This window comes from Anas platyrhynchos, chromosome Z (genome assembly GCF_047663525.1).
Source record: "Anas platyrhynchos isolate ZD024472 breed Pekin duck chromosome Z, IASCAAS_PekinDuck_T2T, whole genome shotgun sequence".
In the NCBI taxonomy this organism is placed as follows: Eukaryota; Metazoa; Chordata; class Aves; order Anseriformes; family Anatidae; genus Anas; species Anas platyrhynchos.
In genome coordinates, this window is record NC_092621.1 from 79239997 (window position 1) to 79816712 (window position 576716).

General features: G+C 38.2%; 2 protein-coding genes and 2 long non-coding RNA genes across 11 annotated transcripts; 2 read left to right on the forward strand and 2 right to left on the reverse strand.

Moving 5' to 3' along the window:
* Window positions 1-15281: 15281 nt before the first annotated feature.
* HAPLN1 (hyaluronan and proteoglycan link protein 1) lies at window positions 15282-75111 on the reverse strand. Of its 7 annotated transcripts, none has more exons than XM_038170733.2 (6): window positions 74975-75085; window positions 74703-74795; window positions 43652-43777; window positions 33930-34304; window positions 23537-23839; window positions 15282-16849 (listed from the first exon to the last, which is right to left on the reverse strand). In XM_038170733.2, exons 3-6 carry the CDS (start codon window positions 43749-43751, stop codon window positions 16560-16562), a joined length of 1068 nt encoding a protein of 355 aa, XP_038026661.1. In that variant the 5' UTR covers window positions 43752-43777; window positions 74703-74795; window positions 74975-75085; the 3' UTR covers window positions 15282-16559. The 7 variants fall into 7 exon arrangements, with proteins under 7 accessions (XP_038026661.1, XP_027302580.1, XP_071887368.1 ...); XM_027446779.3 differs by having other exon boundaries at window positions 74703-74772; window positions 74975-75069; XM_072031267.1 differs by lacking the exon at window positions 74703-74795 and having other exon boundaries at window positions 33930-34301; window positions 74975-75111.
* Window positions 75112-163301: 88190 nt separating this feature from the next.
* On the reverse strand, window positions 163302-429390 carry EDIL3 (EGF like repeats and discoidin domains 3). Of its 2 annotated transcripts, XM_038170823.2 has the most exons (11): window positions 429173-429385; window positions 354127-354255; window positions 321725-321754; window positions 293645-293773; window positions 267126-267239; window positions 241634-241815; window positions 223863-224018; window positions 222570-222714; window positions 216692-216876; window positions 177551-177706; window positions 163302-166537 (listed from the first exon to the last, which is right to left on the reverse strand). In XM_038170823.2, exons 1-11 carry the CDS (start codon window positions 429228-429230, stop codon window positions 166388-166390), a joined length of 1434 nt encoding a protein of 477 aa, XP_038026751.1. In that variant the 5' UTR covers window positions 429231-429385; the 3' UTR covers window positions 163302-166387. The 2 variants fall into 2 exon arrangements, with proteins under 2 accessions (XP_038026751.1, XP_038026752.1); XM_038170824.2 differs by lacking the exon at window positions 321725-321754 and having other exon boundaries at window positions 429173-429390.
* On the forward strand, window positions 265837-284540 carry LOC113840144 (uncharacterized). Its single transcript, XR_003492898.3, has 3 exons — window positions 265837-265875; window positions 283361-283415; window positions 284199-284540. It is a non-coding gene; the product is annotated as an uncharacterized lncRNA (long non-coding RNA).
* Window positions 364525-369509, forward strand: LOC119714464 (uncharacterized). Its single transcript, XR_005261696.2, has 3 exons — window positions 364525-364734; window positions 367408-367542; window positions 368724-369509. It is a non-coding gene; the product is annotated as an uncharacterized lncRNA (long non-coding RNA).
* Window positions 429391-576716: the final 147326 nt, after the last annotated feature.

The following is a 576716-nucleotide window of genomic DNA, read 5'->3' on the forward strand; positions in this document are numbered from 1 at the left end:
AGCAATGCCAGGGCCTGACTGTCCCATACAATGAGATATTGTGCAAGACTGTGTGAGTGAGCACTGGGTGGGGAATCCCAGAGGACACGCAGCACTTTGGGAGGGCATGGCTCAGTTCACAAAGGCAATGGGATTTGCTTTATTAGCAGGGTGCGAGGCATGAGGGTGTGCTGGACGCAGCTACAGTGGGTGGGGTTTCTTCACAATGATATCCCCCTTGTGCAGGAAAATACTCCCTTGAATATCAGCAGAAAAATTATTTGTCTCTGCAGCTGCACCTAATCTGGTAAAACTGATTAAATCACTAACTTAAGGAAAAGTCCATGACAAATGGACCTTGTAAAATTAGCTGCTAGGGTACATCCACGGTGCTCACCGTGCTGTGAAATGCACTCTGCCGTCCCTTCCCTTCCTCCCTCTTTTCTTTGGCAGAGGGGTAGGAGTTGCTCAACTGCTGTGTAGCCTGGAGCATTGGTGCTATCCAGTTCAGCAATAAGAAACATTGCCACAAACAGGACAGACAAAAGTGTGTATGCAGTTGGTTTGGTGATTTCAATACTGTGAAAAAAATTCAGACAGCAAGCCTGGAGATGCAATCAGGGGAGCTTGAAGTAAACATGTACTTCCTTAAAGAACTGGAGGAGCTGTGGGAATCTTTTTAATCTTTTTTTTTTTAATTATTTTATTTTATTTTATTTTTAATGGTAGTGGTGGTGGAGCAGGGGAGATGAGCAATTTTGAGCTTGAAAAGATCAATTATTCCTGAAAACAGAAATAAAAAAAACATGCATTTTAATTTTAAAATGCTGGTATGTAAGCCTGACCCATATCCCACCTTGGTCTCACTTTTTGCTTTCAAACAGCACTAGTTTTCTCTGTACAACTGTATAGCTGCAATGTAGATAGAAATGCTGTTGCAAAGAAATATAGATTCCCAAATTGCCTTCACTAGGTGTGGCAGCATGAATTCCTTGTGGATGAATTTGGCCTGTTTTTTGTCACTTTTGTGACAATAATGGAGTTTCACTGTCTGCTCCAGTCAGGCTGACTTTCCCTGTGTGCAGTCTGTCACAGACCGCACCAGTGACTTTTCACCAGTGACTTTTCTTCTGGCCCAATGCTGGCAGATATCTGTTCTGTTTTTCCCTTGGCCTTGCAGGCACTTGGCTTGGTTTGACGAACTCAGTGCTGGACAGAAAGAAGTCTAATGAGAAATGCCTACTGCCCTCATAAATGGCATGAGGTCTACTGGGCTATTTTATTTTATTTTATTTTTTCCAGGAGGGACCATTGCCATTAACTTTCATATACAGTTTGGACTCCATGATAACATAAAATTCCTCCAGTGACTTCTAATTCTTTCGCAATAACTGAAATGTAGGGTTATTGTTCAAAAGACATCTGGTCTTGATTTAAAGGCTAGGAAATTAATTTAAACTTAAGGAGACTTTCTACAAAAGACAAAATCCATCAAACCGATCAGTCTCAATCTGATTAAGACAATACTTCAGGATTTGTTTCACATAATATTCGTTCTTTTGTGGAGCAAGTGAAGAACAAACAGGCTTTTTTTTTTTTCCTTTTTTTTTTTTTTTTTTTTTAATTCGCCTTGAAACCATGATTTTGTACTGCCAAATTTTCATTGTAATTACTTTTTGTATTAGAAGTCAGTCACTAATTCAATATAAAGCTGATGTAACAGGAGTTTCAAATATATTTGAAGTGAGGTTCTTAAATACTGATCTAAACTCATTATGAGCACAAACTGTCATAGAGTTATAGCTATGTGAGTTCAAAAATAAATTAAGCCAATAAATGAAGTTTGGGAATTAAATGGCACATCTTGACTCAGTTTTCATTCTTTGTTTTATTCCTTAGCCCCACCATGTGTCTCTCTCTCTCCCTCTAACTAAATGTAACATGTACCGTGGGTCTAGTAGCTCAGACAGAGCAGAGCAGCAACTGAGACTCTGCTGTCTTTCAGGAAGGTCAGAGGATTGTATCCTTGCTCTGTCAGATGGGTCTGACAGGAAAATGTGTCTCAGCAAATTTACATTCTGGCTACAGATTCTGACAGCAATTCAGAAGAAAAGCAGCGATCAGGGTAACAAGCCAAATGGCAAATACAGGGCTTCGAAGTTACCCTGGGAGGTGGCACCAGTCATTTACATCTGTGGTGTCATCTGGTAACCCTGATTATTGAGCTTTCCTTCCCAAACCTTGTTTCAACAAAAGAGCAGAATAATGTTTCCAGCGTGTTTTGGAGAGTGTCAGAGTGCTGAGCTCTGTAGTGACCTTGCTCTGAAGGACTCACAGTAATTTATTGAGGTCTCCTGGGACCTGAGTCTTTTCCTTGCTCATCTGGATGGGTTTCAGAGCAAGCCCTGGCTGAAACATGATGTAACGGTGCAAATGCAGAGAAACTAAAAGGAGAGGCAGGTTAGGAGTTAAGTACAGAGACAGAAATGTCAAGCTCCCACACCCCAAGCAGAATGTGTGCTGAGCTGGCCTCTGCTTTCTCCTCCCTTTCTGGGAACTGTACCCGCTGGGGCCTTGGCCCCTACTGATATTGCTCTCCCAATCCCCACATTTCTGAGAAAACAGAGAGACAGGCAACAAGGACTCCCTGCCTGCTGTAGCACATTGCAGAACCTGCCTGTTTTATTTGTCCAGTGTGGAAACATCACCAATATGGCATCTTTCTTCTAACTGATTGGGGCAATGTTTTACTCATGTCTAGATCTGACTTCCTGAGCAGGAATCATACTTTTATAGACAGCCATACGTTTGAATTTGGAAAAGAAAATACAAGGATTGGGGAAAATATTTTATCCTTTAGCTTCTAAAAAATATAATAATTTCTGTATTTTTATTTTTGGCAAAGACTGAAGTGGGTGCCAGCCAGCAAGTAAGTAAAATACAGTCAAAGACTGTCCTTGTCCACATGTCTAAAATGGACTACCAAAAATGTATCATTTTTTCCAACATTTTTGTTTGGCCAGGTGTGGAAGGTGATTCCCCCTTCACACCCTTAGAAAAATGTTTATACAGAACAGCTTTAGTTTAACCTGAAAGGAAAATTCTGAGAGTGCCTCAGAAAGCCTGTGGTAGGAAATAAAAACTGAAAACAATTTCCATTAAATCGCTGGCTCTGACCATGATGTTGTGGGCTTGGCATATATCGTGGGTTTAGAGCCGAACAAACGGCCCTACAGAAACCCCTGAAGTTTTAAACTGCATCTTCACAAAGTGTCTCTGTTACTCACCAACCTCGGGAAAAGGAGAGGAGGAAATGCTTTGCTGCCTTGGGAGGGCACAGTAAATAAGCTTGCTGTCCTTTTCTACCTCCTCACTGAAAAGCAGAAGAATAGTGAAAGGATACTGTATCTAAGGAAAAAAAAAAAAATGCATACTATGACAGACACAAAGGGAGTGTATAAAGGATCATATACTTTTTCAAAAATAAAGAGGTCCTTTATAAGAGGATCGGGGGATTGGATTTGCCTGGTTTCTTACAGCTGAAACAGCTCTGGCAATGCTCTGCCCTCCTAATCCAGCAAAGGAAAAAATTCAAACAGGTCTAAATTCGGTGCTGGGGGAATGGTACTGAACTGAGTCCTGAATTGACATGTCCCTGGTTTTCCTTTGCTGGGTTAGGTTAACCCTCGTAATTATCAACAGAGACATCCCCAAGTGCCACAGAGGCTGGGAAGTGATCCCAGCTGACCTCCTTGCCCTGACTTGACCTTGATTTCTTGCCTGTGGACACACACCAGCAGTGTGGTGTCCGGACAGCAGCTCTGGGGACAGCTTTGGCTTCCCGTGCTGGAGGATTGCTGCAACTGCTTGGCCATGTGCTTAAAGTGAATTTCATAGAATCACAGAATCCTAAAATCACTTAGGCTGGAACAGACCGTTAAGGTGAAGTCCAACCATCAACCTGACACGACCAAGTCCACCACAAAACCATTTCCGCAGGCACCATATCCACACGTCTCTTAAATACCTCCAAGGATGGTGACTCCACCACTTCCCTGGGCAGCCTGTCCCAGTGCCTAACCACTCTTTTTGTGAAGAAATCCTTCCTGAGATCCAATCTAAACCTCACCTCATGCAAATTGAGGCCATTTCCTTGTGTCCTATAATTTGTCATTTGAGAATATTGAACCACCTTTGAAGTTATGAATGCAAAGCTAATACATTTCAGCCCAAAAGTGAACACAGACATCCTTTCAAAAGAGTAGATTTTGCCTTTGTTATGAAAGGAGACTTTTAATTTTCTGCATTCATGAAGCATGTGCAGTACATGTGGTGGCACTGCAGACAGCCTTCCAAAGACTTACCATATCCTCACTAAGTGTCTGAGAAAGTGATGAGTAAAGGCATCTCTTCCTACCCAGCCATCACTGTTACAGTTGAAGCTACTACTTTGACTGGCATTTTGCTGGTGATCGTATGGTGTGGGCTCATGGCAAGGCCATGAAATGTTGGCCAAACAACTTTGTCTCTTTGGTCATCTGCAACTTGGATTTAAATACTGTATAATTCATAAAATCTTATTAATAACAATACCTTAAAGAATTAAAGAAAGAAGAACTATAGAAGAAAGTGTAGTGAGAAACACAGCTTAACCAGATGGAGAGTGTTGGTTTCTAGCAGTCTAGTACGTTTCTCTTAATTGTGCAGAATTTGGATGCGTGGAGAAGGTTGGGCGACACCAGTTTCTCTTCCAAGTCTATGTTTGTGCTAATCTATAGACAAGTACTACTTCACAGATATCTTGTTTAGACTTCCTATTAGGAAACTGCAGCTCAGCATATCTACTACCAGTCAGGTCTCAATTGCTTTGTGTAATTAGCTGATTAGCTGCTGTTAGCAAGCCCTGCAGCATCTCTCCTTATCTGTATTCTCTAAGAGCTACTTACATACTTGGATATTCATAATGTTGTCCCAAACTAAGGCAATGCCTTTTACATTATCTGGAGGTTTCTTTTTACTTTTTCAGTTTAGCCTGTGAAGCTGCACATAAGCCATAGCCAAAAATGAAACAATGTCCCTTATCACGTTTCCTGGAAAAAGACAGAAAATTAAAGTTTCACAGGAGAAGTCTGACCAAAGAGAAGATACCCTGCAGGCCATAAAAGCAAATATGTGCAGAGAAGGAGTTGGAGGGGCTGTGGCTGCTACCTCCCTGAGCAATTGCCTGCTATGTCCAGCCATAAAAACAGGATCCTGCAGGCTCTGCTGACTTCTCCGTGCTGGTTGACCACTTGCTCCTGTGCTTTGCGGCTGAGATACTTCAGAGTCCTTGTCCTGAAATGCTGAGCTTGGTTTCTTTGCTCAGTGAGTTAGATCAGCTTCAGAGGCAGAAACAATAAATATACATACTGTTTTGCATTGTTAATGATTATGAAGGGGGATTTACCAAATGGGCAGGGAATCTTTAAACAGCAGAATAAACGTTACGGCTTTATGACTAATTGTTGCAACAAATTCTTACTGAAGAGTTCTGATTAATAAACCATTACTTTGCACTTGGGAAAAGTGCTGGATTTATTAACATGGACTTTTAATCCCTAGCATGATAGAAATATTTAGCAGTGCTGCTCAGTTTCTTGCTCTCAGAGTTCTTACTCATAAATATAAGTAACATTTCCTAGATATAATTTTTTGTTTTGCTAAATATAGTTTGGGCAAAGACTTTTGTAAAAGTGTTTCTGGTTTGGGATATGGCATAGATAGATTTCTGCTTCAAAGCTGTGCTGAAATGATTGCCTCATTTGTAATGGAAATGAAGTTTAAAAGACAATGCAAGATTATGTATGAATTACTAAGCAGCTGTGACATTGTCTTCATGCTGACACGTACAGTTTGTCCCTAGTGTTATTGTGTACCTGTAAATCACAGCTTCGTGGGGTACAATCTTTCCCAATCTCTTCTGAAATATAACTCTGGGCAGCTCATGTGCTGATGGGTGGCTGAAATGAGTGTGGCTGCACTCATCGGAAAGGTGCTGCCCTGGCAGCAGCTACAACAAGGAAAGTCCTGTATGTTCCTGCATGCAGTGGGTGAAGATTGACAAGCACATAAGGCATAAGACCACACAATCTATTTTTGCTTTGCTTTTCTACTTTCCTTCCATGCATTTTCTAACTGGAATGGTTTATAATGTTTTAGACAGTTCCTATCAATAGCACGTTGTTTTTTCTTGTCCTTCTGACTTCAGGTTGATTCACAGAGCTGGTGTTTGTGCTGGCACCTGCCAGAAGCAGAACAAGCTGCCACCTAAACCATACCAGCTGTGTTTTGGGTGACTGGCAGGCCATGTCCTTGTCTTCCACAACTTCACTGGTGCAACACTCGGTCTACTTAGACAACAGTAAGTCTGGGAGTGCAAGCCAGACCTTTGGCTTGCTTAGCAGTGTAAGGGGGCCAAGGTGGTGATCAGAAATTACCAGTGTCTCTGAGCACAGTGCCAGCATCATATAATTAATTGGTCTGGACATATGCTCAGAGGTCTTTTCTGGCATTAATGCCTTTCTCAAGGCCTCGTCTTCAACCTTCCATAATCAAATAACAATATTCAGAAAGTGTGGAGAGAGGGCTTTACTAAGACTTACACTGAAGTCTGCTTCCATCTAGGGAACCAAGATAGAGATTGTGCTCATGTCTGGAAAAACTCATCAAGGTAGCTGAAACTCAACCTTGTAACTGTTTTGAATCTTCTAACAGACAAAAAAAAAAAAAAAAAAAAAAAAAGATGCAGGAGATGCAGAAGGAGAAGAAATTTTCTTTCTAGAATAAACTGAAAGTGCTGCTGGGGAAGACCACATCTGTCCTGAAGAGAAGCAAGTATCTGGGATTTCATTATAGCACACATCTGGGTCTTTGTGAATGGTATGATTATCTAGGTTGGAAAAGACCTTCGACATCATCAAGGCTAGCTGTTGATGACTGGTCAACAATGTCCAAGGTCAACTCAACAAAACACAGCCCTGACTTAAACTAAAACCTTGGAGAAGTTTTAAACAAGGCTTTTCAATGGGGCTGAGCAGTCAGGGTGGGAGTGCTAGCACTGCCAACATGTTTGCATGTGTACACAACCTCCTGTCCATCTGTCTGTTTGCTCCCTTCTTCCTGATGTGACATTTTTAGAAGAAAATGAAAAGGATTAAGTCACATCTTAGCATCCTGTCAAGTGACTGGTTATTCTCCTAGCACTCCTGGGGGTAAGGAAAACCCAGCTCAGTGTCAAGGTGATCACCAGGGTGCCTCCAAGGAGCATGCTGAAGCTTAGCACATGGATACACAGCATGTCAATGACCCGTTTGGCACTGAAATTATCCCCAACATGCCTGGAACATCTGTGGTGGTGATGTGGGCTGCACATCCATCCTGGCATGGCATAAACCCATAGGAAGGGCTTCTATGGGTGGTTTCCTCAGTTTGGTTTGCACGCTGTGATGCATTTTGCAGTTCAGGAGCAGGCTGTGGGTACTGGGGGACTGTGTTTCCCAGTTAGAGTGTGTTTTGGTGAATCCTATCCCATGATGGGCACTTACCCATGTGGGGAGGGCAGAGCACACTGCAGAAGTGCCTAGATGAACTTGCGACTCTTCCTTCCTAGTTCCTCAGCTGTTAGTTTAACGTTATACATACGTTATATAATTAATAATATTTAATGTAATGTTAAGCTAACAGCTAAGGAACTAGGAAGGGAGAGTCACATGGGACTTACATATATATATATATCAGAGGCATTAAAGCATTTTAGAAATTAAGACAATCCAATTACAAACTGGCACTATTAATTATATTGATCCTCCGTGTTTCTGAAATCACCGCTATTATAGGTATTACTTGAAAATCTGTGAGTCTGTGAGAAATACCAAATTCGCTCTAAAAAGCTTGATTGATTTCCATGTACAGTTAATCTCGCACAGCAGATTCCTGCATTGCTACTGCAGTTTACAACTACTTGTGAAAGGCCTCTTGAAGAATATACCACAGAACTGAAACACGACCAAGTTCATTTGTGCTCTGAATCAGCGACAAAACTTAGGTGTTGAAAAATGCAGAGGAAAAATTGACATCTTTTTAAGTATTAATTGAGATATTCAGTTTTATAACACATTTGAGAACTGTCTTAAAGAACCATACTGTGTTTCTTTTGTAGGGCAATTCTGTTTTAAGGGGTATACACAAGGGATATATACATATTCATCACAGTAGATCAAGATTTATAAGCCATCTTCAGAAATTCTTGAACACAAATTTCCTGGAAGTATTAAGCCTTGAAGATTGTATTTTCAGTGCCAGAAAGACAGTCTTTCCTGGTGTAATCCTTGATGCTGTCATTTTATGATAATTATCTTTTAGAGAATATGGGTGTTGAAAACCTTTTACATAGCTCTGTGTTTTCTAACTGAGGCTGTTCTTGTGCATTAGGATGTCACCCCTTGGTGTCATAAAGGTGAATGTGTCACTGCAGAGGGAAGAAGTAGAGATATGAAATGAAAAGTTAAAAGTGCTGTGGTCTCTAGTTTTGTGCTGAGTACTGTATTTTTCAGAACCAAGTATCCCAGGAACCTCCCTTGAGACAAGCTGAAGCAGTAGAGCTCAGCTATACTTGATTGCAGTCAAAATCTTATTTTAACTGGCTTTCTACAAGGAACACTCAGTGCATGCTAATAATGTGCTGCATTGATACCTAAACAAAGAAATTTATTATTAGTTATGCATAACAAATGGAAATATTACCTGGATCTTTTGGAGCTGGTTAGAATGTAACAACCTGATGGAAACAAACAGTACAATTGCAGTTCAGCACTGTCTGGTGGGGACACAGTCTGATGAGCCTGGAAGCTACTTTCCAATCTTATTTTTGTAGTGTTGTTTTGAGAGGCTGTGCACAAATAGTGTTAAAATGTACTTTTTGAAGCTGCCTAGCTAGTTTGGGAACCTGTCCATTTTTACAGTCTGACAGCTCACCAGTCCTACCCCTGCCAGACTAACTCCCTTCACTAACACTTCAGACACTCCATCCCTTCTACTGGGCACAGAGGACCTTGAGGAGAATGGAAGATCCACACGCACCTCCAGCTGGACACAAAGCTCAAAGACAACAGTGCATATTAAATTTGTTCTTTTCATGAAGTTGATAAGAGAAAATACTATTAATTTCTGAATGCAAAGCACTCGTATGTAGAAATATGCATGTAAATCCAAAATCATCCATAAACTAGATATGATAGCAGCTAGATATGATAGCAGCCTTATGGACTTCATGAGGAGCTAAAGGAGATCTGCATTACAAGTGTGCTGCATCCATTGCTCCTGGTAGCTGGGAATCAGCAATGTTATGGAGTATCTCTGGGCTGTTTTCCCTGTGGCTACATGCTTATAAACAGCACTCCATCTGTGCTTTGTCTGCATTGGCAAATAATTCTATACAACAGGAGTGGTTCAGCAGATTAAAGCAGTTAGTGCTGAGATTCCTACCTCTGTACAATGTGGGATATATAGTATTTTTCATTGGGCTGGGATTTGGCCTGGTCCCTGAGCCCACTGTCCACTCCACTTATGTGGTTTGAAGATGTCTGAAGGACAGAGGGTTGGATCAGACCCTTACATACCCCTTTAGGCCGGGCTGCATTTGTTGTCTACCTCAGCTTGAGCTTCCAATTTAGTTTCCTCTGAAGGCAACCAAATTCATGCACATTAGAATTATTCTGCAAAACAAGCCAAAGTGCAAGAAGTGCAGATGATCAGAAGATACACTTCAAAAATTCAGAGTTGTCTTCAATTAATAGTGTTGATTGTTTTTTTAATGTACATGCAGCCATATGTAGCTCTGACCTTAGCCTGCATTTACAGCACTGCCATTGAACTAAAGAAAACGTTGCTATTTTAGTTACATTCACAAATTTAGAAACTTTTATCTTGCAGATCTTCAAGTTCAAGGACAGGCTAAGTAGGGTCAAACGAGCAGCTCAAGTATTTCATCCACTAGAGACCATCAGTAACATAAATAAAGTTGACCCTGTGCACATAGGACACCCTGGTGTGCAAGTGAGTGTCTGTGTCTCTGATATTTGCTCAGAAAGTCTTAGTAAAATGCCTTATTGGGTTATTACGTAGGAGATAAGAAGCTTGCTTGCCTTATTTACAGGCAATCAGAGCAAAATGAAAAATAAAAATCTCCAGATCAGGAGCAGTAATGAAAAACTAAAAACTCAAAAAATAAAAAATAAAAATCCTTGACAAGAGAAAGAATAGTCACTGCTGCTTCATGTTTGGTACCATGGAATATAAATTAATTTTGCATTGGGATTCAGAAGTTTACCACAGTAAGAACCAGCCACTGGTTCAAAAGTCAGTTCTCCTGAAATGAAGGCTTGTTCATTTCTCTACTCTTTGTTTGAGTTGGAGCTTATGATCTTAAGATTTTTGAAATCTGATGTTTTTCCACATAAAAGACAATCACGTACTTAATTTTCTCCTGTTGAAGCAATCAGAATGAAATTAACTAGAAGGCAAAGGATGTTTTGTATGTAAATACGGTGAAAAACAGCATAGAAATTAAGAAGCTGAAATGCCTTGCAATACATTTTTTGATAAGGAGTAAAAACCAAAACTCATTCAACTAGTATCAAAGCATTTTCATTTTGTTTGCCAAACTTTAAAAAATAACAAATCTATCAAACAACACTGGACACATTGGAAAATACACTAGTGCATAATTCATTAGCTTAGTCTTATGTTAGGACTGTTGTTATTAGTCAAACAATTGCTTGCCTCTGGCATAACATTGAAGATGGACTTCGCATTTTACTCTGTAGTGGCTTTATAGATTGAGACATTGTCAAACAAAAAGAGGAAAATATTAGACTTCTAATGAGAATTTCCTGCTTCCAGTTTGAGGCTTAGCAAAGAAAGAGAAGAAATTATTTCCAAACTCTTATTTATTTCAATTTGTGCTTTTTTTTGTTGTTGTTGTTTGTTTTGTTTTGTCTGTTTGTTTTTTAAATTACACACTTGAACGTGTTTCTTAGATATTAGTGGGCACAATACAGGGAAGGCAAATGCATTGTGGAAGACAAGGACCTGAACTATTGTTTTGTTTCCTTCTTTTTTCTTAAATAACCCTTTGTGTCAACCCTACTTTCAAGTGTATTTCACTATTAATGACATGTGAAGACAAGTAATTATTTTTTGATAGTAATTACTTTTTATCATTTCACCCATACTTTTATGAACAATGACTGGTTCATACAGTTTTCTTAAAATTAAGACTATTCAATTGTTAATTTTGTATTTTGATTTGAAACCTGCAGAAGTCTTTTTGTTTTGTTTTGTTTTAACATAATAAGTTACCTAACGTTGGAATTTTATTGCTCTGTAGTGTACTTGTTCAACTTCCATCACTGCTTCTGGAAAGAGGAGAAAATGGCTAATGTGAAAGATCCAGCATCTTAAAACCTTCAAGAAGAACAATAAGCTGTTGTCCTTAATTAACAGAAAACTACTAATATCCTTTGTGTGTAAAAGAGAGAATGACTAAATAAAATGTCAGCCTATTGCTTCATTTAGTAAGTCTTCAGGGGAAAATCCAGACGTTTCTATTTCTGTGGCAGTTCCACCAAATGCATGTCTTAAATCCAGCCATTTCCAAACATGAAGACAGCATCCCTATTTTGAATAGTGGGATGTAATCCAATGGAAACTGCCACTATAAATGGAAATCCTAATTAGTGAGGGACTGTTCCTACAAAAGGCAGTTTTAATTTTATGCCTAATGTAAAATCAAAATGTTACCCACTTAAAAATTGTTTTAACTAAGTTTTAAAAAATCAAATATGATTATCTCAATCATGCATTAATTTTATTATAGATTTACCTTATCCTGAAAAATGGATCACTCATTTTGGTCTTTTTCATTTAATTTTTACAGATGGGTGATAGAATGAAATTTTTTATAAGATTGGTTTCTAAGGATTGGTTTCTAAGCTAAACAGTGCACTGTATATAATTTTTAGGGTTAAATCTCCAGCACAGATCAATAAAATAATGCAGAAATTGTGGGATTACAGAAGCTGAAAATCTGTCTCTATGCTTTGAATAACTGATTCTTTACGTGACATTAAAAATCCTTTTCTTGACACAAAAGATTTTTTTATTGTTTTTAATTCTAAAGTCATGGGATTGAAGAAAAATTTCATAAATATTCCAAAACTAGATATGTTATTCTACATCTAATTTCTAGTAATGCAAAAGCAGAGTATAATACCAACCAAGTTAAAAAATATATATATATTCCTTGTATATATTTTTATATTATAAGATGGGAGAAAACACAGAATATAAATTGCCACTTGTATTTCTACTTTCAAAATGTTTCAAAGAAATGTTTCAAACAAAACACTTTGGAATATGTTTCTCTTTATTCTAATTGTAAATCTTTTTCACAGAGTAGTTGATTTTTGTCTTTCTTTCTTTCTTTCTTTCTTTCTTTCTTTCTTTCTTTCTTTCTTTCTTTCTTTCTTTCTTTCTTTCTTTCTTTCTTTCTTTCTTCCTTTCTTTCTTTCTCTCTCTCTCTCTTTCTCCCTTTTCTCTTTCTCTCTTTTTTTTTTTTCCCCTTGACAATAATAAACATTTTTTCCTCCTTGACATAGTAAACAATTGCTATGTTTTCTATGTTTACTATGTCAAAGTATTTTCATACTTTGATCTTTACTGTTCCTTTTTGTCTTTTCTGGAAAAGAAGTAGGAGAGCATCCAGTCAATAAGAAGAAATCATCATATTGAAAAGAACAACATGATTTAATTGTTGTCATTCATGGGCATTAAAATACAGATACATTGTGAAATACAAGATAATGACAGAGAACATGAATTGATTCTAATGACAGAATTTTCTCTGACCAACAGAAAACAGCACAGACTTTTATCCAGTTCTTAAGCTGCTTTTTAAGATTTTTATCCAAGCACCTAGCTAGCTTATTCAAAAATAAGAAAACATTTGACATTTGACATTTGACATTATAAAAGGAAATGGAGTCAGTAGCTGTAAAAATAAATAGAATTCATGTCTTTTTGCCCATTTGTGCCCATTTAGCAAGTAATCATACACTTTTTATGTTTTTTAAACCTGCTTACATTAGAGCTAATTATATTTTTCATACAAACATATTTTCATCACGCTATCCCATTAACTTTATCTGTTATAATAATATATAATATTGCATATCAATATACTGATCTAAAACTAGCTTGATCCCAAGTTAGACTACTGGGCTTTTTGTAAGTAACATGACAAACTTAAATTCACAAAGTGAGACTCCATTACATGAGCATTTGATTCCTAGCAAGCATTTATCTTCAGTGCGAACTTGCAGCTACAGCTGAGCGATAACATTTTGCCACTTGTGCTCACATGGCAGCCGAGGGCCACTTGTTCCTTCTTGTGCCATTGCCTCGCTGTGCTGCCAGGCTGGAGCTGTGGGGAGATCCCCAGAGCCAAGGGGACATGTGGGTGTTACAAAGCCCCCTCAGCCACCAGCACGGGTGATGCACTGAGCAGGGCAATGCGCTACGCCCGGGCTGTCACAGCGGCAGCCCCGAGATGCGGGCGCAGAAAGCATAAGCAAGAGCAAGCCTGAGATTGCTGTGATTTAGGACCTGACCAGCCATCCCCAGCATGTTGCAAAGTTGATGAAAGGCTGAATTCGCCTTTCCTGCAGTGCCTTTGGTCTAGCAGTGAGGGCACTTTAGCCAGCCCCACGAGTGGGTTGGAGGACTACATTTTTATGCAGGCACATAATAATCCCCAATCCTGCAAGAAAAATGTGTCTGGGCAAAACCCTGTAAAGGGTTTCCCTGGAGAGGTAAAAAAAAAAAAAAGGAAAAAGAAAAAGAAAAAGAAAAAAAATTCCTTGAGGGTCTCTTAACTGCTGTGCAGTAGGAAAACCATGCAGCCTCCTCCAGATCTAGCAGATATCTGGGGAGGTTAGAGCCAGCTGCATAAAGGGCTTCCCACTTTACAGCAAGTCTGGATCTAGCTGGGGTAACAACCATTCTGGGATATTCCCTATGGCCTTTCCCATCCCACAACTTCCCTGTCCAAGCTCCAGAAATACTGTCTACCTCTTTTTCTGTACTTCTGATGGTTGGACAGGGGACAACATGTATTCTTATTGGTCACAGTACAGTCTGCACACCCTATTCTTTCTCCTGCACAAATACATATATTTTTTATTTCTACTTTCTTCCTGTTTATTTTTCTCCCAAGTGTTTGGAAAATATTCTGAATGGCTTGAGAAAATGTGTGAAATGGACACTGATTTTAAAAATATGCAAAAATTACATCCTGGCCTATAATAACTCTCAATTTACATCTAAGTAATAGATTTCCAAAAAAATCTAACTTCCAACTTGAACAAAAAAGGGGAGGGGGTGGTTTGGCACCAAGATTGGTTCATCTGTGTAGTATGAGCGAATACTCATACTGTCAGTGACTGAAGAGATGAAGAGTTGTCTCTGAGCTTAATGGGAATGAACTCCAGTACAGTACGTCTCGTACTCCTACCATGGTACCTCTACACTCCAATCCTACCATGTACCGTTCCTCATTTGTTCACAGATTTTTAAAAAAGGACCACCACCACATTGGGAATCAGATTTATATAGCCACGTCCATGGGAAAATAACTAAACTGTTCACAAAAGCCTACCAGTTGTGTTCTACTTGGATAATACCATTATATCTCATTTAGATAATGGAAAAAATGGGCAGCTAAAAAACTTTGCAAAATACAAATATTGGTCCTCTGAAATCTTCATAGTCAGTAAGTGTAGAGTAGGAAAAGAGTTCTACATTTTTAAGTGGTAGAACCAATACTGGATAGAGAACTTCAAAACCGCCTAAGAGACTTCTTCAGACCTAGATTTTTTTATTTTTTTTTTTCTTCTTTTTATCAGTGACCTCTATTTTTTGGATATCCAGCTTGAGACACCATAAATGGAGTAAATTTTCAGAAAGCCTTGAGCACCCACTCTCTGAAAAACTGGTTGCATTAAGGTATCCGAAGATGAGCACCAAGAATTGCTGCATCCAAAATGAGTTTGCATCAGGAATCCAAATTCCCTCAAATTGGCATTTAGGGAGGACCTCGTACTTTAGGCAGCTCTGAAAATCCTAGGCACCATGCACAGTGCATGTTTATCTCTGACACTGGCAGATATAGGTAAACATCTTCCACCTAGACCACTGCAGATTTAGAGAAAAAAACACATTTCAATACTTTTTTCTGCTAACTCTAAGGAGGAATAACGAAATAATTCAGGGCTAGCAATACTTTTTTTTTTTTTTTTTTTTTTTTTTTTTCCACTGACAGTTTAAAAGCAGATGTATTTTAGATACATGTACATATGAGATGCAAGGAAATAAAGTATTTTTCTCTTCTAAACCTTAATAGATGATTTCAGATTTTATCTAATAATCTTGTTTTAAGACTTAATCGTTTTTTTCCAATTTTTATTTCTTGTGATGTGTAAATAGCTAAGAAATCTAAATATTCTAATATTCTTTCATTAAGACAGTAACATTTCAAAAGCTAATGTAAAGTCAAGCTGCTAAAGTTTATAATTTTTCTGTCCAGCAGTTCATTTATACAACTGCCCTGAGTAGATGCTATATACTGCTTAGCAAACAGCCTAAGAGTTTAAAAATAACTCAGTAAAGCTACTCAAAGGTAACACAATACTTCTCAGGCATCTTTAATTTAAGAAGAAAATAGGGTTTTCTCATTAATTAATTATTCACTCCATCAATGATTTATACATAATAAAAACACAATTGAAATGTTCAGAAATAATTGTGCTTGTTCTTATGCATTGGATCATAAGCCTATTTTTCAGAAAGACAGGGTTCAACTCTGAAACAAATCCTATTTTTGTGGACTATTTTTGCTGCTTTTATTAAACTGTATGTCATTCCCATGTGAAAACAGTCTTTTCTAATCATCTGGCTTGCTGTGGTTATCATGTTGGCTTTTTTTTTTTTTCTTTTTTTTTTTTTTTTTGCAAAACCTTACTGACCCCCTATAAACAAAAACATTATCTTATTTCAAAACTCCAGATATAATCAATTTGCAGTGTATCTCAAACTGGTACAAATATGTAAAATTTGTGCTTTTAAAAGCTTCTGCTTTGAGTAGCCTTACATTCCATAATTGTGTCCTAGCATTGTCAAGCTCTATTGCATGCCCCATTCATGAAAATTGTATTTTGTTGGGATGATGTAGCTTAAAGAATTTGGCTCTAAAAATTCCTTACCTAGAGCTTCTATTAAATTATATTAATTTAAAATATCTATGGAATGATACTTTTACAAAAATATTAAAACAAAAACAAAAACAAATTAATGGGTTGGGTTTATGAAAATGACTCTTTACAGTAAGAAAGGTTTATCACAGTTTTGGTAACTTGCATGAGTTCGTATCGAAAAGAAATCTTTCACATGTTCTTAATGAATTTAAATCTGGTGTGCTCTAGGTATTTTCAGTTGTACGCTCTGAAACAGTAGACACCGTACAGCTTGTGCTTTTTATCGGGGAAGCCTACAAAGCGAACAGCGGCTTCATTAGGGCTGCAGCGTTTCCTTGGTCTGGAGATCGGGTAGCGGACGCTGCCGTCCGCCAGCCAGCCAGCGTCGCAGCGGTCATATCCCAGGAGCTTCCAGGCAGCAAATATCTGGCCAACTTTGGCGATCTGAGCGCCGTCCTTCAAGCAGGCCTGGACAGCCTCATCATAGGTCAGCTTGGTCGGGTGTATTAGGTAGTAAAAACGACCTAGCAGGAGAAAGAAGAGGAAAGAGTAATCAGTCGCAGACTCAGGCCAAACAGTGGCTGATTTGGGACTCTGAAAGTTAGTTGTTACGCTGTGAAAAAGATTTTAAGTTTTTCTGTAGTGAATTGATAAATACTGGGAGTAGAAAAAAAAAAAAAAAAAAAGAGCAGGGAGAGGAGGACAATCTAAACAAAAATACAGCATTATACGTATTTCTACTAACATAGTATGGCACAGCATCTCCAGCCTCACTGGCATCCAGTGCTAACTGACCTGTTGTAATGCATTTTCCTCCTCTGGATGTAGAGGTATAAAAACAGGAAGAAAAAGGGTGAGGAAGAGAGATGTTGGTAGATAACCTGGTTTTCAGCGGTGGGCTTCATTCTGTACCTAAGGTTAAGGTGCCAGATGCATTTACCAAGAAGGTGCCAAAAATAATCCAATAAAATGCCTGAGGCAGATCTCAGGCAAAGCAGACCTCATACAGCTGCATCTTAGCAGTAGGGAAGGGAAATTAGTGAAATGTCCAAAGCAGTATAATTTTACATCATGCTCTCAACATGAGAAAACCCTTGCGAGTTTTCTTCTCGGCAGCATGACATAGCAAGATTTGGCCACAGATAGCACTTGGGTGGGGGTGGCTGCAGCTAACACATGCAGTTTTACCCTCTGACAAGGCAGTGACCTTGTTTCTGGTTAAGTACAAGCACAATGTAAAGTTTTTTGTCGTTGTTGTTTTTGTTTTTGTTTTCCCCTCTAAGAAAGACAAAACATTGCACAGCTTCTCAGACGCAGAGTTCGAAGCTCTGGCAGATCAAAACCATGTCTGCCATAAGTCTTCATTAGCAGCATCACAAACATTCACAGCAGTTCTGCAACTCTGTTTCTCTTTAGGCATCAAAGGACATATCCTTGCCTTGCGATGGCATTGAACTGATAGTGGTAGTAAGAAAAATGTGACTCTGTCTCAAGGTAATGAAAACATATGCCAGCAAGTAACCCTCAAAGAGGAAGTCCCCTGTATTAATTCAAGAGCAGCAATAATACCAACATTAATTTCACTTTTCAAGGCAATATAAATTCTTTGTTAGCATTTCATTCATTATACTTAGGTTTATTTATTAGATTTCAAAATAAATTCACAACATTTTCAATCTGACTGTTCTATAAAAGGGGGAATTTGGCTGAGAATCAAATCAGTTCATTCATGTGGGGCAAGTACACTCTCAGCTTTTTAGTTATGTACGTATTCTGGCGTAATATCCATTTTCTTCCTCATAAAAAAAAAAAAAAACAGTTAAAAACACAGGTTGGATTCTGCTCAGATTACCTTCCTGGTGAAGGAAAACCAATGGGAAAGAAGAAGAGTTACATCAGCTCTAGATCCCAGCAAAAAAAAAAAAACGCTTTTTTTTGTTTTTTCTTTATTTTAAAGTGAAGAAATGTCAGGTCAGATGAAAATATAAAGATAATAGAATTAGCTTTGTGTGAAGGTTTGAAATTTCACACTGTGACAGGAATCATTAAAAAAAAAAAGCACTGACATCGTGGCTGTGGTGGAAAAGAACCTTCTAAACAATTTCACTGTTGTCAGAAGCAATATCTACAGTGTTTTCACAGAAAACTGTTGAGAGTAGATAATCCACACCTTTGTAAAATGCTTGGTTGACTCCAGCTCAGCAGGTTGACAGCATTTACAGGGTGTGGCTGAAGAAAAATGTTTATTAAGTGGAAACCTGTTCTTACTAGGTTATTAAGAGGTTTCCCCAAAGCAAATAGGATTTCAGACTTAAGGGAACGGGGATTTGGACTGATAGTATGTAAACTTCACCTAGCTTATTAGTTGCTCTTCAAACCATATGTCAGTGGAATGTAATTTCCTAGGGATTTGCAGTAAGGTCAGGCTTTTGACATATGACATCAATAATAAAAACTCCTATACTCTGCCCCTTCCCTAAATAGGAGAACTTTAATAGCAAGCCCCACGAGGGTGGAACGTGCATCCAGAACATCTGATTAAATAAGACACAGTCAATAAACTCAGTGCAGATTTGCTGTTGTTTTTTTTTTGTTGTTTTTTTTTTTTTCCCTGCCAATAGGTTAGAAGGCCTCCTAAATGGCAACTGCTCAATCTTAGTTTTCATTAATTCACGTGGAAGGATGGGAGGGGAGAGGGGAGAGAGGGGCATTAACCCTCCGTCTCATTAATAGCTGGTAGTTAGGTCACTCGTACAGAGGATGCGTGTGCTTGGCTTGACTTCTCACTCCAAACCAAAGGGCAGGGGATTTATGCAAACCTAATCAAACTCAATTTATCACAGCCATTTTAAGCTTTTGCATGTAACGGAACAGCTTAAAGAGGAAAACCTGAGTACTTGACCTAAATACCTACATCCTGTGACTGCAGGAGCCTGAGGGATGCACTGCCAGTGAAGATTCCTCCCAACCTCAGCTTTAAATTGGGTGTTTTGAGGCAAAGTGGTTTTTTTAATCAAAACTGGGTGTAGACAAAGTGGGACAGCACACTCAGAGGCACAGAAAGGCAGCACCACCCCACCTGCTGTGTTCTGTGCCAAAGAGCTACGACAGAGGTGCCTGTGTGCTCAGGGAGGATGCCTTCATCTGCAGCTGGTCATCGAATACCTAAGGGTTGGGGCTGAGCCCTAAAGCTGATGCAGGGCATGGGATGCCCCGTGAAGTGAGCAGTCTGCACACAGGCTGAAAAGCTTATGAAGAAATGGGTTGAATTGTTTCACTGTGCAAAGAGTAAATGCATGGTTTTAAATGGCAGTGAGGGGCATTCCCAGCAGGCAGTACAACACGTCGGCCGTATCATCTGCTCCACAGACCTGTACAGCTCAGGACACCTCACAGCCACAGACACCGGCTGGGTGAGGCCATTGTTCTCCAAAGCTGAACATATTGAAAATAAATTCCTTCAAAAATAAGGTCACAGTAAGCATGCTTAAATACAGTGATCAACTCTGGTGACTGATTTTAAACCACTGCATTAAAGAGGTGGGAACAATTTTTGAAAATCCTCTTCAAGACTTCCCCCCTGACTCCAGTGGACCCACTTTTAGGAAAGGGCACATAATTTCACTTTGCGTAGTTTTGTTCCCCTTTTTGGAGCAACAGCTACGTGTTCCCAGAGATCCAGTACTCCATTTATCTGGAACAGTCCGCATGCATTATTCAGAAAAGATCTTCTTCCACTTCCTCCCCTGCAAATGGTGGTGGGTAGTTTATCATATGCATTACTGAAGTAAACAGGTGGTTCACAGCTGCATTTTCAACATGATCCCTAAAATTAATTCTTTGTATTTTTAATTTTGTTAACATAAGAGATTTTTACCCAATTTTGCTAGAGCTGATAACAAATCAATTATGCATTGCAGTTCTGTGTGCAAAGTACATAACAAAATGCACGTTAATGAGCTGAAAGTGTGACACAAACCCTATTTTTTGTGTGTTTTTTTTTTTTTTTGAAAGTGTTTAATTATAAAGGAGCTGATAGATATGTCTATATTTAGCTTGCCTAACACTTTCCAGTGTCAGAGATTCCCATGGTTTTTCTTTGAGAGACTCACTGCTCCCATTGAGAAACCATTTGAAATTAGGTAAAGAATAACCCTCAGCTATATCATTACACATTCTTTGTCCTATGCTATTTTGGGTCTGTGGGACTTGAATTCCTGGTGCAATACTTGTACAGAAAAGGACCATCTTTCCTGCACAGCCATATGGTCTTATTCTTGAGCTCTGAATAGTAAACATATAGACAGAATTATGATAATGTTACTCTTTGTATAGTTCTCTCTCTATATATATCGTTACATATTCCTATAAAATGGTAAATTGCTGGTACTACAGTTTTTAAAAGCAGATGATCCATTTTGGGGTGTTTGACTTTACCTTCACAGTCACAAAAGACAAAAAAAAAATCCGCTATGAATCACCTGAATGACACAGTTACACAGGCAGAACAAAATGCTCAAGTATTGCACTTAAATTAGTCTGAGAAAAGACACTGTAGAGGGTAATTTTCATAAAGTACTAAGATTATTTTATACTGCATTGCAGAAGAACTCTGCTGAAACAATTTCGCTGTGCAGTTAACAGGAATGAGTGCAGAATTCATTTCTAACAGCATCAAAACAAATTTTTGTCATTATTTCTTTGTGTACTCAGTTTACCAGAGGGACTCCAGTAGATCCAGAGCGAAAACACTGAATCTGGACAGGAGCTCACTGCATTGAAGACTATATTTTCATTTTTCACCTTAATGACTGAATGTAATTTTGTCATTGCGTACCTTTCTTCTCCATATAAAACCCAAGCCTCTACTATTTAAAATTGAGGCTTTCTTTCTTTTTTTTTTTTTTTTTTTTTTTAATCTCCCTTGAGATCATAACATATTTTTGAGATTTCTTTCTCTAAAAAGAACCCAATGTAAACCTCACACACCCTCATTATTCACAGCAGCAGCTCATACAACTGACACTCTTTGAGATTTTTTTTAATTTATTTTTTTTTAAGCTAGCCTTACATGCCTGTGATCCTGGGGCCCCTGGCGTTTTTCCAGCTCCCTCACATAGAGCTGAAGGCTTCTCTGTTTCACACTGTCAGGAGACTCCAGCAGTCACTGCCACTGTTGGAAATGCATGGTGTCCTAACCACTTCTCATTTTCCTTGGCTGTTCCCAAGCCGAGAGGATCAATATTGTGTGTTGCAGAAATAGCTCAGTGCCCATAGCCACTATCTTAGGCAACTGCATCCTGGTGGCAAGTAGGGTTATTGAAAGGTTTTTCCCTTTACAGTGAGAACACTAATGACGTTGTTAAGCACATATAAGTTTTCTGAATTTGTTAAGCACGTATAAGTTATTTGAATTGCTGAGCTGCCAGTAGGAAGCTGGCATTCTGGGAGGGTTGCTGGAATTATTGTGGATGTTAAGGTGTGCGTGGGATATGAACAGTGGAGAACATAGAAGGGACACAGGAGGGTATGTTCAGGTTTTCTGCTGGTAGCTTGAGGGAATCATACAATGCTGAGCTACAGGGAGATGGGGAAATTGGTGCTCAGCTCGTTACATCATCCTGTTGCTGTGTGGCATTCTGTCTTACAGGGCAGTTTAACCAACTCCCCAAGCATGAGATTCATTTTAATGGAACTTTGATTTTTTTGATCTCTTTGCCACCTGTATACCTTGTCCTCACCTTATCTCATTCTGCTTCTCTCCTTCTCTACTTTGCTGTATTACTGTACAGACAGTATTTGTCTATCAATATCTTTTTATTTATTTATTTTTTTTTTCAGAAAGGATTTTTATCTTCCCGTAAGAGATGCTGTTAAACTACTAGTACGGAAAAGGGCGGTTATTAGTGACCAGCGATAATAAATGTTTGCCCTGCAAGCGCTTTAAATGGTGTAGCTATCAAATTCATTTTTCCCCTAGTTCACTTTATTACTTAGTGCTATTTCATTACTATAGATTTAAATCTGCATACAATGAGCTCATACAAGATTTCACTTTGAATCAGTGGAGCCAGAAAAAATATGAGCCAGCATTTCACTGAATGATGTAGCATGATAAAAATCAGATAAACATTTGTTTCAGAGTACATCCAGTCTCATTTTTGATATTGTTGGTTTCAGGATTTGTTGCTTTGTAGATTTTTGTTGTTGTTTTTTTTTGTTGTTGTTGTTTGTTTGTTTGTTTGCTTGTTTGTTTGTTTGTTTTTTCTGAGAGGGTGGGACAGAACACATCTTCTAATAGCAAATCTTACGTTTATTTTTTTTGTGTGCTGTAGAGCACAAATGCTTCAGTGTGAATAATCAATCTGAGCAAACACAAAAAAGGTGATGCTCCTTTCTCTGGTGGGGCTGCACGCCAAGCAGGAATTACCCATGAGCACGATGTTATAGAAGATTGGAGACTCCTTTTGCACTGCTCACTTGCAGTGCTCCTCTCATTCACAGCCACGCTTTGTAAATCCTTTTCAGGCATTAGATTAAATGATAGCAGGCTGAGATCAGCTCATTTCACACCTACAGTATGATCTACTGACAGCTGAAATCTTGCAGTCACTAAAATAAGGTTTAGAGCAAACCAAGCTCAGAGCTAGAGTGAACATATTTTGGTTTTGACAGTGTACTAAGATTAGAAATCTAAATTATTGGGCAAAAGAGCCAGGAATAGCTTTGCTGATAAGGAAGTATTAGTCATGTTAGAGTTGGTGTATGAACTGGAGCTGCTTGAGAAAACACCAGAGATGAAGTGGCAATCAGAACTTTGTTTTGGTGACATTTAAGTTGTAAAACATCATAGTTATAATTGAATTCAGTGGGGAAGTGCAATTAAAGGAATTACTGGCTTATTCATCACTTTAGCTGAAAGAACCTGGGCAAATAGCATTAAAAAGGTATTGAATTAACACTAGTGGGGTGAAAGTGGAGATATTAGAAACAAGTGCCAGTACAACTCCAAGTTTTAAAAATGATCTGTGTGAACATGTGGCAAAGACAACATTACTCTGGGCACGTCTTAGTAAATTCAACAGCAACATTTCCCAATGCTGACGCAAACTTTGGCCAGCCAAGTGTTATCTGCTGCCCTTTGCTGTTGTCGGCATCACTTTCTTTTCTGAAACGGCCGCTTGTGAGGTAGAAGTGAGCCCAGCTCTTACCATTGAAGTTTGAAGTGAAGCAGAACACATCATAGCGGCTCTTATCCTTGTCCCAGAAGCCGTAATTCCTGACGCCGGGCACCGTGTTCTTCCCCCCACAGGGCTCCCTGGGCTTGGTGATGGGGTACTGCACAGAGCCGTCGCTGAGCCAGCCTGCGTTGCACCAGTCCAGCCCAGACCTCCAGGCCTCGTAGAGCTGATCGAAGGAGGCGATGATGGAGTCCTGGTCCAGGCAGGCTTGCTGAGCCTCGTGGAAGTTCAGGTTGTAACGACCCAGCCGCGGAGAGTAGGGGAATACAACACCTGAAATGGCAGAGAGGGGGCTAGCTGAGTATCTTCAACACCAAAAGAGCACAAGAAGGAGAAGTAGCATTTCCAGTCATCAGAAAGAGAAATAAAGGTTAACCCAATAATGTGTTTGACAGATAAGTTGCTTTTTTTCTGGGGAAAAATGCTCTGCCAGTACATCAGCTGTGTGGTCTGGAGAGGGGTTGCAGCCACCTCCTCACCTAGCTCCTCTCCAGGTAACGCAGTGGGGAGCCCCCCAGGGCTGCATGTGTGCCCCACCAGCAGCTCTGCTGTCCCTGCTCTGGTCTCACCCTCGTGCATGCAAGGAGTGCTTAAAGACAAGAAGAGCTGGAAGAAATTTTGCAACTAAATGCTTCTCATCAGAAAAGTCAAGTTTATTGGCTGCAAGATCAAATTCTCTTTCAAAATATTAAACAAACAAACAAACAGCTTAGTTCTATTTCTTCTTCTTTTTCTTTCATTTTTTCTTTTTTTTTTTTTTTTTTTTTTTTCTGGGTAGGATTTGGCAATTTTCTTGCAATTACATAAAAAGAAGACGTAGCGTAGAGACACACGAACTATTTCTTCTTGCATGTGAACGTTAAAAAGTTCTGATTGACATAAGAGTGCTGTGCTCTTTTCCTGGACTCTTGCCAAGATTTCCTGAGAGTTCAAGACTGTTGGATTTTTGTTTGTTTGTTTGTTTTTATTCTATTTCACAGTGTCCCAGGAACAGGAAGGCATTTCATGCCCAGCTTAAAAAGAACATTTCAAGGCTAGTCTGGTAGGAGATATAATATCAGGGTCCTGAGATATTAAAATAGGAAATCTACAAGGAAATAAAATCCATGAAATCGTGTGTGGTTCTAGGGAGTCCTTTCTGATACTCTTCAGTTGCTTTTTGCCATTTCCTCACCACTCAAGGAGGCAGAGCTCCTCACAGAGGGCATCAGCAAGCACGGTCCCTTCAGCAGATGACAAGTTTCCTCATTTAGGTGAGGAAACCATTTAGCCAAGCAGCACTCAGCGTGCAGCAATGCCAGACCTGATAAGCAGCACAGACCTGTCGGTGCCTCCTTCCACCCCTGAGGAGTACCACACACCATCCTGCTGCTTATCAGTGGTGAGCAGCCGCATGCAGGCAGGACACAGAGACCTGGGGACAGAGAACATCCACGTGGAGGTGGCGGATGTAGGGACAGCTACAGAGCAGTTTCAGCAGCAACATTCAATCAAGGTTATTGAACTTATCTCACAGACTTTCCCACATGATATTTATATATGTATATCTGTGTTTAAAAGTTACTTCTCAAAGCAAAAAGGATGTTTCTGAAAATGCTGAAGAACCACCTCCCCATGTGGCTCTGATAAAAGACCGTACAAAGAAGAGAGAGATGTGAAACAAAAGTTTGGATCAGACCACCCTAACTTTGGCAGGGTTTAGAAACTGAACTCAGATCTAAATTTTATAGTTGGCTTCAGCCCAATCTTCATAATAAGCTGAAATAAAATGGCACCAGAGAAGATCCAGCTCAGAATGTTTATTCTCAAACATCCCTGCACAACGGAGTGCTGTGGGATGCAGAGGGGCTGAAGACAAGATAACACATTAGGGGATGAGCCAAAAACTTTAAACTCTGGTACAGACATCCATCTCTCTTTTTATTTTCTTCCCTCGGATGAATTCTCCCCATAACAAGTTCCTCATCTCCAGGGCAATGTAGCATACGATACCAGGATACTGAAATTACATTATAGTCATGCAAGACTGTCAGCATGCAATGAAGTCATTCTTCTTCTCGAGCACTCAGCCCACCTTGGTGTCTATTCCACTGGTATCTTATCGTCTCCTTTCTTTCCCTCCTCTCCCTCACTCATCTATCATCCAAACAGTGTTATTTTTGTTAAATAAAATCTTTGTTATTACTAAACCTCAGTGACTCAATCCAAGAAAATAAAGCATGCAAATGTAAACTTGCCAGGGTAATAATAAACAAGATTTTGTTCTCCTCCAGCAATTAACTAGAGAGTCTGCTGACTTTCTTTCCTTTGTAATTCTTTTCTTAAGGTACTTTTCAGTTATTAGTTGTCCTGAACTATAAAGCATTAATGAATTGTAATGCTTCATGTGCTGCTAACTATAACTTCATAAACAAGAAGCTGTAGCTGTGGCATGATTTCTCAAACTTTTTTTTTCCTTCCTCCCTCCTGCCCCTTTAAAAAATAAAAATATATTAATTCTCCCTTGGTGTTAATGGATAGAAATAAAAACGACTGTAGTAAAAATATAGCAAGCATCAGAGGAGTCCAAGCTTTATTGCTTTATCAGAAATCCAACACTTATCTTAACACTTTCCAGAACTATACTTCCCCAGACAACTGACTCCTTGTCCAGTACATATGCTTGATCTGCACTTCCACGTAAAAAGAACCCTACCAGAGGTGGATGCTAGAAACTGAACTGCTAAACTTATATACCTTCCAATTTGTTGGAAACTGTTCAAACAGATTGGGTTCCTTAAGATTTCTAATATCTGCTTTTTTGATGGTTAAATATGTATGTTAATTTGTTACAAATGTACTTGAGCTTGACAGTTTAAGACATAATGTCTTAATAATGTAAATAGGCACAAAACTGTAATATTAGCTTTGGGCTATATTTGGGTAGACTGCATAGAAGCTGATTTTTGTTTGGGTTCATCCGCAGTACAAGCCTGCAACTGATTAGCATTAATTTCACCCTGCAGATGGGGGTGGCCATTGGTGATGTTGTACAGCTCCATTGACTCAATATACATTTTGTATAGCTTTGCATTATTTTGAATTGTTGCTAATATTGTTTTATCTTCTTCATTTCCCTATGAAACTAACACTAAATTAATAGCTAGATCTTACTATTCATCTTCCTTTTGGTACAATTTAGCAGTTCTGAACTTTAGTTCATTGCACAGTGTCTTCTTTGGTCTTGGATCTTATAAACCATCAAAAGATAATCCATCCCATCTGTTCTTGAGTGGACAAAAGCTGTCTGGAGGCTTGTTTCTGTTCCCAAATTACAGACTGACTCAAAAACCCTGACTCCAACCCTGCGTTTTGCCACCAAACAGAACACCCACTTCCAAATATTAACAAATTCGGCTCAGGAAACAGAGGGAGAGGAAAATTTCCAGCCTCAAATGGCTGGAAATTAGCACTTATTGTTGGCCACATGAAAGCTCCAGATAATCTTCTACAGAGGAAGAATGGTTTTGTTCTTCCAAGCACTTTACATAACTGTAGCCTGTTATGTATGGCTCGCTCTCTGCTTGCTATGAACAACAGCTGCTGATCTCCCCATGTTTTCTGTAGGCACATCCTGCTGGCAGTCTTCACATGGTATCTGTATGCAGTCAGGCACTTCCAGCCATCTACCAGAAAATGTGTCTGTGCAGGGAGCCTCTTTAAAACCCAGAGAGCTGTGGTTCCCTCACCCAGTTAGCTTGTGGGAAGACGGAGCTGAAACCCATCACTCAACCTTGGTGATTCAGCTCCTCACCCCAAGGAAGCTGTTGAGATACTTGTGGAGCCTGAATGAGGAACATCAACTTTGAGCATGGACTTGACCATGTGGCTCCTCTCCCAGACTTGCACTTCTCTGAAATAGGACCTACACCCATGGTGGGACAACCCCTGCTAGAGGATGAACCTGAGACACATGGATTCAGTGCAGAGCAAACCTGTCACTGAGCAGCAAGGATCTGACCCAGCTTGCTGTATGTACCTGTGGCAATGCAATCACAGTCCCCAAAACAACTTTTGTAATGGAAATTAGGACTTGTTCCAGATCAGAAGGTAAGACGTGGAGGTTTAACATATCCTCCCCATACACAAGCCCGTGTTTCCATAATGCCTTACATTCAATTCAGGTGTACAACTCTGCTACCATGCTTCTCATTATAGTTTATGAAAGGGATACCAGGAGAAGGGAGAGAGAGGAACAAGAGAAACTGTCCTGCAAATCAAAGTCAAAAGTGCTTTTGTGCACAGGTGTTGACAGCTTGATTGAGGAAAAATATTTTTTTTTCTCCGTTTGTTTCAGAGGGAGAATTTATAACAGGTCTATGAGAATCAAATGGTTGCTTAATGAAAATAAGAGGAAGATAATCAGAGAAGCAGAGCTCAGTCCTGCTCACATAAGGAATAGAAAAAAGCATGACATTTGTGTGTCATTTGCAAGCTATTTCAGATTCCAATATGCAGATAATTCCTAAAACTCAATACAAATGCTTTGTAGTTGCCCAGTCACTACAGGACATTCACAGTGCAAGGAGCTGTAATGGTTATCCAAGGCGAGATGAGGAAATAAGCCTAGAAAGCACAACTCCTGTAACAATTTATGGGTGTCTATTAAGCTTGTACCATATGCAATTAGCAGTTTTAAGAGTATTTACAGATAGAACAAAATCTCTGTTAACGCATGTGGAAAAAAAATTAAAAAAAAAAAAAGAAAAAGTCTTTTTAAAGCCAGAGTAAAGAAATGGGCTTCCTTGAGTTCTAGCCTAAACAGAAAAGTAAGTTTTCGCGTAGCCAGTGTAAACACCTGGTACAGTAGGGTTTGCTATATGCCATACTGTAGGGTACAGTTTTACTTTGGCAGGTTCATGCACTCGAAGACAAAATTTTCCATGTTGGATTTCTAAAATTCTGTGAAAAATGGTAAGTCTCTCACTTTCCTTCAGAATTCATCTCCACTCCTCTACCTGTTGCGTGTCTTGACTATTTAGCACAGGCTCTGTGGTGGGCCACCAGCTGTGAAGAGGTAGCAGCCTCCCCATGAAACTGGGGCCACTTGAGGCACTGTCCATCCATCCCACGGCACCCCTGCACCAAGCCATCAGCAGGGTTACTTGCTTCTGACCAATGCAGGCACACCAACTAGACTTGCCTGGCCTGGGGCAGATTATTTCCTTTTATTTTCTCCAGCCTTTATCAAAATTTGAAGACTGTTGTCCTTTGCTCTCCTTAGGACGATCCTAATTCTTTTAGCATTCTCCTTTCAGGTCTTCATTTCCAGATAATTTTTTGTTGCTCTATTTAGATCTTTTACTTCACTGCATCCTTGAAGTGCCATTTCTCACAGTAGTGGCAGTACATGTGTGTCTGCAAAGACCTGTTGTACTGACACAGAAGGAATTACATGGTCTGTCACAATTTATTCTTGCCGAACTGTTGTCTTTTACAACAAATGTTGTTGTCTTCTAAGCACTTACAAATGGTGTGCCTTATATCATCAGTTTTACTGTAGACAGAACAACACATTGTTATGCAAAGAATGTTTTAAATAGCTTTTGGTGTATGAATGTAACAGCAACATGCAAAAGAAACAAAACAAATTAGGATAAATCTGATTAGAAACTAGGGCTAGATTAGAAGTGATTTCTGTAATAATTTGGAAGATTTTTTTTATATGCAACTCATGAACTTTTTTGAACTATTTTTGAGCTATAAAGTCTGTTTTGGGGGGAGAGGCTGCTTTTTCCCACCCCATCTTGGGCATAAAGGCTAACATACCTCCAAGCAAGATAACAAAACCTGCTAGTTTGGGGTTTATGTGGAGCCACCCAAAGTGTTAATTTCTATCAAGAAGCATGGTCTACAGAGATTTTTAACAGCTTTATCTAGATCTGCATATTTCTGGTACAGTTGAATGTATCAAGCAATTATTTTATAGCCTGCACTGCAAGGCTACTGTGCTCAGTTGTCATCTATCCCTGAAAACAGGACCTATAAAAAAAATCCTAACAAATTAAAAACCTGCCTTGGGCAGCTTAGCATTGCTCCACTTTCTCTGCCACCTGGCCCATGAATCTCAGTGCCATGAAGGAATAGTACACTCAATCTGTGCCTGAGTAATATTAGCCAGGGTGCTGCTGGAGCTTTCACCTGCCCAGGAAACCAAAGGACAAAAACCTGGCATAGAGAGATTCACTACAGTGCCTGCTCATAAGAAGAAAAACAATAAAGCACTGACATAAAGAAAATTTAGTGAAGAACAGTAAAACAACAACATAAAGGAAATTCACTATAAGCTGAGAATTCATTCTTTGCTTATGACTTGGGCAACAACATCTACCTTCCATAGGAGGCCTTTTAATTTGTTCAGCTTTCGGTACTCTCAGAATATTTGAAAAAGAATACAAAGCTCATGATCCTTATTTATGCACAGGAGCATGGCATGTTCAGTTCATTGAGAAGATGGCTTTGGTGACAAGGTTAACATAAAATAAAATCCCACTCTCTTCAGTTCCTGCCAGTTCTTCCATCCACTGTGCCCAGTGCAACACTCCTGCCCTTAGACCCTGCATCTAAGTCCACAAACAGGATGGTAATGATAATAAGGTTGTTTTTGAAAGTGCTTTAAAAAAAAAAAAAAGAGGAAAGAAGGAAGGAAGGAAGGAAGGAAGGAAGGAAGGAAGGAAGGAAGGAAGGAAGGAAGGAAGGAAGGAAGGAAGGAAGGAAGGAAGGAAGGAAGGAAAGAAGGAAGGAAGGAAGGAAGGAAGGAAGGAAGGAAGGAAGGAAGGAAGGAAGGAAGGAAAGAAGGAAGGAAGGAAGGAAGGAAGGAAGGAAGGAAGGAAGGAAGGAAGGAAGGAAGGAAGGAAGGAAGGAAGGAAGGAAAAGAATGAAAGATATTATGAAAGATTTTCATAATAACAAAGAAAATATGCAAAAAAAAAGTTGTGCAAGGTATGTAACAAATATAGATGGAGTCTAATTTCAATTTGTTTTTTTTTTTTTTTTTTTTCTGTTTTTGTATGTTTGTTTGTTTGTTTTTCCAAAGCTAAAAATAACCAGTTATTATGGATAGCTTATGTAACAACAATCCTAGGAGGTCTGTAAGTCTAATAAGAATAAAGTTCTACCACATTCAGAGAAGATAAAAGGTCCATTGAGGTAGAGGTCAACTATTTTCATATAGATAAATTTACATGCTTTCACCTAGCCAAATTGATGCTGTTTGTACAGCAAACTCACACTGGAGTGATCAGCTGTTTTATGCTGCTAGCGGGCATTCCTGGATGTAAATGGTTTTGTCTTGCTGCCAACTAACATCCTGAGGGCCACCATCTCGGGACATCAGACTACTGATGCAGATCCTTCTTACTGTGAGATTAACCTTATTGCTTATAACAGATGAAGGATGCTACTATGGACTAATAGATTTTCATTTTTGTCCAAGGACTAAAGTAAATTTTATCTAATAAATTTGATTTTTATTTTTTTTTTAACTTACTCTGGTCAGCAGTGCCCAAATGCATGAAACAGCAATAAAAGCCAACACTGCATAAACCTACAGATGAGATGAAAGAAGAGTGCAGCAGCACACAAAGAGAGGGATACACTCCATCCATTATGTATATCCATTATGCCCATTGTAAACATATACTTGTAAATGAAGTATACTTTAATCATTACGATTTTAGAATGGAACTTCAACACAACTTGGATTTATTTATCCTAATCATTACTAAGTTGTTTTATTCCAATCTGACACACTCACACTCTTATCTCACCTCTTGAAAGGTTAACTTTTACCATAAGGTTTCCTAAATTAGTATTTTCTGTCTGATTAGGAAATGACACTCTACAATATCAGATAGGAACAATTTGACACCCATATCTGACAAAAGCCTTTAAAACAAGACATTGTTCTGTACAGTAGCCAAACACTCATTAAAACGTGTGAACTTTCCTTAGAGCAGAGATTGGAACATACTTGGCTGAAGACAAATGACACCTCTTTGCCCTTCCTATCCAATGAATTTCCTTATTTTGGGTTTGAGGCAGAAGGAAACAGGAAAGAGTGGTGGTACTGGAGAAGATGGGCTGGAGCTGGCATACTTCAAAGGCAGATGCAGTAGGCTAGAAGATGTGTATTGGGAGGTAGAACCTAGATCTTGTATCCAATAACCTGATGCTCTATCACTAAATGCTCATGGTAAAAAAGATAGAAAATCTGCTTTTTGCCATTGTGTTCAAGAGATACCATTTCTGCAATGCTGACTGCTCAATAACTTTTTTTGTCCTCAAAAAAAGAGATATAGTAACTCTTGGGGATGTCAGGGCTGGGATGTCTCACTCTGTTAATGTGCTTTTCAGGAACTGTGTAGTGATGGGACAAGGAGTAATGGCTTTAAACCAAAAGAGGATAGATTTAGATTAGCAATAAAGAAGAAATTCTTTGCTCTGAGGGTGGTGAGGTCTAGGCTGCCCAGAGAAGCTGTGGATGCCCCATCCCTGGCAGTGCCCAAGGCCAGGCTGGATGGGGCTTTGGGCAACCTGATCTAGTGGGAGGTGTCCCTGCCCATGGCAGGGGATTGGAACTAGATGATCTTTCATGTCCCTTCCTACCCAAACCATCCTACTGTTCTACGATTCTATGTAGAATTGTTCTATGTTCTACCTGAGCAATCTCATACTGCTCATTAGCCCATTTGTGGATTCAGCACTTAGCTCTGGGCAGCATCAAAAACTATGTAACTGTTACTTCAAAGGTACGATGCTACGTGGCACCAGAACAGGTACTGAATGTGTGGTGCAATGAATATTTTAAAGATTTTACACTGGCTCTGACTGTATTACATTGGCAAAAGATATCAATATGCCATAAAATGCTGGGAAGTCAGTATATGACTGGGAACAAGATGCACAGTAATTTATCTGCAAAAGCTTGAAGGCTGATGGAGGTATGTACTTAGGATGTGAGGAGCCTGCCAGAAGAATGTTATTGCCTTATGCCATGAATGAAGTAAAATGTTTTTTCCTTCTACTCATTTCTGTCTTCACTCAAAACTGAGTATTAGGTAACTTAACCTGTGTACATGACCAATTTTCTTTATCTCCTAAATTTGTAAAGAATAGTGTATGTTCTTATTAAGAACCAACTATGTGGGGTGAAAAACAATCTAAAATGTATATTGTGCTGGCATGAAAACTGTGCAGGTCCAGGGCCTTTCTGTACCCAGAAATGGAAGATATTAGCAGCCTCCAACCAGGAAAGAAAAAAACAAATGAAAAGAAGTAAGCTCAGGCCGTGATACCTATTTGGTTGCAACTAACAGTGAACCAGTCTTATTGAGAAGATTGTGTAAGCAACCATCAAACCATCATAATGTGCAACAGCCTGCAGTGAAAGATTCACATACCTCACCAATTTAATAGGTCTTCCTTTTGATTTATTTTTTTCCTCACCCCCCCTCCCATTTTTTTTCCCCCTAACTACTATATAATGCCTGATACACACATGCTGGAAAGTATAAGGGTAATGGGGACAGGGAGACATCTTCGAGCAACTCATGGTTTATTGCTGAGAACTATACAGTGCATTGGGGAAAAAGGCCAAATGCTGATTTAGCTTCATTGAATCCCGTAAAATTTATCTGAATTTCATAAGAGTAAATGAAAGATGATTTTTTTTTGTCCTTTTTCAATCCATTTCACCATTTTTTCTAATGGTTTGTACTGTATTGTTTACAAGAGTATTGCTGAGGGAAGTGGCTACTACAGTCTAAGAGTTGTCTTAGCAGGATATATAGAGATGTATTTCATATAATTATAAAGCTGGAAAAAAGACAAAAGCATTGTCTCTGTAAAATTATTTTAAGATTTTCCCTGTTGTAAGAAGATTTTTATCTGCTTGCTAATATAAAATGTCCCAAAGTTCTGTAAAATGGCTTTTAGGGGAATACTTAATATAATTTTGCCCAAGTCAACTGCAAAAACACGTAGCAATTTCTGTAAAACTACAGGACCAAATTAAAAACATATGGAGTCCTTCATACTGTGTTTGGTCAGGGGTTGATTTTTTTTTCTCTTGGCTCCCCTTGCACGAGGCTCACTGGGAGCTGAATATGCTATGGGCTAGTATAAGTTATAAAAGTTCTAATGTTCTTCTAATTTATGATAGCTGCTAGAGGCTGTCAGGCCCAGGTCCCCAGAGCACAATGAATCCCACTTCTCAGCTTGCTGCTATCGCTGATAGCACAATACCAGCAGTATGAGGAGGAAAAGCAGGTATTCCTTAACACCACGCAAATCTAAATTTAGGTATAATTTAGACGTTACTTACCTTCCAGATTCAGAGCTACCACTGCCGTGTCATCCTCTAATCCTTCAATCACCTCGCACTTATATCTTCCATAATCCTCCAGCATTATATTTGTGATTACGAGGGAGGCATCATTTTCACTGCTTTCTCTCAGAAACACTCTGCCCTGGTACTTTCCGTAGCTCTTTCTGTGGTGTCCCATCGCAACAAAGACGTCCACTTCTTTGAGGTAATCTGAGGTGAGTTTGGTCCACTTGACACGGATTTTGTGGGTTCCTGAGCCAGCTATTGATGTGTGTTCGTGGTAAAATTTACATGGCAGTGTGACATTGCCACCCCGCTGCGAGAAGATTTTGGCTTGTTCTGCTACCACAAGTAGACGGGGTCCATTTTCTTCTAGGATTCAAGCAGAAAAATAGAAAGGAGAATGAGTCTGCATTCCACCTTGTGCAGAACGGACATGACCATTAGCTGTAAGTCCACAGGATCATTTTGTGCAATCATTTTGTACCTGTACAGCAGTAAGGCATGCAGACTAGTTGTATACAATTATTTACATAGTCACACATATACAAGCTAGTAACAGGCATTGAGGTGAGATTCAATAGCAAGCTACAGCTTTACTTCCCACGCTGTGTGGAGAAGTGCAATATGTGTGCACAGAGTGGCCAAAATGGTTTGCAGCACTGTCCCCTGTGTAGGCAGAGGCCATCCTACATAATCCATAGTCATAATGATAGAGGTGCAGTGATATATCAGTAGGGTTGTAGAGTTGGTGTATGAATGCTATCATCCGAAAACTGCTTGATGCAAGCACCCTGTATTTCCCTGTGGCTTGTTCCAGAGCTGTCAATCAGCACTGCCCTCTTTTCGTAACTCAGTTTATATATGCGAACTGAGCTTATTCAGGCAAAGCCTCTAATGATATGGGATGCAGCAAATCATTCTCACAGAACAGGAAAAGCGTTACAGTATCAAACAGCATTGTCTATAAGGACACGGGAAGTGTCAGCGTAATTTAAAATGGCCTGTTTTCTTTGTGTATTTTATTCTAACCTTCGAGCTCCTCTGCTGACATACTTCTGCTAACATCAGAAAGTCCAATTTGTCTTCAAAACCATAAAATCCTGTCCTTTTCTGCCCTCTTTCCTGATCATCTCAAGCTTTTTTTCCCCCATCTTTTTTAACCAATATCCTTCAAACTTGTCACCATTTTATCTTTAATGTTTTGATCTGACTTTTCACACCAACCCATTTTTAGCTGACAGGCTCCTGTCCTCCTTTACCCTTTCCCCAGATTCCCTGCTCCCTTTTCTCTGTAGTAGGTCACTACTGCTGATGCTGCTCTGTGTTTAGGATAGTCAGCTGGAGCAGCTTGCTTCCAACCTCGTCTCTCTGGGGCTTCTTTGACAGGCTGTGTTGCCTTGGGAAAGCCCTGGAAAGCACAGGTTTGATGGTGGCAGCCAGCACATGTAGCCAAATGCTAGAGTATTTCCTTCTTTCAGTAACTCTTGCCTCTCTTTTCATACAAAATCGATTTAGCAAAGCACAGTGCTTCTGTAGATATTGCTGTCCTCTGTCAGTACAGACACTGACTGAAGCTAGCAATCACCAGCACTCAGCTTGCTAGAAAAGAATTACCGACCTCACATAACTGATTACAAAGAATCGCAGAATCATTAAGGTTGGAAAAGCCCTCCAAGACCATCTGGTCCAACCATCCCCCTTCCACCAATGTCACCCACTAAACCATGTCTCTAAGCACCACGTCCAACCTTTCCTTGAACACCCCCAGGGACAGTGACACCACCACCTCCCTGGGCAACCCATCGCAATGCCTGACTGCTCTTTCTGAGAAGAAAGATCTCCTAATTTCCAGCCTAACCCTCTTCTGGTGCAACTTGAGGCCATTCCCTCTAGTTCTATTGCTAATTGCAAAGACAAGCCAGTCGAGCATGAACCTGCATCTGCATAAGAAAATAAGCTATCCTGAACATGTAATCCTTTGCCAGGATATGCTGTGTCAAAAGCATCACCGCACAGGATAGCCTAGCCAGAGAAGGTTCCTCCAGAATGAACAAGCTCAGGTGTTGCAAGCTGGGTTAGTAAGATAGGAGACCCTCCTAGCTAGTGAAATTGCTTAAACCACCCCACCCCATGCAAGTGGTGTTCTTGTCCTTCGTGCTGGCAATAAGAGGGCAGCATTTGAGGAGAGAGATGGCAGGGCACTATGGGAAGAGCTGCCAGCCCTGCTTTCATCGGAAGAGGAGAAGGAAGAATGGGAAGGCAGCCAGGATGGCTTCTCTGTTGCTTTCCCAGTTTCCATCAGGGACAAAGAAGTCCCACAGACTTCTGTCTACCTTGGGAGGAAGAATGTTGTGCTTTTGGGTGGTTACTGCTGAGAAACCTGAATCAGAGCTCAGCTATGTTGTGTCTTTTACACTGAAACAGGCAAGCTAATAAATATTAGCAGACAGGAGGGAGAGTCTGACTCAGGTTGTTAACGCTAGCTCTTTCTAACAACAGCTCGCCTGTCCCAGCGAGGGCTGGAGCCTTGCCTGGAGCACTGTCACCTCTGTCTCAGGTGCCAGCATCCCCGTGCAACCCCGTGTCCCTCCGGGCTGCCACCCACCTGCCCCGAGGCCCTTTGCTCAAGGGGTGCCTGAAGCTGTGTTCCAGTAAGAGCCAGGGATGGAGGAGATGGGAGGCTGAGGAGTGAGGGGGAGGCACAGCTTCTTCTCAGGCTGAAGCATCCCCTGGGCCCCGATGTGTTGTGACATGGTGACCGGATGGTGGGAGATGGGGTGAGCGCTGCGCTAAAAAAGAACAATTCTTCCCCAGAACTACTTTGTTCAGAAGAATCATCAGAGAAGTTGTGAGGTGAATGGCCGAACAACTGTAAACTCTGCAAACCACAGATAACGCCTCGCTAAACTGTTGCCTCCAACAGGACAGTTTGGGCCTTGTCTGGGGATGAGACAGACCAGATGCACGGCCACACAAGAGCCTCAGACACCACTTCAAAATGCGCTAGCCTTGCTGTCCCTCAGTGGTGCCAAACCAAGGAGGTAAACACTGGAGGAGAAAGGGTATCTGCTGTAGCCTCTGTTCTGCTCTCCCTCTCCCATGTCTGACAGCTGGGCCACCAGCAGTGCTCTTCCTATCATCCTTACTCTGTACATGCCTTGCCTTGACTGCAGCAGTGCGGTTCCCAGTTCAGGGACACCAAATGGACTTGCTCTCACATTGCTACGACCCTCAGCTTGGTCACACCAGCTAGCTTATTGTCTTTTTTGTTTGTTTGTTTGTTTGCTTGTTGGTTTTTTTTTTTTTTTTTTTTTTTTTTTTTTTTTTTTTTAGCTTAGTTTTGTTTTGTTTTCTTTTCTTTTAACTGGCTTTTGCAGTCAGGAGGATAGTCAGCTGGAGGAAGCCAGGTTTGCAAGGAACACGGTGTGGGGCAGGAAGGATGAGTCAGGCTGCAGCCCATGGCAAACAACTTTATTCACATTATACATCAAAACTGTCCAGAATTTCATGCTGACCCTGGTACAGAACTTGATTATTCCCATATTTTAATGGAATAACTTACAGAGCAGCAATGAAGGGAAAAAGTACTTTTTTTTTTTTTTTTAGAATAAAAATAATCCTGTTGGCGTTTTTTCTTTGCCCTTAGAAGTCTTCACAGATGTGTTTTGTCAGTTAGAACATGTATTGCTTAGATGTTCCACACTGTTAGGAAAACCATTAAGTTAATATCATTGTGCCTTGCTGGCTTAAATAAATATAGAGTTGTTTCTTGCTTTCTTGTACTAGTATCTGGGACCTCAGCATAGCTCTCATGCTAAAAAATCCTTACTCTTTCTATAGAAGTAGCATGTCTTGTTAGTGTACTATGCTTCTTTAAAAATATTTTCTGTGATAAAAATAATCCCCTATGATTATGCTTTTCCTCTGATCTCACTTATTCACACTGAATGGGAGGAAATATGTTAAAGGGGCTGTATTAACTCAAGTTTAAGTTTCTAGTAATCCTAGCATTGCAAGAAAAACAGCAGTGAAATAGCAGACTTTCTCTCGTCTAAACTACTGCCATCTTATACCTTAAATATACTTTAAATGTGCATTTATTTCAGTATAGATAAAGAAATTGCATGAAGATCTGGCTGCAAGCACGTTTTCTCTCAAGTGGGACCTACCTCCTTGACATACTTCCATAAACTTCCTGGCATTAAATCTATATTCAGCCCTATGGCTACTGCCCAAATTTGGGGTTAGTTCTGATTTTGCATTGATAGCAGGGCAAAGGAGCAGAATTTAGTCACCAAGTAGTTAGCATTAGTATCACCACCTTTCAGCACTTGTTAGCCCCAAAAGAGGGAGCAGAGGATGAGTAGAGCAGAAATCATGGCACTGTCTCAGTACCTTTTCTGATCGGAAGGAAACGTTCTTGGGTTGGGTGCTGTGGCATTAAGACAGAAAAAAACAAAATATCACACAGAAACGGTATGGAGATTCTGAATTACCTTTAAATGTTACGCATGGGAAATTACACTAATGTAGCATGGTGAAGGCAAATTAATAATTTAAATTGATGTTTAATATGAAACCTTCTGCTTCTGTAATAATTTTTCATGACACGAGTACACTGGTACCTACAATGCACCAGTAATGTAACAGACCTAGATGTAAGGCCTAATAAGCAGACCTGAATGCCTTTAATAAAACCGAGATGCCAACAGCAGGTGAGGTTGTTCCGTGCTGATATTTCTATTACATGCTGTTTCAATATGCCACACTATGAAGAGGAAAGAAAGTTGTGTTGATGTGAAAGAAGCAGCTCAACTATAAGAGACCGCATGATGGATTTGGGGGTAATCTTAATTGTCCTAAACGACAACAAAAGTATGAAGAAATTTTAAGGAAATACAACACAATAACATGAGATTTCAGTTAGGATTGTGTTGTGTTTTTTTTGTTGTTGTCATTGCTAAAGAGTTGGTACCCTAAGGTGTACATATGTTTTTGTGGCGGTAGGGAGGAGAGTACACATCACTTAAACATAGTTTTCTCATTTGCTTTTATCACACAAAAGCTAAAGTGCAAGGACACTTGTATGCAAACAAACCAGCAGAGAGCAAGGTGTAAAGCCTATCTTGAAAAGATGATTTGGCTAAGTAGTCTGGGATAACAGCACAGCCTGACCAAAACCATGAAATGCATTACAAGCTTCAGGAAAGAACATAAAGTCAAGGAAGAGTTAAATGCAGCTTTAGATATTTCATAAATTTTGCTCTTTGATAGTGGAATAAAACCACAAGAGAAAAGATATAAACAAAGGAAATGGGCCAGGAGAAAGAAGCAAAAACGTAAGACTGGTGGTAAAGGTATGGGGAAAAACCATCTAGCAGATGCAAAACTGGACTGAGGTCTTGTTTCACTGTATTAACCAAGGAAGGGAAGAGAATTGGATGGCCTATTGCCGTGAAAGGCTGAAAAAACAGAAACCCATGCTGCTCATGAGAAGCAAGAAGAGATTTCTGGCTGGAGAGGATCCTGAAAGACCTCCAGTCTTGGCTGATGTGTATCTGGACAACTCGTACTGACATCTTTCTGCTTGGAACGGACCAACAGAGACTACATAGATCACGTGTAGCTGCGAGGAATCTTTGAGGATATTCAGAGTGGAAAACACTCAGCCTGGAACTTACTTTATGGATGGACATTTGCTAATTCACTGATTACTAGTCTTCCGTGACCGAGACACTAATTGTTGATAAGAAAAACTCTAAGGGAAGAAACCGGGGGAAAACTTTATGGGAAAACATGGTATCTATGCCTACTGCACTGCTAAGTCTGAGAGACAACAGGAGTTTTTATACTAATGGAGGGCAGGAAAGTGGTGCAACTAGCCAGATCTCCTGGCTCCTGACACAGAATTGCTAAGGGAGCCAAAAGCATGTTGTAACAGCCGTCAGACCAGAAGATGGTATTAATCAGTGGCTCTTCAGGAATGCCAAGTAAAAGAAAGAGGTGATGAAGTGGCCGCCTGCATTAGTACACAGACCAAAAACATGTCAGGAAGGACTGTGAAAGATTTTCCTGCAGCAATGAAAAAAGTCTTCTGAGCAGGCATAGGTTCATTTTGGAGTGTGGAGTGACCACACAGCTGGAGATGGAAGACAACAGAGAAATGACGCAAGTGCTAAACTAACATATCTTACGTTTTCAGTAAGGTTGTCTTTGATGTTCTGAAAGCAGGATATAGTTTAAAGTACATGAGTGCACTGATACAAAATAAGAATGTAAAGATGAAACCTGAGCTAAGAAAATATAGTCTGTTCAATGAAAAGCGTGGAGGAACTCACCATCTGAAGTACTGACGTTACTACTGGCACTTGGTATGGCAAACCCGAAGGCGGAGATATCAGCTTGCTTATCACTTCAGTGCACTGTAGTGTAGCCTGTCACTGCACTACAAGAATAGTACCATATGTTTCTGCACAACAGCAACATAACATATACATATATGTAAGGAGAGTAATTTAACTGTTAACAGGCCTATTAGTCTGACTTCAACAGCAAACAGGACTTTAGGAAAATTTTTGACGAAAAATTATTGAAGAAGAAATAGAATTAGAGTAAATCACTAGGAACATGGATAAAATGCATCATATTCTGACCAAAGGGTGTCAGATTAATGTTATATCAATCATATAATAAAACTAAATATATACAGCCAGGAAAATGGGATTCATTGATTGCTTGGATTTCAGGGAAATGATTTGGGAAATATAGGAAATGAGGGTGGAGAACACAGGTGTTTGATGGAAACTTTGCTAAATGTGTAAAAACTTTACACATTTAAAAAGAGGAGACTGCAATTGCTTGGGTTATAGCATAAATGATTGGCCTAGAAAAAAAAAAAACAGTCAACTTTCTCCAGAATCATTTTTAAGACTCTTTAATATTTCAATTTTATTTATTTATTTATTTTTACCTTGTAAGTTAAATAAGTAAATGGGACTATTGAATGAGTAATGTTTCACATGATGTATATAGCCACATTGAAGGAGGAAGGGTAGGTATTTAGAACGTGTGAAGATAGAAAAAGGGTGGACAAAGAGACAAAATTTAATACGGACAACAAAACCTAGATTTTTGAGGCCTAATGTGAAGAATTATTGATATGAACCTTGCACTTGTTAATTGCAAGTGATAATGAGGGACAACAACTGCTAAGTATTGTCTAACACAGTAGACTATCAATCTGCACTGCAGCATGGCCAGGAAGAGGGAAGATTTGACCTCAGGTCTAACAGGCAAAGCATTGTTGTCAGGAAAGTAAAAATACTGATGCTAGCCTAAGATCTTATCTGGAATGAAATCCTGACTGTGCACACTCAAGAAATTTGGATTCAAACAACAAGCGTATGGATGAACAACTAACATCAGGCAACTGGAGAATATACACTCAGGGATTAATTTGAAAAAGTTTATTCACATGGTAGCTGTGAGGAGACTTGTTGGTAAATCACTGATGTTTTAAAGCAAACATCAAAGAAGAAAGAGAGTTATTTGAAGATAAGGATATTAGGAGAAGCATAAGGCTGTTCAGTGGCTGTGAGCAAGCATGTAGAATTAGAAGAATGTCTCTCATGTCAGAATAGGGTCTAAAACTGCCCTGCAGTGATAAGGCTTGAAACCCAGCTTGTTTAAAAATAAAAGTAACTTTATGGGATGTTAGATGCTGTAAAAAAAATGGAATAGAACACAGTTTAGCTCATTGCCTCATGAGATGCTTTTAGCTCTGTGTACTTGACTACAGAACATCTATCTGTACCTTTTGTCACTCCAAAACATGCGATCCAAGAGGAGTTTAGCTCTGGATCCCTTGGATTTCACCTACTCAATGCTATACTCCTTAATATAATACAAAATGCCTTTTGTATGAAGCCATAACATGTGTTCCACAGACTTCCCTGATTTGCAGCTCATTTCCAGGTGTAGATCATCTTGTGTGTTTATGCAGCACTGGGCAGAGTGAAATCCCTAGCCTGTTGTGATTCCACAATGCAGAGAGGAATGAAGAAATTAATAGTAGAAATATCAAGTTCTGAACAGTTTAATTCTTTTTGATTTGTGGTCTGTGTATTTCAGAGCCCAAACCAGCTGATCAGCAAAGGTTATGGCAGAGCTTGATTTTAAGCATCATGCAGCTTTCCTTGAAGGAATGAGCTCTCAAGGTTCAGAAGAGTTGAGTTTTCATGGGTAGGGAGAATGCTCTATCTTGCAACTTTTTTCATCTGTGAACTATTTGCATTTGCAAATTGCACTGTACACACCCTGAAGGACTAGTAAGAAGCAACATGTATGACTTGCAAATTAAACTAAAATAAACTTCTGACTAAGAAAGTTTAGGATACACAGATTAAGGAAAATTAATTTTGATTTGGTTTAATTATTTCCAATAATTTCTTCTCCCAACATGGTAAGTAAATTTCAGAGATAAGAAACAGAATTATACAAGGTACATTATAAATTTAGTTGACATGAATGTCAAATTTGAAATTAACCCTGGGGAAGGAACATTTACCATCTCACAATGGTGATATTTCTTCATTTTGGTATACACATTCATTGTGTATACCTTCATGCTGTAAGCTTCTTTAGAGGAAAACCAGCTATCTGTTATTTCTTATTTGACCTTGACAGCATGAGTGCCTGTTTCAGTAGGTGCAGCATGCCTTTGACTTCTGTGACTTACCTGGAAACTTCTAAATGCTCAGGCTTTCTTAGTATCCTTTTCTAACTTGGTAAGTCGTATTTACATACAAATTCAAATAAAATAATTTGCCAGCTGATGAGAGAAAGTAATCAAAATTGGGGGTGGGGGTAGGAGAATTTGTGCTGTGTTTCTTAATTTTGCAAGATTAATTTTAGTCATCCTCAATAAACATATAAATGAAGGCAGGAATATCCCTGTTAGTTCTGCCTATCCTTCCTGCATAAATCTTTGCTGTTTTCTTATACAGGATGACCCTCAACGACTGAAGCTGGGACTGAAAAAACAGCTGCATTGTACTGCAGACTCAAATCCTGCTACAGCTATAAGCTCTAGGATTCAAACCAAACAGGATTATGCAGAAGGGCAGTATAATACTTGGTGTGAATTAAAGGTATGAGAAAGGACACATTTCTTTCTGGGTAAGCTACTTTTTTTTTTTTCCTGATGTTTAAATTGCCCAGTTATGATCTCAGATGTGCTAAGCCTTTTTAAATAATAAACAGCAGTAATTTTCTGTGATGTGAAGAATTATGTATGGCAGTCTCATAAAATGAAAAATATTCCACAATAAAGTAGTTATTCCAGCCCACTGCAGTTACTTATTACTTTAGGATGTATGCTTTTCTTCTTCATCTTAAAACAAGCTGTCCTTTACTCACTAATCTTTGCAAGGTTGTGACTAATTGCTGTTAAACAGTGCAACTTTCTTGTTATTGTGTTGTTTGTTTGTTTGTGTTTGTTTTTTTTTTTTAATTTGATTTTTGCCTTTTTACTTTCTCTGTGAGTAATAATAATGAAATAGAACAAGAAAAGTAAAGGTTCTGGTCACAGGTTGCAGTACTTTAAAACATGCAGCAAAATAAAACAAAAAATAAAAAAGAATAAGGATCATTAAGCACATCATTCTGTCTTCCTGAGCAATCTGCAGATACTGGTATTTTCTCATGTATTTCCTTACCTTGGATGTGAATAATTCTCTCATGCTCCAGGCTTGAGTTGTCAGGGTGAGGGTCAGCCCAGCAGACAGAAATCAGCACCAGAAAGAGGAGACTCGTCATCTTTATACTCAAAAGAATCTTCTTCACTGTAAGGGCAGCACATACAAAGAGGCTTGTGAATTTTTGGAAACCTTTACAGTGTTGGACTGCACAACTTGTTACAGCAATGATCTTTTAAAGGATCTGTAACATAGTTAACCCATTCAGCTCAAAAAGAATGGGTTAGAAATTTCTTAGTCATGAAGACTGGACCTTTTTAACCACAGACTTTGATTAAATGAAACTTGCAATCCATATTTAGCTCTGCTTATGCAGAAATACAACACGAAAGAACAAAAGCACACACACACACACACACACACACGCACGCACACACACACAGATATCTATAAACTAAACCCCTTGCAGCACCATATGTAAGCTGTACTGGTGTTTCAAAAAATGTTCTAGTGTGCTTTTGCATTTCCAGACCTACTCGAGCTCTGGTCCAGGAATACAGTTAAAACAACTGAAGCTATATCTAAATCTGTACTCCAATATGATGCAATCTGCTGCTGGCAGATTTTTAAGGTAAAAACAATCTTCTCACAGGTTTTGGCATTTCAGGGAAGACTGCAAATCAACATAGCAGTCAGGGTGATAAGTTTGCTTAAGCTAAGCAAGAAAGATGACAAAACATTTCTGAGGCTGATAGAAAGGTCTATTTTATTTCATACCCTCTTACCATTTTAAAAGATGTCTAAATACACAATGAAATGTTCGAAACCATGCACAAAGTAGGTTAGAGTTGTATATGCTACCACTGCAGCTGCCCTGATTGATTTTTCATTCATTTTTACCTAGAATGCTGACGCACTAACTTAGTGTGCCAGGTAGGGTCTCTGCAGTCAGCAGAGCTGAGAGCTGCAGGGAAAATCTCTGCCAGCCTCTGAGTAGTAATTAGGCAAATGAAGACCTGAAACAGAAAAGGAGGCATAAAAGACAAGAAGTTTTATATGGAGGGTTTAGACTGATGTGTGTTTTATAGCTGTAATTTTAATGACCCTTATTTCTTGAAATAAGAGATAGTTATTTCCCAACTTTGCCTTTCAAGAGACTAGTATTTTTTTCCCCACTCTTGAAGTAAGGACAGCATTATTAATATGCTTTCTCTCTAATGCAGAGAAGTGTAATCTTTTTTGTTGTGCCTCTCTCGGAGCTAGAAGCACATCAGAGTTGCAGGGTACTCTCAGTCAGAGCTGGGGGCTGAGTCTGAACTTGCCAAGCTGCCCCAGTCTTTAAGCATATGCCAGCACCTACAAGCTTCAAATCTAGGTCCAAATACTGGAACCTGGTCAGCCTCTGCTACCATCCGAAATGCAGAAATGCTATTGCCTTTTATTCAAACAGCACATGCATGTTACTTGCCTGCCCTTCCATTTCTTCAAGCGAGTTTGGGTGGGAGCTCAGTGCCCGTTCAGCATCCCTTAAGTGGAGTGCCTAGAGGTAGCACAAGTGACTGCTGCATGCTGCTTTCCAGGTGGTCCAGCTCAGAAACTCCGGGCTCCCCAGCCACTCCCTCTTTCCTGGAAAGCCTGGCAGCCCGATGACCTCCATTCGGGAGAGCAAGGGCAGATGTGGCTCCCCCTGCAGCACACCAGCCCGAGCCTGTGCTGACTGGGGGGGTCACCGGCGTGAAGCAAAACCACGCTGCTCTTTTTCTCACACACCCCACACCAGGCACATTTGCTCTAAAAGGTGGAAATGCTGCAGGTCTGAAGCATTTTTATTCACTTATTTTTGTCTGTTGACTAACAACTGACGATTCTGTTTCATTGGTTGGTGAGAGTTCTGTTGATTTGGAAATAGTCCGGGTAACAAAGGAGCTTTGATTTTGGAGAGCCCACGCAGAGCCTGTGGGGGTGTGCCCGTCCCAATCTGCAGCCTGGAGCCTACGCTGGATGCAAAAGCTCCTGGACCCTGCAGGGGCTCTGCAGACCTGCTTGGGGAGCACCTTACCATCTCATTAAAGGTTTGCCTCTATCATCACAAACTTGCTCTTTTCCATGGCACCAGTGAAACAGAACAGCCAATTAACCAGGGGACTGGTAGTACAACCCTATTTTGGGGGGCAGCATCCCCATTTCTCCTAAACTACGCATGCACAGGGACTAGGGCTCCACCGTGGAATAAAGACACACCTCCTGGTTACACAAACGGAGAACTCCACGCATGGGCCCCTTCTTTGTCAAGGTCACCTTAATGCAATGGGGAAAAGCTCTCCACCTAGCAGGAGTTTCCCTGAGATGCTGACCTGCAGAACAGCTTTGTTTGGGGGCAGTCTGTTGCACTGAAGGTGCCAGATACAGCTTTTTGAGATATTTCTGTTCCCTTCAAATAGAGACAAATATTACCCTGTGCTCAAAACTTTCCGTGACAGCATCACAGAAGGAGGATGAGAGACATGTAAATGCTGGACTCTGGGTACCTGCTCTTTCCTCAGCTCTGTGGATGCAGCTGAACAATTGCATTGGTCAGAGGCCATGGATATGGCACAAAATCAACCTCTGGGGTACAGATAGACATGAATTTGGGGTGAAATACTCCAGATGGTGGTACCTTAGCTTTGTGAATAGACGAAGTTTACAGTGTCTGGCCTTCAGGTTTTCCATAATAGCCAAGGACAGAAAGGGCAGCCTGATGTGTTCATAGGAGGTAGAGGGGCAGGCACACGCAGTTATTGTGTGTGTGTGTGTGTCTGTGCTTCCTTTCACTCTGGTGAAGCTCACCTGTGCTGCTCAGGTGCATCTCTCTCTGAATTGCCTCAGACTGCACAAAACCAGCAAGAACTATAAGACTACCTAACGGGGGAGCAAATGCTTGGCCCACCTTTTGTAAAATTTACCTGTTGCATATTTTCCAAAGTCACTGAACACTTTATGCTTGAGGTCGATCAATGCAGAGCAAACTTTTAACTGGGCAGAAGCGTCCCGTTTGTTCCAGCCTCTGCTAAAGGCGAGCAGCCCATTCACTGCCACCTATGGTGTTTCCAGTTGGGAACACCCTGAGCTCGCCCCACATTCCTCCTGGCACTCCCCACCATGGGAGACGCGGCACACGGCCAAGGCAACGCAAAGTGACTTCACCAGGCCAGGAACCTGAGCCTTAGTGTTTTGTAGGTTATCCAAAAAGCAATTAGCCAAAGAAATTTACATCCTCAGCTCTAGCCAAAGTAACGGCAGTCAGGCTCCTTTTCTGCAACAGCCTTGAAGACCTCAGGGGAAAAATGATAGGTGTGGATGTTTTCACATTAAAATTAATAAAGTCTTGGCTGGAAGACAGTGAGTTTTCAGTAAAAAGTGGTAATGAATAGTCATATTCAAGAAATTTATGCTGGTTTCAATTGTTACATCTTTCTGTATCAATCTGCTGTCTCCCTAGACAGGGGCAGAAGGAGGCTGAATAGCAGTTTATAAGGGGGGAGCATAAGGCTTAGGGCAGTGGTCAAGATGTCTGTGCATTCAGCTTCTAATTTCTCTAAACCTGTCCATTCTTAGATAAAATTTGAAACTCTCATACTAGCCATCATTTTGTTATGCTTACGGAACCATAATTCATCTACCACAGGCAAATCTAAAAGGTGATAAAGCACCAATGTTTGCATTTTAATGTACTATGCTGAAAATCAGCAGAATGCCTTCAAGTAATGACTGTGTAAGTAAGAGGCATTTCAACGAAGAACGGAAGAGTGACAAATGCAAATAAAGGCACACATCAATCCCTATTTTTAATACAAAAACATATTTCCTATTTACTACTACAACTACTTTTTAGCTGCAGAACATGAGAGCATCCACAATGTTTGGCCAAAGGTCTACATTGCTCAATATGCTCTCCCTGACAGTAGTTAAAGGCCATGGGAATACCTCTGATTACAGGAGTTAACTTTTATCTTTTATTAAGATGTGATGACATCCTATATCAAGTGCTTGTGCCCCTGAGAGGAAAGACCTGTGGAAACCTGAATTCACAACGGCTCAAGAGCATATGGCAATATGACCATCACCTCCTCTGATTCAGCTGCAGACACGGTAACTCTGGTAAGATGAGTGCTTGAGTAAGATTTGACTTAACTCGTGCAAAGAACGGGCTGCTTTTGGGGAAATGCCACAAAATGCTGCTTTGGATCATGCAGGACTGCAACTGCCTTACTGCTACCTAGACCACAAGAACCACAGAGAAGGGTACTGCAGCAAGATACAATGCCATGTACTCAAGTGCATAGCTCTACGGTGCAAAGAAGGTTTAGGAAGAGAGGCAGATGACATGAGATACCTTGCTGAAGAAGGAAATGAGTTACCAGTGCACAAGGACAGAAAAAACATCTAACTCCTAGGACAGACACAGCGGCCTTCTTCATTAAGGGCTCTGTCTTTCTGTGGATTTCTTAGTATTTTATACAATGAAAACCAGCAGCATTCAAGGGCATCTAAAATGGGTAACAGAATTAGTAAAAGCAGTCTAAGTAGTTTAATGTTGAAATAACCACCAAATCAATGGACTATTCACAACTGTGCACAAACCTATTATATGATACAAGCCACTACAGGCTCTCTCTTTGCAGATCTGTTCCATCTGAGAACTGGTGCTCAGCACTATAAACGAACTTAGTAAAATAAAGCATATGTATTTTCAGGGAGAGGGTGTCAGCTACAAATAAGGAAAATCTCTCACTCTTAGACACCACTGGTAGATAACAGAACATGATGAAAATCAACCTAGACAGTACTCATACATTCTCCTCTGTAGCCTTTCCTAAAATTGGGAAGATGGAGTAGAGTAGTACTGCAGTCTAGCTGAGTAGACATGGACTTCTGGTGTCAAATGGCTGGCCAAAGTCTGCTGAAGCTCACACCTTCTACACGCATGTAGACACCTAGGTTTACGCAGCTGGGCTGAGCCATAAAAATGTGATTCAGATGTGAATTATTTTTGTCTGTATGTAAAATTTCACTTAGGAGTCCAAACAACTAATATTGTTAATTAACAACTAATACAGTTAGTGCATTTCTAGCCAATGCCATCAGCGGAAGGCAGACTGGTATTTTGTTGACCTAGGATGCCTTTGGTGTACTCCTGTCTTTGAACGATTTCTTTCACTCGCAGTACAGCTTCTGGAAGAGTGAGAATTGTGGACCTGAATCTTGCAAGCTGAAGCAGAGGGCACGCCTTGCACGGCCTCTTTGGCTGAGTGGCCTAACAAGAGACTGGTTTGCAAGCAAGGTACAGGCACAATTCATTCAGTCTGGGATGCAGTGCTCAGGACTTTAAGGGGACTCAGAGACAGAGGTGCCTAAAGTGCAGCTCTGTCTCAGCATCTCCTTACAGGAGGGGGCTGAAAGTGCCTCTCATGATTAGCATTTCTTCTGGCTAGATCTAGGCAGCTTTCCACTCAGCGTGGCAAACAAGATTTTAGAAAGCCAGTACTGTTCTCCCCATGACTGCGCAGTGCCAGCTTTCTGACTCACCTTGGTAGTTCCAGCATGCTTCTTTTAGATCTCCTGATGCCATGTGGGCATCTGAAGTAGGCAATAGCAACATCAGCCTTTCTCTTGCAAGGCACCTAGCCTTTTATAAGTACTCACAATGTCCTCCAGAGAACTTTTGTTCTCCAAAGGCAATGGTAAAATACTCAGTCCCAGCTACAGACTAAGACCTCACTTAGAAAAGTCAAATTAAAATCCACTTCTAGCCTTGATATGCCCTTACACTTTTGTCTAGATTGCAGTTTTCACTTAAATTACTGAGAAGAAAGGTTCTTCTCAGACAAAAAGTCCCCCAGGCTGACAGAACTAAGGCAAGACATATTCAGCAGATTGCTCTCCAAGTTAAACTGTTCACACAAAGGAAATTTCACCGATGCCATGGCAAAAGGAAACAAAATTAACGGTATAACAATGGTAACATTTATATGCTTTATTATCATGACTTAGAGCAAGCTTTCCATGACCTCCTCCCATGCTACTTCATTAGTTAAGGCAATTTAGAAATTTGTGAGACTGTCTAAGTCTTGAGGCCATCTAAAGTGCCAGACGGTCAATGTCTGGATAACAGGTTGTCATAGTAGTTACCTAACCACAGGCAGAACACTTCAGTGGAAAAGCAGCATGACCATTCAAAGACATCTGGAATCCCCTAGAGTCTATTAATTCCCTGGGAAGAATGCTGATAAATTGCTTGCAAGGAGAAAGAAAATATCTTTGCAGTCTTTGAAGTGTCTGCCTTGTATTAGAAATGAAATATATTCCAGATACACCGGGTAACAATGGTAACAATACTTTGGACGTTTTTCAGAGTATACCCAAGGTCATGTGGTGACTAGAAGTTAGAAAATTCATTACTCCAGGTTTAATTCAAGCACAGATAAGGCCAATATACTGCAGTGAAGGTCTATCATTGATGGAATTCTGGTTATTCACTGCTTTGAGTAGGTTTCTTTCTTATTCTTTACAATGGGGTATATAAAAATGCCCTGAGTTCAGGAATCTGGATGTTTTTACTTAAAGGTGATCGTATGTTCTTTGATAACATAGTGCAATGTCACAGAAAGGTGACTCCTTTTTGCTTTGTGAAGTGGATTCACTTGTTTGCAGCCCCTTTCTTTAGAGAAAGTTGCTACTGCAATCTCCGCATACCAGGGGTTCTCAAAGAATTTATGCAATCCAGCTGAACAGCTGGGTCTCCAGCTAGATTGTGCTTGTATTCTGACATTTGTTTGGTCAAAATGCCTCTTTCTGCCTTAAGCAAGCATGCAGGTTGCTGAAGGTCAGTAAGTGAACTTGATCTCTCCCTCTTACTTTTCTTGACCCTTGGTCATATTTACAAAGCTAGCTTTTCATTAGTCCCTCACTGCTTCCATGGGTATCTTCCTATTACCTACACTTCTTCTTCAAGGTGTTTCTTTTGTCAGAGGTGTACTTCCTGGTAGCCTGGATAACTTGTGCAAGGCCATTAAATTTGGGAAGTTCTGACAGTTTTTTCAGCATCTCTATTTAGGCTTATACTTTTTGCTTTGGAAATATAATGAAAATCATTGGAAAGGTAAAGCCAGAAAACAGTCCACATAATGACAGTACCTTGAGATATATACAAGTCGGTGAGTTCCCATCTGTTTTACCTGAGGGAGGTATATCTCTATTCTGACAGTCCCATGTTTAATTTGATGAAGTTCTCATTCTTTTTCCCCAGGTAAGCTGACTGTCCCAGCAATACAAAAGTGAAAATTAAAAACATTAACAGTGCCTTTGCATCCTTGCAGGAGCCTGCTATGTGAGAAAACAGATGCACAGCAGACTTAATTACCAGTGCCAGCCTGCTGTAAGGAATTACCATCAGGGCACCATTTTTGGCATGGATCCTGGTGCAAAGCATAAAATGAGACCTTTTGTCCAGCCAACCAGGATGGCTTGGTCCTGTCCTCCCTCTTCCCTGTGGCCCAAGAACCACTCTGTCTACATTCCCAAGGTCATTGCAAATGACTATAACAAGCCACTCAGTTTCCTAAGGAAATAGTGACAGTGATACAATGCCCTGCATATTTTTTAAAATTGTTGTTAGATGTTGGTAGAGCAAGTCCCCACAAAATCACTGCTTCTCAGAAGATAAACAATTTAATTTTACGACAGCACTGTCTCCATCAAACATCTGCTTCTTACTGCAAGGATACATATGTGTTTCCCTTGGATATTGTCACAAAGTCTTAGCTGTGGGTGCAGCCAGATCAAACCCATATGGGGATCAGTTGTAAAAGCACAATTCTTTCAACAATTTTTTAATTGAATTAATCAGCGATCAATGGCAAAACATACCTTCTACCGAGATCAGTTGTTCTGCAGAGGAGGAAGGTCTAGAGGTTAGGGCATGAGTTCAGACTCTGGGGGACACGAGTTCAGCTCTGCCCTCTCTGGCCCCCCTGGGAGGTGCTGGGGGGCACAGAGGTGGCAGGGGGAGTTAGTTATCCTTTATCTGAGCCCCCTCTGTGACACTGCCTGACAGCATTTCATTGCTCTGAGGTCGTTGTGGAAGACAATACATCAGGTTTTAGAGAGAGCTCATACACCACTGCATTGGCACACCCAGAAAAGAAGAGGACTTCTTCATGGCCGATTATAGGCACTACACACATGATAAGCACCACGTGGCAGTTTTCCACATGTATACAAACATATGAACATGCAATTGTCTGCCTGTACCATGCTTCCCCCTGCTTTTCTTAGACATCTTCACAACCCAATGTCTTAAGCCTCAGAAACACCTGTAAAGCCTGAGTCACACATTTAGTTAACTTCTCATTAGTTACATTCTGTTGCAAATTAATAATGAACATTTCTAAGATGGTGGGTGTTTGTAAGACAGTATCTAAATAAAGGCAACACTTGCAAACCTTATTGCTCAACAATGCTGCCAGGGTATTATGCATACACTTTTGTTTTGTTTTGGCTTACAAACAACCTACAGCACTGGGAACACCACAAGCTCATAGCAGGATTTAAAAGCTGCTCTTTATTTTGAATCAAAAAAAGAATATCCCTTTCCATTTTAGAGCAAAGAGACTTTCACAGATTTCCTTTGTCAGTCATATGTGAGAAGGATGCCAGAAATTAGTGTATATTCAAAGCTCCATGCTCTCTATATCTACCAACTGCTGATATTGGCAAATGGTGATTGAAGTTCTGCTCTTCAAACTAAGTTAACAGCAATACCAAATAAATAAATAAATAAATAAATAAATTACTGGAGTGAAGAGGAAAATACAATAATTGAAAACTGAAATTGTGAACTGATATCCCTGAAGAAATAGATATGGGAAGCTGGGATAGTTCTCTGTGGTGAGCAAGCCAATGGAGAACAGCTCTGCCACAGGTAGATCACATCAAGCTATTTCTGTGTGAGAACTTGATATCCCTGCCCTACCTGGGTACCAGGAAAACATCAAAACATTGGCTATGACTCATCATGGGAAATCAATATTGAGGATATAGAATTAAGAGTTTAGTTTAAGAAGGTAAGGACTTTAAAAATAAAAATAAAATAATAATTAAAAAAAAAAAAAAGAAAAGAATTTTTGCTGCAAAGCATCACCTGATGAGTTCAAAGAGCAATCTCAGGACTGGAGTTGTTTACATGGAGTATTTTAATTAATGAACTGGCAGAACAAGTGGATACCCGCCAGTTTAATTTGTGGATGACAGTATGTCAGCTGGCCTCTCTGAGTGCTGCGATCGACACTTAAAGTTTTGGCAATGGAGTGGCCAGAGAGCACCACAGGGCAGGAGTGACTGCTCTGCATCACCATCGCCCTGGCAATCTCCTCTCCAGCTCCAAAGCACTGACAACACCTTCAGACACACTGCCCACACTGCCAGCCCTCTGTGATCAAGATGTAGTCAATTAAAATGGGACACAGGCAGACAAGGGTTTATTGGGGTGATTGGAGGAAAGGAAAATCTTATAAAGGAGACTAAAAGAGCTTGTCTTTGTTGGCCTGGCAAAGCACAGCTGAGCAAAGATATAATTGCCATCTATAAATATATCACAGGGTAAATGCCAGAGAAGAAAAAGAACATTATTTCAGCTAAAATTTAGGAACAGTACAAGCAGGGCCATAAATAAGTTTAGACTGGAAATTAAATAATTTTAAACTATAAAGAACTGTCACAGTCTTCCTAAAGATATTTTAGGGGGGAGGCAGGAAGCACAGTTAGTTTAAAGGTGGAACTGGCTTACTCTATGAAAAACTGCCAGGGATGATGGGGAACTTGGGCAGAAGAGGACTGGGTTATGGAACAGGGCATTCCCTTCATTCTTGTAGTCCTGTTTTTTGTCAAAGGCCTCAATTGAAGTACGTTAATAATCCTACTTAAAGCAGAATTTTTTCCTTTCCTTATATAGCAGGTCCAAACTCTTCTATTGCTATTAAAGACATGATCCAATATACTCAGGGAAGGCTTCCTATAACTCCACATTCAACTGCAAGCACGCTCTCAGTAATACTCGGCACTGGCAGCAAAGCACCCTTCCCACCCTTGGTCCTTCTTATGAAAGATTTCCCCGAACAGCTTTTAATGGTCAGGCTTGGTATCTGGCTCCAGTTATTTCCCAAGTAGACTCTGTGCCTTACATACCGATGCTGTTGTCCCTGACACAGATCATTAAATATCTGCAGAGGAAATGGAGACAGATGTGGCTGGCACTTTTGCAGTGCTCGGTCACATGGAAGGCTTGGCTGTGTCTGCTGTGATGATTATGTGCAAAACGCGAAGATGACAGTTCTGTTCCAGAGGTGTGGTGGTGGGGGCAGTGCAGCCTGCCCACAATGCATTTTAGTTGTGATGATTTTGAGAGCTACAATGATGTAAAAATAAAGGAGAATGCCAGATCCATTTCCGCTCTGGGCCACTCAGTAAAGTGACACAGGATATTAAGCTGAGAAAATAGAGAACTTCAATACCTATTTGTAAATCAAGGACATAATTGGGAAAAACAAACAACCAAAAAACAAACAACCAAAGAGGAGCTCCTCAAAACAAACTATCCTCATTTAACATTTTCATGAGGAGCTAGTATAATGGTTCAAGCAAATTTCAGAAAGTGTAAAATATAGCATTAAGATTAACTGAATAATTTGCAACTGTTTGATGGAATCACAATGCAGAACATATCCTGGTAAATAAAACTCTCTTAAGTTGTGTAAGCAAAACAGCTTGCAGAGCATGCAGTTTTGCATATCTATTACAAGAACAAAAGTACATCATATTTTAGTTTCAGATACATTCAGATGCAGAAAGATGTGACTGAAGAACCTATCCAGGAAATACCTACTGCCTGCAGTACAAAGTAACCATAAAAGAATATACTAAGAATGTGTGGAAAACTACAGACAGCACAGAATTGAATTTAGTTTGCACAGAGACAGAAACTGAGAGAAAAAAAAAAAAAAAGCCTAAGGCTGTGTTTTAATTCGTTGGAGTATAACATACAACAGAAGAGATCTTGAAAAATCAATGCCATTGTTAATTGAATGCTTTTGACATTCATTTTCTGTGCCGGCAATATATGCTGGCTTTTGGTCAGTTCTTCAGGTAAATTAAACCTGTGTAGGTTTCAGGAAAGGAGAAAAATAGTAAAGACCCAGTTACAGGTTTTCTAGACAATCTCTGAATAGGAAAACTCAGTTAACAAAGCAAGTGTATTGATTTGTATTATGCAAGACAAAGCAATACCCTTTCTTAGTCAATAATAAGAATACCTGCAATACCAGTAGGCTGAAAATGAATGAGGTTTCAAAGATACATAAATAGGATATCCAGTTTAAATAAATGGCAAACAGATAGGACTCATGCATTTTGCAAATGCCACTCAACCAAGTGAATTATAAGGATCAGCATTGCTACAGTCATCCAGAACAAATGCAAGGCTTTCATTTGCGCTTTAATATCCTCAGGATTATGCAGGCTGTTTCAACTTCACAGCCATAATTTCCAGCTCTCAAATAGCACTTACAGGGGCTTTGAATGCCCTCCAGCCACTGTTACCCAATCCACATTCTCACCTTCAAGCTTAAGAGGTGGGTTTGTCACACCATGAGGGGTGGAGGGAAGCCCAGGAACAGTGATATGGTACAGATAGGGATCTCTTACTGAGATCTCATACATGTACAATTTAAGATGTTGGAACAGTGAGCCAGAGAAGTACATTATTCCTACTTTTTTTTTTTTTTAATTATTATAATATATATATTTTTTTAATATACATTATTTACCTAAGCAATTGCTGCAGGTGAATTCTGGACACTGGGCAAGCCTAACTTTTGCCTCAACGCAATACAGCCCTCCTCATGCTCTTTTTGTTTTTCAGTTACTCCACTATTATTTTCACACCAGGTAACTTTCCCAGAGAACACAGAGAAAGATTGCTTGCCAGAACAACAGGAAGATTTCCACAGTAAGCTCTACTCACTGCAGATGCAGGTGCTGAAATGGTAGCCTGGGGTGAAAAACTGAAGAGCAATGGAAACCACACATCACCAGCCGAAAGAGCTTCTCTGCACTGTTGTCTGAGTGAAGACTCCCTGCCCTTAAGTGCTGCTAGGAGGAAAAGGAATGATGGGCTATTTTCATTACCCTCCTTGCCCCACAGGGAAGAAGAGGAAGCAGGAGGACCTACATAGCTCTGCCCTGGAAAGTCAGTGCTTGTATCTTCTCTGACACTCCAGTCTGTACTACGGAATACTTGCAAGGTTTTGGCACACCACAAGTAACATCATCTGTCTGAAGCATTTTTCAGACCAGGTGAGACCTGTGCCAAGTGTCAGCAAGGTCTATGATTTCCTTACTGCTTTCACAAGTTAGGACTGTGATTTTCAACTGGGACATTAAATGAGAGTAGAGTAGAGAGTAGAGTAGAGTAGAGTAGAGTAGAGTAGAATAGTTCAGTTGGAAGGCGCCTTCAGAGATCACCCAGTCCAACTGCCTGACCACTTCAAGGCTAACCAGAAGTCAAAGCACGGTACTGAGGGCATTGTCCAAACGCCTCTTGGACAGGCTCGGGGCTCCCCGCACCTCACTAGGAAGCCTGTTGCAGTGTCTGGCCACCCTCACGGTAAAGAAAGGCTTCCTGATGCCCAGCCAGGCCCTCCCCGGCGCAGCTCTGTGCCCTTCCCGTGTGCCCTGCCAGCAGCTCCCAGGGAGCAGGGGCCGGCACCTGCCTCTGCGCTTCCCTCCTCAGGGAGCTGCCGGGAGCCCCGAGGCCGCCTCTGGGCCTCCTCTTCTCCAGGCTGGGCAGCCCCAGTGTCCTCAGCCTCTCCTCACAGCACGGCCATCCGGCCCTTGGGCTGGGCTTGCTGCCCTCCTCTGCGTGCTTCCAGGGGCCTGAACACCCGTTGTAGGTTGGGAGCCCACAGCTGCACACAGTGCTCCAAGTGAGGCCTGCACCAGCTTTTATATTGCGAAATATAAGTGAACTATGAAATATCCTAACTGAGATACTGGCTGCTGCTTGATCCAGCTTTCAACTCGGCGACTTGTACAAACTTCCTAAGCTTCAAAAACTGCCAAGCTCACAGGGCATGGGACAGTGCTCCAGGGTCTCTCACTTACCAGCAGCCTTGTGGGGTCAGCTCCCTTCCACTTCCTTCTCAGAGGCCAAATGCACAGACTCACTTACATCCAAATGCCAGATCTGACAGCATAAACGCCATTCGTGAGGCTGTTTGGCTAGGGAAGGATTTTAAAGAGCCATGCAGCAGGGGGTAAAAAAAGCCCCAAACACCCAAACCTATCCCTGTGAAGACCTCTATAAACAAACTAACCCTAGCAGAGCCCCACCTCCCAGCCTGAGGGCTGCCAAACAAGAGACTGGGAGCTGTGCTAATCCCTAATTAAATTTAATCTACACTAGAAAAGGTTTGTTGATTTAGATAGATAGGCAGAACTGTGCTGACAGGTCAGTCCCAACATAGGCATGCTCAGGAAAAAAAAAAAAAAAATCATAACTGGTGGCAGCTTGGTGAGCAAAGTAAACTCTGTGATGAGAGCAGAGGTTTCTCTCACTTGTGCAACTGCATCAGTGGTACACACCACACAAGCAGCTGCAGGCCTGGTCTCCTCTTTCCTCGGCAGCCCTGCAGATAGCCCATGGTTTGCACACCTCAGCCAGCCCAGCAGCTTGCCCCTACTCCATCCATTGGAGCTACCTCCGGCTGCTGCTGTTGGGAGCAGGAGGCCTTCCAGAACAGTATAAAAGGTGAATCCCATCCTAGGTCCCCCATCGTACGTACACTTGTACACAGACACAAACTCTGGCCATTGCATTTGCTTTGAGAGAACAAGGTATATGTTGTCTGACATGACTGCATGAATAAAAGCTGGTAAGATAAACCAGCATGCAAGAATTCTGTCATCCTCTCTCTAGTTGCCTACTCTGAAAAACAAAAACAAACAAACAAACAAACAAACAAACAAAAAAAAACTTACAGTTACTATGCCCTAGCCACATATACTGTTGTTAATTTGCTGCTCACTGGGATCAGAAACTCAGTAGATGGACTTGAGAGGTCCCAAATGCAACTTCCACCCCTGCCCCCCTCTATGCTCGTATAATGGTTAATTTGCTTCTAAAATAGGTTATTCCAAGATGAGGAGAGTTTATCATATTAGGGGACATATCTAGTATCACAGCAAATAATAGTAAAGAAATTTCACTGAAATTAGCAAATTAAAAATAAAAAAAAAAAAGTATGGTTTGTTTGGCTGACACATTATAATAATCTTAAAAAATCATCTTGTTTGTTGGTCAATTTGAGGAATGTATACTCCAAGAAAAAATACTTCCATGAGTATCATAATGATTTTTTTCTGAAAAAGCATAAATAAAATAAATGAGCTTTTTAATGACCTAGCTTCACTGGAAATGCTGTAGACAGTAGAAATCTATTTCTAAGAAATCAGGTCATTGCTCTAATTAAATTTGACATAGACATAAAAGCATACATATAAAGCCTACATTTAATGAAGAAAAATTTTGCACCTGTATCATGGCACTAATCGATTGCTTTGAACACTCTTATTTTCATCTGAAATTTACAGGACATCTTTTGAGGTGTAGGCATGGGTCTGTTTTGTATAAACGTAGAGCAAAGGCCATTTTCTTTGCACTTACAGATGAACTCGTGGCATTCAGCTCTGATCTCTGTGCTGCCAGGATGGAACAATTCCTGCCAGCAGATGCCAGAGGCATTTTTACTCTCAAGGAGTCACAGTGTCTCAGTTGTGCTGCAGGGAAAAACGATTTAAGAAATGCGATACTTTATCTTCTGTGGGAAGGGGAGAGCAACTGCAGTAACAAAAGTTTTTCCCAGCACCAGGAGTGTGGGTGAGGAGCTGGGGGACAGGAAAAGAATGTTTTTTGGCTGAGCAACTGCTTGGGACTTCAGTTATAGCTAGGCTTTACAAGGGAACACCTAAGCTCTTCTTCAGCTGTAATGCAGCTCTCAATGCATCGATGCTACAGTCAGCAGAGCAGGCTGTATAGCTTAGACTTCAGCTGCAGGAAGGACTACAGAAAAAGAACTGCAAGTCTGCTGTGGTTGTGCACCATTTCTTACAGTTACTACATGAGTATGTGGGTGACCTTTATTTCACAACTGGGACATCAAAGGCTGTAAAGCCAGATGCTATTTAAGAGCTGAGAAATTCCCTTAATTTTTACTATAAAAGGACTGGCACACATATTTTATTAAGGATTTTAAATTGGTTATAATAAAAGAAAAAAAGCCTTCAACACCAGTCCTGTATTGCAAACACCTCTGTTTAAATGTCTCAAATTAGATTTTGTTGGAAAAATGACACTGGCACACTCATAAACCAGCATACTTTCCATTATAAACTCATTTCTAGTGTAAACTTTGAATGTACAAGCTATAAATAGCACCTTGACTACAACATAGACTCTAATTGTGTGCCCTGAATTCAGAAACAATATTTGGACTTTAGCTGATTTCTTTCTTTATAATTCTTCATCATTTCTATCATTTATTTACTATTTCTTTACCTTTCAATAAAATTTCATGAGAAAAGCTATAAATAATGTTCTTCAGGCAGGAAACAAAAGATGTATCTGCAGTGAAACGCCTTACACTTTCTGTTCAATGACAAATACAGTGCAGTTTCTTGTTGTACCATGGCATAAGCAGCAGTAAATCCCATGAGAAAATCCAGGTCTGCGATCCAGTATCCATAAACTTAATATCCAGCCTCCTTGTGCTCCCTCTGTACACTGTTTGCTGTTAAGCACCTCCACTTTGTCTGCCAATTGTGATTTTATCCAAAGTAATTTCTTTTTTTTTACCTTTCCTCAAAACCTTTCTTTCTCCTAATGCAATCTCATAACCATTTTCCAGTGTGCTTCCACCTGCATGCTCACCTCCATCTTAAGCACTCTCCTTTCATGTGTTTACTTGGTATGAAAATAGAGAAGAAAATCTAATTATATATAATTGCTTAGAATATTTAGAAATAGATCCTCTGGGTTCCTCTGGGTGTTCTAAAACATATAGAACAACATTACTACCTGGAGGGGAAAAAAAAAAAAGTAACAAACAAACAAACAAAAAAAACTAAAAAATCACCCCTAAATTACCATCAATAAAAAGCAACCTAAAGTAAATCTTGCTAACTTGTATCAAAGTATTTGAGACTGCTAATTTTCAATATTTGACATGTACGAAGAAAAAGGCAGTAGTATATATGTAGGCACAGATTCCATTTTGCTGGCCATCAGAAAAAAAGCAAAAGGGATCTAACTTTTGGGGGCTGGCAAAACAGAGCAGTGGATATTGTCAAAGAAAGATATTGTTTGGTTTTTAGCATGCAGGAGGAATAGTTAAGCAACATTGCCTCTACTTACTGGTCAGTGAAGCAAAGGTTATTGGTTTCACAAGTCATCCTCAGCTTACTGCAGTGATATAATACAAATTCAGTAAACATTTTCAGCAGTGCAAGTTGGCTAAGGTGGTAGGATGACCTGAAACTGTCTTCTGGCAAAGCAATCCTTGCTGGTCTGTTACGTTGTCTCACAGTGGCTCTGTACAGTATCTCTAAGCAGTATACAGGATGCAGTCATTGCACAGATGCTATAAAGGGAGTTTGTTGCCATCTGTATGTATTGAAGTATTCAGGGTTCTCTGCACACTGGAGATGTACAGCCAAGAAAAAGCTATATGATTCCCCTTTCCTTCAAAACTGCTGTGTTCCAGAACATAAGTTTTTATTTAAAAATAAAAAAATACAAAAATCATTTAAACTTCCTCTCCACTTTTGCAAAATGAGTTAATGCTGCTTGCCATCTCTGTAATGCCATTTAAGATGTAGCAATGAAAAGAGATTTGTAAGACCTAAGTATTATTTTCATAGCTGTGAATAAAACCTTTATAATATGAGCTTGTGCTAAGCATCTCGATGGTTCCTGCCTGAATCTGCTAGGGTATGCATTATATCTGCCCACAGTGGGGACAGTCCATCTTGGCTTTCCTGAAACCCCAAGGTCATAAATGTCCTCCCACAGATGCTAAAACCCAACAACCTGGTATAATATGTTATCACATATAACTTAAATTGTATGGAATCCCTGACATCTTCTGGCCCATTAAATACTCAGTTTAAAATCATAGAATCATACAATCACAGAATGGTTTGGGTTGGAAAGGATCTTAAAGACCACCTAGTTCCAATGCCCTGCCATGGGATGCCTCCCAGCAGCCCAGGCTGCCCCCAGCCCCATCCAGCCTGGCCTTGGGCACTGCCAGGGATGGGGCAGCCACAGCTCCTCTGGGCAGCCTGGGCCTGGGCCTCACCGCCCTCTGAGTGAAGAATATCCTCCTGACATCTAATGTAACTCTCCCTTCTTTTATTTTGAAGCCATTCCCCCTTATTATTCCCTACACTCCCTGACAAAGAGTCCTTCCCCAGCTTTTCCGCACATGCCTTTAGGCACTGGAAGGACCCTATAAGGTTTCCCCGGAGCCTTCTCTTCTCCAGGCTGAAAGACTCCAACTCCCTCAGCCTGTCTTCTCAAAGAGAAGCTCCAGTCCTCTGATCATCCTCATGGCCTTACTCTGGACTTTCTCTAACAGGCCTCTGACCTTCCTTTGCTAGGGACCCCAGAGCTGAACGCAGACTCCAGTTGGGGTCTCATGAGAGCAGAGCAGAGGGTGACAATCCCCACCCTTGCCCCGCTGCCCATGCTGCTGTTGATGCAGCCCAGGGTACAGGTAGCTTTCTGGGCTGCAGCCACAATTAGCCACTCTTTGACAATTTAACAGAGAAGATCATGTGTTCTGATAACTCAATCCTTCCTTCACCACTTGCAAGAATAAAACTGTTAGGACAATAGCAATATATCATCTAACCTAAGGTGCTAGCACTGAATACAAGACACTGACATGACAGATGATGTTTATGGCCAGCAAATTGAATGATTTTACCTGCTTTGAATATGCAGTAAGGAATAGAAAAATGTTCTCCCCATTCTGTCTATGAATTTACAAATTAATCATTCCAGAAGATATATATACTTTAAAGGGAGGATGAATTCATAAAGTAAAAAGGAATATTATTGGTCTGTGAGTCAATGAGCCAGAAGACATTAGCATATGCAATCTTTACTGTAATTATTTAACATTTTTCAGGACACTGTATTAACCTTTGGAAAAGTAAGCAATGGAAAGTTGCATGGCTAGTTTCAACAAAGTATGAGCCAGAAGTGCCATTTTTGCCTTCTTTACATGGAACAATAATCTCATTGCTCAAAGCACTTTTACTAGATTTTTAGTTGCATTCTACTTTGTGTCGATGTTTATATCTTTGCAAAATGAAGACAATTTATCTTAAGGTGAATAATGGGGGTTCCCTTGCATTGGAAGACCTGCACAAATGTCCATATTTGGCAGCACATAATTCTTACTACTATATATATTTTTACAGTTTTAACTTTGATCACTAAAATGTGTATAGATTTACATGGAATCATATAATCATTTAAAAACACCCATAAGATCATCATATACAATGGAGAGTAGGAGACTAGCTGGATGAATTTTGTTGTTGTTGTTCGGTTGCTTTTTTTGTTTGTTTGTTTTTGTTTGTTTTTGTTTGGTTTTGTTTGGTTTGGTTGGTTGATTGAGTTTGGTTATTTTATTTTTTTTTTCTTTTTTCTCTACCCATATCTCTGTTTAGTTTATTTTTTTTTATTATTATTATTATTTTTTTTTTCTAGAAGCAAAGCAAAATGTCTAGAAACAAAACAAAGAGGATGACTTTTTTTTTTTTTTTAATTGTGTAATTTCCCCTGCTGCCTGGCTGTCTAAATTATTTTCTGTACCTACATTCCCATTTGCATGTCCTTACTTTCTTGTAGTCTTTAATATGCAGCTATCTCTTCTTTATTTGGAATAATAGCTATCTGCTGAACTGGAGAAGATGGTAGCCCCAAGCAGTATCAGTGCTGAGAACTATTCCAGCTTCTAGAGAAATTGGTGCTTTGGGCTCAGTCAGTAGCTTGCTATCATTCAGTGTTGCACAAAGGCTCATAAACCTCTTTGGAATCATGAATTTAATATAAAGCCAACTGTGTGATATCAACTGAGCAACAATTCATGATGTTATGTACTCTCCATGCACTTTCTCTGCTGTGCCTTCATTGCAGTCCCACCCTAAACCACTGGTGATGGCCAGGATTAGGCTGGCTTGCATGAAGACATGTATATACTTTCTGTGATACTGTCAAAAGAAGAAATCATACAGCACTGAGCCTGATGCAGCAATATGCCTTGCTTGACTGAACTGGTTCACAGTCACATTTTGTAGGTGGCTCTATACCACTACCAGATAAACTCATCAGGTTACCCACATGAATTTAAAATATCCCTGTGAAAAAGGTAAGCTTTATCATCCCATTTTTATAGACAGAGAAATGAAGTGCTAAGAAGATCCCAATTTATTCAAGGTCACAAAGGAATTTAAATGAGCGGAAAATGAAACTATGTTTGTCAAGCGGCAGTAAAATATCTTTACAGTACAAAGTTTTAACTACCCAATAATTTTTTCTTGCCCATTGCAATTAATAAATAATTAAAAGATGACAATTAAGATCTATTTTCAGATGCCCCAATCTGAAAGTGATACTGTGTCATATTCTCACTGCTAGCGCAGCACCCACAGTTCTCCCTTACACAGAAAGAAGTTAAGATAACGATTCCCTGTAAGCCCTCTGTGGGCACTCCATTGAGCACTGAGAAATTCCCAGTCTCAGTGGCAGGGAGTTATAAGCAGTAAGGTGCTGGTCTTCAGATTTTCAGTAAACTTGCCTGACTAGTAATCATAATATAATTCCTGTAAGAGTGAAATGATTAACTATATTAGAAAGATACAGCAGGCACAAATTTATCCCAAATGGTCTATTTTGTGCCTGTGAACCTTCAGCTAACCTGTTCTGTTATTTTATTTCAGGAGGAAGAAAGTAAAGGTCAGAATCATGGACAAATCTGCTGGTTCATTCCTCACTATCCAAGCAATGCACTACTTGAATATATTTGAAGTCATTTTGAGATTAAAGATAACACTTCAAAGGGCTCTTTGAGCACTGAATCAGCCTTGAAGTACCCATAGCTTCCTGAGTCAATCTAGAGATGCTGATCAGTTTAATGCTAGAGAATTGCATTAAAGGTCAAATCCAAGAGCAATTAATGGCTGCATGATAGGAAATTGAAGAGTCAACTGAGAAACATAATGCAAATAAGCATCATGCTTTCTGTATGTTGCCTTTCTTTGCTTCCTTCTCTAGATTCAGCTAAACACAAATTAACCAGGGTTGTTCAGCATTTGACAGCAGTAGCTAATGTGTTGAGAAGGGGATAGCTTCTTCTTCACATCCCTCTATTCTTTGAGGAAAAGCAATACTGCATTTTTTTGGATTCTTTTACTTGTTCTTTCTCTTTATGTTTGCCTTCCTTCCTCTTTCCTTGAATAACACCTGAAAATGCTGCTAGAGTGGAAGTTTGGCATCATTTTGTAGTATCTTGTCCTCCTTTAATCTTGGGGTTTTGTATATCTAAACAGCCATGAAGGAACACATAGCTCATTTTTGCTGAAGTCTCTCATCTCTTCAACACCATAAGTACACATGATACACAAGCAAATATGAGTTTGAGTGTAAAAGTGCAAATCATGTAATCACAGAATAGCTGGGGCCTATGGAAACTGTCCAGTCTAACACCTCAGTCCAATCTCTCCAAGGATGGAGACACCATAACCTCTCTGGGTAACCTGAACCTGTTTCAGTGTTCATTTAATCTTAAAGTCTTTCTTACATTTAAACAGAATTTCTTATACGTTACTGTGAGCGCATTGCCTCCTGTTGCTGTCATTGGGCACTACTGAGATATGAATGCCCCTTTCAACCTTATTGAGCCAAGAGATAAAAAGTATTCTTAGACTGAACCATGTGGTTAGGGCTCACTAATTTACTTCTGCAGTTGATATATTCAAGTTTTCCATTGTAAGCACAAAAGACAAAGAAGGTTTTCTTAGTATAAATCAAGACTCTTACCTAATATGATTACTTTAAAGCTGATGATCTATTAAAACAAACCCAGAAAATATTATGAGATTTGCCAGAATTTTATGCTGTGCTTTCTATTGCACCTGCCATGTTTAAGCTTCCATGACAGGGAAATATGAACTAAATTCTCCTTAACGTAAATCCATGTAGATTTCCTTAGTGCTACATTTTCCTTACTGAAGTCTGGGAAGAGCTTATGGACCCATAAAGAACCAGAACTGCATTTGAATTTATTTATTTTTCAAGTCTGTATGACAGTGTCCCTTTCTAAAAAGAAGATGTGCATCCTCAGTTGTAGGTGTTGACTGACAGAGTCTTTAATTTGTCCTTTTGTTCATACTTATTTGCACATTGCACATTAACTGAATTTGCCAAAATTTAACTGCAAAAGAAGCATATTCTTGTTTCTGCTTCTCCTGTGGACTACAAAGACTATAAATTCCCTTGAAGCAGACGGAATGGGACTGGGACTCCATTGCCAAAAAGACTATTGCCAAAGGCAGCTTAGAAGACAAAAAGCCAACATTTATTGAACCAAGTCTATTGATCCTCAATTTCTAATTACATTGGGTCACTGTTTAAGGCATAATCAAGCCTGATATAAGAAATATGTTAAATTGTCTGGTGTCAAAAGAATTCCTAAGATTGTCCATTGGAGACCCTAATCTTCTCTTTAGATATATTTGATAGGGTGCCCTCCAACATGTTGGCCCCATTATAACACCGTACCTGTAAGATTCTGTTTAACTTTCATGTGAGAAACTCAATATAAACTGGGCAGTTGGCACTGATATAAAAAATAATAATAATAATAAAAAAAAGCATAAAAGCTGTAAATCATAGTTCAATGGCAGTTTCTGGAGTAATAAAAAATAAATAAAAATGAATCAATGAATATCACTGTCTGCAGAATGAAGGTTGTTTTCAGAGATGACTATTTTGCAGACTGTGAGTCACAGAAATAAATATAGATTTGCTCAAACTAATAATCAGCTAGAAATAAAGTCGTATTTTCCCAATATGACATCAAGAGAAGGCTGAAGTCCAAACAAATGAATTGCAGTAATTCAGTAATGGTGCATTCCTGAACCAACATTCCTCAGACAAAGTAATAGAATCTGCATCAATCACCAGATGCGACAAAAATAAGTTGCCCTCACAGCATGATTTGACAGGATCTGTCTTCTGCTCTGGAAATATATACTTTCTCTTGACATTTACAGTGTTTTCCATAAATGTGGTAGCTTTAATTTTCTGATATGCAACCTTTATTTCTTGACTATGTGCCATCCAAATGACTTTATCTCATAATTCTTTGCATATTTTTTGCTGCTTGACAGTTCCTGAAACACAGTAAATCTGAAAGTTTCTATCAACTTGATACTCAAAGTACTGTGATATGCACTGTTGAGAATACCTTCTTTTGTCTCCACTACATTTAAGGACAAATTGATCTCTTCATGAGCCACAAACTAACTATTAAAATTCATTAACCTCTTTCAGTTTTGTTAAATATTCTTTTGCAAGTTCAGATGCTGAACCAACACATAACTTTCAAAAATATTTCTCCCAAATAAAACTGTCTTTCAGTCAATATGTAGAGAAGTTGTCCAACAGAGAACAACAGGAAGCCACTTCCTTCAACCTTCTATCCATTTTGTCCAGCCTGCTACTGAAAACTGAAACAGCTTCAAAGGTTTCCCAGATAACTTATGCCTGAGCTTTCTCATCTTTACTTTCAGAGATCTCTTTCCCTGGCTTTACTTCTTGCAATATGCACCCATTACTTTTCTGTGCTATAGACATAGAAAACAGACTATGCAGCACCTCTTACTTATGATTTGAAGACTTCTGAAGGCTTTCCTTCAGTGTATTCACCTTTAGTCTAGGCTTCAGTAGTTGCAGATTTTTAGTTATTTGTTCCAAGTTTTTTGTTTGTTTGTTTTTCCCCTAAACTATCATGTTTGTAATTTTTATTTACCTTAGGACTTTCTTTAGCTGGTCTCTACAGCTCTGAAAATACCGTGCTTGACACTATGAACAAGCTCAAATGAGACCTAAAGCTTTACTGAGCCTTGTACATTGTTTTCTTTCTGTCTTAGTTTACCATACAGTATTTATTGAAAAGTTTTTTGTTTTTGTTTTCTCCAGTTTGGCAAGAACATGATAACTTCAAAGCATAGCTCCCATAATACATTAAGGTCTCCCAGTTTTATGTTGTCTAAAAACTTAAGCATCTTTTCTATTCCATTGTTCAAGTTACTAACAAAAATACAAAAGAGTACCAAATTTGACTAGCTATGGCAAAATCCCACTTTAGATGTGCTTCTGCTTTTACATTGAGCTATGGATTTCCTAACCAGTTTTGAAAACATGCTACACAAGTTCTATCAAGACAACACCTTCCTAGCTTCCTCATGTAGGTGTCATACATGCCACTATTGTTCTCCCATCCTACTGGGGAATGCCCTATTGGACTTGAAAATTTTTCTTGTTGTCTGATTTGATCAGAGTGAAACATAAATTAAAACACAGATGCAGTCAGATATGGAGATTATTTTTGAAAAATCTAATAGCTGTACGCTTGTCTTAGCTGATCATGGGGTTAACAGAATGAAATGTCTGGAAACTAGATGCAACAACCCATTCATTGTCTGAACAACCAGACACTGATATTAAAGAGAACCACCCAGGCACACTGACAAATGTTTTACAATACTTTTGATCTACTCTGAGAGATTCTTGATATAAAATTACATTATTTTTTTTTTCCTGCCAGATTTCCCAGGAGTCATCATAGTGTTGTGTGATTTATTTATTTATTTATTTTATTTGCACTGCACCTTTTGCTCTTGTACATACATTCAGCTTCTGCTTGTTCTTCTCTACTTTTTATATGTTACATTTTTAGAATGGGACCGGCATGTCACACATCTGGAATACAACTGTTTTTTCTCTGGCACATGATTTACAGGCTCAAAGGAACTGTGTTGAAAGACACATAAGCCCTGCAGCATCCAAGTGTTTCTATCCATCTCCTACTATATCCACCCATATGTGTGGGGCATAAAGGGACACATCACCCCTGCCACGCTGGGCACTAGCCACTTGGTGAATGACTCTGAATGTGCTGATTCTTGCCCTGGCATTCAGAGGTGTTTCTAGTCTTTAACAAAAGCTAAACCTAGTCTGTTGGCTTCTGTGTCCTTTTTTTTTTTTTTTTTCTTCATTTTTAACTACTTTTCAGAAAATAGATCTGCAGCCATATTACAATGCTTTATCAAGAATGTTATTCAATATTTAAGAGTAAAATCATAGTTCTCTGTGGTTATGTTTATCAATTATAATAGCCAGATTATCATACTCTCTAGTCACAGTTTTAGCTGGGCAAAATATGGAAAATGTTTGAAACATCAACATCTTTAGTGTCCTACCAGTTCCTGGCTCACAGAGATGACCGTTTAGTCCCCCAAATGCAGTATGACATGATACATGTGACCAGACATCCAACCACATGTACTACCAGATAAATACACATCACTTCACAAATAAAACATTTATTTCAGTAGCCAGGTAAGCTACTGAAAATGTGTTCTAATTAAAAATAAAAATAAATAAAATCAACTACATAAAGCAAGGTCTCCACAGCAACAACAAAAATCTGCCTGCCTGTTTGACTTGCTAGCAAAAGCTGAATCCTACTTTCTACACTTACTTCAGAACTATATAATCAAAGCTATTAAAGAAACAAGTTACAAAAACTTGGCAAAATTTGACATTTTGTTTCAGACATCTGGAAATCCTGAAAAATATTTTAGCTGAAAATAAAAAATACATTCATTGGTTTGTATTATGCATGAAATTAAAAGCATGGAGTTTCATTACTGCATGTACTGCATCTTGGGTGTGGGAAAATGGGAGCAAATTACCTCAGGCAATAAGCAGTGTGTATCAAAAGGTGGCAGCACCATTATGGCCTGATGTATTTGCAACACACAAACATCGCCATTTCAATAAAACAACCAACTACTGCACCTCCTGTAACTTTAGTTTTTTTTTTCTCTGACACACTTCTTGTAAATCTCTTGGTTGGGACCGACATTATAATGTTTTCACCAGTATTACAAAATAGGAAAACTTGCAATGTGTTTTTTCCTGGTATAGTCGGTATTTTTGTGTATGATTCAGAGCTGAGTTTTTCTTCTGTTTGAAAATATGTTTATGGAAAAAAACAACCTGCATAGATATTTTGGGTGTGGCATGTAGTTTCTTAAATAGATAAATAGATAAACAGTCATTCAGTTCCAAATAGAGAGTTTGGGAAGTTATTTTAGTAATGAAAAGTCTTTTCCTATATTAAACTTGCACTTCCTTAACACAAAGATGCCACAGGTGCAGGTCTTGATTTCTCCACTCTTTTTAAATGTTCTCTATTTTACTTAAACAAACACTCTACTGACATCAGTGCGAGAGTTATGTCTATAATAAATACATTTTCAGGTTAGGGTTTTATATACTGCTTTTTGACCATCTGTGTGAGAAATTATGGATGCCATTCTGGAAATACATGAATAGTTTTATTCACTGAGCCAGTTTCTGCTGATTTCAGTAAATTACTAATGTAAAGTAGCTTATATATTGTTTTGCAGGATCAGAATCTAACAGCAAAGTGGTATTGTACTATGGCTTGTGTATATGATCTTCTAAAACACAAGTGCCAAGCACTGATAGCCACTAACTAGTGGAACAATGAATCACCAGTTTTAAAACAATGGAGGATAACAGTCCGTATGCTAAATACTACAAATCACCAGCAGTTTGCCATTTAACATCATTGATTTTCAATGATCAGGCTTCAAAAAAATGGTACCTTATGTTAACTACCATGACATAAGCAGTTTAAATTAACATGATATACCATAACAACAAAACAAAAACAAAAACAAACAAACAAACAAACAAAAAGCTTAAAACATCTACTTGTGAAAGACCAAAAGTGATTAAAGCCAAATTTGAACTACTCTAAGTAACTCTTCCTTCTTTTCCCTCAGGAATATTTTGAAGTATTTGTTTTCTGCTACTTAGATTTCTGTCAAACACATTTCGTGTCTAACCTGTCTCTATTGCCCATATGTTCCTTGTAGACTGTAAGCATTTAAAGTAATTAGAAAAATTTATTAATGGAAAGCTGTCTCAAGATAATGGTCGTCTGGTGCTAGACAAATGCCAAGATGACATTTTTTGAGGCAAGAGACATCTATCCAGCCACATTCTTCTGGTGTCATGACTTCATTTCTGTTATGCCAGACAATTAATGATGTAGATTCTGCCATAACATCTGATATGCCCTGCTCTGGGAAGTGGCAGTGATTCTGTGTGCTGGAGGCTCTAGTGGAAAGCTTTGTTCTGGGAGAGATTCTGCAGCTTTACAAAGGCTCTCAGCAATGCTGTTTGGGCTTGATTTCCCTCAGCAGCTCCTGTGATTCACCATACCATGTCAGGCAGAGTTAAAACAAAAGATAGCTACCCTAAAAAACATGGCATCAAATCAATTAGCCTTTTTGCTGCTGTGGAATTTTACTTTCCTTTCATTTGTAAGCTTTGTCTGACTAGTGGAAAGGCAGAGCTCCTGCTCACTTTAGCCATTAACTCATGCATCATGCTAACAACCTCCTAAGGAAATATCTCGTGTAACTCCTGAGAAAAGTTTTTGAAGTAGTCAGTGGAGTCTTCAGACAGAATATAGCTCTGAGATTTCTTAATGCATATTTTAAGTGTTTGTTTTCACAGCCATTGATCATGTTCAAGATTTCCACTCTGTAGTACTAATTAAAAGGAAACAAACAACAACAAAAGTGCACTTTCAAAGCTAAATGAATGAGAAGAACATGGAAATCCTTTGTTCTGCTGAGCACGGTGTTCCCATTTGATTTACTCTTTAGACAGTGATGAGAATAAGTGGGGAGCGAAGCACAGGGAACTTGATTTTGCCAACTATTTTAAGGTCTACAGTGACATAGCTATTGGGGCACTTCAATAATAGAACCATAGATCTCTTTTAGGTGCCTTGGAGATGACTGCAGTGGGAGCAGTGATGATGGTGAAGTTTCAAAAAAGCATATAGGGAGGGAGCAGGTAAGCTCGTCACATAGCATGAACAGATACAAAATACATCCAGGTCTATGTATGTCTGCTTAAAATCATGTAGTTTCATTGGATTCTTTAGAGCTATGAGAATTGACAGCACCTTAACACCTACTACTGAATAAACAGTGCAGTGCACTGCAAACCAACTTTCCTTTCTCTAATGAAGAGAAAGAATAGTCCAAGAGATAAGTGTCTGAGAGGTCTGAAGAAGGTGGAGGTAGATGACATGCACAGAAAAAGGAGATGAAGAGGGTTTATAACCTTTCATCAGCCATCAAATAATTTGACATTTTCTTTTTCCATATCTATTCTTGACAAAATATCCAGAGACAAAACAAAAGGGGGCTTAACAACAGCACATCCTACATGCTAAAGGACTTTTGGAAAGAGGTTTGAAATCCTTATTGCAAAACATGGATTCTTCTGCCACAATATTTGTGGGGCAAAAAAAAGAAAAAAAAACCAAACAACTATTTACTTTCTTCAGTAACAGCTCAGTATGTCAGGCTAAGTGTTAATTTGTTACTGAATGATTTAACAGCTCCTTGTAAACAGATATTAGTGACAAATTACGTTAAATAAAAGCTGAACTGTGTTTTAGCAGATCTAATATGCATTTTAAAAAAGTAGAAAGAACCTCCCTTAAAAATATATTTTAAAAAAGAAAAAAAAATTAGCTGATAGTTTTTAATGGTAAAAACGAAAAAAACCTAACCACTTCGAGTTAAATTGCACGTGGACTAGCTACAGATGTTCAGAATTGAAGAAAATTATCTGGAAAGAGTATTCGCAATATCCAGTAGGTGGCAGACAGTGACTGTGTTTAGGTCATCTTATCTCCACAAAACCTCCCATTCATAGAGCAGATAAAGAACTGCATTATTAATTTATACCACCGCATCCACTCTACACCTAATATTTGTTTAGCCAGCTGTTTCCTCTAATCCTCCTTAAACGCTATTGATTGAAATCCTAAGTATATTCAGACTTTTTTTTTTTTTTACCCCAAAGAACATTTTGTTACCTACGTATTACAAGCTACCTTTTCAAGTGAAGTACTGTACGCTACAGTTACTAACAGCAGAGACAGAATGTCTAATACTTCCTCACAAGCAACAGAAGCAGCTTGTAATATGAAAATGATTCCCTCCACCCCGACCTCAAAAAAAAAAAAAAAAAAAGTACTGTTCATTTTCAGGGAGTTTTAAGTAGTGAAATACACTGTCAGGTTTACAATGAAACATAGAAATGCACGGTATTCCAACTTTCAAGAGTAGCTTAACCACTGCTTTAGTGCAAAGGCATATGAAAAGCTGAAAATACTAATTTCAAGTCTCACTCTGTAATCCTTGCACTGATTTGGAAAACTTTCAGTACATTTAAATATAAACAATTACAAACTCACTCTTCCTTTGAAGATCTCAAAGAACTTTTTAAGCTTGGTCAATATTATTTCCTGATTTTTATTGGGAGGCCAGGAGGTTAAGTGACTTGATTAAGTAAATATCGATACCAGTTCTTTGGTTCCAGACTGTGACCAACGGTGGACAATGACATTTCATTTAGTCATATTTCAGAATAAAATCAGAAAGACTGGGGAGCTTTCAATGCAGTAGAAAATGCTTTTCTTACCCTGTCACAAATCGTAAAAACAAAGATGCACTGCAGCATGCTACAGGAACGTGACACTCTTTTCTGAAACCTCTCTCACACAACCTCAAGCCTTAGTACTACTACATATTTTGTTTTATTTTATTTTGTTTTATTTAGAAGTTGTTAGTTGTTTTAACCATGCTGGCTGAAAATGAGAGGAAACCAAACCTGTGAGGTTTATAATGAATGGATGCTTTGCTGTGAATTACACTGTCAGTCATGTCCCTGAATAGGACATTGCTATAGATAATACTTCTTCTCATAATGACATGGATTTTTTTTCTCTTCTCCATTAGCATCTGCTTAGAGATTCAGGGATCTTATTAGGAAGACAAGCAGTTTGGCACATTTTCAGAACGTATCGGGAGTGTCTTGATTATTACCTCGACATTTTTATTATTCAACTTGAAAAAGCTGCTCTCTCCAAAATTATTTTTTCCCTTTTGCTTTAACTGCTGTGTTCAAAAGTATTACAGATTAATCTTTTTCTTTCTTTCTGTTCCTTCCTGCTTTTTTTTTTTTTTTTTTTTTTTTTTTTTTCCATTTTCCCTCTTTGCTTGCTGATAACTTTAATACAGGTAAGTATATACAGATTGGAGTCTCAGCTAATGCATTCAGAGCAACTCCACTTAGCTATGCTCTACAGGAGGTGAAGATCTGCGTCCATTAGATATGAAAAACCAAGGAAGCATGAGCTGTCTCTTTGTAGCACAAGGATTTGGCATTCTGCATGACACTCCTTGGCATGAGACTGCTGACTCCCGGTTCTCACTTCATAGGAGCTGATAATAATTTTCCTGTTTATGATGCATTTCTCCACGTGCTGGAAATGCTCACTCTCTAGAAAGTGTTTATTGAGAGGGTGTGTATCCATAGTTACACAGACGCACTACACCTCTGTTTTCAAGTGCCACATCATACATATTCTTAACAACATTTTCCTAACAAAACAATGGGTTTCTTTCCACACAGGCACTAAAACAGTCTTGCTAATCATTAATACAATGTCATCACTGTCAATAATCCACAGGACTCTCTTGCACACATTGCCAGGTTCCCAGAGCCTCCTGCAGGAGTTTTATCAGTTTTATGACATCACACAGCAACATTTGGGAATATTTTCTCCCCTGAAAGATCCAGGCAGTAGTTAGTCACCCTTACTAATGACACACAAATAGTAATAAACCCCCTCAATTCAAACTTGCAAATGCTTTCCAACCCTTTGCGTCTAAACTTGACGCACAAGCCATTTTGCTATGACAAACAGTCTGCATGACACCTTTATAGGTATTTGACCGAAAAGCAAATAAACACGCAGTAAGATGATACAGTTATCATAGTGATGGACCAGCTAACATGTTCAAAATGCTCTGCCATCTAACTGTCTCGGAGGGTAGAGGTGATACAGAAACCTGTGCCAAATGTTGTTCAGGCTTTCTCTGACAAGAAACAGAAAAAAATATGACATCAGGATATAATATATCATGTCTTATCAAAATCTTTTTTCTTTCCAACTGGATGGTCTGTGTTTTATAGAAATCCAGTTTCAGCCCTTGAAATTCTTGCTCAGTCTAACGTCCTCCTTTTCTTATGCCCTAAAAACTTCTAAAAACATCTAACTGGGTGGAGAAATCTTTCAAGAAAGACAAATCTCTGAGAAATGTATAATCCCATAGGAGGAAGCTGGAGACCAGAGGTATACAACTTTTCTATTTCAGTCTGAATCTGCAGTTGCAACATGATCTCTCCTTTGGTAACAACTGAGTACTTAAAAGCATCAAATTTAGCCAGTTTCAATCCGTCTTTCGCCCTCTCCCCCCACCTTAGCTGCCAAATTAGATCACTTGAAAATCCTTTCAGTACAGCCCTGCAGCTGATGCTACAGCCGTTGCTCACTGCATCCCCATCCGACTTAAAGCAATAAAGGAGTAAAAAGCTTCCCAAAAGTTCGATAGTTTCTTTACCTTGCACAGAGCTCCTGAGTTAAGATGCTCTCAGAACTCTCCAACAGTTTGAAAGAGAGGACAGCGAAGTGCAGAAAAAGTTTATGGTGCTCACCTTAAGTTAGCGTGTGAGTGTGTGTGCCTATGTCCCGACTGTCTCTCTGTGGCTCTGGGTGGCAGAGGACCTGATTCAGAGAAGAGAGAGCCACTTTCTCACCGAGAGGAAAAGAAAAGCAACACGTCATAAGTTAAGTACGCCTCCAAGATGTCTTAATTACAGCTCGACGTGCTTTCCATTCAGACCCCAGGAATGAGAGAAAAAAACAACCCCACACACGCGGTCTCTCTCTCTCTCTCTCTCTCTTTCTCTCTCTCTCTCTCACTCACAGAGCGTCCCAGCACGCTGTCTTGTCCCTCCAGGTCCCTGCCCCGACGTCCTTGCCCCTTAGCTCCTGCCCTCCCAGATCTGCACCTAAAAAAGCCTCTGGCACCGCACACAAGTCCTGAGCTAAAAAAAAAAAAAAAAAAAAAAAAAAAAAAAGTTAGAGAAAAGTTGTTAGTGGTGCTTCTCGTGAAGGGATCATTGAATTTAGGGTGTGTGACACCCTGAGAAACGTGATACTTCTGACCACTTGCCTCTGCTCATTTCCAGCCTCCCCGCTCAGTGTTTGCCCCCACCCTGCCATTACCTCCGGGGGTGGGAACGTGCTTTCAGACAGGGAGAAAGTGATGCGTGAAAGGCGGGGGTGTGCAGGGGTGGAAACAGCTGGACCTAACAGGATCCCGTTGTGTTTTTGTTTTACCCCCAACTTCCAATTGAATTATTAATCCAGAAAACAAGTCCTGCTTCTCTCATTACACCCCAAATACAGAACACGCCTTGCTCGCATTGCTGGCGCCACATGACCCTAAAGTCAGGAGACTGATGGCCCCAAGTCTTTACATTCAAATTTCTAAATCCCTCCTTGGGCCAAATTGTCCCTCCAGCAGCAGAAATCTCTGGATTGTGGTGCATTTCACATAAGGAAAAAAAAAAAAAAAAACAACTCCCTGAAAAAGTCTAAAATCTGCACAATATTTGGCTTTAACCCCCTAAATCCAATGGCACATAAGGCATACATGTGAAAGTTTGCATCTTAAAACTGCAGACAAAATGTGTTGCATTTGATTTATCTCCAAACATGACCATTATTTTAAATAAATAAATAAATAAATAAATAAATAAATAAATAAATTAATTTTAAAAAAAAAAAAAAAGCCCAGTGTTGATGATGTAGTACAGCTTGGCAAATTGGGGCACAAATAATGTTATCTATGTTAAAGCAAAGGTAGCTGTTTTTCCTTCACTTGGGAAAGAAAATAAAATAAAAAATAAAAAAAGCCACAGTTCTTGATGCCTGATCTGCCATCAGCAGTAGGAAATGTATGCCCATTTCCTCGACCTCTAAATTCTGTTAAATTAGAGAACACGGGTAACCCAGGCAACTTGGTCTTGCAGATTCATTTCAACGCTCTGCCCACCTCTTTTCTCAAGAGCTAAATGGAAGAGTGTAACCGTGTGTCAGCCTGGACCCTGCTAAGCTTTTATCATTTCCATGTATTAAAGTCTCAGGCTGCACCACCAACACAGATGGCAGCTCATCTGCCCTCCTCACTCTGGAAACGCCCAAACCCAGCAAAGCCTGGTGCAAGAACCTAGCACCAAATCCATCCGTCTCACCAGGCCTTGTCTTCAATTTTGTGGCAGACCCCCATTTAATAATAATAACAACAACAATAATAATAATAATAACAACAACAACAATAAACAGGATTATCCTAGACATATGAAGGCTTGTGGCTGTTCAAAGCAGCATGCAGGTACCACACCCTGGCCTAGCCAGGGCTGTGGCCAAGCACCTTGTGCCCTGCAGGCCACGCTCATGCCCTTGGTGACGGTGCTAGGGTGGAGGCCATGGGTCAGGATAAAGGCTGGGGGCCGGGGCGAAAGCCCAGGTCCGGGCTTCAGCTCCACTGCCTGGAGGGGCCACTGAGCTTGGGGGCTTCCCTCTGAGAGCTGTCCGGGGGGCAGCAGCGGCCTGCAGCAGTCCCAGCTGAACAAAGGGACGTTTCTTCTCAGTGCACCGCCTTGCTGATCCCGGCCTCCCACCGGCGGCCTCCGCCTTGGAGGAAGCGGCCTCGCGTTCCCATAACAGAGGGGGCTTTGATGGGGCAGGCAGTGAAAACACCCCCCCAGCGAAGCGAGGGGCCAGCCACGGCCTCTGCCCACAGGGAAGCAGGGCCGTTCGTAGTCAACGTAGTCCAAAAAAGCTGGGAAGGGCCGTGCTAGCTGCAGGGCTGGAAGGGAGCCTGGGGAGCCAATATGTCGGGGGCCCTGCTTGTGTTTGGGGAAGTTGCAGTAAACAGAAACAACAAACACCCCAGAAAGGGAAACAGAGTGGATTTTTACTGTGTTATTTCTGATTGCAAATCTGGTGTAAGCGGCAAGGGAACAAAACACCAGGAAGTCAAATATAAAGCCAGCCAGAATATCTTAATGATAATTTTGGTACATTTGAGGAGTTGTGAAGAGAACAGTGTTAAATGTTATCAGTGCAGCATGTTTTTTCATAAGTCACGGAGGCAGTGTGCTGATCTTAGTCTGATCTTCTCCATCATCATCTAAAGGCTTAGGAAAAACTGCTGGAGTACTGCATAAACCCCATCAGCAGCATATATGAAATATCTATTCCTTCTTCTTCTGGTGGATGTGGAAGTGGAAAGAAAATACTGGCATGAGCAAATTTCTCCCAGCTCCTTTCTTAGGGAGACTGTAGCACTCCCCCAGGGGATGCAAAAGGGTGGAGGCTTTTTTCCCCAGATGTTTGGTGAAAGGTATCAGCTTGGTACACATATTTGAAACAAATAGAAATAAAAGTGAATTAGCTCATAAAATTCCATTGATTTGTTTTATAACATTTTTTTAAACTCCAAAATCTGCATGCAATATTATACTGGCTTTAGGGGTTTTATAATCACAGCTAGAGGCATGGCTAAAAATCTAATGTAGATTATTTACTCAGAAGCAATCTGTGGCAGAGGAAGTCCCTAAACTGCTGGTTGCTGGATACCAGGAAGAAACATCAATGAAAAGCTCATTTTTATCTTGCTGTCTTTTTCATGGTCATCCTTCAGCCCCTCGCTGATTGGTACTGCTGAGCAAGATACTGTGCTAGACAGACACTGTTTGGGACCAGTATGAGTGTTTCCATGTATTAAGCTCTAGCAAGATGTTGCAATCTCTTTGAGAAAAGATGTAGGTTCAAAATAAGCATTATGTTAAATATAAGTGTGGCTCAAGAAGATGGTCATGATATTGCAGGAATCTAGGATTAAAGAAAAAAAAAAAGCAAGAGCTACAGGGCACTGTCTCAAAGGCAGTTGTCTGATTAGTACTTGTCAAGGAAAAAAAAAAAAAAAAAGATTTCACATTGTTCACATTTGGAGGCTTTATCTGCATATGCTGATAATGATGTTTCTGTGTAAATACCAGAGAGATTTTTAGAGATGCTCAGCTAACTCCAGCTGAAGAGTAGTTCCTCATGCCAGTCACTGCTCCATACTCATTCAATGTCCTTGGGAATTGTAACTGCAGGATCATATCTATAATACTAGTGAAGGATGTTGAATTTCCTTTCTTATAAGCATAGTTTAGATTTTTTTTTCCTAATATCTGATCTTGAAAGCATGCAGAATGAAAGCTATTTACTTAAACCCAGTCCAGATAAGATGAACGGATATTATGTTTGCCCTTACCGTGGAAGTGTCATGACAGGCAACTTCATAGTCCTACTGACTATTATTCCTAGCACCTCAGATCACAGCGACAACTCAAAAAAAAAAAAAAAAATCAGTATCATTGTCCCAACAATTTTGAATTATTTTCTTTTTAATATATACACAAGGGTGGTATTTTCTGCAAATATTGTAATTAATGCTGCATGGTCCACTTTTGAAAATAATTTGGAAAACATCACTGGCACCAGTTACAATTGGCTGTTTTTCAAGATCTGAGTAGAATTACACTGGGAAAACAGCATCTAAACCATAGACCTCCTGACAAACCAAAAGAACAAGAGAGGAAGAGTTTCAGGATATTCTTTTTGTTTGCTTTTTTGAACAAGCTTATCACTTTTTAAGCTTTCTTGATTTGGGGCTGATCAGCTGTTGAGTGGGTACACTTTTAGAGCATGTGAAACACCTGCCATGCTGAAATTCTTCACCTAAGTTTTCAATTCACAGTGGTTGGTATCTTTATTTTGGGGGAGTGTGTAAGGGCACAACCATCACAACATATACAGTTGATACAAAAATTAGAGGCCCTCGATTTTGGAATGTAGCCTGTTTAGGATTTGCCAGTAAAAAAAGCAAGTAGTACTGGGCACACACGGCTAATGGACCTCCTGTGTGAAGATAGTTGTCCCATAATAAATTTATTGTCTCTTCTTATTCAGATGTTCTTGGTTCTTAGTGCTCTTATTTATTTACAATATTCTTCAAGTTTCATTCTTCTTACATGTATATTCCTGATCAGTAATGGGGCTGCTAAATGGTAACGATTCCAAAGACACCTCAAACACTGCTGTCTTCACACTCTTCCCTGTCTCTGTTCACTGCCATTCATCATTATTTTGGTTTGTAGTCATTCACTCACCTTCCAGTTCATGTGATAGTGATCTTTTTGCTAGACAGTCGTAATAACTGTGAATCATACTCTTTCAAGAATAATAAACAGCTAGCTGAAACTCAAGGGCTCTGGCAAATAATCCTATGCTAAAATACTCAGTGAAGTAACCTGACAAGACTTACATGATCTTTATGTGCTTTAAAAAATCCTGTTTACCTTAGCTATTGTCCTCAGTTCTTGTTGAGTTCAATGCTAGCTGTTGTAACTGCAGTTTTAGCTTAACACTGATTATCTTTTAATAATATAGTCACATAAAATGGAATGTTCAGTCTTAACCCATAAGAAAGAAAAAGCTGCTAAGGCGGCTGCTTGACAGCAAAAATGAAGCACACTTGATCCCACTGCGGAAAAAGATACAAGGCAAAAGCTAATATGGTGAAAAATGTAGGTTATGCACTTCCTCTGTTTGGAAAATTCAGCAGGATGGACTCAACAACTCACCAGCATAAAGCTACAGAAATCTACAGGGGAAAAAAAAAAAAAAAAAAAAAAGCAGAACATTTTAAAATAAATCCAACATTTTCTTGAAAAAATCTTATTTAAAGAAATAAAAAAGAGAAATACAAACTTGGGGAGAAATAAAGCAACATGCATATTAAAAAAAAAAAAAAAAAGAGAGAGAGAGAGAGAAAAAGATAATATATTCATACCTTAGTTTTCCAAACAGACTAAAAAAGACGGAAATGTTCTTAAATGTTCTTATGCCAGTTGAACAGCCAGCTTTCCATTTGAGATTATTTATAGTTTCTCAGCCTACAGTGATTTGTCTTTCCTTTTGAAAGTTAGGCTTTTTCCTGTATGAGGTTGTTTTCTTCAGACTAATTGTCAGATTTTAATGAGACTAAGGCTTGGACATTCATAGTTGTTTAATATTTGTAGCTACATAATGCCTTGCTTTTACAATATTCTCATTTTTAGTGGTTAATAAATGGAGCACTGAAGAAAGTTGATGGAAAAATACAAATAATATCACTTTTAGCATTAATTTCTCTAGAGATAGACATACAGGCTCCTTAAAAGGAATTTGCATGGTCTTCATTTTGCCTGATAGTATCAGGAGAATCATTTTCACATACTAAATACACTTTTGACTGAGCACTTCATCACAAAATCTTTACACACTTCCCCCCAGGAGTGTGATCTTGTCTTCTGATCTGTGTTATCTTTTCCTTGGAAATTGATTGGTCGTGTTACACATTTGGGCCAGCTCATGGCCTTTCTAAAAAATGTTTAAATGTTAATACTGTATCTCACAAATAGTTGCGCCTCTTTGGCACACCAGACCAGCTGTATTTTTTTCATTTCATATTCTGTGAGCTCTATACGTTTTGTTCTTAATTATTTCTGTTTTTCTTGGAGATGCTGAAGACAATCTGGTGAAATGGAAATAGGCTATGATCAAGAAAAAAAGGAAGCAGAAAGGAAAAATGGAAGACAAGAAGTAAAATGGAATGCTGTGTAGAAACAGAGGCAGAAAACTTAGCATGAAACTTAGCAAGTAAAATACTTTCCAGTAACACCATAGCTCTTGCAGATCTCAGAGGTTTCACAAGTGTTGGTGCATTGCACACTGCAGAAAGAAAAAAATTATTTCATTAGATAAAAGAAAAACAACCCTTGAAATATGTCTTCGGAATTAAAACAAAAATATCTGAGGTAATCTTTGGACTGCCAATTCAGTAGTGGACAAGACAATGTTTAAGCTACCAATTAAGTTGTCTTAAATGCTGCTCTATTAGTTGGCCATTAGAATGAAAAAGAAAAAAAAAATCAGTTCTTACGCAGTGTTTGCTTTGCTTTTGTCACACACATTTATTAAAACTAGTTCATATAGCTGCAATGTCAGTTGACTCACAGAATGTCCACTGTGACTGTTGGAAAATCAAGAATATCTGTATGCATGAGAAATGCAAAAGAGATCACAGATATTACCCCACAGAGACTAGATAACATTTTTTCAATCCATGTGCATATAACTGATCTTTGGTATTTGATGTCATGAAAGAGGTGATTTCAGGCAGTTATGGTGTTGTCAGAACTAAAAGAACTGAGGCCGAGGACTGGCCTTATCACACAGAAAGACTCATTTGGACCAAAGTCAACAAAATGTTGTGGAGCTGAAGTGCCACTCCTGACTGTGCTGTCATCTTTCAAACCATTCAGACAGGAAAAAACACTTTTTGTTACCCAACCACAAGGCAGTCCGAACCCGTAGCAATAGTTTTTTGTTTGTTTGTTTGTTTTGTTTTGTTTTGTTTTGTTTTTCCTCACTGTTGCATGTCTTCCCAAATCATTAGAACTGAAGTGGCAAGATTTTGGCCACTCTCCAAGAAGTCCACTGAAGAGTTTCAGTATAGATTGTAACCAGACAGCTGCACTGGTCTACAGGGAGACAGTTTAGCCTTCCAGTGGCGTATTATGAAGTGTCTTCTCTGCAGATAGAGAGTATGCTAGTGAGCTCGGATGCCTGATGTCTAGTCCTGACGGTTTCGTGACACTTTCTGCAACTCTGGGCCAGGAAAAGCTGCCACATTGTGCTGCAGGAGCTGCCACTTTGCAGAGTATGTCTTGTACTGAATGGTGTTTTCTGAGGCATTTAGAAATGCAGGAAGTTGTACTTGTCCTCAGATAATAGGATGCCTGTGCCTCTGAAAAACTCAGCATTGGAAGGGTCCAGATCATGAAGTCCATCCACGAGCCAGGAGACACAGCCACTTGCCACTTGGCTGTCAAACAAGCGGTGGATACAGCTGACTGCATTTGCCTCTGGACACCAGGGCAAAAGACCAGCAGCAGTCCAGAGGCAGAGAGATGAATTTTCAAGCTGGCTTGCTCATGCTCAGAGGCCAGCTGGCCTTGGAGTATCTGTGACTGAAACTGTGTCACAGAGTTTTGGGTCTCTTTTTTGTTTGCACATATCATTGCCTGGATTTGCAGATGCATTCTGAGGTTTGGATGGGTGAATGTTTTTGTCATCCAAAACTGCACAGGCTCAGACGTCTACATTTAGAAGTCAGTAGCTGACCCAAAAAGTCCTTTTTTAAAGAATGTATGGCTCTGTCTTTTCCATTTTACTGCCTCCATGTTATATAAGGAGCTACTATACTACACTTAAAACATACAAAACCCATTCCTTCTGCATTTTACTGAAACAAGAGGTAGAAATGGCATGCCACTTATTCTAGGCAATTATTAACACTTGCTCAGATTGGCAGTTTCATTGAAGTGGGATTTCTAGTGTGAATAAAGGAGCATACTGTCTAGTCCCAATTATTGTTGCTATTTTAGCAGAATATTTTGTGTAGGTAGATGAGGTAATATGAACTGTAATGCTGTCAGTGTGTGACTGGTACACTTCTTACATCTCTGAGCAAGACAATTCATTATTTTTGCTTCCCAGGGGTTGTGAACAAAATTAAAATTTCTGTAGGAACAGATTCCCTGAAGGTCCAGTGTGACCTCTTTTCTCATTTTGCATGATAGGGCCTTAAATCAAATGCAGCAGATTTCAGTTAATATATTTCATTTGCTGACAGTATGACATTGTTGGTATTTAGGCTTAAATTCATATTCTGTCAAATCTCATTAGTTTATTTTAATAAGGATAATCTTGATTATAGCTCCCTGGTTCCAGTAATAGCAAGGATGTCTGTCAATAACCACACATTGCTCCACTATCACTTTCCTATTTCTTTAAGTACTGCTTATGGGACATGCCTCAAGCAAGAGGTGTTAATATTTTAAAATATGTATTTTCTGAGAGGTAAAGCTATTTGAGAGGTTTTACCATATGTATATTTTTAAAGACTTTACTTCTGATTACAATCTGATGTTTTTGTGTCCTCTCTGTCAAAGAACAGTTTCTCCAAACAGTTTGATTGATAGTCATGAGCTCGTGAAAGAGAAGAATGTGACAGCCATTTGTTTCTCTGCTTTAAAGAATTGTCTTGGGGCAGTTTGTATAGGCAACTGTTCTGGGGTAATAGTATAACAATGACTTGTTGGACTTTTCAGGCAATTCAGTATCAGCTGTCATGCACAAGAGTCTGTAGAAGTTATTTGTGGTGCTACTGGAAAGTTATGAATTACACATTTCTCTACAAAGAAAGTACTCACTCTGTCTTTTGGGTTTATTAAATCATATCCTGCAGTAAGTTTTAAGTCCTGCTGTTTTGTTGTATTAGAATATCCCTTTTCAATAGCAGTATTTTCACCTGTACATGTGGCTCTCATAGTATTTAGTATAATATTTTGTCAAAGTGTTAGAAAGAGAACTCTTTTCAATAGTGTGTGCCCACACAGATAATTTGCTAGTCCTCTGTAAAGAACTGTTAGTGTTACTGTTAGTGTTAGGTCAGAGGTTGGACTTGATGATCTTGAGGTCTCTTCCAACCTAGAAATTCTGTGATTCTGTGATTCTGTGAACTTTGTCAGTGTAGCTGTACTTACTAACACAAAAAGGAAAGCTGGATATAATTATTCTAATTTCCTGTTTACTTGTCCTTGGAGAAATTGCCATGAGGAACAAAAGCCTTCTCTAACTTGGCCTTAAGGAGAGCTACCGGGGTAAGACACCCCAAATGGGGGTGGACCCCCTGCCCTGTCAACGTTGGGCAGAAGGAGGGAATCTGGGAGTTGAGGAGGAATGGAGACAGGTCCCTGCTCGACATCACAGGTGATGCCCTCCCCTACTGGCCCCACCTTCCCAGGTGCCCTTACGCAACACGTTTGAGACCCTGGAGCTTGAGAGACTGGTGGGTGAGGATGACGTAGGAAGGATACCCAGGAGGATGCCTAGGGTGAGGAAGTCAACTTCACGCCTCAGGACTGCCTCCACCAAGAAAGAAAGAAGGGTGATTGTTGTGGGCGACTCCCTTCTCAGGGGAACAGAGGGCCCTATTTGTTGGCCTGACCTTACCAGTAGGGAAGTCTGCTGCCTCCCTGGGGCCAGGGTGAGGGATGTTTCCAGAAAGCTTCCCAACTTGGTTCGCCCCTCTGACTATTATCCTCTTTTAATAGTCCAGGCAGGTAGTGATGACACTGAAGAGAGAAGCCTGAAGGCTATCAAATGGGACTTTAGGGGACTGGGACAGTTAGTGGATGGAGCAGGAGTACAGATGGTGTTTTCGTCCATCCCTACGGTGGCAGGGAGGGGTACAGAGAGGATACGGAAAGCCCACCTGATAAACATGTGGCTCAGAGGCTGGTGCCAACACAGGAATTTTGGTTTTTTGTTCTTTTTTTTTGACCATGGGGCGCTTTACTCGGCACCTGGCCTGATGGCCACAGACAGATCCCTACCTCTAAGGGGAAAACGGATCCTGGGCCAGGAGCCGGTGGCGCTCATTTAGAGGGCTCTAGGTAAGATGGGGGATGGGGCTGAAACAGGGCTTGTTGGAGCTGTGCCAGGGGGAACAATGACAAGGCCGGGGGATAAGGCAATGGCCCAGCTGAAGTGCATCTACACCAATGCACTCAGCATGGGTAACAAACAGGAGGAGTTGGAAGCCATCGTGCGGCAGGCAGGTTACGACTTGGTTGCCATCACGGAGACATTGTGGGACCACTGTCACGACTGGAGTGCTGCAATGTCTGGCTATAAGCTCTTCAGAAGGGACAGGCAGCACAGAACGGGTGGTGGTGTGGCCCTCTTTATTAGAGAATCTTTCGATGTTATAGAACTCGAGGCTGGGAATGACAAGGTTGAGTCCCTTTGGGTTAGGATCGGCAGGAAGGCCAACAAGGCTAGCATCCTGGCCAGGGTCTGTTATAGACTGCCGAACCAGGATGAGGAGACGGATGAGGAGTTCTACAGGCAGCTGACAGAAGTTGCGAAATCGTCGGTGCTTGTTCTCGTGGGGGACATCAACTTCCCTGACATATCCTGGAAGCACAACACAGCCCAGAGAAAGCAGTCTAGGAGGTTTCTGGAGAGCTTGGAAGAGAGCTTCCTGACACAGCTGGTTAGTAAGCATACCAGGGGTGGTGCCCCGCTAGACCTTCGGTTCACAAACAGAGAAGGACTGGTGGGAGATGTGGTGGTCGGAAGCTGTCTTGGGCAGAGTGACCACGAAATGGTGGAGTTCTCTATTCTTGGCGAGGCCAGGAAGGGGACCAGTAAAACCACTGTATTGGACTTTCGGAGGGCTGACTTTGAGCTGCTCAGGACACTGGTTGGCAGAGTCTCTTGGGAGGCGGTTCTGAAGGGCAGAGGGGTCCAGGAAGGCTGGGTGCTCTTCAAGAGGGAAATCTTAATGGCGCAGGAGCGGTCTGTCCCCACGTGCCCAAAGACGAGCCGGCGTGGAAGAAGACCGGCCTGGCTCAACAGAGAGTTGCAGCTTGAGCTTAGGAGAAAAAAGAGGGCTTATAATCTTTGGAAAAAAGGGCAGGCCACTGAGGAAGACTATAAGGATGTTGCGAGACTGTGCAGGGACAAAATTAGAAAAGCCAAAGCTCATCTGGAGCTCAGTCTGGCTACTGCCTTTAAAGACAACAAAAAATCTTTTCACAAATACATCAACGTAAAATGGAGGACTAAGGAGAATCTCCATCCTTTACTGGATGCAGGGGGAAACCTTGCTACAAAAGATGAGGAAAAGGTGGAGGTGCTTAATGCCTTCTTTGCCTCAGTCTTTAGCAGCAATACTGGTTGTTCTCTGGATACCCAGTACCCTGAGCTGGCGGAAGGAGATGGGGAGCCCTCACTATCCACGAGGAAATGGTTGGTGACCTGCTATGGCATTTGGATGTGCGTAAGTCAGTGGGGCCAGATGGATCCACCTGAGGGTACTGAGAGAACTGGCAAAGGAGCTGGCCAAGCCGCTTTCCATCATTTATCAACAGTCCTGGCTATCAGGGGAGGTCCCAGTTGACTGGCGGCTAGCAAACGTGATGCCCATCTACAAGAAGGGCTGGAGGGCAGACCCGGGGAATTACAGGCCTGTCAGTTTGACCTCAGTACCAGGGAAGCTCATGGAGCAGATGATCTTGAAAGTCATCACGCAGCACTTGCAAGGCAAGAAGGCAATCAGGCCCAGTCAGCATGGGTTTATGAAAGGCAGGTCCTGCTTGACAAAGCTGATCTTTGACAAGGCCAAGTGCTGGGTCCTGCGCCTGGGGCACAATAACCCCAAGCAGAGCTATAGGCTGGGAGATGAGTGGTTGGATAGCTGCCAGGCAGAGAAGGACCTGGGAGTGATTGTGGACAGTCGACTGAATATTAGCCAGCAGTGTGCTCAGGTGGCCAAGAAGGCCAATGGCATCCTGGCTTGTATAAGAAGTAGTGTGGCCAGCAGGGCTAGGGAGGTGATTGTCCCCCTGTACTCGGCTCTGGTGAGGCTGCGCCTTGAGTACTGTGTTCAGTTTTGGGCCCCTCGCTACAAGAAGGACATCGAGGTGCTTGAGCGAGTCCAGAGAAGGGCGACGAAGCTGGTGAGGGGCCTGGAGAACAAGTCCTACGAGGAGCAGCTGAGGGAGCTGGGCTTGTTCAGCCTGGAGAAAAGGAGGCTCAGGGGCGACCTTATCGCTCTCTACAGGTACCTTAAAGGAGGCTGTAGCGAGGTGGGGGTTGGTCTGTTCTCCCACGTGCCTGGTGACAGGATGAGGGGGAATGGGCTAAAGTTGCACCAGGGGAGTTTTAGGTTGGATGTTAGGAAGAACTTCTTTACTGAGAGGGTTGTGAGGCATTGGAACAGGCTGCCCAGGGAAGTGGTGGAGTCACCATCCTTGGAAGTCTTTAAAAGATATTTAGATGCTGAACTTAGTGATATGGTTTAGTGGAGGACTGTTAGTGTTAGGTCAGAGGTTGGACTTGATGATCTAGAGGTCTCTTCCAACCTAGAAATTCTGTGATTCTGTGATTACGACAAGACTTGGTGAATCATTGATGATTCTGTCTTTTGATTCCTATCTGGCTGGAACATTCTGAAGTGGAAGCTCTGTCAGTGTAAATATATTACACGTATAAGCACAGAAGATAAGGCTGCCAAAAACTTAATCATTTTAAACATTTAGAAGTGAAGCATTTGTACATTGGAGTATGTTTTCGACCTGATTTTACAGACTGTTACAGACTGACTTTTCGTTTGTTGAATGATTCAATGTGGAAAATATTCATCAAGTTATAAAAATATGATGACTTTGATCTCTTTTCCTTTTTAGGAGGACAGAATCTGCAGTTACTGTAGGTGGAAAATCAATATAATAAGGAAATGTTGATTTAACTTTTCATGTGAAATATATCTTTTGAACTTAGCTAGAAACAGTCTTGAAGAGACCAGATTCACAGTTATTTGCTTGTTTTTTGGTGTGCGTGTATGTGTGGTGTTTTTTTTTTTTGTTTGTTTGTTTGTTTTTTTCCTCTTTTAAAATGAGGATGGTTATTTAAGACAAACAGTTTAAATAGGAGAAAATCTTATTCATCAGAGTTGAAATAAACTCCACCTGCCTGAAGTCCAAGTATTAATCTATGAAGCCATTCATACAAGAAGGAGAGGCAAGTGTTTTTGGAATGCTGAAGTTTTATAGTTGTCAGCTATGTCACACTACTAAAAATCAAGCCTTACATAGTAAAAGCTTTTCAGTTTAACCCAGCATTCCTCATACTTTTGCAACAAATGCAAATACAAATACAAATATATCCTTAGCAACACAAGAGTAGATCTAACATGAAAGGTAAATTATTGCCCTTTGTAGAGGATATAGAAGAAGGGAAGCTGAGATAGACACATGAAAAATGGGAAAAGAAAAAATCTGATGAAGGCTATCAGACAGAAGGAATAGAGGAATTCTATCTTTTGTAGAGGATTTAAAATAAAATAGCAATTCAGAGTATAACTCTGAAGAACTCTAATCATAGGAACCTTACCCTGATCTATAAAGAGGATCAAGGTATTTGAAAAGGGTTTCCTATCTTCAGAGCCTTTGCTCTTTTCAAGCTTAACCACTAGCCATTTACCACAAGCAGTAGGCAAATAACCGGCTTAACTGACCAACTAGGATAAGCTATAATAACTGCTTAGATTAAAAAAAAAAAAAAAAAAAAAAAAAGTCATGCTATTTTATGTCAAAAAGTGCAGTGAATAGTCACAGTGATGTTTTCAAAATATTCACAAATATTTTTCACTCCTAAAATACCTAAAAAGTAATTTTTGCTTTTGATTAATTTGTAGTGTGTTTGTTTGTTTGTTTGTTTGTTTTTTAATAGTTATATATACATGTGTGTACATGTCTTTTTTTAAATCTGACAATATTTCTGTCCTCACAACCAAATAATTATTTCAAACATTCTATAGTCAATACACAAACTTTTTTAGTCTTTCCTGTGTCATATACTAATTTTCAGATGGAGCTAACCGTATCTTTGTATCCAGATCTTTGGGCATGATTTTGTTAGGTAATACCAAAATAGATGAAATAATATGTTTTTTCAGCCCTCTGAACATTTTCTGTGGGCACCTTTGCAACAGGAGGACATTACTAGAGTAATTTGCAAAAGGAATTATGCTTCTTTCCAGTGATGGAAAAATTTCCTGGCCACAGTAAACACTTAGAACAGGGATGAACAATGAAGGCAACCGTACCTTATTTTAAAGTACTTCATGATGTCATTTAAATTATGTTATTTACGTTGTATCAGCAGACTTCCAATCCACGCAGATTAAGGCTTCCATGCAATCCACTGGACAGAAACTCAGTTTGAAAGAAGTAGGTTTCTGGATATTGAATATGGGATTCTCTGTGTTCCTTTTATATAACAATAAAATAAAAAGGATTTGTCCTGCCTTCTTTAGGCAGAATACCTACTGATCTTTGTGGCAGCTTTCCAATATTAAGAACTTTAAGGAAAGAAGCTTAATGAAGAAAAATAGTCCCAGTTTGTCAAGAAAGTTGTTTATTAATTTTAGTTTCTGAGGCCTAGAAAATTATATTGTTTAACAATGAAGTGTTTATGAGATGCTGGATGGCAGCAGGATTATTGAAGTTTATAGGCAGATCAGACTCCAAGAAAAGAAAACATTCAGTACATTTAAACATCTAAAATTTCTGTATTCCCTGCAGATTTAGGTAACTATTTCTTTATTAAGAAATAGATTTATACCTCTGAAGAAACTTTTCTTCTTCTACAGCATAGTTACAAAGGTACAACATAGAACACGCCAGAAAGTATACCTATCTATTCATAGTTTTATGCTGATTCACAGTAAAGATAGAAGTCAATGTTTTTCCTGCTAAGCAGAAACCTGAGGATATACATCTGGTGAAAAGCACCCTAAATAGAGGTAATGATATGTTCTGTCGTGGGATCCAGAGAAGTATCTTTCAGGCTGCTTAAATTAGGCAACAGAAAGCTGGAATGAGGTATTGGCCTGAGCATGGTGGTATGAGAAAATAGAATTAGGCATCTAGGACATCTACTTTTGAACTTACTTACCTTCATTTAACCTGTATTTTATTTTAGGCACATTCAGTGTTGGTCTGGATCTTGCTTTAGACATCTAAGCCTGAATAAAATATCCCCTATTCATATATTCTTCATTTATTATTTTTTTTTAATTTTATTTTTAAGGCAATGGGCAAACTGCTCTTGTGATTTTTAAATACCTGACAAATATTAATTCAACATAAACTTATAAAAAAAGTTATATTTTTGGTGCCTGGGTTTCAAGATGAAAAGAGCAACTGGTACAGATTCAAGAGATATTCCCTTTTTTTAATGGGATTTACCTTTCTTTCTGGATACATATTCTGAAAATTGTATCAATGCCAAGAGACTGTTTCACAAACAGACCTAGTAACTTCACAGAATAAGACAAGCCTAGTCTGAACAAGTTGTCCAACATATGGCCTTAATAATTGAATGCACTTTTCAAGAATATTTCCTGTGAAATTTGCACATTAATTTAAAAATTTCCAATGTCTATGCTTATCTGAAAATATTTGTCCTTCTCAAATTATGTGGCCTTGACCATGTGTTAAGATAAACTTAACTGCAGGTAAGAAACTAAGAGTTACTTGGTTTTAAAAACAAAGAATCAAAAGAGGACTGAATGCTCATAGATCTTCCTAATAGGAGTAGTATTTCCTCAGCTGATACCATTGCCTGAAGATGATTTTTCTTGGTGAATGCATAGAATATATTGCTGTATGTCTGCTACCAGTTAGCAGAATTTCCTGTTCCATGACTTTTCTGATAGATGTTGGTGGAGTTGATTTTTATGACATTGTGAAAAATTCAAGAAGTGAGGCTAGTGAAGATCTCTGAAAGCTGAAGGTCCTTATTTGCAATGAGTAAAATTAGGTACTGCTTTTCGCACCTGTATCTATGAAGGTGTAATCACATTGCAGTACAATGGAAATGTTCATTGAGCTATTTCTTCTTAGTAATGGGTAAAGAGACATCGTTAGTCACTGTTAGTTGAGGTAGTCACTGTTAACCATCAAAAAACTACCTAAGCAGTCTCTAAATTGTGAAGGTGATTATACTTTGGAGAGTGATCCATGTTCAGATTGCTTCCAGCATCTGAACGGGCTTAATCTGAAATAGTGTAGCTATTGCAGTGCTGCACAGGTCAGTGCCATGGACATACATGTACTCCGTGGGTGGACAATGCCTGGGTAGATGTAAGTTTGAACAAGATCCATAATTTCTCTTTAATAAAAGTGTTGTACCAGTGCCTGTGAGAAATTCCAAGACATGGTTAAGCTTCTGCTTTGCACTGAACAGTAATGAATCTTAGACAATAAATAACTTTTCTAAATTCAGGTGCTGGCTTATGCTCACCCTGAAGGACATGTTGAAAAAGTAAGCAGCCGAACACATTTTACTATCAGAGTTGATTTTCCTGGCATTTCCTTTTTTCTGTTTCATTCCCTTTAAGTAGCTACTCCTTCTCTTAGGACACACATTCACATCAGATGTATGTGGAGTCTCACTGTATCTCCTGCCTTAAACTCTCCTAGTCATTTTCCCAGATCATTTCCTTCTGCGCTGTCTGATTTCCCTCCAATGAGGTAGGGTCCTTTTTTGATACAACGCTGAAGTTTTCCAGAAATAAATTTGGTTTATTTCAGATTGAATATTACTGAAAGTGTACACATGCATCCACTTATTACACTGTATTACACTTATTGCACTGTATTACACATGTATCCACTGACACTTTGCTAACATTTTGTGTCCAAGTGGAACAGAAAAAGCACTTCTTGCATAGCACAGTTAAAAATGGTCTTTAACGTTTGCATGTTTTTTCACAAGCATTATCCATGACCTTTTCTGCAGTTCCTGGAAACCTGCTTTGCAATTGCTTGTAATGGTTTTAACACTGTGTCCACTTTTTGCCCATACATTACCAGCTGAACTTACAGCATCCACCAATTGTCCTGTGCTCTTGATCTGAATAAGTGTTCTGTTTGGCTACCCTGTATTGGTTAAAATTATTTTTGATTGTAAATTGCACAGCAGATATGTTAGAAGATTTTAATTTTAACTAATAAATCTGAAGCCAATTGTGCTTGTTTAATGGGGAAGGCTGGAAGACAAATGAGCCATGCAGAGTTAAATATGACTTCTGAGATGGGTATGTGAGGAAAAAAATAGGTAATGGTGAATGGAACCATAATTTGTCCCATTTTTTCTAGAGAAAACAGCTCCACCCTACCAAAAAAATAAAAATAAAAATGAAAATTCACTGCTAACGTTTGTTACAAAAATAAGAAATAAAAAGCAGGTTAAAGTCAACAGATAGAGATGCCCTTTCACCTAAGTGTTGCTGGGTTAGAGCAACCACTCCAGTGCAATACTCCAGTTTCCTGAGGGACATGATCCTGCATTTGCCTAATTAATGTCTGTAAGGTACTTTGGAGGGAGAGGGAAAAGAAGGTAGAGGAGTCTTCTCAAATCTCCTATTGAAATTACTGCTTTGAGTAAATAATTAAGGCTTCACAGCTCCCAGGCAAGCATTCTCACCACCACTGACACAGTCACCTGACTGTTCTCACTAACTGTTTGAGTATTTTATGGTAAAGAGAATTACATTGACAGAATAATCACACAATGTGTTGATAAATCTAGTTGAACCCATCCACGTGGCATACAGCTAGATGTGAATTTGCCTCTCTTTTCCAGTTATATTGGTTGTTGTTGAGAAGGAGAAAACTTGTCTGACTCACCTGGAATTTGGGTGAGGCATCTGAGTCCTAGTGTTCATCTTGGCGGATGTTTAATTATGTATGCAGCACGGAATGGATATGGCAAGGAGGACAGAGTTCCAGTTACAGCACAGTGGTTCATCATGCACAGGCATAAGGGGAACTTGATTTTTTTTATTTTTTTTTTTTTACCTGTAGCCAAGGCCAAAGCACCAACTACTGAACTACTGAGTGGATATGGGAAGTGAAAGGTCTGTGAAGCAGGGGAATGTTTTTTCATAAGACACCGTGCTCTAATTTAGCTTTCACTGAGAAACAGTCTCGAGCTCTTTCCCTAAGGTGCATGATATGCTAAATCTGCCAGCCAAGAAGTCCTTTCCAGATCTTCTAAGCTTTCTGAGAATGCCCATCACTTCTTGTGGGCCATCTCCTATCTTCTGAATCATTTCATCAGTTCTCCTGAGACCATTTCTGGGAGTCCTTCCACATGCTGTTTCAAGACACATGCTCATGTGTCTGAAAACAAAAACACCTTCTGACAACTGTCTGTTTTCATGGAGGTGACTACGTATTTCATACCTACAACTTTTTCCCTTCATGAATCTAGAAGAATCCTACATGGCACCATATGGCTCACACTATATTTTCCACTGCTTTTCCAGGTAGCTGAACTTTAATATATCCATAATTTAATAGAAACAAATTACTTTTTTTTTTTTTTTTTTCCTTTAAAATGACTTTAAATTTATTTACAAGACTGTCAGAACTTTAAATGTCTCAGTTTTACTTTCCCTTTGTAGATAGGTAAGGAGGTGATGTTAGTCTAGGTTGAACAGATCCTATGGGAGAATGACTGACCTTGAGAAATTTAAGAAAAGCAAACTATGTCTATGCAATTAGAACAGCAAAGTGTAAGCCTGCTGGTCTTGTGAGGCCAAATGGCATATATGAAAATATTAAACACCTGCTGGCAATGTGGTACTGAAACATCAGAAAATCCCAGTTCTGATCTCACTAGAATTTCGAAGGCATCACTTCTTGAACCTCTCCTATCAGTGGGAGGAAACATCTGAATTTTTCATATACCTTGATAGGTTATAAATTAGCTGTAATCACAGCAGAGAAAGCCCTGTGCCTCACAGGGGAAAGTTCAATAAGAACATCTGCTCAATGTGCCATGGTGGTCAAAGAAGCAAAGAAGACAGCAGGTTGTATTAGGGAAAATATATAGAGGATACTGAGATCACAGTGCTATTACACGAATAGATGCATTTTCTTTATTTTTGTGCTTAAAACTTCCGGAATCTTACTGCTTCTAGAATTCTGGCATTTCAGGAAATTCAAAATTCTGTTTGGTTTTGAGGTGAGAGATGATAGCTTGTTTTATTTTTACTTATATCCTTTTTTTTTTTTTTTTTTTTTTTTACATAAAAATAGTGCTTAAAGCTTGAGCAGGTATTAACTCCCATAGCACTGCCATAAATAAAAGTGATATAAAATCTATATATTAAGGTCATTCTGTCTTAAATAAAGATTTAAATACAAAGCCAATTATTAGAGACATAAGAGGATTTTTACAAAGAAAGCTTTAAACAACTGGAAAAATGGGATTATTGAATGTGCAGAGGGTCTGTGGCCATTGTATAGAAAAATAAGAAGAAAGGAAAGAGCTCAAACTCCTTTATAATCTCATAGGAGGACTGAGGGATGCTCAGTGAACTGAAAAAGTGACAAATGCCACAATGATATAGGAAGCCCTTTTACACCCCCTCCCATCATTTTGACCTTTGGAACTCAGCTGCCACGAAGTTGGCAAGCAGTGATGAAGTAGCACTTGTGGCAGTCAAGCTGGTCCTCCAGGCTTTCGTAAAGAGCCTGCAGAAAGGCTAAAGACATTAACGCTGCTCCCCTCTGCCTGCCCCGGACTGTATAATTCCTCCCTGGTTTCTGGCACTGACAGGACATCTCAGTGCTTGGCAGTGGAGACTACTTTCTTTCTTTCTTTCTTTCTTTCTTTCTTTCTTTCTTTCTTTCTTTCTTTCTTTCTTTCTTTCTTTCTTTCTTTCTTTCTTTCTTTCTTTCTTTCTTTCTTTCTTTCTTTCTTTCTTTCTTTCTCTCTCTCTCTCTCTCTCTCTCTCTCTCTCTCTCTCTTTCTCTCTTTCTCTCTTTCTCTCTTTCTCTCTCTTTCTCTCTTTCTCTCTTTCTTTCTTTCTTTCTTTCTTTCTTTCTTTCTTTCTTTCTTTCTTTCTTTCTTTCTTTCTTTCTTTCTTTCTTTCTTTCTTTCTTTCTTTCTTTCTTTCTTTCTTTCTTTCTTTCTTTCTTTCTTTCTTTCTTTCTTTTTCTTTCTCTCTTCCTCTCTTCCTCTCTTTCTCTCTTTCTCTCTTTCTCTCTTTCCCTCTTTCCCTCTCTCTTTCCTCTCCTTCCTTCCTTCCTTCCTTCCTTCCTTCCTTCCTTCCTTCCTTCCTTCCTTCCTTCCTTCCTTCCTTCCTTCCTTCCTTCCTTCCTTCCTTCCTTCCTTCCTTCCTTCCTTCCTTCCTTCCTTCTCTCTTTCTTTCTCTTTTTTTCTCTCTCTCTTTCTCTCCCTCTCTCCTTCCCTCCCTTCCTCTTTGTCTCCTCTCCCCTCCCCTGCCCTGCCCTCCTCTTCCCTTTCCTTTCTGTTTTGTTTTTTGTTTTTTATTTTTTGTTTTTTCTTTTCCTTCCACATAGAAATGCTGTTATGTGTGTTTTAGAGCATCCAAACGATTTATTTCTAGATATTCTAGGTAATTCTATATCGTTAGATTTTCTTCTCTATTTTGCTACCAACTAAACACAAGAAAGGAGAGCACTTAAACTGGAGGTGAGCATGTGGGTGGAGGCACGCTGGAAAATAGTTACATGATCAATTTTTTCTACGATACCTATAACTGGGTGTTTATTTTGGGGTATTTCTTAGTATATGTGTAAGTCTATATCTTAATATATACTTTGTCGTTAGTATATTGCCTAGATTATTGGCAAAGGTGTGATTTGAGAAAAGGCTGTTCTGTTGCTCTGACTTTCTGCATCACATTTAAATGTATGTTCTTACACACAGTTAATTCCTCAGAAAATATTCATCCATGCTATCAAGAGTTAGTCATTGAATTCCACTACATATTTCACTCTGGGACCTGTGCTACTGAGGGGAGGAAGAGAAACTCTGTAGAGAACAGCTATGGCAGATTTTTATACTCTTTTGTACTGAAGATGAAAGCTAAAATTATAAGTAATGGTTTTTCAATATAATGAGGACAAGTATAAACTGATTCCCTTCCATATCATCTATCAGCATACTACAACGATAGAAATGACTGTCTATAATCAAGAAGGTATTTCATATGGTTTGGGAGAGCTTTTTTCTTTCTCTTAAATTTGTCCATCTCTGCCATCCCAGTAGGTATTGGCTAGGAAGGAAGGAGAGGTAGTGGCTAGGAGAGGTGGAAACTGTATACCCCATGGAAAGTGAACCTGCCTTAGCTAGTTGTAGAACTGGACTTGCTCCATCTTTACTGCAGGATGAACCAAATGCCAGGTATCCAGTATTGATTAAGTTTCTGAAACACTTCGTTTTACAAAAATTGTTTTCATTCACATATCTTGGTGGGGTGGAAAGGGGTGGTGAGGATTTCTTTTTTGTTTCTCTTAATTTGGTAATCTGAAGTTAAGGTTTTCAACTAATACACACATAAGGTCTTTCTTGGTTTGAGTTTCCTAAATTGAAAAAAGTTAGAAGCATGGTAAAGACATTCCAGCTTTGTTTTGTGTCATCACAATGCAGTTGATAATCTTTAGAAGACCTCATAAAGTAGTGTCAATGTATCTTTTCTTCCCAGTGCTTTCAGAAACCAAAGAGATACTAACGCAGATAACCAGGAAAGACTTGAAAGGGACAAGAAAATGCTGGTTTACAGAACAAATGGCAAGTGCTAGAGGCAAAATGTTTTTTGATGTTTCAAAACAAATAAGTAAATCAATATTACCTCATTACATTGACGTAAGTTTGTGTTATACCCTTATATATTTTAAACAAGCGGTTTTATGCCCCTAAAAAAGAAAAAGAAAATATAAGATTAATATTTATAAAATTTTTATTGGATTGTACATGGTAGATTGTGCATTGAAGGCAATCCTATCAAAAATAAGATGCAACTAATCTAATCTGAAGATCAGAAGCTATTTCAGGCAGATAAGATAGTGCTGACATCATGCCAAATGTAGTATCATGGTAACAGTCAGTTGCAACAGATTCAATTACTTTAAATTTGTCATGCCAGAATGACATTGAGAATACTCTAGCCTGTAAGTCTAAAAACATTTACAAAATTGAAAAACTGATACTTAAAAAAGTCATTTCAATGATATAAAATGAAGTCACAAATTTCCTATGTATATGAAGGTTGACTTTCCACCAAAAAAAAAAAAAAAAAAGTGTGTTGGTTTCATTTTACAAGAGGGACATTGTAAATTAGGAGGTTTTAAGCGTTAACAATGGTTAGTGAATGCTTTTTTTTTTCTTTTTTTTTTTTTCTTTTTTTTTTTCTTTTTTTTCTGTTTTGTTTTATGTTTAAGATTAATTTATGTGTTCTCTTCAAAACCCCTTGTTTTTACCACTCACTATTCAACCAAGATTTGAACAGAAAGGCTAAAATTCTCCAGGCCAGTGAAAGCTTCCAACTCCAGAATATTGGCAATGCAAGCTCCAGATGTGCTGTATAAGGTGGTTTTAATTTTGAGTCTGAACTGACTGATTACTCAGCCTTGTATGAAGCAATCCACCTGTCACTGTACAAGGAAGATGACTGAAGTCAGTTCAGAAATAATGTCAGTTCACTCAGCCAGACTAGATATCAGCTGTTTTCTGAAGTAAGAAGTTAATAAAATGATACCTATGTATCTGAAGCAGTGCTTTTGGTGTGCACAGGTTCAATGGCTCCTGGCAGGATCAGGCAGGCAGGTTCACTCCACAATGGAGCAATCACAGCTCAGCAAGCGTATGACAAACTGAGGAATTCCCAGATGTTGCAAAGCAGAGTAAACTGAAGATAAAAACTCTTCAAAATTTCATCAAATATGTATCTACTTCATTTGTTGTTTTTAGTGGGTATGTTTGTACGATTAATGTATAGCTACTTCTAATGAAGAGACAAATACACTTCCTCTCCAAAAGCAGCATTTTCTTAATTAAGAAATATTTTATTAATTATTAACCTCTGTTTCTGAGGGAGAAGTAAACAATCTGTGGTCTCATTTGTTCTGTAGCTGTTACCAATACTGTGATTGATATATTAATTGATTTAACATGGCAGCAGGCACAGAAAGCAGAGGTACTAAACACTGCCTGTGCTTTAGCCATTCCCACCCAGACCTCTGCACTTAGAGAGACAGGTGAAGGATAGAAATAACCAGCAGTGGATGGGCAAGAAGTCAGGGAGATGGTAGACGACTTGATCCATGGGCCAAGAAGACAAGATGGGCTGCACCTGAGGGTGGTGAGAGCTGGCTGATGTCCATGCAGGGTGATGCCCCTATAACCTCTGGGAGGTTGTGGGGCTCCAAGGAGGTCCCCAGAAACCAAAGAAATGAATGTGCTGCACCCATTTTTTTCAAAAAAGCAAAAAGGTGATCTGGGAAACTCCAGGCTGGTCAGCCTGGCTTTGGTCCCTGGGAAGATCATGCAGCACATGGAGAAGAAGGTGACTGGAAGCTATCAGCACGTGGGTAAATCACACCTGAGCAACCTGTTGGCCTCCTGGGAAGAAATGACTTGTTTGTGGATGGTGGGAGACAAGTGGGCGTCATGTACCTGGTCTGTAGCAAGGCTCTTGACACTGTTGCTGTTCTCACATCCAACATGGGCCATGATGGTTTGGATGGACAGATAACAGGATGGGTAAATACTGGCTGGGTGATGGGACTTAGAGCAGTCAATGGGCTACATCAGCCCGGAGCCTGCTAACAAGTGGGACACTGATGGGCTCTAGACAGGGGTGTTTCCTGTTTAAGGTATAATCATAGAATGGCTTGGGTTTGAAAGAGCCTTAAAGATTATTTTATTCCAAGCCCCTTGTCATGGGCTGGGATGCCACAGATTGGGTTGCCCAGGGCCCCATCCAGCCTAGCCTTGAACACCTCATGGGATGGAGTATTGACAGTTTCTCCGGGTAACCTGTTCCAGTGCCTCACCACCCTCTGGGTAAAGATTTTCTTCCTCATATCTTTATTAGAGATCTGGAGGAGGTGACAGAATTCTTGTCCATCAAGTTTTCAGGTGACAATTAAGGTAGCCAATGACATAGGATCCATGAGTCACTAAAATAAAAATCAAGACCATAGCTGTGGTGTTTAATGCACTGAAGTTGATGTGCTTTTGCCTGGGAGCAGACATTTTCATTTATTTAAAGGTCATCTACCAATAATTTCAGATGGAATCAGCAATGAAAAAAATAACCCTCACTTGGGTTTCTCCACAGAAATTTTAGGAATTAAGCTTAAGCCTAATCTCTACTTTGAAATTCTTAATTAAAAGAAGTTTTGAAACAAGTCTGTCTTTCACACCTGATAATTTCCTCTTCCAACAAGAGATCAATGCCCCAACATGATGGCAAATGACCCTGTGTCACTGGAAGTATCATCTTTCTTTTATCATGCCAGTTTCTGTAAGAAGAGAGAGCTTCATTTCATGAAGGATACTCTATGTGTGCACTTAGCTGCTTAGTTGTGGGTTTCAGCTAGATGTTGAATTGTTTGCTTTCTAGACTGAATGATGCTGTATGTTTTATGAAGCTTTCCACCCTTCATTCAGCGTCAAAATTAAGAGACAAATGATAATAGCATAACTGGGAGAATGATTGGCCATTCTGAAAACCTATACAAATCACCGTATTGTAACCCAGTCCATAAGTGATCTGTGTTGAACTGGACTTTTTTTTCTCAATTCAAAACAGGGCTCCGGGCCTGGGAGGTGGGCTTAGAGCAGCTGTCCCTTCTGGGCTGAGTTTGTGGGAGATGCCTCTCTTGAGGTCATGAATAGCCTGCCCTCACTAGGCAACCTAGGTGATCTGTATCAGATTATCAATACAGAAAATCTTTTTCAGACTCTGTGGGACTTAGGCTCTTCCTCATTCACAGAATTAAAAAATGACTGATTCTCCTGGAGAGTATCTTGTACGTCCCTCCTCAAACCTATTACCACTCTGATTTGATAAACCCTGTGATTACATCTTTGTAAAAGGGAAAATAGACTTCATTACAGAACTAAATGTTTAAATCTTAATCCATCCTGAACATTTAAAGTTGTAATACATTTGTTGGTCTTTGCAGAATCCCATTACCTGTATTACTTTTTTTTTTTTTTTCTTCTGTCATTTACTTTGTTTCAGTGGGAAATTTGCAGGACTGCATTCTGTTTTCTTTTCTTTTCTTTTTTCCTTTTTTTTTTTTTTTTTTTGGATTCTACTTTGAAGATGTTAACAGATCTCAGTACCTATGACACCAAAGGCAAAGTTGGTCTGTTAAAATGCCAATAAAGCAGATTAAAATGCCTGTAGGTTGCACAAACTGCCACAAATAGGGCAATCTCTTGGATACCCTAGCACTGAAAAATCTTAGATGCTTGGATGGGCTATTTATCTGTCAAACTGAAACCTTCCCAATAGATCTTCATTTGGCAAATCATCCAGAACTGGTACCAGTTCCTGAGTGGGGGCACAGCTGTCATATTTTATCCTGACCAAAACACCTGTCAAACTGCACTGTTCTGGCCTCTCAGGCACCAACAAATCATGACCCTACTAAGAGCACACTGGGAAATTTGAACATACTTTTTAAGGCTGTAAAATAGTTAATGACTTCAGTGTAGAAAAGATATGGAATTTATTTATTTATTTATGAGTTGGCAGGTTGCCATCTCTCCCTTTTCCCTTTGGTTCTGTATTTTGCATTTGAAGCATATTGCTTAAAAAACAAACAAACAAACAAAAAACTATCAAAATTGAGTAGGCATCTAGCTAATCAGAGCACAAAGGGTCATTGTCTGTAACTAGGAGGTTATGGTTCATTGCACATCACTGATTAAAAAAAAATTAACTTGACAGTCCTAGCGTGCAAAAAAAACCAACAACTAAAATGAACATTTCAAGACTCAAATGACTTCAGTATCTTTCTTTTTAAACATAGGGAAGTCCAATGGCTACATTACTAGGGAAGGACTTGGGACAACCAGTTTCAACTTTTCAATCTGAAACAGGCTGAAGATGAAAGTTTGGACAGTTCACATAAGTCAGGCTTTTCCAGGGACATAACCCTAGTGAAATCACTGAGAGTTAAATTTCTCGGTATCTCTGAAGATTTGGCTCCAGGTATCCCAAAAAATCACAAATGCTCTTTAGCAGGAAAGTTTTATGATCTGCCCTTTGGTGCCACTGAAGTGTGCAGAAAGGTGGGGACTGAATCCATATCTTGAGAAATATTTTCATTCTACTCATTAAGCTGGTAGGAGACAGCACCATGAGCAAGGTAGGAAGCAGTGAGGCTAGGAATTGCCGTAACCAGCAAAGGACCCACCACATCTTCAGGAAGGAGGATCTAGAGAACCACAGGCTGGTCAGCCCCATTACAATCTCTGGGAAGCCAACAGAACCAACTGGAAACCAGTCAGAAGCAGTCAGCATGGATTCGGCAAGGGAAAGTCATATTTGACCAACCTGATAAGCTGAAGTTACCAGCCTGGTGCATGAGGGGAGAACAGTGGATATTGTTTTCCTGGACTTGAGTGAGGCCTTTGACACTGTCTCCCCTAAGACCCTCATAGAGGAACTGTTGAAGTACCAGTGAGGTGGATCAGAAGACGGTAGTGGTCAGCAGTGAAAAGTCTAGTTGGAGGCCTGAAACAAGGGCTCAATACTAAGTCCAGTCCTGTTTAATGTTATTATTAATGACCTGGATGATGGGACGGAGTATACCCTCAGCAAGTTCATAGATGACACAGAACTGGGAGGACTAACTGACTTACCAGAAGGTTGAGCTGCCATCCAGAGGGACCTCACTCAACAGGCTGGAGAAATGGGCTGGCAGGGACCTCATAAAGTTCAACAAGGAGAAGTGCAAGGGAAGGAACAACCCCAGGCACAAGGGCATGCTGGGGGCCACCCACGCAGAAAGCAGCTCTGCAGAAAAGGAGGACTGGTGAACATGAAGTTAAGCATGAGCCAGCACTGTACCCTTTTTGCAAAGAAGGCTAAAGGTATTGTTGTATGCACTAGGCAAAGTATTGCTGGTAGATCAAAAGAGGCAATTCTTCCCCTCTGCTTGGCACCTATGAGGCCACACTTAGAGTACTGTGTCCAGTTACAGGCCCCCTCAGTACAAGAGGGATCTGGACATACTGGAAAGGGTCCAGAGTAGGGCCACAAATATGATTATGTGTCTGGAGCATCTCTCCAATGAGGAAAGGCTGGGAGAGCTGGGACTGTTCATGTGAGAGAAGAGCAGGCTCAAGATGTTGGAAGGGTCTCATCCATGTCTATAAATACCTGAAGGGAGGGTGAAGAGGACAGAGACAGGCTCTTTGTAGTGGTGACCAGTGACAGGACAAGAGGCATTGAGCACAAACTGGAGCACAGAAGGTTCCCTCTGAACACCAGACAGCACTTCTGTGCTGAGAGGTTGTGGGGTCTCCTCCTTGGAGATCTTCAAAACCCTCCTGGACATGGGCCTGCGCACCCTGTTCTGGGAGTCCCTGCTTGAGCTGGGGGATGGACCAGGTGCCCTCCAGAGGTCCCTTCCCACCTCAACCATTCTGTGATACTGTGATAGCCATAGCTCTTGATCTGTGGCAATAGGAGTGGGCTGAGATGGAGCCTGAAGTTCCACAAGCAAAGTGAGAATATGAAGCACAAGGCTGGGCACCAGCACATCTACATCACAGCTCCAGTAAGAGGCAAACACAGAGGTTAGACCTGAAATGCACCTCCTGTTGTAGGTGATGGCTCTAGCAGAGCCATCCCAACAGGCTTTCTTGCATTACAGTGTTGTGTTTTTTTTTGTTTTTGTTTTTGTTTTTTTTTTGCATCGCAGCACAGTTGCAGGTTGTGTGGCTGTGCCATATTGGAACCCATTTGAGGCAGGGAGGTAAAATTCCATGGAAGGATGTGGGGGAAGAGATTGCAAAGATGACTATTGCGCTCAGGAGTACAAACACATTAAACATTATTTGGGGAGTAATAAGGGTAATATATAATAAAATCAATGTTAATAATAAAAACACTGCCTGTTGTCTGCATCCTTCTCTTATCTACTGTGTAGGGTGATCTTGACTAAGTACAGAACTAGTTCCCCTGGTACTGCCTAGTTATATTTCTTACTCATAATTCTATATTATTCCAGTATCGCTGTGTTTGGAGCAGAGAGTTGTTTTGCCAAGCTGCATGTAGTGCCAAAAAAAAAGTAATTAACAAGGCTTAAAAAGTGGACTAAATCAAATAGAATAGAAAAGTATAACCCTTGGCATAAAAAAGAATTCCATATCTGAAATCTTATATACAGAATTTCAGTCCAGATAGATTTTAGTTTACTTGCCAAAACTGATGTTATGTATATGTAATACAATACAGAAATATTTTCTACACAAAATGCAATGAGGAAGGTTTCTATTGAGGAGTTTAATAAAAAAATTACCTGTCAGAGAACATATCTCACCTTGAAAGTCTTTATCATTCCTTACTTATGCTTTTGGTATGTAACTCATTAAAGTAATGTTAGGTTCTTAATTTTTTAAGGTGTAAGTCCTAGGCAGATAGTGCAAAAGGAAAGATGTGGAACAGAGACATATTTTTTGGTAATAGTTTAATTTTTAACTGTTAATGCCACCACCCTGCTAGGCAGGCTCCATCCAGCTACCTTTTCACTACGACCAGACTTGATGGGAGTTTTCCAGGAGGGTGGACACCTTATGCAAGAAAGAACAAACATTCAGCTAATTGAAGGAAAAGTAACATTTCTGTTACTTGCGAGAAGAGTAGGGCAGGCATGCGGTGGAGTTGTGCCTATAATCACAGCAATTGGCTCAGACCGTTGACAGCATACACAGCACAGAGCAAGTGGCATGGAATCAGCAGGATCAGGCAGACAAATAATAAAGAGTGGGTAAGTGGGAAAGCAGCCCAGAATCACAAAAGAGATGATAATAACACATCACAATTGAGGTAAATCAGATATGTGCAGGAGGAAGCTTAGCTTATTCAAGTGTGAATAGGAAAAAGATCATTTCTCTGTTTCACATCTAGGGCTGCTGTACAGACAGCACACATTTCTTTGGTTGTCATGCATACTTGTCAGTTCCTGAGTGCTTTATTCTCACTGCTGTGGGTGCAGCAATAGGAGACAGAGTATTAGCAGGCATTATGCAATTATCTTCACTCAGGTGCTGTGTGTGGAGTGCCCACCTCTCCAGTGGACCCTGGGCTTCCTGTGCCATCAGCCTACCAATCACATGAGGTGGGGGTTGCATCCTCTGAGCATCTCAAAGGGCTGAAAACTGGAAGTGCACAAACTGGAAGACAGTGAGAATTTTTTCAGCTTAGTCTAAGTAAAAGTACACCTTCCCCCCTGAAGAGAGAAAAGCGACAGCTTACATTTTTCTTCCTGCTGGGAATGAATGGAGGGAGAAAGGGTAAAAATTGTCCTGGCTTTAATTTTCTTGATCACCACAAAGAGGGTTATCTTACATGTGATTTTTCTAGGCACGTCTTTTACTCCTGAAAATTTTGCTCAGGAAGATTTAAGGTCTTCATCACTTTGTCCACAATTGCTCCATGTCTGGTAGCCTAACAAGTCAATCAGAGCGTGTGCAGACTGATAATGTGTGAGGTTTCCAAATGTCTAACCAAGTCAGAGCTGCATGTCTGCTCTGTGGTGTGGCCATCTGCCATGAACACAAAAATTCTGGAAATCGACACTGCAGTAACTGCAGCAGATCTAGAAAACATCAGGTTTGCTTCACTGTTTTGCCAGTGGTGAGCAAAAACAACACAGGGCACGCCCTGTAGGTCTGGTGCTTCTGCAGGAGAGCAGGTCATGGGCACTGCAACACATGAGTGTTTCTGGACGAGTGGTGCAAGCACTTTGTTTGCAGAGCTCTTATCTTCAGAAACTGCACAGCCTTTCTGCAGGATGTGGGCAGTTTCATTGACTGGGGAATTCCATTAATAGCTGAGCTATCTCAGCAGTAATTCAGATACGAGAGATGATAAAGACCTATTTGTACATTTTGGCTTATCCCACTGTAAAGGCAGGGTTAAGCCCTATTGTACAATCCCTGTGGTTTCGTCTGTCCTGCTTTATTTGTCTCAATCAATAGGAATTCCATTATACCTGGGGTAGTGCTCCACTGCGTGAAGCATTACCCTTCCAGGAGTTTATTCAGACACTTGGCTTAGATTTTCCTTTCTTAATTTTCATCTCTTTACTTTTGGCTATTCTCCTTTATGCTACCTAAGATATCTCTTTTCTGTCCTTAGTTTTCATATCCTTCAGCTATTTGTTAATGGTTATCTTGATGCCTTTTAAGCATTCCACAGCCAGGCCATGTTTATTTAGATCTTTTCATCTTTCTTCATAAGTCAATGCCTCCAGCCCACTTTAATCATATCAGTGGCTTTGCACTGACCTCTCTCCAATTTACAGCTCTTCTCAATAATGAGAGTCTCAGGGCTAAACACAATTTTCTGTGAACAGCCACACACTGTACAGAAAAAATTTTACCTGGGATTTCAAGTGTGATTTATACGCAGCTGCAAACTATATTTTTTCTCTGCAGTTTTGCATTGGAAATTCTGTTTGCTGTCAAGATTACCTAATTTGCTATGAGGTGCCCATTGTTATGTTTTTGCCCTGATATCCAAAGAAATAATAAATGGGAAAAATGATTTGAATGAATGTAGAGATCAAGGGCACATGGAACACTCTTCCAAATGATGTGGAAATGCATGGAGGATTTTTATATTTTCTCTCAAGATGTCAGAAATATGGGCATGGTTACTATCAGACTCAGTGAATATGTACTGCATAGGAGAGATGAATATGCACAATGACTCTGTGTCTTGAAGTTCTTTATTTTACAAATGTCATCAAAATTGGTGATCTGGATGAAAATCCCTGCTCGTGTCAGTGGTAATGGGAGAAACTGGTGCCACCTTAATAGCTTCACTTTTTCCCTTCCCCTGGCCCAAAAAGCTATTCCAGAAGTTACCTTACAAAAGGGTTTCAAAGTGAGTATCAGCAATGTCTGTTTAATGTGACAGAGAAAGCCAGCAGAGGGTAGCAAATCAGTAAAATGGGCAAGAGCCATAGAAGGTTCATTTTGAGATTGTCTTCTTTTATTGGCATGTGTGGAGCATGAACTCCAAGGGTGTTTTGTGAAATAGAAAAATGTTTGCTGCAGCTAAGAACATGTCAGTGATTTTTGTTTATAAGGACATCAGCACTGGAGATGGAATGAATGAAGATGTAGTAGAAGCCTGACTTATCACTTACTGAGTGCTTTGTCATTATTGTGAGCCTGAATTTTCTAATACTTCTGTCTTTCTTCATAGTGCTTGTTTCTTGTCTAGATTCTCTCAAGTTCATGGCCAAACTATGTGAAATTTGTAATAGAAAAAGAACTGACTGTGGCAAAAGTGGATAAGTGGAGAACAAATCATACTCTGCACACTTCAGCCAGGAATATAAGGAAGAAATACAGTACTCCTTAAAATTCATGTTAAAACACATTCATTGCTAACACAGTTTAGCAGCATGCCTGTTATTTTTAACAGATTTTTTTTTTTTTTTTTATAGTTTAGCTACTGCAATGATCACACTGTATAACTTTTCATCAGAAGTGCATATTTCTGTTGCATATGAAATAGTCTTGTAAAATGACTATAAAATGTAGACATATAAATAATGTATGCTCTCATGATGTGATAAAATATATTCCCACAAATTTTTGTTGTTGTTTTTTAGGCAAATTATGGTCAGTGGCTCATACAAAACATGTTCCTGAATATGTAAAAAATTACATGGGTTTTTAACATTACATATGTGAGTACACCTGGTTTGAGTCATTCAGGCACACAGATAAAGTCCTACAGGAAGTTTTAGGGGGCTTACTAGCTTTTTTTTTCAAAGTGAAATGCATAATAATCAGTATTTCATCCTGACTTGCTGAATATTCATCCCTTATTTGTCTGCATATTTGGCGCATCTCTCAGTGGAAATCACATGATGAAAGCATAAAAACACAAGTATTACCACCAATTTACTTAGTGTTAAAAAGGATATGACTGAAAGGAAAACGGAGGCTGGATGTTTACTAGGTAAGTGTTAGCAACACAGGCTATCCTTTGATCTAGGTTTCATCTCTGTGTGTAACAACATGGAGCAACCGGGTATGACAAAAAGGCCTTTAGAAATGTCATGCAAACTTGAACGTTATAAATAGAAATAGTAACTCATATTTTTTGGTTCTCACCTCTGTTTGACTAATGATTCACATGAATAATCAGTATTCAGTCTAGTGGTTTTTCTGTGGCTCAGTTTTTAGACTAAAAGAGCGTGTCTTTTCTCTATTTAAATATATGTATGTTTATCCATGATGACTTAGCCATGAGCAGAAATCTAATGTGGAAAATACTATCATAAAACATTAAGTTTTCCTTTGAGTATGTCTGGCTTTTGCAGGAAGTCTTCATTTTGTATGTGATTCCACTGCAATTAATGAAGCTTCAGATTCTAACAGGATATAAATGGATGTCTGATTGCTTATGTATTCAGAACAGTTATTTCTAATTTAAAATACAGAACCTAATCATGCCAATTCCTTCATTTTGGGAGCCTTTGCTCTTCCATTTTGCCATTCATCATTTTCTTTCAAGTTACTGTAGCTACAGAGAGAGAGAGAGAGTGATTTTTATATTTTTTATGTTTCTTTAATATATTTTGATAGGCAAGCAAAAAAAATTCCTAGCCACATCTATGCATAAAATAGTGTGAGTATATTTTCTACCACTTTGAGCTGAAAAAAAAAAATAATTTGCTGGTGCACATAAATCAGTAGAACTTACATGATTTGATATTTAATTGAGAAAAAGCCAAAGTACCCAGAACTTTGATAGATAAAAAATGAAAGTTTCTTTGCAGAGTCAAAAAGTCAAGGGGTAACCACAAACAATTCAGAAACCCAGGCAGATAATTTAAGATGGATAGTCACTTAGTTACAACCTTTGATCTTTTCTGATCTTCACCTGCTGCTTGTTGGGTGAGATAGCCTTAACATTGCTTTAAGGCTGTGACCCCTCTTGCAAAGGTCTTTAGGCTTCTGAAGTTATAAGTTAGTGTCTAGTGGAAGTCCTTTAAAGGTAGCTGAATAGTACGTAGTTTTCATAGACAATTTTGCACGCTTCTTTTTAATGTTTCTAGTAACCCGAACAAATCTGAAAATTGGCTATGCAGAAGTTGCTAAAGACACTGGAGTATCCTGTGAGCTTTTGATAACGGTTATGTTATGTAAATGCAATTGCATAGATTTTATTACAGAGGGTTAACCTGCATTTAGTAGGTATTGTGAAAAATATCCTCATGTAGTTGTTTGTTGTTGTTTGTTTTGTTTTGTTTTGTTTTGTTTTTCTTTCCCCTTTTGGTCTAACCTTAGTAGCCAAGTTCCAGTTTTGGCTGTAGGTGTAAAACAGAATAATCTCAATGGACACAAGGCCTCAGTTCTTTCCCACCAGCTGTGAACAGCATACAAGCATCAGAAAAGCATTTTAGCTTTTCTGCCAAATATAGCAGCATACCGGCTTTTGTTGTCAGGTCACCTCAGCCGTAACTGTGCAGAATTACAGCCCTGGATGAGTATGTACAGATTTCCTTTCAGAGCCCCACAACAAAACTGTAAAAAGCAAAGACAGTTATGATTATTTGAGGTGTTCTCGCATTTCAGACACAGACATCCTGCCAAACTCAGTAGGATATCTACACAATGAACAATGACAGTTACAAGGATACACTTGTTACAACAGAGGTTGGTTTGGCTGCACGTGCTTGTGAGAACTAATCAAAGAGGATCAATATGTACAGCTGTTCCAGGTACACATCTTCCCCAGAAGTCAATAGGGCTTTTCTGTGCAAAGGAAGAACAGGATATGGCCATGAGCCTTACAAGCTGTTACCTAAACTGGTGCTGTCTATGTCAGGCACTGAATAGGACTGTTAAATGAATTTGAGTCTTCTGACAACCTTTTGCAAGTCAATGTATATGTGTCCCAAAAAACACACGCTGAACTGACAGAACTGCTTTATGCTTAGATAATAATAAACTGATGTCGTTCTGTGGCATCCTTCTGAATTGGTTAGGAACTCTGAGTGCAACAAAATAAAATTCAACCTGCTATTTTAGTGAACCTTCAATTTAAGGCTCAGATCAAGTCCTTGTTACTTGTACTAAGCAATAATTTTTCTTTTCTTTTCTTTTCTTTTCTTTTCTTTTCTTTTCTTTTCTTTTCTTTTCTTTTCTTTTCTTTTCTTTTCTTTTCTTTTCTTTTCTTTTCTTTTCTTTTCTTTTCTTTTCTTTTCTTTTCTTTTCTTTTCTTTTCTTTTCTTTTCTTTTCTTTTCTTTTTCTTTTCTTTTCTTTTCTTTTCTTTTCTTTTCTTTTCTTTTCTTTTCTTTTCTTTTCTTTTCTTTTCTTTTCTTTTCTTTTCTTTTCTTTTCTTTTCTTTTCTTTTCTTTTCTTTTCTTTTCTTTTCTTTTCTTTTCTTTTCTTTTCTTTTCCTTTCTTTTCTTTTCTTTTCTTTTTTCTTTTCTTTTCTTTTCTTTTCTTTTTTTCTTTTCTTTTCTTTTCTTTTCTTTTCTTTTCTTTTCTTTTCTTTTCTTTTCTTTTCTTTTCTTTTCTTTTCTTTTCTTTTCTTTTCTTTTCTTTTCTTTTCTTTTCTTTTCTTTTCTTTTCTTTTCTTTTCTTTTCTTTTCTTTTCTTTTCTTTTCTTTTCTTTTCTTTTCTTTTCTTTTCTTTTCTTTTCTTTTCTTTTCTTTTCTTTTCTCTTTTCTTTTCTTTTCTTTTCTTTTCTTTTCTTTTCTTTTCTTTTCTTTTCTTTTCTTTTCTTTTCTTTTCTTTTCTTTTCTTTTCTTTTCTTTTCTTTTCTTTTCTTTTCTTTTCTTTTCTTTTCTTTTCTTTTCTTTTCTTTTCTTTTCTTTTCTTTTCTTTTCTTTTCTTTTCTTTTCTTTTCTTTTCTTTTCTTTTCTTTCTTTTCTTTTCTTTTCGTCTTCCCTTCCCTTCCCTTCCCTTCCCTTCCCTTCCCTTCCCTTCCCTTCCCTTCCCTTCCCTTCCCTTCCCTTCCCTTCCCTTCCCTTCCCTTCCCTTCCCTTCCCTTCCCTTCCCTTCCCTTCCCTTCCCTTCCCTTCCCTTCCCTTCCCTTCCCTTCCCTTCCCTTCCCTTCCCTTCCCTTCCCTTCCCTTCCCTTCCCTTCCCTTCCCTTCCCTTCCCTTCCCTTGTTCAGAAATCTCTTCCAGCATCTGCTGCAGCTTCACTGAAGTTAAAGCCTCACTAAAGGAACTATTTAAATGTTTAATTACTCCTCTGCAGTATGAAGTTTAATGATTCTTACTGCTTTCCATATACCATCCAATGCAGTTGTACTTTCTTTCTAGAACTTCATTTCCAACTTGCACTTTCTCAGAGTAACATTAGATATTCATGAATTTAAGTAAAGCATGAACTGTCATAGCCATTGTTTTGTTCTCCCTTTCAAGAAGTGACATCTCTGAACAGTTTAGCAGCTTATTAATCAGAGGAAGAATTATCTTAGCAAAGACAGTTCACAATGTAAAAAATGAGTGGTGAAGTTAAACAAATGTGTATATTTACTGAAATACTTGTATTATCCATGTCTCTTCAACATCGTAATTACAAACACAGTGTAAAACCCCTATTTATTTGTAGGAAGGCTGCAAGCAATGTAAATGTAAATCACATTGCACCAGCTATTTTGCTGTCAAGAGCAAATATGAAAGTTTTGAAACTAACACTGTTTGAATACTGAACTCATAAATAACAATCATCCTACAGTAATGCTATCTCAGCTGCCTTGCTGTTGGTTCTTTCATCGACAGCATCACTGCAATATCTTTGGATCTCTGATACCTTTGCACAGCTAAGCACCTGGGCATGCAGAATAAGAAATAACCAATGGAACAAGTCTTGCCCCGTCTTAACAGCAATGTGCCAGGGCTGAGCTGCAACAGCAAGCAGACATCAGGTGCCCAGGGAGCACCAAGGATAGAACAAGTCCCATCAAACAGCATGGAAATATGGGGTGGAGCTAAACAATTTATCCACAGCTTAAATTCACCAAGCTCAGCCCCTGGGAGAGGTGGGGAAAGCAGCCTCCTGCAGCTCAGCATTAGCAGTGGCCCCGAAACAGCCCTGGATGCTCCACTAGACTCCGTGTGGCACTTGGAGAAGAATTATTGTAGCCTTGATTTACAGCTTCCCTGGAGCTTTTATTCCTAATTTGTTGTTGCAGTACAATAAATCTGCACCGCACCATATCGTATCCGAACGAGGTTAGGCAATTACTGGTGCCAATACATTTTTAAGCTGAGAGAAAACAAAGTCAAAGTGCTAAAGGGAATGTTCCCAAAGGACACCAGGGAAGCAAAGAACAATTACATGCTGAATTCAAAAGACATTTCATGTGTTATTACTAACAGAAGTGCAAATGCGTTATGGATTCCCGAACATGCTCCTTCTCCATCCCCTCATATCCTTTAATCACTTTTTCCTGGACATGTGTGCTCACACACACATACTGTTTTTAGAGAAAATGTTCAGAAAGTCCAAACAAGAAACTTGAGTCATCCTTCAGTTTGGGCTGAATTTGAACTTTTTACCTAGTGGTCAAAAAACTGACTGAATATACTGTTCCCTTGTTTTCATCCACTGGGTCCCACAAAGGGACCATTTTTGTTATACATGTACAAGCACACTGCGGTGGGATTAATCATAAACCTGGGCCTGTGAGTGTCTGTGCGTGTGAATGATGCTTTCTGTGAGCAGAGTTGCAGCTGAGAACAAAGTCAGGACTAAGCCTCAGAAAGCAGCCTCTGTGCTCTCCTTTAAATGCACTAATTCATCTCTGGGCGAAAGGGGCGAGAACATACCAAGCAAGTCCCTGGAGGACCAAGTACAGCTTGTGTCATGACAAACGCACAAGGTGAGGGCTTATATCAGACCTTCTGTGCAATCTATTGACAAGTTGGGAAAATTATGACACTTTTCAGACCTTTCCTGCTTTTCATGTTGCTGGAAATATTTCATCTTGAAATGTCATGTGCCTGTATGTATTAATGTGTAATTTCGCATCAAACAAAAGTAAAATAAGGAAAAGGCCAGCAAACTCCCATCCTGTTGCCCGTGCTAAAATCTGAGTGTGAACTGACATTTTGAATGAAAATGTGGCAAGAATGACATGTCTTGACGGTGTTCCTGAGTTTCTGCTCTACAGGGAAAGCTGGAGGTGGCTTGCCATGCTGTTCTAAGGCATAAAACTTCCTATCCCGTGATTCACGATGTGGCAAAGCCTTTCATTCATTTGGTGACCTGTTCAGCCAGCAGGTAAATGAAAAGGCAGCCTCAGGGAAGTCTGCTTGATGGTATGACATGCTTGATTAGGGTTAAGGTATTGCACCATACTGAGGGAAAGCCAGCAATATAAAAAAAAATAATAAAAAAAAGAATAAAAAATAAATAAATAAATAAAAAAGAATTGTGCCTTAAAAACAGAAAATAGGAGTGTCACCAGTCTCATAGGCCCAATGAAGCAGTACTCCTATTTATTTTCCTGGAAAAAATCAGCAGTTTAAAAATAAATAAATAAAGTGAAATAAAGTGAAATAAAGTGAAATTAATAAAGTGAAATAAAGTGAAATAAATAAAGTGAAATAAAGTGAAATAAAATAAAATAAAATAAAATAAAATAAAATAAAATAAAATAAAATAAAATAAAATAAAATAAAATAAAATAAAATAAAATAAAATAAAATAAAATATGAAATAAATAAAATACTTAGTAGGGACATCTTCTGACACATTATTTCTTGTGTCTCACTGCCTGATCTCATTCTCAGTTGAAACAAATAAACTAGCAAATTTAAATCAACTTATAGGTCCAGAGAGCAAGTTACATGAGAAAGAATCATCTGGTCGCCCCCCAGAGCATCTTCTGTAAGGCAGCACTTCGTGCATTCCCTAGACTCTCCTTGCCCCACTAGCTGCTGCCTCATGCTGGCTAGGGCCAGGCTGAAGCATCCTTCATCAGCTTCTGCTGCTGCAGCCCCGACAATGCAAAGGAAGGTCAAAGCAAAGATCCTCCATAGGGCCACCCAGCAGGCTGCAGGGAACATACAGCAGCAAACAGACATCATGTAGTGTTTACTTTCCAGGGCCTTTGTTCCCCCAGCTTTGTGGGCTGGGTCCCAGTGTGGCAAGTACACAGCAGGAAACAGCATCAAATGGAAATTCATGTTAGCAGTGGGGAAAGATTCCCAGAAAATAAAGAAAAGATTCGTGTATTTGTGATAGTTTCCTTGGCTAGGAAAGTGACAGCTTCAAGTACCGTTATAACTATACATCATTTCCTAGCACTTTAGGTTTCATTATGCCTCAGAAAGTAGTGAAATGTGACATTGTTAAGTGAAGTTGGTGTGCAGGAGCTTAGTAACGCTATTTCAAACAATAGGAATTAATTTGATAGTTGGTTAGAGCCAATCAGAATAAATTCATGTGAACTTCATAAAGAGGTCTTATACATTTGCAAATAACATGTGGTGTGATTCTGCAGTAGTTAATAGACATTTATCATTATGATTGAATGACTGAGTTGTCTGCCTCAAAATGAGAATAATGACCTAGACTAGCACTCATTCGTGTTGATACTTAACTAGCCAGTCTCATATTTCAGCTAAAGAGATAAGGAAATAATTCCATAATGATCACATTTCTGGTTAACTTTTTATTTTTATTTTATTTTTAAGGTAAGGTTACTTTTTCCTCCCAGCTTGAGCTTTCTCTCTCTTTTTTTTTTTTTTTTTTTTTTTTTGAAAAACCTGTATGACCTTCATTATCAAAGACTGAGCATGTATATCTCTTAAATAATAATGAATTAATCCTCATACTGTACTCCAAGGCTCACCACATCTTCTTTAATGTCAGGGGTCTCCTTAAAGAATATGTAGCAAAACTCGATTATTGCAGAAAACCAGCCTATTTTTAATGTGTATTTTTTCAGATTTTTTATGATGAACTGTGCTCCTCAGGAACTCTGTGCAGCTACACATACCTACTGAATGAAATTCTCCCAACACCAAATAAATATATGCTTCAGCCATCATAGTTATAAAAGGCCTCTTCATAGCAGAGAGAAAAGTTGCACAGAGCCCACTGAAGGCAAGAAAAGTCAATTCACTCCAGTTTTACACCTACCCACCTCACTGAACAGGAAAATAGATGGGCCTGGCATCTTACCAAGAGTGTTAAGATGTTAGAGCTATCTGACAAGAGGCAATTCCTAGATTCTTGTCATTTATTTTGAGCCATTTCCACTGATATGAATTACAGATGGTGAACATGAGAGAGAAGGAGGCAACCTCTGAGGTTACTACCTCTGAAACCACATATGGGTTAAAATCCAATATCTTAAGACTTACCAGCTGTCAGCACACATGCTGAAACAATGGATCCACTGGTAAAATACTGGTTAGTATGAAGTCAGTTACATTTTAGTCTACCTTCAGTTTCTCTCAAGCCACCGTGTGCAATTTCAAGTCTGAGAAGGGCTGAAAAGGAGTTCAAGAGGACATACAGTTCACTCCCTTGCACTGAGAGTCAGTAACCCTACTTAAGCTTCTCAAAACAGGTGTTTGCATGCCAAAGCATTGTTGTTCCCAATCTACATCTCCTATAATGCATATTAGAGAAGACAGTGTTTCAGCGGTGAGCTTACTGATCGTTGTAAAGCAGAGACATTGCTTTTTGTTTCTTCCATAAAACAGTGTGATATTAATATTCCCTAGGGCCTTTCCTGCCACATGGCATAGTGCAGTTACTTAACCCACATTTGGTATTTGTGAATCCAATGTCCTCTGCCAACTTCTCACTGAATTTCTTCCTGGACTTTGGAAATTCATTTGCTAATATAATTTTGAATATAATTTTGATATTATTTTGATATTATTTTGATATAATTTTGAATTCTGGTTATGTTTCTAAAGTACTTTCAGCATTATTTGTTGTCAAAGCCATCATCGTTGTTTGGTCAAGATTCATGACCATCAGATTGGTCAAGAAATCACATCCCCACTCAAAATGGAAATGAGACAACTTTTGAAAAGAAGGTCAAATAAACAAAGAGATCATTCCTTTGTGAATGATAAAATGCAAGCAGAGCCAGAGCATGGGCAAGGGCCTGTGTGTGTGCACCTGTGAGGAGAGCATTAAGAATCCCAGAAAGACATCTCAGAAGAAAAAAATCACACCACACAACTAGAAAACACACAAAATAGTAGCCCATTATCAGGGTTTGGGTCAAAGCCTTTGGTTCTAGAGGTAATCAAGGAAATACTACTTTGTACTTCCTTTATAAATAAATGCTAACAGAAAATTGTTATTTAGTTCCTTCTTTCTATCTACTCTTTTAGAAGAAAAAAAAAAAAAACAACAACAAAAAAAAAAACAACACTTTAAAATATAAATATTTGGTTCAAAGACATGTCACAGAACGTGAATTTCTAATGGGGGTAGGGATAAAGTTATAGTAGTTATTGCAGGAAGTGGAAACTCACCGTATGACCTCAGAAAGGTCCTCTTAATAATTCACAGATGGTCAATTAAATGAAAGTTAATCAGTCATAGGAATGAAACAAGTTATATTGTCAGTCTCTTTAATGTTAATGTACTACATGCCTACAGTTAAGCCAAACTTGCTGTAAGGTTCTTAAAACTCAGCTGCTGACGAAATGACAAAAGCAGTTTGGATTGGGCTCTTGTTTCTAACAACTCTTACTTCATTCCCTCTTGGAATATGCCAGCACGCTGTCCTTCTGGCAGTTTTGTCTCCATTTTGGCAGTTTTGGTCTCCATTTGCCCAAGCGCTAATTTGGGCATTATTTTTGGTTTCCCAGCCAGTTGTGGAATATAATTCCTTTTCTGGTTCTCAAAGCAATTTTATGAGTTACATCTTTGTCAGCTCCTCAGTGAGCTATCACTAGCTACATAACACTCCTTCAGATTTTCATGGTATTTCTGTTATTTTACATATCTGAACCTTTTTTTTGCCCTCAAAAGACTGCAGGACATTTAATTTTTCTTCTGTCACTATCAATTTTTACTACTCCTGGCACTTCATATAAATTCACCATTGTCACCACCACAAGAAGGCTGTTAGCCAGTCTGTGTGTGCTGTGAGCAAGACGTCCTGATCAGCTAGTAGAAGGAAATAGCTAAGACAGGGGTGCAGAAAGCAGGCATGGCAGTTTGCCGTTCATTTAAGTGAGAACATAGAACATGTTGTCAATATTACTGATTGTTGCATGGTGATCATTGCTAACATCCTACCTTTGAGAGTTGGCTGATATCATGATGGGTATTGCCACAGGTTCCATCCTGCTGGCAACAGCATCATAGCTTAATCATGAATGTTTGATTGTGTATGATGCTGTGATAGTGGAAAATGGCCACATCATACCTACTTTGGAAACAGCAGCATAGAAAGCATAAACTGCAGAGTATTAGGCACTTTCTTTCGAGGAACTCGGCCTTTGAGATTGACTCATCTCTACAAATTGCTGGCAGTCTTTGGGGTTACACCACCATAAGTCTGTGATGATGATAACATAGTTACCAAGGCAACAGTAGGGTCTAGTGGTGTTAAGGAATTTGTCTTTGAATCTTATCCTGGCAACTTCTGTTACCCCTTCATAGTCAGGTATCTGTGGACACTGGTGGACTTCCCTTCAAACTCTTGTGACTTTCAGCTGTAGGAAATGCCATTCTCAGCCTTTCCATATTTTCTTATATTGTTTTCACAAAAACAGGAAAATGTTGCAGACAGTGCAACAACAGGAAGCATTATTCAGCTTACCTTTACATCCCTCCGGCCCCAGCACTTCACCTATTGATGGTGGTTGATATGTTCCTGCAAACTGCCCCAGGGCTGTTGGACATGTATGTCCTCAGTTCCTAAACCAGATCTTTCTGCTGCTTTTATGAAAGGTGGTTGAAGGAGCTGGTCCTTTGTCTTCAGCACTTTCTCTAACATTGAATCACAGAATCACAGAAAGGCTTGAGTTGGAAAGGACCTCAAAGATCATCCAGTTCCAACCCCCCTGCCATGAATAAGGATGCCACCCACTAGTTCAGTTTGGCCAAGTCCCCATCCAGCCTGTCCTTGAACACCTCCAGGGATGGGGCATCCACAGCTTCTCTGGGCAACCTGTGCCAGTGTCTCACTACCCTTACAGTGAAGAATTTCCTCCTAATATCTAGTCTAAATCTACCTTTTTAATACCATTTCCCCTTGTCCTATCATTTTCTACCTGAGTAACATGTCCTTCTCCATCTTTCTATAAGATCCCTCTAAGTAGGGAAAGGACTCAATGAGGTCTCCACGGAGCCTTCTCTTCTCCAGGCTGAACATCCCAAGCTCTCTCAGCCTTTCTTCAAGGGAGAGATGCTCCAGCCCTCTGATCATCTGTGTAGCCCTCCTCCAGACTTGCTCTAACAGACCCACATCCTTCTCATGCTGGGAGCCCCAAACCTGGATGCAACACTCCAAGTGAGGCCTGAATAGAGCAGAGTAGAGGGCCACAATCCCCTTCCTCGCCTTGCTGGCCACTCCTCTGTTGAGGCAGCTCAGGATGCATTTGGCCTTCTGGGCTGCAATCACACACTGCTGGCTCAAGTCGAACATTTCATCCAGCAGAACCCCCAAGTCCTTCTCCACATAGTTGCTGATGGAGAGAGGCTTGGCAATGTTATATATGGAGTCGTAATTCGTGTCGAGAAAATGGTTGATATTCATAAAGAAGAGGGAGATTTGGGAGTGTGGCCATGGGGGTTGGAAAGCCCCGTGGTTGAGATAACATTAGACTCTTAACTATGAGGCTATCAGGAATGTAAAAGAGTTTAGAGGGAACACAGAAGGGTGATTCAGGAGACTCCATGCAGTCTCGGGTTGCTTGTTCTCCAGCTGTTAAGGCATGGAAGTTGCTGGGTGTTTATATGCAAAGTTGCTTGACCAATGAAAAGTTGTTTTGAAAAGAACTGCTGTGGAGAGAAGGGTATAAGAGGGGAGCCTGCCCTCAAGGTAAAGAAAAAAAAAAAAAAGGCAACACGATGTGATGAAGTTATGTCATCAATAAAGAGACAGAAAGAAAGAATGAAAAGGAACAGGCTAGCAGAACGGAGACCAGGACGGGAACAAGCACATTGATCACCTCATGAGGATAGATTCGGCCAGACTTAGAAAACTGCTCAGAGAAGCTCGTACAGAAAGTCACTGGAAATAGGCACACCGGAGCTGGGAAGAAGCTCAAGCTGAGAGAAGCGGAGCCGCACACACAACTGCCTCTCACTGGTCAGCAGTTGCGCAATATGGGGAATCACACGTCCTTAGGAACAAAGACTGTCCTGGTAACCTTACAGCTTATTCTCCTTATTAACAGTCAGACAGTTTATGATCCTGAAACATGGAACCAAATTGATGTCAAGGTGTGGGACTCTGCAACTAAAAACGACAAGCTTGCAGCAGGATTGCTCGGCACTTGGCGAGCAGTCTCTGAGGCCTTAAAGAGCCCTGTGGGACCACAGTCAGAAACGTGTGGTTTGCCAGACTGTGAGGGAGCTGCGGGCTCTTTTACTGTTCCTACTGCTACGCCATCAGCCCCCCCACCACTACTGCCATCTCAGGCCTTTGCTGTTCCGCCCCCTGCTGACCTTGGACGTGCCTTTTGATCCAGGCCCTATTGGCCTTGAAAAGGAGACGGATATGTTTTTCTTCGATCAAGGAAGAATAAGATACAGAAGGCCCGAAGACGGAGTTGCTTGACAACTTAAATCAAGACATATTGTTCAAAAGGAATGTAAAATAGAGACTTATTTGTAATCAAGAAAAGGAATGGAAAATGGAGACTATTAAGTCATGGAACTAAAGGATTGTTTGTTACCTTTCCTGATTGTACGTATGTATAGGCATACTTGGGTTTAGTATGTAAAAGCAATGTTCTGTATATTTAGAATGTTTGATGTTCGTGTGTGTGTGTTGGTGGAGCATAGACTCCCCACACACACAGTGCTATTTACTTGCCTTTTATACCTTTTATACCTTTTATATAAATATTACTAGATTCAGTTGAGTTCAGACTTCATTTATAACAGCAGCTACATCATCCGATTCCCTCATGACCCTGGGAAGCATGTCATCAGGGCCCACAGACTTGTAGTTTTTAAGTTGCATCCCAAACTTGCTCTTCACTTACAGTGGGAGTGACTGAGCTCCCCCAGCCCCCACCTAGAGGTTTGGGGACATGAGAGATGTGGGAAGCCTGACTGCCAGTGAAGACCAAGACAAAGAAGTTGTTAAGTACCGCTGCCTTCTCCCATCTGTCATTACCTGTTCTCCATCTTCATTTGTCAGAGGCACTACACTCTCCCTAATCTTTCTTTTGTGGCCAAAGTACCTGTAGAACCATTCTTGTTATTCTTTGCATCCTTCACCAAGTTTAGTTCTGTCAGTGCCTTGGCTTTCCTGATCCCATCCCTGCACATCCAGACAGCATTTCTGTACTCTTCCCAGGGCACATGGTTCTGTTTCCACTGTCTGTGCATTTTCTTGTTTATTTATTTATTTATTTATTTTTGCCTAAGTTTGACCAGCAGATTCTTATTCAACCATGCCAGTTTCCTACCTTCCTGCTTGACAAAGATTTTTATTTTCTCCTAAGAATTCATCTTCCTCATTTCTTAAACTCTTTTCTGCAGCAGTAATATCTGAATCAATGCAAACTTCTTCATTATTCCTGATTTTTAATTTCTACTTCTCTACAACTGCTTATGTGGTCACATGGTGAACTAGACCAGGGAACTGATCAGTCTGCAAAATTTACTTTGGGATAAATAATGAAAGGGGTTATTTCTCCAATTCATTGGTTCCCCAATGCCAGACTTCATCAACTGTACAAACAACAAAGGGGACAGTACAGCAGGTTCGGGTGGGTGTCAGAGAGACAGGAGGAAAGACTAATGCAGTGTTTCTGTCATGGCCCTACTCAGTTGAAAGAGGTCATTTCCTTCTGCTCTCCTGCATGAGATCTTTCACTTGACATTTCTACTATATACTTTTTAATTACTGCATTCCTGTCTTCAGGCTGTTTTCCCCTGCAGCTACCTTAAAGTACAATAACGTAATTTTACGGACATGTGATTTACATACTGCATAGCCCCTTTTTTAAGTTGTGGAAGGTGCAAAGTTGTGTGCTTTCCATGGAGTCCACGTATATAACCTGCAAGTACATAAAAATCACTGGTCTGATTATGAGTTGACCCTGTGCACCTAGCTGGGGACATAGCCCAGACGATTAGTAGGATTTAAATAACAGATTAGACAAAGAGGGTTTTAACCTCAGTTAAAGCTGTGTTTGAAGTGCAGAATTTTCCCCCTTTGCTTATCACAGTTTACCAAATTTAGATGCAGTCACACTCCTATCTGGTCCTGTTTAAATGACTATGCATGTTTCTTTTTTAGGGGTGGGGAAAGATGAAACAAATTCTGATTCACTGCATTTCTTTCACACCCATGATGTAACCTTAATGCATTTTCAACCTGCAGAAAGGTACAAAGGAGTCTTAATTATCTGGAGGAATTTGTATTGATGGGCTCTCTTCTTTTTCTTAGCTTTCTTGTAGGAGAATAAACAAAATACTAATGACAATGAAATTACTGCTTTCTGATGATTCTTCTATAATTTGGTTTTCTTTATCTTATCCAATTCTATAGTTCTGACTTTAAAAATTCTACAGTGGTCCAGAAAATGTATTTCTCTTTTCTTCCTGGTACATTGATGCTTCTGCTTTAGGAAGACGTTAACAATGCATTAAATAGGAGTCATTACTCATACGTTAGAGGAATGCTTCGTACAAGTGGAATGTCTTGCTTTTAAATTGGTGTTTTATATCATTGTTTATAAGATCCTTACTTAATCGTCTGCCACCAACAAAACAATCTATAGAATAGTTTCAGTGTTTACAAATACTGCTCCACTCCTAGAAATAGGAAAAATAATCTATGAAATTTCTATTTATTGATAAGACTGGAATACGGGTTTGAATCATGAAGTACAGATTGCTGAATACATTAAACAATGAAAGAAAACTTGACCAGCTTTACTAACAGATACCTCTGCAGTCTACAGAAATGACTGTAGGTCCAAACAGGCATAAACATTAAGAAAGAAAGAAAGAAAAAAAAAAAAAAACTTCTTGAAAGACAAAGAAGGTTAATGAGTTAGCCTTCCATTTTCTGGCTACAAAGCAAGGTAATTAAAAGGTATGTAAGTGAGTATTATGAACTAGTGTTCATGCCAAAGATAGAGATAGATGTCAGTTACTGAATGGCACATTAGTACAGATGTGACCTGCTATTCTAATCAATTATCTTTTCTCTACAAACATGAGAAAAACATATTGATTTAATTTTGTGATTTTGTTTCTATATACACAGACTAAATTGCTTTTGGCAGCTTGAACATGAGAGTAATTTACTCTATTTACTCTGCTAATACTATATTTTTGTGGCCTCAGATGGATTTGAATACTCCAATTTCCTCTTATTAAGCCTAAGCTTTCACAAAATAAATAAATAAATAAATAAAAAAGCCTCTTGCAGGCAGGTTACATTTTTGCTCTCAGAAAAATCACCTTGTAGCTTTTTACGTTAGAAAGTGATTAAGTTTTAGAAAGAATATTTATTCCGCCTCTCCACTTTATATACTGTAATTTGTGAAGTTTATATCATAAATCTAGCCAGTAATCAGGATAACAGCATGACATTTTACATATTTCTTTCTTGAATTATCACACAGCTTTTGTCTTACAATTTGCTCTTGAAAGCAGGCTGGAGTATTAAGATTCTCTGCAAGAAATATGCTTCCTGAAGCCCTCATTAACTTTCTTTTCTTTTTAATTTTCATGTGTGTTTTCTTGTCTTTTTATCAGTGTCACACTGAAACAAATGACTTTTTCTGACATTTTATATTACAGTTACAACACATTAATCCTCTTTGGCTTTGGCACCTTTACTTCTGAACAGTACTACTTTATGCTTTTTAACCTTCCTTCATCTCACGGTTTTAGTTAGTGATCCGATTGTCTTTACCTCCACCCATCTACCCATTTCACCCATGTTCATACATCACAGTCAGAACTTTAAAAAATGTTACTGACATCAGAGTACTTTTAAGTTCTTCAGTGTTTTAAGCAGATCTAAACCTATTTAATTTCAGAAATGTTCTTTCTCTTATTGATATACCATGCTTCACAATTCTCAGCTGGCACACCAAATGAAATGTCTGTGATCATCTATCATCTACAGATGGAAAAGAATTCAGTATGCAAGGTGAGAATACCGAGATACAGAGCTCTCCAGTGCTCTCTCTGAAACATTAGCAGAAGCCTCAAATTGAGGTAAAACGCACATTGCCTAAGGTGAGGTCTCCTGTGAAGCTTCATCCCATGGGCTGCACACACTGCCAGGTGCATAGAAATGAGGAGGTCTTTCACTATGCACCTCTTAGCCTTAAGAGGGAATGTCATGAGATATCCTTTCTTTCTCTGCATATCTAATTTTCCATGTATGTTTGCGTAAATTTATCTTCCTGTTTTATGCACTTTACAAATGTGGTAGAACTGTCCATGCAAGTGTAGATATTCTGCTTACACAGACTGCATCCTGACAAATACTTGTAACAAACTTGAATATAAAAGCAAATGTCTTATGGGCTTGAACAAAAAGTTACTTGACTCTGAACTCAGAGGTGTCCTCACACATGCACTGGAGGAAAACCTGGATGCTTTAGTAGATGGTCCAGCCAGATCTACTGTTTTTTTCTGTGTCTGATCCTGAAGTCAAGATCAGACACAGGTCAGGGGGAAAACAGGTGAGGAACAGGAAACAGGTGAGGAGGTAATGATACTTCTCTAGGTCTTCTATACTCACTCTCCTATGCTGTGGAAATTCTGATAGACATGTTCAACAATGAGCATTGTCAAAATTGTCCAGTGGCTGAAGTCCTTCAGTGAACTGGGTTCAATCACAGAGTCATTGTTCAACAAACAAAACTGGTTGAGGTCATGGTTGCAGAAGTAAGCTGAGGAATCAGCACAGGTACCCCTGAGCTTTGAAATGACAGTTCTGTTCTAATGAGGAGTAACTGGCTTCAAGAAAATAATGGAAGCTTCCAATTTGCTGTGTATCTGAGAATCTCACAGAGCAAATTTATCTACATACATGTCCTAGGAATCTTAATTGTTTTTGTTTTGTTGTTGTTTTTGGTTTGGTTTGTTTATATTTTCTTCTTTCTGTTTGCACAACTGGAGTTTGTTAACATATATTTTAATTATCTAAATTATTCTATATTATGTAAGAAACTTATGAATAATTGCAATATATTAGAATGAAAGTTAGTCTATCCAATATTCCATTTCTTGAGAGTGGTCTGTAGCAGATACTCTGAATGTGCTCAGATGGTCAGAGAATCCAGAAGGAAAACAACACAAAACAAAACAAAACAAAACAAAAAAGAGTATGATGGGTGGGCTTCTGTCAGGATGCAATCCACATTGCAAAAGCTCTCTTGGAGTGCTGTTCATTTTTAACATTACAATTATCTTTCATTTCACATTTATGGAAGTTGTTTTGCTCATTTATCTGTTCCATAGCTTTGGAAAATCAGAGTAAAGTGTCCCTACTTGATGGGGATTTGTGGGGAAGAGGGGAAGGGGGATTTCCAAGACACACTGAGACCTTATCCAAGAGAACTTCAGAGCTCCATATCTTTTTTTATTCTCCAGACAATTTCATTTCACTCCTCCCCCCCAACCCTCCCCTCCCACACACACAGGGATGGACATCAATACATTACGAAACTTTGGTATTTCTATATATTTTCAAGAAAAAATGATATTCAAAAGCCTCCCATTGATTTTTTGATAAATGGCTCATGCAGAAACTTGCTTGACAGCCAACAGGAATGAATAAGCTTATTCCAATAAAATCACCACCATGGATGATTACAATATTTTTCAATGGCCAGTTTTGTGCAAAGAGAGACATCCCTACAGGGAGGTCATTTGTCAGCCTAAGTCAGAGCTTTAATGCTACTCTGAAATAGCTTAGATGAAGTTGGTGTGAGTTTCTCTTTTTCCTTTCAGGGAAAAAAAAAAAAAAGTGTGAAAAAGTAAGAATAAAATATGGAGAATCACAGCACTTGTATAAATCAGGACACAGCTGCAATGCAAATTCATGTAAGCTCATGGTGCTGATATATTCATTTTGTGATCTAATGGGACACTTACATGTGATCAGTTTTGTGGTTGTTGTATGTTTGTTTGCTTTACATTTTCTTTAATTTTATTGTAGTGTATTTTGGCAGGAACTGCTTGGGCACATTTAAATCTTGAGACTATCCGTGTGGTATTTGTCTGTGCAGAAGTTACAATAATATACACTGTATCCCCAGGAATTAGTTTTACTCTCAGCTTTTGTCATAATTTTTTTTAACTAAATGATAATCCCTATGTCTGAAGCAGCTTCTGTTTAAACACTTGTTCCAATGGGATATAAAACTTAAATGGTGATAATTCTACTTGCCGTACTGCAATGTCGTCAGCCAAATCAGAATTTTTACATACAGCATGTATTCTCTTGTCATTATTAACTATTTCAAAAGCAGCATGAATTTACCATCCTCAACTAGCTCTTGATTTTAGTAGAGTTACTGGCTAAGTCTGGAGGAAAGCTTTTACCTCAGCATATTCAGCTAATGCTAGATGATACAATGAAAAACATAAAGAAAAACAACTACTACAGATTCATAGAAATGCTTAAAAAGGGAAGGATTTCTCTTAGTTTTTCCTCTTAGCTGTGTAGTTTGATATGTAACTGAAATTACAAATTTGTGTTGTTAATTGAGAAAAATGTGGAAAGGTTTGCCTCTGCATACATATTCTGTACCCTTCTAGCATGTTCTTTTATTTCCCAAAAAGACCTCAATGACAACTGTAGTTTCTAGCATCAACCGTCATGCTCTCTTTTAATAGGGAGGGTTGCTATTTCATGATAAATTCAAAAAACATAAAGTTCCAAAAAGGGAGTCAGGTACTGCATTGCTGAGTGTTGCCATGTATAATTTTTGCGTCATATATCTAGAGTGAAACCCCAAGTGAACCCTTGGTTTCCCAAAGCACTTCATGGGAAGATGTCTGGATTTAATAGAAACCAGGCAGACTGCTGGGCAGGGAAACTACTTAAAATTAACTAACAGCACACAGTCTTGTCTGTTCTGAAACCCAGTGGATCCTCAGATTTGGGCAATATTCACTTCGAGACCATCAGAGCTCAGCACTGTTCACCTTCCTTTGGGCCAGTCCTTCAAAGCTGAGTAGAGTAGGTAGAGTAGGTGCCATGTCCTCAACCAGACATGCCTTAGAAGAAGCTAGTGCCTCTCTGCACATCGCTAAGGAGTAGGACTGTGTGAATATCATAAGCTGATAAGAAACTCTAGCTTCCTTCCTTATGGCCTTGCTGTGGCCCACAAACCATCTAACATTTAATAAAAAGAATTTCCTCTCTACCACTTAAAACACATGGTCAGAACTTCATATCAAGCTCTTGAAGCTTTGTAGAGTGAAGCTTCTTCACTCAGAACCAGAGCCTGAGAGGCAGGCTACCATAAGTCTGCGCTTTGCCTTCAGCTAAAGTCACTCTGAACATAGAAAAATATTTTGATGGAAAACAAAATGAATTTTAAACTACTAAAAGACAAAGTCAACAATGTGGTTGCTAGGTTTGGAAAGCAAATGCAAAGATACAATGCAATTACATACCTTATTAGTCAGCTGTACTTGGCTTGTTTTACAGCCTCTGCTCATTTGCCTAAGAGCTGACAGAACGTAACGAACCACATCCATCTGGCATCGTCTCTCCTGAGTTGAAGTCCCTGACTTAGGATGGAGTTTGTCTTTAATGAACTGCTTTACTCACCAAGGCTTCTATTGAGTATAAATATACCCCAAGGGGACTTCATATAACCCTCAGTCTTGATGGTTGATTTGATTATTGTTTGAATTTATGATCCTTCTACTAATGTGAATCTTTCTGATATAATATTTGGCGTTGATACACAGACATGATCTTGAAATACCATTTCATACTAGGTTGTGCAGTTAGCGTTACTGTTCTCTGTATCAATAGATGATGCATTAATGCAATATAAATAATGTTTTTCTTAATACATATGTTGATTAGTAAACATTGAATCATATGAGCCTGTATGATTTTATGTAGCTAACTTTGTTTTCACATCAGACTATTTATAATAAAAACACTTCAGGATAAAACACTGAGAAATAAAGGAAAAGAGTACAATATATTGTTTTTTATTTGATAAAAATTTGAAGAGCATACAAATAATTTTTCCAATTTTGTGGATGGGTGAAAACCTTGAGATAACTTTCACAGTGGCAAAATAAATCATGTGTTTTCCAGCTTCTTGTTGAATTAAGAAATGCAAACTCCAAAGTTAAGTAAGAATGAAATATCTTCATTGAAAGAAAAAAGTATGTTGTTTGTGATATATAACCCCTTTATTCACCTTCAATTTTGCTCAAGTTTTAATAAAAATGTGGTTTCATAACGAAAAGCCAAAAATTGTGAAATTAAAAAAAAAAAAAAAAAAGTTGACAAATTTTGGAAAGTTCAGAAATAAGTATTTTGCTTCATCATTATGTTGACCTTTTTCAGACATATCTGATAGTAGAATTTATACTAGTGCAGGGAAAGTCCTGTTCATTGAGTTTTGTCTTGTCTCACACACATCCTGAGTGACGGATGAGATCAGAAAAGATACCTAGCATCTGCATTTTAATTGAGGTTAAGTGTTTGTTGCATCTTAACAATGTCCAACATGACCAACGTTAAGTTTCTTCAAGATAATTAGAGATGAGCTGGGTTTTCAGGTTTTCAGCTTTAGAGCTTAAATTCTGTGCAAGTTTAGTTTCTGGTCATTTGTTTAATCTTGCCCAGGGCAATGAGAAATCTCCTATTACTATGGGTTTAATCTTTCATACTTGGAATAAGTGGGAGTTTTCTTTTGCCTTTAGTGTAAACATATCTTGCACTGTTTTCATTAAAAAAAAAAAAAAAAAAAAAAAGCTAGTACAAGTTTTACTGAAAGCATCTCATTAAGCTAGGGAATCTTCAATCCCCAGAGCCTCCCTGAGTATACCTGTGTCTCATTCAGTCAGTTCTGGTGGTAACTGTGTTACCACTTGTTCTACACTACCAGTCAAAATGCAGTGGTGGGTCTTTCAGAGAAATAAGCTGCCCACTTTTCCAAAAGAAATAGGTAGATATTTTAATATATTTTTTCCCACATATACTAAAAAGCACAGAAATAGCTGACATCCACATGTTCACCAACTGCAAAATTTTGTATGCATTTTATAAATGAACCAGTGCAGTGCTCAAGTGCAGTGCAAAATTGGCAGCCTTGAAAACTGGAGTTGTCTTTGGACTGAGTGGCTGCTGTGGCAGAGACCATTACACTATTTCCTCTGTCAGGTGCTTCTGAGATGCATAACTCGGTTTTGGAGTCTTGGTTCTTTGTTGTGGGATAACTGTGATGTTCTGTGTAGCCTTTGGTAACATAAGCATGATTTGGACACTTATGTGATGCGTTACTAATTGCACACTAATTAGCACCTACTAATGCATTAAGGCATTAGTGCATTTGTTTACCACTTGTAGCTCTGTAGCCCAGTCACTACAGTACCGTCATTGTTTCAAGTATGCCACAGGCATTACTGTTTGTGAGACCTGAGGACTGGGGTTTCTCAGGCTAATTTTTCACAACCATTCTTGGTCTTTCTGGAGCTTTGTTTTCCTGTGGTTTAGCCACAGCAGTATTTTTTCTAAGGACCAGAAGGCTATAAGTAATTTGTTTTGCTTTTGCTTATCTTAGTGTAGTACAATCATAGTTTTTATGTAGAGGGCTGTAGGAAGCCATTATTCTGTGTAGAATGAAATATTTATGATTAAATATGTAGAATGAAATATTTATGACTAACACATTGGTGTGGTGTGGAGGAATAGGGACCTTGTATGTTAGCAGAGCCCTTGAGCAATTGAGGTGCAGGATGCAGTTGAGGAACAGTCGTGGGATGATAAGAGGCAAGGCACAGGCCAGCACTGGAGACCCCACAGCTATAAACAACTTGTCAGTGGTCAGTTGAACAAATGCAGACCTGGAGCTGGATAAAGTCAATTTTTAAAAAAGGGGACACAGAGCAAGTATCTAACACACAAAACCAAACCAAACCAAACCAAACCAAACCAAACCAAACCAAACCAAACCAAACCAAACCAAACCAAACCAAACCAAACCAAACCAAACCAAACCAAACCAAACCAAAACAAAACAAACCAAAACAAACAAACAAACAAACAAAACACACACACACATATACCATAAATATGGATATAATATGGACTGGAAGACCATTAAAGACCAAGGTGTTAAGAACTGTTAGAAAATGTTTTTAAAATAACTCTCAGTTAGATTCTAGAGCAAGAAAGGACTTGGATATTGACAATTTGTTGTGTCCTTCCCCAGGCTGAAGCTATCACTATCAGGAGCAGTGGAAGCATGAGCAAAATACCTGAAAAAAGGTGTGGTAAAATGGAAGTGTGCCATGAGCAAAACATCTGAAAAAAGGTGTGGTAAAATGGAAGTGTGCATATAATTTTAACTTTCCTAACATCAGTGAGAATAATGTTAATATTATTGAGACTTTTTTGTTAATAGTATTTTTGTTGTTGTTGTAATGGGCAGTTAAGAGTTTACTTATACTGAAAATAATATCTTGATTTTACATATCATTTTATTCTCTTTTCCCCATTACAAGGTCTGAATGTAACTTATTCAAAACTATGTCTATCATTGGTGACATAATCCGAACTACATTTTTTATCCACATAATAACTGAGCTCTTTTCACAGAAAGGCTAGGTGAATCATACCCCAGATCAATGACTTCAGATTTCTATAACTTATAGTTACCACTGGTTTTAAGGGTAAGTTGAATGGAAATAGAAAAAAAAAACTATTCATGTACTTGTCACATAGGCTCCATTTCTCTTACTTACACATTTCTGGTCTTACAGCTGTTACACCTGAGAGCACCAGTGTAGAGAGTAGTGGGAGCACTGGCCCTTGTCTGGGGCTGCTCTGTGAAAAAACAGAAAACTGGGGAAATTTACTGAGACATGGTGAAGAAAAAAGTTCACTGCTTTTCTTGCTAACCAGAGTCCCAGACCTATGAACTAATTGCTATGAAAGAGCCCAGCTCTTTGAAATGAAAATTGGGTTCAACGGAAAATCTGTGACTATTTGAAAGATGGCTGCAGTGCCAGCAGCTGAAAATAAGTGCATGCTGTGATTGCGTAGGGATCTCTGATGTGAGTTTCCACTCTGACATCTTTTATGCAAAGTCTGTCGGGTCGGTGCACAAGGCTACAAGGCACATGAAGTTTTCAGGTCCAGACTACCCCCAATTCAGCTTTAGAGTGACCAGCTCTTTGGGAAGTGCATTTTCTTCCTTTGGTTGGAACTATCATCTGACAGAAGTGTGTACACAAAGGAAACAGCCATTTCTGGGAAGAGCCTCAGTAATGTCACTTTGTTTATACAGCCTCCATTTTACTCAAATGAAAAGATTGTGTACTGCATTCTTTCTCTATTTTTTTTTCTTACCCCTCCCAGTTAATCAGCAACACAAAGAAAGATAGATTCAATTCATCCCTGATTACTGTGGATGGGATGCAGGGAACAAATAGTTACAAGGCAATGTAAAACAAGGGTTGATTCATACTGTGACAAAGGCAAGGCACTGCAGATGCAAATTGTTTTCAGGAAAGACATTAAAGAGTAAACACAAACCCGTTTTTCCTGGATTTCATCATGACAAAGACATAGATATAATCAGATACTAATAGTATTAAAATTTGGAACAAGCTCAATGGAAAGAAGAGCTGAGCACAAACAAGGTGGGAACTAAAGACTGAAGAACTGTACACAAATCAGAGGGACAAACCTCTTCTTAAGAGTGAAAGACAGGGCTGCAAACATCAGCCACAAGATGTGGAGCTATATTTCCTGGTCTGGGGTCTTGTTTACTCTTGTTGAGTGCTTATGGAGTTTTGGTCAACAGAATAAGAAAAAAGAAGGAAGAGAAGAGCTCTTAGACTTGGATAATGGAAGGAGGGTAAAGAAGTTACAGTTAATATATATATATGTGTATATATATATATATATATATACATATATATATATATTCAGGTGTTTATTGTTTTGCAGTAGTTTGCCTTTTGCCTGTAACTTTCTTATTTAACTCACGCCTTCATAAATAGTTCTAAGTTTGGAGAGAGATTGTTTTTCTTCTCTGTACAAGGAAGCTCTTTATCAAAGCTATGAGATACATGAGACTGACCTGAGAACTTTCCCACTATACATCACATGCATGCCTGCATTTCTCTGTCTGTAAATTTCTTTCTCTGGGATTTTTGGAAAACACTAGATGGCAAAGTGGAATCCAGAGCTGCCTATTGGAGATTAATTTTATGAACCTTGCGACTTGTGAATGAGGAATGTTCCTCTACAAGTGGTCAAGATTAGTGGCTGAAAGATAACAAATGACCACCAGCTTTCTTCTCAGATTTAGGCTAATATTAACACATGAACAGAAGATAGTGATAAAACAGGAGTTAGGAAGTTAAGCAATTTCTTCTTTGCAGACTGCCTTTATGTTTGGGGTTAAATTAGTTCTGAGCACTGTAGTGCCCTGGTTCATGGCTAGCACTCCTCCCTGCCATTAGAAAATAATAACAAGAGGGGACAAATGGGGAACAAAAACAACGTGACATTGGTCAAAGGAAATACCTGCTTGGATTTAGAGGCAGGAATGAAAAGCATTCGTGTATGTAAATTGGTCTATTTTGCCACATAGATTGCACCTGAGGAAACACAGAAGACTTGTGAATTATGCTCTAGTTATAAACACAATCAATTAGGAAACCATAATCTGTGGCAAATAGCTTAAACAAAGAGGCATCCAGCAGAGACATGCACCAGTCAGATTGTGGTCAGTGGGAAGTGATGTCCTAACAGTGAAAGGTGGCCACCCATAATGGAAGAACAGCATGTTGGTACTATAGAGAAGTTATAGTAAATTACAGCTTCATTTCAAGAGGAAATCACAGCTTCATTTCAAGAGGAATATATTGTATAGAGCATTAAGTCCCTGCTCTTCATAACCACAGGCAATGTTTTATTGGTAATAAAATAGAAAATAACATTTCAAAGTTTATAAAGAACATTTTTTTTTCCACCCAACAGGCTACAAATATGTTGAAAACACAATACTAAATAAAACTAACAAAATAAACATAAATACCTTAGAAATATCTAAGTAACTCCAGTAGACAAAGAGAGTGTAGGAAATTGGGGGGAGGAGGGGCACAGGGGGAAGGGACGGCCTGGATCATCAGTAGAGGTAAATTGCAGAATGAGATTAAAATGCTCAAAAAGCTTTATTCTAATACCAAAGTTTTCTTCCTTGTTTCCAAAGTTGTTGAACAGTGTAACTCTGACTGAAAACTATGCAGACTAAGAAAAGTTGTCCAATCTGAGGAAGTGCAACAGCCCAAAACCACCCTAAGTCTAGGTACGGTCAGATAAAATGAAAAATCACTAGAATTTGCCAGTCAAAAGAGAAGACTATTCCATGGCCCCAGAGACAGCTGACAGAAACTTAGAAACACAAATATTTATTGGCAAATATTTTTCAAGAAATATTGTGAGCATATAAAAAGGTACAGAATGGCTTTTTTGCTATCACTTCCACACATAAATTTATCAAACTCCATTTTGATAGTGATTTCTTGCTCCCAAATGTCCTGCTTAAAATTTGTACCCAAGCACTATTCCTCTGGTGGTTAGAAACCTTATTGTAATTCCCAGTCTAAATTTATTCAGTGTCAGTTCATATGCACTTTCTACTAGCATTTTGTGATTAATCATATTCCCTTTCATTTTCACTTTCTCAGCTTTAGACACACTTTTGTTATTCAAATAAGGTAAGTTGTGCTCTGCTGCTATCATTCTGGCAGTCCTCTTTACTGTCCCAGCTCAGGTTAACATTATTTTTTTTCACTAGAAGTGAGTAGAATTAAATTTAATATTGAAAATGAGCCCTTCTGAATTACCTGTAAAATGATGAAGAATCTGTCTCATCTGAGAAGTGATAGGTTTCTAGGACAGTACTCTTGGTATTGGCCAGACATTAAAATACGTATTGAACAGCAGCATCCTAAGAATTTCAAAAACTATTTAGTCTTCATGAAAGCAACACATTTGTGTTCAGACAATGCAGAAATGATATAGACATATTTAATTCATGAAGACATTCTCAAGGACAGTTCAGAATTCATTCTTCTCATTAGACCTGATTTAGCTGGACAGACTCCAGAAAGTTTTAATTTGCTCTAATTTGGAATAAAAACAGACTTGGACATTGTTTTTATAAACAAATAAACAAAGAGGTTGAGCTAGCCACTGTAGGAATGAGAATTTTTTAAATTGCTTCTAGATTGTGTACTTTGTTGGTCAGGGTTTGCCCAGTCCTAAGCCTTTTGAGCATGATAGCCCATCCTGTATGTTGCTGGAAGTAACCTCCTTTACTGTTCTACAGAGTTTCAAACTGTCATCTGTTCTCATAACACTTCTTATTTTGCATGTATATTCCTCTCACAATCTTCTTGTTCTCATTTAAACAATACTAGCCAAAGGCAATAGATAAAAAGTGGACTATTACATTCGATGTCATTTAACATCACATGAAGTGCTAAAAGGGTTTACATCCAACTGTATTTATCAGCTCAAAAAGAAAGAGAAAACATTATCACCAAGAAGCAATTCTTTTCTTTGGTAACTTCAACTGGGAATGATTCTTATTATAAACAAAGCTGTAGTGCCGTACTAAGGCTATATTGTACTCACAAATATTCATTTCAGCATCTTCAGGATGATTGCATTTACTGTGGCACAGTGCCATCCTGTGGACCCTAAGGTTATCTAAGGCAACCAGGCAGATTATTATGACAGGTAAAGTTGAGCAATTTTTCATGTAAGGCATTAAACCAGACCTCGTTCAGTAAGGATGAGTTAAGTAAAAGTCCTTGGCTGAAATGTGTTCTTACTTCTTCATGTAACCACACACTTCCTCCTGTGGCATTATCAACACTGAATTCTAGAGCTGCCTAGAGGGTAATAATACCTCTCCATCTTAGTTTTCAAAAAGTCTCAAAATGTATTTTTCCTTCCACATTTTAGGAAAACAACCTCTTGCAAATATTTTTGTTTAAAAACCAGGTCCAACATGTCTCAAAAGTCCAGTTTTGATGGACAAATACATTTTTGGTGGCATTTGATCAAAACTACTTTGAGTGCTTACATGTTAGTGGTGAGAACATTGGTCACAGACATGGGAGAGGTCTGGTAGTGATTCATGGAGAGTTTTTCTTCACAACTCATACTAAGCCTGACCATGAGAAACTCATATACTAAGCCTGACCATGAGAAACTCATATCCTAAGGCAGATTCAGAAAGGTAGTCTTTCCCTATTTACTTAAACCGTGTGATGCTTATTCACATACCTGTGAAATGACTTGTGTTCTTAAAATTTCATCATGCTAAAAGTATTTCACTTACCTCTAACAACATTATCTCGTCTTTTACAGTGGACATATTTCATGGCCATCAGATGTGTTGAGCACATTCTTTTCCCCACGTGGTTTGATCTTGCTTTTACCTTTGTGATATGCCTGAAACAAGAGATTCAGCAAGCCTTGGAAAGCTTTTCAAACAGCCTTAGGAAAGCCAGAAAAAAAGCATATATTGCCTTGAGTTCATTTAAGGGACTGGCTGGTATCAAGCAAGTGGGCTGAACGCTCAGTGACCCCAACTGGATAAAGACAGTTCGTCTGATTTATGCATGTGCAAATATAATGCTACTCAATGCAAAAGTGTTTCACTGAGTGTTGAATGAATGCTCTCTTGTGACTATTTATGAAGACAGAGTGTTAAAAGTGTTAATGTAATCAATAAAAAGGAAAAGGTCTGGGAGTAGCACTCAATCTGAGCAGTTGAAGCTTTACAGAACGTTGCCACTGAAATAAATATTTAGCAACTCTACACTGAAGGTGCTATTCTTTTGACAGGATGAGTTTCATGCCTCACAGCACAAAAGTTATGAGATTTCAGTCAGTAATCAAAGAATAAACTCTATATTTTTTCATAGCAAAAATACAATGCTTCTTTTCCTTTGACATGCTGATGATTAAATGAAACATTTCTACCTCCTACCTCAACTTTCACTTTTGGGGAGCAAAAAGAGTACAAGAGGTGGAAAAAGTGACCAGAAATAGAACAAAAAGATGTGAAACAGTACTCGAAAATGTATGCTAACTTCAGTGTGGCAAACCTGAAGGTAGTGCCAATGGACACTATTACATGACACTATTGCATCGTTGGAACGGAAAGTTGAACTGAGCTTGTCTGAGCTTAAAAAAGGTAGAGAGCTCATGCTTAAGACCACAAAGACTATGAATCTTAGATCACAAATGATATCTGGATATCTGGATTCCGTAAGTGGGAGGAAATGGACCCTTATAACTCAATATACTCCAAAATCTTGCAACAGGGCATGTGGTTTCTGCAATAAGTAGAAACTGTACAGTGCTCTGAGTGAACTCAAAGCCTGAGATATTATAAATTTCAGTAGGAAAACGTAGTGCTTATTTTCACTACAAATGATTACTGCATCACTTACTACGTACTTTGATATTTTGTACATATTAACTCATTTTATGCACTTTTTTAGATTAAATTCAGTTCACTGATGTAGTTATGAGAGAGAAGTGATCCAGATGTTTGAACAGCAAATAACTAAACTGCAAGAGGTTTCAGATGAGAAGCTGGAGGTTTTGAGTGTTGAGGAGAGTGACTGGGGATTTGAGCATGTAAAATCTTTGAGGAAAGTACATAATGGCAAGATGTTTCTGGAAATAACTTAATAATGTTTTATTTTAATATATCATCTCAATGTCCTTTGGCTTCTGGAGCCCTTCAGGTGAATGGGGCTGCACACACACACACACACGCATTTCAGTGAAACAACAATTGTTTCCAACTCAACAAAACAGTACCACATCCACCAAAGTGCATTTTTCTTTAACTAATAAGGTATACTTTTTAATTATGAAATACAAAATTGCAAAAGCATTTTATAGAAGAAGTTAAGATGAATACCTGGGATACTGCTGCTGGAAGGCTTGTATAAACCATGCAGTAGTGAGGGCAAAGAACACAGAAATGTGTACTGGTATGAAATAAATGCTTTGACACCAACTAGTTTAAAGACAGAACATAAGCAGAGAGAGTAAAAGATTGAAAAAATGTGCTCCGAATGTTTTTGAATTCCCACAGTGTGATTAGCTATCTTCCCAGAGACAATGGGAGAGTCATGCAAAATATTTATGAGATAATAGTCTCACAAGAGAAACACAAAATGAACTATGAAATGAATGTTTTTCCAAAACAGGGAATGACTATTAGAGGAAAATACCTTGTTATTCTCCTAAACTCAGCATATTTCAGACACTAAAGAAATGGGTGAAAGAGCTTGTGTGCTGTTGCTGTTTCATGCTTTGGAAGAGGTGGAAGAGTATCTAAATGCAGGCAGCATTTAGATAGCAACTTTGGGTGTTTTTGTTTTTGTTTTTGTTTTTGTTGTTGTTATTGTTTGTTTGTTTTACAAAATTGAAAGGTCATTTTTAGAACAGCAACTGGAAAATTAATTTCTAAAGTGAGTAACTTCTGAAAATATTTCTGTTAATTGTATCTCAGCCACAGGTCACCCCACTGGCAAAGAGAACCAAGTTCTAAAATCACTTTGACTGATACAGCAGTTTTAATGCTTTTCAGAAGCACTTTCAACTTTCTCCAATCAGCATAATTAGATTGAGGCCAACATCAGGTGCACTATGCTATTATCTTTTCCTGTAACCAAATATTGCTAGGATAATAAAAACATTGAAGTGCACCTGGTAGTAGGAAGGTCCCACATGTAATGAAGCTTTTAGTTAGTCAATGAACTCAGTAAAAGTCATGTACTTTACAATTTTAAATTGATTTTATGTTTTATGGTTTATCTTTAACATACTTCAAGGAAGACTCAGAACTTCTAGAAATTCTTGGTGTGATTTCACATATGGATGCAGCTCAACAACAAGCATTTGTATGTGAATTTACTCTCTCATTTGCTGAGAGAAACACCCCAAAATTATGTCAAGATTAGTTTGTTGAAGATATTCTCTTACTTACCCAGAAGATTTTTAGGGACGTATCCCAGTAGTGAAACTTTCTTTTTGTCTGTCTTGGAACTTGAAGCTTTTGATTTACCTTTGAAGGTTTTGATTTACTTTCTCCTACTTTTTAACATCTTGAGTATGCACATGAATCCAAAATGTTTTTAAGTGAGCTTCATAGATGGTTTACTATACCTAGCAGTGTTTTCCGTGTTTTCCTGGACTTGTAAATTATTGTACTGTGGTAATTAGCTGATCACACTGCAGTAGGGAGTGACATGTACACCATGTCTGTCCCTCAGTACTTTGGAGACATGCTTATGACTCAATGAACATTATTTTAACTGCTTTGGGGAGGGAGGGCTCGTTTTTTCTCTCTCTCACATATATAGTTATATGTAATGACGGAACATATTACTTTATTTTTGCCTTTCCAAGAATTACTTGATTTTTTATTTTTTTTTTCTGATTATTTACATGGATATTGTGGGCATGATGTTTAATTACAAATATAGAAAAATACACAGTTTTATTTGTATAAAATATAGCAAAACATCTCAGTTTAATGAATGGTCTCTTGTGGATGATATATATTAAGGTTATTTTCCAGTAGCTTAAAACTTATATTTATAGTGTTTATTTATTCCATACAATTGATAGTTGTAGGGAAAAATGCACCTACTTTCATGCCATTTCTTTTTAGGCTGAGCCAAACAAACAAACAAACAAACAAACAAACAAAAACAGCTGTCATGCTGAGGTAAAAATTACAAATCTTTTTTTTTTTTTGGAGAATACAGTGAAAATTTCTATGTACCTTTTCTCTATTGACTTTCATGAAGAAAAATACTGTAAAGGGCACAGTCAGGTATCTGTGTAGTAATTTAAAGAAAAAAAAAAAAGGCAAAGGAAATGTAGTCAAGAAGAAAGCTTTTGAAAGCACCACGTACTGGCCTCAGCTTGCTCCTGTTGAAATCAGTGGAAGTTTTGTTATAGACTTCAGTGGAAACAGAGCGAAGCCAACACTGAAAGGTTTAGAAAATGTGAATGTATGGTCAGAGCTGTCATTTTGCAACATAGATGGGGCTGCTTCATTTAGTGCTCAGCTCTGGCTCCTGATGCTGTGCTCTAGGCTGGAGGGAGGGTGGGAGGAAGAACCCAAACATGTCCTTCCAGACAAAATGTAGAAGTTTTAGCTGCTTTGTATATATATATATAAATTTGTTAAGAGTCACCTGTAATAAAGAACATATTATTACATTTGAAAATCAAGTAAATGACATGAATGACAGAAACAAGCAACGTACACTGTGTACTTCAAATACTGGTAAATGCAATGGAGAAGAAACCTTGTCACATGGTAATTCATTAAAAATGTTTATTTACAACCAAAGTATGTTTCTTTTGGTTGGTTGCACTAAAGCCTCTCTTACTGAAGCTTTAGTAAAGAACTCATATGGGACAAATTTTGTCTGAGCAAAGTAAGCTGTGATTTTGTAACTGTAAAAGTAAATGAAGACCTAGTAGAGTTTTTAGGAAGAACTTAGAAGCATGTAGGGGCCCAAGTCACAGTTTTAAAATGATATTGTACATTTCAAATGTCAAATCTCTTGGAGGTCAGAGGAACTGCTAACCCATTTATGGCCATGAAAACTGCATCTCCCAAACACAGCTTTCCAAGGACTTACTATTTAAGTCTGTTTTTCACAAGCCATGTAATAAACCCTGCATTTCAAAGTGTTATTCCTGTTCATATTGTGGTATTGCTTTGCAGAATGGCCTGCCTTCATGACTCAAGTACCTCTCTTCAGTGCTAAGGGCATGTTGGCCTCAGTTCAATCCCAGTTATACACATTACCTAATTATGTCTCCTTTTATATTTCAGAAGGCCACAGAAATTTATGTGTGTATATATATATGCATATATTATATATGTATGTGTGTATGCTAAATGTATATCTTTGTGAGAGCATAGCAATATTTCTATATTTTCTAGTTGTCAAACACTATAAATTCATCAGTAACATTTTTTTCCCATTTGTGTTCATCTATCTTCTTTCAACAGACGAATGTTTTTCTATAACAGCAATATGGGTCCCTCATTTTCAAAATATGACTTCTATTTTGCTATATAAACCTTGATCAATTCTCTTTTCAGTCTTCACTTAAACTTCATTGAGCAGCATGCTCTTTTAAGTATGCTTTCCAGACTTTGTACTATATGTTTTAATTATCTGAATCTTTTCCAAACTTTTCAATTATTTTTTTTTTTCCAAGTGTGGCTAATCTAAACATAATGTCAAGCAGAGAGCTAAAGCATTTCATTTTCATGCAGGTTTTCTCCTTGCTTATTCATCAAACTGGGTACTGTTTGCTCTTCTAGGCTCTGAGAACAATGGTTATAGCTATGCTCTGCTGGTAAGGTAATCCTTAGCTCCACCACTGGGTCACTTTATTGTAGAAGAAGGTTTGCTGCCTTTGAAATGAGCCATTTCACATTGTGCAAAAACACCTGGTGATCCAAATTCATTGATATATTATTTGCCACTCCACGATTGCTGTTGCTTGTTTTGATATCAACTTTTTTTTTTTTTTTTTCCCTCTATAAGTATTGCTAAGTATATACAGTGTAATTTATGACTGTCTTTCTCTGCACTTCTTTCCATGGCCTTCATCCATCAGTCAGCCACACCATCAGTTAGATACTCTGCTCTTTGTGCACATCCTCCTTGAGCAAATTAACTCTCTGGGTGGAGAAACCTGAGTAGTGAGCAGAAGAGTATCAATGAAGGTCCATGCCTAACAAGGAGCTTGATGAGCACAGCCATCCACGTAGCTGAAACTGGGGATCAGGACTCCCTGATGAGGTAACCCTGCTTCCATCAATGAGCCAATATGCACACCCACTGAGACAAATTTTGTTCTTCCAAGGCCTCCCTAGCATTGCAGGATAAGGCAACGACAGTGTTTTAAAAGTATTTTCTGAGCTCTATCTTTAATCCATTAAACTGCCTCGGTACGTGGCTGGATATATATCACTCTATTGCACATTGTCATACAACAAATTCCTCAGAGGTGATGAAGGATGTTGTGTCTGCCTAGGCACCTTTATTGGCTTAACTTTCCACACCAGAATCTAGAATTTAAAAGAACTACTTGCTAAAGAAAAAGCTTTGATCAACATTAATTATGATACTGTTATTTCAGTTTTTTAGGAAATCTACCTTGTGTGTTCCCACTCTTTTTGTCTTGTAATGGTTCATTATGATCCCTTTGGAGACATGATTGTATCCCTTCCTCAAATGGGGATAGTTTGCATATCTTTTTTTCTAAGGTCCCATAGACCTTTATAAATAAATAAAAGAGAGATCATGCTTTAATTTTCATATTATCTAATTTTAAAAATCTAAAATTAATGTAATATTAATGCCTGCTTAATGTACTGTTCATTAATACAAATGAATTTTCATTATGCATTAATTTAATATTAATTATTGCCTCAGGAAGTAGTAGCTACTCCTTCTGTCTAGAGGGGCATAACTGCATTTAATTCAAACTTTATCCTTAAACTGGACATTATCTTACGAAATTTTCTCTACAACTTCTCTAGGATACTGCCCTCTGTAATATGGACATGCTGTGAACATTCTCAGCACCAAGATCTACAGAGGTAATTTGAAACTACACTGGTGTCCAATCAACACTACTAGGGATTTTCCTAAACTTGGGAAAAACAGTATATGCAAAATGATCTCTTTTCTGTTTTTATGGAAGAATGGAAGTAGGCTCTTGAAACATAGAAACTTTCTATCTTTGTTGTCCATTATCAAGACCTTCAATATGCAGTTACAATTAATTTTTTGCCATCTTAGAGTCACAAATGTAAAGTACTTGCTGTTAAGCATTTTTTTTTTTACAGTGATACCCCTTGTTTTCTATTGTTTTCTATTAACAATTTCTATTAACATAATGACTTTTTTTTATTAATAACTCTAAGCTGCTATTTTATCTATCATCATCTACACAGGATACATTATGTATATTTTTATTGAATGACCCCACAAAAGATTAAGATGTTTTCTTTTGTATTCTTCCTTCGAGGAAAGCAATTTAAATATACTTGTAAGGGGCATTTTTAGTTCCTAAGGATTTTGAGTGCTTTCTGGAGCATCAGAAAAATGAAAAATATTCTTCTCAATGTGTATATGAGCTGAGTGAAATTCATCCATGTGCAGCTGACCACCAAAAGGCTGAGGCATTTGTCAATCTTGAAATTTCTTTTCAGTGAATGTATGTTGTGTATACAGCTTCAGCTCTTCCAGCTGCTCATAAATAATTGTGTCTTGTGTTACTTATTCAAAAAAGGACTCAGTGGAAAGTAGACTGAAACTTGTATCCACTGGTCTGGGCAGTTAAAATTATGTTATATTCCTTCAGCATGAAAACTTTAAATTTCTAGCCAAAGAAAAGGTGATAATGTAGGAGCCTGGGGCAGGAGGAAGGTAACAGCAGAAAAGATCTATTAATACTTAAAACTCCTTTTTAGCATAGACGTGCTTTTATCTACATCTTATCAGAATCTAAGTACAGTAAGACAAATGGTTATTCCTTAGCAAAATATTCCATTAGAAATATCCCACAATGCATTTATTTTTTTTTTTTTTTCATATACACATACATGCATTTATTTTATACTTTCCAAGATTTCACGGCTGGCCCCTGCTAATGTTTTTTTTGCCACAGTGGATGTTAGCAGTTTAGCAGGATTTAACATGATATAGAGTAATTGCTGACTGTGTAGGAGGTAAAATGCCTTAAAAAAAAAAAGAAAAAAAAAAAAAGGGTAAAACCCAGAGAAAACAGGTAGTGTGAAGGATTGTGTCCCTAGCATTAGCACCTTGCTGAAGTAAATAAGCTTGCACAGGACAAAACACATAGGAAAAATGTGGGATCAAAAGAACACCACATCTGCAACAAATTTATGGTCACGTTACACTTGTGCCAATCTCACAACTCTGTCATGTCAAAATGACGAAGTGAAGACCAGGAAACCAGGAAGGATCTTGAAGAAAAGCACAGGTAACAAAAATCTGTGGCCCCTTATTTCTGTACTTTGTACATAACCCAGCCCCCTTACATCCCTCCTGTTCTTTCTTTCCTTCTGCAAAAACATCGTGTATGGATGCTGGCAGGAAGCACTCCATGCACACTCAGTGCCCACTCTCCTGGCCACAAGCATACCTCTAGGCATCCAACTGCTACTAATTGCTCTCAAAGAAACAAGGACTCCTTGTCAGCATAACAGTCTGAATTACCATTGAAAAGTTTCTGATTTTTCAAGATTTCAAGCTTGGTCATGGGCTTTGCAGGTGTTCCTTCCCCTGCCAGCTTTCCCATGAAGTTGTGTAAAATTGTGCTTCATTAGCATTTATTATTTCTGTTAGAGCTTTGCATGCTGACTGATCACAATAATGATCTCTGCACTTGGGAGACTCCAAGCTGTTATTATTAAGAGTATTTTGATCATGATTTACATCTGTGCATTTACAGATTTCACCAGGATAACAAAAGGTTTGTTTTTTCACAACTAATGTAGTTTGGAAGAAAACAAAGACTGAAATTCCATAATGGTCTGACTTGCCAATGAATTATAGCTACCTGAGCAATCACCAATAACAATATCAACTTTCCAGTCCTTTTTCTCTCACTGTTAGCTGTCATGAGAATAAGTACTGAACACAATGGTATTGGAGAAGAATGCAAATAAGGAAAATCAAGTTAAAAATGAAAGATTACAATTGTACTTCTTTTTATCATTCAATTTTCTTTGCAAAAGGATTGGAAGATTTTTTTAAATTCATCTTTTAAATATCATTATTTTGGTCCACTTCCTAATGCATTTTAAAGCTTAAATGTCATCATTTTACTCTTTCTCTTCTGTCAACCCATTGAAGATATGTGGTATAAATCATGGACTAATGTGAAATGAACTAGCAAATTGGTACATAATAGGCAATTTCTTTATATCTGCTGAAGTATTTCACATGCACCAATAAATACATTATACTGAATATTTGTAAGTGTCTTTTGAAGGATGCAAATTTGGAAACATGTAAGTTAGTGAGGAATTTAAATTCTTGACTTTCAGTGTTCTGCAAAGACACAGGAGTTTGTGTTTGGGTTCTGTTGTTTGTTTTGTATTTGTTTTCTGGTTATAAGGACAGTTACCTGTAGCCATGGAAGTCATTTTAAGAAAGATACTCCAGCTAAGCACCACAGGAAATAATTTCTTTATGATGACCTTGTGTCACTGAAAGCACAAAGCAGTCTTCACAGCTGAATGCTCTAGCCCCAGGGACTACTAATGATGGGAAGTAATAGCTTTTAAACTTCTAGCCACTTGAGTTGTGTGTCGCATACATTTATTCCCTTTGGAATTTTTAAAATTTATTTATGCGGTATCTTTCAGGACATTTCAGTGTAGCAATATCACCTTGGTGATAAGTTCACATGAATTTCAGACACATCTCAGAAACACACTGTTAGTGATGAACAACCTCTAGAGACCTGAGACCCAATTGCATATGACAATCTGGAAAATGTTGGCCACTTCCTATTGCATTCGTGTTATTCATGTGCTTTCAGTACCTTCAGTAAAATACTATTTGGAAATGCTTAGAGAAACAAACTGATAAAAACAACTATAAGATTTTCATCTTTGTTTCTACTCAGAGATATAAAAAAAAATAAAAAAATCACTAGGATAACACATACACATGCACACAAAATCAAAGAATTCTAGTCATAGAAAAAGGCATAAAATGTAAGACACATCTGTTGTGACCTTTATTTCATTTCTCTCGTGGCATATCTGTTCCCCACTGAACACTGCCCTGAGCTCTGGCCAGTCTAAGCGTAAAACATTAAGTCATGAAAATGCCAGTCACTATTTCATTTGAAAGATTACATATCACCTTACTCAACCTAGTGTTCAGGATCTCATTATCAGTTTTATGGTCATCAGTGTTTTCCTTGATTATAACATCTACGAGCAGTTACTTGTGCCATTGGTGATATTCTGCTTAGGGGGATCGTAACTAACTCTAGCATGTCATAGCATTTAACATCTGGGAAAAGTATGTGTACTTAACACACTCCTCTGAGATGCAACATCTATAAGCATCTTGTGTGTGCTTAAGCATGTGGTGGCTAACCACCCCCCTACCACCAATATCACCCACTAAACCATGTCCCTAAGCAGCACATCCAAACTTTCCTTGAACACCCCCAGGGACAGTGATGGCACCACCTCCTTGGGCAACCTGTCTCAATGCCTGACTGATCTTTCTGAGAATAAGTGTCTCCTCATTCCCAACCTGAACCTCCCCTGATGCAACTTGAGGCCATTCCCTCTAGTCCTATCACCTGTGAGACGAGGCTGAACCCAAGCTCCCCACCCCTTTCTTTCAGGTGGTTATAGAAAGCAATGAGGTCTGCCCTGAGCCTCCTCTTCTCCAGACCAAAGAACCCCAGTTCCCTCATCCACCCCTCACAGGATTTGTGTTCCAGACCCTTCACAAGCTTTGTAGCCCTTCTCTGAATATGCTCCAGAGCCTCGATGCCCTTCTTGTAGTAGGGGACCCAAAACTGAACACAGTACTCAAGGTGCAGCTTCACCAGAGCTGAGTACAGGGGGATGATCACCTCCCTGCTCCCACTGGCTATACTGTTCCTGATACAAGCCAGGATGCCTTTGGCCTTCTTGGCCACTTGGGCACACTGCTGGCTCATGGTCAGGCAAGCATCAACCAGCACCCACAGATCCTTTTCCTCCTCTCATATTTCCAGCCACTCTGCCTCAGGCCTGTAGTGCTGCATGGGGTTGTTGTGGCCAAAGTACAGGACCTGGCATTTAGCCATGTTGAACCTCATCCTATTGGCCTCTGCCCATCAGTTCAACCTATCCAGGGCCTTCCTACCCTCCGGCAGGTTGACACTTCCCCCCAGCCTGATGTCATCTACAAACTTACTGAGGGTACACTCAATTCCTTCATCCAAATCATCAATAAAGATCTTAAAGAGGATGGATTCCAACACCGACCCCTAGGGAACACCACTGGTGACTGGTCGCTAGCTGGATTTCTCTCCATTCACCACCACTCTCTGGGTCTGACCCTCCAGCCAGTTGTTAACCCAGCAGAGTGTACCTGTGCAAGCCATGGGCTGCCAGCTTCTCCAGGAGAATACAGTGGGGAAAGTAAGGGAAAGGGAAAAGGGACTCACTTTCTCTTGACTTATGTTGTTCTTCTGTTGCTGTTTTTGAAATTCATAGGGACAGGGTTTTTTTAATCGGTAGCTGGAAGAGGAAGATTAGTCATAGATGGACAGTGGGCGAGCAAGTGCAAGGAAATCTGTGCATTAGCAAATGTAGAGTATAATAATGCAAAGAAGTGTGTAATATGATTGTACGTAAGGGTTTTAGTGAAGCATTTCACATAATGGCTCATAAAACTTGACCTGAAAAAATTAATTCAGCTCAATTGGGAGGAACATGAAGAGAAAATTACCAGAAGATCATTAAAAAGAGTCATGATAAGCAGTAATGTACTAAGATGTTGGGAGGTGGCAGTTGGGATATCAAAAGGACTAACAATAATTTCAGTTGCATATAATAACTGAATTAATTGCCTGAAATAAAATTAAAAAAAAAAAAAAAAAAGAAGAAAAGAAAACATATTCATTAAATATATAAAAGATCCAGAATTAACACTTGGTGTCATTCCCTTTGGCATAGAAACCGTAAAATAACCATTTATGGTTGGATCAGTGAGTAAGAGAAGTATGCACATATTGCCAGGTATGTGCTTTACATACATTAAGGATATCAGCTTTTCCAAAATAAAGTTCATTCCATTTTTCTTACCATCCTGTGGGTGAGCATCATTACAAAAGACTAATCCTCTGTCAACAGCTACAGCTGAGGGGGGTGAGTAGGCAACAGGCACATCAGAAACCATCAGACAGGCAGGGGATGTGTTCCTCCTGCAGGCTGGTGAGGCAGCAGCTGGGAAGGCTGTCACAATGAATTAATCTGTGTGGCTCAGACCCCCAAAACACTAAATGCAGAGGCCAGGTGAAATCCTAAAACAAATTGTACTCACACACACATTGTATCTGGGATACTACGGTGGCCACACTTCTTTTGCCTCAGTTTTTGTTTCAAGTCATCCATGCACATAGAGTGCAGTCACTGCTGGGCATATCGATGGATCATGCTGACATTCATCAAGTTCTCTTCCAGTTCAGTTTTTTTTGTTTGCTTGTTTGTTTGCTTTATGTTTTTTGTTTTTCATTTTTTGTTTTACTTTATCCTAACAAGATTGTTTGCACCAGGAATACATTTTCTAGTGTGGCCGTTCACTGTTAACATCAGTGAATGAGTAGGTGACTTGCTAAGATGCAATGGACTCATGAACTTCCATCACATTACTAAATCTTATTAGTGGTCTGTAAAATGAGGCAATAACAGATGCTACAGCCTCTGTGTCTTCTATCTTTTGTTGCCCTGTATCTTTGGATAAAGGAAGGGCATCCTGCTCATCTTACCCATGCAAGTAAATACCTGAAGGGAGGCTCTTTTTGCCATAGCTCAGTGCCAGGACAAGAGGGACACAAACTGGAGTAAGGAGGTTCCCCCTGAGTACCAGGCAGCACTTCCGTGCTGTGTGCGTGATGGAGCACTGGTGCATGCTGCCCAGAGAGGCTGTGGCGTCTCTCCTTGGGGAACTCCAAAAGCTGCCTGGACATGAGCCTGGGCACCCTGCTCTGGGTGGTACTGCTGGAGCAGCGGTGGGACCAAATGAGCTCCTGAGGTCCCTGCCAGCCTCAGCCTTTCTGTGATAATGAGTAGGAAGTGGGATGAAGTTTGCAAAGGTAACAGCTGCTGAACCATGTCTCCTCTTGGACTTGTCCTTCTCTCCTCTTCCTTCTGGATATTCATCTATGTTCAGCAGCTTCTAAGAGTGCTCCAAACTTCAAAAACCTCTGCACGGTGTTCCCTTACAGGCCTCTCTGTGCTTTTTTGCTGTCTGCATGCTTCAAATGTTTCTGGGTTAAAGACCACCACAGAGTGGCTGGGGAATACTGACCAAAGAAAGAAAAGCATTAGGCTTAGCATCAATTTATCAATAGACTTCACTTCACACTTTCCTTCTGAAGCTGGCTTCTGGCTGTCAAGAACTTGATTATGACAGCAATTAGCACAGTGCCATCAGTGAAGACCCTCTTCTTTATAAGACTGAAGTCTTGTCTTTGGCCCCAACAATAAAAATGTATCTAAAAATAAGCATCTGCTTCTCACCAAATTTTAATCTCATGGGATTACATGGGAAAAAAAAAAGAGCAGTGAGTCAAACAAAAAGAATTCCGCAGTTAAAAATCAACATTTTTTGAAATGTTTAAAAATATCCTTACAACTGCTTCTGTCTGAAAGGACTGACTATCCATTGCTGCAGGTTTTCTAATTCCACTCTGACTGAGACAGTTTAATTTTAGCTGGTGGGAATAGTGATGCTTCATGAAAAACAAACAAACAAACCACCTACTGGAACCATCAGAGGCACTCAAAGGATGACTGGACATAAAATACTGCAGTGTATATGGTCAGGTGGTCTGAAGATACAGTTTCATTATTTTGTGATAATTAGTGTCACTTGCATGAAATATCATCCTTAAAATATATCGATTTACTCAGCAATGTTCTGCTTCAATGGTACCCTTAGGGACATCTGTGAATAACAACAAAGGAAGAAGAGGTTCAAACTAGATGGATATTTAGACAGATGGATAGACAGGTGATTTACATGCTTGTGTGATATACAGGTTAAGTCCTATTAATTAAAGGTAGTATTCCAAAAAAAGAAAAAAGAAAAAAAAAAAAAGTGAGTCATTTCTATTGTTGCATGATTGACATGAAAATCTTGTGTCCTCACACTGTAGAGCAGCAGTCAGTGTGCTGCTAGTGGGATCATTACCCTTTTGATTCAATGTTCACTTTTCTTACCTGAAATTCCTTATGCAACCAGTTTTGTTAATCTCAGTTTTACTTCTGTCCTCATTGCCAGTAATTAGAAAGGGATCTGCAAAACCAAGAGCAGTGCTACTGAAGTACAGTTATTTCTCATCATCTGAGGATCTGTCAGCACTGTCTCTTAAATTTCTTTCGCCCACGTATTCAAGTTGTATAAAATAATCATGGCCAGCAGCCTTTTCATTTTCATGCTGCAAAATGATAAGGCATGAGCTTTACACCAGATTCTGTGCTGACCTGCTATGGAAACTAGTAATAAAGTGTGGAGTGGAAAATAGTTTTAGGCAGCCAGGCAAGCAGCAAGGCAGATGGTTCAGTGTCAGCAGCAGCAGTGACTGATGCTGTTCACAGGACTGCACAATTTCTTCTTTGCCTCCTCTTTGTCCATCCACTGATTGTGAGCATGTTACCTGAGCACCAGGCCAGGTCCTGTGCCTGCACTGGTGAGGTTCACCTCTGGGTCCCCTCTGCTGCTCTTGTAATGCCCATGTTTAATAGCATGAGTGAGAGATGTTCCATATTCTAGATTTTTGGATCATCCTTCCAAGGTGAACCCAGATGAAAAGAGCTTTAAGGAAAATATACAAATATTACAACATTGTTACAGATGCACTCAAGCGTTGAAATAGCTTTGCAGATGTTCAGTAGCCAGGCATGTCATGAGGTGTCACCTAGGCAGTATACATCTAAGCAAGCAGCCACAAGAGCTTTCATCTCCCTCAGCCCTCCCACGTAACTGAAAAAAAATAAAATAGTGATGCTACATTATGATGAGCTCCAGCAGAAAATCGAAGCCATCCTGCTTTCCCAGCAGTCTGTTACCATCCATCACCTATTATTTTTCTGTTGTTCATCCATACTGGACAAGAAGCTCAACAGTAGTAGTGCAGATATTTTTATAAATAAGTATGCTGACCTTTGTGAAGTCCCATTTTCAGGTGGGAATAATGGTATGCTGCAGTCACCCCTACTACCTTTCCTTGTGCCCAAGGAAGACACAGTGAAGGCTGATGGGATGCCTCCCACTGGCAAAATGGAATAACAGTGCAGGAGTGCAAACAACACTGCTGCTTGAGCACACAAAGTCAGCATGGCTGCCAGCACTTGGGAATGTGTGTTTAATTCAAACACTGGCAATTTTGCTGCCCCGGGGAGAGCAGAAGAGACCCCACCTATCCCACATGGCAATCAGCAGCTGAGATTTCAAGGGTAGCCACATCAAATGCCTTTAAATGCAGGTGCATGAAAACCAAGATTCAACAACAGAGGGGTGCCCTACGTGCATTTAGGAATTGTATCCCAAGAGGGAAGTGGTGCCTGCATTGTATAGTAGATCTATATTAAAAATAATTAAATAAATAAATTATTCACAGAATTAACTTATCAAAAGGCTTGCATTGAATCAATATAAATATGTCCTGTCATTGTGACAGATTTGGGCACACAGGACCTTATGTCTCTGTATGCCAGGGTTAAAAACACACAGGTATTTTTTGCCTCTTGTCCAGTATGATGGAAAACAGACTGAAAGAAAGATTCTCCTTTTGATCAAATGAAATAAAGGGAATAGGAAAAAAATGTAAAGACATAAATTACTTGCAAAGTAAGGAAAAGAACTAATTGAGGACCTAAACCTGTTACCTTTATTCCATAGGTTCTATGCTTATCTTTAGGAAAATTTCAACAATTTGCAGTCCAAGTAAGGCTAGACTTTAGTAACAAACCCACAGATCTAAGTGAATCTGTATCATCACTGTTGTTCAATATCCCACTGTATTGGAATACCAACACTTCCCTCATCCTCTTTATCTTTTTCTGCCTCTAGATACCTATATTTAAATGAGTAAATCTTACCTCCCAAATAGATTTTGAAAGCATAATATATTCATATAAAAAGAGATCACACTGACAATTGAAAAGACTGCTTAAATAGCACCTATTCTAATAACCTCTTTCAAATTGTGCTACATCATTTCTTTGTAAAAGAGTAAATAGTGCACAGGACATCCTCAGAGCTCATTGTCTTTAGAGGCTGGAGAAGCATAAAGAGGAGTCCTAATACTGTGAAGATTTCAAAAGAAACATATTTAGGTATTATTCTCAGGATGACTCAGGGAAGATCAAGCAGAACTAATCAAATTTCCAAATCAGAATTGTAATCTCGCTAAAACAAAAGCAAACAAGCAAAACCCTATCTGTATTCTCCCTTCTGCTACTCACACAGACAATTTACATCCAGATGTACTTGTCAGGAAAGGTAAGGTATCAGAAGACTTCCTGGATCCTATCAGCATAACATCAGAGTAACTCAGCTGAAGCCTGTTCAAGTGATGCCAGTGTAAAACTGATCCAAAGCATGGGACTATCAAGATCGATGCCATTAAAACACTGGAAGAAATGTTATTTTCACTAACCCAATACAGAGGGCTCTGCATGGCCATCGTGCGATGCTGACAGCTCCACGCCAGACCCAGTCTCTCACAGCCTTCACAGTAACTCAATTATAATATCTCATTCCTTCCAAGATGACAGAAGTATCTGCGGCTGATGTTTTGAGATGTCGGCACGTAGCCGGGAACTCGCACCACGCAGGGGGTAGATGAGTGTCAGGACCCTGCATTATGCATGAAGGTCACTTCTTGCCTGTGCTGCAGAAGCCCATTGGACCCGTGGCTGTCAGTGTGACAGGATTGTCAGCAGCACATCTATTTGCCTTCCAGAGCCTCCTGTTTCGGAGACCCTGTGCCAGACAAGGGCCCATGAAAAGGCAGAGGAGCTGAGTCTCAATGTTAATAAAAACATTTTTGAGGGAAGGTCTTGTAAAGAACAAACATGCCAGTTTTGCAGGGACTAACCTTGAGCTGCTCTGTCTTCATATGGTGGCTTTAAACATGATTTATACTCTCACCGCTTACAGGTAACTATATTTGGACAATGTCATACACATACAGTTAAGTGCACTGAAAATATACTTTTCAAAATCAAAAGTTCTGAGAAGTAGGAAAAATTTTGAAGGTGGAACTGCTTTGTCCAAAAAGCCAGATTGGTCAGGGTAATTAATCCTTGCTTGCTGAACAATGGTAAAAGCAAACAAACAAAAAACCAACAGCTTTATGGGTTGTACGTAAAATGGACAAATCCACAAGTCTCTATCAGCTCAAACTCTTCTAGAATTTAGAACCCACAATTTTTGGGGAGGCAACATGGTATTCAATAAATCTGATTGGCTAACCCCTCTGAATTTGCAGACTATTCATCAACTTTCCTTAATGAATTTGACTTTGGTACTCAGCTTTTTTTTTTTTTTTTTTTTTTTTCCTCCATAAAGGAATATTCTTCTGCCTTCTAACAAAATAAAAGGGTGAAGAAAACATCGGTGGCTTGAAATACATCTCTGCAACCTTTCTGAAACCTCCCCTTTTATACCAGATCATGTGCGTTTGAAATGGTTTGGTGTAAGTGTCTGGTATATTACTTAAATCACATTATAAAATCCCACAGAATTAATGGCCTCATGTACATTTGTTCAATGACTTGAACTAAGTGCAGGTTTTGAGGAAGCAGTCGTCCATTATTGCACTTCCCGAATCAATACTGTTTTGAAGGAGTCACTAAGTTAATTTATGCTTTTAGTCCCACAGTGCTTGTTCAGTTTGGCAGCTGTGTAGAAGGTTAACAGAGGTAAAGCTATGTTTCTTAAGATGTAGTAGTTCTGAAAAATCCTGGGTCACTCTAATTACCACCTCCTGAAGCTAAATATAATGGCAGCCTGCCTTGTGTCTCGGACAGCCCTCAGTGCAGTGTGACTTGGTAAAATGAAGCACGCTCCTTGTTTTGTGTACTGGGAGGGCTGAGGACACCAGCTATATAGCTGGATTTATCTTTGAATAAAATCCTCTGAGGTAAAACGGCTTAAATGTCTGTCATCAGTAATTATACCCATGATGTAAATTAATCACTAAATGGGTCATGGTAGGTCGTGTGGGGTTTTTCTTAGCAAGAGAAGTTGGTGGAGTGAAGGAGCTGCCTTGTCCCACATGCATGGGCTTTGGTCCTCCTTAAGAAGTGATGATTGTGTTCTTCCTGAAGAACAAACAATCAGATTGGGATTGTGGCTGATACAGCCTCCACTTTATGATATAAACACCAACCTCCAGACCAGGGCCTTGTCACACCCACACCATCCAGCCAGCCTCAGTGATGAGAACATTTTCCTAATGACCAGTGTATGGGCGTGTTTACTTAATAACTCCCCCTTTGCCTTGGAGTCCCACAGCCTCCTCCAATTGTTTGTTTTAAACCAGAGGAGGATCTGGCCCTGCCTCCCCTGTGTTTGTGTGTGTGTGCCTGTGACAGCATGGGTGTGTACAAAAATGCTAAGCAAATGGTGCTAGGTATTTTCTAAGCTTTCAAAATAAATGTTTTCGGCTGGCTATGTAGGAATGCTTCAATATTTCATTAAAATATGCACAAGGTTTCACATTAAGAAGATTAATGCATGCTGACAGTTTCTGGGTTAAGCGTTTCTTCTGAGGAGGTTGTACCAGCCTTTGTTCCTGGTGACTCCAGAACAATGCATTGTGAAAAGAAGGTCAATAGTCAAAAAATAAACCTGTAAAATATACACTCCACTATTATTTAGGCAGAGTTTCAGTTAAGTGGAATGGAATACCACTTAGTTATAATAAAGCTAAACAAGTGGAAAACAATGCTCAGGTGTTCGAGTCTTTTGAGATTTCCTTTGTGTCAAGTCTGAGAAGCCAAGAACGTGTGAGCCCAATATATGTAAATTATTATTATAATTATAATATTTATTATTTTATTTTAATGTGCATTTTAACAATGTTCATTTTAAACTTGTTCATTCTTATAAAGGAATGGCGTGTCCTTAAATGAAAACCCTGCATACTTCTACATGCTATAATGACTTCTATAATGCTTCATGCTTTTGTACTATAATGCTTTATACTTCTATAATGCTATAATCACTTAAAAGATGGGAAACTTCCACTCTCTGCAAAAACAAGATAGGTGGTCTCTATGGTAACTTCCTAAAATACTGTATCACATTGTTTTAAGAAACTACTGTTATCCAAAACCCAGCCAGAAATACTGCAGGTGATCATAGCACGAGAGAAACTTACCCTACAACACCAAAGAGAGGACAGCAAGCTGGTGACAACTTCCTAGCTAAGATGTCAATGTGAGCCACGACACCAAATGTCACGACACACAAAGATGGATCCAAGCTGCTGAACACTGACCTAGTCGTGATTCTGCTTGTGAGATGGGACGATCATCTTTCTTCATGGTAGGAAGCTGAATCCTATTTAGCCAGGGTTGCTCATTTTAGAGGGCAATGGCATCATTTCTAGGGAATGAGGAATCCTTAGAGGCATTTTGCAGAAGAAAATCCATCAGATCTCTGTCACAATCCAATGACTTCTAATACTTCCTCCAAAGGAACCTCCAACATATTTAGGTGAAATTTCCAGGCATGTATACCTCTGAAAATGTATGCAATTAAGAGTTATGACTAAAAGGAGGAAATAATCTGATTTTTTTAAAGGTATATTTTTCCCCTTGAATTTCCTAATATTAATGGTGCAGGATTTACATTGACCAAAATTGACAATGAGAAAACCTTAGCATTTGAGTGCATTTTGCCAGGTAGAGGCCTTTTTAATTTTATTTATTTTTTATTTTTTTAAGAGTACAATTTTACAAATCACATTTGATATACTTTATAAAGAACAAAAGACTGCCTTGAAAACACAGACCTGAACTACAAAAAAAAGCTGAGGTGTTTGGCTTTCATTACCTTACTTCTGGCTGCAAGGATGAGGCATAACCTCTCTCCTGATGGTAAGTGCTTGCTTCATTCAACACATTCATTTTCTCTCTCCCTCAAAGTACGGCTGCAGGAGGATGGAATAAAAGGACTTCAGCTTCAACAAGAGAGACTGAGAAAAATGTATCCTCAGACATCATATGGCATTCCACAAAACTGTATTGATCCCATGAGTAGTGTCATCTATCTGCATAATATTTGACCACCAAATTTTGGAATTCATAACTGTAAAGCTGCATCACTGAAAGCGTTTGGAAGATCTGAAATAAATCCACTTTTATTTTTTTATTGCTGTGTTTTGATGTTGAATTAGTTCTAGGCAGTGTTCTCAGGAAAAAATACAGGGAGAGGAGAGAGGAGGAGAGGGGAGGAGACGGGACAGAATGGGATGAGATGGGACAGGACAGAAGAAATAGATTTCTGTTGGATGGGATCTTCAGAAGTCATATCCTGTAGAACTACCTGACCAGTTCAGGGCTCAAGTCAAAACATGGTACTGAGGGCACTGTGCAAACACCTCTTGGACACCAACAGGCTGGGAGCACCCAGCACCTTGCTAGGAAGCCTGTTGCTTCCTAGCTTATTGCAGTGTCTGGCCACCCTCAGGGTAAAGAAAGGCTTCCCGATGCCCAGCCAGGCCCTCCCCAACGCAGCTCTGTGCCCTTCCCGTGTGCCCCGCCAGCAGCTCCCAGGGAGCAGGGGCCGGCACCTGCCTCTGCGCTTCCCTCCTCAGGGAGCTGCCGGGAGCAGCGAGGCCGCCTCTGGGCCTCCTCTTCTCCAGGCTGGGCAGCCCCAGCGTCCTCAGGCTCTCCTCACTGCACGGCCATCCGGCCCTTGGACTGGGCTTGCTGCCCTCCTCTGCGTGCTTCCAGGGGCCTGAACACCCGTTGTAGGCTGGGGAGCCCACAGCTGCACACTGTGCTCCAAGTGAGTCTGCACTGTGGGAGGTGTGATGATACCAAGTGATTCCCCTTCTTCACATCACACTTGCTTGGATTGAGATCACAATTTTTAGTGACCACAATGCACCAAAGCACTTCAGCACATACTGCATGGGAGGGCAGCACACAGGCCTAAGTAAGTGGGACTTGCTCTCTACAGATACCTTAAAGGAGGCTGTAGCGAGGTGGGGGTTGGTCTGTTCTCCCACGTGCCTGGTGACAGGACGAGGGAGAATGGGCTTAAGTTGTGCCAGGGGAGTTTTAGGTTGGATATTAGGAAGAACTACTTTACCAAAAGGGTTGTTAGATATTGGAACAGGCTGCCCAGGGAGGTGGTGGAGTCACCATCCCTGGAAGTCTTTAAAAGACGTTTAGATGTAGAGCTTAGGGATATGGTTTATTGGGGACTGTTAGCGTTACATCAGAGGTTGGACTCGATGATCTAGAGGTCTCTTCCAACCTAGAAATTCTGTGATTCTGTGATTCTGTGAAAGTTGCAAGGCCTTCCTGAACTGGCACTGAAATGCTTGTGTAGTGCAGAGCTGAATGGTCTTCGTAATATGCATGTCCTGTAGCAGAGAACAAAACAGGGTGAAAGAAACAACTGTACCAACAGGCAAAAACAGAACTGAGACCACCGTAGACAGAGGCTAGTAGATAAAAGATGTACATCTTTGAGGCACTCCCCAGTCTGGAAAAAATTCTGAGTTAAATAACGTGCAAGTAGAGAAAGGCTGGATATTGTTGCCTTTGAGAGATTCTTTGTGAAGTCCGGGCATAACAGACACCCAGAGATGTGCAAAATGCAGGCTTGGCTGTACTGCAGGACCAGGTGAGTTTTAGGTGATGGACTGAACTCTTCAGCCAGGTGTGTGCAGTACCACAGTGCACTGAAGGAATAACCCACGGGTTGACCTTCCTCCTCCTCTGATGGACCTCACTCAGAGTGTCACCTTTGTGGTCAGCCCCAAGGTTTTTCCCCTGTGGCTCCCCAGTGTCACCAGGGCGCAGCCCTCACCCCACTGCCTATCGAGAAGGGGGCTGTCTGCAGTGCTGATTTCACTGTCCCCAATCTCTATGCCACTAGGGAGGGGTAGGACAGTCCATCCATCCTCCCAATCATCTATCAGCTCAGTTGCACACCTACAAGTGCATCAAGGGGGCTGGGCTGCAGCAGGAGGGCACCGAAGGACACAGAAGGGAAACTTACAGAGTTTCAGCCCCACAGCTGCTTTCTCTGTGCCCAGCTTGTGGCAGGTGCTCCTGGGCTGGCTCTCTGTGGCTTTTGTTCTCATCTTTTACTCAGTGCCTGCCTTTTAAGTATTCACAGGGCAAAACAAAACAATGCTTTCCTGGGTAAATAAGGGAAGGAACAAGGAGCATATTAGCATGTACTGATTTTTCATTATACTGAAAATTAACTCTTTGGACTTTGTGCTTCTTGTCAGCTGCAAGGAATAATTAACATCGGACAAATAATGAATGCCATTATAAGGAACAGTACAGCTGAGATTTCTTGTCTCATTTGCAATTACGCCTGAAGGTAACGGGATCACGTGGAAGGCTGAGATCCTGCATAATCAGTTAAGAGAGTTTAATGTTGTAGGAATAGAAAAAGGCTATTGTGAAGGCAAAGGCAAAGGTGCCAATCATGCAGCTGTTTCTGCACACTGTGGTCTGTGTGGCAACCCCATCCCAACCTGTGCCACAGCTGCGGTCAGCGGCAGACACACATGTGCATGCAATGCCCTGCCACACTTAGTACAGGGATGACACTCCCAAGCAGACCACAGAGGAAATGTTCCTCTGAAAGCTTTGTTCCTCCTGCCTGTGCAAATCTTTCTCAGATTCTGACTTGCATTTTCAGACACTGCTTTCTTCTTTTCCTCCCCTCCTTCCCCTCCCCTCCCCCCCACCCCCCCCACCCCTTTTTTTCCTCCATATAAACATCAGTTTAATAAAGGCTGAGGATTAGTTAGTATTCACAGGCATGGTCTTTCCTATCCTCAAAGTAAATAGTTCCACTGCATGCAATCAGATTGTCTCAAGATGAAAACAGGCAAAAAGGAAACCCTCATGAAACAGATAAGCTTCCTGTAAGTCAACGTTGACATTTGAAATCATTTTAGCCAAACTGTGCCATGTGAATTGGTCTTTCAATTTAATTAAGGGTAACATAACTATTCAGAGACAGATCACGTTCAGAAGATGTCTTCGAGACTGGAAGGCATAAGTCACAGACGTGCTGAGGGGGCATGTTCAGATGAAGAACTACCAATTCACCTTCTATCCCTCTGATATGCTGAGTTTTCAGCCCCAATAAACCGGAGATTTCTCACAAGACAGTGGAAGAGGACTTCAGAGTGACTTGTGAGAGCTATCAAGTAAGGCTCATTTGAGCCCTGCTTAATACTGAGCTGCAACCTGGAAGTCTGAAAAGAATATGCAGCCCATCAGGAAGCACTTTACTGGTCATACTGGAATACAATTGGCACAACTCACTCTCCTTTAACCTAAAATTAACTTCTGATTTCTGGGAAGAGGTTGCTCAAATTCATGGTGTGTAGGACTATTTACTTGGCTGCCAGCATCTGAGGTATCTCAAGCATCCCTTCCATTGGTACAATGATGGTAGACCAGACTTGTAGCAGACCTTTGTCAGGCTTTGGGAATGCACTAGTTCATGCAGGCTGTCTAAATGCATTGCAGATGTTAATCTGAACAGAACACAACCCAGTGGAGAAAACAATTAACCACAAATGCATTTTTTTGCAGGCCACAGGAATGTTTGTGGTAGAGGCCAGGGAAAAGAACACTAAATGTTTAAAAATACCTAAACCATTTTATACCACGACAGGACGTGTTTACCGAGCCATTCCTGCTACCCACTCTGTGTTTACAGGTGTAGCCCCTGCGTGCCATCAGTGGGGCTGGGCAGACACTCCTCCACCACATCACACCCAGCTCCAGGGCTACCCCGTTTGGAAGTCTGGTTTTAGGGTCCCAGAAATATCTGGGGAATGTGGCCGTTGCAGCTGAGCATGAAAAGCTGTTTGTGAGTCCATGGTCTCACTCCCACAGCTAAACAACGCTTTCTATTACAGCACAGAAACTGGATAGGAGTGGGTAGGTGGAGCAGCCAACGGGAGTGGTGCATGGCATTTGCTCTGTGTGTGCATTGTATAAATGTTGGGTCAGACTCTTCTGGAAGTCACTCTCACTCCTATCTGAAATGGAGCATCTTTGTGTAGAGAAAAAAACCTTCCTACTTCCCTGGTCACTGGACGGTGATGGTGCTTTAAGTAAAATACTCGTGAATCATTCAGTAAAAGGAAATAAAAATAAAAGGTATTAAAACAAAGCAGTGCTTCTGCCTTTCAAGTAATGCTGCCTGTTCCCATGTGACGAAAACGTGGCTAAACAAACCAGGAACATAGATGAAATATCCACAAACACCATCCCTGCCCCAAACTCTGCTTATTTCTCTTACATGGAAGAAAATTGTATCAGCACGCAGAAGATGGACAGCCAGATTAGGCTGACGAATTTAATTCCTTTGCCATTGGTACTCGAGTTTTCTGCCAGTTGCAGTGAATAAGGTCCTTGGAATGTCTACTGGGGAAACTAATTTATCGGCATGTTTTCACATCAGCTTTAGTCCATTATATTTGCTTACATATTTAAAGCTAACAAGATTTTAGCCAAAGATGTATACTGCCTAAATGTCCTTTGACATGCCTGTCATTTAGCAGGAATGACATGCACCACGTGCCCTTGAAATGCTGGTCCTAAAATGTGAAGAGCAAGAAAATTAGAAAAACAGGAGAGATCATACAGCTGAATACGCAGGTCTGGAGCCACAGCTGGTGTAAGCTGACAGCTACAGAATCAGAAACATATCTGGTTCACAGGTGCCTGTCTGAGGGGCCAGACTAAAAAAATCAGAGAGTTTTGGAGACATGCCAAGAACAGTGCCCTGCAAGTTCAGTGTGTTTCATATACAGCAGCTGCCCTGGTATATAACCTCATCCGTATGGACACAGTGCCCTCCTCACACAGGCCTCCCCTTTATCCTTTCTCAGATTATTTCCTCATTCTGGTCTAAACACCAGCCAGCAGTTCCCCTTTCTCCCTGGTAGTTTTTCTAACCCCCATGCCCACAGAGGGGACCTTGTCCCCCCTGTGCAAGGTGGGTCTCAGTGGCAGCATTTGTGAATGCAGCTCTTATCTTCAGTCCATAGACAGTGCATTTTTCAGCCTCAGTGGTACCAACCTGGTGCTGCTCATCCATTTTCCACATTAGTACTGCAAGGTAAATAGGTACTGGGAACTGTACGTGTATCTTATCTGTGCATAAGCCCAGCAAAAATGGGTTAGGTTTTCATGGGAGACATCCCCATGATGAAGGTTGCTTCATGATAAATTAAGATTAAAACAGAATGTAGAACATTCGTGTGTCAGTTTCAGGATATTTAAAGTTCTAGACAAAATATATAGACCTGGATGCAAAGGTCTTACAATAGGCAGTGCCACTAGTCCTGCTTCTCATTTCCATTTAGACAGAGAGAGAGAGAAAGAGAGAGAATTGTATTGGATGTGTACAGAACAGGAAATTATTCTCAGATTTACACAATGATCACAAATCCTGGAAAACCAGGAACAGGACCTAATGGGAAGAAGTATGTTTTCCATGCAACAAATTCTTTAGTCTGTTCTACAAGAAATGGGAGAAAATAGTGAGTGAAGGGGCAATATACCGGAAAAATCACTTCTCTTACCCACATCAAAAGGTTGACTAGAAACAAAATTAACTCTTATGTTCTCTAATGAATCTCCTGATATATACTGGATTTATTTTGCCAGATCTATAAATATTAAAGAGAACTACATGCAGTGCTCCAACATGAAAAGTGTAATCACCCTTCTGCTTCCTCTTTGTTCTTTCTATTTCCATGCCTATTTAAAGCAAACTGCATGACACTGGCCTGCAGAAAATTCATACATATATATATATATATATATATATATATATATATATATATATATATACACAAATACAGCATCCTCAACAGAAGCAATCCATGCTTTAATAGATTATTCAAAAGTTCTCCATCAGTGCCTCCTCCAACAAAGCCACGGGGCAACACATGAGTTACAAGTAGGAACAAAATTTCTCCAATTCAGAAATTGCAAAGGCATCACCTTTCAAGGGAAAATTAGGATGTATGTAAAATCTAAGGAAAGAAGACTCAGACAAAATATTTTCTATAAATCATCCTTTATATTTTCTGATATTATTCTAATATTTTCTATAAATCATTCCATCATCCCAGACCCCAGATATGATTTGTGTTATGTGTGTAAAGTTGTGGCATGTTGACACTGGTTATCATCTGTGCCTCTTGGTCATGCCCTTCCACCAGCAAGATGAGGAAGAAAGCAGGAAGAGCTAAAGTGAGAAAGCTTATTGGTTGAGATATAAAGAGTTTAATGAGTGAAGGAAAGAGGTGAAACAAAAACCAGAACCACCCAAGTGGTGCAGTCATTCACCACTTCCACAGGTAGACTGATGCACACCTCCACCCCAGACCTCCTCCCCACTGTTGATGCTGCATGATATTATAGGGCAGGGGGTATGGGATGGACAGCTTGGGCCAGCTGTCTTGGCTGTGTCCTTGCCCAGCACCTTGCCTACTCGCTGGGGACAGACAGCAGCTGAAATGCTGTGGTGTTGTTAGCTCTGCTGTAGCCACCAGTGCAGAACAAAGCACCGTACTGGCTGCTGCAATGAAAGGTAACTCCAATCCCAGCCTGACCCAGTACAGAAGTCCATGGTATGTAGTGCACACACCATATTGTCTGACATTTTCTTAAGAATGTGCTGTACCACTTCTTAAGAGGCCTTTGACCCAGTTTCAATAGATTGCCTGTATTTTATGCCCAACAGTCTGAATACTTAATTGTATTTACTGTGGTCGTGGCAATATAATACATTTCTCTACAGTTCCTAATGACCTCTTGCAGTGCCCCAGAAAACCAATATATTTCAGGTTGTTGTTCATTTTTGTCTGCTTTTTATTTTCCAGTCTGATGCAAATGTTTAGTGACCTTTCCTACCATATTCTTAGGGCTGATTTCCTTCATCTGGTCATGCAGCCATCAGAAACGTGTCTACTGACCTATCATCTGATGTACAGCCTCAGATAACCATGATGCATTAGCGTGTAAATCAGCAAGAAAGCAGCCTCAGAAACATTATCACGATCAATAGGCTGTGTGCTCTGACAGCTCTCACCATTCCTTCTGCCCCACCTGTATTTCACTGGGTTATTCATGCTTCCCATACATCCCACAGGTACAAGACGTGGAGCCTACTTCTGAGTTGATATATACTATATCTATATCTAAATACAATTAGTTTTGCTACTAACATATACAGATACAATGCTACACTCAGTTAAAGTTAAGCTGTGAGACGAAGACATTTTTCCATGTTCTTATGTCCAGATGCATTTAAATCTACATTTACAGCTCTCTAAATGCTAGTACTGACATGTATCATCAAAAGATTATGCATGATCAATGCAGATGTAAAGCTAGGCAACTAAGGCTCATAACAGGATTAAGTCTGCCTGCCTCTTTTATATTATTAACCTAACAGAGTCTTCTGCATTGGAAATTTCAATTAAGGAAAATTATGTATTCTTTTTTTTTAAAAGAAAATACAAAGTTTGCATCAGGGCAATTATCTCCCGTGTTGTCCTTATTTATTTTATAAGGCTAAGCAATCAGAGGTTGCTCATTGATCACTAAATGAACAGGTTAACTTGCTGTTTGAAAAGAAGGCACAAAGTAAGTCTCATTGTATTTATCACAGAAGTATCAGGGACTACATATTTCATAATGATGTACAGTGTTGATATGCATGTTAATCTCTCCAGCTCATTAGCAACAGGTTTGGGAGGATGGACACTGATAAATAACTGCTATTCTGAAGAGAATTACTAATTATTTTCCTTCAGTGTCTTCATTAAAGTTCCTGGGGAAATACATTATGAAGAATGAGAGGAAAAATCACTTTTCATTTCTTCAGGAGCGCGCCTTGTGTTTCATGAAAGAGTTGCAATTTATAATTAAAAGTCAGGAAGATTCAAGATGTGTATGTTCAGAAATTTATAATTGAAGTGCTAATACTCAGCCACCATTCATCAAAAGGTATTATGAGCTCTTTATATGTGCCATTATATTGTTCTCATTTTTAGGTCTGGTAGAGATACGCAATCAGGAAAAAATCACAACATCTGTTCTGGCACTTTTCTGTTGAAATATGGCACACTGTTAATGTTCAGACTGCACATCTGGCCAACAGACCAACTGTCTGCACACACACATGGATGGATTTTGTCTCTTAAAAGACAACTTTTGGTGAAGGACAGAAGTTGAAAGGGGGTTGAAAGTAAAGCATGTACCTCTGTGAGCTTATTCTAGCAGAGCAGAGAGTAAACCACTGAAGCTCCAACCTTCCTAAGTACACAAAACTTGAAAGTTTTTTTAAATCTCAGTGTTTAAAATTGGGAGTGAATAGTTTTTCTGTGCACCACCTTAAATCTTCCTCAGAAATTAATAAGACATAGTAAATCATATCAGGTTTCCCAAGTTTTGAAAATATTTTTCATTCAAACACTGCTTGGACCTTCAGATATGACCATCTTGGTCCACTCCCAAGTGTTGCAGTAGATCTTCTCTAGAGGTTATTAATAGGACCAGGTTTGCAAGAAATACTGGGAAGCAGACTGCGGAGTAAAGTGCATGAATGAGAAGTGTGACTGTGAGCAAGCACCGGCCCTGTGCTGGTAGCCCTGCTGGAAGTCTCACAGCAGGGCTGCACTGCAGACACCTTTTATCTTTATGGAAATTAATTTGCCTAAGTAGGAGTGCAGAAGAGAGGATAAGGACTGATAAATATCCCGAGAAATCTGACTTGAAGGAAATGAAATTGTCAGTTTACATTTCTGGTGCTCATTCAGACAGCAGCGAAGGTACAAAAATGTTTTTAGTCTCATTGAAACCTTTGCTTTTTTTATCTAGAAGAACAAAGGGAACACATTGAAGGGAGCAGAATACCAGGGTTGATTTTGCCAGAAAAAAACTTACCTACCACAAAGACCCCATGAAGGAATCCAGGAAAATGCCACCTCCTATCTCTGCTCTGCATTTGCTGTCAGTTTGTCTGAGATAAGTTGTATCTGTTTCAAGGGACTGCAATATAAGTGCTTCAAAAATGGCCTCATTTTTCAAAAGTTTTATTGTTAAGTTTAAAGACTAGACAAGGTCATACTGGTTTTACATCATCCTACATGATTTAAGTATATACAAAACCATTTGAATATTACACAGCTTGAAAGGTTGCAAAGGTCATTGTGTCTGAGACACTTCTGTACTTACTGACACATCAGAAGCCAGCACTGAATATTATAGTTCATATTTGTTGTATAGCAAAGATACACTAATTTAGTATCCTTAGTCTTCAAAACACACACTAATCTGTATGCAGCCATTCCCAAAGAGAAAGTCAACCCCAAGACCAGAGCCAGTTAACACAATAAGCCCTTAGCATAGATAAAATGAAGCCTTGCACCTGTGCTTGATTTCCCAGGCTAACAACGTAGCACCTTGCAGAGTGGCAGGAAGGTGCCTACAGATACTTAGCTGGTTCAGGGTGAAATTTAATTAGGAAAACACTTCCACTCCTGTTCAATGTCATTGTCACAATTAATATTGAAGCCAAGGACCATTTCTGAGTGTTCTTCCATCCCCTCCTAAGGGGACATTCCCTATATCCACATCTGTTTTGGGGATGACAATTGCTTCCGCTGTTGTGTTAATTTCTCACTTGTCCCTTATGTCAATGATTTTCATGCACACAGAGAGGAAAATAAAATTAAAGGGAAAAATCGTAATACCAGACCATATCTGACTCAAATCTGTTTTGTTAAACCTGAAAAATTATTTCAGATTTACACTGCTGACAGGAGGAGCACAATTTGGTACTATGGGTGCACAATACTGTCTAAGGAAAGCTTGTTGGCAGCTAAAAACAATCTCAATGGGAAAAGTCCCAGCACATTGGGTGAAAGTGTAAGGGCATCATCTATATGTTGTTTTTGGTTTTTTTTTGATAAATTATCAGAGCATCTTATCATGATGTATGGACTTTTCTCTTCAGATTGTGAAGGCTGCTGGCAGATGGAAGCTGACAGAGAGTGAAAGGATGAAATTACTCATCTCTAATGCAAAACAAAACAACTGTGTTAGGTATCATGACAACACTACTTTTATATGCAGATAAGTGGGAACAATCAAATCACAAACACAAGACAAATTAACTCAAAGCCAAAACTGATGTTGCAAAAGATGACCATAAAAAAAATCACTTGGGAATAAAACATACAAACCAACTTTAAAATAACTTTGTGAACTAGGGGCTGTAATTTTCAGAAATGCCTCCCACTTTTTGGGTATACAGTCAACTAGCTAAACGGCAACATGGTGTTCTTCCTATCTATAAATAAATAAAGGGTAAATTGCGCTCCCACAACTGAAAAATAGTTTTGGACATCTTTAAATACTGTGTGCTTCCTAAAAATATAAATATTCTATTTTTTGAGGTGCCTGACGTGCACAACGTGGGCAGTGTGTAATGTAGGAATGCCCTGGTCGTCCATTATTCACAAAACTTCTTGCTCTTTAGAAATACCCCAAGATTGACTTTCTCTTCAAAATTGCTCACTATGTTTGAAGACCACTTCATATATACATCATTAAGGAATGCTGTTAACACAGTTACGGACAAGACAGTAACAGTCTAGTGGCTTTTGTTATGCAGCACAAAGTAAAAAATAAAGAACAAACTTAGCAGTGTAGCACAGGACCTCAACATTTCTTACACATACTTTCACCTTTATAAGACTCTTCTGTAGAAGTCTTTAAATGTCTAAGCCTTATAAAATAAATACTTGTATAAATACAGTTTAAGGATTAAGTCATTTTATAGAGAGGCAGGGTGTTCTGTTTGTTAAAATGTGACAGTTTAAGTGACGCTATCCGAAAACCGCCACCAATATATCCCCAATTCTTGTATGTAAAATTCCTGGCTGCTAATCTAGAGTCTTTCACAGTTAAATGGATTATATATTTTGTCTGTGGTGGAGAATGTGTGATTAAATGCAGGTTTTGAAATCCAAACCGTTTTGTTTCCAAAGCAAACTTTGCCCTTTGCAGACTGTGGGCCAGTTGGGTGTTTGTCTGGGAAGCAGGACCCAGGCTCATACTTCAGCATTTTGGTTTCAGTGAGAGTGTAACAGTGACAAAAAATAAGTTCAGTGACATCTGCTAAAACATGCAGCTGTATATATATATTTTTTATTATTTTTTTTCCCCCGCATCAGAATGTTATGAAATTAACAAGGTGACCCCACGTGCCATCATTTCAGGTAGCAAAAAGCCCCCTCACTCCTTGTCCCAAGTTTGTTTTTGTTTTTTTTTTTTTTCAGATGCTGGTGCTACACTAGCATAGTCATGGAGAACCTAGTGCCTAGGGAACCAGGAGTGCCTCACGAGGTTGGTATCGTTACCTCTGCCACTGGGGAAACGGAGGCACGAGGGTGAGGTGACTTGCCCAAGAGTGCCCAGCAGACAGGTACCAGAGCTGTGACTGCAGCACACTTCCCCAGGCTCTTCTTGCACCTTGCTGTTTGGCCACCCTGCCTCACCAGCTGCTTCAAGGAGCCATGGCCATGTGGCCAAGCCCACCCACCTGTCCTGTTTCCAGATTCTACAGCCAGGTGTAACAATGCCCACCATCCCCAGCTTACACCGATGCCCCACGAGGTCTGCCCTGACATCAAATACTTAACTGTACCCCTGGTGTCCTCCATGCCCCCTCACTGTTCAGTTTTCTCTCCTCAAATCTGTTTATGATACCGGGGCCCTTGCTGACTATCCTGTTGTTCAAACAGCACAGTATGTATGAAGTATCTCTGCAGATGAAGCATGACAAAGATCAGCCTCCTCATGTCTCATCATCTGCAACGACACAGGTGGGAGCAAAGGGTAACAGGTGCCCAGATTTGCTGAACTACAACTTCTCTTGCCTCCATTCTTTTGAAGAAAGACATGACCAGATCATAAGAGCCTAGTGAGAAGGTTTCTCTGCAGTCAGGAGTCATTCCTCCTGTGCATCTTATAGCATCTAATTCCCTCACCCCATGTGTGCTTCCTCACAGAAATTCAGGAGGTTTCTGAAGGAATTAATCAGGCATACAGCTCCATCTAGGGTTGCTCACTCCTGGGCAAGTCACCAAAGGGCTCAGGATTTATGCTGTGCTGTGTGCTTGTACTTCTGTGAGTACTGAGGATGAGAATCCTCAGGTACCACAGAGTCTCATCTCAGCCTCCTTGAAAAAGCACACCTCAAGCAGAATTAATACACTTTGGCAAATTCATTAACTTCATAACATACTGATAGCAGATTTTGTTCCGTATACAAACAGGTCACCTCTTTCAGAGAAAACAATATTAAAGGTGATACTGAACAGAAAAGATGTTAGTTATGTCTACTGCATGCAAAATTGAGAAGGAAAATGGGTTTAGCTAGTTGCATGGACTCTGCTGTTGAGATGAAAATAATGAAAGGTAGCTTGTAATATCACAGGTACTGTATTTTACAGTACCATAGAGTATTTTCCAAAATATATGTCATAAATACTGACAGTGTTTGATAGGCACAATTACTATAATGCAGTCATCCCCAAGTAAACTTATTGCTAAAAGCTGCAGTATCACTTTTTGCAAGTAAGATGACAGAATGATTTATGGAGAACTCGTCAGCCCAATGTTTCTAAAGCTGCAAATAAGCTTTGTCACGCTATTTCTCTTCCCTTGTAAAAAGGATGCTGCTGTTTTTTCCCTAACACATTTGAACTAGTGTGAACAACTTAAAGGAGAGCTAGAAAGATAATTCCACAGCTAAAGGGACAACACTAACAGATTTCAAGGACAAAATCGGATTGGATCTTTTAAAGGGCAGGCTTAGACCTCCTTGCGAAAGACAGCTAGCGGCCTACCATAAAATGAGCACTTGGTCATGAAAAACCCACTCAGCTTCCTACAGGCTTTGCGCAGTTTCTTCTAGGGAGGGACTGGTAGGTGTGTGGAGAGCTGTGAGGCCTGGCGGAGCTCCGCGTCAGTCCTCCTCTGTGCAGCCCAGCAGCTCCGATCTCAGGGTGATCCGGCCGTACCACGACCATGGGATGATGCGGATGTGCCGGGCGTAGATTGGGGGGTCGATGACATTCTTACGGTGCGTATCATTGTCGAAGTTTCCCTGGAACACCTGGAAGACAAGCAGCAAGAAGATGGGTGGCTATGTGAGTGCTGAGTGATGACTGAGTGAGCAAGGGGAGCCCTGGGACAGATATCCCTTTTCCCCCTGACACCTGCTGGGTTCAGGAAGGGCTGTTCCTCTCTGCACAGAGTTTTCCACATCCATTCCTCGTGGTTGGCGTTTTATAAGATGTCTGACAAATACTGGCCCAGAACTGCATCCCTACTTCGTGAAGGTCTACCCAGTGTGTTTCTCAGAGAACAGGGAACAACGTCCTCTAAAAAAACACCAGATACCTGGAAAATACCTCCATGAAATAATATCCGTGGGAACCACAAGGACCTGACAAAGCAAGTCAAGTGCCTGAAACTCTGTAAAGTGGGGCCAAAGGAGAGAGAAGAAACCTGAAATCTGGTGGGGCAGGTTACAGAGAAATGACTTCATGTATGTGTCCCACAAGCTGTGTGGGGTCATGGCTCAGGCCTGGGAATTTCACTGCATGACACTGAGGATTCAGTCCTTGGTTTGAAGTACCATTAACATTTACAAAATCAAACAACTTTTTACTTGGCATTTGTATCATGTCAAATTAATCTCAGGAGATCCTGTTATTATTTTGAATGAAATAACATTAGTAATTAAAGTTAAGAAGGATTTTTACTGTATCACTCACGCATGCAATTTGGATGCAACTGCATAAGCCATCATAAAGCTAGTGACTCTCAAGGATACTATCTTTTGTTGAAAAATACTACATGAATTAATAGCATTGGTAAGCAGCAAAGTTTGTGATTTAATTAAAAAAAATCTTTACACAGTATAATGAATGTTTAGACATTATTTCCATTAGTGTGTTTTAGCCAATACATCAGTGAGTTCCCAAACTCCTGTCTGTGTTAGAACAATGACAGATTTTTCCCATAAAAGCCACAATTCAAATTCAAAGGCCACAGCATTACTTTTTGGCAAAATGATCAGATTTTCTCCTGAGATATTTTCAGTTTATATGGGAAATATTCAGTGTCTTCAAATGTCAGCCGATTCACTTTCCATTTACAAAAACAGTATTTGATGGATTTTTAACTTGAAATGAGTGAGTTTCATTTGCATCAAGCAGAAAAGGAATATGAACCTTCTGCACAAGTGTTTATATGACTGAATTAGTGCAGAATAACAATTTTCTTGGAAGTTCTTAGGAAAAATGTCAGAGGTTGAATTCAGAAGAAGCTTAACCACTATTTTAGTCTTTAAGCTTCTCTCAAGTGCTATCAATCTGGCATTTTCAACAAAACATGTACACTCCACAAGTGCTGCTCTTTCACAAGTGATATATTTCCCTGCTCGCCTGGCATCTCAGCATAGAGAGTTGGGAGCATTCAAGTACCTAGCAGTTGAGAGAGAGAGATAAAACTTCAAGACAGACTGACCACAGAAACAACAGTGCCGTGACTCTAAGGGAAAAAAATATGTATTTATGACAGGAAATTTTTTTGTTGCCTGAGTACAGTCTTGATTACATTAATCAGCTAGAGCTTGGCTAAGATTGCTTCTGTATTTGAGTTTCATTTGTTGTAATGCAACATACAATAAAAGGCAGTAAGCTCATTTTTAAAATTAGAGTGGCACCTCCCAATGTACAATCTGCAGCAAAGAAAGATTAGAAGTAGAAGGATTTTCATTTGATTTCTTGCGCATGCATGCAGTATATCTGTTGGTATTTTTTTTACCAAGCCAGATGATAAACAATGCAGAGCTACAAATAATTCTTGCTGCAGAGGTACTGGAAAATTCTCTTTTTTTGTTTTCCCCATGGAAGACTTATCTCAGAGATAACATTTTGACTAAGGCTTAGAACAAAAAATGTTTTTGTTTACCAGAAGAACCCATCTACAGCCCTCACATACAGCTACACAAAATCCATACCCACATGTAGGTATGCAAAATAAATGAAAATATCTGATGCAAACCAAGCAACAAAGGAAAAAGTTGGATTATGCTATTTACTTAGTGCAGGAAAAGAAAACAAACACATATATGATGTCATTAGCATTTAAATCCAAACTCATCTGTTTCGGAGGCCAATTTATGCAAATCTGAAATTTACCTTCCCTCAAAATTCAAGATCCAGTCCCAAGAAATTAACTCTAAGTGCCAGGTCAGAATAAGGATTTTAGAGAAATAGATTTATCAGAAAGTGAGCAGAGCTTTGCCAGCATCCACAAATGTGATCAGCATGAAATACAGCATTCCAAGAGCAAATGTATGGGATTTTTTGTTGTGGACTAATGACAAATTTATTATGGGAAAAGTATGTTATTTGCCATTCTTCACTTTACCTCAGCATAAATTCACTAATGGAGTCAAGAAACTTGGATACAACAAGGAGGACAAAGGATAAAATCTGTTCATTGACTTATTGGTAGAAAAAAAGCTATTTCTGTAGCCAAAAATATAATTTTTCTTTATTTACCTGTTGTTTGTTGCCAAACAGTCAATACTAAATGATCCAACTAAGCAATTAAAAGCTTTTGAAGACCTGGTAGCCTCATACCGTAAATGATCACTCCTCACTTTTTGAGTTCATTTCTACAACACCTCTCTGAAAACTGTAGTGGTTTATTAGCATTGAAGAAGCTCATATTGCAAACCTAATACATAGCTCTATGCAATTTTTCAGATAGAAAAAAAAAAAAAAAAAAAAAAAAAGCCCAGTAACAAACAAAGCCAAGCGAATTATACTAGGCAAGGAACAGAAAGTAAAGTGCAAGTCACTAAGTCACTGATGTGGCAATGTATAAAGCCGGGGTAAATGCTCGTTTTGAGTTCCGTGTGGGTGCAAATCTGCTCCTCTCATCTCAACTTCATCAGCAGAAGTGAAGCACAGCAAATCAGCAAGACAGTCACAAGCACAGAAGGATGCCTGTTAGAATATTATCACATAGACTAAGCCTCTTGAGACTGGAAGGAGGTATGATGGATGTCTATAAAATCATAAATGGCACAGAGAAGATCAATCACAGACAATATTGCACTGTCCCCTTCCAGTGAAATAAAACGAATGAGTCACCTAAAGGTCATGGTTCTCCACACAACACATAATTAAACCATGGCACTCTTTCTCACAATCTTTACGTATTAGTAAAGATCAGATAAGCCGTTAGGAGTGAGATCAGCTGAAGGCTGTTAAACATATAGGTAAAAGAGAGCTGGAGGCTAGGAAGATACACCAGGGAAGAATCATGGCATTATTATTTTTTCTCCTCCAGTTATCTGCTAGAGGATGCTCCCTGTCATGGAGGCAGGCCACTCCTGTGGACAGGGCTTCAGCCTCACTGAACACAGTGGCTGCCAGCTCACCAGGTGCCAATGTTTGTAAAAGTGGGCTTAAGCTCCTAATTTTTGACAATCATGTTTCAGAATGCTTTTTTTTTTTTTTTTTTTTTTTTTACAGTGGGCACATCTATTTATGCCAGTTTGCATACTTAAAAGGTGTATTTTACTAAACATTTACTCAGAAGCTTCACTAAGTTTACACATACACACCCCACACATGTATGTAGCTCCTCTGTAGCTTAGTCTCTTACAGCTGCTATTAAAATAAAAAAGTAGAAAATATATGATAACTTATTTTATGATCAGTTAATGAAAAAAAAAAAAGAACAAAAGCTTGGAAAATACATAATGATATTCTCTGCAAAAAGATTTCTGAATTTAAATAAATCTTGTTTATAACTGTCAAACAAGCAATTTGGTTGTCTTGCCTTTAAATACTCACTGAAATTTTTTCATTAGAACTAAGTGTTTTATGCCATAAGCAACAAATCCAAATTAAGACAATGCAAGTTGATTCATCTTTTAAAAAGAAAACTGCATGTATCTTTTATGAAGAATACTTTTAGAAGAACTATCTGAAGAAGAATAGCTTGTGAAAATGGAACTTATTAGAATCAATGCTTGCTCCAAATGTGGGGCTGGACATCTGTTTTTATGGCATGTCCACAGGGCTAATTAACAGATGACTGCAGAGGGGGGAATTGTGGTGCAAGGAACAAGAAAATTCAGTGAGCCTGATTCTCCACAGAGATATTTCTGGATCCAATTTCTTGCAGAAACTGAAATTATAAGAAAAGTTTGCATTCTAGGTTCCTGATAATAGCAGAGGTTATTACCCAGAGGTTCCTGGGTAATAGCAGAGAACTGAAACTTTTAGCTTGCAAGCTTCAGATGGTGGAGTCATTATACCGTCTGCTATACCATAACTGTATGTTTTACTCTGTGCATAGTATTTTAAAGAGTAGCCAGACATGGCTTCCACTGGAGTTTGCTTCAGTGCATTACATTTCAGTGGTATGGCAAATAGAGGAACACTATTCACTTCAAACATAAAAGAAAGCTGCATGAAAAATAATTTTTGATAGTGATGTTCCATTATTTCAGAAATACTATTCATTGAAAAAAAAATGCTTAAGCAAGAAAGGGAATTTGCAGATTAGAACAGCACATTTAGTTGCTTTGACATTTTTTGTTCTTGGAGAACAAGAGAACACCATGAAGAGTTACAAGTAAACAACACCAGGTCAAAGATGGTAAAAGATGTCCTGATTTCTTACCAGAAAAAGAGCTGATGTATTTAGGTATTTGACTGTATTTTAGAACGATTCGGTCCCATGAAAGATGCTTCTACAAAAGATTGAGCAGAGTTTTTTAATATACACGAATACATGTGCAGATATATGCACCTGTATTTATGTAGTGATTTAGAGGGGGGATAAATGACATTGTTCCTTTTCAGTTGGTATGTAGGAAGTCTCTTTGGGTGGCTGTAGATCTACCACTTCTGGTCTTAGCCATCCTTCTGCCCTTCTTTGCTGAGTGCCCAGGAGTGGCTGAAGAGTCAGGATCTGGTTGGCATGCAATGGATAGCTAGGCAAAGGTGTCCAGTGCAAGGACTGTTTTTTACATTTTTGTAATCTATGAATAAAATTATGTGTAACCTGATCATTATTTTTATCTCGAGTTCACAATGGATAACAATCATGTAAAACTTGTAAAGAATAGTAACACTTTTTTTTTTCTTTTTTCTTTTTCTACTCAATATATCTTCTGATGCCACTTAAATGGGAATTTTCTTGAGTGCACATAGTTTGTGAGTGATTTACAATAGAAAGTTCAAAGCCAAGCAAAAAGAGAAATATTTTGAAGACCAAACTCCCTTTAGAAATGTTTACAGAAATTCACGTTGGCTCAGCTGAAGGTAATAGGAGCCACCTGTAATTTAAACCAGTGGAGAATCTAGACTAAGGGCTTGAAAAACTTAGACAAACACTCAGAGGGACCCTGGGAGGCAAGACACAGTGTTGAAACATTGCCCTGATCTTGCATGGGGTCAATATATTGATATATGTTGTTTATGCTCAATAGGGCTGTTTTGCTTTGTGCAAGCCTTATCATCAGTCAAGTTCCTTCAGGCAAAATACCAGGAAAGCACAACACACCATCCACACCACACAGAAAAATGAGCCACAGATTCTAAGCTGTAAACAAAATTTCCACTCTCCTTTCCAGTCAGTCACACAAAGACCAGTGAAACCTAACTGACTGGTAGTTTCTTGTCGCATCTCAGGTGAAAAAAATCAAGTATAATGGAGATTTTTTCCCAGTGAAATTAAAAATATTCTATTAAATTAAAACAAAATATAATATATTAAATAGTAGCACTAAATAATAATAATAAAAATAATAATAATAAAAATAATAATAATACGATTACTGCTTAGCTATGTCAAATATGTGGGTTGTTTATAGGAATCGGATCTATCAATTTAAATCAGGTATTATTATAATCCAACATCAAAAAGAAAAAAAAAAAATAATAGTAAAACCTAGCAGAAACCTGGTAATCCAACTTCTTGCTTACATGTATGTTTTTGTCTTCTGTTCCTATAGCAATTAATGAGACATACAAAGCATATAGCTTATAACTTGTTCTTCAGTTTGTCCACAAATCCAGTGGCCGTTGTCTACCTGCAGTTACTCGCACATCTGTTGGCTAATAAGAATTGACAATACTACAATGTGCTAGACTTCCTTAGACTACTTTCACATATGTACTCATTTTAAAAATCAGCCTGTAAAATGCCATTTGACTCTGCAGTTGGCCTTAAGTTACTTACAGCATGTCATGCAATTTATAAATCACATTTGGAATGTGATCCAAAAAAAAAAAAAAGGTCAAATCTGGTTTGGTTGCCCTTAGCGTTGTACGAATAGTGAGCTACTGACCTCTAGTTGAGGAAAACAAGATAGCTCTGGTCCTTTTCCTAACATGTAGCTTCCTCCTACTTGCCAACCAGCAATTTAATTTGTTTATTATTTGCATCGTGAAAAGAATAGGAAAACAATTCATATTTTCAATGGATCTCATACAAACTATTTAAAATGAATGAGAGAACAAGAAAAGTATTGAGGAAATGTTTTTCTTTTTTTTTTTTCTTCTTTTCCCCCCGGTACCACTAACTTTTAGTCTGCAATCACAGAAGCTTAGCATAGATGTGAAATAAAATCAATGGCAGTTGAAACAGCAAAAGGCAAACAGGAGCTGCAGGAGTCTGTTCTTGGAACAACATTTCCATTTGTTACTGGGCAAAGAAGAAAACTGAATACCACATTTCCTTCTGTTTAAAACAACTAATTTGTTGAAGGGTCACCAAAGATATAGGCTGCAGGTAGTGCACTTGTGAGTACAAGATACTAGTTTTTTGTTTGTTTGTTTTTCTGTTTTTCTCTGTACAATAATTTCACAAATGACGTAAAAAAAGAGACACAAGTGAGTAGCTTCAGGAATTCATTAAGATCTGCTGATGCATTTGGAGTCTTTCCGTAAACTACTGAACAGTGAGATGATCAGCACCAGATAGGGTTAATGGGCTTTAAAGTCACTATATTCATCCACAAATCATTATTTTCAGGCTGAAATATCTCCATAATTTCTGGATGTGAGATATTCTTTTTTTTTCCTTGTATAACGACATAATTGTTTGGACTTCAAAACATGTTGTTTTTCCTTTATCTTTTCTTCTTTTCTCTGAGAGTTTTTGGAACCGTCTTTCTCCTAAACTATTGGATGTCTGGACAAGGATCACAAGGATGAGTAAATCACCTGTGGGGGAAATCAGAAATCTATATATTCTATCCTTCTCAGAAGAGATCATTACACACAGTTATTAAATAGAATGAATAAGGGTAAATTATGAATAATTTATTCTCACTGCTGTTGATAGTTGTCAATGTCTACCTTTCATCTCCCTTCTGTATCTTCAGGGGACAGCAAAAGACATTTAAAGCTTCACTTTGCTGTGAAAACAGAGCTTCTTCTGAAATGTTTTGCCATTTTGGGCCAAACCTTGTATCTTTACTTAAGCAAAAGAAATTGGTGTGGGTGTCATGAAAAGGCACTACTCCAAGGCAGGACCAGTTATGCTGTTTCTCTTCTGCTCCCCGTGGATGATGCATAGCCTTGTGTTTTCTTTGGTTGTTTTTATTTTTCATTTGTCTTTTGTGTCACTCCACTGCAAACTACAGACAAAGGAGTGGGCAAGAGAGCATCCAGTATTTTTGCTGCTGCACACTACCAGTGGGCAAACCTCATGAAAGCACGCTATTACTGCACACCAGGCTGGCGTGGTGATGAAGAGTTTCACATCAAAATGAAAGGTTTTAATCAATAATGCTCTATGCCTTGGGTATTTAATGTAATTAATATGTTCTCAGAATGAAATGGAGGTTAGAAATGTAAATGGTTGTTAAAAGTGCAGATGTGACCAAGCTTTTCCCATTTTGGAAGGTGGGATCAAAATTTGTAGTGGTCTTGACAAACCGGAGAGATGGATGGTGCAGTTAGTACACACCAGAATCATGGTGTGTACCAAGCCAAACCTTAGGAAGTGATAAGCAATATCAGAGATGACAGAGCAGGCAGTAGTTCTGTACTAAAGTCTACATAAATTAGCACAGATTATAAATTGGATCTGAGGAAATAATAACATGCCGTTACAAGTAAATGAAGGCACATATAGAGATCTCTTTCTCCCTCTCTCTAATCTATCTATATCTATATCTATAGGTCTATCTGTTGTAAAACAGATGACATAGTATTTTGGCTCAATATTAATCAGATCTCATTTGAAACACTCCAACAAGTTTGGGAAACCAGCTTCAAAAAGAGGTTGTCCAAGCAGAATCCAAAAGAATAATTTGAAGCTGAGAAAGCATACCATATAAAGGAAGACTGAAAGAATGAAGATTATTTGTTCCCATGAAGAAGCTGAGAAGAAAGATGTTAACATACTTCAATCAAAGCAAACTGTGTTAAAAAAGAAGATAAAATCTGTTCCTTGTGTCCTCTGAGGACAGAGAGGTGCTTTGACAGAGCATTACAGGATGCAACCTTTCTACCTTTAATGATATTTAAGCACTGGGCTTGACTGCTGATACTGTAAAATTTTCATCACTGGCTATTTCTAAGAACATATTGAACAATACTCAGGTGAAGAATGGTTTATGATATGAGCATTGTACTTTGGTCTGGTGAAGAACAAGTAAATGAATTAAGTCTTGACTTAATAAAGAGTTTTGACTTTTTAAGCCAGCAAGTTTAAACCTTAGTTCAAACAAGGAAGAACTACTTGCCCTAGGGTAAAGGACCTGGGGTTTGCTAAATCCCATTTTCTATTTAGAAGACCTCAGAGGAGATTGGTGAGAGAGGTCAAGAGGTACATGTCCTTGTGATCTCTCCAGGTCTTTTTCAGTCCTACCTTGAATATCTCCAGAGAAGGAGACTCAACAACCTCCCTCCTATGAAGTTATGCCAAGCTCACTGACAACTAGCATTTTTGGAATGTTCTGAAAGACTCTGGATGGCTTTTGTCATCTGAAAAAAAAAAAATGGAAATAGTAAAAATACTTTTGTTTAATGTTTGTGTATCAAAAGACCGAAGACTAGACCCTTAACCAGTGATCTTGTTTACTTTGTACAAACTAAAATTCAGAAGATATAATTTCTGATTTTGAGTTAGGTGTATTCAATCACATTCTGCCTTTAATCGCTCTTGATTTGTTAAAGAATCATAATAAGATGCATTTATTTTATTCTTAGGGATGTTAATTAATATGGGATGGGAGATGTTTTAATAAGACAATGATTAAGAGGTTTTCATTGTTCATAGCGGACTGTGCATATAGCAATTAACAATCTACCTGATGATGAAAGCAGAAAGAATTTAATTACTTTGGAAAATGTTATAAACAAGTGTGGACTGGAACAGTGAGACTGCATTTTGTTTTAGATTTGCTTGTGACTGTTACTGTGTTTCTCACTGGAGACTGGAACACAGGTTTCCTTTTTCAGTAAAATGAACACAACAGTTCAATAACAGAAGTTTGGCTTGGAGAAGACATTTCTTTCAGAGTGGATCTTTCACTTCTGCTTTTAAATGCCAGGGATTTAAAATGGGATGTGTACAAAGTACTGAAGTGCCTATCTGTCATTTATGTTGAATGAATTTATGGTACGTTTACAAAAGGTGAGTTGTTTCTTTCCAATTTTTATCTGACAACCAATTATACCAGACACATCCATAATCATAGGTGTCAGGACCTACTCTGTTGGATGGCTAAAATAGCTGATTTTTTTTCCAGTTTAAAAAACCTTTAGAACTTGTTGGGGAAAATTCTCGTTGAAGGATAGAACCACAGTGAGCTGCCACTTGGCTGCTTGTGTCAGATGACAGTGTCATCTTTTGATAATAATCCTCTTACAAACATAACATTTCTATGCACACATGAAGTTATGTACATATGTACATATTTAACCCAGTAATGTAGGATAGCTTCCACTAATAAATGACTATACATCCAATCAATCAGATAAAATCAGTGAAAATTAAGAGATGCTGCTGTCTAACCCCTCATCAGCAGATCTGCTTGTATTCATGCAACATAGATCAAGGCATATCAAAAGCCTTCTCATTACCTAATAAATAAATAAATAAATATTGAATTAACCTATATAAAAATACTCTTTCTTTTATTCTAAGAAAAATAAGTACAAGTGGAAATATTTATTACTCCGATAATATAGATGCTAAAACCACCAGGTATGAGACATATATGTCAGACATATCAACCATCTGGTATTTTTATTAATGTACATTTTGATTCAATTAGACATAATCCCACTAAGATATTTAATAAATAATTCACATTTTGCCAGCTTTCTTAATGTATCCCTTAAGCAATGCATATGTGTTCAGGTTTTCACAGTATAAAAGTGTTATACAGTTTAAAGGAAATGTATAATGAATAATCTCCTAAATAACAAGAGAAAAGTTAATTGCTTCTAACTAAATAAATCAGGAAACCTATACTTTCTTTACACCTCCCATTAAATGTTTGCAAAGGAAGTTATGAAAGTTTTTATGTTTTGTATTCTTTTAATAGTGTAATAAAAATAATCTTTCCATTGGGTATTTGTAGTCCTAGAGTGAATAATTTCCTTAAAAAAAAAAAAAAAAAAAAAAAAAGAGAGAGAGAAAATGGCTAGGTAATGAGGTGCATTAAAGATGTGCTTCACAGAAAATTATAGAAAATAGTGCACACTTACAAGAATATGCACTGAGACACTGTTTTCAAATATACAAATAAACTGCTATTTATATACCTTCTCCTCTAGAGTTTAAGGAAGAAATAATTTCAATAAATTGAGAACTGTAAAGTTTTATGCCCCATATTTAACAGCATTAAATCAGGTGCATTGCACTGATGGGTATGACATTACTGCACTGTGAATGTCACTGTGTTATACGACCCTTTTTTATTCACCTTGACTTTTATCTGTGGGACCCTATGCATAGCAACCCCATAAAGATTATTGTGCAATAATCTACAGGCTTCCAGCACTGAAATTACTACAGGCATTACTACTCCTTATATGCAACCACAATATCATTTTTCTCTTTGCTTTACCTTATCCTTCTTTTGTTTTTCATCCTGGTATATTATCCAGTGCTCCCCATCATTACTGTAAGCAAGCTTGTACGATCCCACAAACTGGACATGACCGAAATCTTTAGCTCCTTGAGTAATTATGCCAGTGACCTTTGTAGGGACAAGAAGGTCGACCTAAACAAAACAAGACACAGGAGAACATAATTAGAACAGTTTCACACACAAAATCACACCACAAAAAAAATCAAAACAGTGCATTGATCTTTTAGGTGAGATGTTGGCACAATTTAAGACATCTTTTCTTCTCTGTTCTCCAGGTTAGTGTTAGGCAACAGAGAAATTCACTTCTGTATCCCGTTTGTTATTCGTAGTTTTTACCACATCACGGCACAAACAGGACAATCTTGTACTGTTTTTGATTGTGGTAGGTGCTACACACATTCCTAACAAAAGCACAGTCTCCACTGCAACACATTCATGGCCAAAATGTGTTCCCTTTTGCTCGTATTAATCAGAACACAACATGCTAAAGGATGATTCCCCAATTCCTTTCTATTTCCTTTGCAATGACAGAGACTGTGCTTTTTTAAGTCTTTTAAAAATTTGCTATCGTCTATTTCCTACTGAACTCTCTTTAAGACTTGTATGCCTTTTTCTACCCCTAAAGCTCTAGCTTTTAACACTGACATTTTGGAGCTTTTTATTTAATAATCATAGCACAAATAAAATTCAAATTCAAATAAAACCTTAAAGCCTAAAAAAATCTGGGCTTTCAAGTATCTCTCACACGGGTCTGTACATTTGTGATGAGTTTTTTTTGCACCAGATCTCTACACTGAATATAACAAATCTGGGCCAGATGCCTTGGCTTAAAGTGATCAAGGAACAGAATGGAATAATAGAAATAAATTGACTTAATAACATATTTTTAGAAGAAGAATGGAGGAGTTCCCTATCAGAACTGACATTTTCTGGAAATGTGAAGGTAAAACTTCACATTTCATTCCGCATCCTCCTGCAAAGCGTTAAGCTAGTAATAAAAATTAAAAAATAAAACCCAGAAAACAGAACAGAGATAGATTTATTTCAGACAATAAATAGCTGTGAAGCAGTCAGCGTTTTCAATATTGTCTGTTAAATCAGGCTAGACAGACTAATAGTAACAAAATTACAGTAAAATGACAGAATTGCTGAATTCCAAGAGAAGATGTGGGATATGTTTTTATACCAAAAAAAGTTTAAAAGAGAAGGTGAAAGAATTGAGGATCTTTCGCAGATCAAATTCTGAAGACCTAGTCTTGAAGTTTTGGGAAACTGAAGCCCTCTGAACAGGCCAAATTTACAATTAAGATGTAGGGAAAAGGAGAAGAACAGCTGTGAAAACACAAGATATTAATAATGAGAAAAGAAATAAAAATAAACATGTGTAAGAAGTCATGCCAATTCTTTTACACTGTGTGTACTACAGTTTGGACCCAATAAAGATGAAAATGCGGAGAAGTATAAGGATGCATTTTTAAGAAATGAAGATGAAAAATGACTGTTCAGAGCAATCAGACAAGGAATACTGGAGACATTTGCCCCAACACTTGAAGACAAGTAGCAAATAATGAGTATGAAATCCTTTCCAGAAAAGGAATAAATTAGAAGCTGAGAAAACATGACAGTAAATGGAAAATGGCATTGCCCAGAGATGGTCCAAGAGTCTTGGTTCTACCAAAACAAAGGCATTTATTGCCATCCAACAGCAGCAAAGTTGCTCGGAGGAGAAACCCAGAACCCTAGGAGGATTCCTTCCATTGGGAGGAGAAACTATTTTTGTTTTCTCTTTCTTCAGTGGAGAGAAGGAGGGTCTGAACCAAGGATCACTCAGAGCAGCAGCCTCCTGTGGATGCTCTCATGGACTGTTTCCTTCCATAAAGAGTGGAGGAGGCTAGCTTCAATGGCCGAAGTGGGCCTCCGGGAGATAAATACCGCTAATCAGTTAATTCTTTTATGAATTAATAAACACTGGGTCTCCAGACCTTAATTCCAAACATTTTTTGGAGCTGGAATGAGTAGTCTGTTTTTCAGAAAGGCTGATCTGGTAGAGAATCATTAATTTGACCACACTTTCAGGCAGCATTTGCACTAAATTTCAGAGTCAAATTTAGATGCTGTTTATAAATAATTTTGACATTAACGTTTTCCAATGGTAACTTTTTTTAAGCAGAGGATGTTTCCTATACTAAAAGTTAGTACATCTTCTGCTAACATGAAAAAATGCATCCATAAAACCAGTTGTTTATTTTTAAAATGTCAAGAGATATGTAAAAGGATTTCGCAAATATTTATTTTAACATGGCCATGACATTCAGAGTATTTCTCTTCTCACTGAAATTCAGAACAAGAAAAAAGTCTTACTCATATTCAGGGGATTTCAGAGGTAAAATCACAATAAATCTTTATTATCATCCAGATCCAGATTTAATAAAAAAGTCCTAGTAACAATTGTTTTGTGCTTACAGTACATATTTATTGGCTTTATACTCTTGTTCAGAAAAACGATGTGGGAAGCTGGAAAATAATTTAGCATTTTTTTCTTCTTCTTATTATTATTTTTTCCCCTGAAAGACTTATTAAATAGTACTATGTAGAATATGTCTCTGTGTGTGCATGTTTACGTGTGTGTGTTTTATACAAAATAGAGAGAAAGAAAAATAGAAGCCATTAATAGACAGGGACTGTTCTGTATCTTGACAGTACAGACAATAGAAATTGTTGAAGATGAAGAAAAAGAAAACAAGAATGCACCCAAGTCTTTTTCTCTTACTTTAGTATCTTATTTACTTGTTTCTCCATAAGCCAATAAGAAACCTTTGTGTAATAAAGACTACTTTTAACCCATCATTAAAACAAAAACAAACAAAAAGCTGTTTTTACTGTGTTGCTTTATTACATCCTGGAAAGGGTTATAACACCCTTTCTTTTCATCCTTCCTATTGAAAGTACTTTGGAGCAGAAAGGTGAGAAGAATTTACCCCAATTTCTAGGGCAAACATCTGCACCAAAATAACAGAATGTCAGAACTTCCTATCAGGATGCAGCACACATTTATTCAGTTAGTGCAGATTGCAACTAACAGGCAATCAAACAAATTGCCAGGGAGAGAAGTTGAATTAACACACAACCACTGTGTGCTCTTCAAAGCTGAATGTGATTAACCTGATCAGAATGTGACTTTGGCTTTTTTAGTGCAGCAGAATTTAGAGCGAGGTGGAGGCAATTAGTCTGCGACTGATAGGATCATTAGCTGGTTACACGAAGAACCATGGTTTACTGTTTAATGTACATTCCTACAAGCAGCTGATCAAAAAGCAGTTTAACATCTTGTGTCTGGAAGAACTCTCTTGGGCTATAGCTGCTTCCTTTGTAAATATCTATTTCCCACCTTGCTTCAGATGTTAAAGATGATTTAGTTTGATTTAGAGAATTTAAGAAAAGCGCCTAGAAAAACTCACATGAACATGAAACTTTCTTAATGAAATGGATGTGCAGCATGAACTGTGTGGCAGTGTACAGCTAGACACAGAGTGACTAGTACTTCTATTTATACTGTAAGTAGGTCTGCTTCATCAGGGAAAAAGTCGTACAGGTGCTCTGTCCCTGCTGTGAGTGGTCCAGAGCTAAAAAAACCTTGACTTTCCCTACTTGTCTGTGCAGGTGTGCTGAATTTTCATATAAATACCTTTGCAGCTAGACTCTTAGAGAATTGCAACTAGATGCAGGTACTTGCAACCTGGCAATACTCCTTCCTCCCAGGAGCAGGAACATAAGGATATAACACTTTTAGATGTCTGGAACAGCTGCCCAAGAGCCAGTTTGGATTGGCAAGCAGTACAGCATGCACTGAACTTGAACACATCTATAATGATTCTGGACTCAAGCTGCTTCTTGTGGCAATGGCTTGGTTATCCATTACATCAAGAAACTTGGTGCATGTGGAGTCAATGCACTACAGAATAGCTGCTATAGCTCTCTGAATATTCCCTCCTCACTTCCAACGCGCGTTTTCCCTCTTTTACATGCTTCTTATTTTAGACTGCGAAACCAGAAGGCACAGGTAGCCTATGTTTATATGGACAAGCAGCAGAGTGCAATGGGTGAAGATGTGCAAAGCAATGGATATTTACACCAGGATGCCTACACAGTGAGTGCTACAGTGATTTAACTTCCAGCTGATTCAGGCAAACTTCTGGAGCATGTTTCTTGGCTTAATTTCACCTGAAAAAAAAATCTACGTCATGATCTGTGATGCTCTCTGAAGACACTCCATCATGTAAACTAAAGTATGGGAAGTGGAGACAATCTTAAAAAAAAAAATAACTTGCTTCCTTATCTACATTGCAATGTTAGAGGAGAAGAACCCTCAGAATCCAGGGGGCACTGGATCCTATAAAGCAATGAAGATAATGGTGAGGTGGCTCTCAGCTGACCTTCAGCTCTGCATCTAATCACCTCAGCATTTATAATCTCAGCTTCAATTCTCAGATGCAAAGGAGAGAGATGAAATAGAAGATCTCAGGAGTGCTGAGAGTTAAGGTATTGGTTATTTAATCTGTCTTTTTTAATTGATTATTTAAATAGCTCATTTTAGTCTGCTCCTTATAAAGATATTATGTTTCTGCTCCCAGTATAGCTACCCATGTGCCCAGTTACCTTTGTGGTTTTGTGGATTGTTTTTTTATCAGCTATTGCCAGATAACTCAGATGAAGTTCTGGGTTTCCTACTCATCAAATAAAGAGTCCTTTGGAGCAGAAGTACTAGGAATGAGAAGGAAGAAATCTGGGTCATCTGAACATAAGGGAAACACTGGCAAGGTGTTACCACCACCTGCCTGTAAAAGACTGAAAAAGAAGGCCTGCATGGCATCTATGTCACCATGATGCAGAGCAGTCTATCATAAATGCTTGCCCTGTGAGGAGGTCTCATATATTTTAGGATGCTTAAGCTAATATTAGACACGCGTGGTTAGCACCTGAATCTCACTGAGACAGTCTAACGCCCTTCAGCTCTCCTGTGCAGGTTCTATACTCTTCATCTAAGACCTTGATTCCCACTTTCTTTGTTTTGTTTTTTAATGGGAGAAACTGGCATACACAGATTATTGCTATATGCACCAAAGCCCACAAGAGAGTGAAAGGCTTGTAGTGTCTACACCGAGAAGTCAGAATTGCAGCTCTCCTTATTGTATTGCACTGGACTTAAGATATTCAACATTTGCCTCCATGCCCAGTCACTGGAGATAATAGGAAAATTGATGGTGTTACAGTACCTGCTGCAGATGGGTGACATCTATATGCTACTAACAAAATTTCAGCAGAACATCTTGCTTGTAAACTATGAAGCTTAGAATTTCAGGCTGTTCTCCAAAGGTTCAGATGAGAGGGGAAAAAAAACAAACAAACAAAAAAAAAAAAAAAACAAAAAAAAAACCTACCCCAAACTACAATCCATCATGACTAATTGCACCTAAAGACTTTGAAGGAAAAAAAAAAAAGGCAACTACACATCCTTGGTTTATCATTAGGATTACCACTGCAGATTCAGAACTAGCAGAGTGTTGTCAGTATAAACATTTAGATACGCACTAAGAAGGTAAGTATTTATTAATTTAACCTGAGACAAGTTATGAGACAAAAGGAAGTGCTCTAGAAGAAGCCATAATAATTTGATAGGAATAGGCATTTCAGTGCATTTTCTTTAATATACGTCTAAAAAGGAATTTTATACTTTCAAAATGAAATTAACTACAAATGTATTTACATTTAATTGGGGTCATATTACTTTGTATAGGTTTAAAATTAAAATTCTAGTCATGTACCTAGGTGGAAATGGGTTGTTGTCAGATGAAAAAAAGATTAAAGAATGCAATTCTTTTTCTTCCTAAAAATGTGGTGTTTGTTTTGCTTGCTTCTTTCTTAATTTAAGCTTAGACTTCAACATTATTTTAACATTATGCCACTATATTTTTAACAGCTCTAGTCCTGTAGGTTAAGATAATAAATACAACTATTATTATTTACTCAGATTTGCCTCTTCTTAAAGAACAAATTTCCTCTGAATTGCTTTATGACTGCAGCAACTGCATATAAGAAACAGAATTAGAAAGAATACTATATGCCTTCAGCTCTCCTCAGTACAATTTAAAAGCTAGACACTAGGGTATGAGGCTTGTTGCTTGAAATCTTCATGGACTATCAGAAAATAGATTCCACACTGTTATTCTGAAATCTGAATGCATAAAACATATACACAGGAGCTCACAATTCACTCAACTTCTGCGAGAAACTCCTCAAGTAGCAGCTATTTCTGACATTGTACAGATTGTGTGGATACTTCATTAATGTACTTATGTACTTGGTAATCATTATTATATATGTATTAAATATATATATAATATATATATATATAATTATATATTATATATGTATTATGGGGGAAAAAAAGGAAACAGAATACCTGAATTACTATATTTTTAAAGTGTTTTAAGAAAAACATCAAGATAAATAATCTATATGATCCACCGCACAGTCAGTTTAAGAACAGAATCTACTTCTGACAGAACAACATTTTATAACCACACTTCAGTAAACCATGACCAATCTCATTTTAATGATATCTTAAATGCCAAAATGTAATAAAATGAAATAAAACTTTAGCCTTAGGATCTGGATTTTCCAGAGCAGCAAGGGGAGCTTCTACCTATTTCCTATGGGAACCTAACACAGTTAATGTTCTGAGGTCACATAGGCCCTCCGGTAATTCCTGCCTGCAGCACACATAGGATAATACTGTTTTCATACTGATCCTGCAAACTGGAATGATTTCTGTGAGTGTTGGTAACTCCCACAACTTATCAGTGGGCATTCATATCCTAATAGGAAGTGTCAATAACCCAGCATATCTAGGCCTGAATGTAGCCTGAAGTAAAAGAGAATTTAGCATCAAAGTTATAACATCAGTGATGATTAAATCTATAGACTTTTCTCATAACATTGAATGTTTCATACCTGTGTACAACAGTAATATTACTCAAAATGTGATTAGTGGATTTTAGAAGGGATCACAGTTTGTTGTATTGGTCACTGATGGTCAAGAATCCATTCATTAAACAGCAGTAGCCTTCCTATCTGCTTTGTAATAATCAAAGCTTACCAGTCCTTGTGAGGATGACAAGAGATTTGAAAATTGTCCTTTAAATTACAAGCAATTAAGCAGGCTTAGACATCTGGTAGAGCTAGACGAAGATTTTGGGTTGCATTACAGGACACATGAAGAGTTGATAAAAAATTTGTAATACCATTCTGTGCTAGATGAATCAATTGGAGTTCTTGCAATACAGCCAATGACAAAACAGCACTTAGTCATTTAAAAGAAAAAAGAGGAAAAAAAAAAAGTATGAATATGATCATCAGTAGTTCATGATGAACTACTTACTGGACACTGCTGCAAGCCCCAACTGTGCAGTACAATTCACTGATTCCAGCACCTAGTTCTGGCTAGAAATAGATATGTAAATGTGTAGAAATTTACATTTGCATTCAGTTCTTCACGTAATGATACATGTCTTTAAAGGCAAAAGAAGTGTATAAAACTGGATGACAATAAGAAGTGCCCTTCAGGAGTACATTTCTGGAAGATATAATTTAATGTAGTTATTGCTCTACTAGTTATAATGATGCTGATAACTTATGGTCAGATGTTTTTGAGTATGACTGGAAATGAAAATACAACACAGGAAAGAACAACTACCAAAGAAAAAAAATGAATTAAGAAAAATATCAGTTGTTTCTCTTTCTGTTTGTCTTTCCTCCTATGAACAAGGAACCAATCATCCTGAGAAGCCAGGTGGGCACTTTCTGCTCTCTTTGGATTCCGAGAATAACAAGGAACTCTGCTCCCTTTCCTTATTTTACTAAAAGATATCTCAAATTGACGAGTAAATTTATCTGTAAGATTTCCTGCATGCTTGTCCTGTGGGCTCTGTCCAAGCTGTGGGTTCCCTAATTTTCTACCAAAGACCACTGCAGGGCATCTCAGGTGCTAAAGTAAAACGGCAAAACAGGTGCTGGTAAAACAGCAGCAGATCCATGGGAAATGCAGACAGGAGAAAACTTGAGGAAATGTGGTCTATTTAACAATAAGCTTCAGAATGACACCTGATAACCTGAAATGTGAAGGATGAGGAAGTTAACATTTTATAGCAGCACTTTGAAACAGCATAAGCTTTTCAACTGCAATCAGTAGAAATCTAGTTATTTCAGATTTCATTTGTCTTGAGGCATTTGTCAGTGCATTACGGGTTTTAAACTGAAATCAAAGGCTTGTGATGCAATGACTGGAAAAAGAAAATCCTTCCTTAGAATTGAATTACTGCAACTTATGCTCAGTTTTCAGTAGAGAAAATGATGCAACACCTTTTATTGCAGGACTGATAAATATCTTTGTAAAATGTTGAGATCATAAATGGACTCACCTACGCATGAGCAGCCCATTTTATTTTTAAAATGAAAAATAATGTTGGTAATACGGAAGTTCATTATTCACCTGGTTGTTTTTTTCTCAGCTGATTAATAATGTTGCAAATATATTCTGCAGTACATAAAAGTGTCCCAATAATCTATGAGTATGCAGACTATAGATCAACAAGTAAACTAAAGATAAGCTTGCACACAAGATACTGCAAAGTGACTAATAATTAATATAACTAGTGAACTGTTGAAGTACTAACAAAAATCTGCCTGTAAGCAAAGTTGAATCTGTCTAGAAGATAAGTGGGTTTGAGACTGAAAGTTCCTCCTTGTATTTAAAATCTCTGAGTGTACGACTCTTAGTTTTATAGGAAATGAAGCCAAGACGGCATCATTCAGCCATTCTTTTTAAGAATGACTTTGCCCATCTGTCAGCCAGGATTATTATGCATAACTGGTTTCATACAGCTATGCTGCTGTAGCAATAAACTAAAAATGTCAAAATTGTGCTACCAGGCTTTGAAAACAACAGTGAGCCCCCTGTCCCCCTCCCCGCAAGTGATAGGACAGGCTTTTGTTCCCAGTGATACACTATTAATAACCTGCAGAAATAAAGAAAATCAGTGCACTGCAATGTAAGAATGTCTTCTGGTAATTTTTGTTTGTTTGTCTGTTTTTTCATTTTTAGTTAGAAAAGAATTTTTGCAGATTAACAGAAGAAATCAAGTTTCTTCTTCATTTTAGACTAAATGACTTGGCACTTCTAAGGCAATAATCATGTGATGTAGTTGCTTGAATACAATTAAGAGGCCTATTAATCTTCATTCTCCAGGACATAAGAAAGATTATCTGTTATTAGTCGAAAGGACATCCTGAAGCCCCTATTAGAGCTTCATAAACAGACCTCTGGTCAAAATAAGAATGGGTTACTGGCAGGATGTATCCAACCCTGGGACTCAGTTCTTTCTTTGATCTGACACAGATGTATGTTCTTGGCTTTCAGAGCACCCTGTAATGCTTATCAGCTCTCTGCACCTACCGCAGAGCATCTGGAAAGCACCAGGCACAACTGATTCAAGGGATTAACACATTGCTAAAATTATTGACCAAGCCTAGAGTTATGTGGCAAATTATTGTCCTGTGTCCGCTAGGTTTAAACAATAAACAAATCACTTTTTACTGAGAGAAACAGAAGGAAAAAACAAAAACAAAACATCCAGAGAGATATGAGACAAGAAATTGTGCTTTTGAAGTAGTTGATATGTATCTTGGCCACTAGGCCCAACTGGCCTAGTTCAGTTTCTGATCAGGGTAAGAAAAAGTAAGGTTGTAAGAATGGACTTCCACATTCCAGACAAAAGTGACAATTCAATAACTTTCATTTTTACCGTCTATGTCATTCTAGAGCTAAGACACCCTTCCTGATGAAAGTTGCACAATAACTGATCAGTAGGGCAATATCACACACATTTTCAATGAGGAATTTCAATCAAATGAACTTCAGAACAGTTCAGCTCCCCCCCCTCCTTTTTTTTTATTTTTTTTTTCATCTAGTCAATATGAGAACGTAAGAAAATGTAATGCGAAAAATTTTCTCAGAAATATATCCATCCATCTCAGGCTGCCACACAACCTTATAACAGGATTTTTGATGTTTTTGATAAGGCTAAGAAGTGTAGGCTCTAGCTGAATGAGGTGTGAAACAACTTTCACTCTGAGGACTTGCCACAGGTAACACTGGACAAGACACTTCCAGGGTTATGAAAAGGATTCTGCACCATGGGCTCTTCTTTTGCCACCTCCTGAGGCCACCTGTGGTCAGGCAGCAACCAAGGCCTCAGCCGTTTAAGAGTCATACTGCCCAGTGGACCTTCTGGCAGGTTACCCACACATTTTCTAAGGCTGCTTTGTCTTTTGTACCATTCTCTCACTCTCCTGCAAATGGTTCTTCATCATGCTCTGCAGTGCCTACACTGAAGAAAACAAACAAACCACATGTACATTTTTTTGTAACTTAAACCTAGAATAGGCTCCTATAAGTAAAGCCTCTCTAAACCCCTCTGAAATGAATAGAAGGAACTTAATGATTGTTAGTGGCTGCTATAAATACTCTTGGTGTCTGTGAGATACCACTGGAATGTAATTTTGTAAATTATTTCGAAGTATTAAATTATGCTACCACCATTTCCAATATAGGTAGCTAACCTCATGCTTACTGCTTCCTATGCCTAACATACAAAGGATTTTGATGTCAGTGAGTGTTATGCTATGTTCACACTAAGTAGGTTAGTAAAAACATGACTCATTTTTCAATATATGAAGACAAATTAAGTGACAAAATTTCCTGACAGTACTTTGGCTACACCTAATTGTAACTAATATTTTTGAAAAAATAAGAAAAATACTTTTTTTTTCTATTATCATTATCATTATTTATTTATATATATTATTTTTTTTCTGAGCCAAAGACAGTAAAAGGGAAACATATAGCTCTGGCTAGAAAAGCCAACCTAGTTCTTCCAAAGACATAACTATTTTATATAAACAAGGTTCAAACCCAAAGAAAACCTTTGGGATTCTGAAGAATATCTGAAGCCAAATATTTGCAATATTCTACATTTGCACATACAAACAGGCAACCCCTACTGACATCTGATATAGCTAACAAAGAGATACAGACAAACCACAGAGGGTAAGGTCTGGTCTACTAAAAAACAGCAGAAAGATAGGAGATGATCAATTAATTATTAATGAAGTTGAAATCTTAACTTAGGAAGTTTTGAGCACAAACATGCACAGAAAGAAGTCTGTGAAATCTTTGCATTAAGAAATCTAAAAAGAAAGTATTTTCAGCTCTGAGCAATGTGTTTTACCTGTACATCCATCAGATTTTGTTTTCATTTTTGTTTTTCCTTGTGTTCTCAGTGTTCCCATCCCAAAGATTAATCTTTTAAATGACTCCTGCAGCCTTTGCTCTGTCAGGTAGGTACAAGTCTAATTTATTAGAGCCCACTTCTTACTGTCAAAAAAATCTACACTCTTCTGGAAGCCTTGGAAGAAAGGGAAATTTTCAGTCAGCTTCAGGCATGTGGAAGATGTTGTGACACATCCATTTTCATACTTGGATGGTTAAAAAATAATTTTAGAGGTGTAAATCAGAAATAAACCTGAACACCTGCCAATTGCATCTACCAGTAAAAAGTCTAGATAAAAACATGTCAATATAAATTAACATCTACTAGAAAGCAAGGTATTATATTGGCTGGCAGACAGAAATAAAAGATCTTTGGCTTATCGGTGAAATACACTGCCTGTTAAGCATAGTTTCCTATCAAGAATTCAAGTAAAAAATTACTCTTATGCAGTTTACAGCGTTTCTCTACTGACCATAAGTAGATGTTTCTCACTCATGCATTTCTGTTCCACAGAGTGGACGGCTTCCTAACTATTTGCTCTGTAGGCAGCAGAAAATATACCTCAATTACTACAAAGCAAATCAGCAGTAATTTGCATACTGACTTGCAACACATTATTGTGCTTATGCCAGACGACTCTGTAGAAGGACATAATTTTCAAATGTGCTATGGCATTCAATAACAAAAATATTAATTTTTCACACACACAAAAAAAGTAATTTAAAGAAACATGGGCATTAATATAAAGGTGTTTCTTTGTCATTTTTACAGGAATATTAAATATTTTTCCGTACTGGTAGATTCTCACCACTTCTTCTCAAAAAGGACTTGCCAAGCTGAGGAGAAAAAGACACTCCTAAGGTTATACACACAGTGGATGTAACTGTCTCATTTTTACCTAATGCCATGCGTTGAACTGACCAGATTTAAAGGTTTAATGAAACTGGGTGGCTGTATTTCATTCAGAGTAAGCACTGCCTTGCATTTCATCTGGGGTTAAGGACCATCCTCATGTTAACCTTATGCCCCTACACAACACACACTGCTTTATGAGTATGAATGTGGTTATCCCCACCAGTTTCGATGAAAACCATAGCTCCGTGCACTGCACGCATCCATAAGCACGGGAGATCTTGAGTTCACACGCAATTACCAGCTCAGTGATTCTGACCTGCTTGTATCACAGGCCAGAGATCCCACCCTGAAAAAAATATAGGTCATCCCCACAAAACTTGAGTTTTAACTTTGATATTTCAATGCCTTTGAACTGCAAAGACATGCGATAGATGAAGCTTCTCCTATGCATACTTTGACTTTAGAAGCCCCTTACCAAAATGGGGATTGAAAAAGGCACTTAAGAGTTACCCTGATTTAAAAATACTTTGTGATTCCCTGTGGTAAATAGTACATAGTCCATCTTGAGCAAGAACAACAGGGAAGGCTGAAAAAAAAGGGAAAAAACCCACTACAAAAAGTGTTGGTTTTCTTAATATCAATGGGGTGTTTTGTGCACAACAATGGTTTTGCTTAGAATCATAGAATGATAGAATCATTTGGGTTAGAAAGGATGCAAATAATTTCTAAATTAAACAAGAAAAAAAAAATACTAACGTGTTAATTCCGAGCATTTCCAGAATTACTACTGCAATCAGGTTGTATGAACCCTGATAGCATCTACTATAATCAGTAATTTATTTCTAAGGACAAGATGATGATCCTATGACGACAACATGATTTGAACTTTGGTTTGAAAGAGATACTTGGTGCATATGTCTGTAATTACGCTGATGCATAAGAGCATAAAGGTGAGAGGCTAAATCAGAGCTGAGCACTTGGGCTTTCAGAGTTATCTTCTCCTCTTTGTTTCTTGGCTTCTGTTTCTGATTGCACATTCAGCTACAAAAGGGAGCCTTCAAGAAAAGCAGTCTTTGCTTCTCCAAACAATGCACATTCAAAATGGGTAACTGCCACAGAGAAAGCAAACAAAAACCAACCAAACGACCAAACAAAACCTACCACACAATCCCTTTCATTTTCTTGGGACTTCTTGTAGCTCATGCAAGCCTCCTCGGCTTTGGTGGCAAGTGAAATTATCTGCTGGCTAAAGTCTGGCTGCATTTCTGTTGCTCAGAAGGCAGCCGGAGCCTTAATACTGGCACAGCTTCGAAAGAGCTTTTCTTGGAGATGCTGTAGGATGGCACCAGCTCCTGACAGCAGGCAGGAGGAGCAGCCTGCAGGGACTCTTGCTGGCTGCAGTGCAGCAGAGCATGGCAAAACATCGCAGACACATGTGGTAATGATGAACACGACTCACTCTTGATGCTACGTAGCCAACTCGTGCAGGGCTCATTGGAAACTGAAAAAGTAATTCTGCACGAAGTTTTAGAGGATGACCTTGGCTTTTAATAAGGCAGCTTTTTCAGTGCATTTGCATACACTTCTCTTTTGTATGCTGAAAGTCCCTTGAAGTGAAAGGGTTCTTCCATTACATAAATATGCATACATATATATACTTACATAGAAGTGTATGTTCAAATTTCTTCTTAAGGGTTTTAATATTTCCTTAACCATGAAGATGTTATTTGGGTTACATGAGCATATTCACAAACACAGCCCTTATTTCAATTCTCCATCAAAATTCTGAGTTGTGAATTATTTCCCCACCCTTTCCATAGCTTTGTGTGTTCCTACATCAGGGTGTTTTATATATCTGTGTGTGTGTGTGTGTGCATGATAAGTTCAACTGTGATCAGGTTGTAAATACATGTGGAAGAAGAAGCATATTTTAAAAAGAAAAACATTGCTGACAGCAAGTAGGAAAAGTCAATTTCCTAAAGTACAGGAAATCATAGGCTGGGATACACAGTGTAGGTGACCTACTGAAAAAAAAGGCTATAAAATTCTACAAGATTATGTGGCTGATGCAACTGGGGTGCTTGTAGCTAAGAGCTCACACCCATAACTTGGGTAAGTTTCATTTGCATTATGGTGCCAATGACAAGGACATTGTATGATATTAAGTACCTCACATTAGTCACCAAAGTCACATGAAATATTAAAAACACATGTTCACATTATTTTATTTAGTCCGCATTTCATGTTTTCTTCTGCAGACTCTGGATGTCATAGCTATATAGTATTATAAAACAATGCAGTTGAACTTAGAAAGTTTAAAATAGCTGGTAGTGCTTGGTTTTGGGGAAAACAAACAAACAAACAAACAAACAAAACAAAAAAACACCAACACACAATTACAAAAAAAATAAATATTTTGCACAGGCACAGGGCCTTTTCACGTCCTGGTATTTGCCAATACTGGGATAAATAATTGAGCCTTAGAGCTTCGATGTGGAATTTCTGGAGAATATTTATGATGACAGCTCCTGCCCCTGAGCACCCACAGTGACAGCACATGTAGTGAGCACACAGTTGACACCTTATCTGACAAGTTCAAGCTATTCTACAAGTTTACAGTTCAATTTTATTAGAAATGAACTATCACCTGTCACGGCAGCTCCATTTTCCCAGTTTCTTAATTCTTCTTATTTTTTGAGTTGCAGAAGTCCTGGGTATATCTAAGAGCAACAGGACCCAGTTTTGTGCTGGCCTGGTAGCAGCTATAACTGTCAATGCTTCAGCATTCCATGGAAGTAGTGCACACTGACAAAATTAACAGCGTGATTTTCTTTCTAGTATCAGTTGGCCTCATAAGATATGTCTATTTTCTCTGCAAAACTTGCCTCAGCTACATTGTCATTGATGCATGCAAAATATATGCTATTTGTTATGCACATCCATGCTTCCTCATACATTTTGGAATACTGAACACTTTCTTTTATCAATGTCTTCTGCACCAGTTTACATTCCCTTCCTTGATCATCTCACTCACTTTGGCTTCTCTAAAAAATGAACAAAAATAATTTAGGCCAAAGGCAAAAATAAGATTTTGTAGAATTTTACCAGGCACTGAAAATGCATTTAAGCTGTTGACAAGTACATTTAAACCTAACTCACATCAGGTGCACCTTAAAATTTACCAGCATGACAGCAAGAAATGTACTGTATTCCACACGGATTGTATTTCATTTGCTCATCATGCCCATAGTTTCTAAGGCTGTGTATCGGAGAAGTTAGGTTTATTTCTATAAAGTAGTTGAAATGCAATGATCCCAGAGAAATATGGAACTAATCTCTTTGAAAAGGAAGTGCTGAACTAAAAGAAATGAGATGGGGTTTGCCAGTATTTTTATGTGTTACTTACTGTAGAGCTCTGTAATGTATGTTTTTATCTGCACAAACTCCTGGAATAACACATTTTTTCTAAACAGAAAATCAAAACATTAAGAAGGGATGTGATGTCCATTTTTCTCTCCCTAAATGCTGATAATTTTATCTCTACCAAGTTGCTGTTCTAATTGTTCCAAGGGTATTGTGTCATAAAAATAAATTTCATAGTTATATACACAGTCCAATCCTAGTTGGCATCTGTTCTCAGATAATCCTGAAATTGGATCCAGGAAGGTTTTCCTGCCATGCAGCTGATTGTAGATGGAGATATAATAAGGCTTTACCAGCTTCTGAAAGTTCTCATGAATGTTAAGAGCCACAGAATGCCCCTGCATCTGCCAGCTTGAGGCTATGGGTATTTTGCAGCTGGCTTGTTCATGTTTTGCTCACGAACAGTAACAGGAACAAAAGTAGATCTTTTTAAATTGTTCCTCTTCATTTTTGTTGTTCCCTGTGGAAGTCTCAGAAAGTTTCCCATCTCAGAATGGAGATGGGAAATACAGTGTGGCCCCTCTGGAGTGAATAGAGGCACAAGGGATGGAGGTCAGGAACCTGCACTGTCCTGGGGAGTAGCAGGTCAGCATTGTCCAAGGCTCCCATCCACTGTTTGTGGATTGCTGTCATTGACATTGTCCCATCAGACAGCATCCTGTGGTCCTCTCTTTCCACTGTGCATCTGGTGTTATATCCCATTCACTTATGTCGTTTCCTCACGCTGAGGAGGAATTCTTTGTTCTCCTCACAGCTGCAGGCTGAGACCAGGCTCAGTCTGTTCTCCTAGGCACAGCTGGCCTCAGCACCCTGTCAACATAATTTGTTTCCTATCTCCTTTGAGAATTTTTCTATTAGGCAAAAAGCATTGATTAAAATCTCAGAAATGGGTAGAGAGACCACTGATGCAGAAACCTGAAACCATTTGAGCTGACGGGTATCTCAGTGATGGAAGAAGAGGCAATCTGAAACTGGATTACTACAGGTAAAGAGTTAGACAAGAGTTAGTGAAGAAGAACATTCTCACAGAGTAAGCATCCTGCTGCTGCAGACCTGAAAATCTAAGGAGAGGGAGAGACCTGCTAACACATGTTGACCTGATATTTTCATTCTATACTCCTATGCTACTAAGGTTCTAGAGAATTTTTTTTTCCTACTGCTCTAAATCAAACTGTAGATAACAACCATAATGCTTGATGGGTACAGGAGCAGTGGTTTCATCACTGTGGCATTTTGCACAATGATGGAATATTTTCCTATTGCAAATATCATCCTCTCCAATTGGTATGAAAAATTCTGTGAGTTAAATTCCCGTAAAATACAAGCAATATGATGAATTATATTTACTATGATCTGAGTTAATTTAAAAAGAAAATATTCTTCCATCCATAACATTTTAAAAATAGTATTTCAAAGCTGTGCACATATATCAACTGTGCTTAGGTTTGTCTCCTATCTGCAAGCTCATGCATGGAACAGGGAGACAGGGAACATTCACTTGCCTTTTGCAGGTGTGATCTTAAATTCCTGTAGTTTTCCTGTGCTCCAAAGGGGAATATATTGTGTCTTATTCTCAGTTCCCAAAAGCACACTGATTAGCCTTGCATGTCTCTTGTTCCACTGCTACCATCTGACACAAAGCTGGAAGCTGTTGTAACAGCTAAAACACCAGTGACAGGCACAAAACAAAGGTTTAGTTCCCTCAGCTGCTCAATTAGGAGCATTCTTGTCAGACTTTTTTTTTTTTTCTCCAAAACAATCTCACCAATGAAAGGTAGCAATATAAAAATCTCTTTGTGCCTTTTGCAATCTGCTTAATTATGTTAAAAATTATTATTTTTTTTTTTCCTCCAAAGAGGAATAAAATCAGCAGTGTACTTCTTAAAGGGAAGTATTTAAAAAGTGTTATTTGCTAGTTTTTATTTAGTGCTTCAAATGTGTTATACCACTACAAATGTGCTCACCACTACAAACCTTCCTTCAGAGATATGAATTTTAGAACGTTCACTTGCACTGAAGCACAGGCGACAGATATGCTAACACAAGAAGAGGTTAAATACCTATTACTCCATTTGATGGTTAAGGTAATGAACTGAGGCATTGTAAAAGAGAAAGTGTTTATGATGTAACATGCTGTAACTGGTTTTCCTGATATTGAACTGGTTGTGTCAGAAACAATTATTTTTCCCCAAGTTATGTGTGTTGAGCTAGTGAAAGTAGACTCCTTGGGCTTCGTAATTGTGCTTCTCTTTTGATATATAAGCTTTAAATGCATATCAGTGTGGAATATTTACCATATATGCAGCATGACATCTGGCTGCGTTGTGATTGCATAAATGCAGAAGTGCTGAAACGTCACAGATTGTTTGCCTATCTGCAGCAATAAATACTGATTAGCAATAACTGACTCTGCTGTCAAGGATGCATTGAGCGCTGCTTCCAAACCAACATGCCTACAACTTGTAGCTGCCCAAAGCAGAGCAGTGCATTGCATTATAAAGAAGAAATATCTGACCCTTATGTTTCCATGATCTTTATGAATCATCGCGCAAGGACTTGGAAAGTGCTGTGGTAGAGGAGCATCAGAGTCACAGAGACAGCAGATACCCACCTGGACAAGGGAAATCCATCTGCAAGGCACTGGTCTAGGACTAGGGTGTGTGAATGCAGAACTTTGGTTGTTTTAAGGGGATGTAATGTCCGCATGAAAATTTTGGCAGGATGTTTGGCAGGATGTTGGCAACATGATTCTGGCTGCTGCCATTTCAAGACAGACTATATTCCCCTTATCTTACTATAAATTGTTTTTCATAGTAGGGATATTGTACCGGACTTTTCTATAGTAAGGCAGACTTAACATTTAACATGATTATATCACCTGTGCTTCTTTTCACTGGTAAAATGTTTAAAAGATTCTTCCCTTTTTTCTTCTGTCTTTGAAGAGACATACTTACATTATAAAATCAACGTGCACCTCAGGATACCCTAATTCCCCTTCTAAATCCCACAATTTTGGTGTCGTTTGTAGAAGTGCAAAGGTGTGGATTACAGCTATTGAGCAAAGCCTCTCTATGAATTTGAAAAGAGATATGCCTTCAGTTGACAGCATTTTTCCCCTCAATTGGATAACTCTGATTTAATTTTTACTCTGGCAATGTGACCAGTGCATGACTGCAATGTGTCTATCCAGTAAAATACAACACATTGGATCGATGAATCTGAACATCATCTAAGGCTTACATATTTTCTCCAGAACCACAGAGACACCCCTTCATCCCCTGCAATGCAGCTGCTCAAGAAGGACTCATGAGGTCTTGCAATATGTTCCTAATTCCCAGAGGAAGCTGGCAGCAGCTACAGTCACTGAGCTTCAAACCCTGCTAACTTAATTCTCCAGCCAAGGAAAACAGGCAAGCCACTTTTCCTGCAGAGGTGTTGTGAGCTGAATGGGGAAAGATGTCAGTCTGCAAAGCTGGTGGGAATGGGTAATTGAGCTTGTGCTCAGAACTCCTCACTAGGCCATTCTATGGGAACCTGAATTTTTAACAAGTAGCTTCTTCAGACTCAGGTGCTCTCAGAAAGGCAGAGCTGGCTAAAATATCCTTTAGAGCCCTTGGGGACTGTTTGTGGGCACAGTTTAGAATATAGTGTGACCTCTGAGCAAATACACTAAACTAAAACTGAAAGAAAGCAAAGCCACTGTTAGACATTGCTCAGTACTGGGGATGGAGAACATAGATGTACTAATTGTTACATGTGTATACAATGAAGTAAAAATAAAACGAAAATGCTAATGCTAAATGATAATGCTATTATGAAATGTTAAATTTAACAAAATATGTATTTCTGCATTTCTTGGAATTTGTAAAAATGCATATTGGCATAAATATGTACTAACAGACATATTTACATATGTCTATTTACTAATACTAATTACTTACAAGAAGTAATACAGAATAAATGTGATGAAAAGATTAAGTCCAAAATAAGGCATCAAACATGAATTTGCAGCATCCATGTAAGATCCAATGAGCTACTGTACAAATTAACACCCTCATCAAAAGAAAAAAAAAAAAAAAAAAAAGTCTTATAAGCAATAAGACTTTCCTTGTTCATAACACATAACATTTTCTACCTCACTGTGCCCCACCATTTCAAGTGATGACAGGAGCAGACAATTTATAAGCATCTGCTTACTATTTGCTAAGTTGGGTGGACAAGCTCTTTATTTGCATGGCATCTGCCTGCTACCTCTTCTGATCCTTATCAAATTCCCACCCCATAACCACTAAGCCACCTTATATTGTTTCAGTGGAAAGTTAGGCATTTTGTGTTATCTCATGATATCTTAACCTAAATCACACATTTTTGTTACTCTGAGCTTCAGTTAATACAACGTGCTTTCACCTCGATCAGTGTGAAACAAAGCAGAGTGAAGCGTGTTTCAGCTTCTATCTGACTGAAGGATTCCTATGAGCTCTCACGAAAGATTGAAGCTCGCTTCATAATGTTACTTTTCAGTACTTTTCACAGTGCTCATGTTTCTAAATTCACTCAGCTGTTTTCCCTGTGACATTTGTAATTGAACACCAAATTCTGCATAAGTCATCCCTATTTTTATAGTGTGTTCTGACAATGATATTTTACAACTGTTATTAAGGCAAGTGCATTTAATAACAGAGTATCTGGTACTAAAAGAGCCGTGCAGATTTGAGTAATCAGGTTTTAAATCTCTATTCCTGCCTTCCATTCCCCACTAGCGTTTACGGTGGACATAGCTAATTATGTTCTATGCCTTGATTACTTACCCATCAATGTACCACAAACATGTTTGGATGTTGCAGTAAATTAAGCTTTTTGTACATAGCTTGCTATCAGCAAGCTTGCCAATTATTCTCCAGCCATTTATTTAACCAGGCTGAAAAATATTGTCACTTATACAAATCAAAGCTACTGTCAGTACCTTTAAAGTTTCATATACCATTAGTAACAATTCAAAATCCTTCCATGGAAAACCCTCTTTTGTCCATTGACATAGTTGCTCTTTTGTTCCTTTATAAAGTGTAAACTTCTCTGCTTACTTTTACTTAATAAGAGAAACAATATTGCGAAGATCACTTAACACTCTTAACTAAAGAGTTTAGAAATATTGATAATAAAATGATTAGGTAACAGCAAAATGTGTTGTTCTCCTGGCTACCCACTTAGTTGCTTACATAGGTAATTCATCCTGTGTTGAAGCTACTTCAGCCATTTAATGAAAGATACAGTACATTGCTTGACATGAAACAAGTAAAAATCTGAACAACAGGACACACTTATAGACCTTGGATACTTATCACACTTTTCTAATGCCGTCCTCCTTGGCCATCTGACAGTGCCTGAAGGACTTCCTTATAGTACAGTGTGATGGATGGAACCAGCAGATCCACTAAAACAGCTCCTAACACTCTGTATTATCTGTCCATACTGGTAATTGCCCTAGCCGCCAACTCCCAAGATTTTCTCCATTTTCTGAGGGCTAGCCAGTAATGTGATTTGATGACTTCAGAGGAGAACATACCGGAATAACATCATTCTTGGCATTTAAATTATTGTGTAGAAATATAATTCAGGTTATTACCCTAATAATACTGAAATCAAATCAGTTGCATAATTACATAAAAATACCATAAAATAAAAATATTGAATGAGAAGCTGGGCTACTCTTATCTCACCTGGCTTCTTTGTTCTGAAAGGTGGGCTCCTAAACAACATTAGTTGAGTAAACTCAGTGAGTAGAGAGTCAATGGAGAGGAACAACCTCCTCCAGAGCGCTGCTCATTCCATACCTCTCAGTTATCTCAGGAAAACACAAATTACTCTTTGGAAGTAACTCTCTTTAAGAGAGATGACACAGATGGAGTGCCAGTGACTTGCATAGATTCAGCTAAATAGATTTAGGAAAAAATACAGATGCAACTGTTTGTAGTAAGGAGTCATACTTGAATGAAATCCTCACAGGATTACAAAACAGAGTAAATTCTATTGTAAGTTGCAGAAACAGTTGCAGGGTGTGATTCTGCAGAAATAAAGCTGAGAGTCCTATAAAATCAGAGCAGCACCCATGTAGCTGATAAATCAGTCTTTTGTCACTATTCCTGAGACAACGAGATCATGCAAGCTGAGTGGAGAAAACTACTTTGACTGACACAGAGGCACATGCCCCCTGTTTGTCACAAAGCACTGAGGATTTACTTCCAGCTACATGAGAGCAATTTTTGAAAGGAGTTCTCCAAACAACAGAATTACACAGAGATCTCAGAGGAAAATAAATAATAATTAAAAAAAAGAGAAGATTAATGAAGTATCACTATTCTGTCCCCACATTCCTGTTCACTTTTTTTTTTCTTTACTTTGACTTGTGCTCTCCTGTAGCTCTGGTCCCTTCATGTGTATGGTTGATGTCTCTGCAGAAGACCGACATAAGAGCACAAGCTGGACCAAAAGTCCTGAACTCTGCCTCCAAAAGTGGCCAGAAGCAGATAGCAAAGACAAATTACACAAGTTTCAGCCTGATACATCTGCATTCTCCATTAATTTTCAGGCAAGGGAATTCACAGAATCACAGAACACAGAACTGTAGGGTTTGAAAGGGACCTCGAAAGATCATCAGGTACAACTCCCCTGCCAAAGCAGGTTCCTCAGAGCAGGCTGCCCAAGTAGGCATCCAGACAGGCCTTGAATAGACTGAAGCAAAGAAAGCATTCAGTATCTCTGCCTTCTCAGTGTCTCCCGTGACCAGGACACTCCCCTCGTTCAGCAAGGTACCCACATTATCCCTAGTCTTCCTCTTGCTGTTTACATACTTGAAAAAACCCTTCTTATTATCCTTTATCTCCTTCACAAGCCTCATCTCTAGGTGGGCTTTAGCCGTCCTCGTCGTGTCTCTGCAGGCCCTGACAACACATCTGTACTCCTCCCAAAAAGACAGGCCCTTTTTCCACATTTCATAGACCTTCCTCTTTTGATCTTACTGTTGAGCTCCTTGCTCATCCATGCAGGTTTCCTGTCCCCCTTCCCTGATTTACTGTTCTTTGGGATGCACTGATCCTGAGCATGGAAAAAGTGCTGCTTAAATGTAGCCCAGCTCTCACAAGCATCCTTGCCTTCTAGCAACCTGTCCCCTGAGATACTCCCAAGCAGGTCCCAGAAGAGGTCGAAGTTGGCTCTTCAGAAGTCCAGGGTAGCAATCCTGCTTTTAGCCTTACTTCCTTTGCCTAGTTCCATCTGGAATTCCACCACCTCATGGCTGCTGCATCCCAAGCTGCCCCCAACCTTCACATCCCTAACAAGGCCATCCCTGTTGGTAAGAACAAGGTCCAGGAGCACCCCACGCCTTGTCGGCTCCTCCACCACCTGCGTCAGAAGATTGTCCTCAACGCATTGTAGGGACCATTTGGACTGCTCGTGCCTGGCCGAGTTGCTTACCCAGCAGATGTATGGGTAATTGAAGCCCCCATGAGGACCAGCGCTCGTGATCGTGAGGCTACTAGCAGCTGCTGGTAGAAAGCCTCATCAACTTCCTCCTCCTGATCTGGAGACCTGTAGTAGACTGCCACCGCCGTGTCTCCCATACTAGCCCACCCCTTAATTCTTACCTACAAGCTCTCCACTTGTCCTTCACCCTCCCCCAGCTGGAGCTGGGTACACTCTAATTGCTCCCTCACATAAAGGGCAACCGCACCCCCTCGCTTCCCCAGTCTGTCTTTCCTAAAGAGGACATCACCCTCCATGACAGTGTTCCAGTCATGTGAGCTGTCCAACCATGTCAGTGATCACAATGAGATCATGGCCCTGCGACCGAACACAGATCTTGAGCTCATCCTGTTTATTTGCCGTGCATTGTTGTACAGGCACTTTAGGGAAGCAGCAGGTGCAATAACCCCTGGGGGGATGCAAGAAGAAGATACTGGATGGGGGATCAGGAACACTACCTTCTCTGAGGAGCCCTCAGACAATCCTATGGGAGAGCTCAGAAGCTCTTCCCTGTATTCAACAGTGACAGTAGTGACGACTTCCCCCAGCCCTTCTCTGTCACCTTTAGCTCCCCTCCCTTTCCCCATCAAACCTAGTTTAAAGCCCTGGTAATCAGCCCAGAAAGCTTGCTCCCCAACACACTTGCGCCCCACTTGCTCAGTTGGTGTCTGTCCGTAGCCCACATACCCGGCTTCTCAAAGGACGGCCCAAGATCAAAATACCCAAATCCCTGGTCCAGACACCACCCCCTCAGCCAGTCATTTACCTGTCCTGTTCTGCTCCTTCTATCTGCATCCTAGTCACCCAGCGGGAGGACAGAGGAGAACACTACCTGCAACCCCGATCCCCCCAACAACCTCCCCAGAGATGTAAAGTCCTTTTTAATATTCTTATTTTTTCTAATAGCAGCTTCCCAGGATCCAACCTGAATGACTACGAGAGGATAGTAGTCCTCCTGTTTAATGAGTTCTGGCAGAGCCTTCCTAACGTCTCTGACATGTGCCCCAGGAAGACAGCACACTTCTCTGGCTAGGTTATTTGGGTGGCAGATAGGAGCCTCAGTGCCCCTCAGCAAGGAGTCCCCAGTCACCAGGACTCTCCACTCTTTTTTTGTGGCACCGGTTACAATGCAGTGCTCCATCCGGCCCTGATCCTTATGTTTTGCACTTCCCCCAATCTTGACTCTCTTCTTAGGGTTGCTTCCCGGGTTCGGACTACTGTCCAGACCCTCAGCCTCTTCTGCAACCTCCATGAGAGCCTCAAATCTATTTCCCAGGGACACCATGGGGGTAGGTGGCACCGTGGGTGTCGGGGGCAGATGTCTCTTTCTGCTCCGAGCCAAGACAAGGGTGCAGCCCTTTGTCTCTTGCGGACAGTCTAGCCCTCTGTTCCACATGTGGTCAACGGGGGCAGCCTCTACCCCTTGTTGGGACATAGGAGAGGGCTGCCGAGCAACAGCAGGGGCAGGGAGACCCCTCCTAGAATTCCCTCAGTCTAACATGTTTTGTCTATTTAGTAATTTTAAAGGCTTTTCTTCCTGTAAGGGCTGAATGAGTTCTTGTCCAGTCTACCACTGAATGCAAATCAACCTCTCACAACCACAAACCATTAGTCAGAGTTTCTCAAGTCTATCAAGCATGGTGTAAACCACTCAGTAGTTTTTTTTGTTTTTTGTTTTTTTTTTTTTCATTAATCTGACTCCCACTGTTGATGTTTTCTGTTTTTTATAGTTGTCTCTCATATTCCTCGTAACATGACTGTTTTCCAGGTAGAAATTAAGTCTACTTAATCATCAAGTATATACTGTCATAGAGTATTTACTTTTTTTTTTTTTTTTTTAGAAAGACAGTACAGTTAAGTCCAAGGTGAGACAAACAAACAACTTTTATGTATATTTCTCTCCAGTTGTCTTAACCATTTACCCTTTTGCTTAATCTCTGTGCAGGCACTTAAGACTCAACTGTGATGTTGAATCACACACACTTTCCTTATCTATATAGAGCGGGCAGTATTTCATTATCCACTAATGGGCAATACAGAGAAGAAATGGGGTGCAGAAGGCATAAAATTCCTACACGCTCAGTTCATACAGCCTGTAAGTGGCAAGTGGAATAGGCTCTAGAGAGGTCAATGCTCACTTGTAATAACGATATGCTTCTTGTTGCACAAACCTGGCTCCCCTCTCTAGTCTTCACATTATTTTAATAAGGACAGATTAGTAAAGGAGGCACTGAAAGGATAACAGGGCTCTGTGCTGTGGCAAACACTGTGGTACTTGCTAGTCATCGTCAATGGTAAGATTTTATACCCACTGTAATTTTGAATGCAAGTACTTGTAGCTGCTAGTGGTGTTTTTTTTTTTTTTTTTTTTTTTTTTTTTTTTGTTGTTTGTTTGTTTGTTTTTTGTTTTGTTTTTTTTTTTTTTTTTTTTTTGTTTTGGTTTGTTTTGGTTTGGTTTGTTTTGGTTTGGTTTGTTTTGGCTTGGTTTTGGTTGGTTGGTTTGGTTTGTGTTTTTTGTTTGTTTGTTTGTTGGTTGGTTGTTGTTTGTTTGTTTGTTTGTTTTCTCCTTGTTTTGGCAGTTATGGTTTAGACACTTAATTGCTTCATAACATATATAGAGAGAATAGAGAGAACAAATCTAAAGAGGAGCAACTGCGGGAGCTGGGGATGTTTAGCTTGGACAAAAGAAGGCTCAGGGGAGACCTCATTGTACTTTGCAGTTACCTTAAAGGAGGCTGACCTTTATAGGTGGGGATCAGGCTTTTCTCCCAAGTATCAAGTGATTAAGATTAGAAGAAATGGCCTGGAGTTGTGCCAGGGGAGGTCCATGTTGGATATTAGAATAAATTTATTTTCTGAAAGGGTTGTTAGGTATTAGAACACATTGCCCAGAGAAGTGGTTGAGTCAACATCCCTGGAGATCTTCAAGAAACATATAGATGTGGTGCATAGCATGGTGGACTTGTCAGTACTAGGTTAAAGGTTGGACTAGATGATCTTAGATGTTTTTCTAATCTGAATGATGCTATGATTCTATTATTCAACAATATTATGAGTTTTCTTTAAAAGAATAGAAATAGACAATGTTTTCCAGAAGAACTGACAGTGATGGCTACCAGCCACTGCTGCCTACAATTCTAAGAAAGAAGTATTCATGGTTTTATTCTATCAGGGAGCAATGATCATGCACTGTCTCACGCAACAAGAAGGACTAAGTCAGACCAAAGCTGATCCCAGTATCCTGTTTGTTACAGCTCTAAAACTTAGGAAAACTAAAAAGCACTTGTTGCCCTTGGTAGAATGACCTTCCTATATTTGGTTGGCCTAAGGACTTTCTGAAATTGTATCTGAACAATCACTTATCCTCCATGAATTTACTGAATCTGTGATGAGCTTACTTACATATTTGATCTCCACAAAATTCTACAGCATATGGGAAGTTTATTTCTATAAATATACTGACTACTAATCTCACGTGTCCTTACTTAATTTTCATGTTGTAGAGAATACCACATATTCCATTCCCAATGGTGCTATTTCTTTGCCTTTTTTTTTTTTTTTTTAGGTGTATGACTCAATGTCAAGTGACTGCAATGCATAATATGGATTACTCTCAGGCATTATCCCATATACTCTGGAAATACCATGTGGAAATAACTATCAGTATTTACACTGACTTTACTACAGCCTGGTTAGTGCTTCTGGTACTTTGCTTTGAAATATCACAACATTAATTCTCATGTTTAATTCAAAGAGTGAAGATCAGCATCCTGCCACCCACATATGAACCAGAACCCGTATATACTAGTTGGCTTCTTCTTCTGCCTCAAGTAGACATTGTTTATCTTGGGTATTAACTGTTCTGTAAAAAAAAAAATTCCATGTTAATCTAATAGGTTAGTTAATGGCTCTTCCTGAGCTGTAAAAAAACTACCAAACTGCTGCTACAGTCTTCTGTGTGTAATGTGGTCCTGAAGTTGGTGTAATAAACTAATTAGTGGAACAAACTTATAGATCTGTCTGTTTTTATTTTTATCCCTGCTATGTGATGATTACAATCAAGTGGGGTTCTTTGAAGAGATCTGCATTTTATAAACATTGCCTTTGTTAGAAATGTGGCATTGACTTGTCTTTTCAAGCATTTCTCTTTAATCTGTGCAATAATGGGATGATACAATGTAAAGTGACAGATGATCAAGTTGTCTAGAAAGCTCCACATAGAAAATCTCTACTCCAGTTTTTAAGACCACACAGCCTAAATGGCTGAAGTGCAATGCTGAAGTGAGATTTATAGGTCTCTGTAAAAATGAGGAACAGATTAAATTTGAATAATTAATTTTAATGTTTTCATTTATTTTCTTGTGCATTAAACTTTAACTTGCTTATATCTTTTAATGCAAGAAATAAAATCTAATTCCCAGAATTCAGTTCTCATTTCAGTCAAAATAAAATGGAAAGGCTCATGCAATGCAGGAGGACTGCAGTGTAAATTGATTAGCCACAATTTCCACCTTCTTTGTAAGCTTCCATAATAGATGACAGACTTTTTTAAATCACAGAGTTAGACGTTGGCTTACATTTTATTTAACATGACAACATTTATTTCCAATAGCTTCATTTTTTTTTCAAGAATGCTATTACTCCATTTGAAGTTTGACTTGTCAGAAGGTCAGAAATACAACACTGTGGTCCTTCACTATCTATCCTCTTTTGCCCCAGTAGCAGGAATCATTATTGTTTCAATAGAACTAAAAACAGATAGCATTTTATGACAGCTTCACAGGAGAGTGGAATGCAGTCAGAAAATTTTTAAAAATACTGTGGAAAAGGATTGCACCATCCCCACATACATGTAGTCAGATATACAGTAACTCAGATATGCAAAATACTCAAAAAAAGCATCCTTCATTCCCAAGTGTTTTTTATGATGGATATTTTAAATGAAGAATTATCTTAGCATTACAAAAAAAAAATATTTAGCTTATATCTTGCTATAGAGTCAGACTGCCTTAGCATCACAAACTCACATATATTAGAATGGGGAATAAAGCAAATAAATGGAACCATGTTGAAAATCTCCAATAACCCCCAAATAACTCTTAAATTCTCATAAAACAGAGATTTAATTTTTAATATCAAATGACTTTCTAGGACTATGAATTATTGCTATGAACCTTGGAAAACAAGACTTCCAAGCTCCTTTCAAATGAAAACAGCCCTGTTTGATGTATTTCAGAACACAAAGCAAATCTTATTCTGGTCTGGCAATTTATATCAATGTACATTTGGAGGAAGTGAAAAGAATAAACAATTTGGTGGCAGCTGATGTGAAAAATGGTCAACAACTAATAACTAAACTGACAGCTGCTTTAAGGCCACTCTGAGGTTTATTTTGAGTGTAACAGTCCTCCCTGTGGAGCTAGATCTGCAGGCAGGAAACAGGCAAATTTGCCCAAAGAACAAAACAAATGCATCATTCGTTTGTCAACAGGCACCTCTCTACTGCTGGTAAGGCTATCACTCCCATTAGCTCAGTTGGATTTGGCATATATTCTCCTGACGTGCCATCCAGCCAGGGATGTAATACTGTGGTGTTCACATTATTTGACTGAGGTTCACCACACTCATTGTACATGTATTAACATGCAACATATACCTATATATGGACCAAAAAAAATAATCATGGTACTTCCATGTCCAGCTGGAGAACTTTCATGGGCTGAATGTCAGTGGGAGACATTGAGAACAACACGGTTTTCTTCTGCGATGGATTTCTCTGTGGCTCTCAGCTATGCTCTGAAGTGTGGCCACTATACTCTGAAGCCCATTTTGGCTGTAGGAGTGTAGAGGCATCCATGTTTTGCCAATTCATTGTCAATGAGTTTTACAATCTCAATATTGCAATGTAGATTGCTAGTGATTCAAAACACAAACAAACAAACAACAACAACAAAAATACCTTCTAAAAACTTCTTACTTTCATTCTGTGGCTCCATAAAATGACATCACCTGAAACTGTTTGATACTCTCCAAAAAAGCAAGTCTTAACTACTCCTGCAGCATGACACTGAGGTTCTTAAAAGTTCAGGATGCTCTTTAATACATAGAAGCACGCATAACTGAACCCACAGCACAGCCTTTGAATTCAGTGTAACTGACAAAAACAAATAAGACAAACATCACAAAGTAAAGCCAATAAAAATAAATTCAGATAAAGGAATATGCGGTGAGGGTCTGTTACTCTACTTATAAATACTGCATCAAGCTTTTGTAGCATTTCTGATATTGCCAAATGGGGATCATTAGCCATCTGTGGTAAAACCTTTGAAAACATTGTGGTAGTTTTCTTAATACTTCTTAGCTTAAAACAGTATTTGTTTGTTATAATTCTCATTACCTCGTAAAAAAGATGACCCACTAAGATGGGTTTAAATATTGTTACTTTTGTCTTTGGAAAACACAGACCTGTGCTTTTTACAGAGGTGTTTTCCTTTTATGAGCTACATATAGAAATAACTTGTAAAAATATTTTTCTGTTTAATTATATGACAAAGAAAGGCTGCATTGAAATAGAATTAATATATCTTGTGGTTAATTAAACATGAAGCTTTGAAGAAGATCACTCCAACAACAAAAGCAATTAACACTTGGTTATGTATGGGATATAATTAGGCAGGCAGTTATTGCAATCCACAGGACAAACTTTTAAAGCATGCATTCCTTTAAAATAATACATTTTCTGACTTATTTTAGGGGCAACTGTCGAACAAGAGCACAAGTGCTGTCAACTCAAATACCTTCTCAGCTCTGTCCACATGTCAAAGATGAATTACAGATTAAGAACTATGGCTTCATTCTGAGAAAATTTGCCTTTATTTCTGTCTTTATGCTCATTGAACAACTCTCAACTTCTGTACGTCATCGTATACCCAGACATAGGCTCAGAATCAGCAAGGAACTCCTGTGAGAGCCTGTTCCAACACTTTATATTAAAAGTCTGAAGGTGCTTTTGAACAAGACCCAGGTAATTGAAGAAATGTTTATCTGCGGTATTTTTGTGTCTACTGTCATTTCCCTTTTAAATTCTCTCTCTCTCTTTCTCACCTTTTCTGCTAAGATTTTTCTCCTCTGTCATGTTTGCTGACAGGGAAACTGCTCTTGCATTACCTGAGGATCAAGCAGGATGGATGTTATTAAGCAGGGTGGAAAGAGGGTCTTGCACAATACATCGCTATATAGACACACCTGAGTTAACACGGAAACTAAAAACAAAAAGCCAAGCTATTAAGTATTATGCTGAAACCAACACTAAACTATCACTGGGGTGTTACTGGGGAAAAACACACAACAAAACCAATGAACAGGGTAAGATTCAGAAACATCAAGAGAAATGTCCATACTCTTATGTGAGGCTTTAACATGCAGAGATATGGCTGTTTCATTTTTCTGCTTACTGCTTGGTAAATGTCAGCCTGGTTAAGCACATTTCCTCCTTCTCTGAAGAAGGCTGCAGGGTAGTCAGTTTCTTTTGAAGTTTACATTAATTTGAGGTTTATTTGTCATTAGAACTTCTTTGTGTTTATGCCTCAATTTCATTATTTACTTAACAAAAGCATATATATGATCTCTGTTCACTATTTGCCAAGCTAGGAACCATCTGTCTTTATCTACATTATGCAGGGAACCAAACAAGAAAATGAATAGCAGATGTTGAAGAAAAAAGTTCTGAAGTCAACCAGAATCTTGTAATACAGCTTCACAGAGCTGTTAAACTGGCATCAAGACTAAAAGGCTAAGAATGCAAAATTGAGAGGCCAATCCAGTGAAGAGTGCCTTTCCAAGATATATTTTACTTGTAGGATCTTGACAGATATATGAAGAAAATATATAAAAGTGCCTTGCTTAGTCAAAAAATAACATTTGGGAAATATTATACAAACATAAAGGGCTAATAAAAACAGCACAGCCCAGTTAATAAAGCACTGAGCTATCAGAAAACAGAATTAGACCCAGTTCCACGCTGCTCTTTTGTTTTCATCCGGCATCAGCTTTTGTCTTGTCTGTTTTTACAGCAGGTATTTCTTCACTGCTGAAAGATAGTTGACCTTGCCAAGGACAGTTCATTTCTCCCCTTCATCTGTATTTTCCTAGTCATCTTTTTGTCTTGTCTAGACTGAAAGTATGTGTGGGCCGAAAACTGTGTCCAATTCTGCATGAGCCTAAAACTAATTCAGATGCAGCCATGAAAACAATGAATGGTTTTATTTGGAAAAAGTGGATTCTATTTTGAAACAAAGCCATGGGAGAAGAAAGGCATGAACAGGGAACATATTTGCAGCCTTTCTTTCTGTACTCCTACCTAGCCAAATTTGTAGCCATTTTCTCATTTTAAGAGAAGGGAAGGAAAGTACAGTTTTGTTGCACAGAGAGAAAACAGTATTTCAAGTCAGTGGAAAGGATAGTAGGTAAAATGAGCAGGAATTTAAAACAATGAAAAACTAACATCTTTCCATAATGCATGCCTTTTTCAGATGGTGCTGCTATTGGCATCAAGCAAGAGCAAAATTTCCACTGTAAATATACAGTAACAAAAGGACTCAGATGCTACGTACATCAAAATTCAGAACAAGGAGGGAGTTTTCGCTTACACTCCCAGATTTTTTAAAGCAAGATCAAAAGCTGTTATTGTAATAGGAAATGGGTCATAATTCAATTTAACTTTCATCTGCAGGGGAGTGATACAGAAAAAAACTACAAGTTGGTAAGGGAACTGACAGTACTCTCCTGCAATGCTTTAAAGCTAGACATGATTCAACTGTTTATGGAAACTTCTCAAGTAATTTTTGTTAGTGATGATGAATTTGTTGTATTTCAAAAATAGGCTCTGGAACAGAGAGTTAACCCCTCATTTTTTACAGAAGACTTAACAGAGAGAGTAGGAAATAATTCTGAATAATTCCTTCTGAACAAAGTAGGACACTAATATTTGTGCAATCAACGTTTTTCTCCTATAATATCCTAATTGTAGCTGCTTTACAGTTCAGATGGACTCTTGTACATGTCTGTGAAGGTGTCAAGCTATGAATTCCAAACACCAGGAAATAATATGCTATGTCCAGTTGTTTCCTATTTACTGGACACCTTGCAACAAAAATCTGCATCTTTCCTGCCCTTCTAATAATCTTCTTCCTTGTATTTTGCCACTTAGAGTAAAATCTATGACTTTACAAAGGCTCTAGACTTTCATATCTAAATAGTAAAATACAGTGTAAATGAAGCATTGAAAAGCCAAAATAAACTAAGATTTTATGCTGCCTTATTTAATTTCAAGGCTTAAATTCAATTACTACTATAAACATTTCCATAAAATGAATTGCAGAAGAGAGCTTTGCAAAGTCAAAAGCAATTTAGGAAGGGCAATGCTGAAATGCACAATTTAGTAACATTATTAATGGGAATAATACATTTAACTTGAAATTTAACTTGATTTTGGGGAAAAATTAGGTTAGAGATTGACCTCTAGAATGGCCATCAAATATTTGCTGACAGATAACTGTGACTAGGAAATCAAGGAATATCTCTTAATACCATTTCTCCAAGTTATATGTGTTTGTTGCTAGCATTAAAAAAGCATTGGCAGTATAGGGGTAAAAAAAAAAAAAGGAAAAAAGAAAAAAAAAGCTTCCTGTTCACCTCTATCTACAGTGTCCCAAAAGCAAATAGCGGAGAGCTATTTCTAAAACCAAGTCCGTGGTTTATGAGCCAAAAGCAACCTGCTTGGCATTTCAGCCTAGGCATTGCAAAGTATATATTTAACAATACGCAATTTAGTAATGGGTACCCCTCTCTACCTGGTTTTGCCTTTGACTACATCACTAAGAACTATTTCTCCACTACCACCTTATTCCATCACTAGCTACTTTTCATAGAGTAATTATATCTATAGTGAGCTCCTGGCAAAGTATGGGAAAGAAAAGATCTATATTAATCCTTTAATCACAGCCTGCCTCGTTATGTTGCTGCATGCTGTGAAGTAACAGACTGAGCGGAGCATCAGTCTGCGAAGCTCTTTGAGGTAAGCATAAAACCAAAAGTGAGTTGCCAAAACTGAATGTCCAAGTTAAATATTTCAAGCAGAAAATGAAAACTGCCTTTCGAAGAACAACAAGAAAAGAAGAAGATAACTTTGAATTGAAAAGATAAAACAACCAATATTGACTGTAAATATCTTTCAGCATCCCAATAAAAAGAGTGGTACAAAGCAATGTTTATCTCCGTATGACTTCCCTTTTCCTATCTGAAATCTACAAACTCACTTTTCTGCCTGTAAGAAATTGTAATTAAAAACCAATACCAGCTTTGCTTCTGAAGAACGAGAGACCTTTTGTTGCTGTATATGTAAAGAATATTGGTTCCTCTCCTGATCTGCTTGAGAGGTCTGTGGTTTATTGGAGCGGCAGAGAAAGATTCATTCCCTTCATTTATTATATGTTATAATTAAGCTTACAATTCCCACAGAATACTTCTGTATCTTTCAAAGACCAGTCACAACATACTGCTTAGCACTCCAAGCTTTCTAGAAGTCATGTAATTTCCTCATTAAGTTAATTACTAGATTGGTCTTAAACTAACATTTTATCCTATTCCAATTTGGGGTATTTCAAGTCCTTAATTAAGACACTGAACATTTTTTTTTCTTTTTCCAGAGTGTGGGTATGAAAATAAAATACTTAAGCTGGTGGCCAGACAGAAACCACTTACTTGTCTACTTTAACCAGTATTGGTAGAAATACTTGCTTTGTTAATGATACAGTTCAAAAGATAATTGGACTATCCACATAATTTTCTCCTTCTGCATTGTTTTCAGCATATATAAATGTTACAATATAGTGATTTTCTACCCGGCAAGCCTCTGCAGAATTCATTAAAAATAAACAGGCAAGTACAGCAAGACAGAGGAGAAAGAGGCAGGTGCAATAACAGAGTAGCAGTAAATACCACATGAAAGAGAAAACAACATTCTTTTATTTTGTGATAGAGTGAAAGAACACCACCATGAAAACAAACCAGGCTAATCAATATGAGATAAAAAAGTGTTTTCTTCCCATATTAAAAAAAAGGGAAGGATTCACCTTACGGAAATCTCAGCATCTAAAAAATCATCTGGTTTAAGCTGATAAACAAAAAGTGAGGAACTATTTGGAATGCAATTCTGCCTTTCTTTTCAACCAAGAGACTTTGTGATGTAGAAAACATGATAACATATTAAACAGAAAGAACAAGTCAAACTGCAGCACTAAGACAACTATTTTTGAGCGGTGTTGATGAAAAAGTCATGAGAATATTATCTAATAGTGGAGAATCGGCTGCCATGAAAAGCACCCAAGCCAAACATGTTATACTACTAACAATCATCACATTTGAAAAAGAAGTAGGTATATACATGCATATAACAGTTGCTTTGCCAGTCTTCACAGTAATCTGTTATCTTTATCAGCATCTGTTTTCTTCCTAATAGTGCTTATCTGATTCCATCACATGCAATCAGTGAGTGAAAATTAGAGTAAGACATTGTTTGTTGCTCCACTGTACTATTTAAGGGAAGGATGATTTTCTTAAATCATCAGTGCTCAGTGGTAGTAATATAAAATGATAGTGAATTAACTGTATCAAGTTTATCTCCAATGCACATCAAGTTGGAAAAAAAATGCAACCTGAAGACATAGGTGAAAGTCAAATTCGCAGTGAGAAAACTGTTTTGAAGTTTCAAGTACGATTGGAAACACAAGGCTATGGCAATGCTGCTGGTGGCCTGAAGATAATGTGGATATGCAAAGGAACCTCAGCAGGTTTCCCAGATGGGTATCCCTTTCATCCGTTTCATCTTCCTCTGTAGAGATACAGACCTTCAAAAAACCCCCGGCATTTCACTGATTTTAAGTTAAAATACAAGACCTCTGTGTGCTTAGAAAGAACTAAGATAACATACAAAACAATTTAAGTAAAGGAGATCGTTAAGGGGGAAGAAGAAAACTCCAGCTATTTGGAAACACCAAATGAAATGAGATGCCTCGGCTGCAAGCAATATTGCAGAGGACAGCAGTTCAGAGAAACAGCATCAGAGAAATTACTTGCTGAAGCACCAAGCAAAGGACAAACGGGCAAAGGCATTAAAGCACAAGGCGCTGCTGTCCTCATTAGGCACAGAGTGGGAAATCAATACGGTGACGGATATGGCATCTGCCGGTCTAGCAGAAGTAGGAAATATTTAAAAACACCAAACCTTTAACTAACAGCAAATAGATGAAAGCAGATTTCAGCCTCTCTTGACTTCATAATTCGTAGCTGCAGAAAATTAATAGTAGCTTGGGGATGGATTTTAAGGAAAATATTAATTTTTTTGAATGATAGCCTTGGCTAGGAAAATGAGATACAGCATGGTTGAAAATTTGTTTACAAGAACAGTCACCAAGCATCTGAAAGATAAGGAATCTTTTCAATAATCTTCATAGCCTCAGTGCCCTACTCCAGACATAAGGCAAGAAGCACTTTAACATACCCAGATATCTAAAAAAACGGGGAGTGTGGTGACTGGCTGGAATTACAGTCCTGGATTGTGTTCAGGAGAAACAGAAGCACTCCCAAAACAGCCTTGTCACAGATCACCAAGAAATCCTTGCAAAAGACTGTGAACTTCCTTGCAGTACCTGGCTTGATTTACATTAAGGTTGTACATAATGATAGGAAGCAAACGTTTACTTCTTTTAAATTTCAGCACTAACTCCTTCCCCTCTCCCCTCTTCTCCTGAACCTTTTTTTTTTCCTTTTATTTATTTATTTATTTTTTAGATAATTTCCCAGCAGTGTCTCCAAAAGGAAAGGAATCCCTAAGGAAGTGCATTCAGGAGCAGAACTGGTTGCTGGAATTAATTACTCCCATTAGGTTTGGTACCCTGCTGAACAGCAGCATTTTTCTGTATCACCACCCTGCACTGATTTCGACTACAACAACTAGAGAGACAAAAAAAGGCAGATTACCAATGTCAGTGAAGGGTCCTACCCTATGAATTAGGCCAGGTAACTGACACATGGCTTTTGCAGTAGCATCTTTACAGGAACAGCAAGTGTCTCCCTTGAAGCAAGCACTTTGGGGAATTCACACCCATAGGATCAGGCAATCACCTACACTCAAACTGGCCTTCAAGTCCAACCACCAACCTGACCTACCAAGTCCCATCACTAAACCATGTCTCCTAGTGCCCAGATTATGACTGAGATGGAAAATGATAATTCTGGTCATCTTGTCACACTCACATTTCCCCCACATCATAGAAAACCGTTTTCTTCTACTAATGGTAGTGTTTGATGTAAACAAGTGTTGTGCAGGGAACCTGTAGCTCATCAGGTAAGTAGAGCTTAGTTCACAACAGGTTTCCAACAACTGCAGCACTGATAAAGTAATAGTCTTAAAGAAGAAAATGCACTGCCTCTGTGATGAGTCACATAGCTGCCTCTGGAGCTAAATTATGGATGTAGCGATCCCAAACACTTCAAGAAAAAGAACTTACTTATTAGTGGCTGCATTTTAAAATAAACAGAAGATTCAGAATTTCCCTTTTTGAAGGAGAGAAAACAAACAGAGTAAAACAATCCCAGCCCATGATAGAGAAGAATTTATCTCCAGGGTTCATCCAAAAGTGCTGTGAACTGCCCATAAGTAGCAAGTAGCATTTATGCACATGATGCAATCACCTCTCAGCAACCATTATCACAGCAGGCTCCCTGATGTGTATGTCAGCACACAAGCTTTTAAGAAGAGGAACAGTTGATAACAATGGCGTTTAGGCAAGGTTCTCCCAAAATAACTACCAGTTGGAACAAAGCTGTTCGAGTCATCCGCATAACACATATTACAACAATAATTTTTAAAGGCATTCAGTAGGCTTTTACCCAATTTTATAGGCTTTCTAGTGAAAATTATAAAAGATAAACCAAATAAGGCATGCAGAGAAAATTCAAAAGGCATGTAAAGCTAACACTGTGAAATAACACATTGGTAGGACAGCCACTTAAGTGATATCCAGAAATCTGTGCCTTACTTTATGCCTGTTTTAGGATACCATGGAATTGCTATTGGGTTAATTCCTTGCAATATGTAATTGCTGAGTGAAAAGGGCATACAGATAAGTTTGCTTTCACATATTTTTTCTTACAAATGTGTTTTGACTAAATTCCGTGAAAGCAGCATGATGATAAAATTGCAGTCAGTGCATTAAAAGGTTACAGTATTATGCATTTTAAAGAAAAAAAGAAAGAACTACCAGCAAACAAAACAACAACAAACAGACAAATTTAAATGTCACGCTTGTTTTTCTTACAGAACTGTTACCCAGTCTTGAAGAATATGAGTCCATCTTTACTCATGGACTGAATTAATAAAAATCAGCTAATAGTGTAAGTTAATGGCTAGATTAGACACTGAAAAAACAAGTGATTTTAATACCTTCTGTTTTTTTCAAACAAGAAATATTATCATACTCTTAAAACAAACAAACAAACAAACAAAACAAAAAAACATAAATACTGCTTGACAAATTTTTGACCAGATTAAAAAATATGCCTTATAAAGGACTTATAGAGACCTAACAAGTGGTCACAGGGGTCCAGGTTAAATTTACAGGTTCAGGCAGGTTCAACTATGGCAAGGCTTAGAACAGAACAGAAAATTTTAGAATATAAGAGTTAACTCTGCAGCTCCCTGCCATCTGTAGTTAATTAAAAATCCACTGTCACCCACAGGAGGAATAATGCACCACAGGGTATTTCTGCAGAGCCTCTGCACAATCTTGGTTTCTTGGCATCATTGACGGGGCTAAAACTGGCTGCAATAAAACAGCCTCTCTTTTACTTGCAGAAACACTTTCATCTGCTTCTCCACCGTAAAATACAGCAATAAAATCTTCCCCCTCTCCAGAAGTTGCTAACTGCTGTTTCAACAAGCTGCTCTAAAAAACTTTCAGCAAATCCCAAGATCTGCAGTTATTCAAATGTTAAATAGACAAAGCAACTGATACTTCCGTGCTATACGTGTGTAAACTTGGGGAAAAGACAGTAATCATATTGCTAAATTGCTTAGCAACTGTAGGTAAAAAAGCTAATATGTCATAATTTATATGTGGAAAGATTGTAGGGGGTTAGTACCACATGTCTAGCGCTATTGAGGCTTCCTGCTGAGAACTCTACTGCAAACTGGCAGCTGATTCAAAACACTGCTATTTTCAACAGTTCAAAAAATGTAAATGTGTCAGCAACTGGTCAAATAGGCTTCCATATGGTGATTTATTGCAATCTTACACATTAGCCTACTACTGACTTGTATAAATCACGCTCGGGCTGAAAACATCGCCTGCGTGCATCTTTATAATGAATTCATATGCTGAATCAATCTCAGTAGCGTCAGACTTGTCTCGAACTTTTGAGCATTCTCATTTAGACAAAGATAATTTCTATGGACCAAGTTTCTTCATGTGCACAAATCTCAGGTAAATATGCTTTTCCAGGGAGCTTTGGAAGGACAGAAGCAGGAAGAAAACCTCTCTCAACAGTAGAGAAGCCAGTGAAACAGATCTGCAAACACTGTTTGTGTTAATTTACAAAGGAATATTCCTGGTTGCTGGAAACCTTGCAACATTTGGCTAGCTCTGTATGCTGCACAATCTGACCTGCAATGGAGCAGTGCAACTAAGGTACCAAAAACATGAAGATCTGTGCAGCCTTTCATAGCTTCATCATCTGCACGTGGCATGGTCAGGATGGTTATAGTCAGGATGGTTATACTCACAATGAGGAGCAAAAAATAATCCCAAACCAGTATATCTTCCCCATACTGGCACCACAAAGAATAATGCCTGTGAAATTTTATGTGAAAGTTTACCTGCAGCCACTGGGACTGGTCATTGTGTCCAGAGGTCCAGGCATTGACTTTGCCTTGCTTGTCCAGCCGAGCTTTCCTGGGCTCCCAAGCAAACATGTCCATGTTGAGTGTCCGGAAAACACTGGAGGCAGAAATTTGATAGTCCTGTATATGTCCCGACTTCATCCCTAGGGGTTCAGAGCAACCTGGAACAGCAAATAAGATCTGTGACACTACCTACTTATCTCTGTAAGTGGTTTAGTTTTTTCCCTTATGGAAAAGAAAACTGGCAATTCTCAAAGAAAGGGCTTTAATCAAGAGTATTGTTGGGGGAAGCTGCAAACAAACACATGAAAAATAGCCAATTCAAGGCACTTTATTTCAACACTACCTTGGAAGAATTGAAAACAAGATAGAGAATTCAAAGTATTTTATGCTCACATAAATTTATGAAGGGAAACAAGCAGAAAAAATTACTTCTGTCTCTTATCTTGGTTTTCTTTTCCTGTCCAGTAGCTTGATATTGTTTCCCCTATTCAGTTCATTTTTATCATGTTTATATGCCTTGCCACAAAACCCATGTTCCTGTGTACTGAGGAAACATTATTTTTTCTTAATGCCATTACTGAAGTATAATGTTAACAAGCACTGAGCCCTTCTACACTTTCCAATTACTACATACCCAGACAAAAAAGCCTCCACACACGCTGGCAGAATGGAAGACTACAGAATAATGTCTGCAAGGGCGGGAGAATATTAGTAGATAATTTTGTAGGAGAAATAGAGTTGTAGGTTTATTTGTTCAAACCAGGTGGATGTCCCACATAACTGAGTTATTTTGACTGCCGCTAAAGATAGATCTTGGGCTTCTTTCTCTCTTTTGGGTGTCCATGAAACAACAAGAGCAAAAACAAATAGAAACAACATCAATATAATAAGTGACTCTGTGTTACTCTGCCCTGCTACAGTACAGTGAGAATATACAAAGCACATCTAGATCCAGAAGAGAGAAGAGGGAAGCTGACAACAGGCAAGACAACTGTGGATGGTAGCACTGTAACAACATTACTGGAAGTGAGGGAGGGAAGTGAGTTGCCTGGTTTTAAGGTTGAAAAGCAAAGAAAAGTGCTCCAAGTGGGGGATGAAAAGTGCTCAGGAAGAGTGGACATATGGCTGCATGGAGCAATGATTGATGGATGGATATTTGTGGGAACACAAACAGAGGGAGCTTTCTTAATTTTTTCCTCAAGCTATCAAAAATCTGCCTGTGTGCAGTTGTGCCAAAGTTGTCACTACATAAATTCGGTTATCCTACTCAGATCTGTGACTGACTTATCTCAGTTAACCTGCAAATAATATTTTAATTTAACTGAATGGGCCAGAATGTGCCCAGGACTAACTGTGGGTGACAAGACCTTGACTTTATAAGACAGAAGTTTTCCACCTGATATTTGGACCCCAAGCCACTGGGCTGGTTCCTTACAGGTAATCATTTGCTAAGTCACCAGCTGTGTCTCTTAAAGCACGCTGGTAAATTGTGAAGACTTTCCCGTGGTTATATGACCCGTCTCAGCTGGTGTCTCCTGATAAAATCAGAGCAGTGTGACCACTGAAAAACAAAAACAAAAACAAAAACAAAAACAAAACAAACAAAAAAAAAACACTCAAAACTATCATATTGTTTTTCACTTTCACTTTATTTGAGCAAGATATCAAAGCTGGCTCTCTTAAAAGTTCATTTTCTCCACAGTATTCTCACCCTCATTTAAAAGACCTGAATCTTGTTTGGTTTCTTTGATATTCCTAGCAAAGACCTTTTGGTCAGATTCTACTTTCTGTTTCTGCAGTTAGTTTAACCACAGAATCAGGTGGAATTATTGGGGATTCAAATAAAGGAAGGTAAGTCTAGACCCCCTGGGGGGTTCAAACAGCAGGAACAAATTAGCAAAGACAGGTAATAACAACATGCTCTTTAATGTAGTAACAACCGTATTTAAACTTTGAAATACTGTCATGTATCATATTCAATTAAAAATAAACAGAGCTAACTTGGGGGTAAGGGGGTGGGGTGGGGGAACAAACAACAACAAACCTTTTCAGAATTGATTCTCAGTTCAAAAATGGAAAATGTGAAGCCTTGCCTGTTGAGGGAACTATCTACTTAAAAACAACAAAACAATTTTCCTGGGAGTAGGAGGCAGCAATTGATAGTGTAAATAAGAGAGACTCATCTGTTGCTTTAGAGAAGGATTTTGCTTATTATTCAACTCTGAAGTATCACTCCAAGATCACAAGGGCTGTCAGCAAGAATGTTTCATCCAAGGAATCTGAAGGAGGCTCTGACACAAAAACATGGGTTGTCAAAACTGTTTTTCAGTGCTGGTCCAATCCATAAAAACAGTTCTATCTTCTTCGAGTATTATTGATTTAGGAAACAACAGATGTGTCTGCTTGTGTGTCTGTGCATGTGTGCATGAATTAATGGCATTTCACACCTGCCTTCCTTCTAATCTGTCCCAAATGAAAAACAAAAGAGGAGTAAGATGGAGTAAGATGGATGTTGCAGATAAGTGGAGAAAGTGAGAAGAACAAGGAAAACTGAAAGATAAACTTGATGTACATGGGTTGCAGAACAGCAGCAGATCACATATGGTCTCTTGCCATGGCACCCTGCATGGAGTATGAGCACTGGTTTTTGTTTTTATTTTTTGAGAGGTGAGCTTTTATTGAGAGCACAAACAACAGAATCATCAAACTGCTGCAAAATTTTGTGTCTGTAGATAGGCATCTGCCACAGAAGTGTATTTGTAATAATGCTCACAACTCCTTGAGACATCTCCACTCTACTGCATGTTCTTTCAATTTGCTTCATATTGTTCCTTTGAAAGGATTAAACCTCCTCTTCCTTTTCTACAACCTGTTAAAATCAATGAGAGCTGATGTAGACACACTTGTGGCTAAGCTCAGAGGAGCATCTTAGGACAAAACGTTTCAGATACTTTGAATATCACCACCTGTGATAATTGTTAACTGGTGACTGTGTATGTTTAAACCCATCTCGGTATAAGTTTGGAGACATCATATTTGGCCTACCCCAATGAAAAATGAGCAGTGAACTAATGAGGAACCTAAACCCTGGGAAAGTGTGGATTAGGGTCTGAAAATTGAAAGGATCCATATGGAGATTATTCTCTGTTGTCTTTTCTGATGGCATAATATTTTAGTCTTCTGAGTCCTGTATGTTGCTGTTATACTGAACTTCTTTCAAAAAAGCTCAACATTCCAACAGAAATATTAAATGTCTAACATAGCAGAGGCAAAACTGCAAATGCTTCTGCATGTGAAGGTCTACACACATCTTATCTTAGATGAGGATTCATGAAGAACTGGCAAAATCTGTGTTTAAAATGTTAACACTGTGGTATTTTTTATTTTATGAAAATCAAGACATTAAAACAAAAATCTTACTATTAATGAAAATAGGATTCTTCTCCAGAGTAGATACTACTGAACATGAAAAGGGGGAGAGGAATCTAATATTAAATGTAAATATTAAAAAGGCTCCCTGTGTGAAAGTGCTTTTAGATATTGTTAGCTTGGAGAAATATTTACCAGAAAAAAAACTACCAAAAGAAAAAAATTACCTGCTTGGAAGATGTTATGTGCAAGTGTCCCCTGCTTAGTGCTGGGGACTAACTTTCCTCTGCAAGATGTGACAAACTCAGAACATTAGGAATTTACTGAAATCACCCACGGCCACCAAAGCACACCAGCATCAACAGCAGACCACCTGCAAGAAGGCAGTGTCTACCATATGCAGATGTTTGAGTGTGTGAGTGAATTGCATAAGTGAGTGACTACGTTGTGTGAAATTATCTGCTGTTGAAAGTTTGATGCTAATCCTAATAACAGCTTAATGAATAAAGACATTCTAATAAACAGTAGCTGTGATCTGTGTCTCCCCATAAATGAATACCCTGTGGTAGAAAGGGAATTTGCAACACAGAAATGTGCAAAACACAGGCAAGGCAGAAACTTAAGACCATGCAAATTAACGCCTGATTTACTGATGGCCAACTACACAAGCACTGATCATGATTTTCAATGAGATCTGACTACGAGTTCTTTCAAGTAAAGGGATTTATTAATCTACAGCAGATTATACTGAACATTTTGATGAAATTTGTACTAAGAAAGGATTAACTTTTTGGATGATCTGGTGCTGCAACATAGTCTCAGCCCTTTTTGGTAATGACTCCCTTTGAAGCACCAGCACTTGTCAAAGAAGCCAGACATCTCAACATGTTTTTCTGCCTAAGAAAGACAGACCACCTGGAATTACAGTGTATTAGTCTGCCGTTATATATAATTATACTCCTCTTTCATTAAGATTGAAATGCTTCTGTTGAGGCTTGGCTGCCCAGGGTTCTAAGAAATGACAACCTTGAAACTGTTAGGAGACCACTGAAATTAATTCACTTCAGTAGCTTTCACAGTTCTTTGAGCAAAACAATTCCTGGTCATTCTGGCAAGGACTTACTCTAAATTGCAGTTCCAGAAATGGAAGACGTAAAAAAAATCTAATAGACTAAAGCAGCTAGACAGAATTTTCTATTTACTCTCAAACCTATCTATATTGGAAAAGGGCTACACTGAGATTAATGCATTAACTTTTCATTTCTGAATCTGGTTTTGATGCCACTAGAGGACTGAGGATTATTTAACTCCAGCTGTTTTGATATATCATTCGTGAATGGGATGACTATTGTTTGTACAGTAAGCAGCAGCCACATAAAAATCTTTCTTAAATGAATTCAGTGGTGCGCTCCCACTGGTAAAAGGTTGATCTCTTGAAAAAGATAAAAAATTTACATGCTTTACTGAATTTGTAAGGGAACACGGTTCTTGCAGAGAGTGGCTAGAGGTCAGGCTTTACATTTTTGAGCTATAACTTCTGCTACTACAAACCTTAAGAGGGTTTATATTGGTTCCACTTGTTCATTTACTTTTTTTGCTACATGATACAATCCCTGCTTCTGCTGGAAACCCACAGAACAAATCTAAACTGAAATCTTGTCCAAAGCAGACCAGCAAAATAGTTCTGCCTCCAGCATGAGTGATCTTCAAAGGCAGCCAAAGAAGTCTGGTACCTCTGAGGATGTCATACACAGACCAGTGTGGTCACCCAGTCCTCATGAGAAATGACTCAGGTCAGCTTTGGTGCCAGGAAGATTTACAATGCGATACTGCGTAGCTGCCACATTACTCTACCCCTGTTACTGCCCTACGGCAATACACTTCTGTCACTCATATTATTTAGATAAGTATTTTTGCTGATGTAACTTACATAAAAAGAGGCAAATTTCTGCCAGGATAAACTCAGGCCTGCCAACTGCATTTCACCAGGTGGTGAAACCACTTTGAGGTGTTTCAGGCCACAGGCACAAAAATGCAGTGCTTGCTTAAGCAGCACTACAGCAGTAGTATCTAAGTAGTATACTATTCCAGTATCTAAAGGGAGCTACGGGAAGGCTGGGGAGGGACTCGTTGTCAGGGATTGTAGGGATAGGAGAAGGGGTAATGGCTTTAAACTAAAAAAGGGGAGATTTAGATTCTATGTTAGGAAGAAATTCTTCACTCAGAGGGCGGTGAGGCCCAGGCCAGGCTGCCCAGAGGAGCTGTGGCTGCCCCATCAATGGCAGTGCCCAAGGCCAGGCTGGATGGTGCTGGGGGAAGCCTTGCCTGGTGGGAGGTGTCCCTACCCATGGCAGGGGGTGGCACTGGGTGGGCTTTAACGTCCCAAACTACTCTATGGTTCTATGATTTTATGATTGTGTGATTATTTGATTTCATGATTGTATTTAACGCTTCAGAGACACAGTGATTGCAGAAAACCCACCTGATAACTCACAGCCCAGAAGTTCCATCCTCAACGTGCAATGTCTTCTGCAAACCTGAGGATACAGCCGGACATACTGTGACTTTATTGGTGGTGTGAAGGAGTTAGCGTACGGGGTGTTGTTGTCCACGTTTCCACGGAACACCTATGGCAAAGTGACATCTTAATAAAACATGCCAGAAGCACTACTGGAGGTGCAGTTGATTACCCTGCCTCAAAAATACCTGCTTTTTTCTTTTCACTTGTTCTCAATGTTTCTCTGCAAGTATTTTGCATGTTGAGGTTGTCCTATCTCCTCCAGTGCCTAATATAGAAGCTTTTAAGCAAAACCTAAAATAAAGCCCTTGTCTTGCACCAGTGTGCATTTGCCACCTGTGCTGTGGGCCTTTATCTTGTCACTCCTAGGAACTCGATCTACTAACGCCTAAATTACATCTTCTTTTCTAATTAGTGCATTAAATGGCCCCTATTCAATTTTGCCTTCAATTATTTGCACTGATTGACATTTACTCTTCCCCTCTACTTCAAGAACCTGCTCTAGCTCCCACTGCAGTGTACTGTAACTATATAAAATATATAAGTGTACTATAACTATAATTGATCTCAGTGGTAGCTGAATTAAACCTATAAGCATTTCCCTATTTACTCCTCATTCTAACTAGATATGCTTTGTATGTGTTTTGCTTTCTTCCCTCACTACACACCTTTCACCCAGCAGTTTAATTTCCTGCCTGAATAAGAAAAAAACATGTCCAACCCTGCAAGGCGCCTTTGTTCTATCTTAACCTATACAGCAAAAGGATTTTTGCTGCTTTGTATGCAGAAGTCAGTACAAAAAATAAATGGTAACTATAAAGTGTGAATGTGTACTTCTCACTGGATGATACTGTTTGTGCAGCACAGAGATTAGCATTGATGAATGGGTTCCATGCTTTTAAGGGTTAATGGTAATCTGCCAATGTAATAAAACTAAATTGAAAACAGAGTAATGAGTAATTACTGGTAAACTAATTAAAATGAAAATCAGTTAAGTGTAATAAACAGGATTTTGTTAGCCTTGGGACAAAATATTTATAAAACCATCAATTAAAGAATAAGAAATTCTTAGAAGAAAGAAAGTCAAAATTTCTGGATTTCTAAAACAGAAAATAACAACTAGGCAACCTATATCAAGCTGTCAAGTAATTAAGCTTATTTACTAGAGATACCTCATATGTCTGAAGGCAGCTAAAACATGAGACATAGACACACACAGTCATACTCAGTAAGTCATACACAGATGACTTAACTTACCATATCCTCATTTGTGCCTTTTACTTTGTACATTGTCCACGACTTCCCATCATTACTATATGCAATTTTGTAAGATTTTACATATTCTGGACTTCCAATTCTCTTGGCACCCTGGGTTATAACTCCAGTGACTCGCATCTTCTTCTGCAGGTTTATCTGAAATGACAGGGCAACAGTATCACTAACCATCTGAGGGACATAATTTTGATCCTAGATTATTTTGGTTCCTTTTTTTTTTTTTTTTTAATTAAAGAAATGAAAAAACATAGCTGTATCATTTAAATCACTATCTTCATACTTGTGTTAATTACTATTATCTTTCATTCATCATACACGTACACAGACAAACAAATAAAATAAAAAAGCATGTGCTATGCTTATATTGTTACGTGCACTCACTCACACATTACTACATAAGGGATATTGCTGCTATAGTACTGGGACATGGCATTTTACTTGTACTACTAGGTATTTCCTTCCTAAAGAAGAAATACAACAGTGCTTTAGTTTACTGAAGGCTGAATCTTCCGTTCTTTTAGACACCAATATACAAACCCTAAGTAAGAGCCTGAGTTAACCTCAAATTAACATTTTTTTTTATGAAAGTAAAAATGCATGGATGTTCTCTAAAGCAAATAAGTAGACTTTTCTTTGATTCTCGCTGAAAATTCATTTATATAAGATAATGGATGAAATGCTAATCCCAAGGAAGTCAATGACAAATTATCAATGGCTAACAAGAGATATGAACATTCCTTATCCCTGCTCCCCAGCTAGCAGGGCTGACACCGTGACCTCCTTACTATTTGGAATGGCAGCCCCAGTGCAGGAATATCGTGAGCTGGAGATGGATCAGGTATCTGCTGATGAGACACTTCAATCCCTTTATTCTTTATGGTGTGGTCTCAAGATTCTGTCTCACTTGGAAATGTAATCTAGTATCTATTAAGAAGGTAACATGATCAAACATCACTGTTAAAGCATCTTATTACATATAAAATGGGAAAGTGAGGAAAGACAGCATTTTACTGCTGTGCTTTTGAGGTACTCTAGCTGTTTCTCTGTTATTTGTCTGAAATAGTTGGGCTTTTGATATTTTTGTTCTTGAGGAAAAAAGAAATGCCAATGTAGCTTTATCACATTCTCACCATAAGTAATGAATAAAACTCCTACACTTTTAAGATAACAATGGTTGTTTTATCAGTTTAGACCTGGGAGAGTAGAAGCTGCCTATACAAGTTCACATTTTTACAGGCTCTTTCTAATACATACCAGGAAAACTCAGAAATATTTTCAGTTGCAATGGAGAGAATGGACTCATACCAGGAATTTAAACAGGTGGTGAGATTAGAAGAGATTCAGAGAAGAGATTCAGTTTTGGAAAACTTTTCTTCCACATTCTCTGTTTCCAAGAGGGGAAAAAAAATGTGCACACCCCAAAGAGACAAACGAACAAAACAAAACAACAACAACAAACAAACAAAATGAGGAAACAAACCAACAACAAAAACACCACACAGATCTTTGTAAGAGGACAGGTTCAGAGACTACTATCAGCTCCCCTAATACCATTTCAAAATGTAAACACAGAATAATAAATGGACAAACACCAAGGTTTCTCAAAGACTCTTCTGCATATTTCACTCTGTATATGGAATTTAAAATTATTTATAAACAGGCAACATAGACAAATTTGTCATATATTTACTATATTTATAATAGTAAAGAAGATACAATTTCCAAAAACAAATTGGAAAGTACAGTCAAACATAACACAGTCATTGACAATTTGCTTTTTAGATATGCAGTCAAGAAATGTCTTCAAATTTCACTGTTTGGGAAAAGGAAGACACCATGGGAGATACCCCAATACCAAATAATTTTTCTTTGATCTATCTATGCATGTATCTAATGTTCTTTCAGGTTCGCTCTCAATTTTTATTTTTATTTTTCCCAGATAATGATCTAACAAAGGTTTTTGTTTGTTTGTTTGTTTGTTTGTTTGTTTGTTTGTTTTGGATGAGAATGTATATAGAAGATATTTTTTCTGGTTGCTTGGAAAGAATAAGTTCTGATGAAACCATGGCTTTAGCCACTGTATAGTCTATTACCACACTGGCTCCTCCATGCCTCAGCCTCCAATTCTAATGTACAACAAATTAACCACTGCACCTCAAGAGGCTTTCTTCCTTTTAGAAGCTTTCTCAGTCAGGAATTGTACTCTGAATCATAAACTGAGCTCCGGATTTAAACAGCATTGAGCTTGAAATAACTTAGGAAAGAAAAACAGGACACTGTGTTTTGCAATTAGATCTATAAATTTTGTCAATGTTTGCAGGAAAATCCCGGTGAAGGAAGAAGAGAAACACTTTCAAATCCCTACAGCTTTCTTGCATAGAAAACTGTCATGGGGCTAACTTCATGCCTGTGGTAACTCCTTTCAGTGTATATGGATACACCAGGAATTAATTGGCCCTTTGTGTCTGGGTTCCTTTATGTGTTTTAAATTTCTCAAGTCAGAGCCTAGCAAAACACAAACTATTAGAACTGTGCAATGACTATAATGAAGCTGGTGCTGAAATCTTTCTTACTTAATGTACTTCAGCAGGAAGCACAGTTTCTTCCCAATGTGAAATGTGAACTAGCTCTTGTAGCACTAAAAGCATTTTCAAATGCATTTTTCTGTGGCAATTGTTAAGAAAAACAGCTCGGGATGCTCTGCTTTGTGGATACAACAGAAATACAGATTTAGGATAGGAAGTTATATATTCTAATTATATGGGTGACTTTTAAAACAAAGAAGTGAAAATCAGCACAGTAAGAACAAGAGTTCTTATTGTTTATTGTTCTTATTGTAAAATGTGTATTTTTATAAAAGGCAACAGCTTATTTGTTTATAAAAGACCCCTTGTCATCACCTAGAGCAAACAGGAAAATCAAGGATGATAGAAGATCCACGGTACTTTGAGGGGCTTGTCCCAGTAATTTAGGTACTAGTGTAGGACAATCACTTTGGAAGAAGAATATACTTGCAAGAAGTTTGAGGAAAAAGATGAAAAGCCTGATTGGTTCTCCTAGCCTGGCTTACATCTAAGGTTACACTGAGAGTACCAGATTCAGGCTTGGCAGGCAGCCCACGTGCATGCTGTTGCAGTTGGCCCCGGGGAACAGCAACTGACACAGCATCTCACTCACCCAGCACACTTTGGGGACTGCAGCTGCAACGTGCACATGCAGAGAGATCTTAGTAAAGGACGCCTGCTGCCATACTTCCTGATGGCACACGGCATTTGATGAAACTTGAGCAAGGTGCCACTTAACACCCACAATTAAAGAATCAGCCTCTAACAGGTTTTGCATTTCAATGCAAAAGTTTCCTGCTGCTAGAGGAAATGATGAGCACTAAATCATGCGGGTAAAACTGGCTGTAAGAGAAAGCCCATAGTCTGATTTCAGCCCATCCAAATCTGATTCTACAAGAAAGAGGCACTGTCTGTACAATAGATGGTGTAAATTCACTATGCTGTTATGGCAAGTTAGTTAAAAACTCAGCAACTGCACAGGCTTGGCAGCCAACTCAATTTAACAGCCCTCAGGGATAAAATCTAGCACCTCATATTCAGTGCTGTACGCATTGCTGAAGGCTGAACGTGTGTACTGCCAGTTGCCTGGTGCCTCCTAAACTGCACCATATAGACAAAACTAAGTAAAAAGAAAATCACTCAGGGAATGTTCCCTTGAGTGTGGCACATGCCCCAGAGCTGGGGAACAAAATGCACCCTATCAGTTAAAAAAATTCCCAGTAACCCTTGAAATTTCATTTAATCTTGTTCCTTTAACCACTACAATCACCCCAGCTCCATGATTAGACCACTTTTCTCATTGCAGTAGTTTACAGAGCCGTGGCCTTTTTGTGCAGGAGGGGAAACAGTGACTTGCTATGTCTCCTGCTCTTGGCACTGATTCTGTAGCAGTAATTACCTATTAAACAATTTTCATGGGTGCACTAATGTCTTTGACTGCAATGACTCACACTAATCAGTTTTGGGATGCTAAATCATTCAAATATCTACACAGATGAAGATGTAGGCAATCAAAATTAAACTGGAATTTAACTTCAAAAAATATGTATCATACAGGAAAAACAAATGAAAAACCATATTTTTTCCCCAGGAGACTGTGTCAATGTGAACAAGGCAAATTTACAAGTTTCTACAGATTGCACAAAGCAAAAACAGTGCAAAGACAATTATTTCAAAGACATTTATTTTCAAAGACGATTCAGAGCCAATCCTATGATCTGCATGTTGCTTTTTCAGCTACACTTTTAGGTGTGAGAAAATGGAGGACCATAAAACTGGAGATAACTACAACATGTTTTTTTCCCATAAAAACAAGAAACCATTCAATAAACAGTCCAAAGAGCTCCACAAAATAAACAACTTCCCAGCATGCTTAACAAACCTTAGAACTGCAGGAAGGAAAAAAAAAAGTCACATTCATAATATATCAATGTAACAGAACAGGAGAAATTTGGGACGCCATCAGTGTAAGTTCATATTCCTCTGCAATCTGTGATCAAATATTAGCATATTCAGTGTGCAGAAACTATGTACTTGACAAAAAAAGAAGACATAAAAAAAATAAAAATCAGTTGCATCTGTCTCATCTACATTGTTACATGGAGTAGTGGAGGAGAGAGATGAGAAGATGAAGTGACTTTAGGAAGACACCATATGTGATGCTCCTGGCCAGAATACATAACTATAATCCTCTCATTTGTTACTGCACTGTTAGCAATAACACCACTAAAATTTAGCACAGAACAGGTTTGCCTGAAGTATACCTTAACAACAAGCTTCCAAGATATACCCAGTTTAAAGCTTTCATGAAGCACTGGGTCTTTGAAGCTTTAAATGCAGTTTTTCATGAGGCTTCGTTCAGAACAGAAATGCAATTTACAAAGAACTGTGATGTTTACCTAGTTCAGTTATGAGATACAATAGCATTACTATAAATAATTCTCCATCCTTTCAAAGCATATATTTTTTCAGTAACCTTCACTACTGTTGATGTAAAAATAGGGTTGATCAGGACTATACCAGCATACAAAGATTTACTATAGCAATGCTTCCCTGATGATTTCATCAGATTTTGAAAGATTTAAATTTGATTTTTTTTAAGTCATGATTCTGATAAAGCTATATAGAAAGCTCCCACAGAAGCATATGCTGGTGAGAAACATGGATACTTGCCAATGGAAATGTTTGTAATAAACTCAGGAAAGGAGTAACCTGACATGATTCCTGCAACACTGCGAAATGTAATGAGCCTGAAAGCTCCCTCCTATGATTTCTTCTCAGTCTTCAAGCACAAGGGGCCCTGAGCACAATGAACATTGCTGCTTCACTCAGAAGGCATGTCTGAAGCAGGGGCTGCAGTGCAGGACTCAGCATGTGATGAGGTTCAGGATGGCCAGAGAAGGTCAATTCCTATTATAGTCCCTGCTGCAGAGTATCACCATTCCTCAATGCAAAGTGCTTGTATATCTTGCCTGTCTGTGGCTTTTTGTTATTCTCCTAACCAGCACTGTCAGCAGAGCTTCTCCAGGTTTAGCTGAAGGAATTAATGCAGTCAGGATAGCAGCAGTAATACGAGTCCTAACTAGCATCCAGATGAGGTAAGGTAGTGATTTATCCATGGTGGCATTCCAGCTGTTGCTTCTGTTCTGGAATGGGAGTTTGCTACATGGAAAAGCCAACTTGTTTTATATTAAACTTGTGATAGTCTAGAAGAATAAACACAGTCATTTGATATATGTCACTTTACAAATGGTAATTCCATTGTGTGATTGTGGGATTTTACCTTGCAGGCAAATTGATGAAATACCCCGTTATTTCAGATCTCAAACCCTCTTTGTTTCACTGACCTGGATGCAGATCCAGCAAAGATTCTTCACATCTTTCATACCAAATCCTCTGTAAGCTTACCCTCCTGACCATGTTGTTCAGTGTGCCTCACCCAACTCTTTCCCCATATGGTAATAACAAATGGCTCTCAAGTCTTCCCTGTACTCACAGCTTAGTCCGAGCCAGCCATTTAAAAGTAACTCAATGTCTTTGCTTTCTTCAATTAAACTATTTATGTTTCAAGCTAGGAATGCCGAATCATTGGCATAAATTATCCCATTCATTTAATTTTCATGTCTGTAGAAGGATCAGAATGTAGGTCAAAACCCACTTGTACAGAAAACATAAATACAGGGACTGTTTGGATCAAGCTGTAATATTCATATGGAGGAGCGTACACTATGAATATTACCAAAAAGCACTCACTTCATTTGGCTTTTGCTGAGAACTTTCACTTTATGCCTTAGAGACTTTACATAATTAGACAGACTAAAAACTTGCTTGGTCTGTTTCTTCTTCTTATTAAGCCATTATTTTAGTCCCAAAGGTAGTTGTTATGAATGTCATTAACAGGATGATATGAATTATTCAAATACTGGTGTGTTTAGCCTGTCATCTCAAAAAGAGGTCCATAATCAATCTCACATTGCTCAGAGGTCTGAAGCCCTGTAAAATTTCATCTCATTTACAAATTCCTGATTAAATGGGTATTAACTACCTGCAATTTAAGGTTAGCTAAGAAACACTAAAATTGTTTATTGCTATTATTAATTTCTTCATATACCTTGAACTTTGGTATCCTCTTCACTTCTTTGACATGCTTATATCTCAAAAACAAAACAAAACAAAACAAACAAAAACAAACAAGAAAACACTGAAACCAAAACCCAACCACCAACCAACCAGCTCAACAAACAAAAAAACCACTTCCCCAAATTGTCTAGAATAATTCTTACAGTTCCAGTCAAAGAATGTGTAAATAAAAACAATTGCCAAAGAAAATATCTAGATGTATTTCCACATGTAAAATACAATTGATCGAAGGCTCTAAGAGTTTAGAAGTAAGATGACAGGCTCAGGGCACAGAAACAAACATGCCCTTTTCTTTTAATCCTACATGAAAACCATCTTTCTTTAGGGAACGGAAATAAATTCAGAAGGTAAAATCTTAAAATCACCATGCAAATATATTCAGTTAAAGCTCTTTAACTTGCCTTTGACAAATATCAGAGGTATTTTCTGTTGCATCCTTTCAATATGTTTTTAAGGCACTTTGGTAGCTGCGCTGCAGTAAAAACTGCGGTAACAAGTATGATCTGCTCTGAAGCCCAACAAGGACAACTGGGAAGAATTCCCATTTTGGACTTCAGCATGCCTTGCCTAGGTCCTGCATCTTCTCAAGCCAAGACTTAGATGGAAATGTGTTAGAAAATGACAGGTCTGTTGAAGAAAATCTCTTCATTAGATTTAAATGTTAGAAAAAAAAAATTTAAAAAAAAACAAACTGAAATTAAATGCATCCACTGAAAGATGGAAGCTGTAGAAAAAACTGGAATAGCTGAGAGCATGCAGGAGATTAAGGCTTCCTTGGCAATATGGTATCTCTGCTGGGGGTTTTGCAAGTTCCCAGCTTATTTTAACACACAAGGAAACTGAGTTCTTTTACCAGAATACACCCAGTAAGTGATAGCAGTGATACCAAATGGTGTATGAGCAACATGTGTGGAGAGCACTTTTTAACCATAGTTCACTACCCCTTCTTTGTTTTATGCAGTTTATAACTAGAGGAGACAGAAGGGGAAGAGTTTCACTGAAGAGTGCTTTCACAGGACACGATTGTTATGGGCTATGTAAAGGACAGAGCTGCTTTACTATGTCGTCTTAACTATGCCAGCCTTAGGAGATGTTACAAACCCAAACGCAGTCTGGATTTTTTGCAAGGAGTTTATGAGGAACATGCTAGACTTCCTTAGCCAGTAACGTAACAGTGTTTTCAGTTCCTAAAAAACTTGTGATGCGGTATTTCAGTTTTCATAATGCAGATCATAAAAATACACTTTCTTACCCATTTTCTTCTTAGTTTGACATAATCCTCATAATCATCATATACCCTCTTAAAACCTTTTCCAACGGGCCTGGCTTTATGCTGCCTATCATGCTGGTCATAGTATCTTATTGTTCTTCCCATCTGCAAACACCTGGAAGCGCTTTTCTAGGTAGTCCAGAGTCTTTTTCATTGTCAGTTTACAGAAGATCCAAAGCATGCTGAAATTCCAGTTGTAACTAGTTGTAACTTGCCGACTGACCTGGTAATGCTGATTATAACTAGAACAATTTTTATATTCTGTTCACCTTGTGATACAATTTTTGGGAGAAATACAAATGGGAAAATAGGAGTACATGAAAGCAATACTTCCTACATATTGTCATCTTTGAGAATAATCTGTTAGTTGCTATGAGACTGGTTGTCTAGGGAGAAAGGCCAAGGTTTTAGATGGACGCAAGTGGAGTAAAGAGGTGGATTAATAAGCACACAGGTGGCAGATGGCTTTGTTTCTGCTGAAAAGACTATATCACCCACATGATTTTGTCACCCACAGATGTTATTACAAAAAAGGAAGAATAGGCTTGAATGATTAATCCCCTCTGAACCTTAAAAAATTGCCTGAATATTGGTTGAATCACAACAAACACTCACATTTTTCATTATTTCTTGAAATTAACAACCAATAAATAAATAAGTTAACATATAAATATAAAAAATTATCCTTGAGCATCCTAATGCTTAGAAAAAAAAAACAACAAAAAAACCTCTCCTATCATTTTTATTAGCTCTGCTTTTTTCCTTAAAATATTTTCTCCTACAAAAACTGATAGAAAATAGATTTGATAAAATATAAAATGCTTTTGTCTTTCCAATAGAACAAGAAAAGTAACAAGTAACTCAACATTGGAAAAATCTTATTGAGATCTTCAGACTTTATAGAATCATAGAGTGGCTTGGGTTGGAAGGGACCTTAAAGAACATTTGGTTCCAACTCCTCTGCCATAGGCAGGGATGCCACCCACTAGACCAGGTTGCCCAGGGCCTTGTCCAATGTGGCCTTGGGCACTGCCAGAGATGGGGTATCCACAGCTTCTCTTGGCAACTTGTTCCAGTGCCTCACCACCCTCTGAGTGACGAATTTCCTCTTAAAATCTAGTCTAAATCTCCCCTTTTAGTTTAAAACCATTCCCCTTGTCCTACCTTTATCTGCCAAGCAAAAAGTTGCTTTCCATCTTTTTATAAGTATTGAAAGGCAAAAAGGAGGTCTGGTGGAGCCTTCTGTTCTCCAGGCTGAACATCTCCATCTCTCTCAGACTGACTTCATAGGAGAGGTGCTCAAGCCCTCTGATCATCCTCATGGCCCTCCTCTGGACCTGCTCTAACAGGCTTTCTTGTACTGGGGGTACCAGACTCAGATGAAGCACTCTAAGTGGGGCCTCACAAGGGCAGAGTAGCGGGCAGGCTCTCTCTGAATGCAGCCATGCAGCCAAATCCTTATCCACCGAATGGTCCACTTTTCAAATCCAATCTCTCTACAATTTGGGGATCAAGATGTTATGTGGGAATATCAAAGGCCTTATAGAAGTCCAGGCAGATGACAGCGGTCAGTGTTCCCTTGTTGACTGATGCAGTTACTCCCTCACAGAAGGCCACCAGATTGGTCAGGCATGCTTTGCCCTTGGTGAAGCCATACTGGCTGTCTCAGATCATCTTCTTGTCCTGCATGTGCCTTAACATTGCTTCCAGCAGGATCTGTTCCATGATCTTCCTGGGCACAGAGGTGAGGATCACCGATCTGTAGTTCTCTGGGTGCTCTTTTCTACCCTTTTTAAAAATGGGAGTGATATTTCCCATTTCCCAGTCACCAGGGACTTTGTCTGACTGCCAGGACTTTTCCAATACAATGGACAGAGGCTTAGAAACTACATCAGCCAGTTCCCTCAGGACCCTGGGATGCATTTCACCAGGTCCCACAGACTTGTACCTGTTCAGTTTCATCAGGTGGTCCCAACCCTGCTCTTCACTTACAGTGACAGGGACTCTGCTTCCCCAACCCCTGCAAAAGAGCCTTATCAGTGTCTCTTTATCTTAACCACTCAGGAAAGTAGAAGGTTAGAAGAACGTGAAAGTAAAACTCACTCCTGTTTTTCAGTCCACAGAATTGAAGTTCCAGTGAAATTAGAAGGTCTTTGAGATTACAAGCACAGGTCACCATTTCCAGCAGATGTCTACGGGTTTACTTCAGAACTGGTTTCCTGCTTTAGTATCATGGTGCTGGCAACTCCTACACTCCCAACAGCCTATATAAGACCATAACTTTTTTCCACCACCTCTAAAATTGCAGAGAAATTCCAAGGTGCACACAGGGACTGCAAGAGTCTGTAAAGCTCGGGCTGTATCAGAGCTTTGACTCTATGTCCAGCATAAGGGAAACTTCTGTCACAGATGAACTCAGCACCCATGTGCTGCTCTGGGGCCATCAACACACAAGTAAGTGTATATACATGCCTCTGTACTGAGAAAAAAAAATAAAAATAAATAAATATATATATATATATGTTAATATATTCATATGTAACTCTACCTTTTCTTGAACTTTAGCTGTAGTGAAGTAACTTGAACCAGTTCTTTTCTAAAAGTGAGACTTGGCAGAAGACTAATTTTTAAGTAAAGATCATTTGGACTGCTGGTTTTGAAAGTGAATATTTATGACATAAAATATGGCATTTTTGACTATCACACACCAGCACAGCATCATCTAAGTGCTTTAGACGCTGTTGTCCCCGTGGGGGGGGGGGGGGGGGGGGGGGGGGTGATGCCCACACAAAGCTCCATTACAGCTAGCAAACCACCACACAGGCGCAGGGGCACCTACACATGCAATTTGTTATTGGCACAAGGAACCAGACAGACATGGATATGACCATTTTAGCATGCCACCTCTTGCTGCTTTGATTACTTTTAATATTAAGATGATAAATGTAAAAAAATCCTTAGGTCAAAATAGATGGTGTCACAGAAATAATAAAACAATGCATTTAAAAGTACTGTTCCTTCAGTCGTTCAGCCATATTACAGGGAGTTATTAAGGAAAGCTGATGTGCGGGCTGACAGAGCGTGTTATGGATAGTGTTTATAACAGCATCAAGTTTCCGTTGCCATGGGAATGCTAACTCTGAACCGGCTGCTTTTGTATCTCTGAAACCTCAATCAAAAGTTGTTTGAATATGTCTCTGTGTGGGTGTTTGTGTGTATGAAGAATGAAACTAGGAGATTTAAGATAATATCAAATAGACACCAGGATAGGGGACACAAGGGAGTATCTGGATGACTAGACTAGGAAATAGGCTTCCAGTCCTTTTGTTTTCTTGTCTGAGAACATAAACAGCATTTTTAGACTATGCTAAACATATAGGTGTTGAGGGAGATCTGCAGCTTGTAGACATTGGTATTGAGTTCACTGAAGTCAGTGAATTTGTGGCAAACTTTGACCATTTGAAGATATTTACTAATTCCTGTAGTTCAATGGTCCTATGTGGAGCTGCTTTGAGAGAATTCAACTGCACGTTCCTTATTAGTTTCTGTTTTCTCCTGTCAAGGACTTTCAGGTACTTACTGCCACTTGTCAATATTCTCCAAGGAATACTTTAATACTAAGTAAAATTTTGGATTGTTGACAAAAAATGAAGAGCTTAAATACATTTTTCAGCATTTAACTTACCAAATTAAGTCTTTCTATATGGTTCAAATCACCGTACATGATGAGTCTGAGATTGTATTTCATAAGGTTCACTTGGCCACATTATTCTAAGCTGAGAGCTATATTAAGTAATATTAAATATTTAATCTATGATGACAGGTATTTTTGGAAGCTGATACAACAGTACTCATGAATGAGGAAATGAACTTTGACAAAATGAATGGTTTGACAGATGGTAGTTTGCTTAGAGCCCTTACTAACAGATGTTTGAATGAATGTTCTGCAAGACCTCTGTGTATTTTAGGTTTTATCGTTTTATTAGCAAATAGCTATCATCTGGTGTATACTTGCTCTTTGGAAGTTCTTGATGTGGAAGCTGCTAATTTTTCAGTGCCTTTTTTTTTTGGGGGGGGGAAAATAAATAGATAAGTAAAAATAAAAAAATATATACTTTTTTTTTTGTGTGTGTGCGCATGTGTGTGTGCATTTAGGATGAGAACAATGGAACTTATAAAGCCTTTACTATAAGTAATTTTTTCATGTGTCAGAATGAGTAGTTTTGTGAGATTCACATCCACACAACCAGAGATGGGACTGAAGCTGCAGGTGGTGTGAGAGACACCCATGTAAAAAAATAAATTAAGCCACAGATAAATACATAAATAAGATTTACCGAACAGAAACAATACTCCAATATATTTAGAACAAATTAAAAGAAAAAACAAAACAAAACAAAACAAAACTTTACAAAAGCATGAATAATCACTAAATAAAGTGTTTCTGGTATAGCAACTGGACTTTGGATCCTCTCAAACAAGTATCCTAACAAGGATCCTAAGTATCTCTCTGGAGAAATGGTTCATGCTATTTTAATAATGGATAACTAAATATATATACATTTTTATGTATTTCTATTTAATAACTTACATTTGTATACAACAATCTCCGGCAACAGTTTACATGATCAACCAGTTTCCACACTGGTGTAATGCACAGTAACTAGTTCATTTTCTTAGTGTTCTCTGGATATAATGTATGCCCATATCTGCTTTCTGTGCCTTTGGATTAATATCGACCTTGTAAAAACAATTTCTATATCCAAAAGTCCCCAGAGCACTTTAAAAAACGAGGTGGTAGTCTCTCAAATACCATTACAATTTCTGCAATTACCAGGCTTACTCCTCACAGGGATCCTCTTCTCAATCATGAGACCATCAGAAATTACAGGATCTCTTGTTCTCAGATGTGACAGCCCAGTTGTGCAGCAGCAGCAGCAATTATGGGGCCACCAGCAGGCACTGATCTTTTCCACTTCTTCCCTAATCAAGCAACCACAGCCAAGACCAGGAACAAATTTACTCTATCCTTCCCTTAGTCAAAACTTCACTGCACACTCAGATTTTTGCTGGCATGAAATCTGGTACGTTTCACCCTGTATCTCTTGTATGCCTTCACCCACCTTCTTATCTCATTCTAAAACTAACATATTTCTGAGACTGATGCTCCTGGGCTCCCTGGTATGTTCAGCATTTAAGTCAGCCCAGCCTGTGGCTCTGCTGCTCCAGGCTCCCTGACATAGTTGGCTAAGTACTACTGTTCTTGTGCCAGTCAACATGTAGAAAGGTTGATCAGCCATATATTAATGAGTAATACCAATGCACTGATGTTATTTATAGAACACGAAGGTCATACCCCCCCCAGAATTCTGAAGAATTGAGGCTCTTATCTGACAAGGCAATATTCACCCACCTTGCTCTCTCATCCCCGAGCATGGTTCTTCCACGTGTACCCTTCTACCAAAGTTACTCACACACTTTAACTGCATGACATATCTATTTTGGTATTGTACACCATTCCTTACACTGCTGTTTATATTGAACTATTTTATCTTGTCTTATGGTGTTCATAATATTCCAGCTCATACGTTTTCTGTATATCCACCATGGCTGAAGTCTTTGTGTGTTACAGGAATAATAACTGCAGTGATACAAAAAAGGATAATGTTGTGTGGGAGGATAAGGTAAATTAGCCACGAACAGAAGAAAAATGAGTTAAGAAATACGAGGTTAGGACGAGTTACTAAATACAAGCTTTGGTTAGTGAAACTGGGAGAAGAACAAATCTAATGTTTAGGCATGGATCTGTAGGTTAGAAATCACTAAAGAGGAGACAGATTTAGAAGGTCCTCTTACAGGTTTTTGTTAGAGATTAGCAGTTCTCATTAAAATATTACCATTACATCACAGGAAAGTAGACCATGGTACAGAGAAACAGTCGTGAGTGGGAAGGAAAATGGTACAAACAGAGAAAATGTGACAAGAAGGAGAAGAGGGATGACTGAAGGTAAGTATGTGAGAGTCAGAATCATAATTTAGGATTTGATCCCTTCCACTGAAGCATCTAAAATGACTTTGGATATGGCAGAGAGAGAATACAAACAACAACCCTGCCATGGCCATTTCTATATTGCCTAGAAAAAATATAATGTGAACTATGCTGAAGGAAAGAACATAGATATGAACTATGTGGAAGGAAGGAGTAGAGATAAAATGAAATCAGAATTAAAAGAAGGAGCATATTTTAAAGCCATGAATGCAAAAGGAAAAAAAGGTAAACAGAAATCAGTGCTCTTTTAACAAGAGAGTTCTGAAAAGGGGAAAAAAAAAAAAAAAAAGAATATTAACAGAACAGACAAAGTGACGACAAAGTGACCATTTTGACAGATGGAACAATTCAGGAAATACAGAATTGTGGAAACACAGAAGACCAATGAGATTTATTTATTTTTTGCTCACTGTATTTAAAAACATTAAAAGTCAGTGTTACTTGTAAAGCAGTGAACAATACACATGGGTGTTGTTTTATCAGAGTGTCAACCTATGCGGAGAAACAGAGGTCAGCAGAACTTTAAAAGGGAGATATGACTTACTCTGACTTTAATTTGCTTTCAAAAACATGGTCACTGACCCTTTAAATCACAAGCCAATTACAAGCATTGTAGTGCCATTACTAATTACATGTGGAGAGTGTAAATTTAAAATGGCAATTTCAATTTTCAGGTCATTTAGAGAATGCGGGAAAATGAAATTGCATACTAATTAGTTCATGTGTGTCAGACACCTGAAAGATTAGAGAAAAAAAAAACCTGCACTCATTACAAGTGAGTTATAACCAAAGCACTCAAACCTTTCATTTGTCAAGCTGCATATAAATAAAGAAATTAAATGACAAAGAAAATTGATAATGATGGAACAAGGCAAAAATAGGAATGGGCCTTTACATAATTATATTTTGTGGGACTTTGCCCATTATCCAACATCTTCCTCTAGGATTTATCTAGCATTAGAAACTGTAATAGAGTAACAGGCTATAGCTTCAGGTTCACTGCATTAAATGTTAATTTACATTTCCTAAAAATGTAATTTCTGGTTTCAAAGTTTAGATTTAATTTCTGTCACACTTTCACACTGTTTTTCAAAGTGCCGTAATCTGGACCAGCTGCTCCATCTCCCAGACCAATGTAGAGAAGGTCCCATACACAGACCCTCTAAATTATGATCCAGGTTGAAGTTGGTGAGACGGTCAAGAAAGTAAAAATAAGAGTAAGCTGTTGTTAGGAGGACTTCTCCCACAAGAGCAGAAGGAAGTTACCCAGAAACTTAGCAGATCCGAGTAGCCTCACTTTTTTATAAGTTTCCACAGTTGCTGAAGAAGCACCTCCCTGGCCATTATGGAAGCTGTGTAATTATAGCATACGGGACTTCTGTGCTCCTCTTCTCTCAGCATAAACTGTTCACCCATACAGGGGTCATATTGCAGTCTTGAAGAATCATACAGGGCTCCAGTGTAAAGGACTACTACACAGTGCATAAGATGTGAGTTTGTGAAGTACTTTATCCTTGCCAAATCAAAACAGGATTTCTCCAGAACACTAAAAATTACTTTTTATCTATAAGTATCATCTCCTTATAAAATTTAGATTTCTCTCTCCATGTGTTTTAAGGAGAAAAATCATCAGAAAAGGAAAAAAAAATCCTCTTAAGATTTAAATGTGTTTTAATATTGCAAACCCTGAACTCAAAACAAAACAAAACAAAACAAACAAAAAAAAAAACCACAGTTGGAAAGTTCTGTGAAAACTAGAGACCAAAGTTTATTTCTGAGGAAAAATGAGAAGAAAAAGAAAGGAATGCTAGGAGCTTACTACACATTAATCATATCACTTAATTAGCTTTTTAGAGAGTCCTTACATACTAGGGCTGTCAAAATTACAGAATAACCCGCAGGGGATTGGCACTACCTAGATTGGGTCATTAACTCCAAAAAAGGAACATATTTTTCAAACCTCATGCCCTGGGCTGAAATTTGTAGAAATATTTCTCCTTTGGTCCAACCTTCCTTCCAGGTAAGCACAAAGATAAGACTTCCCTGGGAGCAAAGTCCAAGGCACACATAATTACGGTCTGGGTAGAAACCTGCCCAGTTCTCTGAGAGCTGCCTCAATGACAGGTGCTGGCTTTGCCAAGTACCAACATGGAAGCAACTGGCTGCAGGCAGTCTGCATCCAGGCCACCTTCGACTACAGCCATATCTAAGACGGGACCAGTGCTAAATGAATCTGACTTTTTTCTCCACACTTTTTAATAAAACCCACACCCTGAAGCAGCCCCAAAAGCTAATGTAACATGGACATTTTTCATTATCTGTTAGCTACATTAGCTTTCCACTCCTGCAAACATAATTCGCAAGTCCCTTTGTGTTGTTCTTTCCAGGTCTTTTTCAATATGTAAATTTCACAAACTTCCCAACCCCCTCCAGTCAGAAGAAAACTGACTTCAGATATGTTGAAAGACCTTTGTGTTTTCACTCTGCAGTGAATAACAAACAGTAACATAGGCTTCATTTTTCAGAACTGACAAAACCCAGCATTCTCACCACACCAGCTCCAGAGAACTTCATCAAACAGCGCTTTGTGCCTGTTCTCCAAACAAGAAAAATGAACAGGCAATCCTGTACACTTTTTCCCCAAACATCTGGGAAACCCTCACAAAAATTGCAAATGGTAGTCAGCATGAAAACTTGAATAAAAATTATTCAATGCACACAAAGGTAGGTAGGTTCGAGAAAAGTGTATCTGACACTTTCAGGAGACATATGGACAGCTCATCTCGGTGCTGGTGGATAAGATGGTCAGGTACTGTCTTCTCCTCTTCCTGTGGTGGGTTCACTGGAAGGGAGGCACCCTATTCACATGTTGACTGTAGTGATTAGTACGAATGTTTCTTTCCACAAGTATCTGGCATCACTTTTATTAACAGTTGACGACACTAAAGCTTAGCCTAATTCATATATAATAAAAATGTCACAAAACTAAAGACCTATAGCAATCACTAGGCAATCATTACCTTCATTAAAATACAGCCACAAGATTTTACATTCTACTGCTTCATGAGACTTATACCAAAGTCATCTGCTGCTGGCAGAGAAATCCGGCCCACAAAGGGGGCACTGCCATTTGAACTATTCTAGCCGTAACATCCTTAAGCAGGAATGGAAAAATGTGTATTTTCAGCCCTGCAGATATGGTTGAACAACTATTTCAACCTTAATTACAACAGTTCCCGCTACTTCCAGCATGATGCACACAACGCTTAACCTATGTGCACCGAGCAGCTCAGCAGAGAGGACATACAATTCCCGCAGGCTCTGGTACAGCCAAAACCACATTAAAGCAGTCTAGAATTATGCCCAAGGAGTGTGTCAAAGTACCTCCACCAAGAGATATCACTACTAAATGCTACTAACGACCTAATGAGCAAATGTAGCATATGTGGAAAGCTGCTTCCTTGGAAAGAGTCTTTATAAATTTGCTTCTGTGGCTTAAAGTCACAATGGAACATATGCACACTTTTTTTTTGTAAATAAAAAAGATCTGTGCATTTGCAAAGTTGAGATTATTACTGTTTTGCAACTAAATAGTCCCTTTTAGTCTAGGCTACATTTCTGACAGTGAATAAGAATCTAGCTGTTAGTTTACCACTTGTCTTCATCAGTTTCTTAAGTGACTCTGGCAATTGAATCAAGGAGATTTTTTCTCCTCAGCTCCATCTGTTACCTGAATCCACGGCCATCTGTCATTTTCTGCAGCAGTCCAAGCGTTCACAAGACCCTTCTTATTAAGTCGTGCATAGTATGGATACCATTTCTGGAGTCCAAAGAGAGCTCGATGAGTGGATGATGCAGTAATTTGTTGATTTGACACAATTCCTCCTTCTATTCCTAGTGGGCCAGAGCATCCTATGAATGGAAACAAGAAACGTATGCAACTGAAATTATTTATTTCTCCGAGTCCCAAATGGTTGCAATTACAAACAGCATACAAATAGATCCAGAATATCATGTTAAATACCTTATTAGAAGAGATTTAAAGCGCTTAAGTAGCATCTTCTTAAAAAAAAAAAAAAAGAAAGAAAAAAAGTACAGAAATATAGTTTGTAAGTAACTATTCCCATTACAAACTTAATGAAATCAGTAAAGATTTCCATTTCTTTTAGTTTGTTCTCTCTGAAGAGCTGTCTGTGCTTTACAGATACCAACATCAAGAAAATGATTCTTATATTCAAATACTGAAATAGCCGATAAAAGCAAAATTCTCTAATTTCTGTAAAGTTCCACATTGCTACTCGTGCTATAAAGGTCAGAATTTAGCCAATACTCTTCAACTTGTTATTGCAGTCATCTTTAGAAACACGAATCTATAAATACAGTATGCATTTACTCTGAAAAAAGTTAAAGGTCTTATGCACCTAATGAGCAAACCACAAAGTATGTATTTAACTGTAATGTTTAAATGTTCCTAATTTTAAGAGTGGTATTCAGCCAGAACAGCAGTACTTGTTGATGTAATTTTTCTTAAAGCCATGACACTTTTTAAACATATTTTTCTGAAGCCACCCAACTTGGGTACATCAACAATAGCATTCAGTTATTGTATGCAATCCAAACAGAAAAAAAAATAAAAAAATAAAAAAATAAATTCTTTATATCCAAATGATTGTCAGCCTGCCTACTATTAAATATCACCAACCACTTTCAAATAATTTTTTTTTTTTATTTGATTCTGATGCACAATATCGAGAGAAGTACACTGCAGGAGTATGAAATGTAGCAGTTCGTCTGCTCAGTTGTTCAAAAGATCTGCTGCATGGGTCAACTGCACCTTGGCAACTTTAAACTCAACAGAACAGAGAGGATATTTACTTACACTTTAGTCTTTCTCAGAAGCCTGTCAGTGCATTCACCTTAAGCACTGTCCAGGAATGAACTCTGAAATGGTACTACTATGAAATCCTTACACCATATGGGCAGAAAGTCACAAATGATTTAATTCTTCATTAATTTAAAGGCACAGAGAAGGAGAAGTGACCGGCACAATTTGCTCTCCTCAGCAGAAGCTGAGGCAGGGAGACAGTGCTAGGCAATGCAATCCCTGGGTATTACGCGTTACTGGTAATGAAGACAAATAAAACTAAATTGCAGCTTTAAGTTGTTTACAGAGGAAAGGCCATGGGTAAGCAGGTGCTTGGGTTCTGAAAGAAGAAAGTAAAATCCCATGGTTGACTTCCAAATGTGTTACTTCTCAAATGAGAAACCGGCTTTTCTTCCAGGAAAAGCTCAAGTGAAACCTTGGCCCCATTGAAATTAGTGACTGACATGAACCACACTGTACCATAATATCAAGCACATGTGTACCATAATATCAAGCACAGCCCACTAAACTCGCCTAGAGTCTAAAACTGTAGTTTGACGTTTTTGCATCACATACTTCCCAACAACGAAGGCGATGCAATCAGAACTTGACTAATAACTCTGTCAATGCTGTGCAAAATGCAACAAAATGCAGCTCACTCTCCTGCTGCTGTGCCAGATGCACACAAAAGCCAGAAGAAAACAAATTCCTTGTCACCAGTACAGGTAAGTACAATATATGAAGTATTAAAAAAAAAAAAAAAAAAAAAAAAAAAAAAGTCTGTTGGGAAAGTATAATTTTTCACTGTGTTATCAACTGTTACTTAAAAATTGGAAGACCTATGGAACCTTAACGCTGTTTTTGAAATCTGTTCATCTAATTTACTTATTAGGATATCTTCATCATTTCATAATGGAAAAGAAAGCAGACATGTGTCTCTATATGTATATATATAAATACGAAACTCACAGGTACATAGAGGACAGATTCCACCTTGCCATGAAACTCATCACTACAAATAGCAAGTATAGATTGATAAATATTTAAAATTAGAGATTTGGGGAAACAGAAGAGATGTGGAAACAGAGGAGAAGTCTCTAAGAAGAGCTTAAAAAGGCAGTGTAGATGCATAGCAGGTATTTTCACATGGATGTGGAGCATACAGCTGTATTATGTCTTGTCCTGGGGATGAGGGCCCATGACAGCCTTGCTAGCATTATTCAGTGACCTAACAGGAAAATCATATGCATGAGGACAGGACCCCAACATGTATCAGGGTCAGTTTTGACTGAGCTGGAGAGTAGGAGTATCTGGCCTTAGCAGATAATTTTCAAAAGCAGAACATTTATTTGCCACCAAGACCCTCAATCTCCCATAGATGTCCCAAATTTGTCAGAAGAGACAAGGATTTCTAGCTTTTTAGGTGCAGAACTGTGTAAGACTTCAGCTGAAGGCATGCTTGTTCTCATGCTTGGTATGTGTTAAACAATACTTGAAATACATGTGAACTTCTTTCAGGAGACATGCAAATTTTCTGTTCTACATTGAAGGCAGATAAATTACCAAGTACAACACGTACTGTGCTTTGTCAGCTATATGTCCATATATGGTCAAAGTGTTTACCTTCCCTTAGATTTAGGAGGATTTTTATTCCTGAAATCCAAAGCAACTCCCTACCTTCAAGGAATAGGTACTTCATTGTACAAACTTACTTTAATTGCAGTTCCAGTCTTGGTTTATCATGTTTGTCATTTTTTCAGTGTGAATTAATCCCAAATTCATCACTTCTAGAAGTTAAAGATGCTAGTCTTTAAGATACTACATTGGTGTTCATTGGTGTGTAGGAAACAGTAGAATAGGTATTACTTTCTAAACAATATCAGCTCTATAACATAATATGTATGTATGCACTAATAAGATATGTTTTAAGATTTTTTTCTCTGCCATGATATAAATTAGATTATTCTCATTAGGTGGGAAATTTCAGTTAAGCCTCATGCTTATAGGTCCATGACTTGCAATACCATCCTACTGCCATGAACATAGCACTGCCAAGAAATTAAGCAACTTTCTAGGCACAGGCCTGGCATACAGACCCTGAGGAAGCCCACTGAAATCTAACTACTCCTGAGATGTTAGATGCATGCATAGTAATGGCTTGTTTTCTTGAGAAGTCTTATCTCGAGCTTGATGACACTGAACTTAATCTTCTGTTTCATAGCCAGGTCAATTGGTACTTCAAGATCTTTATAAAACTCTTCAGTACATTTTAGAAATGCTAATTACATTTCTTAAATTTTCATTTTGCTACGTTGCTCCTCCAAAAGATATTGAACTTCAGTGGAGGTTTTGCTATGACTCTACAAGTAAGCTCTTTCCACAGTTATCACTGCCCATTTACCCATCCTTGTGTTCTTTCTTTTTAATCAGACATTATTCTACAGGAAAACTTTTCAATTTACTTTCTTTTATCAGTTGAAAGGAAATAGTTGAACACATTTTTGTGTTTCAAATACTGCACAGAAAATGGACTTTCTTTACCCATATGCTCATTAACTTCTTCCAAGTAGGCCAAATAGATTTGTGAGTCATGCTTTCTCCTTACAAAAGGTATAATGAAACTATTACTCTCCAAATTCCCAAGAAATTTACTTTGCCTGAAAACTACCATCTGAATCACCTGCCTCTGGTTCTATCAAGCATGTTTTATCAGTGACTAACTGTTTACAGACTAGCTGCTGTACAAAGATACTCAATTTGGGCCACAAACAGTAATTTAATTTAAGATACCAATTGTTCCTTTTAGTGCTTCATGGCTGTGATTTGCTATAGACTTCTAACAATGGAGAAAACAAGCAGAAACAGCCTTTGGAGACCGTCTTTTAAACAAAACTAAGATATGCATGTTTGCAGAACAGGTACAAGCCACATTGGTTTGTTGTTATATCTCCGCTACTATTAAATCAACAGTTCATTTAACAAAAAATCATGACAGCTTGGCAAGCTGCAGTCTCCAAGGGAGTGATAATACCACTACTGTGTCTGTGCAATTCAGTCTGGTCAACGTCAGTCACCAATTTTATTAGTTAATGTGAACACACTGGGGTATGACAATCAACTTGATAAAAAAAAAAAAGAAAAAAAAAAAGTTAAAAAATCAGGTAGTAGCAATTAAAAAGCTGTGTGACAGGTTGCTGATACAGATTCACAAGGCTGATTTTGTCATCTGGAGCTGTTACTTTTAATGTCATTGAATAGCAAAATACTAACAAGCAATTTTGCTTTTAGTCCTATAGTGGCAATTGTTATTCACTAAATAAAGCTGTATTGATGTTTCTATAAATCTCATTAAAAAACACAAACCTATGCCCACAATACCTCATTGGCCATGAAGAAGACACAGTGCAAAACTGTACCACAAAGTAGGTTCATATTTTATAATGGATCCATTGAAAGATGGCAAAAGTCAACAACTCCACAGAAAAAAATAAGGATTCATTTATATCTTTTCAGTTCTTTGGAGACTTCCCACCAACCCATCTGAAGATGGAATGGCTATAAAACTCCCTCGAATGTTCCTTTTATAATCTCAGGCATAACCAGGTCTGAAATGCAACATACTATTTTGCACCACAAAGCAAGTAACAATTAGTCCAGATGTCCAGATGTTTACACCCTAGTCTCTTAAAATATATATATATATATTTTAGTATTATATATATATATATATATATATAATATATATCCCTAGCTGAACAAAAATACTAAATGCAAAAGGAAATATGACCTTTAGCTTATTGGCATCTTTAAACACATAAAGAAGAATAGGCAGATATGTCACTGATTCCTGCTCTTAACAGGGAGAGAGAAACCAATTCAAGATAAAAAATTAGTACTTGTAGGAGATAAGAAGCAGAAAGCACTGAGTAAACATGTTACTTGAGTATATTTAATTTGGATGACTACATTTATGTCAGTCCACAAATTAAGAAAAACCTCCAAATGGTTTAAAAATTACTTGAAAATGTGAAGATTATGCCTCTGTAAACAGAAGAAAAAGATTTCTTGTTATTGACAATGAAGCATGTCTGATTTTGCAGCATGAATATATAGCTTTCATTTTCTCTGTTGGTTTCTCTCTAGCTAACGTCATCAAAACAAACAGATGCAAATTTGAAGGCATGCAGAAAACAAATCTGCTTTAGACATCTGCAATCCTGTCTATCTCCAAGCTCCTCATTTTCTGGAATGAGATTACTCTGGCTGTACTTAGCACAGCACGGTAATTGTGCCGAACACAAACCCTGACAATGGGATTACAGATGACCTCTGATATTGCAGTAATTAATGCCAATACACGCATCAAATCCCCACCAAGCAATCTAGGCTTCATCCTCCTGTTTCTTCGTGTTCTTCCCCATGCCATGCATACCTCCCTTCCCAGTTTGTTCTGTCTCTTCAGGTTTTAACGAGTTTATTTTTATAGGAGCTGGTTAGATAGATATGGACAACCATTCGGTGGTCTGCCACTGAAGTGCCATCCATGTGCGATGTTCTCACGGGGCTTGTTTTTTTCACAACTTCACAACATGATAAAATCCTTTATTTTTTTGTTTTGTTCTTTTTTTTTGTTGTTTTGTTTGTTTGTTTGTTTGTTTAAACACGTAAGGTGCTTTTGTGCAGTGGTGGCTGTGAGACACAGCTTCCCTTCCTACGAGAGGTGTCAGCAGACCCTCTCACGGATTCAGGAGCATGACAGTCTCCAGAGGCCAACTTCACCTTGTACAGTTTCACAGAGAGGTTTTGTCTCTCTGAAAATACACATTTCCCCATGCCGGCCAGCAGCCCCAGGGTGGGATTCACATCACTCTGATAGACACCCAGAAGGATTTTCTACACTGACCCAGCTCAGGGAAAACTGACACTTCCAGCATAGTGCAGGAGTGCATGGAGATGCTGGCTCAGGCACTGAAAGCAGATTAGCTTTTTAAATGTATATATATATATATGACACTGTGTCTGAAATGGAGGCTTGTTATTCAGGGAATAATTTGCTTTACTCTAGTTTGGTGAATTTTTCATTCTGCTGTTTGCACAGAATTACCTTTGTAAATTCCCCATGCAAAACCCAGGGATTAATGTCTGGGGAATTATCACGTATGACCTGGTTAAAGAGGGAACCTATCCAACAGGAATACTATTAAAGGAAAATACAACTTCTGATATATGAAGTCCCTAAGCAGCCAGAAGCTGGGAAAATGTGATGGGAGAACGACCAGTTAGTGCTTGTCCATTTTGTCATGCTCTTTTACTTAGTGTTCACTTCATCTCACCATTCAAGGCAGGACTGTTGGACTTTATTCTGAGCAAACATGTTTAGTCTTAAACTCAACAGGAAAGGTATATCTAAAATCTCTTATCTGCAAAGCTGTAGACGGAAAAAATATATGTATTTTTAGTACTGCTCCATAAAGAGTTGCTTTGTACTGAACTCAAAAACATTAATGGCATTAATAGCATCCATAGGCACATTCAAGATGCGTTTAATGGAACTGGCCTGGAAAGCAAACTTCCACAATGAAGCCACACTGTTTAGGGATCCCTGTTATAAAAAAATAAGGTTTCAGATGACCTGGAAAAATCTCTATCCCAAAACACATAGACTAAATCCATGTAATTCCCAACAAATGCTTTCTGAATGCATTCCACAACCCTATTCAGTGTTTGACTGCTGCCCAGCTTGAATCTTCCCTGCTCTGTCTTACTATTTCTTGTTCTAACTCCACAAGCATGGACAGCAATGTACTGTTCGGGCAGCAGACTTTGCTCTATCTGACAGCATGTCCCTGTCTGCTTTCACTGTTCTTTGTTCTACCTGGGGGTGCCAAACAGCCACGATGTATACTAAACACACAGTCGAACTCAAGGAGAGAAAGCCCATGGCTCTCCTCGCCTACCAGTTATTGGGATGAATGGAGATGTAACCCAAAATCCAGATAGGAGTTCAGAAACTAGAAAAGCAATGATGTTGTACTGGGTCTGGCATTACTTCTTCCCCTCCTCATCTAAGAAGGGGGAGTGAGAGAGCGGTTGTGGTGTTTAGCTGCCTAGCACGGTAAAACCACCACAAAGGTGAATCTTGACAATATTGCATGTGGCCAACGTTCAGCCACAGCAGAAAATTACCATCATTCCATTGTGATTTCAGAAAGGACATGCCATCTAAACACCAAAAATATTTTTTTCCTCTGAGCTTATACCATTAATTATTCAAAAGTTACAGCATTCAACAGTTCAGTGATATGCATTACATTTATTCTATTTTGTTTTCAAGCACAAATCTGACTTTTGTGAAAAAAAAATAAACTTATAAGTTATGTTGCAGTAAGGAGCATGGGGAATTTAGTTTCTCAAATTAATCTGCTGAGCTCTTGTTTAGAAATATATTAATCTTTATGTGGAAAATGATTTTTACATTTCAAGTTGGCACTGTGAAAAATGACATTTCTACCATGTTTGAGTAGTGACATTAACCATTTTATATAACATAGCCAATTAAACACTACTAAGATTAATCTGAATAAAACAGAAATTATGAAGTAGCATTAAAAACAACAACAACAACAACAAAAAGAACTTTCACAAAAATTAAACTACATATTTATCCTAGAAGATAAATTCATATAAACTTTCAGGTCGCGCTACAAAGTAATTGACATATGGTCATACTTTCACAAATAATGAATGGCAGATACAGAAACCATAGCCCCTAACACTGTACAAAAATAATTGTTTTTTTCTATTGCAGACTGAAAAGATATGCAATTCCAAGTTCTATTTACAAATCCCAAGGATTTTTGTGGATCTGGACTTAGGCAGCTGTACTTGGAGGAGACTTGTGCAATTGTGGAACTATCTCCTTTGCTTCTAGTCACTGTAAATGGTTATGGCACAGCACAGCCAATCTAAGCATAATTTAAGCATTTAAAAAATAAAATTATCAACCCAATTGTATTTCAAAATAAACCCTTTCATTTGCTACTGAACCCTGTGCAATCCATGCACTTTTCTCCCTTTCACAGGTGCAGATTGAAATATTTCTTTGAAGAATACAAGAAAACTCAATAGTTTTCCAGCTATACTAGTAAATTTGCTAATCAGGCATGGCATTCTGCAGAAGTTCAGCCTGATTTCAGTGTGATTACAGAAAATTGTTTTCAGATTTCCCTGATTTTGTATTCACTTTTATCTGTCTTGAATAACATGCAGGTTTTTGTTTGATTGTTTGCTTGATTGTCTATGGAGTATGTACCACATACATAAAAACATATATATAGCAAACGTATTATATTGTGTTATAACCCCTTCTCCTCCTAAATCCATTCCAAATGAGATACTTTTTTTCAGTCACATTTGTACTAGACCAACTAGCAATTTCTATACATAGGGTGGATAATCTTATCTTAAACTAGAAGTATTAAAATTTCCAGTAGTTTTCATAACTCCTGGGAAAAAAAGAAAAATCAAGCTAAAGAATATTCACACCACTGCTGCGAAATGAGGTTCACTACTTGGAAAGCTCATATTCTGCCCATCTTCTAGAGTAACCTGCTGACACAGATGCACACTCTTACAGTCATGCTGGCTTGGTGGGAATGGTAATTTCACAGGTGCTAATTGAATAGGAAATCTCATTGATTTCCTTTATAACATTTGATAAATCCTATCAGTAGTGGTGAAATATCTGGATTCTGACTAGCTGACTGTTTTGAAGTCTGAACAGGTTCTCTGAAATAGTTACAGGAACCAGATGCTGATACTATTTTATTTTTAACAATTAACCAACTACTTCTAATTTAAAGGCAGTGCATGACGTGTATGTGTATGCACTGAATGATCGCATCATTTCAAAATCTGCCTGTTCCAAAAAACAAATTTGAAAAAAAAATGCATTCTCTTGGAAGTAAGACTGGAAAGACAAGATATAGTTACAATGAAAGTCAATCTGCATTTTTTTCTAGCAGGTCTACAATGAAAATCAGTGGGATTACAACATCAATGTAATTAGCATTCCTGCAAGCCAGCCTGACAATCAGAATGTTCCCTTGCCTCAACAGAGAAGAGTATGTGCTTTTCAAGTGGCGAATCTCATTTTGCTGCCTAGAGACATTTTTTTTTCCCCTCAGAAGAACAGCGACTGTTCCTAGAAATTACAACATTACTAGTTACAGCATGTATTCATTGAAATTGTTTAAAAACTACTAGTGGCGCTAATATGAATTCTACATTATGATGGAATACATGTTCTACAGAAAGAAGTAAAAATATGGGAATATCCTGCAATATACTGTTGAAGTAAAACACTAAATATGAGCAATAACCACAGTGGAGAACACGAGCTGAATGCAAATGGCTGTTATTTAAATCTGTCTATCCAGAAATGGCAGTTCTCATGGCCTCTAAACTGTTTCCATCTTCTTCTAAAAATCATCTAACTTTTTAATAACTGGAAATTCAGATAACTGCATTTAGATCTTGTTTCTTGAAGCCATTTCATGTAGGTATAACCTTATATTCATGTAAAGCAGTCTGTAGGATCAGGGTTTGAAGCCATGTTAAAAAATACAGAATTAATTTAAAGGGTGAAAAAAAATTTATTAGGGTGAAAAAAATTCTGAACGAAGATTCAAAATCAATCTTTGTATACACACAGTAAAAGCAATTTTTCATTACTGCCATAGTGTAGTACAATGATATGTGATATTTGGCAATCCATGAAGTATTTTTAAACAAAAGTGAAACATTTATATATATACATTTTTTCTATATTAAGCTTTTTCCTTAATCACTTATCTTTTCACCATAAACAGGGCATTATTTCAAAGTATTTATATGAAGAACTAGCTAATCAAACAAAGGAAATATAAGTGCCATAATTCACATGACCAACCTTCAGCCATCTGAAAGTTAGGTATCTACCCCAAACTGGCTGCTTAGACTCTTTCTGTGGGGCTCAACTGCTGGGTCCTACACCGTTCTCTTAAAGAGAAGGTTCAGGGAGTCTTATGCACTTGTATAAATACCTGATCAGTGTGAATAAAGGCAAAGCAGCCAGGCTCTCCTCTGCAGTGCCCAGTGAAAGAGGCAATGGGAACAACTTAAAAAGTAGGAAATACCCTCTGAATGCAATTTAACATATTTGTTTGTTTTTTTGTTTTATCTGTGAGGATATTCAAACACTGGAACAGGTTGCTTATATTGGTTTTGTAGCCCCACTTATGGAGATACTCAAAAAAAAAAAAAAAAAAAAAAAAAGTTCAGATGATCCCAGAGATCCCTGACAACCTCAACCTTTATCTGACTCTGTGACTCTGTGGTCCTGAAGGGTAGCTACTCCAGCATATTTTCAGATCCATGCTCTTGGGCTGGTGGTAAATCCTGTAGATCCACACTACCTCAAAGGGTCTCTTTCTGAGCAGGAATAATCTGAGGTGGTTCTGTTGACTTTGGAGTCTTATTGATTTGCAGTAGGGGGACATTTTCCCCTGACTACCTCACTTTATCCCATGCTATACAGTGATACATGAAATAATAAATAATTTTGTCATTGATTTAGCACTTTTTCTACTTGGGAGCCATTCACAAGCAGAACACTATTTCTGCAAATGTGTCTGCTGCCCATATTTTTCTTGGTAAAATTAAGTATGAATATATTTCAGTTTCAGTCTATAACAGTCTGTTAAAACGATACCTGGCCTTCTAAAATCTGTCTGTTTTCCTGTACCAAATTAAATTTTTGCAGTGAGCCACACGGTTAATTAGCATTTTTAAGAAAACAGGATTTCCAGTTGTAGGACTTATACCTCACATTTCCAGCTGAAGGTAGAAGCAGTGAAGGAGACTTTTTCATTTTCCAGAGGACCCTGTCTTTTGCATATACATGTACAGACAGACTGTATCTCTAAAATGTACACTCTGATGGACTGAAGAAGAGATGAAATTACTGGAAGCACTCTGGCTTTTTACACAGAATTTACTTCCTTTGCACTTGCACAAATGAAACATATTGTATGAAGGTAATGTGAAGGGTAGTCACATATCTGATTAACTGACTCCTGGCTTGGCTCGGTAGCCATGAGCACCGTGTACCAATGCAGCTAGAGATAACATAAACACACTAGGTATATTCCTACATACACATTTTTTGAATGTACTGGCCTCCGTTTTTATGTCAAACACATTCTTACTGACATCTAATCTTCTCTCAACTTCATGACAACTTATTTTTTTTTCTTCCCTCACTAGTAGCTGTAGCTTCTTATATCATCTCCTAAAGCATCACTTTTAAACACTAGCACAGCCTAAGCCCTTTGCAGTCCCTCCCCCACAGAAGTAGATTTTCACTTGGAATGAATCCTAAATTGTGCAAGACCTGTGTATGGAGCACTGACTTCTTAAATATTAAAGCTTTGCAGATCTGTAATATGAATATAAAGATCACGGTTGCCCAAAAAGGATGGTATACTGCCACAGCCACCTTACCTATAAATCTGATCTTGCTAAAAATCTCTAGCTCAAGTGAAGCAGTGCTGTGAATTTCAGCTGTTCAACCTGGACTGAAGTTTGAAGGTTGCTGATGAGTGCAACACAGTGGGGATACAGCTGCAGATCACAAGCTCAATGTTGCACTTTTTAGCTATTGGCTATTTCAATCAATCTTCACCTAATCAAATTGTTTGCTCACTCCATGCAGCTCAAGCATTTTTTCCACAGTCCAATGTTATGATTAGAGTGATATTGAGTAACTTGGTTGTAGCAACTCATGTTAATTGTTGTTCTGTCGACTAATCCCATGGGCAAGACTAAATCAATGTTTTCATTCTCATTGAAAGAATTTAATCAGCACTTTCCTTAGACATAGTAACAGACCATGTGTCCCTCTTTCTAGTACGTCACAACACAAGGTGAAAACATAAAATAGAATTTACAAAACCCCATTTATTTTGCACTTCAGTAGACTTGGAGTACTCACAATGACAGTTATTTCAGATTGCTTTTACCTATTACCAGATAAAAAACATAAAACAGGTTTATTACTTATAGGTGACTCCTAACTATGCAATGGAATAGCATATTTTTGACTGGCTCTGGTAAGTTTATGGAGCCATTCAGCTCTGAAATCTGATTAACAGAAAGCATTTATTGCTCTAAGTTTGCTTCTCAGATTTAAAACTACACAAAATGGATTTTCTTGACCTATGAACATTTTTATTATTATTCTGAAGCATGGCTCTAAATGTCACTAGCCAGTCTGGTGGTTGGCACTGAGGTGAAGAATATGATTAATCTTGTTTCATATCTTCACATAAAGTACTGTATGTCAAAGGCAACATCTTTAACAATTTACATCAGTAGCAACTAATGAATGCACAGACACTTCCAGACAAGCAAACTTTCCAGATGATGTTGTATTAAGCTTCAAATCTCTAGGAGCTGACATGAAAATGAAGTGATTACTTATGTTCTATTCAACAGAAGACAGCTTTTTAGACAGTAATGGGAAGAATTGCTACCTATTTGCTGATACGTCCAAAGAGATTAAATGCTTTTTATGCTGATGTAGCATCTCAGCCAACCACAGCGCATTATTCTGTTATCGTACTGGTCAGTACAGTTCATGTGTATAAGCAACGGCTATCAAAACTAATCAAATATAAAGAAATTAGATGTTATGTTCTACTTCTCAAGAGTGTCTTTACTGCTAAGTGAATATCACATGCTTCTATTACCAAATCCTCTCTCCATAGTTTTATAGTTAGGTTGTAAAATCCTGTCTTGGCCTTTACTTGGTCTACATGCTCCCTGCTGAGGAAACAGTGTAAAAATAGTCAGGCAATTGTTAGGTGGCTTGAGAATTTAAAAAGAGGAAGCAAAAGCATTCTTGAAGTGCTTTTGTCACCTAATATTCACTTGATTTTTCCAGTGGTAATGTGATTTCATGACTTAGTGTTTTTAGAAATTGTGTCTGGATGAAGAAACTAAATTTATAGACTTACACTATAGAGCTACACCAATAAATCAGTGCTTTATTCCCATCCACAAAAAATATCCCTAGGGTGCACTGTGGGAACTACAGACGTGTGAGTCTGCTTCCATATCTTGTAAGTTGCTGAGTCTATAATTGAGAATAAGATCACTAGGTACCTGGTTAAAGGCAATCTGCTGGAAAAGAGCCATCATGACCTCTGTAAACAGCAATCTTGCCTCCCCTGATGGAGTTCTTTAACAGTAGCAATGAGCACTGGGATAAAGGAGATACAATGGAAATAATATACTTGGATTTTCAGAAAGTATTTGAGAAAGTTCCATATCAAAGGCTTTTGCCGGTGAGTGGGGATATGGTCCTTCCATAGACTGAAATCTAATTAAAGAATAGGAAGCAGCTCTTCAGGATGAAATGTCAGCAGTGGGATCCCCTGGTGATCAGTGTTTGCATCAGTTTTACTCATCAGTGGCCTGGATAAAATTGTGAATGGGGAAACTGACAAGTTTGAAGCTACTAAAGTCTCTTGATCAAATGCTACTTTGATGGTGAGCAGCTCCAGAATGGCATAAAAATTTAATGAGTGGTAAAAAGGGTGACAGATGATCCCCAGTGTACACAAATAGAAGATACCACATATAGGAAAACAAACAAACAAGCAAAAAATCAAACCAAAACAAACAAAAAAAAAATAAACTATGCCTACACAATTCTGAACTCGGAAATTGCCATCACAACTTAAAACAGAGATCTCAGAGTCATCATCAAGAGTTCTCTGTAGTCATTGTCTCAAATTGCAGCTACAGCTCCTGCCAAAATAGAGCTGGAAAAAAAAAAAAAAAAAAGTTAGGCATGGAGAACAAGGCATAGACTATTATTTTACAGGTCTATGAAACTCTGGTGTGACCACATACCATGTACAGTTCTAGCCTCTACATCCCATGAAGATCAAGAGGAAGTACAGAGAACAGCAACTCAAATGATTAAAGGGAAACAGCAGGTATCTTAGGAAAAAGGTATAAAATCCTAGGACTTTACAAGCTGGAGAAGGAAAGGCTGAGGATGGATATGAGTGAACTTTACAGAAAAATGGGCAAGGTGAATGCAGTGCTGTTCATCACATCCAGAATACAGAAAATAGGAAGTACTCACTGAAATTCACAAGAAATCAGTTTAGCACATATAAAAGAAATTACTTCTCTGCACAGTGGGCAGTGATTTTCTGGAGCCTTCTAGAGGCACACAGAGAACTAACAGGTTCAAAAAGGAATTAGGGAAATCCAGGCATAATAGGATGGTCCAGGGACATACCCTCCGATATTCCTACTGCAGGAACTGTTGACCTGGAGCAGACATGAGGGCAACAAATGACAGAAAGTTCTCAAACATACCTTCCTTCCTTAAATAATGTTTTTCACTGCCATTGTCAGGGACTTAACCGTAAGCCAGACAGACCGTTGAACTATCTGACTAAGTATGATGGGTTTTATGTTCTTAAGAAATTAACAATAGAACAGTAGTGAAATTTAGCTAGAAATCCATTATGTCATTCATGTAAATAGACTATTTAAAAATCACTCCCCAGGAAAATACACTGCATACATAATGAATAAGTATAACGGTTCAATTAAGAATAGAAACTAGACTTTAAAAAGCTACTCCTTCAGAAGGCATCTCCTTTAATATAGTTTATAGGCTCTTTACTCAGCATTCTGTAGAAAACCTAATTATCCAATAATTTAATATTATAGAGACATAAAAATGTTTGTTAGTGGACTGCCAAGAACAGGGTTGTATTTCTAAGCTGATAAGCTATGAAACAATATTCCCTTTCCTGTAGTACCCCAGAAGAAATGTGGCCAGTGAAACCACTAGATAGGTATGAAATTTTTGTTGCAGCTGTTTAGAGAAGAGATGGAAGATATTAGAAAACACCATTCACTCACCAAAATCCAATTCTTTTAGAATTTTCTTATTTTCGTAAGTAAAGCATAAATAAATATTTGATTTGTGGATACAATCCTCTCACAAAATGCCTAGACCTTTGAAAACATATAGATTAACTTAGCATTTTTCACTTCTTATGACTAAAGAGAAAAATTTCACAAAATCCTATATCAAATGGCAAAGGGGAAGCTACCTGTCAGCAGTACATAAACCAGCACAACTCTGTTTGCAATTTCATCTTGATGTGTTCGGTTCTGCTGGCTGAGAAAGAGCAAGGTAACCCCACTGTGCTGAAAATACTAGTATTATGAAATTCCAAATAGACAACAAAGTTACTCAGCAAAATTACAGTGTAATTACCACAGACAAGTTGTTTGATTATTTTAACTCAATACTGCATAGATTACACTATCTATCCATAATGACTTCTCAAAAACAACAACAACAACAAAACACCAGAAAAAAAAAGTATTAAAATGTACACATCTCATTTAAATTTGCAATAACCTCTTCATCCTATTTCCTCAGCACCAATGTAAAGAGCCTATAGGACTGCGGAAACATCTTCCTGCCTTTCTTGTGTAAGTTACCCTATGTAACATTTTCCATGACTTGAAATCCCTTTGGATAAATGTGTGCCTTGCAATGTTGGTTGCTGATCAGCTAGCTGAACAGCAGTAGGATTGACAGAGCAGGAGAAATTCTTTGTTCCTCAACTTGCTGTTTTGCAGAAGAGGACCTAACTCAGAACAAAATCCAGAACAAGGAGGAACAGGAGCACTTAATTGCAGTAACTTCAGTAGGCATGCATTTGTGTCCAACCACATGAAGAAGGATGAAGTTCAGCCTGCAAAAAGGAGAAGCTTGGATTGAGGGTCTTGCAGGAAGTATAAGTTTAACTTGACAATGTCTTCTGAAGGTGCTTCACTATGCATAAAAGATGTCAATTAATCAGAGACCAGAATTTTCTTCTCCCCAGACCTCTTTCTGGGCCACAGACCGTGACATCTCTGCTTTCCCAAGTCGAAACACTTTTCTGCATTACTTCCTTCGAGGGTAAACACTGTTGACAGGTGCAGTCTTCACTCTTCTTAAAAACTACACTTTTCCTCAACATTTCAAGTTGGCTAACTTAGGCAGCTTCCCACTCTGTAAACTGTTTTGGTGAATTCATTGGGGTCTGCTTCTCCTTATATGTTACATAGGGGACGAAGGTGATACAGGGTACATGATGACTAAATGCTAGTAATGAGTAGGATCAAAAACTATTGGTTCAATCTTCAAAGCAATATGCAATTAAAGCTAGAAAGACTTAGCCTCACACCGGCCACATTTCATTATTAAATCGTATTTTACTTCCAGCAGTTCTATTTGCATGTCTAACACTAAACCATAGCTTTTAAAATATATCACATAACTTGTGCCCCATCTTGCCTGCAGAGAACTGGGTCAGACACCCAGCACCAACTTCAGCACAGATGAGAAGGGGCTGAAGGGATTCCATTGCGTGCTTTGGGAAGGAAGGTTAATCCTTGTGGGTTTTCCTGTTGACATTTTTTATCAAGGAAACAACTTCCCATGTCTAAAAATGAATCAAAACCAGCACTCTCTCAAATGCACTCTCTCATACCTGAAGGAAAAATTAAAGATTAAAATTAAAATGAACTAAAAAGGAGTTTTAGGGATTTCCCATGTGGTCATGATAGTGGTGGTGATGGAATCCAAGAAGACAGTATTCATTACTTCATATTCATAGACTGGAAGGAATGGGACAGGAAAGAAGAATGTAGAAGAGGAAGAGATTTCAGCAATCACAGTAAAATTTGTATGCAATCTTCTGTATGTAATTTTACTGCTGTCGAGAGACAAAAATATTTTCTGCATCAATATATGTTTTCTCCAGCTTGGATACAATGAATTACAAAATGGTTAATTTTTTTGCTGTGCCTGTATTTCAAAACATGGATGGGGTAAAATGGATTGAATAAAAATAGGAACATAGTTATTATAAAATTAGGTTTTAGTTACAGGTGCACAGACTGGGACAGATATTATCAGAACAGCAATACATTACAAATATCACAAATATAAGTAATACAGGCTACATATACTGAAGCTGATCTTCATTGAAGGTATGCAGTGTTGCCATCAACTGCACAGATTTTCCAACAAAGGAAAATCATATTTATGGAGGAGCGCTATCAAACAGATTTTGCTGGATCACTAATGGATATTAATCTGTCCATCTGTAAAAGTTTCACATCATTTCTTGTCTGTAAACAAATTTTCTAAGTAACTACACCAAACCAAAAGCCAGCTAAATTACATTTAGCATTAATACTAGCAAACAATCATTGATACTGAGGAAAAGTGTTTGAACTAAAATTAATTCCATCAGCTTTTCTCTGCAAAGAAATAATCCTGTATGCTACTTGTGAATTTCGAAATCTTTAATTCCACTTTGATTCTGAAACTCACTTGCACCCTTCTGAGCCTCAATTAACATGCAGCAGAAAGACTCCAAGCCTTTTTCTCTCAGGGTTGTGTTGCAGCAATTTTATTTTATTTTATTTTTTTTTCATGCCAGTGACAGCAGTAAGTAATGCTGTGGTGGCTGATCCTCCAAGCTGCAGGGGTGCATCCATCTGGGGCAGCTCTCAGGCTGAAGGCCACTGCTCATGGGGTGGTCTGTAGCCACAGAAGCAAGACATTTGCCTCTCTTCTGACAGGCAGTGATTGACTGCTATTCCCCAGCTGACCCCACACCAAGTTGTGATGAACTACACACTGGTTTTCCTTTTAACACAACTAACGATGAGATGCTGGAGACGTTCGGAATTTCTTCTCTTGTAAGCCCTTGAATCATCTGATGGAAAAAGCATGGTGGTGGCCAGGGACTAAAATAGATGTAACCTACTAGCATAGCTCATTCCCCTCCCACATATCTTACATATCACTGCACCAGTGCCTGGAACAGGAGCTTCGCTGGACTCTCCGTCTGTCCAAAGCAGCAGGAGCTGTGAATCTTGCCTCAGTGGGAAGTTGATCACTGAGCATATTACATTTCCTTCTCCTTCTGAAAACTGCAGGTGGGAGCTGTGCTGAGCCTGGAGATTTTATTTCATTTAGGGCTCGTGTAACCATGTTTTGTTCTGTTTTCTCTTCAGTTAATGTGGATTTTCATCTTTCACAGCTTGGTTGAAATTCGAAGTCCAAATGAATCTCCAAAACATGAAACAACTTCCAAGCTTCCAACTTTTGCAAAGTTTATATGATATTCGCTTGTATCCAACCTTGTGTCCCATACATTGACCATTGTAAACCTCAAAGCAGTTTCATTATGAGGGTTTGCATGGCTCTAAAAATGATTTACTCTCATTGCTCATTTCTGTGTCCACCAAGGGGGAGCAACATACCATATCAGTCTGACTCAGATCAAAAGCCACCCTCCATGATGAATCTATTTTGGAATAAATCACTTATGCATTATAAATAATAAGCCTTGAAATAAGGTATCTTTCCTACTGAGCTTGTGCCTGAAACAGCTAAAACGGTCCTGTGATGTGGCTGTTGGGAACTTTGTTGAGCCCACTGCAGCTATGAATTGTTCTTTCAATATGTTTATAATCATTGGTGCTGTTAATGAAGGCGTTTTTATACACATTTAAGGAATTATTTTTTTGGTCATAATAACTTGCTTCTTCTGGCTTTTATTTCCTTTTACTGTACCAATTCCACACCTGCAAATTATTTCACTTGGGTAAAAGTAGAATGTACATTATTGACCAGACCAGGGACTTAAGTAGCCTATAAAGGCTACTTTGAAAATAATGTTATGCTGCAATTTTACTTTTAAGGCTTAGAAATGCTGAAATACACATTCGCATAGACTTTGCCACACATAAAAATGCACATAAAAGTTCCTCCTACACAAGAACAGAGGACATTTTCGTAAGTATTTTATCTTCCCTACTTTTTGTGAATGTCAGTAATACAGAACATTACAGAAAAGGGTGGTAGCATATCCCCCTTAGGCTGTAGAAGCAGACAGGTGGAAGACAGGTAAGAGAAGGAACCCCAGAGCAACCTTCCTACTTCCTTACAGAGGGTAACTGTGTGTCTCCAGGAGTCAAGAAATACACAACACCTGACCAAAGCAGATCAGCAGATTTAAGTAAGGAAATGTGGCGATAAAGTCTCCACAGCAAGTTGGTTCAAGCTAAAATGAGATGTCACAAAGTCAAGCTGTAGCTGCCTGAAAATGGGGTTGACGAGTTATTGACACGGCCCAAAAGCTAGTACTGCACTATGTGACTCATGTAGCAAGGAGATGATTAAATGGGTAAAATACACCTGTTGGGTCCGAAGGGATTGTCTGAATATCTTACAATGAGTTTCTGTTGGGTGTCTGAGAAAAGATTGTGTCTGCTACTGCCTAATCAAAATTAGATATTAAGAAATGAATTTTCAAAGTGGGACATTGCTGTGTAGTACAACGGCAGCAAGATGAAAATGCACCCAGAGGCATAGGGATGAGTATTTTATTTCAATATCAAATACTGAGAGTTCAGTCTCATTTTCCCATTGTGCTGAAAGGAAGAACTACCATTCTGATCTGCTGAGCCTAATTTTGCACACCTCTGCATCTTATATGAGATGTCTGGACAAAGAGCAGCAGAAGGGCCAGCCCTTGCTTTGTTGTTTGAAGACTCAATATTAGATGTGTTAAAAGGATTGATTAATATTTCTCACTAGGTCATTGAAATGCCTGGGAGAACATTTCATTTTCAACAATGCTTTCTGTCATTTCTATAACTTTTTCTGCCTCTCTGCACTTTCATACCAATATACTACACAGAAACGCCAGCTAGACCGTATTCCCAGCCTCAGCAAACCTCATTAGTTTCAGCCAGAGATTCAAGAGGGTTTTTGTGCAACGCAAATACAGAAATTGTGTTCCATCCATGATAAGCTGACATAGTTAAGAATAAAAAGCATCACCCTTACTTCTGATGCATTTAGCCTGTCCTTCAGCACGTATTTAACCTCTTAAATAGTTCCTGATTTTGTTCATAAATAGTGAAAGTTCAAAATAGGACATGAAGAAATACCTAGACTGAGTTTAATTACATGGGCTAAAATCACATTTAACATGTGAAAGTTTTCCCTTTGCAGCTTCAAAATGTATTTCTAATATGTTTCTTTTAAAAGATCTTTATGTAATCCTGGGAGGACATAAATCAAGTATTAGTGTTAATTTTATATTAAATTGATACAGTTCTTTTAGGCACAGAAATTCTTCCATTCTTACATTTTTGTAAGATAACCACACATTATTCCCTAAACTAGAAAGGACATTGTATGAATGATAAGTTATCCACCTTGCATACAATTTAAAAAGTAGATTGTTTTTTCTAAGGGTAACGCATGTCCACACGTATACATACACAAACACATATAATCTCCTTAATTTTTCCACACACCAAGTCCTGAACTTATCCAAATAACGACAAACAGGAATAGATATATTTACCAATTATTTATTTATTTATTTTTGTAGTATCCTTGGCAAATGAGCTGAAAATTCTAGCCTACAAATATGATCTTTGAAGAGAAATAAGAGAAATACAAGAACTACAATGCATTCTTGTCTTTGCCTTAAACATGAACTAAAATATGTATTCTCTTGATTAGGCTGATGAATATTTTCAGCTGGTGTTAAGTCTTGATTTTATGCTCAGGCTCTGACCTATGACATTCCTTTGTACTAGTTTAGTGTTTGTGGGGCTGTGCAGTTCATCTGATTAAGGAATTGCTCTTATTCATTAATTAACTTTTCAAATTTTCTGGGTCAGTTTTTGCTGGGACAACAACACAAACAGATAACATGGCAGCTCAGAAAAAGCAGCCATGAAAGAAGCAAGACTGGCAAAGAAGCAGTGAAGCAAGGCTGCTTTAGGAAGCAGCCTGGCTGGTTTATGTCAGTTTTCATGGAACTGCTACTTTGCAGTATGATGCAATAAAAAACAGGGTAGGATATTTTTGTTCCATTTCCTTCTAAGTATTGAAAATCTGCTTAGAAATTTCTGGAATTAAAAAGTAATTACAAGAGCTTGCCTATTTAATGAATTGGATAAGAGAGCAACAGGAAATCTTGATTCAGTTGAAAGTCATAAAGTATAGGTCATCTAGAAATTATCCAAGGTCATCTAGTCTAGGAGTGTAAGGCTGCATGCAAGCAGAAGTCTTGAAAGCTTCCTTCTGTCTAGATTTGCCAGGTGTTTAGGTAATTTTTCAGTATGGAAGACACTGAAAAAAGGTACATTTTCATATAAATAAAAAATTGTTACTTTTATTTCCATGGAGATTAATGCAGAAGATGATTGAGTGTAATATTAACATCAGTGTACTAAAACATAAAACACAGGAAAATGTTGTGAAGGTACACTGTTGAGCAGGTTTTGTGACATGTTATATAAATTAAATTGGAGCACTTTATTTGAATTTAGTCTTCCTACACATGGGCATGTTGAATACATAGAAAAGGAGGTGAAGGATCTACAGTGTAAGTCACAAATATTTATAGTGACTAATTTAATCTATATCTTTAAAGAAAAAGCATGAGAAAAATTGCCATATGTTTTAATGGCAGTAATGCTTGGCAATCAGGAAAATATATCTCCAGAAGTACAATGGTGAAATTGTGATGTGTCCACCTTAGAAGTACCATCTCCTAGATAAAAACTGAACACAAAATTACCCATGGAACTACTCACAAATTATTGCAATTCACAATCCATGTTGCTCATGGGAGATTTTAACAGTACAGAGTCATACTAAATAATGCAAACAGTCTGACATCAACGAAAGTGGCTCCCTGTTGCCTGCAAGAGAATTTTGTGATCCAGAAAGTAAAATATTCAGGCCCAGGATAATCTATCTTGGAGCTAGTACTTATTTACAAAGGCACAAGACTAAGGAAAGCTGTAAAGGAGGTAATCATCATTGATAGCCTGCAGTCAGCACAGAAGCAAGAAATAGGTTCAGAGACTACAAGAACAGAAGGAGATGCAGCCGTAACAATGAACATGCTGAGGCCTTAAGAAATCTGGAAAGTAATGTGCAATTAATATTATTTAGCTTTTACCTCCAGAGGATGCAGGAAGGTTCTATCTTTCTATTCTGTGGTTACTAGACATCTGCAGGCAAACTTTGTAAATACCAGATGCTCAGTAAAGGTTCTCTAACAGGCTGATAAGCTCATTCCAGAACAACTGAATATTTTTGAAGCCATAGGTGCTCTTGTATTCCACATCACTGATTGTGCCTCCTCCTGTGCTTTGCAGCAATGAGAAAAAGCTGTTTTTAACATCACATGCCTGAATGGCTAAAGACAGCAATAGCTAATAGAGAAGAATGAAAACTGAATTTAAACCTCTCCAGAAACAAACAAAAAAAAATCAAAAAACAAACAAACAAACAAAAAAACCCAACCAAACAAAAAACAAACAACCTGAGAGGTCAGGCCAGCACTTTATAATCAGAAGGACAGGTAAATAAAAACTAAAAAGGCCCCAGAGAAGCAGAAGCACTGTTGGAGTGTGAAGCACATCAGCTTGCCAGGTGATACCTTCTTGTCTTCTGAGAACTTTACTCCATGGCTAAGCACCTAGAAACCAACTCCAAACCAAATCCTTTCCAGAAGGAGACACAGGATATGTCACAGGGTCAAGGTGGTCCAAATATAGTTCATGCTTTCAAGCTCATTGGAGATTTTAGTGCTATGGCAGCGCTCAGGTCCAACCAAGCCTTTCTCTCGTACTTCAGCGGCACTAGCTGTTAGGGGAGGCTTTTGTGATTATTCAGAAAGATTTGGGGTGAGTGTACCACTGCAGTCACAGAATCTGGTTGTAATATAACCATTGTCTCACATCTGAAGAGTGCTACATATCAACCAAAACAGAAGGGAATTAAGAGACTAGCTAAGAGAAATGTTGTGGATTTAAAAGAAAAATAAAATGACAAAAAACTTAGTAGAAGCACTAGGAATAACATCAAACTACTGCAAGGTGATGAGTGACATAACAAGTCAGTATTACAAAGCATTGGTATTTAGGATATACAATCTATTGTACTATTTAAAATGCATCCTAGAGAATAGGCTTGCAATGACAAGCAAGCTGACTGCATGGTATGTTTCTCTATTTTTCTTCTCTGTCTAGGATATGTTACATATTCTGTGATGTGGATTAACAATTCTTGAGCTTTTTGAGGTAATTCTGAGACAGCAATCAGTCATTTACATAATTAGTGTAACAGTATTTAATTGTATGATTACTGTAAATATGTGTAATACTCTAATGGTGTAATTAGAATGTGTAATTACTACCTGTAATTACATAATTAGGTGTAATGGCATAACTAAACTTCTCATGAAAAAAGTGGATATTTACGACACCATCTATAGGAACTGCTATACTGCAGAATAATATTGCTGGCATAAAAAAGGAGACTTACCATTTTAATGCTACCTGTGCTGAAGCTAGCTCAAAAGCATGAGTACTAAAAGTTTGTGAACTATGCCAAAGAAGTAGAAGAATATGGTTAGTTTCCTGAACAAGGGTAGTTCAGAGATCTCCAGTCAATACAAACATTATTCCCATTGTTAATTGTTATCTATTTATAGCTCTTCATACACTGAGCTGAATAATGTACATATGAATATACTGAATATATATGAATATAGATGAATAAAAATGGTATAACTGGATGTCCTGGTTTCAGTTAGAACAGAATTAATTTTCTTCCTAGTAGCTGGTGGAATGCTGTGTTTTGGCTTAGGAAGAGAAGAGTGCTGATAACACCCCAATGTTTTAATTGTTGCAGAGCAGTGCTTATACCACGCCAAGGACATCTCAGCCTCTTGCTCTGTCCTGCCAACAGGCAGGCTGGGGGTGCAGTAAGAGCTGGGAGGGGACAGACCCAGGACAGGTGACCCAAACTAGCCAAAGGGGTATTCCATACCATCTGACGTCATGCTAAACAATATATAGGGGTGGCTAGCCGGGGGGAGGGGGCTGGACTGCTCGGGGTGAGGCTGGGCATCGGTCAGCGGCTGGTGAGCAATTGCATTGTGCATCACTTGTTTGTACATACTATTATTAGTAGTACTGTTATCACCATTGTATTATTATTGTTATTATTTTATTATTATTGTTATTGTTATTTTCCTGTCTTATTAAACTGTCTTTATCTCAACTCATGGGCTTCACTTTCCATTTCTCTCCCCCGTCCCAGAGAGGGAGGGGGAGGGTGAGCGAACGGCTGCGTGGTGTTTAGCTGCCGGCCAGGTTAAACCACGACACTGGAGTATTTGAATATCTACATTTTTATAAAACATATTTATAAAACATAAAAGTACTCTATAAATACTGATTTAAGTAAGATATTACTTGTACCTTAACTCTTTATAATCTTTATAAAATCTGTCTGATCTTATTTTGGTTTTTAGAATTACCCAGACTTTCAGAATTGGATCTTTATAGTGAGCTCATAATCAACGTTATTCGTAAAAGCACAGGCAGCTCTTCCCAGGACAGCTCCTAGATTAACTCCACTAGTGCATTCTCTGTAAACCAGTGGTCCATCTCCCACCTGGCTACTTTTATCTTCCCTTCAGGTCTCTACCTTGCTTGCCTGACAGTTGTTTTATGCACGATCCTCAATTAAAACAAGAGCCAGAGTCAAAAAAAAAAACACAAAAGCAGTCGTTTTCCTTCCACAGAATGGGTAGACAATCTGTGGTACACCTTGCCAGAGGGTATTATGGGTTTTTAGGTGAATTCAAAAGAGGTTAAATAAATGCTTGGAGAACAAGCCTCTGAGGGCCATTCTTCCAGGTACCAAATCAATTGAGCAGGCCCAGGCTTAGTCTCAGGAATTGCTCTGAGCTGAAAACAGTAGATGATGCAGACACATCAGAAGTATTGTATTTCTATGCCCTGCTCTTACAGTTGTTGGTATTTGCTAATAACTACTGTTGAAGATATGATACTTGGATAGATTAAACCCTTAGTGTGAATCAGTTTTTATATTTTTCTTCTTTACACTACAGACACGTTTTCATTTCACTCTTACTTAATAATTTTACCATGCAAATGTTTCCATCATATCCGATACTTTACTTCAATGCCCGGCTGATTTGATCTTTAAATTTCCCCCATTCAGAAAAGAATAACATGATTCTTTTAAGCACTATGTATTTGTAGACTAGTTAAATATTTCTACAGTATTCTGTAGTTGTTTCTGTCAAAGAAAATAATAACATTTTTTTTTGAAAAAGAGATATAAACCTATGGCAATACTTACTCTGTTGGCAGTTTCTCCCCATAAATTCACCTGGACATTCACAGGAATAGTTGGCAACAAGATCTGTACAGATTCCACCATTCTTGCAGGGTTCAGCTTCACATTCATTTACATCTGCAGGAAGCATACAAGATAACATCAGGATTAGCCAAAAATAAAATAAAACAAAAAATAAAAAATAAAATAAAAAAATAAAATAATAAATAAAATAAAATAAAAGCAATAAACACATATTTTAAAGCAGTAAATCACAAGGTATTTATACACCAACATTGTAAGACATACATTTATTCTTTTGCCCAGAAAACATGCTCAGAAAAAGGTATATGATTAAACATGGAAAGTTTTAGGAAAAAAATCAAAGCAGTCTCTCATAAATTTTGCTAGTTTCATATACCTACAGAAGTTTTACTCTGTCCCATCACACAGCAGAATTGAATTTTTTGCTCAGTGATTTGCATTATAGCTTCTAGAGGACATCAGAGCTACAAGTCACAGCTTGGCCTTAAATACTCAAATTCAATTAGTCCTAACAGAGTACTCATTAGTGACACTTGTAACTTCAAGAAATGCATCTCCTTCCTTATCAACAGATGCCATTTGAGAATGTCTCTCAGTTCATCTTAATTCATTAAACATCTAATTGACAAGGTTGTTTAATTGTCAAAAAATTTCCCTTCTGTGCATGCCTTAGTGAGCAAATTGAAACTAATGGCTTGATCTAGAAGCTTGAAAATTTTATGAAATTCAAGATAGAAACGTGATGAATTTCATTTGAATTTCCTTTTTTTTAGTACTTATCAAATACTGCAAGAATAGTCCTCTGTGTTTTTCAATGTAGTAAGTTTCAAATATAATATCGGGTTCTTTTTTAAAGTGCAATATTATTTTTTCAGTCATCACAAATAGACACATGAAAGATAATGATATCTCATAGAATTCTCTGTATGTTTATCTCTATATAGACTGAAAACATATGGATTTTATACAGTATTGTCTCAAAGAACTGTATCAATGCATATAATTAATTGGTTGCATTAGACAATGTAAACAGCAAACAAGAAAGCAATCTTTAGTTTGTGATATAATTCCACTTCACTTTTGCTTAAGTACATGTTCATTTTGGATGCAGCTGATGATAAAGTGAACAGGTGTATAGCACAGAAATATATTAAAATAAGAAGATACTTAACAGAGATAAATTAGAAGCATTAGCTGATGGGCCAAATGGCCTATGAATTGAACTAATACTGTCCTGTTGAATCTGTTTCTGTCTCCAAAATGTAAAACTGGTTTGGACTGGCATAATACAAACTAAAGAGGATCCTATACCACTTCCTAAGTCCAATGTGATAAGACTTATGCAGAGGAGGCAGAATGCAGCTTTGTCAACAAAGTTGCTTGATTTCTGGTAGTTGAATACGTAGCTTTTGTAGTTTCATTTGACATCATATGTTTACTAGAAATCTAAGTACAAAAAAAACCCATAGTGGTTTAATACACAAGTCTTCCACAGATATGAATTTTGTGATGCCTATGGGTAAGTCTATATCTCCAGTCTTTTCTGCAACTTTAAAAAGCTGAGTATCTGTCAGGTTGGAAGATTTGCTACAAATGAAACAAGTGACTCTTTCAAGTACTCTTGTAGAAGGAATTAGGCTGGGCTACTGTATGTACCAATATTATTTTTTTTAGTGCACAATACACAAAGATAGAAATGTATAAGCTTTTGAGCTTCTTCACTTAGTCATTCTGTCCCCTTCCTCCTGCCCCCTTCCAACCTTTGAACTCTTTGAACATTTGTTCCACATACCCAGAGTGGTATATGTGCTATTTTAGTGAGATGCAAGTTGGTAAAATCAAAATCTGTTTTTACTAGAATGCTCCATGGACATATCCTTTTTTTTAAGGGTGATTTTATGGCAAAATTAAACTTTCTGCCTTTGTGGTTCCAGATATAAGAAATTCAGGAAGAAAAGCTACTGCAAGCATTTCTTTATCTGCGAGCAGATAAAGAAACCCTGTACGATTTTAAAAGATTATAATATTTATTATGTACAGCAGTGTAATTAATTGATGTTCTGCACATATGTAAATTTGTACAGATTCTATTGATTTCCTTAATGTACATTACTCTACCAAGAAATGAAATAGATTACATATGACCCAAAGCACAAGAGCAGTACAGGTATCTGAACGCAGGAACAATGCATTTTAAACAAATAATTGATACGGTTGCCTTACAACTACTTGCTTATTTTACACCAAACCATAATTTGAATAATGGCACATTAGATATATATGACTCTGCCCAAACTATGGTGAGAAGACACCTTTTTCAAGCAATATATTTAAAACATTTTGTGAATTATTTCTTTTCATGAAGTGATGGTCTATTCATATTTTGCTGTGAAGGTATGCAAGATGAAGATTTTTCCTATATTTTAAATATAAATTTATACACACACACACAAACACACACACACATATATATGTATAATGGAAATTTCCCAAGCAAATCTTTGCCTTACTTCCGACGTGGAAGCATGATTTTAGAATATGAAGAAAAAATCAAAGACAGATCCAAAGTATTGATGCAAATGGTTATTTCTCACCAATTTCTCATATATAAGAGACAGTCATATCTTCTCGGAAACTTTCCAGAAGGGAGGTGTCTTAGTTCTCATATGGATTTTCATGGAAGTGTTAAAGCTGAGGTTTAACATTAACTTCCATATTCTACCTCAAACTGAATGCAACTTTAATGAAAGAGTGTTAAATAAAAGCTGTTGGTCTAAGTTTTTAGTCAGAAGATAGTAATGGAACACTTTTAAAATGCAGTAATGCAAAGTGTTTAGCTCATGGCAGGCCCCCATCTTAGCTACTACTGTTTCCTGCCATTCATCATCCACATCCCCTTCTTTGCTTTCGTTCACCCCATTACTACAGCAGAATAGCTCATTTCATCTGTATCATGCTGTCCTGTAAAAACAATTTACATTCTTTTTTTCTTGCTAGGCACAATGTAATGGCAGTATTCAGAGAAGACTCAGCTGTCTCCCATTCAATCACCTAAAGCACATGACAACCAGCAAATACCACCCATTGATCAGACAAGCTAAAAAAAAATAATAATAATAAAATCTAGCTCAGTCATGTTCTAGCAGCCATGGAAAGTAGTCTGTAAATGTTAAAAAAGCAGGGATGTACCTTTCAACTTGTCTGATCGAATGACCTGTGAATGCTGAGTGTGTATGAAGAGGAAAGATCACAGAAACTCATCAAATTCATGTGCTCTTGCTGTTGCCTCTTCTGCCCTTGCTCTCAGAGATGATACTGGGTTAGAAGGATGTCATGGTTTTTAGCTGCGATAGCATTAATTTTCTTTGTAGAGGCTTGTATGAAGCTGTAATTTGTATTTTTGATGAAAACAGTGCTGATAACACACCAATGCTTTTAGTTGTCACAGAGCAGTGCTCATGAAGAGCAAAGGCCTTTCCACAGCTGCTTGTGCTGCCACACCAGCAAGGAGTCTGGGGTTGCAAAGGAGCTCGGAGGGGACACAGTCAATACAGCAGCAAAAGGGATGTCCCTTACCATGTAGCGACATGCTCAGTAAAAGCAGTGGAAAAGAAAGAGGGATATGTGTGTACATTCAGAGTGATGACATTTGCCTTCCCAAGAAACTCTTAGGTGTGATGTGATGAGCCCTGCTTTCCTGGAAGTACCTGAACACCTGCCTGCTGATGGGAAGCAGTGAATGAATTCCTTGTTTTGCTTTGCTTGCATGTGCAGCTTTTAGTTTACCTAGAAAAATGTCTTCATCTCAGCCTATGAGTTCTCACACTTTTACCTTTCTGATTTCCTCCCCCATTCCACCCGGGGAGAGTGAATGAGAACTGTGTGGCACTTAGCTGCCATACAGCAGCACCTGGAGTACTATGTCCAACATTGGGCCGCCCAGTACAAGAGGCACAGAGACATTTTGGAGGCAGTGCACTGGAGAAAGTCTGTTGAAGAGCCATGAAGGTGATGAAGGGACTGGAACTGTCTCCTGCGTGGAAGGGCTTAGAGAACTGGGACTATTTAGCCTAGAGAAGCTTATGGGATTGGGGAAGGTGAAAGGGAATGGAATTCATCAATGTACTTGAAGAGAGGGTGCAAAAATGGAGCCAGGCTCTTGTCAGTGTTGCCCAGTGCCAGGACAAGAGGCAGTGGGCACAAGCTGGAGCACAAGAGGTTCCCCTGAGCACCAGGAACACTTCTATGCTGTGCGTGTGGCTGAGCACTAGCACAGGCTGCCCAGAGGCTATGGGGTTTCCTTCTTGGGGATCTCGAAAAGCCACCTGAACATGGGCCTAGGCACCCTGCTCTGGGTGGGACCAGATGAGTTCCTGACGGCCCTTCCCCCCTCGGCAATTTGGTGATTCTGTGGTAATCTTCATGTTGCTATGATCATAAATGCAGGGGCAGACCTTCAGCTAAATGTGGAGGCTAGTTTCATTTCTTTGAACTAGCAAAATTTCAGACTTTTATACTAAAATTAATGATGGTTACTGATCTCTGAGCTTCTTTTTAATCACCCGTGTCTTACTAGTTGTTGCCTATAAAAATATCGCATACTGCACTAATAAAAATTCATGGGGTTCTTAGCTGAATTTCTGTCTATTAAAGAGGAAGTAGAGAAGGAACAGAGCAGTGTGCTAGAAATAAAACCTGCCAAGGGAAATGACCAAAGAACAGACCTGCTCAGTTCTAAATTAAATTCTTTATATGTATTTATAAAATTTAACAAGATACTTCAGCTCCCTATTTGCCTTTTTAAGCAAAGCCCATTAACCTTCCATTTTCAGCAGGTTATTCATCATCTTAATACAGGCTAACATATTCATGGAAGAAAAATACCAAGGTCACTGTGAACTGAAAAACATTAAGTGAACATATGAACTATCTTCTACTTGCTGAAATAAAGGTAGTAATTTATCCTCTTAAAAGCTTTTCTATGTAAAGATAATATCTTCTCAAGATATTTATTTTCTTTCTAGTTTGTCATTCATACTGCAATATGTATAGAAAAATGCACAACTTTCTAGCATATTTCATTTTGCCTATGAATGATGTAGAAAACAGATTGAACCTTAGATATCAGATATTTTTAAAGCAATCTTCATATTCTATCCCTATGGAGCAATTAGCTATGATCAGTGTGGAAAGATGAAGTCTTCTATTATTATAGTTGTTACTTGGATCCAACAGTGATTTTATTTCAGTAATTTGAGAACCTTCAGTCCCATCAGTTCAAACAAATATGTCATATTTGACAAATGAGGAAAGACAAGCTCATTCTACTATTGCGTTTGATAAAAGAACAGACCTTTAGCTGGCAAGATAGTAAACTGAACCATGAAAACTGAACCAGAAAAGAGCTGAAGTTCTACAGAATTATTTAATTTACCATTCATTATTTCATTTGACTGAATGTGCAGATGTAGCATACTTAATTAAAAGTGGTTTCTGAGAACTGTAGTTGGATTTTGTTCAAATTGCTAGATGTGTCAATTATGATACTAAACTTTATACTGGCTTAAGTGTTTCTTTTTTTCCTGAAATACAAATATTTCCTCTTAAACTTTGACATATTTTCCTAAGGAGATTGAAATAGCAATTTTAAAGGCCTGAGTTTCTGGAGTAGTTGCTCCAGAAACTTTTTTTGTTCCAGACTTTTAAAGAAACTGTCTATATGTTGTCAGATACAAATTCTTGACTGACAATGCAATTGATTTACCTCCACTAGCAGAGTGTGCTTTATGTGCAAGTTAAGCACACACAAGGTGAAATCACTGTAGTTTACTCATGAGTTTACTCATTGAGATTAGGTTTAAAGTCAGGCCATACATTAAAGTTTAGTTCAGATAATGTTATGCATTGTAGTAGCACAGATACTTGGCTGCTACCACAGAATTCAGTTCCTTGGGGAGGGACCTAAGAAGTCTGCTAAATGCTGAGTGAAATGGGCTCCTAAAGAGGCTCAAACACCAGCATGGGAAAAGTCAATATTTCTAAACTGTGTCCAGGTTAGCTTAAAAAGCAAAGCAAACAAACAAAAACCAAATCATATCAAAACAAACAAACAAAAAACCTTCCCCAAGATTTCTCTTCTAAAGACAGATTTTGAAATTGACTAGGATGCAGGAACAAAGAAACACCGACCATTTTTTGAAAACAGATTGTTGCTTGAATAATAGCTTGAAGACTGTTGATTAGGAAGTAAAGGCTACATTCATGTTTCTCTGTATCCTGCAGATGATTACATTTACATTTCCTAGAGTCAAACCATAACTACAAAGCTATCATGCATGCTTCTATTTGAGGCACAGTCACCATCCAACCTGAACAGAACTATGTGGTCAGAAACTGGGCAAATAGGAGACTAGTTGACTCTGTTACATACTGATTTGGAGAATCACTATGCAGCAGAGTTCTGGGTTTTCATCCTTGTTTGCTGGATTATATTTGCTGGATAAGCAAACTCTATTTAATAAAACATGAGTAAAAAGAGAAATTGTACTAGCCAACATAGCTAAAAATATATATTCCTTATTTTGGACTTTAACTGCTAAACACAACCACATGTGCTTTCCTAAAAAATGTCAAAGAAAATGTGCATTTTAGTCATGTAACTGTCATAATCAAATGTTTAGCTATTACTTCTAGTAATTTGAGTTCTTTGGCAAGTTACGTGAAATCAACCTGACTTTTTGTGGTGAAGGGACCAATAAGCTTGATGAGTTGTTTTTGCCAACACAGCTTGCTTCTTGGCTGTAAATGCACACCAGTTGATGTTCCCATCTCCTAGCCCCAAATCCTAGTTCCTGCCACCTGAGCCCTTATTTTTGATCCAGGACTACCTCTTCCAGTACAGACTTCCTGAAGTTCCCTCCTGCCAACAGAAGTTCTTTCTTTACTCTTTGATTTCATACTTATTCTGGCTTCCCTATCACACGTCAGCTCATCTTGGATCAAACTTGTATTTTAAACAGTCTTCTAGTTTCATTAAAAAAGAAAAAAAAGGCCCATCTTAGCTACAGTGTCATGATTCAAGCTTCCACACTGGAAGCCAACTTGGCCCTTGTTAGGGGGCATTCATTAGGCATACCCCAGTTGTGCCTCAGTAAAACTGCAAATTTTTTTTTCCATTGTGAAGTCAATTCAATATATAGAAAACAGAAGATCAACTATATAACCTCTGTTATAACCTGGCTTCTGTGAAGAACCACAACTATAAAATGATAAAGATCACGCTACAATATGAGAAGCTTAAAAGAACCAACCAACCAACCAACCAACCTTTTTTTTTTTTTTTCTTAATAACAAAGAGAAAAATTACAAACTTCACTGGTTGAGTTCTATTCCAAGATAAAAGTTTTTCTAAATAACACTGTTCTCTGCAAGTTCCCAGACGTAAATACAGTTGGGAATGTATATGTAAATATATTTACATTTGGAAACTTGTAGAGAAACACAGTATGGAATAATTATCTTTTACCTGGACCTTAGTCTGAGCTTTTCTTATAGTTACTTGATGGTTCTTGACAGATTTTTTAAAAGCATTCTCCATATATATTTTTTGGTTTGTTTCTTGCATATTGGTCTTGAAAGACTTAATTACATGTGTAAGTGCTATAAAACCAAAAAAAAAAAAAAAAAAAAAAAAAGTGGATGATCTCACTCGCAGAACTTTGTAGTAGCCTGATGTTTAAACATTAGGATTTTAGGATTCAAACACTCAGACTTTTCATTACTATTTTCATAACAAATACTGTGAAAGTCATATTATGTACTCTTTCTTATTATTACAGATTTGTAATAATTTCTACAATTGCCAACTTTTTAGTTGTATTACATGGTGAAGCTGCATAGAAATGAATAAAATACTACCAGTTTTGTTCAGCAAAGAATCTGATTCAAAAAATAATTTACTATGACCACCTTAACAGAGAGCTGCTTAGTTAAATCATGCAAAAGAAAGAACATGTCTAACTTAAAAGTAGTAAACTATTTTTTTTATTTTTGGTAAAAATATGTTTGGTTATTTTTTAACTTTTGGTAAAATATTTACACTCAAAAAATGTCACTTAAATGTTTTTTCTCATGCTCCTGTGGTTTATTAAACCAATCTTAAATTGTAGAGGTACAATATTTTTTTTTTCTATAAAGCTAGAAACTTTAAACAAAAAGAAAAAAAAAAGATGTACTTAAAGATTCAGTGAGCATCATCAAAAACTTTGGTTGGATCACCTCCAACTTTTGGTCAAAAGATACTGAAGAGTAAGAAATACATACCACAATAACAGTTTTATTGTCAATTGTAGCAGTAAGGTTTCTAACCTGTTTCTAAGGAAGTGTTTGGCTGTAAACAAAAAATGAACTATATATTCAACTATAACAATAGCTTGATTTAATGAGAATAATATAAAACCAAACACTAGTAAATTACAAGTACAACCCTGAGTTACACGTTTAAAAAAATAGAGTACCTTCCCATGAAATTTCTGAATTTCATACACAGTATTAAATCTGAACTAGATGTATTCAATCCATGTTCATCACAGAACAGACATCTGTTAAAATTTAGTGGTTTGGTTGCTTTCTGAAAGATAGTTTCCTGACCACAGAGGGCTCTGAAAACCCTGTGCCAAATAACCTGCAGGAAACTTCAACTGTAATGTCATACTGAAGTGATTCACTGTTCAGATACCCTTATTATCTGATCTTCAAAAAGAGCAGAAAACACCATTATGCTTGAGAACAAAAAAAAATACTAGCCTCTTGCTCCCCATCCTTAAAGGCAAAACATTATGTTATCCCTACTGTCATGATTCTACAGTTTTCCTTCTCCTGCAAGTATTTGATATGACATATTATGGCAAATGTCCTCCAGAACAATCCATCACAGATCTCCTAATTAGGATTTTTCCTGAACTATCCAGTATAATAACAGTATATAGTATCATATCATTCTACTAAAGAGAATAAGCCATGTAAGAAGCTTAGACCTAAGTTTTGTTCTTAACTCAAAGGATATACCCCATATAGGGAGGCCAAAGAAGTAAAAATAAAGTCTAGATATGTCAGAACTTTTGGCTTGACTATATAAGGAACTTTGAGATGAACTTGTAACCAGCAATGTATATTAAGGTCTCATCATATAACAAAAACAATTTTGGGAAGAGTTTCATTGCTAACATCTACGGTTCTGTCAGAAACTGCCTCTTAAGCATTCTCCTAATATAACGGCCTTGCTTTTCATGCTTTCCTTTCAAAGCAATTTTACATTCTGTTAGGCTTTAGATGAATTTCCACATTTTTTCAGTGTGTCTTTATAACATGCTATCTTTGATAAAAAAGACATTACACCACCTGTAAACACTGATTCTTTTCCTTACTTAGGAAAAAATCAAGTGTTATTTCCCCCGTTAGAGATCTCTGAAACAATTTTAGGTCAACCTGTTTCAAGAAAATTGGAATATTTAGCTATAATTCTGACTTTTTTTTGATTTGTAAGGAAAACACAGAGTGAAAACGAAAGGATATTTTTTTTTTCTTTCTTTCTTTCTTTCTTTCTTTCTTTCTTTCTTTCTTTCTTTCTTTCTTTCTTTCTTTCTTTCTTTCTTTCTTTCTTTCTTTCTTTCTTTCTTTCTTTCTTTCTTTCTTTCCTTCCTTCCTTCCTTCCTTCCTTCCTTCCTTCTTTCTTTCTTTCTTTCTTTCCTTTTTTCCTTTTTTATATGACATTTAAAAAAATGCGGTGTAAGAACTTTATTTTTAAGAAAATACTGTTTTTAACCATGAATAATTTATTTCCCCTGTAGTTCATTTAGCACCTATTCTACCTATTATTTACACCTCTGTTCATGGTAATGTTGTTACAGCATCAGTGAATGAATGGTAGAATCTATTTGTAAAATCATACTTTAAGACAGATATTTTTTATATATATATAGCTTTTTCTAGCTTTCTTCGTGTTCTGTAATGGTACTTTCCCTCTGTTACCCTCATCTGAATAAAATTTTCCAAATTCAATTTAAAGTTCAAAATCATTTATGAGTGAATTTCTATACAAAAGTAACTATAACCACAGTCGTCATAATGCTAAAGATGAACTGTAGAAGAACAAGAAGACTATCAAGAAAAAGACATAATGAATATTTTGAAGGATACTATTATTTTTGTCATTTTGCATAGAAAAATACTGTTACTCAACTTATAAGAATATACATCAGATATCTCTATGAATACTGCAACATTTATGATGCATCACACCAATATAAACAGATACAATATTTTATGTGTTTAGGTACATTTCATGAAGCACACAGGTGTTCCAGGAAAAGAGCACATATTAACTTCATCATTTTTATACTCAAAAGTTTTTTTTTGCTTGTTTGTTTGTTTGTTTGTTTTTTCTTAGAACTCCCTATGTAAAAGGATGCTAAGATCACAGAATTAAGTTCATAAAAGTCAAGTAGGTGCTTCTAAAGTGAGTATAAAAGTACCAATTGACTTCAAACAATTTTATCAGCTCCTAAATATGGTAGGGCTCTACAGGGATCTTTGCCACAGTACATCTTGTTGCATTTCTGCCAATATCTGTGGATTTAATTTCATTTGTATGCCCAAGATACTTCTCTATTCATGTTTCTCTATTCCCCGTAAAACAGGTTAAAAATAAAAACATCAAAAAACCATCCCCCCGAAACAAAAAACAAAAACAAACAAACAAACAAAAAAACATGACAACTGCTCTGATCATGCAACAAAATATGAATGAAGTATGTTCCTACTGCTGTCTTACAAAATTTTTACCTTTCAGTTGGAGCTACTAAAAAGTTATTAAAAATTTTCTCTATGCAGTCACACTTCCACCACAGGATTATGCCAGCACTTCCTGATCTTCTGTTTTCCTGTTTAAATGCACACTTAATGGTTTTCCAGTTGAGGTAATTTAAATCTAATAGGATTTTGGAATGACATTCCCTTGACTTTTCATATTAGTTTTAAGAGATGGTGTTTTAAAAGTTTTTTTTTATATAAAGTAAAAAAGACTTTTCATATTTAATTATTTTTAATATATACTGGCATGGAAACCTTCATGCCATTAAGTAATTTATCATTTAATTTTACAGTGAAGAAGCATGTCTTTAGGGCAACAATTCCTTTCATTTCCAACGAACCTTATTAAAATAATTGGCTATTTATAACAAGCATTTGACAAATCATTTTAGCTGTAGTTGAAGAAAAAAATCATACTGAAAAGTGAATCAAGTTGTGAATCAGTCTTTATTACAAGCAATGTTCCTAGATTGTCAGCTTCATGGGTAAAAAATTATCCAGCATTAGACTATAACCTCTAACTGGATTATTTGTACAAATAAGTGTAGGTGGTCTCATGGCAAGAAGTCCAATTATTTTCAAAGCAAGTTTGAACCCAGATCAGTAAATGAGCATACTTCCTTTCACATATCCCAAGACAATTGTGTTTTTTTTTTTTTCAAAATGCAGTTTATGCATTTCAGAATAGAGTGAATTTAGGGATACATCTTTTTTTCACATGAGTACAGTTATGGCATGTGTTTTGAAAAATGTTATTAGACTAACAAGTCCTGGAGGATATAATGATGGATGTTTGAAAATGACTAAAACAGATAGTTATATTTGTTCACATGTCTACATCAGATATACATGGAGTGAAGTGTATTGCTGTAGGGCCAATCTATAAACATCTCATTTCTGCACTCATAAAAAGTTGTCTATGGGATATCAGTGCACTTATGTTGTATAACTGCACATAAAGGTGCTGCACAAAGGATATTTCTACCCTTTATAAGGTATTAACCTTACATCCACTTGTAAGGTATTAACCTTACAAATTCATACTCCTAGCTACTCATAAGTCTATGTATGTTTTACTAGTTATTATTCTTATTGTTAATCACAGAAACAATCTAACGCTGTAAATAGGAGAAAGATCTTTTGGCATAGTTCTCTGATCTTTTTTCCCCTCTAGTGACTGTGGAGTACTACATTTTATTACATTTATTATACATGGATATTTAATAGATCAAGAGCACACTTATAAATCATTTATATGGAAGGTTAATAAATGAATGGATGATTTATTACAGGATTAACCAATTGCCTTGGACACTAACAACTGTAACATATCAATATGTTTACTATAACTATATGGAAATCTTTAACCCTATAATGAGTATAAACTTCCTTACAGAAGAAAAAGCAAGAGGAAGGAAATGTGCAACTACAGAAAAGTCAACTTCTCTTCAGTTCAGCCCCAGAACTTCCCACTTGAAGGAAATTAGTTGAAAAAGTCATCCTGAAAAGCATTTCCAGGTAGATGAAGGACAAGAAGGCCATGCAAAGCAGACATCATAGATTTATGAGAAGGATATCATGCTTGACCAACCACATATAGCCTTATACAATGATGACACTGGTGTGGTGGACACAAGGTAGATGTTGTTTACCTCAACTTTATTAAGGCTTTTAATGCTTTGTCCCATAGCATCCTCATATAGAAGCTGACAGTGTACACTTTAGGTAAGGGGACAGTGAGGTGGACTAAAAACCTGCTGAATGGCCAGGCCCTGAGGGTTGTGATCAGTGGCACAAAGTCTACCTGGAGGCAAGTCACTGGTGGTGTACCTGGGAGCTTGCTCCTGGGTCCAACAACATTCAGTTAGTGACCCAAGTGTTGTGTCCCAGTGTACCCTCAACAAATTGGTGACAGAGCACGGGGAGCAGTGACTGCTCCACACAGTGCATGTGCTGCCATGAAGAGGGCCTGAACAGACTGGGGAATTGCGCTGCCAGGAATCCTGTGAGGTTCCACAAACGAACTGGCAGGTCTGGGCCTTGGGGACAAACAGTCCCATGCACCACCACTACGTGCCAGGAGCCAACCAGGCAGAAAGCAGCTGTGTGTGCAAAGATGGGCTTTGGGGTGCTGGTGGACAAAAGCTAACCACAAGCCAGAAGCTCACCTTCATGGCAGAGGAGGCCAGCAGCTGCCTGGGCTGAATTTAGAGGACTGCTGTCAGCAGATCAAGGAGGGTGATCCTTCCCTCTGCTCTGCACTGGTAAGACATACCTGCAGTGCTGTGTCCAGTTCTGGGCTTCCCAGTACGAAAAAGACATGGACATGCTGGAGAGAGATCTGGGGAGATATAAAAACCTGCTCCTGGAGCAAAGCACTCTGGTTGTCCTTGCCTGAGCAGGGAGGTTGAACAGATGATCTCCAGAGGTCCCTTCCAACCTATGATTCTGTTATATGTATATATAAAGTATACATGATATCTATGTAGACTGTATTATCTGTGTCAAATTCACAGCACTATTAACAACTTACCCATCATTTTATCTTTAGACTACAGAAATTTCCTTTCTTCCTCTGCCAAGGTGAAAAAAAGAAAAACCAATCTCCTTCACCATAAAAGATGCAATATGTGCATGGAGCAGTTTCCTCACATCATCAATGACTGTCTAGTATACGAAGGGAAGTATTTTTCCAGTGACTTCTGTCTCCACCTGACTGACAGCTCTATTATCTCAGGGCACATACACCCTCGTTGTTCTTCATGATTCACAGAGCTGTATGTCCTGCAACTAAAAACACCTCTCAGAACTGGAACTTGTATTTATGGCAGCTGGGCCAGGCAACGTCACCTTTGTTTGATGCTCACATCAAATAAGACCTATCCAAATAAGTTAATGCATTTTCCAAGTCTATGTTCAGCAGCCAGGGAGTTGCCTTCCAATTTATAGATATCATCTGCACAGAACTTAGGGCCATGGGTGGTACGATCCCTGTAAAACATCTCTATTTTTGCTGAGAAATGGAAGGAGGCTTTTTCTCTGTTAGAGCACTGAAATAATGAAGTCAGATACAAATACTGTTTTCACCTTTAACTTTCTTCCTCATTTTGATGTATGTCTTCTCCTGCAGTGTTATTTTGATGCTGCTTTCATATTAAGTATTATTGACATAGAAAATGGAATGGATGAGAAACGAGCAGATGAATTCTCCTCTAACAATGAAAACTACTGGTATTTTTTAATTATTTTAATTAAACTCCAAAAACTGTATAAGAGTAATAATTGTATGCATATACAGCATATAGCATTAAATACAAGAAAGAATCAAATAGAACACATTTTCAGAACCAGATGTGTTATTGACTTGTGTTGAGGATAAAATGAAATCTGACAAATCTGATTACAAAACTTATCTATTATTTGCAGGAAAACATCAATTTAAGTTCTCTTTTATGGTGCAGAGCATATACATCTGGACCATGCAACATAATTCACTTCCAATCCTTTCTAGTAAGAAGGCAATTGCTGAATGCTATCATTTTTGCTCATTCATACCAGAGAACAGATAGCAGCAAAAGTCCTTCTGAGATATAAGTAACTATTGACACTCAAGAGTCACAGAAGATCTGAGCATTTGGCCGGAAAAGTATTGCTGCGAGAAATAATAAACTCCTCTGTTAAGCCTGAGGAGTATCTATTTTATTAACAGCAGTGACCAAAAAGGAGTGCATCAGTTACAACACTTATCTAATCTGATGAAAATGGAGAGCCAGCAATTCCACCTCTTAAACACATTCCTGTGTCCCCACTTCTCTAGGACCTGGCTGATGTGTGGCTACATGAGGGCCAACTCAGTGGTCTGATCCCACCAAAAGTCCCTTCTTGTGGTTGGTTTGTACACTTCTGAACGAGCCTGGTGAAATGATTCATACTGAAGGTAGGCTACTGAATCTGATGGGGATATATTCTCCGGGATGATGAGCACCATCACCTTTGCTGGTATCAAACAGTCACACAAAAGGATTAAAAAAAAAAAAAAATCAGACCAGATTTCAGATCATGAGACTACAGAAGCTCATGTGCCTCTCATGTCATCAGACATTAAGAAGTCATAAAGAAGGGTGAGAAACATGATCTATTCATTGCTTTCAGTGTACCTGAAAAACAAACAAACAAAAACCAGGCACTACCAGGTTATGTCTGTTTTTGAAATTAGAGTGGCCTTACAGACTTGTATTCATAGAGTATGATGATTAGAGTGGAAGGCACAGTATCTGCATTACCTATATCTCAAGAATACTTTTTCTGCACAAGATCTAGGCTGGTTGGGCGGACTGAATGTCTATTTACTCAATGAAGTGTTTTGTGTCATTTCCTAGTGTGCAACATGAAGACTTTAAAATACCAGACTATTTTCATTTAGATTGTATTCATGTCAAAGGGAACCAGTTCTTGTGCTCTGAGACTGCTCTGTCACATGAAGCAAAGCATACCAAGTGGAGATGATCAAGAGATCTTTTTAAAAAAAAGTACTCCTCAATTAGAACACTCAGCTAGATGCCCTACAGAAAAAAATAGTATGTTACTTAACACATCAGAATAAATGCAAGACAGAAGAATATCCTGGGTATTCATATGCTAATGTGATGGCACCATTAGTTTTGCTTCAGATATCTTATGAATACAAAGGGAATACATTTGTAATGCAAAATGGTATATATTATTAGAATATTATCTCATTATATTGCACTTTAAGTCCAAGTACTGTGTTTTTTTTTCTCTTTTTTTTTTTTTCAAGTTTTGAACACACAGGTAATGGGCTTGACTATATCCTTCTTTCCCTCTGTGTATCACTTACAAATAAACTCACTGACCTCAAAAGTGTATTCACATGAGTAAGTACTACTTAAAACTTCAAAAAAGTAGATAGTGCTCTTTGCCTTCTTCAAACTGTTCATTGGGTCTGTGGAGGACTATGACCTGAGGGGTCTAGGTCCTTTTTTTTTTTTTTTTGTCTTATTTTTAATTTCTAGCAAAATCTTTTGAAGAGCCATGGGAATTGTTCAAGTGCCAAACATTAAAGTCAGTCATATAATTTTCAACTAGTTCAATGAACAATGGAAATACTAACATTCTAGATAAGGAACTGCACAGGCATATGCCAGCAAGAGTTCATAACACATATACAATATTTTCATTCTGCATCCTTGATACACCCACACACACAGATGGTTCAGAACAGTAGTTCTTACTGCAGGAGAACAATAAAAAAAAATAATAACAAACCAAGAGAAACATTTAAATGATAAAACTTATCTTTTTTTTTTTTTTTTTTTTTTTAACAGCTTCTTCCTACACAGATGGGTTGGACTGTGCCACTGTGTAACAAAATTCTAAATGGTAAGTTTTGTCTCATTAAATCATGAGATTTCATTTCAAGATTTCATTTATCTCCATTATCTTCCTCACATAAATGTCCTGATACCTCTGTAACGAATCTTCAATCCCCCCTTTAAAGCTCTAAGCATAGCTGTGTTGATCCTAAAATGTCACAGTCACTGAAATTGTCTTATAATTTCCTCTGCCTACCTAAATGGGCATAAAAAGTGAGGAGAAGGAACAGAGGACAAACAATATGCTCAGCTGCAGGTTTCTTGTGTTTTTCCTCTGACCTTCTGTAACTTGTCTTTCATCTGCATCATCTAACAGATCATAGTTGCAGATATATTTTACAATAATAATTCTCTATAGATGTAATAATACAGTTAACATCCTGTTTTAAGAGCTTAATCTTGATGCAGTTTCTTGGAGAAAAATTGTGAAAATGACAGTTTGGGAACAGCCCAGTGTTATAAGTCACTTAGCATTTCAAGGCTGCATCAAAGAACACATGTTCAAAGCCTTCAGAAAAGGGCTTATGACTGTGCAGAAAGCCATGGATATTGCTCTCAATAATAACCATTCTCTCACAGTTAGAAAGATGGGGTCGTACCAACAGATGGTAAGCAGGCTTATTCACAAAGTATACTACTTGACAAACTGACAAACATGAAGGTAAGAACTTGCAATCACTGAAATTAATTAGTAGTGGTAAGGCTATTTATAAGACCACACTAACAAACAAGTTGTGTTTAGCTTTTCTAATCACTATTTTTCAATCTAAATATGTTTTCCTTCGTACAGTCTTACTATGCCAAATACTTGCTAAGATAACATTTTGAGCATTCCCACAAAGACAAAGACTGAACAAAATGAACTTGGACAGTGGTCATACTTCTGGAAAGCTGCCTACCAGCCTACCGAATGCTGGAAATATGAGAAGTGAATCGTTAAAAATGCAGATTTTCTCCACTTAAGTTCTGAAAATGGAAGGAAGGAATAGAGTTTATCTACTAAAACATGACCTTCTTCAGTGGAGACAACTTCTGTAGCACTTTATGTAACAACAGAAATGAACGTGTTTTTTTTTTTTTTGTACATGTGAAAGGTAACCCAGAAAGAACAACACAAAATAATAAAATGACACTGAGGTCCTAGATAACAGCTTTTTGTTTGTTTGTTTTTTTGTTTAAATGCATAAACTTGAAGAAAACTGAAAATATTTATACAGTATTTATTGCATGGATTAATGCAGTAGTAAATCATAAGGACTGAGCATAACATATCTAGAGATACCAGATTCACTTTTGCTCTTATTCAAAAAAAATTTCTGTTGAAGTAAATTCTATTTCAAATGATGAGTGCACAATCATGCCTTTATATGAAATCTGTTTAAGCATGAGACATTTAAGAAATACTAAATTCCAAACACTGGTATGGTAGCTTTAGAAAAAAAAAAAAAAAAAGTAGGAGTAGAAGAGGCCAGATTAATCACAGTGTCCAGTTTGCTTTCTGCTACTGAAGAGCTTCCTAGAATTCTTCAAACTACTCTCCATTTTGATGTAATGCTTCTCTGTTGCAAAAGGACTATAACAGCTTATATAAACATAATACACTCCTCCACATTCTCATTTCCAAACCACATAAGACCACTTACACATTGCTTTCAAAAGAGCAGTCTAAAAGGAAACATCTAAAAGGAAATGTGTTAAATGTGTTTCCATGCAGTGTTAGCAAAACTCATTGCTAATATTTTCTGTAGTGCATTCAGGAATATAAACAGTTATTCTCATTCTGAAAAAGCATATTATACTTTTTATGTTAAGAGGGAATGTGTAAAATTGACATTACAATTCTATTATTGAATTAAAAAAGTTCATTTTTAATTCACTATTCATTATTAATTCAAATATAAAGAGGAATGTGCAAAATATTTTTCATACGGTATCTTTTTAAAGCAGAACATGAACAAATTAAATTCCTTCAGCAATCAAACAGCAATGTATGTATTTTTGGAGCATTAATTTTTTTCCATGGTAAACTAATACTACTGATCCTTAAGAAAGACAGTAATCAAGGGAAGAGATATTTGCCCTCCTACAAAAGATGCCTATAATGGCTATTGACAGTTGAAGTGACTTATAATATAAAGCACACTTTTTATTTTTTCTAAATACCAATCATTTGTATTGTATTGCACAGTTCAGTCAGTCTAGAGGTCATAAGCAACCCACCCCTCTGTTCAATATCCTATAAAATCCAAAAGCAATCGGGAAGATCTTCTTTCCTCCCACCACGACATCTTATAAAAGGATCTTAGACATCAAAGTAGGACACTTAATAAAAGCCTCAGCTCAATATCCAGCTCTGGAAAAAATGAAAAGAAACATCCAACAAAATGCTGCATAAAGAATATAGAAAGCAGTGTAAGGATCTTCTACCAAATAAGTGGTGCAGCTTTGTCTTCAGTACGGGTCACTGTCCCAGTAAAATATACCACACAACAAAGATTTGAGAAAGTCACTGAGAAACCATTAAAAGTCTTGGAAAAGCTCTCATGTGAAAAAGAAAAGGAAACAATTTAAATTGTTTGTACAGGAAAGAGTGAGATGGAAACATGACAAATGTATGCAAAATACTAAGTGGCATACAGAAAGCACTAAGAAGCTTCTTTTCTTCTAGTCATATAATGCACAAAGAAAGAGACAGTTTAAGATGCTGAAAGACATCAAATTTGAAATTGAAAAGGGATTTTTTTTTCAATATACTGTGTAATTAGACGATGAACTCAATGCATCAGGCAATTGTTGAGGTCAGATATTTAACAAGAATAAGAAAAGATATTACAAGTTTGTACAAATAAGAAGAATAAGCAGTGCTGTATAACCAAAGATAACAGGAATTAAACAAAATTGGAAGGGATATTATACTTCCTAGCTGAGATTTTAAGCCAATCTCTAGCTATTACAGAACAAACTAAAATCCTTACAGGAACAAATTATGCCCTCTTTTCATGGTGGGCGTGTCCTGAGACTTTCTGTGAAGTGTTGGCATATTTCCTTCCAAGTATTAGGTAACTAAGTAGACTTTCCAAACAAATACATTTATTTGGATTTAAAGCAAAACAAAGCCCCAAGTTCCAACAGCCCCCAAATTATTGTCACTCTTGTTCAGTCTCACCACACATTTATTGTAAGAAGACGCATCATCAAATCTTCCTCTGGTCTCAGTTGACAACCTCATCAATTTGAACTTCAATTAATAGCATTTGCTTTTCCGGACAGTTTCAGACAGAAGTTTTCCTGGACTTCTATAACTGTGACAAACGTCTGCTTCATTACTACTCCTCCACCTGGTGGTTATGCCTTTATTATGTTCCACATTTTGCCCCATTATGGTTTTCATTTTAGGAATAATGTTTGATTGACTTTTCTTCTGACTGTAATAAATATATTGACTATTGGCTTTTTTTCTTCTTCACTAGTGATCTCTAATAGACATCTTTCAAACTACTTGTTTTTTTTTACATAAGCAAATGGGTAACAGTCTGTCTGCCCTTTTTCATTTATTATCTGAGCAATTAATTAGACACAGGAATAGTTTTCAGAATTCAGGTAAATAATGCTTACATGAATCTGTTCCCTAGGACATCTACAAGTAACTTGCTATTATTATACTTTATAGCTGATTATTACTACTTTATATAATTTAATATTAATATAATTGTTAAAACTATACAAATAGCTAATTGCAACAACAACTAAAACAACCAACTGTGGTGGTTTTACTATGCTAGGCAGCTAAACACTACAACTGCTCTCTCACCCCCCGTCCTTAGACGAGAAGGGGAAGAAGTAAAGTAAAGAACAGCTCACGGGTTGAGATAAGGACAATTTAATTAAAGGGAAAATAATAATAATAATAATAATAATTAAGGAAAGATTATTATTAACTAAACAATTTAACTAAAGAGGAAAAAAAAAAAAGGAAAGGGGAAAGGGAGGGGGAAAGGGGAAAAAAAGGGTATAACCAAACCAAACCAAAACAAATAAAGGCTATGTAGAAGTGCAGAGGAAAGAAATTACTCTCTACTTCCCACAAATGAGCGATGCTTGACCACATCCTTGAAGCAAGGCCTCAACACACGTAGCAGGTGTTCAGAAAGAAGACCAATGTTTTCACAATGAGAGCCCACCCCTCCCCTCTTCTTCCTGTTTCCACCTTCATTGCTGAGTGTGACATCACATGGTATGGAATATCCCTTTGGTTGGTTTAGGTCAGCTGCCCTAGTGATGTTTCTTTTCTCACTTTTTTGCCCACCCCCTAGGAGGGTTAGAGAGAGGCCCAATGCTGTGCCGGCACTGCTCAGCAGCAGACACAACACTGGTGTGATAACACTGCTGTTCTAGCTACAAGTGCTGAGCAGAGCACTGTACAGGCTACTGCAGGGAAAGGTAACATCCCAGCCAGACCCAATACACCAACACAAATTAAAAAGAAACACCTGGTTTACATTTAGAACTCCCTAAGCCTAAACATACATCGCAGGAGAAGCCATAGTGAGTGTTTATCACCAGAATCATGGGGTGAACATCTGGCTCGGTGTATCTGCATCTACCCTAGTACATTAAATTTGTCCACATGGCTCAGGAGCCTGCAGGCGTAGAATAAACTGCGTCTGTGTGAGACGCACTTGGTTTTAGCCTCCAAAGCAGGATAACTGCATACAAACCTCCTGTGGAGAATGGTTTCTGGACTGCTCTACCACTAAATTGCAGCTGGAAATGGTTTAGCTGGAGTGCTTGCTCATTGTAACAAAATCCATGCCACGTCTTCCTCACATGTATTAGTTCCTAGTAGATGTAATAGTTCCTGGATTTGAATTTGCTGCTGAAGCTTTAGTTTATGCATCATCTCAACTAGGTCAGAAATTCATGGAGATTGGCTGTTCCAGTTCCAGTCCTGCATGTATAAGCCACTACCACTACCCTACTTGTAGTTCAGATGATAACTCAACATACTATTAAAATGTGAGCTGATGCTCCGCCATGTGGCTTCCCATTCATGCAGTTTTTCAATACATTAATATGGCAGCTCGAAATGCCACAGACCTTCCATGCTGTGGAGGTAGAAAGCAGAGAATGCTGGAAAAACACTAGGAAGACATTGCTTACATTATCAAATGTATGTGTTTAATAAACCTTAATCCTCTTGGAGTGCAAGGCATTTAGTTATGTCTGGCAGTGTTAATGATGCTCAGAATATAAAATCACTCAAAAAACAAAACCTTAAATCTGAATTCTTTCTTGTTTCCAATTTCATTTTTTTCTTCTTGGATCCTTCTGTCATTTCAGTTAGTTGAGTGCCAGCCAGAAATCAACACTTTGACATATATTGTTGATAATCCCTGAGTTTCATATTTCTTTCAGCAGGCAGTCTTTATCTGATAATCACAATAATGCATGTTATCTATATGTCCCAGTTTATGGATTTTCATTTTCTTTTGTGGAAAATCCAGCCATCCCATGCCTCCAGGGTATTTCCATGGATTTTGACTTGTTCTGCAGAACTGTACTTTTAGCCTGCTTTAGTGGGTAAAAATATAATTCCTCTAATATGTAGATGAAGGCATTAATTATCTGAACAGGAGCTATTTGTCCAGCATTTTCATCTGTCATGCTGAAGAATGATTAGTGAAATTGACAATGATTTAACAATGGATGCTGGTTCATGAATAGTAGTACTTCTTCAGGCCTTTTTCAATAAAAAAGTGGAAAGATCAATCAAGATTGACTTTCTTGAAATCCATGGTTTAAAAAGAGGAATTATAATTCATCAAATGATTACATGCGTCTTTCAAATGAAGGAGAAGGCCATGTAGAAAAAAAAAAAGAATAGGATAGGATAGGATAGGATAGGATAGGATAGGATAGGATAGGATAGGATAGGATAGGATAGAATAGAATAGAATAGAATAGAATAGAATAGAATAGAATAGAATAGAATAGAATAGAATAGAATAGAATAGAATAGAATAGAATAGAATAGAATAGAATAGAATAGAATAGAATAGAATAGAATAGAATAGAATAGAATAGAATAGAATAATTCGTTTGCAAGGGACCTACAGAGATCAACAAGTCCAACTGCCTGACCACTTCAGGATTAATCAAAAGTTAAACTGTATTTATACAATGTGGCATTTTTGTACTGATGGTTAGCTAAACTCCACCACACCACTCTCTCACTCCCCTTCCTAAAAAGAACTGGAAGAGAAATATGATGCAAGAGGGCTCAAGGGCTGAGTTATGGACAGAGAGATCACTCACCAATTACCATCACAGGTAAAGCAGACTCAGCATAAGGGAGATTAATGTAATGTATTGCATATTGCTAACAGACTAGATCAGTAAGAATTAAAAGCAAACTTCATCCACCCTTTTCTGTCTTTGGGAAGAAATGTGGAATTCTTTCCTGAACTGAGCCTGCGGGGGTGGCCCACAGGCTGCAGCTCTTCAGGAACTGCTCCCACACGGATCCGTCCCACAGGGTCCATCCATCCCCCAGCAGCAAACTGCTCCAGCACGGGTCCCCCACGGGTGGGCAGCAGCTCCCCCCAGACCCCCTGCTCCTGCGGGGGCTCCTCTCCACGGGCTGCAGCTCCGGCCCGGGGCCTGCTCCTGCGGGGGCTCTCCATGGGCCGCAGCCTCCTCCAGGCCACATCCACCTGCTCCACCGGGGGCTCCTCCACCCATGGGGGGGCTGCAGCGTGGAGATCTGCTCCATGGGGGACCCATGGGCTGCAGGGGGACAGCCTGCTCCACCAGGGGCCTCTCCCTGCACAGCCCGCAGGGGAACTGCTGCTGCCTGCCTGCAGCACCTCCTGCCCTCCTGCTGCACTCACCTGGGGGCTGCAGGGCTGGCTCTCACCCCTCTCTCCCAGATGCTGTTGTGCAGCAGTTTTTTTCCCCTTTCTTCTGCTCTCCCAGAGGCCCAACCAGCATCACTCATGGCCCAGCTCTGTCCAGCATCAGGTCCCTCGTGGTACAACTGGAGCTGGCTCCTTCCTGACATGCAACAGCTGCTGGGCTCTGCTCACAGAGGCCATCCCTGCAGCCACCCCACTACCATAGCCTTGCCACATAAACCCAGGTAAAATGATCCTGGAGATAAAAATGATTTGATCACACCAACAGAATACACCCTCCTATTGCTGAGTGTAAGTTTATGAAATTTTCAGGAAGTTAAGTGTTCTAAGTTATTCTCTGAAAGAGCTTCATCAGTGTACAAAGACCATAGGTAGAATTGCCTTAAGCTAGTTTTTCCAAACTCCTCTCTCCTTGTCACTAGATACTGTCAACAACAGATTTGAAAGCCAGATTGCCATGCATAAGCATCTTCATGGACATCACCACAAAAGTCTCCCCAGGTTTCTACCTACGGTAGTCTTTCCTATCCAGACAAAGGTGATTTTATGAGCCCTGAAACGGGAAACTTCTACTAGCAGATCTATTTTCACATTTTTGCCACTGCAGTTAGAATCTTTTCAGACTACCAGTGCCAATTAGTACCAGTTTTGAAATAAATCTAGGATATGCAATCAGTGAAGTTGTTAATGATCTCTTTTATAATTTACATATTAATTATTTACATGGGTAAAAGGTTGAGGGATCTCAGAAATATTGGCAGGATGTTTGTTGATAAGAATGACAAAATGCCAGCCTTGGGAACATATCGTGATTGCAAAATCAATCACCTACCTTAATTGATTTAGCAGCAGAATATTACACATGAAAGAAGTCAAAATAAATAAATAAATAAAAAATTGCACAAGAGAGTATAACACAATTTCTGGAAATCTGAATAGTTTATATGAAGATGCCTGTCTTGCAGTGAAGTTATTTTAATTTACCTTTTCATGATGGAATTATTTTGACACTTCTTACTTGGTTTACAGTGAATTCAGAAATGAATTGCTAAACTTTATGAAACAGGGGAAGTTGCATGAAAGGAACTTTGTGAATTAAGCTAAAGAGATATCATATTAAAGAGTTATGTAGGATTCATCAATGGAAGTCAAAGGAATGGTATGATCCTTTCCAGACAGCACATTAAGCATGCATTTTACTTGCTGAAAATTCATGGTGTTATTTACTTCCTTGCATCCTAACACCTTTGACATCTAATGATAGCAGAAGTATTGTGTATCGTGTGTGGACTACTTGTCTGGTCTTATGAAGGAGTGTGCCTGAGAACATAATGATGATGTTTCTTCATGCTGCTAGGCATCAATGGCACACAGAAGCTGTCTGACTCTACCTTTTATAAGAGCAGTCACAAGAACAGAGATACAACTTGCCACTTTCCAAAGACTTTTGTTCCACTTCTCAGATGACAGACTCACGTAAAATATGTGCAAATGCCAAAGGTAGGGAACCACAAGGTACTGCACTCACAGCCTATGTTCAACCTTCAAGCTGGTATAACCTCTGAGTTACAGTCAGACATAAACTTGTCTGCTCTTCTAGTCTCAAGAGTCCTCAACTCCTGGCTATACAGTTTAAAGGCAGGCAATGACTATCGTTTGCCTTCATTATTACTCTACGAACTCAATCCCCTACCTTGAATGACTGTTCTAATGATATGACTATAAAAACAAATTCACTATGATTTCTACTGGTAGTCAGTTCCACTAGATGCTCAGAATCAGGGCTAGATGGAAAAGTTTCCAAAGGAGTGGATAATATCCAACATTTTCTTATATTCTTGGTGGATGAGGTAGGTATAATTTAACAAAATTAAACTAGTGGTGCTAATTTGAATTCATGCATCTGAGTTGTCGTCTGGATGGTTCTATGGTACCTACATAATAAAATAAGAGGGAGTGTGGCCAAAGTTAATGTAATTGAATATCCATACTCTGGTCTTTGGACACACTTTTCTTTGGGGATATAATGAACATAAGCTGTTACTTTGGCTGGACTGTACTGGTTCCTTAACACTTCAAACTGTAGACAAGTATCTAAATGGAACACTTATTTAACGTAGACTGGATTCAGTGCTTATTCACTCTGATTTGGATGAATGCATTTGTCTTTTAACTGCAAATGAAACTAGATTCCTAGTTTCCTAGGAATAATTTCCTAGCCTAGTTTCCTAGGCTTCCAAGTGCATCAATAACATGTTTTTTTTAAGACTATTATGTGCTTTACAGCACAAAATAAAACACAAACTTGACATCTAAATTTCTCCATAGGCAAGCGCTTGTTCTAAATGAGTTTTACATATGGGAAAAAACACACAAACACACACACAACAAAACAAACAACAAAATACACAACAAAACAAAAACCAAACTTCAATGGATAATGCAGATTATAAGTTAGAACATGATCAGACTTGCAAATAAATGTGTAATCCATTAATTGTTTTTGACCGTTCAGAAAGTCTGATGACATTAACTGGAGAAACATGGAAAGATGGTCCTGTAATTTCCAGTTTAAACACAATAAAATGAAATAGGTATTCTTAAAAAATTTTATTAGTGAGGTGTAGATCTTACTACATGTTCCCCCAATGAGTCAATATTAAAATCTGAAGGTTTTTTTTTTTTTTTTGCATTACTACTTATTAGTTATATAATGACACACTTTAACAGATATCATCCCCCTGTTCCCAATTTAATCTTAAGCTAGGACAAGCTCTTCAAGTAAATTATGAGGAATAAAAAGGTGTCCAGATATTGTATTTAAAACATGACTAAATATAAATACTGTTTAAGTCTTGAACTTCTGCCCTTGGATTTAGGGCTTGGATAACCCAAAGCACTGCTTCATAATTTTAATGCACAGGTAGAGACCTAGAAGACATATTTATATACAAATTTATTTTCAATTTCTTTCAATCCCTTCCACTTTTTTCTATCATTAACCAAAAGAAAACCACAAAAACAATTCCAACAGAAAGAGATATCCCTACTGTTTGCAATACTACCTTCCATTAATTTCATGGTAAATTCAGTTACCTTACCATGTCTTCTATATGCATAGCAAATTAGAAGTCGTTGTGTCCAGTAAGTTGGAAGTGAAGTAATTTTCTGAAGGTAGTAAAACTATTCAATGGTATTAGCTTGTTCACAAAACAAAGGCCAAAGATTTCAGAAAATCAGATCTGATGTTAATCCTCAAAATTGCATGCTAATAAAAAGTCTTCTATCCACAAATACATACAAGTTATCACGTGAAACTTACTGTGCTGGCAGTGAATCCCATTAAACCCTTCTGGACATTTACAAACATATCCTATGAACGTGTCGCCTCGGTATGCTTCACTAATTTCACACATCCCACCATTATGACATGGATTAGGAAGGCAGGGTCCTAAGAGATAGGAAAAAAAAAAAAAAAAAGAGAAATATATAATGAAAAACCATCACAATTTTATGCTCATTAAAGAAATAAAATCCCTTATGTAGACCTTCATATTCTACTAACCCACTAAAATATACCCTTCACTTGGTTCAGATAACTTGCCAGCACAGATTTTTATGAACAAGAAATAATATGAAGCATGTCACTACTCATTAATCACAACATTATTTTTTAATGTAACAGAAGACAGGAGACAGAGAAGGTAAATCTTCCTCTGCTATTAAAGATAACAGGGATTCTAACTTTTATACCACTGTGGCAATATGTATTAATCAAATGTGCCTATCATGTATAAAGTGACATGTACAATATCCCTGAGTAATCACTGCATGTCAAGTTAGTAGTATGAGATCTTTGCTATGGCTTTGTGTGACTATATGAATATGTAACTATCTGGGTCAGCAGTAAGACTACTAAACCAACTGTTCGTTCCATTGAGAGCCTTTTTAGCAAATCCACTTTAAACTGCTTTGTTCCTCTGAGTAAATTTATATTTTTTTTCCAACTAACTGTGTACTAGGTTACATAACATCTCATCAGTGAGATCTGATTTGTTATGTTTGCAATGACTATATATGCCTTTAGGTCTACAAATTATTTTGTTAACAGCAAGTGTTAAATGTGTTTCATCTTATTATCTTACTAATGTTATCTGTAACATATGTGGAAAACCTCATATGCAAGTTTTTGTGAAAAGATTTGTGAACTCAGTATAATTTATATTGTTTGTGACCTTTGCTATGTACCCAGAAAGGTGTTAATTTTAATTTATTGAAATGCAATGTCATAATTATTTATCCACTTAAAATAAACAATAATAATAATAAACAAACAGAAAAGAACTTTTTCCACAGCATAATTTACTGACAATCAGCACTGGGAATTGAATGATATAAACTTAAAAAGGCCACAAGTTTAATGTTTGTCAGGCTCTGACTATTAGTTTATGTTTTCAATAACAAGCACAAGGTTTGACAGACATTCACAGCAACAGCATTCATTCAGCATGTCTCATCAGTGAAAACTACACTCTCTGAGAAAATATTAATTTGCAGAAGATAAAATTAATGGAATTACAAGTATGTCAGAACACATTCCACAATTATAATTTCCCGTGTAGTTACAGCAATATGAGAAACTATCCATGTATATATTTCTGTTATAACTTATGTCTTTAGCCTAACCCAGGACACAATCCTGTAGAAGTTACACTTATACACATGATTAAAGATAGGATATGTATGTCTCACTGAACCCAATCAATTAAACACATGAATCTGTATAAGTCTAGTGTACTTAGTAGTAATAATCATGAAAAAATCATGAAGACAAAAAGGAGGAGAGACTCTTCCTTGCCTTGTTTGTCTTTTCCCATTCATATTCTCCATTACACTTTAAATGTAGTGGTACACTACATATTTAATTCCACATGACATATATCAGTTCATTGAGAGGTCAAAGAAGATTCGTGGCTTTCTATTCTTACAAATTCTGTTCATGTTATTTCTCCTCCATAATAGAGGGAAAAAAAAAAAAATTGCTTTTTGTCTCCCCATGAATATGGACTATGTGTTTTTTCAAGCCTTGATCACAGTGCTGTGATTTGGGGAGTACCTGCAGGTAGCCCCATATGTTAATTGCTTCTATCCATGTGGATCTTTAATCTTCCAAGAGCAATAAATCTTTTAACAATTATTTTCTCATTTTGCTTGCTGCTATCTCCATATGGTTTGTTAAGCACATGCTCAGCATTCAGCATACTTTTTTTTTTTTTTTTTTTTTTTTTTTCTCAGATCAGTCCAAAGGTTTAAAAGATCATTTGAGTAGCACAGCAATAAATGTACTGGAGCAGGTCAGTATTTCTAACACATCTTAGTCTTCTATGATGCTTTAAGACTGACCTCCCTAACGCCCGCCCAAAGCAACATGCATATTTTTGAGTAATTATGGTTGCCAGTTGTTTGTAGAAATATAATAGTAATATTTGTAATCTAAATGTTGAGGGCTTTTTTTGTTGTTCATAGAAACTGGTAGTTCAAAATTATTTTGAGAGCAATGAAACATACTAATTAAATGCACCAAAAGCAGTAAACAATAATCATCTAATTTTCACTAATTAACATGCATTTTCTGAAAAGGACATGGGTTAGGCTTATCTGCATTCTAAAAGGATGAATGAGTGCAACTTAACAAAGCCTGCAACAACTTTTTTCTCCTAATTCTCCACAGGACCATAGTCTGATATTCTAGATCCTCAGGGCATTAGGGCATGTAAACTATATGAGCCTACAAGGATACTTTTTTTTTTTTTTTTTTAAACTCGACTCTACAGAATCCCTGATGCAAAATTATAAAGGTTTGAGTGTTTTGGACAATCTGGGTCCTAGTCCAGCAATAATTCCATCTTAAAAACGAAAAATGGTACATACAGATCTAGGCACTGCTGCCAAATGATGAGAAATCACATCTAACTTCCTTGGGCTTTTAAATAACAATATATTGAATGCTGGATAATTAATTCCCTGACAATCTGATTAATATTCTCAGTTACTCAGATCTATAGTGGTGAGTTTGAAAGCATCTTTTTTTGCACCCTTGTCAAAGAACAGCGGGCTTCAGGGATTATTATTATTATTTTTTTTTAATCAATAGCACTGTAATACTTCTGCAGGTAATCTTTAAGTAGCTTCCAACACAAGGAGAACAACATTTGGCCAATATTAATGAGCAGTGGAATTCAATGGTATGCTTTCCAGGCATTTTTATCCTTGCTCATATAAAGTAATGTCAACAAGATTAATTGTGCACTAAAAGTAATAGATCTATTCACTTTGCTGCTCTTTTGAGTCCTTTGTGCAATTCCAGTGGTATTAACCAAAATAATAATTACAAGTATACTCCAAAATACATCATTCTGTTATTCAATTGAAATCCCATGCTGTTTTTGAAAAAAAATATTGGAAGTTAACTTAAAGCATAGCTCTTACTAAATCTGAGATTTTATAGTTGAGGAATCAAACAAATGTATCCTCAGTAGAGTTGCAAAGGGGCTGAAGGCAGAACTATGTCATCTGTTTTCTTCTTTGACAAGTACGGTCAATTAGAACTTCATAAAAATAGTCCTATGTAATGCAATACTGTAGCAATAATTACATATTTGAAAGAGACCATTAGTTTGTCTAGAGCAGGAGAAGATAGGAAATCAAGGAAAGTATCATTTCATCAAAATGTAATTTTTGACAAGGATAAGAAATACAGAGTGTATAAGGCCTATGTATGAAAATTGTTGCCTCATTCTGTCTTTTAGAGTACTCAAATTCTTTTGAAATAATTCAAAGAACTATTGAAATATCTTTCTACAATTTTTGCCTGACAGTTCGAAGGAAATATATATTTTTAAATATTCAGTCATCCAGTGTTATTTTCAGCTGCTTTTTTTTTTTTTTTCCTTGCACAGCCACCCAGTTTTGAGAAGAAAAGAAAAGAAAAGAAAACCCAAACAAACAAAACCCTAGAGACTGTAATATTTGTAAAGCACGTTTAAATTTATGTATATGAACATCATTACCTAAATTTCTGATTGTTCTCATTTCAGTTAGTTGGTAAGTGAATAATTTTAGTACAGGCTGGCTGTATCTACATGAGCAAGCTACACAGTGCAACCTGAAGAATGAGACAGCTGATGCTAAGGACCCATTATCCAGCCACACAGTGTCTATCCTGAGAAGCAGAAGGCAAACTTACTTTGGGCTAACTCTAGTCTCTGTAAAAGCTTTTTGTCTGCTTAGGTTTGTACATATGAGATACAACATTAATTACTGTCCCCTCAAAGTGTCTAAGCACTAGGGTTTAAGGAGGAAAAGAGAGTTTGTGATTCCTGTGCACTGGTGATGAAGCAGTGCAGCCCTCTCACTCCTCACCCAGCTGAAGACAGCAAGGGCCATATGTAAGTTCATTTGCATCCCCAGTGCAAACTTCATCAGGATAAAGCACAGAGCTTGCCTGAAAGGGCAGGCTGTACATACATTCAAGTTCAAGGTCACAACACAAGATCTCATTGAATGCATTGAAATGCACTATCAAGAAGTTTAAAAATGCTTTACCAGATCTTTTTCTAATAAATGTCTACCTGGGACTTAAAAATGTGACAAAGGCCAACTTCAAAGCACAATGGCTAACAGCCATTGTGAAGCATGAGCTTCGCAAAATATAAGAAACCAGAAAATAGTTGAAGTACCATCAGTAACAGGAAGAAATAAACAAAAACCCTAATGACTCTTTCCCATACTGCTCCTCAATTCAGTGATACTCAGCTGTAAAATAAACCATTTCTCGCACTTCCAAAAAATATCATGTCTTTCTTGCCAAACACAAAATCTCCTTCTGCGGTGAGAAAGGTATTCAAAAGTATCAGGCAGTTGTAAGTGAAATACTTAAACAAGAACTCTACATTAGTCAGGTCTTCCTCAAAGCCTGATTACATGTACTCAAAAGCATGCTTGCTGCTGTGCTAAAACAGGAAGACAATCAATTATCACCTATCATTTCTTGCTAAAAAAAGATGACGAATATGAAAAACAGAATAAAACGAATAATAATAATAAATTATATACTCCAGTGGAGTCACACATGCCAAATTATCACATTTAAATATGTTAACTCTTCTGACAATACCTATCAATTCATCTCCCCTTCTCATAGAAGTAATATAATTTCAATGAAAAATACTAAATTTTATATTAAACATGATATGCATCAAGATGAAGACACTTAGCTACAAAGCTAAGTTTCCGAAGCTTAATTTATTTTGTGGCATATTACTAAAGAAGGAAGCACTAGCAGATAATGTTACTGTGACGATATGGTAAGCTCTGAAAACCATCAAAACAAATACAGAACCACAGACTTTGAATCACAGAATATCCTGAGCTTTAAGGACCCACAAAGATCACTGGGTCCAGCCCCTGGCCCCACACAGGACCCAAAATCGAACCCTATATCAAGCATTGCCTAAACACTTGAACTCCAGCAGGCTCAGTGTTGTGATCACTTCCCCGGGGAACTTCTTCCAGTGCCTGACCGCCCTGCCAGTGGAGAAACTTTTCTTGACTTCCAGCTAGACCCTCCCCTGTCCCAGCTCCATGCTGTTCCCTTGACTTTTGTCACTGTCCCCAGAGAGCAGAGCTCAGCACCAGCCCCTCCACTCCCCTTGTGAGGGAGATGCAGGCCACCATGAGGCCTCCACTTGGCCTGCTCTGCTCTGGATTGAACAAACCCAGGGACTTCAGCTGCTCCTCATGTGTCTTGCCCTCCAGACCCTTCACCATTGTGAAGCCCTCCTTTGGACACTCTCCAATAGTTTTATGTCCTTCTGATATTGCACACAGGACTCAAGGTGATGCTGAAAGAGCGCAGAGCAGAGCACAGCAATCCCTTCCCCCAACCAGCTAGTGATGCCATGCTAGAAGCACCCAGGATGCGGTTGCCCCTGCTGGCTGCCAGGACCCACGGTTGACTCACGTTCAACTTGCCATTGACCAAAAACCCCAGATCCCTTTCTGCAGGGCTTTTCTCCAGCCTTTCATCCCCCAGACTGTCCATACAGCCATGGTTGTCCCTTGCCAAGTGTGGAATCCGGCACTTGCTCTTGCTAAGCCTCATATTGTCAGGGATTTCCCAGCTCTTTGTCAAGATCTCTCTGCAAGGCCTCCCTACCTTCAATGGAGGCAGCCACTCCTCCTAATTTAGTATCATCCACAAACTTATTTAGTGTACCTTCAAGTTGGCATCCCAGTCATTTATAATAACATTAAAGAGATCTGGCCCGAAAATGGAACTATGAGGATCCTCACTAATGACTGTCCGCCAGCCTGATGCAGACCCATTTACAATTATGCTTGGAGACTCACCCATCAGCTACTTGTTCACCCATCATACTTATATATAATTTATGCATTTATATACCTGTGTGCTGGACATATTGTCCAGAAGAATACTGTGAGAGACAGTATCAAAGCTTTGCTGAAATAAAAAAAAATACATTACATCAACTGGCTTTTCTTGGCCAACTAGATGGGTGACCTCTGCATAAAAAGAAATCAAGTTTGTTAAGCAGCACCTTCCGCTCTTGAATTCATGTTGGCTGACCAATGACTGTCTTGTCCTTCAGGTGTTTTTCAAGAACTCCTAGAATAACTGAGTTATTGAATTGATCTAGAATAATTCTGTGACAATTTTCTCTATATTTTTAGCCAGCACTGAAGTGAGTCTGACAGGCATGTAATTGCCAGAATCTTCTTTCTTGCCACTCTTGAAACTTGGAACAATGCCTGCCAGCTTTCAGCCAGCTGGGACCTCTCCACATTCCCAAGACCGTTGAAAAATAATTGAGCCACATCTCATGACGATATCAGATGGCTCTCTGAGTACCCTGGGATGAATCCCATCAAGCCCCGTAGACTTACATGCATCCTGGGGTCCCAGAGTTCATCATCAATGTTGAATACAAAAGTGAAGAACCCATTAAATCTCTCTGTCTATGTCTATGTATTTGTGAGGTTACCATCCTCATCAGGTTAACAATGTTTCCTCTGCTCTCTTTTACCAATGTTACTTCTTTTGCTGTTAACATAATTTAAAAAAAAAAAAAATTTTTTTTTTTTTTGGTCCCCCATAGTACTGGCCAGTTTCAACTCCAACTGAGCTTTAGCTGCACAAATTTTCTCCCTACGATGAAGAATACCATCTCTGTAGTCCTCCCATGTTGTCCGACCTCTCTTTCAGTGAACATACACTTTTTTTTTCTGTCTAAGCTTGAAGTTATCACCAAACAAATAAAAAGTATCAAATGATACCTTTGAATGTCATTGTAAAAGATAAATACTCTCTAGCTGCTCCTTCATACAACTGATGTTTCTTAAGTCCCTCTTGTCTCTACTGGAATGTCAATCACACCTTTTTTACCCCCTCTGGTAAACTGAAATCTTCACTGGCAATCTCTCATAGTTTTAACATCAGTAGTTTGAAGTCTTCTTTTTTTTTACCCTTTATTTTCACAATGAAAAAAAAAAAAAACAAAACCCTCCTCTGCCAATGTAAAGTCTTCAAAATAAACCATTCACTTACAAAGAGTTCTTATATTTTGAAACAAATATATGTAAAAGAAGGCAGTGACATATACAGCTTCTTTCACCTTTATGGGAGAGTTAATCTCCTTGCTGCTGGAGCTCAAGTAGGGAACAAGCTTCCCATGATGAAAAAGTTACAGATTATCACACTGAGCTGAACTCAGTGTTCAGGTAATCCAATATCCTATCCCTGCTGCTCATCAGTTCCTGCAACTTGAGAAGAAAGTTGAAGAATCCTGAAATGGGAATAATAACAAAAAGTCTGTACAAGATATCATAAATATTTGAGTTGAATTTAATCTCCAAATCTCTACGTTTCAAATTCTCTTCTAGTATACGTTTTCTCTATACATTTTAAAAGACCACACATACATGCGCAAATGAGAGACCACCTCTTTTTCAGAAATATATTGACTTTTTTCCTTCCTCATCATCCTTTTCAATACTCAATTAAATGGATTTTTGAAAGGTGTGCCCCTTGAAATGTGAGCTCATAGATTTCAAAGTTTGGCAGATACAAATCCAAAATATAAAACAACTCTATTTGAAAAAGGCTGTCTTCCACAGAGACACACAAATGAGCACTCAATAACAGCAGGAATGTCTTTACAGGCTCTGACAGAGAACTGCACAAAAAGGGCAGGAATATAACAAATGCTTTTCAGGGTCTCTGATCTTCCTCACATTTACTACATCACCTATTAATTTAGTATGATTGTGCAAGGCTTACCTGACACAGAGGCTGGTTTTGAACGCCCCCAGCTGTGTGTCTGTGTGGGAGTTGTGATACATTAGACCAAAACCATTTTAACAACTTGACAGAAATGATTCTGCACCTGCAGAGTTCTGGGGATATCTAAATCATAGCAAAATGCATACTCATGACTTAATCTACAGGCTCAAGCACAGAAGTATGACATGTCCACTCCAGCAACTGCAGTGTAGAAGTTTAGGTCTCATTAGTACATGAAATTCAAGCCCGTGGACCACCTTTATAGCTAAAACTCATCTGCTGTTCAAATACATTGTAGATTATGCCTTTAATTAGAAGAAACTACCACTTCCCAAGAACACTCTTGACATAGATGGATCCAAAGAACAACATATTTGCTCCCTACTTGAAACTACAACTGCATCTCAACTGCTTGCTTTGCAGTACACAGTTCTGAGGACTTTCAAGGAAAGAGTTCCCAGGTTCCACTGACCTTCTTTTAGTAGCGGCTGTAATCACAGAAATGTCTTCTAGTCAACACTGTCGTGGTGAAACTTAAGTATGATTCATCTTCAGTAATGAAAGAATATATTGTATTACTCTTTTTTTTTTTTTTTTTTTTTTTTTTTTCCCTCTCTTAAAAAAGCTAATCTGGGTTTAAAATTTATATAAACATCTAAACAATGTAGGGTTCAGTATTCATTGTGCTGGCTCATTGTGATGTGTCTGCAAAAAATAGGCATCTCTCAGTTTAATTGAAACCCAGAGAAGTCAACCTTAATGTAGTTTTAACTACTTCATCCTTCAAGTCTTCTAAATTGTATCCAGAAATCCTTGCTTGTTCAGCATACTTGAATATTTGTAAAACAAAGAAAAAAAATACAACAGCTACTAAGATCAATAAATCTCAGACAATTTACTTTTGGATTTACTACTGTTGAGCCTATTTTGCTGTCAGGAGACAGATTAATTTTATAACAAAAAAATATTTATTATAGCTACAGCTTGCTATTTATTTATTTTAAACTGAAAAGAACAGACATGATAGGACATCATTCACAACCTATGTGGAATATCGGTAGTAATAGCTGATTTTTATATGTTATTCCAGTTAATCCATGAAACTACTAAAATAATTAGCAGTTACCCACATCTTGTATTTCATGAATATTCTCAAAATATCAGTTTGTTGTTGTTGTTTTTTAAAGTAATAAAAAAATCTGTTTAGCCTGGATCATAAGTGTATTAGTACTGTATTAGATCCTATTTAACAATTCATTATAAACTAATGGCACTGATCCAGACTTAATTGCACTGTGATTAAATATTTATCTTGTTTTTTAATGCAGCAAATGGAGTGTGCTGATTATAATGATCAAGGTGTCTCCATCTGGAAGCAGCAAAAGCTAAGGTTCACCCTTTGAGTGCACAATGCTTTAGGTCATCTCTGCACATTTCCCTCTAATTTGGGTCTGTGGATTTTGTATTACTGAGAACTTTACATTGATCATCCAGCCATCTCTCAATGCTTTTTTATCTAAATAACTAGAATATTTTCTAACAAGATAATATTTAAACCTGATATGTATACAGTGTTTTGCCTTAATGAACAGTGTGAACTTCTTACTTAACTTTTATTTTCTTAACTTTTACTACAGTATAGACCCACATTTGAGGTATGCTCAGTATAGTAGGCTAGGTAGCAGATACTGCACATTGTGAGACCTTAAAACGCTTCAGAAATGTTTAATGCACCAAAAAACATTTTCCCCGAATTCTCTCTCATTATTTGTTTTCATACTCCTCAGCTTCCAAGTTACAGAACTTTCTTTCCTCCATTTTCAATGCCTTCCTCCTCTTCTCCCCTCCCCTCTCCTCCCGCCCAGCACTTTATAGCCTTTGTTACTTTCCTGTGTGTTTCTGAATACAGCCCACAGTATTCTTCCTCACCCATATATCTCATAAACCTACTGAAGCAAATTGAGAGACTTGTTCTGGGTCTCTAAATGCCCCTTCACAGGATTTTGTCTTCTCAAAGAATATCTGCTTTGTTTGAAGAACATCCAGATTCAGGTCCTTTCCATTCTCTCTAACTTTATACTTAGGAATCTGTGTCTTTGTTTTTGTCCCAGATGACACTGCTTCTGTCACTGACTTCTCTCACTCTTACTAACATAAATGTGGGAACTTGGTTGCTACATTCCATTTTCTGTGTGTATGTTTAGCCAATTCATTTCTCATCTCTACCAAATTTAAAATACTGAACATTTTAAAAGAAGATACTGTTTTTCCAATCTTTCAGATTTTTTTTTTTCTCATTCAAAATTTTGAAAAATTATTTACTTTATTTAAAATTTAATTTATTTAACTTTATTTTATTTACTTAAAAACAAAACAAAACAAAACAAACAAACAAAAAAAAACAAACAGAGAAATTTTACAGATTGTGAAGGACTTATTCATCAGGAGACCATCAAAGTTTAGTTCACTGACATTATGCTCGGACACTGTCCACAAGAGTTGGGTCTAAGTTGTATAAGTGAAAAAAAAGCAAAAAACAAAAACAAAAACAAAAACAAACAAACAAACAAAAAAAAACAAACAAACAAAAAAAAAAAACATGAAAGAAACAGTGAGAAACAGTGACATAAACAGCAAGAAAGTCCTCAAAGTACAGAGTACTTAAAGTGATTGACAGTGTTAGTTTGAAAAGGTCTACCTGCCTGAACTGCTTGAATTTATGTTCTATTACTAACTGATGCTATCTCACTAAAGACCACAGACTACAAGAGCAGGCAGTAGGTAGTGGAAACAAGTATCTGGCAGATGTGTAGCTATATGTTGTCTTTTTAACCAGGCACCAAACTGTTCCGACAAATACCTGGTCTTAAAAAAAAATGGAGTAAAACTTTTTTACTGTTTACTCTTTTTCTGCTTGTCAGTGAAACTTTTGAGTGTTTTGGAGAAATGTGAATCACTAAAATCACCTGCTGGCCACTAAGTCTCAAAAGAACTTGGGTTTGACTTGCGGGTCAGCAATCCAGCATTTAGAACAGAGATAAAGCCAAGTGCAGATGTTACTGGGTTTCACCCAGGCAAAATAGCCAAACTATGTCACCCTGAGAATGGACACACCACCATAGCTTTAGTAACACACCCATAAAAACAGTGTCCTGCTGCCAGGATATCATGAAAATACACATGGACAAATGACTGATAGCAAAAGAAATCAAGGAAAATGTATCTCATAAATAAGTTGAAGTCAAAGGCTGTATTCATATTAGTAAGCAGAGCAGTCCGGGTAGCAAACTGCACGTTCCTGTTTTGTTTTAGCCATAACTAACCCAGCCCATCTTCACTGAGACCACACTGTAATGCGAATGAAAGCACAGTGAGTTTGGGTGATAAAAGGGGTTCAGTTCAGAAGTGCACTGCTGACAGCACTGATGTTTATATCTATAGGGTCTCCATCAAATCAAACTCACCAAATCTGCTCTCTGTTTAATTAAAACAAATCCATCTCTGTATTTACTGCATTGGTCTACTGCCTAAGTGAAAGATACACAGAAACTATAGAAAGAATATATTAAGAACTATATATAAAGAAACTATATATAGTTTGGTACCTAACCCAATGCCAGTTGGGATTTCTGTGCAACAAGGCTGGGCTATTTTTAGCATCACATTCCTTGTCCTCATATATGAAGATGTCAGTTTTCATTGTTTCACTTCACTTTAAACTGCCAGCAATCATGGCCTCGCATTCTTTTTAGAAGCGCTGTGTTCCACTAATAGCTGGAAAATTGAAAAAAAAAGTGAAAAGATAATGTGAACCTTAATTATTACAGCAAATAGATTAAAATCCAGTTAGTCTTCTTGCTGAGCATTCCACTGGGAACTAAATAAGGCAACAACCTTAACTTATTCTGTTCGTATTTCTATGAGTCAGGTCCTAATTACTAATGTTGCGTTAATGACATGGAAAGAGCAGAAGAGAACCTCTGAGGGTGGTTATCCTTAGGACACAAAATAATATTACAAAGTGATGAAAGAGAATTACTAAATGTGGAATATATATAGACCAAAAAGACATAAAGTTGTCCACAGCAGAAATCAAGGGAAATAGACAAGACTTAAACTCCAGCTGTTTATTTCCCTTAGGATGTAGGACAGAGGAAATGTATTCTTTCCAGTTTGCATTTTTTGAGCTGTCATCAAACTTCCCCAATTTCATGTATCCTGCCCTAAACCCTTTTGAATTCCAAATCCTGTGCTCTGTCACTATTCACCATATCTTTCTTTCTTTTTAGCTAGGTCATCACTCTATTTTTTGCTTCTACCTCATTCCCACATGTTTTGGTCTCTTGACAGCTGAGCAAATCACATAGTGCATAGCCATCCCAATTTAAAGTAGCAACTTGTATTTGCTGTTATGTGCCTTCAGTTTTTAAGATACACAGTAGAATTAATGGATTTCTGCTTCCTTTGCACCCGCTATATCCACAGTACAGATAAAAATGAATTGCTCTTGATTAATGTGATTTAGATGCAGTTGTACATAGATTAAAATATTGACCTAATTCAGTGGATTATAGTAATAATTTCTGCACAGCTTTGCCAGAGATTTTCTGCTTTAACTTTAACTCTTGTCTTGTGTGTTATTACACACAACACAGGTGTTGTTGTTGTGGTTCAAGACAGCTGTCTGAACAGGTAAGTACATTTTGCCTTCAACAGAGACTTGTGCAAGAACTAGGCATTAACTGCAATACTGCAGAGCTCATGAAGCCACAAACATATTTCTTTAGGGGATGATACAAAATCTTTTCTGGTGTCCCCCTTCCACTGTGATATGGGACACATCCAGATTTCCTCTGGCTTCCAAGATCCCCAGATTCACACATTGGCATCATGATAGCTACATTCACCAAAAGATGAGGGCACAAAGTAGACAATGTGAACTCCCCGTTAGGAGAAATGATCTATGAGCATGTCAATATTCCCTTTCCAATCTAATCAGTATCAGGATATGGTTCCTGAAATGGAATCCAAAACACTTTTCATCTGATGAAAGGAGTTGATGGAAAGGAGTCAGGCATGGTCACCACTCTTGAAAAATTGTGGATATTGCAATTAGGCTCTGAATGACATCGAGTGACACCATTGTGCTATGCAATGAAAACTGCATCACTGATTTACTGTGTACTTTCAGTGAGGATATCCCTAGCTACATAACCTCCACAGTTTGAAGTATATTCTTAATTTGGAAGTTCTTAATAAGTTACAATGCACTGCCTTTATTCTGCAACCAAGCATTTAGAGAAGCAAGACTAGATGACAAGTTATATTGAACCTTTTGTCCCTGCTAAAGGGAGGCTAAAGCCAAATGCTGACTTACAGAATCATTGATTTGTGTTTTGTTTCAAAAAATGCCCTGTACTATTGTCTTACAGATAAAAATTGTTAGACTGGTTTTCTGTTCTAGGTGGCTGGATTAAAAAAAAAAATAAAAAAAAAATAAATTGAGAAATTCTAGGTCAATACAGAAAGATTAAGATTTAAATATTGAATGACTATCACATTTTTCCTTAGTGTATATATGTTAATTAATGCTGTTCTGTGGTTCAGAAAAATGAAAAGGATTGTTTTAAGGGTCTGAATTCTGTAAAAAGCTTGAAACTAATGGAATTCAGGAGTAACTGTAACAAAATCACTGCACTAAGCCTGCTGGAGTTCAAGAAGCATTCGACAACACTCTCAGACATTTGTTTTGATTTTGGGTTGGTCCACTGCGGAGCCAGGAATTGGGCTTGGTGATCCTCCTGGGTCCCTTCCAACTCAGGATAGTCTGTGGTTCAATGAAAGACTTGTAATATTGCTGAACAGTGTTAATTCATGATCGATCTGCCACTAATTGTTAAAATATGGAATTCTAGGCAAAGTAAATACATAAGCTTAAATCCACAGCTTTTTGTTCTTGGCCTATGGCTTCTTCATTGCAGCTAGCCATTTCAGTATTTCAAATATTTTCTCAGCCTGTTTATCACAATTCAAGTAATTTCTAAAATTTATAAAGGTGCAATTCATTTTAACATTTTTAGTAATAAACAAGTAGGCATTCATGGGAGCATGTTACATTTTTGTAATTGTTATTTTTATCAGAACAGTTGTCATACAAGCTCAACTCCCATGGCTGCCAATGGAAGTTGTGTCTTGAATAAGTAATGAACACACACTTCTGGACTGGGCTGTGAAAGCTTTAGCAGTTTTACTTATCACCACTCCCACTCCTACTGATAATTCCCATTTGGCTTTATTACTTTACAGAACTATGAAGCTTATGTAAAAGTTTTTACCAGTTTTCTGAAGTCACACAGTATTTAATCATATCGAGTATTACTGAAATCAACAGTTTTACATACGTACCAGAAAAGGGAAAATATCAGTTGTTTCCAAAACAGTATTTTGAAACACTATAATTGTATAAATAAAATTACATGATAATGCAGAATATGGCTGAATACTACGCGTCATTCTTCCTTTAGGACTAATAATGGGCATTCATGCTCTGAGGTTATACATTGTTTATCTGAAAGACTTACAGGAGGAATTAAATGCATTTTAATTGAAATCATAAAGGTTTCAAAAGAATATACAAGAAAAGAATCTATTCAATTTGTAAGATAAAAGAAAAAAAGGGGGTCTCAGCTCTTGCAAATGGTCATTAGCATACGGAAAGCCAACCAACTAGAACAATAATGAGAATTATTAGATGTGAATGAAGTGGCAGATACTTGTTATTGTAAAAGAAGGTCTAAGAAACTGCTGCATACCTGCGGAAATTGTGATGGAGAAAATTTGATAATGCTTTTGCATGATATTTCTACTCCCCTAAAACCATTTTTGTTCTCTATATAATAGGAACTAAATCTGGAGGTCACCTATAATGTTGCTACAATTATACATTTTACAGAGAGTTGTTTATTCTTGGTCAAAGTTAATATATATATTTTTTTCCATTAAAGCTAGTATAGACTTAAATGTTTCAACACCTCAGTGAAAAGGATATTCAGACAGTTCAATCATTTAGCCCTTACTGGCAACCAGTACCAACCAAAGCCAGAGTCAAAACATTTGGGGACAGCTGGGATTTTTTGCTTGGTGTGTGTTTGGGGAAAATTAGTCTTATGCAGAGGAACAGCAACTACAGTGCAATGCAGGAACAAATTCATTTGGATGGAAACTGGGCTTCAGATGAGTAGTTGATGAGACAGAGATTCACAGTAAGAAGGACAAGATGGAGAAAAAAAATCAAAAACTCAGCTCTATTTTAAATGCTGCTCTACGTCCTCCAGGGCACTTAATTCCATTTGCAGATAATTCCATTATCCGTCAATTTAAATACTTCCTGAGCTTTGATGCATGACAAATCCACAGCAGTGTAATGGTATTATACATATCCATGATCATGATCAATACAATACTGTTGTTCCAAACTTGAAAAAAAAAAAAACAACCTTAATGTCTGAATACGTCTATTTCACCTAATCACATCAGCTCATTTAATAAAATATGCTACCTGTATCTACAAATCTTTCCTCTTTATAAACTGAAACAGAACTATAATTCATATAACGCAACCTATGCTCCAACATCACAAACTGTGATCGTGACGTTGTGCAAGATTACCATGGATCACCATAGACTTATTTGTTTGCTTGACTTTTTTTAAACTGCAGCTAATAGGTAGAAAATATTTTTATTTAAGAATGAGAGAAATGAATCAGTAGGAAAAGTTACTCAAAGAAACGTATATCAAGACAAATGATTAAACTTATCATGATTTTTTCCTTTGCTGTAAATACGATAACATATGGAGGAATAATACTAACACATAGGGGCATACTGTTTCTGTATTTATTGGTCTTAAGATATTTTCAAATTAAGGTTTTTCCTCTAATTTTTATTGGTCATGCCCTTCTTCCAACACGATGCTAGTGCACAACAATTTTATCAATGTTACAATAGAGCACTTTCAAGATTCACAATGGTTAACTTTGCACAGAATCTATAAATGGCATATAAAAAAATTGAGTCAGCACAAAAAGTGTACAGCCTCTACCTCAAACATCATTAGATTTCATGGGATCTCATAGTAGCCATTCTTATTTTATACAAATATAACTATTTACAGACTTATCTTGGAAAACTTGCATGACTGAAGTAAAACTATATGGACCTAGCTTTTTGTGGGCTTGAAGTCTGTGAAGCACAGAATGTTCAATGTGTTAAATGTATATCCTGGGATATACATATAAAAATGAATATGAAGAAAAACAAACAAAAAAGAAGACCAACAGACAAACAAAAACCCACCAAAAAACAAATATAGAAAATCAATAGCTTTAAAAAATTGAAAGTCCTATTTTTAGGAATTTAATACGTGTGCATACTTATGTATGTGTATATACCATCATATTGGGCTACACAATTTTAAGATCCACTTTTGGGTCCTTCCTGTAGAAATAGAAATAGGACTTTTTAATTTCAGATTTTTTTTATTTTTTTTCCAAAATTACATTAATCATGTACACTCCTTCCATATTTAACAGAGCAAAATGGGGTAATAATTGCTCTCTCAAATATCTGACTAACCTGGATGACTTGTCTTCTGCAGGTTTATGTTTCTCTTTGACTTCAAAAACTGCATAATACTGAACTCCTCATTCTTTCAGAGGAAACCAGGCTTCTACCTAAACTGTTACTGCACTGCTGTCAAAGATTATCAGGAGATGAAGTGTCAGGGACTGACCACAGCCCCCATTCTCCATTTCCCTGCACTGCTTCAGGGGAAGGAGGTGAAAGAGAGTGGATGGAGAAAAGGTGTATTTAGTTTGTTTTCTTTGTTTCTCACATGTCTCGCTTGTTAGTAATAGGTAATAAATTTCTCTAATCTCCCTATGCTGTGTCTGTTTTGCCTGTGACAATAATTGTTGAATGATCTCCCTGTCCTTATCTCAACCCTTGAGCCCTTTCCATCATATTTTCTCCCCCTTTCCCTTTGAGGAGGGAAGTGAGAGAGAGGTTGTGGTGGAGCTCAGCTGCCCAGCTGGGTAAAACCACAACAGCACAGTCTAGTGTCAAATGCATAACTGCCAAGAGTGAGCAGTTAAAATTTGTATGTATGGAAGAACTGGCAACCATAATGTGTTAGATGCCACTAAAGCCTTACACTAATGAACATTATTTGGGTTACAATGTCTACCATGAATGGGCCTGAGTAGCTGTCTGTGCAAAGTGCATTTAGAATCTTTAAGAGCTCACTCACTTTACAGTCTTTAACATTGTTATCATGTATAATCTTTCTGCGGGGCCAGTCACTCTGCAAATGGGTCATAATTCAATACTTCTTTTATCCTTCTGGCTGCATGTGTAATACAAAGCCTTAGTAAATGAAAGCCACTTAAATCTGCACCGAACAGAAAATGAGCAAAATTTCTTCCCCAGTACTCTTTATGTTTGCACAGTCAATTCAGTGCTTTAAAGATGGGCATAAGACACAGTTTAAAACCAAAATATGCAGAAAATAACCCTCTTTCAGATCCTGTTTTTGAGCAGAGTCTTTTGCATCAATCTTGGTAATCTTCTCCCAAATCCTCAACCAACCAGTACTAATGTTTGTTTTGCTTTCATTTGTGTTTGTCTTTTTTTTTTTTTTTTTCTTTTCCACATGTCCGATTCCTGGCTAGGATTTCTTGATTGCTTTAATCAAATTTAATTACAGCTTCTCACTGAAGAGGACCAAGTTTTTGTTATAGTTTGTTTCTGGCTTTTTTTTTTTTCTTTCCTTGACTGTAGCTCTGGCTACATGTTTCTACCAAATTCTTCCCACCAGAGCATGCATGATATTACAGGGCAGATAAGGAACTAATCCAATGGACTGGTAGCTCTATGAGATAAATGGCATTAGGGAAGAGTCTGCTTTCAGCTGGATCTCTTTCAACAGCAGCCAGCCCAATGCAGGTCATCCCAATGCAGCCATCACATTGAATGCCCCTATTCAGACCCACTCACTCAGTGACTGTGCACTGCTGATTAATCACAAATCTTAGCCTGTCAATTCCCTTCTCCCTTGTCAATTCTTCGTCTTGGTTTCCATCACTTCTCAGATGAAAATCTATGTGTTCTACAGGAGAGGATTTTGTACTATCTGTTGTCTGTATCTGTTCTCTGCCACAGTGTTTTGCCGTATTTTCTGTATGCTTCACCGCTAAGAAGGGTCTAGACACCTATGAAACCTCTTCTTGGGGTATACTCATTCCCATATCGAAGAGCATCTAAGTAAAGCTACCCTGTTAGTGCAGTCTTGGTATGGATACAACATGCTGACAGTGCTGGAGCCTGAGGAAAGAGTGTTTCCCTTCCAGGGCATCACCTCCACCTCTTCTGCTCCTTGCCCTCATTGCTCCAGAGATACATTGGTAGTTAGTATGGCAGACTTGACTGCATCTGCCTTCAAAGAGCTTATGCACTGCTGGTTTGCTAATGCTGGACTTCTCAACTCTGTTAGGGTTAGGGGTTGTCTCTGAGAATGGAGTCTGAACATACACTACCTCCTGGCTGACCCTGTGGACTTCTCAGCAGGAATAAAAGCTCTCTCTGACACCGTGCCATGAAACAGCATGCCCCTGCTCCCCAGCACTGGAGCAGAAGTGTTTCTGAGCAGAATAGCTTTAAGAATTACAATGGTCAGGAGAACTTGTTCTTCCTTAACCTCACTGTGAGAAACTGTGAAATGTCTTGAGCTGAGTTCGGCCTGAGGCAGGTGCCTAGCATGGAGAACTTCCATCTCAAACTTCAGGAAAGTGATAAGCGACCTACCGGAAATGTTCATGACAAAACAATAGTATATTTAGGGGATATTATATTGTATTTGTACATTGGGATGAATGTTGTGTCTTCACCAAAAATACCATCCTCTAAAACTATGCAGATTATGGAAAATGCACATGTATGAGTTTCTCAGACAGCTGCCAGCACTGCAGGCAAATAGCAACCTCCAAGCATACTTTTTGTCTACTCCTGGAAAGAACGTAGCTATGTTGCCAAACTGAGATATTTTTATGATATATGGACAAACATTTGCTAAGGGATAGGCTGAAAATACTACTTAATTTCCATTTCTGACTTAAGCAAGATTTCCAGCTTTTAAATGTGTCAGACTGCTGTAATGGCCTTCAGTGCCACCTGGAATCTAGGGCTCTTTTTACTGCATAAGCCTAATTTCCATCAGAATAGGGTTCAAAATGACCTTTATATCATATTCTGACTTAGTCTACATTTTGCTTGGGATATATGGAAAAATAATTAACAAGTTAGCTTCAGGCACTGAAAAAGAAAGTACGCAGTACAAGAAGAGAAAGAGAAGATTTTTATGAGTGTGTAAGTAAGCAAGAAAGTAAAGCTCCCTTACAGACCCCGGGGGACTGGCAAATCTTTCCCTTACAATAATATGGAAAGATAGTTTTCCTCTTCAAAATGTGCAAAACAGAATAGCTCTGCATACCACAGCAGAATTACTGTGCCCCAGAATACAGCCTGGGAGCAAACTGTCACAAAACTACAACATGCTGGACTCTGCTGTACAGTGGATGATAAATTAAAATATTTGCAAATAAGCTAGATGCATTTTTGAGAATCTGAGGGTGAGATTAAGCAGATTAAGTATCCCATCAACTTTCTGGGAAGTTTCTTGTCAGTAAACCATGGACATGTGTATATTTTGTTTTTTCTTTCCTAATCAAAGGTGTTACAGTCTCAAATTTTTGCAATAAATGCATCATCATAAATAAATGATCATTTGGGCACCATTTTCAAGAAGAGATGCCCTTTGTGAAATCCAGTTTCATACCCACACTCAGTCAAATAGAGGTAAGGCAAATATATGTATAATTAACCTATAGAAACATAAGCTATTTTTCATATGGAAACATAAATATAAGCAAGATTTCATAGAATCATAGAGTCATAGAATATCCTGAGTTGGAAGGGACTCATAAGGATCATCAAGTCCAACTTCTGGCATGCACAGGTCTGCTCAAAATTTTAGACCATGTGACTAAGTGCACAGTCCAACTGTTTCTTAAATTCAGACAGGCTTGGTGCAGTGATTTCAGATCTTTTTCACTTGAAGTCATAATGCAGTCGTCTAAAAATCAGCAGCCTGTTACTTGAACCACGTGGATCTCTTTAACTCTTTGATGAATGCACCTTTACAGCACCGACAGGTAAAAGCATTTGCTGATGTGAAGGAAGGAAAGGCACTGAAAAACTGACTACATTATTTCTCTGTTCAAGCAAAAGCTGTATCTAATATTCTAAACTATCTAACGTAAAGCTAGCTAAAATGGAGCTAAGTAGAAACTTCCCACCTTCCACCAAAAATAGTGAAGAGAAATCAAAAAATTTATAATTTAGAGTTATGAATTTACTCTAAAATAAAAATGAATTATGACTAGGGTAACATGGGGATTTTGCTAATTTTATGTATATGGCTTGAAATCTATCAAAAATGGTAATTCAGTAAAAAACTTTTTTTTTTTTTTTTTGGGGGGGGGGGGACAGAATTCAGTTCACATATTTGCAACTCTTTTCCAATATGAATTCATTCATATATTTATTTATTTATTTATTATATTATTTACTTATTATAAACTCTTAGCAATGTTATTTCTGGAGATTCAGTAATTTCACCAGAAAAATAATAAAGAATTACATTTATCACTAAAATAAGATTGTATATTGGTTTTAAATGAACAGATCAGTAATGCTTAGCAATTACGCCTGGCAAACACACGACGAATATGCTGCTTTACTGCCTCTACTCTGTCCATTTACACAAGTCCAAAAGGGGAACTGAAGACACAGGCATATTTTAACAAGAGTACATAATTTCCTTTCTATTGTGCACTATAGTAAGTGGAAGTAGATGCTGGTTTTGCCACTGACAAGAACAGCTTCTAGGTTAGAAACCTCCATGATCAACTCACACAGTGAGGGTCTCACTGAGTCAAGGGACAGCCCCAGGAAGAGAATGGAGCTCCAAAAGGCCATGGTGTTGCTTCCTAATATGCTACTAGTCTAAGCCAAATTCATTTAAATGTCAGTGTGAATAAAAGAGAGAAACCTAGAAAGCAGGTAAACGAGAAAATAAAAGTCCATAGTCACTGCAGAAATCTAATAGGAAATGCAATATGCTCTCTACAGTGAGAGTGTCCAGGAAGAAAGTTATTAAATAACTATTGGTTAAAATAAATTAAAATTACTTTTAATTACTCTTTTTTCTTTTCTTTTCTTTTTTTCCCATCATTTTATTTTTTCAAACACAATGACTGATCCATAGCTTCTTATTCTGCAAACAAGTTACAAGGCATACATTAAGACAATATACTTTGGTGCTACAACACCTGCTTTAAAAGTTCTCTTATTAACAAGGCACCCGGGGCAGAAACAAAGCACCATTTTTAATAGCTAAATAAACCTGAGGTTTTCCGAACAGAAAAAAATAAAAAAGAAAAAAAGAGAAAGGAAAAAAGGAAAAAAAAATAAAAAAAGAAAAAAAAATAAAAATAAAAAATAAAAAATAAAAAAGAAAAAAGAAAAGAGAAAAAAGAAAAAAAAAAAAGCTGTTATTGTCTTGATAAATTTGTAATCTATAAGTATTTTCACTGAGATAGAATCATTGATGAGTTTGTTGAGATTATAATTATTCCCAAATCACATCTGCTGCTACTTTTTCCTGTTTCAAATACTCTTTCTACTACTTGTAATCACTGCTACTACTAATTGGTATTACATTCTTAATATCCATTACATATATAAATATGTGTGTGTTTTTAGATATTTTAGATTTAGATGTAAAAGACAGATATTTTATACATGTCTATATGTAGACTCTTTCCCTCATTATATTTCAATCTATATACATTTGCCAGATTTATCCTAGTAGTCTTTCTAATGGTGATTTGAGCTGATTTGTACTAGACAGGAATCTTGAGCAAGTGAAGCTTCTGTGTCCTTGTGTATTATGGAACCCTTTGAACTCACTTAAGTGCAAAGTTAAGAGTTAAGACTTCTGTATACTCACAAACCAAGCAGTTTCCTTCCTTTTTGGATGATGACAAAAAAGTACAAGTCTTTAATTAGTTAGATGTTCTCTCTCTCTCTCTCTCTCTTTTTTTTTTTTTTTTTTTTTTTTTTTGACAACTCTTAAGTGCTATCTCTAGAGCATTTATTTTTCCCCTGGAATATTTCCTTTGTACTTTCTTTTGCATTTTTTTTCAAACTAAACTTCATTCTAGAGACAGCAAACCTGTCCAATACAAGGACAGGTTTCTTAATTTTCCATGGCATTTTCAAACCTTGTTGTTTCTCAAAACTGGTTTTCCCTTTCTAAAAGGCTTAAGTAAATTTTATATAAGTTGAAATTGTATGGAAGGGAACAGATTAAAATCACAGAATGCTGTTCAAGAGCAATGCTACTTTCCATGGGAAAAAAAAGACTGCAAATAGTAGTTGCACATAGATATGTGATACAACCATCTGTTCATTTACATATTGTGCCACAAAGTTGTTGTACAGATTGCTTTCTACCAATGTCTTTGAAGAAGAACTTCCTGTCATATACTGAGTCTCTTCAATGCCATCATTTCATTAAAACAATAAATTCAAATTCTTAAATAACTTTTATTATCATGAAAGTCTAAAAACATTCGCATATCTTATATAGATGGAATATGAAGACACAAATGCCAGTTATCTAAAACACTAGACTTAAATCAATGACAACAAAAACAAGGAATGTATTCAGTTAAGTTATGATCTCAAAAGGGCACATATTTTTTACTTCATTCAAAGTCACAGTGTAAATGCAAGCAAACAAAGTGCCGCATGTTAAGCTGCATCATCTCTCATCTTGTCTTGGAAGATCTACTCTTTGATAGCTTTAGAAATAATTCCAGACTCCTTGATGAAAGGGGAGAATACATTAAATCACAGGGAAGCATTTCTGAGATGCAAAGATTCAAATAGCAGGACATCCATACACTGGGCTTAAAAACAGTTTTCAGCAAAGCAACCTCCTCTTAGCTATACAACAGACTTTAAAGACTCATGCCACATGGAAACAAATCTCCATGAGAACTATCCCTAGGTTTTCCTAGAGCTTTCTTTCACAGGATTCATGAGCTTCTGTGACAGTAAAATATTCAACTGATCTGAAATGCAAAATAAATGAACAGATATGTACAAGTAGTTCAAAGAGTGTTTAGATGTCTATAACAACAACAACAAAAAAGAAAGATATTTAGATGAAATGAAAAAAAAAAAAAGAAAAAAAATCTAGATCATTGCTTATCAAGGGTAAGAATAAACTAATTGAAACATTCAGGAATGTTTAAAAAACTCCTTGTTCCTGTGTTCCTGATTTGGTTAAACACCATGCAAAACATGAGTATGGTTCGTCTTAGAGGAAGTATGTTTAATGATTTATAATTACAGTTAGTTGCTTAGACTGAAACATTCTGGCACTGAATTTCACCCCAATGAAATACCATTTCTATAGAGACATACTCACAGGACATGTACGAGATGATTTATGTTCATTCCAGGGGCTACAAGAGTCAGAGAAAATTTTAGAAACTTCACTTCTACGAGTTTATTTGGGGAGGTGGCAGAGAAGCTAAACACTACCCCAAGAACAGAGAATGGGAAATAGTGTTATTTTATCTCTTTGATTAAACAGAAAAAATAAATTCTAGTTGTGATCCCAAACACAGGTCAATTAAAAGGTTATAATCATAAAATGCTCCTGTAACAGTCACAATCTTCATAAAAGCAGTGTGAGTTGCAATTTATTCTACAGTGTATTTTTTAGTAAGTAAAGTTATAGTTTGGAAAACTACTACATTACATGTTACCTCCAGTTAATTTTCTCATCTTTCCTCCCCTGCAATTGTTATACTAAATACAGATTCTTACCTAAGAGTATTTATGCGACAGTCTAAGGTACTTGTAGTAACTAACTTCTGGGCCTTGCAGCTGGAACTGCCTGCTTGTCTCCCCAGTGACAATACTGATCAGAACTGGAATTGGGAAGTTAATTACACTACATTCAGATAAATGTTGTAAGTTGGATGAAATGGGCTGCTGTTTTGAGAAAAGAACAAAATCTGCTAGCTGAGAGAACTTTGCTTTCTGCCTGAAGCACATCTCTTCAAGATGACCACATTCCCCTGAAATTTCTGAGAAAGTCTCCAGGTGCCTCCTTTGGATGCATTTTCTACTTGTTTTTCAGCAACCCTGCATCTTCTTTTCATGACTGTCTTCCTACTATGAGGAATAATATCTGTTTTAAGCAGAACACGCAGCTTTATGAAAATCAATACAATCTGAGAAATAAGTTATATTAGAACAACCCTGTAAAAATTCATTAATCTTTTACTTTAAAAACAATTACGACTGGTCAGATACTGAAGTAAAATCAATAGGAGCTATAAATTAAAAAGCATCTGATGAGCTAGTATTGGTTATTAAATTTTAAGGTATAAATAATATTTAGTTGAAGAACAATTACACTTTATTCATAATTTTTCCTCTGGAAAAGTCAGAATATGTAATATGTTTGTAACATGGGTTTAAGTATAACTTCATTCTCACGTGCACTTCACCACATTTAAAACTGTATACCTGCTTTTAATTCAACTGGCTGCTTTTGATTTTGACTTCTTCAGGAACAAAAGTGTGTTTTAATATTTAAATATATATTGTGCTTTCAGCTTGCACTTTCACTACAGGTACTTTAAGCTCCACTTTAGCAAACACAAGCCTAAACACATGCTCACAAGGACGACAGACAGGTCTACTATGCACTGACAGTTAAATGGACTATTCAGATATACTAATTTTGTATATAAATGCCTTGCTGAGGATGATTCAAAACAAGATATGCACAGCTGTGCTGGTAATAATTTTTTCATCTTATGAAATTTCTAAAAAAAAAAAAAAAAAGAAAATAAGATCTATACTTATACATGCCTTATTTTATTCACAGTCATGTTTCACATAAATATAGAGTTGTATTATACTCCGGTAATGTCTAGCAGAGGAATTTAAGATCCAGAGTTTGCTCCTAAAGGCAAAGATCAGAACTGTTTTCCCAAAGGCATCCTTTTTAAAGAGGAAACTTTCTTATAAATAGGGAAAAAAAGCTCATTGTGCACTAGGAGAAGAGGAGAAGTCTAGTTCAAATAAATCCTGGGGGAAAAACAAAAACAAAAACCAAACCAAACCAAAACAAAAACACTTCAAATTATTTTTTTGTTTGTTTGCCTTCAAAGAAAATAATTATTTCAAAAGTAATTCCTGAAAATTCAAATGATGTGAAGTATCTATGTCAAACAACCAGATTAAATAACAAATTAAAACTTTTGCAGGTATTTCATCATGCTTCCTTGTAACATAATGTCTGAGAAGCTGAGATTTATTTGCACAAATGTTTACAAACATGTGTTTTGTCTCATATTGCAAATTTACGATGTAGATGCCAGAGGCATTTGCTCATTTCTCCAATTCAGAGAACAAAACATTCTGGTGCTCTTTGTTTTTATATTTCTAGCTGATAATTTGTCCATGTGGGTATATCTACCTGCACTGCAGTATCAGTGTAGATCCCACATGTACACCCCTACGGCAAGCAGCATCCTCTTATGGCATAACTAACATGAAAAGGTCACTTGTGTTTCCATTAAGAATTTTCATATAAAAATTTATAATGGTATAGCTATTACTGCACAAGTAATCGTGATACATATTTTGGATGTCAACAAAACCTGCAAGTGTGAAAAATACAGTAATACAAATAATGACTAAAAATTAGGGGCAGTTCATTGAACCAACCATAGTTAAGTAAATTGAGTTTGGAACATATATGACAAAGTCTTGGAGGAAAACATTTGAAAAATACTTCTGTGAAAGATGTAACAGATAATGGATGAATTCAAAGGGATTATGAAAGTTTAGAAAGACTATGTGATAGAACAATGCTCAAGACATTCATTGTAAATTTTTGTCTGAGCTTTGCTGAACACAGGAATTATGTGGAGAAATAACTAAAGCAGCAATACAGGGCACAGTGAAACAAAGCAGCTAGAGGTGGATAAAAATAAACTATTTAAATGAGTATGAAAGCAAGAGTACAACTCCGTTTTCTGGCACTCCAAATGGCATGGGTTCCAGAAAAGCTGAATATAGAACTTGTAGGCTTCTGTCAAACTACTGAAATTTCAGCTAGTGAGAGCCGTAGTGGAGCTATGCAGCTAGCAGACAGCCATAGTGGAGCTAGCAGACAGCCATAGTGGAGCCCATGTGGCTATCTTATAAATTTCACTTCCCTCCTGTTATGCATTTTCAGCTGATGTATCTATTTAGTTTGGCGAGCTTATGGACATGGGCTGTCACCAAAAACTGCAGTGTTGTTCAAAATGGAAGGAAGCAGGCTCTGTCTTCATGAGATGTTCCACTGTTTGCTACAGGAATGACTATCAGTGTACAACCACAGCAAGATTGTATTGGACATTACTGAAATGCGTTAATATATACCTCAAAAGTCTCTCTACAAAATGTGCATGCCTACATAAGCTCCACAAGGGGAAAAAAAAAAAAAAAAAAAAAGAAAAAAAAAAGGTGCCTTTCTTTCATTCCTATCTAAAAAAGGGGACAGACAACCTCCATGTATCTCCTCTCATAACAGACTCTTCTATTAAAAAGCTGCAATAGCTATTTTCCATGAAAGTTTCAAAACTGACACATCTCTGAAGAAACAAATAGTTTGTCTTATTCTTTCTAAAGCTCTTCCTCTCTGTTTTGTAGTGGTTTTCCTCATCACAGTCATGCTTTCCTTCTATTCCACTACTGTCCTCGTGTTGAAAGCTCCCTTTCGCTTCTTTCTCTGTTCGGTGCTATTCTTAACTATTCTGCCCCTCTCACATCCTACTTGTGGCTTTGTTCTCAGTCCTTTCATTTATTATCCTCCACCGTATCTTAATTACTTATATTGCTCCCAAGTTGTAGGTTAGTGTTGTAAACAGTTAGTATTAAATCCTTCATTGCCATTTTCCTCTTTTTTGTTCACTTTTCATACCTTTTCTCCTTTGGTCCTCTGGAGACCTTTACTTCTTTTAACAAGCCACTATAAAATAACTCCCTATTCATCTGATGTTTCAGCTCACTAAGTTTATACAACCTAATGCCATTTCAAATATGTTAATCTGTTTAGCAGCATTCTTCTTTGGTATGTCTTCCTTTTCTTTAAATACTCCCAAGCTAATGGATTGCCAATTAATTAGAAATAGTTAATCTTTGCAATAGAATAAGCACTACATGTTTGTGTCTCTTAGAGAGCTCCTAAACTAATTTTTATGACTGTGTTGTTAACTGTTCTCACTACTTGGCAGTCTGTCAATGGAAATAAAAGTTCACTGAGCAGATATCCATGCCACAGTTTGCTGAATGTTTATTTTGAGCGGCATGCTTCTGTACCCTCTGCCTTGCCCTTCTTTCACTCCGTGTTCCCAAGCTATGCTGTCTTGAAGGATGCAGATCATGCAGCTGACTGAGCTTCACCAGCATAAAACCAAATAAAAAACTAGCACAAAAACTTATTTTTTTGGATTCCTGATAACATCTTACCTAACCTGTTGTATAAAGCCCCATGTGCCAGCTTAACCAACAAAGAAATATGAAGGAAGATACAAGTGGCAGGGGAGATTTTGAGTTATTACTGGAGGAAATGTTCACCAAAGACTATCTCCTAGTGATTATGAACTGAGAAAAAGAAAGCCAAAAGGAAGGGGAGCAGACAGAAAAGATCCCAACACTGATATGAATATTTTGCATGTGTTATGACAAATATAACAAATCTAACTGGTCAAAATATATATTTTTGAAAGGTAGCTCTCAAATTACAGTCACTATGATTGATGTGTAATCATAAATTCTTCATACCTGCTGAGGTTGGTTCCTCTTCGATGGAGGCTGTGCAAATGGGGAGAGTGGGGGCCGGGGGAAAGGGAAGAGAGAGGAGGGAGAGAGAAAAAAAAGAGAGATGAAGAAATTCAAATAATGCAAATTGATTTATCAATTAACTTTTCTTAGTATACAAGAAATAAAACATCATGAAAGGATTGTTTATTCTATCTTGTTTGATAAACTTGAGTAACAGATGTTTCATTGAAGTAAACAACTAATCTAAAATGCGTTAAATTCTTGGTTTCTATTTCTAACTTACACTCAGTGTTTCCCTCTAATTTATCTAGTGGGATAGACCCAGTACTGTGATAGCAGCTGAATGGAAGTAAATCTGATGACCTCTCTGTCATCAGCTAGCTGTTCCGGTACTAAAAAAAGTGCACTTCTTAAGGTACAGACTGCATTTTTTTTAAAAATCAGCTGCAGCACCCCTTATTTAGGTAGCTAACAAAGACTTCTGCCTGATGACACACAGACATACATGTAGTCTGCATCTTTTTCCCATCTCTTCATCATCCACCCCTTATGCATCCTTCCATTTCTTCTCAAGTTTGTGCTGTTGGTAATAGTTCAATGATTCCAAAATTAAACAGTTAGAGAGTAAATCTGGAAGGGATTTTTAGTTAGTTTGTTTGTTTCTCCTCGTAGAACAAGGGGGTGCCTTTTTGATGCTTCAATCCAGCTGCTTACTGCCTGAGGAAAGCAATTAAAACAAATGTCCAGAGCAGAACTTTTCCCTTTTGACCACAGGTAACCATTAAATTGCTTTAAGTTACCATCAGAAAGCACCTTTGACTGTGGACAATCTATTACCCATACATTCAAAAGAAAGAAACAGACATATTCCCAGTAAAACTGTATTGTAAAAGTACATCTGTGGCCTAGTTCTTTCCTTGCAGTCAGTATGTTTTATATACACATGCATCATAAAAATGGTCTTCTCACAGTCTTGAGAAGTTTTCAACGACAGAGAAAGCAACAGTCAAGTATTTCTCACCTGGGCACTCTAAAAGCACCATGAAGTCTGAGACGACTCCCCATAAATGTGATATAGAGACCCACTTAAGATAGTAAACACATCTACCTGTACCATATTTTTTCTCTTTTAAACAGTCTCTTCTACCAGTTGAAATGTAAGCTGCTTCTGTTTGATTTCTTGCAGAATCAGTTCCACAAAGAAAAATAAAAAAAAAATCCAAAGAAGCCCTCTTTTCAGCCTGTCAAGGTACACATTTACTTAGGAGCCCGGCAGACTGTAGAGGACAATGCTCCTGCATCCCTGGGAGACATTCATCCACCATGATGGATTGCTTCAGGGCTTGCAGATGGCACAGATAAAGATTTCAAACATTTTCACAAAGATCAAGTTTGGTAAACCATGCCCTTTTTTGCCTTCAATATCATTTCATGTATATAATATATATGTACTGCATCTAAGTAAAATGTGTTGCAGGAGAAGATTTCAAGACAACAAAAGAAAAGAGGGAAAATAACACCTTATTGCTCTTATAGTAAATTAATACTATACACCATTAATTCAATGTTGTACAGCAGCTAAATGCATGAAAAGAAACTGATTTTTTAAATCTTGAGCACAGAATCAGAAGTAAATAAATGGATTACAAACTCAATCAATCAAGGATGTTAGTACTTCTTAAAGCATCAGTGGCAGAGAGGAAGACTAGAAAAACTGAACACATGATAAAAGTTAGAACTTCAGTTATTAAATTTCGCAAAATGTCAATAATTTCCATTATCTGCAAGAAGAATTGCTGCTTGAGCAACAAATAATTAAAAATGATAGTGACATTGCATTAAAACTGGTTAAACAGAAGTATTCAATTATACAAATAATATTCATTCCAGTAACAGTTTTTTTTAGACTGCTATTTGAGTACTATATGTAGAATTAATTATCGTGATGAACAAACACTAGCATTAGCAATTCAAAACTAGATTCTGTTATGACTCTTATGGTTGTTTCATTGGGACCACTCTGCACTTCTAAATAAAATAGGATAGCTGAATCTCAGCTGAAATAAATCATTCAGATGCCAAGACCGCTAGATAATGTTACTTCTCTGTTTAATGAATTACTTTTAACTATTTGACTGCTGATTTAGAGTCTTTCAGACACAGACTCTGTTTGTTCCTATCCCATGGGTGCTGAATTGTCTTACAAATAACCATAATGACTGTCCTTGATAGTCTCAGTTTTTTTCTTGAAATCACGTGCAAGATATTGAGACAAGAATTACTCGATATATATATTGTCAGAGACCAATATATTTAAACACAAAACCCTGACTGGATGAATTAACATGGTATGAAGTCAGGTGTCACCGATGAAAATTAATCTATTTTCCTCAATGTGGTCTAATGACATGCCAAGTTACATGACAGGAGTTCAGAACTGTTATGTAAAAGGCAGAAGATCTACTTCTAGTTGTTAATAATGTATTTCTTACTCCTGGACAGGAATTAAAGATGCATATTAAAAAGCAGATATGAAAATACAGTTATGAACTTGTTTGTACTTCACGCATTCTTTTTAATCAAATGAAGTTAATCTCTTGCTGTATGTGTATTCTTTCACACCACACAGCTTGATAAACCGTGTTTAAAAAAACAACTTTCAGTAAGCTATTGAATACTCAAAGAATAATCATTTTTTGCTTTATCATACCGCATCAGATGCAATGTCAGCTCTCTGCTTTCTCTTAGTTAAGTAAATATAAATTACCATAGCTATAAATTACCATGCAAAAAATTTCCTACACAATGCCACTTTTTTTTTTTTTTCCATCAGCAGTGATTTAAAACTTGAAGTTATTTTAAAAAGTTGTTTGTGAGTTATCTCTATAGTAATTATCCATAATTTACTTTCTTTACTTATTTCAGAGGAGTGGTTTATGCAGTCATCTGGAGCTGCTTTTCTGGACAGCTGCTGACTCTCTACACCACACAGTGAATCAGAGTAAGAAAGGCCCTATCCTCCCCTCTGCATGGAGGAGCTGGGTGTCTGACAAAGGCATCCCCCAGCAGCTGCAATGGACATGACAACAATCTTGCTCGACCAAGCTATGAACTACCCTGCAGCTCTAAAGTGTTTTCAAGAATATTTTTCTTCCCCTTTTAATAAATCCTTGACAAAATTTAATAAGACATATGGAAGCACAAACATTGGCTTTTTCCTTCTTAAGAGAAGATCAGGTGCACATTTAGGAAAATTCATTGTTTTTCCTCAGATGTGAATAATACAGGAAAGATACTGGGGAAAGAAAACAAGACACGGGCTGATTTAGAAATATAATTAGGATACATATGCTCCGACACTGCTTGGATAACATCTGAACAACTATTCCAAACTTCGTATTACTGAAACAACGCTAAAAGGCTGGACAAGTGTGGAAAAAATCTGAACTCACGGGAAAGCTGAAGTGAACCTCATGAGGTTCAACAAGACCAACTGGAAGATCTTGCACCAGCAATGTGCATTTGCAGCCCAGAAAGCCAACCATACCCTGGGCTGCACCAACAGCAGCATGGGCAGCAGAGCGAGGGAGGGGATTGTCCCCCTCTGCTGTGTTCTTGTGAGACCCCACCCGGAGCCCTGCGCTCAGCTCTGGGGCATCCAGCAAAGGAAGGACATGGACCTGTCAGAGCAAGTCCAGAAGCGGGCCACAAGGATGACCAGGGGTCTGGAGCACCTCTCCTGTGAAGACTGGCTGAGGGTGTTGGGGTTGTTCAGCCTTGAGAAGAGAAGGCCCCGGGGAGACCTCACAGTGGCCTGCCACCGCCTTAAGTGGGCTGCAGGGAAGCTGGGGAGACACTCTGTGTCAGGGGGTGTAGGGATAGGACAAGGGGGAATGGCTTTAAACTAAAAGAGGGGAGATTTAGATTAGGTATTAGGAGAATATTCTTCACTCAGAGGGCGGTGAGGCCCAGACCCAGGCTGCTCAAAGGAGCTGTGGCTGCCCCATTCGTGGCGGTGCCCAAGTCCAGGCTGGATGGGGCTGGGGGAAGCCTGGGCTGGTGGGAGGTGTCCCTGCCCATGGCAGGGGGTTGGCATTAGATGGTCTTTCACCAGCCCAACTTTCCAATCCAAACTATTCTGTGATTCTCTGATTTTCTGGTACTATGAATGAGGCAGAATCTGTCTTACAGTGTATTGTATTACATGATATAGAATCACAGAACCACAGAATGGTTGAGGTTGGAAGGGAGCTCCAGATATCATCTAGATACATTACATTAGATCTTAGTTTATATTAAGGTTTGTCTTAATTTTACATTAATGTGAAATATGTTTGCCCTTAACATGAATAAAGTGTACGAATCATGTAAAAGAATAAACTTAGATATTTGTTCACATCTCTGTGGAAAAGGATATGCAAGAGCTCTGCAAAATGATTCAAATAAACCACCTGTGAACAGCAGGATTCAACTTTTTCTGAATGCAACTTCAAAAATTAATGATATTCCACTCAGCATTACATCTCAGGGTCTCTGAGGACCTGCATGCTAATGTGGCTGACTGACTGTCTTCCTATAAACTCAACATCAGTCATTATGACTGCAATGTTAATTATACAGATGTTTCATTAAAAATACCCACATAGTTAGTCTCTTCATTCACTCCCTAGTCCTCGGAAATCAGTTCATTTTTCCATAAACTTGCTCAATTTTTTTCAGCTCACAGCATGCCCCTGTGGGCAGTATTGCCACTACAGATGTGGCAACCCTTCATCACATGAAACAGAGAGTTGGAGCAAGATGGAGAGGCTCTGCAGAGGGATCTGGATAGGCTGGACTGGTGGGCCAAGGCCAACTGTATGAGGTTCAACAAGGCCAAGTGCCAGGTCCTGCACTTGGGGTAAAACAACCCTCTTGCAGGACAGGGGAAGGGTGGCTGGAAAGCTACCTGATAGGAAGAGACCTGGGGGTACTGGTCACTAGCTGGCTGAATAGGAGCCAGCAGTGTGCTCAGGTGGCAAAGAAAGCTAATTGCATTCTGGTTTGTATCAGGAATAGTGTGGCCAGTAGGACTCAGGAAGTGATTGTCCCTTTGCACTCGGCTCTTGTGAGGCCGCACCCCAAAAACTGTTCAGTTTTTGGCCCCTCACTACGAGAAGGACATCAAGGTGCTGGAGTGTGTCCAAAGAACAGCAATGAAGCTTGAGAAGGATCTGGAGAACAAGTCTTAGGAGGAATGGCTGAGGGAGATGGTTTTATTTAACCTGGAGAAAAGGAGGCTCAGGGGAGATCTTATCGCACTCTACAATTAGGAAGTAGCAAGGTGGGGATTGGGCTCTTCTCCCAAGCACCAAGTGATAAGATGAGAGGAAATGGCCTCAAGTTTCATCAGAGGAGGTTTAGGTTGGATATTAGGAAAAACTTCTTTACTAAAAGGTTGTGAAGCATTGGAACAGGTTGCCCAGAGTAGTAGCTGAGTCACTATCCCAGGAGGTCTTCAGGAAATGTATAGATGTGCTGAGAGACATGGTTTGGTGATGGACTTGGCTTTGGGACTACACTAGGTTAAATGTTGGACCAGATGATCTTAGTTCTTTTCCAACCTAAATGATTCTGTGATTCTATGATTATCTACAAGGTAATTGTCATTCCAAGTTATTTACAGTGGAGAAGCAAACCCCAAGAAAAACAGATTTTTTTCAAGATGAATCATTTGCTTGTCTCCATTAAGATCAATTTGTACCACTGTTTGAAACAAAAATTAGCAGGTCACTGAGTAACATTCAGCAGTAACACAGGAAGTTTGTGACAATGCTATACTGAAGATAGATAGATAACATATTAGGTAAGGCCAATTTTTAAGCTTTGCTGCCTCTCCCCCACCTTCCCTTGCCTCTCTTTCTTTCACCTGCCATTCAGAAACCTGGTTTAATGATGTGATGCTTGGGGCTGTTGCTATCGTCCACTCAATAATACTAAATAATTAGAACTATAGTAGTAATACTAAGCATTAGAACTGAAATGCGCAGTAGGAATTACCATACCAACATTAAACTGCTTTGTATCTCTTTTTAAATTTCAAAGTAGGACACCTTTCTCCTTCTCTGCTAGATATGAGACTCCAGTTATATATTCTAGTTTAAAATATGATTGGCAATGAATCTGGAAAGTGCACCATTTATGACAGTCAGTCAAATATACATCTGTTAGTGTGTGTAAGAAGTTTTTATTTCAATTTTACAGTGGGGTTGGGTTTGTTCTTTTACTGTATGTCTTTTTCTGTCTAGAAAGTGTCCTACTGGGACACCAGTACATCTTTTGACATTCACAGGCCCACAGAAACAGCTGTGACTCCTTCTATCATCTGTTGGCTAAGTTGTGTTTGCAGCTATTCTTAAATAAAATAACATCAAGAAATAGGACATCAGACAACCCACTAGTGCATGTCAGCAATCACTCACTATGAATGGACCAATGCTTGAACAATGAATGGAAAATAGAAAACACATTCTTTAACTAAGAGTTCCCAGGAAAGCCTGTACCACTTACTAAAGTAAATCTGCACTCTTCATAGGTTTACATTCACTGAGAACTTAAAAGTCTATGGAAAACTTATGCTTCCTCTCATTACTTTATTTCAAGAAGATCACTTCTAAGAAAAAAACTGGGTACCTTAGCAATATTTCAGGTATCGCTAAAATGCAGAGTATTAACTTCTTTAAAATGACAATGGTGGAAATACCAAAAGTGGTTGTTAATTCATGTCCAATATTTTTTCTCATTTTCTAAGCATCAGTGTCTGGTGCTGAATGAGAAAACATTTAAATATGAAATAAATGTTTCCAAAGATTTAGTTGGCAGGTTAAATTCTATATTTTTTTCAGAAGACAAGACTAGATAATGATTTTTGTGTTTCTTGCCTTTGCATTTACAACTTTGTAGAACAAGGAAGTCAATGCAGCGCTTAGTATTTGGCAGGATGCTCTGCTAAGGAAAACAGAGTAAAAAGATTTGTTTTTAAAACAATTATTCAGTTCTTAGTCAGTTGCAGTTCCTGCCAAAGTTTCAAGTGCTGCCAAAGGCACAACGGTGCTTAAAGCTGTAATTCTGAAACCAGGAGTAGTCTGTCATGACTTGAAATATTGCTCAATTTTACATACACACACACACACACAGTGCCATATGCACTGTTTCAGGAAGATGTGCATGTTCCAAAAGAGCAAAAAATATAATCAGGAAATATCCTAGTGCTTTTATGTACAAAATCAAATGTTCTCCAACAGCTAAGTGACTAAGACCATAAATCAGTGTACAGTAGTCTTTGTTCCTTTAAATTTCTGAGAGCATTCCCAACAGCATAACATTAAAATTAATTTGTAAAAAAGGCTATAAAATATAGTTATGTTTAAGTACCTTTCTGCTAGCATGTGCTACACTAATGATTCCAAAACCTATAGATAATATCCTCATAGCTACACATGGAAAGCTTTGCCTTCCAAGCCAAATAATTTAATATTTTCACACATCAGGCACATATCTGAAGCTTTTTCACTTGGTTGTTCTGTGTGTCTGAAGGGAATTTTGACCTGTTACTCTTACGTGACTAGAGAATTTGTTAAAAGTATAATATATCACAATATAAACTAATAATAAGGATGATGATAATGATCTTATTTTATGGGTATTCCCCCTCTCTGGGAATAATGACAACAATAAAAATATAATAAAAGCCAATTCTGATGCTCACAATGTGTTTGAGTCTGGTTTTGAAGTCTGCCATGGAAGGCCAGGTTAACTACCCCACTGCAAATGTGTGATGAAGGACTTGATTCAGGCTAAGATAAATGTGTCCAAGTCCCATGCTAGATTTACAACTCCTTTGTACTACAGGCTGCAAAATCTGTTGCATCTCAATCCGAGCAGATGACAGATGATGATTGAGAGAGCAGTTTGGTCTGCTTTTGAGAACAGTTTACTCAGTGTTTGACAATTGCTGCCACTCTTTGTCCAAAGGAAGAGAGCAAAGCTTTCTCAAGGGTACAAGATTTCAATCTGAAACAAAATGAGGTGGAGATATGTGACGGCTGACCAGAGTTTGAGCATCAACAAGTCTTGCACTATAAATAAGAAGGTTGTATCATACTACCTGATAATGAACTAGAAGGAAAAGTTCCACCAAGAACTAAGAATGGAGATGATATTAATAATATCAGTGCTGAAATACAACAATAAATTGTAGCTATTCATACCTCAAAAAGGAATCCAATGGAATGAGAAAGATTCAGAAAAACAACAACAACAACAAAACAGTGTTCAAGACCAAGCAGAAAATCACAGTTAAGACAACTAAACCTCAACTCTACATGACGATACATCAGATACCAACTTAAATACATGAACTTCCTGTGAGACTATTGTGCCATTCCTTACCATAGATTAACCTCAACCAGCCAGTCTTCTGCCAGCAAATTACTTCCAGATTGACCAGCTTTCCTCACTGAAATTAATATTAGGAATTTCACATGGGAAAAACTGACAAATTACAATCCCTAAAATTTCAAAACAAATACACATCCTGTAATTTTCAGTGCTTTTCCCCAAACTTGGCAAATTTTTGGCAAATTTTCTAATATATCAGTTAAAAACTTTGTATTGCCATTCTTTGCATTGCCTTCCTGGAGATACAAGCTATATAAAAAAATGAAATAATTTAATTTTTGTATGATATAAGCTTTATCATTATATGAAAAGTCTTTAGATTGCATATAGACAAAAAGAAAAATATTCATTAGTGACTGTTTAATAGAAAATACTTCAAGACTAGATACATACAGTTGCTTTGTTTGGTTAATAGGTCCTACAGAATAATTACTTTTATTTTATTTTTTAATTCAAGTCTATAGTATGCTTTGCAGCATGACTGAGGGTCAGCAGACTGCTTTACAGAGATAATTTCCATGCAACACAATCTTCATCACAGAAAATGAGAGCTGCAAATTGTATAACATGCCAAGAGGAAAATTCAAAGGAGCAGATGGAAGCTGAAAAGACGATGTGGAGTTAACAGGAGTCCCATGCAGGGAGACATACTGCTTTTATGTGGTATGTGTTTTTAGTAGTTTAGTAAATTCAGGAATGAGGAATGGGAAATACCCCATTATAAAGCTACATGGCATGGATACAGGCATAAAAGAAGTGAAGACCTGCAAGAAATGCAGAGCATTTTATTTTAAACAAATAAAACAATATTTTGACTGCTCAAATAAATTTCAAAGGCTGGAACACAATGCTGAAGGAATAATTGACATACTGGCATTCACTTTCAACTTTTCTGATTGTACCGGAACAAAAGAAGGTCCTATGACGTTTGAAGTCAATGTAGGTTTTAAAATTAACTTCTTTACAACTAGAATAAATGACTAAATGCATATGAATCTGCTGCTGTTTAACGTGAATATATATGCTGTAAAATATATATAACAGGATTATAGAATAGTTTGGGTTGGAAGGGACCTTAAAGACCATCTAATGCCAACCCCCTGCCATGGGCAGGGACACCTCCCACCAGCCCAGGCTTCCCCCAGCCCCATCCAGCCTGGCCTTGGGCACCGCCACGGATGGGGCAGCCACAGCTCCTCTGAGCAGCCTGGGTCTGGGCCTCACCGCCCTCTGAGTGAAGAATATTCTCCTAATACCTAATCTAAATCTCCCCTCTTTTAGTTTAAAGCCATTCCCCCTTGTCCTATCCCTACACCCCCTGACACAGAGTGTCTCCCCAGCTTCCCTGCAGCCCACTTAAGGCGGTGGCAGGCCACTGTGAGGTCTCCCCGGGGCCTTCTCTTCTCAAGGCTGAACAACCCCAACACCCTCAGCCAGTCTTCACAGGAGAGGTGCTCCAGACCCCTGGTCATCCTTGTGGCCCGCTTCTGGACTTGCTCTGACAGGTCCATGTCCTTCCTTTGCTGGATGCCCCAGAGCTGAGCGCAGGGCTCCGGGTGGGGTCTCACAAGAACACAGCAGAGGGGGACAATCCCCTCCCTCGCTCTGCTGCCCATGCTGCTGTTGGTGCAGCCCAGGGTATGGTTGGCTTTCTGGGCTGCAAGAACATTGCTAGCTTGTGTCGAGCTTCTTGTCAACCACCACCCTCAGGTTCTTCTTCTCAGGGCTGGTCTCAATCCATTCTCTGCCCATCCTGTATTTGTGTAGGACCTTGCATGTGGCCTTGTTGAACCACATGTTGTTTGCATGGGCACATCTCTCAAGCCTGTCTGGATCCCTCTGGATTGCATCCATCCCTTCCCTCTAGCAATTCAAGCTCACCACTGATCTTGGTGTCATCAGCAAATTTGCTCATGTGATGTGGGTTCAATATGAGCTCAATATGATGTGGGCTGTGGTAAAACAGTGTTAAAAATGTTAAATGTTAAAAACACTATCCTCCTCTAGCTCTCAAAGAACTTATCATCATCATGTCTGTTAAAAATAGACATTGGCCCACAAAAATATCAATTTATCTAAAGATACCATCTGAGGTCATACTGAACCTGGACATCTTCAAACTTATCACTTTGTTTTGTCCTAAATACAGGTGACAAAAAAAAAGTTTATTTTAATCCTGGAGCAGTTTTAACAAGTTATTGTGTTCTGGACTGTTTTTACTGAGCATAGGAAGCTCTTCACTAACAAGTGAATTTCAGCATCAGAAATTCAAAAAGAGAAAAATGCTAAAACATGTAAAAACAGACGTTTTTCTCTCCTGCTGACCCCAACATGGCTTTGCTACATACTGTTATTCAGGCCAAGAGAAAATGTGGTGATATGAGATATAAAAATCATGCTGGGGTAAGGTTTCTTTACTCCTTCCAGCAATGTCACATTTCTCTCAACTTGTTATCTGTGTACTTACTCTTAATTTTTCAGATAGAAAAAATAAAATAAAATAAAATAAAATAAAATAAAATAAAATAAAATATCAAATAAAATAAAATAAAATAAAATAAAATAATAAAATAAAATAAAATAAAATAAAATAAAATAAAATAAAATAAAATAAAATAAAATAAAATAAAATAAAATAAAACTTGACTATCAAGGCTATTTCTCATTAATAAATGAAGATAATTTACATTGATTTTTCTTTTATCTTAATGAATAAAGTCAGTAGAAGTCAAAAGTTTATCAGCTTCTCTGATCTCAACCCTGTAGGAAGCATTTTCACAGCAGCTGTCAGTCAGCACTCCAGCGCTCCTCCACGCCTTCCAATTTTCACTAGTGTAGGAGCCAACCCTATTGAATTTCAGCTGTGTATTTTTCAAGATTTTTTGTCACTCCGTGTATAGAGATTTTCTGAAACCCACCTCTCCCCTACCTTGATTATGTTCCTCCATGCGGGTTTATTTGTTTTCCATGCACTGTCCTTCAGAAGCAGAGTTCTGTCTTTTCAGAGGGCACCTTGTACACTCACCAGTGGCTGCATATCAAAAGCAATCCTAACCAGCACCTCCTCCCACTGTGAGAAATTAGAGATGTTGTGCTCTCGTGAAACATGCTAAAAATGTGTCTTTTATTCTTTTTGGGTTTCCCCTCTTCCATGCCGTAAACTGATGGCAAAACTTCTCTCATGTTGCTTCCCTGCTTCCAACTGACTATACCTCCACTGACATCTCTGCTGCACACCACTGCAGCCCCAGCACCTGAAAATGACTGCCATTGTAGACCATCACTAAACTGTTCATATGGTATGTTCTCCTCAGCACTTGAGATGTTGCAAAATGTGTTTTTCTTGGTCAGTTAAGGTCAGAATAATATAAATCAATACTTAATCTTTGCTTCTGGGCATACAAAAAAAAAAGCAGGGTTCACAGGTGAAGCTGCTGTTTTGAACAGCCAAGTACAAGACTGGTAGTCTTGTCTCTTATCCTCTCTTATCTTTTACTTGGGCTTTTAAAGCACTAGCCTTCTGGGTTCCAGACATGAGAAAATATGGAGAATTTTAGTATTCTTCGTACCAGACAAGAGAGGTTGTAGAGTCTCCATCCTTGCAGATGTTCAAAAGCTGCCTAAATGTGGACCTGGGCAACCAGTTCTAGGTGTCCCTGCTTGAGCATGGGGTTGGACCAGATGACCTCCAGAGGACCCTTCCAACCTTAACCATTCCATGATTTTGTGTTTAAACACAATGTGTTTAAAGAAGAGTTAACAGAAGAGCTGTGCAATGGTAGAGGAAGAAACTATATTTCCATAGTTACTCATCTTTTTTACTTTAAGTATTTGTTGCATGTCAGCCTATTCATATTGCTTCACATTGCTATCTAACATGTATTTTAGGACACGTTGACTGCCATACTATTGTTACTGGAATACATTATATTTAAAGGACTAACTACAAAGACAGTGATGGAAAAATCCCTACTGCTTACATAGTCCTCATCTCTAATGTTCAAGACAAATACATTTAAATTTAAATACAATTTAAATGTTGTAAGTGGTGGTCTGAGAAAATGACAGGCAGATATTCACAAATTTAACTCTGAGAAACCTTGACTGAAACACTATTGATTTTTATTACAAAGAAGTGCACATTCGAAAAAGAATTTACTCATTTGTCTTCCCTACCACTAATTGCTCTGTTCAGGACAGAACCTAAAGAACAGTCTTTTACTGTATTTTTACCCTCATTCAATGGGAAAAATTAGTATATGATAAGCAGAGATGGGTCAACCTAAACTTTCATGCTTGTAGTGAAATACCTCATTTTTTTCTGAGCCCTTTTAGGAGGCAAAGGAAAAAAGGGTCATTTTAAAACATTTGGATTTATTTTTAGAAAGTTAGACGCCAATTCACATTGGCATACAAAAATAAAAATGAAATTTGTAAATATATTTTCATGAATATTTTTCCAAGTTTTTAGGTTTAACTATGTTTCTGTTAGTTTTTAGGTCATAGATATACTTGTTAGTTTTTAAAGTCAGAAATTCTTTCTGAATTTAATTCATATTCATGAATAATTTCCAGAACCCCCATGGCATTTTCCAGCTAATATGCATGTAAAAAACTTCAGGTTTAAAGATGGATGAGTTAAATACCTACAATGATAACAGATGCAGTTTTACTACATTTTTGATTTCTTAACATTATTACAACATTATGAACATAAACATGAAAGAGTATCTAATACCAGTATCTATTAACAAGGTAAATTTAAAATAACTCCACTGACCTTAAGTAACAGACAAAAAGTAATCCCAAAATATTTTGTCAAACTGAGTTTTTGTTTTTGTTTTTCTCCAAAACTTTCTTATGATGACTTTACTGAACAGCAAGCAATTCCCTTAAGGGATTTCATTAGAATATTAAATTTTAAATTAAACCATGTATTTTAAAGTCGGTGTTAATTACTATCTACAGCATTCTGCAAGAACTTTCTACATCAAAGATTATTACGACTAAATATAAGACATATTCAAGAAATAGAAATAAAAAAATGCAGTCATGAAATATTCATCAGGTGAGCAAAATCTTCTTCTTTATAAATATTCTAGGTTTTAACCTAGCAAATTTTAGCCATGACTCTGCAATAAAAAGACCAAATAACTCACTACATATATATGTTAAAAAAAAGACACACACATACACATGTATACACATACATATGTATACATATGTATACATACATGCCCTCCTACTGTAACCTGACAAAACAAAGTGTCTGCTACCTGTAGTCAATGATTAAAGTGAATCAGACAATATTTGACTGATTTTCCTTTACTTGTGTATCATCTTATTGATTCTTTGCACCACACAAAGGCCTTTACATGAGATCCATTTTATAAATGTAAGAGTCACTGACTGAATTTATTGTTTCCTGGTGACCTGGAATTAATCAATCAAATACACATTTATATTACCTTCCATTGTCTGCGCTTCTCTTACTTCTTCATACTTCTCTTTCTCTTTACAGTTTTTGAAAATTTTAAATAGCCTTTCACATCACTAAGGGCCAATTCAGACCTACATAATGCAGATACAAACTCCACTAAAATCACTAGAGTTTAGTCTAAGTAGTGCAATATCTAATCTAATGACACAAGGATAGTTCCTCTATAAGTAGGTCAAGGTTTTCTAGCAGAAAGTGATCTTGTAAATTTTGCTGCCATTTTACCATGACAAAAGCATGCCTCAATGAATGAGAAGCTTAATGAGGTTCTGGCTGGTTTCCAAAACATGTTTTAGTGCAAAACACTTCAGTCCTCATGTCATTCATGACCTCAGAATTTTGTAGAATGTCAGTAGTTGCAGGTCTGTGGTAGGCTACTGTTCATCAAAGGTGCCAACCAGGTCACAGGAAACATGTTTTCTTTCCTTCTTTTCCTTTTTTTTTTTTTTTTTTTCCAACATTGGCACAAACTTCTGTGATCCCCAGGGGAGTGGACAGCCCAATTTAAAGAGGTTTCTTTTACTTCAGATAGTCTTAAATATGATTTATCAGGCAACTTTAAAAATGACCAGTCAGCGCCATACAGTCACCTTGGTGGATTAAGGAACTTGGTACAAACTAAAGAATGGCAGCTGTTTGTTTCCTAATATCATTAAGGCGGTAAGAAGTTAATAGCCAATCCATATTATTCATAAACATGGAACCAGTAAACTGAAATCAAGCACACCAAAAATTTTCTCTCCATGTCGCGTCTCTTAATCTTCTCCAAGTCCTTTTGCCTTTGTTTCTTTGTCATTTTGGAGCTTTAAAAGGTACTTGTCTGTTTTCTGTATTGTTTTTTTTTCTGCAGTGCATAGTGACATGAGGTATGTTTTTGTTTGGTTTTAGATTAAAAGTACAAATTACTTTTCAAAAAAACAACTCTGGAGCTCTTGCAAATACATTACTATTTTTTACTCAATAATATTTTTAACTTCCTGAACTTCCTGTACGTTCTGTACACTGTGTATGAGTCATTCTCACAAATTGTTTACATTACTATAGCAGTTTGGGGATTTGTTTCCATCCTATGATTATGAGTGACACTAAATCTCTAGACAGCTCATACCAAAGTTCTTCTAGCTCTCCTACTCAAACAGGAAGTTGAATGAGGTACTCATAAGCCTTCCATGTCATAGGTTCCTTTTGCCTGCATTGACCCTTCTGAGTATGAGTTTGTTGTCTGCTGCTGCTTTGCAATAGTAATAATAAATAAAAATAAATAATAAAAATAATAGATAATAAGTAACAAATGGATAATAAGCAATTAATAATATTTTTATCTGATTTTTACACTGGTTGGTGGCCAGTCACAAGTGGTGTTCCCCAGGGTTCAATACTTATTTATCATCTTTATCAGTGATCTTGCTGAGGAGATCAAGTGCACCCTCAGTAAGTTTGCAGACAACACCAAGCTGGAGGTGGCTGTTGATCTCATTGGGGGTAAGAAGGCTCTACAGAAGGATCTGGATAGGCTGGATCAATGGGCCATACCCAATCTCATGACATTCAACAAGGCTAAACGCTGGGTACTGCACATGGGTCATAATAACCCTATGCTGCTGTATGGGCTTGCGGATGAGTGGCTGGAAAGCTGCCCATCAAAAATATTTCTGGGGATGCTGGTCAACAGCTAGCTGAATGTGAGTGAGCAGTGTGCCCAGGTGGCCAAGAAGGCCTACAGCATCCTGGCCTGTATCTGAAAAAGACCATGGCCAGCAGGACTAGGGGGCTAATTGAACCCATGTACATGGCACTGGTGAGCCCACTGCTTGAATATTGTGTTCAGTTTTGGACCCTTCACTACAAGATACTGGGTTGCTCAAATGTTTTCAGACAAGAGCAATGAAACTGGTGAAAGTACTAGAAAACAAGACATATGAGGAGCTGCTGAGGGAAGTGGGATTGTTTGGTGTGGAAAAGAGAAAGCTCAGGGGAGACTGCATCACTTTATACAACTACCTGAGATGAGGTGAAGTGAGGAGGGTGTCTTTTCTGACAAGGTGAAAAATGATAGGACATAAGAAAACTCTTTTAAGTTGCACCAGGAGATGTTTAGACTAGATATCAGGAAAAATTTCTTCATGGAAAGTGTGGTAAGAAATTGGAACAGACTGCTGAGGGAAGTAGTGGAGTCACCATTACTGGAGGTATTAAAGAGGTTTGTGGATGTGCCACTTAGGGGCATAGTTTAGACGTGGATTTGATGGTATCACGTTGATGATTTCAAGGGCCTTTCCCAGCATAAATGATTCTGTGATTTCAAAATATTATGAGGCTTCATACTGCTTATCTTTTCTTCAACATTGCTACTGAATATATATATAGGAAACTTTATTTCTGTATTCAGGTTTTCTCTGGATGTTCAACACACGGAATCACATAGCCTTATACTTGGTTCAAATGCACAGACCTGCACTCTCCTCTCCCATTGACATCGCTGTTGATATTGTGCTCTGCACAGTCCTATGTTGAGTTTGCAATATTCAATTGCCTGCAATGATTATGTTGTATGACTGTGGTGGTTTTACTCTGATGGGGGCAGCTGAGATCCACCACTCTCTCACTCCCCCTCCTCAAAGGGAAAGTGGGAGAAAATACAGTGTGAAGGGCTCAAAAGGGTTGAGATAAGGACAGGAAGATCACTCAACAGTTATCGTAACAGGCAAAACAGACTCAGCACAGGTCCCCCACGGGTGGGCGGCAGCTCCCCCCAGACCCCCTGCTCCTGCGGGGGCTCTCCATGGGCCGCAGCCTCCTCCAGGCCACATCCACCTGCTCCCCCGGGGGCTCCTCCACCCACAGGGGGGCTGCAGCGTGGAGATCTGCTCCGTGTGGGACCCATGGGCTGCAGGGGGACAGCCTGCTCCACCAGGGGCCTCTCCTTGCACAGCCCGCAGGGGAACTGCTGCTGCCTGCCTGCAGCACCTCTTGCCCTCCTGCTGCAGGAGATACTTGGGGTTGCAGGGCTGCTTCTTACCCCTCTCTCCCAGCTGCAATAGCTAAGATTTTTGTTTTGCCCTTTCTTAAATCTGTTCTCCCAGAAGTCCAACCAGCATCGCTCATGCATTGGCTCTGGATGTCCCATTGGCTCATGCATGTCTCTTCTGGAGCCAGCTGGGGTCACCGCCACCCCTGCAGCCCATGTCTACCAAAGCCTTGCCCCCTAAACCCAATACAATGACTGCATGCGGAATTAATATCACAGAATCACAGAATTTCTAGGTTGGAAGAGACCTCAAGATCATCGAGTCCAACCTCTGACCTAATGCTAACATTTCCCACTAAACCATATCCCTAAGCTCTACATCTAAACGTCTTTTAAAGACTTACAGGGATGGTGACTCCACCACTTCCCTGGGCAGCCTGTTCCAGTGTCTAACAACCCTTTCAGTAAAGAAGTTCTTCCTAACATCCAACCTAAAACTCCCCTGGTGCAACTTTTGCCCATTCCCCCTCGTCCTGTCACCAGGCACGTGGGAGAACAGGCCAACATCCACCTCACTACAGCCTCCTTTAAGGTATCTGTAGAGAGCGATAAGGTCACCCCTGAGCCTCCTCTTCTCCAGGCTGAACAAGCCCAGATCCCTCAGCGGCTCCTCGTAGGAATTGTTCTCCAGAAAGGGGAACTAAGTCACAGAACCTGTTCCTCCCCCAGGCATCAGGCACATCTATTCTTGCTCCACGGCTTTTTCGTCAGCAATCTCTGTTTACTTGAAGATCTAAGAATTATTTTGCAGCACTTCAAACAGTTCCTTTTCTGTCATATCACCCATTCCTTTTTAATATTAGGAGTAAATATTACAGTAAATGAGATCCCTGGATGTAGAGGAATACCAAAAGTTAATTTGTTTCTTCTTACAGCATTGCTAAAACTGATTTGGATTAAGTTACCCAGTTTTGTATCTACATTTCAGCAAAAACATGAAAATATCAAAGAAAGAGAAAATGAACACCTCAGAAATGTTATGAGAACTAGAAACACTAAAAATAATCAGAAATAAGTGTTAGGGATTTCTGTTATTCAGGTGATGGAAACACAACATACTGAAACATCTGATCACTATGCATAATAAGATACATAAAACAAACGCATTGTTGAAAAGATTGAACTATGTAGTCCTATGGGCTACATGCTACTATAGATTACAAATAACACTTACTAATCAGCAAGACTTAATTTTTCCTGGCTTCACTTGAACTGTGGAATCTGTTCCCTCCCCTTCCCTTGTGCTGTTTTGCTAGGCTGTTTTCATTCCTTTTAATCACACTCTTTTCATCACTTTGTTCTCACCAGGTAGGCCATTGCTATTACGCTTCACTGTGCTGCACTCTGGTTTTCCATTAATCACATTCTCATTGCTTCTCCTATTCTCACCAGACTGTTGCCACTGTGTTTCACATACCACATGCTGGGTAACGACATAAAAAAAATCTGTGTCTATAAAGCTAAATTGGCCCCTTCTTATTCACATACAGGAGTCAACAGTGTATAAAGGTACAGATAAATTAGATCAGTTAAGTCATCGCCCCAGGTCCCAGCTCTTCACTCATATAACCAGTAGACTTCTGAGGTTCCAGGGAGACCTGCTCCAACAAACTAAGTGACTTCATCATAGAAAATGTGTCTTCTTGTGCAGGCCAAAGCCACTGAGTAACTTCACATGCCTCACAGGACAATCAGCTCCACAGAACTGATGTCTACATTTGAAAAGAAAGGCAAATGGTAGGCAGCAAACAGGGCTGTGATTTAGGGCTGCCAAATCAAGAACAGTGAAGCTACTATGGATCATTTTTAAATTAACAGTGCTCATGAGACGAATGGATACAATACTGTTTGTAACAGATAGAGTATGAAATTAAATTTGTGGCAAATTAAATTATATTCAAAAAATATGCAGTTTGATACAATCATGATTAACTAGATTATTTTAATTTTAGTATTTCTTTTCCCATACAAAGATAGGATCTTTCTCTATAACTATTGCTATTGGTTTGACTTTAGCAGGCCCAGAAGATGATCACACATTTTATTTCTTTCTGTATTTAAATTAAAGATGTATAAAATAAATGCTTAACACATCCCAGTTCCAAAGTGGAACAAGATTCATAGCCTGCCATTTTAATATTCACATTCCTTATTTTAAGAAACTTCTCATTTCATGGTGTTCTGGTACTCATATATTCAGTTGCAGTACTTCAAACATAATTATTTAATGTTGGATTACTGAGTCTTTTAAAGAGCTCAGGTACCTCTTCCACCCTAAGAGGGCAAATAATGAATGTAGTGATGTTTTGGAAGTATCTGTAATTTGGAATCTGATTGATACGTTTAATTACTTTGTTTATGCGACATTGGTCAGGGTCTGTAGTTTCAGTATAACTGAGACTGATCCCAATGACACCACTAGTGAGGACAAACTTAATCTATTGCTTACGTTTGTTGCTGACTTAGGCTAATGTATTGTTCAACTATAAGCTAATGACTCCTGCAGATGTTTCTTATTTCATGCCAGAAAAAGCAAAAGCTGAAATTAAATATTTTCTTTTTGTGGCCATTATAGTTCCCCTTATAAATTATAGCCCATTCAGTCATATTTTTGAGTAAATCAAATGACACTGACAATGCAGTTTTCGTATCTGAAAAAGCTAATCTTACAGGACCAAATTCTGTCCTCATTAAGACTTTTCAAAATGAATTATATAATTGATGATTTAAAAGTGGAAAGTAGTAAGAATTTTTAATCAAGACATACCCCCCTCTCTCTTTCAACAAGCATCAATTTATACTTAAATATGTTGGCAGGTCTCTGTCTTCGTATTATTTCATACTCATACTAACCCTTACCTGACATGGAGAAAATCAAGAAGGCATCTTCAAGAATGTTTTGTTCAACACCATATTCATATGCACTTTGCTATATTCTGAACTGGCTATAGCACCATTTATTTCTAGATAACAGTAACCTAATAAACTGAATTTTAGCGATTAAAAATATTATTTTCTTCTGTTTCTCAAAGTTTTATGGTCTGATCCACAATAATGACTCTATTATAAGCCTTTATCACACCACTGCCTGTGCATACACAGATCTTTTGCCAGCTGAGGGCTGCAATAACTTCTAAAGAGCTTTTCTCAGGCATATCTATACAGCTGTGGTCTTGATTCTGTAAGAATCCTTATTAACAATGATAATACTGTTTATCATAGTAGGAATGTTATTAGTTTATGTTGTCCTACAGCAGAAAGCTGGTTAGTCTGGTGGAAGGAGTCATCTACTGTGAGAACAGGGTTTTTATATACAGAACTAGAAAAAATGTTTTTTTGCATTCCTGAAAATGGGAGTTTTCGTCTCTTATGATGCTTTTATTAATTAGCAACACAACTTTTTAAATAATAGTAAAGCTTAAAGAAGTATCTTCCACTGAGAACTCCAAACTACTTATCTATCTACTCACTATAGATTCTCACAGAAGGTGCAACTTCTCACTTTGTGTACAAATATCTTGCAGCTGAGCTTTGCACTTCTGCTAAACCTCTAGTCACTGTAATTTTGGAATAATCTAAGAAATATGTATTTTTTAATGAATGCATATGTTACTATAACGTTGGAAAAGAACGGACAGAAAAGATGGCAGTTCTTCTGTTCCAGTATACTTCTAATTATACTTCTAATTACTATACTTCATGTATTACCCTTGCCTCAGTTATGTCCTTTCTTGGCAGTTACCACTTACGGCATCTTCTGACACTCCAGTTTCTGGAATCCCTACGTCCCTTGACTTTGTTCATCTGACATACTACCAAAGCACATGACTGCTCATCACTGTTCCCATGAAGAACAAAGAACACAGGAAGCTGTGTTTGGATGTTCCAGCAGAACAACCTTGCAGGTAACCATCTTTGGCCTCCTGAGTGCAGTCTCTCAGGCAGTGTTCCCCTTCTGTCATTTCTCACACAACAGGACACTGTACCACACTGACAGAGGCCACAACACCAGATAAGTTATTAGCATAGTCTTGTTTCCATGCAGCTTTAATCTATTATGAGTAACAGCAAAGAGCAGGGGTACTTCTGCAACATAAACTTCAGAAATAACACAGCTTAACATGTGCATACACCTTCTTGCTGGCAAAATTGGAGAGGTTTGCACTTAAGAAACACACACATGAAAAACATTTGAAAGTGTCCTGATGTCTGAGAATTGGCAGTTTTGGTTAGTCCCATCATCCATGCCCTCCTTTTTCTCTCACTGTATAGTCAGAGCTTTCTTTGCTTGATCCCCCCAGCAATACCTTCTTCATATGGTTGGATGAAACCTCTAATACAACTCTTCAGCACAAAGGAAGGAGAATGAGAGTGTCCCATGGTCATGGTTTTCACCATTGGTGGTCTTTGCTACAACACATCTGATTATTTCATGGACTACTATCTTTTTTTTTTTTTTGTAATGCATTTTTGTTTGTTTATTTGGTTGTCAGCAAGTGTTTCTGAAGTTAGTATTACAAACAGAAGTCAAATAATAAAATAAATAAATAAATAAAAGATAATTCACGATTTGAATATAGATAGAATCTGCAAAGCTTTGCATTCTATTTTTTCATCTCTTACATGTATCTCATTATGCTGCTTCTGTTCCTCTTTCACAACAAACCATTCATACCTCTTCCATACCTTCCTCATTCATACCTTCCTTCCTCTTTGGGAGTCTCTAACAACTCTCAATGTTTCTCATTGTTTGTACTAATTAAGGATAAATATATTCTATAAATGGCTCATACTGCATTTGAAAAGAAAAAAATATTTTCCCTTGTTCTTGAAAAAATATACTATCAGTGAACTACCTTCTAACTAGATGCAAACATTTTGGCAGATCTCTACCAGTTAACTGAATTGGCACCATTGCAAGCTCTGCTAAGGTGTGGATCTCTTCTGATACAACAATGAAAACAGCAAATTTCTAAGATACTAGAGCAGTACCCAACTTACTGATTTTCCATAAATTCTCCTTTTTAAGCAGAATTAATTCAGTTCTGGCTAGTACTTGTTTGACTTGTGCTGTCAAGTCATCTCATTCTAGTTTTAAATACAGCAAGTGAAGCACAGTATAGGCATCACTTTATTTAGATACACAGATACCTGCACAGACAAGAGAAATAGAAGCATAGAATATCCTGAGTTGGAAGGGACCCTTAAGGATCATCAAGTCCAACTCTTGACACTGCACAGGTCTACCCAAAAGTTCAGACCATGTGACTAAGTGCACAGTCCAATCTCTTCTTAAATTCAGACAGGCTTGGTGCAGTGACCACTTCCCTGGGGAGCCCGTTCCAGTGTGCAACCACACTCTCTGTGTTACGTGTCCTGTTTCTGTTTACACCATAAAAGACACCAGATTCCAAGAAAACTGCTCTGTCTAGAATAAAAATGAACTTTAAGATGGTTACCACAGCAGCAGCTATTCTTTGTATTCTATGCTTACAGATAAAGAGACCACTTGAATGAACATAGTCAACATAAGCTAAATAGTAATTGCTGTTAAAAGCAATGAGGAACTATATACCATACTGGATGGGATATAGAAAAGGGACTCTGGCATTTAAGGGTATTTCAGAGACTTTCCCTTTGAAATAGAAGTTCTGAACCCAGCCATGTACGCTTTCCTCCCAACACCATGGAGGATGTTATGAGGGATAGCACATAAATATCTGAAACCTCCACTTCTTTCTGTGTTCTTTTATGCAGGTTAAAGAACAGTGAATGAACCCAAAAGTGAGTTAGCATCATGTTGTAATGCTATATATTTGTGCAGATGCACTGATGTAGAAAGAGGGAGGGCAGTTAAAGAAGTGTGCAGGAACTGAAATGAAATATTTGAAGCATCTTCAAAAGGACTTGAAATCTGAGTATTCATGTTCCTTTCTCCCTGTAGAAAATGCTCATATTTATCAGCAGAATTGTTTTTTTGCAAATCTAAAATAATCCAGTCTGTTTTGACCACTGCTATTATTCTCTTAGGAGAAGGGGAGGGAATAAGTTTAGGACATTAAAGTTTTGTGCATCTGGACAGATAAAGTAGATTACATATGCATGTCTTGTATCCATCCATTTGAAAAAACATTAAAACCTTGCATGCATTCATGCATATTTGAATTAGATATTTGTCAAAAGCATAGATCAGAAGTGCAGAACTATGCATATTTGTACCAATTATGCATGAAGAGACACATAAGCTGAATACCATTATAAATACAAACGAAGCTGAAGTGTGGCTTTACCAAATCACACAGGCATCTTTTCTAATATCATTAAAAAAAAAAAAATAAAAAATGTCCAAATCAAACCCTTGCACGTGCTTTTCCAGACTTCAGAATTGGCTGGCTTACAGTAGAATCAGCCCAGTGTGTGATTCTAAATGAAGATGGTATGGATGACTGGAGTGTTTGTACCTTCAGCTAGTATACTAGTATTATAGATATAGGCAGAAAATCACCAACTGAAAATGCAAATTTTGATCCTTTTGATTTTTTATTTTTATTATTTTTATTTTTCAGATGTAGAAAGTAATATATTGATTCTCCTGACTTATGGCGCAATGTCAGTTTTCACCCAGCTGCTCAGCTCAAGTAATATGATTGAAATATTATACTGCGGTCATAATTTAGGATGGAATTTCATGCCCTAATCATTTTGGTCATTACTATTATGACATAAACTTGACTGAATTATTATTATTATTTTACAGCATCATCAAGTTAAGAAAGCTGTACACCTCTGATACAACACACAAAAAATGTCCCAGTACCTCTAAATGAAATTATTTATATGCTTCATACAGTCAGCATTTCATTTAAGATCTTGTTATCCACTCTGGGACTGAATTAAAAAGAAGAGGGAAAAGATGCGTGACTTCTCTCTTCACAAAATAGCTGAAGTGCGAAAAAGCACCCCTAGGCAACACCTCATGCCACACGGGAGTGTCTGTAGCTCTCCCCACACTTGTGCTGAGTTTCAGTTGCAGGTCTGTGCAGTGCCTTTCATCACTATCCCAGATCATTTACTAGGTAAATGAAAGAAGAGGAGAGGAACCAGTGGGAGTAGCAGAGGTCCTTCAGCCTGGTTATCCACAGCTGCCCTTAGGTTCAGGCCAGTTCAGGCCAGCCTGGCCTAACAACAGAAAGTCCAGAAGAAAACCAGTCCTTACTGTCACCTAAGGTAAGAAGACACTCAGGTGGCCTCTATAAGACAGTTGGAGCTGGCTTATAGAGACACTTTTTCCATTCATCAGTAACCCAGATTATCCCAACATCTCATTAATTTATGATAGCTGGCTATCATATATAAACTGTTCCTCTGTGAAATGAAAGCACTTTTACTCCCTATCATTTTGACTGATAATTTTCATAGGGCTTTGATAATGAATCTTGAGTCTTTCAAATTCTGATTCCCATTTTAGATTATCTCATCTAATTCGCGTTTTGCTTACTCCTTGCAACAAATCCTCCATTTATTCAGTAGCCTACTTAACAGGAACAATTTTAAACTATAAACTTATTAGGAAGTTCTTATAATTACACTTACATTACAAATACACAAAAAACTCTAAGAGCTAGAACATTTAGTTACTTCCCCTTAATGAGGTAAAACGGGAATACAAGTACTACTTTTTGCTGAAAAGCATAATATAAATTTGTCATCTGGTATATACTTCATTACTTTTCTACATTCAGAATTGAGTCCACTTCTACAAACAGTTCTGTCTTTAACTTACAATCAGAATCATAAAACCACTTAGTTTGGAAAAGGCCTCCAAGATCATCTGGTCCAGCCTTTAACCTAGCACTGCCAAGTCTGTCACTAAACCATGTGGTACTCACTAAGTACCACATCTACAATTTTTGAATACCTCCAGGGATGGTGATGTTGGATTATGTTCCTCATGATCCTTTCTGGCCTCATGATCCTTTCAGTGAAGAAATTTCTTGTAATATCCAACCTAAACCTCCCCTGGCACAACTTGAGGTTGTTTCCTCTTGTCTTATCACTTGTTGTTTGGGAGAAGAGACAGATTACCACCTCACTACAGTGTCCTTTGAGGTAGGTGTAAAGTATGATAAGGTCTTCCCTGAGCCGCCTTTTTTTTGTAGGCTAAATAACCCCAGTTCTCTCAACTTCTCTTACAAGCTGTATATATTCCAGTTTAAAACCTTAAATAGCTCACACAGTATTCCGGAACTTTGCAGAAGAGACGGCAAGAGAGTAGAGCATATACACTACTCCACACTGTTTTAAACACTTAAAAGAAATCTGCATCTTGAATGGAGTGCTGATCAGAACAGATCAGATCTTGCACCCTTAAGCAAATGCCTTAACTGAGATTTTAAATAAAGAGTGAAAGAGCATACAAAAGTATCAGATCATACAGAGTTAGACAGTAGAAAGAAAATTCTGAGTTACAAACAGCAATTTTCCCAATTAGAAATATTAAATTTATGCAGAGTAGCATTTGGGCAACCTTATTATTCTGCTTCTGAGCACAATAATATTTATTAGTGGATGAAAGAAAAAGGCGTAAGAATTCTTCTAAGGGGTAAGGGCATCTCTTTATAGTATCAACATTCCAAAAGAATGTTTCCCTACTTCATTATTTTAAATATAACTAAAGATACTTGTGGAGAAGAAGGTAAGCAAATGTGATTCCAAATCATGATGAATTTTGCTGTGCTTAATGAGCCCTTTATATAAATAGTTTTGCAAAAAAACATCTGGAAAATAACTTGGAGGGGAAATGAAAGAAACAATAGTAAAGGCCATCTGTCCCAAAGTTTCAATATTCATCTTTTTTTTTTTTTTTTCTTTTACTCTGGAACTGCAGTGTACTTAGAACTTGCATTAACCTGAGCACCAGCAGGTTTTGCATCTGATCATTTTAGCCTAACAAGTCTAAAATCTTCTAATCTGAATCTCCTAGGATGCCAGAATTATCATCTCATTAAAGACCAATTTGCCTTTTCAGCTAAAGAATCAGCTTCCTTCTGGCATTTTTATTTTAGCAAGTTGTTTTCAAGCTGTTGAGTCATATCCTTCTACACAAAAATCTGGGAGAACACTAGATTATATAAAATAGGAATACAAAAAGGGACAGTACTTTAGGAACATCTATTTCTGAAGTCTATATTTTATGAGAAATTACATCATCTGGGCTCTTCAGAAATATAAAAACTACATATTTTACATCAGCCAAGAAGCCAGATGAAGAAGAAAATGAATCTATAAAGCTACCACCCATTTCTAGCAAAACAGAAGAGTAACTTGATCCTTCTTGATAGATCTTAACGAATAATATATTTTAAAAATATCAAAAGTTCTGCGACTCTTCATTCTACCAAGAGTCAGACAAAAACATACAGATCTTGGATTTAATATTTGGAAAAGATACATGCATTTGACATACATACAAAAATGATATACAAGGAACTCTTTTAGGGCAGATTATAGTACTAACAATAAAAAATAAAACATGCATGTTTTATGTGTTTATGCACATGTAAATAAATAAATAAATATAAAGTAAGGGTGGGTGAGATCAATCTTTAATATTTGCCTTTTCAAAAACTTTACAAAACCAAAGAATCTATAATAGGGTCAGGTCTGTGCTACTGCTGATGAGCATCTGATATGAATAATATGAGCCTCTGCAGAAAACACCACTTTCTTCCAAACAGAGCTTGCATGGCTCTTAGAAACTACAGATCTTTCCACTCCAGACAAAAATAAACAATACTGAACAACAAAGTCAACAATACATGGAACTTTGTTTAAAGAGCCTAGGAGCAAATTCAGCAAGTCTCTGCACTACTTCAGAAGTACTAATGGATTTGAAATGTTCATACAGTTGCATAACAGAATATTTATTCCATTAGATTTCAATGTCTCAATGTGTACTCAATTCAGCTGTTTTAATCTGCTGCAGCTGTTGCCCACCCAAACCTCTTTCATTCAAAGCAGATGAATTATTTGCAGGTTTCTTTCTCCAGACAACATTAGAGCACCTATCCAAAGACCAATTTTCCTTGGCTGCTAACATAAGCTCTTCACAGATTTTTATGTTTTACTGGCAGATTTGGCAAAATATAGTTGGCTTATTGTACCTACTTGTTTGAAGCCAGTTCTAAACATTTCAGAACCCAGACACATCATGCTGCTAAGGAAACCACTCTGTTCTTTTTTTTCTGTTACTTCTTCTGTCTCTTCTTTGCCCCTTAAACTAGGGAAACTGGTCAGCTGCATACTGGAGCCCAGTAAGAACAGACCTGGCTCACAGGAATGAACAAGTGCTTGCAGGTGTCTCCCTTTCAGTCAGATCTGCAGTGTGCCAACTCTTCCTTTTGGACCACCACATTGTTAGCAGACCCTATCTACTTGGAATTTCCAGCTGAATAGCTCCTGGTTAAAAGGTACATCCTTACTGGTATGTGAGAGTTCTCCATGACCTACATGCATGGTTTTCTCAACATTTTTCTATTCCTTGGCATCAGTGCTGGAACTTTTAATAGAAATGTAATTTACTGCTGAGAGCTTCATTGCTCCCATTGAAAACAGGGGCTGAGAATGTGTTTTGCAGACTGTCCTGGGCTCACAAACCTTATTTATCTTTGCAAGTTCTCATTCTGAGCAATAGTTCTGGCAACAAGAATCTGGATGTTTTTAGGTTGTCTTTTTAATTAGACCAAAATGCATAAAATCTCCCTCAGTATGTTGAACTGCTTGTTTGCCCATTTGTCAAATGCTCTGAGGCAACTACTCATTCCTTGCCACTCTGTACTTTCTGTACTTTCATAAAATAAATCTTTAAATTGAAAAAAAAAAAAAAAAGTGATATGATTTTCAAGATAGGGTTTACCTATACACATTGTGGATGGTCATCTTGATATCAGTGGTAGACTTAAGATTTGGCATATAACTCAGGATGCTTTATAAAGGGTAAGTCCTGATTAAGCCCAAGAGTATAGTAACTAACTTTTTTAATTGCTAGCAGCATGCTGGGCTGCATTAGCTTTCTGTGATTCTCTGACACTATCCTAATGAATTTAATTCTCAATATCCAAATTAAGAGGTTCTCTTAAAATATTAGCTCTGGTCTAAATGAACATGGTCGTGTATCACTCACAGGTAAAGTCTTTCACCTAATTTGCTGATGCAATATCCACTGTATTAGCATTCTCACCAATTTTGACTTGAGCTCCTGTTTTCACAAGAGGTTTACTAGCAATCAATACCAAAGGCAACTGTTTCAGCAGAAACATTGTACAATTACTTACAATATTACAATTACAAAGTATAATGTTTTCTGTTCTGCATTTAATGCAATTTACCAAGACCTTCTACTTGCATGTATTTACTCTACTTAGTTTAGATTTCTGTGTACTATGCACCCTTCAGGCTACTCAGAAGCTAACAATTAAGACTTAGTCAAATTATTTTTATTAATACCTATTGATTGTCTTTCAACAGAATTCCATATCTTTGGAAAACATCTCTTAATGAGTCAAGTGCCCTTATATGTTCATGGTTAAAAACGTGTCTTACAGTCAATTCTAAAACTGCTCTATCGGAGTTGTGGCAGTACAGACTACAGACTTCAGGAGAGAATACTGTGAGAAATGCCATCAATATAGCGAACATACAACAACAGCTACAGCCTTACTAAGAGGAAAATTAGTAGTCCATACTCATATTGACAATTCTAATCATAGGAAAGGTAATACAAGAATGCATTTCAAACTGTTTAGCAAATAGCTTGTGGATGTTTCCCACTAAAAGCAAAGAAACAAAAAACAGATTCACACAAAATCACATTCATTTTAATCTGGAGTTATGTTGATAGAGCTCCACTTAACAACTTCTTCCATTGCTCAGAAGAGGAAACCTGGCTATCATTAAGAACTCAGCAGCAGTAAGTGGTTGCTGAAGAAAACTAGCATTTTCCCTGTTTGCCCCCAAGAAACGAAATTAACACAGAATCCAAACAAGTACCATACCTAAAAGCCCAGCAGAGAGGAACTTATTTTCTACCCCTTCCCACTCCATCTCTCTCTTTTCCCAGAAAAGACTAGTCTGCTACCATGAAAGCTGACTATTTTTCCTATATACAAATAAACACAGGCTCACTCACAACTCCACAGTTTCACCTTTTTGTCAATGGGACCATTGAAACAATTTGCAAGAGGAACAAAAGAAAACAAAAACAAAAAGAGACAATCCTTTCTTTTTCAATTTTTCCAAATGTTAAATTGATCAACATCAGAAGCAAACTATGATAACACTTTACTGAAGAATATCCCCCTTTGATCAATGCCGCAGAAGTCACTGAGGTAGATGCAGTCATGATGGCAATAAATATAGTCAATTTGGGTGACACTACACATACACTGAAGGAAGAACAGATGCTGAAATTGGGAGGAAAACATCCTACTATTTGGGAAGCTTGATATAATTACCTTTTACTCTTATCTATTTAGCTAAATCCTTTTCTGCCTCACTGGAGGATGTGCTGTATTGAAAAGAACCACAATGTAATTTTTCCTGCTTGCCTCTATCTTATTCTCCACTAGTTTATCAACTTTTTATAATCTGTTAGGATTTATAATCTGTTAGGACACAGAATATTAAAATGACCTAGCTGTACAGACAGAGTAATAGTATAGATCTATCTTTTAATCTCAATTCTCTTAGCATGACAATGTATATATTGTATTTAATATAAAGAAATGGAAAATGAGGGAGGATTACATTTAGAGAAAGAATAGGATTAGAATATGATTGTTAATTTATAATACATAAGTTATTACTAACACTGTACAGCAACTTTGTTTTAGGTAGGCTCACTCAAAGTTACAGGATCAGAAAATATTGGAGTGGTCTAGCAGAGGAGTCAGGACTTTCCATTGGTAAGGTTTAGAAAGAAACACTAATACTGAAATAATGTGCTATGATCATGGTGGGTTATTTTACATTATCTTTTTAAGATAATAAAGAATGTAACTGTAGGTACACCCTTATGTCCTTGAAACACTCACACTACTCCCCAGCTTTCTTGAAAAAGGGTTGGTCAACGTAGTTGCTTCCATCTAAATATTTGATTTCTCTACCCTGAAGTATTTTCATGCATCTATCATTCTTCTGTAACAACAATTTTCACCTTCCTATCTGTATTGTATTTATTTACCTACTTCCAACCTCAATCATTCTGTGATTCTGTCATTAAGTAAAACTCGTTATCTCTTCCTGTGAAATCCCTGTCTGAGGTATATTCCTTGAAAACGTGTGACTTTCCAGTTAGTATTTAGAGATAGCAATATTTTGTTGCCTTGACTGAATAATATCTAAAATAGGAGTCTCTGACAACAGGGCTGCATGGAGTACCTCACTGCATCTCGTTCTTGCTGTACAGTGCTTCTGAGGGGAGCAGCACTTTGTTGCTTTCAGCTACTCAGGAAATTGTCAAGAAACCTTTTTGGAGATCCTAGGAACTAAAAGAATTAACTCATTAAAAAGACAAAGAGAAGTAAGCTTTATTAGCATCCTTTCTCCAATCTTAACACCTGCTAATAAACACTTGTGGTAAAAGTGATCACACAGGGTCTTACACTCCTGGACTCCTCTCAAATCCATTTTGCAAAGATTTTTTTATTCGGAATGTTCCAGTGTTTGAATTAATGGAGTCTAACTTACACTCTTTGTCATTATTTTCATAGGAAAATTCAGGATATTGACTTGAAGTATCATTTTTTTCAGTGGTTTACTTTATGTAGGGGAAGATAATGCTGGATCAGCCTCAAACACTATACCAAAAAGTAAACAAGCAAACAAACCTTTTTCTACTTTTTCTCCTAAAAAGAACTAATTTTGAAGTTTTCAGAAAGTAACAGTGTCTCTGAATCCATACAGGTAGCATAACCATAAAGAACAAACACAAACAGAATGAACACTCTGTATTTTATCTAATATAGGAATTTTAATAAACCCTGTACCTAATCAGGGTTGTTTCCTGCCTGGATTCCCTCTGGATTGCAAACTAAAAAATGTAATATTGTGCCTGCATAAACATTGTGATTACCACATATTCTAGAGCTCTCTATTTGCTTATGTTTTACTCTGTTTACAAAACTGAGATTTTGTTGTGTTTGAAGAATTTACTTAAGAATATGTGCATTTTTTAAAGCCCTGTTAATATGTAGATCTAAATTACAGTGGCAATTACCACAATATGCTTTTATCTCAAATTCAGTCACTATCAGCATCCTCTCTGTTATGTGCAATGCAATTTCCTGCCAACTAAATGCATGATAGACCCCAAAGTTTCCTGCAGGAAACCCATGTCACAGCCATTTTAGGGCAGTGTGGCATGTACTTCTAGGACAAATTCAGACCTTCAGGCATGCATAAAAATGTTGGGGAAAGGGATGGAAAACAGGATTCAAAGACAGTATGTTCCTGCTTCTTGGTAGCTGCACCAATGGAAAATAACAGTTTCTCATGCAAACCAAATGTTAGGTAATAACCAGTTACTATGTGTGATGATGATTTACAGTCAAAGGAAAGTGCAGTAGGTGTCTACCACAGGAACTATTACATGTGGTTCTAGAAAACTAATGTTCAGGGGAACCAAATTCAACCCAATCTCTACCAAAATTAAAATTGCATTATGGGGACTTAGGTACATAGTTATTTACTCTTGATTACTTAATTACATACTCTTCTTACGGAAGAGTTTCTTCAGGTTGTGCCTGTATAGCCTTGACCTATTTATTAAGAAATGAAGTCAGCATAGACTTAGGAGAGATGCAGTGTTAGAGGGGTGCTGAGACTAGCTTTGACAGTTTCAACAAGGCATTTGCAGAAGTAAGTGCTCTCAGCTGTTGGCATTGCTTTTCTGCTTGAGGCTGGTGTCCTACAGGACAGCTGGCAGAAGCAAAACATGTGAGCTGTACTCGGCTGTCACTGACCAAAGCATGTTAGTGAAACCCAGATTGATAAATTACAAACATAAACGTCAGATATGAAATACTTGAAGGGTTGTACTGTTTTGAAATACTTTGGCTGTCAGCAAAAGAAATGCAGAGGGCGTGCAAAGCCTTCAGACAAGAGGTGCTGCCACAGGGCCTTCATTCTAGCTGCAGCATATTTTCCTAATATGAACAAAAATAAGAGACAATGCCAAGCCATTCTATGATTCTATGATATAGATATCTGCGATACAGAAAAAAAAAAAAAAAAAGAAAAAAAAAAAAGATGAGACAGCAAATACAAGCAATGCAACAACCACAGCACTACACAAAATGCAGTGAACAAAATCACTGACTGGTTGGCCACAACTAATGGGATGTTCAAACAATTATTCCTCCATTCAGATTTTGCACTTACCAACCTCCACAACACTAGAACAATTGGGGTCTGTGAAGCCTTCAGGACACTCGCATGAGTAGAAGTCATCATTCAGCCCTGACAGACAGATGCCACCATTTCTGCATGGGTTGGAGTCACACAGGTCTCCTGTGGGTTAAAGGAAGAAAAGATTCTTGTATGAAACTCTGCAAAATTTATACACTAGCTCTACCTATGGTAGACTACTGATGATCAAGAAAAGACAAGTATGATAACCTCTGTGTCCTCTGAATATCTTTTGGCTAATTCTATTTTATATTTATTTAGCAATACACCTCTGTCTCATCATTTTTGCTTAGCCTTCTACTCCACCAAAAGGGCTTCTCATAAGCACAATGACAGATATTCACTTGTAAACAAAATACAATTAAAAATAATAATAATTTTTCACTTTATCTCATTTTAGTTCTATCAGGATATATATTTGGAAAAAAATTACTTCTCCAGATTTAATGGAATGTGAAGCCAAACGGTGCTTTTGATTCAGGATATTATCTTACCACGTAGGTCCCAAGCAAAGTACTGTGACTGTGGTTACATCCTCACCTGCTCCAGATACATACACTCTTAAACCACTCAGCAGTACAGATCAGGCATGACAGTATTTCTGCTGAAAATGAAGCACAGCATTTAGGCCAGCAGTGTGCTTCTATGTCAGTCACAGAAAGACACGTTACATGTGTTTTCAGGAAGAAGTTCAACAACAGAAAGTAAAGCCACTGAAGGGTTTTGAGCAATTTAATTCTAACAGTAAGGTTAATGATGATATTTGAGCCAAGAGAAGCTGTCACTCCACCTCCAGACCCACCAACACCACAGCAAGGACTTGGGCACAGACTTTCAGTGCTCCTTCGCAGTCCCCTCCTTGGCCTCAAGGATGTTTGCCAAGTTCTCCAAAAACTTCTTTGCTCTGACTGCAGAGACAGAGCAAATCAATTACAAACAAAGCTATGCTTCGCTTCAAAACCATGCCATGCTATGAGCTAGCCATGCTTCAAAGCTGCTTGGGACATGGCAAGCACAGGCGCAATGGGTAGCTTCAATCTTCCTAAATAAGGATAAGCAAACAGATTTTGTTAATCCTTGAATTGCTTTTCAGGGAAGACAGCCTCCCTGGCTAATTAGCATCGAGGTGATCAACAGCAGCAAGATGTAAACTCTGAAAGACGCACCCCAAGGCTGCTTCATATGCTCAGTGCTTGAACACATCTCCAGTATTAGCAGTGTATACAGTACATTATCTAATACTATTTGAAAACACCTTCTTGTGGAGATATAAAAGACTGAACAGAGTGGCTGTCCAATTCTTGTTACTCCTCTAGCACCTTCAGAGAACCACAGCCTCTCACAGTTCCACAAATACACTGAAATATGGGACTGCTTCTGCTGAAAACATCTGAAATACCTGTTGTCAGTTTGAGACCTGATCCAAAGTTTTTGAATCTTGAGTCTTGAGTTTTTGAGACTATTATTCCCCTGTAATTCTGGTACCAAGACGTGACTTATTTTACATTTTCATTGAAAAAGAACAAGAGGTAATTTTGCGTCAAGTTTGCAGTGGGATAATTGGAGGCAGTCCTGAAGAATATCCTTTGTGCAGCCTCAATTTCATATCAGATATTTATATATGTCTTTAGATGCATTTTTTACTTATCTCACACTTCATCTGGTAAAACATATTTGTGCTATTTATTGATTTCTGTATTTTGTCATATGACATAAGCCATAGGAACACCTTCCACATATCTTAGCATCAAATCTCCAAATGTGAATTTCATAATATTTGAATGTGTTATGCTAAAACATAACAGTAACATCAAATTCTTTAAATATCTTTTAATATGGAATGTAATTTTGCAAGTAAATCAAAATCATTGCTGAGCACAAATGCAAATTCATAAATTTGAAGGAAACACTTCTTTTTTTTTTTCCCAACCATATGATTTTTAATTCTTTACAAAGTTGCATCATTTTACAGGTAAAGTATTTTATTATAGAATGTTACTATTGATATTCTACATTATGCTCAGTATTGTTTTTAGAAATACCAATAATTTGTACAGTTAAAATTTGTATAATTTGTTTTGCAAAAATTTTGCAAATGCAACTTTAAGCAACATCTACTGAAAGGCAATTTTAAAAAACTAAGTAGCACATTATTTTGTATGTTTCTTTAAATTGAAAAGTTGCCTTCTGACATGTAACTGTAGAAAGAGCTACACAAAGTCCACCTGTTTATGTCGGTAGTACTAACATTTTAATGTTTTGGACTACAGTGATGGCAAGGAAGACCAAAATGTTTTTAATGCCTTGCTGGCCCACAGACTGAAGATCAGTGCCTTGTGTGAGAATTCCAATCTAACAATCACTTAAGCCATTTTACCGATGTACAAGACTTCTGTGAATTCTGCACATCAATGGCAAACAAACAAACAAACAAAAACTTATATATTTTTTTTTTTCTTTTAATCAATCTGACAGCTTTATTGGCCTTCATAGCACAGAGATTTGTCATGTGTCTACCTATCTGGTACTAACAGTCTTATACTGAACACTGTCCAGCTGAAGAAGTATGGCAATTTGAAGAGAATAAATGACAACTTTCCATAACATACACTAGATATCCCTAGACAGTTTTTTTTTCTTCCTGTCAGAATCTAAACAACTCAAGCTTTCTCAGCTTGACTGCTGATTGCATTATTTGGTCCACAAGAGAAGCTTTAGATATCATGTGGCTTAGGCATTTGATTGTGAAAGAACAGTCAGTATGAACTGACTGCTCTGAGAACTGCATTCCCATACCTTTAATTAAACAAATTAATTAAATATCATCTGGAACAGAGACACTTGTTATGTTAATAAACATGGATATTCTTATTAAAATGAGAGGGGACACTTTTACTAAATGTTTCCCCACTTAGTGTCCTTCTGATTTCACTTATGAAAAATAAGAAAGAAAAAGAAAGGTAGAAAGACAAACTACTGCTCCCATGTGTATGTTTTATACTGATTGACAAACTGAACACATTGCTAATTCTCCATTGGATTTCCAGAATTTGAATCTCCTACTAAAACTAAAGTGTTTATTGCTAGCTACATTGTTTTCATTTGTCTGAAAATTTGTGTGGGCTTCTTAAGCTTGAAGCAAAGTACCTTGACCTACAGTTTGGAACTGATAAAGCAGATGGTGTCCTTTAACAGCAGTCATTTATTTCCATGTTCAAGAAGTAACTGCTCTTTTGACCCCAGCCACCCTGACTCAAATTCTACTGTCAGTTACTGGTATAAATTTGTTGTCATTATATTACATCACAGAAACAAAAAGAGCACAGCACACTTCTAAAGGAAATGGGACTATCAAAAAGACAGAGTATAAACAATGAATATAATTGTAAGGAGTGAATATAAATACTTTGGGAACAAATTCTGACTTGGGCTGAAACAATTTCCAATTGTATTCATAAGAAAATATGAAACATACAACTTAGACCTCTCTATACTTATTGAATAACTTATATCAAAATGCTGTTACGTTTTAATGCATTTCACACTTAAATAATAATGTTATTATTGTTTACATTTGTTTGCTGCTTACATAGCCTACTTTTTTTGTTTTGTTTTGTTTTTTCAGTGAGGGCATCTGATATCAAGTAGGGTGCATAACCATAATGGGCAACACAGCACAAACAACATGCTCCACCTGCTCTCAGAATTCATGGTCACCCAGGAGACTGGAAACCCTTGCAAAGACACTAAACATCTAACATCCACACTCATGGGGAACCAGGAAAATTGTTCACCTTCATTCCAGTTACCAGTGACATTATCTACCAATGTACCTCCAAGACAGAAATTAAATAAATAAATAAATAAATAAATAAATAAATAAATAAATAAATAATGACTGTTACTAGTCCATTTCACAGTAGGATTACAAACAGGCACATGTCTTTGTTTCATGTTACTGTTTTAAATGACTATTTGTTTAGACTGTGGCAAGCTTAGTTCATTAAATTTTTGATGTTTTGTTGTTGTCTTAAATCTGAGCAAGTGCACAGACACAAGTGAGCAGTAATTCTGTGTAAGACTACACATAAAGTTTGTGAAAACTTGCATACTCAAATTACTAAAACTCACTTAAAATGTTAGCACTCTTATTTATGACTTAGTGCCTGTGAAATTGTGCAGAACAAAATAAATGTCACCTTTGAATCAACAATATTCCTCTCAATTTACATTTTGTGCCTCTTGAGAGGCCATTCATGTTGAAATATTGAACTCTAATTTGTTATACATTCTACTCAGTTTGATGTACAGAATCTGATTTATAAGGCTTTGCTCTGAAGAAGAAAAGATTATACAGGTGCTCTTTGTTTTAACATAACTGATTAAGGGATTTGTTACCATTGAAGCACTACGTTACACATGACACAACCTTTAACACAACAGTGGTTAGGGAATTTAACCTTAGAGTCATTGTAAATGGGAGAGTAAAATAAACACAAAGAATTATATCCATAGATCAGCTCCTACAGAATTGTGCTCCGTACTGGTGACTTGCCATAGTGGTAGATCACATGCTGTTTGCATGCAACTGTGGCAGGTTTCTGTACATTAAACACTGTAAGCAGAACTCTGATATTAATAATAATAATACTTCAAAACAAACAAACAAAAGACAGTAAAATAATAGTGTACATCAAATAAAATGTATTGAAAAAGGTCCAATAAATAATTCAAGTGTCAAATAAAAACAATTTTTTTCTTTACTGTCTGATCAACCCCACACCTTTTATTGTATGACTACTCAAGCATTGAGGTATGGCATAACTTTGTGTACATAATATTTGTGCTATAATTGTCACTGTCTTTATTTCATCCTTGGAAATCTCTCAGACTGTAAAATCTCATCACATCAAGCTTTTGAGATTTGGTGCAAGGACCTGTGAAACAGAACTAAGGGAACATTCAGATGGTCCCTGCACAAAATTGCTAGAACTCATAACCCTCTGAATTTAACTCTCTAAAGGGACTCTTCCTTCAAAGTGATGTTTTATATGTAACTATATAACTATAGCTATATGTAGCTATATAACTACACATATACATTCATGTATATGTGTAGTTCCTGTTTTTTCATGACAGCATGCATGGAAGAGTTAAAGTAGAAATCCATTCCAAATCATCTCAGACCAGACTGCTTTGAGGAGCAGATAGTATATTTAAATGACTAGAAGTTACCAAATTTTCAAGATGTGCTGTTACATTTTTCCTCATGTCTTCAGGTTTTTGTTTTTGTTTTTGTTTTCAGAACATTCCCAAGTCAAATAAATCTTTGAGGTTAAGAATAAAAAAGCGAAACAAAAATAATAAAATCAAAGTGAAGATACATACATACTCAAAAATACATTTCTAATAAAGGGCTCTCCCTCCTCGTCCAAACTCAGAAAAAAAACATAAAGTTTAAATAATAAGATGTTTGCTCTCCAGTAATAATTAGGCAATTAGGCTCTTTTATTTATTTATTTATTTATTTATTTTTCAGAATAACTGTGTTTTTGTTGTTGTTGTTGTTGTTGTGGTTTGGTTTTGTTTTGTTTTCCATGGAGAACACAGTTAGCAGTCCTGGTTTAACTTTCAGTAAAAGCACTCAAAGGGGAACCATTCTGTAAGTCCACCTTGTTCCCTGACATATCTTCACATCACCATTCTTTATCTTTCAACAAAATGCTGAACATACGACTATTGCTTCTTACCACAAGCAGGTAGTCATGGAGAGAACAGTAACAGTTGTAAACCATTTGACAAACTTTATGTTTTCATATAGAGTACTTTCTAATCCTATAAGATCCCCCAAACTCTTACATGACTCTTTACTGAATAGTGCAATACCTTGCTTGACAGCAAAGGACAACCTGAAAGAAGGAACTCAACTGCAGTATATAAATAATGCAGCACACCAGGATGGTAACAGTTAGGCCATCAATCCTTGTCAAGAACAGAAATTCAGAGTTTATGAAAACAATTTTTGTGATATGAAGGCTAAAGAAGATGCACCATGCAAACTGAGCAGTACCATCCACAACCATATGTGTGTTCCTTTGCAAAGGACTCTTAGTTGTTTTGTTGCAAAATTACATAAACCAGTCAGCTACCATAACTACTTGCAAATCAATTTGCTATTGCAGCTCACTAATGATTGTGAAGGAATAAAAGAAAAAAAAAAAATCATTTACTCTGATTAAAAACTACTTACTCTGTAACGGCATTGTTCCTGGGATAGGAATAAAAAAAAGCTCCTGTCAAAAGCTCAAGAACAGTGTCCAGAATCAGGCATGGGAGAAGCATTTGAGCCCCTATTCACAAAATCATTATCCTGAAATGAATATAATTTCCCTCAACTACCTTTTAACACCTAGAATGATAACTGTTATGATTTCTGGCAGAACTATTACTGTAAGAAACATCTGCTTTAGACAATGGAATAAATACATCTTAATCCCATGGATTCATAAAATTTCAAAACTGGAAGGAAAGAAATGATAGAAGAAAGATAATTTGTGTTTGGGTACATTTTCTTCTATAATTTAACAAGAGAGTATATTATTTGAAAGTGTGAATACATAAAGCATCCTTATGTATTGTTTGACATCCTGTACATTAAATATATGCTCAAATGTATTTAGTAAGCATTGTATATTGAAGTAGTGAAATTTACAGAAGCTGATACTAAGGTAAACACACTGATACTGTCGCCGTCCAAGGAGCTGCAGACCCAAACTAAAGGCATGACAAAATTGGTAGGTAAACAGTTGAAAAGGTTATAACACCAGTTCAGGGTGCTAGTCACAGATGTTGTTGGGTAGGTACACCACCCTTTAGTGGTATGCTATGTAATGGGTGTTAGACAGCTGAATATTGGTGTCACTATTGATGGAGAGAAATGGACAATTGTTCCTGCCTAAAACAACGGCTACATTTTTATTCAATTCCCTATATTGCTACATGAAATATAGCTTATTTTAAAAGCTGTCTCTAAAGAAATAAAATGAATAGCTATTCCCTTTCATGAGAATAAAACTTGTTACAAGGAAGAAATCTCCAGGTGACTCCAAACAATAAACAGCCCAGAAAATAACCAGTCAATAGAAATTTGGTCTAAGTATAGTAAAAATGAGCCCCAGTCATGAATCCCAGAAGAGCAACTAAACTTCAGAAGAAGACTGAGAAAGTACTTGCTACCACTAGCATTTTCACATTAAAATCAATTTTCAGAAAAAGAGCTTTAATAGTATTCTGATTTACAGAATCATCTGTACAGTGTCCAAGTTCAAATCTATTCCTCCACAGCTGAACCACTACCGAGAAGCAGAACTATAAATCATATTAAAGACACATCTGTGAAGAGATGCAAAATGTGAACAAGAGAACAGATGAGCTCTGCAGTTCTTTTAACAAATTTCTAAGGTGTTATTCAGATTTAATGGTGAGGCAGCTAATTTGTTTTTCCTAAGGTAAAAAGATGGCTCAATAATTAACTTGTATCTCTTTTTATTTGAAAGCAAAGTTAAAGTTTCTAGATATCAGTGGCTCATCTGCCTCTATTCTGCCTGTTTTCTATTCTGATTTGCTTACTATGCAGGTAGAAGGTTCATCTAGATTTCTGGCTAAAACATTTATTGCACAATGTTTAAATCATTTCAGAAAATGAATAAATTGATATCATTAACTCTAAACATCCATGTCTGAACTCGATGTGAAAACTTCTAGGAGATCATAAATCTCAGAACAAAAAACTCATGATTTTATCACAGCTCTCAAGGAAGCTGAGGTGGTTGGCTTTTTTTTTCTGAAAGCCTCTAGGATGAAGACACTGTATGCACTTAAATAAAACAGTATCAGCAGCTTGTAGCTGTGGACTAGAACTGCAAAATACTACTGTGAACTAGACATAAACATTTCTATAAATGTAACTTTTTTCCAGTCTTGCAGTCAGTGGGGGGATGCACCAGCTGATTTCTGAAAACCTGAGATGGCACTATGAAAAGAAAACCAGATTTTTCTAATCAGAGAATTCTTATTAGAATACCTCCCTAGGACTATGCTGAAGTATTAATCCAGGGTGAAGATGAAGTGCTGACTTAAGCTTTGCATTTAGTCTAGTAGTACAATACTGTAAAAGTGTGTCCCTGCTTTCAGGGTTAGAATAGAGCCCTGAAGTAATGCCTGCAGAGATTAATTTCTATCATAATAAATCCCCTTCTGCCTTAAAAAAAAGTATAATCTCTTCCCTTTCTAAAGGTCTACAGCATGAGATACTTTACTCATTTGAATGTGAAAGAGCAGTAGGTCACTGTACTTCAGCCTGCTGTGCTACAGGCTTTTCAAGCAGCTGATGGTTGACAATATGAAATACAAGTAGAAGTAGAAAACAGCTTAAAAAGTAAACTCTTCTCTCTTTTGTAGTTACAGAGTTCATTTCTATGCCAAGTATGTCTTCAGGGAAAAAGATGAACTATTCCTGTCAATTCAAATCTTTATTTGTAAGAAAGGGATCAAAAGTGATTAAAAGAGGAGCAGTTACATAATGCATTTCTGAATATTTTTTGCAACTTGTGGAAAAGATTTAATCCATGCACTGGTATGAGAATTTGGGGAGAGCAGCCATGCATTTGGATATTGTTTCATCACACAAAAAGAGATATATTTCCCCATGCTGGTAAACTGATACAACCAGTGAGCATCCAGCCTCCACTAACAGTCACAATTCTTTCTTAACACAAGCAAGGAAGCAGTTGATGAATGTCTTTAATGCAAGTGCCTGGACCCCTACTAATACAACCTTCCACAATGAAGGTGGCAAACACTACCCAGGCTCTCCTCAAACATATGCACTGACTTTATGTGGCATGCTTTTCGTAGCCTGCAGGGGCAGTCTCTGTGAGCAGAGCCCAGCAGCTGACAGAGATGAGCGAGGTCCACCTGCTCCAAAGGGACCCATTGTTATCCAGAGCAAGGCCATGAGTGATACTGGTTGGGCATCTGGGAGAGCAGATTGAAGAAAGAAGGAAAAGAAAATCCTGCTCTGCCACAGCAGCTAGGAGAGAGAGTTAAGAAATGAATGAGAAGCCTACCTGTGGCCCCCCAGGTGAGTGCAGCAGGAGGGCAGGAGGTGCTGCAGGCAGGCAGCAGCAGTTCCCCTGTGGCCTGTGCAGAGGCCCCTGGCAGAGCAGGCTGTCCCCCTGCAGCCCATGGGTCCCACATGGAGCAGATCTCCATGCTGCAGCCCCCCCCATGGGTGGAGGAGCCCCCGGTGGAGCAGGTGGATGTGGCCTGGAGGAGGCTGCGGCCCATGGAGAGCCCCCACAGGAGCAGGCCCCGGGCCGGAGCTGCAGCCCGTGGAGAGGAGCCCCCGCAGGAGCAGGGGGTCTGGGGGGAGCTGCTACCCATCCATGGGGGACCTGAGCTGGAGCAGTTTGCTCCTGGGGGATGGATGGACCCTGTGGGATGGAGCCGTGTGGGTGCAGTTCCTGAAGAGATGCTGCCTGTGGGCAGCCCCCGCAGGCTCAGTTCAGGACGGACGGCATCCCGTGGGAGGGACCCCATGGGGAGCAGGGTCAGAGAGGAACCCTGAAGGAGGAAAGGAGATGAAGCGTCAGGGACTGACCGCAGCCCCTAGTCCCTGTTCCCCTGCGCCACTCAGGAGGAGGTAGAAGAGGCTGGGTGGGATGAAGGTGATTTTACTTGACTTTTAGTTCTCACTGCTCTAGTCTGTTAGTAATGGCTAATAAATTACATTAATCTCCCTAGTCTATGTCTATTTTGCTGGTGATGGTAATTGTTGAGTGATCACAGCATAGTGATCTGATTTCAGTTGTCATTCATTTTGGACATTTGCTAGACTTACCTGTTACTCACCAACATGTGAATCAACTGATATTTCAGCACCTGCTCAGACTTACAGGATGAGAGAGGTTTATGAAAAGGGAAGAATAAGAACTTAAATTGAGATGTTCTGTACAAGGCATTTAGTTTAAAGTGTTTGCCTCCCCATTAAGTTGTGTTTTGCTCAATTAAGACTTTGGGAGAGATAGCAAATCATGATGTGAACACATCATCATTACCAGTTACTTGTCCTTTGTTTTCAAAGCTGATCAAGGGAATCTGAATAGTATGCTCACATGTAATATCTTGTTTAGTATAATATTAATATTTCTTGCTAGACATTACTGTGTTTTGCAGATCTCCTGATACAACTTCAGGTGGTTTCTGTCAGCAGTCATCTGAGCTCCTATTGGTTTGTCCATTAACTGCTGATAGGCTCCAATTATATACTGACGACCATGACACAGTCAATACAGGGAGCTAGATTTCCTGTTTGACTTTACCTAAGTTCTGGTTTTGATCATTAGCTCCTCCTAAATTTTTCTTCAGAAGATTCTTTGTTTCTGAACAGTTGTCTATAGTTTCTGAACAAGCAGTCCTAATGCCTGATCAGAAAACAGCTCAGACACAGCTGCTCCCTTCCCCATCCCCTGGCTTCCATGGAGTCCAACCAATACCAGAGTCCAAAGGGTGCCCTTTAAGGTAAGCATTCTTAGGTGTTTATGACTTTCTTTAAATAGAAGGTCATTCTGTCACTTCCTTATGGTCTGGGAGCATTTAGGTACGTTATTATTGACTTGCAAGGTGCCTTTTCTTTCCAATTTCTGCCTTTGCTTCATTGGTGAGAAAAGAGGGACTTCTGCCAAAAAAAGAAGACTTATTCTGGAAATATCGCATTTGTGCTGTTAAAATATTCCTGATTTTCTTCTTTTTTTCTACTTTTTCTTTTCTTTTTTTGTATCTCCATTTTACCTTTCCATTTTTCTTTCTTTCTCTCTCTCTCTCTCTCTTTTTTTTTTTTTTTTTCCTTGTGCTCCATAGCTTTTGAGGTTTATCTTTTGGCACCACCAGAGTGTGTGTGTGTGTGTATACACATATATATTTAGCTCCATACTTACACATACACTATATATAGAAATAAAAGTGGTGTGCTTTTCCTTTGTTTGCTCTATATAGGAAAAAAATCAGGCACTGGTTGCTAGGCAATTATTAGTTTCATCTGCACTGGCAAATTTATCTTTTCTCATACAAAGTAAATCCAAATTTGGAAGCTGAGCAATTAAAAAGTCATCATTAACAGTTTTAAAAACTCTTATTACACTCATAATATCCTCCTATCTTCACCAAAATGAAATAACTTGAACCAATGAGTTCTAAACATATTCTCATTAGTCTTTGAAAAGTATTCACTGATCTCTAGTTAACTCCATTTTTTGATACCCAATATTAAATACTTTATTTAGTCACATTTTAAAGAGTCAATAATATTTACGAAATAGGTGGCATTCAATATCCCGAATTAGGGATAACAAACTCACAAATTTTTTTTATTCAGTTTTCAGAATTTTGAAAAAATCATTTTGGTTTGAAATGCATTCCACAAAAGTCCTTAAATATATGTCTACATTTATTCAAAATACATTCATTTATACAAAAATACACACACATTCATCTTCATCAACAGTTTCAAAACATGCAAGAAAAATGTAGGAGTATTCTATTTTTAAGCAATACTCTAAACTGCAAAACAGATATGAAAACACATCATGAGGCAGTTAGCATTGGCTACATCTAAGTTAGAAAACCGCCAGGGAAAACATGAGTGGACTAGTGTTTCAAAGCATTCAGTGCAGAGGCTTCTGTATCTACATTACATGAAGCCTGAGGATTTTTTTTTTTTAGATTTAGTCACTTCCCCTCTAGTTAGAAGGTGCCCAAGTGACTAGTCAGTGGTTCAGATCCTTGAGTAGCCATAGGGGTTAAGGTGCATCAATCTCCCACCTGAGCACAGCTTGTAGCCTGATGTCCTCAGAAATCTAGCTCACACACATCAAAACCACTTTGCAGACTGACGCAAAGCAAGCATCGAATGTGGACGCAATCACAGGTTTTACTTCCAAAGCTCACTGTCATGCTAGAAAACTATTTTAACAGACATTGAACAGGCACTGAACACTCTTTCCTACACAAACTTTTTCTACAATGAGGTCTTCTCTTCTATAACAGCAAAGAGAAGAAAGCAAAATATCTGCAAAGTTTTGACTGTTATAACTGTCTGATCTTACTGCATTCATTCAATGCATTTTTTGTCCACGTGGATGTTTAAATCTATCCCCAACGAAAGTTCTGTCACCATGAAAAAAAATAAATGTCACCTATAGAGATACAACAGTATTGCTGGTTTTAATCATTTTCTTTCTGACTTTACAGAAAGGTGATGTTACTGACCGCATTCAGAATAATAATTAGGTAATGAAGATATGTGCCCCTCCTGTGAAAGATATGAAATAATAAGCACATTAGGGCTGTCAGCTACAATAAAAAAGCAATTCAGTTTATTTCAGATGGTGTAGCTAGCAGTAACATTAGAGCTCTGGGAATGAACGATGCATATCCCTTTGGTAATTTTTGGAAAGAGTCTGCGGAAAAGATGTACAGATGTATTTTTTTATCTTCTTTGGGTAGACATGTTCAGAAATAGAATAAAATCTAAAACTTCTGCACATGTAAAGATTCAGGTGTAGATTGTACTGCATACCTTTACTGTAAAAGGTTTCTTCTGGCCCTAGATTTTCCCAAAATAAAACACAAAATTCTATAAAACAACATACCTACTAGGCACATTTCAACTAAATGCATCAGGTAAGACCTGTGTTTTAACCTCATTTCACGCAGCTGAATGTGATGCAAAGACACTTAAAACAGGACTCGACAAGGGCTCGTACATTGGACTATGTAAAATTGTTTGGTTGCAAATACTTCACATACACCTGTGTTGTCCTGAATTGTGCAGCACAGAACTGACAATTAGCAGCCATTTGGCCTTGCTGCTTACACAATGTAGATGGTTCAGTGGGCATCCAAGCACTCACTGGTAAACCAAACCACATGGAGAAGGTTGCAGCTTGAATGAGCTTACTGCTTTTTGTTTGCTAGGGAGTAAAGTTTGAAAATGAAGAACTCGGAAGAAATCAAAGAAAAACAGAGAAGAAATAAATAAAAGTTAAGCCTGGCAGAGAATAGTATAAATGAAAGATATTCGCAAATGGAAGGGCTGAGAATATATTTTTAGTACAGTGAGCTATCAAAGAAAACTTAATAGTAATCTTAATAATGATAGAAATGGATCCTTGACAAAATGCTGTTCTATTTCAGCAAAATTCTGGACACAGATTCCTGTAACTTGTTGCTTGTCAGGACAACCAGAATACCAGATCTGGGGAACTGAAGTACACTGTAATTGCTTGCAGCCTCAAGGCCAAGTCATTGACCTGCCCTTCAACATCTCAGGTACATCCAAGTCTTAATAGAATGTCTTAAGCGAGCTCAAAAATTAAGCTGGTCTCCCACTCTAGCTTCATCTAGTAGCAAAAAAGAAAGTGATGCTCTGAGTAACTGGCCTCCTACTTTGGTTTACCTGCAGCTTTGTTTTACTAACTGCATCCAGGTAATGTAAATATGGTTAATTATGTTTAGGATGTTCCCAAAGAATTGTTTAAGGCATGTTTGAATTATTGTTCTTCAGCATTTAACAGAGGTCTAAGTCTGCATGTATAACATGTATTTTTAAAAACATTGGACTAGGTAGACAGTTAATACAAAAGGAAAATAGAAATAAAAAAGGTAAAAACAATTAATATTATGAATATATGTATATAGTGAATAAACATATTCCCTAATAAACATATATATATATATATATATATATATATATATAATGCATACAGTAGTTAAAGTATGCAAAATAAAATTATATGCCACTACTATAATTAGGAAAAATAGAAAAGTGCCAAACTGAAAACAGTAAATGAAGTCATTTCTGAGAATAATTCATTCAAGTACATTTTCTTGCACTGCTAAGTGGAAACTTGGAATTTCATGGAAAACTCATTTTGCTCTGCATAACCTCAAATCTCTTCAAGTCGTAAAGATATGAGAATAAATACTTTCCTTGTCATTAAGTCTAAAATAAGAGTAGATTAAATTTCACAGAATCACGGAATTGAAGGGGTTGGAAGGGACCTCGAAAGATCATCGGGTCCAACCCCTCGGCCAAAGTAAAAAACAATACTGCATTTTAAAACAAAGCATTGGGATACTGTGGAAACCCACTCAAGCCAGTGGATTATTCTGGCAAAGGAAATATTTATACTAAAAACACCTCCCCCAAAACAACAACAACAACAACAGATTGAGAGAACAAGTATAAATTCTAAAGATATTGATGATATTTCTGGATTTTTGAACGTTTCTAAATGGCTTTGAAACCTTTAAAATACATGAAGAATACTATCTGAAAAGAATTCTGGGGTGAAGGTCGTAGTGGTATTGGTGGTGAACATTTTCAGATCTATAATTTACATCTGTACTAGAGGTATTTAGTATTTGTTCAGTTCTCACTAACTAGTTATGACAAATATTGCAGTTGTGAATTTGTGTAATGGATTTTACTGATTTTCTTTTTTCCCTAGAAAAAAAGATTTATCTGGAAATTAAAGATGATTTACAAGGAAACTTCAGTACACTTTGTTGTGACACATTTGAAATATTGCCCAATGCTGACAACACACAAAGCTGTTTAGTTTCATCCAATCAACAGCTGTTGACACAGAAATGCTGTGCAGAATACCCACTTTCTAACAAGAACAGATGCTCTTTCTCACGTCATTGCTGTCATACAGAAGCTACCTGAAAATACCTTCTTTCAACTTGTAAATTCTTGTGCCTGGACACCTACAGAAAGAGAGCAGTGATAATACAGCAACAGTATTAATACTTTGCAGCGCTTATTTTGCTCACCTGCATTGACTCACTGTTCAGAGCAGGACAAGTTCATCACTGCTCTCCTACTTCCTCCTGTCCTTGTACAACAACAAAAGTTCAAACTACAAACATTTTCATACAATTAACATCACTTGGTCATCTTCCTTTCTTTCCCTAAAGATACAATTCAGTAAAATTCACTTCCTCCTGTCTCTAGTTCCATGCCCTGGCTTACAAATGTTATTCTTTAACATTTGCTGTTAGTATCCAGTAATTTATTCCAACAAGAAAAGAACACAGTAGTTATAGCACAAACAGGTGATTAGAGAAGCCTCATTATTCACTGACAGGAAATATAAAAGAGTTATTGTGGGTACACAAAAATAGGTTGCTACTGGCTGATCCTGACAAACAAAGGGATTTCAGTAAAAAAGAGTGATAATACAATATAGGAGTGCAGTCTGGGATTCAATGTATTTCTTCTCAAATGAAGCTATTAACAACCACTCAGAGGCTCATTAAGGAATTCCTTTATTTTTCCTTGTATTTGTGGTTCTCATTAAAGGAATCAGCCATTATTTTTTTTTGTGTGTGGTAGTTGCATGTTTAGTCCTGGGACTTTCAATTTTTTTCCCGTTCCTCTGAGGACAGGCTTAGATTTTAATTTTGTTCTAACAACAACAACAACAAAAATAATCTGTTGATCCCTCCCCATACTAAAGTTATTTTTTATAGTAAATGCATGTTCTATACATGTATAGCATGCATAGTAAATGTATAGCATACACAGAAATGTAGAATGGTTTGGGTTGGAAGGGTCATCTGGTAAAGATCATCTCATTCCAACCCCCTGCCATGGGCAGGGACACCTCCCACCAGACCAGGCTGCCCAAAGCCCCATCCAGCCTGGCCTTGAACCTCTCCAGGGATGGGGCAGCTACAGCTTCTCTGGGCAACCTGTGCCAGAGCCTCACCACCCTGTGAGGGAAGAATTTCTTCCTTATATCTAATCTAATCTCTGCTAGTTTAAAAATGTATTTATTTTAAAGCTGTACTGCTGTGCCCATTTCTGTATTGCCCAGGGAATCAGCTCATGGGTCAGCAACACCATGGGTTAGCTGCTGCCACTGCTTTGCCTTGATCTTGACCTCAGACTAACACTCTGAAAACATTTCCCACCACGCAGTCACAGACCACCACCTACCATCATATCTCAGTTGGCTACCACTAAGGGCAAGGACATGATCACCTTCCTAGATCAGATTTCCTCCCCATTGGAGCTGCAGCCAGAGCTGCTCTGGACAAGCCAGGAGGCAGGTAGGGATCCCTGTGATTACACTGCCTCGTTACTGGCAAGAAGCAGCAGCACACAGCACACAGCTGTGCTGGAGCATGCGGATTGATAAAAGCATTATTTGCATAACACTTGGTGTTCCTGCAGGTTTACAGCCTAATAAATCTCCCAGGGAAGTTAAAAGCAGAACTCTTACTGACTTCCACAAAGCTGGAAGGACACTGGTGCTCAAGATCTTTAAGTCAGGAGCAGTTACATAACATATTCTAACAAGATCAGCAGAATTGGTTTAAATCCAAATGCGACTTGCATTTCTCTTGTGCGAGTCCAAAGTAACTCCATTAGTTTAATGGCATTATTCCTGTTCCATATTGTCAATAAAAGCAGTACTTGAATCAGTTTCTCCATTACTTATTTATACCGTATCACCATTTATACCATTTATCACCATCATTTATACTGTATCACCAAAAACAATTTTTGAAACAACTTCTTTGGGTTTTATTTCCTCACAGTCTTGCTTCTATCCTTTCCTCTAATTTCCTGTCTCATTTATTTTTTAATCCAGTAATGTTTCAACTATGTTTTCCATTTCTCATAAATTGCTGATCAGTTCTGCCTTTTTTTAGCCCAATTTATTTTTATTTGAACTTCATTCATTTGGTAGTTAGTGTTTGCTTTTCAATTTGTGTACAACCTTTTAGAATTGTTCCGCTCGTTACTCACCTGCAAGAATTTTCTGGCTAAGGAGGTTTTAAACTATTTTCAAGTGTCTACAAACTTTCAAGCCCTTTAGTGTGTTCTAGTGACATTATCAGTACTGTCTCAATATTAATTTTGATTGCTGAATTTCTAAGCCACAAATTGCTGAAAATAGCTTCTGCTAGGCCTGCTTAAATCAAACTTGTAAATCATACATGTAAGGTAATTTGGAGAAATAAATTAAAAATACTATCCCTTATTCACGTTTGTGTTATACAAAAAAAAAAAAAAAAAAAAAAAAGTCAGACATTTATTACATTTATGCACAAAATTATTTGCTGAAGCCTCCTGCTATGTTATTCAGAAATAAAGTGATTCAGGTTATGACAGCTGCATTCAAGATATCAGGATACCGCGCATAGTTCAAGACAAATCACTTCAAACTAAGCTCCTGCTGGATTTCAGCATTTTGCAACCTGCTTCTTCTTTACACATCTAGCCTGGTAGGAGACTGAAAGGAAGACAATACAAGATGAATCTTTTCCTTGCAGCAGGTGCCAAGCAAGCTGGGATATAAACTTTTGTGGGGGCTGCCTAACAACATTGTCCAAAAAGCTTAGCTATTAAAAGCAATACAAGGCATCACAATAGAAAGTATCTTGAATAACTACAGATCAAAGACAGATCTACTACTGTACTGTACTGAATTCTTTTATTTTCTGGGAGCATGATATTGTAGTGGGTTTACATGGCCAGGTTTTGGTAGCGAGGGGCAGTAGGGTTGTCTTCTGTGAGAAGAATCCAGAAGCTGACCCATGTTAGATAAGGGCTGGCCAGAGCCAAGCCACTAAGTGATGTTGTTTGCGCCTCTGTGAAAACAGATTTAAGAAAGGGAAAAAAAAAAAAAAAAGTGCTTTCGGTTTATTTCCTTTGTTTCTCACTTCTCTAGCTTATTAGTGATAGGCAATAATTTTTACTAATTCCTTATGATGAGTCTGTTTCGCCCTTAACAATAATTGTTGAGGGATCTCTGTCCTTATCTCTTCTCTTGAGGCCTCTCCACCCTTTCCCTTTTATGTGAGGGAGTGAGTGAGAGGCTGTGGTGGAGACTTTTACCTCACCTGGGTAAAACCACCACGGCTATAAATTAATAAAAGTAAGGATGAACCAAATTTGGTAGGATTATTTGTCAGAAGTTCAATGAAGACATCACATCTTCCAACCTCAGATAAAACATCATGTAAAGTAGATTAAAAACCATGACCACAAAGTAGTTAAAAGATAGCCAAAACATAGAAAGTACATTATTTGAGTGCTGGAAAGCTCTGTCATAAAAATCACTGATCAAAAAGTTGCAAGTGTTATATATGGAGTGGTAATTCGTGTCGAGAAAATGGTTTATATTAATATAGAAGGGGGAGTGTTGAGGGATTTCTTGAAACAGCAAAAATCCCATGGCTTGCTGTAGCTGAGCAAACCAAGCTACCAGGGCAACTATGAGAAGTTCCCATGACAGTGTTCCCACATCGCCCAATTGAGGAATTCAGAAAAATATTGTTACCAGTAGCTGGCTTCAAGGACAAGGTCTATGTGACTGCTAATCACAAGGGGGTTGTTTTCTTGCAGGTGGGGTTGTTTTCTTGCAGTTGTTTGTCTGAGTGCTTTTGACCAATAATCTTGTGTGAAACACTGTCCACCCCTGTTAAGTTCTCTATAAAAGTTAGGCTATTCGGGCAATAAAATGGAGCATGATCTGACTCTACTGTGTGTCTGTCGTGCTTTCGATCGTGCTTCCTGCAACAGGGGAGATGTGGGAGTGTAGCCATGGGGGTCAGCAAGCCCCATCGCTGATGATAACATCAGACTCTTAACGATAAGGCCATCAGGAATGTGAAAGAGTTTAGAGGGAACAAAGAAGGGTGGTTCAGGAGACTCCATGCAGTCTCGGATTGCTTGTTCTCCAGCCATTAAGGCATGGAAGTTTCTGGGTGTTTGCTGTTATATGTAAAGTTATTTGACCAATGAAAAGTTGTTTTGAAAAGAACTGCTCTGGGAAGAAGGGTATAAGAGGGGAGCCTGTCCTCAAGATAGAAAAAAGGCAACAGGATGAAGTTATGTCATCAATAAAGAAGTAGAAAGAAGGAATGAAAAGGAACAGGCTAGCAGAACGGAGACCAGGACGGGAACAGGCACATTGATTGCCTCATGAAGATGGGTTCGGCCAGACTCAGCAAACTGCTCAGAGAAGCTCGTACAGAAAGTCGCTGGAAATAGGCACACCGGAGCTGGGAAGAAGCTCAAGCTGAGAGAAGCGGAACCGCACACACAACTGCCCCTCACTGCTCAGCAGTTGCGCATTATATGGGAATCATACGTCCTTAGGAACAAAGACTGTCCTGGTAACCTTACAGCTTATTCCCTTTATTAACAATCAGACAGTTTATGATCCTGAAACATGGGAGCAAACTGAGGTCAAGGTGTGGGACTCTGCAACTAAAAATGACAAGGTTGCAGCGGGATTGCTCGGCACTTGGCGAGCAGTCTCTGAGGCCTTAAAGAGCCCTGTGGGACCACAGTCAGAAACGTGTGGTTTGCCAGACAGTGAGGGAGCTGCGGGCTCCTTTACTGATCCGACTGCTACGCCATCAGCCCCCCCACCACTACTGCCATCTCAGGCCTTTGCTGTTCCGCCCCCTGCTGACCTGGACATGCTTTTTGACCCAGGCCCTATTGGCCTTGAGAACGAGATGGATATGCTTTTCTTCGGTCTGAGAAGAACGGGATACATAAGGCCTGAAGGCCAAGTTGCTTGACAACTTAAAGCAAGGCATATTGTTCAAAAGGAATGGAAAATGGAGACTGTTAAGTCATGGAACTTAAAGGATTGTTTGTTACCTTTTGTGATTGTACATATGCATAGGTGTACTTGGGTTTTGTATGTGTTATAAATGAAGTCTCAACTCAATCTGAATCTAGTAATATTTATACTTATAAAAGGCATAAAAGGCAAGTAAACAGCGCTGGGTGTGTGGGGTGTCTACGCTCCACCAACACACACACACGAACATCAAACATTCTAAATATACTGGGCCTGGGTCAAATCAAATTCAGATTGAGTTGAGACTTCATTTATAACATAAGCATTTTCTACAAATGTAACCTATATAGTTGCATTAAAATTTTGACTGTATAAACTTATAGTTCCTGGGGTACTGTGACCTCTTTTAAACAAGAAAGTTATCTGTACCACCATCATCATCTACTTCATCATAAATCCATAATACCTGATGTTGTAACAAAATGAGTACAAAATGTTGCCTGCTAGATTAGGTTCAAGGTTTATTGATTAGCTTTTTGTAAGAAATCTTCCCATTGCTGCAATAGCAATTTCACAAAACTGAGCAAAACACAAGTTATTAAAAATGGTGTACAGAACCAAAAAACACATCTTTGTCTATGGTCATCTTAAAGAAACAAACAAAAAAAACCAACACTGACGAACAAACAAAAAAGATCTACAACATATTGGGCCTGTAAATCTCTTCTTGTAAGTGACTCATTCAACCTGCCCACTACTAAGTCTTTAAATCCCACCCTCCAGACTGTACCAGACACTGCCCAGGAGACTGCCACCTGACATAGCTCAACACCAAGGACAGGGTTAAGAACTATCAATATAGACCGTTGTGGGATTGTGTCTGGCTCTGTGCATTAGACCTGTACTGCGACCAACACAGAAGCTGTAAATACCAAAAAAACCCTTTCCTCTGGTGTCAGCATCTGAAAAATGTGAACTACTTCATCAGACAAATGGGAAATGGAGACCCTCTTGTAGGAGGCTCTTCTGTCCTCCATTGCTCCAGGTACACATAGGACAAAATAATTAGGACATATAAGAAGGGGCAATTATGAGGCAGTGGGTGCTGCCTCTATCTCTGAATCTCCTTGCCACCGTTGTGGTGAATGGAACAGTGACTAATTCCCTACAACCCTCTTGTAGTGCTATATTAAGCACTTTTGCTATGCTATCCAGGCTATACCTAATGCAGAGTACACATTTTCATGAGATTTTGATTTTTTCTCTCTGCACAAATTCAGAAAGTGCCTGTATATTTCCAGTTCACTTGTGCTGTTTTTGTTTGTTTTTGGTGTTTTTGCCTGCTCTGCATCATTATCATGCACATCTGGGTTTCAGATGAATGAATTCTAGAAGTATCAAACATGCATTTTTATAATGACAGACTACAGCTGAGAATCTGAGTGATGCCTGCTCTAGGAAGACCTCTGATCAAGTGCAGTCTCTGTGCAAGACCACTGTAATGGGTTTTTATGCCTTAGCAGTAGCCCATGGGGTTTGACCAAGAAAAAGGACAAACATTTGGACTATCTTAAGACTAACCACCCAGCCGGGGCAAGCGTACAATGCCTTTTCTGGTGTGTTGGAAGCTCAATAACCACAGATAATCACAGTTCTACAAAGGCTGCAAATCATCCTAAAACTGTGTAGCACTTTCCTAAAACATTCTTGAATGTTAGCTTCCATTCCTAGGTCTTCTGAACAGAAAGCATTATGATAATCCTAACATTTCAAAGATCCACCTGACTTCAAATGTAATCTGTTCCACGGACATCAAAGGGGCTCGTCAAAGGCCCTCTACAGAGCAGCTTGCAGGATTTGTGCTTCAGGTCTTGAGCACTGTCCTGGTTTCAGCTGAGATACGGTTAATTTTCTTCATAGTGGCTGGTATCATGCCATGTTTTGCATTTAGGATGAGAATAATGCCGATAACACACAGATGATTTAGTTGTTGCAGAGCAGTACTTGCACTAAGTCAAGAACTCTCCAGCTTCTCACCCTGCCCTGCCAGCGAGCAGGCTGGGGGTACACAAGGAGTTGGGAGGGGACACAGACAGGACAGCTGACCCCAACTTGACAAAGGAATGTACTGTGCCTGTACCATGTCAGCATGTGGTTTGCTTATTTTAAACTGGATTGTATTCTGAAGTCCAGTTTACAAAGCAAAAATAAACTGAAATTACATACTGGTAAATGGCATTACAGATTGATAATTCACAGTATCTCTAGATTTACAGCACTGCCTCTCTGCTCCTGTCTGAAGCTGCTCAAAGAGAATGTGTCTGTTTTCTCATCCTTCTCTGTTTGTCCTGCTCCTCTCCTTGTACTCTGAATTCCCACCTGTCCGAATGTAAACCACAAAGCATGCTGAGGTATGGTGTCAACAGCACACTCCCTAAAAATCAACACATCTTACACTCCTCCTCTAATACCATGGAAGGATTTGTAATGCTGTAATTTTTATCCATGCATGGGGACTACCACATCTCTTAGTGCTCTGTGTATGTTTACAGCAATCAGGTGGTTACACTCATAGAGAACTAGATTTTATGTGTGCAGTAAGAAAAGACTCCCCTTGACTTCAGTGCACCCACAAAAAATGTTAGAAATTTGTGGCATTTGGCCTAGTATGACATCCTGCCAGACATTTGTGTATCTTCCCCAGATCAGTAAGAGCTATTTATTCTTCACACTGCAAAACCCGTGCCATTTGCTTAGTGGTGAAGTTATACTGTATGACTATACAGTCAGACTGTCCCTGAATGTTAAGTAGTAGTAACTGTGAATCCAAATTCCAATAGCAATAGGGCTGGATGGCTATAATCCAGTATAAGAATTCACATGTGAGGAAGTATAAAAAACTTTGTAGTTTTGTTTGTTTGTTTGTTTTTTAACTCTACAATGAGGCAAAAAGTCTACGGCTGTTTAAAAAAAGTGTTTGACACTTAGAACCAGCATGGACACATGTACAAGAATATGCATTATTTTGTGTCTAACCTGATGAAAGATTTGAGCTTGCATCAAAAAAGTCTGGACCTCACACGCTCTTGTCAAATTTTTGGCAACACTCGTATTCCCATAAAGAGTTTATGTTTTGAATTTCTGCCATTTTCCCATGAAATTCACTTTGGTGAAAGAATTCCAGACCAACCTTAACTTGCAATGCTCTCCCTACTGTACTATATAAATGCAGAGTGATCAGAGCATATATTCCATGTAACTGTGTGATAAGTGACGGAATCAAATATCAATACCTAATCCAAGCTTCCCTTCTGGAATTGCAGCAGATGCACAACAATATTTGTTTCCATTATCAAGTAGCTGAGAAATGTTCACAGATGTATCAATAACCTTCATTACAAATTTCTCAGAACTTTCTGGAAGAAAAAGGTTTCACATAGTGTTGTGGTTTAACCCCACAGCCATTCGCTCACCCTCCCTCCTCCCTCTCTGGGATGGGGGAGAGAAATGGAAAAGTGAAGCCTGTGAGTTGAGATAAAGACAGTTTATTAAGACAGAAAAATAATAATAACAATAATAACAATAATGATGACAATAGTACTACTACTACTAATGTGTACGAAACAAGTGATGCACAATGCAATTGCTCACTTACTGCTGACCGATGCCCAGCCTAACCCCGAGCAGTCTGGCCCCCCCACCCCGGCTAGCCACCCCTATATACTCTTTAGCATGGCATCAAGTGGTATGGAATACCCCTTTGACTAGTTTGGGTCAGCTGTCATGGGTCTGTCCCCTCCCAGCTCTTGCTGCACCCTCAGCCAGCCTGCTGGCAGGACAGAGTGAGAAGCTGCAACGTCCTTGGCTTGGTGTAAGCACTGCTCTGCAACAATTAAAACGTCAGCATGTTATCAACACTCTTCTAATCCTAAACCAAAACATAGCACCCTAACAGCTATTAGGAGAAAAATTAACTCTGTCCTAACTGAAACCAGGACACATAGCTGTTCCCTACCTGATTCACTATTCCTGCTGTTCCAGGACAGCCATCCTACCATCTCAACATCTTAACACCTGGTTGTTGTTTTTTTTCCAACTCCTCCCTTGCCATCCAGAACATTACACTGTGAAAAGTATTAATTGGACAATTCATGTATATTTCTTATGCTATGAGCAAACAGCATCATTGTCACACGTAATGTCTCTCTCTTTCATCTCCAGTCCTATCTTGAATCTCAACTTTTCTTTAAACTGATAGAAATTTTAAAAGGGGGAAAAAACAGAAGACAGTAAAAATTAGTGTCAGATAAGCCAAACCCTGAGTACCAACAGATTTTCAGCTGCTTAACAGTTTGTGGTTTAGTTTTGTTTTATTATTTTATTATTATCACCTTCTCCATTGCAAAACTGAGAAAGGATTATCTTTGCCACACAATTAGGGAAAGATGCTAAACTGTTTCCTTTTTGAAATCAGATCATGTTCTCTCTTTTCCTTCAAAGGTCAGTGAGGATTATTTAAAAAACAAAAAAAAAAAAACAAACAAAAAACAAAAACAAAAACAACAAAAAAAAACTAAACAAAACAAAAACAAAAACCAGCTTATGGCACAGAAGCTGGTAGAAAAAGACATTATTGGGGAATGGTAGCTTGCTTTGAGATCTTGTACTGGTATGACTATGAATGTTGATAAAATACAATATAAAGCTAAACATTCATACAGGCTGATGTGTCTAAATATTTATTTTTTAATTCAACATTGCACAGTGTACCTCATGCACAGTCAGCACATATTCCTACATGGAAATGCTTTGGAAAACAGTAGTTCTCCCCAGTACATATTGAATTATTATTACTACATTTTTGTTTTGGAAAAAAAAATGAAATCTCACTCTAAACTTGTGTTTATGATGTTATTAATTCAGAACTACTATAACAAAACAAAAACAAAAAAGAAATTTTAGTACTGGGTTATGTTAAAGAAAATTGCCTTGCTAATAAGTTCATTAAATGTAAAACACATCTGGTGTATAAGAATACATACTATCAGACCAATCAAAAACTTTTTGTTTAACAGTATTATATTTACAAACAAATAGGCTGTTGGGTTACTTTTTAAGCAATTTAACTAACAAATCTTTTGAAATAATAAAATATCTGAATTTTACCTCAAATGTCACAGTAAGATGTAATTAAAAAGTTTAATAGTATTTAAATGTTCACAGGCTTCTGGAAATATAAAAATGTTGACCTTATGTCTAAGCTATCCAAACAAGTTCCTAAAGGATGCAAGCATCTGTCTTTGATTTAGGCTATGGGAACTTTAAAATATTATTTCTTTAATTATTCTTTTTTTTTTTTTTTTTTTTTTAAATCAGATTTCAGTTCTCCAAAGTGTACTAGCGAACCACTGCAAGCACTCCATGATTTAATCTATCATTAATACAGTACAGGGTGACAACTGACATTCTGTAAGTAATTGCATTGTCAGTGATGTCCAAAAAACATGTAAACCACAGCTGAAATAATGAACAATCATAGTAATTTATGATCTAATAAGATTAGTATGATGAAGCATAGTAATTTATGATGAATTTCATAACTCTCCACTATTGCTAGAAAACCTGATCTGTGAGATCAAAGCACTTCATTGTCTGTAGTTTTAAGCTATTTGGACCACTTCATACGATCTCCGGATGTTTGGAATTCTGCATAGCTTCCAACTGTGATTTGTGGATACAGGTGTAGGTGTTTAATTTTGCATATATTAGCTGTTACCTGCTAAGTGGTTGTTTTTAAGTGACAAGCAAAGACGTATAAAGAAATAGCCTGTTATGTACATTGCATATGAATGGTTCTTACAATTAATTTTAAATTCCTGCAGTATGGGGGCTACAAATGCTAATACAGCTACTATTCTAAGGTTAGTCCACCACCACCCAAACTCAAAAACAGGCTTGTATAGAAATATATACTTTTTTTCTCAGTCTGCTTACTCAACATGGGTACCCCTTCTAGTCCAGAGTATTATCATACATTTATATGCATTTTCTAACACGTGGGATCCTGCTACTCTAAGTATTTGACGTCAGGTTTTGGATGAGCCTGTTTTAAATATCATCTTAAGCTAAATCTCTTATGATAGTCTTCTTTATGTATATTTCCAATGGAACAACACTGGAACCTGGTAATATCAGAAGAAAAACCTCTCATCACACTCAAGTTACACACGTTAGAAAATGCAATCATCAAACCAACAAAAAAAGACAACTTCCAGTCAACAGTTTGAAAAAAATTGAAACACAGATATGACTTCAGCCATAAGACTTTGAAAGTATTCTGTGGCCATGAACTGTTCACCCACATAGTTTGATCAAGCAGAGATGTCCTCAGTTTAACATTTGTTAGTGTTTTCTTTAAATACATCACTACAAAAAAAGGAAAAGAGCACTTCATAGCATTGCTTGAGTCATGATGTGAATGCATTTATGATTTTTTCAAAAGCTCTAAGGTAGAAAATACCATTCTATTATATTTTTACTTTTCTACCAGAAACACTGGTGATAGATAATGGATTGTATATGGAACAGACTTATATGTCGTCAATTAAACTTACAAAGAAGCGTCAGCATCACAGTAGCCATGAACGAAAGGAGCAGGGAGGGAAAAAAAAAAAAAAAAAAAAAAAGGAAAAACAAAACAAAACAAACCTCAAACATGACTAAACAACAAAACCTCCTGAAATTCACTTGTCTTATTTGGCAAGACCCAAGCAGTCAATAAATAAATATCAGTTTCCCAAACAATATAATTTGTCAAACGGGACCCAGCTCTTCCATCCCCATTAAGTAATAGCTTCTGGGAATGATATATACAGAGTAAGTCACAGTAACAAGCAAGCAGTAAACACACACAACAGGGAGACCTTCCTGGGTGCCTGCTTCTTAATAATTACTTTGCAACAAGCCAACAATTATTATTTTTATTTTTTTTCCTTACAGTAATGATTTTTAAAATTTATAGTTTACATGAAACATGCAGTGCAAATGTATTACTGAAACTTCCATAAGGAGGAAAGAAGAAAGCAATGTATCTGCAGGAGCTATGGTTTTCTATACGCAAAAAATCTAAATAATGAACGCTGCAGTCAATGACCAGGAAAACTGGGGATGCCAGAAAAGAGCGTATTAATGACCGAACTAAAAATAAATAATTGACAGGAATCTTTCTTGTAATGTCTGCACTACAGGCGCTCTTCACAAAATCACAGAATGGTTTGGGTTGGAAAGGACCTTAAAGGATCTTACTCTAACCCCCTGCCAGGGGCAGGGGCACCTCCCGCCAGACAAAGCTGCTCCCAGCCCCATCCAGCCTGGCCTTGGGCACTGCCAGGGTTGGGACAGCGACAGCTCCTCTGGGCAACCTGTTCCAGTGCCTCACCACCTTCACAATAAAGAATTTCTTCTGATATCTAATCTAAATCTCCCCTCTTTTACTTAGAGCCATTACCTCTTGTCCTATCCCTGCACTCCTGACACAGAGTCCCTCCCCAGCTTTCCTGCAGCTCCCTTTAGGCACTGGAAGGCCCCAGTAAGGTCTCCCCAGGGCCTTCTTTTCTCCAGGTTGAACAACCCCAACTCCCTTTGATCACCCTCATGGACTCCTCTAACAGGTCAATGTACCTCTCATGCTGGGGGCCCCAGAGCTGAGCGCAGGGCTCCAGGTGGGGTCTCACAAGAACACAGCAGAGGGGGACAATACCCTCTGTCGCCCTGCTGCCCACGCTGCTGTTGGTGCAGCCCAGGGTATGGTTGGCTTTCTGGGCTGACAGCACACATTGCCGGCTCCTGTCGAGCTTCTAATCAACCACCACCCCCAGGTCCTTCTCCTCAGGACTGCTCTCAATCCATTCTCTGCCCATCCTGTATTTGGGCTTGGGATTTCCCTGGCCCAGGTGTTGGACCTTTCATGTGGCCTTGTTGAACTCCATGATATTCACACAGGCCCACCTTTCAGGCCTGCCCAGGTCCCTCTGGATGTGTCAACCGCACTACACAGCTCAATGTCATCGTAATACTTGCTGAGGGTGCACTTGGTCCCACTGCTCATGTCACTAACAAAGATGTCAAACCTCCAGTCCCAATATTGACCATAGAGGACCACCACTTGTTACTGGTCACCACTTGGACATTGAGCCATTGACCCCAACTCTTTGAGTGCAAACATACAGAACCAGGTCCTTACCCACCAAGTGGTCTATCTGTCAAGCTACAGTTTGCAGCCAGAAGCTTTGACAAATCCTTCATTTCTCCCAGACAGCCACACTAACTCAGATAAGCAAGCACTCCTCATTTTGAACCAGATTTTTACGTGGCCAGATAGCAACTTGAAAGGAGACTGGGAAAATAATATAACCTCACTTTAATTGTTATATTGATGGTACATAATAGTATTGGCATTTGCTTTTACGCTATAAAGCTACAAGGGGCCTCTGGGCATTGATATGGTATTTTCCATTACCAAGCAAAACACTGGCCAGTGTGTCTGAGGAAATAATTTAAATTTACTTGTTTTTAATCAGTATGTTTTTAGGAATATCCAGAATATCATTTGGAAATTTTTTGACTTCTTGCTTCCTGTTTCCTCATTTGCTGTCACCATCTCTACTTTTCTTGGAAAGATGTGGCTGATGAAATCGTTCTCAAAGATGTCTGGTGTTAAAACACGGCAGGTGGACTGACATTCTATAAAAGAGAACTTTGCTTTCTGTAAATCCTATAACTGACTTCCTATAACACTGAATTAAAATTCTTCATTCACTCACCAAGATCACATCATATTACACAATACACAGGCTTCTACCCAATTATAAGTGTTGTTTCTTATTGGAAAATGCACGTCTAGCTTATAACATACAGGCATGGTGCAGAACAGTCCAGCTGACTGAGCCAACATTAGCAGCAAGCCAAGCAGCAGGAGGAAAATCTGTTTGCATGACCTGTGTTTTTTGTGGCAGAAAATTCTTTCCAAAAGGAGAAAAATGAAACACAGCTCCCAACTTGCACACTATTTATGCAAGCACAGTCAGTAGGAAAGTAGATAAAGGATGGAAAGGAAGTAGTAGACATCTTTGTGTCTTCCAGGAAAGGAAACCCCAACATCCCTGCAAACAGACATTCATATACACAGATAAAACCAAAGACTCCACAAGCCCCAGGGAGTTACTCTGGCATGTTTTAACTCAGTCACCAGATGCAAACCAAAAACTCCTCTAATTTCAAAAAAGGGAAAACCCATTTCTTCACAGAATAACCTGCCAGAACAGGTCATATACTAATAGCATTAATCTTTCCAAGTTCTCATAGAACAACTCACTACTAATTTGAGCCTCAACCCTACAATCTGTCTCCTTGAATGTCTATTATAAGTCTCATTAAAGTTGATGAGGTTTTGACAAGGCTTCCAACTTACAGGCTGGGTTTTTTAGGATTGGGTACCAGACATGTCAGTCAACTGTTTTTAACCACACTAACTTTTGACAGTGTTCTTTGAGGTCTGTATTTTCCCCTTTCACAAAACTATTTCTGTGTAGTGAATTTCAAGGACTGGTGTCTTGAATTATGAAGTTAACTTACAAACACAAATACAGGCATTTCATGCAGCACTTATTTTGAAATCTCTGATGTAAATATTACATCTTGGGTTATTTTTGCAAACAGAAGGGTTCCAGAGACTGTCTGGAATGCACATGGAGCACGCACATATGCTAGAGAAAGTACATTCTGAAAAAAACTTGCCATACTAAAATGGCATTAAAATTATTCACCACTAGTCTTCTTTTAAAACATGAGAGAAAGGGTATACATCAACCTATTAACGTGATATTATCATAGAATAAAATCATAGAACCATAGAATATCCTGAGTTGGAAGGGACACAGAAGGTTCACTGAGTCCAACTCCTGGCTCCACACAGAACCACCCAAAAATCAAACCACATGTCAGAGTGTTGTCCAAATGCTTCTTGAACACTACAATGCAGATGAAGCCACAGATGTTACTCATTGATTTTTGTTGATTTACATAAGTATTCAATATTTTAAAAAATAAATGAGAGATTTAAGGAGTGTTTCTAATTAGACATATCTCAGCATAGCTTTCAAACTCTCAGTAAAGCAGAGATTTAAACAGTTCAAAGAAATCCAAGAGTTAAAATCCCATTATTAAAGATAGATAAACATACATCCATATGCTCATGATCATAACTGACTTTCAGACCTCACCCTTCTCTTTAGTTGGTTTGTGAGGTAATTTTAGTAACATGACCACAGAAGTTATTATTCTCCCAAGAAAGCTTAAAAATGAGTAACATGGTGAGCAATTTTACAGGTCTTTTAATACATGGAAAAGAGTCCTCTAAATTCTACAATTTAGCACTGTTTAGAATTCTCTCAGCTCAACACACACATTGAAATATTAAATCCATTTTACAATTGTTTTCTGGTGGAGCTAAACACCATTATCAAATAGTGGAATTAGGAAAAATCATTGCTGGGTATTGAGTCTCGCATGCAACAAGGACTCAATGAGCTATGTGATATTCCTGCAAAGCAGTGTAATGTTTAGACATTCCTTTTATTCTTTCATCAAGGTATTAAGATACAACTCATCTCATCTAACCTTGGAAGTCTATGCTATAATGTTTACTGCTGAACTAATCACCTGGGTACTTACTGTCCTCAATGAAGTATTGCAACAAAAATGTCTGCAAAATTAAACTAATTTTCTAGTTTAACTTAGTTTCTTTGTAAACATTTCAGCAACTTCACTTAAAACAATCTAAATAATTTATTGAAATGAAATTAATAATAATTATTAGTAAATAAAAATAAATTAAAAAAAAAAAAAAACAAACACTGGTAATTGAGTCTTTGCCAAACAAGTCAGTGGTCTCTCTGAGACTTCTCTGCTTTGTGGGTATTTAGTGAACCTGCACTGAATTATCAGCAAAGCAGTTTCATAGAAAATAGATACTGAACTGAACAACCTAAGAGTTGCTGTATTTTTTGACAATGTCCTTGGTACCTTGACTGCAGATAAGCCATCTTTATCCAGTGGAACTGGAACCAGCTGCAGTAAAGGAGAGGAATATGGTAGTGCATCAAGTCGTACATGGAATTTACGTCTGTGAATTTACTGCCTTCGGTCATCAGCTGGAACAAAAATTTGTCTCCAGAACCCACAAGAAGTCTTACAATTTGCACAAAATCTACCTGCAGAATGAAATTGTTGCACTTACCCCAGAGGGGACTGCTCTTGTGCATCAAACATTCTGAGATGACCACCAGTGTCTTAGAAACATCTGACGTTGCCAGAAAGCTTATACGCCTGAACACATAAGGGCCATGACATTTTGTGAGCTTATGAGAATTTCTTTGTTATGAAGATAGACCAATGAATTGCATCAAATCCTGATATTGCTACATGGCCATATACATCATGAAAGATCATGCAGAATATCTTTTGCATTCAATTTTGTTCCTTTTTTCTGAAGTTAGAAAACTAATATTTATTAAAGTAGCTGCTCCAAATTCATGTCTATAATTCACTTTGGGCAGTTGCATACACGCACACAAACACTACACAAATGTGAAATTAGATCTCAGGTACTCAGTAAGTATTGAACACGTAATCTGTACGTCCTGTTTTGTACTAGAGACTAATTGTCACATTTCTTATTTTAGTGTTGAATATGCTTTCTGGTTCATAAGAAATGAGAAAGATATCACACATTAACTAACAGAAAATCTGAATATTAGATCTGAGATCTACATTAAACATATAAATAAGAACTACATCTATAGTTGAATTTTTAGATACCTCATGCCACTGAAACAGAGAATAAAACGCTGTTTTCAGAGAAATACATTGAACAACCTGGTGTTGACCACCTTCTTTAATGGCAAACAAAGCATTTCATATCATTTTGCTGTCTTTAGGAGGGGGAGGGGAGGGAAGAAAAAAAAGTGTTATCTATGAATAAACCAAATTTGACATTTTTTTCTCTTTTGAAAGTCACTTATGACTAGAATCCACTGAGAGAGAACAAAATAAAAAGCATACAGAATAATACAACCCAGTTCATCATAAAATCTTGGGTGACAACTTTGTAAGGGTTCTACAGGATGATGGCAAACAAAGAAAACATTTAATCTTAACTACTTTTCTTGTGATTTTGATGTGAAAAGGTGTTTTTGTTGCTGCTTATTTGTTTGGTTTTTAATGCTCTACAATGCATTATAATAAGTGGTTGTGTACAAAATAGTTTTTAAATCTATCTGCCAATAATTCCTAGATGACATACAAATATTAGTGTACAAAATGCATGTAGTTTACACATTAAAAAGATGAAATTTGGTGGTTTTCTACTATGAACATTTCAAATAAAGATATGTTAATTATGTAGCTTAATCAAAATTTGCAAGTTACTTGATTCACAAGAACCAATGCCTGTCCATATCTAAATACGTTAAACATATGAAAGCAGATTCACTATTTTCAATTTTCCAACAGTTTCTAACCTACTACTCCCTAGGAGCTTTCCACACCTGCATAAATCAGTTTAATTAGCAGATACTCAGCTGGATCATATTCTGTGTCAACTTGATTTTTCAGCTTTAAAAACAGACAATTATTCTTCAAGTGTATATGCAGCTTCATTTTTACCTAGGTGGATAAAACTGCAAATGCTTTCTCATGTATGCAAATGCAATTCCCACCAAGCACTGTGTAAGTTTGTTGTGACTATGCATTATTCAGTGACAGATCAAGCTTTGATACAGTGGTAACAGCTCTGTTTCAGGAAGGACTGAGACTCGTGTAGCTTCCCCTTGGTTACAGCTGGGAAGTTAACTGCCCTGCCTGAGACAAATCAGTCTGCCCCTCTTTCCTGGCTGAAAACCACAAGTAACGAATGCAAATGAAGACTGGCTCCACAAAGCCAGTCACTCCCTGCTGCTGTCCTTTCTTTTGTGTAATTCTGGAAGAGATGGGACAGGCATGAGAGAGGCTGGAGAGGTCTTCAGATGAAATCTGGAGCCTTCCAGCTCCTCACACACCTCTTGCAGAAGGTCTGAGAGGACTTGGCTCTGGTAATTACCACTTCCCCAGGTCCATAAGAAAATACAGTTTAGTTGATGTACAAGTTTTAATAATCATTATCACTGTCCTCTTGAAAATTTTTAAGATGTGTTGCTTCCCTGTAAGTCTCACATCAGTTTGTCTCAGAATTATTATTATTATTATTTATTTTTTTTTAAGTAATTTAGTGAAATGTTTGGGGGTTTGACAGGACAAGCAAAGCCAGTCTTCTTTTCTTAGCAGTAACTCACAAATCTACTCAAAAAATTGTTGTAATATGAACAAAACTCCTAAATTCAAAATAGATGCATGAAAAATACACCTCTGCAGATTCATGTTTAATGAAATTCTGACATGTCTGACTCTCCTCAAGAGAACAGATTTGGAGCTGTGTCACTCCACATTTGCAATACTGCATTGACTTTTCAGAGATATTTTTGCTTGTGAAAATATGCCTTCAGGTGCTGTTATCTAAAAAGTGCCTCCTCCCTTCCCTGCAAATCTAGACTGTATTGAAGACTATCTTATAACTCTAATATAACTTTTCCTACCTTCTAGTAACAACTGCTGGATGCAAGGAGATGACTGGGTACATGAGAAATCCAAATCCAAACCATGCACTTAGGATGAACATCGAGATTTCATTAATTGCTGCAGGAACTGTCTATTAAAGAGTCAATAAATAAATTATACTTCTCCTCTTGATTGTTATTTTTATCAGTTATGTCAATTAAACATGTTTCTGTGTTTCTTCCCTTATCATAATAATCTTCAGATGATTGGCCAAAGTACAGCTAACAAAGTGCAAATGGCTAGAAGAAGCTTGATATAATGCTTGCTGTTTAACTTCACTCTTTCAATGTGCCATTTGCAAGAAAACACACAAACATGAAGATATAAGCTGACAATAATCCACAACTGCATATAGCTATAATTATTAATGCATTAGTGAAATTAATTCAATTTTAAATATGCCTACAGTTCAACAGATATACAATATTCAAAGGCAATTACACATTACATATAACAGAGACTACAGCCAGCAGAGGGGAAAACAAAGATGCAGTACCAGTATGAACACAAGCATATTTGTACAGATAAGTCATTTTTACAAGCAATGTCCTAAACCTAGTTTGCCTGCCACTGCTGTTTCTTTAGAATTGCATTAATATTAGATTCACCTTTCCCTCATTGATTGTTTACTAATCATTTTATTCCAGTAAAGTTAAGGACATATTTCAAGAAGTACTTCTCCTGAAATAAAAGCAAGTCAATTTTATAGTATTTCTGCCTTCAGCTGAAAAGGTAGACATCCAGGGAGCACTCTACATTCCCTTTGGGAGAAAAGGTTTAGTTCACATCTCACTCACTGAATGAAGGGCAGGATTCCAATAGCTGATGGTGAAATTATCCACTGATGAAGGAAATTATCCTTCATCTTACTGTCTGTGGCCTCTCATTTGTATCAGCAATATCAGACCCATGGAAAAATAAAACAAAACAAAATAAACAGCAGGTGTCAGAGATAGGGAGAATGGGTAATTGGTTAAAAATTGTACTAAGAGAAGGGCAACAGAATGCCAGTTGAGAATACAAGAGCTGAAAACTGGTGATCTGTATGAGAAAGCTCAATCTTGTAAATAATGGCACTGACAAAGGCATCCAGAGATCACGTGCAGATCCCCAAAGAGGTGGCAGAACCACTCTGCAGAATAAATACAGATTATTTCATGTCTGTTAGGGAGCATTGGACAATGCTAATTTGTGTGTGTGTGTGTTTTTTTTTGTTTTGTTTTGTTTTGTTTTTTTTAAAAAAACTTCCTTTTAAAAATACAGTCAGATGATTTAATGTTTGTTAGTGAGCACTCAACAGCACTGAAAGCTATATTTTTTTAAAAAACTTCCTTTTAAAAATTTTCTTCTGTTCTTCTGTTGGTTAACTAGTAGGAGGCTAAAACAGTTTAAAAGACTCACACACAACCAGTTACCTACTTTTAGTTTGAAACTTAAACTATTACATGCAAGATGGCTCAGGCATCATGCAGAGTTTTCCATGAACAAATTTCTACAAATGCTAGCACTGTGAATCAATTTATATAATTATGGAAATCTGGACAAAACAATACCAGTTGTCATGTCCAGATTTATTTATTTATTTATCTATTTATTTATTTTTAAAGTGGTTAAAAATCTAATTATACACTTTCCTGGATTTTATTTTCATATTCATGTTGATCCTAACTCTGATATCTTTTGGCAGGCTCCATTTTAACAGCTGTCAATGTAAAAGTTTTGTATTATCAATATGTACCAACAGCCATTCTCATTAAGCCAACACAAGTTTTCCACCAGACTGAGGAAATATGGAAATACACATTACTGAATGCTGCTAAAATGCTTTGTCTTTGGTATATAAATTAGGAAGTCAGAAACAACTAGTCAAGGCCCAGAAGCTGATCTCTCAGGTTTTTAACTGCTATTGGTAGCAATCGTTTAATATGGGACATGTGACCATTCAGTTACAATTTCTTCATGCATTAGCAACTGAAAGCCAGGCAGTGTTGACAGATTAAAATGACAGATTAAGATGACATCTTAAAAAAATTCTCATCATAAAAAGGCTCTTACTGATTGTCACCTTGCTCCTCTGATTAACTTTTCAACACTTAACATACATTTTCATCACACCATTTTTCAGCATGTGCAGTAACTTAATTTTATCCTCTAAAGTAGTTCTCCAAAGACACGTAAATCTTAATTTTAGGAGACATACTATTAAGATACCATTTCCAGAAATGTGGTCTCTGTCTCATGGTGGTCAAAACTGCAGGTTCAGAACTATACCCACCTACGGAGAATGCCCTACTTGTCATAAGCATTTTTACTCTGAAGATTTTACTTTGACAGTTAAATCACTGCTCAGTCTTCAAGAATACAAACTTGCTTTGAAACATCTGTATTTTCAATATGTTAACTGAATAATTGTAGTTTTAGAAAATTTCTTCACAATGAATCCATATCCTCAGTTCTGTGCAATGAAAACTTTGTGATGGGTAAGTGAAAAAGTAAGTAAGTACGTACAGATTTATCTGACAGTTTCTCAAATCAATGGTTCTTGAGCCCTGCAGTTACTACAGTCTCAACACATGAAACAGAAACAGATTTCACTTCAAAGTCCATAATCCCCTACAATGCTGCTTGTCCGCATTTCCCATGTGAATGCCATATGTTGTTATCATAATGAATTCTGAAACTTCTACTCTGTTGTTCACATAGCAGATCACACTAAACTACTTAAAACTCCTGTTTCAGGGAACAAGTGTACAAAAATAAGCGTTCAAACAATTCCTGATGCTGTCCCTGAGAAGATTGTTTCCACCTTTATTGTTACTTCTCCTGAATTATGAAGTGGGATAGGCAGAACGGCTGTTTACACAAACAAAAGAAAAGGCAGAGGGAGAAAAGAAAAAATAGTACCAAATGAAGATAGTATGAAGAAAAAAAAAAAGAAAAAAAAAGAAAAAAAAAAGAGAAGAGAAGAGAAGAGAAGAGAAGAGAAGAGAAGAGAAGAGAAGAGAAGAGAAGAGAAGAGAAGAGAAGAGAAGAGAAGAGAAGAGAAGAGAAGAGAAGAGAAGAGAAGAGAAGAGAAGAGAAGAGAAGAGAAGAGAAGAGAAGAGAAGAGAAGAGAAGAGAAGAGAAGAGAAGAGAAGAGAAGAGAAGAGACAGAGAGGAAGGAAGGAAGGAAGGAAGGAAGGAGGGAAGGAAGGAAGGAAGGAAGGAAGGAAGGAAGGAAGGAAGGAAGGAAGGAAGGAAGGAAGGAAGGAAGGAAGGAAGGAAGGAAGGAAGGAAGGAAGGAAGGAAGGAAGGAAGGAAGGAAGGAAGATAGAGAGAAAGAGGGTCATTCTCATCTTGTTAGATTCCTGTCTGGGTATCTCCTGTCACCGGAGACAAAATCATGACCAAAAAAAAAAAAAAAAAAAAAGATCTCAGCAGTGCAGGGAAAAAAATGGTATTGAGTGCAGAGTAAGATCTCTCCATCCCCCTGACTGAATCCTTAAATATCTAATTTGAGAGAAACAGACACTGGTAAAATCCTTGGAGGGAGAGAAAATGCTTTCATAGCTTTTTCCTCAGATTACTTGTTCTGCCCTTGCCTGCTGGGTTTTTCAGAAAGAAGTACATCTGTAAAGGAACACTTGTCCTCTGCCTTGGAGGTTATCACAAAATCTATATTGGAAACCTCAGCTAAAGCTTCTACATATTTACTATTTTTCCTATTTTCACTAAGCAAATTACATTTTTTCCCTGTACTTTGCGTCTTTCCTTTTGCAAGGAAAATCTATACTCAAGTCTTCCTTGCAGAAGCTGTAAAATTGATTCTTTGTGGTGGTGATGCCTGAATATATATGAAATCTTTTCAGTCATGAGTCTTGGACCAGTGAATTCATCCCTCAGACTTCTGTTTATTTCATTCTGAAAGTGGCACCTTCTCAGCAGAGAGCCTCCCTCGATTTACTGTGTGAATTTCCCTGGTTCTCTTGGAAATTAAGGGAGGGATCCATCCCTGGTAAGACAGAAGGATCCATCCTGTATCTGAATGGTTAATAGTTATGGCAGCACTCTGAGTTGCGCCCTGAGAATAAAATGGGGTTTTGATTGCCACTTGCTCAAGAAGAAGCCAATGTCTGATTACCTTATCTATCAGCTTTTTCACAGTGTATCACCCTTCTGAAATTTTCACTACATTCACGTTGTAGGAGTTCATTTACTATATCCCGTGCTTCTGCTATAACTCTGTTTGTCTATACTTGCAAGTCCATCATCATCACATAGCACAAGTTTAATTGCAATAGGTATTCCTGCATTACTCCACACATGGACATTGTCACTTACTTTAGGTTAATTTGTAAAAGTTATTGCTCTAAAATTTCACATACAGAGTACTCAATGATCTTCATCCCTTCCAACTTGAGATATTCAGTTTTATCTAAGAAACATGCTCCAAAAGTTTACTAACTTTCTTGCGATTTAATAATGGTATTTTAAGCAAGAGAGAGACACTCAGATGAAGATATAAATACACTTGTCTCTTTGTCTCTTTTGAGTATTGGCACTAGCAATAGATACAAAACACCATTTAACTTCTTAAGTTGATGGCTGGACTTGATGAACTTGAAGGTCTGGCTCAACCTAAATAATTCTTCTTGATTCTATGAACGCTTAAGAGTGACAGGACATGTAACAGCCCTTCACTAGTCACAGTGCTCTTACATCCAAATAGACAAGTTACACGCATGCCTTGATGCTAACGTAACTGTTGTCCATCTTGAGTCTCTGAGAGTACATTTCTTAAATGGATGAAGCCAAAGTAGATTATTATGCATATACAGAACAGGCATTTTGCTCAGAACCTGTGATTATATTTTAACATGAGATTTCCCATTTAAAATAAATGTAAACTATGCAGTAAAATAGATCTTAAAAGGTTGGAAATAGTGGTCTCCAACTATTTTTACAGGATTTGTAATTTTGTTGCTGTTTCTAGAAACTTTGCTTGCTGGTACCCACAATAGAGGTAAGAACTCCTCCTCTGTAAAAAATCTGAAACCACAGATTCAGATCTCACAAAACCCCTGTTACCAGTGTGACTCTTCTCCTATCCCTCTCATTCTTCCCACTACTGGATATGAAACACAGGTTATTTCCTCCCATTTGAAAAACAGAGGGGTTATCACCTCCTGGTACTATTTGAATAGAAGAGACAAATGCATATAGCTAGATGAAAGAAAACATATCGGAAGAAACAAGCTCTTAATTCTGGATTTAGACACTAGAGTTGCTTATTATGAGCTGAACTATTTGTATCAGATACATGGATTTCCAAAATCTGCCTCTAAAGCCTCATCAGTCAAAAGTGCTTAAAGAAAGAGTAGAAGATTTTAATACCTTTTCACACTTGCTGCTAATTCACCATCAAATAATCAAAATGCATATTACCTGTTTTCTAGTATTGCTCTGATAATAGATAATTATGGGGATCACATCTGCAACAAAATCAAAATGTTCAACAACTCCACTGGGTAAGTGGGAAGATAAATTAAAAATCTTTTTGTACTCAAATGGATGAAGCAACACAAACCATCTTCCACACAGAGCATCTGGATGCGCTATGCTATATCCAGTAGGGTTTTGTTTCTGTAGTTGTTTGAATTTTTTAGACTGACTGAAAAAGCAGGGGGTTACTCAGTTTCTAGAGTTGTTTGAGTCTGTGGGATGGTAACAATGCCATGAGATGGAAATGGCCAGCACACTCCTGTCTGAGCAGACACACCTGAAACTGGTTTCCAACCAGTTTCCAACTTAAATGGGAAGTTCCCATTTAAAAATAATCCATTTCATTATTATAGTGTATTTATGTAAATACATGTTCACTCTTCACGGTCACAGTGTTTGCGACCTTGTAGGAGGTCTCCCTGTGCCTGTAGGAGCCCTGGACATGCTCTGACTTCATGCTGGAAGCTGGCGGGTAGCTAAGGTATCTTAGTACGGCCAAGATACAGTGCCTCTGCGTAGAACAGTCTGGATCATCACAACAGCCAGGTCTCACCTGCAGTGTGGGACTTCTGACACTGCATCTCAAGGAGACACAAGAAAACACACTAAGAAATGAGGGAGAGGCAACTATCTTGATAAAACCACTGGTTTTAAAAGCTGTGGCTAACTTTCATCGCTACTTTAGTTCTAAGTAGTGACTTTAGCAGGCTGTGGAAACACCTTGAAAAACTATGCAATTCTGCCAATTAAGTACTGAAAATTAGTAGTTACAAGGAATTAAATGCAGATTTTAAGTAAGACAAATAACAAACATATAAGACAAATTTGAGTGAGGTGATAAGACACTGTGACTTTAAAACAATGCCTCGACACTAACAAATTATTGTTTGCAAACTTTGAAATGCAGGAACATTTAGCTTAAAAGTGTGACCATCTACTATTCTCCATGCTAATGGCATTCACATGACAAAACAAATAGAGCAAGCAACCTCCGGTGTCTGTATTAACAACTGTTCCTAAAAGATACATTAAGAATTAGATACAGGTTTATATACTTCGAGCAAGCAAGCCTTCTGTCATTGACTAGTTTCATCTCTCATCCAGGACTGTAAAACCTCTTTTTGTCAGAATAAAGTTTTCAAGCTTTTCTTCTTCAGATGATTTTAAGGAAAGAAAATGATTGAATGAGGTAAGAGAAATATGTTGTTTTAGCCACAGGCTGGACCTGGTGGGCATTGTATCATAGGTGAACAATGCTGAGTTATATAGGACTGATAGATAATTTACTCATGTAAGAATGCTTTGAGGTGAACTTTGTGAATTAGAGTTTAATTTCACGAATACTTTGGACTGCCAAAACAGATGGAAAAAAAAAAAGTTTTCAATAAAGGAGAACTGTTTTCTATTTGTATCTCGAAACAAAATTTCATTTTGTAACTAAATTGTGGTTTCCTTAGCTAAGTAAAAAATACTCTCAAACCATATAATACATTATTACAGAAAACAAACCCTAACATTTTTGTCTTGGAGGAAGAGCCATTTTTTCCATTTTGATCAGCAAAGCAGAATTATCCTCAAAGCTCACGTCAAGAATGTGCAGTGAAAGATATTAGAGATACCACTGTTTTTTAATTTATTGGAAGTGTTCATGGCACATAATGGTGTACTGGGTCTGGCTGGAATGTTAACTTTCCCTGCAGCAGCCCATACAGCGCTGTACTCTGCACTTGTAGCTGGAACAGCAGTGTTATCACACCAGTGTTGTGTCTACTGCTGAGCAGCACTGGCACAGCATTGGGCCTCTCTCTAACCCTCCTAGGGGCTGGGCAAAAAGTGAGAAGAGAAACATCACTAGGGCAGCTGACCTAAACCAACCAAAGGGATATTCCATACCATGTGATGTCACACTCAGCAATAAAAGGTGGAAAGAGGAAGAAGAGGGGAGGGGTGGGCTCTCGTTGTGAAAACGTTGGTCCTCCTCCCGAACACCGGCTACGTGTGTTGAGGCCCTGCTTCAAGGACGTGCTCAAGCATCGCTCATTTGTGGGAAGTAGAGAGTAATTTCTTTCTTCTGCACTTCCACATAGCCTTCATTTATTTTGTTTGTTTGTTTTCCTCCCTTCTTTTTATTTTTCCCTTTCCCCTCCCTTTTCCCCTTTCCCTTTTTATTTCCCTTTAGTTAAATTGTTTAGTTCATAATAATCTTTATTTAATTATTATTATTATTTCCCTTTAATTAAATTATCCTTATCTCAACCCGTGAGTTGTTCTTTGCTTTACTTCTCCCCCTCCTCATCTAAAAGAGGGGGAGTGAAAGAGCGGTTGTGGGGTCTAGCTGCCCACCATGGTAAAACCACCACAAATGGTTGACACAGTTAATTATAGGAAAAGGAGAAATGACATCACAGTTGTAACAAAGGAATGAACCCATGGAGGTACCTGCTGTGTCACTAATACAGCTTGTAGTTGTTTGTTATACCTGCTGCTCATTTTGTGAACTCCAAATGTCATAAACAAAACTGATGAGAACTTAGATCTACAATAAATGTATGGTCTGTGAGCTGAATTTTAAGAATTCTTTAAGAAACAATACTGTGACAGTACCAGGTATCTAGAGCATCCTGCCTCAGTTTCCTTTTTTGGAAAAGACAATGATATCGTCTCATTTCAGACAGTTGTTATGGAAATGTTTTCAGACATATTCAGGAAGCATACAAAGATATTACAAGGATGAGCACAGATGAGCCTGCAAGGAAATTAATCATTCTATTTCAGAAGCAAGTTTTGAATACTATGCAATAAATAATGCTCTGCCCTGCTGTGATTATGAGGCAAACAGTCTTTGAACTTGTAACTCTTTTCTGGGATAAATAACTGGAAAAAAATCTTTCATGTAGGTTTGGACTCTGGACTCTCATCTTCCCAGTTTGCCAACCAGACGTGCACAGACAGTGTAGTCCAAAGGGCAAGCTGAGAAGTGCTTCTTGATGGAGCTGAAAAATGACTGCTCAGATAGCAGGGAATTAAATACAAGAACAGTCACACTGTGTTGTATCAAAGAGCTCACAAGAAGAAACAACAATTTAAATCAAAAGTTTACAAAACAAGTCAATAACATTACTGTACTGTACTGCTATACTCTGAGATTCCAGCAACTTACAATGAGACTTCTTAAGTCAGAGTAGGTGCCTTTATATTTGGAAAAAATCCTGCAAAGGTTTTTCTTCAATGAGTATGTCCATATTGTTTTTTGAACCTGAGAAAAGCTGTGGCAATAAAATATGCCCCAAAGGTCATACTGTGTACAAAAACACTTGATTAAGAAGTAGGTCCATCAGTTTGCTTTGAACAAAATATATTCATTTGATGTCACCTCATTTTTGCAGCATGAACAATCGTTTTGTTTCTCTCCAGATTTTGCATTCCTTTATAATTCTCACCCATCTTTTACTCACTTCAAAGTCTGCTATTTTCCCATATTGTCTTGTTACCCCTGTGCCTTCTCTGCCCTCCTTGTTTCCACCAGGGCAGCCAGGAGGCATAAGATGCTTTCAAGAAGAAAAGTAAAAGAAGAAATGATAGAGATAGGATTGCAGCCTACATTCAACACTACACATACATCTTACTCCATTCACTGTAATATATTCCTGACCTTAATGCTTTCAGTATTTCAGTAGTGTTGGTGTGTAAAATTCAGAAGGATAAACACAAGCATGTTTTGGACTTTTAAGGTGTGACTGTCGTATGGGGCAGAGGAACAGGATGTGCCACAATGCAGACAGATTAGTTCACTCTCATGTCTTAGCACAGACCTATATTTATTGGCAAATCTTTAATCCCTGCTTAATCTTTTGATCAGCTGCTATTCAGGAAGAACTTTATTTAAAGTTTGATTTTTAATCCCTGTACTGACCAAAAATATTTCACCTTACCTGAGCAGTAGGTACATATACTCATGTATTTCAAAGAAAATTAGGAAAAAAATATCAACTTCTGTCTGTAAGCTCAACATACTTGCTATTATGTCTGTAGAACAGCAGACACTCCTGCAGTGTCTATTTAGGCAAGACCAATACCTTTACACAAGTAAATTCCAACAAGCTAAGATACAAAAGTTCATTAGAAAGTCACCTGCATTTTTCTAAAGAATCCTTCATTACCATTAAGTTCACTGCATAACAGCTCAAAAGCTGATGATACTACTTACTTGAGGAGATAAACTATTAAGAGAGCATATGCACCGCTGCCTTGTACCATAGTAAAGGCTCTCAGCTTTGTAGGAGGGGTATTTAATCATGTATTAAAGCATAAGACAAAGTCAGACTACAAAAAGACCATTCAGACAACGTAAATTCTTCCTTCCCTCCTCTGCAGTGCTTGCTTTTTGTGCACATGCTTTTTTTTTTTTTTTTTCCTAAGAACATAAATAAGTTATTGCAGCTGAATGTGAAAAGAGATGTATGAACTCAAACATAACAAGATGCTATAAAAATTGAAGTGACTAGCTTAGACTGAATAACAGGAACCACAAAGGTTCTTTCATGGACAGACGAATTAACAGTTTCCTGTTTCCAAACTTTATGTAAGACACAGTTTTAGACTCTATTTAAAAATCATTAAAATAATCCCAGAAATTTTGGATTGTTGTATGGCTCACTGAAAATGAAACACTCAACTGAGTACACATTTCTGAAAGAAAGCAAATTGAAGTGGAGAGCAGGAACAGCCCAATGCTCAATGAATTTTAACATTCTTCAAGGTGGCATCATCTAAGTAATTAAACTGATTACATTTGAGAACTCAAAAGGCCTAGAGATAAATTCCTAATCTTGAGTAGTCCTAAAATCCTTGATTATTAATCTGATAATTGTGTGAACACATTTACTATTAACTTCAGTGGTTCAGAAAGAGAAAAGAGAAGAAAACAACCTTTGACAATTGCTCAAAGCCGTTTTAAATAATAAAGTGAATTTCTCAGCTCTGATTCCCACTGCAGCCATTCAAAGAAAGTAATTGCATTCTGTATCAGAAGTCAAGTTTAAAGGTAATGCAGGGGTAGTTAGAATTATTCTCAGACTTCCAAATATTAGCTATACTTAGTTCCTATTCCAATGGGAAATATTACTCATCACAAGATGTGTAGGAAGGAATCTATATCCAGTGCACCCATGCTCCTCTGTACTGGAGAAGAGAAAACATTTAATGTTACCATATTTACACCCAACAACAAGAGAGCACTATTATTACTCAGCAAGCCTTATTACCTAAGTTACACAAAAATGCAAACACCCTGCTTCAGTGTTATCTTAATCCCCCTCTGTACCTTTTGTTTTATGTCCTTTTTAAACTACTTCTGACATTGTTTCATCCACAGTCTCATTCACTGCAATCTTGGCAGACCTTGCACATTACAAAAACCTTCCAGTTCATAAGAAGAGACTCATGATCCTTCTGCATTGTATATGTGCGTAGAAAAGATGATTTTTGATTTTTTTTTTTTTTATATTAGTCCACAGAAAATTTTGCCCTCACTTCACAGAATCACAGAATTGATGAGGGCACTTCCTACACCCAGGCCAGTTCCTCTTCTCCCCCAGAGCTACATTCCCAATAACCCTCAATCTCTAGGTATAGGCCATTTTTTTCTGAGGGATGAAAGGATGGAGGGGGAAATTAGATACATTTTTATAATTATACAGACCCAAGCTACCTCTCCAGGAATGTTCCAAGATGAAAAGGAAAAGGGAAGGTAAACCCAACTAGTTCCATGTCTTGCCCCAATTTCCCTTACCCACACACAAATACCTAGATTTCAGACCTGCAACCCCTCTTTGGTGTTTTTCTTTCAAGGAATAAATAATTCCTCTTCTTTTGTATGGATGTCCAGATATGCTTATAACCTTTATCACAATTCTGTAACTTCCAGGGACTATTTGTGTCTGCTTTCATAAACAAAAAGACTTATGCAATTAATTAAATTAATTTTTAAATGTGTATCAATTCACCGAGCAGTATATTAGGAGACTCTTCCTAGAAGTTTTGTGAAAATAACTGGCTGTTGAACATTTACTTTACACCCTCCCTCCAAAACAAACAAAAAAAAACACCACCTGCAGCTTACTTGAGCTTCACCAGGTATCATACAGCTTATTCTATAACATTCCTAAAAGTTTTATAATCTGCTTTTACAGTCACAGGACATCATGGGCTGAGGGCTGAGGTCAACTGCATGAAGTTCAACAAGGCCAAGTGTTGGGTCCTGCACCTGGAGCGCAATAACCCCAAGCAGAGCTACAGGCTGGGAGAGGAGTGGTTGGAGAGCTGCCAGGCAGAGAAGGACCTGGGAGTGATGGTGGACAGTCGGCTGAATATGAGCCAGCAGTGTGCTCAGGTGGCCAAGAAGGCCAACGGCATCCTGGCTTGTATCAGAAACAGTGTGACCAGCAGGGCTAGGGAAGTGATCGTCCCCCTGTACTTGGCTCTGGTGAGGCCGCACCTCAAGTGCTGTGTTCAGTTTTGGGCCCCTTGCTACAAGAAGGACATTGAGGTGCTTGAGTGGGTCCAGAGAAGGGCGATGAAGCTGGTGAGGGGCCTGGAGAACAAGTCCTGCGAGGAGCGGCTGAAGGAGCTGGGCTTGTTCAGCCTGGAGAAAAGGAGGCTCAGGGGCGACCTTATTGCTCTCTACAGGTACCTTAAAGGAGGCTGTAGAGAGGTGGGGGTTGGCCTGTTCTCCCACGTGCCTGGTGACAAGACGAGGGGGAATGGGCTTAAGTTGCGCCAGGGGAGTTTTAGGTTGGATGTTAGGAAGAACTTCTTTACTGAAAGGGTTGTTAGACACTGGAACAGGCTGCCCAGGGAGGTGGTGGAGTCACCATCCCTGGAAGTCTTCAAAAGACGTTTAGATGTAGAGCTTAGGGATATGGTTTAGTGGGGACTGTTAGTGTTAGGTTAGAGGTTGGACTCGATGATCTTGAGGTCTCTTCCAACCTAGAAATTCTGTGATTCTGTGATTAAAAACAAAACAAAACAAAACAAAAAACGTTTCAGTGAACTACTTATACGAATACTTTAAGATCACTTTCTGACAAGCCACATGTAATATACAGGCACAGAACAACGTACACTTTCAGAGCTTAATTAAAAATAATTTATTCATATTCAAAATTCACAAAACACTGTTAAAAATTGTGTGAATATTTAAATGGAAGGGAATAGGCTGCTGATCTCTGAAAGAAGCACCTGAATCCAATGCCAGCTCAAAACTGCCACAGTTGGTTACCAGTTCTCTGGCAATAGTCTGAGAAAAACCACTCATGAGGTGAACAGGAAATCATAATACCAACTCTTTATTTTTGCTGCAGTGACCAGATGTTTTCAACCTGCCTGTCTTTTCAGAGCAAAACCAAGTGATTTCTCCTGACAACAAGCCCTGGAACTGCCTCTGAAAGAGAACAGTGGCAGCCACATGATTTAAATTTAAAAAATTAGTTACCTCATTAAGTACTAATGCATGTTCAGCAGGAAGACAATCCTACACAGTGAGAGCGTATGGGCTAGATGATTAAACTGAACAGCTAGCAGAACAAATGCATTCAGGTTCAGCCGGTAAAATTCCAGAGCCCAGGTTTCCAAGATAATTGTTGTTTGGCTTTTTAACCCCAGTCTCATTTGAGGAATTGCTACACAATGGGACGGGTGAGGCAAGTGAAGGCCTCCCATGACCAGGTGAGACAATTAAACAGAATCACCCTTTCCAAAGCACCTGAATGTGTAGGGCTACGGAAGGAGAGTGTCTATAATCCTACAGCAGAAGCCTGAAATACCTTAGCAGAGCGCTTTAAAAGCTCTGACCTTAGAAATAACAAAACTCACACACAAACAAAATACATATAAATAAAATTGCAAAGGCACGTCCCTAAGGTGTATACGTATTCTTAGGCTACAAACACCTTGGGTCCAAAAGTACTTTTTTGTTGTTGTTGTTACACATATCATATTAATTAATAATAATGTAATCTCTGTTACTTAATAAATGTCCTTAATAAATGTCAGTGCAAACTCTACATGGGTTATAGAGAGTATGTGTATTAAACCACATAGAGTACTATGTTTCTTGCTTACAGAGTATAAACTCCTTGCTGTGAGTTGCCAAATACCAGTTCTTTGCCATCCAGAACCCCTGCAAGTGGCACTCCTCCTGAGCTCACAGACATCTACCTGATTTCAGCCTTGCTGTTCCTATTGGTAAATGGACAATATTGGTAATTTTTTCCAGGACAGGAAGGTGAACATATGTAAATCAAAAATATGCTTTGTTCTCTTGTGGTTACTTCACAGAGAAAGCTGTTAAATGTGGTGTATTGCTTTGTTGTACAAATTGTTATTTCTTCTATCCTTTTAGGAGACTTTCTATTTGGATGCACTTGTAGATGTTCACATTTATAGGCTGGCCACTCATTCCTGTAGCATTGTTCTCCTCCATGTACAATGACAACAGTTGTGCAGATCATTTTTTATTATAGTAATGGTGCATTTTGAGAGAGAGGATGTGACAGGACAAGTTCTCTTTCCAACAATGTGAGTAAGAACATTTGGTGAAATGCAACACCACACAAATGCTAATACAAGCTTGGGTTTTTAAAAAAAGAATAGGTGTTGGAGATTAATTCCTGATTTCCTTCAACAGGAAAAGATGTTGGAGATTATTTCTTTAATAAACTATGGTAAGCACCTGAAAGCAGTCTTCTGACATTTGAAGATCTTGCTAACATGTCACAAATCAGCAAGAGTGCTTATAGTATATGAATTTAGACTTAAGGTAAGTCAGTCTACAAAGTTTGTAAAAAGACCTGTCATATTCCGTAAGCACCTGCATTGTTTAAAATTTTCTTGCTGGTGTAACCAACAATAGAATTAGAACAAGAAATAAAAAGTTATTAAAAGTGGAAAAACAAAACAAAACAAAAAACAAACAAAAACAAACAAACAAAAAAACTTAACATGAAGTTTGACAATGTATTGCAAGTATGCCTTGTGGAGACATAAAGAGCAGACGTGGAAGTAAAAAAAAGATGAACTGAGTGAGACGAACATTGCTAATGAGTGATAGAGAATGTTACAAACATGGTAGCTTAGATAACATCTAAGCTAAAGAGGTTCTTTTTAAAAGACAGAGTTGTTGGTGAAATACAATTGAAACTTACAATTCTGTCATTGTCCAAAAAGGAGGCTCAAAATGATCTAAAGCATCTGACACTTCCCCTAAATACTTTTTCAAAAAACTGATGTCTTTTGTTGTGCTCACAACCACCTTCTACATGAATTTCTTTATTCTTTCACTCAGAAAAGGAAAGCTATTGTTCTCTTTCTTCCTCCCCAACCATGACTTTTCTTTTCTAAACAACAAACTAACAGATATAGCTAAAAATAAAAGTGAGCTGAAGATTGGAAAGATATTCTATTGTATCACTGTCTTGAATTTGCCTTCGAAACCACTCTTTTATTATGATAATACAGTTTGTATTGATAATATTCTGTGCTGAAACGTAGATGGCAATAGCATTTATGGATATGTTTGAACTGCTTTTTCTTTTTTTCCCAGCAATTCTCAAGCTTATGCCATAATTGCAAAAAATCATAGAATGATTAGTATAGGACACCTAGAGGCACAGCAGTTTGTTATGGATACTGGCTCTTCCAGAGCAATCACAACCCTCAGTTTTACCTAACATGTTCCATTTACCAGAGGTATGCCCACATCCATGACAACAGATATCCTGCCCATGTCTTCCAGTTTAATTAGAAGTGTCATTTTTGTTGTATTCAGAGAAAATTGTAATGAGTCTAATGCACGTCTAAAAGCATCATCTTCACAACAGAAAAAGAAATACGTCACTACCATAACAGGTCACCTATATCCTTGTTCTCCATATGATTTAATTGTAACTGCTACTCTTTGTTCAAGGTGCTGGAGGAGTTGTATCCACCAAGTCGGTGTTAGCAGGGTCTCCTGTCAGCACCATTAGCAGAGGAAATGTGAGTATGGACTTAATGTGAATAATGAGCATGCTGAAAAAAGCAACTCCAGCAAAGAGTGCCAGTGCTCCTGAAACATGTAACTTAATAGGCCTTTCAGTATTTCCATTAGAAATCCTGTTGGTGATACAAAGTTGGGAAACGTTATCAATACTGAGGCAGATTGGTGTGGCAGAGGAATAACTGGATGAGCTCAAGGAATGTAATAATACAGATGGAATGGCATTTAGTAGAACAATATGCCAGTTCTCAATATTGAGGGATTAACAGGTCCCACTGAACTGAGGGCTCAAATATCTAATCAATAATCTGATCCATACTGTTCTCACACCATGACAAAGGCAAGCAGAATACTAAGGATGTATTGGATGAAGTATATTTCTAGTACAGATAAAGAAACCTGACTATCATTTTGTAAGATCTCAGTGAGCTCTCACCTGGATCATTACATACAGTCATTGTGTATGGCCATGGCCACTAAAAAAAAGGCAATTTAAAGCAGGCATGGAGGAGTTGAGAGCTTATCATATACATGAAAGTCAAACAACACTGAGGGCATAATGTATTACTGTTGATTTCAACCACTGTTCATTCCTGACGTTCTGCCTATGTGTTTAAAGTACCAGTACTAACACAAACACTCATGTATGTAAATTACTCATACATGAGTCTGAAATTGGAAAATGTGTCTGTAAATGACTTCAGTGATTACTAATATCACTTATGAGTTGCTGGGTTACCAGTTCACACATATTTGAATGAAATGATGTAAAGGCAGGGCTGTCATGTCAGATACAGCAAATGATAGATAATTTATGTCAAACATACACCAGCAAAAGCGTCATCTATACTAGTTCATCATCTTGCTACAGAGCTGCAGAACTCCAATTTGGAACCAGAAGCCATGTATTTACATGTATTTACTGTATATTTTCTATTAACTCTATGTTTAAATTTATAGAATCATTTAGGTTGGAAAAGACAGTTAAGATCAGTACGTCCAACCAACAGCCATTCAAACAACATGGTCCCATGCTTTAGAGAAAAACTGTCTTACACTTATATGAGTCATATGAGCAAACTCCTTCAAAACTTTCATTCCCAAGCAGTTTTATTGATGCTGATGTCACAAACCAACACCTTAGGTAACAGGTAGCCATATAATGGCAAAAAATATCTAATGCAGGTGCTACACTCCTCATTTTACAGCACTAAGGTCACAGAGTCACTGTACTCAAAGTGCCTACAATGCTATGTCATATTCAGTCCGAACCTCCAAGCAGCATAATGAAATATATATGCAAACCCTTTTTTTCCTTTCCCAGTCTTCTTTGAAGTTGATTTTGATCAACAGGAAACATATTTTTTTGGCACATAAAGTCTCAGCATGGACAGCATACCTAGTCATTAGCTCTCCTGCTGCTGAGGAGCACAAGTATAGTCATGCGTGCTACGTAAACTTCATACGCAAGGCTTACACAAGCCCTTCAGTTTAAGGGCTGATGACAAAGTAACTCAAATCAAAACATTTTGTGTACTTCCTAAAATTCTAGTTCTCAGAGTAATTCCATTCTTCTCAAAAAAAATGACAGAATGCCCTCAGAATATAAATGACTTTTAAAGACTTTTTACAAAGCTTGACATTAAGGCTATTGAATGCAATGGTCAAAATAGACTGTCATTTCCATAACCTTCCTCCATACGCTTACCAAATCCCCTAAAATAAATATAACTGCTGTACCAAATCAATTATTACTACCTGAACATCACATATACAATATGTGGAGTTTATACTTAGGGAGTTTATACTTCCAAAAATGACAGCTTTAACTCATACATTGGTTAACTAGCTTTTCTAAAATAATATTTCTGCTTCATGACATGGTTAACTGGAATAACTAAAATTGACTCAGATTTCTGTCACATAAAACAGAAATCCCAGATGTTTAAAAATGGAAAACTTTACCAAATGTTTACTTTATACACTTCACATATTCCCATGTGACTAAAGAACTGTGCAAGAAGCACTCTCTGACTATTAAATTCTTCTCAGTTTTTGACATCTCAACCCTCAGGTGACCAAGACTATCAGTTTACTGAAAGGGCAACAACTGTTGAGTCTTACATATTCACAAAGACACAAATCATTACTCCAAAGAGCCAAATAATTTTAAAATGCATTTATCATACTAAGTATTTTTTAATGAAGATGCCATTCAACAGTAACTTTTTTTCTTAAAATACAAGAATGTAAACGGGAAAAATAGCTAGTTATTAACTGAATAATTCAAAAGAACATTGAAAACAGTAATTTTTCTTGTGTAAATGGATGGTGATATTTAGATTTATTTATTTATTTTATTATGGTAGGGTTTCTAAGCACATAATGCTCTGCAAAACATGGTAAGAATTAACAAAAGACACTTGGCTGTTCGATAACATGACAGACTTCTCTGATTTTACACAGATGAAACAGCCTGGTGATCTTTTTTATGACAGTCCTTCCCTCCTGCTGATTCACAGCTTCTAAGTACTTGGCAAAGGGCAGCTTTCAAATTTCCTCCCAGGATGCTATTCCAACTCCTTCTGTCCCAGCAAACACCCTTCACATTTCATTACTAAGCCACGGATGTTTGTGTTTATGTGATGAAAAAGGAAAGGAGAAGGAACCAGGGAAAAAAGGAAGAAAAAGGACAAGAAAACAGAAAGCACAGAATACACAATCCTGGTGCTGCTCTCTGCCTTCAGGCACAGCCCCGAGCAAGGAGTAACACTGGGATGCATTTTGCAGATGACAGAGCTGTGTATAAGACTGCTTCTTCTGCATCTCCCCATTGCTCCAGGGATATGCAGTTCGCCTTTGGCACACCTAGTGCGGTGCACCATCACCCACTGGTCCAGCAGTGCTGGACTGATGCAACACAGCGGGGCAAAGCAGGGCTCCAGCCTCCTCACTCTTTGCGTGTAGCAAATGCTGGGCTGTGGTAGAACAAGTTTTTCCTACTCAACTCATGCAATACACAGTGTGTATGCACACCCTGATTAAATAATAACAATAAAGCAATCTGAAGAACCCTGATTGCCTCTAAAGCTTTCCTGTGTGTGACCTCTCCATTTTGAAGAAATGACCTGCTCCACAGACTATTTGCAGAAGTCACTGATCCTACGTCAGTACTGCCATCCTCTATACAACTAACAGGCAAACTGAATGCAAGTCAAAGAACATGTTAAATACAGTTAAATATTTTTCCATTGGCTGATAAACAAAGCCAGTAGTTAGGCTAACTTATGAGATGGCAAATGCTATTCATACTTCCCACTTTATATTCCTGTTCTAATCAGGCAATTTTTTTTAAGCACATTAGAGCAGGTCTGTGCTGTACAAAGGGGCTCGGGTAGATCTGAAGGCAACAGAATCCACATGAGCCCACAGAGTTGTACAGATGCAGCAGTGCACGCTGTGCTGATAGATTGATACTCTGACTGCGGATGTGCCACTATGCAGCATTGTGCCACACCATGTGCACTGCACTGGAGCACCCAGCACTAACCAGCTGTGGCTCACCACTTGTACCATATGTAGGTAAATCTCACCCATGCAGACTTTGGGCAAAGTCTTTCAAGAAAAGGGTTTCATCTTCTTGTTATTCTCTTTCACTTACCTATATGGCTCAAGGCAGCCTTCTTCAAAGCCACCTTGTTCTTTGGTGGCTGAACAAGAAGCTGTGGACCATAAAAGGCAGCACTCTTATTAGCGGCAAGGGATGCAACTATGTGTAAGCAGATACAAGAGTTTATATTTTTGCAATTTAGTTCCTCAGTTACACGCATGCAGCAAAGACCTGTAAAGCACACAGAGCTAAAATGTCTAAATAGACCACCAGGTGCCACTTGATGCTTTCTGAATGCTGGCTCTTTTCCTTTGGGTGATGTGTTTTACTAGTCATGAATGAGGTCTTCATTATGCCAAATTCTTTATGAATGCAGAACAAGAAGTATTCCCAGATGCAAAGAGTTACAATCCTAGGAATATGACTCTCACACAGGGAAAGGGCATTTCTGTTGATTATCATGGATCGAATATGTCAATTCAGATGTGGAATGTCCCAAAACTTTAACTAGTATTAGTATAGAGTTGACTTTCATTCAGATAAGAATCCATTTTCATAAGCAGTTCCAGTGGACAACAGAAATGTCTTTAGTCTTCATAAAAATCTACAAAAGCTGTGTAACCTTCAGCCCCACCTGCTGGTACCTAATCTATAAACAAACAGAGAGAGTTACCCTTTTGTACTACTAAAGGTCTTACACGCGACCACGCCAAACTCACTCAGACTCATTTGGAGTTGGTTTTCTTTCTTGTCCTTAAGAGATTTAGCTTCACCCCCAAACAAATATGTGTATTGGGTTTACATGGCAAGGTTTTGGTAGTGGGGGGCTGGCTGCAGGGGTGGCCTCTGTGAAAAGAACCCAGAAGCTGCACCATGTTAGATAAGGGCCAGTTTCACCCACCTCTAGAGGGACCCGCTTCTGGCCAGAGCCGAGCCAGTAAGTGATGTTGTTTGCGCCTTTGTGAGAGCAGATTTAAGAGATGGAGAAGAAAAAAAAAAACTTCTGTGACAAAGCAGCTTGGGGGAAAGAGAGGAGTGAGCACCAGCTCTGCAGCCCCCAGGTGAGTGCAGCAGGAGGGCAGGAGGTGCTGCAGGCAGGCAGCAGCAGTTCCCCTGCGGGCTGTGCAGGGAGAGGCCCCTGGTGGAGCAGGCTGTCCCCCTGCAGCCCATGGGTCCCACACGGAGCAGATCTCCATGCTGCAGCCCCCCCATGGGTGGAGGAGCCCCCGGTGGAGCAGGTGGATGTGGCCTGGAGGAGGCTGAGGCCCATGGAGAGCCCCCGCAGGAGCAGGCCCCGGGCCGGAGCTGCAGCCCGTGGAGAGGAGCCCCCGCAGGAGCAGGGGGTGTGGGGGGAGCTGGCACCCACCCATGGGGGACCTGAGCTGGAGCAGTTTGCTGCTGGGGGATGGATGGACCCTGTGGGATGGAGCCGTGTGGGAGCAGTTCCTGAAGAGCTGCTGCCTGTGGGCAGCCCTCGCCTGCTCAGTTCAGGACGGACGGCATCCCGTGGGAGAGACTCCAGGGGGAGCAGGGTCAGAGAGGAACCCTGAAGGAGGAAAGGAGATGAAGCGTCAGGGACTGACCGCAGCCCCTAGTCCCTGTTCCCCTGCACCACTCAGGAGGAGGTAGAAGAGGCTGGGTGGGATGAAGGTGATTTTACTTGACTTTTAGTTCTCACTGCTCTAGTCTGTTAGTAATGGCTAATAAATTACATTAATCTCCCTAGTCTATGTCTATTTTGCTGGTGATGGTAGTTGTTGAGTGATCTCCCTGTCATCTCAGCCCTTGAGCCCTTTGGATTGTATTTTCTCCCCCTTTCCGTTTGAGGATGGGGAGTGAGAGAACGGTTGTGGTTGACCTCAGCTACCCAGCTGGGTAAAACACCCATAATACATTTGTAACACACAATTGAATTTAAGAAAATCAAGGACTGCAAATGACTCAGATGGTGTGTTGCTATTGTCTATATTGTTAAGTTCTCATTTCTCTTTGACTTATCTCTCCTGGTCTATCATTTTGATGATTCTGCTCCGCTCAATCTTTGCTTTTGGTATAGTTCCTGACTAAAATTGTGCCAGATGATTTAAATGCTCTTGTGGCATTACTGGTGAAAGAAAACACATCGCTCCCATTTCAGATAGCCACATCACTGCTGACTGTCAAATCCAGTAAGTCCCTACTGAAGTGCAGCCAAAAATCTAGCTTCTGTCTAAAAGAATAGCAGAGGGAATGCTGAAATAATTGGGTGTTCATCCACAAGCCTAAGAAGGAATGTATACATTTCCCTGTGGGATTAAACAGACTATGATTTTAGTTTTTTTTATTTATTTATTTATTTTTATTTTTTATTATTATTATTACTACTTAATGTAGCGTTTGAAATACCTTGATAAACATGAAGACCTAACTGAACAACCATTACATTTCTGATACTAGCTAGTGTATTCAGGAAATATGTAATTCTTATGGCTCGTCTAATATAAGTACTCATCTTTTCTATGCACTCTGCTTTTTATGAAAAGCAACAGCTTCATCTTTTACAAAAAAAAAAAAAAAAAAAAAAAAAAATTATATATATTCATTTTCTTCTGAAGATAGTTATGGAAGTCTGGAATTTCATTTGCTTCAGGAAGTTCTATTATATTACTCAGTGATTTTAATTGGAAATTTTAAGCTGATTCACTATATACATCTAATTATTTTAAAATGAAAAATGCATGCAATTCTAGTGCAGAAAATTACTGTTTCTATTTAACAGAAGCCTGTGATCAGTATGATTTACTTTCTCTCTCTTAAAAATTTTAGTACTTAAGAAGTTAATGACAGAAATGGGAAATGGCTAAAAAATAACTCTAGCATAGCTGTCATCAAAGAAGTGTATTTTAACCCTCTAATTTGGAAGCATAAGCATTTGAAACCTGTTGGTCTTTGTGACCAGAAAACAATCTCTTCAGGTACAAATCTCAAAACTATTTGTTTTGTCCATTTGTCCAGCAATCTTGGTTTTATTTGGATTTACTAACACTGGTCACAGGGAGGGAGGTGATTGAAATAAACAGGAGAAAGTTTGTTCTGTTGGATTTGTCAAAGGTTATATTCCTCTCTTCTTCATTCAAATACATCATTTCACTAATTTTATTAAAATTCTTAAGAACACTTCCCTGATTCTTCTCCAACTAACCCATTGGAACACAGTATCATTACCAAAGTTGGGAGAAACAAACAGATAAAACCAAAACAAAATGTCTGTTCTACAGAGGAGAAGTGGAAAAAGCCTTTAATCTTATATTGAAAAGGACACTATATCTACACGTGCTTTCATAACCATCAAAGAAACCTCCTTCCTGTCACTAATCTTTCATATTGTTTCATTGCAAAGCTTGTTCCAAGTGACCACAGCACAAGCGTCACCAAAAATTTGTAACCTACTTAAATAAGTACTGGCTGTATCCTGATAAGATAAACAAACTCAAAAATACAGAAAACCTCGGAAAGGTAGCTCCATCTTGCTCAATCACCACATAAAACAGCTGCAGAATTGACCTGAAGTATGATTTAAAAAGTCAAGATTTTTGAGGATCATTTTTACAGATACAATAAGAGTTTTTATCAAGCAAAATAAAAATCGAGACAGTTTATGACATGCCACAGCCAACACTCACATCCAAAATGCACCTGTAACCTCCTTTTATTAGAAGAGTGAAAAGCAAGCAATACAGAGAGTTAGTAAAAAAAAATAAAACACAAGGAACACATCTCAAGCTTCCAAGGCCAACTGATACCAGTAATTATCATGTCTAGATACTTGAAATGTTACTGGTGCAGTGTGGCTTCATAGTATCATACTCAAATGCATCTCGTCTTTATTGTGTTTTTGCTCTCTGTTTTACAGCTATTCAACTTATTTCCATTTTTCCATTCTTTTTTCTTAAGCTAAAATAGTATTATTTTAATGCCTTTTTTTTTTTTTAAATCAGCGAGTTAGATGGATGCTCACAAACTATAAAGTATAAATGGCTACGGAAAGTGCTAGCAAAACTTTACTTTCTTGCATGCCCTTGTCATAAGTCATGCAGCAACTAAAGCTTTGCACAATTCATGCCTATAAAAGAAAATAGAGGGAAAGAGCAGCCTTTAAGGTTCTGTTCTCTGTGAAAAACCTGGGGCTGGTAGAATTTTTTAATAGTTCCAGCTGATAGAAATCAGAGGCAGTCCAAAGATGCCCAAAACCCAATCTCTGGTTTTCAACCAGAAGCAAAGAGGGCTCCTTCTTAAAACAGCAACAGCTGACAGAAGGCTACGGAGAAAAAAAAAAAAAAAAGAAAAAAAAAGAAAAGCATAAATAACTGTAGGTTATTTAACCTCTATGGTTCATTTTCTCCAGTTCTCATCTATAACTATTTCTGCAATGGCATTCTGCTATTTTTTTTTCAGATCTGGATAAAAGTGTTCACATATGCAAGATCTATCTTCCCTTTGTTTTACTCTCACAGTAAATAATGTCCACCTAAAATCTTATGATAATCTGAGATGTTAAAAGCATGAGGGTAAGCAAAGACTGTTGCATTTCCTTAACACCCTTCCACAAAAGCCAGGTAAGAGAAGTACAAATCTTTTAATCTGATTTATTTTTAGCTATAGCTTAAGACCAGGCTTTTTCATCTTTAAAAGGAAATAAAACTTAATTTAAACTGTTTAAAGAATTGACCAAATTAATGTAGAGTTACTAGAAGATGGAATCCCTTCCTTAGTTTTTGCATGCTGGAAGCATTATGTAAGATTATTTCTTTCTCAATGTTCCATACAGCTTTCTTAATACTATTTAAGCACAAGACACCTGAAATATTTTGAAAATGGTGGCTATAGAAAAATGCACAGATCCTCATCTTCCTTCAGTAGCACACATATTCTGCAATTAGAGCACAAATGTAAGTCAGGGTCCCACAACCAATTAACTCATTTAAGTTTGAATCCCCTCCTGACAATTCTGACCCTACACTTATAAAATTGTTTAGAGATCTGTCTTCACAAAAACACTCTTGGTGTCAACTGCTGGTTAGTATTCTTTTTATGTTCTAAAGGAGCTATGCAGGGTGTTCTTTTTTGGTGGTGGTGGTGGTTTCGCTTCTTTTTTTCCTTTTTTTTTTTTTTTTTTTTTTTTGGGGTGGGGGGGAGGAGAAGAGAATGAGGGAGGTCTGCAGTCAGTACTTACAAACAAGCAAACATGTTTTACTGGTGTCGACTAATGACCATCGTTTGGCCTTAGCCTGCAGATCAGTGCCTCAAACTACCTACATTTACCACTCATCACAACTTTCTCCAGAGATGCTTTTCCCCTGCAGGATAAATTGGACCTGACTAATGCTGCTTAACACAAAATCACATTTCTCTCTCTTTCTCTCTTGAAACACATTCTAGTATTCAGTGAGTTCATTGAATCATTACACATGGTCATCTAAACATTCATGGATATTGCCTAAGGTAAATACTTTTCTAGAAGTCAGCCCAATTAAATGATCCACCAGACATTTTTTTATTTTTTTTTTTTAAGGCTAATGATACTGTCATGATCTGCCTGCAAAAATTACCCAGCTTTTCAGTTCTGCTTAACATAACATTTGTACTGACAGTGTTAAAAAGATTTTTTTTTTTTTAATTTCCACCCTTTTTTTCCCAAATGACTTATACTTTGGTCTTTAGGAACTAAATCTGAAAAGCCCTCTCAGCTGACTACGTGACTTGTCCCAAAGCTACAGTCCCCTTATTATCCAGATTAGTTTGGAGTAATTACAGAGCATACCAGATCAAGGAATCTGAATTTCCTTTCCTTGGAAACCCAGCCAAAGAAAAAGGCCATGGCAGCATGAAGGGTATGTGGGTCTCAGACCTTCAGCCAAGTACAGTATATAGAATAATTCTTGCATATTCACTTGGGTCTGGGAGCTCATAAGTCCCCATGTTCCTTGAATCTCTCTTTCTGGAGAAGGGATGGCATACCCTTCCCTCTTAAAGAAAAACAGGCACTAGCGCTTAAGACTGAAATTAATTAGTTTATTCACCAAAATCTCTACAACAGATTCTGCAGTAACAGATGGAAACATCCAATTAGTTGATTTAAACACTTTTTAGGGAAAAGTTGCCCCTTTTCGCTACTTCTCTCATGTATTTGCACCCCCCATGGACAGACAGAAGAGCTCTTCCTGATGCATGCCAGAATTTCTGGACAGAAGAGGTCTGAATAAAGGTGAATTAAGATTTGAGCCCTAATCTTCAACTTCTAGAAGCATGCTAACTGTGTTAATGCACTCCCTTAAAGTCTTCATTTCCTCCCAGTACATGAAGGATCCTTAGTTACAAAAGCTTACATAGTGCAACAAATAATACTGCAATACAAACCAGTATTACTTTGCTTGCCACTTGATTCTAAAAAGCGTGAAAGTGAGAACCATCACTGGCTGATGTTCTGCCAATTTTTTTCCTTAATGGCATCTCTAAGACACTACCTTTCTTATCCAGTGGCATAGCTAATCATCACAAGGTCTCATTCTTCTTGAATTTGTATTAATTTGTCATCTTTCACTCATGCTTTCAGAAATTGAATAGATGGTGACTTTCTGAATACTGCTGTGAAGCATTACACAAGCAGTTTGCTTTAACTAAGATCACTGCTATATTTTCTCGCCCTTTCCTATCACACCCAACCTATGTCACTTTGTACTTTCAAAGCTCTTGGAAAGGATCTCTTGTAATGTATCATCTCTTACCCAGTAACAAGAAGTCTAGCTGAACCTTCCATGTATTTGAAAATTCATTTCCAAATCAGCTTGTGTTTCATTCTCTCCCACACTGCCCTTTAGCCTTGCAAAGGTATTTTTGAGAAGTTCAGCAAAGCTGCCTTTCATCTTTTCTAAACGTATTTGTAAAACTCCCCTTGTCACACCAGACCTTTAGTCATACCAGACTAGCAGTATAGCCATTTGGACCAGGATTAGGCTCCTCCTGTGATCAGCCAGCATTTTCTCCCATCCTTAGGCTGCAGCATTGTGTTTTGTTCTGTTTTTCTTTTTTTGTGTAGTTATCTACATACATGCTACAATGCAGAGGTGCCAACTGAGGCATCCCTACTAACTGTGAGAGAAAAAGTATTTAAAACCAATGAGACTTACCCAGCCATGGTCTTCAAAGACTGGTCACTAAGCCTTGTACTATGGCACTGGTTCTGCTGCAATGCAATACATCTTACAAATAAAGAGTACTACCTACCCCACTTATTAACAGTAATATTTTCAAAGCAATTTCATGCACTATATTTGAAATTATAGGAACAGTAGTAGGGTAGATGCATAACTGGAAATCAAGCCAGTGGCTTGAAAAATAAACCAGAGTTGCGTTATTACTGCAGGCAAATGCACTAAATAGGAGTAAGAGGAATCAACAACTGAACTGTTCTGTCAAATATTCTTAGCAACCTCCACACATTATGTCACTAGTGCCGTATCAGCAGTATTGTTACCATTTCAGAACTGTAATGAAAAAGTTAACAAAGACAAGGACACCCTTAATTTGGGATTTTCACAGAGGTACATTCGGCTGGTAGAGAGTCTTTGTTGTAGCATTAGAGGAAAATAGAGGAATATGAGCATTGACACTGAACATAATTCTAGGTTGATGACTTGTGTGATAAAGAGTGAAATACTTAGTCTCAGAATACATTTTCCAGAATCCACAACATTGCAAGATTGTGCCTTTCTTGTTCTAAATTCTACTGAGCACTCTCAATTTATAATGAAGGCAATCAAAGGCAGTGAAAACTTCCCAGAACTGCTCAGCTTATTCAACCTACATTTATTCGTTTTTTAAGTAAAAGAAACATTTCATATGGAAGTAAGAGAAATATAACACATGATCAATGGCCAGCAATCAAGACTTTAATTTATGCATTTTTTTTTTCTTACACAATTTCCATATACTGATCAGCTCTGTTTATACATAGCTTTTGTTAATAAATCAGTGCAAGGTACATTCATTTTACTGGCTAATTTGCTCAGAACTAATTCCTTGAAGCAGAGCCCAGTGAACTGAAGAGCCTATAGTTTTTAAGAAAAATATAACATCTCTTCCCATTAGTTTTAAAGATCAGCTGCTTTATTATACAAAATATTTAATTTCTTACTACAGCCAGGAAACAGGGAAGTTTTAAATTAGATAATTAATTATTAGAAAATGTCTGGTCTAGACCCAGAGTGTAACCAAATGAATCACCAATTCAGTTCATTTTAATTTCTTCCCTTAACACACATATCAGCAGAATTGTTAAACTCTTTGCATGAACACTGTATCTTAGATCTATAAATCTCATCATCTTAGCTGGAGTTTTCTATCTGAGATCTCTCGTGCCAAATCCAGATTGCATTTTAAAATGCAGACTCATAACTTCATTCCAATATACTTGAAATAGATGTTTTGCTGTCACTATCTGGAGATTGGACATTTCCATTACTACTATCTCAAGGAGGAAAATGTTCAAGGCGGATCTCTATGTACTGTCAACCATTTTTTTTCATCTCTATTTCATAAACAAACATAAAAGGAAGTTAATAATGGAAGTAAATTTTTCTTTTTGGGTTCTTACTGCCAGCCCACTCAGACACAAAACTATAAAATGAAAACTGCAAAAGAAAAGAAAAAAAAATAGCACTGGAAATCACAGCTTGTTTAATGCAGTTTAGACTTGTTTATTAATTATAAGCAACAATTACAAAGTAAATAAGGAAACAACAACAAAAAAAAACAACAAAAACAACAACAACAAAAAAGCAGATGTACTCTGTAAATGATCTTAAGATTTTATATTTGCTAGTATTCCCATAAAATACAATCCCAATCTTTACATAAAGGGAAAAAAAAAAAAAAAAAAAGATAACAACAGAAGATAACAAGATATAACAAGAAAGACAACAACAAAAGTGTCTGAATCTCACACAGCTAGTCAGTATGGGGCTTACAAGGGGCGTAAGTCTTCATGTTGACCATCCAGGAAGGGTCATAGCTTCAGAGAAGATAACTTTCATTCTCCTGCCATGCAGTACTGTGAAGAGTCCATCTTCATTCTCCTTGACACTCTTGCTGCAAGCGCTGGGGCTGCCACTGGACCTCCAAAACATCCCCTTGTAGGGGGATGTCTCCAGCCCTGACTAGTGTGGTGGTGTCCCCTGACCTCACCCTGGTTTATCCAGAACTGAACTGGGGATCAGCTCTCCCTCCCCATGGCAGGACTTTTCACTTGTCCTTTTTTATGGCTCCTGATATCCCATTCATCCAGTCTGGTTTCTCTGAGTGACAGACCTGTCCTCGAGTGCATACATGGGCTGCCCCAGTTTGGTGTTACCTGCACTCTCAAGTGGAAAGCACTCGCTCCATCCCCTCCTTGAGGTCACTGATAAAGATCAAAAATGGCAGAGGTCCCAGATATGTCCCCTCAGTGTCAATATGGCTCAACTGACCACTGCCCTCTAAGCGCCATCATCCAACCAGTTTTTACCCATCCTGTTCTCTGTCCATCCAAACCATCATGGCCCATGTTGGATGTGAGAACAGCAACAGTGCCTTGCTACAGACCAGGTACATGACACGTCTCCCACCATCCACAAACCAGCCATTTCTTCCCATGAGGCCAACAGGTGGGCCACGTGTGATTTATCCCCATGCTGACAGTGCCCAGTCACCTTCTCCTCCAGGTGCTCCATGATATTCTTAGGAACAAAAGCCAGGCTGACCAACCTGGAATTTCCCAGATCATCTTTTTGAAAAAGAAGTGCAACACTTTCATTTCTTTGGTCTCTGAGGACCTCCCTGGATCTCCACAACCTCCCAGAGTTTATAGAAGCATCACTCTGCATGGACATCAGACAGCTCTCACCACCCGCAGGCGCAGCCCATCTTGTTCTCTTGGCCCATGTCAAGTTGTTTCACATCTCCCTGACTTCTTGCTCACTCACTGCTGGTTATTTCTGTCCTTCACCCATCTCCCACAGAGATCTGGCAGACCTGGCTGTGGAGGATTGAGGCAAAGGCAGAGTTTAGTACCCCTGTTTTCCACAGTTCATTTGAAAGTGGTCCTCTATATTTCCCTCCTCCCTTGCAGTGAAGGACTTGAGTTGGCTTCTTGGAGTCTTTACAAGACACTGCTAAAATTGTGTTTGTTCTCCCCCATACTCATTCCTGCAGCCTGAGACTGGGGAAGCAGCATCATTTCTCAGTACTCTTCTTCTGGACCAAGGTCACTGAGATGTACCACAGTGGTTGGTCCTGCCCACACCAGGGGCAATCTTGTCTGGCATATAATCATAAATGAATCATGTTCCCCCAAGAGTAAATGACCACTTATAACATCTATATTTGACAGACAGAGGTTTTCATTTCAGGTGCACACACTGTGCACAACTTACTGTAAAGTTTACTGCAAAGGGATGACTTCACCATTTAGTATTGCAAAAAGTTGATAGGTGATTCATACAATGCTGGCAAGCAACTCAAATTAAGGGCCCCGTATCATACCATAAAAAGACCTGCAGCAATTAGGGCACAAACACACCTAGTGCAGTGCTGGCAGTTTTTCCTCTATGTTTTTGCCTGAGAGAGAAAGGAGTCCAAACCAGAAAATGCAATAAAACAAAGCAAAATCTCAGAGAGGTTTTAGCCCATTCTGCAATGAGCTCTACTGCAGCTCTTTCTTGAAGGTTCTGTGAAACCATATAAACCTCAAATTTACCAACACTAATAATAAACCTACATATAGGATTTGAAGATTTAATTACCTGATTTGAACATAAAGAGACAGCTTGCAATACAAGTAAAGGTTTTGCCAAACACTGCCATTAATTTAGGGGAAGCATTGGTGTAAAGTTATTCCACTGTATTCACAGGAGGTGTCCCAGGGTTACTAAAGCTGAGAGAAGCCACGAAAATCCAGATTCCTGAAAGAGTTAAATGTGAAGAGCAACCTACTTTCAACATCAAACTTGGATTAATATCTACCAGGGTCCTCGGTCTTTGAAGCATCAACTGAAAAAACAGAAATCCATAAGCTCAAGTCCATTCAATGATAGGGAAAATGAAAAATGTATTTAAAAAAAAAAAATAAAAAGGATAAAATAATAGTCCAGAGAAGAGAAGTGGTTTAAGGTACAATATAAACCTTAAATGTGAAAAACACTTTGAAATAACACTGCGTTTGACAAAGTGAAGCCTTTTTGTCTGCATTTTCTGCCCTAACTGTACTGCAATTGTGGCTGACTCTAGACCTTGGCCATTATCGCATGTAACACTGATAATTTTTAGATCTATTAGAAAGATTTCAATTTATCACAAGAGTTCCAGGAAAACGGAAGGAAAAAAAAGCGTGGAAACCCTTTGTGCAGAGGAAGAAAGTAGGACCTCATAAAAGCCAGGCTTGAAGAAACAAAAAGCCCAGGCAAACAAACAAGAGACCTGCACCTGTCTCTTCCCACAAACATAAATACACACCTCTTTACTCTTCTAGGCAACAGTAAAAATTCTGAGTAGTTAGTGATAAACAAACTAGGTCACTACAGAGATACCAAGGATAAATATAGTAATTTCTAATGCAGGGAAATGCTCCCAGAAAAAAAAATAAAATAAAATAAAATAAAATTGGAAAGCCTAAAATGGCTGTACTGAATGCAGAAACCTTTTTTTCTTTACAAATGTCATTACCATTATTCACTTTTTGGTGAACATTGCGGAACATAAATACTACATAAAGATCTGCCTTGTGTCAGTGCTTACAGATCTGCTAGAATAAGTCAAAAGCCACCACAAACACTGCAGGGCCATACAATAATACCCCATCCTCTCCTGCCAATACATTTATTTTACAATTTACACCACTGCAGCATATTCAAAGACTGACCACCTATGAGTGATCCTGTATATACAGGATCATATAGCAACATCTGCACACTGGCAACATACCACACAGACATGATTTCTTTTGAATGCTCATTCCCATCAGGAAAATAAGGTCTGTACTCTGCCCTAAAGAGGCTAAAGACTAAGTACTCTCCCTTTCCACCCTGACGGCAACAGCAAGCACTTTGCACAGGATCATCCTTCCCTGGTAGAGCATCTCTGTCCCTACGTTGTGGCCTTCAGGCTGCTCTCCAGAGCTCAGCCTCCAGGAACAGCCTACATGGCTGAAGAGCAGAGATATGATGCAGCATTATTGCACTGCTTGGGGAAGGTATGAGCCTAAAGAAGTTAGTATTTTATTTTTAAACTACATCAATTTAGAAGAAGCACCGCCTATAAAGTCAGTTTCAGCAGATATACACTACAGATTGTAATCTACTGGAACAGTAATTTTATGTCTTTTATGCTGTTCTCTTTCAAAGAACAGATGTAATATGTCTAAAATCTTCAGTAATTTTACTGCTATATCTTAACAGGAAAATGGGCAGAACAAAACTATACCCGTTCTGAAGCTGCTTTTTCTACAGAAAATCTGTTCTGAGATCCTATATTAAAGGCTTTTAAAAATTATTCCAACTGTTACAAAATACATATACCATGCCATAAACAGACTGGGCATTTGCAATTTGAATTTTAAAAGCTTCTAACACCTCATTTTGAAAATGGAAAAGAAATGAGAATCTCTTGCATATACAGTAATAAAGCAGGAACACCAAAATAACTCCAGCTAAGAGTTTTCCTGAAACAGCAATTCTAGAAGATTACCTGTTTGTGAGATCTGTGCAAGTCTTTGGGTAAATATCACTAGCATGCTAACACCACACACACACTGTAAAATCCATGTGCAACCAGCTGCAATATTTGCAGTGCAGAGGCTTACGTTACAAGAGACCTAACATCCAGGCTCTAGATAAGTAGATGTAAGACATCAAATTTCATTATTTTTCTTGAAAGTAGATGCCTTTCAATATGATCTATTGACCTTCGTGTTCAGACTTCAGGGATGCTTTTTGTAGCATCTGGAAAGTGCAAACACTTCAAGAAAAGAGAAGGAGGGAAAAAAAAAAAAAAAAAAAAAAAAAGAAAAGAATGAGAAAGAAAAAAAACCTTGATGTGACACAAGAGACAAAAAAAAAAAAAAAATTGCTATGGAAGATGTTGGCATAAAACATTAAGAATATCTGCCAGATTAGAAGATCTACAGGGTGAAAGAATACCTTCCTGAACCTCCAAAAACATGCAAGAAAAAAACTTCCTTTATGCCTTGCTACAGTTCTTCAGCTTGGAAAATGGTGCTGCCCAGTTCAGAAAACTGTATGTAATATGTAATCTGATTATAAATATGTAAATATGTAATCTGATTAATCTTTATCTCAGTTAACTTGGGGCTCAGTTTTGGGTTTTTCCTCCTTCTCTCCCCTGCCTTAAAAGTAAATGTTTAGTTGAGATTTAAGTCTCCTACTGGAAAAGAAAGTAGTTTACCTATACTTAATTATTTATTGCTTTCTACAGGAAAACATACAAAAACTTTCAAAACTTGTATACTAAAAAAAATTGTCAGCACACCAAATTGGTAAAAATTAATCAACCACTGGTTTCAGACCCCAGGAAGAGACACAGAGCTAGTGTGTAAGGTTGGGGCAAAGGGATGTTGCCACTGGGAATGGCACAGCACTTCATCAAGTCACGTACTCACTGAAGGATGCACTTTCGTCCAACCCAATGGCCAGACTCAACAGGCGTACATTCACATGAACTGCTACCAGAATAAATAACTGAAATATTTTAGGTCTACATTTTGAAGAGTTTCCCCATGGAATAACTGAAGCAAGTCATGGTTTACTCATTCATTTTGGCTGCTTCTCTCCCCCTGCTCAGGCTTCAGTTAGCCCAAACGGAGGAGCCAGAGCCACGTCTCCTCACCAGCAGCTTAAAGCAGTTTGCTTGCCCACGAACAAGCAAAGGGAGAGTCTGTCAGGGAGGCAGCTCCTCCTGACTGCTCTCTGTGGCCAGGGAGTGATCTTTATCCACAAGCTAAATAGTTTGTACATAGTAATTAGGGAAGAAAAACACTGTAATCTACTGTCATCAAAATAGCCTACCAGGAACATTTTTGTTAATCAGCACTTGATTGGCCCTGGGACAGTAAGGCAGCATGCCTCTGGGCTGGGAGGTGGCAGGAGAAACACAGAGCTTGCTCCTCTGCCTGCAGGAAGGTACTGCAAGTGCACACAGACAGGAACTCAACACATACTCACAGGTATGGTTTTTGTACCTGGTCTCTGCAGTAGGTTATATATAACTACATGCATGGGACAGGGAGGGAGCTTGGCATTTTCTGCCTAGGGTAGAGAAACAAACAAGCTTGTGTTACTGCTCGATATGGTTTAAGTTCACCTGTTTGGTACTGAAAAATGGACTTGGGACATTCACACAAACACTGATAGCCAGTAAGCACTCGCAGGGGCAGGTCCAGAAATCTCTTTCTCAGGAAAAAACACCAAAGCTGTCACTGAGAAAAGGATCTGTAATTTCCCTTGTAGAAAGAACGTCAGGACACATCCAGTGTCCAACAACACCATGACACTCACTGCTGTCTCCCACTTCCCATCACCTTTCATAGCACCTGCACTGGGCCTTGGCTACTCCTACCTCTAAGTCACCCAAAAAGCTGAACTATCAGAAAACCAGCATTGCAGAGAAATGCAGTCTTCTTTTGCTCTGTTTAAGATCGTCACCAGTGCTGAAATTACAGAAATTAGTGGCAAACAGCAACTAGAGGAGCTTGGCCACCAAACATCCAACAAAGTTTCTCAAATCAGCTGATGCTTAGCAGTAGCAAACTGCATGGAATGAGAAGACTAGACCTTGCTCCTCACCCCTCCAGAGGCCAAGCAGCAGCATCTCTACCCACATGTCAGAGCCACAACTTTTACTACCCTACTTTTACTCACACTCAGCACTGTAGCTGTATATTAGCACATAATTACCCAACCATAGTGAAGGATACTGAGGCACACTAGAGTAATAAGTGCTCTTGATGTGTGAAGTAATATAGATGTAGCCTTAATGTGCAGCCACTACATATTGCCAACCACGCTTTACTCAGCAGAATTCAGGGCTCTGACTCAGAATGCTGCTTTGATTTTTGACTACATTTTTTGAGACTACATTTCTGAGTACGTCTGACATTGCTTGAATTATTATTTTTTTTCTTTCCTGATCTCTGTCTGTCCACTGTGACTTCAGCAGCAGGCTGAATCAAAGATCTACCTTTCGGGAGGAGTTCAGTTAATTACAATGAAAAATGATAACTGTCATCCACAGGAACCACAGAGCGCAAGCATATGCATAAGGATGCAGGGTATGACAATGCAGCATTTCTAGAAGACAACATGCATCCAAACAAGTACACCAGATTAAATAGAAGCCTGGTGAAGGAAGCCGAGAGGTTAGAACAGGATGGGATTGATCACACCTAGGGAAATGAAAGTCATTATTAAAGAGGCTGGTTTTTATCCTGAAAGAATGCTTATAACTGATGCATCATTTTATATGAGGTCAGGAGGTAAGCCATAAAAGAGACATCTAAGAAATTAGACAAAAACATCATTAAAGAAATATCTGTAGAACGTACAATAGAAGAGAACTACTAGATCATTTTAGCTACTTCTCATGACAACAGCATATAATTTCCCCATCCACACTGTATACCATTCACTGTATTGATCTAATTTTTCCTTGGAATTGTTCAAATAAATGGATGTTCAGCGGTTTTTAAATAGTTATGGAATAGCATCTGAGAGCAATCGGCTACTAGATCTTCTTTTTTAACCTACAAAAGTCCTTGTAGGACAATCCAGTGCAATTCCTCACACAAGTGAGAAACCTGACAAGTTACGCAGCAAATGATGTTTTCTCCATCTCTGTTTTGAAAGCCCAAGCTGCCAAGGGTAAGAATAAGAAAACAAACAAACAAACAAACAAACAAAAAAAAACAGTCTCAAAATCCATGCCACTCTCTCAAAACACTCAAAACATAATACTTAGCTGGAAAAATGAAAACTGGCAAACAGATTAAAGTGGTACAGCCTATGGGACTGTAATAGAGAATAATCAGAGAGCAAGCCTGGATTAAAGGCAATGCTTGTGTGCAATGATATCCAGCAGGGACAGAGGCTGTCGTACATGAGGGAGAGATGGACAGAAAGATGCAAATGTTAAAACTAAAATAAATCAATGCTCTTTTATTTTCTATTTTTCACACACATGGCATATATAAGTCTTATCCAAAAGTATTTTCTAAATTGTCTGTTGTAGCTTTGCTGTTGTAGAAACCTACGGACATGAGTAATCACAGGGCAGAAATTACTGTTATTTACCCACTGCTGTCACAGCTCTCCATAATTATACAGGTTGACACAGCATCTTGACAATGATAGGAAAAAAGCAGTTTTTATAAAAATTTTGTCAGCCTCCCTACATAGAAGCGTGGCAAATAAAATTACTTCAGCTAAAAATTGGCAAAGCAATCATCTCTTTCAATTTTTTTTTCATCTATGTCAAAAAGTTGCCGTTAGGAGAACACTCAAAGACAAAAAAAAACAAAAACAAACAAAAAAAAAAAATGTCCTCTAGGCCTAAACAGTAGCTTTCTCCTTACAGAAGGGCCACAGTCTGGCTATGCACAAGTGCCTTGCGCTGTTTAAAACTGAAAACAACTGAGAAAAACAATGAGTTGCAAGGGAGCAGGACAGGAAGAAGGAAAAGAAGGCCGTTTGCAAAACACTGAAAAAATCCTGCTCCATAAGAGAACAAAATTGGAGACTCTCATTTTAAAACCTTGGCCTGAAACACTTCAGAGCTGACACAAACCCATGCTGTCCACAACCTTGCTTTCACCTTCAGTTTCCCACTCAGATGTACAAAGCTTCTGCCCAGGCTCCAAGCAAGGAGCAGATCTCCCTGTGCCTACTGACCATCCTCCATCTCCTGTTCCTCCCCACTGTCATCTTCATGCTCAGGTATACTGCTTAAAATACTGTGTCTCAAGTCCTGACTCCTGAAACTGTCCTTCTGCAGGCACAAGTGGTATTGTTAAGATATGCTGGGTTCTCCATGTGAACCATGCAGATGAATACTTTCCTCTGTATTTTCCTAACAACTTCCATTAAAGTCCTGTGACTTTGAGCCTTTGCCTACAAGTGGCCAAAACTGAAGTTTTGGGAGGTGAAGTGAAGAAAACAATCATGAGTCTCAAAAATAGTTTTAAATGTTTACTGCTTTTGCCAAATGCAATAGATTTTGCCTTGAACTATGGAGCTCTGCATCTAGAGTTCATGCAACAATGAAGTCTTATTTAACATTACCTAAACATTTTGAAAATGGTTTACAAAGTACCAGACTAGATGTGTGGCACATAAGTGAACATAATTCCACTGCACACTATCTGAAGAGGATGGATATGCCCACTATATATGTATGTAGCTATTATGCAGCATGCAAAATTAACTTTTCACGTGTGTTTCATAGGTTAGTGCATTCACTCACACACCACATGCTGCAATTATTAGCTAGGTTAGCTTGACTTTTTATTAGTGGACCATGGTCTATTTAATTTCTCAACTTCTTAAACTTAAAATAGAACATCAATGCTGTGACTGAAAGTAACACAGCTTGCTGATCAAAAGCCAACCAACCACCACCAGCAACAAAAGTGTTAAGTGTATTCCCATGATACTTTAACTGAGATCTTGCAAGATCCCAAACCACCTGCACATGACAGACATGCACAAATTCTGCACCTCTAAATTTCTGGGACCCTTAAGTAATATCCAGTGCCCAAGTTTGTGCTCAGAGTTTTTGTTTTCAGGTGGGCCAACGCACTGGTTGTGCATTAAGAAGTGCACAAAAGCTCCGTTGCTTTAGTGCTCTATACATACCACTAGGACATTAGGCTTATCCTACTGTCAGTACACACAGTGAGTAGCTCTTGCTCTAAAATAAGGTCTTGCACAAACCAAGTTCCCTACAGAGGAAACCTAGACCCATTATCAGTGATATAATGCACTGAAACTAGGCTCATGTTGGCTTTCCCCTTATTTCCTCATCTCACACCCTTTGAATTAAATATGTGTGTAGGTCCTCCATTAATTATATTACAGCATTTTCCAAGGTTTTTAAGTTTGCAAATGTTAAAGTACTTACAATACTTATTTGGGTTTAAATCTCATAAGTCATCTTTCATTTTCTAGTGTGCCGTTTGACTAATAAAAATGAAACTAATGTTCTCACCGTGCAAATGCTTTTAAAGTCAAAATAAATTAACAGCGTTTTGATCCTCAACACGTATTTTCAAACTTGAGGCAGCTAGGCCTCAGATATGCTACAAAGAAGCCCAGCATAATTTGTAATACAATGCAGATGGTTCTCTAAGACTTCAGATATGCTGTTGGCTCTGGGGCTTACATAAGTTTGAAATGTGTAAATACGTTTGTTTTTTTTTAAAAAAAGAGAGAGAGAGAGAAAAAACAGTATCATGCTGACTGCTATGAGGTTCACAATGAATTTGAGAATAACATATATTTGCTCTGACATTTGCAGTCTCTTTAAGCACTGCTTTTCCGCGGCCAGGTCCTGGTATCTTTACTTACATTGATGGGATATCTGGCTGCGAGTATGCCACGGCTGCTGTGTTGATAAGTGCTGTATAAATGGCTAGTTCAGGGCATAAAAATCAACATCCTAATGCAAAGCATTTGTCTTTTGAAATAACTTCCAAAGTGGATCACTTCCTTGATTTTCAGTTGGATGCCAACTGGAAAAATGGGAGAAGGATGAAAAATAATACAGTACCCCTTTTCACTACGCTATCACTGAAACACAGCTTTATATGAAATATATCCTTCGAAAGAAGATGTACAGGATTTAAGTAGGTATGGCAGAGAAAAACAAAGTTGGATACTTGAAAAAATAAAAAAATAAAAGAACATAAAAAAATAAAAGAAAATAAAAGAAAACACAACCAGCACTATTAAATCCAGTTATAAGAACGCAAGGCTTGACATCAAATTCTGTCCTAGGCTGACCAGACACGGACTGGATGAAAGAGAGTATCTGCCATATGCTTTCTGGAACAGTCATGGAAAATCAATTTGAATACAAATGTAATTTGTTAAAAGAACAGTGGAAATCATTATGCAGGGTCACACTGTCAGCAGTTTGTACAGAAGCAGATGCCATCCAAAAAGGCAAAGGTGTGTTCAGTAAAACAGGAATCTTGGTCTTTAAAAGTGTCTGTGATATTTTCAGTCTCTTGGCACAGTTGCATGTGAACAAACATATAGTTTACCTCTCTTGTTTCTCAGGATTTTTACTCATTGCAGCTCATTCTAGCTGCAGAAAGAGATTTTATAGACACTTCTAAGCCTCAGAGAGAGTGGAGGTTCCCACTGTAATGGAGAAAAGGCAATATTTATGAAACAGTTCCTTGAAAGTTCCAAAATATTTTATCTCAGGCTCACAGTCACAAATTCAAGAATGGTATTTGCTTGATTTCAGTAATGTCACTATCGCTTTTAGGCAAACAAAACCTAAAAACTCAGCAACAAGGAAAATGATAATATACGATATAATTTAAGGATCAGCTCCATGACAAAGACAACTCAGATGGTAAATCTTCCGAAGATCCTATTGCAAAACCATTCAATACATAGACATGGAATACATCGTACCATTACCACAGCTGATCAGTTTGCCCTGCTCCGTGAAGTAAATCTGGGGACTAAGACAGCCACCAGTTTTCAGTTATGTTTTCCCCACATTTGATCCCAATCTTCACTCACTGTTCCAAAAATCTATTGGCAATAATGTTCCTACAAAATGTTCCTATTTGTTCCTACAAAATGCACGGTGGAACTAAAGAACCTGCGCTACTTCTGCAGATGAGATGCCCTGTATCTGTTCCAGCTGAAATAATCTCCTGTAGTCTCTGTAGTCACTCTAGTAGTTAGTTACTGTCTGTCTGCTGCACGGTGGAACATCAGATTTGCTCTTGTTCTGATTTGATGAAGGAACAGCAACAAAAGCAAACGTGAACCTTTATGGCTGTTTAGAAATATAAAAGCATATCCCTCATTAAAAATGCAAGTGCATCTTTCTTGCAAGCCAGGGAGTAGAAGTCACTGCACCCTTGAAGCCTAGCTTCATCATATACATGCATACAAACACATCTCTGAAAATCAGACTCCTGTTTCAGTGCATGAGATTGCAAATTTGTCAGACCAGCCACAGAGAAGATAATTCCAGTCTTCCACTGGGATGACTTTCATGTTACTGGGATGACTTTCGTCCTCTCCTGCAACCCTTCCCCCATCCCTCTCTCCCATTTTTTAAAGTAAAAAAAAAGATGATTTGCTGATATACTATGCATGTGTTCCAAACGCAAAAAGCAAAAAAAGGTTTTTAAGATGTGATAAATTGACCGGAATTTGATCTCCATCATTACTCTTCAGTGCTCCAACAAACAAACAATTGGTATTTTCTATTTGACGGCAGACTTGAAACACAAGTCTGTAATGAACTGTATAATTTAACTTTGATCTGCAGTTGGAATTTACCCCTGAAGAAAGCAAGAAAGAACTGACCACTGCACAGATGACATTACCATAGGTTTTCATTATACATTCATTATACTCCATTATGTGAACAGACTCATCAGGAAGTAATATTCAAACGATGCACAAAAAGTTTTGCACCGTTCAAAAACTGCTCTCCGATGAGTTTCTTAGTTACAATGCCTAGAGTCTACATAAATTGAGAAGACCTATTAAAAGTAAACATTATGACAGCGAGCAAAATTAAGCCACTATATCAGACTTGTCAAGCAGCATTTTATTCTGCTTCAGCATTAAAAGACTGTATAATTTTCTTCTGTCCCATTTTGAAACCCAAGGACAAACCCTTAACTGAACAATCACAGCCCAAGCAGGAACAGAACAAATGGACTCTTTCTTCCTATTTCTCAGCTCTAGAATATCTGTGAAGTTTTCTGTGGTCTGAAGTCACCTAAAAACATTGCTAAATCATGGACTTAAATGAAAAAACGTCTTAGGTGTGAACCCCACAAAGTCCTACAGAAGCCCAAGGCAAAGCCAAATGGCACATCTAGACTTTGTGCCAGTTGCAGTGTCTTTTGCTTAAAAGACTTTAGGCATAAACTGCAGGTACAATGACATCTTGCATAAGCTATCACATGCTCACTGCAACCGTGTGAACGTTATTGGATTTTGAGGAGCCACCGTGCTGAATAATTTAAGATCTGATAAAATATTCAATTTTACTGATACATCGGTTTCATTTTAAAATTAAAAAAAAAAAAAAAAGTGAACAATGACGAGAACAGGTCGCAGTCAATGAAAATACTCTGTGAGTCCTCAGGATAACACTTGTTCTACTCAGTTTCTGGGAGGTACAGCCGGGACAACAACAAGGTCTTCCTCAATCCCTCCACCCCCAAGATGTGCCTTGCCCATGGAGGGACCGCAGCAGCCCCCACCCGGGGGGCGAGGCCGCGGCTCCCGGCGGCCGAAAATCCTCACCCGTGCCCGGCAGCCGGGGCTCCGGGGAGCCTCTAGGGACGGCGGGGGGCTGCCGGGGGTCGTCCCCAGAGGATGTAGTGGTGGCCGGGACCGGGCAGGTGATCTCCGGCCAACACCAGAGCCTTCCTCCCCTCTCCGCCGGTCCCCGTCCTCCCCCCCGCACCGCCGCCGGGTCAGCCCTGACAACTTTTTTTTTTTTTCTTTTTCTTTTAAATAAGGAGTCGGCAACCCCACTCTGCTTACAGTGAAGGCTTATTTCAAATAACGATGAAAAGAACTCATAAAGTTATTTTTCGGGAGTTGGGGATTATTTTTTTCCGAGCTTGTTGGGGGGGTGGGTGAGAGATGGAGAAGGCGCCGCTGATGTTTTAGACGGAGGTGCCCTAGTTAAAGAGCAGCAGGAAAAGGGGAGCCTGAGGAGAGCTGTCCAATGCTGCCGCGAAGCTGAAGTCCCCGAACCTGTTTGCAAACTGCTCCGCGGATTGCTGGACCTCCGGCTCCCCGAGCCTTCAAATTAAAATGAAGACGGCTGACTGTGTGTCGGGGGGGAAAGGAAGGAAAAAAAATAAAAATAAAAATAAAAAAATAAAAAAATAAAAAGGAGATGTGGACATCTCTGCTGGTATTGTTAAATCTTCCCAGCCGCTCGTCTGGGTTAAATCTCAGCCCTCCCGGCATGTCTTCACCCCGCTCATTAAGCGTAGTTGCGAAACAAAACGTGCCCGTGGAGGGGCAGGCTGGCCGGCTTCTGCCTGGGATGCGGAGCGAAGTCCGTGCCATGCCCAGCCGCGAACAAAAAGGCATCCTCACCGGAGGCACCCACGGCCGGCCGCGCCCGCCCGGCACCCGCGCACTTGGGCTGAGACTTTTGGGACCCCCGAGCCCGACCCCCGACCCCCGACCCCCGACGGCTCACCTCGAGCGAGCGCCAGGCTCCCGCAGAGCGCCAGCCAGGCCAGCACGGTGCGGCTCATGGTCCCCTCTCCTCCCGCGGCAGCGCAGCCTCTGCCGGAGCGAGCAGCCGGCGGAGCCTCCACCTCCTCCTCTTCCTCCTCCCTCCTCCTCCTCCTCCTCGAGGCGAGGCGTGAGGCTGGGCTGGTCCCTCCCGGCTCGGCCCCGGGGCCGAGCGCAGCTCCCGATGCCGCTGCCGCCGCCCTACCCGCGGCGAGGAGGATGCCCCGCCGCGCCCGCCAGGTGCCGCCGCCGCTCCTCCAGCACCGACCGGCCGCCGGCCTCCGTCCCGCCGCTGCCTCCGCCTCCGCAGCCTCCCTCCCTCCTGCCCTCCTTCCCTCCCTCCCTGCCTGCCGCCCGCACAGCCCCCCGAGCGGCTCCGGAGGGGAGGAGAGGAGGGGGGGGGGAAGGAAAGCAGGGGGAGGGGGACAAAGGGGAGGGGATGTCCTCCCCCCCACCCTCTCCCACATAGCCCCCTGCATCCCCTCCGACCGCCTTATCTCGGGGAGAGGGACGCAAAGTTTTGTCTGGAGGCCCCCCCTTCGCCCCCTCGCCCCTTCTCAGCATCCCGCCTGGCAAAATTCGGGGGCGCCCTTCCTCCCAGCCGCCCCCGAGGTGGGGTGCCAGCCTGCCCCTTACCCTGGAAATCTGTGGCTCGGGAATCGGGACAAGGGTGAAATTATGGAAACGGCACAGGGTGGGGGGCGCCGAGGTCGCCTGTCAGAGCTGTGGCTGGCAAAATTGGTGCTGATGGATGATTTATTTATTTTTTTTCCAGCCTGCTGCATGAATCTAGAAGAGTGAAATAAGTACTAATTGTCCAGCGGGAGACAAAAGGCTCTTCAGATCTTTTCTGTCCGTGATTTGCTTCCCCTCTACCTGCCCTTACAGTAAAAGAGCCCGTAGTAATACTGCATTAAAAGTTAATAGAAATGCTGAGCGAGAGGAATGCACTCAATAGCATCAGCGAAGGAGCCCTTCTGCGGGCACAGCCCCGGTCCATGGCCGGGCTGTTGTATGACAAGAGGGAGAAACATCGCGCAGCCAGGAGTGGGAACGACCTGTTAAGTCACCTAGTCCATTGGTTGCCATCTCACGATAGCTTCCAACTTTTCCTTTTACAAGCCCTTTGTCTACCACTAAGTGCCAGTAAGTGGCAGGGTGACAGCCCTTCCCTAAAGCTCCGGTTTTACCTCCGAGCTTGCAATTAAATGCGTTCTTTCTCTGACATTGGAGGTATTTCGGTTCCGACACACAGGCCCTCAGCGCATTTTGTGCACCTCTCCCCGCACCCAAACGCAAACCGCTGCTTCGTGATTCGCCGCAAAATTATCCAGCAGCTTAGCACAGATATAGACCGGAAAAAAAAATTGCCTACACTAACGAAGACCACAGTAGTAAAGGAGATATGTTGGCACGGGCTTTTTAGTCCAGCGCATCTCTCTGGACATGCAGTGGCTGGTGGTAGCATTCACCCAAACTTTTGCTGTGTCTTTGCTGCTCTTCACCTGGCAGCAGTGGCGTGGGCTGTGCTCACGCCTTCCTTCTGCTGCACAGACAGACTTCGCGATTACATCACTACCTCACAGCGACTTGGATTTCACTCATCAGTCTCCATGCCGGAGATCTCCCTGAAGAACTACTGTCTGGGAAGAAACACTTTTTTTTTTTTTTTTTTTTTTTTTTTTTTTTTGTCTCCTGGAGGGTTGCCGGAGATGCTTTTCTATCAGTACAGAGATAGCAGAAATTTAGGAAGCCTTTACAAAGCTTCTGATATTAATGCATCATTTCTCCTCGACGGTGCTAATTTTGTGGCTTATCTCTGTTTTACAACGAAGAATCCAGCTGTCATAATTACAAGGCAAGCTGCACTTTAGCTGCTGTGGCAGCCCAGCATGCCTGCACCCCCAAGTGGCTGGCTTGCCTTTTTTTTTTTTTAATGTATTTATTTTTCTTGAGGGAATAATCCCGTAATGCAGCCCCTTTATTTCACCAATTAGGATAAGTCTAAAGGGCCTAACTACATTTGGTACTGGGAAGCCCTTTTTCCACTGAGAGCATGTGACTAGCCGCTGATTAAAACAACACAGAAATAGCTTCTTCAAAGCAAGGCATTGTTTATTCAGCCAAAAGCGATGAAACAACAAAAGGCTTTTATGTTTGGTTCTTACCTAAAGTGCAATGACTTTTTGTTTTCAGATTTTCAATAAGTTTTATTCAACAAAATCTCTCTGTCTCTCCCTCTATCTCTCCAGTAGTCACCTCAGACTATCAGACTGCTCCCACATCCTTCTTGCTGCCCATAGGTCTGGGGTCCCCTCCAAACAATGCTTCTCACCTCTTGCTCCGACGTGTTTCAGGGAGGACCCTGACTCTGGGATGCTGCAGGAGCTCCCTTTCATCCAATGCTTCACTCCAGGCCAGTCATTTTCCCTGGCACAGGGTGATGCAGTGCTCCAGCTCAGTGCTGGGAGGTACAGTCTGTTCCTTCCGCCCAACTCAAGCATAGTAATTATTTGCATCTAGATTTTCTTAATTAAGATTTCTGATGTGTAAAAGCCAAACCTGCTTATTGTGATAGCAACAGTTTTACTTTCAGATTCCCCATACTACAGTCCCAAGCTTCTCTGCTACATCACCAGTGTTATCTTCCGGGTTGCTGATTGCAGCATGTCACAGTGCTCTCCGCCACCTTCATCCCTGACCACCCCTGACCTGATCTTGCAGTGAAGAGGTTGACCCAGTGTTCTTCTTCGTCCTCTAATGTTCGGAAATGGTGGACTTGTGGTGTTTGTTGTATGCACCTTTCTTGAAGAAACTGTCCCACCTGTCAGTGGGAAAACCTGACTCCTGCCATCATGAGCACTGTAGGTATGCAATTGTATTTTTCATACAGTAAAACCCAGGACCTGAGACATCTTGAAGGCTATCTTTCCATCATTTGTTTACATATCTGCAAATCCTTAATGACTTCCCAGCGGGTGTAGGCACTAGGCTGAAATATGGACGAGATGGGACTGGAACAGCACCAGCTGTTGCGGTTGAAACTGACATTCTCACCTTTGGTATGCATTTTAATGCATATGATTCTATGATACATGCAGCATATAAATATTGAATTTTTATTTTGTATTCTGATATTTTATATAATGCAAGATTTCCACGTTCTGTCATGGTTGCTCTTAATTTTCTGGAATTTACTACCAAAATGGGCTCAAGAGCTGCCAGGTATTAATCCTTACTCATCCTTTCTTCCTTTTTCTGCCACTCGGTGTATGAACACAACACACAAAGGCCTCTTTTCATTTTCCACACTGTTTCCACACTTCAGGATAATGTGTTTACTAATCACTCAGGATAAAGGAATCTTTTACACCCAATTCATTTAACTACTTCCATCTAAATGACAATCATTGCTTACATGGAGTTTGTCCCTAACTCTTTAGCTGATAGAAACTTTAGGAGCTATCTAAATCTGTGACATTCCATCCCTGGGCTAAGGATTCCTGTTATCTTGAGGATTTTAAGTGGTTAGCAGAGAGACAGATGAACTATCACCTTACAAAGGGAAAACACAGGCTTCTTTGACCCTTGGCAATAGCTATTCCACAGCCAGTAACTTTCCCATTGCTTAGTTCATCTTCCTTTCTTTATTACTTTTTTTTTTTTCTGTATTTTTTTTTTTTCTGTATTATTTTCTGTCCTACCTCATATGCTTAAATTAGCCCTTTGGAGTCATGAAGCACATCAAGAAGGAAAAAAAAAAAAAGATGGCCATTAGAAATGTATGCAGCCATTTCATTTGCCACACTGACCTTGGATACAAAAGCCTTCAATACAGCAACAGCAACAACAGATTTTAATGCACAAAAGGAGTACATATTTAGCACTAGGTACATGATAGTGCTTAAGGTTTAATAACAGTGACGTAAGGTCTAATACTTGTTACACTGTAGATGAAGCAAGTATCTCCTGCCTGTGCTGAAGTCATAAAGAGGTAAGAGACTAAAAGCTTACTTTCATCATTTGCTAACCTATTGTCAGTTTTAGAGGCATCTCGTAAACATGAATACAACCAATGAATTACCCTGTGACACCTTCAGGGCATCCTGGGTATCAGCTTTGTTTAGGAGATTAGCTTTATCACTGACTCCCATCAAAGCAGTGGCCAGATTTGATCCTTCTTAAAGTGAGATCAGACCAGCTCAGAGCTCTGGGTGTACAGACACAGATTATATTGCCACCTCCATTATAATTAAGTGGCTACTAAAAAGCCACTGCTGCAAACAAGCAGTAGATCTTTCCATAATGTTTTTGAGTGATACACACTTTGTTCGTCAGGGATTTGCCATGCAGCATTCACCATAACTGGCTACTCTGATTCTGCAAGTCATTGGCATGTATTTGCCTCGGAGACAAGAACAAATACTACGTCTGTCTGTCACTACCACGGCAACACTGTCGGGGGCATCCTGCCTCTAAATAAAGGGAATTAGTTCATTCTTTTAAGTCTTCCCAAATAGAGATTGGGCCCCCACTTCTTGAACATGAAAGGTTTCCAGTTAAGCCAACAAGAATTTTTGATGTGTAAAGCATGGAGGAGCCTTCTTCCTTCAAACCTTTCTGGTTCAAAAGAAGTGTTATGTGCTGCTGCATCACAGGAATGGGAGAGACGCTGCTGTGTGACACAGGGATCCTCAAACTCGTTGTCAAAGAAACAAACAAACAAACAAGAAAACTTTATTATTATTATTATTATTATTATATTTCTAGAAAGGATGAAACAAAATCAGTGCTGTAATTGGTTTTGATTTCCTTTCTTTTGTCTTAAAAATAAGCTTTCACTGAATACAGATGACATATTTAAGAATCCTATGGAGTGGCTAAATGTTGGAGTATGTTTTAAAATGAATCCTTTGCCACCCATAACGTGAATGTGTAATGTGAGAATGTAAGAGAGGAGAAGGGTGTGCTGGATGAAGTGCAAGAGTAACCCCTGAAACAAGCTATTCCTACATTTTTTTCTATATACCCTTATGCACACCAATGAAGTTGTGGAACTTGATGCTAATTAATTTCAGCGGAAATTATTCCCTGCCCACTTGTGAAAGGATGAAAGATAGCAATTTACATTTACACGAATGGGGAGCAGTGGTTCTTCCAGCAGCAGTGAGGCAAGTGTAGAGGCATAACGCTAATGGGTATGTGTCTGATCACTGCTCCTGAAGGTGCCTCATCACCAAAAGCACCTGGTGGCTCTGCTTTCTCAATGGGGAGGCGTGAATTTAACATTAATGTCACTTAACATCTGCAGTGCAGAGGAATAACAAGACAAAGATACATGCCACTAAGGAGCAAGTGGCACACAGTGGGTGTTTGGATGTGGGAGCGTATGGATATGCTGTCCAAGACCCCTTTGCCCAAAAGACTGGGGGTACCCACAGCTCTTGAGGGGACATGGAGCACTCAGAGTGGCCATGACACTGCTTAACCCTATGCTTTGTCACCTACAACAGTTCATCATTTGATGCAATGCTTCTGCACTCATTGGTGAGGAGGGCTTGGCATTCTGTGTCTTTGATGGCATGCATCCTGCTTCCAGCTGCAGACATCTGCAATTAGAGGAAAACAGCAGAAAACACACAAACACACAAACCTATCTGATTGAATAGACCTCAAAGCCAAACTAACATACTTCCAACTTTTTGTATTTGCCTCTCTCCCTGCACTGGTGCATGATTCCTGTCTTGTCCATTTACACACTGGCTGCCATGGTAGGTTTAGATCCTATTGTAAAGACTGAAAGATGATGAAGACCATACTGCCCTGCTTGTTCATCCTACCTGTTATGGCAATTATAATCATCATCCTTAATGATAATATTAAGTTGTGTTGAATGCATATACCATTTTAAACTTCTTTTTAAGAAAAAAAAAGGGGCAGTTACTTGAAATCTCTACCAAATTTTTGACCTGCTCCCAGATGTTACAGCCCATCATCACCTTGGGTCATTGCAAAAACATCTGTAAAACACAACCCAGTGAGACAGGTTTGTACAAGCTGAAATGATTCATTCTGATCCAATATATGTTGCAGTCTTTGAAATCTGTGTTCCCTGGTGTTGCTACCACTGGATCATATGAGGCTGAAGCTGGATTTCTGCAAAATATCCAAATATCTGTGGTAGAAGGAATCTGATAGCATCAAAATACAGCTTTTTAGAGGCAAATCTAAAGTTCCTACCTTAAAGTACTTAACAACCAAGTCGTTTCTTGCTTCAGAGCTACATAAATGCTGAACTTGCAATTTTGCAAAGTTAAATGTGTTTTATCAAGGTCTAAATCTTCCTATTATTTATATAAGAACTCTAAGGTCAACACAACCAATGGATTTGGTGAAAAGCTTTGTTTTGGATATCTCTGAGTGATAATTTTAACCTAGCAAGGATATTCTTTAACCATTTAAATGGTAAACATCTCTGTGGGTGTGTAAGACTGCTTTTCCCTAAATACTCTCTTGATCCTTCCAACAAATAAGAGTTTATTCCTCTTTTTAAAAAGTATTCTGAGAAAAAAAGAAAGATTTGGGACATAATTTTAAAAATTCTTTTGTCTTACTTTCAGCACTTTTATTGGACAGTGAGTTTTAGCAGTTCATTCACACTGTATTTCAGAACCCAGGGGAGGAACCATTAAATCACAATGAAGTATTTAATAGAGTTATGCCATCTGCATTTCTGACACTTAGCTGCAAACTGAGCCAAAGATAGAGTGATTTCAAAATAAGAGTACTATTAGAACCAAGAGACTTTTGACACCTAATCTCTCATGGTGGGATGCATTTCAAATCAACATTGCATACACAGATTTTGGTTACAGGCTTTGTGTGAAACAAGAAGACAACTAATCAAAACTTTGTATTTTTTGTTTCATCTTTTGATAAGCTGGCAACTCATCATGACATTTTGTAAACTGTCTAAGTTAGAATTTGGCAATATGAGAGATTTTGGGAATGCTTTTATGGCACTGCAGTGAACTGTCAGAGCCATCCTGTCTCAATGTATGACAACTTTTCCTTGTCACATAAAATTAATCTTAAGTGATTTTTTTTTTTTTCTTTTTGAGGTAGCTCTGGAGATGACAGATGGGTGTTAGAAGTTCACCAAAGTTAAAATTCACCAAAACCACAACAGCAATGAAAAGTTGAGGAAAGGAGATGTGCAAGTTCCAGTTAAATTTTTGAAAGGTGAAATTTTTCGTCTCTGGCAGAACATCTGTATGCAAGATAAAAAAGGCCATGATGATCTAAAGAAGACACAAGATACTCTTGCCTGAGACAAGATGCTGAGTTTCCTACCCATACCCTAATTCTGGCAATACAGCTGCTTCATCTGGTTTTCTGGTACATCAATTAAATATCTTGAATATTTTCTTCTCCATGGGGGACGCCTCTTTTTCAATGCATACTCTGGTTCTCATGGTAATCTTGAGAAAATTTCATTTTATTTTATTTGATTTTATCTTTACTGACAGTCAAAACATATTTTCTAGCTAAAGTGGCTGAGGATTGAGGCAACAACACATTAGAGGCTGTGACAAAGTACAGCATCAACAATGCTTCCCTGAAGGATGCCCACCCTGAGACTGTAGCCAAAAAGACAGGGCAAGAAATGAAGCCAATGAGCTAGAGAATAGGTAAGAAATAAAATGTTCTATCACAAAATGTATCTATCCATGCAATTCTTTTTCCTATTTGTAGCATAAGCTCTTACTGGATGTTTTCAGTAGGAGACCTCAGTGAATGTCACAGAGCACCTGCAACACTATCTCTTTTGAGCTTAAAATCATGATATCTCTTCCTAGAGCAAAAGGTTGCTGCAGTATTATTTTACCCCAGTAGCAGTCAATTTAACTAATTAAAAAAAAAAAAAAATCCATAGGTAAAAACAGAAAGAAACTCAGAAACCCAAAAGTTTTAACTATGGGCACCCAGAACAAACAAAATTTATAGCATCATTGGTTGGTAGTTTGACCATATTATTCAACAGAAGCTGTAAAACATTGTGATTAAAAGTTTCTAATACTATACACAAGTCCTAATACATTAAAATATGTAAATGTTCACATACGTTTTATTTCTTCCAAGGTTTTAATATATATGCACTACTTTTAAATATCCTGAATTGCTATCTGAATGTTGTGTTTGTCACATCAAAAACTTTGTTTAATGTCTACAATTGCAAATTTTGTCTTTTAATTGAGAACTGTTTAAAGGATAATTTCAATCCTTCATTTTTTCCCAGTCTGCAAAAACTTCCTATTGGAGAGACTTTCTTGCACTTTAATGATGTTTCTTTATTCATTTTTAAGACAAGTCACATTCTATTAGATGGACAGAAACGAATTGCACTTCAATGCCAAATGTTCCTAAATTATACACATTATAATTCCTGCTTCTGGCAACTAAAATCCCTAGAGATCAAAGGGGTGGCCCAACCTAATAGTCCCTCTTCCCCAGCACCGTTAATTTGGACCAGCATGTTTGGATCATGCTGTTTTTCCTTTTTTACAAGGTTGAAAAATAAACTATTTACACTGAAATGCAATGAACCAAATAGTCACCAGAGACAATAAAAGTTGCTGTTGTACTTGATCCAGTATAAATTCCCCAATCTGAACTTCCACAGGGAAAATTAAAGTTTTAGAAAATCTTGAACTCAATGGCTCCAATGCCCTACCAGGCAGTCTCCAATTTCACCCAAAGCTTTATTCTTTTAATATTTTGTAGTTCCTGCTAAATTGCTCCGTCTTCAAAGTTGTTTGTTTGTTTGTTTGTTTTCCAGTGTCTCTCCTTATCCTCCATCAGATTTTTACTTCAAGAAAAAACAGATTTATTTTCCCCTGATCCATATTTCTTAACCCATTTCTGTGTTGGAAACAAGACTTCTGGAAGACTATGCTCTCAAAGTCAATCCAGGATTTTATTTTATTTTATTTTATTTTATTTTATTTTATTTTATTTTATTTTATTTTATTTTATTTTATTTTATTTTATTTTATTTTATTTTATTTTATTTTATTTTATTATTTCCCTTTTAAAATAACTTCTGGAGTCTGGCTATTTGAAAGATGGATGCATGTCCCAGTGCATTGGGAAAGTCCCTTGCCAAATAAAGGCACTTTTGTCTCTCCATGGCAGAAAGGCATACACACAAATTAGACAGCTATCACTCACAGTGTTGACAAGATGAAGAATAATCAGAATATAGCATTGAGGAGTATTTTTTTCCATTTATATATATAAATAGATGGAGAATTCCTACTAAAATGGGAAGCAGAATGATCAGAGGTTTCTTTTAATTGGAAGACCACAGAAAGTAACATCATCAAAGACTGAGAAAATGAAAGGGAAGAGATAAACTCATTTAAGAGACTAAAATGCTGTGATATGGAGGAAAAATATTAATAAATTATTAGGTGGGGACGGCCTGAGGGTTCTGCCGTATGAATTCATAGAAGAGGACAGAGATTACCGTGCTTGGACCATCATGAAGCCATTACAGTAGATTTTGACAAACAAACATAATGACACTACAATATATGTAGGTAAGGCTAAATTAGTTTCGTTGCTCATTGAGAAACTTTTTAAAAATTACTGTTTAATACAGATGTTTTGAAAATGTAAATGTAATACACTTTGTAAATCTATTTATTGATTGTAAAAAAAAAAAAAAAAGTAAAAACAAGTATTTCCCTTTGCTGTGATGCCCAATATCAAAAGGAAAGGAGGTGTTATATATTAGCGAAGGTTAACATTAAACACTGTGATCATTTGCAATACACATACATTTAGCCAGCACTTTTGCAGACTAAAAATACTATGCATAAAGTTGGTGATATCAGGTATAATAAGAACAGATACTTTTGTAATAGTACAGAGGATTGGTATTTACTAGACTCCATAGTTAGTATTCTGACTGAACTTTGAATGCTTTTTGTATTCAGTTTGCAGCTTGCTTTTCATATTATCTCGTTTCCATCAGCTTTAAAATGTTGCCCATTGAGCTCATTATTTTAGGATGCTATCTCATCTTTATATGTTTTTGTTTGATTCGGAGTTGCTCTTCTAAAAGGGAAAAAGTGTTGCTCTAGGAAGCTTTAACCGCTTGAATGAACCAAGGAACATTTCCTGAAGCTCATTTTAACTGTACTAATCAGATTAATTTGCAATATCTGAAACTTCACAAATAAGAACACAAGGCCATCATTTACGAGGAATTTCAGTTACATCAATCATTGTTACACCAAAAATGTCAGTACAAGGAGCAGTGTGATTTAAAATGAATTCGTAATGCTTTGTAATATTTAATGGCAACAGTCCAAGTAAACAAGCCAAGCAGAGAATTCACTTAACAACATTTACTGAGTTGTAGTTACATGGACATTCATGACTAAGGTTTTGGAAGAGCACCTTTCAAAGCATATGATATCATATACATAGCAATTACTGTCTTTGCTATCTGACAAAACAGTTCCCTCCCATCTTTGATATCTTTGATATATTTTATGGTCTCTCCAGTATATATTGACAAAAGAAAAAAAAAAAAAAGGTGTTTTTACTGAAAGGATATTTATAACATCATTAATATTTTTTTCCCAGTAGTGAAATTTAAAAATAGTTTCACAGTGGACTGTAAGAAACAGATGTAGGTTATTACAAATAATCAAGCAAACCAGAGCCAAAAATGAGAGATGGTAACAAAATATCAGATTTTCTTCTTGGAATTTAAACATGGATGATTATTTTTCATTCAACAGCATAAGAGTTATCTGAAAAAATGGAGAACAAAAACCTGAATTTACCCTGAATTGTTTTAGTAACTCATGAGATCAGTTTTCCCTACGGTCTCTCACTAAGGTAAAAACACTCTGATTAGAGAGTTTATTTTTACTAACACCTGTGATTTGCCAGCATTTTATCTCAGTGTTATTCTTTGAAAGATATCCAGATTGACTGACTGGCTGATCGACAGCCTCTGTCCTACATGCCTGTATCTTGTCATCTCTTAATCTGCGCACAAATGATCAAAACACATGGTGCTAAAATATGTGCACACAGCACTGAATCAAACTAAAAAACAATACAAGCAAAGTTAATGCAGAAAACCATGGTTTGTTTCTACTGGACAATGTTGAGCATGGTTACAATTGTCTTCCCTACAGCATCACACAGCCGCTGGCTCACTTTTACTTGTGGGATGGGGGAGAGAATCAGAAAGGTAAAAGTGCAAGAATTTGTAGGCTGAGATAAACACGGTTAACTGGGTAAAGTTAAAGTTGCACATAATAGCAAAGCAAAACAAGGAATTCATTTCACCGCTTCCCATCAGCTGGCAGATGTTCAGTCACTTCCAGGAAAGCAGGGCTCATCAAACGTAATAGTTTCATGGGAAGACAAATGCCATCACTCCAAATGTCACACACACACTCTCCCCTTCCCTCCTTACTTCTTCTTTACCCCAGCTGTTATTTCTGAGTGTGACACCACATGGTACAGGGCATTCCTTTGGCCACTTAGGGTCAGCTGTCCTGCTTCTATCCCCTCCCAGCTCCTTGGGCACCTCCAGCCTCCTCACTGGCAGAGCAGAGTGAAAAGCTGAAATGTTTTTGGCTTAGTGTAAGTGCTGCACAGCAACAACTAAACATCAGTATGTTATCAGCAGTGTTTTCATTAAAAATCCAAAACAGCATCATACAAGCCTCTACGAAGAAAATTGACTCTATCTCAGCCAAAAACAATGCAATGACATACATATAATAGATTAACAAAAGAAGACACACTTCAACATCTGCTATAAAACCATTTATCATTATGAAATCTTGTGTTGCCTTTGCTTTAAAACCTAAATACCTAATCAGCACTTGCAAAACCAATGCAAACAGAATCACTTATATTCTCCTTTATTTTGCGTAGTCAATATCTTCCCTTCTTCCATGAATCAATCATAGATAGGAATTAACTTTACAGGAAAACAAGATTAAGAAAAAACTGTTCAATAAAAACTAAATTATTCAGAAAAGGGAGGGGCAGCATGTGACAGGGGGCAACATGTGACAGATTGATCAACAGATAGAGCTTTCAACATCAAATATAGACTTTCTGAAGTTAGAACCTGATAAATTCATCAGCTCCCAAATCCCTGCACAAGAATTATTTGTGCTTTAAAACACTCTGTCTTCAACAGTATTTGGAAATACAAGGTCCTCCCACAGCCACCTACAAACATCCAACAGTGCTTCAGCAGGAACACCACCAACTCAAAAAAACTTAATTACTCATTCAACAATTTTTATGGCTCACCTCAAGGACACTTGAGCACAGCTGAAGTGGCAATGGCTGTAAGTTTCTGATAGTTTATATGAAAAAAGAAAAGAAAAAGCACAGCTTAACAATATTATTCTTCTCATGTACTCATGTACTCATGTACATTTTTATTCATTCCCACTTCTGGGTTTCTATCTAGCATGTATTTTCCTCCACAATACTGTTTAGAATAACAATACAAACAGCCAAAAAGCATTGTGGCTGGTGAATTAACATTGGTGGAAAAAAAAAAAAAAAAAAAAAAATATATATATATATATATATATATATATATATATATATATATATTATATCTATATATATATGCATTATTGAAGATGCAGCAGCCATTCTAAAAATACTTTCTAACATTTATTAAAAGTGACTTGACCTTTACTGTAGTTTTATTTACATTTTTTTAATTTCATGTAAATTGAGTTGTTTATCAAAGGGCATTTTGCACTGATTGTCTTTAGATTTTCTTAGTTTCTTGCATACAAAGAGAGAATTCACAATGTTAGCCTTTGCATCAGAGTTAAGACCTAACTGTTCTTTGTTTTTTTGTGGCTATTCTGCTCATGAGTGAAAATATAAGTAAGAAATTGAGATCATTGCTACCAGATGCAAGATGAATCACACACCATATACTCTGTTTATGCTGCATAGTTCTTGTAAAATGCATTTGGAGGAAGTAGATATTAAAAAAAAATATAGTTGCTATCATTTAGCTGTTAGGTGTGTAAAAAGTCAACTTGAATAGGAAGAAAATAAGTAGCTGTGAAGTGCCTGGAAACGATCTGTGATCTACCCTGCAAAACCTTTAGAATATATCTAATATTAGATGTTGGGAATTGTTGCACTGAGGTGTAGCAGATTGCCATAATACCTGAAATACTCAAAATGCTGAGGCACACAGCTTCCTGTGTTTCAAGCTTTTGCAGGAATAAAGGGATTTCTGTCTGCAGGACCCTTCTGCGTTCCCTTGCAGGTGCTCAAGGGTAGTTCTGAAATAAAACCAATAGGAAGAATAGATGTAGATAACTTTTCTCTCTGTTTTATCATTCAACAAAAATTACTGTTAAATGGAAATAAGTTAGAATAATGTAGATAACACAAATAAGTTAATGCATTTTATTGTTTTTGTTACTGTTGCTGTAGGGTTAGCAAATAAGATTTTTAAATTGTATTTATTTATTTATTATTACACATATATATTTAAAGGCAGGAATACTTCTTCGTAGATACTTCATAGAAGACAGAGTCTTAGGAAGTTAGTGCCTAGTAAATTAGTCTTTCCCTGCTCTTTCCCCAGAATAATGTCATACAATTTCCTTAATGAAAGAAAAACTATTTACTTCCTTACAGAACCACTTTCAAGGACCACAGAGCACTTTCAGATAGCACCTTAACAGACAGCCACATAATTATAATGAATTTAGAGGTAAGGCTTTGGAAGTGGGGGGTGCAGGGGCAGCCTTTGTGAGAAGAATCCAGAAGCTGCCCCATGTCAGAGAGGAGCCAGATCCAGCTGCTCCAAAACAGACCTGCTGCTGGCCAGGGCCGAGCCAATAAGATGTTGTTTGTGCTTCTGCGAGAGCAGATTAAAGAAAGGGGAAAAAAATGCTGCACAACAGCAGCTGGGGGAGAGAGAGAGAGAAGTGAGAAGCAGCCCTGCAGCCCCCAGGTGGGTGCAGCAGGAGGGCAGGAGGTGCTGCAGGCAGGCAGCAGCAGTTCCCCTGCGGGCTGTGCAGGGAGAGGCCCCTGGTGGAGCAGGCTGTCCCCCTGCAGCTCATGGGTCCCCCATGGAGCAGATCTCCACGCTGCAGCCCCCCCATGGGTGGAGGAGCCCCCGGTGGAGCAGGTGGATGTGGCCTGGAGGAGGCTGCGGCCCATGGAGAGCCCCCGCAGGAGCAGGGGGTCTGGGGGAAGCTGCCGCCCACCCGTGGGGGACCTGTGCTGTGTCTGTTTTGCCTATGACCATAATCTTACTGTCCTCTTCTCAACCTTTGAGCTCCTTCCATCATATTTTCTCCCCCTTTCCCTTTAAGGAGGGGGAGTGTGAGAGCAGCTGTGGTGGAGCTGCCCACCTGAGTAAAACCACCACAATAATGCAAATATTTTAGATATTTATTTATATATGCAAGTAAATAATGAATCTTAAATACTTTCAGTTTGGTTTTCTTTTTCTCTGTTTAGTTAGTTAGTTAGTTACTAATTATTTTAGTCTTGAGTTCTACTGTCACAAATTTCTAAACCTAATTCTCACCTGATTCACTGGCTATACTTGCATAAGGTTGCAAATATGAAAAGGTTCCAACTGTGTTTAGGGTAGACTGCCAATACCTGGTTCCTCTACCTCTTAATTCTCTGTGCACAGTCTCTCTCATGGTGCACATGGACATGTTGCTCTTTCTTCAGATCAGATGAACTAAGTACACTAATGTTTCATGTCTTCCATAACTATACATATATTATCCTCTGATTCCTCAGGAGGTCCGGAGATGCTGCCCTTCTATGTAGTGTGAACACAGTTTTCCTGTTTAGCATAAGACTGTCTCTAGTACAGGTGATTGACAAAAAAAAAAAAAAAAAAAAAAAAAAAAAAAAAAAAAGAAAAAAAAGAAAAAAAGACAGCTCTAATTCCAGAAGCTGAGTTTGGAAAACAAGCTGGGGACTGGTATCACCAGTGCTGAGTGTCTATGCGATGATGGTTTATGGCTCACCAAACATGTTGGGATGCTCAGAGCAGTAGGGTGCATGCTCTGGTGCAGCCATGAGCTGACCTGGTCTACCCTGTGGGTGGAGAAAGAAGCAATGCCCCAGGCCCTGCTCCTTCTGAGCACAGAGGTCAGCACATGTCCTCGTGGCGCACAGGCAGTGCCCTCAGATATGATGTACTGTGTAGGGCTCCTTAGGGGATAAGATGGTCACCTCCACAGAAGTACCATTTGTCATACTGCAGTCACTGGCTGCTGTAGTGGCAGAAATGTCCACTGCAAAGTGCAGAAGTGGACATTACAAAAGTAAAGCTTAGAAGAACCTGGTCACTATGACATGTTCTCAATTCATGCTGCTCTGGACAATATAAGTGCATCCTGTGTGCATCTATTCATTTTTGTAAAGGGGGATGATATTGATTCCTTACCAGGTAAAGATCTTTGCAATGTGATGAATACCCAGGAGACTCAGAAGCTTCAGTGAATGAAATGCAGGAATACCTTCAGAGAGATATTTATTGTAAAATTATTAGAAGAATTGGAGTGACACAGGGGGGGAGAAGCATTGCCAGCAATGTCAAATACTGAAATGAAAGTATTGTCTAGCAAGTCGCATTAAAAGGACATATATATCCATTTAATGAGAAATTAAATTACATTAATCCTCAAGTTAGTGGCTTCTTTGAAATAGGCTTAATATGTTGGGTTGAATTTAGGATGAAACTCATGAACTTTTTGTTGTTGCTAGCACAGAAATAGTACTACTTGGGACAATATTTTGAAATATGAAGAAAGTTTATTGTTACAAAACTAGCTGTGATGTTTGAGAAACTTTTTTTTTTTTTTTTTTCAGAAGAAAATCTGACAGATTCATGCATTAGTAGCAATATCTTTTTCTCTGTGAAACTGTCTTAAATGTATGATTAATGTATTTTCAGTTAATGATTTCTAAGATTCTTTGTTATATCTTGTCAAACCATAGGCAGACTACACACTAAACAGTTTCAGAAATGTATAAACAAATAATTAAGGATTGTGTCCATTATTTGCTGAACATATGGCAGAAGAGAACACAACAATTCTTTATTAAGTAAGTACTGTTGATAATATAAATATTCACATCTTCCTATTACTTTTTAAAATAATTGCTAAAACAACGAAAGAATGAAATTGTTTATAAAGAAAAAAAAAAAAAAGGATTAAAACACAAGTTTCTTTGCTTTTTTCTTTCTTTTTGTGGGCCCTCTTCCAAGTTTAGAGAATAATAAGGATCAAAAATGTTGTTCTGAGCAATGAAATAGATGGCACTCCTAGCACTAAAATTGTTTCTATGTCAGCTCTGGACCATTTACCTCTGGATGTTGAGGCTTTTGCTTAGATTCTCATAGTCCTTATGAAAGGCAGGAAAATACTTCTGGTAAATATGCTTCAGTACTTCTAGGCCATTCATCATAATTGTGCCTACACTAGATTTGGGCTGATAGTTCTTCATTAGGTTCAGTCATTCTAAAAGGTTCTGTTGCTCCTGGTAAAAAAAAAAAAAAAAGTATATGAAAGTAGACAAGCAAAAGGTAAAATCTTATATACTGCTTTAGATTGTAAAGCAAGTTATCCTGGGCTGTGATTATTAATCTTTGTCATTGGTCATAAAATCAAATTACAGAGAAATAAAAATATACCTAATTAGTTTTCTTTCAGTAATTCAGCCATTATTATTTGGTAATCTCCTATTTAAACATAAACTATGTATACCCCTAAGTTTATTTTTGTCAAGCCTTCAGACTTCCTTTTTCTCAGTGTTTGTTCTCTTAAATTCATTTTTCCTTAAAAAAAAAAAAAAAAAAAAAAAAAAAAGGATGCTTTCACAGAAAAATGACTTAATTTTTATGTGGGCTGAAGGAGAGTTACTTGAATGCCTGCTGCTGTGTGTAAAATTAGCAAGTATTTGGATACAGACAGCCAGAAATACTACAGAAGCCATCAGACCTTGTCCCTTTATATCTTAGACACTCACTTTTGCCAAGATTAGTTGTATGGATGTTTCCTACTTCTTTTTTATAGATGTTGTCTACTTCTTTTTCTCTCCACCCACCATGGAGGACTGAGGTGAAACTCCGCTTTGCTTAACCATGCCATAAATAAAAGTACAGGATACTTTCATCTCTTTATGTCTGGAGTCTTCCCTTTCTTTTCCCCTTCTCCTTTCTCCCCAACTGAACCTTCTGACTTCACATGCTCCCATGGACCACATAAACCACTGAAATGTATGGCTTGAAGACTTTTAGTACAGAAATCTGTTTCAGACCATTTATTTTCATAAGTTTTATCATGCCATTTCATCCTTTTTTTTTTTTTTTTTTTTTTTCCCCTACAAGTTTCCTCTGAAATACAAAGAAATGGATTCCTATAGTGAAAATTAAAGCTTTTAACCTACTATACTCTTTTTATAAGGATACTGCTTAATCAAAAATTAGTATCTGGAAAACATAAGGCTGTTCACCCCATAAGGCTGTTCACGCACAGCTTAAGCCTGGAAAAAGTAATTTTCCACTTCCCAAAAAGTCTGATGAAAACATGCAGAAAATATCTCCACACCCCAAACCAAAACAGCAACTAAATAAAGACAAGACTCCTCATCTTTTCAATAAATGAGAAATATGGGCACCATAGAAGACATTAAAAGATTATGGAAGCTTTTAGTAGTAATTAATTAATGCAACCTGGAAGCCATTGATAAGAAAAGAGAATAGAAAACTCTTCATAAACTTATCTATAGAAAAAGTTATCTGCTCTTTCCTATCAATGAATAATTCATTGAGAATCATGTATAATTTTCTAAAACCTACAGCCCTACCACTCAGGTTAGAAAACAATTCCACTACCACTAAAAATCCAGTGTGTTTAGATAAGTCTTGTCTTCACTGATGTCAGAGTCTAATGAGGCATTGCTTTTGCCATACAAGAAAATATAGACAGAACACAGGCAGGGAAAGAGCCTGATTTTCTGGCTGTAATCCTATGAATATTGCTTGGCTACATATAAAAGGAGTTTACTCTCTTGAGTAAAACTGTGAGGATCAGTTTCATTGAAAGATGCTTTCTGTATGTGAAGGACTTATTATCAAGAAAACTAATTTCAGGCTAGTTATAAATGCCACATATTGTGAAGTTAAATATCAAATATTTTAAAGACTGCTCTGATTCAAGCCCATGAACAAATTGCTCATTAATTTGAAAGTTCAAAATTCGATTTGTTGTTCCTGAGATTTGGGAAAGTATCACTATGTGCATTAATATTTCTAATGATACGTAGAGTATTTTCTCATGCTGTTACTTGGTGGAGGAGGACTTTGAAACAACAGATGCTTCATCCTTTTTGAAGCTGGAGTAGTCTCCATGGAGCAGTTGTATCTGTATATACTGTTTATGGTGGTTTCCAGTCATCCTGCTCCCCCCTCCTCCCCCCACCCGAGCTTTAGAATACTTACTTGTGTTACTTGGATGGACATTACAAAAGATTTACGTCAGCACTGGATACAATATAAATTAATCTTATTGAGAAAATACTACTATTATATACTTCATATGTTTTACAGAGGTACCGTAAGTTAATTTTCTAGTTCTTATTGAACAGAGAGAAGATATGGGAATCTCTTCGAGCATTAATTTGCCAGTTATTTGTATTTGGATCATAATATTTTGATTGTATTTGGATCATAACATTTTGATAATTAGAAGTAAACTACTGGAATGGGTTCTTTAAAAAAAATAAAAATAACCTCTCTTTTCTGCCCTGACATAGTCAGTAGAAATTAGCCCTGTGAAATTAGCCCCCATGGTCATGGGCCCTTTTATGTACTTTCATACATTTTCTGCCATAGGTGTTTTCTAATCTCTTGGCACCTCAGGTCTTGCAGAAAGTTTTGGTTTAGGGATGCTTTTTTTTTTTTTTTTTTTTTTTTTTTTTTTTTTTTTCAGGTAAACCTATGTGGCTCCTGTTTGAAGTAAGTATTTTTATACCATGACAAACATAAGGGCATTTTGTGTTTTATGCAGTTCATCCCACTGTGGAGGTGCTTAAGACAGCAAGAGACCATGCTAGCTCTCAAACTGAAAGAACCCAACAGCACTAACACACTGTTCTGCTGCATGCTGCACAAGGTAGAGTCTGAGCTAACAAATCTGTTAGTGAGTACCGTTAAGTGTTAATGAACACTTCAGAAGAATGCATTCATTTAAGTGCAGTGATACACTGATGTCCTTATCCTGATCTCATGATCCAGTAAGGACATATTTATTCGTCATACTAAGGGATAGAATTGTGTAGTAAAAGCTATTATGTTAAAGCTTTTTTGAAGAAGAAAATCTGCTATGGGCCAGACATCTTTCTGACAATCACTTTGACTGCACAAAGTGAGAACCTTCCAACATATAGTGAATGGCTTTGGAGAGCAGTGATTATGTTGTATAAGGATTTTTCTTCTTCTCCATTTCACTCCTTTCTACTGCTGCAGGGATAGAGGGTATCCAATAGACCTTAATTACTTTCTATGGGAAATGTTAATTAGCCAACCGAGTAAGTTCATAGTGTGCTAATAATGCATTAAAAAGAGTAAGAGCTGTATTTAAAGCAGAATTTTATCAAAATGCTCTCTCTTTCCTTTGACAGAACTGGATCCAGATTCTGTAGCTCATAATTACAGATAATTACAAAGAAAAAATAATCTTGAATATCTAGACTACAGAACACGGGCACGTGCTGGGCACGTGACTTGATTCTATATAAATGTCTGAAATATCATTGTTCACTTGTCTTTTTAAAGCAAGAAAAGGATGAAGTCTTTCCTATATGTGATTGACCACACCAGCAGCTAAGCCTCATAGTCGTTCTTGCATTGCCCCTACAGAGGGACAGGGGAACAAATGAGAAGAACAAAAGCAAGAAAATTCATGGACTGAGGTAAAGGCATTTTAATTGAAGAGGGAAAGAGGAAAAAAAATGTCCCCGAAAGTAAAGAAAGTCTCGATATTGTGGGAACAGCACTCAGTAACAGCCAAAATGCTGGTGCGTTTCACCAACACTGTTCTAGTCACAAATCCAAAACACGGTACCAAATGGGCTGCTGTGAAGGTGTATAACCATCCCAGCCAGACCAAATAAACAATGCCTTAGTACTTAAGGCATACCAAATACTTACTGCTGTGGACCTCTAAAGTAATTTTGGAAGAAGACATGTCTGTGAGATACCAAGCTTCTCTTAAGAAAATGATCATAAGTGTTTGTCTTGGCCCTTGTGCTATTGATTACTTGTGTAATTGCAGGAAAATGAGCTAACACCAGAAATGAAAAAATGTTTGAACATATGGAGAGACATACAGAGTCCAATGTCTCAGTCCAGCTTAAAGTAAGCCAGCAGCAGGACAGAAAATGCTGACCTTCATGTAAGATGTCTTGCTGGCATGATATTTTAGATCATGCTCAGTGCAATGTCAGATTAATGGTGAAAGAAGGGCTGCACCCAGTTTAGGAGTCAGGCATGATGGAAAACACTGACATCAATTACAGCTGTTCAAATTGGGCAGCACCTTTCTCAGGAGTGGGCTCCACCCCAGTGGCATCTCCTCTGCAAGGCTGTTTCTGGCAGCTCACACCTGAAAGCAAGGTGTTAATGGTCAGGGTACAAATATCTGGATTTCTGAGTCCAGAGGGAAACTCAAGATGAATGTGAAACAGGAATTCTGAACTTGAGAAAAGTGTAGGATCAGGGATGAAGGGAGAGAAAGAGAAGGGTGGGGAAACAGATAGTTGCTTCTAATTATAGCACTTAGTGAAAACCTTGTCACACGATAAATCTGGGTAGGGTAGAAGAGTCACACAACTGACTGAATTATGAGATGTGCAGACATATGGGTTATTGTCGAATAATCTTTCATTTGAACAGACCAGATAATTTCACAGATTTTTAATTTTTCTTTTCTTTTCTTTTCTTTTCTTTTCTTTTCTTTTCTTTTCTTTTCTTTTCTTTTCTTTTCTTTTCTTTTCTTTTCTTTTCTTTTCTTTTCTTTTCTTTTCTTTTCTTTTCTTTTCTTTTCTTTTCTTTTCTTTTCTTTTCTTTTCTTTTCTTTTCTTTTCTTTTCTTTTCTTTTCTTTTCTTTTCTTTTCTTTTCTTTTCTTTTCTTTTCTTTTCTTTTCTTTTCTTTTCTTTTCTTTTCTCCTTTCTTTTTCCTTGTGTTTCCTATTTGTGTGTGTAAGTCTGCTTGGTTTTGTTTTGTTTTGCTCTGCTCTGCTTGTTTTTCGTTTTGCTCTGTTTTCTTGAAAGCTTTTTCTCATGGTGATGTTTCCTGTGGAGTAATATGCCATAAAAGTAGCCCGCACAAATCTGTTGCTCTCTCAATGAGAGTGCAGTTACTTACAAAAGGTTCGTGAGAAAGTCAGATAACATAGGACGATAACTTAGGCAAGTGAATTGGTTTATTTTTAAATAAACATATAGCTCCTCCAGTACAGCACACAATCTAGTGATTGTGATGTAGTTTCTCAGTTTTGCTTTCAGGGATGCTAATGAAAGTTTTGTGGCTTACTGTCTGGACCCAACCATATGTTGTGGTCCTGAGGAGTCCACTGCCACTTGTCCAATCATGAAAAGCTTTTGGAGTAAGTGCTTGTGCCAGTTAAAATCATCAGTAGAAATTAAACCCTAAATAAGATTACTTCTTCATTTGGGTATGTCTGCAGTGTATACTGAAGCTGTAGGGATAGAGGCTTTAAAGCCAAGTGAGTTAAATTAAGTAACACAAGCAGTTCCTCTAGAGCAAACCAGATTTGCCTACAGAGTATGTGGTAAACATGTTCTCATTTATGCATAGTCACGAATCTTTATGATGGAAAATCTTTCATGCTTATTTCTTCCGTGTTCTGTCTACATTTTTCCTCTTAACAATTTTATTGACTTAAGGATACCTTCTTTGTGATATACTTTGCAATGTTAAAGAGTCTATTAACAGGATCAAACATCTTATTCTGTGTTAAATTAAACCCACCTAAGGAAATGACATTTTTTTTCCAGTTAGTTACATTATTTAATTATTGCAAATCAATATTTCCAACACTTTTTCTTCCACAGTATTTATAAGAACATTAAGTCACTTTTTTTGCTCTGTTACCATGAATTCCCTCGTTGCCTTCTTTGAAACAAATTTGATCAATGCTGATTTATTTCAGTGGGTTTGGCTTACGATTATAAAAGTTGTTTGGCAAAAAATTTTTGAATCATTCAAACATTTGGCCCATGTAATTCTCTGAGTTGGCTCAGAAAAGTGAATGTATCTCATTCCACTTGTAGAAAAACTTATAATGGCATACAAAATACATAAGTTTTGGAAGGGAAGCTCAATCACCATACATTAGCTGCTTGTCTTCAGGACACAGTATGTGTCATAGTGGAATTATACTTTGGATAATTTGTCAGCTGAATAAAGTCACCCATTAAAATTTGGCACCAACTGCTTCAGTGATTTTCAAACAAATATGGCAGAGGAAATTTCAGAGAAAAGCATAAACCAAATAATGATGGGCAGAGCCTGAAACATCCCATGCTATGAAAGAAAACCTCTGATATCTGCTTTTCTTTACATTAGCTTGGGCTTTGACTTAGGAAGTTGGGAAGCTCTGATAATTTTATCATAACTTGAATAATTGTTATCAGCTTTCTTGACTAATTATTTAGTATTCTCAAATGAGTTGTAACAAGTGAATGGCAGTCAATTAATTACTAGTACTTACAGGAAATTTCTATCCTACAAGCATGTGTCCCCCTGCAAATGTTTCTCTAGGGAAGAACATAAGCCTGACGTAATCCTAAGGCAAATCTACTCTCTTCTTCATGTTCAAAAAATATAATAAATAATTAGCAATATACTATATTGAAACCACTAAATCGAAATGATTTTTATCTAAGAGGAAGCGTTCTCTCTTCCTCCATTTTCCGAATTCAGTAGTGGTTGTAACAATAACAGCAACAACAACAACAGCAATAATAATAATAATAATAATAATAATAATAATAATAATAATAATAATAATAATAATAATTTTAAAAAATGCATGCTAGTCAGTTTTTCCATAAATAATTTTTAATATACATTTGGGTTTTTCTGTGTGTGCATACACCTACAGGAGATTCTTACCAAACCGGAATGCAACAAGCTACAAAACAATGGAAGATTACTGATAAGAAAAGGCAATATCACGTTATTTTTTTCAACTTTGCAAGTTTTTTTTTTTTTTTTTTTTTTTCCAATAAAATAATTTAGGATTAAAAAAAAATGATCATTATTCCATAGCACACTGTACTTGACATATGCATAACTGGAAGTCTGCAACGTTAAATAGCTCTCCTCTTTTTAGCCAAGGGAGAGAAATAGTCACTTACAGAACACAGTCATCTAAATCATCTAATCTACTTACGTTATATGAGCTTTTATATTAAAGATTGGATGAATTATTCACTTTTTCTCACCATCTACAGTAAAGAAAATCCTGATGATCAGCTCATCAGCTAAATTCCAGCAAAATTCACAAGACAGTGCTGATCTGTGTTTTAGGTTAGTAGCTGCTAAATATGTGAAAAAAGCTGAAATTAAACATTTGTGCATAAAAACAGAGAATAACATGGTTTTAAGGTTCCTGTAACCCAAGTTAGTGCTCTTAGGAGGTTTGACTGATGGGCAAGGTCACTTTAGACTCAGATGGTGAGGTTAACGGCCTGTCTGTGAGTCCCAGTGCACAGTTTTGAGTTATAACATCTCCTGTTCTGCTTGGAAGGGAGCTTGCTGCAGTACACTTACAACCAAAACAAACATGAACAAAAATATGGATGGAGTTAAAAATATGTAATATAATTTCTCTCTCACAAAACCCTAAACCTTCTCCTGCTGAGAACTGAGAAAGTATTTTGTATTCTTGACCTGATTTTCTTTTCCTCTAAAGCAACATTTACAGGCTACGATCAGAGACAGGATACCTGGTGCGCTGTGATGAGCAATTTTTGTAGATCATTTTTAGCTTTATTTTTATATTTGATGTGGTGCAGTAAGGCCACTCTTACTTTCTTATGTTCCTTTTATTTTTCATTTCTTACTGATAAGTCTAAGCATATCCTTGGTAAGTCTTGCAAATCCATTTCTGTGGCACCTGCTTCTAGGTTAGAACACAGACTCTCCTCATTGGCAAAGTCCCTAAATGTTCACCGTTGCAATATTCATCTCAGTAATGCATGCCAAAGGCACTTTGTAGATAAAATCTTCAGTTCATTTTTTTAGAATCTGTTTCAACAATCTCAGGCAAAAGGACTACTCAAAGCCCATTATTGGCAGGGAGATTTTGTTATTCACTTTATGGGGCTTTGATGGGATCAAGCCCTGTGCAATAACGTATAAAATAAACCATGGTCTAGCTGTGCAGTCACTGGGAATCAAGGGATTTTATGAGTTCCCCAGAGACGGTCAATATCTCAGAAAAAAACAGACCCAATATGTTCTCTCTGATTGTAAATTTGGGTTATACTCTCTGAATGAAAGACATCAATCATTCTGGACTTATGGGACTCAATAGATGTTTAATATGTCTTTCTTGGAAATCTTTGCACAAGATCTTAAAGCAAAAATAAACCAAAAAAAACACATCCCTTTAACTTTATATGTTTACCAAAATTCATATCTGAAGAAGCAAAAGCAAAGGCAAAATGAAAAACAAAATAAACAAAATATAACACAAAACCAACCAGCCTTGAAAGGGAAAAAAAATCAAATGTTGAAAGACAATTCAAAATCGGCCATTATATCATGATTGAACTCTTACTGTTTTTCTATTTAATCAGACAGCTAGAAAATCAAGGCCTGAAAGACAAAATTTAGAAAATGCTTCTTAAATTTCTTTTATCTGGGCTCATCTATGGGTCTGAGATTCTTTTCTGTATTTCTATGATGGAATGACTTCAGCATGGTTCACATCTTAGATTTGAACAATTACTTTAAAATACCAAACCTGAACTTTGGAGATGTTTTCCTATTGTCTGAACAATGTTTGCTAAACTTAACATTTATCATTCTTACTTAAAATGTTTTGCATTAATATTTATTTCTACTGATGTCTTTGCAGAATTAAAACTGTTTGGTTTTAGGACTTCTGACATTTTTGCTTTTGCAAGATATCCCTCTCTGAAAAATAGTTTATTTTAAATGAATGCATGATAACTTTGAATTACATTAAAATTTAAGAACCTAATGTGCTTCAGGCATGATTAACCCACCCTCAGAAATGTTCCTTCTGTTCTCACCTCTCATATAAATATCAGAACGATAATCTTTCCCCACAGAAATTAAATAGGCAAAAGTGAATTTCACAAGTAGAGCATACACTGATAAGTCTCAGGTCAATAAAAATTAGACTTCGTACATTTCATTTTACATTTCATTGTCAATTTCTTGACAATCTTTATCAGCCAAGCCCAATCTGTTTTGTATCTTTTGCTTCTTGTCACCTGTCTCTATTTCCTTCCTGTATTTGTACTTCCAGCCTCTTTGCTCAACTATTTGCTTCCTACCAGGTGATGTCTCAGTCCCCCCACTGGTTTTAATAAGCCTCACCGCAATAACCATCTTTCTTCTAACCTGTTCTCCCATTGTCCCACATTTTACAGCTCCAGGATTTATTATTTTATTTTATTTTATTTTATTTTATTTTATTTTATTTTATTTTATTTTATTTTATTTTATTTTATATTTTATTTTATTTCACTTTTGTCCCACCACATTAGTTCTCCACTCTGTGTTTCACACTGTTTGGATTTTGCAGGAAGATGCTGGAAGCCAGAATGGCCAGGATCTATGGCCAGCAGCAGCTGCTGGGAAGGTCTTACTGGATTATTGTGTCCAGACATGTATCACAGGCACTGCAGGTGAAATCCTCACAAAGCACATCTGCTGGGGCATCCCACTAAACCTATTTCTCCTGTATAAGTCTGCTGTACAGATAGCAGAAAAGGTGTGGATGATCTAAAATGAACATCAGTTCCAGATGATAACTCTGTATGCATAGACTGTACATAAGGGATTCAGCTCTTTTCCACGAGTTACAAAATAGATCACACACTTTACATATGATAGCTACAGCCTTTCAGAATGGTCAGATATAATTTATTTATTTATTTCCACAAAGAGATAAAAGCCTGTTGCCCGCATCAATCATCTAGCTAAAAATTCAGTGCTGTAATCCAAGTAAAGAAGCTTCTGATGTCTTCAGGAAATTTGACTTTGGGCAAAGCCATGCTTTCTCCCTAAGCTTATTCTTTGAAATTATGGTTACTTTTGGTCAAAGTCTTCAAATAAGAAAGTACTTAGCTGGAGATATCCTGACATGTAAAATTTATGAGTGATTATAGTTACATAAAGTGATAAACAACACATAGTTATACTGCCTAATGGAAAATATGCTGATTTGACCATCTGCAGTAAGATATGTATACTTCCATTACATGCTAGTCTTTTATTGCAACATTTAGGTAATACTACGCTATTAAGAAATATGTATTCAGATGCAGTTTTTTGTTCTGTATTTCAATTATTCACATATCCAGATAATCTTTTCAGTATCTGATATGAAACTTTTAAAATTAGGCTTAAAATTCTTCTCCAGCGTATTAAAATTCTGGAAAGTAAGAAAATGACTAATGTCAGGTATGCTATTAAAATAAGAAGGAAAAAAAAAAAAAAAAAAAAGAATTCTGAAGCCTTCAGCCATAGCTAATCACATAACTTTGTACATGAAGTTTTCTAAATTTATTTTAATATACTCTCCAAAGAATCAAAATCTTAATAAATTTATTTTAAAAATCTTAACTAGATTTTGTTTTGGCATAACAAATGACACAGTCAAAAATTGGCTTGATTTTTTAAAGAAAGAGAGATATGCTTTGAACAAGTTTTCTACCATATTTTGTCGGTAAAAATATTTCTTGCTAGCATTTGAGTAAATAATCTGAAACGTCGCCAATTTTCTCTTGTACCATTTTTGTTAATATGTCATTCGGAAAACACCCTGCTGATGTGCATGGGGATACAAGAGAGCTGCAAGGCTGAAATTGTGGGTATAAGATCAGAATTCAGTATTCAAATAATTACACCTTTATTTTTTAAGTACTTTGAACTTTGCAAATAAAATTGTAGACTAGATAGTGATGCTGTTTTAACATTCTTTTTCCTTCATTATTAGTGTTTAAAGCACAGTATATTCCTCTGCTACAGATAATTTAAGTTTATATCTCTCTTATTATTCTAAATAGCACTTTTGAAAAGTTTATTTATTTATTTATTTATTATCACAAATATAAAAATGTTATTATAATGTTCTTAGTAGCAGAATTTATTTCAACTGTAGTTTTACCAAAATAACCACCTTAGGGATCCAAATGTGTGACTCACATGTGCATATTAAAGTGATAGGCTGTCTGAGTCCAAAAAATATAAGCTTTTGGTTTACTGTACACAATTATTGTGCTGTGCGACTTTCACAGTAATTCATTTTCAGAATATAGGTATTTGCTCCTGGAGTGAAGATAAACTTTCCACTGACTTCAGAATCCAGCCTGTTTGCAGCACCCTTGAAAACTGTTTCATATATGCTGAGTACTGCAGGGGGATCATATGCTCTGATCCACTGCCTAAGCCCAGCTCCCACTGCTGATAATAAAAACGTTGCTTCTTTAAGAAGTTTCATAACACACAATATAAAAGAAGAGGAAAAAGGTCAAGCTTAAGATGAGAAGCAAAATGAAAAAACAAAACAAAACAAACAAACAAAAAAACCCCAACTGCTTAAAAGCCTCTGACATTTCCCTTGGAATTTAACACAGTAACTTTCGTACACAAACTTTTATGGCTACAATATGTTCTCTTCCCTTCCCTTCCCTTCCCTTCCCTTCCCTTCCCTTCCCTTCCCTTCCCTTCCCTTCCCTTCCCTTCCCTTCCCTTCCCTTCCCTTCCCTTCCCTTCCCTTCCCTTCCCTTCCCTTCCCTTCCCTTCCCTTCCCTTCCCTTCCCTTCCCTTCCCTTCCCTTCCCTTCCCTTCCCTTCCCTTCCCTTCCCTTCCCTTCCCTTCCCTTCCCTTCCCTTCCCTTCCCTTCCCTTCCCTTCCCTTCCCTTCCCTTCCCTTCCCTTCCCTTCCCTTCCCTTCCCCTCTCTTTTACTCTCACTTCCTTGCTTTTTCACTTTCTGTCTTTCTCCCTTTCTCCCTTTCTCTCTCTCTCTTTCTTCCTTTCTGCCTGCCTGCCTTTCTTCCTTCTTCCCCAGGTCATGCAGTATGATGACATGTTTGCTATATCCTTAAAGGCAGAAAGCTAAGCTTTATTCACATACATTCCTTCAGAAAATTCTGCCCTAGTAAAAGCCTTATTGTCACAAGAGTCTGATGGAGGATTAGACCCTCATTCTGTAGTCTGTACAGCATTTTTCTTAACTGTCTAGGCAAGAGAGGACAGACATTAATCTTCTTGTGAGCTTGAGGTGTCCTTCCAGCTGGGTATGTGATTTGTTTTTCTGGGGTCAGAACCAACAGAAACCAGACTTCTTCTGAGCATAAAAGCTCTCTAATGAAGGTATACCAGCCAGCAGAAAGACAGAGCCTCTTGTGGGTAAGTAGTCAAATGTGACTTACCCTCTATTTCTTTTAGGATTATTTGGAAATTTCTGCATTTCTCATGTGTTGCACTGTATGTGGCTTAGGGTCATACCAAATCCATCTTCATTCTGCTGCTGATCTTAGCTGTAAAGAGGCATCCATGTTTTATCTGGAGTCCATTTTGAATTGTTTATGTTGTTTAAGCAGTTTTTGTTGACCTACACTCAGGTCAAGTTGAAGAGCTCGAGAAAGTATTGCTTTTAGAAAACTGTTAAACACACTCCAGTTTACCTTCTTCTTTCCTTTCTGAGGACAAAATCTGCTCTTGCCAGGTTGCCTAGAAATAATTTCAGCGCCATTAATAGTGGCCATGGAGGTTGCTTCTGAATTATTACCTGTAAATGTACACATTACTTCAAATTTATATAGCTAAAGCTATATTTATAAAAGTAGAAAAACTAATATCTAATTGTAAATAAATGTTTTGTTTAATAATGAAAATATATTTTGATTTATGTTTTCACTTAGTAGCTGTGCTACTGTTAAAGCCTTTACCTGTTATGTAAAAAAAATCTGTTACTTTATTGTACACTGAATGGGAACTGAAGCTCTTTTATTTAACTTCAGGCGCTGACTGGACCCTGCCTCAAAGAACCTCCCAGTGATCTAGCAAGTTTTGACAATATTATTGTAAAGTGTGCTGAATTATTCCCTCACAAAGCAGGTTTATAACACCAATACAGCACAGAGTGTATCCTGTATGTAGCAAGGTCTTTAAATATGCAAGACTGCCACAGATGTTCCCATATGTCATTTCCATCCATAATAATCATAAGGGCCATTGGAGAAGGGTAAAATTAAACTTGGATGATTGTGGTTCCTTCCTTTAGCAATTTGTGACTTTGCAGTAAATCCCTGGGGCACTTAGTAAGCAGTGAAAGACAGAGAAGTGTAGGATGAACAGATCAGCTGTGTTTTTTGGGCGTAACATCCTGTTGATAGCCCAGGAGGTGTACCTATCTTGCACTGCCTCTATTCACAGGACTATTTTTCCATCTCCTTTAAGTAGCATTTGAGTCTCTGACCTCCTCTCACATTACCTTCAGAAATCCAAATCCACCCTGAGAGATAACGTTGCTGCCATTTCAGACTGGGTAGATAATTTCTGTGATTTCTACTACAGGGCCTGCAATGAAGCAGATCAAGCTGCATGTCCCCAGCATGCAGGCAGGGCTGCATCTGGCTGTGCAGTTAGCACAGGCGCTGGGTGGTATATATGGGAGAAGGCAGCAGGATGAGACATCAAGATTTGGATGTGGCTGTGCACTGAAAGATGCAGCAACTTGTTTTCCTGCATAGGACATTGGTTAAATGCATCAACCTGTTGTGGCTGCAGTGTCTTGCAGCTTAATGTATAGCGTACAATCTTTATCTTCAGTATACATTTTTTACACTTGGAAACTGAATTCTTTTCATGCTATGATGCTGTTTGAGTTGGTTTTGGAGAAATAGATGGATGTTAATTTGATAGCCCCTGTATCTCTGTCCTCATTAAAGATTTCAGAATGCTCTTTGTCAGGGGACGACTGATTAAGTAGTAACACTGAGAATCTGCAGAAGAGCTAAGAAAAAATTGATTGACCTGACCCAGACTTTCACTTTTTCATTTAGGTCAAGCCTTTGTTGGAGATAGACATATTTTGATTAATTTTTTCTCATTAATTTTTATTTTCATAAATCTCTGCACTTCAAGATTCCCTGTAGATGCCCAGGCAGATATGTTATAGTTGCATGAAAACCTCAGCCTTACACCACATCTGACCTAAAATAAAAAATAAATAAATAAAACTAAGCAGATTTGGGTAATTACTAGGTCTGTAAGCTGTCTTGTCTGATACAAAATGTGACACTGTGAGCAATACTCCTGTGGTTAGAAAACAAAATTCTTGTTTGTCTTCACAGGAAGCATGCTAGAACAATAAATTCAAGCACATATTTCAGACAGTCTCAGAGCTTCTCCTTTAAATTCATTCTATTAAACTGCACCCATAGTTCAAGGATTTTTTTTTTCTACAATTTACAGTTTAGGAGTTCAAATTTGCTCTGAATATCTGTCCAGGCTGTGTTTGTAGCTAATTCTGAAAACTGTAAGATTGCATAACTTTCTTTGAGGGTGGTTTTGGCTCATTGCAAGTCCTCTGTGCCTATTCTGTTGTGGATAATGAAAGCGTTTTAAACATTAATAAAATGTAAGTAAAGTAATAAGCAAACCAATTATAAAAATGTTAAAGGAAATGTTAAAGGAAACGGAAATTTATCCACTAATGGATAAAACATCTGCCAAATTTTATCCTGACATTTAGTTTTAGAGCAGAGTGATATATATATACGTTATTTTTTTTTTGAAAACAGGTATCCAATAAAAACCTCAACAAATTTTTACACAAATGACACCATCCCATTAAAAATAAAATAAATTATATATGTATTCTAATAAAATCAATGAAGTGTTTACTAATTTTGCAGATTAGTGTATATGATTGGTAGGAGTTCCACTGTGTTAAAGAGTTTTTAATCTTTCATAAGCATATAGCTGTTGATAAAGTTTTGTGAATGTAGCCCCTAAAAACAGCCTTTTCCCAGAAAATTATTAAAATATATTCACAAAATCAGTAAATAAGACATTCTGGAGGTCTGTTTAGTTATTTTCCTCAATTATTTTCAGAATTGACAGTAATGAAAATAGATGACAGTAATAAAATTGGGATTCTCACCTTAGAAAGCTTTCTACCTTCTCGAAAATAATTCAGAAAAAAAAATATATAACCTAATAAACTGGCTTTTCTAAGTATTGACCAGTATGTAAAAATGTGAATATTTGCATATTAAAGTATAATAAGTATATATTTTACATATTTAAGTTTGGTACCAGGCACAGGACATCATATGGGAGGAATAAAACAATATTTTTTTTTGGAACAGATAGATCTTACCACATTGGGGTGGGTATTTATCTGTGGCATCATCTCCTCCAGAGGATGCTTATAAATGATTTTAAAGAGAGCAAGGCAAGGCGAGCTTGGTAAGGTAAAGCAAAACAAGGAAAGGTGAGGTGAGGCAAGCTGTGAAAGTTTGTGGCACATGAGATTAGTATAACCGTTTAGCAGCTAGAAGCTAAACCCCCAATGTTAAGAAAAGTGATGTACTTCCTGGTTTATCATTAAGTTGATGGTCTTCACGACCAATCAGAAGCAAAGCTTGTGTCCAGCGTGGTGTCTTGATGGTGACTTCAGGTGAGGTGGGTTTGGAAGCTTCTGTCTTATGTCCAGAGATAGCTGTGGATTCTCTGTGATGGTAACACACTCTCATTCTCCCTAACTATGTCTGAAAACCTTGCTAGCTATTACTAAGCCTCAAAACTAAAACTATTTAAAGTCATGCGTGCACAAAAATATGTGGCATCTAACATGTATTTGCAGCATAGGTTTTGGGATGTTTCATTTATTTCACTCACAAACATAAATTGGTTTTATACCTGTTAAATGAAATGGAGAAGAAGCTTTTGCAGAAAAATGGTTTTCAGTCTCTAGTAGTACAGTGTTATACAAACAATGTCAAAGCAATAACTATCTGAAAAAGCAGTAGGCCCTGAGAGTTTGAGTCTGAGCTTTGGTAGACCAACATCTGCTTTCTACTGGATAAGACCCTAAGCTTCTTATTTTGGTGGAGCTTTCAGTGTTTAATCTATTTTGCTAAGGAGCTCTAATATAAATGTTGATATTTTATACAGATCATACCGTGATGCTTCTTGCAAATATAGCTGGAAAGCCCAGGAGCAAGGCTGAAATAAGGTTTCTGGAATTTTCTCAACAAGAGAGAAGGCAATCTTGGAAGACATTTATTTTTGTCAGTATTAAAATTCGCAAGATTCTTCTTATGCACAGCCTATGTGTTATAATAAACTAACACACTAGTTTCTTACCTCAGAATTCTTGAGGGTTTTATAATTTGGGTTAATGAACATCTGAAATAAGATCAATGAGCCTGCTATCTTTCTTGTGTAAAATTATGCACAATTCATAGTCACAACATGATTCCACAATACTCCTGACAGGTTAGAATAAAAAAGAGAGAGATCTATATTTAGCTAAGGAAAAGATATCTGAGGAATGTGGTACATTATAGAACATGGGAAAGAGTGGAAAAAAAAAAAAAAGACAAAAACCAATATAAAGATGTCATTTTCTGCATTCTTAATTCCTGGTCTGGGAATCAATAACCAGTACAATGGTTGTTTTTATATTAAATATTACATTTGGGAAAACGAAAGGAAAACTTCTGTAGTGTTTTTTATTAACTTCCATGCAAAGCATAGGTTCTAGGAATCCGTTTGAATCATGTTCAGCTTTAGTACAAACGTACAAGTTATGTGTGTTTTTGGATTCAAAAGGCAAAGCATGCACACAAATTCAAACAAAGATATTAAAGCTGGCAGGAAACTATAGGAAAGAAAAAGGATATATTGGTGTGGAAATAAAATTAAAATTAAAAGGAGACCGAGGATCAGATATTTTTTCTGTGGATCTAAAAGTTGGTGGGTTTGTAAGAACCATTTTGATAAAAAGTTCTTGGTCTTTTTATTTAAATACAATCCATTATACAATTACTGTTGTGGTTTAACCTGGCTGGTGCCTAAACACCACACAGCTGTTTGCTCACCCTCTCCCCTACCTCTCTGGATGGGGGAGAGAAACAAGAAAGTGAAGCCGCTGAGTTGAGATAAAGACAGTTTATTAAGACAGGAAAATAATAATAACAACAATAATAATAACAATAATGATGATAAGAGTAATAGCGTTTACGAAACAGGTGATGCACAACGCAATTGCTCACCACCCGTTGACCGACGCCCAGCCTAACCCCGAGCAGCCAGCCCCCCCACCCCGGCTAACCACCCCTATATATTGTTCAGCATGAACGGAATACCCCTTTGGCCAGTTTCGGTCAGCTATCCTGTGTCTGTCCCCTCCCAGCTCTTGCTGCACCTCCAGCCAGCCCGCTGGCAGGACAGAGTGAGAAGCTGAGATGTCCTTGGCTTGGTGTAAGCACTGCTCTGCAACAATTTAAACATCAGCATGTTATCAGCACTCTTCTCATCCTAATCCAAAACATAGCACCCTAACAGCTACTAGGAGGAAAATTAACTCTGTCCTAACTGAAACCAGAACAATTACTAAGCAATGGCATTTAAGATCAGTTGTACTGAAATGCTGGAATGAAGGCAGGATTTAGGTATTAAAAGCTATAATATTTAAACATCCAATTTTGCTGTGGAAGTCAGACCTGGAATAAAAAGAAATTTTCAGGTACTCAGAAATTAGATTAACACAATTAATTTATTATCGGTGTCACCCAGAACAGGTATTGGGTGTTGATTATATCAGCACAGCATGTTGAAAACCTACATCTTTTTCAGATTGATTTTAGTCTTGTGCAGTTTGACAAAATTGGTGTAGATACAATAGGTTATTAGTTATGTGTCTTTCTAAGTTTGTGCTTTATTGATACTCTTTATGCAATGTGATTATCTGCTTTTCCAAGCATGTAAAACAATGTAGGATGGTGGAACATGGACCCACTAGTTATTACAGTGTCCAAACAACATTGATGTGTACTCTAACCATGACTACAGATGTAGAGGTTCAGACTGAAAGGATATAGTGCTACAATCCCCTTCAATATTGAGAAGCAATGAGACAACTTGGGTAGCACTATTTAATTTCTAAAACCTTCAGGTTTTTTGAGGGAAGTGCAGATAATTTTGGAGTTTTGACTGAAAATAAATTATCCCATGAAATAATTTGATATTTTCATGATGAAATACACACTGTTTTTCAAATAACAGAACTACCTTGTTGAACATCAGAAATGTTATCTGGCCTCAGATTTCCTTTGGCTAATGACTCTTTTAGCATAGTGTATGACTAAAGTTGTCACTGTAGCCACTATAGTAATACATCAATAAAACTGTGTTTCCCCATTTTTCTGCTTGCTTTACCAGGTGAAATAGAGAGATCAGTAGATTAATAGAGCTCCTGTTGGTGTAATGAAAAATCACAAAATACATACAACTGGGAAAAATGGTAGCACTCTTTAAGGGCACTTAATTTCCTGTACTTGAAGACCTTACACCTAACAAATCAATTTGTGCAAGCTTTGTGACACTTGAAGACAAAAAGGATATTTGTTTTGATTAACATAATATCATTTTCATATGTGATCACATAAATATTTAAAGCATTGACATGTGGAATGTACCACATTACTGTCCCAGACCTCCACAATGCTCACCAGCTAGTCCTCATAGAACTATATCAGATTTTTTTCAGTTGTGGAAACTAGCAAAATGTTAAGGTTGAGCCTTTTTGCATACATCTCCAAGGACATTTTCACTTAAGATTCAAACTGAACCATGTTATACACATACTACAATTTTCTCTAAATTACTTCCTACTCAGACTGACATGAGTGATTTGTTAATTAAATAAGGGAAATTTGTTGGATGACCCAACACATGTGAAATCTAGATTATTTAGTAGTGATCCATCTTTCATTGACAAGTTCAGTTTTCAGTAGATAAGATGCTAATCTTTCAGTTTTATTTAATCATTAAAAAAAATAACTGATTTTTGGTTTTGTACTATTTTAGGTTACAGTTTTCAAAACTATAGATTATGACTAGAAAACCAAAGATTAAAAATATTTTTCTAATTTCCAGCACTTATGAAAATGTTTTCTGCATAGCAGAGACTGATATATATGACAATGAGGATGTACAAATACAATCTTAACCCTACAAGCTCCAACGTCCTCCAAGTTCAGAAGCACAGTCAGTTTTTACTCTCCAAATATTTTTATAATTTCAGAAATCTACCTAAATAGGCACATGTATTTCATAATGTTATAGGCCTTACCATCAGCAGCGATGTTCTCACAAGCACAGTCCTTTATAATCTGTTATTTCAGGTACCAGGTGAGCACATGGTATCATTGGCCTTTTTTGTATGTTCCCAGGAATCCATTCATAAACTTTTAAAGAGAGATGATGCTGGATTTAGAAATTGGAATAAAATAGGGCAAAGATTTCTACTATGTAGGTAATTTCTACTATGTAGGTAGAATAGCTGGAAACATGATTAGGAAAAAAAAAAAAAAAAGAGAGGAAAAAAAAAAAAAGAAGTATTTACCTGATGTTACAAGCAGAAGATAAGCAACTAAAAAGTAGGCAAAAAATACTGGTGAATGACTATGTTATATGTTAATGAAAGGAGGTGAATAGGAAGGTGAACCCCCCATCGAACCCCCAGTACCCCCAACCCCAACCCCAAAGGAATAAAGGGAAAGTAATGAAAGTTTTTCTTGTATTAGGAAGCATAAGAGCAGAATATAACCAAAAAAAAAAAAAAAAAAAAAGTGCTTTTCTAACAACCCCTTTTCTTCTCTTCTGTCTCATGTTCCTCTTCTGTCTTGTCTTGAGGTGAATACAATAATAATTTAATTGTGGTTTTAAGCACATGCACAACTCTAGCAAAAATAAATAAATAAATAAAAACATAAAAGCATAAAATGAAACTAGAACATATTGGGACATATTACTGGTCTCCTTATCTCCATGGTGAGCAATATGTTTGCTGCTATGGCTGAGGAAGCACAGAAGCAAAACATGCTTATAGTTTCTGGAGGGATCATGATCCACTTAAATCATAAAACTTAAACTGCATTTTGTACAGTTTTTGAGTTACAGCAGGCTTCCATCATATTAATGAATGAACAAAACCACATAAGTCCTCTCTGTTCATAAACCTATATGTTTGGTTTTCAAGCTTCATGTTAAAAAGGAAATGCGGTCTAAAATTACCTTGTTAATTTTTAACAAGCTATTATACATATATATATATGTGTTTATATATATTATATATATTTATTATATACAATAAATATATAATATATTATATTTATATATTATATATACTATATATTGTATATATATTATATATATATATTTAAGAGGTCCTTTGAAGCTACATTTTAAGTGGTAGAAAATGCTTAGAACAAGGCAAGGCAGAAGAATTTGTGATTGTGGGAAGTGAGTTTTTCAGAAGTTAATGCAGTTGAATGGAATACTTGAGTGCTCTCAGCTCCAGCATCAATCAGGTCTTGTATGAATATAACTTTAATTTATTTGCAATTCAATTTCTCCATTTTGTTATAAAGGAAAGAATACTTGCCTTTCATCATGAAAGAAATGTAAAATTGGTAGCTGAAGGTTCAAATTATGAATAAGGAAAGTGGAACTCACATCACTTATTTCACATTCTATTTCCAAAGCTCATCATTGTTCTTGACAAGGCTATCTCACTTATTTTTTTGGAATGAAAATTCTTTTCTAGAAGGTTTCAATAACTGTGCTATTTAATTTGAATCATGCATTGTAATTTTACAGTATACTTTCTTTATGAATGTCTTCTAAAAGGTTTCATACATGTGTGCCTGATAATAATGATGTTATTTCATGTACTTGGTAGTCTTTCTTCTGTTAATGGAATAATTCAGCCTTTTCTCACAGGTAATTCTCATACAGATATAGTGACTGTATTTTACAGCATGTTTGGAACAAATACAGGAGCTCACTTTTAGTGAAGAACACTGCATTTGAAAGACTGATTATTTTTATTTGTGATTTGACAAAGTAATGTCACTTTTTGCATCTTGCCTATTAGACAATTTTGGTTGGTGACTGGTCATAGCTACATTTAGTACACAATTAAAATAAATTTTGAAGACTATTAATGAGTAATATTTTTGCTACTATGATTTATACTATTATAAAGGTAAGGTTACACAGTTGAACAATAATTCCAATGCTTCTATTTAAAATATGACACCAGTTTGATGTTGATTAGGTCTTTAAATTCAAAGGTGATTTATCTTCTCTTTCAATGTTCTTCAAGAAAGATCTCTTCAACTACTATTCTATACTGAATAATAAATAAATAAATAGATAAATAAAAAACTGCCAGTGTTCCACATCTGTTGGGTATGCTTTCTGAAGTAACTATTAATACAGTATTAAGAGTTACAAGATTAATGCAATATTTAAAGAACCAGACTAAATAACACTTCCTCTCAAAAATACCTTATTCCGTCTAAAATCTGTAATTATTATAAAGGAGTTACCCTACTTCTTGGCATGACAAAATCTGCTCCTGCATTTCTGCTACAAATAAAACCACACCATGGCTTAGCCCTGAAGTTAATTGGACTTTTAGACCATAAAAAGGAAAAAAGAAAAAAGGGAAAAGGAAAAGAAAAAGAGGGGCGGAAAAAAGGCAAAAAAGAAGAAGAAAGAAAAAAAAAGAAAGACAAATAAAGAAAATTGAAAAAGAAAGAAAAAGAAAGAGAAAGAAAAAAAAAAGAAGAAAGAAGAAAGAAAAAGAAGCATTAGGTTGAAAAGAGCTAATTTCTTTCAGACTTTCTGCATGGGAGATTTGATAGCAAGTACTGTAGTTTAAAAGTCTCTGTAAATGCAAATGAAGGAGAAACTGGGACATCTGGGTATAAAAGTATATTATGTAGTTCCAAGAGGTCCAGTGGCACTTATGTTGTGTTTAATCAAGTAGAACAAAGTAGATATTAGATCCTGGTAGACTATTTTGCTTAGCATTCTACAAGTTGTATTTAAATCTCAGTGGCCTGAATGCTAATTAATAGAACAAATTAATCTTTTTGACCCAAAGGAAATTTACAAGCATGTTCTTCTTACACTTACAAGGGTATTTACATAGGCTTTCAATGGCTCCATTGCAAAAACTGAGCAAGAGATGTGTGGCAGTACAAAATCAAAATTTGGAGGAACCAGGTTTTAATCACTAAGGCTTTATTGAAAGCAATTGTTAGAGTAGAGTAAGGCTGTCACACAACCCACTGTCAAAACAGCCTGATATCTCAGAGGAATTTATTTTCTCAGAAGGAATGCTTTTTTTATTTTTTTATTTTTTTATTTTTCTCCACTGAAGTTTGTACATCAATATTGTTCTCTAAAAGTACCCAGAGGTTTTCCTAATGTGTTTTGTTAATAAAAGATAAGGAAATGAGATTACAGTGGATGCCAGTGGAGAAAAGGATCTGAATGTAAAGAAAAGGAAAATGCATTTCAGATTTCAGTTATTAAGGGACAAACTCCAAAAGTGAGGGTATTGTGAGTCAGAATGAGACCCAGGTTAGGAAATGGGAAATGTTCCAAGAGAAGTCCCTTAAGGTGGTAGATGTTAGGCTGGTAAGGAATACCAAAGAGCTCTATAGAGCAGAGAGAATACTTTCACAGACAGAACCTCTGGAAGAATACTTTTGCATTGAAAAACAGTTTTGATCATCTTGTATTTGAATAAATAAATTTCTTACAGCATGAGAAAAGCTTTCCTAAATAAATGTTTACCTCATAAATGCATTGATTTTAGATTTGAAAGACTGTTCTTCATGGATACAGGCCTTCCTGCTTTGCTCTTGCAAAAAACTCATGATATAATAGAGAATGCTGGATTGAACTAGTGTCTTTTTCCTTGGTTTTCATGACTATAGGTGTACTCATTCCTGCTCAGGAAAAGCTGGTTAGATTGATAATTTGATAATTTGATAACTTGATAATTTCAGAAATTGCATCAAAGGTCTCCACACTGCTGGCAGTAAGCAAGAACCTATGACAAGAGATTGTCCATGGGTGGTGGTGGTGGTGGTGGAAACCTTCACTTAAGGAACAGACCAGCTGGAGAAATGTGGTGAAGCAAGCACAAGGAAGCCAATATTGGTTGGAACAAGCTTTGCATTCATGCCTGTCATTTTGCTTTAGCTTCTTTGTTCCCCCACTGCTGGCATCTCTAAATGCAGCTGCAAACTTTATTTAAGTAGTGCCCAGCCTCTGCACTGAGCTGTACAACTGGCCAGTCTTGAGACCACTTCTTCTTCGTCAGATTTATCCTTCCTGGAGATCTTTGAATATGAAATCTGTGCTAGTCTTCATGGCTGTAGAACATGGCAATAGGTCATCTTGCAAAGGCAGATCCAAGCAGTGGTGAATATATATTCACTAAAATCTATGCTTTGATTCAAATCCATCTGTTTTCTCACCCCCTAAATGTGCAAAATTTTGATCTCTGGAGGGCTATAACACGGTAACTGTTAAAGCTATAGCTTAATTCCTGACACTGTTACTGTCAGGATGTCCAACAACACAGAACAACTTTATCTTAGCACCATTTGTCATTTTGCCCTGAGTCTGGCATGCAAAGTCACATGTGCAGCCATGCTGCCTAGCTGTCTTTGTGTATTCTGTTTTGGGAATCAGCAAGGAAAATAATTGTCAGTTCAGCCTGGGTGTCAGAAGAGACTGTGGAAATTCTCGCATACATGATCAAGACATCTTTTCAACCAAAAAAATCTAAATTTCTCATGGAAAAAAAAATAAAAAATTCAAGTAATGACACATTGCTATCAACAGTGAATCTCTGAGAAGCAAGGAGTGATAAGTGTTTAAGTAACTTGGCAAGGTTTACAGATGACCAGGCTTCTTCAAAAGCTTCAGTATTTTTTGGTCTAAATAGATGTATGCTGGGGACAGTAAGCATCCAAAACTGGTATCCAAGTGCACTGCCTGCCCTGAGAAGAGAAGTAGCACAGGAGCAGCCTGCCTAGGGAGTCTTCAGGTACACTGCTGAATGCTTCTCTGACCTTATGAATGTGTGTTTAAAATGTCAAGGGTTTTGATTTGCATCTGTAAAATTGAAATCAGGAGCACAGCTCAGTACAAACTATAAATATGACCAGAAGAAAATGGATAAGAACTGTAATTACCTTATTTTCATTTTTTCCTACTGAACGGATAATCATATGTAATTTTTTTGTTAACTGTTGAATACCATTCGCTGTGTGTTGCTTTCAGATGAAAGAAAAATGCTAGTGCTTTTTTCTCTGGGGGTGGCAGGCAGACCAATAGGCCTGAATTCTCGCACTCTTGAAAAAACATAGCCAAATGGCAGATTTTAGCTCATATCATTATAAATAAATAATCACAAGTGGGATTTACACTGTTCATACCTTTCTAACAGCCATGCTAGCTGCCCCCTGCCCTAAGCTGTATGCAGACAGTATACATATATACATAGTCCCCTTCTTTTTCCCAAAAACATCACCCTTCCAGGTAGCACACAAATATTATCTGAGAAATAACTTGGCCCAGTAGATCTCCTGAAACTCTATAGAGTATTATATCTTTATAACAACACTGCTTTCTTCCATTCAAGCCCTCCATTTTATTTTCTCAGACCAGATGGGATCCACCCAGGGATACTGAGGGAGCTGGTGGAAGTGCTCAACAATCTGTTTTCTACCATGTATCAGCTGCTGTATCATCAAGCTATCAGAGGAAGTGCCAGATAACTGGCAGCTAGCTGGGTGATGCCCATATACAAGAAAGGCCAGGAGGAGGACCTGGGGAACTACAGGCCTGTCAGTCTGTAATGGGGAAGCTGATGGAGCAGGTTATCTTGAATGCCATCACGCAGCACTTATAGAACAACCAGGCAATCAGGCCCAGTCAGCGTGGGTTTATGAAAGGTGGGTCCTGCTCGATGAACCTGTACTCCTTATATGACAAGGTGGTGTGCTCAGTTGATGAAGGAAAGGCTGTGGATGCTGTCTATGTGGACTTTAGTAAACCGTTGGACACCATTTCCCACAGCACTCTTCTGTAAGAAACTGGCTAGTCATGCCTTGGGTGACTGTATGCTTTGCTGGGTAAAAAACTGCCAGGGCCCAAAGATTTGTGGTGAATGGACTTAAATCCAATTGGAGGCTGGTCACTAGTGGTGTCCCCCAGGCCTCAGTACTATGGTCAGTTCTCTTCAATATCTTCATCAATGATCTAGATGAGGGGATCAAGTACGTCCTCAGTAACTTTGCAATTGACACCAGGTTAGGGGTGAGTGTTGATCTGCTTGAGAGTAGGAGGGCTCTGGAGAGGGATCTGGATAGGCTCGACCGATGGGCTGAGGCCAACCCTATGGAACAAGGCCAAGTGCTGGGTCCTACACTTGGGTTCTTCCAGCCAACCCAAGGCTGGAAGGTTGCCCTTTGGAAAGGGACCTGGGAGTACTGGTCAATAGCTGACTGAATAGGAGCCAGCAGTATGCTCAGGTGGCCAAAAAGGCTAACTACATTCTGGTTTGTATCAAAAATAGCGTGGCCAGCAGGATGTGGGAATTGATTATCCCCCTGTACTCAGCTCTGGTGAGGCTGCACATGAAGCACTGTGTTCAACATGAGCGCCTCACTACAAGAAGGACATCGAGGTGCTCAAGCTTGTCCAAAGAAGGGCAATGAAGCTGATGAGGGGTATGGAGAACAAGTCTGATAAGGAGCTGTTGAGGGAACTGGGGTTATTTAGCCTAGGGAAAAGGAGGGTCAGGGGAGACCTTACTGTGTTCTACAGTTACCTTAAGGGAGGTTGCAATGGGGTCAGGGTCAGTCTCTTCGCTCAAGTAACGTACAGTAGGACAGGTGAAAATGACCTCAAGCTGTGCCATGGGAGGTTTAGCTTGTATATTAGGAAAAAAATATTCACTGAAAGGGTTTTGAGGCATAGGAACAAGCTGCCCAGGGAAATAGTTGAGTCACCATTTCTGGAGCTATTCAGAAGACGTGTACATGTACTGCTTAGGGACATGGTTTTGTGGTAGGCTTGGCAGTGCTAGGCTAACAGTTGGACTTGATGATCTTGGAAGTCTTTTCCAACCTAAATGATTATATTATTTTATTTAATTCAAGCAGCTATAGACCATGACAGATTGTGGGTTTATTTTCTTTTCTTTTAAGTCAGCCATCCAAAGAGGACTGTTCATGATATATCCCAATATTTTTTGCCTCCTCAGCTTCCCATGGCAGATAGGTGTCTGACTGCAGTTCTAATAACAGAGTTCACTTAGGCAATATATAAAAAATGCCTGCAGTGAGGGCACAAGAGCAGTCATTCATGATATGCGGCTCCTCAGACCAGTAAGCTCTTTCACAAGGCTTTTTTATCATTATTATTATCTGGATACTCTGCCCTAACAGGACGTAGCAAAATAATTAAACTGAGCAGACTGCCAAAGTACATGCTAATTAACTCTGGTTAACTTCCTCCAGTATTAGCCTATGAGAGGGACATCATTTGAAATAATTACACATTGGAGACCTCTAAAAGTTCATCAGCTCATTCATTTTCTAATGCTTTACCCTCCCTGAACACATATGAACCTTAGGGATCTGCCTGAACTTTGTTAGTAACAGTGGCCTTTCATAAGCAGGTGTTTTCTGCATCATTTCTGCAAACAAAAACAAAAACAACAAAACAAAACAACACTAAACAAAAATAGAATTTCATATGAATGTCAAGTCACTTGCTCAGATGAAAATGAAGGAGACTGAGCTTTACAGAGCATCATCAGGATGAAAATCTGCATAGTACTAGTGTAAACTAACAGATAATGCAGGTTTACTTCAAACCGGGAAAGTAGCCTGTGTTTGCACAAGGAAAGAATGAAAAAAGACTTTTTATTTAAAAAGAAGCATGGAAGGTGACTCTTCACACATTCAACAATATGCTTCTTTATGATGATGTTTATTCCTCCAAGCATTGTCCTGTACTCCCACAGAAATCAAGAAGAATTTTCCTAGTAAACTTTATAGGTGGTAGCTTTTTACCTTTGCTGGGGGAATTCCGTGATTTAAGACAGCTGTGCTATAGCTGTGATCATTACTATTCCCAGAAAAAGATGTCATAGTTTAGCCCGGCAGGCAGCTGAGCACCATGCAGCTGTACACTTGTTTCCCCCAAAGTAGGAACAGGGAGAGAATCAGAAAAAGACAAAGTAGAATGTGTCTGTTGAGATAAGGACAGTTTAATAGGAAAGGAAAGGGGAAGGGTCTGGAGATGAAAAGAATACACAAAGCAAGTGATGCCGAATGCTTACCACCAATGCCCAGCCAGTCCACAGGCCGTGGTAGTCCCCTACACACCTTAGCCAACTCCCCTCAGTTTTATTGCTCGGTATGATGCCACATGGTAATGGACATCCCTTTGGCCAGTCAGGGCCAGCTCTCCTGGCTGTGTCCCCTCTCGGATCCTTGTGTGTCCCCAGCCTCCTCACTGGCAGGGCTGTGTGAGAAGCTGAAATGTTCGTGGCTTAGTGTAAGCGCTACTCAGCAACAAATAAAACATCAGTGTGTTATCACCATTATTTTCCTCCTACATCCATAACATGACACACACCAATCCCTATGAAGAAAATTAACTCTATCCCAGCCAAAACCAGGACAAGAGAGTAGTAATATTCTTCTCCACCCTGTGCCTGGAAAAGACACTTCTAAGATGTCTTTTGACAGAACTGCTGAACAGGAATTAAAATATAAACAAAAATAAAAACAAGCAATGCAAACAGAGTACCTCTACAAAATCAGAAGAAACCAGATATGCTTTGGATGCATGGATTAAAAAAAAAATTACGTAAAAATCTTTGGCCCATTTGTGTTGACAGTACCCAGTACAGTATCTCTCACTTTGGGTTTCAGTGCAACCATTCCTTTCAAACAATTTCAATTTGCTCATTAATTTGTCCATGTGTTACTTCAAACAGATGAGCTCTATCCTGCTTGTTATGCACACAGTGTAGTTATTTTCTGTACCCAAACCACCAATTCAATAGACTACTAGCTTCCCAAATCACTCATATATCTTCCAGCAGTCGCACATCCACCTATTCCAAATAAACATTCTCAGCCTGAAAGAAACATGCAGCACTCACTGCTTCATAGTCCCTCAACCTCTGAATATAAGGCATGCTGTTTTACTGTTCTGCTGTTAATTTTTTACAGGGATAGTCTTCTGGATATATATGTCACTAAATGTGAAAGTAAGCAAAAAAAAAAATAAAACAGATCTCAAATTTGGCAATGTGTTTGTGTTATGTTTTTAATTGGCTTGCACAATGTACTATCACACCATGAAGCAATCTTTACACACATTCATCCCTAATATGTCTCACGGTGAACTGGTTCCAGGTGAAGACATGTCATCATCAAGGAGGCAGAACTCACCCTGGAGATATGGCTCTAACTTATGATTTAAATAAACCTGAATTAATCTTGTATGTTCTCCTCTTGCAATGGTTGTGCAACCCTAATGCTCCTTTTCCTTGGCCTTACACTCCTTTCCCTTCCCAACTTCATACTGTTCTCAAAGAGGTCACAATTCTTGTGTCCCTCTGCTCTCTGATTCAAGCTTTAAGACTCCACAGGCAGATATAACCTAGGTTAAAAGCTAAACAATTTTAAACCAAACACGTTAGATGATTTCTTTTTGTTTAGGCAAAGATATGAAGGAGACTTCTTATTGAACTTAAAGGCTTTCTTATACCAATGCTTTCATATTCAAGTGCTAACATTTCTATATCCTTGAATGTCATGAAAAAACTTTTTTTCATTCTTGTTGAGCTCAGATAGTTTATAAAGTCAAAGGTAGACTCTGAAGCAGATGAAAGGGCTGGAGCAGCAGTAGAAAGGCAGGTCTTGAGGCTCTAAGTCACTTTCAGAAATCCACCCCGTGCTGATTTTCCATATCAACATATAACTGCACCAAACAGGAGATGTCCACTTGATTTTCCATGACAAATCTCTGAGTCCTCTACAGAATGGTCACATGCCCTGATCTCTCCCTGCCCCACTTTTCTCTATCAGAATGCTGGAAGGGCTCTGCCTCAAAGCTGTCTCTCAAGGTGAGGCTGGTGGCAGAGACGTAACTGATGCTAGGGTGAACTAGGACAGAACAACACCCTTGCAAATCACTTGCTTTAGGTTGTCAGGTGGCTCCCAGAAGAATGTTATGTGTGACACAACCCATCCAAATACCTTCCTTAGGAAGTCCACCTTCCCGTCGCCCAGTGTAATACTCACCAGCATACCCAGTGATTTACAGTCTGTGAGTGGAGAGAGTTTCTCCACCTGCATCCCATAAAGCCACTGACACTGTACCACTGGCAGAACTAGTTAGGTGGGACTTAAGGAATGATTCTAGGATCACAGAACCACAGAATGGCTGAGGTTGGAAGGGACCTCTCAAGATCATCTTGTTCAATCCCCTGCTGAACAGGATCACCTACAGCATATTGCACAGGGTGGCATCCAGGCGGGTTTTGAGTATCTCCAGAGAAGGAGACTTCTGAGCCTCTCTGGGTAGCCTGTGCCAGTGCTCTGTCACCCTCACAGTACCAAAGTGCTTTCTCACATTCAGATGGAACTTCCTGTGTTTCAGGTTGTCTCCGGTCACTGGACGTCACTGAAAATTTTGGCCCTGTACTCTTGACACACCTCCATCAGATACTTACACCCTTTGATGAGATCCCCTCTCAGCCTCCTCTTCTCCAGACTAAACAGGCCCAGCTCTCTCAGCCTCTTCTCGTATGACAGCTGCTTCAGTCCCCTCATCATCTTAGTAGCCCTCCACTGGGCTCGCTCCAGTAGCTCCATGTCCCTCTTGTACTGGGTAGCCCAGAACTGGACATGGTTCTCTTGGTGTGGCCTCACCAGGGCTGAGCAGAGGGGCAGGATCCCTTGACCTGCTGGCAACACTTCTGAATGCAGCCCAGGACCCCATTGGCCTTCTTGGCCACAAGGGCACATTTCTGACTCAGTTGGCCTGCTCTCCTCCGGGACTCCCAGGTGCCTCTCTGCAGAGCTGCTGTCCAGCAGGTCAGCTCCTAGCCTGTACTGGTGCTTGGGGTTATTCCTACCTATGTGCAGGACCCTCGTTCATGACAAAGTTGATGAAGTTGAATTTCATGAGGTTCCTCTTGGACCATCCCTCCAGTCTGTCCAGGTTCCTCCTAATCACAGCACAGCTGTATGGGATATCAGTCACTCCTCCCAGTTTTGTGCCACCAGCAAACTTGCTGAGGGTGCTCTCTGTGCCTCATGCAGGTCATTGATGAATAAGTTGAATGAATATCTTTTCCTTTCGTCCTGGACTTTATACTGAAATATGTCTTTCATTCTAACAGCAGAATGAAGCCTTTTTCATGCTCATTTGAGTGTCATGTTCACTTATTTTCCTGACACTTTGTGTGCGTGTGTGTGTTTGTTTGTGTGTGTATATGTGTCTAGTGTTGTTTGTCAGATTGAACTATTTTATAGACTTGAGCATTGCATTTCATCAGTGCTAGGCACTGTGGATGAGTCCTCTTTAGGCTCCAGTACAGTCCATAGAGAGGCATTTGGAGCAGCAGCTTAATTTGGGTGTTTTGAGTTGTCCTCTGAAAGGACAACTCATTGCCATTACCCCCACTTACCCAAGCTTCTCCATATACTGCCCAGGATATGGGTGCCTAGGATCCCATTTCAGCCCAGCCTGGGGCCATCAGCATCTGCACCAGTGGTTCTGTAAGACTGCACAGCCCAGCCCTGCTTGGCCACAGGCCATGATTATGTGCCAGCTGACACCCCACATAACCAGACACCACAGGCTGCAGGCCTTTTTATGATTGAAGTTAACCCACAAAAACATTAATTTATTCTTCCTCTTGCTGTTCCCAGATCATTACATAGTAAAAGATCTAATCTTTTAGTGAAAATTGATGTGTTTAGAACTCTACCCCGTTTAAAAAAAAAAAAAAAAAAAAAAAAAAAAAGCCTTGTAAGCAAGTGAAGCATGGGGCTGAGAGGAAAATTGTCTTTTTGGGGGGGGAAAAAATAATTTTTTTGTTAAGTTCTAGGTCTGGATTTATGGGACAAAAGTCCCTTCAGTCCACTCTAGAAGGCTTTTTCCATTAACATTGGGATAAATCATAACACTAGCAATAAATTCGGAATCCTGTAATGTATTGAGAGGTGGTTTCTGCAGCTGCAGGCTGCACTCTGTTTTGATGAACAAGTGTTCATTTCATCACTTTCACAGGTTTTCAAAATGACTCTAGTGAATTAAATCTGGAATTTTATTATGCATCAAATGTGTACCTTATTGATAAACAACTATATTGTAAAAATGAATGGCAGCTCATAGTGCCATGCTTTACAGCTCAAAAGGAATGTCTTTCCAGATACAGTAGCTGTATAACTTGAACTTGAATATCACATACGTCTGGCACAAAATACATTTTTACTTATTTGTTCACCTTGACAGCAACATATGTTAATTTTTGTTGCTGCTGTTGTTGTTTATTTACAGAATAAAAAAGACAGTTATATTCACTGTTGAAGTTATTGATATCTTATTTTTCCTTTTCCTCTCCCTTTGCAACTCTCATTTCACCAGTGTTCTGAGGGTTTTGTGCATTCTGACAGAGATAATCCACAAACAAGTTCTTGCGTTTTAAAATGTATATTTTACATATAGATGATAATACATCTTCATCTAAAAATCAAGTAATTATGAGTGAAGGCCTATGTTTTGTGTTTTCCAATTTTGATTTAGGAAAGATTAGTAAACTATCAAAAGAAACACTCTTAAATATTTAGATCTTTTAGATCTACTTTTTTTTTTGTGTGTGTGTGTGCCTACAATAAAATAAGTACTTAGAATACCCTGAATTCTTAATTTAGTGGCTGTCAGATAAAAGATTTTGAAGATAATTTCATTTTAAATCATTTAAGATTTTAAATTTTCCATTTATTATTGGTTAAGAAGGCAGTCTTGAAAAGAAGCAGAGGTAAATCATAAAAATATGTATCTGAACCACCAATGACTTTTCACACAGTAATCTATCTGAAGGTTAAAAATACCAGACAATTCCATACTGATGGAAAATCAAAACGATTATATTACTGAATATTAGTTCTACTGGTATTCTCCATCCTGCAACTGGTTGGGTGAGGTTAAATTGACTGAAACACATTACATCATCAACAGGAGACAATATCAGAAAATATGTCTACCTTTTTAGATAGTCATCTGGAAAAGTACAGCAATACTTATGCTTTTGAGTGAATTACAGCCAATTACATCTGATGTGCTGAAGGATTTTTTTTTTTTTTAAATAGAATCACATAAACTTCAGCTGAATTCAACCATTTCTTTTATGAAACCTACATTTTGGCAGCTTTTAGATATTTCGGAGGGTCTTTTTTACCTTATCAAACCAGCCAGGTATTAGACTCATATCAACAAAACATTGTTCTTTGGAATATTCCTTTCCAATTAGGAGAATCCTTCATCCTTAACAAATGGATTCCTTATCTATATTGCTTTTGCAATATATTATGTTATTACAATGAAGTGCCAAAGCAGGACAATAATACTTAATGACAACTAAAGTCAGACCAAGAAAAAAATAATAGAAGTTGTACTAAACAAAGCAATTTTTTCAGCTGTTAAGTACATAAGTGTAGCTGTTCTGAAGCTAAAATGAGCTGAAGCTCTTCAGAACTCAAATATAGTAACAAAAACTTACATCCATGGAAATTCTTTTTTTTTTTTTTTTTTTTTCCACCAGTCTTTTATTCTTTTTATAGATCCAGTCAGGAACTATATATATGTAAAAATAACTATAGTTATTTATATATTATATATATATAGTTACAGTTATTTATATATATATATATATATTTATAGTTCCTGACTATATATATATAGTTCCTGACTATATATATATATAATAATATTTTCTATAGACTTAAAGATTTTTTTTGCTCCTTTACAGAAAAGCCCCACCTTGAATGAAAAATAAAGATTTAACATTGGAAAAAGTGAGTTAGTGTTCTGGTTCTCAAATGGTTCTCAAAACCATTATTAAATGTTTGCACTTAGAAAATATATTCAAAATACAGTAATTTGTATGCAAAATTGTAGACTGTGTGCATCATCATTATACAGTAAAGTGCAAACCTTTTATTAATGCTTGTGATTTTTTTTTTTTTTATGGAACGTAATGTCTAGGAAAAGTATAACTTCTCACATTTTACTGATATATTTATTACCATTCCAAGAACTAAAACATTTTGCAGAACATGCCAGAATGGAACTGAGACAGGGTGAACATTACCTTTATATGGATGGTCTTTGTCTCAGGATTCAAAATACTTTGCACATTAGTATTACAGAATCATAGAATGGTTGAGGTTAGAAGGGACTTTAGAGATCATTTAATTCCAACTCCCCCACCTCCACCAGACCAGTTTGCCCTAAGCCACATACTGCTTGACCTTGAACACTTGCAGGGATGCAGCACCTACAGAACTTTTGTGGGCAACATGTTCCCTCGCTCTGCTGGACACACTTCTTTTGATGCTGCCCAGGAGGCTTTCTGGGATGCATGTACACACTGCTGGCTCATGATGAACTTCTCATCAACCAAGAACCCCAGGTCCTTCTCCTTAGGGCTGATTTCAATCCACTCATTGCCCAGCCTGTATTTGTGCTTGGGATTGCCCTGGCCCAGGTGCAGAACCTTGCACTTGGCCTTGTTGAACTCTATGAAGTTCTCATTGGCCCACCTCTCAGGCCTGCTCAGGTCCCTCTGGATGGTATCCCTTCCCTCCAGTATGTCAACTGCACCACACAGCTCAGTGTCATTGGCAAACTTGCTGAGGGTATACTCAATCCCACTGTCCATATCACCAACAAAGAGGTTAAATTGTGTCAGTCTCAATACTGACCCTTGAGGAACACCTCCCATTACTGATCTCTTTGAGTGCAACCATCCAGCCAATTTCTTGTGCAGTGAGTGATGCATCCATCAAACCCATGTTTTTGGAATTTATTGACAAGCATATCATGGGGAACAGTGTCAAATCATAGAATCGTAGAATAGCTTGAGTTGGAAAGGACCTTAAAGATAATCTAACTCCATCCCACCTGCCATAGGCAGGGATGCCACCCACTAGATCAGTTTGGCAAAGGCCCCATCCAACCTGATCTTCAGCACCTCCATGGGTGGGACATCCACAACTTCTCTGGGCAATCTGTTCCAGTGCCTCACTACCCTTAGAGTGAAGAATTTCCTCCTAATGTCTAATCTAAATCCATTCTCTTTTACTTTAAGACCTTTCAGCCTTGTCCTATCATTACCTACCCAAGCAACAAGTCCTTCATCTTTTTTTGTAGGACCTCTTTAAGTATTGAAAGGCCACAGAGAGGTCTTCCCAGAAACACTTCGCACAAGTCTGTGTAGATGACATCAGTTGCTCTTCCCTTACCCACCAAAACATGCAAGGCCACCCATCATGCAAGGCCACAAGATTTGTCAGGTTTTACTTGCCCTTCGTGACACCATGTTGGTGACACCATCAATCACCTCCTTATTTTCCATGTGCCTTAGTATAGGTTCTAGGAAAATCTGCTCCATGCTCTTGCTGGGCACAAAGTTGAGACTGAGCAGCCTTTAGTTCCCCAGGTCTTCCTTTTTTTCCCTTTTAAAAAATGGGGGTTATATTTCCTCTTTTCCAGTCAGAACTTTGCTGGACTGCTATGACTTCTCAAATATCTTGAACAGTTGCTTAGCAACTTCATGTGCTAGTGCCCTTAAGATGTGCAGATGCACCTCATCAGGTCCCGTGGACTTGTGTGCCTTCAGTTTCCTTAGATGGTCTCAGACTTGATCTTCTCCTACAGTGGGAGGTTCTTCACTTTCCCAAACCCTACCTTGCCTTCTGTGACTTCAGCTGTGTGGCTGGAGCACTTGCTAGTGAAGACTGAGGCAAAAAAGTCGTGGAGTACCTCATCCTTCTCTATAATCCAGGTTACCCTGGGTTATATACCCTGGGTTATAACCCCTGTTTCCTTCCATAAAAGGCCCACAATTTCTCTAGTATTCCTTTTATTACTGGCTTAGTTATAGAAGTCTTTTTTGTTGCTCTTGACTTCCCTGTCCAGATTTAATTCTCTCAGGGTTTTAGCTTTCCTAACCTAATCTTTAGCTGCTTGGATAATTTCTCTGTGTTCCTCACAGACTATCTGTCCTTGCTGCCACCCTCTGTAAGCTTCCTTTTTGTGTCTGAGTTTGGCCAAGAGCTCATGTTCATCCATTGCAGGCCTCCTGGCATTTTTGCCTGATTTCCTCTTTGTTGAGATAAATTTCTCCTTAGTTTGGAGGATGTGATACTTGAATATTAGCCAGCTTTTTAGGGCCCATCTTCCTTTCAGGGCTTTCTTCCGTGGTATTCTACCAAGCAGATCCCTGGAGAGGCCAAGTCCTGAAGACCAGGGTAGTGATCTTGTTGAGTGCCCTCCTTGCTACACGAAGTATCTTGAATGCCACCATTTTGTGGTCGCTGCAGCCAGGGCTGCCCTTGAGCTTCACATTCCCCACCAACGCCTCCATGTTGGTAAGAATAATGTTCAGCATAACACCTCTCCCAGTTTGCTCCTTTATATCTTGGAAAAGGAAGTTATCATCAACACACTCCAGGAACCTCTTGTCTTGCTTATGCCCTGTTGTGCTGTCCCTCTAACAGATACTGAATTGTATGAAGTTCCCCATGAGGACTAGGGCTTGTGAATGTGAGGCCGCTCCTATCTATCTATCTATAGAGGGCCTAATCTGCTTGTTCTTCCAGGTTGGCTGGCCTGTAGCAGACTCTAACATCTGTCTGTAGCAGACTAATGTCACCTCCCCCTGCCCTCCCTCCTATTTTAGGACATCGGTTCGATTAGTGCTTCCAAGACTAATCACTGTAACAGTCTGATAACCTTATTTTGAAAAGAATGGGAGATAAGAATAACTCAAATATTCTTTCAGGCTAGACAAGCTGAGTATTTTGTGTGTTATAAGAACATGGAAAAATGGTCATTCATCAAATACCCATAATACAAAATATTATGTCTGAACATTTTTGCATATATAGTTGTATTCTGCATGTATTTTGTGTGTACAAGGATAGAGCTAGATGTTTACACCTTTCAAGGGACAAACTGGTGTGGCTGAATCACCAACCATCTATAGTTTATTGAAAAGTAAGAGCATATTCATCTCTTTTCATGATACCTAGAATGACATCAGGACTCCCCTGAAAGTGATGGTAGAGGTAATTAACATATGTCAGTATATCTTAATATATTTTTGTATATTATATATCTTAATATATCTTAGTATATCTTCGCACTTATATCTTATAAGTGTAGATTGAATTAGATAAGAACTTTCAAGAGATGAAGCAAGATCTTGCAGTCTTTAAAACAGGAATAGATATCTTCCTCAGTCAACTCAAATTATTGTCTAGAGTCAATGTAGGTTACTCTTCATAGAGTTGTTGAAATTAGAATGCACATCTTCAGATATTTAGTCTACCCTACCTACCTAAGCAGGATCATCTAGAGTACATTGTCTGTTCTGAAAATAGTAGGGCAGGCTTTTTCCTGGGTGAACGGGCAGATGAGAGGCAGTCTGCGCACGCAGGATTGGTGCAGGGGGATATTGGGAATGCTAGGAAAAATCAGCAGTTGTCTGTCGGCTGTTGAAGAGAGCAGGTCGCTTGTACTGTGAACACTTGTCGAAATGCCTCGTCATGGAGAATCATGGAGCGTTTACTGGAGCAGTGATACGAGATCAAATTTTGTGTAAAGCTTGGTAAAACGGGCAAAGAGACTCATGACATGATTAAGGAGGCCTACGGTGATGCTGCCATGGGTAGACAGGGTGTTTTTGAGTGGCACAAGCTGTTCCAAGAAGGTAGGGAAAGAGTGGAAGACGACAACCGGTCCAGACACCCTTTGACCAGCAAGACCAACGAAAATGTGTCACGAGTGAAATATTTATTGAACCATGATCTCAGGATGAGTATCAGAATGATTGCTGATGACTTGAGCATTCCTCAAACGGAAGTTTTTGAGATGGTGAAAGAAAACTTAGCCATGAGGAAAGTGTGCGTGAAGTTTGTGCCGCGAGTGTTGTCAGAGGAGCAAAAGGCCAACCGGAAAGCGATCTGCCAGGATCTTCTTCATCATGTGAATGAGAAGCCCGACTTTTTGGACAATGTAGTGACCGGTGACGAATCGTGGGTGTTTGAATACGACCTGGAGAGTAAGCGGCAGAGCACAGAATGGCACACCCCTGCTTCCCCCCACCTCAAGAAAGCACGAATGAGCAAATCCAAGCAAAAATCCATGCTCATTTGCTTTTTTGATCGACATGGAGTCATCCACAAAGAGTTTGTACCACCCGAACAAACAGTTAATGCAGTTTTTTACATGGAAGTCCTCACAAGACTGTGAAAACACATTGCTCGTGTCCGCCCAGCCATCGTCAACAATTGGCGGCTGCACCATGACAACGCACTGAGCCACACAGAGTTCCGTGTAGTGGAGTATCTTGCCCAGCACAAGGTGGCAACACTGCCTCAGCCCCCCTACAGCCCCGACTTGGCCCCATCAGACTTTTTTCTATTCCCGAGAATAAAATTGACGCTCAAGGGGAAGCATCACGCATCGGTAGAGGTGCTTCAGGAGGCCGTGACGAGGGAGCTAAACAGCATTCCGGTCCAGACATTCCTGGAGGCGTACGAAAACTGGAAAACTCATTGGCAGCAGTGTGTAGATGCGGAAGGGTGCTACCTTGAAAAATTCTAATCATTTGTTCTATTCTCATGAATATTTTTTTTTTTTAAATGAGTCCTACTACTTTCAGAACAGACCATGTACATTGTTCATTACTGTGTACAGTAAGGGTTTTCACGTCTCCAAAGATAGAAACTCTTCAACTTGTGCAAGAAATCTGCTTCAGTGTTTGTTCACTCTCAATGGTTAAAAAATAACCAATCAACCAACCAACCAACCAGCCAACCAAACCAACCAAACCAACCAAAACCAAAACAAACAAACAAACAAACAAAAACCACAAGTTATTTCTTATATTTAAACAGTATTTCTTGTATTTCAGTTTGTGCCCGTTGCTTTTTGTCCTTGATACCACTGAGAAGATTCTGATTCTGTCTTCTTTACACCAATCCACATCATTACGGATTAAATACTTTGAAAAGCTTGATTATGATCAAGATATCCAAATTCAAGGCTATGAATCAAGATACCAAACCCTCTCCTTTGGACTGCTGAAAGTTTAGGTTGCTCTTGCAATTGGGATTTTAGATAGTCACCTACTATCACTGTGCTAAAAAATATAGTAACTGTAATTTGGTAAATATAAGTCTATGTGTGGGCAATATCCAGAATTTAGGCAAAGATGACTTAGAAATACGTCCTGCCTTCTTGACTAATGTATTGCTTCCATCTTCTGTATATATTAGTTTAATAATATTATACAGATTTACTTTTTGCATTCAGTCTGTGTTTGACAGAATTCAGGGTGTTGAAAATATTACGGAAAACATTATGATGATATAGATAAAAAGGATGCATGTTGTCCTACTGGAGTTTGATTACATCAGAGAGAAAGCATTGATTTCTTTTCATTGAAAACATTGTACTCTCCTCAGATTAGAAAGAGAACAGAACAAAAGCCAAACCAATTTTAAACAAGTTCTATAGACTCTGCAAATGGATGGAACACCAAGAGAATTTGCGTTCTCTCATGTGATGTCTTCATGAAAGAATGAGAATTTTTAAAGGTTTTAGATTGGGCTCAGTATATTTGAAAACTTTAAAAAATGCTTTTTTTTTTTTTTTTTTAATAGAAGGTCAGTAAAATAAAAGACAAGTGTTTTCAGTTATAAAGATATCTGTAGTCATACAGACTTCTAAAGTCTGTCAGGTGAAATCATATAGACAATACTTATTTCTGTCAATAGACATCTCATTTTCTATTTTTTTTTTTTTTTTTTTTTTTTACCGATGTACATTATATTGCTTCTGAGATGCAATGTAGTTTTGATTTAAGGAGTAGAGAGTATTATCAAGTATTTTGGAAAAAATAGCACTGGAAGAAACACTGAATGAGACTTAAAAAACACTGGATATGACTATTTAAATACAGACATACTACAATAAACTAAATGCACTTGAACTTACAGAAGTTACTATTATTCTATTACTATTATGTTCTTTCAAGACTTTAAGTTGCTTTAACACTTCTAGAGGTAAACATTTTAATTTTCCTTGAAGTATCTGTTCATTTTCAAGAATTTGCCTCAATAACTGAATTTAAATTGACATGCCAAACCAAGAAAGAATCAATTTACACTAGTTTTATTTAAAATTGTTTAGAAACCCAAAAGAAATCAATTGTTGTGTACATGCACTTTAAATGTCAGCAAATGTGAAATGAAATAAAATGAAATGAAATGAAGTGAAATGAAATGAAATGAATTTTTGATAACATCAGGAAAGTCAGTATTTATACTTTAGTTATATTAGAACATTCCCCAATAGACCCATTATACATCATAATCTGTCAGCATTTTATTAGAAAAACACGTATTTGACATTCCACAAAAGGTCTGTCTGATTCATGAAATTTTTTCTTAAACAGATTTTGAAATGTGTTTTTAATTTGCTTAGATACAAGAAGTTAATTATTGCATGGGAAGTTTTTGTTTTTGTTTTTGTTTTTGTTTTTGTTTTTTCCCTCCATATTCATCTATCTAATAGTAAGTAGTTTTATTTTTGAAAAAGAGCTCCTGTTGGCATCTAGCCTGTGCTAAAGTACAATAATTTTAATCATTAAAAACAGGGAAAGCTGATATTCTGAGAGAGAATATCGAATGATAGATGAATAACATTATAAATACTATGAAGAGGGGACCTCATTAAAGTTCTTACTTTAGAACTTTAAGATTAAAGATCTTACACATTGTAAGATCTGATCAAACTAGAATTAAACTATCTTTTGTTTTCCACTATTATTTATATGTTTGTTTCTGTTTATATGAATTTGCTTACAAAACTCATACAAGCAAAGCTTGTTCTCCATTTTACTGTCTGTTTTATAAGCCACTGGCCTTGCAGATATCTTGTCCCAAAATAATAAAAATTTCATGTTCTTTTTGAAGTAATTGATGGATTTTCATCTTAAAGTATCTTCTCTGAATACCTGGAAGACTAGCCACCATTTTACAACATCTTTGAGCAAAAGTCTGAATAAAATTTACTATAAAGAAACTTTAAAGGTTATCTTCTGAGCCAATGAGGACCAGCAGCGACTGATCACAGATTCATAACTCAATGTTCCTTCCAGTGGTAGGGATTTAAGGTAAAAGTTGAGAGACTTAGGATAATCACAGATATGAGATTCTCAAAACTAAAAAACAAACAAACAAACAAAAAAAAAAAAAAAAAGGGACTGATTTTGACAGTATAGTTTTGATAGGCATTAACTTCCACAGCTTTTGCTATATATTCTCAGTCCAGTTTTTCATTTTATTTAAAAACAAAATTCACACATACTAGAATGTAAACAGTATCCTCTATCAGTTTCCCCATGAACAGAGATAAATTTTCTTCTCTGTTACTGTTTATTAATTACACCTGACACCTGATATCAGCTTCTAACAGCAGAAAAACAAAGTGCCCTTTGTGTTACTTGCCATGATCTAAATCCTTTTAGAGCCATTGCTTTCCTGGTTATTGTTCCCCTTTTTGGGAGTATGGGCACAGTCTTTGTATCTACATGTCTACCATTATATTTGTCTATTTTAAACTCATTTGATTTGAATTATACACAGCTTCTGAAGCAATCATCTGAAATAGATTTTGCTATTGATTTTGCTTTTATTTATTTAGGCAGTAAAATTAACTTTCAGTTAAGATATAGTATTAGGGTGCATATGGAATTTTGCAAAAGGGCACTGCATTCCAAGCTTACAACTACACAAATCAAAATGCCTATTTTATTAATCCTGGCACAAAGGCTTCTGGAGTTCTAGAAGCATTTAGACAATACTTTTAGGCATACAGTTTAATTTTCAGGTAGTCCAGTGTGGAGCCGTGAGGGTGACTCCATGATCCTTGTGGGTTCATTCCAACTCAGGATATTCTATGATCCTATTATTCTATTAGGATGAAGGTTGAAGAAAACTGTGCTTCTGCAAAGATTAATCAAGGAAAATTAGCTTGTCCTGGTTATGTGAGGGATCTGGGTATCAGCAATAAGTATTTTAAAGCCTGCTTTATTAGTCACAATGTGCTGTGATACATGCTTTGTATGTATTTTGTCATCAGGAAGTACATGGCTAAAAGTAGGTTATTAATATATTTCTTCAATTTTACACGGCAAAATTTAATTCAGATTTTAAGTTGAATTTAAGGTTCTGGCTTTTATTCCAGTGGCAACATGCTCATGAAATGAAGCATCTATTACAACCACCTCTGTAGCTCCTAATAGTGCAGTATTTAAGAGCCAAATACATGACAGTACATAGATGAACTGAACCAGGTAGGAAATGAGAACTATAGCCACACAGAAGATTAAAGAATTGTAGCACTGAATATTGTTAAGATTGATATTTAGGTACCTTGCCACCCAGTTGAGTTCTTAGCCCCATATTAGGCATTCAAGATGAGTCCTAAAAGCAGAACTGAGGGTCTGAATCATTTTTAACGATCACTTTGGATACAAAATTTTAATTCCTAAAAAAGAAAGTTTCTGTTGTCAGTAGAGAAATTAGTTTGTAGAGCTATTTATGAGAGGAAAACCCTCCACCCATACTATATATGTTAAGATAAGGATCAGTGAAAGATAACCTGAAACTCGATATATTTCTTATACTTTTAAAGTGCCTTTTAAAAATAGCTGCCATATGAATAGCCAGTGCCAAGTCAGTCCAGAGCCAGACAACGGGCTCTAGGCAAGATTTATGTGTAACTTAATGAGTAGGTTCATCACATGTTTTCAGCAGAAACATTCAAAGCTTTTGATAATCCTTTTCTTCTCTCTCTCTACCTGCAATTACTGAAAAATATAAACAAATGATACAGTTACATTGTGATTAGATACAATTCAAATTTAATGTTCCAACTCTCTGAAAACACCTATAAGAAAACATTCCCTGCAAACTAGAGGAATGATTAAGAAGAGATAGTCCACGTGATTTAGGAAGGAGTGGAATAAAATATTACAGAAACACAGAATCATGGAATTGAAGGCATTGGAAGGGACCTCGAAAGGTCATAGGGTCCAACCCTCCTGCCAAAGCAGGTTCCTTTGAGCAGGCTGCCCAGGTAGGCATCCAGACAGGCCTTGAATACCTCCAGAGAAGGAGACTCCACAACCCCCCTGGGCAGCCTGTCCCAGTGCTCTGTCACCCTCACCGTGAAGAAGTTCTTTCACATGTTGGTACGGAACTTCCTGTGCTCTATCTTGTGACCATTACTCCTTGTCCTGTCCCTGCAAACCACTGAAAAGAGGTTGGCCAAATCCCTCTGTCCCCCACACTTCAGGTATTTATACCCATTGATGAGATCCCCTCTCAGTCATCTTTTCTCCAGGCTGAACAGACCCAGGTCTCTCAGCCTTTCCTCACAGGGGAGATGCTCCAGGTCCCGTATCATCTTTGTGGCCCTCTGCTGGACTCTCCAGGAGATCCCTGTTTTTTTTGAACTGGGGAGCCCAGAACAGGACACAGTACTCCAGGTGAAGCCTGACCAGGGCACAGTAGAGGCGGGGGGGGGGGGGGGGGGGGGGGGGGGGGGCGTTCACCTCCCTTGACCTGCTGGCCACACTCCTTTTAATGCACACCAGGATCCCATTGTCCCTCTTGGCCACAAGGGCACACTGCTGGCTCATGGTCAACCTGTCTTCCACCAGGACCCTCCGGTCCTTCTCCTCAGAATTCCTCTCCAGCAGGAATATCTTAAAGCAACATTCTTCAGGATGCACCAGTTGTCACTGATAGGTCCATTTTTTTTACATACATAGGGCCTGATTCTCAGGTAAGAAATCAACTTATCCATACTGACTCAGTCATCTGTGTCAAAGTACAAACATAGCTCATTGCATGCAATGGAATAATCTGTAGTCAGAGCTTTGTGTTAAAGTTTTATTTTGCTAGAGTAAGGCACAGGGTTCTTTTTGCTGTACTCTTCTGATTATACATTTAGTTTCTTTCTCCCAGTGTAAGGAACAGTCACCTTAGAAGAGAGTGAGGTTAAGTAGTACAAACAAGAAGCAGAAGTTTCCTTTCTTCTCAAGTGGATGGAGCAAAATTTATTCATCAGGCGGTGACAAAGACAAAGCTATATACACCAGGTAGGCTCATGAGACATGAGATTTAAATATTCACTTATCAACAAGGGATCAGGTTATCACCTTGCTTCTGTGCATTTAAGAGAGATGTAGGAGGGTGAAAGAATGTGCTGACAGTGTTGATGAATCATGCCAACTCTGTAGAGCTTCTACTTTGGCAGAGAAAACATGAGGCAGGCTGATGGATCTGCTCACTTGCTCACACTCCCTTGTGTAATTCAGTCCTAAAACAAGAAGAAGAAACAGAAGCAAGACCATTTACAATGATACTCTAGACATATACCATAGAAAGTGTTCTTTAACAGTTTTTGTCCCTCTCAGAAGTTTGACTTCTGATATAATGTTGAGCTCCACATGTGAATGTCAGTTCATGCTGCTTGTTATTTTTTGATTACTGTGTCTGTAATTGGGATATATAAAATTTCACTGCATATAAGCCAGGTAAGGGACAAGTGGTTAGGGTGCTATGATGGGATTTGAGAGTCTTAGCATAAATCCCTGCTCTTGCACCACACAATTTGTGATGAATAATCATGTTCTTGGAGGAATTTCAGGCTAAGGGCTCAGAATAATTTCCCCCACAATACATAGAGGAGTTAGATGCTTCAAAGTGGCTGTCATAAAAAACAGTCTGCAAAGTAGGACTGTCATAGAAAAGTAGTCATGAATGCTGAGGAGAGGAATTACAGTATCTTAAATTTCATCTGTCACTTAAGTTTGAGTTATTCTTTCCATTCACGATGGGCAAACTTGAAACTTATCTCTGTCTTATATTTCAGAACTAGAAGGCAGATCCTACCCTTTTCCCAGGGTTAGCAAAAAGATAGCAACTGTCCATGCCACAGCTAAAAGGCCAGAGCGCTCCATTACCACATGGGTCAGATGAGTTCAGTTTCCTTTCCTCTGAAAAAGGCTCAAAGCCCACATTTCTTGATTCCCCAGACAGTATACAACAAATTAGATGCTGCTCCATATTAATGTTAAACATATAGGAGATAACTGCATCCCAATGCAATTCATGTCTTGATGGGAAGCGTGCCTGAATAGCCTCTTCTTGGCTACATATAGCTGAAAGATTTAAAAATACCAAAACAAAATAGTGATTGGGGGTGTGACAAGAAAATCAGAGAAGTACATGTGGAAGTGACTGCTTTACGAACTCAAATACCTCAATAATTGTTAATAACACAAATTTTCTGACTTACTTTTTATTGAATTTCTTTTAAAATGAATAATATATTTTCAGAAAGCTAATTTTTTCCACTCCATAATTCCTAATAACTAAAACTCAGTTGTGTGGTATGCAATCCTTTACTGTAATTTAGAAGTTTCTTCTTCAGGAAAGGGGAACTTATTTGAGATGAGCAATCTCATATATAGATTGTAGAGCTCCATTACCTCTGAACTAAATATCCTAGTGTGATGCAAATAGCAAAGGGAAACATCATTCATTTCTCCCATTTTATTCTTGACAGAGTAGTTTGCAAGATTCTGGGTAAGGTCAGCTGTACATGTTCTTATAGAGCACAGGGGCTGCAGCCTTTCCTCTATCATGCAACAGGAAATCTTTTTATCCAGTGTCAAACTATAGACAATCCTACTTATGTGAAAACAGACAGCTGCCAACATACAACACAGGAAATCTTCAGTTTTGTGGAATTTTTTTTGATAGTAAATAGCTGTAGAGACAGTCTTATTAAAAGCAGGTGAAAACCTTCAAATTTCCTTAGATTGCAAAATACTTGTATCAAAATTAAATCTCTCTTCCTCTTCCTCTTCCTCTTCCTCTTCCTCTTCCTCTTCCTCTTCCTCTTCCTCTTCCTCTTCCTCTTCCTCTTTCTTTCTCTCTCTCTCTCTCTCTCTCTCTTTCTTTTTCTCTTTCTCTTTCTCTTTCTCTTTCTCTTTCTCTTTCTCTTTCTCTTTCTCTTTCTCTTTCTCTTTCTCTTTCTCTTTCTCTTTCTCTTTCTCTTTCTCTTTCTCTTTCTCTTTCTCTTTCTCTTTCTCTTTCTCTTTCTCTTTCTCTTTCTCTTTCTCTTTCCCTCTCTCTGTTCCTGACTTCCTGACTTCCTAAATCAAAGTATATTTAAAAATGAACAAAACAAACACTATATTTACTTACTGTTAATTCTGAAATTAAATTTGTTTTCTAGATTTTAGCAGGAAACATATGAATTACAGGGAAAAAATACCTTGTATTTGTAGTGAATATTTTAAAACCCTAGCTAAGGAGACTTGCAGTCTTTGTCTTTAGTAAGCATTTGTAAGAACATATATATAAATATGTTATTATCTGAAATGTGACAAACATTTAAGAGTAAGTTTTATGCTAATAAGAATTTCACTGGCTTCACTAAACAAAGTTGCATTTAAAAAAAAACCTCATGGTATAGCATGGATCAAAACTCAAAACTCAAAATCAAAACTATTAGTGTTCATTCACTGTAGTCAGTGAACAATCTCACAAAACTGAAAATGGACACTTTTATTTATTTATTTATTTATTTATTATTTTTTGAAGCAGAGTGGGAAAACAAAGAAACAAACAAACATCTCTCTCCCTACAACAAACCCCCCAAAATAACAACAACAAAAGACCTTTCACTCAGTCAGCAAGGTACCTCATGATGATGTACTTCAAGCCTGGAGGTGAAACAATCTGTCTGCATCATGAACTGAGAGATTAGCTAAAGGTGCTGAACAGTCAATAAGCAGTGCAGAGCTGTTAAGAAAATGATTACAGACAGAATCGTATAGTGTAAACATGGGTACCTTTTAAATTGATATTAATTCTAATTAATGATTATTAAGAGCTGTCTGGTGTTAAAATGTATGACAAGATTAGCTTAAGCCATAGTAAAGACAGCTGGGTTATGAGTTTTGCCATAATATGTGAAACTGCTAGTGCAGTAGATGCTACCTTTAAAAACATCTCACTCCGCCAGGAGGGTGAACATTGAATAGTTTGCATTTTGGCCTGTTCAAAACAACATTGATTAGAGCTGCCCGCATGTCACCAAAACTAGAGTAATATGATAGAATTAGCAAAAAATCAGGAATAACTTCTCGGGTTAAATTCCAGAGAGTGATAAATTTGTGCAAATTGTATTAGGCTCTTCAGGGACCACACCATAGTCAGGATTTGTTCTGCTAGTATTTTTAATAAGTAGTGGAGTCATTTTTGACAACGTTAATTACAATGGTACAAGTTTATTCTAGTATGCTCCTTTTTTCCCTAAATAGAAAAAGTTCCCTCTCTCCTCCCACCTATAATATAGACAAAGTTGAAATACTTCATTTACAAAAATAATATTCACCTCAGTTTCAGTGTTAAACGCAAAATGTAACTCTGAAGGTTTATATTTTCTTCTTTTTTCTTTTTCCATTGCCATGACTGCTTCTTTTTTTTAGAGGGGGCAGTACAGTCCATAAGCCTCAGTATTAGGAAGGAGCCGGTGATCATTTGAGATGCAAAGGGAGTCTGAAAGTACTAAGGAACACTTTCCTCATATACATACACATACATACAAAATCACAGAATCACAGAATCGTCTAGGTTGGAAGAGACCTCCAAGACCACCTAGTCCAACCTCTGACCTAACACTAACCAGTCCTCCACTAAACCGTATCACTAAGTTCAACATCTAAACGTCTTTTAAAGGCCTCCAGGGATGGTGACTCAACCACTTCCCTGGGCAGCCCATTCCAAAGTTTAACAACCCTCTCAGTAAAGAAGTTTTTCCTAATATCCAACCTAAACCTCCCCTGGCGCAACTATTGGCGCAAGCATATTCCCCCTCGTCCTGTCACCAGGCATATGGGAGAATAAACCAACCCCCACCTCGCTACAGTCTCCTTTAATGTACTTATAAAGAGCAATAAGGTCACCCCTGAGCCTCCTCTTCTCCAGGCTGAACAAGCCCAGCTCCCTCAGCTGCTCCTCGCAGGACTTGTTCTCCAGACCCCTCATCAGCATCATCGCCCTTCTCTGGACTCTCTCGAGCACCTCGATGTTCTTCTTGTAGTGAGGGGCCCAACACTGAACACACTACTCAAGGTGCGGCCTCACCAGAGCCGAGTACAGGGGACAATCACTTCCCTAGCCCTGCTGGCCACACTGCTTCTTATACAAGCCAGGATGCTGTTGGCCTTCTTGGCCACCTGAGCACACTGCTGGCTCATATTCAGCTGACTATCAACCAATACTCCCAGGTCATTCTCCACCAGGCAGCTTTCCAACCACTCATCTCCCAGCCTGTAGCTCTGCTTGGGGTTATTGCACCCCAGGTGCAGGACCTGGCACTTGGCCTTGTTGAACGTCATGCAGGTGGCCTCAGCCCATCGGTGCAGCCTATCCAGATCCTCCTGCAGAGCCTTCCTACCCTTGAACAGGTTGACACATGCACCTAGCTTGGTGTCATCTGCAAACTTACTGAAGGTTTACTCGATCCCCTCATCCAGATCATCGATAAAGATATTAAAGAGAACCAGCCCCAGGACCGAGCCCTGGGGAATGCCACTAGTGACTGGACTCCAACTGGACTTGACTCCATTTACCACAACTCTTTGGGCCCAGCTATCCAGACAGTTTTTAACCCAACAAAGCGTATGCCAGTCCAAGCCACGAGCAGCCAGTTTCTTGAGGAGAATGCTGTGGGAAACTGTGTCAGCTCAATATCCTTCTTGTAGTGAGAGATCCAAAACTGAACATAGTGCTCGAGAAGTGGTCTCATCAGTGCCAAGTGGAAGGGGACAATCACTTCCCTAGCCTTGCTGGCCACACTATTCCTGTTACATGCCAGGATGCACTGCTGGCTCATGCTCAACCGTCTGTTGACCAGCATCCCCAGCAATTTTTCTGTTGGGCAGCTTTCCAGGCATTCTTCCCCAAGTTTATATTGCTGCACAGGGTTGTAATTACCCGAATGCAGGAATCAGCATTTAGCCTTGTTGAATGTCATGCAGTTGGACTTGGCCTAGGGATCCAGTCTATCCAGATCCTTCTGCAGAGCCTTCCTACACTAAAGGAGAATGATTGTCATTCCCAGACCCCTAGCTTGGTGATGTCTACAAACTTACTGAGGGTGCACTCAATCCCATCATCAAGATTAATGATAAAAATGTTAAACAAAACTGGCCCCAGTACTGAGCCGAGGGGACCACTACTTGTGAACAGCTGCTAACTGCATTGGATCCTATTCACAACAACCCTTTGGGACCGCCTGCCCATACCTCCTTCCCTCCCTTGCTCCCTATCTCCCTCTCTCTCTTCTTCCCTCCCTTCCTCTTTCCCTCCATTTCCCTCCCTCCATTTTTTTGCCCAGCAAACCATACATCTGTTCAAGTCAGGAGAAGCCATTTTCTCCAGGAGAAGGCTGTGGGAAATAGTATCAAATGCTTTGCTAAAGTCCAAATAAACTATATCCACGTCCTTTCCCTCACCTACTAAACCAGTAATCTTATAGAAAGAGATCAGGACCTGCCTTTCTTAAATCTAATATACTAAACTAAAATGTTGTCCTCTCATCTCCAAAGTGTTCCTTTCTTTTTTATTCAATACTATCTTACATTTTAGGGAAGTCTGCTGCCTCCCTGGGGCCAGGGTCAGGGACGTTGCCAGGAAGCTCCCCAACCTGGTACGCCCCTCAGACTATTATCCTCTTGTGATAGTCCAGGCAGGTAGTGATGACATTGATGACAGAAGCCTGAAGGCTATCAAAAGAGACTTTAGGGGGCTGGGACGGTTAGTGGACGGAGCAGGAGTGCAGGTAGTGTTTTCGTCCATCCCTACGTTGACAGGGAGGGGTACGGAGAGGACAAGGAAAGCCCACCTGTTAAACACGTGGCTCCGGGGCTGGTGCCTACGCAGAAATCTTGGGTTTTTCGACCATGGGGCAGTTTACTCAGCACCTGGTCTGATGGCCGTAGACGGGTCCCTATCCTTTAGGGGAAAAAGGATCCTGGGCCAGGAGCTGGCGGGGCTCATTGATAGGGCTTTAAACTAGGTAAGAAGGGGGATGGGGCTGAAGCAAGGATTGTTGGGGCTGTGCCAGGGGGAACAATGGCAAGGCCGGAGGATAAGGTAAAGGCCCAGCTGAAGTGCATCTACACCAATGCACGCAGCATGGGTAACAAACAGGAGGAGCTGGAAGCCATCGTGCAGCGGGCAGGCTACGACTTGGTTGCCATCACGGAAACGTGGTGGGACCAGTCTCATGACTGGAGTGCTGCGATGCCTGGCTATAGGCTCTTCAGAAGGGACAGGCAGCACAGAAGGGGTGGCGGTGTGGCTCTCTATATTAGAGAGTCTTTCGATGTTGTAGAACTCGAGGCTAGGAATGACAAGATCGAATCCCTTTGGGTTAGGATCGGCAGGGACAACAAGGCTAGTGTCCTGGTCGGGGTCTGCTATAGACCGCCGAACCAGGATGAGGAGACGGATGAGGAGTTCTACAGGCAGCTGACAGAAGTTGCGAAATCGTCGGCGCTTGTACTCGTGGGGGACTTCAACTTCCCTGACATATCCTGGAAGCACAACACAGCCCAGAGGAAGCAGTCTAGGAGGTTTCTGGAGAAAGTGGAAGATAGCTTCCTGACGCAGCTGATTAGTGAACTTACCAGGGGTGGTGCCCTGCTAGACCTTCTCTTCACAAACAGAGAAGGACTGGTGGAGGATGTGATTGTCGGGAACAGTCTTGGGCAGAGTGACCACGAAATGGTGGAGTTCACTATTCTTGGCGGGGCCAGGAAGGGAACCAGTAAAACCACTGTATTGGACTTTCGGAGGGCTGACTTTGAGCTGCTCAGGACACTAGTTGGTGGAGTCCCATGGGAGGCGGTTCTGAAGGGCAGAGGGGTCCAGAAAGGCTGGGCGCTCTTTAAGAGGCAAATCCTAATGGCGCAGGAGCGGTCTGTCCCCATGTGCCCAAAGATGAGCCAGCGGGGAAGAAGACCAGCCTGGCTCAACAGAGAATTGTGGCTTGAGCTTAGGAGAAAAAAGAGGGTTTATAATCTTTGGAAAATTGGGCAGGCCACTAAGGAGGACTATAAGGATGTAGCGAGGCTGTGCAGGGACAAGATTAGGAAGGCCAAAGCTCATCTGGAGCTCAATCTGGCTACTGCTGTTAAAGATAACAAAAAACGCTTTTATAAATACATCAACACAAAAAGGAGGACTAGGGAGAATCTCCATCCTTTACTGGATGCGGGGGGAAACTTAGTTACAAGAGATGAGGAAAAGGCGGAGGTGCTTAATGCCTTCTTTGCCTCAGTCTTTAGCGGCAAAACCGGTTGCTCTCTGGATACCCAGTACCCAGAACTGGTGGAAGGGGACGGGGAGCAGGATGTGGCCCTCACCATCCACGAAGAACTGGTTGGTGACCTGCTACGGCACTTGGATGTCCACAAATCGATGGGGCCGGATGGGATCCACCCAAGGGTACTGAGAGAACTGGCAGAGGAGCTGGCCAAGCCCCTATCCATCATTTATCAGCAGTCCTGGCTATCGGGGGAGGTCCCAGCTGACTGGCGACTAGCAAATGTGACGCCCATCTACAAGAAGGGCCGGAGGGCAGACCCGGGGAACTACAGGCCGGTCAGTTTGACCTCAGTACCAGGGAAGCTCATGGAGCAGATCCTCTTGGGAGTCATCATGCGGCACTTGAAGGGCAAGCAGGCGATCAGGCCCAGCCAGCATGGGTTTATGGAAGGCAGGTCCTGCTTGACAAACCTGATCTCCTTCTACGACAAAGTGACGCACTGGGTGGATGAGGGAAAGGCTGTGGATGTGGTCTACCTTGACTTCAGCAAGGCTTTTGACACCGTCTCCCACAGCATTCTCCTCAAGAAACTGGCTGCTCTTGGCTTGGACTGGCGCACGCTTCGTTGGGTTAGAAACTGGCTGGATAGCCGGGCCCAAAGAGTTGTGGTGAACGGAGCCAAGTCCAGTTGGAGGCCAGTCACTAGTGGCGTCCCCCAGGGCTCGGTGCTGGGGCCGGTCCTCTTTAACATCTTCATCAATGATCTGGATGATGGCATTGAGTGCACCCTCAGTAAGTTTGCAGATGACACCAAGCTAGGTGCGTGTGTCGATCTGCTCGAGGGTAGGAAGGCTCTGCAGGAGGATCTGGATAGGCTGCACCGATGGGCTGAGGTCAACTGCATGAAGTTCAACAAGGCCAAGTGCCGGGTCCTGCACCTGGGGCGCAATAACCCCAAGAAGAGCTACAGGCTGGGAGAGGAATGGTTGGAGAGCTGCCAGGCAGAGAAGGACCTGGGAGTGATGGTGGACAGTCGGCTGAATATGAGCCAGCAGTGTGCTCAGGTGGCCAAGAAGGCCAACGGCATCCTGGCTTGTATCAGAAACACTGTGACCAGCAGGGCTAGGGAGGTGATCGTCCCCCTGTACTCGGCTCTGGTGAGGCTGCACCTCGAGTACTGTGTTCAGTTTTGGGCCCCTCGCTACAAGAAGGACATCGAGGTGCTTGAGCGGGTCCAAAGAAGGGCGACGAAGCTGGTGAGGGGCCTGGAGAGCAAGTCCTATGAGGAGCGGCTGAAGGAGCTGGGCTTGTTCAGCCTGGAGAAGAGGAGGCTCAGGGGTGACCTTATTGCTCTGTATAAGTACATTAAAGGAGGCTGTAGAGAGGTGGGGGTTGGCCTGTTCTCCCATGTGCCTGGTGACAGGACGAGGGGGAATGGGCTAAAGTTGTGCCAGGGGAGTTTTAGGTTAGATGTTAGGAAGAATTTCTTTACTGAAAGGGTTGTGAGTCACTGGAATGGGCTGCCCAGGGAGGTGGTGGAGTCACCATCCCTGGAAGTCTTCAAAAGACGTTTAGATGTAGAGCTTAGGGATATGGTTTAGTGGGGACTGTTAGTGTTAGGTTAGAGGTTGGACTCGATGATCTTGAGGTCTCTTCCAACCTAGAAATTCTGTGATTCTGTGATTCTGTGATTTATTTATAGGAACAATGTGACCTGTTTTAGCATTATTTTTAAGAAATATACATTAATATCATAAACTATATGACATCAAGAATGAAAGTGTTGGTGTATTATGTTTCCCTCAATTTTTAGAAATTGTCTGTAAGTACCCTTAAAATGAAAACAAGTGCATAAAAGTGTAGCCTACTGTAAGTCAATCCAGCGCAGAAAAGCTTGTGACTTATGTTTGTTCTTTCCCACTTAACAACACTGCATAGTGTCATGGTTCTGCTCGAGTGGGCAGCTGAGCGCCACCACAGCCGCTCTCTCACTCCCCCTCCTCAAAGAGGAATGGGGAGAAAATACAATGAAAAGGGCTCAAAGGTTGAGATAAGGACAAGAAGATCATGCAGTAATTATGGTAACGGGCAAAACAGACTCAACATAAGGAGATAGTAAGATTTATTGCTCATTACTAACAAGCTAGAGAAGTGAGAAACAAAGGAAAGAAACCAAAAGCACCTTATCCCCCATCCACCCTCTTCCACCTCCTCCCCCCAAGCGGCGCAGGGGAACGGGGGAGTGGGGGTTATGGTCAGTCTACAGCACTTCTTCTCTGCTGCTCCTTCTCAGTCACTCTTGTCCCCTGTGCTGTGGGGTACTTGATCTGGCATGGGCTTCCCACAGGCAGCAGCTCTTCCAGAACTGCTCCAGATATGGGTCCATACCATGGGGTCCATCCCTCAGGAGAAAACTGCTCCAACCTGGCTCCCCCATGGGCAGCAGCTCCTGCCAGGTCACCTGCTCCTGTGTGGGCTCCTCTCCACGGGCTACAGGTCCAGCCCGGAATCTGCTTGGACAGGGGTCTTCCACAGGCGGCAGCCTCCGTCAGTGCAGGGCCACCTGCTCCACCGTGGTCTCCTCCACGGGCTGCAGCGTGGAAGCCTGCTCCACCATGGTACTCCATGGGCTGCAGGGGGACATCCTGCTTCACCATGGTCCTCACCACAGGCCGCAGGGGACTTCTGCTCCGGCGCCTGGAGCACCTCTCCCCCTCCTTCTGCACTGACCTTGGCGCCTGCAGGGCCGTTCCTCACTCCTTTCACTCTCCCAGCTGCTGTGTGGTGCAGCATTTTTTCCCTGTCTTAAATATGCTCTCACAGAGGCGCAAAACAACATCGCTTATTGGCTTGGCTCTGGTCAGCAGTGGGGCCCTTACCAAACATGGGGCAGCTTCTAGATCCTTCTCACAGAAACCACCCCTGTGGCCCCTGCTACCAAAACCTTGCCACGTAAACCCACTACAAATAGTTGTTGAACCTGCAGCTCTTATTGAGAGAGAAAGTTACAGGCAAAAAGCTTTCAGTGCTTGCATGTAACAGCACTTCTTAGAGAGTCTTTAATAGTGAGCTTATTTAGCTTCCGTTTTATAATTTACTGTATAGCACTAAGTCCACGTGGGGGATAGCTCACATGACTGGAATGCTGCCATGGAGGGCTTTTTAGGAAAGACAGGCAGGAAGGTGAGGTGGTGGAGATGCTCTTCATGTGAGAGGCATAAACTACTGGCAAAACTAAACAGAAAAATAAAGTACACAGCATGTGGAAAAAGGAACATGCCACTTGGGAGAATATAGGGACATCAGAGGATGCAAGGATATGATGAAGATGGCCAAGGCCCATTTGGAATTAAATACGGTAAGGATGCCAAGGACAACAAGAAGGGCTTCTTAATATACATCAGTAGAAAAAGGAAGGCTGGGAAAAATATGAGACCTGTGCTGAAATGTGATCCCTGCTGATGAAGAATACAGAGAAGGCAGTTACTGAATGCCTTTGCTTCATTCTTCACTGTTAAGACCAGTCCTCAGGAATCTCAGATCCTATATATAAGGGAGAAAGTCTGGAGAAAGAAGGTCTTTCTCTTGGTCAAGGAGGATAAGGTTAGAGAACATTCGGGCAACTCTGACACCTACAAATCCATGGGTCTCAGTGGGATGCACCCATGTGTGCTGAGGGATCTGGTAGAAACTCTATTTTGAATAGCAGTATTTGTAGAAGAAAGTGATCAGGAGTAGTCAGCATGAGTTTACCAAGAGGAAATCATGCTTGACCAACCTGATATCCTCCTATGATTGAATGACTAATTGGGTGGATGAGGGGAGAGTGGTGGATGTTGTCTACCTTGACTGCAGCAAGGCTTCTGACACTGTCTCCCATAACATCCTCATAGACAAGCTCAGGAAGTGTGGGACAGATGAGTGGACAGTGAGGTGGATTGAGAACTGGCTGGATGGCAGAGCTCAGAGGGTTGTGGTTGGTAGGACAGAGTCTACTTGGAGGCCTGTAGCTAGCAGTGTCCCCCAGGGGTCGGTACTGGGCCCATTCCTGTTCTACTTTTTCATCAATGACCTTGATGATTGAATGAAGTGCACCCTTAGCAAGTTCGCAGATGACACAAAATTGGAAGGAGTGGCTCATACCTCAGAGGGCTGTGCTGCCATTCAGAGGGACCCAGATAGGCTGGTGGGATGGGCCAAGAGGAACCTCATGAAGTTCAACAAAGGCAATTGTAGCATCCTGCACCTAGGGAAGAATAACCCCAAGCATCAGTACAGGCTGGGGCTGACCTGCTGGACAGGAGGAGAACCTGGGACTCCTGGTGGACAATAGGTTTACTGTGAGCCAGCAGTGTGCCCTTGTGGCCAAAAGGGCCTATAAAGCGAGGTGATCCTGCCCCTCTGCTCAGCCCTGGTGAGGCCACAACAAGAGAACCGTGTCCAGTTCTGGGCTACCCAGTACAAGAGGGACATGGAGCTACTGGAGCGAGCCCAGTGGAGGGCTACTAAGATGATGAGGGGACTGAAGCAGCTGTCATACGAGAAGAGGCTGAGAGAGCTGGGCCTGTTTAGTCTGGAGAAGAGGAGGCTGAGAGGGGATCTCATCAAAGGGTGTAAGTATCTGATGGAGGTGTGTCAAGAGTACAGGGCCAAAATTTTCAGTGACGTCCAGTGACCGGAGACAACCTGAAACACAGGAAGTTCCATCTGAATGTGAGCAAGCACTTTGGTACTGTGAGGGTGACAGAGCACTGGCACAGGCTACCCAGAGAGGCTCAGAAGTCTCCTTCTCTGGAGATACTCAAAACCCGCCTGGATGCCACCCTGTGCAATATGCTGTAGGTGATCCTGTTCAGCAGGCGGTTGAGCAAGATGATCTTGAGAGGTCCCTTCCAACCTCAGCCATTCTGATTCCCTGACTGTGGATCAGAAAATGAAATTCCTTTACACATTAAATAAACTGAGGAAACAGAAAAGAAATTCAAGTTAGCTAGTACCTGTTTCATGTTTTTTTTTTTTTTTTTTTTTTTTTTTTTTTTTTTTTGTTGTTGTTTTGTTTTGTTTTGTTTTGTTTTTGTTTGTTTGCTTGCTTTTTAAGGGAAGTTAGAAAAAGTGCTACTTAAAACTGTAATATATTCAGAATTTTTGAGCTAATTCACAGAATTCCAAACCAAGTCATTACTCTTGTAAGCTATATATTCTGAAGAATATGTATTCCATAGTAGTAGAATTTGTCCATGTTTATAAGGCCATTGATTACTCAATGAATCTTTAAATCCAAACAGCTTCTCTACAGAATCATGAAAAAGAAAAAATTCTGGATTGCTTTACCAAAACAAAAAAGACATAACCAACCTGAAGAGAAAACTCTTGTTTCATTTTTAAGATTTGAATTCTAAATTCCTTCAGAAATAAAATAGACACTTTTACAATTGTTTAAGTGAAAAGTTAAAAAAAAAAAAAAGAACGTCAAAGTATCATTGCTTAGGAAAAAATATTGGTATGTGGTATGTTTGCACCATTGGATTTTTGTGAACATATTCTAGAGAAGAAGAGTCTGGAGATCATATGTTTTTTCATGGCTTGATTTTATTATGCATAATGGAAATGATAATAAACAGCATGCAATAGAGTTCTAAAACAGTCAGCAAAGCCAAACACCCAGAATTTGCCAGCTTCAGATGTCTTACACTGCTTCACCAGACTTAATTTTTTAACCCAGTAATAATAATAATAATAATAATAATAATAATAATAATAATAATAATAATAATAATAATAATAATAATAATAATAATAAAACAACAACAACAAAACACAGGAAGGAGCTTTACTCAACATTAGTAAAAACTGCATACTTGATCATGGAATCATAGAATCTGTTGGGTTGAAAGGGACCTTAAAGATCATCTAGTTTCAAGCCCCCTGACAGGGGCAGGGGCACCTTCTATGAGATCAGATTGCTCCAAACTGGCCTTGAAGACTTCCAGGGATGGGGCATCCACAACTTCTCTGGGCAGCGTATTCCAGTGCCTCACCAGCCTCAGAGTAAAGAATTTCTTCCCAATATCTAACCTCAGTCTACCCTCTTTTAGTTTTAAACCATTACTCCGTGTCCTATCATTATATATATGTTTTTTTTAAGGTCAGGAAAATGCTGAAAAAAAAATAATATATATATATATATATATATATATATTTAATATACTAATATTTCTCACATTTTGGAATTCAGCAAATATTGAACTCTTCCTCCCTCTCCCCTTGTCCTCCCCCTCCACCCCCCTTTTTCAAGGTCATCCAACGTAGTGCAGAATTCAGAATCTGAATTTGAAATACCTGATTATTTTTTAAACCAGCGTGAAGGCTGGATTCTGGAGTTTGGCCAGCACAGTTCCAAATGTCACTAATTCTCTTCTCTAGGTCTGTAAACTTCATCTCTAAATAACACTGTTGCTTGCTAGCATTAAAAATCCAGGAAAACTCCTATACCTACAATACAGTAATCTAGCCCTAATAAAAAGTTGCTACCTAAAGGACCTGATCAGATTTTTATTTTTTACTTTAAAATACCATTTTAAATATCCACTTCAGTAGCAGGAGTATTTCCACATGGTAGTGCCTTCTTGATCCTGGAATGAAGAATGAAGATAGCCACTCTGTCAACACATGAATTCTGCTAAAATGAAAAAACAAACAAACAAAGAAACAAAATACAGCAACAACAAAAGACACATATATCTGTGCAGTTTCTGCAAATCTGATCTAATATATGGCTTGTTATTCATGTTTACTAAGGGATACACACGGATAAATTTCACTCTTTAATAATTCTAACATTTTTGCAGTAATATACAAGCTTACTTCAATGTTCTTTAATCTCAAGTTTTTTTATAGAAGTGTCAAATTTGTGTGCTTGTCAGAGCCATAGATAAAGCCCATTTCTCTTGCTTCCTTTATTTTCTGCAGCATTAATGAAATAAATAGTCAAAGTCTCAAATAGGGAGGGTCAGCTTGACCAGTAGCACATCGTTGCCCTGTAAATGAACAGGAATATCAAGTCAATATAACGAGGGAAAGAAATAACACTGAGACTAACCTAAAGCAGAAATAGCCCCCGTGTTGACTTGAAGAGAGGACCTGAAGAGTCCATCTCTCTGTATGAGACTCTGGCAGACAGTGTCAGATTTCTCCAGCTCTGCTACTTGGTGCGGCACTGGAAATGTGCTGCAAATTTGTGTTTGGAGCTGTTAGATCCCACCTCCATGTCAAGAGAGCAAGAGATAGAGGATACTGCAAAGTGACAGGTTTCACTAATCTTCATCTATGGACCCTCCCTCGGTACTCTAGAGGGGTCAATAAAAAGAAAGATGTTATTGATGAGAGAAGAGAGAAGGTAAATAGCTGAAAGACCTAGGGGACTAATCAACTTAATACACCATGTGAGAGCAGAGAAACAAATGAAATATTTGTGTGAGTCTGGAAAACCAAATGAAAGCCTTTTTTTTTTTTTTTCCCTTATAAAATTATGAGAAAGGATAACAGAAAAGTATTAAAATGTCAATTAAGATTGAAATATGTGTATGCCATGTCCAGATGACATGGTAGAATGGTGATTTACATTACACATGGCTAGGTTATGTAAATGTCACGGAAACCAGAATATTTTGGACCAAAATGACTTGACGGAGAACTGTGAGAGAGTTTCTGCTGGGGATGTTAAAATCTGCTTCTAGTTCCCACATTTTGATCTAATTATATCAATATTATTAGAGATTAAATGTTGACAGGAGTCATGTCATTATGAGAAATTCAAACTTTTGAAATATTTACAGACCACTTGGGAAATTACTTGTTGAAATGCTGAAGATAAGTTAAAAAGCTGCTGGTACAAGAATTGTGAAATAGATAAGAAACTGTGCTGGGGTTGATAACTGAGTGTGTTGAAACGAATGTATATTTGAAGGAAGTCACAGTGAATTTCACAAGGACTCTAAGATAGTTTACCTTGTTGTTGATGTTCAGACTTTGGCACACAAACTGGAGCTTTTATAGTTCCAGTTTATACAAAGCTGAAGTTTAGCTGTAGTAGCTAAACTGAAAGGAACAGTTTATGCAGGAAGGATTAAAAAATTATACAGTAGGAATTAAGTGCTTTTATGAGAGGAGAAATTAAATGGAATGATATTTATTAACAGAACTTAAAATATCTATGTAGATTTTGTACTTGGATGTTAACATTTTTTTGTTCCCTATGCAATGAAGATTGTTATCAACAGAAAGAAAAACTGAATTCTATCTGAGCCCAATGAGTGCAGATGGCAAATGTGATACTACATTTCAGGACCCCTCATGTAGGCACCAGAGTTAAAAACAAAAACAGAAACAAAAACAACAAGATTGAAATTACAGCTTGATAAATTAAGGAATAAAATATGTTGTATCGTTGACTGCTGCACTTTGAGACTGAGCTTAGTGACCCCAGCAATTCTGAAACAAAACTGCATTATTCCAGCATCTTATTTTCCCGTTCCTCCTTTCCAGATCACTGTGACCCTAGGGATTACAGGGTACATCCTTAGGTGTATTTTGTTCAGGAGGGCTGAATGGTTGCCCTTCTTCTGTAGCACTACTTGGAAATAACATGAACTTTACAGTGATACTGAGTGATCCTAGTAAAAATTTCATTCATACTGTGCTGAATAGAAGTCATAATCAGGGCATGCACAGAAAGTACACGTTTGATGGAAGGTGGGACAGAAGACATACAAAGCAAGCAGTCATAAGTGAATGATAACTGAATTAGGAAAAATTTGACATTTGTTTCTGTAATCTGTTTGTGTTCTTTTTATTTTGACATCTGTAAGTATAAATAAGTTAAAAAAAATAACCATGTGACTAAGTTATTTATGACTTCATTTGCTTAAATTATGCAGTTTCAGAATTTAGTGATATGAAATACAGTATATTTATATTATGATTGCCAAAAATTCCAGTATGCTACCTTCTAAATTAGCAATATATTTGTGTGTGTGTGTGTATATATATATATATATATATATATATACACATACATATTCTGAAAACACAATACTTTGTTAAACATACTCTGGTTTCAAATGAGATATAGTAGGATAATGTCTAAGAAAAGACTAGATCCGAGCTTAGGTAAAATTTTATGATGTAAAGTATCCAGAAACACAAATAAAGATCTCAAGGGATCTAAAAAATAATAATAAATAAATTAAAAAAAAAAATAATAAAAAGCTCCTTAAAATGAGGATCCAAATCCTACTTATTTAGAGGCAGGCTTTCTGCTCTAAATATAACACTTCTGCTATTACTTACCTCAGAGATTTGGATATCTAGTTCACATACAAAGAATGTAGTAGATGAACTGTTGTAAAATACTAATGAGTCAGCAACTGAAGAATAAGATCACAAAAAGAAATGATCTATTCTTTTGTTTTTGTCGGATGAATTTTTGGGTCCTCCACTTAATATTGTTTCCTATACATGTAGCAGGTTTACATGGCAAGGTTTTGACAGAGGGGGGCAGTAGGGGTGGCCTCTGTGAGAAGAATCCAGGAGCTCCCCCGATGTTAGTAAAAGCCAGTTTTAGCCGGCTCCAAAAGGACCCACTGCTGCCCAGAGTCAAGCCAATAAGTGATGTTGTTTGTGCTTCTCTGAGAGCAGATTAAAGTAAGGGAGAAAACAACAACAACAACAACAAAAACTGCACTGCAACAGCAGCTGTAAGAGTGAGGAGAGAGCACCAGCTCTGCAGCCCCCAGGTGAGTGCAGCAGGAGGGCAGGAGGTGCTGCAGGCAGGCAGCAGCAGTTCCCCTGCAGCCTGTGGAGAGGCCCCTGGTGGAGCAGGCTGTCCCACTGCAGCCCATGGGTCCCACATGGAGCAGATCTCCACGCTGCCGCCCCCCCATGGGTGGAGGAGCCCCCGGTGGAGCAGGTGGATGTGGCCTGGAGGAGGCTGCGGCCCATGGAGAGCCCCCGCAGGAGCAGGGGGTCTGGGGGGAGCTTCTGCCCACCCGTGGGGGACCTGTGCTGAGTCTGTTTTGCCCGTGACAGTAATTGTTGAGTGATCTTCCTGTCCTCATCTCAACCCTTGAGCCCTTTACACTGTATTTTCCCCCTTTCCCTTTGAGGAAGGGGAGTGAGAGAGCATTTTTAATGGAGCTCAGCTGACCAGCTGGTAAAACCACCACAACACACTATTATGAAAGAAAAGTACACAGATGTTTGTGCTGCTTTCCCAGCAGCTTCTCTGATCCTTGTTAATTTATTGCAGTTTCTACACATCACCTCAAAATTTCAAGAGGCAAAGATCATCACCAGGCTTAAGGTGTCAACTGATATCATTCTTGATTGTGTGGGAATTTAGATTAGAGTAAGGATCCAGGTGGGCAACATCAGTGTGGTCCAGCTAGCCCTTTAAATTATGAATTAATAGGATGCCTTTTATGATAATACACATTTTTACTGTCAAAATCTCAAGTTAACATTTTTCATTGTGTTTGACAGCTAATGTACATTCTTGAATTTATGTATTATTTGTATAATGTGTAAGGTTTAAAGCAAGTTGCTAGATAAAACAGACCTCTGTTTATAACTATATTAAAGAAAAAAAAAAAGATTCTTATCATGTAAAGCATTTCTGAGTGCATTACTTTTCAGATGATGGAAATCAAACTGTACATTTCTGACACATAATTAAAATATTCCTGGTAATGTTATAATACAGACTGTTCGTTTTGGCCATTACCATAAGTTATAGTGCTATAAAACATGGATTAAAATGTGCATCATTCTCTGTTTAAATTGCAGCTCTGCAATTATTCTCTATTTAAGTTCTAAATAAGTGTCAAAATTCTAAATTTATATATATGCAGTATTACTAGAAAGAAACTAAAGTGAGGTCTGTGAGTACGGATGCAAATAATATGTTTGTTTTACTTAACTAGGTTGTAATTCAGACCCTTTAGGCTCTGGTTTTGCAGGGAAAACCACAGAGATGTGTCAGGATATTGGTTGATACCAGCAAAAGGGTTTTCCTGTCTATCTGAGGAAATTTTTCCTAATGTTAAAACTAAACCTTTCCAGGTGCAATTTGAGGTTGTTTCCTCCTGCCATTTCAGTTGTCCTCTGAGAAAAGAGACCCATACCATCCCCACTGCAATGACACTCTCCTTGCTGGAACATACATTAAAGGTAACATACAGGGATAAAGCATACCCTAGATGGGGTATATACCCTATACCCTGGGACATGTTTGAAGGTCTAAACAGTAGGAAAATATACTTGACATACAGTGAAGATACAGTGATAACATCTAAAGAATTTTACCATTAAAAAGCTAGATGGTCAGGTCCATGAAGTAAAAATGCATAAATTCAGAGATATTTCACATTTTGTGTTCATTATTTAGATTGTGAATGTTTTCTGACTCCAATATTTGTATAACGTGTAAGGCTCATACAGGTCTGAGACATGTAGACTACAGTAGAATATGAGGGCTTTGGAGAGCTTCCCAACTTCTTGGTCTAGTACACGGCGCATACTGAAACAAGCCCTAGATCTACACTGGCATCTCACATCTCTGTGAACATGGGAAAATAAACAACTCAAAACCTGGGTGGGTTGGTGGGCTGGCTGGAAAAGAGCCTTGATAAGCTCTGTCCCGGTGCCAGTGGAAATGTCTCAGGAATCAAGACTATGAACCACACTATGGAGTGCTCCTGCATTTCTGCATAGACATAGCCTTTGGCAGCGCAGCATAGTAATAACAGTAACAAATGTAATGCAGCCAAGGGAATAACAGACATATCTACTTGATCAAGCAGTGGGAGAAAACAATGCAGAGGAAATGCAAAGTATTTGTGTATTCATGTCATTGTTATATATACCAGTTAGCAGTAAATACACTGATTTAAATATATGTGTGTAGATGTGTGTTTCTGTAGAGATATATACACATGCATATGTACAGCCTCAGTGGTGCTTATCACTATAGTTTGAGCACCTCATACATATTAATGGATTTAGCCTCAAAATACCCTCGGGAAGTAGAGAATTATTATCATTATAAAAAGAAGAAATGTAATACATTGCAGCATGAAGTAAAGAGTAGGAAAAAATACCGCTAGAAAAAAAAAAAAGGGGGGGGGGGTGTTACCAAAAAGATTCCATGGAGAGGTTAAGATTAAAACCAGAAATGTTTAAAGTGCAGTAATTGAACATTACAGAACAGCAGGTCTCTGAAGAAAATAGGCAGGGCAGTTTCTGACAGTGCAGGGAGACATTGCAGTGTTTTAAGATTCTGTGCATAGCTATTTGTATCTCAGGATTGTCCAGCATATATAGATCTCAGTGTATTTTCTTGCAAGCACATCATAAGTTTTATCCATTAGTAGGAAACACATGAATAAATATTTTTAATAGTATCAAGCATATATACTGAGTCTTTCACAGCACAAAGATGCTGTAAATCTGCCATCTGGGAGTCTCTTACCTAGATGTTTTCATCTTCCTCAATACTACAGACACCGCTTTCTGGAACCTGGCTATTTTACTTAGAAGTCCAGACCCTTTAAAACTTTGGTTAGTTTAACAATAAATAAAAATCTCCAACAATATTTAAAATATCAAAAGACTTCATAAGTGTCTCAAAATATCCAAAATGCTTCATCAAATTTTCTAGGAGTGATCATTTCTTAAATCATTTTATAAACACATTTCTGTTGAATTCATCTCCTGTGTGACATTTCCAGTCCCTGCAGCCCTTTACACCAAGAGTAAGACTCGGGATACTTCTAAATAATATACTCTTCTGTCCCTTATCTGACTGCAAGAACTTATAGAAAAAAATGTTTTCCACACTTTTTGCAGTCAATGTTCGTTCTTTACTTTTCAATTGCCATGTAGACCACCTACATAAATCTACGGGTTTTAACCTATCTCCGTAACCTTGATGTTTTGTGGAGATATACTTGGATATATTTTGCATATTATTTAGCACATATATTTATAAAAACAAAACAAAACAAACAAGCCACCAACACCAGCAACAACAACAACAACAACAACAAAAAACCACAAAACAACACAAACCGAACAACAAAAAAAAATAATTCCAGAGAGATTGACATTACAGATTGTTGACGTTACAGATTTTACTTTTGTTCTCACCCCAGTTTTCAGCTTTCTTGTTATGACATTGTCCTAATAAGCAGTAAAAATATCTCTAAAGCTATTTTTTAATAGGAATTAACAACTTAAGAGTGACCTGAAATTTGGTTGCATTTGTTACATCCTGCTTGTTGGTACTGACTTGCATTTAGTTTCATGCAGCTCACTGTGTCATAGGTTTTTGTAAGTGTCCTGTAACTGTGTGTACTTAAAAATGACAAATAAAATATCTTCTTGAGTTTGTGTTATCCAGAGCAGTGGACATATCCCAGTGAACTGAAGGTAGTTGTTAATTCAGTGCAGCAAGGATACTTCCTGCTGTATTATTTACCGTCATTTGGAAGTCCTTTGTGTTTACTACTCATTTACAAACATGTTTATCAACAATTTAATTTCTTTCCACTGAGTATCTTATTTTATAGTGGTGAAATATCATTTCCTGAATCTTTGTATTCAGGAAATTGTAAAATGTTGTAGTTCCGGGGAAAAAAAAATCAGCAAGAAAGAGAGCAAGGGAAATTAGACTGTATATATAAATTAGTTTAATGGTATTTATTTTTATCTACAAACACGTATATTAAAACTTAAAATATTGGGATAATCTTTTCCTGACGTGTGAAAATGCATGCATTTAGTTCTTATCAAGAATAATTGTTTTAGCACAGCACTAAGCATTGTTACACTAAAGGTACTACCACCAGTACCTCAGCCTGTTAGTGCAAAAGTAACTGAGATACTACCCTGCTGTCAGGAGTATTTTTTAAGTTCTCTTGTGTACTGAGTTCTTTGAACTTACATTTGAAGACTTTCTGTAGTGGGAAGAGCTCTTTTAAAGGGCTAACTAGTTCAAGGGACAAGGGCAGGCATAAAAGCTTTCTTGTCCTGGGAGCCTGGACTGGTGTATTTTTGCATTTCTGCTCAATGCAAAAATCCTGCTCCTTATTGTCTCTCATCAGGCAAAACTGAATATTGCTAAAAAGAGACTGCCTTGCTGTGACTCTGGTCTTGCCTTCCTTCACTGAGCAGCCTGCCCCAGTTGCTCCCTGACATCTTGTTTCATCTTGCTCAGATTTGGAAAAAATGTTGTTTTTCCAGAAATGACAGGATAGAATTGCTTAGGCAATCCAGGTAATATTTTGAAAAGGCACTTTAATGTGTGAAATTACCATAGTTACTATTAGCAGGTTTTCCTCTGGAAGTGCCTGTATTTGAGCAAATGTAAAATTAATGAATAATTCTAGCCCTTAGCATGTAGCTGTAACAATGACAGGAAAATGACATTATCTAAGGAACATACCTAGAGAAATCTGAACTTTTGATACTGATAAACAGGCTAAACATGAACCGGCTCAAGCTTTTTCAGATTAATTATATTTCTTTATGAAGATAATGGACATTTACTAGTTTGTTCCATGGGAGCTGTGCAACTAAAAAGAACCATAGAAAAATAAGGTCTCCAGGTCTGTAGGAAATGAGTCTGAGGTAGAGATTTTATTTCTTACACATCTAAAAGCATTTAAAAATCGATTTTGTCTAGGTATACATATATATATCTATACATATGTGTGGAAATTAATGCTTCATCTTAATTTATTCAATGATCCAAAAAAGTTATTACTGGCATGAAACCTATCCTAGCTGATCAAAGGGCTGAATGTGATTAAAACAAAATCAAAACAAAACAACAACAAAAAGATCCCACAACTAGAATTCTGTCCTTTTATTTCACTAAGATATCATAAAAAGGTTCTTAAATTCAGTAAATGTTTACATGAAGTAAAATAATAAATTTTGTATGTGTCAGAGAGTAGTTTTGTACTGCATGTCCATGCATGTGTATAAATGTTTGTATACAAATACATACCTATCTGTAAATGTATATATTTGTGTGAAAGTCCTTTCTTTAAGTACAAGTCTTTTTTCTGATGCAATTAATATAGATACAGTGTGTTACTACGTAGTATTAATAAAAACACTGATTTTTGAAGATGTTTGAGGATTAACAACTTTTGAATACCATTTGTTAAACTCCCTGATAATGTATTTAATTTGCACTAATACCTCTAATAGCTTATTAATATTTAGTTCATGCTGAAACTGTTCAACAGTCAGTGTTTACCACAGATAGAAAGCTTAAACAAATTCATGGATATTTAAAGCTTGAGCATATGACCCTGTGTTCTTGCTGGGTTTTGCGAGACATTTAAGATATTTATGAAAAAAAAAAGAGAAAAAAAAGGCAAATATTAGTTTTTCTCATATTCTTGGGAGCTCATTCCTCATGATAACATGCTTTTGTTGCTTTATAACCAGTCAGTCAGACTAACCATGAACAATAGTTTTCAAGCATGTGTTTTAGGTAAGAAATAAAGAACAAAAGGCTGAACACCACAGCTTGCAAAGGATGCCCTCAGCCTAAAGAGGGAACAAATCTTAACAGGAGAACTACCGTAGGACCACATGGACAAGTTACAGTTGCCCCATACTGAAAGTTGGATGCATTGGGAGCCCAACTCAAATGCCTCTACATAAACTCACACAGGATGGGGAATAAACAAGGGGAACTGGAGATGTGCGTGCGGTTACAGTGTTACGATCACATTGCAATTATTGAAACATGGTGGGACAGCTCCCATGACTGCAAGGTGGCCATGAATGGATTTTTGCTCTTTAGGATGGTCAGGCCAGGGAGGTAAGGTGGTGGAGTTGCTCTTAACATGAGTGAGCAACTGGAACGTATGAAGCTCTGTCTAGGGGAGGATGAAGTGCGAGTCGAGAGCCTGTGGGTGAGGATCAAAGGGCAGGCCAGCAGGGGTGACACTGTGGTGGGTGTTTACTACAGGCCACCAGATCAGGAAGAGGAAGTGAATGAGACCTTCTACAGGCAGCTGCAAGTTGTGTCATGTTCACAGGCCCTGGTTCTTATGGGGGACTTTAACCACTGATATTTGCTGGGGAGACAACATAGCTCAGAACAAACAGTCCAGAATGTTACTGCAGAACACTGTAGATAACTTCTTGATTCAGGTGGTAGGTGAGCTAACCCCAAGAGGGGCGCTCCTGGATATGGTACTAATAAACAGAGATGGTCTAGTTGGAAACGTGAAGGTTGAGTGAGGGCAGTCTCAGCTGCAGTGATCATGAGATGTTGGACTTCAAGATCCTGTGAGGAGGAAGCAGGGAAAAAGGAGGACCTCAGCCCTCTATTTCAAGAGAGCTAACTTTGACCTCTTCAGGGACCTAATTGGAGGAATCCCCTGGTGCAGGGCCCTAGAGGGAAAGGGGGCCCAGGACAGTAGGCTAATATTCAAGCACCCCTTCCTCCAAGCTCAAGATTCCTACAAGAAAGAAGTCAAACAAGGGGGGCACGAGACCTGTGTGGATGGGCAAGGAGCTCTTGGGAAAACGTAAACAGAAGAAGAAAACATACATGATGTGGAAGAAGGGACAGACCACTTGGGTGGAATATAGGAACACTGATAGAGAATACAGGGATGCAATGAGGAAAGCCAAGACAAGGCTAGATTTAAATTTAGCTAGAGATGTCAAGAATAACAAGAAGGGCTTCTTCAAATACATCAGTAGCAAAAGGAAGACTAAGAAAAACAGGTGGGCTGCTAAATGAGGTGGGAGCCTTGGTGATGGAACATACAGAGAAGGTGGAGTTACTGAATGCCTTCTTTGCTTCAGTCTTCACTGCTCAGACTAGCCCACACTCACTACCAAGCCTAAAAACAAGAAAAAAAAATGGAAAAAGAAGACTTTCCCCTGGTGGAAGAGGGCTGGCTTAGATGTTATTTAGGCAAGCTAGACACCCACAGATCACAGGGCCCTGATGGAATGCATGAGGGGGTGCTGATGTAGTTGGCGGATGTGATTGCTGGACTGCTTTCTATCATCTATCAGCAGTCATGGTTGTCCAGAGAGCTCCCTAAAACTGGAGACTTGCTAATGTGACACCCATCTATAAGAAGGGTTGAAGGGAGGACCCGGAGAACTACAAGCCTGTCATCCTGACTTCGGTGCCAGGAAAGGTGATAGAACAGGTCATCTTGAATGCAATCACACATCATATGCAGGACAACTGGGAGATCAAGCCCAGACAGCATGGATTCATGAAAGGCAAGTTCTGCCTGACCAACCTCATCTACTCCTATGACTGCGTGACCTTCCTGGTGAATGAGGGAAAGACTGTTGGTGTAGTTTGACCAATCTAGAAGGAAAACGTTATTTTGGATTATATCAGCTATTTTAAAATATTTGGACAGTACAGTGATCCTAGTGTATGTAAGCACCTTAAATGTCTCAGAAACTTCTTTTACATAAAGACTTTAACAACCACACATTTTTCAGATCTGCAATTTGTAAAGGTCCAGAGGTGAAACAGTTGAGCATCTGCTTCCTTGTGTGGTCAAGGTGCTAGGACATATACTTGGTACAGAGGATCTGGGCTTCTCCTGCTGCCCAGTATGGAAAAATTGTGCTCTGGCCAATGCTCTTTCCAGGGCTGGTGCTAGTGGGATGTTCCCCTTGTCCCAGCTTTCCTTCTGACAGCTCCTCATCCAGGCTGACACTGACAATGATTCAGAGGTTGTTTGAAGGACCAAGAGCCTGTAACATGGCTTCCAATGGACACAGAAACCCTCTGCTTTTGTTGTACACGCTTCCTGTCTGGAGTCATCCCTAAATTGTTTGGTTCCCTAAACACAAATGGGTCCAAACACACACCCATGCTCAGTTTTATTCCATTACCCATTCCCTGCAATATTTCCCAGGAGCACATTCCTTCTGTCATTTTGAGAATTGATGTATTTGGTGGCAGTGGAAGGAAATTTTCTGCCCAGAAGCCAACACATCCCCTTGGGCATCCAGCTTGCTCTTTAAGATGTTAGTGTTAATTATGCATAAAACCATTTATGTCCTTAAAATAATAATTATGCTACTTCCATTGTATATTAAAAGTATTTTGTAAACTAATTTGGATCTACTCAATTTACATGTACTTACCAGTATGAAGTATACATTGCATGTCAACCTTATAGAATTTCATTAAATTGCTCACTTCTAACATGTTGTCTGAAATTGTTAACTGCAGGTTTGCAACTTCATGTGACAGATATGACACCATTAACACAAGTGATTTTCTGTTCTCTTAATAGTGGAGTAAAAGCAGTAAAAAATGACATTTTGTCATATTTATCTGATGGTATAGCACATTTAGATAAGCCAGCTTTGCTACTAGCATAATTTGAATATTACTAATACTCCACGATCTTGGTTTTCTACCTGGAACTTTATAAAAGATTAAGACATTTCATTTCCGCTCTCACCATATGAAAACATTAACTTGCCCATAAAACCTTAAAATACTGAATTCTTAGAGACAACAGTTTCAACTGTTTGATGATAGTCATCTGTTATATAAGAAGATGCTAATATGCTGCATGATATAAAATGTTGCCACTGTTTGGAAACTATAACAAGCATAAGCATATGAGAAAGTTTAACTTTGTTATGGGAAAGATATAATTGTCATTAAGTAGCCATTGCTATAATCAGCAATAGATACTAAGAAAGTATTCTGACATAATTGTATAGGGACGAGAAATTATGCTGGCCTCACATATTCAAGATATTTGGGTCAGAGAGGTAAACTGATATAGGAAAAACACAACAACTTTACAAAATGATAACAGTGTGATTAATCTTTCTCAAGTCTAAATATGGGTGTGTACAATATCTGCTAAAATTGTCAAGAAATTTATACATCATGTTTTTGATTTAGTAAGCTACAGATGTCAAAGGGCAGTATCCAAAGTTCTCCCCCCTCACTATTGGTTTAAAGATACATAAACGTGGAAAATATGTTGTTAAAATATTATTAAATATCTGTCTTTGGTCTTCATATGCTTTGCTACATTTTTAGACAAGCTGAGAGTTAGAGCTGGTAAGGTATAAAGATTCTAGTCAAGTACGCAAGCAGTTGATATTATAAAATAATTTAATTTTTATTTTGATTTGTCTTGGTCACACACTATTTGATTACATTGATATATGAATTGGACACTCTTTCCAAATACCTTACACGCTTTGCTTCTTAGTATGTCTAATGGTAGTACTATAAGCAAGATGGAGAAACTACTTGACCCCTTCAGCAGAAGTGGGCAAGATAGAAAAATGAAATTGTTCAGGAGTGCACAGTTATATTAAAGAGAGTCAGTTTTGTGTTGAGCTAAACCCTTCACACAATGAAGCCCCTTAAGATAGCATCAGATCTGCAGCTATGCAAATTAGCTTCTGAGAGCCAGTACACCCACCAAAACCCTTCTGTGTGTGGGATGATGCTGTGAAAGCTCCCACTCCAAAATCCTGAAATTTAGTTTCAGCTCTAGAAGATGAAGAACATAGGAATCTGGAAACCATTAAATCATAATTGCTACTAAGTTATTACCCTAAGGTGGTCTTATTTGCACACTTTGCTGCACCAGTTAAGTATAACAAACCTATTACAGCAGAGCTGATAGGGACAGGGTTTCACTGAATTGAGGCATTTCACAAGCTTATAACTGCTAAAGATCTGCTATAATGATTGTAGATAAGGTATATCATCCTGCAAAGACATTTTATCCATCATCATTTTCCTTTTTTCTGCCTAGTTTGGATGAGCTAGCAACAGCTATACAATTTGTGAAGGATCACTGATATGCTAGCAAATGAAGAGGCTAGGTGGATTATTTTCATATGTGATGTACAACCTTCAGATTAATATTGCTCTTTGGGTGGATAGTTGTAATGAAGCAAAAGCAGTATTAATGGTTTGAGGGGATCCTCAGCTAGGGTTCAGTAGAGTTAGCTTATATTTTGGAGAGGGAAGGGAGGAGACTGAGTCTTGCTTCCATGAGGTCTGATATCCTTCATTTCAAAATATAATCCTTCATTTAAAGCTAGGAACAAATCAGTCAGTGTTGTAAATCCTACTATCACTGATTTCAACAAAGATATCCCAGCTTATATTCATTGAAGTCATAGTTCTCAAGACAACCCTTGAATGAATGAAGAAGAGGGTTCATTGGTATTTGCTTGGGTCTTTCCAGTCAGAAGCAGTCACTGCAAGGTCATGATATTAGTAAGATGAACGGGAGAATTCATCTTACTAATATAATTAACTCTGGATCTCAATTACAACAGATGATCTGTTAAGTACCACTATCTCTTTGATGACCAAGCATATAAAAAAAAAACTGAAAAATTACCCTCATTGATGGCATGGTATTTGGCGCATTAAGGTAAAGAATAATATGTCATAAAGATCTATACACTTCAGTGCATATTCCATTAGATTAGTGATATATTATGCTGACATCTTGAATGACACAAGGCTCATGAGTGAGCCTGGTTGGTTAGAAATGTTAGAAAAGCAATAACACCCATTCCTTTTTCTTCTTCTACATTTGACACTTGGTGCCAGGTACAGAGAGTTGCAGGAATTATCTGTCTTCCAAATACCAGCTGGTATGTTTCTGCTTGTACAAGGAGTAATTTTTTTTTTTCCTTTTGCAAAACCATAGAGAAGTTTATGGGCCACAGCTAGCTAAGAAAGGAGGATTTTGAATCTGAATATATTCATCTAACTTTATTGTCTTGGCATATTTTTCACCTATCTGCTGAATAATATTTATTGTTTGCTGTTTTTCAGTGCAAGATGAAAGTGGAACAGAACTCAGCCTCATTTTTTAAGTTTTAAGCATTAGAGTTTCTAATACAATTCATTAATCCAGTCTGGAAATCTTATGCATTTAGTTATGCTCCACAGAAATGTCTGGCAACATGTTGACATATACCTAGATTTTTTTCAACTATCAATCATTTAATTTGTGAGGTAGATTTCATCCCTAAGAAGACCTGATTGCATGAGGGATGGATGTTTCTCAGAAACGAGGTTGACTAATCAGAAAAACAGCCATTTACAGTGATGTCATTCTCACTATAGACAGAGTGATAATGATTGGAGCTGGCTCTCATAAATTAGACATAAAATGAGATATTTGATTTCCTTTGCCACTATTACCACAGAATGGGAAAAACAAAATTGCACTTCTTTCTCATCCTCACTAAACTTTGTGCCTGCAGCAGGGATGCATTATATCTTATTTTTCTTATAATCTACAAAATTAATGTGAGGAAGCTCAAGAGCCTAGTGCAGTGGAGAAATTGCTTGTTTCTCTTCATAAATTAATTTTGTGATAGCTTGTTGCTCTGGACAGATCTCCTTTTCATCTGCACTGAAGATTAGACTTTAGAATTTTTTCACTGTCTTGTGAAATGTCATTGAACAGATGGTGCTTTTCACTGTTTTCTTGATTAGAGCGCAATCTGCCAGAGTGCTTACACACATGCTTAACTTAAGCACTTCAGCACTCCCATTTGTATCAGCTTTATAATCAGTGCTTTGCAAAGTTTGGATTTTAAATAATCCTACCAGCTAAATAAAAAATTGCTTTGAAGTTAGCACTCAGTTACATATTATTTAAACCTCTGACTACAAATAAGCTACTGTCAGAATCCCTCATTTGCAGATGTCTTCATACAGAAGCAACAGGTGAAGATGATAAAGTAAATAAGAACTGCATGAAATATAAATTAATAATGCTAGCCTCTCCATCATCAACAACAAAGTGTTGAATAATACAAGTAAATTTTAAAGTAAAATTTAGTTTGGGGTTATATTCTCAGATAACTCTCACTAGCTCAAATGCACAAAGCTTTAACTACATTACTTGAATATTTCCCAGCTCTCCTTAGTAAGGACATATTAAGCACAAGAAAACTCTTCCTGCCACAGTATTTAGAGTGGTGATTCCATTGTTTGTGAGTATATGAAGAATGAAGATGGATTTGTAACTTATTTAAAAACTTAACAGGCAGAAGAAATTTCAGCCTGATGGAAGATCAACATCTGAATCTCTATACCCAAGCTTCTAGTTTCAAAGCTATGTTTGCTATTTCTAAGAGCTTATACCTTGCACCAACTAGGTACCTCTCCCATTAAAGTTGGGCTACTGTACACTTCATATTAAGGGTGGAAAAGCAAAGCACTGCAGTAAGCATAATTATGCAAGGACATGTCCTTGGGCTTTCCCCAAACATCAGTACTACAGAATTCACTAAATGCTTTTGAATTAAGTACCATTTCCTGCATGTTTGGAAATACCAAACAAGTACAAACGGACAATATTTATCCTACTATTATTTTCTGTCATATGAGATTGCTTTGAATTTTTGCAAATACCATTTTATTTCTTGGATTTCTGGCTAGAGCAAGCATTCTTTTCTGATTTGTACTCCTCCCTTCAAAGCATACACTCTTAAAATATCTTTTGAAAGGCAGACATATCAGAATAAAACTACAGGTCTTATTGTATAACAATATGTACATGATATTCCATACAAAGTATGGCCCTCAGCTGAAAAATAAAATCAGATCATAAAATCAGCAGTGACAATTTTTCAAACATTTATTTTCGTAACATCTGTGAAAATTAACTTCACTCAACCTAACTTTACCTTAACACTTTGTCTCATCCTTTTCATCTTCCTAATCTCCTAATCACTATTTTTGGTATATTACATTAGCTTAGAATTTAAATTTAAATGATCTTCTCTAATACTAATTTCCTTTTTTTTTTTTTTTCAACTTACTTTTTTATTCTTCTCTCTGATTACATCACTTGGAACGAAAAGTGATTTCTGATAAAAAAAAATAAAATCCATTTACAGCAATACAAAACAGTCACAGATCCATAGCTCATAAAAAAAGGAGAAGTAATGCAGTACTGACATTATTTTACTTTGGGGCAGAATATTTATCAGAATGTTTTTCTGCATTTGACACCAGTTCTGATTATTCTGAGTATATTTTTGTTGCTGAATGAAGCTATATTAGACAATAAAATTAATTGTGTGCTATCTGTTGTTAGCCAAAACATTGTGAAACACTGAATCTACTCCCGACCAAAAGATATTATAATGCTAGTGTGTTGAAATGTTTGTGATTTTAGCAAAATAAACAAAATTAATGTGTTCAGCTTTTTTTTTTTTTTTTTTTTTTTTTCCAGAGAACAAGCTTAAATGTGCTTATTAGGCTAAACAAAATTTTGTCTTCATCCTTGTGCTTCATGGTTTTGAGAACCAAGTGATTTCCTTCTCATTCTCTCAAGATTTTCCTAAATTCTTGCTGGAAGAATCTGTGCCTGTTTTTCTCTAATTCAACTCTATCATGTAGCTGCTATGTTCATATAGGAACTGTATGTATGTAAAATGTGTTTCCTAAACTCCATATCTCCACAAAGAGGAAAACCATACCAGTAAATATTCAGCTTCCACTAACTGACACTAATTTTGGATTATATGAGAGTTTGGCTGTAAGATAGTATATTTTTACTGAATACTTACTGTCTTCAATGAACAAAAAAAAAAATATATTGGATGAAGTGGGAATGAACTTGGGCAGGGCTGAGAGGGGGGTCAGGATTATTGAGATGTATTTCAGAGATCAGTTTCAATACATGGTCCAGGCATGGAGAATTTGACATTTTTCACTGAAATTAAGTAATTTTGCATATGAACAGAAAGGTTGAATTTTCTCCTAATTTATTCTCAAAATCACTCGATTTTGTGTTCCAGACCCTTCACCAACTTCATAGCCCTTCTCTGGACACACCCCAGGGCCTCGATGTCCTTCTTGTAGTGAGGGACCCAAAACTGAACACAGGACTTGAGGTGCAGCCTCATCAGAGCTGAGTACAGGGGGATGATCACCTCCCTGGTCCTGCTGGCTGCACTGTTCCTGATACAAGCCATGATGCCACTGGCCTTCTTGGCCACCTGGGCACACTGCTGGCTCATGGTCAGGCGAGCATCAGTCAGCACCCCCAGATCCTTTTCCTCCTCACATCTTTTCAGCCACTCTGCCCCAAGCTTGTAGAATTGCATGGGGTTGATTTGACCTAGGAGCAGAACCTGGCACTTAGCCATGTTGAACCTCATCCCATTGGCCTCTGCCCATCAATCCAACCTGTCCAGGTCCCTCTGCAAAATAAGATAATCATTGCATATATTGTACCTGAATTGTTGGAAGAATAGGCTTTGAGATGAAAATACGTGAGTGAGTGTAATGGGGTACACAAAGAAACTCTTGCTGGGTGTCACATGTGAGCTACCTATGAAGAAAATGACAGGACAGGCCACAAATGTTAGAATGAAACGCAAAGTGATAACAGGTCATAAATTAGGATTCCTCCAGTAGATTCCAATCAGAACAATTAATACTAATAGAAAGAAAAACACTTTTAATGAAAGATGAATGGAAAGTCTTATTTTATCTCTAGAGACAAAGTGGACTTCTGTAAAGTATCTGTTCTTTCTACCTGTATTTAATAATACTCAGACGTATACATACACGTGCCTGAAAATCTGGCGAGTGATGAACAAACATGACACAAATGTATAAATTAAGCAAAAGATGTTCTTTTTTCTATAAGAAAATTACAGTCTAGAATATGTATTTTCAGTCATTCTTCACAGTAGAGAATTAAAAATTGAGTTAGGATCTGCATTGACATAAGTTAGTGTAGAATCTAGAACAGCATTGAGTACAAAGAAAAATGTGAATAGCATGGAAGAATCTTGTAGTTTTTGTGTAGTCTTTAATGTATCATGTCTTTTACCTCTTTTACCTTTCTACCTCACCAGCCAAAATAAACTTTTCTTGCACTAATGCGGTCTGAGGAAGGGTTAGAATTGCCTAATAAAGGCTTATGACATAATGATAGCTTTTTTTTTTTTTTTTTTTATATGGAATATTGTGCAGTCAATTCCTTTCCTTGCAGATACTTGTGAGTGGTGAACAGGAAAGGAATACATCCAATGAACAGAAGCCCATAGCTGCCACAACATCTAAATCTCTCTTCCCACTAATAGTTGGCAGAACTACTACATCAGAAGATTGCCACGAGGAGATCGTAGCATCATTTATGAATAAAATATCTATGTTAAGCAACATTTGAAACAGGGTAGCTTAAACCCCCTGAAAAGCTATTATTTTACCATGCTATTCTACATTTTTGCCTGAAATGTATATCTTATAGTAAATTATAAATAAAAACTGCCTTATAAATAATGTTTTTTACGACAGTAAAGAATGTTTTGATGTCTTCCAAAAATGAACTATGACACATTAGCATGAAATCTATTTTTTTTTTTATTTCCCATTCTAAAAGTAGTTTTTTTTTCTTCAACCTCAGTTATACCTAAAGCTTTTGCAACATTTCTGCTTCTGGTGGTGATTTATCCAGGTATAACATCTTCCTATCATAGCCATTTAAGCAATAACAAAACACAAATCTGAGCAATAATGACATTTCACTATGCAATGTCTTGGTTATTTTTATACTGACTGTACAAGTGTAACACAGCTTATGAAACATATTTCTGGTATTTAGCATCAGAAGGTGATTTCTGTTTTCATCAGTGATAGTCAATCAATGATTAATCAAAAAATGCAGACAATGTCATATAAGGATAAGTTACTTTTGTGTGTATGTATAGAAAGTTAAAAATGTAAAGTAGTAGTACGTGCTAGTATGTGTTGGTATGTGTGGTAGTATGACTTTTGACGACTGAAAATGGCAATATTTTTCTTTGATTCACAATTACTTTGGGATAGGAAAAGTATCATAGTGTTTGTAATTGTATGTTTCCAAAAAGGACTGTCATGGTTCCACTCGAGTGGGCAACCGAGCACCACCACAGCCACTCTCTCACTCCCCCTCCTCAAAGAGGAATGGGGAGAAACTATGTGAAAAGGTTGAGATAAGGATGAGAAAATCACGCAGTAATTATCGTAATGGGCAAAACAGACTCGGCATAAGGAGATAGTAAGATTTATTGCTCATTACTAACAAGCTAGAGAAGTGAGAAACAAAGGAAAGAAACCAAAAGCACCTCTCCCCCCCATCCACCCTCTTCCACCTCCTCCCCCCAAGCGGCGCAGGGGAACGGGGGAATGGGGATTATGGTCAGTCTACAGCGCTTCTTCTCTGCCGCTCCTTCTCGGTCACTCTCGTCCCCTGTGCTGTGGGGTCCCACCCACGGGATACAATCCTTGATGAACTGATCCAGCGTGGGCTTCCCACAGGCAGCAGCTCTTCCAGAACTGCTCCAGATATGGGTCCGTACCACGGGGTCCATCCCTCAGGAGAAAACTGCTCCAACCTGGGTCCCCTACGGGCAGCAGCTCCTGCCAGGTCACCTGCTCCTGCGTGGGCTCCTCTCCATGGGCTACAGGTCTGGCCCGAAATCTGCTTGGACAGGGGTCTTCCACAGGCGGCAGCCTCCGTCGGTGCAGGGCCACCTGCTCCACCGTGGTCTCCTCCACGGGCTGCAGCGTGGAAGCCTGCTCCACCGTGGTACTCCATGGGCTGCAGGGGGACATCCTGCTTCACCATGGTCCTCACCACAGGCCGCAGGGGACTTCTGCTCCGGCTCCCCCTCCTTCTTCACTGACCTTGATGCCTGCAAGGATGTTCCTTACTGCTCTCACTCTCCCAGCTGCTGTGTGGCGCAGGGTTTTTTTCCCTGTCTTAAATATGCTCTCACAGAGGCACAAAACAACATCGCTTATTGGCTTGGCTCTGGTCAGCAGTGGGGCCCTTACCAAACATGGGGCAGCTTCTAGATCCTTCTCAGAGAAACCACCCCTATGGCCCCTGCTACCAAAACCTTGCCATGTAAACCCACTACACCAGAACCATTCTTAACTTGAATACTTGGAAGGAAATACTGCTTAGCTCACTTTCTGTGAAATGTTTACTAGTAACTTTTGAATAAAATATTTTGTTAGAATATTTTAAGTGAAAAAATAATATTTTAAATGAAAAACTCACAGGGAATAACTTCAGAATTTAGAATTTCATGTAACCAAAACCGAATTCTGGCACATGACAGACTTTAATCTTCTACAGACTGAAGAAAAAACTTCCCCATTTTCCTGGAAAAAAAATATAATAATTTACAAGTTATCTGTAGATCCTGAGTAACTTTTAGAGGTTAGTATGAAAATAATTTAAAGTATTAATAAATACAAAAATCATATTAGAAATTCACTTTTCTTTATGACATAATACTATTTTTTTTTTCTACCATAAGACATTTAGGACTTTTTCCCTCCTTTAATATAGAAAAAAAAAAAACGACAAAGAGACATATGATTTAGTTTTCTGAATTTTTGTTTCTCTGTCACTGTTTACAAGACATGCAGATATATCATTTTATCTGTGAAGGTTTTTTGAATTCATGAACAATTTTTACAAACACCAGGTGCTTCTTTTTCCCTGAGACATGGCAATTTGTTATCCAGTTCTCCTACGTTTCATAGAATCACAGAATCACAGAATGTCAGGGATCGGAAGGGACCTTGAAAGATCATCTAGTACAATCCCCTTGCCAGAGCAGGTCACACAGGAACGTGTCCAGGTGGGTTTTTAATGTCTCCAGAGAAGGAGACTCCACAACCCCCAGCCTGTTCCAGTGCTGTTACCCTCACCATAAAAAAGTTTCATCTCTTATTTAAGCAGAACCTCCTATGTTCTAGCTTGCACCCATTGCCCCTTGTTCTGTCATTAGATGTCACTGACATATGTCCTGGCCAGGACAGGTCCTGGAGGACACCTGGATCTGTCCTCCTGACACTTACTCTTTACATATTTCTAAATATTAATAATGTTGCCCCTCAGTATCCCCTTCTCCAAGCTAAAGGGACCCAGCTCCCTCAGCCTTTCCTCGTAAAGGAGATGCTCTTAATCAATCTCGTGGCTCTTCACTGGACTCTTTCAAGCATTTTCCTGTCCTTCTTGAACTGAGGGGCCTAGAACTGGACAGAATATTCCAGGCCAGAGTAGAGGGCAGAGTATATTTCTGTCAAATATATTGACGCTATACTGTGGTCCTGATAAAATGTTTCAAATCTTTTTAAAACTTTGTGGCTTTGTTATTCTTGGTCCCAGTAGACTGGAAGCTGGCAAATGTTGTGTCAATTTTCAAAAAGGGTAAGAAAGAAGACACTAGCAATTGCAGGCCTGTCAATCTCATGTCAGTGCTCGGTAAAATTATGGAAAAAATGATCCTTGAAGTTATTGAAGTGCACCTGGGGGACAATGCAGTCATTGGTCCCAGCCAACATGGGTTCATGAGGGGTAGGTCCTGCCTAACAAACTTGATTTCCTTTTATAATAAGATCACGCATCTAGTCGATCAAGGGAAAACAGCTGACGTGATCTTTTTGGATTTCAGCAAAGCTTTTGACATGGTTTCCCATAGGATTCTACTGGACAAAATGTCCAGCATACAGCTGGATAACATCGTATGATGGGTGAGCAATTGGCTGACAGGCAGGGCTCAAAGGGTTGTAGTAAATGGGGCCACATCTGGCTGGAGGATGGTCACTAGTGGGGTCCCTCTAGGCTCCATTTTAGGGCCAGTCCTCTTCAATGCTTTTATAAATGATTTGGATGTAGGACTAGAAGGTGATTTGAGCAAGTTTGCCAATGACACCAAACTTGGAGGGGCTGTGAACTCAGATGATGGTGGTAAGGCCTTGCAGAGAGACCTGGACAGATTGGAGAGCTAGGCGGTCACCAAGGGCATGAAGTTTAACAAAAGCAAGTGCTGGGTCCTGCACCTGGGAGGGGGCAACCCTGGCTATATGTACAGACTGGGCGATGAGACGCTGGAGAGCAGCCCCACAGAGAGGGATCTGGGGGTTGTGGTTGATAGCAAGCTGAATATGAGCCAGCAGTGTGCCCTGGCAGCCAAGAGAGCCAACCGTACCCTGGGTTGCATCAAGCACGGCATTGCTAGTTGGTCGAGGGAGGTGATTGTCCCATGCTACTCTGTGCTGGTGCGGCCTCACCTTGAGTACTGTGTGCAGGTCTGGGCACCACAGCACAAGAAGGACATGAAACTGTTGGAGAGTGTCCAGAGGAGGGCGACAAAGATGGTGAAGGGCCTAGAGGGGAAGACATTTGAGGAGCAGATGAGGTCACTGGGCCTGTTCAGCCTGGAGAAGAGGAGGCTGAGGGGGAGACCTCATTGGCGGTCTTCAACTTCCTCACGAGAGAAAGTGGAGAGGCAGGTGGCCTATTCTCTGTGAACACCAGTGATAGGACCTGCACGAATGGTGTTAAGCTGAGGCAGGGGAAGTTTAGGCTGGACATCAGGAAGAGGATCTTCACCGAGAGGGTGGTTGCACACTGGAACAGGCTCCCCAAGGACATAGCCACTGCACCAAGCCTGTCTGAATTTAAGAAGCTATTGGATTGTGCACTTAGTCACATGGGTCTACCCAAAAGTTTAGGTAGACCTGTGCAGTGCCAGGAGTTGGACTTGATGATTCTTATGGGACCCTTCCAACGCGGGATATTCTATGATTCTATTCTATGATTCTATTCTCTTTGATATAAAAAGACAAAGAATGTGTTAAAAAGCAAAGAGCATTGAAAAAAAAAAAAAAAAAGATCTGATTCAAAGGTTACTTTACAGTCAAAGCACTCACAGCTCACAGTACACTAAACTTGTGAATTATCTATCTTCTATTTTTATTTTAAATAGTCACATTTAGTTCAATATTACTTCCTCATCACCAGTTCAGAGGTTTTCTTTTGATCTTGTTTGCCATTTAAGGTTAGAAACATGTCAGTACATATAGCATTTTAGTACCTTCTTTTCCTAAATTGTAAGTTATAGTCAAATTGAAGACAAATACCCTGTAGGCTTTTTGTGATCATCTTATTGTGTTATTCCTCCTAAGGAGCAATTTGAGAGGTGGCTACTGCTTCATTTATGTGCACAAATCCATATATTGACTCCTTTAAATTATTATACTTTGTAAACTACCAGCATTTTCTTCCTTGTTTCTCTTTCTACTGCTTCTCTCTGCTGAAGCAAGCCTACTTGTCTTCTTAATATCCAGGGTGAAGGTAACAAGCTGCACCTGCACCAGTTAGTCAGCAGAAACAAATTACAAGGTCCCTACAGGGTTCCCAGGTATACCAAGAGAAGTTCAATCCAGACAGTCTGCAAATGCTGTTTATTAAGACGTGCAAAATTAACATCTGTTCTCAACTGCTTTTCTTTTCACAGGAACACAGATAGGCCTTAGGCGGGAACCAGATGCTTCAGGTAAGACACAGTGGTATCAGTGTAAAATGGAGCTTCTGCCCAGAAGATCTAAGAACAGAAATGCAGGAAAATCACCATGACTTTAAGAAATAGAGAAATGAAATGTGGGTAAATATTATGGGATAAATATCATGGGCTGTGTGAGATGGCTGTTCGGAAGCTGGGCACCAGCTATAGCTTTCCAACCTACTCCTCAGCTTTACTTTCAAGTGGAATCCAGTTTTCCATTGAACTCAAGGTCGATCAACACAACAGGCAACTGTAGAGGAGACAGCTGGATTTCTGTCATAGCTGGGGCAAAATTCAACTCCCAGGTTCCTGCAAACCTTCCAGTCTGGTGTTTTTCTCCAGATGTACAAGTACAGTCTGCCCCTTGCCAGCTCCAGGGAACTGTGAATTTTCCTTTGCAGTGAACAAGAAGAACTAGAAACTCCTTCTGTTATTGATGTTGGATCTGAGTGTTGGCTGAAGCGGGATGAGAGGGCACCCCCGTCACCCCAAGGCCTCATATTCAATGTATGTGAGGTCTTTATTTAGAGAAGATGAAATTGTCGTGTTTCTAAGTGTGGGGTTGTCACTCCCCTGGAAATCTGTATTCATAAAAAGAGGGGTGTGTATCCTCTTAGTTTTGTTGAGAAATTGATCTGTGGAGTATTCACTCTCTTCCACAAAGAAACACCTTGATAAACAGCTGATGTTTTGATTTTCTGTGCAGTTTCCTTCTGTTATTAGTAATTCTATTTATTTATTTATTTATTCTTTTCCCACAAACAACAGCATATGGCATAGGAGTGTGGGCTTTTTAATACAAAGCTACAATGTAAGCTAAATCATTTTTGAATCCTCGCATTGTGTTTATTCAAGATATTCTTAGGGCAGAATAACTTTTATCTGTATAGAAACAAAGCCTCAAATTTTTAAAATTTTTATTTTATTATTTTATGGTGTATGTCATGGAACTTAAAAAACAATTATTTTTATTATTATTATCTTAAACAGAAAAAAAAAAATCCCTCCCCCCAACAGGAACAAAACTGCTCTGCTGTTTTGATTTTGCCATAATTTTATTTTCAAAAGATACAGCCCCAGGACCGTGATGAGATATACTACAGGTATATTCTGATATACTGATGTTCTGACTCTAGGAGTGAAAATCTGACATCCTGATACAATCATTAGAGAAAATTTCCATTAGTAATTGCCTTCTGTCCTGAAATTAAAGGATAATATTCCTCTTAAAGCTATAAACCAATTAATGCTCAAACTAGTGTTTTTTTATACTTCATAAAATTAAAACAATTTCATGTAAAATTTTTAAACTAATGATAAATTACAAGTGTTACAGTATAGTTTATTTGAATCAACTAAAAAAAATCCCTTTATGACCTAAATAAAATCTTCAAGAATTTATCTAGAGCCATCAAATACTACATTTAAATGACAAAATAGGTGTATTCTCCCTACAAGATCTATCTTATTTGTGATTTTATTTTTCTGGACATTAAAGTTCAGTGAATAAGCTGTTGCTTTTCTGTTACAAAGAAAAAGGTCTAACTGAACTTTTGAATGTGGTTTGTTATTGATCAGGCAAACAGGATTTTTATCAGATCACTTCAGAAACTTAAAAAAGGTTTTAAAAATATCCACTTTGAATTGTAAATATGGATCAAGAAGGTCATTGTCTATGGGTGAGAAGGTCTTTGTTTTATCTCATGACATTCCTGTCTTTGGAATGCTATAATGTTTACAAAAATATATGACTAGACAAATTCTAAGGCAATATGTAAACTTCCTTGAATCTGATAGTTTAGAAAAGAAATTCTGACAGACCACTAAGCTGAGAGAAGCAGCTGACAACTTTCTACAACTATAAATTACAGACATTTGTTTATTTCTATTTAGCATTTCCATTTCTGTCTGCATACTGATGATGTGAATTGGATGGATAGATGTTGACTAATCTGTAAACACTTTAATTGGCTTCTGAAATGTAGCAGAATTGTATGCCAGGGTTTTATCCACAATTAAGTCAAGTTTTATGAACTTAATTCCTCACTATTGTTTGCTGCCAAAATAAAATTATCAAAGCCTTTCCTCATTGACATGCTGTGAACAATTACAGGGTTGTTTATGAGCACTACTTTGGGATTTTCTAATGAAACAGCCTCTGCTGAAAGTGCTGATTTTCAACATCATGCTCTATTTTGACAGTATTTTTATTAGGAAAGTTTGTTAGGCCTGAAATGCATTTTGGAAAAGGTAAAAGGTGTGCATGTGCAAAAAAACCTGTGCTTGCACCCCAAAGTCACCATCCAGATCACATGTGCCACTGACTGGGCCTCATCAGTTATCAAGTTATGTGGATACAACACTCAGAGGAAAGCACTTTCCCTGTGGGCTCCTAAACCCCTTCAAGTCAAAAAAAACCACCATTTGAATCTGAAATATACTAAAGGTGCCTGCGACTTTTCCTGAAGAGTTGAAACATGGCTTCAATATTTACTTAATTTCTTTTATTTTGAGAAGCAAGTGTGAAAGTCTAAAGTCTAAGGAAATGAAAGATTATGAAAGATTTCTATGTATGTTCTTGCTGCTGGAAAGATTTACACTGCAGAGGTAGACAGTGCATTTCTCATACTACCTTGTATGTACTGGTAGTAAGTTCTGTTACATCTGTGGCAAGATGAATACTAATGTCCATTCTGATATGTATATTCTGTTATTTAGAGGTCTGTTTTTATTGGTTACATCTCAGCTGTTTACATCAAAATTTGTCTACTGTCTGAAGAATTTCACTGTTAGAATTACATTTGCAGAAGCAGACTCCCAATCAAGTTGACCATGTATTCTTAGGTGCAATTATTTTTTTTATGATATTTACTTGAACATACATGTCAATAAGGCAACCTAAAACAACTATGCTGAAATAAGGAGGGGAAAAATTAGGCATATGAGATTAGTCATCAGCCTATTTCAACATCCATCCATCCATTCTCTGGATTGCTTTAGCCATTTTGCCATATGTTCCCTTTTCACTTTACTTCTGAGGATGGCTAGTTTACAGGAGAGAAAATCATCTACAAAGTTTATTTTGAATAAAATGGGTAAATAATCAGATATTCTATTCTGCTTTGATTTTATGAATTGAACATACACTGAATTTTATACTAGTCTTTGTGCTAGAAAGACTGCTTTTTCTTAAAACAACTTGTATGATGACTATTGCTAAACCTGTCACAGAAACTTTGACATTGGTACTCAATAGGAAACTACGTGGCCTGAATAAATACACTAAATGTGCTTTACATATGTGTGTTATACAGGTTCATCTAAATTCCTAGCCTCTTAAGGGCATGTTAATTCTGTATTTTATATCTTCACTTTGGATTATTCATCCCTCTCCTTCCTTGTGGAGAAAATATCAGAAGTATTGTTTTAAGTGCAGCGTGGAGACTTGTTAGCATCACTGATAAGCAACAGCCTTGGGCAAAGGAAAATTGAGCAGTTTGTTCTTGTTTATCTCTTATACAAACTTCATAAACGGAGGTCTTCAAACTTCGTATGAGAGGTTGCTGAAGGAGGGAGTCTTGTGTTGATTGGACAGCCCTGTTTTGGCAGGAGAACAGAATCTTGAGGGCTAACATAGAAGTTAACACCTCTGAATATGATATGGAGTTTAATTAAGTAAATGCTAAACATACATGACTATAGTACTTAGCTCTTCACCCAAATCATGCTAAACATCACCCCAGGGAGGGAACAAATAAGTTTAGAATATAATGGAAAGTTAGGAGTCATTGCATAAAAAAAAATAAAAAAATAAATCTTAGTGTAAAAAACAAACAAACAACAAAACAACATCCTTTGTTGAGGAATACCTGGGACTGCATTTTACTAGCACTGATATAATATATTAGCACTATTTCAGTATATGTATTTATCAACAATTCCAAATCTATCTGTCACCTTATTAAGTGAGTTCAACTTTGCAAATCTGTTTCAGTGAAAATCCTTAGTTTGACTTTGGAATGTTCAAATCCTTGACTCTGATAAATTAACTTTAAGGTGACAGTGCAGTAAAAGAAATTAATAGCATCTATTTAGATTAGCTGAAAAGAAATAAATATATTTTTCATTAATAAAAATTCTGTGCTAATAGGAACTTAAGGATATTCTTTTTCTTGCCATCTCTGTTTTATTTATTTCCTTATTTGTTTTTTATTTAAGCTCTTTATTTTTACTCTATTATATTCCCTGCCAGGACATTAATTTAACCAAGTCCCTGCTATATCTTTATCTCCTTAATTCCTTCTTAAGAGACATCTGAATGAAGACACTGGAATTTTAAAGTACTAAATGGTGGAAGGTTTCAAATCTCTCCAGTAAAAACACTCATAATTTTGAGCAAAGCAAAATTCTTACAGCAACAGCAGATGTTAAACTATTTCTTACTTTTCTTACAACGCATTATAGCAACCACAGCTGGATAAAAACACTCTAAAACATGGATCTTTTCTGTGGAAGAGGATGGAAAGATTGTTTTATTTAATCCTTCCAGATTCCCAGGTCCATTTTGTACATATCCAAGTATTGCTCTGGACAACATTTTTTAGACAACATTGCATACAAGGCCCAAAAGGAAGGAGATGCAGTCTTGAACTTCCAGTCAAAAAATGGGTTGCCACACTTCTCTCAGACCATTTGTCATTGATAAAATAATCTTATTACTAAAATGTGAGAATCACAATTTTTTTTCCAGGTTAGTTTAATATTCTTTGATGAATTCCAAGCTTTTTTGGTCTGAACAGGACAAAAATGGGCAGCTGTTTTCCAAGTTTCATTCTAATGGCTAAATGCTGATTCTTTGAAAGCACATGCTAAATCCTTTCAAAACTGCAGTGTGTTGAAAGCCTCTGTATCCCTAAGCTCTGTCACCCTGCTAACTGACTAAAATTGGTATGGATTTATTTGTGAGGCTAATTATTCTTGTAAGAGACTTGTTTGAATTGCAACACCTCTTTATCCCCAACCAGCCTGAAAGAGACTATGCAGTGCTAGGAAGAAGTAATGTTCAAAGCCTGAGATAATTGTACATATATCCGCTTCCCTCCCATGGAAGCTAACATCTCTGGTGTTTGCTAATTTATGCATGAACATTAAAGACTTGTATTTTCAAGCTCTGGCTCACCAATGCACAGGCTTTGCAGAAGATTCAGCTATTTAGGTCAGTTCAACATCTGACCCTGTTGCCTGTGCTTGCTCAGGTCTGCCCACTGAACTCCTAATCCTCTTTAGATATTTCACCCAGTTTCCGCAGTAGTATTTGATAGTACTGTAGTAAAGTTCTTGGACAGAATACAAGTATGGGAAAATATTCAAAGCAGAATTCATTATAATCACTACCGCTTTTGGGCTGATGGAGCTAATAAGGATTTGCCATGCGTTATCTTCCCATGTTGCTGTTTTATGTTTTTTAGTAATAAACTTCTTTGAACATAGAGTAATTCTGTTTATGTGCCCTAGAAGTTATGTGCTCTAGAAAGGTACGTGTAGTAGTGTGTGTTATACGTTGTTCATATGCTTGTGTGCATAATTAAGTATTGCTTTTTATTTATTAATTTTTATACTTACCTATGTATACCTTTTATGTTGAACACATTACGTAGAATATAATAGCTTTCTTTTTTTCTATTTTAAACAATTTTCAGCTTTGTGATTACTATTTCACAGTTCATATCATGAAAATCATCTCTCTAAGGTTTTAAAAAATGATGTGTGTACTTTAAAAATGGTGGTGAGCAATGTAAATACTCTTTCAATGTACCAAAATGTAAAGGCTAACACATATTTATACTAAGGATAACTGACACTTGTATAGAAGATAAAATGATTATATTGCAAAAGTGATGGGGCATGCAAGAAACTAGTGAAAATCAGAGGAGAATAAAAATTTCTTTTACGCATCAGTAGTCATGGGAGTTTAGACATCGTAAATGAAGTGGTATACTGTGAGGGAAATCCTGGTGCTTAGATTCTTCAGGAAGACCTAAGTTCTTACCGTGTGACTTTGCAATAACCTGTTACTTATTTGCTGTTGGATGGGGAGAGCTGGGGCATGGCAGCTTGTAGAGCAGCCAACACTCCTTTGATCTCTGTGCTTACAAGAAGGGCAATATTCTCCTCCCTCTTCTCCCAGATGACCATATCTCCTAGATTTTCTGATTTTCTGCACACCTTTGAATCTGATGGTATGCTTTTTTTTTTTTTTTTTTTGTATGTGTGTGTCAGGAGAAGCACCTCCTTCTTTTTTGTGACTTTTTAAAATTATTTTTGCAGCTACCTTTAGAAAAGATTTAATTCAAAGTCAGCTTGTAGTTTTGTCTATCCTCCCTTTTCTCTTCCCCTTTTCTTGTCTTTTGAAGATTTATAGTCACAACAAGGAGTTTTACCAGCCCGTTTTCTAGCTCTTACAGTCCTTAAAACTTATGACCCTCAGTATGTGTTTCTCTAAATAAACAACAGAACACACTCCTTGGAAATTTGTACTTTTAGCATAGGTGTTTTCAAAAATAACAGGTCAAGAAACTCTCTAAAGGTGAATTTGCATAGCAATGAAAAAATTGCTTATATTATCCAAAATCAATCTTCCCTTGATTTTGAAAAAGAAGGAAGAAATTTACCAGGCACACATTTTATTTGTTGTACAAGGGAACAAACATGGATTTAAATCACTTATATTATAACATATAATTCTGAATTATGTAATATCTGTGTTTGTAATTAAAGGGCAGAACAGATGGTGGAGTCTTAGTTTAAAGCAATGTGTCTATTAAAGTAATGCATGCTGCTAAGTAATTGTTCCAAATCACAAAATATTAATTCATAATGTTTTCAGAAGAAACATGAGTCTGAGAGATGGTATTTCTTTAAATCAACAACAAAAACACAGGAAAAAAAACAAACTGGAACAGAGAGTCAAGGAAGCATTTTTAGAACTGGTAGCTAATAAAATGCATTTTTAGGAGTATTAACTATTTTTTCATAAAAGAAACACAAAATTGCATATATGAAGATTTTGTTAGATGCTCACAGAACTATTCAGTGTCTTGGGCAGTGGGAAAATACAAAAGACATCATCTGTGGGCTAACATTCATGGACAACTGAGCCAACCCAACCATTCACTCACTCATGGAATGGAGAATTTGGTAGAAGTGAGAAAAATTGTGGGTCCAGATAAAGACAGTTTGCTTGGTAAAGCAAAAGCTGTGTATACAAGTAAAGCAAACAAGGAATTCATTCTCACTGACAGGCCACTTCTAGGAAAACAGGGGTCCTCATGCTTAATAGTTTATCAGGAAAACAATCCCTTCCCTTCTTCCTTCTTTTCCCTCCTGTCTTATGACTGATCGTCATGTCATATGGCATGGGGCATTGCTTTGGCCAGTTGGGGTCAGCTGCCCTGCTTCTGTCCCCTCCCAGCTCCTGCTGCAGCCCCAGCCTGCCCGCTGGCAGGACAGAGCAAGAAGCTGGAAAGTCCTTGACTCACTGTAAGCACTGCTCTGCAACAATTCAAACATCAGTGTGTTATCAACATTATTTTCCTCCTAAGTCCCAAACACTTCACCATAGCAGCTGCTATGAAGGGAACTAACTGCCAAAACCAATACAACATCCAATGTAACATTATTACTTTAAACAGACATACTTATGCATGTGAGCAATGTTAGTAAACTCTAAGAACACAGTTTTGTATTTCTGTGGGACATGGATTGAGACTCAATAGATTGCATCCAATACATTGCCTCGACTCTTCCTTTTCACTGATTTCTGTGTATAAACCTGTTGGCTGATTTCCTTTATTTGGAAAATAAATACTGACTTAACAAAATTCCAAATTTTAGTTTGAACTCACCACAGTAGTGGCTTAGGAGAGGCAAAAGAAGTATCAAACAGATGTACATTTATTTCATCTATGTTAACAGATTATCTTCTGCAGATTAATTTCATCCCTGTTATAAGTTTTTTTTTTTTTTTTCTGCAGAATTTAAACAGTTTAGTAAGTATTTATTATTTTGTTTTGGTTTGGGTTTTGTGGTTATTTTTCCTAGAAGAACAATATTCAGATGTTTCTGAAAAAAAAAAATACAGAAAAAGCTGTAATAACACTGTCTTATATTTAAAATCTTTTAAATATATGTTCATGAAGTTAAAAAAAATAAAAAAATAAATGAGGTCTTCAAGTTCAAATTAATAAGAGCAGTCATGTCATAAAGTTCAAACCACTTTTATTATCTTTGCCAGCACAGTTTGAAAAGGTGTTTGCACTCTTATTTTTCAACATTCTCATGATGAACACTCTGTGATGTCTATAGTTTCATAGATGATAGTGAATGTTATCCAGGTACGGTGGCTGGTAAATTCCTCCAAGAGGAATTTTTCTTAGTCAGGAACAAGGAATGCATTAGTTACTGGTGTTAATTTGCTAGAGTTCATGATTTCTTTTATTCAGCAGGACCTCAAATCCTAGAATGAAATGTGCTTGTCATTTTTAATCCATCTTGGCAGACAACCTTTTCTTACTTGATGACATATTTTAGTTTCTTAGGACTACTGCTTTATTCATGTGCAGGACAGGGTTGAATAAGACAAATGGGAGAGAAGAGAATGTTTATGTTTAAAGTCTGTATTGCAGCATATGATAGATGGGCTCTTTTCCTGGATCTGACAGACTTTGAGCCAAGCTAAAAATTGCAAAACAATTGTATCTCTAGTACTGAAAAGAAGTTTGCCTCTCGTTCTTGAAATTTAACTTATGACACCTTTAATTCTGAATATGGATAGTTTTCTCCTGAGTGTTTATATATAATATTTCTACTGTTGCTATATATTTTTTTTTATAAAAAGACAACTACAAAATGGCATTCCATTGCTCTCTTACCAAAACCCTAAAATACCTAGTAAAACATCACAAGGCAGAACTGTAGAAACAATTGTAACACATCTTTAACAGAAATTAAAATAAAGTTTCTCTAAGCACTTGAAATGGCAGAAACAGACAGATTCTTGCTGTTGCATTTAAAAGTACCAAATTAAAGCCTTTCATGGCTTTTAATATGCATTTTTATTTCCTATTCTTCTAGTCTAGTCTTCTAGTCCAGTGCTTAGCAGAGAGATAAAAATTAAGAGTAGGTGTGCATTTGAAATGCTATCTTTCTCAAACAGTTTATTCTGAAATTTTTCATTACTTTTCAGAGTCCTGGGAGAAGCAAATTTAAAGGGAGATGTTTAGGCTGCAGACTTTCACTAGGAATTTAGTTTTGATCTTGGACCAGAACCTATAACAGAAGCTAAATTTCCAATACAAGATTCAGAAGATTCTCAACTATAAAGTAGCTGTTAAAATCCTATTGATTGCTGTTTACTTAATCTGGGAAATATGCAACTCATAGGATATCTTTGAGTATGACCTAGCTCTTTTGGATGACCAGAACCGATTTAGACTGGGGAAAACCAGTGAAAATCAGTGAAACATTTAAGTGTTCCAACCTACTTTGCAAACTCCACCTTAATGAAAACATAGTATCCCAAGAATACACTTGATGTGTGAAAATTCATCTAGAGAAGGTTTGGATTTGATAATTGCCTTGATCTCTAAATCAAAAGCTCTCTTTGTAGTCAAGCCTTCGGCCAAAAGAGAAAACTTGCTAAAAGCAAAGACATTTAAGTACTCTGAAGTAAATAATATATCAATTCTAAACCAGATATGAATACGAAAAACACTACCACTGAAGTCTAATCTTGTATGTAGGACTAAAGGACAATGTATGTGTGTGTATGTGTGTGTGTGTGTGTGTACGTGTAGAAAATCAATGCATTCTCTTTTATTTTTCTTTTTGTTTTTTTTTTTTCTTTTTTTTTTTTCTGTACAACATTAAGGTACTACTAATAAGCCATATTTATGTGACTTCTTATGGCACCTGAAACAGCTGTGAGTCTTTGGTTTAGAGTCTGAGTTTATGAGAAAAAATGAGTGAGATATTCAATCCACTTATAAAAGGTTCTTTCTTGGATAAAATCTGGCTTCTCAGTTCAAAGGTGACAAGTTGAAAGCATGCTTATGTTGCCTACAGCAGTTGCAGCTAACTGTCTCTGTCACCAAGTGTTCTTTTCTTTCTTGGACTCAGATGTCTTATGCAGAAGGGATATTGAATAAGTGCCCAGACCTCTGGGGCCAAGGTTTTCCAAGTAATGAGCACCAATCTTTCCCACTGTGTAATGTAGATACACGTAGATACACATTTCTACAAGACAAAATGCTTCTGAGTTCTTCTAGAAATTTTCACAGTATTTAATGCACAGACCATTATCTGGGGAACAATTTAGATCCTATTCTTAGTCTCTTTCTGTGTAATTCCATACTGCTCCAAATAACATACTTATCTATTTCCATAATTTAAAGAAATCTTATGACGAGAATGGCACTGTAGAGTTGGACTGAAAGTTAAAGGCCTTTTTACATTTCCATTTCCTCCCTAAAGGAAAGGACTTCATTTAGAACAGATGGGATGTTGAATGGTTTCACACCTGAGATTTCCTGTCACTAGCATAAATGTGCAGGGAATTATGCACATCATTTACTATGCATCTCATTTCCCTTAGCTGTGTTCAGCTGGACGCTGTACTCTCTGCCCTTCACTTTCATGGACAATAAAATCTTCTTGAACATATGCTAGGGAGAAAAGAAGTAACCTGTAGGAAAAACAAAACAAAACAAAGAAACAAAAAACTTGATCTATCAATGCAGATAATTCATCTTAAGCATTTCCAATTTCTGATTCAAAGAACAACTTTGAAGACTTTGTGTCTGAGGTGACTGCATCTGTCTTGCTTAATCTCATACTAGGAACACCTAGGAAAATAAATCATTTTATAATGAACTCTGTTGCTGCTTATATTTAAATGAATATTTGGCCAAAGCTGTCTCTCAATATCTCTTCTGTCACTAAGGCTGCATGCCATTAAATCCCTTGAAGGTAGTAAGCAATGTTACGTACTGTCACCAGTGAGCCAGAAGCCTGAAATTTCCATGTTGCCAGTATGACCTCTAGGGAGGTGATTTGATTTTTGCATTCCCCTGGAGTACCTGCTGTCTGTGATACTGATTGTCAAGGAAAGGCATTTGCTGACTGACATGAGAAAATAATGTATGATTATTTCATTCCTTCCAGACCTCATGCTCAATGGCAAGTGGACTTGCTTTGAAAAATCAACAGGTCAAACAGTAGCAATAGTATGATCACAGAATCACAGAATCACAGAATTTCTAGGTTGGAAGAGACCTCAAGATCATCAAGTCCAACCTCTGACCTAACACTAACAAATCCTCCACTAAACCATATCCCTAAGCTCTACATCTAAACGTCTTTTAAAGACCTCCAGGGATGGTGACTCCACCATTTCCCTGGGCAGCCTGTTCCAATGTCTAACAGCCCTTTTGGTAAAGAAGTTCTTCCTAACATCCAACCTAAAACTCCCCAGGTGCAACTTTAGCCTGTTCCCCCTCGTCCTGTCACCAGGCACGTGGGAGAACAGACCAACCCCAAACTCGCTACAGCCTCCTTTAAGGTGATGAATTATTTCTCTGCTGTTCTCCCTCTACTGCCCTGCCAAGACAGTCCTAAGACAGTCCTTCAATTCTGTTGCTGTTGGTTCTTCAGTGAACCATTTTCTTCATTTTGATTCTTTATCAGTTTAGAAGTTAGCAAAGACTGAACCAATGTTATTAAGTACATCGTGCATATAAAAGGTAGATTACTTTTCAGACCAAAGACTGTATAAGCTCTTTTTTTTTTTTTTTTTTTTTCCCACTATTGCATCCATATTATCTCTTAGTATTACTACTCTATGTGTGATTTTACACATTTAATGCTTTCCTTATTTGTCAAAAAGTACACATGGATAGTCATAAATTATTTCATTTGGGCTCCCAAAACACATAAACATGAATATCTGAGGTTCAAATTCAGATGAAACCTGATAGATCTTCTGCAGATGCTGTTGCTCTAGTTCCCACTTAATTATATTGGCTTTTAAAAAATTAATATAAAAGCTCCCATTCTGTTCACTACAATTTTAGTTTGCCTATTGGGGTTAATGGTATCACTAAATTATGTAGGTATTTTCTGATATTTAATATTTTGAGGGTTTTTTGTTTGAATACAAAGCCATAACCTGTGATTTGCAGTCTGTGATGTCCCTTCAGCAAATTGCTTTTGAAAAAGAACATGAGAAGGGCTTACAACTGTGAAAATGCATTCATGAGTTTTTTATAGAGAGAGAGAGTCCTTTATATATATATAGGTAATATATACATATACATGTATATGTATACTTATAGGTCTGTTTGTTTTTAACCTGAAAGGGTTTGTTTGTTTGTTTGTTTGTGTAGCTTGTTGCCACAAGTTCTTTGAAGAAATTAGAAACTCCTTTGCTGAAAGCTGAGATCAGGTATCAGAAGTTGGAAGCAATATTTTCCACTTAACTCCTTGAGGAATAGAATAAAAAAAAAAAAAAACAAAAACAAAAAACGTTGCTAGCATATGCTGTTGTTGGAAAAAAAATATTTTACAGGAACATAAAAAATCGACTGATGAGTCTACTTTGAGCAACACTTTTTTTTCAACCTCAACCTGACTCCTAACAATGGGAAAGGTAGAAACTGGCATTCTGTGTAAGGAATTATTTTAATATATACAGGACTTCATCAATTAGACTAATTTTCTTTATAGTATAGTGCTTAAAGTGATTGTTGTTACTGAGCTGCTTGCCTGTGAGGAAGCCGTAGTGGCTTCCACTCTGGGCTGTACATCAGTAAAATGACTGTACATAACTATTACACTCTGTTTTTACCAGACAGCACTTGAAGTGATGCGAGAAAGTTTTGAGAACAAATCATGCACTTCACAGTACAGTCTTGTACTTTCAGCTACAGTTTCAGCACTGCCATAATTTATTATTCTCACTTGTCATGCCTTAGTTGTTTTATTGAGTTATCAAACAGATATCTGCTTTTTGTCTCTTTTTCCTTAGAGCAGTGTCAAGATTTTTATCAGACTTCTGATCCCTACCAAACAAGTACTTCCAGGCCTACAATGATCAGGCAATACTGCTATCACAACACAATGCTGTTTGTCATGCAGGTTCACAACAAAAGTAGTATTATGAACCTCTTGATACTTGAACATCAGTGAATTGTCACAATTCCCTAGGCATGGGACCTACTAGCACATGCAGCAAAAGGTAAGTGTATATGCACAAGATTTTTTCTCTTATTTTGCCATGCCAGTAAACTCTTCTGGATCCCTTTCTTTCTCTATCATCCTTAGAGACAGAAGTACAGCAGCAACTTGAGATATGAGAGTAGGCTTGGCTAAAATAGATGTGAAGGATCTTTTTTTTTTTTTTTTTCACACAACATTGATTAAAATGTAATTCTGTTGTGTGCACATCCTGGAAGAACACAACACTAATTAATTAGACTACTAGTTAAATGAGAGCTAAGCAATCAAGATCACAATTATCTTTTGCTCTGTGTCTGAACAGTGCTGTGCTGTAATACAAATGAGTAACAATAATTGATAACAAAAAATAGTTCTCATTCTGCTCTTATAAACATCACCAGTAGTTCTGTGAAACACTGTATTGAAAATAGGTGAGTTTTTCTAAAAAACCTGAGAAATTCCCATCCAGTGTAAACCAATTCACATTTTATTATTTGCTTGGTGTTTTCAAAGAAGATAAGGAAGCCTGACAACATTTCCAGCTTGCCAGTGCATTCCTATATTCTGCAAAAATGCATACACTCACTGTAGTTCTGATTCTTCAATACAGAATACACTGCATAACTGAGGCATTTGTGACGGAAGGCAGAAGAAATGTGATTATACTACTCTGTTCTGCTTTTGACTCTCCCATCCCTGAAGCCTTCTCCTCACTGGTTGTGATACAGGACTAAAGGCTGAACTGTTTTCTTCCTTGGATTGCTAGCTCAGTGAAGGCTCTGTCCTGTCATCAATAGCAGGAAGTGAAGCCCAGTATCATCTTTTCAAATTTTTTGTAGTCAATCAACAGCCGTACTGAGGAATACATGGTCATGGCTCAACTAATACTTGAGTATTACTTGACTACACTGTGTACATGATAATTAATATAGATATAACTCTTCACCGTTAGCCATAATCTACTGGACTGCTACGACCAGACTTTCTGCAAGGGTGTTCTGTGATCTCTGTGCCAACATCACAAACACTTATGTTCATTGGCAGCAACAATGAACCTGACAAAATCCAGTCAAAAAGTGACATCATTTAATGCCTACCTGCTAGCACATCATAGTTCAGACTTTTATTTACCTCTATGGGCTTAGAAGTAAAAGATTCTCCAACTCTCCATCACCCCTTAAATAAGATTATCATCCTCTGTCCAAAACTAGAAATGGCATATTACCATTATTAATTTATAGATTTGTCAGGGATAGGTCTGAAGGTTGAAGGTTCAGCTGAGGTGAACTGAAATCTATAGAAGAAAAAAGGATCATAGATTTTGACAATAGTAAGAAGCACTATTTTATGTTAAGAAAAGAGTTTCCTGTAATATTAGTTAAATAACAATTTGTTCCTGAAATATTCAGCTATTGACTATTGGGTAGTCATTATTTGTGTTGTCTGGAACCAAAAACATTCACAGTGAAATTTTATTGAATGGCAGAGCCATTACATAAAACAGGGACCCTAATGTATTTTCCATTCCTGGCCTTGTGACACAATGCATCAAAAAACAGAAAACATCTGTGAGCAAGTAAATAACTTTTAGTGATCTTACATGAATAAGAAGGAATATTTAATTTCTCTACTTCTATATAGTAATTAATGTGTGGAGTACCATGTACATACATACAGACTTCAGAGTCCTGGATTGTGCTGCAGTGCCTTCACTGACTGGTTACAATTTAAGGTATGATGTATTGCTTTGGTCAGAAAAAAATAAATCATTTATTGTCTCCTATTTTGCAGTCCAAAGTCCGATCCGGTGTTTAGGAGCCACCAATACTTTATAATGTCTGCAGAAATCTGCAGGTTTCTGTATGAAGCTGCTAAGTTCAGAGTGACAAACAGCAGTGAGAGGTGCCAAAATTTGGTAACAAGTTCTTGCTGTCCTGTCAACCAGTCTTCTGTGAGAACATCTTTACAGCTCTGGGCAGACCCAGAACACCACAGGTACTGCTCAGACAAGACTCTGAAAACTGCCTGATGCTGGGATAACAGGGCCAGTAGTCAGGAATTAGAGGGCACGTAAGCCAAGCAGCTGGGATCCCTCTCTAGGAAAGGGGGCATTGACAAAGTGATTAGAAAAGAGGCACAAACCCTTAGTCCCTGGAGGCAACTCCTGTCAGGTGTGAAGGAAAAGTATCCCTTCAAGGAAGATCTTGTATATCAATCAGGCAAATGGGCATCCATGGAGGAGGGGTGTGTCCAGTGCCTGAGTAAATTGGATGTGCTGGAGGTGATTTGTGGTGATCAATACAATGACCAGATATCCAAAGATACAGGTGAAGTCAAGTACACGACACGTTGTGTCAGTTTGTACAGCATGCATCATTGTTGTACACCAATTCACTGGCCATAATGACCTGGAAATATGAATTAGCTGGCCAACTCTGTCATTATGAAGAAAGTCTCTCTTCTCCCTTATGGTCCTGTACCTTGGCTGTGGTGAAACTGGTTCAGCAGATTAAAGAGAAGAAAATATGTCTTTTCCCCAACCTATATGGACCAGTGTCTCATCTGTTAGGAGTAAGCATGCCACTGCACAGGAGAGAGGAGCTAGTGGGTACACACCATGTGCCACCCTGTGGTTTTACCTGTGTGACCAAGGGGAGGACACAAAGAAGTGGGATAGAAAACATACCTCGACCCCTATGATACAGGTATGTGAGTTGCAAAGAAAGACGATCACAAAAGGGGGCTCTTCCAGAAAACTGCTGCTCCAGTTTCCAGTGGGCAGTTCTCCAGACAGAGTAGAAGGGCTGATCTTCTAATTTTAATAAAGGGACTAATTCACATTTACAAAAAGTGAGTAATGGATATTATGACCAGGACTAGAGAGGCCCTGGCTCCAGGAGGAGGAAAGGGACAATCAGTTTTGCTGGGCTGTGTGTATTTAGTCTGGCACATTGTACCCATGGGAATATGAGGCTTGAGTGGTCACTGGCACACAGTGTACACTAATAACATCAAGCTATAAAGGGACAGAACCCATCTGTATTTATGGAGTGACAGGGAGATCCCAGCAGTTAACTGTACTGGAGGATGAAGTGAGTCTACCTGGGAATGAATGGCTAAAGCACCCCAATGGGACTGTCCTGTAAAATCTGTACATCCTTGGCATAGACAACATCAGAAGAGGTTACTGCAAGGATCCAGAAGGGTACTGGTGAGTTTTGGCAGTGTTGCCTTGGAGACAGAGCTGTCTCCTGGAGATGAAGAAGATCAAACAGCTGTCTGTATTGCCCACTCTCATAGAGGACCCTTCTGTTGTGGGGTTGCTGAAGGTGAAATTTATTCTAAACATTGCGGAGAGGAAAAAGAGGAGAGAAATAAACAGTGAAATACTGAACTGTGTGCCATAAAAAACAACAAACAAACAAACAAAAAACACACTGAATTTCATGCCAAAAAGATCGCTTTGCCTGGGGTTTTATTTCTGCTTTCAAGCATCACAGGGATTCCATCAACTAATTAAGCCTCTTCTCCCTAGGCTTAATTGATCTTTGACAACTTTTATTTTCAATAAGTGATAGCTAATCATGCTTTCTATAAATTCTCACAGTTACATTTTTTTCAGCACCTCCCCAAAAAAAAAAACACCAAACAAACAAAAAAACCAACCAACCAACCAACCAAACACACACACACATAAAAAACAAACAAACAAACAAAAAATGCAAAAACAAAACAAAACAAAAAAACACACACTATTTTGGGATTACTGTTCAAATTGAAAGTGAAGGAATGATTTTTAATGTTACATTAGTAAGATGTGGTGAAATAACTGTTTTTATCATGGTTGGAGTGACAAACATGCAGGAAATCTCAAGAGTATATGGAGGACTGTTTAATGCTATTTATGTATTCAAGCACTTGTGTGATTCTTTCATACATATCAGTGATATGCAGAGTATCTCTTGAACTACTTGTTCACAGCATTAAGTCATACTCTTCCTAGATTGTCAGCAGAAATAGTAACTCTAGGAACTTCAGAGATTTCTTATGAACTAAAAGATGTTTTTGGTGAATGAAACCAAAAAAAAGTTTTCTTCTTCTCCAAAAATGAAGCTCAGCACTTAAAGTTTAACGAATATGTTAACATACAATTAGCAAGAAGAAAATTTAAAGTAGCATTATGTCTCCTAGAAATCATCAGGCTGCTCTTTTAATAGGTAGTGGCTAATTTTATTTTATTTGTTTTGTTTTGTTTTATTGTATATGATTAGAAATAGTATATATTTTTTTTGATTCCAGATTTTGTTTCTTGAAGCATTCTGAACTTTTTTTTTTGTTATAAAAGATGCCCTGCCTGTGAAATCTTTCAAATTATTCTTTTATTCTTGCTATTATTCTTGCAAATATGAAAGTTCCTTGTATGAGAGTTCAAAGATTTCTTTTGTCAGAAAGTAGACTCTGAACCTGATGTGTTTGTAGAACATGTATTCACACAGTGAAAGAAAAACAAATTTTTTTTAGCTTTACAATGAGATGAAGACTGAGCATTAAACTGCTTTAAAAAAAAAAAAAGAAAAAAAAAAAAGAAAAAAAAAGTTGCAAAGTATATGTTAAAGCAGTACAAACACTATGCAATTTCAAATTCATGAAAACTCCAAAGAAATTCAGATATTCTAGCCTATATATGTATTGCTACAGCTGAAGAATCTATTATATATATTTTTTATTTCCTTTGCTCATCCTTTCTCCATTTTTTTCTGGGGCAAGCCATGACTTTTCTGGTTCCCTGTTTAAATTCATCCTATCTTTGCATTTTTAAAATTATCTTCAGTATGATATATCAAAATCTGGGTCATTACAATAACTGTGGGAGTCTATGCAAATTCCTGGCCCTCTACTTGAGGCAAACTGGGAGTCCTGATACAAATATGCAGTTAATTTAAATCAAGGTCAGATAGGGTTTTAAGTAAAATGGCAGAAAGCTCTAAACTTTATAAGAAGTACCATCTATTCTTATACTGTGTTACAATCTGGACTTTTTGGTAGACTCTTTGTGGAGTATTAAATTCGTCTTACAAAACTTTTGGTTTATTTTCAAAATCAGCCCTGCATCTTACTGTGGTGCATCTAAGGTATATATATCCTGGCAAGTGTGTCTGTTAGCCCTTATGGTCCCTGTGAAGTTATGGCAAGCCAAACTTGTCTCTAGTAGGTCTAAATCTATAATTTCTTTCTAAGCTAACTGTGCCCAAGACCTAGTAATTAAAGCGTGGACAAGGCCTATGTCAAATCAGTCCAGTTCTTTCCCACTCTGAGAGGATTCCTTGGCAGACAGAAAAAGTTGCTCAAAATCACAGACAAATAAAGCAAGTTGAGTATGTCAGAATGTTTGCTGTATCATGCAAAAGACTTGCACTGGAAAAATTAAAAGCTAGAATCAAACTTTTCAAACTATCTTTCAGGTGCCTACCAGACTTTCTGTCTGAGAATATATAGTCTTTCAGCTATATGTTTAACTAGGTGTCACTTTCTAGAAATTACTTGCTACCACCAGTCCAACTTCTAGTTATCCCTCTCCTTTGTTCTTTCATTTCCAGGTATCTTTGCTTATTGATTACTAACTACATCATCCATGCAGTTGGGAGAGGACCTTATCTTCAAAACTTGTTGCTTTCTCTCCAATTCAGTCTCTTGCTCCCAATTGTAGTGACAGAACATATTATCCACACTGCACTTCAGACTGCTCTTAGCTTGCATATTAACAGACACATAGACATGATGAAGCCCTGTAACTTAGTCAAAGTTTGTTATTAACACCTGTGGATCAGGATTTGAGTTCCTCAGAGAAAGGGCCATTTCATGTATCGTGTAGCTGCTAAATTGAAAGTTAGACTCTGATTTTTTGATCTGTACTTATGCTTCAACATTCGATAGATTTTTAAATTTTGATAAATTCTTATAAAAAAATGAAATTGAACCATAAAAAATGTATTAGAAAACAATGCCAGAATGCAAATTTAAAGTGCATGAAGGCAGATTGTGCCTCTTTCTAAAATTATACATTTTCTAGTGCAGACATGATGTACATAATTTAAGGTAGAATTTATCTACTTCTGTAAATTAAACTAAAAAATTTTGTAGTTTTATGTCTGCCTGCAACTATCTCAAAAATGATGAAAAGCCGTTCTTAACCACCAATTATGGGAAAAAAATGTTTCAGCTTTGTAGACTGTTTAATCATGGATTATCTGAATGCATACTGGATGGCAGATAACAGGTAACACTTAGCAATGCTTTAATGTTTTACAGAAGATAAAAATGAATGATATAATATCCTATGATGTAATAGGAATCTTATATTAAAAGATAGTATTGCAGAAATACTGAAAATGCATAGCTTTAGTGTGCTAAAACAATTACCAGCAATGTAAGATCACACAAATGCAACCCAAAATTTTTGCCTATGTGAGCAGTTTCTGGAGAATTACAAGTAATACAGAAAGAAAGAAAAAAAAAAAAAAAAAAAAAAAAGCACTACTTTCAAAATAAAACTCACCACCACCATGAACAGGTTTAGCAAATAGCAGCAATTAGAATATTCAATACATTGGCATTGCAACATGAAAAGGGTAGGATGATGCGAGGAGATAGCCTCAAGTTCTGAATGCCACACTACTGTGAAAAACGGAGGTGAAGAAAGTGGACAAGAACTGTTTATTCATGCATGAAGGGGTTATAATGACTCAGACTTTTGACATGTTCTATTTTCGGGGCTAGTTTCTAATCCCAGAAGAACTGCAGAACTCCAAGGTGCAGAAAACATGCTCTTCAGCTTGTGTGCAGAAGGATATTCACTTTCCACCACTCCCCCCTCTCCCCTGCAACCTTTCCACCCCAGTTGTTGGAGTTACAGGAATATCAGGACATCTAAAATTAGAAAGTGGCCCTTGGACTCTTTGGAAGCGACACATCTTGTACGAGCTGTAACATATGGAGGAGATCTGCTGATTTTTGCAGTTTATTTGCCTGATTTTTTAATTACTGCTGGTAGCTAATGGTACCGAGCAAAACCCACTTTTATTAATTTTGCCTGCTATCTTCCCTGTTTGTCTAATATCTTACTAAAAGTAATGTAAACTGCTTGTCCAGTCACTGCTATCAGTATGACTGTTGATTGGCATCTTCTTCTATGAAAGACATTTGTACAATAAATAAATAAATAAATAAATAACTAAAACAAAATTAAAGTATGTTTATGGTATCACAGAATCATACTTGGGTTGGAAGGGACCTTAAAGATCATCCGGTTCTAGCCCCCCTGCTGTAGTCAGGGATGCCATCCACTAAGAACCAGGGCCCCATCAAGCCCCACCTCCAGGGATGGGGCATCCACAACTTCTCTGGGCAATCTGGTCCAGGGCTGTACATCCTCTGTGTGCAGAATTTCCTCCTAACATTTAATTTAAATCTCCCTTCTTTCAGTTTAAAACCATTCCCCCTTGTCCTGTCATTGTGTGCCCTAGTAAAAGGTCATTCTCCATCTTTTTTATAAGCCCCCTTTAAGTACTGAACGGCTACAATGAATTCTCCCTGGAGTCTTTTCTTCTTCAGGCTGAACAGTCCCAATTCCCTCAGTCTTTCTTCATAGGAGAGTTGCTCCATCCCTCTGATCATCTTTGTGTCCCTTCTCTGGATGTGTTTAACTTGCCCACATCCTTTTTGTGCTGGGGGTCTCAGATCTGGACACGCTACTACAAGTGAGGCCTCACAAGTGTAGAGAGGCACAATCACCTCCCTTGCCCTGCTGCCCATGCCTCTGCTGATGCAGCCCAGAATGCAGTTGGCCTTCTGGGCTGCAATGTACACACTGCTGGCTCATGTCAAGTTTTTCATCCACCAAAACCCACAAGTTTTTCTCTGCAGAACTGCTCTCAATGAGTTCTTCACATGGTCTGTGCTCATGTCTCGGATTGCCCCAACCCAGGAGTAGAACATTGCACTTAGATCTGTGCGTTGGTTTTACTTGGCTGGGCAGCTAAACTCCACCACAACTGCTTTCTCACTCCTCCTAAAAGAAGCAAAGAGGGAGAGAGAAAATATATTCCCTAAATCTCATCAATGAACCACGTTCAGAAACATCTTTGGAAGTAGAGCTTCAATATGCATAGTAGTTGTTTGAGAGGACAGATTATGTCTTCATAATGAGAGTCCCCCCCTCTCATTCACCTTTCCCATCTTTCGTTGCTGAGTGCATGGAATATTACTTTGGTTGGTTTAGGTCAACTGCCTTAATAAAGATATTAACCAGTACTGGTCCCTCAACAGACTGTTTAGGGACACCACTCATCAATGGCCTCCACTTGGAGCCATTGACTATCACCTTCTGGGTGCGGCCTTCAAGCCACTTCATTATCAACTGCTGGAGCAATTTGCTCATGGGGGATGGACCCCGTGGTACAGAGCTGTTTGGGAACAGTTTCTGAAGAGATGCTGCCTGTAGGCAGCCCCTGCAGGCTCAGTTTGGGAAGGACGGCATCCCATGGGAGGGACCCCATGTGGAACAGGGGCAGAGAGGGACTGTGAAAGAGTGGTGATGAAGCGTCAGGGACTAACCGCAGCCCCCATTCCCCCTTCTCCTGCACCACTCACAGGGAGGAAGTAGAAGAGGGTAAATGGGGAGGGGAAGGTGCTTTTAGTTTGCTTTTAGATCTCACTGATCTAGTAAACAAAAAATTGTATTAATCTCCCTGTGCCGAGTCTGTTTTGCCCATGACTATAATTGTTGAGTGATTTCCCCATCCTTATCTCAACCCTTGAACCCTTTCCATGGTATTTTCACTCCGTTTCTCTTTGAGGAGGGGGAGTGAGAAAGGAGATGTGGTATAGTTCAGTGGCCCAGCAGCATAAAACCACCACAAATTCCCATGTGAAAGAGCCAAGTTGCTAGAATAAGAAGTTGTAGTGGGTTTACGTGGCAAGGTTTTGGTAGCAGGGGGCCATAGGGGTGGTTTCTGTGAGAAGGATCTAGAAGCTGCCCCATGTTTGGTAAGGGCCCCACTGCTGACCAGAGCCAAGCCAATAAGCGATGTTGTTTTGCACCTCTGTGAGAGCATATTTAAGACAGGGGACGCAGGTTGGAGCAGTTTTCTCCTGAGGGATGGACCCCGTGGTACGGATCCATATCTGGAGCAGTTCTGGAAGAGCTGCTGCCTGTGGGAAGCCCACGCTGGATCAGTTCATCAAGGACTGTATCCCGTGGGTGGGACCCCACAGCACAGGGGACGAGAGTGACCGAGAAGGAGCAGCAGAGAAGAAGCGCTGTAGACTGACCATAACCCCCACTCCCCCGTTCCCCTGCACCGCTTGGGGGGAGGAGGTGGAAGAGGGTGGATGGGGGGGAGAGGTGCTTTTGGTTTCTTTCCTTTGTTTCTCACTTCTCTAGCTTGTTAGTAATGAGCAATAAATCTTACTATCTCCTTATGCCGAGTCTGTTTTGCCCGTTACAATAATTACTGCGTGATTTTCTCATCCTTATCTCAACCCTTGAGCCCTTTTCACATATTTTCTCCCAATTCCTCTTTGAGGAGGGGGAGTGAGAGAGCGGCTGTGGTGGTGCTCGGTTGCCCACTCGAGCGGAACCACGACAGAAGTAAAAGGTTAAAATTCACCAGAAAGAGAAGGGAGCAATCCTTACAGTGTGGATTACAGCTGCCTCTATTAGGTAGACAATGGTGTTGAAACAGACTAACAGGGTCTGTGACAACTGCTTCTTGCCTTTCTGGTCTGAAAGTGTAAGTGTGATAGCTATGCCCATTTCATTTTCTCTATCAGCTGCATGTAAAGATATTTGAATATTAAACCTTTTGCCTTTGCATTCAGTCATGCCAGTATTGTGTCTGACTTGCTGAGATGTCTTGTACAGTATATTTTGTGTATAAGTAAGTGATGCTGTACAGATATAATCCAAATGTGTAACCTGAAAATGAAAAGTGAGGAGAAAACATATTCTTCTGATACATTAAACAGAGAGGGTGCAAACTGCTGCAGCATTTTGAAACTATTTGTTTTGGGATCTGCAAGTATATTTTTCTATGGTTCAATTATTCTATGATTTTTGGATGATCTTGTATTCCTATCTCTTCTACAGAAAAGGGGTATTGTTGCAGCAGAGATTTGTATGAGTATGTAGTGGAAAGAATTAAAAAGGAGTTTTTTTTAAAAAAAGAGACAAAACACTGCATTTTCTAACTATTAAAAGTATTTTTTGAAAACAACAATAACAACAAATAACTGAACCACAACCATTTTCAGCCTTCTCATTTGTGTTGTTTTCACTGAAGACTCAGCGTGCTCCATTGAGTCAACACCATTTTATCCACTTGATTTAGAGACGGAAGCCATTCCTCAGTCTAGATTTAGTTGCCTGCCTTAGTTATTTATTTAGAGAAGATGAGAAAAGAAGGCTGTTGCTACTCTGGTGGCCAGAAGTAACAGCTGGTATTTTCTACTCTTGAAAGGATTGCCAAGGACAGAAATACGTGGGGCACTAGTGGCACAAAAGACTGAGAAATCTGTCTGAGCAGCTGTCACTGTGATGAACCTAGTGCAAATATGCAAAATGTTACATTGGGTTGCCAAAATCTTCAGTGGTTTTGGCACATATTAGCTGTAAAACTGGATGTTCTGTGGATGGTGACAGCAATAGTAATGTCAGGCCCCTCTCTGCTGCAAGTAGGAAGATGCAAGGTCTTTTACTGCATGTTTACTGAGATGGTGCCAACAGGATGGCAGAAGCAAGACTGAGGCATCAGTATGCTTCGATGACTTCATGTATGGATTGTTCTTTAATTTAATTTAGTTTCACAGTCAAACAAATATGAAAAAAACCTGTTAACAGTTTTCACAGTAGGATAGCAAGAAAGAGACATGTGAAGGAGCAGGTCTTTAACTTCAGTATAAGACAAACTACGCAGAAGAGAAATTTGGCAAAAGTTGAGGGAAATGGCAAGAAAATCAGGGATTGTACAGTTTTTGTGGTTTTCTACATAAAAAAAAGAAGCTTGTATTTGGAAACGTGCCACTGTATATACCAGGATTCATTTTTCCTTTTTTTTTTTTTTTTTTCTTTTTTTTTTTTTTTTAATGAAAGTGCAGCTTTCATAAAGGAAATTCCCTGCACAATCATGACAAGTAAAGTTTGATCATTTGCTTTAGTGGGATAATATTACCTTAAGTGCATTGAGGGCAACTCTTTCAGTTTGGATAATCCATTTTAGAGTGGGAAAGTATTGCTTCTGCCTTGTCCTCTACCTTGCATGCTAAAATGAAAGTGACAATCACATCTGTTTTTTTTTCATAACTGCAGTATGATCCCTCTTGTTGGGACTAGAGCAGTTGTTTCAAACACTACTATATAAAGTGATATTCTTTACTCCATATGTTTCTGTAGAAAGGAAAAAACAGTACCAACTTAGAAAAGAATGTGAACTAAACACTAGCTGAAGGAATATCAAGAACAAATAAGTTGAACAAGATGTTGTGAGAGACAATATATAATGGACCAGGATTGGTGCCATTCTACAGCTTCTCTAAAAACAAATAAACAAAATATAATGATGCATAAGGAACAGGGTGGAGAAAGCAGCAGAAATTATAATTTCACCACATAAATCAGTAAATTTCCCTCCTTTGGAAGATCATTCTAGATTTCCAACTCTAAAAGGACATATCAGAGTACAGTAAGCTCTCCAGAGGAAGATGATTGGAATGACTTAACAGATAGAAACTCTTCTCCAAAGAGAGATTGAAAAGATATGGTTGGTTTATTTCAAAGAGAACATAAAGAGAGACAAAATAAAAGTATATTCCAGTAATTTGCATAAGAACTACAGTACAGAGGATCAAACAGAATACTATCACTTCCAGTTTTCCATTTCAGGCAAAAAGCACAGTTGAAAACAGATATAATATAAAAATAATATTCATTATATTTAAAAAGAAAACTTATGGTGGAGACAATTTTTTTTGATGTTTTTTTCTTTTTCTTTTTCTGAGTGAAGTGTAAAGTGGGTTTTGTGTTTATATGGTGAAGAGTCTTTGAGGTAAAAACTGCTCCAAAATAATTATCACAATTGCAAAACCACATAGTCATACTACTGAATGCAAGAACAAATGTGTCAAATGTAAGGATGAGGCAAAATTTGATGAGTAAAAAGCAAATAATAAGATAATTGAATTTAGTTTTGTGTTGAATTTCACTGTGTCTGTGGGTAGGTAAGCAACCACAGTCTTTGAAATCTCTGTTTTTTAATGTTGTTCTTATGACACCAAAATATAGGGGCTATTTTTGTAATCTGTTTTTGTTTCTGCGTCTTCATCTGTTAAATGAAGATAAAAAATCTTTCTCATAACATTTTGAAGCTTACAGAATTTGCAAAATGTTCTAATGTTCTATGAAAATTGAACAATGGAATTTCTTTCTTTTTTTTTTTTTTTTAGGCACACATGGTCAAAGTGTACTGTTTTATGTAATTTTAAAATTTTAGCAAGTTTGACCTTGTCTCTACAAGAAACATGACCAAAACATTCAGTATTCACAGTTTTATTTTTGTTATTATTGTTTTTAAATAAGCTAAACAATGTATAATCATACAGAGATCTTCCATCTCTCAATAATGCAAATATGCCACATTAGTGTAACAAGGATTAAACTCTTCTCACAGCCAGACTCTTCTTCTTGTTCTCTACTTCTCATTTTTGAGAGACATTTCAGTTTACAATTCATTACAAATGCTTCAACAAGTTGCACTGTTAAAAACCAACCAGAATCATTAAAAACAAATTTTTCCTCAAAAGAGAATGGTCCATATCACCTATTTTGAGGACATAATTTGTTTTTAATGTGCATTTTAAACAGTAAGACTTGTTTTGTTTTTGTATGCGTGAGTGTACAACTTTTTTTTTTTCATATTAGTAATGATGTTACTGGATTTCAATTAAAATTTAATTTTCAAGTCCTTGGTATAATTAGTCTTGCATAAATTTAAGCTTTCCTTATGTATACTAGACTACCATAAAAAAATAAAGAATTTGCCTTTAGCTACATATAAAAGATAACTTCCAGGCTATTGGCCTACCTGAAATCAAGTTTTTAACCTTCTCAAGTACTCTTTAATGTACTATATATTCTTCTATGTGTTCCTTCTCTGCACCCTCTCCCACTACCTTCTTTTCTTAGGATACTTTGATATCTACATGCTGCTATATTTCTCCTTTGGACAAAGTCTAATCTTCTTTTCTCATTTCTATTATGGAAAAAACATGGTTGACTGCCATACATGGTGGCTGTTAACTTCTCCCAATATGGTATTACCTCATAAGTGTATGAATTGGAGAATGACTAATAGACTAAGATGAAATAAGAATTTGCTTGGAGATATATCCCCCAGTCTCTAGAAAATAAGAACAGTAAATACCTTTGGAGAAGGGCAAAGGCTACTCCTACAGGCAAAACATCAAGATGTAAATAAGGACAAAGATACTCCATGAGAGAGTATTGAAATGTAGAGGCAGTGGGGAAACCATTTCCACTGAGAAAAAAGAATTTAAATTTGACATTTGCTAGGTATGTCATACACACTTATAATGAGGGACCCATGTTCCCAGACCAGATACTAGAAGGATGTATTGATAAGACACCTTTTACAAACACCTCATAATTGTACACTTGAAAAAAAGCTTGAATTTTTGATCTTTAAAAGAAATATACCTGAAGTTCAACAAAGCCAAGTGCAAGGTCCTGTATCTGGGCCAGCACAATCCCAAGTACAAATACAGGATAGATAGAGAATGGATTGAGAGCAGCCCTGCAGAGAAGGGCCTGGGAGTGCTGGTTGATAAGAAGTTCAACATGAACCGGCAATGTGTGCTTGCAGCCCAGAAAGCCACCCGTACCCTGGGCTGCACCAAGAGCAGCATGAGCAGCAGGGAGAGGGAGGGGATTGTCCCCCTCTGCTCTGCTCTCGTGAGATCCCACCTGGAGCTCTGCGCTCAGCTTTGGGGCCCTCAGCACAAGAAAGATGTGGGTCTTTTAAAGCAGGTCCAGAGAAGGGCCACAAACATGATCAAAGGGGTAGAGAACCTCTACTGTGAAGGCAGGCAGAGGGAGTTGGCGTTGTTCAGCCTGGAGAAGAGTAGACTCTGTGGAGATCTTATAGTGGTCTTCCAGTGCATAACAGGAGCTACAGGAAAGCTGGGGAGGGACTCTTTGCCAGGGAGTGCAGTGATAGGACAAGGAGTAATGTTTTAAACTAAAAAATGGCAGATTTAGATTAGGTATTCAGAAGAAATCCTTTACTCTGACGGTGGTGAGGCACCGGCACAGGCTGCCCAGAGAAGCTGTGGATGCCCCATCCCTGGAAGTGTTTAGGGCCAGGCTGTATGGGGCTCTGAGCAACCTGGTCTGGTGGAATGGGTTGGGGGTGGAATTAGATGATCTTTAAGGTCCTTTCAGACCCAAACCATTCTATGATTCAGTGATTCTATGATGAGCAGGTGTGATAAAGGCACCAGAGAGTCAAACAAATGAAGATTTGTTTTTCAGAGGAGGGACACACTGAGGGCAATTCTATAAAATACATTACAACATTCATTATTTTTTATTTAGATCTTAGAAAAGTAGGAACTCATCAGACAATGTGACTAAGAGAATATCTGTCCATAATTTCTATGACCAAAAAAATATAATTTCTTTCATTCTTCAGAACCTGCTTTTTGTTCTGAAATCAAGTGAAAAATGCTCTAGACAACATAAGTTTTACATGGAAATTAAAACTGAATACCATATGCATGCCCAAGAATGAAAAAAAGAAAAATCAGCTAATTAGTAGACACAGAGGAAGCATGCTAAAATATACAAGAGAAGAGTCTGACTCCAGAAGTTTAAAAGAAAATGAAAAATTGACAACAGGAATTTTGACTAATGAAGTAAGGCAAATGAAAGCAAAGATTCCACAAAGATCATGGAAGAAGCCAGAGAATTTCTATCCAATGCCAGAGGAGAGCAAGAATTCCTTAGTCAGAATGAGTTGGAAAAAAGGTGATTTAAAGAAAGAATAAAAAGTTGGATGAGAAGTTTTCTCACTATCATTTTATTAAGTGTGAAGAGAATATGATAAAAAGAATTGGTGGGAGAGTTGGTTTTATTCTTTTTTTTTAATTATTATTATTATTCTTTTTTATTATTATTATTTATTTTATTTTATTTTATTCTATTTATTTTATTCTATTTATTTTTAAATTACCTTTTATTATTTTGCATTGCTTTTACTATGCAACTGCAGGAGCACAGCTTTAACTATGTATCAGCAGAAAGGGAGGGGGTAAGCCCTCATAAACTCTACTAACATTAATTATTCAACACATGGACAGATTTATTGCAATCATTATCTCCCGTGCTTACAGGCTATGCAGTATCTTATGCCTTGACGCTATTTCTGGAACCTAAAGATCAGAAATATCTTGTCTGGCTTTTTGCCTTTTTGAAAAAGGTTATGTAATTTCCCACAATTACTAAAATGGATGATGAATGCATTCTTTACTTAAATATGTGAAATAGATGGAATTAACATAAAGACATTAACTTTGTCTTTTGAAAATATAAAAAGCTGTTGAAAAAGTCATGTTTTAGTGAGCTATCTGATATTCAGACTCCTGATGTAGTCAATTTAACTAGAATGTGATACTAGGTGAGCAAAAACGTACAATATGACAACCTTAGCATTCTTCCTACTTTCTGTACGATGATTACAGGTCACAGCTTTATTTGCGCTGGTGGTGGTTTGAATTCCAATATTTTTATATTTGGCTGAAAAGGTGATTATGGAATAGACTAGGGATACAGAAATTTGAACTCAATTTCTTTTTTTGTCTTCCTTGGTAAATGATCTAGATATTAACTGAATGAGTGATTTATTTTTTATTCCACACACATCTTGGTTTTATATATTCTTGACAAAAATATGGTTTCATACAATTTAAACTGAAGAGGTATGTTGTGTCTGTCATATCACTTACTAAGCAGAGATGGGAGAGAAGTTCATTAAATCATGAGTAGTTATGGCTGAATGTTTGGAGGGATGAAACATTCTTTCCCTTACATTATGGGATCACTTTAAACTCAAATCAGCTCATTAAGATACAGATTACCTACAGTGCTGTACAAGATCCTTGATTGTTTCTTGCTGTGGCTGGTAACAGTGATTTCTAGAACCAGAGTAAGAAACCTCTCTCTCTTTTTTTTTTTTTTTTTCTTTAAATCCTTTTTCATCTTTCATATCTTATTGAAACTCCTCACTCTAGTGGATGGCTCACCAGAGATGAATAAGGTATACCCACCTTATCCAATGACCCTAAAAAAAGAGAGAGAGCATCTTGCCAGTGAGTTACTAGTGATGTTATTCTAGTTATTCTAAAGCATGTCTCAAAGTCTTTCTAGATGGAGGGTTTGATGGTTAAGATTGCAGATTGCAGAGCTTCTCAGAAATCACCCGAATAAGCTTTTCAGGAATGCTTTGGAAGGAAGTTTTTAAGAGCACAAGTGAAAGTTTGCTGTTTCAATGAAAGCTTAATGAAATCTGAATAGCTACTTTGAGGTATGCCTTCATTAAAAATGTGTACATTTATATCATAAATACATGCCTATCACTGAACTTCTCATTGTTAGACAGCTGAAAGCAAATCGAAACTTGCCATTAAGTGCCAGTTCTTTTTAACATGTACATCGAAACAAAGTTATTGATATGTGATGTCCTTTATCCTCTACCATAACTTTGACATAGTCAAGCAGTTGCTTTTGGTAAAAGCATCTTGTTTAGTAACAAAGAGAAGGCAAAATCTAGGTGAATAGTTGACAGAGCTGGGATGCACATTTTGTTTTGTCTTAACTCCTCTTTGAAGGAGATAAAGGTCATACCATCTCAATGTGGCACTTTCTTGACTAGCTATAGATCTCTCCAGACTAGATCCATAGTCCATCTTTCTCATTTACTGTAACTACATAGTTCTGGTTGCCTCTATCTAGCCTGCTTGGCATTTCTTGTCTCTGCATTCTTGTCTGTCTGTGCCCATATCTCCATTCTGTACTCTTTCTTTCCCCAGATATTCTTTCCTCTAAGGTGCAATTCTTGCTTTTCTCTATTTTATGAGCGGTAACGTGAGTAATGAGCAGTAAGAAGCCTTAGTGAGAAAGAGCATGCTCATGAAGTGCAAGTGTGAGTTAGAGATCCCTGAGCTATCTCCAGTGAGCTGAAAAGCCTCAGTGTAGTACCCACCTGCAACCCTCAAAGCCTTTCTTTCTACTCTTTTCAACAGTATGCAGGAAAAATATCTGAATATTTTTCTTGGCCAAATGAGGATACATAGTACAGGAATAGTCACTTTAATTTTTAAAGGAAAAATTGCTTAAAATGTTTAAATGCTCAACTCTGATACCAGCCAGAACTATCAAGAACAATACAAAGAGTTTGATGTGAGCAGTATTTGTTTGAAAGCTGAATTAACCTTTAGGGATTACATTGTTTGGACTCATCAGCTCTAGTGAGTCTGGAAAAAGACATAACTTTTTCCACTGTATGAGTCTTCCTCTAAATATACTACCCAAACTCAGAGCTATGTGCCATTTATTTTATTAGAATTTATTTTTGAATGAAAAATTTCAAATGCAATTCAAAATCAATGAACAAAACCCACATTTTGTTTTATTTTTATTTTTACTAATAGGCTTTTCCTACAAGAGAAGAACCATTTTAAAATGTACAATTTGTAGATGTGTTACTTTAAGAGAATGCCAAATCATTAAAAAGAAGCGGGTGAAACATGCTCAAAAGTAATAAACTTTGCAAAGATGTTACAGCAGGTGTACTACCGATAAGCTACAGCTTAAAGTCTTAAAAGGTCATTTTGAATTCATACAGAAACCTATATCTGTGCTGCTTGTACTTTAAAAGGTTGTGAGCAACAGAGCAGAAAAAGAAATTATTTTAATCTGCTAAATATTTCCTTATACAACCTTCTGAGACAAAAATGTTAATTTAGTACCTCTGGCATTCAGAATGTTCTGTTCTTGCAAATGTTTGCCTACTTTACCTGGTCATGCAGTAGTCAATTTAAAATACGAATGATCACCAACAATAGTCTTTTATGGTAGAAGAAAGTCCTATAGAAAAGCAGGTGATTTGAATTTCTAATGAAAATATCTGCAGTGATATGTTCTACTGTTCTGTTGAAAACAAGTGTTTTTTAGGTAAATAAAATACTCTAATACTCATTTTTTTTTTTTTTTTAAAGTCAATGAGTTTGAGTCAAAGGCATTTAGATAATGTGGGCAAATTATTTAGACACTAAACTAAAAGTCATTTTAGGATTAGAGAGAGTAGCAGAAACAGAACCTAAGTCATTCAAGGGCTGGTCCCAGTTGCAGCAGGAAACCACAGTTTCCAAACTGTGGTTATTGATGTAATGGCATCTGAACTATAAGATGCCATGCTGCCAGTTTACAGTAGAAGAATGAAAAACAGACTGACTTCCATCATGAGTACTGCCTTCACTGATTTCTGAGACTGGCAGTGCTAGAAAGCTTTTCTGCTGGCTATTCATACCACAATTTACCAGTAAGAGACAAAATCTGAAGTAGAAAATGAGGCTTTGTTCAGCTGCTTTGTGCTGCAGTAGCAGTGGGCAGAACATTTCTATAAGAAGATGCAAACTACTAAAATGTGTCCTAATTTAAAAAAAAATAAAAAAATCTGACAGGCACACCCAAGCAAGATTTACAGAATGAAAATTTGCAACCTTGACAAAAATGTATATTTCATTTAATATGATAATTTGGTTTTGTTACTTTTTAATTAAATTATACTTAGCTAATACTTGACAACTAAGACTCCTAATTTTACAGGAAGCCATTTCACTATGCAAGAAGTCTTAAGTGAACAACTAATTGGAAGAGCTTTTTGAACGTCAAGCATTATGTAAATGAAATGACTAGCCTATTTAACCTGTTCTAATGTGATTTTGTGAACTGTGTCCAAAGAGTGTAGTAAAGTGTGGTGAATTACTATGGTAATATGTACAGAAGATTTCAGGAATGAACTTTATTTGGTAATTGCTTCTGCCTTTAGAGTTTTCTTATTCTCCTTGGCAGACGCTAAAAGAAGAAACACTTTTCTACATGAGTCTAAAAACTGTTTTTACAGTTTTAGTTTATTCAATATAATTTATTTTTACCTAAAGGATATGATGATTAAAAAAAGCATGAATCTGATCTTGCTTCTGTTTCAGTAGCATTAAAATTCGTACTTGGATTTCTCCTCTGCCCCACCCTGGATGTGGAAGAATTGTGCTACATCAATCTGTCATTTTTCAAAAAAATATCTTTCAGTTAAGAGCTCTCTATGCCTTGTTTATAACATTTATTACTACTATGCTGACTTTTCAGAATAAATGAAGTGCCCAAAGCAGATTCAGGAATGCTAGAACCCTTCCTGGCAGATATCTCTAACTTCTTTTAAGAGTCTCCATTAGCAGGGCTTTTAGAGCAGAGCACTTCTGCAGACCACCTGTTTCAGTGCTAACCTGGACTTTCAGTCAGAACATTCTCTTCCTAGTGTCTTTGGCTGTAATTCACTTCTGTTTCTCCTTATCTTACCCCTGGTGAAAAGAGGGAAGAGTCTGAAGGCTATTACTGTGCTTATCTTTAATATTTACTATGAAAAATTTCTAATTTCTGAAGTGTTTTTTTTTTTTTGTTTGCTTGTTTGTTTGTTTTGTTTTGTTTTGTTTCTCTTTTCTGTATCTCAAGCAGACCTGCCTTTATTTGATTGCTGTGGGGCAGAGTGAAATCTCACAGCTTTGGTACCAGCAGGTATTGGAAAGTTAAGGTAGGTGATACCCAGCCGAGCATTGCCTCCATGAAAACAAAGACATCTAATATTCTGGATATCCCAGTCAAAGACCAACTCCAAATTCACAATTTCATAGAAGTGGATCTTTTTAGAATTAAAATTGAAATACGGTGGAACCTCTGTCTTTTAACAATACAGTAACAAATGTATTCTCAGTAGTGTGTTTTTTCAGATGCACTTTTAATCCAATTATTCATGCTCCCAAGTATACATTAGCAAAGTATGTCCTTGAGAAGTAACTTATTCATTTTATACTCACATGTTGATAACTTTATATAAGATTTCCTTTCTAAGTGGAGCCTTAATAATAAGACCCTAAATCTTTATCTTAAAAGGTACTTACAGGGGTCTTTTTTTTTTTTTCTCTCCTATTTTTTTTTTCTTTCCCTAAAATGTTAAGTACTCAGTTGTTTCCAGCAGCTCAGGAAAGAATTTAAGAGTTTAAGTGCCCATTTATTAAAAAAAAAAAAAAAAAAAAAAAAAGTAAAAAAAAAAGTATAGCTGTGGCTATAAAAGTAGTAAGTGCCTGATTATTCAGCTATAAAAAGCAGCTACAGCTCCCGTTGACTTTAACTACAGTTGAATATTTTTTGCACTTTTAAAAGTCAGGCTGTAATGTATGTCCAAGATATTTTATTTCATGAAATCAGTAGGCAACTGTAGGATATAAGCAACTAAAATCCAGCTTTCTCTGTCCAGTCTAAGTGGACTTAGATCCACTTAGTCAACTCAGCCAGTTGACCCAAGCTTTGGTTTACGTTAGTAAATATGAGAAATAAATAAATAAATAAATAAATTATTGCCCTGTCAGTCTACAAACAGTCTACAAAACACAATAATTTCTGCCATCCCCTCTTTCCCCCAGTTTTGGGTCACATTTCTTAGGAATTCTTTGCTCTAAGCATCTCTATTCACCTCTGAATATGTGTGGTGGTTTTTACCTTGCTGGGCAGCTGAACTCCACCACAACTGCTATTTCAATCGCCCTGCTTAGAAGAAGAGAGGATGAAGAAAGTATGCTGGGAAGAAAAAAAAAACAACTCATGAGTTGAGACAAGGTAATTTAATTAAAGGGAAAAGGAAAATGGGAAAAAAAAAAAAAAAAAAAAAAAAAAAGAAGCAAATGCCATGTGGAAGCACAGAGAGAGAGGAAAGCAACTACTGTTTCCCACCGATTGATGTTCGGACATGTCTAGGGAAGTAGGGTCTCAATATGCATAGTAGTTGTTTGGGAGGGCAGATGATTTCATAAAAAGAGCCACAACATCTCCTCTCTCTCCCGCCCTCCACCCCCCCCTTTTCCCTTTCCTACTTTTTATTGCTGAGTGTAACACCATATGGTATGGAATATCCCTTTGATCAGTTTAGGTCAGCTGCCCTGGTGATGTCCCCACCTCTTGCCCACCCCCAGCCTGCTGGCTCTTGGGGGGACTGGAGGATGTCCTGATGCTGTGCCAGCACTGCTCAGCAGCAGACACAACACTGATGTGATACCAATGCTGTTCTAGATACAAGTGCAAAGCACAGCACTGTATGGGCTGCTGTGGGGAAAAGTTAACTTCATCCCAGCCAGATCCAGCACAATATATAAGGGAAAAGACTAAAGATTCCTGCTCCTTTGGCTTTAATATGTTCAACAGTTCAGTCTCAGGAACGAAAACATATAGCAGTTGAATCAGAAAGGAGCTGAAGCTTAATTTGTATATATACACAAAATTTATGACAACACAACATGCTCATTACCCACCCATAATCAGCAGTCACATAAGGTTTTTGTAATGAGTAACATAGATCTGAAGTTTGTCCTTCTCCTTGTTCCTTTGTTATTGCAATGCAATACAGTAATGAGATTATATCTCCCTGTATAAACATTTATGGGAATAAATTTGCTCTTACAAATGTTTTAAATTTCTCTGGCTCCAGAATATTCAGCATTTAAGGTTTAAGATAACTTTTAAATTGAATTTCCAGTTTAAAATAAAATATACAATGATTTGTGCACTCGGAACAGAGTCAATGCAGTCCTTAATTGTAAAAGGATAAGCTATTTCTGGTACTTTCTGTGCACACGAATTTCTAGAGAAAGTAAATCCTACCAGAAAGCTCTGCTCCAGAGGAGGTGACTCCATACTGAGATTCTTGTGGGAGAAGACAGTAGTTTGGGAGAAAAGAACATGGTGCTAAGAATATCGCTCCCAAGTTGAGAGAAAGAGATAAGGATGTAAAAGTTGCCTTATTCTGTCTCACTGAAGCACTGGAATTTCAGCTAATGACAGTAACACATTGAAGAACAAACCCCACTGGTGTATAAAGCTATTCTGATCAAATATTATTCTTACCCTTTCACTGCCATGGCAGTGCACAATATTTGAGTACTGAAAACTTGTTAAAACTTCACCTTGAATGAAAACAAATGGAGAGGTAAACTCATAGCTGAAAAATTTCCTGTCTAAATGAATGTGGTGGTTTTACTCAGCTGGGCAGCTGTACTCCACCACAACCACACTCTCACTCCCTCTTCTAAAAGGGAACAGGAGAGAAAGTACGATGGAAGGGGCTCAAGGGTTGAGATGAGGACAGGAAGATCACTCAACAATTACTGTCATGGGCAAAACAGACTCAGCACAGGTCCCCCACGGGTGGGTGGCAGCTCCCCCCAGACCCCCTGCTCCTGCGGGGGCTCCTCTCCACGGGCTGCAGCTCCGGCCCGGGGCCTGCTCCTGCGGGGGCTCTCCATGGGCCGCAGCCTCCTCCAGGCCACATCCACCTGCTCCACCGGGGGCTCCTCCACCCATGGGGGGGCTGCAGCGTGGAGATCTGCTCCATGGGGGACCCATGGGCTGCAGGGGGACAGCCTGCTCCACCAGGGGCCTCTCCCTGCACAGCCCGCAGGGGAACTGCTGCTGCCTGCCTGCAGCACCTCCTGCCCTCCTGCTGCACTCACCTGGGGACTGCAGGGCTGCTTCTCACTCCTTGCTCTCCCATCTACAGTTGTGTAGCAGTTATTTTCCCCCTTCTTAAGTATATTGTCACAGAGGTGCAACCAGCATCGCTTTTTGGCTCCTGTCTGGGCAGCAGTGGGTCCTTTTGCAGCCAGCTGGAACTGGCTCTTACTAACATAGGGTAGTTTTTGGACTCTTTTCACAGAGGCCACCTCTATGGCCCCTGCTTTCAGAACTTTGCCACGTGAGCCCAATAAAATGGAAAATGTTAAAAGTTAAATCATGTGGTTTGTGATAGTAGCTCTTGCATCATATTAAACACCAAAAAGCTATCACTGCAGTTTCATTCACTTTTCATCATATGTTGATTAGATAATATGAACCAGCATTGTCTAATATTGGGTAACATTTGAACTCAGTGTCCGGTTACTTCATTGGCAAGCTAAAAATCTCCTAAAATCTGTTTTTCCCTAACAAAGTTCACAGCACCCCATCCAGAAATCTTGCTTGAGTTATTAAACAATAAGACTTTGCAGTAGAAATTAAACAGTTTAATATCATGGAATCATGGTATATGTCATCTCCCAGCATTTCAGAAAGCAAGCTGTATATTAGTAATTTGGATTTGTCATATCTTTCAGCTGCACAGAGAAGCTTGAACTGGAATCTAACTGGATTTCCAAGTATCTGTTAAAGACTCATAAGTATTAAGAAATTTTCTTTGATATGTGACTGTTCTGTTCTTCAAATATGAAACATCAATAACACAAGAAAATCTAGTCTTTTTTTTTTTTTTTTTTTTCTACAAGAGAATGACCTGTGAAAAACAATCAATCATTTCATTAAAAAGGAATATAGAACTTAATATCAGTCAAGATAAATTGATTTAAACCAGTAACTGAAAGTTGGTCTTCTGCTGCACTGCTGTATGCAGGGAACTGGATTTTTAAGTGAGCTAAGGATGGATGTGTGCTCTTAGCAAGGCATTCAGAACTAATAAAGCTGTTGGCTGTGGCTGCCTCAGGCAGAAGTTCCACCACTTCCAAGAGAAGTCCTCTGTCTAAAGAGATTAAGAGATTAAGCAGGGATGAAATGAAAGAATGATATTCAATTGTTCAAAGAGTTCAAGTGTTAAATTTCAAGTTTAAGTGTTTTTACATTGAAACTGTTTTTTTTTTTTTTTGTTTGTTTTTTTCCCCAGGCAAGTTGCACTGACATAAGAATAAAGGGAACTTACCTCTTACCTTTTACTCAACATTTTTTTTTTTTTTTTTTTTTTTACGTCATATTTGTAGTAACCTTACATTTAGTGAACGCTGAAAGACCTAGAAATTCTTTTCCTTCTAACCATTTTGACATTTCCTGGTTCATGAGAACATGCTTAAGACAGATACTAAAATAAATTAGGAAATTAGGCTGCATATATTTGATTAGTAATTTATACACGAAAAGCATGTAATTGCTGTTATTTGTAAAAAATAATAATACATGCTTTAGACTATGTTGCCTACATATTACTTAAAATGTATATAGGTGATTCTAATAGCAGAATATGCAGGTTACTATTTCTAAACAATGTGTGAACAAAAATCGTGAATAATTATTTGCTGACACTTCATCTACTGCCCTATGTTTACCAAAGACAGATGTTTATTTTGTGACAAGCTTCTCAGATCTTCTTGTTTCTGATCCTCTGTCTCATTTACCATTGGTAGGGCAGAAAAGGAATACCAGTCTGATGATATAAAAATAAACTAATTTCACTTTGAACTGCAATTAAACACAGCATCAGATTCAGATTGGTAGCAAATGTTAAGATTTATTGGCCCTAAAATGATTTTGCAAAATACACACCTCATTTTGGTCTGAAAGCAATAAGAACAAGAGGGGGTTCTAGGGTTTGAAGTTGTTAAAATGAAGTTGCTAAAGAAAATAAAACAACACTTGAGCAATGCTTCATTGATGTCACCATTGCTGGTTGCCATAGCTCTCAAAACAGGCCACATCATAACCATGAAGGTGGAGGAAAAACTGCTGGCCAAAACTAAAGCTCTGAGGCCCTCTTTTCACAAGATAAGAATGAAACTGAAGATAAAAGAAGAAAGATGTCATCTTTCCATTGCATGTGTAACTTTAAAATCAGGCAGAGATTGGTCTTGTTTATGGTAAACTTCTAATCTAATGAGAGATAAAATAAATCCCTGTATAAATGTATATGCATGTTTATGTATGTATGGTCATGGATGGATGATTTTGGTAGGCTTACTTCCTGAAGGAACTTTGGTCCACAGGCTTCCTGGAAGAGAGTTGAATTAAAACACAAAACTACCATGGCAGCCTTGGTGGATCCTGCTCAATTTTTTAGTGGTATAGTGCTATGAAGAATTTCTTACAATTTTATATATATTTTTAGATGATCTTTAAAGCCGTTGCAAATTGGTCTCCAAAGCTATGGCATTTCCATTACTCTCTGCCTTAAAGAGCTCCCACTGAGAAATTCCTTTACACATCACTTATTGCTGTTCAGTATTTACCTGTTGTACCTGCCATGTTGAGGTGGTGTTAAGACCACAAGTTCTAATGTTGTTAATTATTGAAACAAATATATTAAAAGTACAGATTAAATAAAGCTGGAAATTGTGATGAATACATTACTTTAATGCTTGAGCACACATGAGAATTCAGAATGTGCAGCAACTATAATTTGGTTAAATGTTCAATGAATAGGATATTAATTACTCCATATAGTTCTTTAGTACTTTACAACTGAAATGCTTACATGCATTTGAAAAACAAGTATCAATGTCTTTATGTTCTTTTATTTCCTATTTTTTTTCCCCATCTTTGTGCACTTTCATTGCCTCTGGTCAGCTAAGGGAGTTTCTTTCATCCTTAGTGGTAAGTATGAGCTCTGGACCTTGGTACTCATTTTATTCCTGGTTTTGGTGTTTGATGCATTTATGTGGGAAAGCTAAAAAAGAAAGAAGATTGGATGCACCCAGTGAAAAAAAAATAAAATTGTCAGGCAGCGTCAGATGCTTAAGTTGTGTCACAGAGCTTTACTTTTAGAGCAAAGAATATTCTTAAATAGAAAAAATATTGACATTTCTCTAGAATTTAATAATTTCACATTGCCACTGCTCAGACTTCCCTGCCACTCCTCTAATACCTGTGCAATTTTAGCATCTTGAGGTAAACTGGTAGAAACAGCAAAGAGCCATTAGGAGCAGACACCTTCACAGGTAAATTATTCAGCCTTGAATTCCACCCCCATCCTCCACTCCCCAAAGTCTCAGTTTCGGGTCCACAGAAACAACAAAAAAAGATTCAGCAAGGATTCTTATCTTGACACAATCTGATTTATGTGATACAAGATGCAATCAGCTTGAATACATAATATGAAAGGTCAACTTGAAGGATTAGAACAGTTTGATTGTGAAGTATGCACAGAAATCTTGATACGAGAGATGATGATGAATTTCTTCAAATTGCTATTGGAGCAATAAAAAGCACAAGGTTGAAGTGTTTGAAAATTAGGTGTGCTCACATAATTTCCACCTCATTGGTTTCCTGTCTAGAAAGGGAGAAAAAGTCTTGGGGAATCCTTTGAGAAGTGGATCATGAAAATCCCTCATCTATTCAGCTATATTCTGTAGTTTCAGCTCTCTGTAGAAATGCTTATAAAAGTCCCCCAAGGAACACCAAGGCAGCTGCAGTGCTGCAGGATATACCTTTGGATGGCAGGAATTCATCTATGATGAATTCCCACACAAGCTGAACTTTGCTCTTCCCCTGGATGCTCATTCAGACTTTGGTGCAGTGGCACAAGGGCTGCTGCAGACATGCGAAGAGCAGAGCCCCCTGCATATTCAACAATGAGGGCAGCTGGGGAATGCTTGCTTGGCTGCAGCTAGAAGCACTTTGATTGACCACTGCCTACAAAGTATTCATGCCCCAATCAAATGCTGTGTTAGTTAAATCCTTTCCTCATTTTCTTTTAGCATTTAAGTATTATTTGATTCTCTCCAAAGCCAGTACTCTCTTGTGTTGTGTCTAAATGCAAAAATATCATAGGGGACACCGATGAGTATTCATCCCCCAAACTGTTTTATTTTCAGTCTAATTTAATCTTACTGAAAAACTTGGTGGCTCCAAATATCTAATTATGTTTTCTTAGAAGCTTAAAAGTGAAATGAAAACGTTAATGATGAATATATATTTATATACCATATTTTTTTTTCCCAAGATCTGTTTTAATAACATTTTTTTCTGCTCATACCAGCTGGCTCTGCAATAACAGTTATACATCTTATAAAACTGCAGTAAAAGTCTGATACTGAGTCTCTTTACAGCTCATTTTGCTGTAAAGAGAACCTAAGCTATGTGACATTACTATTTTTCTTGTTTGTTTTGATATTTTAAGTAGCTATATACTAAGATAAAGCTATGTAAGGTATACACCTTCCTTCTTAAATATAGGCAACAAATGTGAAAACTTAATTAAGGGCAGAAAGGCAAAGAGCTCTTGAAGAAATTAAGATAGAATAAGATAACGTTCCTTTCAGATGTGTGAATATTTTGTTCTCATCGGTATTTCTTATCTGATGCTCAACATTGCACTATAACCTTGACATTGCTAACAGATCCAAGCAGCCAGACAAGGACTCATTTGCAGCCCAACTGCTTCCCTGAATAAAATATTTTCGGGTAGTGTTAGGCACAATTCACAAATCAGATAGTGAAATGTTACTTCCCTCTATTCAGTCAATAACCTGATAAACAGAGCAGTAGTCCAGAATGAGGAGTTCATCCATCTCCCTCATCTACTCTGAATAGATTTGAGTCATTACCCACTTTATGACACTGGTCTTGCCACCAGACCTCTTACATTTTTCAACTTTGAAAAAAAACAAACCCAAAAACAAACAAACAAACAAAAACCAACACACACACACAAAAACAGAATTCCAGATGCAGCACACTTCTTAGATCATCAGGATTTGAAATCAACTTTATCATTCTTGCAGTGCTTTTTTTTTTCTTTATTTTTATTTTATTTATTTTATTTTTAATCAAAATGGAGCTGGCTTGGTAGAAAAGGGTAAAGTAGCCTGCTATTATATACCTTAACAGCAGGGAGAGATAAAGGCTGGTTTTGACTAGGTGATCTCTTTGAAAACTTGAGCTTTTGAATAGAAAGTAATCATTTCTTCCCAAATTTGTGACTCTAGACTTTCCAACAAATGTTACTCATTCAAAAATCCTCCCTTGCTCCCAAACAAAAAAAGGGAGAAAAAAGAAAATCAGGTGAAAATATGTGTGCTCTATCCGTAGTTTTATTTTCAATCAGTAAAACAGACTGTCTTTATGCAAAAAGTGAGGAGCAGTAATATTTCCTCTATTTCTCCAAATTTCTCCTAGCCATAGTTAAAACTGATCACCAGCCTTACTTCTTGAAAAGTGGTTTCACTTGCAGGCTGTCCAAACTCATTTAGTGTACAGAATAAGCAATATGAAATTTAATACATACGTTTTGTAAACTGAAAGAATAATTTGATCATAGTGATTGTCTTCAAGTATCATGATAGATTTCAGACTGATCCCCAGGCCTGATCCCCAGGTTGTCCTACACATGCTGTGTGATGGAGGGTTTCTTCTGCTTAGGGGTTTCTTCTGCTCCCATCCTAGACTTTCAGGTCAGGAGGTTGAGTACACAAGGATACGTGGTCTGACTAGTAAAGAAGGCATTAAGAACCTCAGCCTTTTCCTTATGCTCAGTATTCATGTCCTATCCCACTGTACATCCAGTAAAGGATAGAGGTTCTCCTCTTACCGTTTGTAAAAATGTTTTTTGTTATCTTTAACCATAGTGGCCAAATTGAACTTACTCTGGGCTTGGCCTTCCTGATTGTCTCTCTGCATGTTCTGGAAACTTCCTTGTTACTCTCCCTGCATTGCCTATCCCTTCTTGCACTGGACATAAACTCTTTTTCTCCTGGAGTCTCAGCAAAAACTCCCTCTTCAGCCATGCCAGTCTTCTTTCCTGTCCTCTTATCTTATGACACACAGGTACATCCTGCTCCTGCACCTTTCAGACTTGCTTCCTGAGGAATGTCCAACCTTTCTGGACCCCTCTGCTCTTCAGGACAGAAAGGTCTTGCAACCTTCTGCAACTATAGTAGAAGATCCAAAGAAGTCTGAACATGTGTTTGTGACTAGTGGTTCACAGACCAAATAGCTATAGCAAGTAAATATAGTTGTCTGCAATGGGTCTAAATTTAATCTTGCTAATGAATTTTGCTTTCTAAGAACATTCTAGGTAAAAATTTGCTTTTACAAAGATAATGATTTCATCAAAGGGTATTCTTTTTTTTTTTTTTTTAATTTATTTTGTTTTGTTTTTGTTTTCATTTTGGAGTATGACTCCAATATTCAGCTGGATTATTTTCAAATGTTTGTGTGTCAAAAATGTATCCTACTGATAGACATTGAATTCTGCTGACAGTATTAATTTTTACACATGTAGTATGTGTACTTGTGAAAATGTGATATGTCTTGTTGTCTTGTAAACCACTTATTTTGTGTATTATTATTATCTTTTTTTTTTTTTTTTTTTTTTTTTTTTTTCCTATTAAACAGTCTTTATCTCAACACAACAGTTTCACATTTTTCCTAATGATGTCCTCCATTGCTTTAGGGCAGAGTGAGTGAATGGTGGTATGGTGCTGAGCTGCCTGCCAGTGTTAAAGAACAAACGTATTCAAGAAAATCAATAAAAGTTTTTCTACAGCAAAATTCCACGTATTCTAATTGCATATGGCAACATAACATTTTGTTCATGTCTTGAGTAAGAATGAAAAAAAAAATACAAAAAAACAAACAAACAAACTTCAGTTTTGTTTTTCATTTTGAGAATTTAATTTACACAATAATATTTTTCATTTACAGAATCTCTTTAGTGATGAAATCTCACCAAAACAAATTGAGCAGTCTTAAGGATTTCACCATTTGTTACTTTTCATGATCAGTGAAAAAGTAGGGAGGAAATAAAATAAAACAATCTATTTCTAATGTATAGCTGTAATATATATAATATATATATTATATATAAATTATAATATATTATAATTTAATGTTATAATTATAATATTATAATGTAAACCAGCTGAACTTTATACTTTTATGTGAAGTGTCACCATACTGAGTTACTAAAAACTCACATATTGCAGAAGGTTCTTTTTATCTATGGATGGAATCACAGAATAAATCGAAATGTAATCATTTTCAGTAATGATTCAGTAACTGATCTGCAGCAGTTAAGAAAAAGTGGAAGGGGATCCCTTCTTCCCTGTCATGTTTCATGAAGGTTGCATCTGCCATGGAAAACTTGATTACAGAGTAGCTCCATGTAAAGCTGTGTTGTGGGTTAACTGAGAAAAAAGTCAATGCAGAGATGCTTGACAATGAGAGGGAAGAATGGATCCATATGTCTAGTTAATAAGGCAAAGATCCATACGGGCTTCTCCAAAGAGCTTTCTGCGTATTCTTATATTCTTATACTCTCCAGCCTGCTGGAGTTAAAGCAATGTTTGGGCAACACTCTCAGACATAGATTTCACTTCTTGATCTGCTAGGGAGACCTCTCCATGCCTCTCCAGGAGCCCCAGCATCTCTGTAGCCAGGCAATTGGTGGTAGATCTCTTACATTAGTAGATAACACACACAATTTCATAAATCCATCTTGTTAAATCTTGTTAACAAGAAGTGAGCAACACAATTTTTTTCTGAAACTGTACTAGAGCTATTTTCTGTAAAGGAAAAACCTGAGCCTGAAACATTTCTGCTTATATTTCTCTGCTCAATCTGCTGTTTATATATTACATTAAAGCAACAACCTAATTTCAAAATAATTTATTATTCTGCAGAATATCTTCTTTCTTAGAAGTCATATGGTGCAGGACTATGATACTTGACAATATAGCAATGAACGTGAAAAACAAACAAACAAACAAAATAAACCAAACCAAAACAAAAACTCTAAATGACATACAAAGGGATATTTCCTATTTATGCAAATTAGGATCATGTAAGGAATGATCAAAGCAGATTTCCTATAGAGTGCCAATTTGTTAAATGGAACAGACTGAAAATGGCAGGGCATTTCACAAAGACATAGGGCATGCAGGCTTATTCCAAGCTAAATGGGATCATGAACAGTAAGTTGGGAATAGCATATCATTTTGTCACCCCAGAGTATACACCCATTAACAAGGTACTGGTCATTGTTCCCAGTATAAAGGCATTATCCTGCTTAATACAGAACATTTTATATTCCTAGAGAAAAGAGGTCTTCATTTCCAAGCACCAGAAAAGTTTTCACATAATTTGGAAAGCTAGCAGCACTTTGTAATGATGCCAATTTGGTAGAAAAAGAATAAATTGCACCATGTGTTATTTACAAAAATAATTCCAACTATGTCTGGATTCTTTTCTGAACCAGGTTTAGAGCCTCAGGAAAATAACTGAAGCAAAATTGAATTGCCTAAGTAAAATTTTCAGAGTAATGTTCTTTATGAAATAAAAAATTCTGACTTTTCCTCCAGGGACAGTAGCTTGCTGTAGTCTTTTGCAAGGTGGACAGCGATCTTCATTAAAAGCCTTAGGTAGGGTATAAGAAAAATCTGTGCCTACTTGCTATAACCTTTGAGCTCTTTCACGTGATGTACTTTGGTTATTGATGCAAAGAGTTGAACATATCAAGAAAATGCCATAACAGGGAGCTTTAAACTGTCACTTTTTTGGATCTTCCTTTCTGTTTGCAGGGGAAAAAAATAATTAATTGCATGTGCACTGTTGCACAAAATTGTGCACCATTTCACAAAGCTCTCTGTGTCCTCTTCCCAAATAGCTCATGAGTTTCTCTATAACTCCCCTCTCTGTTTCTTTACTCTTACAATAATCTACTCATATGTCCTTAGCTTGGGTTCAAGCACTCTTATCAGAGTTGGTAAAAATCCTGCAGCCTCATTGTGGGTTTTATATACACGTGTGGCTTGTTATTTGATGTCCAAGGCGGGTTTACCCACCTCCGAAAGTGCCTTGCTCTCCCACACACAAAGTGTTCAGAAGACAAGTTCTTCTGTTCCCTCAGAAGATGCTTTTCAGAGACTAAGAAGAACTTCATGCAGGGATGTAACTACCTGTGAACTATGTTTTCTTCCTCTTCTCATTCTCAAAAAATATTTTTCAGACAGTGACCAAAAAGATGGGTAGAATAAATAGTAAACTAATAGCACAGCTGAATAAAAGCAGGTCAGCAAAAGTATTGAAACACATTGAATCCTTCAGGATCGATTGATTTTTCTCCTCCTTTGGTGTCTACACAACCAGCTGGCAATGGTCTTGTCTCAGCAGTTCTGGAACTGACTAAGGGCACAAAAGTAAGTCTAGAAGGAGGAAAAGTTAAAATAAAAGGCCAATAATCCATTTACATTTGGACTAGAGAAATAAGGACTTCTGAAAGGTAGGAGGTCAATAGAGGTAGAACAAGAAAAGAAAAAAAGACTGGAAGCCTGGACGGAAAATGAATAAACAGGAGAAATCTCCAGGAACAATTTAAATGCTCACAGTAACTGGCATCTAGGGAGATGTACGTGACATTCGTACCTTCATGTTACATCAGAACCATTGTAGGATGTCATGGGAGTTCCAGATGAGACCCTCTATGGGTGCATGCTGTTGAACAAGTGTTGAAAGGGCTTAGTTGTAATATGACCAGCATTTCAAGCTGTAAGCAGGGTCTCCACCGGGCTCTTGAAAAACATCTGGAGTAAAACAGCTGGTAGTGTTTTCCTCCATCTTTCCAGTAGAGGGGATCAGTATTGAAAGGAACAGGTGAACCCAGCTGATCAATACATCGCTCTGAAGCTAAAGCCACCAACACAGTTTCATGTTTCTTCATCACAGGCAGGTCTACATGACACCAAGCCTATTGACTCCTGATGGGGAGCACCCTTCTATGAGCGGAAAAAGGATATTTTTGCCCAGGAGTTAGCAGGTCTGATAACAATCTTTATGAACAAGAAGGCAAGCAAAGGAGACAGGAGACCTGCATCTATGAGCAGAGAGCTCCTGGTGAAGCTCAGACAGAAGAAGAAAGTTTACAGCATGTGGAAAAAGGGACAGGCCACTTGGGAGGAATACAGGGACACTGTCAGAGTATGTAGGGATGTGACAAGGAAGGCCAAGGCCCATTTGGAATTTAATCTGGCAAGGGATGTCAAGGGCAGTGAGAAGGACTTCTTCAAATAAATACATCAGTAGAAAAATGAAGACAGGAAAATGTCAGCCCACTGCTGAATGGGGCAAGGGGCTCTGGTGACAAAGGATATGGAAAAGGCAGTCTTGCTGAATGCCTTCTTTGCTTCAGTCTTTACTGCTAAGGTCAGCCTTCAGGAATCTTAGACCCTAGAGACAAAAGATGAAGTACAGAGAAAGGAGGACTTTCCCTTGGTCAAAGAGAATTGGGTCAGGGATCATCTAATCAAACTCGACATCCACAAATCTGTGGGCCCTGATGGAATGCACCCATGGGTGCTGAGACAGCTGGACAATGTTATTGCTAGGCCACTCTCCACCATCTTTGAAAGGTCATGGAGAAAAGGAGAAGTGCCTGAGGACTGGAAGAGAGCCAATATCTCACCAGTCCTCAAAAAGGGCAAGAAGGAGGACCCAGGCAACTACAGGCCAGTCAGCCTCAATGTTATCCCTGGAAAGGTGATGAAACAGCTCATCCTGGAGGTCAGCTCAAAGCATGTGGAGGATAAGAAGGGGATCAGGAGTAGTCAGCATGGTTTCACCAAGGGGAAGTCATGTTTGACCAATCTGATATCCTTCTATGATGAGATGACTGGCTGGGTAGATGAGGGGAGAGCAGTGGATGTTGTCTACCTTGACTTCAGCAAGGCTTTTGACATTGTCTCCCTTAATGTCCTTATCGACAAGCTCTGGAATTGCAGCCTAGATGAGTGGACAGTGAGGTGGATTGGCAATTGGCTGGATGGCAGAGCTCCGAGGGCTGTGCTTAGCAGTGAAGCCAGTTGGAAGCCTGTAGCTAGCTGTGTTCCCCAGGGGTCAGCATTGGGTCCAGCATTATTCAACTTATTCATCAATGACCTGGATGGTGGAACTGAGTATACCCTCAGCAAGTCTGCAGATGACACAAAACCATGAGGAGTGGCTCATACCCCAGGGGGCTGTGCTGCCATTCAGAGGGATCTGAACAGGCTGGAGGGATGGGCCAAGAGGAACCTCATAAAGTTCAACAAGGGCAAGTGTGGGGTCTTGCCTGCACCTAGGGGAGAATAACCCCAAGCACCAGTACAGGCTGGGGCTGACCTGCTGGACAGCAGCTCTGCAGAGAGGGACCTGGGAGTCCTGGAGGAGAGCAGGCTGAACATGAGCCATCGATATGCCCTTGTGGCCAAGAAGGCCAATGGTATTCTGGGGTGCATTTGGAAGACTGTTGCCAGTAGGTCAAGAGAGGTGATCCTGCCTCTCTGCTCAGCCCTAGTGAGACCACACATGGAGTGTTGTGTCCAGTTCTGGGCTCCCCAGTACAAGAGGGACATACATGTAGTACTAATAGAGTGGATCCAGAGGAGGGCTGCTAAGATTATGAGAGGACTGGAGCACTGTCATATGAGGCTGGGCTGAGAGCATTGGGCCTGTTTAGCCTGGAAAAGAGAAGACTTCATTAATGTATGTAAATATCTGAAGTGAGGGTGTTGAGAGGATGGATTCAGTCTCTTTTCAGTTGTGCCCAGTGATAGGATGGCAACGGGCACAAACTGAAGCACAGGAGGTTCCAGCTAAATATGAGAGGGCACTTCTTTACCATGAGGGTGACAGAGCGCTGGCACAGGTTGCCCAGAGAGGTTGTGGATCTCCTTCTCCAGAGATACTCAAAACCCACCTGGAAGCCATACTGTGCCGTGTGTTCTAGGTGATCCTGCTTGCCAGGGAGGTTGGACTAATTGATCTGCAGAGGTCTCTTCCAACATTGGCCATTCTGGGATTCTGTGAATTCGTTCCAAAATGAATGTTGTTAATTTTCTCCAAACACTAAGGTCCAAACCAGCATTTAGTAAATGAAACAATCAGATGACTTGCTTAAAAACTTCACTGTTGCTCTGAATCAAAACTCAGTAACAGGAACAGACAGATATGAATGATAGTATTTAATCTACAAAATTTATGTTGTTGAATACAAAACTTTCTTCCTCACTGCATTCATCTGTTTCTGTGCTTCAGTATGCCCTTGGTTAACAGTCCATTCTTAAAGTTATGAGAATGCATCATGACCTTCTGTCTGTGTCACATAAAGCTTCTTACAGAGATGTCCATCCTCACATGAAATCATTATGTAGAGAAGTCATTATTTCTTGGGAAATAAAATCGCAAATAGTACCTGGGAACAAGAACTAACATTAAATAAAAAAGGAGCGCTATATTACTTTTTTTTTCTTTTTCTTTTTTTTTTTCCCAGATGGCACTGCAATAACATTTATAGTCATCTCTACCTTAATAAAATGCATAGGCATTAATCTAAGGCTCTCAAGATGTAAGGGATTACTATCTTGCATGTCACAATGAGGAAAATGTCCTACATTCTCTACCTTCCCTCAAACACATACAGTCCTGAAGTCCCCTTTTCCCTTCCTCATTCACTAAAACTAGTTTTATTCTGGAGCCTTAATAAAGAAGCATGAAACCCATGCATCATATAGTCCAGTGTATCACTGTAATTACTTAAGTATATTAAAAAAAAAAAAAAAAAAGTAGAAATTTAGCAAAATGCCGAATGTCATCACTGCGACATAATCACTGCAGAAGTTACATTAAAGAACACCACTCCTTCCAAAAAACAAACAAACAAACAAACAAACAAACCAAAAAATGTTATACCTTATTGGACTCAAATAATTTAGTTAGCTTCTGATTCCAAATCATTCTCATCAGCTAAGATATTTCATAACAATTCTTACTTATAAAAATCGCATCTTACAAGCCTTAATTTTCTTGTGAAACTATAACTAACATTAAATTTTCAGAATAAATGCTTTTAATTCAGTCACTTTTGTTATTCAGCATTAATAGTAATATGGAAATATTTTATGAATATTGACAAAAGTAAGTACTAAATATGAAATGTCATTTTTTATTAGCTAATTAAAAGCCTTAAAGTCTTAGCTAATTCTTAAAGTCTTAGCTAAGACTTTAAGGCTTGCAGAGTGGTTTCTGCAAAAATAGTTCCATATTCATTTTACATAAGTCTATTAAATTATGAATAGAAATTCATGAAATCAATCTAACAATCTGTATAAGTAATTCTGCTGTGCATATGTAATACCATGTTAGACTACTACCAACTAATTTCTTCAAGTCTATAAGGTCTACACAGGCTGTGGTACACTTTCCACAATAAAAGTCGGTGAGATTTCCAGCTACTGTTGTCAGAAGCATTATGCTATGACTTTTATTATAGCATTCATTCTTATAACTCCATCCAAAACAGGGGTTTACATACAGGGGAATAGACAGAGGAAAAAATGTTGTTTGAACATGGACATAAATACAATGTAAATGAGGTTTTCAAATAAAATTATAT

Bases quoted from the DNA above. Each gene is read 5' to 3' on its own strand.
- HAPLN1 (XM_027446782.3), bottom strand. From the start codon at position 43,751: ATGACGAGTCTCCTCTTTCTGGTGCTGATTTCTGTCTGCTGGGCTGAC. The intron at 23,840-33,929 runs GTAAGTAACGTC...CTGCCATTTCAG, and splicing joins GGTAGCTCTGAATCTGGAAG to GTGTTGTATTCCCCTACTCT. The intron at 16,850-23,536 runs GTAAGAGCTGGG...TTCTCCTGCTAG, and splicing joins CTTCACTTCAAACTTCAATG to GTCGTTTTTACTACCTAATA.
- EDIL3 (XM_038170823.2), bottom strand. From the start codon at position 429,230: ATGAGCCGCACCGTGCTGGCCTGGCTGGCGCTCTGCGGGAGCCTGGCG. The intron at 293,774-321,724 runs GTATGAAGAATT...CCTATCTCTTAG, and splicing joins AGAGGAACCAACCTCAGCAG to GACCCTGCCTTCCTAATCCA. The intron at 177,707-216,691 runs GTAAACTTTCAC...TGTTTTGTTTAG, and splicing joins ACCAGTCCCAGTGGCTGCAG to GTCGACCTTCTTGTCCCTAC.